The 576716-nt window shown below is 37.4% G+C and overlaps 9 protein-coding genes and 1 pseudogene across 21 annotated transcripts; 7 read left to right on the top strand and 3 right to left on the bottom strand.

Moving 5' to 3' along the window:
- Positions 1–157925: 157925 nt before the first annotated feature.
- On the top strand, positions 157926–166629 carry LOC131427018 (serine/threonine-protein kinase atg1). Of its 2 annotated transcripts, XM_058589889.1 has the most exons (5): positions 157927–158206; positions 159009–159090; positions 159572–160181; positions 165670–166076; positions 166143–166629. In XM_058589889.1, the coding sequence occupies exons 2-5, from the start codon at positions 159047–159049 to the stop codon at positions 166339–166341; spliced, it is 1260 nt and encodes a 419-aa protein (XP_058445872.1). In that variant the 5' UTR covers positions 157927–158206; positions 159009–159046; the 3' UTR covers positions 166342–166629. The 2 variants fall into 2 exon arrangements, with proteins under 2 accessions (XP_058445873.1, XP_058445872.1); XM_058589890.1 differs by lacking the exon at positions 159009–159090 and having other exon boundaries at positions 157926–158206.
- Positions 166630–169156: 2527 nt separating this feature from the next.
- Positions 169157–170154, bottom strand: LOC131431718 (large ribosomal subunit protein uL10m). Its single transcript, XM_058597580.1, has 2 exons — positions 169997–170154; positions 169157–169928 (listed from the first exon to the last, which is right to left on the bottom strand). The coding sequence occupies exons 1-2, from the start codon at positions 170016–170018 to the stop codon at positions 169198–169200; spliced, it is 753 nt and encodes a 250-aa protein (XP_058453563.1). The 5' UTR covers positions 170019–170154; the 3' UTR covers positions 169157–169197.
- A 6085-nt stretch (positions 170155–176239) lies between these two features.
- On the top strand, positions 176240–184105 carry LOC131427015 (peptidyl-prolyl cis-trans isomerase, rhodopsin-specific isozyme). The gene is made up of 4 exons (XM_058589886.1): positions 176240–176408; positions 176469–176679; positions 183527–183872; positions 183944–184105. The coding sequence occupies exons 1-4, from the start codon at positions 176364–176366 to the stop codon at positions 184044–184046; spliced, it is 705 nt and encodes a 234-aa protein (XP_058445869.1). The 5' UTR covers positions 176240–176363; the 3' UTR covers positions 184047–184105.
- A 151-nt stretch (positions 184106–184256) lies between these two features.
- On the bottom strand, positions 184257–455391 carry LOC131427014 (protein split ends). Of its 8 annotated transcripts, XM_058589879.1 has the most exons (14): positions 455091–455391; positions 454644–454777; positions 453452–453683; positions 223590–224699; positions 212025–214267; positions 201250–211536; positions 199013–201115; positions 198795–198928; positions 193245–193331; positions 193048–193127; positions 192813–192982; positions 192402–192743; positions 191962–192341; positions 184257–187288 (listed from the first exon to the last, which is right to left on the bottom strand). In XM_058589879.1, exons 3-14 carry the CDS (start codon positions 453532–453534, stop codon positions 187001–187003), a joined length of 17307 nt encoding a protein of 5768 aa, XP_058445862.1. In that variant the 5' UTR covers positions 453535–453683; positions 454644–454777; positions 455091–455391; the 3' UTR covers positions 184257–187000. The 8 variants fall into 8 exon arrangements, with proteins under 8 accessions (XP_058445862.1, XP_058445861.1, XP_058445863.1 ...); XM_058589878.1 differs by having other exon boundaries at positions 453452–454777; XM_058589880.1 differs by having other exon boundaries at positions 192813–192979; positions 453452–454777.
- A 13714-nt stretch (positions 455392–469105) lies between these two features.
- Positions 469106–471013, bottom strand: LOC131427012 (uncharacterized). The gene is made up of 2 exons (XM_058589877.1): positions 470607–471013; positions 469106–470545 (listed from the first exon to the last, which is right to left on the bottom strand). The coding sequence occupies exons 1-2, from the start codon at positions 470681–470683 to the stop codon at positions 469270–469272; spliced, it is 1353 nt and encodes a 450-aa protein (XP_058445860.1). The 5' UTR covers positions 470684–471013; the 3' UTR covers positions 469106–469269.
- Positions 471014–471367: 354 nt separating this feature from the next.
- Positions 471368–475135, top strand: LOC131427011 (serine/threonine-protein kinase RIO3). Its single transcript, XM_058589875.1, has 4 exons — positions 471368–471778; positions 473066–473381; positions 473449–474667; positions 474722–475135. Exons 2-4 carry the CDS (start codon positions 473134–473136, stop codon positions 475043–475045), a joined length of 1791 nt encoding a protein of 596 aa, XP_058445858.1. The 5' UTR covers positions 471368–471778; positions 473066–473133; the 3' UTR covers positions 475046–475135.
- A 7900-nt stretch (positions 475136–483035) lies between these two features.
- Positions 483036–484661, top strand: LOC131429090 (uncharacterized; annotated as a pseudogene).
- A 4747-nt stretch (positions 484662–489408) lies between these two features.
- LOC131427009 (ralBP1-associated Eps domain-containing protein 2) lies at positions 489409–527221 on the top strand. Its single transcript, XM_058589873.1, has 6 exons — positions 489409–490172; positions 515177–516000; positions 516060–516723; positions 516787–516955; positions 517026–517681; positions 525508–527221. Exons 1-6 carry the CDS (start codon positions 490023–490025, stop codon positions 526057–526059), a joined length of 3015 nt encoding a protein of 1004 aa, XP_058445856.1. The 5' UTR covers positions 489409–490022; the 3' UTR covers positions 526060–527221.
- Positions 527222–536385: 9164 nt separating this feature from the next.
- Positions 536386–562214, top strand: LOC131427007 (protein croquemort-like). Of its 2 annotated transcripts, none has more exons than XM_058589871.1 (6): positions 536386–536469; positions 558463–558753; positions 558810–559115; positions 559178–560019; positions 560085–560175; positions 562034–562214. In XM_058589871.1, the coding sequence occupies exons 2-6, from the start codon at positions 558622–558624 to the stop codon at positions 562145–562147; spliced, it is 1485 nt and encodes a 494-aa protein (XP_058445854.1). In that variant the 5' UTR covers positions 536386–536469; positions 558463–558621; the 3' UTR covers positions 562148–562214. The 2 variants fall into 2 exon arrangements, with proteins under 2 accessions (XP_058445854.1, XP_058445855.1); XM_058589872.1 differs by having other exon boundaries at positions 536424–536519.
- A 5361-nt stretch (positions 562215–567575) lies between these two features.
- LOC131427006 (protein croquemort-like) lies at positions 567576–576372 on the top strand. 4 transcript variants are annotated; one of them, XM_058589868.1, is made up of 6 exons: positions 567576–567705; positions 574151–574473; positions 574530–574835; positions 574891–575693; positions 575762–575852; positions 575909–576372. In XM_058589868.1, exons 2-6 carry the CDS (start codon positions 574348–574350, stop codon positions 576047–576049), a joined length of 1467 nt encoding a protein of 488 aa, XP_058445851.1. In that variant the 5' UTR covers positions 567576–567705; positions 574151–574347; the 3' UTR covers positions 576050–576372. The 4 variants fall into 4 exon arrangements, with proteins under 4 accessions (XP_058445851.1, XP_058445853.1, XP_058445850.1 ...); XM_058589870.1 differs by having other exon boundaries at positions 567586–567705; positions 574266–574473; XM_058589867.1 differs by lacking the exon at positions 567576–567705 and adding an exon at positions 567758–568258.
- The last annotated feature ends 344 nt before the right edge of the window (positions 576373–576716 follow it).

Raw genomic sequence — 576716 nt, 5'->3', positions numbered from 1 at the left:
CGGCACAAATCACCCGTCTGGGACCGAAAACGAAATTCGCCAATTTGTTTTAATATGAATTAAATTACGGGGGGGATTGGAAAAAATTAGAAAAATTTACAGTGAAATCAGAAAATTATACACCGAAGCTATTCTGAGGCTAACCGAATCGGTCTGTAAACCTTCTGTGAGCGACCGACACGACGCTGACGTTTGCAGAAAAGAAGTAAGCCTCGTTGTACGCCCCCGAGCAAACTGCGGCGTGTCTGTCAGCGAAATGTTCGGTCCACAGTGCCCAGAACAAAGGGTGCTTCTTCTTCTACACTGCCGCGGCGCTGATATACAATTAATTCTTGTCTAATCTGTTTTTGGGCACCGATTTGGTCTTCACCGCCGTCACGAGATGCGGGTGCAACGGCAAAAGTTTCCGTCGTCTGGTTCTGTTTTGATGATGAGCAGCAATAACTCCCCAACCGAAAAAAAGGGTCGTGGTGCTGTATTCAAATGTAATTATTGTTACTGCAACATCGCACTGTGGGATAAATTCGACTGCTCGATCGACGGCTTTAGTGCATTTCATTTCGGTTCACTACCAGCCAGCGATACTTAAAATGAATAATTTCGTTATGAACGCAATGTGCAGAAAGAATCAGTTCCACTTGATGTTGCTTGAATATCACAAAATCCTCCAAAAAGTCACGAGTTCCCAGAGGGCCTATCTTAGCATCACAACTGCCTGGACTGGAAAAGGTGGTTTCTCACCACCGTGTGATCCTTTGAAAAAATTTATGCTGTTGAGGCGATGCATCATCGAACGACGATAATGGTGGGCTCGCATTTTATTCGTTTTATGAGAGCACATCATCAACTGGCTGGCAAAACGAACAAAAATAAGCTTCCCAACAGTTTAGCTCGTCTGGTGAAACAAGATCCCAAATTGGCCCTTGATTGTGGGAACATTTCTTGGCGGGCAGCCAAAAGAACGAAACGACCAAGAACACCATTCTGCCCAACAGCTCCTATTTTCTATTTCTCAACCTTACGCGTGTATCGTGAGCGCTGCCGGGGGTTGTTTCCAACCGGTTCCTTCGTCGGTCGATCCGAACATCTGAATTAAAGTCTGCAGCATAGATGTTTGTACGGATGAATGCACTAATTTATCCTTCACCGGCAATCCTTCCGCGGGCTGATGTGATCGTGTTTCTGGGAGAATTTTTTAATCATCAAAACCATGGCCGAAGGCGCTACAGTTTTTGACGTACACATCATTCATCAATGCTCCAACAAATCGCAGGTGCTTTTTGGTGATATTCTAACTTCGGTCTTGGAATTTCAATTCTTGGTGGTGATTTTACTCAAAATTTAACATTGCTGAAGGAATTGAACAATTTGTAAAACTTCTGAAGCGCTCCTAAAGTGGTACATCGAAAAAGTTATGAAATATTCCAATGCGGTAGAAAGAGCCCTTGGCATCTTAGAGCTTAAGCAGTGTGCCTTAAAAAAATATATAATTGAATAAAAAAAAATGCGGTATTAAGTAATAATAAATTTTTTATCGAGAAAGGAATTTTTCAAAAAGATGCGCGATAAAATTGGAATATTCTTTTGGTTTGCGTGTCAGTGAGTAGCTTGGCAGAACAAATTTAAAAATTAGCTATGTCTATACAAGCAGTCGAATTACGGTCAAGTTCAAGAAAAAAAATTTCGACGCTTGAAAAAAAAAGAGAATAATTTTATCAAAGCCACGTAGCGGAAAATTATTGCCCTAGATTTTCTCTGCTTGAAATTAATTTTATCATTTTCTTGTCAAATGTTTGAAATTCGTTAAGAAGAAAAAACAATTTTGTAAATAGAACGGCAATTTAATATTTTGTTCTTTTCACAATTACAAATACAAAAAGAAATACAAGTAAATTGTATTCAAGAAGGTCATGGTTGTAAACAATCGGATCTATTTTGATTACGATAGTTAATTCAGAAAAAAGCAAATCAACAGAAAATATGGGTCTCAAAACAAGAACATGCGTACTACTTCTCCCAACCGATACTTGTCAGTTGCAGTAATTACTTGCCCGAATGTTACTTGATGAGAACCTGAAATAAGGTAGTGATCTAGAATAGGCTAATCTTTTTCAATTTTTTCCTAGAAAACATTGCAGTAGATTATACTAAAATATAACCCGGGCCAGGATATTTTTTTTGATTTTTATGTTGAAGAGAACAATTAAAATTCAAATATCTCAAAAAAATTATTTTTGATATTCTATTTTTTGTAATGTTGCAGCTGAGCTCCAAAGTAAAATGCTAACAAACTTCTAGAATGAAGAAATGATATTTGAAAAAGTTACATATTTTCAAAATAATGTAAATTTTTAAAAATCATGAAAAACTTTTTTTTATATTTTTCAACAAAATTTAATGAAGAACGCAGATTTTCCAATGAAAAAGACGTTATTTAAAATTTTGCTATATGCTACGGCTCTCAAGACATAGCGGTTTGAAAAAAAAAATCGGCAATTTTTTTTCTGAAAGATTTTAGATGATCTTTGCATCTTCTCGCATGTAAAAGTACCATCAGACCTGCCTAACAACCTATTCCATGTATTGTCCAAACTATGCTTCCTAACGTTTGACGATATCTGGTATAAAATGTATGTATAAAACATATGAGAAAGGAATCAAAAAATATTTTTTGCAATATACCTATTATTTTCTTAGAGTAAGCCTTTTGTTTATTTTTTTTTTTTTTTTTTTTAATTATAGAGGCTTTAACATCTTAGGTCATTCGCCTCTTCGGACCAGAAAATCTTTCTGACCCTATGTGCGGGGTTGGGAATCGAACCCAGGCGGGCTGCGTGAAAGGCATCGACTATCCCATCACGCTATACCCGTCCCCAAGCCTTTTGTTATATATTTCCTGATGTTACAAAAATGTACCTTTTGGTTGTTACAAGTACCCATGTTTGTATATAAAACAATCTGGAACTGCGAGTTTCATACGTCAATGCGAAAATTGCATAGATTGAAAAAAAGTTTATTAAAAGAAATGGATGAAAAATGTATTGATGAAATAATTTTTGATCCATGGGTTACAACTGGCAGATGCAATAAAGAAACGTTTCTAAAACAGAAAGAAGAGTTTGTTTCCTATTTTGTTCTAAAGTTAGAGAAATTGTTACCACATAGTTTAACTTTGTATGTGATTTTTCAGAAAACTAAACTTTTGTAAATTCACCATTGGAATGCGCGGCAAGCCACTATTCATCAATTTGCGATTCATTTTAAGCGTTCATTTAAGTGTTGTAGTTATTTCCGAAGATTTGCGTCACAATTCTGTATCCGTTGACTTATTTATCTTAAAAATAATTGATTTTTTATGACAAGGAAAACAGTTACATGTGAACATAATTAATTTCATGTCCGATGAATTGCATCACAATATAAAAAATAGCAAGAACTTGTCCAGTCTTTGCAAATATAAGAATGACTATGAATGGCATGGTAAGTGAAAAAAGCTTATTTTTAATAAACTCAAATAACCACCCGAAAATCGTTACAAAAATAAAAATTTCCCGATATTGAAAAACACAATCGGTTCAGTCATCTCCGAAAAAAGTTAGTGAAAAAAAACGTTACATACACACATACGCACATACACACACAGGCATTTTGCGTACTCGACGCACTGAGTCGAATGGTATATGACAATCGGCCTCGGTTCAAAAGTCGGTTTTCACAGTGATTGCATAACCTTTCTATATGAGAAAGGCAAAAAAAACTTAAATACATTTCTTGAGATATTTGAATTTTAAGAGTTCTTTTCAATACAAAAATCAAACATTTTTTTTGTTTTTAACAGTGCTAAATTATGTTACGTAGTCCGTATGATTACCTAAAACATTGCAGAAGACACCAAATCGATCGGACCCACCGTTTCTGAAACGTATATCATTGAACATTTTTAAGGGATTTTTGCCTAGTCCCTTTTCAAAAGAAAGGCTAGAGTAAAAATGGCAAACTTATGATGCAAATTGAAATCATAAAATACCAGAAAAAATCGACCTTCGATTTCGTATGGAATTGCTTCATTGGATCTCGTTGTCACCCTTTTTCTAGGAAGAGAGGAGCTTCCATTTCTATCTAGCGAGAATTGAGGGGCACTTTGTCCGTGGTTCATCCTATCATTAACTGCACAGTGGTTCGAAACGGGAAATTAGCGTGACAAAAATATTTTTACTATTAAATATTAGTTTTTTGTAGTTGGTGTTTTCACAAAAGTTGTTTGTAATCAAATGGCGCTCCTTTCGATGGAAAATATTACTAGGGTGGTCCTCATTTAGATTGAAATCTGAAATCTAACTTTCTTAATTGAACTCAAAAACGATTTTGTTGTACAATAAAGTTGCAGGAAATTTTATTTTGAGCAACTTTGCTGAAAAAAGCACATTGCTATCTTTTCATTTGATCGAGTTACATCAATTTTCCAGAAGATAGAATAACTGACACACTACATTAACTGTTATTTTATATATTGTTTTATAATATATTATATTATATAATGTTATATTATATTATTTTGTAATCTATTATATCATTTCATGTTATATTAATTTCATTACACTATGTTTCATTGTATTTATCAATATAAAACATTTTGCACGGGAGCGTGAAGGGGAGGGAGCATCAGGGCATCGGACGAATTGATGACTGGACGAGGGATTGTGGATAGCCAGCCCAAGTCACTTGAAGGAAACTTGTTTTCTTCTGAAGGTTTGAAATGAGTCTGACGCGCCCTTCTCAAACAAACCATCAGGCGGGTTCAAGCATGTATAGCGATATGCTTCATCCATGCACTGGATATTATGGTTGGAAGAGCTTCTTTTATTCCCGCGGAATACGAGTAAGTGACTCTACTTACATATCCGTCCAACGCTTTTTGTTCGCTTTTCGGTAACAGCTATAGTAAGAAGGTGAATGGAATGGATGAGTCATATCGGGACTACTGTAAGTCTACCCGCATCCACTGACAAGTCCTTGAACTGATGGTGGCTTCACTTCACATCACATCACATCACAAGTAATGGTATGTCAATACGGTCGAAAACTTTGCTAAAGTCAGTGTAAAGAGTTTCTACGTAGTTGCCAGCGTCCATTGCATTCAGAGTGAATGTCATAAACTCTAAGAGATTTGTTGTAGTTGAGCGGCCTTTAAAAAAGCCATGTTGTTTGTTTGTTATTACATTTTTAAGTTGATGAAAAAGTTTTTCGTTCACAATTTTTTCAAATAATTTTGGAATGCATGAGATAATGGTTATTCCATGGTAGTTCCGAATGTTAGATTTTGCACCAGATTTAAATATTGGTAAAAGGAAGGAAGATTTCCATGCTTTTGGAAAAGTACATTTATTAAGTGATAAGTTTAAAAGTAGTTGTAGTGTAGTGTAGTGTAAGTTCTTCAGCAAGATTTTTTAAGAATATTGGTGGTATATTGTCAGGTCCAGGCCCTTTTGAGGCGTCTAAGTTTTTCAGTGCTGTCGAAATGTCATGTTCTGATTGATAGTTTACAGAGATGGAGTTGGAAAATGCAGGTATGAAAGAGAAGTATTCACGGTCACGGTTAGTTTCTGAACAAGATGTATATACTTTTTGAAAAAAAAATGCAAATCGATTGCAGATTTCTGTACTATTTTGCCCTACATGTTCGTCGAGGTGCATTTGAGATGAAAAATTGTTGCTTTTTAGTTTAGTTTTTGTGTAGTTAAAAAAGTTCTTAGGACAAGCCTTTATTTCGTTTTCAATTTTTCGGTTATATTCTTCATGTGCTGTGTTAATGGCTATTTTGAGTTGATTGCATAGATTAAGGTAATTTTGAAGATGAGCGTCACTTTTTCTTGTTTGTAAGTTTTGTGTGCTTTTTGTATTCAAATGTTTTAGTTGTGAATTGAACCTCTTCTTTTCATGGGCAAAGTTTCGGCCAATATTTTGTTTATAATGTGATAGAATTTGTTTACTTCGACGTCGATATTTCCTTCTGTACTCAGTATGTTTCGCCAACTTATTATACTTAGTCTACACTTGACTTCTTCAAAGTCAATTTTATTGTATTCAACTACAAAGTATTGTACACAGGTGATATGATTTTTTATTACAATATAGTGTATGGTTATTTTATAATATGCTGTAGTGACAAAAAATTGCAGCTGATTAAAATAATTATAAAGAACTTCTGCTGAACCATCTGACACTAATTCACTATAGCCATTATCGTTGTAGTATAGTTTTATATGGCTTTATTTAATATTGATCCAACCACCTACTGTAATAAATAAGCGAATTCAAAAGTTCGCATCAGTCCAACTGAATAATTCTAATCCAGATTTAAAGTAGCTCTATCTTCTACGGAACATAACATTTATGTTTTTCTACCCATCATACACATTGTTAAATGTAAATATTACACTCATTGCTTCTCGTATATATTGAATTTATGTACAGCTCGGACAAATTCAGATTCTTGGATTACAGCTACACTTTCGGTTTAATATTTTAAGGATAAATTTTCACTTGTTATAAACCGGTACAATAAACTAATGAGGTTTGTAATTTCTGTAAAGTGGCACAAATGTGGAATATATTGTGAGAAAATACATTCATCGATAGAGTTGAAATCAACGGTAAATGAACGGGAGCAACGCAAAACATTTATACTGTTTTTTTGATCACTTTTGACAATATCGAAAAAATAGTCGAATGAGCACGCTCAAATAATTTTTAGCAGTATTTTGTTGCAAAACTATAACAGAACAATACTACAAATGGTAAGAGTGGTAATTGTAAATTAGAGTGTATACAAACGTGTATATATACTGTGGTATTGGAACTGAGGGGTTGTTTCACTGAGCGAGAGTAACTGCTAAAATGGATTATAAATGAATCATTTCTTTTATCGTCTTTTGATCATATGAAATAGTCAATAAAATTACCCGAAACGTTTATTTATCGTTGTCTAAACTATAAGAGAAAATGTAACGGAACAATAATATATCCTCGAAATACCATTTCTGTGAACGAAAAGATATGATTCCGATTTATTCGAGCGTCATAATGAATTAAATCATATGAATCTTTAGAAGTCGTCTGTCGCACTGCGATCCGGCAAAATTTTTGTAAGTCCGACAGCATCCGACACTACCGGGCTAGGCCGGTGCTGATGGCAACCCTAACAGTATGAAATAATTGCTGAGCAGAGATGCCGAGTCTGCAGATTTCTAAAATAATATGCAGAGATGTTATGGTTGCAGACTATTGAAAGTCAAGATTTTTGCCGACATTCGTCACAATTAACTTTACAAAATTTTCTTAAAGATATTCGAAAATTAAACCTAACATCTCTGGGGTTCAGTTATGATTGGGGATTCGAAAGGTTGTTTCACTACCGCGCAGAAAGTTATAGCTTCGTATAGTGCGTATCACATTGCTATGAAAGCATTATATATGATGAAAAATATCGCACAATAAAGCTTCCTCCAGAATCGATATTTTGATAATTACTTTATATCGATGTAGATGGATATTCTTTTGCGCTTGATTTATCCAATATTTTTTATTTTCCATCTTTATCTTCTACACGCATTGTGCTGGATTCTAACCTCCATTGGACCGTGATAATAGACATAAGGTTCAAGACAAGTACCACGAGTTTTCTGTGAAGCCATTCATATAGTGTTTCGCTGAAAACTCCTGCACGCAAAATTTCGTGAATCGGAATTTCAAATGCGTGTAAACAAACAAATAGCATTCAACAAAGTGTTTCAAATTATGCATTCCTTTCCAATTCCAGTCCTGTTTGTGTTCACAATCGACATTCGTATTGGCCGAGGCGTAAATAGTACACATCACACACAGCAGCCAAAATATGTTGATTTTGGACAGGAAGCAAACGAGAACACCCAGCAGAAAAACTCGTGTTCTTTGAACTCAAATTTTACTCCGGCTGGCTTTTGTTTTTGCTTTTCATCGTTTCCGAGTACTTTGAATGATACAGAGTAAACAAACAAATAAATTATGGAAAGAAACGCGATTCTCTACTTTCGAAACCTAAGATTTCTGGGCCATCGTCGTAAGTGTTCAGTTCGACAGTGGCTAACGCTTGAAGCGTAAAACCAGCTGAGCTGTTCTTGCGGTTTGCGGGCAGCAGTGGGCGGCAATTCGAATTCGAGTGACGGATGGCGCGTGGGTATCAATGAACAGACGCTCCCATGCAACGCGGTCAAATGAATCACCTCCTTGAAATTCAAATGAGATTGTACAAACACGAGCGAACAGCGCGAACCGACAAATGCTTATGTCGTAGTGTAATGGCGTTTTCGTTTTTAATTTGCACTACACCGGTGCAGTGCTACACTGAGGCATGCATAAACGAACAAAACTGACGAAAACATAAACAGTAACCATTGACTACAATAAACGATTCCATTGCACAGAGCTACACCAAACTTTTGATGAGTGCTACACCAGTGGTATCGGTGCAGAAAAAGTGTAGCACTGGTGTAGTGCAATTGGCAAAAACGAACGGTTTCAGTGCAGCTTTCGCTACACCGGTGTAGTGCAATTTAAAAACGAAAACGACATAATTGAAAATCCCGGGGAATTTGTTGTCGATAGGAAATCGAATAACAATACATATCTTGAAAGTTTGTTACTATGTTAAGTTCTCTTAACTTTCCTAATAATGTAATAGTACTTTCAAGTTAGTTACTAAACACTTTAAAAACCTTCATGTAAATTTAGCGTCGTAATTCACTTAGATTTACACTTCAATGCATGTAAAGATAAGTCATATCAATAACTTCACAGCTAATTTAGCTGAAGTTGACATCGAAGCAGCCGGGTAAATAATTGTTAAGACTGATGTTCACAAAACATTTACCATTTAATACAAATAACACGGGACCAAAATAAGAGAGATTTAATTATGGTAAAACAAAGTTTTACTCGTATATTTTTGTCATGACCATTTTTATAATTCAAAATTTTGTTTCTATCTTGCATTCCTTTTCCTATTTAAAAATTTGGGTTTAATCTTGCATCCCTCCACGGAATCAGACCAAAAAGCGCAACCAAAATTTCAAGGTGAGATAAAACTCGTAAGGTATTCACACTAGCCTCACCTCGCGCCATCGAAACAATACAACATTTGAAGTTCTGCAATTCGAACGCTTTTTACCCGTCTGGTGTCTGACCACTCTGATCGGAATAAGGACCGTTCCATATTTCGGTTGACCTGTCCTCATCAGACAGTTCCAAGATCTGGAGTTGTAGATATGCATTTTTCGTCGCATTCCACGATCGCGCGAAATTTTGACACCGTACTTGAAAATGCTCCGGAATTCGATCATTTTTTTGTTTCTTCAGCCAGACAGATGCGGCCACCGCCGCCGTGTCGATCGTCGTTCGTTGATAATTGGCTCAAAAGCTATGCCAAACGATGGACATCGGTTTGAATACGACAAGTTGTTCGGTGAACGCCGAAATCACGGTCCCGCGAATTGTTTTGCGATATGCAGCATTTCTGCGCTTCAGAAATCGCATCGCACGAGTTTTCAATCGCAAATAGAAACTTGATTTCACTTCAACCTTTGGCTTGAAGCTGGATTCAAACTTGATACCACTGACAGGATGTAGCCGACGATGGTCGCCTCCTGATCAATGATAATTCCAACGATGTGCCGCTATCGACCGAAGAACGTGTCACTTTTGTCACATCAGAGATTGAAAAATGGGAAAAGTATTCAGATATTTCGCCATTGCACCTCGTCATGTTCTGTTCATTTTTTTTACACTTCTGGTGGTTCGAGTTATCCTTATTCCATAACATTCTTTGTTGTTTCGTGGCTTTTGCGGCTGAACTTGTTTTGAAATTTGATAACCATCTGTCTGCAAAGTTATCACATTATTTCATTCGGTAACGAATTGTGGAAAGAATTTTTATTTTTATGGAAATCGTTCAGCGGCTCCTAAACGTCAGGTAAAAAATTGGTCCACATTTATTTATATGCAATGAAGTCTTCTACAATGCGATTTCCCGGAGGCGTGAAAAAGGAATCCTATAGCAGGAGGGATTTTTACTGTAAGAACCTATGGACGATTATGTCGCTTCTGTCAACTGATAGTTTTATACAGTCTTTAACAAAATTGTTGTATTTCCTTAGACCCATAATTTGGAGTCATTTGACATGTAATTGTCCCGGGTTGGCGGTTCAATGCATAGGACGCTCGTATGCTCGAGCCCCAACCTGGAAGGATTCTTAGTGTCAGTAAGATCCATAGTACTAGCCATGCAATGATTCTGTACGCTAATAATCGGCTGCGAAATCTGTTGAAACAGAAAGGCCAAATTCCACGGAAGGAATGTAATGCCTTTGCTTTTGACATGTAATTAGGTGGAAACTACTCCACAAAGAGCGTAATTCATTTACGAAAGATAATTTGTTTACGAAAAATAAAATGGTTAAAACACTTGGCATTTAGAATGCGGGTTTTGAGCATAACTATAAGGAATTTAAAGTTTGTGAAATCACTGTGAAACGCAGCATGGATCTGACTGCTCGTAACAAACAATCAAACCAAGATTGGTCCACAGCGGAAATCGTTTGAATAACTTTGAATGCTAGGCCTGGATAACAGCATTTGTTTCGGAAGATCCAGATAAGTTTTCGTCCTCTTTTTTCATTTATTTTTTTGTTGTTGTCCGGTTCTTGCAGAAGAGATGGTTCAAGCGATTCTTTATTGGCAAAATTCGTGTCCGATTCTGGTACTCACCCGGTTTTAGCATTCAAAAATACTGAAACGGTTTTTTTTAAACTAAGTTATACTTATTCGATTTTTTAATTTATATTCAAATGGCTCCATATTGAAATGGCTTCGTAGAAAGGTAATAGAATTGCTGGAAAACCGACCTTTGAACGGAGATCCTTAGACCAGTTGTATGATAAACCATTCGACTCAGCTCGACGATATCGTAAAATGTCTGTGATGAGTGTACATGTAGTGTACATGTATGTATGTATGTATGTATGTATGTGTGCACTTTTGAAAAAAATTACCACTTAATCTTCTCGAAAATGGCAGAACCGATCAGCTTGACATACATGAATGGAACAAATATATGCCCTGCCAACTTTTCTTGAAGATGGCTAAACCGATTTTCCCAATTTAGATTAAAATGAAAGGTCTTAACATATAGTCGGTTCCAGAGTTACAAAGTAATATGCGAAAATTAGAGAAAAAATGTGAGCTCAATTTTCTCGGAAACGACTTAACCGATTTTCACAAACTTGGATTCGAAATAAGGGTCTTATAGTTTATTAAAAATTTCTAGAAAACTTTTTGCGATATTCTCCTAACCAGAGACCATTTTTTTGTAGAAACAGACAATGAAAATTATAGAATGATAGTACTCAAGGGAGAGCAAGGATGTGAAAATATAGAACGGAAAAGTGAGACGTGACAGAGGGACATTTAAGCAAGCAGAAATCTTCTAGTAACTTAACTTTTACCTTCTACCAGAGGAGTTGGGCTTAGGCATCTGAACAATGCGAATCACCCAAGTCTCTGGTATGTCGGAAAGTAGTGATAAAGGTCTTTTACCATTTACTATCCGAACCGGCAAAAGAAAAGTTACCAGAAGTTGTCACTTTCTACTTGCGACGGCATTCTCACACACAATGAGTTCTTCACTGCATGGATGTTTTTTTTCTTTATCTCTATACGGCTAGTTGAATATCGGAATGGAAGGTTTGTGCGAACTATTGCTTATGTGGTTATGTGTAACCTTCCATTCCGATATTCAACTAGCCGTATAGAGATAAAGAAAAAACATCCATGCAGTGAAGAACTCATTGTGAGTGAGAATGCCGTCGCAGGCAGAAAGTGACAACTTCTGGTAACTTTTCTTCTGCCGGTTCGGATAGTAAATGGTAAAAGACCTTTATCACTACTTTCCGACATACCAGAGACTTGGGTGATTCGCATTGTTCAGATGCCTAAGCCCAACTCCTCTGGTAGAAGGTAAAAGTTAAGTTACTAGAAGATTTCTGCTTGCTTAAATGACCCTCTGTCACGTCTCACTTTTCCGTTCTATATTTTCACATCCTTGCTCTCCCTTGAGTACTATCATTCTATAATTTTCATTGTCTGTTTCTACAAAAAAAATGGTCTCTGGTTAGGAGAATATCGCAAAAAGAAAAAAAAAGAAATATTGACTACTAAACTTAGTCGTTAAAAAAGAAAAAGAGTTTCTAGAAAACTTCATCCAGAATCGACTTAGAAATAAAGCGTGATAAGTGTAAAATTAGCAACTTCGTGAGTATTTTTTCACTAACGATGGCCAAATGGGACCAATCCCATAAAACTGCCTAATAAATTTTTATACTTTGCAGAACTTGTTAGTATGTGGGCATATAACCTCAATCCGGCACTTTGTTCGCTTTTCGGTAACAGCTATAGTAAGAAGGTGAATGGATGAGTCATATCGGGGCTACTGTAAGTCTACCCGCATCCACTGGCAAGTCCTTGAACTGATGGTGGCTTCACTTCACATCACATCATATAACCTCAATCCGGCACTACTGGTCCCCCATTTTCCTGTTCCGAAAGTAGTGAAGAAAAACTCAAAAAGTAACTCACCTCGATTTCTCAGCGATACTTGAACCGATTTTCACAGATTTTTAAAATAAAGCTCACATTGTCTCAAAAGCCACTGTGAAAATTTATCCGGATTCGACTTCCGGTTCCGCAGTTACAGGGCGATGAGTGTCAAAGTCAAAGCGCCATATAGAACGACAATAGAACCCCAGTACGTGCAACGTGGAATGTCTGCTACTGGTATGTGATATTGGTAAAAGACAGTACTGCGGTTGATACAAATTTTAGCTATTTTATGATAAGTGCGGCCGAGAGAACAAAAGAATGTCAATGAATTGAAATCTTTAAAAAAAAAACTAATGCATCGAAATTTTAAGCTTCGCGATTTAAATACAATGTTCATCGCCGGTAGTGCTGTAATAGCGTGCCGGTGGTGTAGTGATGTCAATAATAATAATAATAATTACCCTACTACATGTTTTATGCTGCTGATTCATGCTGTTTAGCTTGACTTACATATGCAAAAGTAACAGAAACACAGGTTCGTTTCGTTTATTAAATTTCGGTTCATTGGTTTAATCGAAATAGAGCATGAGATAGTGATTATAGGTTTAACTAGGTTCAAAACTGTTCCGATTTTAAGGTCATATTTGTTGCTGGCAAACGAAGCAACTTCAGCCATTCAAAAACTGCAAAAAGGATCTCACTCGCTTTTTTCAAGATGACCAAATCGATTTTCACAAACTTATAGATTCAAAGGAAAAGTCTTACGGTTTCATACAAAATCCATGAATACGTTGAGGCAACTACTTCCGGTTCCGGAACTATATGATGTTTTGATTCAAAGACTTTGCTAGATTACGTTCGAACAAACTTTCCTGTTTCTATTCAACAAACAAATGGTTTTAGAAATCCACGGTAACACATCATTATACCACTAAGTGGATTAAAACAGGTTTTGGTATATAATTATGAATCATTTTTGGGAAGTTTTGGAAATTTTTGGATTTTTTCTGTAAATTGAATGATTAAAATAACTTGATTCCTCGTTTCATAATATTCTTATTATCTCCCCAATGAGATTCATGAAAAAATATGACATGTGAAAATAAATGTTAGTATACCAATCTGACCCATCGTAACTTCGGCAAATTATGGCAACAAATACCGAGATAAGCCCATTAGATTCGTCTTTAACACATTCAAATTACGACACCACTGTAAAAGTACACTTCGAGTTTTGTTCCTCTCAATTTTCAAAGAACGATTACCAACTTTCGTCAACTGTTCTAGCCACGTACGGCAACTTTTCTCGTCACCACCTGGGAGCTAATGCAGATTGTTGATTTCGATAATTAACCATTTTGTCCCGGTCACTGCTACCTATTTTCAAGGTAAATTTAGCGTTTTCCTTGAAAGAAACAATCAGAAACGTCGAGCAAATACATCGTCTCCCTAGTATTTAAAACTGATTATGTCATAGGTAAATTTAGCTCAGAACTATCTACTCTACACTTAATTGTAAAATCCTTAACATTAAGAGTGTATAATAGTAATTATATATTCAAAATTTTCCGAATATTTACACTGAAAACTAGGTGTGTCCATACTTTCTGGAACAGTCTTTACCAATAAACATGTCCGTATTCGATTCAAATAAAAATAATAAATATAAAAAGTCTACGAATCAAATTGAGAAAAAAAATCTCTGCTAAACACTCAAAACAATAGTATTTTAACAATAAATTTCGGTAGAACTCTGACAACGTCTCTATTACATTGGCTGAGAATCCTGGCAATCCAGAATTTAATGAATGTGAGTTGCAGCCGGAATGTTTAGCAAACGTTTCACTGTCCGTACTAAAAAAGCAACCTGTAGTATATTAAATATGGTCGAGTCATCATTACCTAAACACAACAAAGATTTCACTTTAGTACAGTGAATATCTAGTGAACAGGGAAAAGAAACATTGGAAGTTTGATGCTAATCCTTACATCTTTCATCTTTATTCAGAAACGAGCAGCGTTCTACAAGCAAAAATGCAATGGAGGAATTCAATTTTCAATTGGCAGGAATACATGAATGCGAAAAGAGACACATTTTATTAGATCATACTAAATTAACTTATACAAATAAGCAACCATCTGGTCGTTTAGCAGCGGGAATCAATGATATCTTCGAAGTTGACTTCGCGTAAAAAAACACTTCAGAATCTTCATTTCAGAACATCTTTCCATCACTTTAAGAGAATTAGCTGCACATGTGGGCACGGAATGTTTTTTTTTTTTTTTTTCGCTACCATTTAGTGGAGAGGGTCACACACCGCACTTTCAACAGTCTAAAGAGCTCGTCGTGCCACACAGTAAAACAGCAAGTCCCGAAAAACTACCAGCCACTTCCCGCTGTTCGTTGCTTTTGTCGGGACGCATACGAGGAACTGCCGAAAAGGGAGTAACTTCTCAAGTGTCGACCACACATTTGTGTCTGACACGATGACAGAGAATCGCATAATTTCATCTTGGTCCAGAAACCGTCAAGAGGCTGTGAACGATCATCTATTTCGGCAGGCAGTGCGAGCGCATTCAGGCAGTCCAGAAGTCGGTCCTCTTAACCTAGCAAAATGAGATTAACTCCAGATGAGACGACGGCCCCAGAACGCCCTCTGAGCGTAAAATTTCTCATGAATTTTGCCTCTCGGCACTTGAACCGGATGGCGAGATCGAGACCCGAAGAAGCGTCCAAGAAGTTTTCAACACTTCATTTCTAGTACCCCCTCTCCCCATGGGAAGAAAACGTGGATAAACACAAATCTCACGCGCATTTGATTCAAGATCGAGAGTCCAATTTGGATTCAAGATCATCGCCGTCGCCAGCGACTAGATGTACGTATGATTTGTAGTGGAATCTAATTCCCAGCACTTGGCGACTCGCTTTTGGGTAGCACTTTGTTTTTGGGAACTCTTCGGTTAGCCACAGTTCGAATTTTAACTTGGCCACAGCTTAAGACGACGAACGCGACGCGAGGCGGTCCACTTGGTGCTCAAGTGCTTTTACAGTTGCGCCTGTGGGACTGAAGGTCTCTATTTCTTTCGATGGAGACTCAAAGCAATAGCAGTTCGAACCGGGGGCTTAAGTATAACAATACCATCGCTTCCAAAAACACACAGCACACGAGGAAAAAACCCTACATAAACAGCTTCCCATTGTTCAGGCGAGTAAACGGGGTAAGATTTTGGTTTATGTAGCGGTTTACTGCCCTTTTTCAGAGTTCAACTGCTCATCGACCAGGAGAAATGATTTCCTCGAAGAACGTTTACATTCATTATGAATAACAAATACCCAAGCGCGCATTCGTTGACTTCGTTGTATTCTGCTTTTCTCGGAATTGATGATCCAGTTATAGGACTTTTTTTTTGCTTCCTAAAGTCTATTAAGATATGAATTGTTACCGTTTGTATTCATTTATTTATTTAACACTATTCATCATTCAAATAGGAATGCCATTCTCAATCTGAGGTTTGCTGGTCTTTATGACCCTGGTGGGTACTGGACTAAACTTTGAGAACCGCGAATCAAAGCATAATTGTATTTTTAAATATTAGACTTCTGGGCCACTGACTTTCTTTAGGTAAAAAATACAACACTTAACCGTTGTGCACTCGAAAAAAAAAACACCTTTAACCACCCGAATGGGTACCCGGGTACCCATTTTTTTAAATCGCTGTAAGTTGAGCATTTTTCAACCGATTGAAGTAATTTTAGCACTGTTGGATTCAGGAACTTAAGCTCTTTGGGATTGGTACCCATAAAGATGGACATGGTGCTCCTGGTTCCCAGGAACCCGGATATCCTAAATGAGTTCCGACATCGAGGCATTTATACACGGATTTCACGTATTTTTGTAATCTTATCTAAGAATTGCTATATGAAATCAAGTGCTATGCTGAGTTGTTATGTTTATATATTTCAGGGGGCATCCGTTATGTACGTAACATAAAATTTTGAATTTTTCTACCACTCCTTTCCCCCTTTGTCGAGCATTTCTCAATCTTTTCACCATGTATTGTCACGTATTTTTGAAACCTCTCCCCCCTAAACGCGTGACGTACTTTATGTATGTTCCCTTATATACTTCACTTTCTTATCTTCAGTTTGAAAATTATTATGTACTTCAGGCCTATTGCGAGGAGCACGCAATACAATTTTTAATTCTGGCAACAAACATTTCGAAACATCACGAAGTTACTTCCCAAACAGTTTCGTTCTCATTTATATTTCCTTTTTTTCGTTCTATGAGAGTAAGTCCAGAATAGGCCAACTACCCTTTAGATGACGTCATTTTTCTACAAAAGGTTCATTTTGGTACGGCCTTTCTCAAATAGCTGGTTTGGAAAAGTTTCAAATTAGTAAATGACATTTATGGTGGAAAACACAAGTGTCGGAACATTCTACGGAAATCCGGATTAACGGGAACCAGAAGAACCTACTACAGCAATATACACGGCCATCGAAAAGTGGATAAATTTCTGAATTTACCCATACTGAAAAAATTCAAATCGGATGGAATTTGCCTTAGTTACAAGCATTTTTATTTGTGGGTACCCGGGTACCCATTCGGGTGTTTACGTAATAAAAAAAATTTGAGCCCCCCCATTCGACCCCCCTTACTGTAAAATGAAAAGTCAAAGCATGAGAAGTTATGGTCCAACTAGTTCTTGGAATTGACCGAATTGCAGAATCTTAGTTTAAACCTAACTCAGAAATTTCTTATTTTGAAATTCGAAAAGGTACCCGGGTACCCATTCGAGTGCATAAGGGTTAAGTATGGCAGCATACCTATTTAATCGATTCTAATATATGTATTAAGCATGTAGTCAAAGTATGGTTCTCGCATGGATATGCTATAGTGATATCGTGACAGTACTGAACCCAACAACGAGACAATATGTTGTTTAGCCTTTTTTTAGCACTAGTGTTGTAGCAGTTCGAAAACAATAGTATCCTGTCCACGTTGTTTAAATGAAATGTTTCCGTTGGTGTTTCACTCGTTCATCCTCATACCTGGCGAGACAATCAGACACGGGCAAAATTCCGATTCTAGAAATGAGCAAAACGAATCATGATTTGGAGAAAATAATATATTTTCATGTTATGATAATACACCATGATTAAAATTTCTCGGATCATGATCCATTCGGACTGATTTCTATGAAATTTAAACGTAACGCACTTGAAGTTGTTAGGTATAACTTCAGGCGTTATGTGTGATTTTGGCAACGATGGTCGTTTTGCAATATAAATTCAGTGAAAAGCACGACGAACTTCTTTTAAAATGAAAATATTCTGTTTTTGAAAAACGACGACGCAAGAGATAACGTTCATTACTTCAGTTTTGTTTTTATGTTTCAGAATTTAAACACTTAAACGAACTGCATGAGAAAACACGAGTGAATTAAGCCTCTTAAAAAAAACTTTATGTCGAATTCTTGCAAAAGAATCGTCTTATTCATAATATTTAGGTGCATCAATACAGCTTGTGTTGTTATATCTATGAAATAAATTAATCAAAGCGGTTGAACAAAATATTTTTCTGATTTTCGTTAGATGGTGTTCCAAATTTACAATCGAATTAAACGCTAACCCTCGGAATATTAATCTAGCAACAACGATCACATCAAATATGTAAGAATGAAAAGTGTATAGAGCTTAAGCAGTGTGCCTTAATATTATATTATATTATTGAATAAAAAAAAATGAAAAGTGTAGCTTAGTCTCTTATGATGTCAATTTTCGGTTCATTATCTTTATTTTTATGTTATGTTGGTAAAACAAAACGATTATTGAATAACATGCTTCAGGATCAAGTAAACATTTTCAGTAGGTCTTGCTATTCAATGTCTGCTTTTTACTTTACCATTAATCTATTAATCTATCACATCACTTGAGGCAGAGGGTTCAAAGTGATATCCGGGTAGAAAATTAGAGTTACGAGCTTTGAAAGAAATGCATTCTTCAAGTAACGCATTTTCGAACCATGTTTAATTTTCGTGGGAGAAGAGTTATTGCTCATGATTTCATGATAAGTTAAAATGATAGGCTTCATGATTTTCTAATCATAACAGCAATAACGGATTTCTTTCCGTGGAGGTGATTGATAAAATTTTATGTTTGTGCACTTAGACTGTGAACCATTTCGCGAATGATTTTAACTTTTGGTTAAAATTTGACATGACTATCGAATTATTTTTATCGAGTAGTCAAGTTAAACTAAAACTACAGCCCAATTCAAAGTTTGACGGATGGAAAGTTATTTGGATTTATTTTGCACTGAAAATGGAATACCTTATGATCAAAAAAGAACCGGAATTTTATTAAAAAATGTGCTTAATCCACCTAGCAGTGGAATGATACCTTTTTTTATCAATCCGCATGTGTTTTTTACATGAACATTTTTCGGTGTTTCAGTTTTCATGACATTATTCTAATGTCCGTCGTTTTAAGTGGCAATTTGAGATTTCAATCACTCATTACTCTGTAATGTCGAAACTGCACATCGGATCGAATTTCAATCTTAACGTGTGACAATCGATTGAACATTCCATAAGATGTCGAAGTAAGTTCCACTCTAGAGTTTTTCATCATTATTAACGGTACTTCCAGAGGTGGTCGTCAAATGGTGAGATAACTAAGTCCTCACAAGTCCCTATCTCATGCCTCCCCGAGCGTCTATGATGACATTTGGTCAATAGAACGGCGTCGACTGGGTGCTATCGCCTTCTGCGTTAGTAGCAGAATGAGAGGGTGCGAAATGGCTTGTAGGTTGAAGCCCATCCTAAAGTGCAGTGTTTATCATAGTATATTACAACATATAATTCTGTTGTTTATTACATCATGTATTATTATTATTATTATTATTATTATTATTGTTATTATTATTATTATTATTATTATTATTATTATTATTATTATTGTTATTATTATTATTATTATTATTATTATTATTATTATTATTATTATTATTATTATTATTATTATTATTATTATTATTATTATTATTATTATTCATTCAGTAATAGCCGTTCAACCGAGAAGGTTGTGTATAGAAGCGTACAGTTTAATAACGCTGGTTGGTTTACACGCGTTAAATACGACAACGGTTGAACTACAGGTAGAAACCTGTTGGCAGCAGCCGTTAAAACGTATAGTCGTGCTGCATAAGAGAGCCCTAGTGCTGGGCCAAGCTGGTGAAGGAAACAACAAAGGGCGTTTCCCAAACTCTACCCAGGCCGCAATATACAGCCACAAGTGCTGAGCAGGAGAGTGCAAAGGCACATAGAAGCAGGAGAGTGCAAAGGCACACCGGTGCGAAGGCACTTCGGTGCAGAAGCATATCGGTGCGGAGCACTAGGAAGAAGGAGACAAGACAACTCGGTCTTTCCACTGCCATACAACACGCAGGTATACACCGGTGACCTGCGCTGGTTACAGCTGGCGAAGACGAAAGCAAATCGGAATTCGAGTGGTGCTGGATGTCAGGTAGCAGTAGCATCACATCATATTCTATCGCTACAGTGAGCTTCAGCATTGTATCAACGTCCAGATACATCCAACAAGAACATCTAGAGCAACGAGGATCTACACGGCAGTGCAACGGAGATAGACAACAATTTCAAGGTAGAAGTTTTTTCTTTTTCTTTTGATTGAGGACTGTGTAGTGTTGGTTTCAAATTTTATTTTAAAGTTTAGTTAAAAATTTTAATGTAATGGATGAATCCATGGACGTAAATCCTAGCATGAATCCGATACCCCCACGAACGAAAAAATATCAGGAGAGCTCTTCTGGGCCTTGGATAGTCTTTTTTAGACGTATATCAAAGCCATTAAACATTTTTCAAATTAATAAAGGTTTGACATCACGATACTCTTCAATCAAAGAGATCATAAAAGTAAATAACGATAAAATTCGTGTTGTGGTAAATAATTTGAAACACGCGAATGATATTGTCTCTTCGGAACATTTCAATAAAGAGTATAAAGTTTACATACCCTCCAAAGATGTCGAAATTGACGGTGTTGTTACCGAAGCGAGTCTTTCGGTAGATGATTTACTCAAGCATGGTGTTGGTCGTTTCAAGAACTCTATGCTTGAGGGTGTGAAAATACTGGAGTGCAAACAACTGTACTCAGTAGTTCATGAAGAGGAAAAAAAAGTTTATCGCCCATCAGACTCGTTTCGAGTGACATTTGCCGGGTCTGCGTTGCCGTCCCATGTCTATGTCGATAAAATTCGCCTCCCTGTTCGGCTTTTTGTTCCAAATGTAATGAATTGTACGAACTGCAAAAAATTCGGCCACACAGCTACTTACTGTAGTAATAAACCAAAATGTATTAAGTGTGAAGGGCCTCATAAAGATAATGATTGCAACAAGGAAATTGAAAAATGTATTTATTGTGGGAATAGTCCTCATGATGATATTTCAGTATGCACTGCATTTAAAGTGCACAAAGACAAAATTAAGCTTTCTTTAAAAGCACGGTCTAAGCGCACATATGCAGAAATGCTTAAAACGGTCATTGATGTCCCCCCTTTGGAAACCGAAAACGGGTTTTCAAATCTAGAGGAACCAGAGGACTCTGACTCTGACGAAAATAGTGAAGGTAATTCGTTTATCACTACCCAAGGGTCAGTTAAGAGAAAGAAGTCTTCCTCCAAATTACCAAAAAAGACACCTAAAATTTCATCTTCAAAAAAAGATCCCCGTGTTAAACAAAAAAAGTCAAAACCAAAGACTGTGCCTCCTGGTTTGTCAAATTCACAAACCAATCCAGGATCTAGTACAGAAAAAGATAATAATCCTGTGGGCTCTATTTCACAGCCACCAACAGGATTACTGAAGTTTTCGGAAATTGTTGAATGGATTTTCTCAGCATTCAATATATCTGAACCCTTAAAGACCCTCATAATGGCATTCCTTCCAATAGCTAGAAATTTTTTGAAGCAGTTATCAGCTCAATGGCCAATTGTCTCAGGTTTTGTATCTTTTGATGGATAATTTATCACCCGCCGCAAATGATACAATCACTGTCCTGCAGTGGAATTGTCGAAGTATCATGCCAAAACTTGATTCATTTAAAATTTTATTGCATAGCCAAAAATGTGATGTATTTGCTTTATGCGAAACATGGCTTACTTCAAACATAGCTTTAAATTTTAATGATTTTAACATTATACGTCTCGATAGAGACTCTCCGTATGGTGGAGTGCTTTTGGGAATTAAGAAATGCTATTCCTTTTATAGATTAAACATCCCTTCAACTTCTAGTATAGAAGTTGTTGCTTGCCAAATAAACATTAAAGGCAAAGATATTTGCATAGCTTCGGTTTATATTCCTCCAAAAGCACAAGTTGGACAGCAACAGCTTAATGAAATGGTTGAAGCCCTTCCTGCACCACGATTGATTCTGGGGGATTTAAATTCGCACGGTATTATGTGGGGTTCCGTTTACAATGATAGCAGATCATCTTTAATACAAAACATTTGTGACAATTTTAGCATGACGGTATTAAATATGGGTAGCATGACACGGATCCCAAGACCTCCGGCACGCCCAAGTGCATTAGATCTATCTCTTTGCTCAACATCAATTCGACTAGATTGCACCTGGAAAATACTGCCTGATTTACACGGTAGCGATCATTTACCAATCATCATCTCAATTAGCAGTAGCAATTGCATTGCTACTTCCGCTAGTATTCCATATGATTTGACAAAAAATATCGACTGGATTAAATATCAAAGTAGTATCTCTAGTATTTTGAATTCAATGGAAGAGCTCCCTCCACTTGAAGAATATGACTTCCTCATTTGTTCGATTCTGGAGGCAGCAGAACAATCCCAAACTAAACGCTTTCCTGGGCCAACGACTAACAGAAGGCCTCCCAACCCCTGGTGGGACAAAGAGTGCTCAGAGGCTAAACTCGCAAAACAAAATGCTTGCAAGACGTTTCTAAAACGGGGAGGAGGAACTCCTCAGAATTTTGAAAAACTTATGGTTTTAGAAACCAAGTACAAGAGCATACTTCGAGCCAAAAAATGTAGCTATTGGAGACATTTTGTCGAAGGTTTGTCAAGAGATACCTCAATGAGCACTCTTTGGAACACGGCCAGACGAATGAGGAATCGTAACGTGGGCAATGAGAGTGATGAATACTCGAACCGATGGATATTTGACTTTGCTAGGAAAGTTTGCCCAGATTCTGTTCCTACGCAGAGCATTATACGGGAATCTCCTCCAAATAATGGTTTTATTAATAACCCATTTTCAATGATGGAATTTTCTATAGCACTCTTGTCTTGTAACAATAACGCTCCAGGGTTGGACAGAATTAAATTCAACTTGGTGAAGAATCTGCCCAACCTCGCAAAAAGACGTTTGTTGGAATTGTTCAACAAGTTTCTTGAGCAAAATATTGTTCCACCTGACTGGAGACAAGTGAAAGTTATCGCCATTCAAAAACCGGGGAAACCAGCTTCCAATCACAACTCATATAGACCCATTGCGATGTTGTCCTGCATCAGAAAATTGTTCGAAAAAATTATTCTACGACGTCTCGACACTTGGGTCGAGACGAACGGTTTGTTGTCAGATACTCAGTTTGGCTTCCGTAGAAATAAAGGGACGAATGATTGCCTTGCATTACTTTCGTCTGACATCCAAATTGCCTTCGCTCAAAAGCAACAAATGGCATCTGTATTTTTAGACATTAAAGGAGCATTTGATTCAGTTTCCATTGATGTTCTTTCAGACAAGCTTCACCAAAATGGACTCCCAGCGGTTATAAATAATTATTTGCACAACCTTTTGTCAGAGAAACACATGCATTTTTCACATGGCGATTTGGCAACACTGCGGGTCTCCCGCAAGGCTCATGCCTCAGTCCGCTCCTCTATAATTTTTACGTAAATGACATTGACAGCTGTCTAGTAACCCCATGTACACTAAGACAATTGGCAGATGATGGCGTGGTTTCAGTTACTGGACCCAAAGCTATTGATCTGCATAAACCATTGCAAGATACCTTAGATAACTTGTCCGATTGGGCTGTTCATCTTGGTATCGAATTCTCTGCGGAGAAAACAGAGTTAGTCGTCTTTTCAAGAAAGCATGATCCCGCGCAGCTTCAGCTCCATATGATGGGAAGAATGATCCAACAGGTTTTAACTTTTAAATACCTCGGGGTGTGGTTCGATTCCAAATGCACGTGGGGAGGACACATTAGGTTTCTGATAACAAAATGCCAACAAAGAGTAAATTTTCTTCGAACAATAACAGGATCTTGGTGGGGTGCTCATCCGGAAGATCTAATAAAATTGTATCAGACAACGATACTTTCAGTGATGGAATATGGATGCGTTTGCTTTCGTTCCGCTGCAAACTCTCATATTATCAAACTGGAGCGAATTCAGTATCGTTGTTTGCGAATTGCTTTAGGGTGCATGCATTCGACACATACAATGAGTCTTGAAGTTCTGGCGGGAGTTCTTCCATTAAAAGATCGATTTTGGGAACTTTCATCACGCCTGCTAATAAGATGTGAGGTGCTGAATCCCATGGTAATTAATAATTTCGAACGACTAGTCGAGCTTCGATCTCAAACAAAATTCATGACAGTATATTTTAACCATATGTCACAGGAAATCAACCCTTCAAGATATATTCCTATCCGTGTCAGCCTCCTAAATGTCCCTGACTCAACTTTATTTTTCGATACATCCATGCAGCGCGAAGTGCGTGGAATCCCGGATCATCTACGTTCGACGGAAATCCCAAAAATATTTTCAAGTAAGTTCAGGCATATTGACTCTGAGAAAATGTTTTACACGGACGGATCGCGAATTGAAGAAGCGACAGGGTTTGGTATGTTCAACAATAATGTTTCGGCCTCATTTAGGCTTCAAGAACCTGCATCTGTTTATATAGCAGAGCTAGCAGCAGTTCATTATAGTTTGAGTGTAATCGTCACATTAATTCCAAACCATTATTTCCTCTTCACAGATAGTCTGAGTGCAATTGAAGCCATTCGCTCAAACATGACTGGCAAGACTAAACCGTTTTTCCTGGGCAAAATAAAACAGTGCCTGAACGACATATTGAACAATAATTATCTAATCACTATAGTCTGGGTCCCGGCTCATTGCTCCATTCCTGGCAATGAAAGAGCGATATTTTAGCCAAACGTGGTGCTATTGAGGGTGAAATTTATGAGAGACCAATTGCTTTCAACGAATTCTATAGCTCGTCTCGCCAAAGAACACTTGCCAGCTGGCAAGCTTCTTGGGATAAAGATGATCTGGGTCGGTGGATGCACTCAATTATTCCGAAAATATCGACAAAGGCATGGTTCAGGGGACTGGATGTGAGTAGAGATTTCATTCGTGTGATGTCCAGACTCATGTCCAATCACTACACGTTAGATGCACATCTCCTTCGAATTGGGCTCTCCGAGACTAATCATTGTGCTTGTGGCGAAGGTTATCGAGATATTGATCATGTCGTTTGGACATGCGTGGAGTATCGTGATGTCAGATCTCAACTAATAAATTCTTTGCGTACCCAAGGTAGACTACTCGATATCCCAGTTCGAGACATTCTTGCTTGTCGTGACCTTTCATACATGAAACTTATTTATCATTTCATAAAGAAAACTGGAGTTTCAATTTAATAAAGGCCCCTTTCAAGACTTAGTTCTGATCCCAGCTGCGTCCATGAGTTCAACCAATAGCTAAATTAGAATAGAAATTATGTAATGATACAAACAAACTCGAAACAGTTTATGAAATTATTAACAAAATGTCTGAAAATAACAGCTTATTTTATAATTTATAGAAGTTAATCGTTTGGTTCAAATAATATTCCCGAGTAGATTTCATAATTAATGACGAGTTACCTAAGATGATATTTAAGTAATAAGAGAATATGTTTTAATAAATGCAAAACGTTGTGACTATGTTAGAATTAAATTAGGATAAGAATATTATGTAAAAGTGATGCTACGGCGAAGAAAAACTTATGTAAACTGCCTTAAGAAATAAACGTATGTATGAAAAAAAAAATTATTATTATTATTATTATTATTATTATTATTATTATTATTATTATTATTATTATTATTATTATTATTATTATTATTATTATTATTATTATTATTATTATTATTATTATTATTATTATTATTATTATTATTATTATTATTATTATTATTATTATTATTATTATTATTATTATTATTATTATTATTATTATTATTATTATTATTAGAAGAGCATAACTTACACTGCGACATTAAAACTGTTATATTGTATCATAGCATATTATTTTACATATTATCGTCTTCCACTATTTTATATTATTATATACTATGTTGTATGCTATTATACTGCATTGCATTATATCATATTATATTGTATTATATTATATTATATTATATTTTATTATATTATATTGTATTCTATTATATTATGTTATATGTTATATATTATTTTGTATTATATTATATTATATTATATTATAGGCTTTATTATGAGTAGTACTACGTACCTCTGCGCAAAATATAAATTTGTTTTCCTTATAAGTTATCATTTTTAAAGTAAATTTTAACTATATATTAAGGTCGTCACAAGGTAAGCTTGGTCCTCACTGGTTCCTGTTTCATGCCTACACGTGTATCTGTGGTGACAATTGGTCGATGGAATGCGTTGATGGCAGAATGAGAGGATGAGAAATGACATATAAATTGAAGTAATATAATATCATAGCATATCGCAACATATCATTTCATTCATTCTATTATTTATTATATAATTCATTGTACTATATTATGTTGTTTTTTATTATTATTTTCATTATTATATTTATTGTTTTTATTATTAATTCGTCATCAATAATAATAACATATATTATTTTTATAGATGTGGATATTATTATTGTTATTCTAGAGAAATATTCTACTTCCTGCAGTATTGCGAAGATAGAAGAGCATAACTGACACTCTACATTAACTGTTATTTTATATATTGATTTATAATATAGTATATTGTATGACATTGTATTATATTATATTAAAATAAAATATATTATACTATATTATGTTATATTATATAATTTTGTAGTATTTAAGTATTATTATTATTAGTATTTCTATTGTTTCTTTTTTTTCCATAAATACGTTTATTTCTTAAGGCAGTTTACATAAGTTTTTCTTCGCCGTAGCATCACTTTTACATAATATTCTTATCCTAATTTAATTCTAACATAGTCACAACGTTTTGAATTTATTAAAACATATTCTCTTATAGCTTAAATATCATCTTAAGTAACTCGTCATTAATTATGAAATCTACTCGGAAATATTATTTGAACCAAACGATTACCTTCTATAAATTATAAAATAAGCTGATTTTTTTGACATTTTGTTGATAATTTCATAAACTGTTTCGAGTTTGTTTGTATCATTACATAATTTTTATTCTAATTTAGCTATTGGTTGAACTCATGGACGCAGCTGGGATCAGAGCTAAGTCTTAAAAGGGGCCTTTATTAAATTGAAACTCCAATTTTCTTTATGAAATGATAAATAAGTTTCATGTATGAAAGGTCACGACAAGCAAGAATGTCTCGAACTGGGATATTGGATAGTCTACCTTGGGTACGCAAAGAATTTATTAGTTGAGATCTGACATCACGATACTCCACGCATGTCCAAACGACATGATCAATATCCCGATAACCTTCTTCGCAAGCACAATAATTAGTCTCGGAGAGCCCAATTCGAAGGAGATGTGCATCTAACGTGTAGTGATTGGACATGAGTCTGGACATCACACGAATGAAATCCCTACTCACATCCAGTCCCCTGAACCATGACTTTGTCGATATATTCGGAATAATTGAGTGCATCCACCGACCCAGATCATCTCTATCCCAAGAAGCTTGCCAGCTGGCAAGTGTTCTTTGGCGAGACGAGCTATAGAATTCGTTGAAAGCAATCGGTCGCTCATAAATTTCACCCTCAATAGCACCACCTTTGGCTAAAATATCGGCTCTTTCATTGCCAGGAATGGAGCAATGAGCCGGGACCCAGACTATAGTGATTAGATAATTATTGTTCAATATGTCGTTCAGGCACTGTTTTATTTTGCCCAGGAAAAACGGTTCAGTCTTGCCAGTCATGTTTGAGCGAATGGCTTCAATTGCACTCAGACTATCTGTGAAGAGGAAATAATGGTTTGGAGATAACGTGACGATTACACTCAAACTATAATGAACTGCTGCTAGCTCTGCTATATAAACAGATGCAGGTTCTTGAAGCCTAAATGAGGCCGAAACATTATTGTTGAACATACCAAACCCTGTCGCTTCTTCAATTCGCGATCCGTCCGTGTAAAACATTTTCTCAGAGTCAATATGCCTGAACTTACTTGAAAATATTTTTGGGATTTCCGTCGAGCGTAGATGATCCGGGATTCCACGCACATCGCGCTGCATGGATGTGTCGAAAAATAAAGTTGAGTCAGGGACATTTAGGAGGCTGACATGGTTAGGAATATATCTTGAAGGGTTGATTTCCTGTGACATATGGTTAAAATATACTGTCATGAATTTTTTTTTTTTTTTTTATTCAAGAATATAATGTTTAAGGCACACTGCTTAAGCTCTAAGATGCCAAGGGCTTTTACTAATTTTAATTTACGACTAACTTAAAACTAGGGTTGTATCATTGAGTAATGTCATATTTGGGTCGCAATGGTTGACTTTGGCAGATCCAGCCTTCAGCTGGTGATCGGCAGTGGCCGGTGAATTGAATATTTCATGAGAGTCTTCCATATGGCGTTGGTGAATGTTCATGTTGGCCGCATTCTTCGGTCCGTGTGGGTCCGCGGGAAACACCCCCAGGTTACGAATACCCGGCGGGTGGCCCGCATGCTGTTGGTAAGTTTCCGTGGGCGATGATGGTGTTGTTACAGAAGAAAATGAGAAAAAAAAAATAGCGAAGTAAATATTGCGGAAAACGGAGTGAAAAGGGGATATGGGAATGAATTGACTAAAACGACAGAGATCTAATTAGTTGACATCGAGATGGTGAAGAGACGGGGAGGGGGGAAGCGAAAAGGTTAGTGACAGCACAAAGATCTTGTTAGTTCCGATGAAGATGGTGGACAGATGAGGAATCGGGATAATCGGCGGAAGTTAGTGTCGAACCTGCAGGTGAAGATTATTCTTAGCCACAGTTGAAACAACGTCGATAAATAGGAGGAACTTTCTAAGCCAGATGTAACAGATTACACTTGTATATTAATGTGTTTGAGAAACTCGTATATCAGAAGCATATATGAGCTATCCCGACTCGCCAACACATCCCGAACCGGAACTTCAGGCGGTCTACCTCGGGCCCTGAGGGATTCCAGTAGCTTCGACCTGGCGTCGCGATACTCTACGCACGACCACACGACATGCTCGATGTCCTGATAACCGTCGCCACAGGTGCAGAGCCCGTTCTCCACGATCCCGATACGCCGGAGATGTGCGTTGAATGTATAGTGATTTGACATGAGCCGTGACATAACGCGAATGAAATCACGACTCACGTTCATCCCCTTGAACCACGGTTTCGTTGATACCTTAGGAATAATGGAGTGTAGCCATCGTCCCAGTTCGTCATTCGTCCATGAAGTTTGCCAACTTTCGAGAGTTTTCTGACGAGAAATACTGAAAAATTCATTGAAGCAAATTGGTCTTTCATAAATGTCACCTTGTAATGCGCCCACCTTAGCCAATGAGTCTGCCTTTTCATTTCCCGGAATGGAACAATGCGAAGGGACCCAGACTAACGATATTAAATAAGACCGTTCAGATAAAGTTCTCAAGTGTTCCCGTATTTTCCCCAGAAAATAAGGGGGGTACTTTCCTGGCTTCATTGCCCGGAGAGCTTCTATTGAGCTTAGACTGTCCGTGACAATGAAGTAATGGTCTTTGGGCGAGGTTTCAATGATCTCGAGGGTGTACTGAATAGCAGCTAATTCTGCGACGTAAACTGAAGCCGGATCACTGAGTTTGTACGAAGCGGTGATGTTTTGATTGAAGATACCGAAGCCTGTGGACTCGTTGATGTTTGATCCGTCAGTGTAAAACACCTTTTCACAGTTGACTGTTCTAAATTTATTATAAAAAATATTTGGGGCCACTTGAGGGCGCACGTGATCCGGAATTCCACGAATCTCTTCTCTCATGGAAGTATCGAAAAACACAGTAGAATCAGAAGTATCCAAGGAATGAGCACGGTTGGAAACAAACGAAGAAGGATTAATATTCTGAGCCATGTAATCAAAATACAAGGACATAAAACGGGTTTGAGAATTGAGCTCAACTAACCTTTCGAAATTTTCAATCACCAGAGGATTCAAAATGTCGCATCGAATGAGTAAACGATATGAGAGATCCCAGAACCGGTTTTTCAATGGGAGAACGCCCGCCAGCACTTCGAGGCTCATCGTATGAGTCGATTGCATGCAACCCAAGGTAATACGCAAACAACGATACTGAATTCTTTCCAGCTTGATGAAATGAGTGTTCGCCGCGGATCGGAAGCAAAAGCATCCGTATTCCATCACGGACAATATCGTTGTTTGGTACAGCCTGATCAGGTCTCCTGGATGGGCGCCCCACCACGATCCGGTTATTGTACGAAGAAAGTTGATTCTTTGTTGGCATTTTCGTTTCATATACCTAATGTGACATCCCCATGTGCCTTTGGAGTCGAACCAGACCCCGAGATATTTAAATGTGAAGACCTGAGCTATGTTTTCACCCCCTAGTTGAAGCTGTAGTTGTGCTGGTTCTCGCTTCCTTGAAAATACAACCAGCTCAGTTTTCTCCGTAGAGAACTCGATACCCATTTGAAGAGCCCATGTGGATAAGTTGGCAAGAGTATCTTGTAACGGCCCTTGCAGATCGCCAGCTTTGGGTCCTATAATAGACACAACGCTGTCATCGGCAAGTTGTCTTAGCGTGCAAGATGTGTTGATACATTTATCGATGTCGTTTACGTAAAAATTGTATAAAAGGGGGCTTAAGCATGAGCCCTGAGGAAGACCCATGTAACTGAATCGTATTGTCGACAAATCACCATGCGCGAAATACATATGTTTCTCAGACAATAGATTATGTAAAAAGTTGTTCAAAACTGGCGAAAGACCATGCTGATGCAGCTTCTCAGATAGGATGTTTATGGAAACTGAGTCAAAAGCCCCCTTGATGTCTAGGAAAACTGACGCCATTTGTTCCTTACGAGCAAATGCCATTTGAATTTCGGTTGAGAGCAACGCCAAACAATCGTTCGTTCCTTTGCCTCTGCGGAAACCAAATTGTGTATCTGAAAGTAAGCCATTAGTTTCGACCCAATTGTCTAGACGGAAGAGAATCATTTTTTCGAACAATTTCCGGATACAGGAAAGCATAGCAATCGGCCGATACGAATTGTGATCGGTGGCTGATTTTCCTGGTTTTTGAATGGCGATCACTTTCACTTGTCTCCAGTCATGTGGAACAATGTTGCCCTCAAGGAACTTATTGAATAAACTCAACAAGCGCCTTTTGGCGGGGTCAGGCAGATTTTTCAACAAGTTGAATTTTATTCGGTCTAATCCCGGGGCTTTATTGTTACATGACAAGAGTGCAAGTGAGAGCTCTACCATCGAAAACGGTGTTTCGTTTGTGTTTGGTGTCGCGGCGCGGGTGATCTTCTGTTCCGGTACAGAGTCTGGGCATACTTTTTTAGCGAAATCGAATATCCAGCGGTTGGAATATTCCTCGCTTTCATTCGTGGTGTTATGATTGCGCATTCGTCGGGCTGTGTTCCAAAGAGTGCTCATAGATGTTTCTTTCGTTAAGCCGTCTATAAACCGACGCCAGTAACCGCGTTTCTTGGCTCTCATCAAGTTCTTAGTTTTAACGTCTAACGCCGCGTAATTCCGGTAATTATCAGGTGTTCCATTTTTTCTGAATATTTTATACGCGGAGGCTCTCTCCGCGTTTAAATTTGTGCACTCTTTGTCCCACCACGGGTTGGGAGGACGGATGTTAGTTTTCGCGCCGGGTACACGTTTCGTCTGAGCTTGAGTCGCGGTGTCGAGAATCAAGCCAGCCAAAAACGTGTACTCTTCCTCCGGAGGAAGTTGTTGAGTTCTTTCAAATTTCTCAGATATCGAGGTCGCATAGCTATTCCAATCAATATTTCGTGTGAGGTCGTACGAAACATTGATTGTCTTCGATGGTTTTGAGCCGCTGGTGATTGATATTACGATCGGTAGGTGATCGCTACCGTGGGGATCAGGAATTACCTCCCACGTGCAATCCAACCGTAGCGATGTCGAGCAAAGGGATAAATCCAGCGCACTTGGTCTTGCTGGTGGTGCAGGAATCCGTGTCATTTCTCCCGTATTCAATATTGTCATATTGAAGTTATCGCAGATATCATGGATCATAGCTGATCTGTTATCATCGTGAAGACAGCCCCATCCCGTACCGTGTGAGTTAAAGTCTCCCAAAACCAACGACGGTGCGGGAAGGAGCTCAATGATATCACTGAGTCGCCGATGCCCAACCGAGGCTCTTGGGGGAATGTAGATGGAAGCAATACAAAGGTCCTTACCTTTGATTGTAACATGACATGCGACAACTTCAATACCTGGTATCGAGGGGAGGTTAATTCGATAAAAAGAATAGCACTTTTTGATCCCTATAAGTACTCCTCCGTAGGGATCATCTCGATCCAGGCGAATAATGTTAAAATCGTGGGAGTTTAAGGGTATTTCAGAAGTTAACCAAGTTTCGCACAATGCAAATGCGTCACATTTCAGATTATTTACTAGAAATTTAAATGAATCTATTTTTGGGATAATACTTCTACAATTCCACTGTAAAACAGTGATTAGATCCGTGACCTCGGTGGATGATTTAGCCATCGAAAGATACAATCGCTGAAAGAAGGGGCCAATTTGCAGTCAACTGCTTCAAATATGTTTTTACTGTAGGCATGAAAGCAATTAAAATGCTTCTAAGAGGGTCTGAAATATTGAAAGTTGTAAAAATCCAGTCCACAACATCAGAAAACTTGATAAGTCCAGCACCTAGTTGGTTCTCTGGTGGATTTTTAGGGACGCTTGGGGATTTTGTAGTCCCTGGAAGTGGTGGGAATTCCATCTCGGAATTGAGTTTTCCGAGACCAGGAGCTTTTTGCTTCGGTGATTTTTCCCGATTCCCGTTAGCTGTAACTTTTCGAAGCCCTTCGGAAGACACCTTCGAACCCTTACTAGGTAGCTTATGAGAAGATTTATTCATTCTTTTCCTACAGCTATGAGGGACCGCTGAAGATGGACCTTCCAAAGGGTCGTCAGAATCGCTCTCGTCAGTCGACAAGCAGGCATATGGATTCGTTGTCTGTTTAGGAGGGGTGGCACTTTTAAGCATCTCTGCGAAGGAACGCTTGGAGTGCTCCTTTAGGGAACGCTTCATTCGATCACCTCGCAGTTTGTAAGCGGGACAATCAGAGAGGTCATGTGGACCCTCCTTACAGTAGAGACACTTTTCAGCATCCTTACCGCAAGAGCCGTCCGCATGAGCTTCCCCACAGTTAGCACAACGTGGCTTATTGCTGCAATGGGTAGCTGTATGCCCCAGTTGTTTGCAATTGGTACAATTCATTATCCGGGGTACAAATAAACGAACAGGCAAACGAACCCGGTCCAAGAGGATGTAGTTGGGCAAAGCAGTGCCGGCGAAGGTCACACGATAAGAGTCTGATTGGGGATAAGACTTTGTTCCATCCCCTGCGATCGATACTGAATGCAATCGCTTGCAATCCAGTATCTTGACATTCTTAAGTGAGGGGTCTTTAAAACAACCCGCCCCGTACTTAAGAATATCCTCGCAAGTCAAACTCGCATCGGTGACCACACCGTCGATTTCTACTTCGCGAGCGGGCACGTAGACGCGGTACTCCTGCGTAAAGGGATCCTTTTGAACAAGCTCATTAGCCTGTTTAGAGCTGATAAACAGGACCCTGAGCTTGTCTGGCCGTATTCTATCAATACTTTTTATAGTATTATATCGCGAAAACAGGTCTCGCGATATTTTTAAAATATTTAAATTTTTTTCTCTTGATTTGGTCCGGAAATAGACCGCGTAAGGCCCGGCCGGTAGTGCGAGCCCATCAGGATAGCTCTTTATGCGGGACATTTTACAGACAAGGGAAGTCTCCATTTGAACATCGGGAGCGGGGGGGCCAGGACTTAAATTAGACATGTCGCGGAACTACTTCCGCGCAGAAACAAGTAATTCGGGGGGAAATATAATGGTCAAAAACGAATAATCGAAGTAACGGTACTTAACTTAAGATCCAACGGGGGACACCAAGCTGGTCTTCGTCGGTCGGCGTATCGCCGCTTTGATGATGTGCAAAAAACCTCCGAGAGGAAAAAGCACACTTATTTATAATCCTCACACAATGGCCGCTTGTTTATAATCCGCACACTTGGCCTTGATCGCCGAAACAATAACCGGCTAACGGTACCGTTTCGATCCACCGCTCACAATAAGGCACTGTTCTATTATATAATGCGAAAAAAACCTCTCAGAGGAAAAAGCACTATTGTCTATCACACAATATCGTTTCGATCGTCCGACCACTTTATCACACACACACAACTGGTTTTCAATGCTTTCGCAGTAAATCCAAATCACGTCCGTTCGCTCGGAAGGTTGAAACGGCAATGTCATGAATTTTGTTTGAGATCGAAGCTCGACTAGTCGTTCGAAATTATTAATTACCATGGAATTCAGCACCTCACATCTTATTAGCAGGCGTGATGAAAGCTCCCAAAATCGATCTTTTAATGGAAGAACTCCCGCCAGAACTTCAAGACTCATTGTATGTGTTGAATGCATGCAGCCTAAGGCAATTCGCAAACAACGGTACTGAATTCGCTCAAGTTTGATAATATGAGAGTTTGCAGCGGAACGAAAACAAACGCATCCATATTCCATCACTGAAAGTATCGTTGTTTGATACAATTTTATTAGATCTTGCGGATGAGCACCCCACCAAGATCCTGTTATTGTTCGAAGAAAATTTACTCTTTGTTGGCATTTCGTTATCAGATACCTAATGTGTCCTCCCCACTTGCATTTGGAATCGAACCACACCCCGAGGTATTTAAAAGTTAAAACCTGTTGGATCATTCTTCCCATCATATGGAGCTGAAGCTGCGCGGGATCATGCTTTCTTGAAAAGACGACTAACTCTGTTTTCTCCGCAGAGAATTCGATACCAAGATGAACAGCCCAAACGGACAAGTTATCTAAGGTATCTTGCAATGGTTTATGCAGATCAATAGCTTTGGGTCCAGTAACTGAAACCACGCCATCATCTGCCAATTGTCTTAGTGTACATGGGGTTACAAGACAGCTGTCAATGTCATTCACGTAAAAATTATAAAGGAGCGGACTGAGGCATGAGCCTTGCGGTAGACCCATGTAGCTAATTCTGAATGTTGTCAAATCGCCATATGAAAAATGCATGCGTTTCTCTGACAAAAGGTTGTGCAAATAATTATTTATAACCGCTGGGAGTCCATGTTGGTGGAGCTTGTCTGAAAGAACATCAATGGAAACTGAATCAAATGCTCCTTTAATGTCTAAAAATACAGATGCCATTTGTTGCTTTTGAGCGAAGGCAATTTGGATGTCAGACGAAAGTAATGCAAGGCAATCATTCGTCCCTTTATTTCTACGGAAGCCAAACTGAGTATCTGACAACAAACCGTTCGTCTCGACCCAAGTGTCGAGACGTCGTAGAATAATTTTTTCGAACAATTTTCTGATGCAGGACAACATCGCAATGGGTCTATATGAGTTGTGATTGGAAGCTGGTTTTCCCGGCTTTTGAATGGCGATAACTTTCACTTGTCTCCAGTCAGGTGGAACAATATTTTGCTCAAGAAACTTGTTGAACAATTCCAACAAACGTCTTTTTGCGAGGTCGGGCAGATTCTTCACCAAGTTGAATTTAATTATGTCCAACCCAGGAGCGTTATTGTTACAAGACAAGAGTGCTATAGAAAATTCCATCATTGAAAATGGGTTATTAATAAACCCATTATTTGGAGGAGATTCCCTTATAATACTCTGCGTGGGAACAGAATCTGGGCAAACTTTCCTAGCAAAGTCAAATATCCATCGGTTCGAGTATTCATCACTCTCATTGCCCACGTTACGATTCCTCATTCGTCTGGCCGTGTTCCAAAAAGTGCTCATTGAGGTTTCTCTTGACAAACCTTCGACAAAATGTCTCCAATAGCTACATTTTTTGGCTCGAAGTATGCTCTTGTACTTGGTTTCTAAAGCCATAAGTTTTTCAAAATTCTGAGGAGTTCCTCCTCCCCGTTTTAGAAACGTCTTGCAAGCATTTTGTTTTGCGAGTTTAGCCTCTGAGCACTCTTTGTCCCACCAGGGGTTGGGAGGCCTTCTGTTAGTCGTTGGCCCAGGAAAGCGTTTAGTTTGGGATTGTTCTGCTGCCTCCAGAATCGAACAAATGAGGAAGTCATATTCTTCAAGTGGAGGGAGCTCTTCCATTGAATTCAAAATACTAGAGATTCTACTTTGGTATTTAATCCAGTCGATATTTTTTGTCTAATCATATGGAATACTAGCTGAATTAGCAATACATTTGTTACAGCTAATTGAGATGATGATTGGTAAATGATCGCTACCGTGTAAATCAGGCAATATTTTCCAGGTGCAATCTAGTCGAATTGATGTTGAGCAAAGAGATAGATCTAATGCACTTGGGCGTGCAGGAGGTCTTGGGATCCGTGTCATGCTACCCATATTTAATACCGTCATGCTAAAATTGTCACAAATGTTTTGTATTAAAGATGATCTGCTATCATTGTAAACGGAACCCCACATCATTCCGTGCGAATTTAAATCCCCCAGAATCAATCGTGGAGCAGGAAGGGCTTCAACCATTTCATTAAGCTGTCGCTGTCCAACTTGTGCTTTTGGAGGAATATAAACCGAAGCTATGCAAATATCTTTGCCTTTAATGTTTATTTAGCAAGCAACAACTTCTATACTAGAAGTTGAAGGGATGTTTAATCTATAAAAGGAATAGCATTTCTTAATTCCCAAAAGCACTCCACCATACGGAGAGTCTCTATCGAGACGTATAATGTTAAAATCATTAAAATTTAAAGCTATGTTTGAAGTAAGCCATGTTTCGCATAAAGCAAATACATCACATTTTTGGCTATGCAATAAAATTTTAAATGAATCAAGTTTTGGCATGATACTTCGACAATTCCACTGCAGGACAGTGATTGTATCATTTGCGGCGGGTGATAAATTATCCATCAAAAGATACAAAACCTGAGACAATTGGCCATTGAGCTGATAACTGCTTCAAAAAATTTCTAGCTATTGGAAGGAATGCCATTATGAGGGTCTTTAAGGGTTCAGATATATTGAATGCTGAGAAAATCCATTCAACAATTTCCGAAAACTTCAGTAATCCTGTTGGTGGCTGTGAAATAGAGCCCACAGGATTATTACCTTTTTCTGTGCTAGATTCTGGATTGGTTTGTGAATTTGACAAACCAGGAGGCACAGTCTTTGGTTTTGACTTTTTTTGTTTAACACGGGGATCTTTTTTTGAAGATGAAATTTTAGGTGCCTTTTTTGGTAATTTGGAAGAAGACTTCTTTCTCTTAACTGACCCTTGGGTAGTGATAAACGAATTACCTTCACTATTTTCGTCAGAGTCAGAGTCCTCTGGTTCCTCTAGATTTGAAAACCCGTTTTCGGTTTCCAAAGGGGGGACATCAATGACCGTTTTAAGCATTTCTGCATATGTGCGCTTAGACCGTGCTTTTAAAGAAAGCTTAATTTTGTCTTTGTGTACTTTAAATGCAGTGCATACTGATATATCCTCATGAGGACTTTCTCCACAATAAATACATTTTTCAATTTCCTTGTTGCAATCATTATCTTTATGAGGCCCTTCACACTTAATACATTTTGGTTTATTACTACAGTAAGTAGCTGTGTGGCCGAATTTTTTGCAGTTCGTACAATTCATTACATTTGGAACAAAAAGCCGAACAGGGAGGCGAATTTTATCGACATAGACATGGGACGGCAACGCAGACCCGGCAAATGTCACTCGAAACGAGTCTGATGGGCGATAAACTTTCTTTCTCTCTTCATGAACTACTGAGTACAGTTGTTTGCACTCCAGTATTTTCACACCCTCAAGCATAGAGTTCTTGAAACGACCAACACCATGCTTGAGTAAATCATCTACCGAAAGACTCGCTTCGGTAACAACACCGTCAATTTCGACATCTTTGGAGGGTATGTAAACTTTATACTCTTTATTGAAATGTTCCGAAGAGACAATATCATTCGCTTGTTTCAAATTATTTACTACAACACGAATTTTATCATTATTTACTTTTATGATCTCTTTGATTGAAGAGTATCGTGATCAGTGCTGTAAAATTTCATTCAATTCAATTGAAACTGAATGTGGAACACATTGACGATCTCTCTAATGCAGTAAACTTCACTCTCTGACACACACAATGTTTGCTGACAGTCCGAACGGGCAGCATTCAATTCATCACTCGTTTCTCTTCAATCGAGGCTCAGTTTAACCACCGTCAGTTGATATCTTGAAGTGACAAAATATCTCTTTCAATAGTGTGAGAGCGGCCTTCAAATGAGGTTCATGTAAACATTCGAATTGGTTCAAGATAATAGATGAAAGACAAACCAGATAGCTGAAATATCAATCACAGAATACACATAAATTCATTGTTTCCTCCTTTAGTTTTCATTTTTAATACTTTACTCCATTTATAATTCTATTCGTTCGAATTTGCTTACTACCAAGAGCGAAGGCGTTGAAGCAGGTAGACTACTTGGCACTCGAAACTGAGCAAACAAAACTTCAAATGACTAGGTACGATTAATCAACTGACGGTGAATTCCGGGAGCTTCACTTGAAAATGGCAGCAAAAGTCAAATGAATTAGTAGGGATATGCTGACGGTCAGCGGCCATAAATTTCATTTTCATCTTATATTATTCGATTGAAAATGAAATTTTACCGCACTGATCGTGATGTCAAACCTTTATTAATTTGTAAAATGTTTAATGGCTTTGATATACGTCTAAAAAAGACTATCCAAGGCCCAGAAGAGCTCTCCTGATATTTTTTCGTTCGTGGGGGTATAGGATTCATGCTAGGATTTACGTCCATGGATTCATCCATCACATTAAAATTTTTAATCAAACTTTAAAATAAGAAATGAAACCAACACTACACAGTACTCAATCAAAAGGAAAAGAAAAAACTTCTACCTTGAATTTGTTGTCTATCTCCGTTGCACTGCCGTGTAGATCCTCGTTGCTCTAGATGTTCTTGTTGGATGCTGATTGTTGGATGTGATGCTACTGCTACCTGACATCCAGCACCAGTCGATTTCCGATTTACTTTTGTCTTCGCCAGCTGCAACCAGCGCAGGTCACCGGTGTATACCTGCGTGTTGTATGGCAGTGGAAAGACCGAGTTGTCTTGTCTCCTTCTTCCTTGTGCTCCGCACCGATATGCTTCTGCACCGAAGTGCCTTCGCACCGGTGTGCCTTTGCACTCTCCTGCTTCTATGTACCTTTGCACTCTCCTTCTTCGATGTGCCTTTGAACTCTCTTGCTCAGCACTTGTGGCTGTGTATTGTGGCCTGGGTAGAGCTTGGGAAACGCCCTTTGTTGTTTCCTTCACCAGCTTGGCCCAGCACTAGGGCTCTCTTATGCAGCACGACTATACTTTTTAACGGCTGCTGCCAACAGGTCTCTACCTGTAGTTCAACCGTTGTCGTATTTAACGCGTGTAAACTAACCAGCGTTGTTAAACTGTACGCTTCTATACACAACCTTCTCGGTTGAACGGCTATTACTGAATGATCTATTGTTTCTATTAGTATTATTTTTATGATTATTATTATTATTATTACTATCGTTACCATTATTATAATCTTTATCATTATCAGCTACATTTTCATTTCCATACTACACATTTCACTTTACACATATATTATTAAATTGTATCATATTATATTACGTCATATTTTGTGGTATTATATAATATTACATTGTACTATATTATACTATATTATTGTACAATGTTTGGTATTGTTTTATATAGTATTGTAATGCATTTGTTTTTTTGATACACAGTTACATTTTTATATTTTATGCATAATAATATTTTATTATATTCAGTGTCGTATAGTGACCAAACTATATTATAATATATTATGGTATATTTTACTACATTATGTCACATAACATTATGATACTATTATATTCATCATAAAATATTATAGTAGACTATAATACACTGTACCATACGATTTTGCATCGTTTTATACTATATTATGTTTTATTGTATTATACTGCCGGAAATTATATTAAAGTGTATTATGTTACATTATATAATACTATGCTCAAGTACATTGTAAGGGAAGAGGGATGGGAGTGCATCAGGGTATCTTACAAGTGAATGACTGGATGAAGGAGTGAAATGTCAACCCGATTCACAGGGGAAAGCTGTGTGTTTTCCCCAGAAGGTCTGAAATGAGTAAGACGCACCCTTCTAACAAACAAACCATCAGGTAGGTTTAAGCTGGTACAGCGAATTCTTTTATTATATGGCCAGATGCTATTGCTGGAAGGCGCCGGGTCCTCAAAGCCCATTTTGACCTTCTTAACAGCAGTAATATGAAAGTTATCTGATAATCAAATTCGGATCCACTGTAAGTCTACCTGCATCCACTGGTAATGCTTTGAACTGATGGTGGCTTCACACATACATACATTATTCACGGTACTTCCAGAGCCGGTATTCAGGAACTAGCAAAACCCAAAATGATTCGTATGGCCATATGACGAATAAATTGCAATATTTTTGAGTCCAACTTCGGGATTGTCATCTTCTATATCGCTTTGAGTTTTAAAAATTCATCATCCTACAATTCCAGAATCGGAAGTCAGAATTGAATAAAATTGGATTTATTTTAAATTGAACTTTTGTTTCTGAAATTCGTTTCTGTTTTTTGAGAACGATTGAGCTTTGGGAAACGATTCGATACTGAAATCGGAATTCGAAATTCGGTGTAGCCGAAGTCAGACAAATTCACCTGAGTAGCTGTATAGTTTACATTTGTTTCAAAATGTTTGAAAATCAATGTAAACATCTTTGAGGAATCGTAGTGAGAATTAATTTTTTGGGTGCCTTCCGAAACGAAAACTGAATACAACCAAAAATAAAATAAGTTTATTTGGTTATCGACTATCCAAATCTGCTAACCCGATAAACCTGATTATTTTTATATGAAATGGACCTTTTTATACCAATCACTCTGTCTCTCCGAAACCGCAAGTTGGATCTGGCTGTTAAACAAGATGTTTTATAGAATCTTAAAACTTTTCATTTGAATTTTAGATGATTCTTAGATTTCATTTGAATCTTAGATCGGTTCAGCCATCTACGAGAAAAATGAGTTACACAGTTTTAATTTCGTTTCACATATCATCCTGTAGTTCCGGAATCAGAGGTCGGAACCAAACATAATTCAGGAACCTTGTTTGAGAGTATACGAATTTTCATATGAATCTGAGTTTGTAGAAAACGGTTGAGTCATCTCCGAAAAAAAATCAGTGAAATTATTTGTCACACACGCGTTTGCTGATCTCGACGAACTGATTCGAATGGTATATGGGTGTTAAGTTCTTCCAGCATTTATTGCTGTATGTAGTTTAAATCAATATAATTATGGAATTGCTTTCAACTCGAAAATTCTGCCATCATCTGGTTTACATATGACATATTCGAACGATTATGTTGCCAAAAACGAACCGTGCTAAAATCGGTCCGAGGCAAAATATCATGCTGTACACAGTCTTTTGGGTACTTAGAAACAATTGTATGTAACTGTATAAAAAATCGTGTTTTATGTTGCTCCCAAGCATTTCTTTGCCAGACAGCGCTCAAAACTTCTACTGCTGGAATAGAGGAAAAAGTCGCTTACACAAAAATGTCGATATCTCCGTTAAAAATGGACAGATTTTAACAATCTATGGCTTGTTGGATAGGTATTACCGTGCGGAATCTAAGTCTGAAAATATATTCTGTTTTCAAGGTCAAAAACATAAAACTTCGTATAACTCAAAAAGTAAACATCCGATCTCAAAACCATTCAATAGCGTTCTGGGCGACGGGAAGACCCTTCATTTGCGACTAGTTTGATCAAAATCGGTGCAGCCATCTCTGAGATCTCGACCTCTTAGTTGACAACACACATACACACACACGGACATTTGCTCAGTTCGTCGAGCTGAATCGATTGGTATATGTCATTCGGCCCTCCGGGGCTTCGGAAAATTTTTCTAAAGTTTGAGCGAATTCTATACCTATATCAAAGTACTCTCCTCTGGCGGCAACACATGCATGCCAACGCTTGATCCAATTTTCCATACAAGTTTTATAGGCCGCCAAAGGTATGGCCTTTAGTTCACGCAGTGAATTCTCTTTTATGGTCTCTATGGTCTCAAAACGCGTTCCCCGCAATGGCAATTTGAGTCTGGGGAAGAGGAAAATGTCACACGGGGCCATATCTGGAGAGTACGGTGCTTGGTTGATGATATTGGTTGAGTTTTTTGCCAAAAACTGCGACACAACCAACGCTGTGTGAGCCGGCGCATTATCGTGAAATACAGCTTTTTTGGCACCAGCCGAGAAGCGACGCGTTTCAAACCCAAAACATCAGTTAAAATGTGTTCGGCTGATCCATAAGAGATGCCCAACAACACAGCAATCTCTCTAATCGGTACAGAACGATTTTGCAACACGATTTGCTTCGCCGATTCAATGTTTTCTTCAGTAACAGATGTTGTTGGGCGGCCAGGGATCTCATCATGATCCAAGCTTGTACGACCACCTTTGAAGCGTTTATACCACTCGTATGCCTGTGTTTTTCCTAGACACGATTCACCAAAGGCCTTTTCTAACATTTTCAACGTTTCGGAACACTTAAATCCATTTGCAACACCAAATTTGATGCACGCACGTTGTTCTAAATTTTCATCCATTATAAAAATCGCTAAACGAAAATTTTTCAACTTCTTTGTATAGACGCTAAACAAAAACTAATCGTACGATATGCATCAAAATTTGACAGAATGTGTACAAAAGTGTTGCCAACGTTGAGAGAATAAAAGTTTACCGATTGGACAAGCGCGAGAATTTTAAAATGAAAATTCCGGTTCTTTTTTGATCATAAGGTAATAATAAAACATATAAATCTATTAATTGCAATACAGAGAACGTAAGAAGTTTGAGCTTGACAATGTAAGGAGTGTATTGAAAATAAGCTATCCACAAATTTTTCTTTCAAATTATGATAAAAACGATATTTTATTCAAACTAAAAATTGATCCTTTTTTGTACGAGGGTCAACTTGAGCATAATGAAAAACGGATGAAATTCAAGTTATTGCTTCACGAATTTTCGATCTTTTAATCAAACGCTCTTCATCAAGTTCCGGACAAGTGTTGCATAGCATGCTTTGGACGCTTGAGCCCAAATTTTTTTTGAACTCCTGCATGTTTCCAGCTGCCTTATCAGTCTTCTTGAAGACCCTCTTCACGGTTGCCCAGTAACGTTCGATGGGTCGAAGCTGAGAGCAATTTGGTGGATTGATATTTTTCTCAACGAAATTCATACTCTTTTCCGCAAGCCAATTGAGAGTGGTTTTGGCATAGTGAGCCGAAGCTAAATCCGTCCAAAACAGTGGAGGTATACTATGCTTCTTATACAAAGGCAGCAATCTCTTCTGGAGACACCCAGATCGATAGATTTCTGCATTTATAAAGGGTGATTTTTTAAGAGCTTGAGAACTTTTTTAAACAATAAAACGCATAAAATTTGCAAAATCTCATCGGTTCTTTATTTTAAACGTTAGATTGGTACATGACATTTACTTTTTGAAGATAATTTCATTTAAATGTTGACCGCGGGTGCGTCTTAGGTGGTCCATTCGGAAAATCCGCTTTTTTATCGACAAATTTTGTTCAGCGATGAGGCTCATTTCTGGTTGAATGGCTACGTAAATAAGCAAAATTGCCGCATTTGGAGTGAAGAGCAACCAGAAGCCGTTCAAGAACTGCCCATGCATCCCGAAAAATGCACTGTTTGGTGTGGTTTGTACGCTGGTGGAATCATTGGACCGTATTTTTTCAAAGATGCTGTTGGACGCAACGTTACAGTGAATGGCGATCGCTATCGTTCGATGCTAACAAACTTTTTGTTGCCAAAAATGGAAGAACTGAACTTGGTTGACATGTGGTTTCAACAAGATGGCGCTACATGCCACACAGCTCGCGATTCTATGGCCATTTTGAGGGAAAACTTCGGAGAACAATTCATCTCAAGAAATGGACCGGTAAGTTGGCCACCAAGATCATGCGATTTGACGCCTTTAGACTATTTTTTGTGGGGCTACGTCAAGTCTAAAGTCTACAGAAATAAGCCAGTAACTATTCCAGCTTTGGAAGACAACATTTCCGAAGAAATTCGGGCTATTCCGGCCGAAATGCTCGAAAAAGTTGCCCAAAATTGGACTTTCCGAATGGACCACCTAAGACGCAGCCGCGGTCAACATTTAAATGAAATTATCTTCAAAAAGTAAATGTCATGTACCAATCTAACGTTTAAAATAAAGAACCGATGAGATTTTGCAAATTTTATGCGTTTTATTGTTTAAAAAAGTTCTCAAGCTCTTAAAAAATCACCCTTTAGTTCTGGTAGTATAAAAAATGGTTGACTTCAAACCACAGGAACATATTGCTTGCCATACCAATACCTTTCGACCGAATTTCTCCACTTGAATCGACCTGTCCGCATCGCTCACATCCTCCCCAATGACGGCAGTAAAATATTGTGGACCTGGAAGGGTTTTTGAGTCCTCCTTTACATAAGTCTCATCGTCCATCAAAACGCATGCATCCGGACACTGCAAAAGACGCTAATACAATTTCCGGGCCCTTGTTGCTGCTCGCTTCTTCTGTTCTACACTTTGTTTCGAGATTTTCTGCTTCTTGTAGATCTTCAGATGATTTCGCCTCTTGATACGCTGGATCATTCCGACACTCTTTCCTGTTTTTTAGCCAAATCACGTATTGAAATTGATTTGTTCTTCATGATTAGAGATACCACTTTCTGGTCCAGTTTCGGGTTAGAGAAAACAAACATTTTAAACAAACGAAAGCTGACAGCCAAAGGCACAACATGCTATTCTGATCATAAAAAACCATCACTAATACATGCGTACAACACAAACGTATGTGGATAGCTTATTTTCGATACATTCCTTATTTAAACTTCTTATTGGGGTATTTTCTTTTACTGTGAGTCAGGTCCATGCGCAGGAATTATTTCAGGGGGGAGGGGGGGGGGGGGGGGCGATTCAAGGAAGGGTTCAAGGGAAAGTTCAATGGAGGGGTCAAAAGGGGGTGGAGGAATTTCAAGAGGGTTGGGGATTCAAAGGAAGGAGGGGGGTTCAAAAGGTGAGGAAGGTGAAAAGAAAGGTCAAGTTATTTGCACTTTTACATAAAAAGTACTCTATTGTTCATGGAACTTACTGTTGAAAAATCTTCCATGTTTCATGTTGAAAAATCTTCCCCCCCTGCGCACGGGCCTGCTGTGAGTATAAAAGAAGTCACCCAGAAGTGATTTTTACTGAAGATTCAAAATAATAATTATTTCGCAATTTTTTTTTCCAATATTAGAAAATAACAATCGAACTGCCTAAAAAACAATACTATCGTGCAGGGTTATTTTTGTTGATGTTTGATCCGTCAGTGTAAAACACTTTTTCACAGTTGACTGTTCCAAATTTATTATAAAAGATATTAGGGGTCACTTGAGGGCGTATGTGATCCGGAATTCCACGAATCTCTTCTCTCATGGATGTGTCAAAAAAGTACAGTAGAATCAGAAGTATCCAAGAAATGAGCACGGTTGGAAACAAACGAAGAAGGATTAATATTCTGAGCCAAGTAATCAAAATACAAGGACAATCAATGGGTCTGAGTTCTGGCTTGGTTGACTGATTTTAGTAATTTTCATTTTGAAAATAAGAAAACTATGAGACTTCGTAAATTTTGCAAAAAAAAACCCTGCATAAAAAACCCCTCTCCCTCGTAGATAAACGTAGATTTTCATTAAATCCCCCCTCCCCCAGAGAGTCTACGTGGTTTATGCATGCCTGCTACGGCTCACACTTAATATTTTTGTTTCTAAATGAACTGAAACATGAACTACTACACTTACCTCACATCAAATAATAATTGTTCATACTTACCCTAAATTGTATAATATTATTTGCTATACCTGAAATTTATACTTACCTTACACATCACATACTTACTCAGCATACTTACTTACTGTTTCACAGATAGAATTGCAATATAAAAAATCAGGCAGGATTGAAAATGTAAGTTTTGGTATAATATTAGAAGTCTTGAAGCAAGACACAACTGCTGTGCAACTTTTCATTTCCAAATTAATAACGTTTTCAAAAAAAGGAATGAATATAAAACAGACAATTTATGTATCGGACGGGGCAGCTACCCAATATAAAAATAGAAAAAAATCGTGAACCTTTGTAAATTTAAAATAAAAAACATCATTGATACGGAGTGTCATTTCTTTGCAACCTCACACGGATCATTAAAGAGAATAACAAAAAGAGCTATCTTGACAAGAGAACATGAACATCCAATAACAAATGCGAAAGCTTTATACGATTGAGCTTCTAAAAGAAATCAAGATAATTTGACAGCATTTTCGTTTTGTTATATGTAGCAAGAGGAATACAACGATGGTGCTGTTGAATGGAAAGATATTTATCAACAAACAAAAACGATTCAAGGTACACAAAAATATCATTGCTACATTCCAGTAACAGAAAATAAGATTGTTACGAAAATATATTATATATTATACAAATCTGCGAAAAAAAAACCTTCAAGGTCAGTTAAAGTTTAAAATAGACTATTTAATTACTAAGATAATCAAAACATGAAAATATATAGCTGTAATATAGTATTGGCCGATAGGAAATATTAAAGTTGATTTGCAAAACGATAATTGTCTTAATATTTTTCGCAAATATTGGACATCTTCAATATTTTACAGCCTTACTATTGATTATGGAAACCAGCGATATTTTTTTTTTATTTTGTTTTCAAAATATCTGGAAAAAAAACTTCTCCCATTGCCTTGTCACCAAAGTAGAATTTGTTCAAAATTTCATAAGAATTCCAAATTAACAATGGAGAGTCCCGCCTTATTTATAAAAAAGGGTTTTCTCATGAAATATCCATTTTTGTGATTTGGTTTCTCATATATTTCGAAAATACAACTTCTTCTTAAACACCTTTTTTTTATCCTGTAGATTTTGAGTTATAATTGTAATCTCTCAACCAGTGAAAAATACTTTATTTACTACACCAATCACAAACGAGAAGTTTCATTCTAATCGAAGGGGGTCGTGACAGAATGTTGCCATTTCTGGACGATGTTGTGTAGAATTGTTCTATAAAAGAATTAATTTTATGTATATCTTTTATTCATCCCCAAAAATGACTCTCAGGTCCCTTATCGCGATTTGTTGATTCTAAACCGAGTAATCCGCATAATTATGAGGTTCGTTGACTAATTGATGCATTAAAGTGCAGTATATTGAATGCAACTGTCATTTGAATTTTCAAATGTCCACAAAGTTATCATTTTATCGCTATTTTTCTTGATTCTATGGTTGTCACGTTGCCTAACTTCGATTAGGCACGATTTTGTTATGGCACCAGACTAGCGGTGAAGGAACGCAATAGAATTCTTCTTTTCACTTCCCTTTGAGAGCAAAGGGAAGTGAAAAGAAGAATTCTATTGCGTTTGTATATACAATGGCAACCAAGTCGCGAGGCCAGCGATTGAAAATTTTCGAAATCAATTTGAATAAGAGTAACCGATATTGTAATCACGTCAACTTAGGAACGACTTGATATTCAATAGAAGGAAGGATCAACAAAGTTTCTTACTAATACCCTCATTTAAAAAAAATTCACACAGAACTAATGAAAACTATTTTCGGAAAGAAGAAGTTTCACAGGTCAGCTAGTATTATTATAATTCTCATACTGTAGTGTTCTCTGCGCTATATAACACCATGATAATATAAAAAAATGCAAGAGATTCCATCATTTGGAAAATAATTATTTAGATTCCAAACTCCCTCATTTTCTACACAGTAAAATAATCCGACCACTCATACCAGCCACCTGAACCAAACTATGTTCTTGTTTTTTATTCTAAAAACTCCCACCATTCTGCCAATCAATCAAGTACCGTTAAAACGTGTTGCTAAAATGTGTACAAAATAACTGCTCTCCCAACGGTGAATATCCAAACATTATGTTGACCAAACCAATAGTTTAGTAATGAAAGTTCCCTCAAGGCTAAGTCCGCCAGACGCACAAAAAAAAACAATGCCCTAATTGGAAAAATCTTGGTAGTCTAATGGTTTGTGTTCGGCAAGTTTCTCATTTGGTCCCTCAGCTGAAATACTCCGAAATGTTAAAGAAAAAAAACTACCCTTCGTCGACTTAGACTGAGCACCGATCGATAAGCGATAACCATCTTAACTTCCTGAATGAGCCTGAAGACATTTTTACGACGACCGGCTGCCTTACAAAACCCGAAGACACTTGCGGCTCGAGGCATTGTTTGGCCCAAGAATGTGAACCTGCTGGAACGAAAAAGGAAAAAAAACTAATTTTTGCATAGGACTGAAGCCGGATGCGAAAAAAAGTGGTTAGTTCGTAATTTTCTAACATACCGTTTGTGAAGCTTCGCTGGGCTCCTTTTCAGTGTTTAATGTTCAAATGTGATTTTTTTCTCTCTTTCTTCTAGTTGTCTTATGCGAACCCGAAGCAGAGCAGAGAAAATCCACCTGAGCCCCCTGAAGAAAGGCAATAATTTGGCGCCGAAACAATTTAGCAACCGTCTGGCCCTGGGGAGTTTTCCGAAGGTCGCAAAGTGCACATCATGATTATGGCGTTTGCCTTTGCTTCCAATCGATGTCCTACGTTCGAAGCACCTTGATGGGTTCCTTGTTGATCCTTTGCTGGACGTCGATACCTGCTGCACATTTCGTCGTTTTTCTTTATCTAACTTTTTTTTCCATTCGCCACACAGAACAGGATGCACATTTTCTACCCTCCAACCAGGATCCTAATAAGTAGGTTAAAAAGCTGAGGGTGCTTCTTCGAAGGAATGTATTTCTTTTTTTCAGAACGGATTTTCAATAACAGTTGTTTGACTTCCTTTCAAGATCGGTGGTTTAGATAAGATAGCCAGAATTTGATCCGTTAGGTGAAAGTCCGGTTGGTCAAACGGATCGAGTCAGGTCACCTGTCTGAACTACAGACTGCTGTTGAAATTGTGACCATTCACGGTTTCGTAGGTTCTACTAACGCATTTGTTGAGAGGGTAAGATGAAAAATTCTGCATAGCACGTCACTATAACAGAAATATTGAACAGTTTTGCACTATTTTATTGTACCTTCACCGAACTAAGGCAAAGATATTGACACCGATCACGTTGCAATCCGTTGATTGCAGACTAAGTACTTTGCAAAATAATGTAGCAGTACTTCTATTCAATAGCTTTTATTGTGCGTGGATCGGCCTAGTACCCAGGATGAAGCCTTCTAACAAACGGTTAAACATAAATCGCTGAGTAGACGAAAATAAATGAGTTTTGCAAACTTTGCAAAAAGTTGTAGAAATTCTTTAAAAAGTATGTGGCTTGGAAATCTATTTGTAGTTGCGGTTTGAAAAGCAAAATTTGCATAGCTACAGGTGCGATCAATCAACAAGTTCACATGTTACTGAGTGTTTGCCGAAAAAGCAGCTTCCATTCATTCAAAAGTATGCAGATTTTGTGTTGTTTTGGCAAGATTTAGTGCCTTGCGTTGCGGAGAAGTTCCCGAAAAAAGTAAGTCGATAAATTTCCCAAGAAATACTTGGTGTGGCAGACAATATGTGGGTGCGGTGTAGTCAATTTTTTAATAAAAGAATGCCTCCCAGAGCATACAACAAAGTAACACTCTGTTTCGGTTCGATCTGGTATCGTCCCATAACGCAAAACCGGTGGTGGAGTGGTATGAAGCCAACGATGTGGTTTGCCTTTCTTATTTAGAAAGGCTATGCAATCGCTGTGAAGACAGACTTTTTAACCGATGCCCTGAGGGTGTGTGAATGTATGTGTATGTAACAAAAACATGCACTCGATTTTCTCGGAGATGGCTGGACTGATTTTCACAAACTTAGATTCAAATGAAAGGTCTCTTGGTCCCATAGGTTGCTATTGAATTTTACCAGGATCGGACTTTCGGTACGGGAGTAACAATTTCATCCGAACATAACTTTCGGTTCCGGAATTACGAGGTGTAGCGTATTAAAAAATGTATAGCGTCACTTAAAGCGGCGAAGCGCGATTCGAAACTATTCCAACCGTTAGTCATTGTTAGCAACTAATTCCGGCTGTTCTGGTCCCGATATCCGATTACGGACCCATCGAAATCGAAAAATCGAAATAGTATTTAAATACTCCAAACTCAGACTATTTTCTCAGAGATGGTTTGGCCGAGTATCATGGAATTAGGTTTGAGTATAAGGTGTTATAATCCCAAATCAAATTCCAGAATTTCATCTGGATCCTACTTCCGGTTCCTGAGTGTTAAGCGTTAAAAATTTTATACCGTTACCTAAAGCGACGAAGCAAAAGAGAGAAAATTTCTTTTCAATTAGATTCAAAACTGTTTCAATTTGTAGGTCGAATTTGTTCCAGAACTATAGGGTGTTTTGATTCATAGACTTTTGATTTGATTCATAGATAACTTTCGAACAAACTTTCCTGTTTCTATTCAATAAAAATTTGTTTTTAGAATTCCATAATAATATTTATGATGGTATGAGTAATTTTAGGAAGGCATTTTTACACTACTAAGTGGATAAAAACAGGTTTTTTTTTGCCGAAGGATGAAAAATCACCGAACTTGCTAGAACTTCGCCGAATAGAAAAATTCTAGGCTGTTATAAAGATCAAGCTTCGGAAAGCAGGAAACAGACAAGGATTTTGAAGAATAGTGAATGAAAATGTGTAAAAGAGATGGCGCAAGTGTTGCACAGGATTTGATGGATAGCATTAAGATCAATGTGCGGCCATTAAGCCAGAAAGAGGAGGTTAAATAAACTAACTTTGTCAAAACATAGCTAATATGAGTTTTTATTCCGTGAGATTTTCAAACATATTGCACCTAAAATTAATCTTAGTGAGCATTTTTGTCTGTTGCATTTTCTCGAGTACAGTCTTTGTGTTCCCAAGACAGACGATAAAACGGATAATAATCAATCTTTGCTGAGTTATATGAAGTGAGCCGCACGGATGTACAGGGTGTCCCACGAAAAATGTCGAATTTTAAAATGCAACGAAAAATTATGAATCGACCGTACAGATATTTTGCAATAATTATGATTTCGGCTTCAGCGGTCTGTTAAATAAGAACGGCTGTTATATACTGGTTTCGACCACTGGTTATGGTCTTTTTTAAGGGAAACTGTAAGTTTATTGGTTGGGAAAAATATATTTAAAAAAAATAAAACTATGTGTTATCGTTCCTCGTCTGAAAATCGTATGCCCACGAACCCACATAATAAAAAATAATCATCTCACTATTCTCGTTGAAGCTCAGTCACGCAAATAAGTTCACCAAATTCAGCACCATCTAATCATTTACCCACCATCTTTAAAAGTGACTTTAGGTAGTGCATAGTGGTAAAACAGGCTAATATTTAAAACAAACGTTATTATTGCAACGTAAGAAATCATTTAAACTAAAATATGTAAATGATTTTAAATAAACAGTTTTTAGTGATCGCACATATATTTTTTTCATAAATACGTTTATTTCTTAAGGTATTTTACATAAGTTTTTCTTCGCCGTAGTATCACTTTTACATAAAATTCTTATCCTAATATAATTCTAAAATAGTCACAACGATTTAGATTTATTAAAACATATTCCTCTTATTACTTAAATATCATCTTGGGTAATTCGCCATTAATTATGAAATCTACTCGGAAATATTATTTGAACCAAACGATTAACTTCTAAAAATTATAAAATAAGCTTTTATTTTCAGACATTTTGTTGATATTTTAATAAAGTATTTCGAGTTTGTTTGTATCATTACATAATTTCTATTCTAATTAGCTATTGGTTGAACTCATGTTCGCAGCTGGAATCAGAACTGAGTCTTAAAAGTCATTAGAAGATGTCATTGCTGCCCATATGCATCCGGCAGATGAAATACTTATCGTCGGTGATTTCAACTTTCCAAGCCTGAAATGGCTCACAGCTTCCGATGGTTTTCTGTTTGCAGATCCAATGCATTCCTCGTTTCACGCTGGTATTATCAACTTGCTTGACCGGTACAGTTTTAATTTACTGCGTCAAGTAAATCACGTTAAAAATGAGCACAATAGAATCCTCGATCTATGTTTTTCAAGCAACTCGGACTGTGCACCTAAAATCAGCGCAGCATCCTCTCCTCTGGTGAAGTCCGTTAGGCATCATCCTCCTCTGCACATTGAGCTTGAATGGAATCGATCGTTGAACAATTGCAAGATATCTCACATCGTCAGATATAATTTTAAAAGAGCTGACCACAATAGTATTATTGCATTTCTTACAAGCATTGACTGGAGTGAAATTCTTGACAATGGCGATGTTAATCTTGCAGCTCAAACATTTTCCAACGTTCTGATGTATGCTATTGACCAATATGTCCCTAAACAAATTAGTAAGCCACCCGAACAAGTACCGTGGCAAACCGTAGAACTACGACGACTGAAAAGTTTAAAAAGGACAGCACTAAAGAAATATTCCAAGAACGGAGGTTTGTTGCTCCGGCGAAACTACGTAGAAATCAACAAAGTTTACAAAAAGACAGCTGAACGTTGCTATGCCAACTATTTACGCTGTGTACAGAGGAGATTAAAGTCTAATCCAAAATCATTCTGGAAGCACGTTAACGAGCAAAGGAAGGAGTCAGATCTTCCTTCATCTATGTTTTACAATGAACAGACAAGTTCTAGCATGCAGGAAATTTGCGAAATGTTCATGAGAAAATTCTCTGAGATATTTTCTAGAGAAATCTTAGCACCTTCCCAAATCACCCAGGCGGCACTTAACGTTCCCGTTTTGGGACAGTCAATGAATTCAATGAACATAAGCGCAAGTTCCGTAAAAACAGCAATCGCAAAAATGAAGTCTTCATACTCTGCTGGACCCGACGGTATCCCGGCAGTTATTTTGAAGCGATGCTCTAGTGGTATTATAGTACCTCTATGTCTTCTGTTCCGACTGTCACTCATGACTGGAGTATTTCCTGATATCTGGAAATCTGCTTATATGTTTCCTGTGCACAAAAAAGGTGACAAGAAGAACGTCGACAATTACCGTGGTATCACCGCTCTTAGCGCCATTCCTAAATTGTTTGAGCTTATCGTTTTGGAACCTATTTTTAATCACTGCAAGCAGTACATCGTTGAAACTCAACACGGGTTCATGCCGAAACGCTCAACGGCCACTAACTTACTAACTTTCACGACGTTTATAACGGATGCTATGTCTAAAGGTCATCAAACGGACGTTGTCTACACTGATCTCTCTGCTGCTTTTGATAAAATTAATCACGCTATCACTATTGCCAAATTGGACAGACTGGGCTTCGGTTCCAACATTCTTCGGTGGATTCAATCGTATCTTTGCAATCGACGGCTGGCGGTTAAGATCAATGAAAATGTTTCCAAGGAGTTTTTTGCTTTTTCTGGTATTCCACAAGGCAGTCATCTCGGACCACTGATATTTCTACTGTATTTCAACGACGTGAACTTTTCATTGAAAGGTGCACGATTATCTTTCGCGGACGACCTAAAGTTATTCCAAATTATCAAGACTCTTGAAGATGCCTGTCTCCTTCAAAGTGAGCTTGAAATTTTCTCCGAGTGGTGTGAAATTAATAAAATGTCGCTAAATATCAGCAAATGCTCGATTATCACCTTCACACGAAAAAAAACACCAATTCGTTTCAATTATTGTCTTCGAGGATCAGTGATTGATAGAGTCAATTGTGTCAAAGATCTTGGCGTTCTTCTCGACGAACAATTGAATTACAAGCAGCATATTTCGTACATCGTGGCAAAAGCTTCTCGTTGTCTAGGATTTGTCATGAGAACCGCCAAGCAATTCACAGATATATATTGTTTGAAATCTCTCTACTGCTCGCTTGTACGGTCAACACTCGAATATTGTTCGTCAGTATGGAACCCTCACTTTCATAATGGAGCTTTAAGACTTGAATCAATACAGCGCAGATTCGTTCGTTTCGCTCTTCGTCGTTTGCCCTGGAATAACCCTCACCAGCTGCCTAGTTATGAAAGCCGTGCGATGCTCATCGGACTCGATACTCTACAAGTACGCCGAGATCTGTTCCGTGCAATGCTGATTGCCGATATTCTGACGAACAATATTGATTGCCCTGCACTACTTAGTGAAATCAACATCAACGTTCGTTCTAGAGCTCTTCGCAACAACAACCTCCTCAGAATGCCTCTACGTCGTACTAACTACGGAATCAACGGTGCCGTTATTGGATTGCAGCGAACCTTCAATGGCATATCGATGGGATTCGATTTCCATTTTCCTCGTAGCAGAATAAAAGCGAATTTTTTGAATATTCTTAGAAATAATCATTAGGACTTTAGTTTGTCTGTTGATTAAAATATATAAATAAATAAATAAATAAAAAAGGGTCCCTTATTAAATTGAAACTCCAATCTTCATTATGAAATGATAAAGAAGTTTCATGTAAGAAAGGTCACGACAAACAAGAATGTCTCGAACTGGGATATTGGATAGTCTACCTTGAATACGCAAAGAATTTATTAGTTGAGATCTGACATCACGATACTCCACGCATGTCCAAACGACATGATCAATATCGCGATAGCCTTCGCCACAAGCACAATGATTAGTTTCGGAAAGTCCAATTCGAAGGAGATGTGTTATTATTATTATTATATCGTTTATTTATCCCCGGTTTTAACATAATTCTGATCGATCACCGGGTTTAAAGAGATGTGCATCTAACGTGTAGTGATTGGACATGAGTCTGGACATCATACGAATGAAATCCCTATTCACATCCAGTCCCTTGAACCATGTTTTTGTCGATATTTTAGGAATAATTGAGTGCATCCACCGTCCCAGATCATCTCTATCCCAAGAAGCTTGCCAGCTGGCAAGTGTTCTTTGGCGAGTCGCGCTATAGAATTCGTTGAAAGCAATCGGTCGCTCATAAATTTCACCTTCAATAGCACCACGTTTGGCTAAACTATCGGCTCTTTCATTTCCTGGAATGGAGCAATGAGCCGGGACCCAAACTATTGTGATTTGATAATTATTATTCAATATGACGTTCAGACACTGTTTTATTTTACCCAATAAAACGATTCATTTTTGCCAGCAGCGTTTGAGTGAATGGCTTCAATTGCACTCAGACTACCTGTGAAGAGAAAATAATGGTTTGGAGATAATGTGACGATTACACTCAAATTATAATGAACTGCTGCTAACTCTGCTATATAAACAGATGCAGGTTCTTGAAGCTTGAATAAGGCCGAAACATTATTGTTGAATATACCAAACCCTGTCGCTTCTTCAATTTGCGATCCGTCCGTGTAAAAGATTTTCTCAGAGTCAATATGCCTGAACTTACTTGAAAATATTTTTGGGATTTCCATAGAGCGTATCCGGGATTCCACGCACTTCGCGTTGCATGGATATGTCGGAAAATAAAGTTGAGTCAGGGGCATTTAGGAGGCTGTCACGGATAGGAATATATCTTGAAGGGTCGATTACCTGTGACATATGGTTAAAATATACTGTCATGAATTTTGTTTTAAATTGAAGCTCGACTTGCCTTACGAAGTTGTTAATAACCAGGGGATTCAGTACCTCACATCTTATTAGCAGTTGTGATAAAAGCTCCCAAAAACGATCTTTCAATGGAAGAACTCCCGCCAGAACTTCAAGACTCATTGTATGTGTCGAATGCATGCACCCTAAAGCAATTCGCAAACAACGATATTGAATTCGCTCTAATTTGATAATATGAGAATTTGCAGCGGAACGGAAGCAAACGCATCCATATTTCAACACTGAAAGTATCGTTGTCTAATACAATTTTATTAGATCTTCCGGATGAGCACCCCATCAAGATCCTTTTATTGTTCGAAAAAAATTTACTCTTTGTTGGCATTTTGTTATCAGATACCTAATGTGTCCTCCCCACGTACATATGGAATCAAACCACACTCCGAGGTATTTGAAAGTCAAAACCTGTTGGATCATTCTTCCCATCATATGAAGCTGAAGCTGCGCGGGATCATGCTTTCGTGAAAAGACGACCAGCTCTGTTTTCTCCGCAGAGAGTTTGATACCCAGATGAACAGCCCAAACGGACAAGTTATCTAAGGTATCTTGCAATGGTTTTTGCAGATCAATAGCTTTGAGTCCAGTAACTGAAACCACGCCATCATCTGCCAATTGTCTTAGTGTACCGTTCGTCTCGACCCAAGTGTCGAGACGTCGTAGAATAATTTTTTCGAAAAATTTTTTAATACAGGACAACATTGCAATGGGTCTATATGAGTTGTGATTGGAAGCTGGTTTACCCGGCTTTTGAATGGCGATAACTTTCACTTGCCTCCAGTCAGGTGGAACAATATTTTGCTCAAGAAACTTGTTGAACAATTCCAACAAACGTCTTTTTGCGAGGTCGGGCAGATTCTTCACCAAGTTGAATTTAAATCTGTCCAACCCAGCAGCGTTATTGTTACAAGACAAAAGTGCTATAGAAAATTCCATCATTGAAAGAGGGCTATTAATAAAACCATTATTTGAAGGAGATTCCCGAGTAATGCTCTGCGTAGGAACAGAATCTGGGCAAACTTTCCTAGCAAAGTCAAATATCCATCGGTTCAAGTATTCATCACTCTCATTGCCCACGTTACGATTCCTCATTCGTCTGGCCGTGTTCCAAAGAGTGCTCATTGAGGTTGCTCTTGACAAACCTTCGACAAAATGTCTCCAATAGCTACATTTTTTTTGCTCGAAGTATGCTCTTGTACTTGGTTTCTAAAACCATAAATTTTTCAAAATTTTGAGGAGTTCCTCCTCCCCGTTTTAGAAACGTCTTGCACGCATTTTGTTTTGCGAGTTTAGCCTCTGAGCGCTCTTTGTCCCACCAGGGGTTGGGAGGCCTTTTGTTAGTCGTTGGACCAGGAAAACGTTTAGCTTGGGATTGTTCTGCTGCCTCCAGAATCGAAAAAATGAGGAAGTTATATTTTAGTGGGGGAGCTCTTCCATTGAATTCAAAATACTAGAGATACTACTTTGGCATTTAATCCAGTCGATATTTTTTGTCAAATCATAAGGAATACTAACTGAAGTAGCAATGCAATTGCTACTACTAATTGAGATGATGATTAGTAAATGAACGCTACCGTGTCGAATTGAAGTCGAGCAAAGAGATAAATCTAATGCACTTGGACGTGTAGGAGGTCTTGGAATCCGTGTCATGCTACCCATATTTAATACCGTTGTCACAAATGTTTTGTATTAAAGATGATCTGTTATCATTGTAAACGGAACCCCACATAATACCGTGCGAATTGAAATCCCTCAGAATCAATCGTGGAGCAGGAGATCGCACATATGTTTTTCATATATTTTAGAACAGTGACGAAAGAAGCTTTTTTATTCTGTAAACAACCGTTCGTGGGCATACGATTTTCAGACGAGGAACGATAAGATAGTGAGTTAACAAACAGTTTTAATGTTTTTGTAATATCTTTCTTAACCAATAATTTTACAGTTTCCCTTGAAAAAGACCGTAACAAGTGGTCGAAACGTCGGGCAGTGTATAACAGCCCTTCCTATTTAACAGACCGCTAAAGCCGAAACCAAAACTATTGTGAAAATGCAATAATAATAAAAACGGTTTGATATATTTCAATGATTATACATTTATTCAAAAGCTTAATTCATGATATTTTTAATGAAAAAATTTTTTGTTTAAATGACCCCCCAATGGCTTACTGGATCCACCCAATTTTTGAGTACATTTTCAATTGTTTCTTGCCTTATGTCATCAAGAGCAACTTGGATTTCGTGCTCGAGATCTTCAATTGTTTCTGGATGGTTGGCGTGACATTTACCTTTAACTGCCCTCTAAAGAAAATAATCTAACGGCGTCAAATCGCAGCTTGTCGGATTTCGATTTACATCACCATTTCTGCTGATTATTCGATTTTCAAAGATTGCTCGCAGAACATCGATTGTATCGTTGGCTGTGTGGCTTGTAGCGCCGTCCTGTTGAAACCAAACATGTTTTATAAATAAATTTTATGAATCAACCTTTCAAATAAATGTATAATCATTGAAATCTATCAAACCGATTTTTTTTATTATTGCATTTTTAATTCGAAATTTTCCGTGGGACACCCTGTAAATCCCAATAAGTGGTATTTGTTTGGATCAGATCGCTTTTATTCTGACTACGACCTGAAGTTACAGTTGGACCGCCCTACATTTGATCCAAGCTAACATTTCAGAGTAAACGCGGTTTTGTGATGCTGTCAGAGTGAATGCGGTTTGTGAGAGCTTATCAAGTAGCTTGGAGAATTCTAGACATATTCAATTCCTTCTGGAAGTTCACTCAGGCAGAATGTAACAATCAAATTGATGAAAGAATATATACAGAAAAGAATTGGAAAATCATCAAATAGTAAAACTCACAACACCGAGTACCGATTTTTATACCGCAATTTAATGTTTGGTAAAGTGAATCATCTTTCTGACTTCTACTGCGGAAAGCAATGAATAAAAAAACTAAGATACAAAAGCCGGAAATGTGATTTAATCCAGTTTTTGCAGTGTAAATTTCTACCAGTACAAAAATCATTGAACCGATCAGCTCTAATATTTCAAACTCTTTACTCAAAGCCAACAACAGAAGCGGGTAAAACTATCATCACATTTCCCATTTTATATCATCGAAATTACTAACCTGAATAACTCGGCGCATTTTTCCGGGCGCACAGATGCTTCGTAGATCCAGTCCGAAGTTCCGGTGCACATGAAACTATAACTTCCCTCCGAGCCACATTTCCCTTTCTGCTTTTCATATTTTTTCCGTAAAGAGCGGTTTGGCTCCAGTTCAGTTGGAATTCATGTGCCTCGCGCTGTCTGCCAACATTGCGAAGCGAAGCTTACGGACACAGGTGAGAATACTTTTCGAGACAAGGGACAAACTATCAACCATTTGTCTCCACGGTCCTGTTGGTGCTGCTAAATTTCAGCACCGCTAGGAACAGCAAAAATAAAACGACGACGCAAAACTTCCACCAGCAGGTTTCGACAAACTCATTCCCAGAAAGTAACATCTTGCCGACCAGAAACAGAACATTTCGGTCTGGTAACGGCATTTCCCCTCGATTAGGCCTGACAAGGACACATCCACATCGCAAACCAGCCGCATACCTAATTCCGGTGTCTGTTGCGGATCAAGATCAAGGCGCACAGGCGGAACAAAAAAAAGTAATTTCTCCCTGTGTGCTGCTTTTTATCTGTTTTTGTTTGTTCTTCTTTCCTCTTTCTCCCGAAATTAGCCACCGAAAAAAGGCCGTCTGCTTTCGTTCATGGCTCATCAACGGATGGCTGTTACGCATGTGGTACCACATGCGCCTCGGCTTCTTACCAAATTGCATTTTGATACTTATTGCACACAATTTCTGTATCATCTGGTGTACAGTTGGCGCATTAGCGCTTGTAGGCATTAAGGCATTACAACATTACAAATTGAAAACGACAAGCCTAATATAGACCGTATTGAATATTATTCAACGTCAAGCACTTGTCATCGAGGGGTAGGTGCTCAGTAATGGCTTCGGTAGGAATCACCTGCAGATGGTAGTTCCGCGAACTTTATTGTTTTGAATTTTAGCGATCTGATTAGAACTCGGATTAAAAATTCATAACATTCGATCCGCGAAGTATTTTTCATTTTTATGATAAACTTTTTGGCTTTAAAATGCCTAACTCTTCGCTATAAGAGGCTGGGTATGAATTTAAAAAATGCAAAACTAACCGCGTAACCTTTTTCTGTCATAATTTTGAACGCTTATAACTCAGTCATGCGTTGATGGATTTATATAATTTAACAACCAATCGATTCGGAAAGATTTAACTTAAACTTATGAGGTAACGTCGTTTAAGTATTTCAATTACATACTATTGAAAAATTGATTTGAATTGACCTATGTTCAGTGTTGGTGATTGCCGAAAATTTGACATATTGCTATCTACCTTATAAACAACATTTTCAATCCGGTAGAAGATGCTACAAGAACTCGAGTACTTGTAGTACTCTGAGTATTTCACGGCCTTTAAAAAAAATTACAGTCTGATAACGATCGTTGCTGTGTGGAATTTCCCAAGAGAGAATCGCAAATTGACAATTATCGCAGAAAATAGAATCGATGTTTCAACTTTTTTTTTTTATTCAATATTATAATATAATTTTAAGGCACACTGCTTAAGCTCTAAGATGCCAAGGATATTTACTAATCTTAATTACGACTATATTAAAACTAGAATAGTATCATTATGTAATGCCGGTGAATTGGATATTGCATGAGGGTCTTCCATATGGCGTTTGCAAATATCCATGTTGGCCGCATCCTTCGGTCCGTGTGGGTCCGCGGGAAACACCCCCAGGCTACGAAGGCCTGGCGGGTGGCCCGCATGCTGGTTTTCGACTGGAGCGGTCTTCCCTGGACGATGATGGTGATGTTACGGAAGAGATGAAGAAAAAAAAAGTAAATATTGTGGAAACGGGGTAAAACAGGGGATGTGGGGACAAAATGTCTGAAAACGATAGAGATCTAATTAGTTGCCATCGAGATGGTGAAGAGACAGGGAAGGGGGAACGAAAAAGTTAGTGACAAAAAAAAGATCTTGTTAGTTCCAATGAAGATGGTGGGATGTTTCAACTTGATGATTCTCATACTAGGTTGCAATATTTTAAAACACTTGTGAGGAGCATTCACAGACATTTTCATAGACACAAGTTATACTAAGGTCTAACTATGTTAGAATAAGCGGCAATAGTAAAATGATTCTATCGCAATTTTCAAATTTTCAACTGCCCATATAGAATCGGATCGCGAAACGAGAATAAGCGACCGTTCGTTGCTTCAGAGAGAATCCCCACAACAGCGTGCTAACTCGTGATGCTCAGACGAGAGAAATTCGCTCTCGCACTGGTGTCCATTCTGTATTAAATGAACCATGCCGGTTTTTGTTGCTGCGATGATATCCGTCTCTCTTTGATGGCACTGAGTTGCTAGTGAGCAATAGTTCTTTGATACGATAAAAGCCACCCTTGCCTATGTTTTCACGAGCCCGATTTGCGAAGTATGAACTATCGCACAAAAGGGAATCAATGAATTAATGCCCGAATACATTTCTGCTTTAGTTAACTCAAGTCATCTTGTTTCCACATTCAAGATCTCAAAAACTTGTTCCATCAGACAAATGCCGTATACGATTCGTTGATGAGGCTATTCAATGGTCCGACGAAGTTATCTATCTAGGACTCACCTTTGACAGACATGTAATATTCAGATCACATGTTGACAAAATTGTTCACAAATGCAGCATACTCTTTTTTTTTAAATTCAATAGTAACATATTTGAAGGCACACTGCTTAAGCTCTAAGATGCCACTTTCTAATTTTAATTAACGACTAACTTAAAACTTTGGTATTATCATTAAGGTAGTGGCGAGTTCCGGTTGCGATGGTCGATTATGGCAGATTCAGTCTGCAGCTGGCGATCGGTAATGGTCGGTGGATTAAATATGACACTAGTGTCTTCCAGATGACGATTATACGTTTCAATGGGTCCGTGGGAAACAGATCACAGAGACCCGGCGGGTGGCCCGCAATGCAGCATACTCATTAGGTCTCTGTATCCGTTGATTTGTAGAACATCTAAACTGTGCCTGAAAAATCAGATGGCTGTCTATAAACAAATCATCTACTCCGCAATTGAATACGCAGTCCCTGTTTAGCGGAACTGTGCACGAACGTACAAACTTAGGCTTCAGCGCATTCAAAGTAAATCTTCTTAAAGATGATTCAAAATCTGCTCCCTTGGACAAGGACTAGTGAAGTACATGAGATGGCCTCCCTGGATATACTAGAAAAAAATCGAACAATACTGCACGAAATTTGAAGAGAGGTGCTCATTCCCTGAAATACAAATTAGGTTAGGGATAGTTATAAGTAGGAAGATATTTTATTAATAACTAGCTGAATTACCCGGCGTTGCTCGGAAATGTTTCGTGAAGGGAAGGCCGAAAAAAATTCTCGAAGTTGTCCTGCTTAGTGAAATACTCTTGTAGTGAAACATAACTTAGACGGAAACCTGATCGAACAATACTCCGTTTATGTTCAGATTGCGAATGATCAGTGTCCCATCTCTTCCCTCTTGTGAATATGTTTGTGAACCTCGCTTAGTTGCTAGAAATATACTGTACTCGTGAAGAAGTACCAATTTGTCGTAAACCCGATCAATTTTCTCTTACACTTTCCATGTTCGAGGCACTTACTCCACTCTCTCGCCCTCAAAATCACCTCATCCTATAATCTATTTTGATTTAACTTCCTTTTTGTCAGTGAACTTATTACAGATCTCCTTCATGATTACCCTGAGTAGCGTAGAAAGTATCTGCTTTTCAAAAAATATCGATTCCCACCTTTTGTACATGTGCCAAACTTGGTGGCGATTCGTTTAGTTGTTTCGTAGTTATGCTGAGGCTTAAACACCCTCGCGTTCATAGACAGATAAAGATTATTTTCCCCTAGTTCTTTGAATTTCCCGGCAAAACGGAACCAGATCTTTTGAAATTATTTAAAGAAAAATACGACCTTGATATTCTTACCACTCTCTTGTTTAAAAAAAAGGGGAGATTGAAATTTATTTTCTAAAACCCCTCCTAGTCTAAATGTCGATTCTCTTCAAATTTCGTCATTGACCCTCTCCCCCATGTTAAGGACACTTCCTACACGCTTTCCCCCCTGAAAATATCCTAATGATCATTTCTGAAGAGCAAGAAGTATCTGTGCCAAATTTGTTAGTAATCCGTTCAGTAGTTCCTGAGTTGCGCCATTACAAACATTAAATCCCCTTTTTAGAGGGACGTACTACATCCACCCCACACGAATACCCTAAGTTGCACAAAAAGTATCTATGGTCTCCAAAAAGTATTGATTCTCATCAAATTAAATAATTTTTTTCATGACCCCTGTTGAGGATACTTGCTACACTCTCTCCCTCATACAAATACCCTTACAATTATTTCTGAAGAGCAAAAAGCAGCTATGCCAAGTGTGATAGCAATCCGTTCAGTAGTGTCAGAGTTATGCCGTTACATCCCCTTTTTTCAATGCACTTGCAACATCCACTCTCCATATATATCATATCTAAGGTATGGAAAATGTTTGCATGATCTTCAGAAATTATCGATTCTTGTCAAATTTTATAAATTTTTACATAGCCCTCCCTGTTAATGATACTTGCTACGCTTTCTCTCCTATAAAAATACCTTTATGACTATTTCTGAAGAGCAAGAAATAACTGTACCAAATTTTATAGCAATTCGGGCAATATTTCCGGAGTTATACCGTTACAAACATTACACTCCTTTTTCAGAGGCACTTACTACACCCTCTCCCCACAGAATCTCCTTATAATCATATCTAAGTTGTGCAAAAGGTGTTTTCAAAAAGTACCGATTCTCGTCAAATTAGATAATATTTTTAATGACCACCTTTGTTAAGGACACTTGCTACGTTCCCTCCCCCCATGGAAATATTCTTATAACCATCTCTGAAGAGCAAGAAGTACATGTGCCAGGTTTGATAGCAATCCGTTAAGTAGTTTCGAAGTTATGCCATTACAAATATTACACCCCCCTTTTTGAAACGCTTGCTACATCCACTCCCCATATAATCATATCTAATATATGCAAAATGTTTCTATGGTCTCAAAAAAGTATCGATACAGTCATGTCTAAGGTATGCAGAATGGTTCTACGATCTTCAAAACGTATCGATTCTTGTCAAGTTATATGAATTTTTTCATGACCCCCTCCTATTAATTACACTTGCTACGCTACCTCCCCTATAAAAATGCTCCCTAAACCATCTCTGAAATGCGAGTAGTACCTGTGCCAAGTTTGGTGGCAATCCGTTCTGTAGTTCCGAAGTTATGGCGTTACAAACATACAAACTTACATCCATTTTTATATATATAGATATATATATATATATATATATATATATATATATATATATATATATATATATATATATATATATATATATATATATATATATATATATATATATATATATATATATATATATATATATATATATATATATATATATATATATATATATATATATATATATATATATATATAGATATAATTAAACTAATGTAACGGATACCAAAAACATACTTGTTGATGATAATTTGAAGAAGAAAAACAATTTTTCTTTTGTAACATTTTGAGAAAACTTGGCAACTTTGCGAAACCAAATGAAATGAAAACAAAGCGCTATCAAGTGAACTAAGTGAAAAACTTTCATCTCATATTTTTTTTAATTCTTTCATTGCTTGTTGGGTAAATTTGAAAGCTTTTAATCGTTAATTAAACAAGTGGCAAGTGAACATTACTAATTATGAAGTAGTGTAATTGTGCGCAATAATGATCATGTTTTGAGACGAATCGATTAGTAGACATTCAGAAACATGACGAACTGTAAATCTTGAAACTAAAACGTGTCCTAAACTGAAAAGTGAGTTTGTTTTAAATGAAAAAACGATCACCGAAGAATTTAAAACCATTTCTTAAAATGGGAAAGTGTTGCAATAGTTCAAATAATCATTTCAAAAAATGTCACAGTTTGGTTCAGGTACGTTGTTAGATATTATTCATGTTCAAAGTAATGAGAAGAAAGGATGAGATGGAAATAGAAGCTTAGATGCAATAGGGAGCCGTTACTCTAGCAGGCTAATTTAGAATTATCGTCGATAGATTTTTCGGACCTAATTTGAAGCACTTGTACCTCGGTGATTTTTGTATGGAATTGCTTTATTTAATTGAATCAAATATTGAAGAATATTGTACGCTTAAACAGAGCTGTAGTGAACATTTCTGGCGCCCGAGGCGAACTCAAAAATAATCGCCCCCTCCAATTTTTTAACCAACACCATATATACGAACACACATTATTTCATTTTCCTGTCAGGTTATCTCAAGTAACATTTTCAATTTTAGTTAATAACTGTAGCTCTTTTGAGTGTTACATCAGAAATCCCGAATGGAAAGCTGAATTCTGAAAATGAATTATGAACCTGAGCCCTAATATTGAACTCTCGACTTACTCCTGCATTCTGGACTTCTGCATTAAAAGTATAAAATTTGGTTCTATATCTGAATTATAAACTTTCATGCTGGAGCTGTATTCTGGTTCTGGGAATGAATTCTGGACCTTAGATCTGAGCTTTTATTCAGGACCTGAATTCTGCATCCGATTTCTGGACTTGAATTATGGACCTGAATTGGGAGTCTGGGTTCTTGACCAGAATTCTAGGACTGTATTCTGCATCCGATTGTTGGACTTGAATTTTAGTTCTGCATTCTGGAGTAGGTAAATGAATTCTGGATCAGGGACTGAATTTTAGACCTGGATTCTGGTTCTAGCGTCTGAGAATGAATTCTGGACCTGGGTTCAGAGAACTGGATTCTGGATTAGAACTCAGGAGCTGAATTTTGGACACAAATCATAGATTCTGCACCAGTACTTAGATTCTGGAAATGTATTTTGAACATGAATTCTGTAACTGGATTTCGTACATGAATTATGAAATTGGACTCTGCACTTCGATTTTAGAAATGAATTCGGGATCTCAATTCTGAACATTAACTCTGGATCTGAATTTTGAGTCTGAATCCTACACGTACACTTTGGACCTGCTTTCAGGGCCTATATTCTTAACTAAACTTCGGAGTAGAACTCTGATCCTGGATTCTGAATCTTGATTCAGCACACCTTAATTTTATTACTGAATGCCGGCAAAAAAATGTCGAGATTTGCACAGCTGATTGCTCGGTAATCGTCTCAGTAAAATGTATAATTATTGAGAATCTAGGCAATCCCAAAAATTTATTTTAAAAAACTCGACTCTAAAACTTAGGAAAATTTTGAGGTTGAAGAAATGATTATGTCAAATGTAATAGATTCCAGTTCGGGCTTACATCTCATCCAAGTCAGTCGACAAACAAAACCGTTTACGTTGGGGACAGAAGAAACCAAGTACAGTATTGTGTAGTGAACAGTGAAGTGAATTATTGTTGACTTCAGACAGTGCAAAATTGGACCTTCGATACGAGAACTTGAAGGTTTGCTTAAGGAGCAAATGAATCTTGACATTAAACGTGTGCATTTACTCCAATGCAATAAGACCAATAATGTTGTTTATATCCAGTTCTATAAAGAGTTGGATGCAATTCAATTCGCAAAAGACAATAATAATGTGCACTATGTGGAGCATGAAAATATCAAGTACAACATTCCAGTATATATGGAAGATAGTGCTATAGAAGTGCGTGTGCAAGATCTTCCCTCAAGCGTTAACGGTTCTTATATTCGCAAAACTATGTCCCAATACGGAGAGATTCTCTCTATCGAAGATGAAAAGTGGAGGAATTTTTTCCCCGGTATTCTAAATGGCGTACGTTTGTTACGCATGCGTTTGAGGAGGCCTATACCTTCTTATGTGACATTCGGTCAGGATACAAAAATACCGTGCAAATCTCTTGTTACCTATGACAATCAGATGGCCACATGTCAATATTGCCAAAAAGCTGTTCACTACGGTAAGCCATGTGATAAACCGGACAAGGAGACAACTATACCAAAGGACTACGGTGCTTCCTTCACATCAACCCCAAGCAACCCCAGTACACCTGTGACAGTCACCAACAACAGTGAAGCATCCTCTTCAACGAAACCATCCAACGTATCCCCTATAGAACAAAGTACACCAGCTGCAGTTAACAGCTTACCATCCAACCAACCAGCAACTGCAAACAATGTACAACAAAGCGCATCTACAGCAACCAGCAACGAAATCAACAACAATACCACCGATGCGGCAATGGATGACGAGACGAACCACGAACGAAGTGCCCCTCTATCCTCGCAGGAGGAAAATGGAAGCTCCTCTCCCCCTAGAAAAAGGGTGACAACGAGATTCAATACAAAAAAAAATCTTTTATTTAAAAACTCAGCTAAATCGGCCACGTAAAGCTTGTACGCAAATAGGCCTGAATAAAATATCTTTTAAATAAAAAAAAATGTAATAGATTTGCCTGAAACGTCGAGATCTAGTGTCGTATAAAATTAAACAATTTTTAAAATCGATGCTCTAGAACTTGAGAAAATATTGAGATTTCCGAATTCGAAAATTCTATTTTTTATGCCAATGTCTTTAAAATACCTTAAACTTCGAGTTCTAATATTATCTCCAATTTCTTTTTTTGGAAAAAACCGACTCTGGAATTCCGAAATCGAAATTTTACCGAATGTCTTAGAATTGCATAAAATGTCGAGATCTGGTGTTACGGTTCAGACAATTCTAAGATATTTAGCATCAACAATAAATTGTCGATCTCGGAGATCTCAAAATACCCAGCGTTCAGCATCTCGAATGGAAAAAAAATCAGCAAAACTCCTGCAAAATTCATTTCCTCTCATGAAAGACAAAAAGCGCATTAAAACCCACAGAAACCTGATGAGCATAGAATCCTTTTTCACGGCAAAAACGAACCGCACAGAATGCAAATCGATTCAATACTAATTTCGATTGTGGATAAAGGCTCAGGTTAAATGATCGCGTCCATTCTACGCGAACTGCAAATAGACTTAATGCATACGAAATTGTCGTCTAATTAATGTCGAAAAATTATACATTGTTCATTTTTATTAAAGTTTCGACAACCAATTATCTCAAATATAAAGTTTTATCTCTTCGATTCGATGCGACCTGATCACTGTTTCGCATTCCTATATAGAATTCAAAGAGTAGTCCTACGTCAAAACGTGCGACATCAGTTCAGTGAACAGTAGTATAGATATCTACGCACTTGCACATTTGATTAATAGTCAATTTCCGGGAATGTTATGCCCTTTCAGGGAGCCTTTCAGAAAATCTAATTTTTGCTTTTTAAGGGGTTCGCATGTTTGTTCTCTGAGAATTAGATTTTTGGTAGGTCCAAGTTCACAACCACAATCAAGAAGAGAGCGTCTCTTGCTCATGAATAATAATTGTTACGGCCGTCGCTGAATGGCAGTTCTATATTCTAAATGACTGTAGAATTGCATTTTCATATTTATCAATGATAATGATTATGGTGGCTTCTCGTCGGATTTTTGTAGCAATTTAGTACTAATCTGAAACTTAATCTAGTTTAAATAGCTTTCCCGAAAAAACCCCATGAAATTAATTTTTCATAAAATAATTGTACATTTTTTTCGCAATTCCATCATGATTTAGCGCCCCCCGGCTGTTGGCGCCCGAGGTAGTCGCCTCACTCGCCTCACCCTCACTACGGTACTGCATTTAAAAATGTTTTAATTTGTCAACGGATCGTGTGCATACTAAAATCTCCATTTACATACGAACAAAACGGTGATGCGCAAATGGTTTCAGTGAAAAGTTGTGTTATGATGATAATCATAGATACTTCTTTTTTATTAAATATGGCTAAACACATTGACCTATCTCTCAGTATAAGCCCTTAGACCCTATTAAATCCAGAAGATTATCCTCGCTTTTTAACGCAAGATAAAAACGTGCTTAATACCCCTAGCTGTGAGATGACACCTTTTTTTTATCAATCCGCATGTGTTTTTTGCATGAATATTCTTCGGTGTTTAAGTTTTTATGACATTATTTTAATGACCGTTGTTTTAAGCGGCAATTTGAGATTTTAATCTCTCATTACTCTGTAATGTCGAAACTGCAAATCGGTCGAATTTGAATCTAAACGTGTGACAATCGATCGAACAATCCGTGATATGTCGAAGTAAGTTCCACTTTAGAGTTTACGGTAATTTAAGGTACTTCTAGAGCCGGTATTCAGGAACCAACATAACTCAAACCGATTCGTATGGCCATATGACGAATGAATTGCAATAGTTTTGAGTCCAACTTTGAAGCTTTTCGGGTTTGTCATCTTCTATATCGGTTTGAATTTTAAAAAATTCATAATCCTGTACTTTCAGAATCGGAAGTCAGAATAGGATAAAATTAATTAATTTTGAGTCCCATACAAAATTAATTATTGTATCCAATTCTGACTTCCGATTCTGGAATTACAGGATGGTGAATTTTTAAATATTCAAATCGATATTTAAGTTTATTTTATTTTGAATTTTTGTTTCTGAAATTCGATATGGCTTTTTTTTTTGAGAAACGATTCGATACTGGAACCGGAATTCGAAAATCGGTGTAGCCGAAGTCAAATAAATTCACCCGAGTATCTGTATAGTTTACATTTGTTTCAAAATGTTTGACAATCAGTGTAGACATCTTTGAGAAATCGTAGTGCAAATCAATCCGAATCGAAAACTGAATATTGCTAAAACTGAAATCCATACGTAATTTAGGAACCTTGTTGGGAGCATACGAGTTTTCATATGATTCTGAGTTTGTAGAAAACGGTTGAGTCATCTTCAAGAAAATTGAGTGAAATTATTTATCACATACGCATTTGCTGATCTCGACGAACTGATTCGAATGGTAGTTAGGTGTTATGTTCTTCCAGCATGTAAGTAGTTTAAATCAATATAATTATGGAATTGCTTCCAACTCGAAATTCTGCCATCATCTGGTTTACATATGTCATATTGGAACGATTATGTTGCTAAGGATGCTGTACACAATCTTTTTGGTACTTAGAAACAATTGTATGTAACAGTATAAAAAATCCTGTTTCACGTCGCTCCCAAGCATTGCTTTGTCATGCAATGCACAAAACTTCTACTGCTGGAATAGGGAGAAAAGTCGCTTACACAAAAATGTCGATATCCCCGTTAAAAATGGACGGATTTGAACAATCTATGGCTTGTTGGATAGCTATTACCGTGCGGAATCTATGTCTGGAAACATATTCTGTTTTCAAGGTCAAGTGTGACAGATACTGTCAAGAAACTGAAAATTTTGACATAAAACTTCGTATAACTCGAAAAGTGAACATCCGATCCCAAAACCATTCAATAGCGTTCTGGGTGACGGAGAGGCCTTTCATTTGCAACTAGTTTGATCAAAATCGGTCCAGTCATCTCTGAGATCTCGACCTCTTAGTTGACAACACACATACAGACACACTCGGACGTTTGCTCAGTTCGTCAAGCTGAATCGATTGGTATCTAACACTCGGACCTCCGGGCCTCGGAAAATTTTTCTGAAGCTTGATCGAATTCTATACCTATTTTTTATTTAGGGGTTAGCCAAATTTTGTGCTTGTTTACATTTATAAAAAAAAAGGTAAAAAAATACACTATTACTGAGTTTGTTGATTCACGGTTACTGATTCATCATTTTTCGATCAAAATATATAAAATCTTCTCTTGAATCGTTTATAAAACTAATCAGTCTGATCGTTCTCTTTCTTGAAAGTTATCATTATGATATGAAATCGTTTCATTTGCTCAGATTTATATCTTGAGGTTGTTCGTAGCAAAAATTGATCTTGTAAGTAATTTTGAAATCATCATAATTGATTTCCATTTAAGAGATATTTTTCAAAATCTTTGCAATGTACAAATCTGCAACATGGCATCAAAATAGAATAGAATCAATTATTCTGAAACAATCTAATGGTCAATTTTTTAATCCGCAGCAAATCTAAATCGCTTAATGTAGAATAAATTTGTTTTTTAATCACAGTTTAGTGCAGCCACCATCACCATCATATTTTTATATTTATTTTGAGAACTTTAGAATTGTTTAATTTTTAATGTAATCGTGCTCGGTCGTGTCTTGCATACGATTCTTTAATTTTTTTGGATGCTGATTAATTATTAGTCTTTACATCCTTTTGAAGGAATCCCAATGCTTTAGGAGTAGAAAGATGATTCAATGATACACAAAACTTTTCTAGCGTCCGGTCCTCATGCAGCGAAGCTTTCAACTCCTAGGGCAATGGAGATATTTTAGTCACTCTAATATATTTATTGATCCGGCATGTATATTTTTGGATGTAATCCAAATGAAGTACATTGTTTCATAGAATTTAAAAAAATATTCCATTCTGCAACATTTTAGGTTTGCATATGTGTAGTACAACCATATGTTTAGATTACAACCAAATATATGAACGCTGAGCCAAAATATATTAGAGTTGCCAAAATATCTCCGTTACTCTAATCGTCAAAATTGTTCAGTCTTCCGATGCGCTGCTTCCTGCTACTCTATCAGCCTTGATAGAAACCTCTAAACACAACGTTCAATATGCAAAGATTTAGAGCACTTTACCTATATTATTTAGTGAAAATCATTATACGCTATATATTGAATAATGCATAATATATTGAATATAACATATAGAAATAGTCTCAAAGACACATATTTGGCGACCAAAGATGAACTCTTTTTATACTTACCAATGTACTAAGAAACGAATTCAATCAAATAAATTACTTAAGTCTCAAAGTCTAAATTCATCATATTTTTCATCACACTCTACCAACAGTAACGCCATGCGCTTAGCTTCCATGTGATCATGCGTCCCGATTTCTTCTCCTTGGCATGAGGTCCATCCTTGCTGCTACACATGCCTCGAACGCCAACCGAGCCCAAGAATTACCGAGAATACAGCCAGGAAACCCTTGTTTGTCCATTACGAATATAAAGCATTTTTCAAGGATGCATAAAAGGGAACATGGCATCACAAGCAGGAATTGGTCGAAGAAAATGCCAATTTATTTCCCTTCCCAGTACCGTCCTGCAGTGCGATTCTACACAACTGTTACGGTGTACATAAGCCATGAAAGGATCAACCACTCTAACTGCACTCAACGGTATGACAACTTATCACCGAGCCCTGCAATTCAGCACATGGAGGAATACAACATTGCAGAGAAATTTGTTACTTCGTTTACGATGTCATGCCCTGCTTACTTCGGATGTTTACCACCTATCGCTGAAGGGGGTTCCCTTGTTGGTACCCGGCAAGAGACAAATGTGGCTTTCTTTCCATACTGGATTTCAGGATTCCATTGCTGCGCGCAGCTCGGAAACCCAAAAAAGAGATTCGCCCCAGACGCTTCATTTGGGTATCGAATTGACTTCGGCGCCAGTGACACTGCGGGAGTGTTTTTCTCTTCCTTCGGCGTTGTCCTTCGCCATGGGCCGAACATATGCATTGTTGCAGCGGAAATTTGGATGTCCCAATCTGAACAAGATTTTTGTACCTACCTACAATGCAATGCAAGCCGGCAAGATTTGAGGACGGAGAAAGGAATTTCTTACCCGTTTACGATGTTGTGTGCAATCTGTATTTTAGGTTTTCATCTTCGCATTTGCTTTTACACTTGCCGGGCAATATAAATCCGACGAGAGGTCATTGCTTTCGATGATATTTTTCTTCACTTGTGATTTATGTAGGAAACAGAAATACAGTTTTGCAACAATTATGCTGTGGAAGGTGTTTGGATTCTTTACGGCTTCACAAATAGACTGCCGAGTAATTCAATTCATTTCTGTTTCTGAACAATGTTGAGCCCAAGTCATTAGGTGATTTATTGCCTATATAAAATTGAAAAAAAAAACATGGCGCCCTCAAATCGCTCGAAAGCGTTGAATAACTTGATAATATACACAATTAAACAGTTTTGTGTTGATGCCTCTCAAACAGTCTATTTTGGATCGAATACAAACTGTGCACATTACAATATCAATACAAATTTCTAAATCAAGAGACGAATGACCTATTTAATTTTGCAAAACTTGTGCCAATCCCACCTTCAGTTACAAACCTGGTTCAGAGTGCACCCAACTGTTGCCACTTGAGCGCTAAATCCGAGTGAGCTCTGTGGTAGCATTCAGTGCAAGCTTGTTGCGCTGATTATCGCTTAATTTGACCTATTAAACTCAGGCATCTGTCCAAATCATTCGATGGTTGGGAATCTTAGTTTATCTTTTGTGTTGTCGATGCCGTTGATCATCGATTACGCTTTAGATTTAGGGACTTTTGGACTATTTTGTTGGTAAGTCTCGAGATATAATCATGGCAGAACCCTCTCAGATTTGAATGAAACTTTCTGGACATGTAGACTATGTCACAAAAAGCCCTTTTGTATAACCATGTCTACGTTTCGTTTTTGACTCATCAGTGCATAGCAGTTCAAATTGAACTGCTTAATGAAAAACTCGGCCATTCAATCTGAAAAAAAATCTTTTTCGCCATGAAAATGCCCATCTTGCTACATATGGAAGGTTGACTGAAAACATAATTATTAACATATTTAAATTTCACATAATCATTAACATATTAAAATTTCATTCAAATAAAGAATGGTGGTTTTTGAAATTTGACTTCGATTTTTTTCAGTGTAGGATTCGAAAAACATTTTTTTCAGTATTCAGAATCAAAAATTAGACTAATCTTGTGAACTTCACTAGGACAATTTTTTCTCGTAAGATATGTCAATGTCTATGTTTTTTTGCAAAAAATTGGTAAAAAAAAGACTAGCATTTTTCAAAAACTAGATTTATTTATTTCGAAAAAAACAGATCTAGATTTATTTCGAAAAAACAAAGTAAGCAAAACGACTTTTTGTGATAAAGTCTATATTTCGAGAAAGTTTCATTGAAATCTGAGAGAGTGTTACCGAATACGATTTGGTGCATCTATTCAAATCCTACACTGATAAAAAAAATTAAAACTCAATATTTGATTTACAAAAACGCAATATGTTGTAAGATGGCACTCTTAAAGGGAAAAAAAGATTTTCTAACAGAATCTTTTTTCTAATCCAGCACTGCCACTTTCTGTTAATATCTGGGTCTTATATTAATAACTGGGTCGAAATTCGTAAAATCGCAAATAAAAATAACAGTTTTATTTTTTTTTCCAATGTGTTGATAATTTGGTTTTATTTATTTTTTGGATCATTAAGGTGACTTTCTAAAAAAAAAATGTCCTGAAAGTTTTTTTTTCATAAATACGTTTATTTCATAGGCAATATACATAAGTTTTTCTTCGCCGTGGCATCCACAATACATAGTAGTTTAAACCTAATACATTTCGAATATCATATTAGTATGTTGGTACTCATTAGTTAATCTAAACACTGTTTTTATCAACCGAGTTGCTATTTTAAATTACATTAAATAAAATACATTTATTTTGTACATGATCTTATAACTATTTCAGGTTTGTTTGTATCAGTTCACCACTTATATTCAATATCCTATAGTTGGCTATTGGTTGAACTCATGGAAGAGAAAACAGTCTAACATAAAATAAAATTTAAATTGGAACTCCAATGGATTTAATGAAATGATAAAGAAGTTTCATGTATGGAAGGTCACGACAAGCAAGAATGTCGCGAACTGGGACATTGGATAGTCTACCTTGGGTACGCAAGGAATTTATTAGTTGAGATCTGACATCACGAAACTCCACGCATGTCCAAACAACATGGTCAATATCGCGGTAACCTTCGCCGCAAGTACAATGATTAGTCTCGGAAAGTCCAATTCGAAGGAGATGTGCATCTAACGTGTAGTGATTGGACATGAGTCTGGACATCACACGAATGAAATCTCTACTCACATCCAGTCCCTTGAACCATGCCTTTGTCGATATTTTAGGAATAATTGAGTGCATCCACCGACCCAGATCATCTTTATCCCAAGAAGCTTGCCAGCTGGCAAGTTCTTGGGATAAAGATGATCTGGGTCGCGCTATAGAATTCGTTGAAAGCAATCGGTCTCTCATAAATCTCACCCTCAATAGCACCACGTTTGGCTAAACTATCGGCTCTTTCATTGCCTGGAATGGAGCAATGAGCCGGAACCCTAACTATTGTGATTTGATAATTTGATTTATTTTGCCCAAGAAAAAAGGTTCATTTTGGCAAGCAGCGTTTGAGCGAATAGCTTCAATTGCACTCAGACTATCTGTGAAAAGAAAATAATGGTTTTGAGATAATGTGACGATTACACTCAAACTATAATGAACTGCTGCTAACTCTGCTATATAAACAGATGCAGGTTCTTGAAGCTTAAATGAGACCGAAACATTATTGTTGAATATACCAAACCCAGTAGCCTCTTCAATTCGTGATCCGTCCGTGTAAAATATTTTCTCAGAGTCAATATACCTGAACTTACTTGTAAATATTTTTGGGATTTCCATCGAGCGTAGGTGTTCCGGGATTCCACGCACTTCGCGCTGCATGGATGTGTCGAAAAATAAAGTTGAGTCAGGGACATTTAGGAGGCTGACACGGATAGGAATATATCTTGAAGGGTTGATTTCCTGTGACATATGGTTAAAATATACTGTCATGAATCTTGTTTGAGATTGAAGTTCAACTAGCCTTTCGAAGTTATTAATAACCAGGGGATTCAGTACCTCACATCTTATTAGCAGTCGCGATGAAAGCTCCCAAAAACGATCTTTCAATGGAAGAACTCCCGCCAGAACTTCAAGACTCATTGTATGTGTCGAATGCATGCAGCCTAAAGCAATTCGCAAACAACGATATTGAATTCGCTCTAATTTGATAATATGAGAGTTTGCAGCGGAACGAAAGCAAACGCATCCATATTCCATCACTGAAAGTATCGTTGTCTGATACAATTTTATTAGATCTTCCGGATGAGCACCCCACCAAGATCCTGTTATTGTTCGAAGAAAATTTACTCTTTGTTGGCATTTTGTTATCAGAAACCTAATGTGTCCTCCACACGTGCATTTGGAATCAAACCACACTCCGAGGTATTTGAAAGTCAAAACCTGTTGGATCATTCTTCCCATCATATGAAGCTGAAGCTGCGCGGGATCATGCTTTCGTGAAAAGACGACCAGCTCTGTTTTCTCCGCAGAGAATTCGATACCCAGATGAACAGCCCAAACGGACAAGTTATCTAAGGTATCTTGCAATGGTTTTTTGCAGATCAATAGCTTTGAATCCAGTAACTGAAACCACGCCATCATCTGCCAATTGTCTTAGTGTACATGGGGTTACTAGACAGCTGTCAATGTCATTCACGTAAAAATTATAAAGGAGCGGACTGCGGCATGATCCTTGCGGTAGACCCATGTAGCTAATTCTGAATGTTGCCAAATCGCCATGTGAAAAATGCATGCATTTCTCTGACAAAAGGTTGTGCAAATAATTATTTATAACCGGTGGAAGTCCATGTTGGTGGAGCTTGTCTGAAAGAACATCAATGGAAACTGAATCAAATGCTCCTTTAATGTCTAAAAATACAGATGCCATTTGTTGCTTTTGAGCGAGGGCAATTTGGATGTCAGACGAAAGTAATGCAAGGCAGTCATTCGTCCCTTTATTTCTACGGAAGCCAAACTGAGTATCAGACAACAACCCGTTCGTCTCGACCCAAGTGTCGAGACGTCGTAGAATAATTTTTTCGAACAATTTTCTGATGCAGGACAACATCGCAATGGGTCTATATGTCCTGAAAGTTATAGTAAAATGAAATTGCGACTTTACGAGTTCTGACCCTACTAACAATAGGGTATTCGGTGTAGTTTTCTTACAAATTGAGTTTCATTGGAATCTTACATGATAACAAGGCTTTCAGTTTAGTTTTGACGAAAAGACAATGGATGAAAAATCAATTTAGACAAGAAATAGTTTTTGTTACAAAAACTGTTTTTCCTGAAAAATGCTCATCTTGCAATGTATGAACGGTTGGTAGGGAACACTATCACCTATCTTTGGACAAATTTTTATCAAAATCAAATTTGGGGTTGTTTTGAAAATCGAATTGAAATTTTTAAAAGTAGTTGTTTTTATTTTGTGAAAATCATTAGTACAACACTTTTCTTTATTAAATTTCTCCATAGGAATAGGACTATAATTGAATGCTGTGATAGCCATGTAAAGCGAAGCATGCTTGGTTCTTTTAAGGGCTGAGGCAAGTGTATTTCAGGGTGATTTAGAGGGCTATTTTCACGCTTCAAATCTGATTTTCTCAGAAACGGGGACGAATATCAAAAAACCCAACTGACAATAGTTTAGATTATTCTGTGAAAATTTCAGAATGATTCATTGACTTTAGCGGTCGGGGAATGGTTTATTCTGAAGGAAGAATTGCATAGCTGGACCCGGTAAATTTCAACTTGTTCATTGAATATCTCGCCTTCGAAAGCATGGATCAAAAATCTATCCCGACAATGTCTAGATAATTTAGTTTAGATACGATTAGTGCATAAGTACATATATGTTGTCACAATAAAAATAAAGTGAATGTTATTTTTGTAAAGGTAAGTCCATTTCTATGGCGGCATCATTTTTTTCTGCTCTTGTATCCTGGTAACGTAACGAAACATGAGAGAGAAATAATATCGGCTCAGCAAGGCTGCCAAACAAGCGGTAGCTATATTGGATTTTATGTGATGTGCATGGAGAGAAATGTAATACGCACGACGAGCCACGTGGTTTAACGCGACCTACAATATCTGTCACAATCGACCTTGGTAACAGAATACGTTTTTAGACTTAGATTCCACACGGTAATAGCTATCCAACAAGCCATAGATTGTTAAAATCTGTCCATTTTCAACGGAGATATCGATATTTTTGTGTAAGCGACTTTTCCCCTTATTCCAGTAGTAGGAATTTTGAGCGCTGTATGACAAAGCAATAATTGGGAGCAACGTGAAACAAGATTTTTTGTACTGTTACATACGATTGTTTCTAAGAACCACTAAGACTGTGTAACAGATCGGCTGAAAAGTTCGTATCGTTTCTATGAGAGGGCGCCACTAGAATTAAATCCATACCATTTTCAGTTAGTACCAACCTTCAAAAGATACGTGTATCAACTTGACAGCTGTCTGATTATTAGTTTGTGAGGTATTGCATTTTGAGTGGAGCTACTTTTGTTACTGTGAAAAAAATGGAAAAAAAGGAATTTCGTGTGTTGATGAAACACTACTTTTTGATGAAAAAAGTGCCGCCGATACCAAAAATGGCTTGATGAATGTTATCCAGACTCTGAACCGGGCGAAGCAGCAATTCGTAAGTGGTTTGCAAAATTTCGTACTGGTCAGATGAGCACCGAAGACGATGAACGCAGTGGACGTCCAAAAGAGGCTGTTACCGATGAAAACGTGAAAAAAATCCACAAAATGATTTTCAATGACCGTAAAGTGAAGTTGATCGAGATAGCTGACACCCTAAAGATATCAAAGGAACGTGTTGGATATATTATTCACGAATATTTGGATATGAGAAAACTTTGTGCAAAATGGGTGCTGCGTGAGCTCACAATCGATCATAAACAACAACGAAACCGATTTTTTTCGTCGATATGACTATTATATAGCGTTATTAGAACGTTTGAAGGACGAAATTTCGAAAAACGGCCTCATTTGAAGAAGAAAAAAGTTTTGTTTCATCAAGAAAATGCACCGTGTTACAAGTCGATGAAAACCATGCTGAAATTGAACGAATTGGGCTTCGAATTGCTCCCTCATCCACCGTATTCTCCAGATTTGGCCCCCAGTGACTTTTTCCTGTTCTCAGACCTCAAGAGAATGCTCTCTAGTAAAAAATTTAGAAGCAATGAAGAGGTAATCGCTGAAACTGAGGCCTATTTTGAGGCAAAGGACAAATCGTACTACAAAAATGGTATCGAAAAGTTGGAAGATCACTGTATCGCCTCTGATGGCAATTATGTTGAATAATAAAAACGAATTTTGGCAAAAAATGTGTGTTTCTATTAAACGATACGAACTTTTCAGCCGAACTGTTACAACATCCTTTTTCATGACAGTTTGCTTCGGACCGATTTTAGCACGGTTCGTTTTTGGCAACATAATCGTTCGAATACGACATATGTAAACGTGATGATGGCCAAGATGGCAGCATTTTCGATTTAAAAACAATTTCATAATTTTATTGATTTAAACTACTGACAGTAATGAATGCTGGAAGAACATAACACCAATATACCATTCCGTCGAGATCAGCAAATGCTTGTGTGGAAAATAATTTCACTCAATTTTCTTGGAGATGACTCAACCATTTTCTACAAACTCAGATTCATACGAGAAGTGCTTCCAAACAGAGTTCCTGAATTACGTCTGGATCTGACTTCTGATTCCTGAGCTACAGGATGATATGTCAAACGAATTTAAAATAGTGTAACTTACTTTTCTCATAGATGGCTGAACTGATCTAAGATTCAAATGAAAGGTCTTAAGATTCTATAAAACATCTTGCTTTTTAGTCAGTCTGCACTGATTTTCGAACATTTTGAATCAAATGTAAACTATACAACTCCTCAGGTGAATTTAACTGACTTCGGCTATACTGATTTTGAATTCAGATTCCAGTATCCAATCGTTTTCTCAAAAAATTGAATTTCAAAAACAAAAACTCAAATTAAAGGATTTATGGTCCCATGCAAAATTAATGAATTTTATCCGATTTCTATTTCCGATTCTGTAATTACAGAGTGATGAGTTTTTAAAATTCAAGCCGATATAGAAGATGACAATTCTAAAAAGCTTCAAAGTTGGACTGCAAACTATTGCAATTTCGTCATATTTTTTTTTGCCGTTCGAATCGTTTTGGGTTATGCTGGTTCCTGAATACAGGCTCTGGAAGTACCGTAAATAACCGTAAACTCTAAACTGAAACTTTCCTCGACATCTTATGGAATGTTGAATCGATTGTCACACGTTTAGATTCAAATTCGATCCGATTCGCAGCTTCAACATTACAGGGTATTGAGTGATTAAAATCACAAATTGCCGCTTAAAACGACGAAAACTCATGCGGATTGATAAAAAAAGGTATCATCTCACTGATAGGTGGATTAAACACGTTTTTGCTTTCATGTATACAAGTAACTTTGTTGGGGTTGTGTCTTTGCTCAATTGCACGAGTGACATCTCATTGAAACGTTTCACTGTTCGCTCAGTGTGTTTGGTATTGCTCAATTGAAATGTTTCATTACTTGTTTGTGGTGCGTGTCTTTGTTGGGTGTCGTTGCTAAGCTGCCAGCACGATAAATCAAAAATGACAGATTAGTTAAAACAACAGTCGATTAGTTGTATCAAATTTTAACCAATCAAAATCAGAAAAACAACTAATATTTTAGTTGTTTTGCGATCGTTGGCTTTTCCGTGTACTGGCCTCAGCCCTTAATCAGTTGGGTTACCTCTTCATTTCATATGCATATGTGAGTGAGATCCATTTGGGAAAATGTGACTATCATATCCGGAATCGAGTGCAGGAATTTTGTATGAGATCACAAAACCTCTCATTTGGATCAATGCTTGTGAAAATCGGTCAAGCCATCTCCGAGAAAAGTGAGTGACAATATTTGTCACACACACAGACATTTGCACAGTTCGTCGAGCTGAGTCGAATGGTACATGAGTGAATGCATAAGCTTGCTATATGAGAAAGGAAAAAATGATGTTTATACATTATATGCAACAAGAGATATTCACGATCCAATATTTAACACTCTCTCAGAGGGTAAATCTTGAAAAGGCGCCGCATGGTAATTCACGACAAAATCGGTTGACCGGTCTCCGAGAAACTTATTTCATCTTTTTTCACATTTTACCCTGTTACTCCCGAGCCGAAATGTCGATCTATATAAAATTCAATAACAGGCTATGGGACTAAGAGACTTTTCAATCGAATCTAAGATTATGAAAATCAGCTTAGCCGTTTCTAAATAATGGGAGTGATTTCCGGTTTGGAGTACACGATCACTTATTTCGATACTTCCGGATTCTGGAACGAAGATCCGGTATACCCAATAATCAATGTATTTGGTCATCAACTAACCAAACCTGTTGAATTCAACAATTCTACGGCTATTTGAATTTATTTGATTGAATTTTTACCGTGTCATGTACAAAAGCATAAGATAATTAGCGGTCTCTGAAAACATTTTTCGAAGCCTGAGTAGTTTGAAGCGTAACTAAGTGCTCACAAGCTTCTATCCCATGTTTTCCCGCGATGATCAATAAAATGGCGTCACCTGGATGCTACGGCCTTCTGATTGATTTCAAATTGGTTTGCATGTTTTAGCTCATGGGTCAAACAAATTCTATTGAGCTAACACCTACCCGAGTCCTGGATTAAAGTAATTTGCAAGTGTGAACAAAACATATTTTCGATAACTATATTAACAACATTATTCTAGCAATTCTATTGATTGATATAGCTTCCAAACAAACTTAGAACGAAAAAACTAGACTAGTTAGTTCTTCGCCTTCGGCTCATCAGTGCTTGAAGTATTTCAAATTGAACTACCATCTCAAGCCTAGCAGTTCAACTTAAACCGCTAAGCAGACGCAAAGTTTGCACTATTTATGCAACCCTTAAATAATATAACACAGGTACTATATTACTTCTGACGTCAGTCACGTAGGCACGAGATGGCAGTTCAATTTGAACTGCTTTAAGCACTGATAAGCCGAAGGCGTAACGCGAAGAAATAAAAACAAAATGTGTGCTTTTCGCACACACGAACAAACCCCTAAATTTTAGACTAGTTAGGCTCATATAAACATGATCAGAAGGAATAATAGAATTATACTTTCACCTTCTGCTTGAGGGGATAGAACTTCAAACTCAAGTCCGTTGAGATCTTTGCAACCTCATACCACAAACAAATATCCACCAACTTGATATGCTTTGTAATTCGTCTGTTTGAATACATGAAAACTTATTCAACCAGATTATCACCAGAAAGTCCCCGAAATTCACCTATAGAACTATTTTGAACCTAACGATAAATCATAGCGGTGAATTTATTCTACATTTTATGTATAATTTTTCTACGAGACTTTTGGAGGAGGGGGAAAAATGACTGTTTTTATGAAGTCTACGTAGCGAGTGGAGATGCTCAAAAGTACGAAATTTCGATATTTGTGGTTTATAAATGGTCCATAAAAGGTTTTAATATATTTTGTCATCTCTCAAAAATAAACAAAAATATACAAAATAAATAAAAATTCTCAAAAATAAACAAAAACAATACACGCACACATTTGAAAAAAGCCTTATTCAATATCTTCTGCAGTTAACATTGCATCGCGATGGACTTACGAGACAAGTTAAAAAATCGTTGATAATGCAACTCTCGATGCGACTATCGATCGATTTGGTGCAGTTTTCTTACTTCTTTCCTTATTTTCCAACTTCCAGCAAAAGCAAGATGTTTTCTTCTAAGGTAAGGTGGCAGTTTTACCAGTCTTTGATGAAAAAAAAACGAGCAGCAGGAATATAAAAAAGTCGAAAGTATAAATTAATAACTTTACGGCAAATGGAAGGGAAGAAAACAGATGTCACACATGCCTGGCAACGAAATGAGCTGCACGCGTGCGACTTTGGGAATGTTCTGATGGTGTCTTCCTGCTTATTTTTTTCCTGTCGTTTTTTGGGTTCGGTTGTATCATTTCCGATGTAAACCAGCAACTGGAAGGAACTACGGGGCTACAGGAAGGAAGCGTCGATTGCAACACGAGCCGCTGCTGTTTTTTTTCGTTGTTCTGGCACTCATCAAAGAAAAGGTGTTTGGAAGTTATTTGGATAATGAAACTGAAACTTCCTTTTGTTACTTTGTGGTTGGATTTTTTTTTTATTGTACTACCATTAATCGCTGCGCTTTACATGGATGCTCATTGTTTCAAAATCCAAACGAAAAACTATAGAAGTAGGAATAATAACTATTATTAATGTTTTTATGAATACGTGTCAGAAGGAGAAGGTGGGATAAGTTTTCGGAAACACTCATCAGCGAAGAAAAAAAAACATATTTTCAACTCTTCTCGGTTAATGCCTATTCAAAATATCTTTGATCACATTAGGTCATCATAAAAACCCAAGGGTGTATGTGAAAGTATTAAATGAACAGATTTCTATTGGAAAATGTCCAATAATTTGTGTCCAATTTAACTATGGTTTAAGATCCGGCTAGAATTACGGATTATTACAGGGTGCTCCATCTTTTATGTCGGTATGTAAACATTGAACAACTTTAATAGAAACCTATTTTAATCCACCTAGTGGTGTAATGATGCCTTCCTCATATTACTCATTACATCATAAATATAATCGTGAAATTCGCGAAAAAACAACTGTTTATTGAATAGAAATAGAAAAACTTGTTCGGACCTAATCTCACAAACTCTACAAATCCTACCTGTAGTTCCGGAACCGAAAGTAGTATCCACAACAAATTAAGGAATTCCGTATGAAACTGTAAGGCCTTTCTTTTGAACCTATAAGTTTGTGAAAATCGATTTGGCCATCTCCAAGAAAAGTGAGTGAGATCCTTTTTGCAGTTTTTAATCACTATTTCCAATTCTTCCGAAACCGGATTCATATAAACGGAATAGACGAAGTTGGTTCGTTTGCTACCTACAAATATGACCTACAAATTGGAACAGTTTTGAACGTAGTTAAACCTATACTTACTATCTCATGCTCTATTTCGATCAAACCAATTAAACGAAATCTAACAAACGAAACGCACCTACGTTTCTGTTACTTCTGCATATGTAAGTCAATGCATGAATCAGCAGCATAAAACATGTGGTAGGATTATTATTATTATTATTATTATTATTATTATTATTATTATTATTATTATTATTATTATTATTATTATTATTATTATTATTATTATTATTATTATTAATATTATTTTTATTATTTTTATTATTATTATTATTATTATTTATTATTATTATTATTATTATTATTACTATTGACATCACTACACAACGTGTACGAAATAGAACAAAGCACGCCTTGTTCGTTTTGTGTTTTCTTTTTGTTTCGGTGTTGTACATATTGTCACTCTATGTGGCGATTTAAAAACTTTGACACTCATCGCCCTGTAACTGCGAAACCGGAAGTCGGATCCGGATGAAATTTAACAGTAGCTTTAAAGAACTATGAACTTTAATTCAAATCAAGATTTGTGAAAATCGGTTCAATAAGTTTTTATGCCCACAAACTAACAAGCTCTGAAACTAGAAGAATTTATCAGACAGTTTTATAGGATTTGTACCTTTTTTTAACCATCGTTCGTGGAAAAATACTAATAAAATTGGTAATTTTCCACTTATCACATTTTAGTTCCGGAACCGGAAGTTGGATCGAGATAAAATGTTCTACAATTTTTTTGGGTTATTATAAAACCTTTCATTTGAATCTTAATTAGCGAAAATCGGTTGAGTTGTTAAAAAGATAATGGAGTGTAAACTTTTAATCAAATTTTCACACATTACCATATAACTCCGAAGTAACATTCAAATGAAATTCAATAGCAAGCTATGGGACCATAATACCTTTTATTTGAATCTTAGTTTGTGAAAATCGGTTCAGCCATCTCTGAAGAAATGAGTGCATATTTTTTCATTTTTTTGGTTCATATCATCCTATATCTCCGGAACCAGAAGTCGGATCGAAATGAAATTCAATAGTAGGCTATGGGACTATAAGACCTTTCATTTGAATCTTTGTTTGTGATAATCGGTTTAGCCATATCTGAGAAAAGTGAGTGCTAAATTTTTGTTAGTCACACACACACACACACACATTTGCTCAGTTCGTCGAGCTGAGTCGAGCTGAGTCGAATGGTATATGACATTCGGCCCTGCGGTTAAAAAGTCGATTTTCACAGTGATTCCTTGCAATTTTTTGGACTAGTTTTTGAAAACAATATCAATTAAGTGGCCACCTTTATTAGCCATTACAAAATAAAATGGATTCTTTTTTCTGCGTTTGCCGAGCATCTGCGGTGTTCGAGCATCTTGGGTGTTATAGCGTCGATTTCAGCACGAATATTTACCTTCAGCTCGTCAATAGTTTGAGACTGGTTGACGTAAGCCTTTCTTTTCAGATAACCCCACAAAAAGAAGTCCGGAAGGGTTAAACTAAGTGATCTGGGTGGCCAGTCAATGTCGCCGCGATATTTTTTTCCGATAGTCACGTTGAGTTAACACAATGGAACGACTGTTTTCGATGTAAAGTGTTACTATTACAGCGCATTGTTTCGGTGTGATGCGATCCATGGCAAAAAATAGTACTAAATTGACGTTTCCAAAACATATATGATGAAATCGCTCCGTTGGTAATTTTGAAAGTTATTCAGCGTTTACATACCGACATAAAAGATGGACCACCCTGTATTTGAAAATATAAAGCAATAAGTTCATGTTTACACGTAATAAAGTAGTACTAGCCTGCGGTGGTCGGAAACCATTTGAACATTTAAATTAATGTTTATCGCCAAATGAAACGAATAAAGTAGAACGGACAATATACTTCTTTATCGAAATCATTCAAACGTTATTTTTATATTTTGTTTTGTATTTGTAATACAGCATTTCGCTATCTGTTCTCAAACATGTTGTCATGGCAAACGCAATGCGAATCAAAAAATGAAGGCTTTGAAAATATGAAAGTAAAGAAGAATGATAGTAAAAAATAGTAGCCAAGGTGATATTTTTCATAATTTATGTTTCCGCAGTCTTGTCGGGACTAAATTGTGTTGAAAAGCTAACCGTTCAGCCCTTTACTCTTTACTCTTTACTCTTTACTCTTTACTCTTTACTCTTTACTCTTTACTCTTTACTCTTTACTCTTTATTCTTTACTCTTTACTCTTTACTCTTTACTCTTTACTCTTTACTCTTTACTCTTTACTCTTTACTCTTTACTCTTTACTCTTTACTCTTTACTCTTTACTCTTTACTCTTTACTCTTTACTCTTTACTCTTTACTCTTTACTCTTTACTCTTTACTCTTTACTCTTTACTCTTTACTCTTTACTCTTTACTCTTTACTCTTTACTCTTTACTCTTTACTCTTTACTCTTTACTCTTTACTCTTTACTCTTTACTCTTTACTCTTTACTCTTTACTCTTTACTCTTTACTCTTTACTCTTTACTCTTTACTCTTTACTCTTTACTCTTTACTCTTTACTCTTTACTCTTTACTCTTTACTCTTTACTCTTTACTCTTTACTCTTTACTCTTTACTCTTTACTCTTTACTCTTTACTCTTTACTCTTTACTCTTTACTCTTTACTCTTTACTCTTTACTCTTTACTCTTTACTCTTTACTCTTTACTCTTTACTCTTTACTCTTTACTCTTTACTCTTTACTCTTTACTCTTTACTCTTTACTCTTTACTCTTTACTCTTTACTCTTTACTCTTTACTCTTTACTCTTTACTCTTTACTCTTTACTCTTTACTCTTTACTCTTTACTCTTTACTCTTTACTCTTTACTCTTTACTCTTTACTCTTTACTCTTTACTCTTTACTCTTTACTCTTTACTCTTTACTCTTTACTCTTTACTCTTTACTCTTTACTCTTTACTCTTTACTCTTTACTCTTTACTCTTTACTCTTTACTCTTTACTCTTTACTCTTTACTCTTTACTCTTTACTCTTTACTCTTTACTCTTTACTCTTTACTCTTTACTCTTTACTCTTTACTCTTTACTCTTTACTCTTTACTCTTTACTCTTTACTCTTTACTCTTTACTCTTTACTCTTTACTCTTTACTCTTTACTCTTTACTCTTTACTCTTTACTCTTTACTCTTTACTCTTTACTCTTTACTCTTTACTCTTTACTCTTTACTCTTTACTCTTTACTCTTTACTCTTTACTCTTTACTATTTTCTAATTTATCACTTCGTCCCTTTCGTCTAGTGATGTTTGTGATTAAAATAGCATCACCACATGCACCAGCTGGCTAAGGTTTGGAAACCCCATGACGAGCCGTTGCCATTTTTTTTGTTTCCTTTATTCTCCTAACGTGGAAAAGGTGCAGATCGTTAAAATGTAGGTTAACATATACTGATGATAGTTGGTTTATTTCCTTTCAGCAGCACCTGATCGCCACCTTGTTTCATTTTGATAGGAAGTAGAACCATTTGACATCTGCGGAGCCGCTGTTCATTGATCGGTGCTGGCTCTCTAATTATATGCATTCATTTATTTAGAAAATACGACCGCAGTCCGTTGTCATCTGCTCATGTTGGCAGACTTATTATTACTTCATTTTTCTCTTTTAGTTAGAATCTACCCTCTTAGTTCGTTTTTTAATTAGATGCGAAAACATTAAACTGGCAAGACGTTCGCCTGCTTAAAAAAATGGTAAACCTTTGAAATTTTTTCACCACACCTCAGTATTTGGTAATTGTACAAATTACTGTCTACTTCGTTGCATTTACTAAAATGGACGGAACGAAGGTCCGGCCTCCAAGTTGCAAACTTTATAATTGTATTAACTAAAAGGCTGACTTCAGCGTTTGTTCCTACGCGCATGTGAGCTGATACGATCAACGGGCACCTGATAAAGGAATTTGAACATTTTTTGCTAATCAACACTGGGCTGTCTGTAGCATTCAAAACTAACAGACACCACGCTGTGGAAGACCACAAATAATGACCATTAAAATGCACAAAGGTGAGTAATTCTCAACGGGCAATTGACGGATCAGCAGCCCCATCAAAGCTGGTTGGATGATCACTCGAGGATCAACCAGTAAATGAGATACACCTGTGCCAAAATTGCACCCATTCGTCCTTTGTAAGACACTCGCTAACTCTGGACACATTGAAACATCACAATCTGTCGACATGGAAGCTCATCTAACGAACGACACATCAACGATCGTCTGGTAATAAAATTTTATAACCCTCATTTCGGAACTGCGTTATGCCACCGTCGATCAATTTCTTTTCACATTTTTTGAGGGCCATCGAAAGTCCACCATACCGCGTTTTTCTTATCGATAGGGTAATATCTGAGACAGGCAGTAAATTTCGGTTTGCAAGCGAAACTCTTTAAATAATACTTCAAACTGGATGGACGAAAGACGCCATCGAGCGATGCTTTTGATGGTACGAGCTGCAAGATGCAGCTGTGAACTCATTCAGTCGGTTTTGCAATTCGCGATGTTAGAAGTACTCGGCTTAACAGTGCCAATAAAAGAATACATAAAAACGAATCATAACATAGTTATCTCCAATAAAAGATGTAATTATGGATACTACGAGTGATTTTAGACTTACTAAGCTGTGGAAAATTACACTACAACTCCGACTCCGACATATCCTTCTTAAATCATCATCTTGTTTATGCCAGAGAATTATGCGAACATACCATATTTGAGGGCCAGAAGAGCATCCAGATCGGTCCAACTTCGCACAATTAACTTGGCAATTTTCTCCATTTCTAAAAGCTATCGCTCTTAGACAAAATCAATGTGGCCCACCAAAAACTGCTAACACTGTGGAAAAGATTTCTCTGGAGGCCATTTGAATTCATCACGCGGTACAGAACAGCGAACATAATGTAATCGCAATGATATGGGGAACATGTCAAACAGCTAAAACCAGCTGGAGTAAAACACAACCTCAAGCGCGTACACAAGGGGGGGGGGGGTTTAGTGGGTTAATCCGAAATTCAAGGTTCAGCCATCTCCCAGAAAATTAAGCGGTGAGAAAAAATACGTTTTGTCGGTTAAGTCACTTATATCGTTATATCTCCGGAACCGCAAGTGAAAGCCAATTGATCTTTGAACTGTATTCACATCCCAAAAGTAGTTTTCAATCGAGTCTAAGTTAGATGAAATCGATTCAGCCATCTTCGAGAAAATTGTGCGGAGAGAAACATCTTTTAAAGGAGCACACGCACACATACTCACACATTTTCCGATCTCCGATCTTTTTGCGCTTCTATAACGTATTATGTTTTCGACAACCGGGGAACAACTTGACGCATTAGTTGAGTTTCGCCAGACCCTGTCAGCTTGGAGCGAAATTATTCTTCAGTTCAGCAACACCATCGCACGGCATCACATTCAACATATCATATCAAATGCGCTCGAATTTGACATTTCTCTTCCCTACTTCTATGTACGAGATTCGATACGGACTCGCCTGAGGGCGCAATTCTCGCAAAACAGGATGTTGCCAATGATTCGTTCGGGAAATGTGAGAGCGTGATATCTTGTTAATATGATGTCGCATAACCACTTTATTATTATCGAATTAGTAGTGTTTTCATAGACTTTGTAGATTTATTTTGTGTGAACAGTTATTTTCATTAAATTTCTTCGATATTTCGGATTCAACGTCACCATACGATTCATATTAAACCAGTACAAAAACACTTGCTACACCTGCAAGCTACGGAGGTGTTAGCAGTTACAGGTTAGAGTTATATTTTTTTTTTTAATTGGCAAGGAACAATCTGCAAAAAAATTGAACTTTGTGAAGTAATCAAACTCACGAAACTAATTTTGTTCCCAAATCAATAAATTTTGAGATGTTCTTAAAACATAGTTTTATTGTAACCATGAAAACGTCCTTTTGAAAAGTAATAAATCGTTTTAACAGAGCCAGAGAACCAAAATTTTTGTAGTGATTCAGAGATTATACTTGAATAAATGCATTGTAATGGATAGAATCAATATATTTATAAATGAATAAACATAGACAATTGCACAACATTTTATTCACAAATTTACAGCCATTATTTTACATATGTGATTTTTATTATTGAGGAAACGAGCAACTACAGAAAAGAGAACTTCATTTACATTTATGCACGGAAAGAAATCCGTTACTACTGTTATGATTAGAAAATCATGAAACCAATCATTTTAACTTATCATGAAATCATGAGCAATTACGCTTCTCCCACGAAAATTAATCATGGTTCGAAAATGCGTTACTTGAAGAAAGCATTTCTTTCAAAGCTCGTAACTCTAATTTTCTACCCGGATATCACTTTGAGCCCTCTGCCTCAAGTGATGTGTGATAGATTAATAGATTAATGGTAAAGCAAAAAGCAGACATTGAAAAGCAAGACCTACTGAAAATGTTTACTTGATCTCTAAGCATGTTATTTATTAATCGTGTTGTTTTATCAACATAACATAAAAATAAAGATAAAGAATCGAAAATTGACATCATAAGAGACTAAGCACGGCTACACTTTTCATTTGACAAACACCAATGTTACATTTTGTTTGAATGTATTCTTACATATTTGAGGTGATCGTTGTTGCTAGAATAATATTCCGAGAGCTAGCGTTTAATTTGATTGTGAATTTGGAGCACCATCTAACGAAAATCAGAAAAATTTTGTTCAACCACTTTTATTAATTTGTTTCACAGATATAACAACACAAGCTGTATTGATGCGCCTAAATATTATGAATAAGACGATTTTTTTTGCAAGAATTCGACATAGAGTTTCATTTTAAGAGGTTTGATTCACTCGTGTTTTCTCATGCAGTTCGTTTAAGTGTTTGAATTCTGAAACATAAAATCAAAACTGAAGTAATGAACGCAAGTAAACACGTTATCTCTTGCGTCGTCGTTTTTCAAAAACAGAAAACAGAATATTTCCATTTTAAAAGAAGTTCGTCGTGCTTTTCACTAAATTTATATTGCAAAAATGACCATCGTTGCAAAAATCACACATAACGCCTGAATTTATATTGCAAAAATTACCATCGTAGCAGAAACACGCCTGAAGTTATACCCAACAACTTCAAGTGCGTTACGTTTACAATTCATCGAAATCAGTCCGAATGGATCATGATCCGAGAAATTTTAATCATGGTGTATTATCATAACATGAAAAGATATTATTTTCCCCAAATCATGACTCGTTTTGCTCATTTCTAGAATCGGAATTTCGCCGTGTGGGTATCTTTATACAACGCAGGTAAATAATACTGTACATAAAAATTTTGCAGTTTAGAAATAAGAACGGACAAAAAATTCATCATCGCGACGTACTTCTACGTTCAAATTTCCTTTGGGAGAGTATAAAAATAAATCACAAATCCGCGTGTTCGAAGCGTACATCTGCAATTGTACTTGGGTGTAGTAGTGATAATTTTTACGTAGATAAATTTCATTGTCAACAATATCTAAATATTTTACCCCGAAAGATATGCGTCCTTCGTCGAAAATACACTGATCTTTACAACTAATTGGGCATTTTATTTCGAGTACTTTCTCAACTAAACCACTTTCCTTTCCGATTACAACGCCATCGAGCGAAGCACAAAGCCACGGTTCATATTCTGAAACTAGAACTCCTAGTTCGAAAATGATATAATTATTATTTTGTTTTCGATAAAGATTCAAAGCTATTTTTTTCATTTTGTGAGCCATACATTAAGTTTGGGTGATCAACTGTTTTAGAATTAATCAAATCCTTTGCAAGATTATGAGCGGGTTTTCTCGAAGTGCGAACCTTTCTTTTGTGTGCTTTCTCGCTGGCACTAATTCTTAGCTTTCGGGCAGCGAACCAAAGGCTAGTAGCATTTCCATCAGCCTGAGTTCTTGTTGAAACACACAATTCAAAAATTTGATCACTGCTTAAGATTACTGAATTCTCATAATATTGTTTTAGATCTGAAGAGAGGAAATCTATATTTAGTTTGGCGTAACTCTGTGAACATATTAATTAGTTCCCAAATACAGCATTTAACACCTTCTAAATCATCGTCAGGCCTTTCCATCCTTCTAGCACTAATACTATAACTATTAACAGATTTAGATATTTTAAAATTTTTAATAATAGTATCGCGCAACAACCCTACAAGATTTTTTATTTTCTGTTCAGTTAATGGAATTATCGGAGAATCTACAAATCCTCCCTTTTTGCGGGGAAATAACGTTGAGATTGGAATGGGTTTCGCATACATAATGTTAGGGAAGACCCCATTCCTCTTCTAAAGAAGTTTTTGTTTCGCTGCGATTCGCATTCACATAATAAATTAGCGCGTAAATGTGTTAACATTTACCCAACTTTCTGGTAACACAAGTGCAGGAAGCATTCGTTACACGGCGTTCGTTGTTAATCTGTAAAAAATACCATTTATTATTGAATTCGAAATCTAATCTAAGAGAAATTGAAACTAATTTTGAAGAGAAATCTGATGTTGATGACCTGTATCATATTGGAATACTATTAAAACGTGCTATTATATTGTTATTATAAAACATAATGTCGAATTTTATTTTATTGTTCGAATATATACTTATAGCAAGTTATTGTCACCTGTAAAATTCATCATTTTTTTCTGTGTAATACACCTTTTTCACTCGTTGACGCTTTGAAAGGAATATCATACACGCAGAGAAATGAAGCATGTTTAAACTAACAAAACTGCTAGTAGATTTTTAAATTTGATTTATGATGATTTCTAACTAAAATATGATTGTTTTGAACGGATTTTTTCCTTCAACATCAACAATATTTTCTATTTGATTTAAATCAAAATTTTTGACTAATCAAATGAAAAAAAATTGTTTTGGCTGATTCTTCTGCTGAAATAACATCGAAAATTACCTTTCAAATTAAAAGAAATCATTTCATTCTTAAAACCAAACCAAAATATGTTATTATAACAAACAAAAGTGTTAGTAGAAATAGCTAAATTTAACCTCATTTATTACAACTAAAAAGTTTGCAAATTTAAACCGCTACAAATAATTTACTTAAACTAGAGTTCGTTCACTACAAAGTAATTTTTCAAATTGAATTTACTGTGAAATTGTTTGACAAGAAATTGACAGGAACGCACAAGAAAAATATTTGTTATTTCTATCAAAGTATTGATTGAAACAAACTAATTCACTGAGGAAAATTAATCACCTTGTTTTGTAGTTTCAAGTAGCAATATTTGCAATAACAACCCAGATTTTCTTTTGTAACTATTTCAATAAAAAAATTCGTTGTATAAAACCCAAATTTAGCTATTTTTACAATATTTTTCTCTGCGTGTAACTTATTGCAGAAAATCCCGTTCTCAGCGCTACACTTAAAAATGAGTAATAAAACTATAACTTTGTTGGTTTAAAAAAAATCTCCCGACCTTTTGTTTGTTTGTAACTTTTCGGTGTAGTCGAGATGTTTCGTCTTGCCGTAAACGGTGGCGCCACTTGTCGCTCTGCACAGTCCCTAAACGGTCACGAAGTATGGTCGTTGAAGGAAACAGATGTTCGAGTACTCGGCGTCTTTGAGAGAAAAATCCTGCGCTCAATACTCTGCGGCAAAGAAGAGAATGGAGAATGGCGCAGACGCATGAACCATGAGCTGTACCAAGCGTACAAAGATGCGGGCATTAGAAGACATGTAGCAAGAATGCCGGAAAATAGAATGGCCTACGTGATGTTCAGCAGACAACCTGGGAGAGATCGTCGACTGCGGGGTAGACCTCGCACTCGCTTGCTGTGCGCAATCGAAGAGGATGAACGCGCAGCGGGAGTACAAAGCGACTGGAAAACGGCGGCTCAAGATCGAGTATCCTGGATATCTACAATTCGTTAGGTCATGCTCCGAAGACGGGATGTGCACCATTAAAGTAAAGTAAAGTAAGTAACAGCGGGAATTTGACGCAAAATATTTCGAATTTTGCAGAAATAGACATTTTTCACAGGTACAGATATTTATAACAACTTGAAGATGATCGATATTATAACCCAGTAAATTATTCCCAAACTTGACACATGTACTTTTGGCAGTTTGTAGAAAGTATCTCTAAAAAAGGGGTATTTATTGTAAGTTTCTTTCTTATTTGTCGACAAACAAGAGGGACGGCGGACAGATTTAGACTGTAAGGAAGGGGTTTTGAAAACCAATTTTTTTCTGCAATTTTCTGTAAAACATGAGAGCAACAAGAATTTCAAGGTCGTGCTAGATAGTCATGCTATTGTTAATTTGAATGCAACGCAATTTATTTTTCTGACGGCGTTCCTAAGCAATTCAAAAATGTAAAACACATTGCGGATATTTTTCATCACGAGGATGATTTTAATCGTATTGACCAGTGGAGTTTTCCCGCGACAGCTCATGGCAAAGGGCCATGCGACGGTGCTAGAGGAACTATCAAAAGAATGGAACGTCGCGCAAGATTGAATTGTACGAGTGGGCTAGGAAAGCATCTTTTCTACCCAATGACTATATGACTGAAATCATATACAAATGTTCGGAAGATTATGTAAAAGCAAATAAATTTCTTAAAAATCGTTTCGAAAAATGTAAAACTATTTCTGGAACACAATCGCTTCACTATGTTCAGCCGCACGGAGACAAGGAATTAAAAATGAAAGTTTTCTCTTCCCAGGACACGTTTGAAGTATTGAGTTTTTGTAAACCAGAAAATCATAGAAAAATTGCAACTGTGCAAAAACTTTATGTCACCATTATTTTATTACTCACGTAAATCCTTCGTCCCGATTTTACTCGCTTTCTGCCTGAAACGTTGCTAACAATAAACTGACAAAGTTAAGATCAGAGAAGCCAGATCTGCAGATATGTCTGTAAATCAGCAGATTTTGTATATAGTGCTGCAAACAGTGTTTGTTGTGCAGACTTTTGCAGACTTTTGAAATTGCTGCCAGCAAGACATACTTGCTGACTGCAGATTTTTTTTGCAGATATACAGACTTTGCAACCCTGGCTGCAGATATTTGAAATTTTCACCTGGCATCTGTGGTGCGACATGTGTCGACAATTTAAGCCCGTTTCCGAGCGAGTTGCGCTGCGGTACGTTCCGCGCGTGCAGCTGGTAATTGAAAAATTCACTTCTCCGAAAGTATTGATCTCTCCACTCTTAAACTTTGCCAAGATTGAGTTAAACCCCTTAGGCTTCTTTTTTCAACAACAAAAAAAAAGAAAAAAAATTAGGCCATAGTTTGAATTATTTTTATTTGTTTATTAATTTTTAACTTTTTTCATTACATTAACTTTAAAGGTTGTTTTATGGAATCGCATTTCAAATAACCTAAGGAAAAGACGCACATTTCATGTCTTGGACGAATTTTTGTATCTTTATTAGATTTTACAGCATAATCTGTTGAAAAAATTTGTGTGGCTGATTTTGCTTGGAATGCCCCATATAAATCCAAACAGCGGCACTTGGTAGTCGAGTGCAAATTACACTCGGAGCCTGTAAAATTCTGTAATAATGGAATAGTGCATCATCAAGTTAAGTAGTATGTTGTTGTTGTAGTTGTAGCGTTTGTAGAATTATGTCACCTGTAAAAATCATAATTTCAATTGGTTCAATTTGATTACTTGGTTTGTGAAAATAAGCGCTGGACTTATGACAAAAGATAATTAATTGTGTTTTAGTTGCGTTTCTTGACGTTATCGATTGTGTCTCGTAATCACATAAGAACATGTTGAATATTTGCTTCTTACTAAAACCACGTAAAAACCAATGTTAAATATTTGCTTCTTACTATAATACTTGATTCTTACTGTAAAACTTGATTATTATTGCACCCTTCCAAGTGGATTCAACGCGTCTCCCAATTTGGACAATAATGAAGTGTCGGAAACACGTGCTAAGCCAAGACGTTTATTTCTGATCAATACTTCCATCTGTTCAAATGCATGTGTCTGTTTTAATTACGGTTTGCTCAGCGGTATCGTTCGTCTAATAAAACGAACCGAGCCGAATCCATCTCCTGCATCTTGCGCCACATTGCATGATGTTTATTTGTTCTGTTCGGCTGGAAGCATGTGGTTTTCTCGATTGAATGGGTTGTTTGATGCACGTCTTCTGCCGTTCCAAGCAGTAGTAAGCATGATTTATGAGCGATACTTTCGGCATTACCAAGCGATATTTAAATTTCAGTTTCACTTCACATTGCCGAAAGTGGAAAATAATATGTTTCCAATATGCACATTCCAGCTTCAGTCCCCGCTCATCACCATCTCCAACTATGGTTATCGATGCACGAAGTCTTTCTAAAAATGATTACCATATGAATTCAACGTCTGAAATTAGATTTTTTTTTTCTCGCAGTCGCCTGTTTCCAAGCGAACATTTATCAAACGGCTGTACTTCAACTGAGACGGACATTCATCAACTCAATTTTGGCAGGTTTGCGCAAAAAAAACGGAATCTTTTACGTTACAGAAATGTCGCTTGAAATTATTCCCGGTTGGCCAGCTGATCTGTAACCCTTCTGCAAGCTTCTCCGTTTTTTTTTTGCTATCAGTTTCTGGGCTTGAAAGCGAAAGGTGTTTTACGCTCCGATCAAGTGCAAGCACAAAAATTATTCCGTTCCGTTTATGCATTCCTATGAGAGTAAAGGAAACACTACTGGAGCACCTTTGTTGTTTATATTTTTTAGAATTCGATACTAAATTCAGTAAATTCTAACTTGTTTGTTAGATCGTCTTACAATGTATGCGAGCATTTTTTTATTTCAGTATTATATTTTATCTCGTTATTTTATATGACCTTCAGAGAATCTGTGATGTATGTATGGTTCTCAGGGTTTTCCTTTCGTGAAAGATAGCAATCTTTATAATTTACCCAATTGAAAATCAAGCAGACTATCGAGGTGTACCGGTACAATCAACTTAGACTGCTCATGGTTCTGAGTCATTCGACCTGCCGGATCATGGGCCACGGTTCAGCTCCGGGGTAGCTCTGACAGGGACCCTACAGGCATACTATAATTGATAAATGTGCGCTTTTGCCGCGTAATTGCACAGTATTGCCGAAAGGCAGTCCGGGGATGGGTTCGGACTGGCATTTTTATTTTATCTCGTGCTTATCACTTGAATCGCCTCCATTCTTGAATGGGTAGAACACGTGATGTTCTTTCAAAAGAGTTTGATGTGCGCATGGTGATTTAGGTAAGGCAAATTTGTGGTTGATTGTTGAAATTCATATGAAAAGTCGAATGCTCCCATACAAGGTTCCTGAATTTCATTTAGATCCGACTGCTGGCTCCGGAATAACCGGATGTGTAACGAAATTAAAAAATAATGTTACTCAAATCAACTGCGTATTTAGAAAAGAATGGTAGAATACATACTACAACATTTGAAAATGTACACAAAAGTGGAAGATTATAACTACGATTACACGCAAGAAACAACTAATTAATAACTATTGCTGCATTTGCTAAAAAAAAACCTGTTTTAATTCACCTAGTGGTGTAATGATGCCTTTCTCATATTGCTCATATCATCATAAGGTGGTTTGTATGGTAAGCAACAAATACACGGAGAACCCTTCGATCATAAAATTGCGATATCGTAGTTTTTGATTTTTGCGATAGTTGATTTAACTAATTTCTTTTTTATTCAACCAATATGGTTTTTGATTTGCATATATTCAAGTAGTTGAGAAATATGTTGTTTTGAATGCTGTCAAATGCCGGAGACAGTTGAAAGCAAAACAATAATCGCAATGCAAAATCAACAACTTTTTTAGTTGAATTCCGTTCGCGTCGCTTCAAAATGTCAATGAAAACAGCTACGATGGTTAAAGCGTTTAGTGAAATTGTGTTCATTCGATTTGAGAAATTTATGATAACAAGTGTTTATTTAACAGCGGTGTTGTGATAAAGTTAACCTTGTTTAAGATGAAACAGATTTGGTGACAAATTAGTAAATGTTAATGAATGATCATCTCGTAATCTTTCAGGTATGCTCAAAAATTTTATAATTCAAATTCGATCATTGATTTACTTCCAGCAGACTGTTTTACTTCCAGCTGTTTGATGCCGTTGATGATGTTCATGCATTAGCAATAAAACGCTTTTTGACATGAATTTAATTTATAAAAGTAACAGGAGCGAAGGGTTTCAAACACACAGAGGCGCTGCGATTGAATGGCGCGTTTGAATTGCCGTCGCAAAATTCCAATTCCCAGCGGTGCACCCAAGCTCATATAAATTGACTTAAATTATCAGTGCATAACTTTAGTTCAACCGTTTGAAAGCATCATCTTTCAATACTCATTTTTTTCACTTCCAATACTCATGTCTGAAACAAATAAAACCAATATATTTTTCAACTAACAGAATTTTGTTTCAATAACAACACCAGTTCTTTCAACTAAAATATTTGTTGAAATTGAAAGGTATGTGTCCTCACTAATTGACAGCATTTTTTTTTTCAAACAGTTGAATTAGTTGTTTCAACCATCGTTTCTGCTAATCGAAAAACAAAAATGACAGTTTAGTTAAAACAACAATCGATTAGTTGTACCAAATTTTAACCAATCGAATTCAGAAAATCAACTAACATTCTGGTTGAAATGGGATCGCGGGTGGTTCCGTGTATGACCTACAAATTATTTTAAACCCAATTAATTGTTTTCCTCTTTTGCTTTGTAGCTTCAGGTGGCGGTATAAAATTTTTAACACCTAACCCAATAGTTCCGGAACCGGAAGTCGGATCCAGATGAAATTCAGGAATTTTATGTGGGACTTGAACCTAAGTTCGTGATAATCGGACAAATCAATTCTGAGAAAATAGGTTAAGTTCCATTTTGGTAAATTTGAACACTATTTTCGGTGCATCTGGAATCGGATCTCGGAAAGCAGGATAAAGCAAAGTCTTGGCATAACATTCCTTTTGTGAAATTTGGCCTTTCTGTTTCAACAGACTTCGCAGCCGATTCTTAGCGTACAGAATCATTGCATGGCTAGTACTATGGATCCTACTGACACTATGTTTATACCGTGAATAGAGATATTAGAACTGCTAAACGTTAGTTACTAAGTAGCAAACGACCATTAGATATTTTATACGGATAAAATGCTTATCTAGTCGAATCATAACCATACATCGAAATGATATTTTTAGTTTTACCTTTCTTTATATATATATATATATATATATATATATATATATATATATATATATATATATATATATATATATATATATATATATATATATATATATATATATATATATATATATATATATATATATATAAAATAGGTATAGAATTTGCTCGGAAAAGGTTTTTTCCAAGTGGGTGCCGCGATTGCTTTCTATGGAACAAAAACAGAAACGAGTCGATGATTCAGAAAGCAGTTTATCGCTATTTACTCGCAACAAAAAAGATTTCTTGCGTCGTTACGTGTGACCATGGACGAAACATGGATACATCACTACACTCCAGAGTCGAAGCGGCAGTCATCTGAGTGGCGCACAGCTGGTGAAAGCCGTCCGAAGCGTCCGAAAACGCAGCAGTCAGCTGGCAAAGTCATGGCGTCAGTTTTTTGGGATACGCATGGCGTGATTTTCATTGACTACCTCGAAAAATGTAAATTGATCAACAGTGATTATTATATTGAATTACTGGTGCATTTGAAGGAGGAAATCGCAAAAAAAACGACCGCACATGCAGAGAAAAAAATCCTTTTTCATCAAGACAATGCACCCTGCCACAAGTCGATGAAAACAATGGCGAAATTGAACGAATTGGGCTTTGATCTGCTTCCCCACACCCCATACTCGCCAGATTTAGCCCCCAGTGACTACTGGCTCTTTGCTGATCTTAAAAAAATGCTCCAGGGAAAAAGATTTGGCTCAAATGAGGAGGTCATCGCTGAAACTGAAGCTTATTTTGAAGCGAAAGATAATTTTTTTTATAAACATGGTATTGAAAAATTGGAAAAACGTTGGAACCATTGTATCACCCTAAAATTGTTGATGAATAAAAAAAAAATTTGCAAAAAAAATGTTGTTTCCATTGTTAGTCTCGGGACTTATTGATCCATGTTAAGTTAAGGCCCATCCTAAAGTGCAATATTTATCATAGTATATTGCAACATTTAATTCTGTTGTTCATTACATTACATTATATTATATATTATATATTATTATTATTATTATTATTATTATTATTATTATTATTATTATTATTATTATTAATATTATTATTATTATTATTATTATTATTATTATTATTATTATTATTATTATTATTATTATTATTATTATTATTATTATTATTATTATTATTGTTATTAAAAGATAAATATTATAAATCATGACATTAACTGTTATAAGGAGTGTATCGAAAAGTAGTGAGCACCATTGATTATTGAATAAAAAAGCCAAAAAAAAACATATTTTGACATCAGTTTTCGATATATTGTAGAAAAATTACATTTTTATGCATTTCACTGATTATATTGAAGAAAATCCCAGTTTCTGTGAAACGCTCGCACTTTGGACTTGACATTCTTCATTAAATTCTGCACAGTTACTTTTGTGACTTTCCTGGTGGCAGCTGTTCAGTTTTTTTTTGAACTCCTGCATTTTTTTGGGACACTGTACCTTCCTTCCCGCTTGACAATTGCCCAATACCTTTCAAGTGGCCGAAGATCCGGGCAGTTCGGTGGGTTGATGTCCTTTTCCACGAATTGTACATTATTTTTTGACAGCCACTGTAGAACGGAGTTGGCGTAGTGGGCTGAAGCTAAATCCGGCCAGAAGAGAGGAGAAGCCTTATGCTTTCTGTACAGTGGCAGCATTCTCTTCTTCAAACATTCTTCCTCGTACACCTTGGCGTTAATTGTTCCCTTCGTGAAGAAAATCGACGACCGCAAACCACAGGTACAAATTGCTTGCCAGAACAACACCTTCTACCCAAACTTTTCCATCGCCACCGTGGTGTCAGCGTCGTCCAGGTCCTGGTACACCGATTTCGTATAATATTGCGGTCCGGACAGCGCTCGAGAGTCTTCCTTGGCGTAGGTTTTTGTCGTCTATCAGGATGCATCCGTCTTTATTCTGTAGAATCCGGTTACATAGTTGTCGCGCTCTTGTTTTGGCCTGAACTTGCTGTACCAGGGACTTTTTCGGAACCTTCTGTTTCTTGTACGTTTTAAGGGAGTTCCGAACTTTGATCCGTTGAATCATCCCGATGCTGGTATTGAACTGCTTGGGCAAATCCCGCGTCGACGCCGATGGGTTTTTCCTGATGTACTCAACCACTTTTAAGTCCCGGCCAATTCGTAGGAGATGTGCATCTAACGTGTAGTGATTGTACATGAGTCTGGACATCACACGAATGAAGTCCCTACTCACATCAAGTCCCCTGAACCATGCCTTTGTTGATTTTTTAGGAATAATTGAGTGCATCCACCGACCCAGATCATCTCTATCCCAAGAAGCTTGCCAGCTGGCAAGTGTTCTTTGGCGAGATGAGCTATAGAATTCGTTGAAAGCAATCGGTCTCTCATAAATTTCACCCTCAATAGCACCACGTTTGGCAAAACTATAGACTCTTTCATTGCCTGGAATGGAGCAATGAGCCGGGACCCAAACTATTGTGATTTGATAATTATTATTCAATACGTCGCTCAGGCACTGTTTTATTTTGCCCAAGAAAAACGGTTCATTTTTGCCAGCAGCGTTTGAGCGAATGGCTTCAATTGCACTCAGACTATCTGTGAAGAGAAAATAATGGTTTGGAAATAATGTGACGATTACACCCAAACTATAATGAACTGCTGCTAACTCTGCTGTGTAAACAGATGCAGGTACTTGAAGCCTAAATGAATCCGAAACATTATAGTTGAATATACCAAACCCAGTAGCCTCTTCAATTCGCGATCCGCCCGTGTAAAACATTTTCTCAGAGTCAATATGCCTGAACTTGCTTGTAAATATTTTTGGGATTTCCAACGAGCGTAGGTGTTCCGGGATTCCACGCACTTCGCGTTGCATGGATGTGTCGAAAATAAAGTTGAGTCAGGGACGTTTAGAAGGCTGTAACGGATAGGAATATATCTTGAAGGGTCGATTTCCTGTGACATATGGTTAAAATATACTGTCATGAATCTTGTTTGAGATTGAAGCTCAACTAGCCTTTCGAAGTTATTAATAACCAGGGGATTCAGTGCCTCACATCTTATTAGCAGTCGCGATGAAAGCTCCCAAAATCGATCTTTCAATAGAAGAACTCCGTTATATTACATTATGTTATGTTATATTATGTTATATGGTATTTTACTTGTCTATGCATTATATCATATTATATTGTTATATTATATTACATTATGGACATGTACGCTACGAATTGACTGCGAAGTCTGTTGAAACAGAAAGGCCAAATTCCGCAAAATGAATGTAATGCCAAGACTTTGACTTTGACTTATTCGATGTCTACAAGTACGGCTACAAGTTGACGCTATATATACTGGTTTCTCCGCTGCTTTCTACAAAATAAACCATCAAATAACAGTTGCAAAACTCAATAGGCTTGGATTCGGCAGATAACTACTTAATTGGCTACAGTCTTATCTAATTGGTCGTGAAATGTCAGTAAAAATTGGAGACTGCATTACAACACCTTTCGCAGTCTGCTCTGGAGTCCTTCAAGGCAGTCACTTGGCCCCATTTTTATTCTTGCTCTACCTCAATGATCTCAATTTTATATTGAAATGCCACAAACTATCTTTCGTAGATGATTTCAAACTATATCATCCAATAAAATCACCTGACGACACCATATTTTTGCAGTCACAGCTTGATATATTCGTGAACTGGTGTATTAGCAATAGAATGGTTCTAAATGCCTCGAAATGTTCCGTTATGTCGTTTACTCGCAAACACTCGTTAATTAGGTACGACTATAACATTTCGCAGAATATACTTGAACGTGAGTCTACCGTTAAAGATCTAGGTATCATTCTTGATATCAAGCGGGATTTCAAAAGTCATATCGACTATGTGATTTCTAAGGCATCCAAGCTTTTAGGTTTCGGTATCCAATCGATATAGAGCGGATTGAAACCATTCAGCATAAATTTGTTAGATTTGCCTACCATGGAGAGATTCTGTTAATCTTCCTAGTAACATAGATCGCTGTAAGCTTGTTGACTTGGATCGGTTGTTTGTTCGTCGAAATATCTCCAAGACAACTTTCTTTGCTGATTTACTGGAATCACATATCGACTGTCCCGAGCTTTTGCAGTTGATTAATTTCGACATTCATCGACGTAATCTACGTTTCCACCCCTTTCTCAGATTACCTATTGCAAGAACAAATTATGATTATAATGAACCACTCTCCAGTATGTGCCGAACTTTCAACAACTGTTCCAATGTTTTCGACTTTCACTTATCTCGAAATATGATTAAACGATTGTTTCGTAGTCACTTGTCAGTCAGCCTTACGATCAGTATTTGGCGTGTAACCGACAATATTATTTTTTCGTTTAAATCTCACTTCGTCTCTCCACCATCTTCATTGGAAACTAACTAGATTTCAGTTTTGCAATGACTAAGCGGCAGGCCCGTACCCAGGATTTCGTTTCGGGAGGGGCCCAAAGATTAAAAATAATAGTACTGAAAATAGCTTATATAAATAATTCTCGGTGTGCCTTTTACGGGTGTTTTAAACAGACACTTTAAACTTTTCCACTGGAACTGTTATTGTATTACATTTCTTTACGTTTACTGCCTTGTTATTTCTGCAAACCATGTCTTGGACCTTCTAAATAATTATATATCTGTTTTTGATTTCGGGAGGGACCTGGGCCCCTCGATGTCCAGCCAGCGACTGGCACCATTAAAGAAGGTGACAAGCGATTATAAATACACTCTCTTACTCAATGCTTGATCGGAGAAATATGTATAAAGCGAGAAGATGTTTGGATGTAAGGTATCGGTCGGGTGACGGCCAGGATGTAGACCATGTTCGATGTACGTTCTACTGTGTCTGACTGGTGTTTTAGAGTGACTAAAACAAGATTCAGAGTGGCGAAATGGTAGCGCGTATGCACGGATTGCATAAGAACGCAGGTTCGAGTCCTGTCTCTGAGCGTATTTTTTTAAAATAAATCATCTTTTCTGTTAGTTTTTCATTCATTTGGCTTCTCCAATATATGTTTCCGCTGAACTTAGTTATGGCAGCTTTACGTCAAACCAACTAAAAATTAATAAATCGGTAACTAGATTTTCTCGCAGAAATCAACCCGGTCGTCCCTTTCTCATTTTCTCTGTCTTCCACCATGCTTTCTTCGATCACTAATTAGATCTACGCAAACCATAAAAGCTGCAACCCATCGTTTTAGGTCGTAGTTAACGTCGTTTTCACATAAACTCGTAGACGATAGCGCACCGGATCTCATCCACTTCCGCTTAGAATCTATCACCATTTGAATTACCTCTTTCTGTACTAGACACTACGTACGCTACCTTGGCCGACTTTACAGTCCAATCTCATTCACTGTTGAGTGATTTTTTGTTGTCACAATAAAAAGCAAATTTTACTTCCCTAAAACGTAGGTATGCATTTCTAACGCGTGACTTCGTTCAGCCGAATAAATGCGTGTAATCATGGGTACTCAAACTGGTGGTCTATCTGGAGGGGCTCCCGTGACGTGTCTGAGCCAATTGGTGTGGTATCACCTCCCCGCTATCCGTCTGCCTGATTGTGGTTCGTTGCGATTATCAGCCGGAACCGTCCGGCATGGATATTATTCATACAGATGCAAAACTACACGCAATCGACGCGGTTTCCTTGGTACGAATACGAAGACGCTCCTGGAAGAGAGCAATTTGTTATCGGGTAATGATTATGATTATACGTTATGCGACTTTTCCGACCGAGGCAGCTAAACATAATCTTTTACGGCACACATTGTGACAGTCTGGGGTGCAATTTACGATCTTTTTACTGCGTTTTGTTTTAGTGAGAAAATGGATAAGAGTTTTGAACACCTTAAAGTTTCAGTGCGCAGGTGAAATTGAGTAAATTGATTCTTTAGCCTGGAAAATCGATTTTATGACGTTTGAAACACTTCCATTTGATAATCATACTTATGGTTGATCGATTCGAATTGATCATCAGCATCGTATCCAGCTTTGCATATTATTGAATGCGTCTTTTCCCCATTCATTGGAATGTTTCCATCTGCTTCTTGCATCGTTCATTCAAATTTTGTGATGCGCTTGGTCTCATCTAATATAAGATACGAACAAAGCAACGAATGATTGTCATTAGCGCGGTAGTCATCTCATCAATATTGGTCAGGACCTCCGTCTGGTTATTTTTTTTTTTGTAAATGGTTGCTTGCTTTGAAGGCCGAAGTCAGAAAATATCACCTGCGGCTATGAAATTCCATCAAAATGATCCATTTTAAAAGTTGCATCTTGCATCCGCCAGGAGTATCTAGATATGCTTACACGAACTAACGTCAGCATGGTCAGAACACACAGTTCCGTGTGTGCTTTTTTGAAAATTTTTGCATAGAAATCGCATTAACCTTAATGCATTAGGCATTTCTTTAGTTTGCGTCTCATTTAGTTTGGCCTGGGAGCATGAGCGAACGTTTATTTTTTTTAATATTCCAATTCACAAGCATGCAGATGTTGCTCACGAGGGAAGTTTTTATTTGTTGAATTAGACAAAAAAAAACATATTTCCGCAAAAGAAAATTAAAAATGAATGAATTCCGGGTAACTCCAACAATTTTTTTTTGTTCATATAGTGACAATAACAATTCAAATAAAGGGATTGATTCAACCAACTTTTTTTTCTAGTTTAAAACAAGCATATTTTGTTTATCAAAGGATAAGATTTATACGTGACAAAATCTGGACACCTCTAAATACGTATATCTCTGTAAATACTTCATCATGGATTTCCTGCAAGAATTGTCCAGTACGTTCTCAAATATTTTGGAATTTGGTTTGGCAGGTAATATGCAAGGTGGTCGAGCAGGGTAGTACCTGAACGGTAAACAAGGAAATATACCGTGCATAATACCTAAAGAAGCGATTGCTACTATTCCTACGTAGTCATGACACTCAATTGCTATTCTGATTGAATTTGGCATCTTGTCACTAAGTCTAGACTGTTTCAGAAAGAAGAACTATCAATCTTTATTGCACTAAAAAAGTTTGTGCAATATGACGTATAGAAAATAGAACACATAATAAATGTGTTATGTGCAACGTCCACAAGTACATGAAATTGTTTCGTAGAATGCCATAAATAACAATTTATTTTACTATTCTGATAATTAAAGCAATTAAAGCAATGAATTAAATTACGATATCATGAACCCAAATCTTCTTTTATTTATTTCAAAGAATCATATATATCAGAAATCAAATCAAAAATATTTCCCACGAAATTATGGAAACTTATACACCATGCTATGTTTTTCTGCTGATATTCTCTTAATTTCCACCCCCAATATCTAAAATATTGTCTGGTACTGACATATTTCGTCCTGCACATCTTATGGTCGTGTAAGGGTTAAAGATATTTACTACATACTCTCCCCCCTGAAAATGTCCTTATGATCATCTCTGAGCAAGAAGTATTAATGCCAAGTTTGATAGCAATCCGTTCAATATTAGTTATGCAGTTAAAAACATTACACCCCCATTTTAGAGGCACTTTTACTACAGCCCCCACAAATACCCATAAAATCATATATGAGTTTTTCAAAAAGTATGTATGTTCATCAAAATGTATCGATTCGCTTCAAATCAGATAAATTTCGTCGTCCCCGCCCTGTTAGGGACACTTGCTACACACTTTTCCCCCTGAAAATGTCCAGCAAGAAGTATCTGTGGCAAGTTCGATAGCTATCCGTTCAGTAGTTTCGGAGTTATGCCGTTACAAATATTACACTTCCCTTTTCAATATGACACTTACTACGTTCCTTCCCCCATAAAAATACCCTTATGACCATCTCTGAAGAGCAAGAAGCATCTGTGCGAAGTTTGGTGCAATCCGGCAATTTTTCATCTAACTATTTTTTTTTTCGGTAAAGAATTCGAAAATATTCGACACGTATTTTTTATCAGGTGTACAACTTTGCTTCCGCCGTTTTCCGATAGGTGGCTTTACCGGCTGAGGCTGGTTAACATACATAGATGATAATGCCTTTAAAGTGAGTGTGTACAGTGCCTAACGAATTGTCATTGCCGTTTCAGTGACATTTGTTCTTGTTTTCGTATTATTCACGCTCGAAATTGTCTGTTTATGTGCCCAATTCTCGCCATTTGCGGGAAGTTTTACTTTTCTGTTACAATTCGAAAAAAATGCGACTGAAGCGCATCAAATGCTTTCAGAAACTTACGGTGATGGTGCTCTGAGTAAAAGAACGTGTCGGGAGTGGTTTCAACGATTTAAAAATGGTGATTTCGATGTCGAAGACAAACATGGTGGAAGAGAAAAAACCTTCAAAGATGAATCACAATTTACTACGAGCTCTTAAAACCGGGTGAAACCATCACAGGAGATCGCTAACGAACGCAACTGATGCGCCTTAGTCGCGCGCTAAGGGGCTGTCCATAAAAGACGTCACGCTTTTTTGATGATGTTTGACTCCCCATCCCCCCTTTGTCACAAATTGTCACAGATTCAAAGACCCCCCACCCTCCTATGTCACATGTCACGAATTCAAATTAAATAAAATTCATCTCAATACATTCTCAATATGTATGACAAACCATACAAATATGAGGGAAAAATCGATTTATTACATGCTGTCATTAGATTAAAAAATATCCCTAAAACTACAAAATCATCGGAATTATTTTATTATTATCAATTATATAAATTAACAAAAGTATTTGGTTGGAATTGATGAAACATTTAAATCATCTGTTTTATTCCTCCTAGGGGTACACAGATATATTATTGTTTTAGGTAAAGAATAATATTTCCTTAGTGTAGCATACAGGGCTGAGAAAATAAAGAAAATAAAGACCTCATCAAAACGAGATCACTGCCGAAGAATCTATTCATGATCAGTTGATCAGTGAATTTTAAATCACATCGATCAATATCGGTACTGATCTTCCGTCACACAATGGGTAGTGATTTCGAGCTAAAATGATTCTTGATTTATGTAAGTTCAATCATTGTATGATTCGATAAGCTTTGATGTTGGTGGAGGAAAATCACATATAATCAAAATAAGACAAGAAATGATCTACGTCTGAAATCGTTGATCTCCCGCCCTTTTTCAAATGGAGTACAATTGAATAAACGCATCAGAATCAGATAAGAGAAATTCTTATGATATACTGTTATCAATGCTAGAAAATCAAATTACTGAAAAAATTGTCAGTGCATAACTTAAGTTAAACCATTTGAAGGCATCTTTTAATTCTTCTTTTTTACTCATATTAGGCAAAATTTATTAATTTCGCTAATTTACTCGTTCCTCCGTGCACTTTTGCTGATCACAACAGAAATAATTTCCTGCATCATTCATTTCCGAATTCACAAGAAGAAGCTTTTACATCAACAAATACACATTTCCCTATAGAATGTGAACGTTTATTGTGGAGATTTTTACAGGAAATAGGGCAAAGCAGTAATATAATTAGGTATTTCAAAAATGCGCTCATTGAAAATATTGGACGTCACATTCGAAAAACCTCCCCCCTTCCCCTGCCACAAAAGGTCACGTTTTATGAAACATCACCCTCCCCCTTGCGGCGTGACGTCTTTTATGGACAGACCCTAAAAGAAAAGCGGCCACAGTATCAAGAGCGACATGGCAAAGTCATCCTCCAACACGACAATGCTCGGCCTCACGTCGCAAAAGTGGTCAAAAAGTACCTGGAAACGCTGAAATGGGAAGTCTTGCCCCACCCGCCGTATTCCCCAGATGTCGCCCCTTCTGACTTCCACCTATTCCGTTCGATGGCACACGGCCTGGCAGATCAACATTTTCAATCCTTCGAAGAGTTGGAAAAATGGATTGCTTCATGGAGAGCGTCAAAAAAGGACTCCTTTTTTCGAGCCGGGATCCGAAAATTTCCCGGAAAGAAAGTTTCCCGGAGAAAGTTGTCGCTAGCGACGGACAATACTTTGAATAATACATCTGTAAGCACTTTTTCGCAATAAAACTTTAAAATTTGGAAAAAAAACGATGGAAGCAAAGTTGTACACCTTATACTTGAACATGGTACGTGGAATTTTCGAGATATGTAAGATTTTTTGAAATTTACCGTTTACAAAAAGAGCCTTTTTTCAACAGCCTATACTGTAAAATCTAACAAAAATACAAAAATTTGCCCAAGACATGAAATGTGCGTCTTTTTCTTGGCTTTCAAATAAGCATTTGCATAAAACAACCTTTATAGTTTATTCAATGAAAAGAGATAAACATTAATGAACAAATAACAAAATTTCATACTTGGCCTTATATTTTCCTTTTTTTATTTGAAAAAAGAAGCCTTAGGGATTTAACTCAATTTTCAGAATGGAAAAATTTATACTTTCGGAGCAGTGTATTTTTTAATCACGACCCGCACGTGCGCAGCGTACCGCAACGCAACTCGCTTGGATACGGGCTTAACCCAGGTAATAGCAGGTTCACAGATTTTAAATTTTCTGCAGATTTTAAAAATGACCACGATATTCACGATGTCATCACTATTTTATTACTCACGTACAGAGATGTCCATCTTCTCTGTGTGACGAAGAGCAAGCGAAATTTCTCCTCTCGTTCTGACAACTTCAACGAAAGCTCTTCTCTTTTACATATATACACCACTGTTGTATAAAGTGTGCACGCAACATGAGTGCGCGTGTTTATTTTCTTTCACCTCTAGCACTAAATCGCACCAAAGTGCTAAATCAGAGCTCTCAAATTCTCTGAGGTGGACGCAGCTATTTTCACCGAAGTGTACATGCCGTTGAGCACTGTTTACTGTATTGTTGTATTGTTTGCGTAGAAGAAACGTGGGGCACGCAAAAACAATAAAAAACGTATTTATCGTTGAATTTTCGTTTTTCCTTGCAAGATTTCATAGCAAGGCCAGATCTTCTCTCTATTTGTTGAACTTCACAGAAGTGTTCGATCACCATCACACGCCAGTTATCACTTGGGTGTATTTAGGCGAGAGCACGTGAGAGCGATTCACGCGAAGAGAATGTAGTTCTTTCGCACCAGCTTCTTTCAACACAAACACACACTCAAAGTCTGTCTAATGGACACTGCCGACCACCCACCGGAATGCATCCGCAGTGTAGGAATGAAACTTACGCACTGTTGTATTACTCTAGTGAAATGCCATCACTGCTCACGTAAATCCTTTGTCCCAATTTTACTCGTTTCTGTCTGAAAAACATCATTTGTTTGCAAAAAATCAAATTTCTCAAGAAGGGAAGAAGAAACTCGACACTGCCAATTGTTTTCATTTTTGAGTTCACTTTTACACCGCGATCTTAATTGAAACGTTGCTAACAATAAACTGTCAAAGTTAGGATTCGATCAGTGGCGCGAAATGTGTCGACAAGTTAAGCCCGTATCCGAGCGAGTTGCGCTGCGGTACGCTTCGCGTGCGGGTCGCGATTGAAAATTCACTGCTCCTAAAGTATTAATCTTTTCACTCTAAAACTTTGACGAGATTGTGTTGAACCCCTTTGTTCAACTAAAATGAGAAAAAAAGTTAGGCCCAAGTTCGATATTTTTTTATTTGTTTATTAAATTTTAACATTTTTCATTGAATAAACTGTAAAGGTTGTTTTATGGAACTTATTCGAAAGCCAAGGAAAAGACGCACATTTCATCTCTTGGACGAATTTTTGTATCTTTATGAGATTTTATAGTATAGGCTGTTGAAAAAAGGCTCTTTTTTGTAAACGCGAAACTTTAAAAATCATATCTCTAAAATTCCACGTACCATATTGAAATAACAAAATACTTGTCGAATATTTTTGAGTGCTTTACCGAAAAAAAAATAGTGAGATGAAAAAAAAATTGTGTGGCTTATTTTGCGTGGAATGCCCCATATACATACATATAAATCCATACAGCGACGAGTATTCTTGGTAGCCGAGTGCAAATTACACTCGGAGCGTGTAAAATTATGTGCAAGTGGAATATTGTGTCATTTAAAAAATTAAGTAGTTGTGAATTGTATCGTTCGTAAAATCATGTCACCTGTAAAATTTATAATTTTTGTCTGTGTGATGAACAATGTGAGAAAAGCATCTTTACACCACTAGGTGAATTGAAACAGGTTTTTTTTAACAGCCACAGTAAAGTTTTGATATTTTCGCATTCCTTTTATATGCTGCCCCTCACCCCACTATATCCTGTATACTGTGGGAGTTGAGTTCATGGTAATGAAATTTTCTAGATGAGCTTCTACGATTTTAACGCTAGTGGTTTAGGTGATTTATTTTTCAGTATTTTGTTTGCAACTTGAAACTGTCATGACATGCAAAAAAAAATAAGACACACCTTCATTATTAATCCACTTACATTTGGTCCTATTCATCCCATCCGTTCTCGGAGAAAAGAAAAGAATAATTCGTTCCCCAGCACACATGTCCGACATTGGTTCCATAAATTATCCTGTCGTTAGCGATTAAAATTTATTAATATCGCCCAAATGAGAAAATAATATCTCGTCATGTTTACACAAAACCGTACACTTTTCCGCACTTTTCTGCGCTCTACAAAAGCAAAAAAGAAGAAAGTTGCCACCGCCGATGACACCGAGTATTTACGGGGCGAAATATGGCGAACCTAAAATTAAATTACAATATTTATTTGTCTGGCAAATATGTTTTATGGGTGTATTTTTAAAGCCGCCAGCACGCTTACGAGCAGCAGTAGACAAAATGAAACGAACACAAACGATGTGGTAAAAAGGTCACCCGGAAAATTTAAGAGCTGTAAGTAGCATCTATCGCTGTTAGCCCACTTTTCTCATGTTTTCCCAAACTATTCGAGCGTTTGAGGATGCACCCGGCCGGCCTGATTCGGCTTTCAAACTGAACGTGCTTCCGACAGAGGCCGGATCACTTGTTTGCCGCATGTCAACGGTTGTTTGCAGACAGAAGGAACTTGCACAAGTAAAAGTATGCTAAGGTAGCTGTGCCCATATTCATCTGAAATCCAAAATTCCTTCCAATATGCGTGTATGTTAACTAGAGAGCGAAATCTACCATTGCTGTTCAATTGATTGGCTCATCGGTAGAGTAAAAACAGATTTGTTGTTTTGAAGCCGAGAAAAATGCAATTTACAATTTGAGGAAAAAAGCCACTGTTGAAAAATGCGAAGAAAGTTTTCTTCACTACTGCTACATGAATTTTCCGGGAAAATTGCACTTACAGTAATATATGAATGAGCTTGAATTTCTCTTATATATTATAATTGCGCCTCAATCTATGACGTGATGCAAAGGATGAGATGAATATTTACTCAATTACTCTACATTCCACAATTGCGAAACTCACGAGCCGGTCCTCAGCCCCGCAGGAATTCTTTCTATCGCTCGTAGGCAGCGCTCAGTTCAATTGTCTCGACTGGTTGTGTTGTGTTCTATTTTCACTTTCACTCGTACCTGGCGCAAAACATCTGTGAAAAATTTTTATTTTCATTTCGACCGAAAAGTTAATTTACTGAATCATCCGCAAGCAACACAGCCAACGCGTAAAAAAACGTCAGTTGAATTGGTCTCGGGGAAATCGGTGTTTTTTGAGAGTAGAGCACTGGGGTAAAAAATATAGCTCGAGACAAAATTCATTTGCCGTTGAGTCATTTTGTTATCGAGTCACTACTCAGCTAGCCAAAATAACCAACAATGCCACAGCATTGTTGAAATCCAATCGAATTTTCCGTACAAGCGCCCTTCTGTTTCGAGTACAATACCTCAAGGAAAAATGTCATTTGATTCAGTTTGTCGAGATTGTACATACTTCCTTTACTATCATCTATATAAAATAACCCATAATTCTAAATACGGAACTAAATACCGGTTAATACATAGGAATTTGGAACAGGGTGACGGTTAAATTAACTTTTCAATTTTCATTCAGATCCGATTTCGTAGTTATGGGTTGATAAGTACTATCGACTTTAAAGTGTCTACTTAAACTATGATACCAAAAAAAATCTATTAAAATGTGGAAATACCTACCAGATATTGAAGCAAGCATGCCAGTTTTATTCGAATTCAAGTTAATCCAGTTATGTCTCTGTCGTTTGCCATCCGCATTTTTATAGAGATAGAAAGCGATCGATTCTACGGTAATTTTTACATTAGACTATATGGAAAATGCTGCTATTTCAGAAGTAAATATTATGGTTCGATTTGAGAAAAATGGTTTGAAGATGAACGTACAAATGAAAAAAAAAACACTATTTTCAACGTCTACGTAAAAAATCATCTGAGATCTAGTCCTGAATTAACGCAATCGTTGAAATCGATGAAATATACCATTGCTAATGCTCTTCTGTCGTATTTGTTAATGAAATACTTTTGTTCGGCACTTTCAGTGTTCTCAAGATGGATACTGATGTTCAACAAAATGTATGAAAAGATTAATTTTGACAATACCTCGACGAATGATTTTAAGGTTAAAACCGAGGGTGAATAAAGTAACCGGTCGTCAAATGATGAGATAACTAAGTCCTCAAGTTCCTATCTCATGCCTCCCCGTGTGTCTATGATGACATTTGGTCAATAGAACGGCGTCGATTGGGTGCTATCGCCTTCTGCGTTAGTAGCAGAATGAGAGGGTGCTAAACTGCATATAAGTTAAAGCCCATCCTAAAATGCAACATTTATCATAGTTTATAGCAATATACAATTCTGTTGTTTTTTACATTATAATTATTAAAAGAGGAATATATTTCCTGTAGTACTGCGACGAAAAAAGAGCTTAACTTACAGTGCGACATTAACTGTTATATATTGTATCATAACATATTATTTCATATATTATCGTCTTATATTATATTAAATTATATTGTATTATGCTCAATTATATCGCCAATGGGGAGGGGCAGGAAGTGCATCAGGATATCTTACAAGTGAATGACTGGATGATGGAGTGGATTGCCAACCTGAGTCACGTGGGGAAAGCTTTGTGTTACTCCCTGAAGGACTGAAATGAGTAACACGCACCAAAATTTGTATTCAAGAACATGTAAAATTGAGTGATTTGAAAATTACATGGTTTGAATCCGAATGAAAAAAAAGCAAAAGATTGATAGCAACAGCGCGACTTGAACCGAGAAACACATATCAGAAGCATATATCTGTTTAATGAATAATTGATACATATAAATCCAAACAGCGACACTCGGAGCCTGTAAAATTCTGTATGAATGGAATATTGCATCATTTGACAAATTAAGTAGTTATGATTTGTTTCGTTTGTAAAATTATGTCACTTGTAAAATTCAATTTTTTTTCTGTGCAGGATTTCATCCATATCCTTAACAGCCAATCGAGAAATATTTGTCAATTGCTGGGAGAAAACTGGAAAAGTGACTCTGGTTGCATCAAGTCTGAGGAAATGAGATAATAAAATGGCCATCCAAATTGAGGAATAGAGAAAATGAAGATATTTCAAAAGATTTAAGATAGGGTAACGGCTCAATATTTCAGCTCATTTGTAAAAACGCTACCTCAAAAACCTGATTGAGCCGCCAAAATCACTATAATTATTTCATGTTTCTGCTTAATTCGCCTTGCTCCACATTGAGAATTGATTCACATTTCACTACTCTGTTCCTAATTTAATCACAATGGATTTTTATTCATCCTATTAATTTGCAATTGCGGTAGGAATCAAAACCAAATATTGCACTGTTACACTCTCAGGTGCTTACTGAAAGTTTTACTGCAAGGTTAATCTGGATTGACCCTTTTATAAATATGAAAACATGAAGCCAATGAAACACACAGACTTAACAGCGTTATGTTGACATATATCAGTATGAAACCAGTGCTTCTAGATTCGCCATTATAATTCGTATTTAACATGCACTTTCTACTAATATTCGAAACCTAAACTGTTTTATTGAAAGATAAATAATATAATTAATGATTCCCAAAAAATACTTAAAGAAGAACAAAAATGTTTTTGCACCACATTATGAGAAAACTTGGCCGCCTTGCGATATGCAATGAGATGAAAACAAAGCACAATCAAGTAAATTAAGCTCAAATTTTCATTCCATATTTATGTAGATTTTTGTTGTTTAACGGGTAATTTTAGAAGTTTTGAATCGTTGAATAAACAAGTAAAAGTTAAACATTACTAATTATGAAGTCCTCCAACATTGAACAGTGGTCTAATTTTGTTTCATTCATGTTTTGAAACGAATCAACGAGGAAATATTCAGAAATATGACGAACTGCAAAATTTGAGACGAAAATGTTTCCGAAATCGGAAAGTGAAAATTTTTGAACGGAAGAAACTTTCACTGAAGGATTTAATACCAATTTTTAATGATGAAGTGCGACATAAACTAAAATAACAATATTAAAACATTCCACAGTTTGGTTCCGTTGAAAGATATGATTCATGTTCAAAGTTATGGGTGCTGTTACCCTAGTACGATGAAAAATCATTATTGCGACTGTTCAACTTTTCTATTTCTACAAAACAATTCCGAAATTCTTTCCGTCTAAATATTAACTACACTCTGAGTAAATTTACGTCTTCTGAATCAAAAAGATATAACATATAAGATAAGAAAAAAATATGACTTGATTTAATACATGAGTCTTGCGTACTGATATTTTTACGAGTAATCACATCTAAATTAACAATCCTGCATTAAACACTGGTAAAACGGATCATTGCCGTAAAATTTAATCATTTGACGAATTACGTCGAAAGAAATTGAGCGAAATCGAACGAAATTATTTTCCTCGTAAAACTACAAACGTTCAACTCCTGTAGAGCAACTCCAGAAATTAATAGCAGAAAAGCTGACAGTTTGAATACATCCTCAGCATGGCAAACCATACGTTTTACAATGTTGCAAAAATGAATAAATTTTGAGTAATTTAAAGATTTTTAATGTTGTTATTATAGTAACAAAACAAGTCCGTTTTGATTGCTCTATTATTTTTGAGCCAACCAAAATTTGATTGAAACAATCAAGTTCTAGTTTAAACCACTCGCATTCTGGGTTAAAGCTATGCCATCTATCGTAGGTTAGAAACACCCCAGCTGCGGTTTTGGTACTATAAGCAACTAATCGTTTTTCGAAGAATCGGGATTGTTCTGTGTGAGGATGGAGAAATCAATTCTATACATGACTAACTTTTACAAATGACGAAAATATTTTTTGCATACACTTCAAATAATTATAATCCGGAAACTATTAATTGTATAGAAATGGTGTCTGAAAAGATGTTTCAAAAAATCGGTTGGGAACTCTAAAAAATTACACAGAAAAAAGTTTGTTTCACAAGAAATTTAAAAAAATGGACATTTTTCAATAGAAACGGCTCCGTAATGTTGTAATCGGTATTTTTAGTTTTATCTTGATTCTAGCAGCAACTCTTGACGTTAATGCGATTAGCATCCTTTTTTTTTAAACGTGCCTCACTCACCTGAGATGATACCTTTTTTATCAGTCCGCATGTGGTGTTTTGGATAAATATTATTTGGTGCTTTCAGTTTTCATGAAATTATTTTATTGGTCGTCGTTATAAAAAATTTTAAATATCGTCGTTATAAAAGATCGTAAATAAATAAAAGTTTTAAATATCAATCACTTGCCTTGTAATTCCGGAACTGCAAGCCGGATCGAAAAGAAAAATCGTATGCGACCATAAAATTATTCCTTTGAATCTAAACGTGTGACAATGGATTTAGGATTCCATGAGATGTCGAAGTGAGTTCCAGTTTAGAGTTTTCGGTCATTATTTCAGGAACCAACACAACCAAAAACGGTTCGTATGGCAATAAATTATTATGACTAACAAATTGGAATAATTTTGAGCCCAATAATTTTTTGGTATCTTCATCTTTTATGACGGTTTGAGTTTTGAATCACCCTGTAATTTCATGATCGGAAGTCAGAATCGGATAAAATTCACCTAAGGGATTGTAAATCATATCATTTGATTCAAAATTTTTAAAAATCAATTTTTTAAACTTTTAAAATAAAATATTCAGATACCTTCCGAATGCGGAACTAAAATAAATTTGGCTATCAAAATCTGCAAACCTGATAAACCCGATTAATTTACGTGAAATCAACATTTTTACCCTAATCATCCTGTACCTCCTGAACCGGAAGTAGGATAAAAAAAGGGGTTTTTTATATAATCCATTTATTTGAATCTTAGATGGAGGAAATCGGTTCGTCCTTCTACAAGAAAAATGAGTGTCATTATTTTAATTTCATTACTCATATCATCCTGTAGTTCCAAAATTGGAAGTCGGATTAAAATGAAATTCAGGAACCTTGTACGGGGGCATTGGACTATTTATATTGGCCTTAGTTTGTAGAAAAAATGCCATGTTTTTAATTCATAAGCCATATTCGAACGTTCGAACGATTATGTTGCCAAAAACGAACTGTGCTAAAATCGAAATGAGGCAAAATGCCATGAAAAAGGATGCTCTACACAGTCTTTTAAGTGGTGTACGCTGTTTTTCAAGTGTGTATTATAAATCGTCTTTCACTTTGCTTCGAAACATCGCTTTAAAATGAAGCGCTTAAAACTTCTTTTAGTGGGAAAGAAAAAGTCGCTTTCACAAAAAGTTCAATATCTCCGTTTAAAAATGGATGGATTTCAACAAATCGTGTCTTGTTTGATATGTATTACAGGTATTACAAGTCCAGGCCCGTACCCAGGATTTCGTTTCGGGAGGGGCCCTAAGATAACAAAAATATGTTACTGAGGGTTGCTTATGTACATAATTTTCGGTACGCCTTTTACCGGTGTTTCCAACAGACACTTGAACTATCATTATTAAGTATTTAAATTAAATTTGTAACTGTGACCGAGAGAAGGTTTTTTTGTTACATTTCTTAACGTTTACTGTCATGCCATTTCAGTCGCACATGTCTAAGATATTCTAAATGTCCATTTCTAGGGCACAATAATCCACTAGACTTGTGAAAGGTTGCGAGAAATGGTCCGAGATAGCTCCTTTACTCCGATTCGTGGAGAACGGAAAACATGTTCGAAATTTATAGGTCATATCAGTTGATGGCCATACAAGCTTACTCTGGCTATACAGGTTTCGAAACTAACATCGATCGTTGCCCTAAATCGTTGGTTATAACCGTAGTAGCGATGCTCATGTACTTTATGGATCAGTGTCATTGCGCCGAAAGTCGTTTCGCCGAAAGTCATTTCGCCGAAAGGGTTATTTCGCCGAATGGGTCACTTCTCCGAATGCCATTTCGCCGAATGCCATTTCACCAAAAGCCATTTCGCCGAAAGGATCATTTCACCGAATCCTGAAATCGTCTTGAAATCGTAATTAGAATTGATTTAAATTAAAGACAAACGAAAGATGATAGCGTTAACGCCCGTTTTGTTAACCTACCATTGTACTTCTTGAATAATGATTGATTGTTGTACTCTTGAATAAAGATTGATTCATGAACCTCAGAAAGTAGTTCCCAAGAAAACTTGTTGACTATTAGCTAGTAAGCATCAAAGCAATTACATAGGTGTATCTACCAGGCAAATGTAGGTGGTATTTTCCGTTTCTTAACTGAAAATTAAGAAATACTAATGCGGCTACGCTACATCGTTTTAGTTCATGTGCTGTCCGACCTCGCTACCGCTCGTTCGGACCTAAAGCAAAGAAACCTAGCTTTGAGTAGACCGGGCCAACGAGGCGGTTACAGGTTTGTATGCAAGAGGCCGCCGCTTCCGACGGAGATATGACCCTTACGGCGAAATTACCCTTTCGGCAAAATGACCCTTTCGGCGAGATGATCCTTTCGGCGAAATGACCCTTTCGGCGAAATGACCTATTCGGCGAAACGACTTTCGGCGAAATGGCTTTCGGCGATATGACCCGCTCCCGTACTTTATGTAAGGCCCTTTCACAGCGATTTCGGTCTTCAAGGAGCAAGACTCTTTGCAAGCGTATGAGTAATGCCAACAATGTGTGCGTAAAAACAAATTCCGGCACTTCTTCTCTTGATTTTACTCAATAAATCTTCCATATGGTTGAAAAAATAAACCATTAGGTTCATACTGCTTAAAATTGCAATTCAAGAAAGGCGAAAATCTTAGTCTAAAACTCTTCCGTTCTCCTTAAAACTGCTCGAGAAAAATTATTTCTGTTTCAGCTTACTTCACTGACACATTTGATTAGCATCAAACACATTCCTATATGGATTTCCTCTTGCAGAAATTATTGCGATATAAAGATTCACGTACCTTCTATAAGTAAACCCGCAAAATACAAACCTTTAATTTTACACGCGAAAGGCGTGGATATGGAATGTTGTCATAAAACTATTTATTTTTCCGGAAAACTGCTTTTGTAACGGAAAATGTTTAGTTTTGTTTATTTTGTGTAGCGCAATCTAATAGAAATGCATTGAAGCAGTGTTGCTAACTTTTTATAAGGGAATTAAAATCTACATTTATAAAATGTAAGCAATTTACCATCAAACGTTGGTGAAAAATTGATCAAAATTGATATTTCATCCAAGATGTCAGGCTTAACATTCAATTGAGAATAAATTATTGTGAAAAAAGATTGTTTGAAACTAAATCGTGCAATCCATTTTGATAAACTCGGTGCACTGCATATATGAATACACTGATCTATGGCATATGTACCAAAAAAATGTACGTTATACACAAATTACCAACACAAGTTAACTTGATTTACTCTTGATCCTTAATCGCTCCATTAATGCACACTAATACTTGCATTGAGGTAGTCCTCAAAAATTATACCATGACAATCCCAGTAACTCAGCCTCTTCCATGCACTCGTGCCGCTTCGAAGCACGAATTCAGTTCTTTGTCGAGTAATCATTTTGTTCTCTAGCGTATAATAATGAATCCATCCAAACATGTACTCGAAATGCACTTGCGTTCGTCTTTTTAGTCCTAAATAAGTATATGCGGGATCCAGCGTCAGGATAACTCCCTCATCTGCAGAATCTTGCCCAACTATGGTAAGTTCACGCACTTTCTCTTTCCGGTCATCTAGTACAATTTAGTGTCAATTTTTATTTTGGACGTTTATTGTGCTCTGGATTTAACCTCCATTTCATTTAGTTTTGACACTATTCGCTTCGCATCATTCATTATTATTCATTACTATTCTGATTTCGGGAGCCCACCCTCTGGGTACGTGACTATTTACAACGAGGTATCTAAATTTTGGAATCTATTTGTTTTAGATCAATCGAGACTGATACAAAAACTGCAAATTTCGATTTGAAACTTTACATAACCCAAAACGTAATCAACGAATCATAAAACGAAAACAATAACATTCTGGCTGACGAAAATACCTTTCATTTGCAACTAGTCCGATCAAAATCGATGTTATACAGACACACACAGACATTCGCTCAGTTTATCGAATTGAATCGATTGGTATATGACACTTGGCCTTCCGCGCCAAAAAAAATATTTTCCAAAGTTCGAGTGAGTTCTATAACTATTTTTGCCTTTCTCATATACAATCACCGTGAAAACCGACATTCGAACCGAGACCCGGAGCGCCGAACGTCATATACCATTCGACTCCGCTCGACGAACTGAGCAAATGTCTGTGTGTGTGACAAATATTGTCACTCACTTTTTCGGAGATAGCTAATCCGATTTCCACAAACTTAGATTCAAATGAAAGGTCTTAACATACCATAATAATATCCCAATTTTAATTCGGTTTAAACACCTAGTTTCGGAGGTAGAGTGTTTAGTGTATAAATGTCAGTTTCAAATTTTTTTCCCATAAGCTAACTCTTTATATTGGCTAGTGAATTTCTCTAGTTTGCAGACCATGAGAGTCTGTAACCAAATAAACCATTGATAACCGACTACCGGTTCTTTTTTCCAAAACTCAAATCACCATAGAGAATCTTTAAAAAATTCGCAGGTCATATTAGTGTAAGGTTGAATGAACCGAATAAACGTCACTATCCGATATCCAGTTTTAGGTTCCGGAAGTACCGACAATAATAATCAAATGTGATAAAATGGAGCTCACTTCACTTTCTCACAAGTAATTGAATAGATTTTCACTAACCCTAATTCATATGTATCAATATCAATGCATATCAATGCAGTAGTATCATGAAACAGAATTCTTCAAAACTATTTTCTAAACCTTTTTAAAATGTAGTATATCGGGAAATTGTTGTAATATATAGACGAAAATGAAAATAAGAAAGACATCATTACACCACTAGGTGGATCAAAACAGGTTTTTAATTACAAAGGTATAATTACAAGTATAATTACAAAGATAAAAAGCGTCTAACTTTTATTTTTAGTGTAGATGATTTTAAAGCGCTCCATCGATTTCCTGAGACTTTTTCTTGGACACTAACAGATCGGCTGAAAAGTTCGTATCGTTTCTATGAGAGGGCGCCACTAGAATTAAATCCATACCATTTTCAGTTAGTACCAAAACCTGATTATTAGTTTGTGAGATATTGCATTTTGAGTGAAGCTACTTTTGTTATTGTGAAAAAAATGGAAAAAAAGGAATTTTGTGTGTTGATGAAACACTACTTTTCCAGTTATCCAGACTCTGCACCGGGCGAAGCAACAATTCGTAAGTGGTTTTCAAAATTTCGTGCTGGTCATATGAGCACCGAAGACGATGAACGCAGTGGACGTCCAAAAGAGGCTGTTACCGATGAAAACGTGAAAAATATCCACAAAATGATTTTCAATGACCGTAAAGTGAAGTTGATCGAGATAGCTGACACCCTAAAGATATCAAAGGAACGTGTTGGACATATTATTCACGAATATTTGGATATGAGAAAGCTTTGTGCAAAATGGGTGCCGCGTGAGCTCACAATCGATCAAAAACAACAACGAATTGATGATTCTGAGCAGTGTTTGGAGCTGTTATATCTAAATAAAACCGATTTTTTTCGTCGATATATAACAGTGGACGAAACATGGCTCCATCACTTCACTCCGGAGTCCAATCGACAGTCAGCTGAGTGGACTGCACGCGATGAACCGAACTCAAAGCGTGGAAAGACTCAACAATCGGCCGGTAAGGTTATGGCGTCTGTATTTTGGGATTCGCATGGTATAATTTTCATCGACTACCTTGAAAAGGGGAAAACCATCAACAGTGACTATTATATAGCGTTATTAGAGCGTTTGAAGGACGAAATTTCAAAAAACGGCCTTATTTGAAGAAGAAAAAAGTTTTGTTTCATCAAGACAATGCACCGTGTCACAAGTCGATGAAAACCATGCTGAAATTGAACGAATTGGGCTTCGAATTGCTCCCTCATCCACCGTATTCTCCAGATTGGCCCCCAGTGACTTTTTCCTGTTCTCAGACCTCAAGAGAATGCTCGCTGGTAAAAAATTTAGAAGCAATGAAGAGGTAATCGCTGAAACTGAGGCCTATTTTGAGGCAAAGGACAAATCGTACTACAAAAATGGTATCGAAAAGTTGGAAGATCGCTATAATCGCTGTATCGCCTCTGATGGCAATTATGTTGAATAATAAAAACGAATTTTGGCAAAAAAATGTGTGTTTCTATTAAACGATACGAACTTTTCAGCCGAACTGTTATTGTTGTATAAAAAATGGTTTCTGAGTGCATGAAAATGGTTTTGACTAACTGAAAACGTGTGCGAAGCTATGTCAACATCAAAGTATGCTAGGTCTCATGACTTACTATACTTTCCTAGAATTAGTCTATAAAAAAATGTTCAACGGTAATACAACCTGAAAATCACCTGGTGATGGTCGTTTTACCCTGAGCTAGATTTTAAACATCTTCGTTATTATGTGTCATTGCCATTTTGTGGAAAACAGTCGTAAAAATATGTCTCAGGCGTTTCTCTGCTATGCTAGCTCGACTGACGTGAAGTGCCTTGGCAGCTTCTTGAGCTTAAACTGTTTCCCGCTAGATGTTTTATGGACGTTAAACAAGCAGCAGTTTATAGGACAGCTCATTCGTCACTTCTCCGCTGGATGCAAATTGTTCATTTTACTGCATTAGTCAAATATTCGAATTGTCAAATTGTCACTAACTTCAACAACAGACATATTTTCGGAGCCACAATATTAAAAGTAAGGGCAATGTTAATTATTGTATGAATTACGTATTTGATGTAGACAAATTCAAACTTTGTTTGATTTTGGACATGTGAAATATAATCGTGAATTGTTTTCTTTGTCAAGATTCTTCGGACATGATGAAACTAGAAAAAAACTGCTGCATAACATTTGAGAATTTTAAGAAGGATTAAATTCAATACTACAAAATCTCCTTTATTTCAACACATCTGGTTTCCATGATTTCTCAAATCAGTCGTTGCCTCTAGTGTTAACCGGAATATGATCTAATTTTACAATGTCTTCACACATGTTTCCCCGCTTCAATCGATCAGCCCACAACCGCGGGAAAATAAATCATCGAAGCATAAGCAACTGGAAAACCGTTCTGTCTTAATCCAATTAACACCCACCTCCAGAGCGGTATGGAAACAAAGCGTAACATTACCACTTCCGATTGGAAGCTGCTAGCCAACAAATCTGGCATCTGTAAGAAAGTTCCTTTTCTGGGCTGCCGGTAATTCTGTTATTCAAGCAACGAAAGTAATCAATCCTTTTTATAATCACCATCATTTGAGGGGGAGCGCCGTCTGTTTTTTCACTCAAGGCGGAAAACCCTTTCCCCAAGTTTCTTTCCGACCACTCCAGACATGTCGACCAGAGTATGTACGCGTTCTGGGGCCAAAGACTTACAGAAAAACATCTGTTAGACATTTCACTCCCATCAGCAGCAGCACCAGAAACCGCCGTGCGTCGCCGGCCCAGACTGCACTTAGCCTATTTTTGAGACCCGGCTTAGCGCATCTTGTTTTCCTGTTTATACTCGAGGAATCTCACCATCGAAACCCTTTCGAGAACGATCATGCAGCGAAACAAGGAGCGCGGGTTCGTTAAAATCCAAGTGCCAGGAATGGCTGCCATATGTGTCATGTTATGGCACGAACTGTACGCACATACAAGAAAGACATTCATTTTTCCGGCAGCAATTTGACGAGTGCATCACGGCTTGGAAAAAAATGCAATGAGTAGCAGTCATTAGTAGGATTCGGTTCCGATTCTGATACATCCGAGAGCCGGAAAAATGAATCGTTTAATGTGTAGGTAAGCTAGTGTTGGATAATTTTGTTTATTTTATTTTAATTTGGAATATATAGATTGTCAAATTTATATTCTTGATGAATGTTTCTAGTTGCCGGTGCACATATTTAGTTGGGCACTTGGTTGTCTCAGAAATTTACAAACCGAGATTCAAATGAAAGGTCTTGTGGTTTCATAGCCTACTATCGAATTTCATCCAGAACAGACCTCCGGTTCTGCACTTTCAGAGTGATGATTTTCAAAAACTGGAAAGTACCCGAAGTAGCGAACAGAAACTTGAGAAAGGTGTTACAATTCAATAGATTTCTATGCAATTTCATCCAATTCTAGCTTCCGGTTCCGGAAGTACAGGATTATGCGTGTTTGAAATTTCAATTCAAAAATTTCACTGCATAGATAGTTCACGAATAGCATGAATAGAAGTGGCCCGAGATGAATTTCTTGCGGAACACTTGAATAACCGTGAAAGAACTCAGAGAGAACGGATCGGAGTTTAACCAACAAATCACATCCCTAACTTAGGAATTGATAGGAAAGAAAATGAATCACTTAATCGGTAATATCAGCCACGGTTGTGATGCTCTTGTATATCTTCAATCACTCATGTATAAAATGTGCATAATTCTCACTATTCGCAAATTTATCTTTTTTAAAGTATAGGGTGTCCCAGAAAGTCTAAGCAAGATTTAGATGCTCGTTTATTGTTTTCAGATGACGTTTCAACAGCTGATCATTAGTGCGTATTATTATTTACATTGCAATCTGAAAATCTGTGAGTCTCTGGTGTCGGTGCGTTTAGTTTTCTTCAAAAACCTTTCCCCGGAAAAGCACAAGAAGATCGTGCACAAATGGGTCCCTATTACCAAAGTTGCTGAAAATGGAAAATATAAACAACGGAGTAGTTCAAACAGTAGACAAGACACGAAATTGACTGAGGACAAGTTAAAACAGTAGACAAAACACTAAAGAATGGATCATAAATCCTGTCACATAAGACGTTTCATTATATGATGCTTCTGAGTGCTGGACGAAGTATTGATGATGTCGATAAATCGATTTTAACAGAAAAGTTCCATAAAAAGATAATGGTTTGGCAAGTTATTCGTGAGTGTGGAGTACTTTCGAATCCATTTGTGACAACAGATACAATGACAGTAGATGTTTACGTTCGGGGACGCTTACAGCGGCGCCAACTTCCCATGTTCTGAAAACACCATAACCCACTAAAGACTGTCCCAGGAAGTATGGACGCAACCAAAAACCGCTGCCATTTCGCAATGGTTCAGAATCTGGGAGGATGACCCGAAAACTGGTCGAAAAAAAGGTCCTGCTAACCCTCAGTTGGATAAACGTATACTGATCTTGCTTCTTGCCACTACTCGAAATCAACGGTAGAATGGTATACTACTAAACTACTAAAAATGTCACTTTCGTCCCAAAAGACATGAATCCACCAAATTGCCCACTACTACGACCAATTGAGGAATTTTGGGCATTAACGAAAGCACATCTTAGGAAACATGTCTCGGCAGCCGAAACCATTCAACAGTTCGAAAAAGATTGAAAAAAAGTGTCAAAACTTGTCACCAAGAAGTCTATACGGAATTTAATGAGGAACGTTCGCAAGAAGGTGCGCCAGCTAGTCTCCAATGGCTAAATAGCAAATGTTGAGAATAATATTCTGTTTTTGTAGTCTAATATTATCAGTATATCGAATAATATTTGAATATCTAACACTTGTGAATTATTTACAGCGAAATCAAAGTGCGTCCATACTTTCTGGGACAGTCTTTACTAGTTTGGCCAGAATTGGCATCAGCTTCAGTCGATTGCCGGTATTCATTCTTTTCTCTCTCTTGTAATAGTGGAACCAGGTTTCAACAACTGATGCCCATCGACGCCAAAAGTCCAGCCGACTCCGTATCAGCATGGCCAAACACGCTGCCGAAGTGCAATGGTGTTCATGATTTTAGTACAAAATTAGCAAGCATGGCACCTAGCGACAGGCTAGTTTTCATCATCTGCAGAATCTCACCCAAATTATAGCGTGGGCGTTCATTACTAATCTTGGTGGCATATGCTAGCACCTTGGCAGGCACCTTAACTTTCCGGTGAGTCAACACAAATAGGGGAAAGCGAGAACAGAGGCCAAGCGTGATGTTCTTAATATCTCTTCTGGTTTATGGTGCCAGCTATTGAAAAAATGTGGAATTTCGTTTTGAAACACCCTCGAACTTTACCGTGCGTTTTCGTCAATTTTTCAGTGCGTCGTTATAATCGTTAGAAATTTCCAATCTCACATGAGGTATCTCAATGTATTTTGATAAAAAATAAGCGCTTCAATGTTTTTCATTTCCGAGCATTATTGGATATGCTACAAGTCGGAAAGAAAAATATATTCTCGGGGCAAAGCGGGATATAGTAAAACGCTCAGCGATATGTAAACCTTACTTTGCCCATGTGGGTGAAAACTCTGGTGAATCATACTGATACAATTTCGATGAACAAAAGAGGATTTAATTTACTTTATATTCATTGTAATCATTCTTTTAATTATTTATTTTTCGACATAATGGTATGCAATCGGCGTTATCATGAGATTTTAAAAGGCGGAGTAAAAAAACTTTTTTTAGATCGTTCTGAATTATTACTCAACGTAACGAATATTTAAGATAAAAATAGGGTTTTGTCGGGTTATTAGTTACTAAAGACAATGCAAATTTTTATACGCAATAAATTTCTCACCACCACGAAACTCTCGAAACCTATATTTCACGATGCGATACGAAGGAACACTGGCCCCATAATGTTTCTGCAACTTTTCTCGATCATCAAACTGTAATAAGTTTATAGCAAAAAGCAGATTTCTAAAAAGTAACAAAACGAAAAATAGTTTAGAAATGAGATGTTGATCGGACTCTTTCGTCGTTCTGCCTATCAAAATATAATGTGTCTAGAAAATGTTTCATTTAATTTTGTTGACCATCCCGAATGTCCAAATCTTACTTTTCACTTCACCTACCAAATTTTGTACAAGCTTCGTTAGTTCGGTACCACTTCAACACGTTTCGTCCATAGTGACAGGATGCTAGATCAGACTAAAACAGAGTTGATCCTTTGCATTTCCTTATGAATATTAAATACCACATCCGCAAATCGCTTGCCATATCAATCGCCTTCTTTGTGAGCTAGTAAGCCCCCTTTTCTTCCAACTTCTTTGTCCATTTCGAGAATTTTTTCTTTCGAATATTCTCCGGATCATCGAACTTACATTTAGGCAGCGAAATAGACTTGCCCAGGGTATTGGCGAAGGTTCCATCACGATGTAACACGATCTGATAAGCAACGACATAATTTTCTGCAGGAAACCGAACTTGCACTTTGTAGATGACATCTCAAATGTTCATGCTCGAGCGGTTCTTAAACAGATTCTCCAATTTCTGACTGTTTTGCAAGCTATTCAGCTATCCAACGATTGAACGCCTTTGGATTTTAATTCTAAGCGCACCAAATTTCTTGTTTCGACGTCATGACTGGAACTTTTGTATGGAAAACTATGAAACTTGATAGATGTTGTACGAATAAGATTTACTCAAATGCTCGGGTTTTTTACTCATACGATTAAAAGGTTACGGTGTGCTAAATTTATCGAATAAACCCTTTAGAATACACAAATATACAAAAGAGCAACCGTTCCAAATACGTTTTTGCCTTTCTCATACAGAAAGGTTATGCAATCACTGTGAAAATCGATTTTTGAACCAAGTCTCGGAGAACCGAGTTTCATATACCATTCGACTCAGTTCGTCGAGCATGTAAAATGACTGTATGTGTGTGTTTATGTGTAAAGACTGTCCCAGAAAGTATGGACGTAACCAAAAACCGCTGCCATTTCGCAATGGTTCAGAATCTGTCAATTTTTATGGCTACGTTTTTTTGTTTACACTCTTCTCTAACTACTTGTGCAGTTGTTAATTCGTTTTCATTAGTTTGTTTCGAAATGCGTGGACTTTCAGCAGAACAACGTCGAAAAATTGTGTACAAATGGTGCACAAAACGCAGACTGTCACTGAGAAAGATAGCAAAAATGGAAGGAGTAAGTGAAAAAGGCGTGCGAAATGCAATCAGGAAGTTCGGTGAGGGTAACCTTTGAGGATAAACCGAAAACGGGTCGAAAAAAAGGTTCTGCTAACACTCAGTTGGATAAACGTATACTGAAAGCGTTCAAGCAAAAGAAGGAGGTTTCAGTTCGGGATTTGTCAAAAAAGTGGCCACTTCGAAGTCAAATGTTCTTCGTGCTAAAGAACGTTTAAATCTTCGAGCTTATAAGAAGCAGAAACAACTAAAACGTAGTCCAAATCAAGAAGCATCGATCAGGCCGAGGGTTCGAAAGTTGTACAATACGATTGCTGGAAATTTGAACTGCATAATCATGGACGACGAAACCTACGTGAAACTCGATTAAAAATCCTTGCCGAGACTACAATATTATACGGTCCGAGACATCGATTGAAGTCGAAAAATTTGGTAAGAAAGCTATGGTCTGGCAAGCAATTTGTAGCTGCGGTAAGAAACCCTTCATCACCACTGATTCAATGAACAGCGAAATATACATCAAGGAATGTTTACAAAAACGATTTCTACCCATGATTCGAAGGCACAAGGATCCTGTTGTATTCTGGCCAGATCTTGCTTCTTGCCACTACTTGAAATCAACGATAGAATGGTATACTGCCAAAAATGTCACTTTCGTTCAAATGAAAGATCTCATAGTCCCATACAAAACTCCCAAATTTCATCTGGATCCGACTTCCAGTAAATATAGGGTAAAGTGTGTTAAAAATACCTTCACTTAAAGCGGCGAAACCAAAAACGTAACCAATCGATTCCGGCTATTCTGGTTTCCGGCTATTCTGGTTTCCGGTTTTCGGTTCCGGAAGCACCAGAAATAGTGGTTATATATTCCAAAATGGATCTCACTCAATTTTGTCCTAGATGGCTTGACCGATTTTCACAAACTTAAGTTCAAATGAAAGGTCCTATATTGATTTCTTGTGTTTCATCCGGATCCAAAATCTTGGTCCGGAATCACAGGGTGAAGATTGTTAAAATATTTATGCAGTCACTAAAAGCGGCGAAATAAAAAACGTAAAATAATTTCCAAGCTTGCCTCAAAACTATTCAAATTGATAGCCATTACCAGTAGATGACCAAACAAATTAATTCCGGCTTTCCTTGTTCTCGGTTTTTGATTAACGACCGGAGATTGTAGTCATGTACTTCAAAATAGATTTCACTTACTTTTCTCGAACCGACTTCGATTATACCGGCTCTCGGATTCCGGTTTCGAATGTACCTGAAATAGTCTGCTCAGTCCCTTCGTTTTCTCAAAGATGGCCTAAACGATCTAAGTACTGTTTTATTGTGTAGACTATACTACACAGAAAAAAATATGAATTTTATAGGTGACAGAATTCTACAAACGATACAATTCACAACTACTTATGTCGTTTTCGCTTGATGCCAAACATAACCCAGTTTCCACTCTAACTGCTGTCAAACCATTTGTTTGAAGCCAGTTTCGAACCTAGTTTCAACGTTGTTAAACTGAAAATCGAATCAGTTTTCAATCTGGTTTTTATATCAGGTTTTCTCATACCCTCGTTGCTAAGTGCGAAATCAACACAGTTTCGTGAAAAATGTTTGTTTGATGAAACTACCCTGGGTCAGTTTCAGTTTTTTCAAGCGAAAACGACATTATTTATTTCAAATGACGCAATATTCCACTCGCACAGAATTTTACACGCTGCGCGTGAAATTTGTACTCGGCTACCAAATGCCACTGTATGGATTTATATGCATCAATTATTCAATGAACATATATGAACTCTGTGGTTCAGTCGAGTAATCGATGTGCTTTTGTGATATAATGTTCCTCGGTTCAAGTCGCGCTGCTGCTAACGATCTTTTGTTTTTCATTTCGTTCGAATTCAAGACATGTAACTTTCAAATCACATAATTTTACATGTTCTTGAATAAAAATTTGTGTGAAATACGACGCTCCATTTATGTGCATCTTATAAGATGTGAAATTACAAGATTTTTTCTAACTGTGTAGTTAAATCGTTTTTATTCGTTTCAAGATTGTCGACAATGATTGAAATCGGTTTACAAAAAGCGTCAGCTTCTAAATATAAATACAAATGCAGTGCTGAACAACAGTAATAATAATTTATCATGCTTGTAAATCCATAATCAAAATTTCGGCCGAAAAACAAACGGTTCTTATTTCCCATTTTTTTGTTTTGAGCAATAATAAATATATTGATGATGTAATTGTTCCTCAAGAAAGCGGCTTATTTCCTTAGCAGTAGTTGTAAACCATTGAGAATCGAGAAATTGAATCTTAAATAACAGTACAATGGAATGTTTCCTTTTGAAACGACTACGTTGTCATATATTCAGACTGAATATATGACAACATAGTCGTTCTAAGCAAACATTAAACAACGAATAAAACAAAACCAATGACTTGTTTCGGACATTACGTGTTCGTAAAGTTGTAATTCTATCTCACTTGGCTAGATTTTACTAACAATACGCCATACGTAACCAATTCAATTTAACAACGTGCATTTGAACAGTAGCTATAACACCTTTCCTATGTATATATTTAGAAAACAGTCTATAAATAAGCTTTGCTACCCTTTCTACTTGTACATATCTTCGAATGTAACGGCAGAGGTAGAGGATGTAATACCAGATATCCGGTCGTTACGATTATTACACAATCTATTACCAATGTCTCACTTGCCATCCGAAACGAAATGAATCGGAAAATGGGAATCCAGCAGCGTGTTGCATCACGTGTTTCAGCAGTCAAAACTACAAACGGAAACGGGAACATCCATCACGAACGACTCGCGAGCGGTGTTTTGTACAATGTCTTCCTGGTCTATCGAAGTACATACCGAAATAATGTTCAAACAAGACATTTATAGCTTTTCTGTTTGTGATGTTTGGTTCGGCCCTTTTCTCCGGTACCCGTGCCATGACACGTGCCATCCCAGGGTCCGCACAGTTGGACTAGAGCTGTTTTTGGAAATATCAATCATCAAGGTGCTGTATTCTCTTCTCGTTTAACTGGAAACATCAACACACTGGATGGTTAGTAGTTTCCCGAAAAACAGTCGCCACTAGGCGGTTCAACCGTTTGAAGACCGGAAAACCATGACGGCATCTCTGTTCGACATCCTTTTCACAGATGCATTCGAAATGGGTTATATGGGACTAGTGAGAATGGAATGCAGCACGTCTCAAACGAACATCAATTGGTGATGACATTTTTGACATCTGATGAGCTTCTCCAAATGGTCAGAACAATGTCAAACGGAAAGTTGTGACCTAGTTGATGATGCTACATTTCGAACAGAAAATATTTGTGTGAAAACCAATCGTCCTAATCGAACAAAAAGATTCCAAATATTCTGGTTTAAGATCTCATTATCAATTAAAAATTAAAAATGTTAAACAACTTGACGCCCTCAACCTTCTACGATTTTTTTTAAGACTGGGCCAATATTTCAATTCGAACGTCATTTCTTTGTGTTTTTTGTTTGTTTTTTTTAACAAGTCGCAGATGTCTGTGCAACTGCAAAAACCCAAACGAGCAGCAATTAAACCGAAAGAAGCTAAATATTCCGCTGTTTTCTTATTCTTACAATAATTTACTTCCCTGCAAATGCTGTCGGAACGGACTTGACTTGACCAAGATTCTTACTTGAATGAATTACTGACGCATCTTGTTCTCAGATTTACGACCCTCGTCTTAAATTTTCCGTCCCGATGCTCGAACAGACGATACAAGCAAAAAACGCGCCAACAGAAAGAAGCCAAATATGCAAAAACACTAATTTTAACTTATTTTTAATGCGGCAATTTCTCTGGTTTTATTACTTTATGCAAATTAAACAGATGTGCACTTCATCAAGCTCGCTTCTCGGCTTGCGAAGGGATTCCATCCATCCCCAATTGGTCTCGGTTGAGTATGGTTGCAGCATGCGGCTGTGTTTTGTGCCGATCAGACGATCCGTGGCAATTTGAGAAATATGCATCCCATCAGGACGGGATGAACAGGAACGTCAAACGGGCAAGTGGTATCGATGAACCCGTTGCATTGTTGTGAGCTAGCGGAAAATTTAAAATAAACATCTGTGGTTTTAAACTGTGTGTCAACTTAAAGTTTCCACTAAATAAATGATATTTCAATGATATCAATTCAAACTTTATAATTACATTATACTTTTCCATTTTAATCGTAAACATTAGGCCGTAGAACTAACATCTCGGTTCTGCAGAGAAAAAACCCTGTATCAGCGACTACCGATTATCATCATTCGAAGCAAATCTCTTTCCAGCAATAGTTTCAATTAATTAAATGTACATGTTTTACATACACATTACAAATTCTGAAAAACATGACAGATACTAAGTACACTGATCTGCTACTACCCATACTACTCATTAGATTTATCATGCACTAAATTCACGTTCTCGAAAAAAATGTGTCTATTGGATTATTCTTTTTCAACCTTTTATAGGAATATGAAGTAAACGACTAAACACAGGCGAGTCCTTGGAATAAATGTAGTTGAAATAGAAGAAACATACTATTGTCATATCATAAGTTATATACGCATATCGAAGACTTCGATGTAACCGATAAGAAAGAAATTACAAAGTGTTATACAATCAACAGCACTGCAGTCTGAAACAAGAATTACATGTCAGTTCGCTTTCACATCTCATCTAAGTCAGTCGATTAAACACAAAACCGCTTACACTCGGGACGGAAGAATCCAAGTACAGTATTGTGTAGTGAACAATGATCGATCTCAAAATGAGTGAACAAAACGAACAAAAGCTACCGCCGACACGAAAGAATACAATTGTTGTTGACTTCAGGCAGTGCAAAATTCGACCTTCGATACGAGAACTTGAAGGTTTGCTTAAGGAGCAAATGAATCTTGACATCAAACGTGTGCATTTACTTCAATGCAATAAGACGAACAATGTTTTGTTCCAGTTTTACAAAGAGTTGGATGCAATTCAATTCGCAAAAGACAATAACAATGTGCACTATGTGGAGCACGATAACATTAAGTACAACATTCCAGTATATATGGAAGATAGTGCTATAGAAGTGCGTGTGCATCATCTTCCCTCAAGCAAATCACTTATTACCTATGACAATCAGATGGCCACATGTCAATATTGCCAAAAAGCTGTTCACTACGGTAAGCCATGTGATAAACTGGACAAGGAGACAACTACACCAAAGGTGGTGCTTCCTTCACACCAACCCCAAGCAACCCCAGTACATCTGTGATAGCCACCAACAACAATGAAGCATCCCCTTCAACGAAACCATCAGTATCCCTTATATGTTAGAACAAAGTACACCAGCTGCAGTTAACAACTTACCCTCCAACCAACCAGCAACTGCAACCAATGTACAACAAGGCGTATCTACAGCAACTCTCAACGAGCCCAAGACTACGATCAACAAGGACAACGAAAAGAAAACGGAAATCACACACAACACCGACGATGAAGCAATGGATGATGATATAAGCCGCGAAGCAAGTGACCCCCGATCCTCGTTGGATGGAAATGGAAACTCATCTCCCCCTAGAAAAAGGGTGATAACGAGATCCAAGAGCAAAAAAAAAATTTAAGTAACAAAAATGTAAGCCAATCGGCCACGTAAAGCTTTCACGCGAAAAGGCCAGAATAAAAATTTTATTACAAAAAAAAATTACATGTATCATGCATAAAAACTACAAGGTGAGATGAAAAAACTGCAACAAAGTAAAACGCCATAATTTTTTCATTTTTTTTTAAATTTTATTGAATGAAAGCAAAAAATGTCGGAAATAACATCAAATTTGAGAATCGGTTTAGATTTGTTCGAATTGGCCACCTTTGGCACGAACTATGGCCTTCAAACGGCCAATGAAACCATCACACGCTGCCCGAAAGTGGCTCTGCGGTATTTTGTCCCATTCTCGGCGAAGCGCTTGCTTGAGATGATCGACACTTTGGTATTTTTTAGTGCCAACCTTGCTTTCCAAAATACCCCAGGCACAATAGTCCAACGGATTGGCATCCGGAGATTTTGGTGGCCATTGTGCGGTGGAAATGAAGCGAGGAACCTCATTTCTTAACCATTCTTGGGTGGCGCGTGCTGAGTGCGATGGTGCTGAGTCCTGTTGGAATGTCCAAGGTCTGCGGCCGAAATGTTTGCGTGCCCAGGGCTTCAGAACTCCCTCCAAAATATTTTCGCGATAGATTTGCGCATTTATTTTGACCCCACGGTCGATGAATACGAGCGGCGAGCGACCATCGGCTGTTATGGCGGCCCACACCATCACCATGGCCGGCTTTTGAGTTCTGGTGGCCAACCGAAGTTGCAAATTTTCAGCTGACCTCTCTGGCAAGTAAACACGATCATTTTGTTTGTTTACAAACTGCTGGATAACGAATGGTTTCTCATCGGAGAAAACCAAATTCGGCAGTTCACCACTTTCGGCCAAGCGAAGCAACTCTTTAGCTTTTTCGAGTCTAACTTTTTTTTGCGCATCAGTAAGATCTTGCACTTTTTGGAACTTCAATGGCTTTAGTCCAAGCTCATTTTTCAATATTTGCCGAATGGCATATTGCGATATGTTCAGCTCACGAGCCATTTTTCGGCCACTGCGACGCGGATTTCGTTCAATTCGCTTCTTCACTTTTCGAACCATTTCTGCCGATGTTGCTGTTTTTTTTCGTCCACTTCCTTGACGTCGGGCTACGCTACCAGTATCACGGTAACGAGCGATGGTACGAGACACAAAAGATTTATTCACTTTTAAATGCTGGAGGGCTCTAACGATAGCCACTTGTGGTTTTCCAGCCAAATGCAAAGCAATCACACTATCACACTTGAATTCCATCACAAATAACTTTTTTTCTGAAAAATTCCCACCAAAATGCTTTTGTGCGCTTGTAAATAATATAATGAGCTGTCACTAGAATAAATCTGACAGCTGTGGGACGAGCGGTTTAGAAATGACAGCAGTCTGAAGTTGGTTGCAGTTTTTTCATCTCACCTTGTATTAGGTGTCATTGGATGATGTAATCTACGTGCACGGTAACTCTTCACTGAAACGGATCGGAGAAGTTCGAATATGCATATGATATTCACCATTCTTTCTGATAGTTAAAAGTCTTCTTGTTGAACGAAATTCACCAGTTCAGGACGAATTAAATATGTTAAGATTCATTCCAACCATATTAAATTGGTAATCAATTTCAGGCTTAAGTTAATTAGCTTAATGACCAATTGTCTATTTCAAGCTCTCCCAGTCAAAGTCAATCCACGATCGGTCCAAAGAGCATTAAAATTTCCCGTCATAAATACACAATCAATCTCGTATTGTTATACTGAAACCGACTTCTTTAATTTTTGTTTTTTTTTAAGAAGTGTACGTGATACAGATGCAAGCGTTCATTTCTGCTGCGAGACGGATTTGTTTTGTGCACCGTTCGCAGTATGAGTTTCGTTTCAAACAAGAGCAATTACATCAGCATTCAGCTGCTCGTCCTTTACATTGGAGCAAAATACACCGACAAGTAAAAAACAACCGTGAAAATTCTACAAATCAGCCCATTTAAAAGCTATGAATGTTTGCAAAAGAAATACGCAAATTCCATTCGACGTAGTTCGTCGAGAACGTAAAATGGCTGTGTGTGCGTATTTGGTATGTGTGTAGGTAACGTCTTACCTTTTTCATAAATATAAAAATAGATATAGAATTCGCTCAAACTTTAGAAAAATATTCCGAGGCCCGAAGGGCCGAGTGTCACATATCAATCGATTCAGCTCGACGAGCAGAGCAAATGTGTGTGTGTGTGTGTGTGTGTGTGTGTGTGTGTGTGTGTATGAGTGTATGAGTGTGTCTGCATGTGTGTTGTCAACAAAGAGATCGAGATTTCAGGGATGACTGGACCGATTTTTATCAAACTAGATCAAACAAAAAGTGTTCTGTAAATAGCAGAAACTTTACGTCTGCTTAGCGGTTCAAGTTGAACTGCCGAGTTTAGCACTAGGCAGTTCAATTTGAACTGCTCTGCACTGAAGAGTCAAAGACGAAACGTAAAAATAATAAAAACGGTTAAGTGCCCTAGCACAAAATTTGGGTAACCCCTAAATGGCTATTCAATGGTTTTGAGATCGGATGTTTACTTTTTGAGTTATACAAAGCTATATGTCAAAATTTTTTAAATTCAGATAAGATTGTTAAAATCCGTATTATTTCAGCGGAAATATCGATATTTTTGTGTAAGCGATTTTCACCTTATTCCAGTAGTAGGAGTTTTGAGCGATGTATGACAAAACAAACTTAGAAATCGTATGCTCCCAAACAACACAGAAAGAAAAGATGAAACTTAAACGACATGTAAACCGATAATACTATGAAAGAGACACGAGTTGAAACAAAAATCTGATTTAAAACCATGATTGATGTAAAATCACATTAAAATTCATTTAGTTTTTCTTTAAACTAGACTGTATTTGTCAAACCGCTTAGTTTTGTAATGTAACTTTCCATTCAATTGCCTGCTCCAAATATGAGCATGAAATTAAATGTAAATTCACAAAATATTTTAATCTGTAAAGGTTCCTGCATTACGTTCCTTAATCCGATTTCTGGTTCCGGAATTAAAATAGTGCAACTCATTTTTCTCTTAGATGGCTGAACCGATGTAAGATTCAAATGAAAAGTCTCAAGATATTATTAAACATCTTGCTTTTTAGTCAGATCCAACTTCTGGTTTAGGAGAGAGAGTGGGCATCACTGGGAGTGCGATGTGGTGTTCTGTGACGGATACTGTGAATTTGTCGCCCCAAAATTCAACGATGTTAACCTGTTAACCGATCGAAGTGCCGTCTGCATGTCATTGTCGGTGTTGTCGGATTTCTATGGAATGTGTGAAAGTTTACAAGTCGATCGTGTCATTCAGACTGAAGGTCTAGGGTTGGTCTGCAGCGGACCCATTCGCGAGTGTTTTTATTTTATACTTTCAGTGGTCGTGTTTCATCTCGCGTTGCTGACAGCAGACCAGCAGCCTGAGTATCGAATATCAGGTTTTGTTGACATCATATTGTTTACCAAAACATAACCGGATCTCTTTCCCTCCCTACTAACAAATCTCCTATCCCGTGATGCTCGTGGAGATACAGTGGTACCCGCGGTCTTTAGAAACAACGAGTATCGGACTAACATTCCTTTCCCTCAGTAGCACAGCCTTTGGTCGTAGCCAGCGTCGTTATTGATCATTTAATAAAAAGTTAGGAGTGAGTGGGTATGTACAGTGAAAATGATTTGCTTCTCCCAAGCTTCATTTTCATTGTTCATTGTACATTTCCACTCATTCGGTCAATCACGAAGTGCAACTACGGTCGATCTACTTCAGCTCAGCTCAGATCCAACTTCTGGTTTAGGGGATACAGGGTGATTAGTATAAAAATGTCCATTCCGCCTAAATTAATCAGGTTTATCGGGTTTGGAGATTTTGATAGTCGATAACCAAATAAACTTATTTTAGTTTTAGCGGTATTCAGTTTTCGATTCGAAAGGTATCCAAAAATGTGATACGCACTACGATTTCTACGATGGCTGATTTTCCTAATTTTCAATCAAGAATCCGAACTAATTGGCTCAAGTGTCACGTTTCCATTGTTATTTGGAGATTTGTGCCTCATTCGTTATCTCAAAAAAGGCCAAATCGAATTTCAAAACAAAAATTTAAATTAAAGGATTTATGGTCCCATACAAAATTAATGAATTTTATCTGATTCTGACTTCCGATTCTGGACCCGAGTAGCAAATGTAACTTATTGAAATTTCAAGAGGTTCTACAATTATTCTACAATGTTTTGTCGTGAATACGACTTACTTTACTATGGGGCGCCTTTTCAAAATTAGCCATATGGAAGAATGGGCAGAACTTACTCGCGAATATCTCGACTTGTATTAATGGTAGCAACATAATTCTTTCACCATTTCATCAAAAATATGATCAGGAATTCAGGATAATATTTTGAACAGTGTGCGATAACCACAAACAACTCAAAAATTAAGTTTTCTTAAAATTTGAAAACAACGCGGAAAACTTTTTACTTTCGCTTGGGTTTTTCGCGCAAGGACGACGATTTTGAGATAGTCAGGCACATATCTTCAACTGAATGCGTATAAAAGGGGAACCGTGGTCGAAAATCGATCATTTCTTCTTGTGCGTTCGATGGAAGCAGACGTCGTGGGAGTGGAATCATCAACCAGCAGCGAGAGAGAATGCACCTTCTGCGTGGTTAATAAAAACCTCAAACGCTCAGGTCGCATCTCTCATTCGCTTGCTGGCCATCGAGGCGCGAGGACCAGCCAGCAGCAGCAGCGGGAGTTAAACTTTCCACCAGCAGCGAGAGAGAATGCACCTTCTGCGTGGTTAATAAAAACCTCAAACGCTCAGGTCGCATCTCTCATTCGCTTGCTGGCCATCGAGGCGCGAGGACCAGCCAGCAGCAGCAGCGGGAGTTAAACTTTCCACCAGCAGCGAAAGAGAATGCACCTTCTGCGTGGTTAATAAAAACCTCAAACGCTCAGGTCGCATCTCTCATTCGCTTGCTGGCCATCGAGGCGCGAGGACCAGCCAGCAGCAGCAGCGAGAGTTAACCAGCAGCGACGGAGAATGCACCTTCTGCGTGGTTTAAATCCTCAAACGCTCAGGTCGCATCTCTCATTCGCTTGCTGGCCACCAAGGCGAGAACCAGCAGCGACTGAAACTGGATTCTGAGTGTTATTGGATCTAAATTTAGGTCTTGAACTCAGGGTCCAGTTCTCTATTCCAGACTTCTATTCGGTTGTTCTTAAAACCATAATAATACTCCTAAAGAATTATGCGGAATTTACTTTACTGTACCTCTATACAACCCATTTTTGTCGTGAATACGACTTACTTTACTATGGGGTGCCTTTTCAAAATTTACCCTCTGAGAGAGTGATAAGAATCAGAACGCGTTCTAAGGAAGAGAACAAAATATCTGCTGCTGTACAACAAATCGTCCGGGAAAAATGTTCCGAAAAGTGGTGAATATCGCAGTGAGTTCCTCAATTTGGTCCTTGTGAATGCTAGAAACGAGTCCCTTCAGCATATTGATAGTTTCTTTCAATAAAATATGCAAATCCGAAATGAAATAATCGACATTAAAATTCTGTATGCGGCTATTTTTATAGCCGTTAGGACCGCCCATTAGTGAAAAAGCTACAAACGAAATCAGGTAGAAACAAGCCTCTCAACAAAACTTGAATCAGTTTGGATTGTATCGCCACTGCGAGCAGATGTGTTTTGTGTCGTCTGCACGCTTTCGACAAGAGCGATTACGTCACAGCTGCCAGTCATTAGCATTGGGAAAAAAACAACGATGGAGAGCATTGCACAATATCAGCCGTTCTAATGGCTCTAAAAGTTTTCTAAAGAACTATTACGATTTGTTGTTCGCAAATCGTAGGGAAATATCCTCAGTTTAGTGCAAATCAAGAACAGTTTGCTTAGATTTGTGCACTTTTCGCTGTGTGAAATTCACAGTAATCGAGATCAAGTGAAGCTTTCTTTGTTTTTGCGAAAAATGTGAAAAAGGGGAATGCGTGCATAATTCATACAATTGATATTCGGAAGTGTTAAGGAACATGTCAGTTGTTTTCGTATTCACGACATCCAGTTATGTCTCTGACATTACCCACCCGCCTTTTTTTTATGTTAGATAAGTTCAGAAAGATTTTCAAATATATTAGAATCGGTTGTGCAACTTTACACTGTTAGGTTTTACAATACTACCCAAAAAAATCACTATAGAACAATTTAAGGTACATCTGAAACAATTGTGCAGCAAATCACTAACTTGCCCACATTGCACTAGCAGTTATAGAAGCTCAGCAAAAATTTTCACATCGTCATGTAAAAACGAAGTAACTAAAACAATTGTTCAACTTATCAAAAATTTTCCAAATGACTGTCATAATTGTATCCGACTCAATATATGCCGAAATGGTTGTTTATCTCTTGTGAAAAGAAAAATAGTGAAATTATGCTCTCCGCAAGGCAAAAAATGGTAAGCCGAATTGAAAACCTCGCAGTAAAAACAATTTTGCAACCGAGTCCGCATAGTCTTGGTTGCCTTATGAAATATTAAGTCAGTGTGTGCAGATTTCTTCATTTTTAGAAACACAATTCGAAACTTGCAAATAAGTTGTACCAGATTTATCTGCTTGAAATGAACGCAAAACTTGCCGACATGAGAATATTATCATTAAAGTTCCAGAACTACAGCATTACATATGCAATGAAAACAAAAAACAATGAAATAATTTGTATCCGGTTTTTGTCTCGCGAAAAAAATGAACAGACCTGACATCACTTTTTAAAGATATTGAAAGGAAAGCTAAGTTCATCATAGTTACTCTCCTATTTATATATTACCGCTTGAGAAACTTGTTTTTGCAACTAAAACACACCAACAGTGCGTATCACAAAAGTCGGGTTCACTAAGATGAATGACTAAACTGTATTGTTGTTTAAGTCAACTAGTGACTAGTGATTTTTTTTTTTATTTTGATAAAAATAAAAACAAAAATTTTTCTTTTCAATATTTACATGTTTATATTTTCTTTTATTTAGGTGAGATAAATCATTACGTTGGTGTGGAGTGTATACATGACTTGATAATATTAGCATCTTTCCCCTCGCACTATTTGCTGTCAATAATTTGAACGCACTGTACTGACGAAGTGATTTCCCTCCTTTTCAATGATGCGTCAGCTGGTGGCTGAACGACGGAGCGGTAACTCGGTGTGTCAAATGATTATTTGCATACCTAACGCAAAATGGCAGCCGAACTTCATTCTCGTGGAATATGGGCTTTTCCACAGTTGGGTGAACCATTTTCTTTTCAACACACGTTACCCTCGATGCCATATTGGAAAATATTGAAGAAAAATTCATTTCAAGATTTTTCAGATTATTTGAAACATCTTATACATATTTTGAACACTATTCCGATCATATTTATTGAAAAGAATAGATTGTTATTTTCATAGAAACTGATCATCAAAACACGTACATTCAAAGGCGCTTGAAAATTTCAGGCATGCGAAGACATGTTTCACCATAAAAATGCAGTTCGTTGTCGATTTTCTATTTACTTAAAAATAAAAGATCAATCCTACAGTATTTAGTATTACCATTTATTTATGTGCATAATATTTTTAAAGTTCCATGTTTGTGTTACGAGCAGTTGTTTTGAAAATCAAATGTGAAAGTTATTCATTAGAGATCAAAGACTGTCCCCGAAAGTATGGACGCACTTTGATTTCGCTGTGAATAATTCACAAGTGTTAGATATTCCAATTTTATTCGATATACTGATAATATTAGACTACAACAACAGAATATTATTCTCAACATTTGCTACTTAGCCATTGTAGACTAGCTGGCGCACCTTCTTGCGAACGTTCCTCATTAAATTTCGAACAGACTTCTTGGCGACAAGTTTTGACACTTTTTTCCAATCTTTTTCGAACTGTTGAATGATTTCGGCTGCGAGACATGTTTCCTAAGATGTGCCTTCGTTAATGCCCAAAATTCCTCAATTGGTCGAAGTTGTGGGCAATTTGGTGGATTCATGTCTTTTGGGACGAAAGTGACATTTTTAGTAGTTTAGTAGTATACCATTCTACCGTCGATTTCGAGAAGACAACAGGATCCTTGTGGCTTCGAATCATGGGTAGAAGTCGTTTTTGTAAACATTCCTTGATGTATATTTCGCTGTTCATTGAAGCAGTGGTGATGAAGGGTTTCGAAATTTTACCGCAGCTACAAATTGCTTGCCAGACCATAGCTTTCTTACCAAATTTTTCGACTTCAATCGATGTCCATGATTATGCAGTTCAAATTTCCAGCAAGAATCGTATTGTACAGCTTTCGAACCCTCGCCCTGATCGATGCTTCTTGTTTCTGACTATGTTTTGGTTGTTTCTGCTTCTTATAGGTTCGAAGATTCAAACGTTCTTTAGCACGAAGAACATTTGATTTCGAAGTGCCCACTTTTTTGGACACATCCCCAACTGAAACCTCCTTTTTTTGAAATTCGTTACTGCGGTCATGATTAGAAAAACATGAAACCAATCATTTTAACTTCTCATGAAACCATGAGCAAAAAACTTCTCCCAAGAAAATTAATCATGGTCCGAAAATGCGTTACTTGAGGAATGTATTTCTTTTAAAGCTCGTAACTCCAATTTTCTATCCGGATATCACTTTGAACCCTCTGCCTCAAGTGATGTGATGTTTAATAGATTAATGGTAAAACAAAAAGCAGACATTGAAAATCATGAACTACTGAAAATTTTTACTTGATGCTGAGGCATATTCTTTTATAATTGTGTTGGTTTACCCACCGACTGACAGAGAATTGACAACATAAAGATAATGAACCGAAAATTGACATTATAAGTTCTACATTTTGTATGAATATATCTGAATGTATTCTTACATATTCGATGTGACTGTTGTTAAAATATTATTCCGAGAGATAACGTAAACTGAAAAATAATTTCGACTATAAATTAGGAGCACCATCTACCGAAAATTAGATTTTTTTTTTGTTCAACCTGTTTGATTAATTTGTTTCATAGATATAAAAACAAAAGCTGTATTGATTCACCTAAATATTTCAAATAAGACGATATGCAATCGATGTTTTGAAAACAAAAAAGGAAAAATCGACCCGCGGTATTTGCAAGAATTCAACATAGAGTATCTTTTTAAGAGGTTTGATTCACACGTGTATTTTCATGCAGTTCGTTTATGTTTTCCAAATTCTGAAACAAAAAATCAAATCTGGAGCAATGAACGCAAATAAACACTTTATTTTAGGTGTCGTGGTTGTTCAAAAACATATTTAAATTGTTGATGCTTCAGATTAAAAGAAATTCGTTGTGCTTTTCACTGTTTTGCTATTCAAATATACATTATTTGAGACATTAGTTGAAATCGTATAAACAATATGCCACACACTTTCACACCATTCCATTTAATTCATATTCAAAATCTTCATATTTTAAAACATAACGCCTGAATTTATGTTGCAAAGATTACCATCGTAGCAGAAATACGCCTGAAGTTATACCCAACACCGTCAAATGCGTTACGCTAAATTTCAATGAAATCAGTCCAAACGGATCATGATCCGAGAACTTTTAATCATGGTGTGTTATCATAACATGAAAATATACTATTTTCCTTAAATCATGACTCGTTTTGTTCGTTTCTTGAATCGGAATTTTGCCCGTGTACTTGGGGAATTACAGGGTGATGAGTATTTAAAATTCAAACCGATTTAGAAGATGACAATCCAAAAAACCTTCAAAGTTGGACTCATAGCTATTGCAATTCATTCGTCATATTAATTTATGACCATACAAATCGTTTTGGGTTATGCCGGTTCCTGAATACCGGCTCTGGAGGTACCGTAAATGTTGACGAAAAACTCTAAAGTGGAACTTACTTCGACATATCATGGAATGTTCAATCGATTGTCACACGTTTAGATTCCAATTCGATCTGATTTGCAGTTTCGACATTACAGGGTAATGAGTGATTAAAATCTCAAATTGTCATTAAAATAGTGTCATGATAACTAAAACACCGAAAAGTATTCATGCAATAAACGCATGCGGATTGATGAAAAAAGGTATCATCTCACTGCTAGGTGGGTTGAGAACATTTTTTTTTTTTGCACTAGCTTTTCTCGGTAATGGCTGGACCGATTTTCACAAACTTTGATTCAAACGAAAGGTCTTACGGCCCTATAAAAAAAATCCTGAGTTTCATCTTGATCCGATTCCGGAATTACAGGGTGATTAGTGTAAAAATTCCAATTTCAAATTACTTACTCACTTTTCTTAGAGATGGCGTTACCGATTTTTACAAACTTAGATTTAAATTAATACTCTTATGGCCCTTTTGAATTTAATCTGGATCCGACTTCCAGTTCACGAATAACAGCATAAGTAATGTTGTATATTTCAAGCAGTTATACAGAGCTGTAATGCAAAACACAGATATATTGAGGTGTTGGGGACTCAAATCAGTTCCAATCGAAAGGCCTCGTCAGATGACCGCCAAACGTATCAATTCTGGCTTTACCAATCCCCGGGTTCCAGTTCAGAAAACACGAAAAATAGTGGTCACAATCGCTGAAATGGAACGAACTCACTTTTTTAGCGATGGCTTGGCTAATTTTAACGAACTTAGCATCGAATGGAAGGTTGTATCATTCCATACATAACTCCTGAATTTCACTCGGATCTGACTTCCGGTTCCGAAATTACAAGGTGATGAGCATCCAAAATTCCACACCGTTTTATGAAGCGCACCGATACGTATATGCACTGGTAAGGAAGGAGAAAATACAACACCGTCTCTACGAACGAAGCTCACTATGTATGGTGGACGATTTCGTGCACGCGATAAATAAAACGAAAACCAACTCCAAATCCCGATTATGAAAACACAAGCGAGTCCATCGGCACCGAGCACATATGAGCCCGAGTTTTCAACCGATTTGAAGAAAACATAATCACGTCACAGGCACGAATGTCTGTTATCGGTGTGTGATTTTTGTTGAATACGTGGCTGATGTCGAGACAAATCATAGCTACCTTACGGAATGTGCGTCCGAAAGAATTTCAATGGAGTTTATTTTAAAAGAGATATGCATCGGAATTGCATGCTTCGCGATGTATATGAAATTTTTACAGCCGGTAGTGCAGTAATATTGTACTGATGGTGTAGTGATGTTAATGAAAACTGTAAATAATATGTACATACAGGGTGTGGCCAAAATTGATAAAAAAAAATCCGATCACAAAGTAGGTTTTATGCAACTGATTAAAAACTAATACCCTGTTTAGCTTGGATGTGATATAGAAAAGTAACATACCTTATGATCAAAAAAGAACAAGAATTTTATTAAAAAACGCAAAATTTCAATTTTTATTAAATTTCTTTATTATCGCCTTCTCTATGGTCTCAAAACGCGTTCCCCGCAATGGCAATTTGAGTCTGGGGAAGAGGAAAAAGTCGCACGGGGCCATATCTGGAGAGTACGGTGCTTGGTTGATGATATTGGTTGAGTTTTTGGTCAAAAACTGCGACACGCTGTGTGAGCCGGCGCATTATCGTGAAAATCAGCTTTTCTGGCATCAGCCGAGAAGCGACGCGTTTCAAACCCAAAACATCAGTTGAAATGTGTTCGGCTGATCCATAAAAGATGCCCAACAACACAGCAATCTCTTTAATCGGTACAGAACGATTTTGCAACACGATTTTCTACGCCGGTTCAATGTTTTCTTCAGTAACAGATGTTGTTGGGCGGCCAGGAATCTCATCATGATCCAAGCTTGTACGACCACCTTTGAAGCGTTTATACCACTCGTATGCCTGTGTTTTTCCTAGACACGATTCACCAAAGGCCTTTTCTAACATTTTCAACGTTTCGGAACACTTAAATCCATTTGCAACACATAAGTTGATGCACGCACGTTGTTCTAAATTTTCATCCATTATAAAAATCGCCACACGAAAATTTTTCAACTTCTTTGTATAGACGCCAAACAAAAACTAATCGTACGATATGCGTCAAAATTTGACAGAATGTGTATGAAAGTGTTGCCAACGTTGAGAGAATAAAAGTTTACCGATTGGACAAGCGTGGGAATTTTAAAATGAAAATTACGGTTCTTTTTTTATCATAAGGTAAGTACAGAGTTTCGTTTGGTTTGTTTGTTTTGGAATAATTGATTCAATTGAAATAGAACATGAGACGGAATCCAAACAACTGAAATTAAAACAAAGACTTTGAATCTTTATTTAATATTCAGAATGAAATAATCTTTTCATGTAATTTCAATGTAACAAATTTCTTCATACTAGCTTATAACTTATAACCAAACAAACTAACCGTGACCGAGCCGGTCAAACTTTAATTCAAAAAAATTATCCTATTGAATGTGTTTGAATTTCATCCGGATCCGACTTTCAGGATAGTGAAAGATAAAAATGTCTACCCTTCATACAACAGTTATCCAAAATGTCCAATATGAAACTTGAATTGATTTCTCGTGAAATGCTAATGAGAAAGGCACCATTCCACCTCTAGGCGGATATAAACAGGTTTTTACCTCTACTTTTAAGATAAAAAGTTTTAGATAAATCAGAAAATTGAATTAACCTCTCAAGCTGTTGATAGTTTGATTTAAAACTAAAATTGTTACTAAAATAATTACGACCGCTAAACACTAAAAATCAAAATAACCAAAATTTTGAGGTGAACTTATCCTCCGCCTTCTTCCGAGCCTGACAAGAATCTTTGAATTACGGACTTTAGCTGAAAAACTATCCTACATTTTTAAATAGACTTTTTGTTTTAGATGATAGCTTGACAAAACAGTTTATAAATTCGAGCTCTTAAACACAATATTTGAAACTTTTCTATAAACCCCAAATCCTCGTACGTTGAGTTATAGTCATCCTTTAATCAGCAAACGTTCGTTTTATTTACGAAATATCGGTTTTTGGACGCCTCTCAACTCAATAATATACAACGGATTGAACCGATCTAACGACGGCCTTAAAGTGGAATGGAAAAGCTGAGATGACTATCGTTCCAATGACGCACTGTTTTACAACACCTAAACCAATAATCACTTCAAATGAAACACGTGGTTCTCTGATGCGGAACGCCGAAACTCTCTTCTGCTTACGTTTTCATTCATAACAAAGCTATCGTAAATGAAAGAGCCAACCATATTAACAAACGATGTTCTTTTCTCGGCTGCACCGCACCACATAGCGCGCACACACACGCACACACAGCTAAACCGATTTCCCCTCCGTTATGCTACGTCATGCGTAGTACGAGAGCAGCCGCAACCGAACGCCAATCGACGCTTTACCTTCGGTCGGTGCGAACCGCATCTGAGCGCCGGCTTCTTCACCATATGCAACACACAGTCAAAGCCGATAGCAGGCAAAAGTTGACGCGCTGAGGTGTACCACCTACTGGAACCCATGCGATCCTGTGAAATGACGCGCGCCACGTTTGTAAAATCCTTTGTATTACGACACTGCAACCAAGAAATGGCACATGGTCCGTTCCGACAAATGAAACACGGCATTCAATCGGCCATGTGACCGAGAAAAGCGCGCGCGACGACACACTAAAATACCGACATTTAAGCCCCTTTACATATGGCGCCACCTATTAGGATTATTTTCGATCGAGACTGGGTCTTTTTTTATTTTCTTCATTCATCTCAACGCAATCCTACGTTATCCTACAATACTGATAAAACTTTCTCCCGTTACTTTCACTTTCACGCTTCATTTTTCGCGATCACAAGTTGCACCCGGGACCGACCCGCAAAATGCATCAGATACGAGATACGCGCATCTCTTCGAAAGTGAGTGACATCTTTTCGAGCGGAACATCTTTTCCTCTGCTTCAGCAACCCGTCATACAATCAAATGAGTATATGAATAAGTTGTGGCTGCTACTCGCTGAGCACAAACAAATCGATTCGCATTCTGCCGTCTACCGTCGAGGATGCACCCCTGGTTCAAATATCGGTAATATGATGCAGAAAACTAAATTCACTTCATCGAAATGGGAACGATGTCCTAATTTTAGGTCGACCGAACTTCTCCACCGACATGCGCTCCTAGTAAAACAGGCAGATATTTGTTTCACTTTTATTCCGATTCATCATGGCAGAAACAGTCCTTCCGTTATCGTTTTCACTCTACTGAACCTACCGAGAGCAAAGTGGCGGAAAATGATGATGTTATATGGAACACGTACTAGTCGCAAAACAACCACCTAAACAGACAGTTTACTCTGAGTTCTTCTGTCCTGTTACAATTCGTCCCATTGTCCCGATTTTGACGTCATTTTGAAGCAACGCTGTCGATAATGTGGAGTGCCCATGCATTTCGACGTTCGCTCCGGATATTTTCCAAGGTAAATCGTTCAATTTTCGGATAATCGTTCCACCGAACGGACACCGTAAAAATTAGGTTAACATTTCCTTTTGGCCGCCCTACAGTGCTGTTACCCTAGTACAGTATTAAATTTATTTTCCGTCTACGAGCTGTAAAAGTAGAGCACAACCCCATTTAAGTGGATTCTCAAAAGTCGCGCACCGCGCTCAGTTTGGATTCGGAGAAGCTTGTGAACACAACCCGACGAAGTTGATCTTCCTGTCCGGCTTGTGCGCCGGATCAAAATGCAAAAAACTGTTGCCATTCTGGCACTAGAGAGCACCGTCGGAAACAAAACGATATAAAATAATAATGACAGTCACAGCTCAGGAAGCAGCGCGTTAAACAGGCGGCAAAAAATGTGAAAGCTGAGCTCACTCACGAGCGTCAAATGCGGAGCAACCGACAGCATCACCTCCTGACCAGTCTGAGTGCTTGACTGCTAATGTAAAATTTTGTGGGTAGGCTAGAGTTGCACCCGCACTGTATGTGTGATGTGTGTTTTTGCTTTTGGCTCTTTCCAAGCAAAACTACTACGGTACGATGATCAATTGTGGACGTATCTGGATGGAATATCGAATTTCGCCAATCGAAAGACAATTAGATTTTTCATCGTGACGTCACAAATGAACAAAAATTCATCCTGGACAAACAAGCTTAAACAAAATCGAGGAACATATCTCAAACAATCATCTTTACACTTCACAACTAGCCACTTTTATTTAATAAATCTTTGAATCGAACCGTATCGAATTATTAGCAAATGTTTTGAAACTCTATTTAGTCTGTTTACGAACAGTACCGCTGAACTGTCAAAATGTGTTCATCCGATTGAGGTTAGCAAGGACAGTAAAAAACCTAATAAATTTTTAAAGACAAACGAAGCTGTCTTAATGTTGATCGAAATTTCCGAGAACATCAACAATATCCATCATAGGTAGCTTACCATCCCTTAACTCGCTTAACAAAGCGAGTATAATACCAGCAGTCAATCATGTAGTTCTATTAGTGATAAAAAGAAACTGATCACAAACGGCACAAACTGTTTCCGAACTCCGCTTAGCGAGTAACGAAAAACTATTCTTGTCGATGCTGCACGCCTAATGATAAAGGAAAAGTTTTGAAAGTAATCTAGTACTCTCTGAACTCGGACCACAAAGTCTCCACATTCGTCGTACCGCAAGGTGAAAGAATTCCGGTGGCATCTCGTTGGGTATGCGTTCCTGTTAGAGCGCAAAATTGAAATTGATCACACTAGAATTTGCCCGCGAAGCTGCCGAGACGAAGCTATTTTCCGGCTGCTAGCTCCACGAACACATGTCACCCTGCTACTAAAAGGAACCTAGAACGACCAATCTCGGCGTTCGGAAATCGATGATGCGCCCGTTTCTGGGAACGAGTCTTTCAAATCGCCCAGCACTACTGTCACTGCCCGGCAGCAACCAACCAGTGACAGGAAACATTCATAGGAGCGAGCGGGCCCCAGTAGCCCAGCTTATATTTACAATCCAACTTCCTATCGAACAGCTCTCACTAGTTTTGCTCGCCTGATGCTTTTCGTTACAAATCCTTCCTTAGCGAAGCCAAAAATTTTCAGCAAGTGTGAACCCGATTTCAAAACGCTCTGAGCTCTTCGGTGCGCGGTGATGATGAGTGAACGAAAATGATGGCAACATGACACGAACTAGCTCCTAGTCTGTCCTGCACTCCTAGTCGTATGTTCACTTGCTCGTCGTCAACTGGCGAACTCAACTCATTTTTCTCCTCAGTGATTGGTGAAAACTTCACCCAGCAGAGGGGAGCGTGCTCGAATCAACTCTCGAACTCGCCACCGGAGCAACCGATTGGCTGTGACTGTGCCTCGCGAAGCCAGAGCACCGACACAATTCATCATCACAACGGGTTTTTATTTTTCTTTTCCATCTTTTCGGATTCGTTGGCGAGGAATAAAAAAGCATCTTTTTTTTTCACTCTACTAACTGGTGGCGCGCAAACAAAAACATACAACGGGGCTAAACTACACCCCCTTTAGGTGCTGCACTCCTGTTATTCTGTGACTTGTTGTTGATGGCGTAATCTTCTCCGCTTTTCTTTGCGGTTTCGTTTCACGGCTGCTACATGTCCATATCTATGCTGCTACACAAGGTCTTGTAGTCCGACGGCTACCCTGCACCATCTGGCATCATTAAAATGCACAAAAATAATAAACCCTCAGACTCACCAAAAACCACGGACTATCTCCGCGTAGAACACTACACTAGAAGAGTTCGTGACGTGACGGTGGCGAACACTCCCGAAAACGAATCTCTGTAGCATGCCTTCTTCCGTGGTTCGTGCCTTCCCAGTTGCCCATTCACCCATGCTTTCAAACTCTCATCTTCTTCGACAAGCACTCAAGAAAGTAAAAGAATCGCTTCCATCCATTCATCTGTCACACATTTGCCAACACAGAAATCCGGAATCCGTTAGTCGACACTCCCGTAACGTGAAAGCACCTACGCTGGTACAGCTTATTATCCAATTCCCAACTATGACCTCCCAACCCAACCTCCAGCTGTGTTTCTTTCACATAACTTCCAACTACAGTACTCACAAACACGATCAAATCCGATTACAGTGACAACTAAGTTGTTGTTCATAATCACAAATCCTTGGAACCAACTGATGCCGAAACCGCGTGTCACGTTAATCTGATAGACAAGAACTTGCAGCATTTATTCCCGCTGTGTATGTCTTCAAACGCCTTTAGAAAGAAACCTAGACTTGACACGTGGATTTCGTTAAGCATTTTGACAATAAGCAATGAGCGAGAGTTTCATTTTCTCGCTCCTACTGTAGCTCCCGCAGCATAAGGAAGTCCTTTTTTGTCATGTTTCCAGTACATTTGGTTGGTTGCGAGTACACCAATGTGCAACGAATCATGACCAGCACCATTAAGGGGGAACGAGAGATTACCCTCGAATCATTGGATGTCGCATAACGGAGCATGGGCATCGTTTGATGCTGCGTGTGTAAAGCCGAAACATACGCAATCGGCCAAACGATTGCTGAACCATTGGCATTAATTTGTTCGGAATGATTACTTATATCAACTATCACAGAGAACTGGTATCCAAGCCAGAAGCCAGAGTAATCAGATGAGGATAGTATGAGTATTTGTCGTGCGTTTTTGGCCTCTGATTTCTATTAAAATGAAATACGACAATGATTCTATGAATTCAGTTCTAGTTGTTCACTAATAAATGGTGTACGGACTCAAATTGCTTCCCCAGAAAATGCTCGACAAAATTCACTCATTGAATCGATCTTCTCCAAACCTTCAGGGAATCAAATCAGACATATTATTTAACTTTCTCCATGTTCGCTTTATTCAAATTCAATACCATATTCGAATGTACGAACCTTCCTTGTAACACTACTCATAAGGTCTTGTACAACGTTTTGATAAAAAATAATTTCTTTTTTTGCATTTTGATTTTCCGTCCTTAAGATGTTTCCGAAGCACCTGCTTCATGGCAGTCAAGTACTTTTAAATTGACAGCAGTTCCAGTGTGTTCGGGGGATTGGAGTCATTCGGCTCGAAGTTATCCTTATTAGCCTTGTACCACTCCAAAACACCTGTCGAGTAATGGCACGAGACCAAATCCGGCCAGAAAAGCGTAGGACCATTGTGTGATCATAGTAGTAGAAGTGTAGATGATTTTGGAGCCATTTCTTTATGTTTTGGTTTTGGAGGGCGGGTGTTAATCGTTCCGGTTATCACAAATGCACTGCTTCGCTTTCGATGCAAGCAAATTAATTGCCAAATCAATTTGCTTGCATTTTTTTTTTTGCAAACTTTGACATCTTTTGCTTCCTAACGTTCTCTGGGACAACAACCTCATTATGGGCAGTGAAACACCGGAGTCCTGATAGCTATCGGAAGTTTGGTTTCGTGCACGTGATTTTCACACCGTATTCTGCCGTTCATTGCGTTTCTATGCCCTTCGAGCTTTACACGTGTTCAACCTGTAAAATTCAATTTTTTCACCAAATCTTTTACACAACTGTTTGGTTTCCTCTTCACAGCTTGAACTACCCGTTTGTGATCTTTTTTACTATACGGAAAACCATTTTACCCCAGTTTTTTCCTTCCCTTCAACAGTTAAACGTTTATTGTACCGATTTAAAGCACAACATCAGTGCAGTAAAACTTCATTTTCAATCGAATATTATTAGATGAAAATGACATTTATGGTCATTCACTGTCAGTATATCTCTTCCCAATCATTTGTTGCCTAGTGTTACCATACTCAAATGAAGCTCCGAGCATTCATCGTCAATTGAATAATCGTACCAAGTCATTTGATGTTTTGCTTGCTCGGTTTCAAGTGTCTTCGCTGTTGGTAGTGAGCAAGTTCGAATGAAAAGGCATGAACATCAACTCGATAACCAAAATTCTCTCCGTCTAGAGTTATAAATAGAGGGTAACGGTTCTCATTTGAGTTTTCGATTATTACCTGCAGGTTTAAATCGATCACTTTCGACTGTTTGAAATGCATGGAGATGCGTTCCAAAGTATTCAAAATGAAAACTGAAAGAGGAAACAATTATTTTTTGTTTAATCTGTAACTTTTTACTTTTTTATTTATGACTTCTGGTCAGTCAGTAATTTTTACTTTTTCGGTTGGAATGTAGAATGTAATACCAAGGATTTGCGTTAGAGTTTGTAAGAGGAGAAATAATGTGAAATTATAGAGCCATAGTACTCAAGGAAGAGCAAAGATTTGAAGATAAGTGCGGAAAATATTTATATACGAGAAGCTTACTTAAATGACCCTTGTCACGTCTCACTTTTCCGCACTTTATCTTCACATCTTGCGCTTGGTTCTCTAACCTCATTTTCTTTCTCCTCTTACAATCTCTAGTTAGCTTGATATCGTTAAAAACCGGAAAAGTTAATCTGTAACTGATATTTCAGCTGTATAACTGGTTTACCTTCTGGTTTTCTTCTATTATCTTGAACCAATTCGAATGTTTACATGAGCCTCATATTTTGTAGTACACTCTTCCATTCAATTGAAAGAGATATTTTGTAATTTCAAAAGATCAACTGGCGTCTTGACGTTTCGCATGACCGTTTGCTCTCTGACAGCAACCTTAGGGTGAAGCCAGAGAGAAAGCGACAAGCGACGCGAAGTGGAGCGATGCGAAACTTCACAGATCGCACGGCAGAGCTCCGTCCACACAAGTTCAGCAGAAAAATGAAAAAGTGTGTCAGAGTAAACTCGATTCGTTGCGAAACGACAACTGACCGATCGCATCGCATCGTACTCTGACGTACTTTTAATTTTTCTGCTGAACTTGGGTGTGAAGGAGCTCTGCCGCGCGACTCCATGCGTTCTGTCAAAAACCCTGTTTTTATCTAAGAGACATTTTGAAAATCCGCCAATTCGATGAAATATTCATAAAAATCACCAGAAAACTGTGGATTTTGATAATATCTGTATTGCACAAAATGTCAAAAAACAAGCTACAAGTCGCTCAAAATAGTTTTTGTCGTGAATACGACTTACTTTACTATGGGGTGCCTTTTACCCTCTGAGAGAGTGATAAGTTTTTGATCGTGAATATCTCTTGTTGTATCTAACGAATCAACATAATTTTTGCCTCATGCCATCGGAAATATGATCACAATTTTATGATAAAATTTTCAGTTGTGTGACATAATCTCAAATAATTCTAAATTAAACTTTTTTGAAATGTTTGGTATAAACGAGTATCAAAGAGGATAATTCATAAGGCGCGTTTGCCTTTCTCGTATTTTTAAAGCTCATAGCTCAGTGATCTGTGAAAAGATATATATATATATATATATATATATATATATATATATATATATATATATATATATATATATATATATATATATATATATATATATATATATATATATATATATATATATATATATATATATATATATAATTCAAGTACCAATAGAATCAAATTTGTTTTAACTTAAGCGTGTATAACAAAAGCATTGAAGTATTTCAATAGTACACTATTGAAAAACCTGTCTCATTTGACCCATGTCAACACCAGCCAATCAGAACGCGTTCTGAAGAAGAGAACAAAATATCTGCTGATGTACAACAAATCGTTCGAGAAAAATGTTCCGAAAAGTGGTGAATATCGTAGTGAGTTCCTCAATTTGGTCCTTCTGAATGCTAGAAACGAATCCCTACAGCATATTGATAGTTTCTTTCAATAAATTATGCAAATCCAAAATGAAATAATGAAAATTCTGTATGCGGCTATTTTTATAGCCGTTAGGACTGCCCATTAGTGAAAAAGCTACAAACGAAATCACGTAAAAAGAAACCTCTCAACAAAAATTGGATCAGTTTGGATTCTGTCGCCATTGCGAACAGATGTATTTTGTGTCGTTTGCAAAGCTGGTTTCGCTTTCGGCAAGAGCGATTACGTCACAGCTGCCAGTCATTTGCATTGATGAAAAAACAACGGTGGAGAGCATTACACAAAATCAGCCGTTCTAATGGCTCTAAAAGTTTTCTAAAGAACTATTAGGATTTGTTGTTCGCAAATCGAAGGGAAATATCCTCAGTTTAGTGCAAATCTAGAACAGTTTGGTTAGATTTGTGCACTTTTCGCTATGTAAAATTCACAGTAATCGAGATCAAGTGATGCTTTCTTTGTTTTTGCGAAAAATGTGGAAAAGGGGAATGCTTGCATAATTCATGCAATTGATCAACAAATTGATATTCGGAAGTGTTAAGGAACATGTCAGTTGTTTTCGTATACACGACATCCAGTTATGTCTCTGACATTACCCACCCGCCTTTTTTTAAATGATTCTGAAACTACCTCCATGGACTAGAACCTCTGATGTACATACAATTGCTAACAAGAAACAATCAAGCAGAAATTTGAAAAAACGCACTATAAATTCAAAACCAAATGTTCAAACCATTATTGGAGCACTTTACAGCTAGAGTTAGAATAGGTTAGGTTTGATTAAGTAGATAAAAATATACAATTTCAAGGATGCAAATCCAAAATGAAATAATAATCAACTCATTCAAATTTGGAGAGGTTAAGGCGAACATTTCCGGTTCGAGAGATGTACTGTCATAAGTGACGTAACCAACAAATCCCAGTGTTGTTCAATGAAACAAAACTTCTCGAAGATGAAAGAATCGATTTCGAAAAACTTAGACTCGTTTGAAAGCTACTATTAGGTTATTTGATAAGCTCAAAATAATAATTGGCTTGAAAAGAATCTTATAAAAATTTAAATGAGACTATTTAAATGGCAAGAGAGAGGCATTATCACACCACTAGGTGGATTAGGGAGGGTTTTTTAATACTTATGTTTTACAGCAGAACCACTATTTTCAGAGATACACGAATTCTGCTGTTTCGATATACGCTGCTAAGCGACCGTAAAAACCACTATAAAACGCTCCGAATGGTCTAGAATCGTAAAGCAAGGCTTTTTCTAACATGATTTAACATAGGAAATAGAGTGAGTTCCACTTTTGAAGGTACTTCCGGAACCGGTGTAAGCGCAATCGGTTCGAGAAGAGTGACTGGGATCAATTTTGGGGTCAATGGCTACAATCACCGGTCGTTAATCGAAAACCAGGAACCAGGAAAGCCGAACTACCGACTGGAATAGTTTTGAGACAAATTTATAAAATATTTTACATTAAACTAAAATAAAAATCAATAATTATTTTACGTTTTTTACTTCGTCGCTTTTAATGACGGTATGAATATTTGAACAATCTTCACCCTGTAATTCCGGAACCGTATGACGGATCCGGATGAAATTCGGGAATACTGTAATTCCGGATCAAATAAAACTCAGGAACTTTGTATAAGACAACTGTACCTTTCAATTGAATCCAAGCTTGTGAGAATCGGTTCAGCCGTCTCTGAGGAAAGCTAGCGCACTTATTTTCATTTTCTTACACATATCACCCTGTAATTCCGGAACCGAAAGTCGAATCCAAATAAAATTCAAAAACTTTATATGGGATTACGAGACCTTTCATTTGAATCTAAGCTCATGAAAATTGGTTGCCATCTCGAAAATCGGTTGGTGCCATCTCGAAAATCGGTTTTCACAGTGATTGCATAAACTTATGTTGATGTTTATTATATTTTAAAGAGACGTGAACATTACTATGGCGGTTTAGGACCACCCTCCCCCAGAAACCGTCATGGTGTGGTATTTTAGGAACGGTTTTGATTAGTAGATGTAAAAAAGTGATGATTGAAGTAATTTGAACCGGAAGTCATTCTCTTGAATTTTGAAACGACTTTTCAACCACAGTTTTCCGACATTTACTCATCGAACCCGTCTCGAAATATCCATATTGTGATGTATTGTAACGAATATCGATAAACTGGAGTTTGCCATCACGACATAGAACATCCTTTTCCGGGATATACTAATAATGTTCGTTCCAAAAATATCCATTACATTAGATACAAACGATATAAATAAGGAAAAAAATTACGTTCTGTATTCCAAATAACGTAAACTTTTTTACCTAATGAATTCCAAATAACGAAAACTTTTTTACGTCATGATTTGATTTACGAAGCCTCTATTATTACATAAACGATGCCACCATTCCTATAAATACTACCATGATACAGGTGCGTGGAAAAAGTTGCCATGCATACAATCAAAAATTTTACTGCTAATTGCATGAGAACATGTAGAAAAAATTTGTATAAATACCCTAATAAAACCAACTTATATTCCACAAGCAATAATTTTTAAACGGGAGTCTCGAACTGAAAAGATATTATGTTACATCAATTTTACTAAGCCCCCTGGTGGACGACCTTGAAAGTTACAGCCGAGGTTATATAGAAACAATGCTCAATTCACACGTACTAAAAGCATACAAATTGAAAACGGATAACCTCATCTGTTCATGCAAGAGCATACTAGTGGGCCATTTGACTAGGTTTCACTATTTCTAGTGCACGAAAATAAATATCTAAGTTGACCAGTGAAACGATAAATAGTCGTCAAAATCATGATAATGATAGTCATCAAGACTATGTCAAAAAAACAACGGTTCGCGATTGACTTGTTTTCCACTGAGAGAAAAACAAATATGAGAGAAAATAATGTCTCAGAAGAATTGACTCAAATGACCAAAAATCCCATCCATCCCCTCTCTTGCGGTAGGTGGAAACCGGCCTCTGGCAGTACTGAAAAACACTATCATTTTCCTATAAAACCATTTTCTCTCCGAGGTTTGGTGTTGATGTTGTTGTCGCTCTTGGCTCCCACTGAGAACACAGCTGATCGATGTGATTAAACAGATCTGCACTGACACGGACGGTCATGAGAACAACATGCTAGTCAGTGGCCAAAAACACACCCATACACTCGAACCCAGATGATCCTCGCCCGTCATTGGAAATGATCGCGCGGATGAAGGAAATTGATTTTTCTTTACCAACCAGAGAAGAATCCTCCCAAGAGTTGATCATTCGTGCTTTCAATGCGCTGTCGGATAGCAGGGAAAATTTTTCAACTCATCAAGAGTGTAGTTATGAAATAAAAATTGAGAAACATAGTGAAGTTTGAAAGTTCCCTATATGGTGTTAAACAATTTGAAGTGAAAAGAAAGACGGTGATATAACGTTGTGTCCAGAAAAATAATCCTCAACTGAATAACAGGTGCGCTAACATGAAGAAATGGTTTGTTTGATTCTTTAAAAATATGTTCTATCCATAAGAACAAAAAACTACAATTCACCTATGTGCCATTTGTCTTGGCGAAAACAGAAGAAAACTGTTAAATAATAGATCGTTAACATGGCCATGTTTTCTTCCACTGCATACATGATTGCATAAACATAACGAGGATCGTTTGCAATTGAAAACAGACATATTTCGATCTCGCTTTCCCAGTTGGTGACTGAGAATTGTTATTCTGAAAACAGCAAGAAAAACTAATTTACAAATTTGTTATCTAAGTGACCGATGAAATTTTTCACCATTCAAAGATGGCGGCCATCTGAACAAGACGACAAAACTGGTGCTGATGACGGCGGCAATGAATCTATCTATAACCACCACACCGCTTACAAGGAGGAAAAACGATGTTTCGTGTTTTCTTTGAACCTTCGCTCGTTCCTTAGATATACTGTTTTCTCATTTTCAAATTTGACCATTCCCCTTCGGCTAGTCATTTTTTTTTGGGTTTCTTCAAACAACGCTGTCGAGTTGTGCAAGAAGGAAGCCTGTCGGTTAAACTGCACATATTTTCTCATTCCCTGACATTCACTGCTCAGAAATGAGAGCTTAACTTTTTTCGTCACCATTAGCATCAACAACAATACTCACCATACGAACTTGAAATATCTAAAAATATGCCGTCCACAGTCTGCATGGAGGACTGTGGTCGCGCAATAACTCATAGCGGAAAAAAATTGAATGAATACTGAATTTAATAGTTTTTCACCGTTTCCCTCAAAAGCAACCCAAAGCAACAACTCCAGAAGAGTCTAAGTCACCATGGAAAAATCGAGTCGACCGGTTAGAAACCGCAAACGCAGTAGGTTAGTCGAGAATACTAACGTAGCAGCTGTTGCTAGAAAGTATAGTCTTTGGAAACGTGGACTTTGTTGTCACATACGCTAAAACAATAATGCTTCATCTATTCGGAATGTTTTAAATTTAGCCTTGCATCAATCAAGACCAACATATTCCATGTAATTTTGCATGTTTTTCTATCGTTTTTGTTGCGACACGCTTACTTGTATTGATCTGACGGCAAACGGTAAACGTAGAAGTGATTCTACTTTTCGTGGTTTATAAATACGCGTGCGTGAACTTCACAATCACACTAATGATACTCACCAACCGCGCACGATTTACATGCCATCAAGCAACCACCAGCCAGAACAGGTCACTCTCCCATCGAATGTTTGTTTTTGTTTTACGGTTGAGTTTGTTGACATGTAATCAACCCATACTACCGCGAAACAACTGTTTCTAGCAACGATCACTAATATTAGTATATCTATCATTTCGATTTAGAAAAGCGTGGCCACCGGGAGACACTCATCGACCGATCAAACGTCTTTTTACGCCGGAAATCAAACGGATGCTGAAGGATTGGCTCGTGCGGCGTCGTGAGAATCCCTATCCGAACCGGGAGGAAAAAAAGCTTCTGGCCTGTGAAACGGGTCTAACCTACACACAAATCTGCAACTGGTTTGCCAACTGGCGTCGAAAACTGAAGAACTCAGGCAACGATCCGATCAAGAAGACGTGGGGAAATTTGATCAAGAATTACAACACCAGTGCCAAGGGTAATGTGGAACAATTCAGCATCTGCTCAAACGACAGCATTTGGGGTGAAAATGGTGACGACTCGCAAGGATCAAGATCACCACAACAGTGCTTTCCCAAACGACAGTATGTGGGCTACACCAACAACATGACATCCAATGGCAACAACAACAACAACAACAATAACTGTAACGGGTTCACAAATTACATGAAATTTGTGGAACGAAGAGGTAGTGATACCTCCGATGACGAGAATGGTCCGCACCGATCGAGAGATATGTACTACGATCACTGTTACACGCCTAAAAGTTACAATGCAGTTTTTGGGCTACCCACTCAGACCCGTTGCGACCAGGTAAGCTGTAGAATCCTATTATTGTCACTGTAGAGTTACAGAAGTAGAAATGAATCATCAGCGAATTGCTTTTACGCTCAAAAGTGCCAAACTCAGTCTCAGTCCGTCGAGATCGGAAAATCATTAAATTTTCATCCGAGACCAACCTCCGAAATTACAAACAAAAATCTGCAAAAATGAAAAATCTTTCGACCTCAAAGAAACTTTCATAATTTCATCTGGTTCTGACTTCCGCTAGCATTAGAGCGCCGCTCTAACATTTCAATACCACTTTTGTAGAACGATTTAGCTTTTACCTCAAAATAAGCCTTAGTTTTAGCGAAATTTCTGACCGGCGAGCATTTGCTTCAGATCTATAAACAGCCAGTAGTCGCTGGGAGCCAAATCTGACAAATACGGTGGATGCCCAAGTAGCACGTTAAGTTGCTGTCCTGTATTTTTCTACAGATTGTGCAATTTATCAAATTAGTTCATATTACTATTGTAGTAACTGTTATGTTATGGAAAAAAGCGCAATTTGTGTTGTGCAACATATCTTTAAGTTCTTCCGTTGTCACGAACATTTATTCACAATTATTGTGCAACTAATACAAAAACTCATGCATCGACCCCATTGCAAATGCAGCAATTAAATCAGCGAAAAAACAATTGTGAATCTACTACGTAATGTAAACAAGAATTGAATTGATGTTTACAAAAACATAGCAAACATAATTTCTAATGAATAAGTTTCACATTTGATTTTCAATGCAACTGCTCGTAACTCAAACATGGAACTTTGAAAATTTCTGCACATAAATAAATGGTAATACTACATATTGTAGAATTGATCTTTTATGTTTTAGTAAACAGAAAATCGACAACGAACTGCATTTTTATGGTGAAACATGTCTTCGTACGCCTAAAATTTTCAAGCCTCTTTAAATGTACGTGTTTTAATGATTTCTCACCTATTTCTATGCAAATAACAATTTATTCTTTTCAATGAATATGGTCGGGAAAGTGTTTAAAATGTGTATAAGATAGTTATCAAACATTCATACACCTTTTCAGACGATTTTAATCATATTGATGTTTCAATTAATCTGAAAAATCTTGAAATAAATTTTTCTTCAATATTTTCCAATATGGCATCGAGAGTTACAGTGTGCTGAAAAGAAAATGGTTCACCTAACGTAATGATTTATTTTAACTAAATGAAAGGAAATATAAACATGTAAATACTGAAAAGAGAAATTTTTGTTTTTATTTTAATCAAAATAGTTGACTTAAACAACAGTACAGTTTAGTCATTCATCTTAGTCAACCCGACATTTGTGATACGCACTGTAGGTATTATTTTGGTGAGCCCATGTGCTTTAGTTGCAAAAACAAGTTGCTCAAGTGGTAATATATAACTATGAGAGTAACTATGATGAACTTAACTTTTCGATCAATATCTTTGAAAAGTGATGTCAGGTATACACCGAATACAAATTATCTGATTTGATTTTTGTTTTAATTGCGTATGTAATGATGTATTTCTGAAACTTTTATGATAATATTCTCATGTCGGCAAGTTTTACGTTCATTTCAAGCAGATAAACCTGGTACAACTTATTTGCAAGTTTCGAATTGAGTTTCTAAAAATGAAGAAATCTGCACACATTGACCTAATATTTCATGAGGCAACCAAGACTATGCAGACTCGGCAGCAAAATAGTTTTTACTGCTAGGTTTTCGATTCTGATTACCATTTTTTGCCTTGCGGAGAGTATAATTTCACTATTTTTTCTTCACAAGAGATAAACAACCATTTCGGCATACATTGAGTCGGATACAATTATGAAAGTCATTTGGAAAATGTTTGATAAGTTGAACAATTTTTTTAGTTACTTCGTTTTTACATGACGATGTGAAAATTTTGGCAGAGCTTCTATAACTACTAGTGCAACGTGGGCAAGTTGGTGATTTGCTGCACAATTGTTTTAGATATACTTAAAATTATTCTATAGTGATTTTTTGGTATTATCGTGAAACTTAACAGATATAAGTTGCAAAACCGATTTTAATATATTTAAAAATCTTTTTGAACATATCTAACATAAAAAACAATTCTAAAACAATTTCAGCCTCTTGAAATTTCAATAAGTTACATTTGCTATTAGGTGTACAACTTTGCTTCCGCCGTTTTTTTCCTAAATTTAAAGCTTTATTGCGAAAAAGTGCTTATTATGTATTATTCAAAGTATTGCCCGTCGCTAGCGACAACTTTCTCCCATCTTCCCGAAAATTTTCGGATCCCGGCTCGAAAAAAGGAGTCCTTTTATGACGCTATCCATGAAGCAATCCATTTTACCAACTCTTCGAAGGATTGAAAATGTTGATCTGCCAGGCCGTGTGCCATCGAACGGAATAGGTGGAAGTCAGAAGGGGCGACATCTGGGGAATATGGCGGGTGGAGCAAGACTTCCCATTTCAGCGTTTCCAGGTACTTTTTGACCACTTTTGCGACTGAGGCCGAGCATTGTTGTGTTGGAGGATGACTTTGCCATGTCGCTCTTCATACTGTGGCCGCTTTTCTTTTAGCGCGCGACTAAGGCGCATCAGTTGCGTTCGGTAGCGATCTCCGGTGATGGCTTTACCCGGTTTTAAGAGCTCGTAGTAAATTGTTATTCATATTTGAAGGTTTTTTCTCTTCCACCATCATGTTTGTCTTCGACATCGAAATCACCATCTTTAAAAGGTTGAAACCACTCCCGACACGTTCTTTAACTCAGAGCAGCATCACCGTTTCATCAAGTTTCTTAAAGCATTCGATGCGCTTCAGTTGCATTTTTTTCGAATTGTAACAGAAAAGTAAAACTTCCCGCAAATGGCGAGAATTGGGCACATAAACAGACATTTTCGAGCGGGAATAATACGAAAACAAGAACAACTGTCACTGAACCGGCGATGACAATTCGTTAGGCACTGTACACACTCACTTTAAAGGCATTATCATCTATGTGTTTTGACCAGCCTCAGCCGGTACAGCCACCTATCGGAAAACGGCGGAAGCAAAGTTGTCCACCTGATAGATAAATATTACACCACGCACATCCCAAAATACCGAGGTCATAGCCTTTCTAGCCGATTGTTGTGCTTTCAGGCGCTTCGTTTTGATTCCGGAGTGAAGTGATGAATCCATGTTTTATCCACTGTCACATATCGACGCAAAAATTCCGGTTTGTTACGTTTAACAAACACTGCTCAGAATCATCAACACGTTCTCGTTGTTGGTCAACAGTTAGCAAACGTGGCACCCACTTTGAACAGAGCTGTCTCATAGTCAAATGCTCATGCAATATAAAACCAACGCCTTCTTATGATATCTCTACGATGTCAGCTTACTCACGCAACTGCACTTTTCGATCATTCAAAACGATTTTGTGAATTTTTTTATGGTTTCTGGTGTTACCGCCTCATTTAGACGTCCACTGCGTTCGGCATCATCGGTGTCTCTACGACCACGTTTGAAGTCAGCAAACCAACGTTTTTTTTTGTAATTTCTAATGGAGCGGATTCTTCATAATACTTTTCAAGCCATTGCTTTGCTTGAACGGTATTTTTTCCCATCAAGAAGCAGTGAAAATTAAGATACGAAATTGTTTTTGATCCATTGTTCTGAAAATAAGAAAAGTAGCGTCACCCGTAGCACAATAACTCACAAACTAATGAATAGAAAATCATGAAATTTTAACAGCTGTCATTTAAAAGTTAGTATTAACTAGAAAAAGGTGACTGCAATAAAATGGGCCGTATGAATAAAACGTAGCATGCTTGAATTTCGGTAGTAAATGTTACATGTGGATCACGTTCTTGTCAAAATCAGAGACTTTACTACACAACAACATTCGAACATGTAGTATTTACTACAATTTTTCGGTAGGCAGCTCCAGAGGTTGCTATTCGTGTGTTTACTGATATAATGAAGTAGAAAAATTAAACAAAGTGACATTTTTGCAGCAGTAACTACGTTTCTTGCTTTGTGCATACTTATGCAGGTTTTCCGGCTCAGTGGCTATACGGCATGCAGTAAATGCTCAAATTCGAAAGCAGCATAACTACATGTTCTAACTTGTTTTTTTTTATTCATACCAAACCGCGTTACACTCTGTGGATTTTGTTCTTGAGAAGATACTACAAACAACAGACTTTACTACATTTTATTCATACGGCCCATTATTTCGTATTCCGGAAGCAGGTTGGTTGCCTTCTTCATATTTGGAGATCTGTATTTCCATGTTTAAATTAAATGACTAACGCGTTAACGGTTAATTGTTTTGCAATGATTTTTAATCAAGAAACCGCTAAAATTTATTTTTGGACAAACATAATGTTTTGGAGTTGTTCAGCCAAAACTCAAAAATGTTCAAGATTTCGTTGAAAAAAAGTGACTCAGTTAATAGATAAATTGAGGAAAAACGGTAAAATATGATTCGGACGATCATTAAAACTATTTGTAACCTTTTTTTTTCGAGTTCTTTACGTAATATCAATCAATTCAATTTGAAGAACTTGTAACTTTTGGTGGGTTGGCGGTTCAATGCATAGGGCGCTGGTCTTACAAGCCAGTGGTCGTATGTTCGAGTCCTGACCTGGAAGGATTCATAGTGTCAGTAGGATCGTAGTACTAGCCATTCAATGATCCTGTACGCTATAAATCGACTGCGAAGTCTGTTGGAACAGAAAGACCAAATTCCACTAAAGGGATGTAATACCAAGACTTTGACTTTGTAAATTGATGGCCAAACAAGCCGACTTTGGCAATACCGATCTCCGGTATCGGAAGAATATCCGGTACTAATAAATATTAATTGTTTTATCCGACACTATATATGTTGCCGGATTTGGTGAGATTTTGCATTCGCAGTGTAATGGTTTTCATGGTAGATAGTAGGTAGCTAAATTTCTAATTTGCTATACATTGGAAACACTACTGCCACCTACTCGACTGTTCGCCGCGATCTTTAAAAACGTTCCACTACATTCCGGAACGATAACAAAATCCTCCTGCCTGTTATAGAAATATTCCAACTACAACAATTTTAACATTTATCACACGATTTCCCTAAGTGTTAAAGACAACTTTATTTCCATGTTACATAAATCACACGAGAATTCGATCGGGATAAAACAAAAATAAACTCATTTTAACCATCAGCAAAACAAAAATATATTGGAGTGAATGTTGCACCCAAAATTGTGGCTCAGTGACAGCAGCACCCAAATCGTGGTGGCACCTCGTGTCGATCGTGGTGACATCTGCAAGTGTTCGCAACGCTGATTGAACAAATTTTACACACATTTCATATGTGAGCCTGTATATCTGTTATCTGTGGTGTGGGTGCTCAGTGCCGATTGAAAATTGATTTTGCAGAAAATGTGCAATCAAACAATCTTACTGCAAACACTGCAATTGTTTTATTTAACCACAAATAGTAATAAAACATAAACTTCTTCACAGATGAATTCCTCCGCCGTCGGGTTCACACCTGATTTCAACACCAACACTACCTCCATCCTAACGGCTAGCTTCCCCCATGCATACCGAGCTGATAATGGAACTTACTACCTAACACCCAGCACAACCGTATCTCCGGCCCACAACATGAAAAGTACAAATAAATACAAAAACTGTATCATGGAAAAGTACCTCCGCGACCTGAACGAAATAGAACCTGATGACATACCTAGTGTCGGTGGGCAACCGGATTCCTCGAATCCGTTCCAGCAACTGGCTGGACAATCTCAACCGACTTCCCAGCCAGCGAACGGTGAAGTCCGAGGGCCACCTTCACTCTCAAAATGGCTCGAAAGTACGGCTAAGTTTACTCCTTCCAAAAATAACTACATCGATTGGAACCAGCCTGGGTATGAGTTCACCCGATTGAGGTTATATTGTGCATTCATTAATCTGTCGATATCTAATCATTACAGAAAATCATCCACGTCGAAGAAGCGTTGCGATTTCAGTTACTTCAATCAACCGGCGCCGGCATCGCTACAGCAAAACCCGTCTGTGTCCCAACTACCGTCTGATATGATAGGGCAGGATATACACCAGAGAGATGAAATCGATGCCGCCGAAGCGTTGACACGGCTAGCAAACAATTTTCGATTGAAGTTTTATACCTGATGCGATACAAGATTTTGACAGCTTGTATATTCTAAGCAATAGCATTCCGAAGTGTACGCCAATCAATAGATTATGGTTTATTTACTGAGTCTTAAATGTTTGTTTAGTGAACTTTAGAATTAAATAATGAATTGTGTGACTGATGCCATAGAAACTCAACTAGATTTGTTTACCGTAGGCTTAATTGTTTGGAACTGATAGGATTTAGTTCGATGTTATGTTTTACTGTTTGTTATTGGAAGCTGAATCGTTTGAAAAGACTTCAATAAAATGCTAGTTTGAAACAAGAAGTGTTAATCCTTCGTGTCTACCCTGTTCTTATGCTGTGACAATTCCCAATTTTTTTCAAAATTATTTTAGTCAAAAACCAAAACAGCCATGTTTTTGTCTAAAATTTGGGACCCCTGTTTGGGAATGCTGTCCTCAATCCAGATCATTTTTATCACTTAAGGTTTTCCAACTGAGATTTCTTTGACGAGAACCGCCAAAGCCAAAGATTTGTGACGAATTTCTTGATGAAGTACACAAAATTCATCTCCACTTTTTCGTCGCCTAGAGTTGGATAATGAACTTTCTGATATATCACCGTGACTCAGTGGGCATTTTTAAGTTGACCTTACTTATCAATTAGTAAACCAGACCAACAAATTGGAATTACATTGATACTAATCTTGATGATATCGTCTCTGCTTTTGAGTCATGAACCATAAAAAGGGTAGACATTTTTGACATTCATCATCCTGTAATTCCGGAATTCAACAGTATCCAATTGAGCTGTAAGACCTTCCATTTGGATCTGAGTGAAATTGGTAATACTAAGACCTCTACCTCCGGCACTTTTAGAACGGAAAATTGGGAACATACATGAAACGAGTTCATATGGCCACCAACTTACAAGACCTGATTTTCGAAAGAGTTTTATGATCCGATTTGAAAATTTCGTTACTTTTCAAGTCATCACTTATTAGACTGTTTGAAAATTTTTAACTCTGATCACCTTGTGATTCCGAGCCCGGAAGTTGGATCCGGTTGAAATTCTGGAACTCTGTATGGGACAACAATGCCTTTCATTTGGACGTAAAATCAGTTCAGAGTTCGGAGTAGAAGAAAATCGATTTCAAAGTGATTACTACTACTTGTTCTAGTTTGAACTACGATTAAACATGAAAAATCTTCAAAAAATGTGTAAAATTGGGTAAGGTTAGGTTTTCTCGTACAAACATTTTTTAAACAGTATAATGCTGATTTCTCGAGTGCCATTTATTTTGGATACTTTATTTGTTATTTCCGGGCAGGCCCGTACCCAGGATTTCGTTTCGGGAGGGGCCCAAAGATAAAAAATAATGTTACTGAAGATTGCTTATGTACATAATTCTCGGTGAGCCTTTTACGGGTGCTTTTAACAGACACTTTAAACTATTCCACTGGAACTGTTATTGTATTATATTTCTTTACGTTTACTGTCTTGTTATTTCTGCAACACATGTCTTAGACCTTCTAAATAATTATATATCTGTTTTTGATTTCCTAGAGGGAGATATAATGGAATAAGTAACGTAAACGACAAAACTCATTACCGCACAATTTTCGCGGATATGGAAAAAAATAATATTTCAATTTCAATAATTTCAGGCTCGTTCGAGACTAACATTGGGTTGTGGATCAAGTTCAACGATCTTATGGCGGACACTTCAAGATTCATTTTTTCTAACAAATGAACTATCGCTGATACATTCGGTTTGAGAAATGCTACCGAATTTGTGTCGTAAGCGCTAACATGTTTTTGTGAACTACCCGAATCCATCTGAATGAATTTGTATCAAAATTGTAATCAGGATGAGCCCAATTTTCATCGAGAGGTAAACAATAAAACATAAAACGATAAATTTTCAAATTCAGTCTCGGTAGCCGGCTACCCATAGCAATAAACATATAATTAGGTTTTGCACGATGACGACACAAATGAACTGCCGATGAATCGAGTTCATCTTTGGCAGTTGCCGTGTACTTGTTTTGTTTTGCGACTGCAAGTTAAAAATGGAAAAAATGACGAAAAAGTGCCTGTTAAAAACGTATTCCAAAGTGAAAATAACAAAAAAGATTGCCCTGTATGTGTTTCCAGCATCAAGGAGCGATATATGTATGAATCTGTTGAGTGTGAGGCGACTTGCAATTTTTACATTCGAACGATGAACTTTTAAACTGTAATACATGTGGAGCTGCAGCGGATTTCTCGGTTTCTAGTAGCAACATGCATCGAACTAAAATTTCTTGCCTTCGTCAGTAAATCTGCATCCGGACCTGACCGGCATCGGTATTGATCAGCTCCTGATCAATTACGAAATAGCATTATTGGTATTTCAAGATTGTAAAGTACATTGTAGTCTAATAGCAGTGTCACCAACCATCTAAAATAAGGTGACCAAACCCTCATAAAATTCATATCTGCTGAACATGCTCTATGCCAGAAGCGTCTTAAAATCCTTGGAATTTTAACGTACAATCCTCTCTACCAGTTGAAAACTTCTCTGAATATGCAAAAATATAGTTAGTCTGAACAGAATTTGATGAGGTGTAATAATTTTCAAATTATCCACGGTTCTAAACGGATGATTTAAGTTTTCAAAATGAACCCAATTTATAAAACATAGTTTTGAAACTGTACCCAATGTAGAGATGTACCCACAAATCAAATTCGAGAAACAACATTCCTGTCAAATTCGTATGCGAAGAGGAAACTGGTGAATCAATTAGAACTCACAAATATCCATGAATGAAGAAAATTCTTCCAAAAATCATCATACTACTACTGAAATTATTTAAACTAATCTATATATTTCTTTTTGCAAAATTAAATTATATTTCACTATCTTTTATTTCTGGTCCTTCCGGTTCTACGCTTTCCCGTCGAACATGAGACTCGAGAATGTTAACCAGATGGTTTTGGTGACACTCCAAATCACTTACGACTCTAGCTCCAGCACTATCCAGAACAGCAGCCAGCTGAGCCTGCATAGTGGTTAAATCCGGCAACGATGCATACTCTACAAATTCAGTTTTACTCATGAATTTTCCCTTTACGATACCAGCCAAAAGAATTAACTGAGGCGTTTTCTTAAGAACATTCAACAGCAGCCGGACTTTCGTGTCTTCTGGACAAAAAATCAATGCGGTTTTTGTTTCGAACAGAGGCTGGATAGCTTCATACTTGGTTCCGTCAATCGCTTTCCTTATGATAGATTTGCCGTAAGTTTTGAAAGTCATCTGGAAACGATGTAATGCTACTTGGATTTTGAATAATTCCTCCTGCTTGATTGAGTTCATATGCACGAACGCAACCATTTTGCTATGGTCTAACCAGTTGCGAACATCGCGTGCAATTATTTTCTCGTAGGGATTTTCCACCGTTCGGCTGCTTTTCAAATTTTCATCTGTACATGGTGCATTTAATACGGGTTTCTTATAAATGGGTTTCACTAATTCCAACACACGAGCTCGTTCATAATGCGGAGGACGAGGACGTTGGATATTGATCTTCCCTCTAAATCGTTTAAAGCTCACTAGAGGCAAACGAGACTGTAAGATGGCTGCAAGCATCAAATAAAACGTTAGTTATAAAAAGTTCTTCAAGATAAATTCTTCAAATAAAACTTACTTTTTTGGAAAATACTAGTCATTTTCGATTAATGTCGGTATCAATCTCAAGGCGGTATGCAATGAATGAACGTATCAAAACAAATCACGAATAAAACGTGATGGAATGGTATAGAAATGTCAAAATCGTAGTGTTGCTGTTCACCGCTAGATAGCAATGCGGTAAAATCCAGCGGCTATTAGAGTAATTCTGTATAAAATGTTCATTACGACGTAAGTAACAAAAGTAAACAAACCGAGATTTTTATTGCATTCTGTTAGGAATGTTCTAATACACGCACTATTCGAACACCGTTTCTCAATTCACTATAGATTCACTAAAAAATCTGTCAACACATTTGACGTATGTCGAAATCAATGAAAAATAATCATTAATGCTACTTTCGTTAAATGGCAATATTTTGACCAATGTACCAAAGCATAAACAAAAGTGTATGTGCGGATTTACGACAAATAGTTTTAACGAAAAAGCAGATCTAGTGTGATATTATGAAAGTGAGACTTGCTGTAGAGTTGGATATATTTAATGGGATCGAGTTGCTATTAAGCTTGTTGAAAAATATGCTGATTAATTTGGAAAGAAACTGTTTTGTTTCCAATCGTAGAAACCGTTATGAATCCTTCGTCAAACAAAAGCGAAAGTTATCAAAACACACTAAAAACGAGTCGACTGTCATTTTTTGCTACTTGACATGCGAAACTAGCTCTTACTAATGTTTTCGAGCAAAACTAGCTTTCACACAAGTGCGAGTAACAAAACGACGAATGAACACTTTGACTTTCGCCAAACGACGTAACTAACAGAAGCAAAACGACTTATGTGTCAAGTCATTCAGGAAAAAACGACTTATCTTACGGTCTAATGTACATGATCAAATTACAAAACGACGTAAGTGGCGTTTCTGCCTAAAAGTTATCTTTGTAGTTGAAAATTGTGAATTAGTCACTATGAAACGTTGCACGCATACAAATTGGACGATTTAGTGAAGAGATGAACATTTAGGGGTTATCCTATGTTTGTGCTTTGGGCACATAACCGTTTTTATTTTTCTTTACGTTTCGTCTTAACCCCTAAATGACCATACCTGAATCGGCCAGTATTAGTCGAAAAAGACGTTTTCGTTCGGCACGTCAGAAAAGACATGGCACTTTGGTGCCAATTGAAAAAGTGTTTTGCAAGTAGCATTAACTTACTCTGTTTAGCGGTTCAAATTGAACTGTTTAAGTTTGCACTAAGCAGTTCAATTTGAACTGCTCTGCACTGACGAGTCTAAGACGAAACGCAAAGAAAAGTAAAAAAGAAGAGATGAAGTTGTTTCAATTACTCATTTTTAGATAGGATTCAAAATCACCCCTTCTTTTTCTTCTTCTTTTCGGGTTGGCGTTACCTCACTAGAGATGACGTCGAATTGATGGCACAGCAACTAAGGCTATATTGCCAGTTAATTTTCGTTTATAGTCCAATGGACTTTATTTTCACTTGACTACAAGCGAAAATCTCGCTGTGTGGCTGCGTCGAATCGTCAAAGTACGGCTGAAAATCCTTTCTTTCTTGCGAAATACTCGAATTTTCTCCGGACTAACACGATGCAACGTGCTCACCCGTTGAGAGTTTCACCGGAAGTGTAAAATCACCCCGATGCTATGGAAGCTGGTTCCTGAAACCAACGCATTTTGTTTTGGTGGTGTTGTTGTCAACAATATGTTAAGCTACGTGCATACCATACAATCAAACCACACTGGTGTCAAAAGTTAATCAAACCCCATATAAATAAAGTTATTCAAACCCCATATAAATATAACTCTAGTCTAGTATTCTCTATAAAACAAGTAATATGAATAAGAAAAAGAAATTGTGGTTTATTATAGTTTGATTATATTCCATCGAAATCGTTTTCTTATGTTGGAGCACCCGCATTAATGTGAACGTGTGAACACTGCCTAAACACAGCATTTGACAGCGAACTAGAACCAAAGAACCAAAATTTTCGGCTTCAACCCAATTGTATGCAGATGACAATCGTACCATCGGGGTGTTTAAAATAGTGCGAGTATTTTTCAACATCGCTTTTCTCGGTTCAGCTGAAATGTTACATTCGTCGTTTTGAAAATTTTATGCAGAATTGATAAATCCGAACAAGCTGTTGAACTCGAGATGGCGTAAATATGGTGATTAAATGCTTTATAAAATTTGAAAATTTTCATATATTTAGAGCAAATTCAGCAGCTGCAAGATTCATATGGGTGGTCTATAATGTTAATAAAACTAAAACAAACGTATCCCCAGCAATCCGTTTTAGTTTTATTTATTCGACCAGTTCTACTGTCAAATTTAAAACTAGTATACACTGCCGTTCTATTTTTTCTATATTTAAAACATGTTCAAAATCCTGTGTAAATTTCAAATTTGTTAGGGCATATTCAGGAGTGTTCTAGTTCTAGATGCATAATTTATGTCAGTTTTAAAATTTAAATCTAGAAATTATAACAAAATAAACTGGCAGCCCCAGCAGCGTTTCATTTGTGTTTCAAATATAGAAAAAATAGAACGGCAATGTATACCAGTTTTAAATTTGACAGTAGAACTGGTCGAATAAATAAAACTAAAACGGATTGCTGGGGATACGTTTGTTTCAGTTTCATTTACATTATAGACCACCCATATGAATCTTGCAGCTGCTGAATTTGCTCTTATACGTTGGAAACACTACTGCCACCTATGCGACTAATCTTTCAAAACGATCTTTCAAAACGTGGAAATAAATTTGTCTTAGGGGAAATTGTATGATAAGTCTTAAAATTGTTCTAGTTGGAATATTTATATAACAAGCAGGAGGATTTTGTTATCGTTCCGGAACGTACTGTTTCGATTTGTTGACTTCTGATTAGTCTGCGCTGAGATACAGTGGAATCTTGATTTTTAAGAAGCGTTCTCAAAAATACCGGGTTGGCGGTTTAATGCATAGGGCACTGGTCTTACAAACCAGTTGTCGTATGTTCGAGCCCCGACCTGGAAGGATTCGTAGTGTCAGTAGAATTGTAGCACCAGCTATGCAATGATTCTCTGAACAAAATAGGATAATCCCTAAATGACCATCACCTGAATCGGCCAGTTTAAGTCGAAACTCGTTTATGTTCGGCACGACAGTAAAGACGTTGCACTTCGGTGCAAATAAAAAAATGTTCTGTAAGTAGCAGAACCTTTATATCTGTCTAGCGGTTTATGTTGAGCTGCTAGGTTACATAACAGTTCAACATAAACTGTTAAGTACTGACGAGTCGAAGATGAAACATAAAGTTTAAAATGTTGCTCTGTTAAGTGATAAACCACATTATTAAATTCATCATCATATACCATCTACCGAACAATTGACATAATTCCTACCCATGCCGGGTCCCGGGTTGGCGGTTCAGTCCATAGGACGCTGGTCTTACAAGCCAGTTGTCGTATGTTCGAGCCCTGGAAGGGTTCTTAGTGTCAGTAGGATCCATAGTACTAGCCATGCAATGATTCTGTACCCTAAGAATCGGCTGCGAAGTCTGTTGAAACAGAAAGGCCAAATTTCACAAAATGAATGTAATGCCAATACTTTGCTTTGCCATCAATAGCCAATCAAACAGTGACAACACAAATCCGTGACAGCACAAATATCTCGAGTTGTGAGTTCATATAAAGGGTGATTTTTTAAGAGCTTGAGAACTTTTTTAAACAATAAAACGCATAAAATTTGCAAAATCTCATCGGTTCTTTATTTTAAACGTTAGATTGGTACATGACATTTACTTTTTGAAGATAATTTCATTTAAATGTTGACCGCGGCTGCGTCTTTGGTGGTCCATTCGGAAAGTCCAATTTTGGGCAACTTTTTCGAGCATTTCGGCCGGAATAGCCCGAATTTCTTCGGAAATGTTGTCTTCCAAAGCTGGAATAGTTACTGGCTTATTTCTGTAGACTTTAGACTTGAGGTAGCCCCACAAAAAATAGTCTAAAGGCGTCAAATCGCATGATCTTGGTGGCCAACTTACCGGTCCATTTCTTGAGATGAATTGTTCTCCGAAGTTTTCCCTCAAAATGGCCATAGAATCGCGAGCTGTGTGGCATGTAGCGCCATCTTGTTGAAACCACATGTCAACCAAGTTCAGTTCTTCCATTTTTGGCAACAAAAAGTTTGTTAGCATCGAACGATAGCGATCGCCATTCACTGTAACGTTGCGTCCAACAGCATCTTTGAAAAAATACGGTCCAATGATTCCACCAGCGTACAAACCACACCAAACAGTGCATTTTTCGGGATGCATGGGCAGTTCTTGAACGGCTTCTGGTTGCTCTTCACTCCAAATGCGGCAATTTTGCTTATTTACGTAGCCATTCAACCAGAAATGAGCCTCATCGCTGAACAAAATTTGTCGATAAAAAAGCGGATTTTCCGAATGGACCACCTAAGACGCAGCCGCGGTCAACATTTAAATGAAATTATCTTCAAAAAGTAAATGTCATGTACCAATCTAACGTTTAAAATAAAGAACCGATGAGATTTTGCAAATTTTATGCGTTTTATTGTTTAAAAAAGTTCTCAAGCTCTTAAAAAATCACCCTTATAAGAGAATCATCGATAGTACTGCATGCTTGAGACATTTCACGAGAATTAGTCACACCATTCTTGTTTAGAACAAGGGAAACTGGGCTTAATCACTTTCCAAAGTAGAAGCTTTTTTGGGTATATTGTTCTTGAACCACAACTATAGAAGCTTTACCATCTTTCAGAAGTCTGGATAGATTTAAAGTTGCTCTATATTTATGTTGAAGATTGATTTACGCTATTCTAACCATTATCGTTCAGAGTAATGTACAATCCATTCCAGTAATACACTATTCCACCGCAAGGTGGATCAATAAAGTGGAACGAACGAACAGCCTTATGCTTGATACAGCAAAGAACACCCCAGGACTATAGCTGCTATATAAGTTGAGGTAGACCCTGTCAGCTTGGAGCGGAATCAATCTTCAGTTCAGCAACGCCATCACGTGGCATCACATTCAACATATCACGCGTTTTTTTTTTATAACGGCCAATAAGCCATCTATCAACATTCACTTTGAAGAGCAATTTCGAATAACTCGGCATCACCCCGGTGGCACGATTGTCATCTGCATACAATTGGCTTGAAGCCGAAAATTGGGGTTTTTTGGTTCTAGTTCGCTGTCAAATGCTGTGTTTAAGCAGTGTTCACACGTTTACATTTTTCTTCATGCGGTTGCACGAACATAAGGAAACGATTTCGATGGAATATTCCACCGCAAGGTAATAAAACAAAATTTCTTTTTCATATTCAAAAAGAGGTCAAATTACTTGTGATATCATGTCAGTTGTATGGGTGCGCAGTGCTGCTATTTCAGCGCGCACGAATTTGACATTTCTCTCAACTACTTGTACGTACAAGATTCGATGCGGACTAAGAGTTTCGAATAGTCGAATTGGGAACCAATACCGGCACTACACATCTCTTAAGGCTACACGGAAAGGGAAAATGACATTGAAGGTCAATTTCTATAGAGGGGCCAAGTAACCAGACCATCTTATTATATTTTGATTATAATTCTGGCTGTTCATAGGTTAAAAGATATTTTAAGGAGAGGATTTCAAGGGGCAACTAAGATATGATCGTAAGGATATTTATACTCCTGAAAAGATAGCAAGTGTCTAATAAAGAAGCTCTCAGTCCAATTGTTTGTATATCGGTTTAATTCCATAACAATTATAGTAAAATATCATTAAATTTGGCGCAGGTATTTCTTGCAATTCAGAGGTTGTCTTAAGGATAAGAAGTTCATATAAAAAATCCGATAGAAAAGACATTAATAATTAGCTCTCATGATTTAGAAAGCCTGCAATCGTTGAATATTGCATAAAATGGAATACAAAAAACTTGAGTGTTTAAGTTCTCTTATTTTGTAATCTTATAAAAGTAACAATAAGATTAAAACTTTGAAGAGTGCAATTTTAAACCTAAAGCATTTTGTGGGACTGCTTGGGACAGAGCAAAAAGAATTCACGAATCACAACACGAAAAAATAACAGTTAGACATGATGCAATATTCACATATACTGCGTAGATGAAAGAAAGCGACGAAGCACATGTGCAACTAAAACAGTTGGTGTAGAGGCGTGCGTTCTGTAGAAAATCAATATTCTATCCCGAAGTTCTAAGGTTTCCTCCATCAGGTAAAGCATGTGTGTATGACGAAAACCCAGTTAGTCCATTTCAGACGACCAATGCTCGATGAGCGATTCTCTTCTGAGCAATCCCAATTCAACCAATAGTTGAAAGTTTTAACCGAATTTTGACGATTTATTAATTAGGCAAACATGTTTTTATCTTGGTATTGTATGGTGCTAATGCTCATCACAAACGTAAGTAGAAAGATCGCAGTTTACTTAAAACAGTTTTAAAGTTTTTTTTGTGATTGACAGGCCCACGCAGCATTGTTTAAAGTAACCTCGCAGGTATACATGGAAATTTCAATCGACGGAAAGGAACGTAGCCGCATGACCATTGGATTGTTCGGTGAAGAAGCTCCCAAAACGGTGGAGAATTTCAGACAAATTTGCATCAACGGTATCGATGGAATCTCGTATAAAGGAAGCCGAATTCATCGAGTTATTCCAAAATTCATAGTTCAAGGTAAGGTGTCTATATCGTGAAGTTGTTTAATGTTTAGTTACACTATAGGAAACGCTTCAATCTCCGCATCTCCATGTTTTTGCAGCCCATTATCATATACCGGTGAATTCAAGTTTTCGTTGAAAGTACAACGAACATAATTCACCAGAATGAGTAATTACAGAAATGGGTTCAAAATTCGAGTACATCTTCAACGTGGAAACTAATTATGTTGCACGTATGGAACCAGTCGAATGCTAATGCTGGCATCCTAATGACCTTTGCCCGTTGTTCCGTTACTTGCCATGTTAACAATTAATTAGTCAACACTTGACCCAGCCTCTACACTGACGCAGAGAGTTCTTCGGCTATGAAAGTTGTTCGGCCATGATTTCGCCTTCCCCTTCGCAATGACCGGTAGTTCTAATCTAGTATAGTCTACTGTAGTCTAGTGCTTTTCGCTCGCCAATGGCACAGTTGGAATGAGTAGATCAATCCACCTACTATTATCCATTCTAGCTAATCTAATCTCAACAACTTTCTCGTGTTTCTATGTTTATCAATAGCATAAAACTCAATTTATTTCATATCTGGTTGTAAGAAACCCGGGAAGGATTCCTGTCCGCACCAGCCATGCAATGATTCTGTACGCTCTGAATCGGCTGTGAAGTCTGTTGAAACAGAAGGTCAAGTTCCACAAAAGGATTGTAATACGAAGGCTATGCTTTGATTGTAAGGAATATATTCTGTCTAGGCATTAGTTTTACGTAAAAAAAATATTCGGAGAGGCAAAATAAATATTAAATATATTAACAGTTTTATTCCGGTTTCGATTCAATAAACTTTCTTTCGAGTACCTCTTTGGACAGTCTGTTCGTCATGCTTTAGTCGTTGTCACTAGAGATGGTCGGGTCTCGGGTATTTTACCCGAAACCCGACCCGTACCCGTATCCGACGGGTTTTTGGTCGGGTACGGGTAAAAATTTTTATTTTCGATCGGGAACGGGTCGGGTACGGGTAAAAAAATTTACTGCTCACTCGGGTAAGGGTCGGGTACGGATAAATTTTTTTCTGATCGATTACCCGACCATTTGTTCTTCACATAAATATGTTTACACGTTGACGAGAATTTTTTATTGCAAAACAGTTCTTCCGAAAAATAAACAATTTGATTCAAGGGGTTTTGACATTTGCGCCTAGGACCAGACCTGACAACTGGCATCTTTTTCCAGAAAAACCGATCAATCATAGTTACGTGAAAAGTTATGTGAATATTTTCCACCCTACTATTTTATAACATTTTTAATAAGACACACTGCATTAGCTCTAAGATGTTTTGGTCAAACCCTACTTTTCAGGTCCTACGTCACTTGAAATGACACCGATTGATGGCACAGCAAGTTGGGCTATATTGCCAGTTAATTTTCCTTTCTTTTCACTGGACTACAAGTGAAAATCTCGATGCGTGACAACGTGGAGTCGCAAAAGTACGGGTGAAAATCTTTTCTCGTGAAATACTGAAGATTTCACCGTGGTCACTCGTTGGGGGTTCCACCGGAGGTGGCACAGAAGTTCAATGGCTGTAAAAACCACCAGCTACCGTTAACATCGTGGATGTGGGTTTGTGAGGCTTACAAAACGAGCATATTTGACAGATCAATTTAAATCAAAATCATAATTTATTTTGCTTTGTAGTAAAAAATTGTAACCAAAAAAAAATTCTCACGAATGTTCAAACTACTTACATTTGAAGGACTCACTGTTCACCATTTTCAAAATTGAATTTTTCACACCGGAAATACACGTACATTATTTGCTGTTGGTCAATTCACGTAAACGAACTGATGATACTCTATTAATTTCAAGGGATGTTCGAATAACATTCATTTTCGTCACGTATAATATTAAATTTGACATTTGGAACCATTTTACGGGATTTTTCAAGTGATTCGAATGTGAATTTTTATTTGTGTGTCAAGATAATGAGCACGCCTACTTGTGGTTCTAAAGAATAGAATCAAAAGTATCGTAAAACCATACCTACCCAAAATTGAATACAACGGGTATTATGACATTTTGGGTAAATATGCTTCGCGATAAATTTGAATAAATATTACTCCCTTTTGTTGACATTTGTAAATGAGTATAAAGTACAAAAGACATTGGAAATCTATTCCTGGTTCACAGTGTATTTATATGTTTAAATGTAAACAAGCATTTTAATGTATTTTACTTACCAACTAGAGCCTGATACGGCTCGCTATCTAAAACACTTTATGTTTTCCATCCTGAATTTTGGTAAAATTTTTACTACTCATTCGGGTCGGGTACGGGTACAGGTAATTTTTAATCGGGTACGGGTCGGGTACGGGCAAAATTTTTTATTTTTTATCGGGTACGGGTAATTTTTTTTATTATTGATCGGGTACGGGTAATTTTTTAAATTTTTAATCGCGTACGGGTCGGGTACGGGTAAATTTTTTTGCTGATCACTCGGGTACGGGTCGGGTTCGGGTATAAGAATTTCTATACCCGACCATCTCTAGTTGTCACGTTCACCATCATCGGTGTCTGTATGATAACGTTCAAATCCAGCAAATCAATAACAAATGGTTCTATTCGAAAGAGCATCCGAATAACACCTGTGAAGCCATTACTAAGTTAGTACATCATTAGCGTATCTAGGGCAGAGGGCAGCCGCCCCGGGCGCAATGGTTTTTGAGGGCGACAAACAAATCCTTGGAACTTTTTTTTGTTCGGCAAATCGATCCCTCCAGAGATGGATTTGGGCCTTTTTTCTCTCACTAAATCTTCAAGGTGCGTGTGCAAAATTATTTTTACGCCGCTTCCTTTCTTCCGACTCCACCTTTGCAACGATTGCAAAACTACAATGTAAACATCACACATTGAACAAGTTTCGCCAAAAATTCTTGTTGATTAGTGTCCGTACACCATTTATCGGTAATTGTTGGTTACCGATTAACATTTCTGGAAATTGATGACATGTAGGTGAGTTGAAATATTTTTTTTAGAAGTAGGTAGCACTAACCAAATCTTGTCAATTTTTTACCGGGCCTCTGTGTGCAAATTCAAAGGACGCCTCTGACCTTGTGCCTCTCACGATCGGTTTAGTTTCGCTTAGTTATCCGTTTTTTCACAGGTGTAGTCAACATAGTTAGAAACAAGTTGGAGGTAGCATTCATCATCACCACTAGCTTTTTATAAGGCGCTTCGATGTTTTACTAATATGAACAATATTTGGAGAGTCACCTTGCGATTGCTGACTATCATTTTCTTCATTTTACGATAGCCCAATTGTTAGTTTAATTCCTGAAGGGTTTCTTTAAACGTGTACGATCACAAATTGGTCAAACAGGAATGTGTGGAAATTAGTCAAAATATTCACTCGAGCTTCCTTCTTAGCGAATGCGAATTGCCGAGCCTTTCTTTTCTCTTTTTTCGCCGTAGAACGCCAGTTCACCTTGCCCGCCGACAATTGTGTTCCGCGTCTTCTTGAGGTACCCATTTGACAATTACCGAGTATTCTACTATTGAACGAAGCTCTGATGAATTTAGAGGACTGGCGGCATACTACTCAGAGGCCTTTTTCTAGTGATGGCATAATGCCGAATCCGACCAAAACAAAACGGAATCACTATGTTACTTGAAAAAAAGCAACAAACGGGGTTTCCAGTTATTCCTGGTTGATGATCTGATCACGATGTAAATTAGGCTATTCACGCCACAGAAACAGATGGCCTGCCACACGAGCTATTTGCTTGGCGAACTTCGACAGCTTGATGAGTTTGAATATCTCTGTTACCTTTCCCGTTGTCGCTTCCAGTTGCCGTAATGATCAACGGAACCAAGCTTACCCAGCTTCTTCATGTGTTGCTTTCGCAATCGCAACCTGGCCGACTTGTTTTGCTTACCGTTAAGATTTGAATTCATCATCTTGTTGTAACAAAAACAAAATAACTGAGAGGAAGATGCTCTAGAGAAGAAACACTACGCCTCCCACCACGAATATTGATAGACGGTGACGATATCGAGGTGGTTGACGAGTTCGTGTATTTGGGCTCACTGGTGACCGCCGATAATGACACCAGCAGAGAAATTCAGAGACGTATTTTGGCAGGGAATCGTGCGTACTTTGGACTCAGAAAAACCCTTCGATCGAGAAAAGTACGCCAACGCACGAAAATGACCCTCTACAAAACGCTTATATGTTGGCAGAGGACCAACGCGCTCTCAGTGTTTTCGAAAGAAAGGTACTAAGGACAATCTATGGCGGAGTGCAGATGGAAGACGGAACGTGGCGAAGGCGTATGAATCTATCGTAACGGACAGCTACAATCGGACGTCTACGATGGGCTGGGCATGTCATAAGGATGTCGGACGACAGCCCAGTGAAAATAGTTCTTGAATCTAATCCGACTGGTACATGAAAAAGAGGAGTGCAGCGAGCAAGGTGGATCGATCAAGTGGAGGGTGATCTCAGAAGCATCCGTGCCTTGAGTGGCTGGCGACGAGCAGCCATGGACCGAGTTATGTGGAGACGTATACTTGATACAGCAAAGGACACCCCAGGCCAATAGCTGTTAGGTAAGGTAGGGTCAGCCCAGGCTCGTGCACGGTTGTAGACGGCATTCCCAACTTGCTTGCGTCATCTCTGACGGGTTCTTCTTGTAACAACTAGCTGCTTTTATCTTTTTATAACGTTTATTTAACCACTCATTTCGAGGTTACATACCATTCGACTCATTTCATCAAGTACGCAATGTGTCTGTTTGTATTGTAAATCCGGGTGAGATATGGCACCTTATTAAAAATGGATATTTCTTCAAACTATTGACCGAATCAGAACTTAATTTTTAGGGGAAGATGTTCGGTTGCCGGCACCCCACTGTAACTTTCGACAGAAAGCAGATAGCGTCATTCCGACAAATGTAATGTGTGTGTAATAACAGCACGTTATTTAATTCCGAAAACCTTTTTTGCTGCGCTCAAACCAAATTTTAATTGCGTGAAAATCAACACAAGTTTTGTATGACTTTTTTATAGTTCCAAAAATTGAAAAATATCAATCGAAAAGGTGGGTGGATTGAATATTTATGAGGAGAAATCGATCTATTTCGTGATTTAATACCAGATGCTATCAAAATTTTCGCAACCAAAGTTTTTTTTAGTCATTTTCAAAATGTCTACCGATTTCGGTTACCGGCACCCCATTTTTTCGACAAATCGCGAAAAATTGTCAGTGATATGCAGAGATGCCAAGTCTGCAAATTTTTCTGTAAATTATCAAATTTCTTGGTTAACAAGTAAACTTTTTTCATCTAAAGACTTTTACAGACTTTTGAAACTTCGATTGTTTGCAGACATTCGTCAGAATTTGAAGACCTTTGAAGATTGGCGCGATCTTTTATTCTTGCTAGCTAAACTTATTATATTACCTGGCATCTCTGGTGATATGCAACACGTGGATAACTTGACGGCTTCAATACATCCGTCATATAAGTAAAAAAACTTGCTTCTCTGGTTCTGTTAGCCATGGCGACTTCAAACAAATCGTACAAGTCAAGGAAAATTAACTTTAATGCACTGTTTAATGCCATTAAACGTTGCTTAGTGGATGAGAAGCCAATAAATTCGACTGCAGCAACGCGAAGCCGATGGAAGACCGGCCTAATCAACAACAAAGGCGCTACCATCCAAATGGTTGGCCAAGAGAGCCAATGCGATGTTATCAGCCGACAATTAAGACTTTGGTCCAAAACACCTCCGAAAAGAATAAATTCCATTATTTCTTTGAATAATTGCAGTCTTTACTTATATTTTTCCATTTTTAGAGAAATTTCTTGGGGTGCCGGTAACCGAGCACCTTTTTTGAAATGGCCAAAACTTATCACTTTACTTAATTCATAATAAATTTTATTCAATCAATTGAATCAACATAGTTACTTATTCATTTGTTAGCTAGGGACTTTAGCTTTCCATTGTTGTATATATGTCCGCATAATGTGCACTTAGTCAGAAGTTATAAGCTTAAAAGAAAAGGGTGCCGGTAACCGAACACTATCCCTTAGTTATTAAAAGTGGCAACATCTAGCTACAAATTGAAAAGTTGTTTTGCGATAAATAATAAAACTCGTTTATGATATTTATACTTGAATAAAAATGCCATCTCCAGCACTACATTCCTTTTGTGGAATTAGACCATTCTGTTTCAACAGACTTTGCAGTCGATTCTTAGTGTACAACGATCCTACTGACACTAAGAACCCTTCCAGGTTGGGGCTCGAACATACGTCAACTGGCTTGTAAGACCAGCACCCTATGAAGCAAACAAAAGATAAATTTCCATGTACATGATGGAAGAGATTGTTTATGAATTATGGCTTGTTCGCGACATTGAGCTTAAGCGATCTTCCCTGGGTCTGGGTTGCTACTCCATTACTCATCCGTTACTTGATTAAACCTGGGACTGGCAAATCATCCTTCAATGTATGATATCTGTTCCGTGAGATCACACTTCCAAAGAGTTCCTAGCATCATCCGGAATACCACAGAGAAGTTAATATTTTTACTGTACTACAATTATGTTAATTTTACTCTGTGAGTTTGTCGCTTATCGTTTGCTGATGATATCAAGATTTACCACATCATCCATAATGGTCCCATATTCCATGTATATGGAACAGTTAGACTAGAAACGGCAGCATGACAGTCGAAAATTCTGAAATGACACTTGCATCAATTGCTCATATTACCCGTAGTGAGAAAAGCATCATTATACCACTAGGTGGATTTCAACAGATTTTCTTATGCTGACAATGGCACTGAATTCATCTGATTCCACTTCTAGGTGGCGACATCGTCTCCGGTGACGGCCACGGTTCTATCAGCATCTACGGCAAGTACTTCGACGACGAGAATCTCAACATCAACCATACCACTTCGGGATTCGTGGCGATGGCAAACCGGGGTCCGAACACCAACGGGTGCCAATTCTACATCACAACCCTCCCGGCACCGTGGCTGAACGGGAAACACACCATCTTCGGTAAGGTGCTGGACGGTCAGGGAATCGTGCACAAAGTCGAACAGCAGAAAACGGACACCGATGACTACCCGGTGCCGACAATTCTCATCGACGATTGTGGCGACGAACCGATGGGGGAACCGTTCGTCATTTCCGACGATCCTTACGAGTAGGTGTTGAACAAAACAGAGGATAATTGATTAAATGTTGAACATCAATTTGATATTTGTTTCGTTACAGTCTTTGGGCATGGATCAAGGCAGGATATTTCCCCCTAGGAATGAGCTTTTCGATTCTGGCATTTTTCCAGTACATCATCCGGAAATTGGATGCCTATTCTTAGGTCACATTTCTTCGAACGCATTTGTAACAAAATACAAAACAAATAAAAAATGAAACGTATTCTTTCGTCTATTTCTGTACTACAACACGGAACTAATTTTTTAAATATTTTATTTCTTGCAATTTTAATCATTAATTATAATCAATATGTACAAAATATACAGAAAAAGGTACATTATATTCATTCATGATGATCACAATCAGTTAATAATATTACGCTGTTTCAACTTTTTCATGTTTTTCTGTTTTTCTTCTTAAATAATCGTATTGTGTGTATGTTCATTTTTTTGTTTTGCAGCAATTTTTTTTTCTTCCGTTTTATTAATTATTCATTGCTCCGGAGCGGCGTTTCGTTCCAAAAACATGTTTCCATTTGTGTCTGTCCCCAAGTTTGCAACAATTTCTGTTATGCTACTCCCCGCAGTGAGTCAATGTATTTATGTATGATCGGTGAATTTCGTGAATCCGAACCGTTGAGTCCTATATTTTACAACTATTCTTGCCTGCCTCGATGGTTTTTGTCAAAGCAAAAATTTTGCCCGTTATACTGAATAGTCATTTTGTCTATTGTTCAAGTGTCTATTCAAGTGTTCTGTTACTAGAATAAGCAAAGTGTGGTAAACGAGTTGCTTGCCACACTATCCGGTTTTCAGTTTTCCATAGTAAAAGCACCACCTAGATGTGGTTGTTTTAGTAAATGTAAAAGACTTTCCAGTTTGCAGGGGGTGAAAGAGCTTGTCCAGGAGAGGTCACAGAAAAAAACTGTCTTCATCTCTTGGGTTCGATGTGTGTGAGTAAGTGTCCGGGTGGTTTTTCGAATTGATTAGATTTCTCCTTTCCTATGATTTATACTGTTGTATCGAGTTTTACATACAATACATGTATAATTTTGCTATCTAAATAGTTGTTCAATTCAATCCCAACTCTTTCTATTTCTGTGCATTTTTTCCTATTTCCTATCATTTTTTTTTTTGCTTTATTTCTCAAGAAAAAACTCAGTTTTCTCCCATGCCAAATCTACTGAGCAATGTATTCTGATTAGTTCTTCTACACTACATCTTAAAAAAATTTCCCACGGATAGAAAGAATGTTTTCCAAAAAGAGTTTCAAATATGAACCAAAAATAGAAATTACGCTGTCCCATTTATATTATTTTTCGTATCTGCTTATGCGAAAAATGGATTGTATAGGTTCTGACAACAGAAAAAAAAGTTTTGGTCAACACAATTCAGTTAACGATTAGCAGTCGACCAGAAAATATCGTCCAAAAAGTTAGGAATACCTATCCCAAAAACATCGACGAAAAAATAACAAACATTTGCCCACGATCACTGCCGTTTACTGCACTGCACTTTCGAACATTCTTGATTGTTATGTGTTTAGTATTTTTCAACAGTTTTTCGTCATAGCATATTTACAGTTGTATGTTATGGTTCACTTTAGCGTACGTAAGTGTATTTAAGTTTATGCTCTTACACTGTAGCTCTCTAAAACAGCTTAGGTCTTTAATGTGTTCCGATGCTAGCGTTATTAAGATTATATGTACATGAGAGTGAAATAAATGTATTACTAATCTTATCGTTACACTTTCTTTAAAATAAAACAATTTTAATCGTAGGAAACTTATCTGTTTAGCATGAATCTTCCCACTTGCTTAGGGTTCTAAACTGACAGAACCGTTCACTTTTACTTAGAAACAGCTATAGTTTGTGTTCACTACCTTGAGTTTTATCAATAACTTATACCTTAACGTTAAATTTATACAAGTATATTCCTCATTACTTCTTCTTTCTTCTTATCATCATCATCATCGCGGTTGTGTTTGTAAATTTAGCTCCTTAACTTCAACAATTACATTCGTTCTTTATACAAATAATATAAATATTAGATGACATCTACATTTTCCGATAAATTATCGTGTATTGTTCGAAAAAGAGGGAAAAACCTACAAAAGCTATATTACACATCCGTCAACAAAAAAACAAAAGTAATAAATTAATGATAAAGGTGTTTATGGTGGGAGAAGTGTGAGCTTTCCCCTAGTGCCAGCGTTCACTTTTAAATCTCTGTTCGAAAGTAAGTCGTAACTCACTCCCCTACGAACGAACTCGCTGACAGCACAAAAAAAAACAGCCGGAAAGCAATTACAATTACTCAACATGTCGCTTAGCGTGTTTCCACTTCCATTCCGTTTTCACTTCTTCTTCTTCTTCTACTTTTTCTTTTTTTTTTTGTATGCTTGCAATATAAAGAGTTCATAATACTTAAAAATTATGATCAAAATCACAGTTTTCATGTAGACTTTTTCATATCCTCCCACTTTTTGCTTGCTGTGGACAGTTATTGAAAAATCAGTTACAGAACTAACCACTGAAAAATTGTGAAATATTAGTAGAAACAGCATTTTGGTGGCTCTATCTGCGTCTTCCATTACCAAAAGCGTGTTTTAATTTCCGTTGTTTAAAGATTATTTAACCATTTATTTATAGTTTCTTATTAATTACCACTTTTATTACTTTTTCTGTCTCTCTTACTTATCATATTATTCAACAACTTATTTTCAACACTAGCTTCTTTCGTCTGTCCTTTCTTATCATCTCTCTTTTCCTTCATCTATCTCTCCCTCTCTTTCTCTATCATGTCGCGTTGTCTTTCTGTCATTAAAAAACCTAAATTATCACTGCTTGTATGAACGGTTAAGGGTACAACATCCTCAGTTATTTTGCTTCTGCTTCTCTTTCTCTTTCTCTCTCTCACTAACATCTTCCGCTCGCTAGTAGTACTAGTAGAATAGTAATTTAATGAGATCAATTTGCAATCTTTCCTCTTTACGTTACTCTTATATATTTTCTTTTTGCGTCGCAATAGGTTCTAGTTTTGTTTAAATATGTTGTTTTCGGTAGTAGTTGTTCGGGCCGGTGTTGCTAAATCTACTCACGATTGTAGGGACTCCGCTTACACCGTGGCGATGACGATCAGCAGGTACTGAATGTTCGCCACCCGGTGCATCAGATCCGGTGCGATGCGAGCCAGATTCTCATTAGCGAACTCGCACGACGGAAAGATGTGCACTACGTACGCGGCCTGCGAGCTACCCGGTGCGGCAATGTTTACGATACCGGCCGCTTGCTTCTGCTGCAGGTACGTAATGAATCCGGTCTGCAGGTTGTTCTGCTGCTGCAGCACGTCCATCCTGTCACGGCCGCACGGCAGTGCTAGTAGCATACAGTGTTCTTGGTCCATCTGTAAAAAAAAACATATGATTGTGAGTGGTTTGTTTGAGCACATCATGCTTGCAGATAATTAATCCAGTCGTCAAGAATAAGAGCACTCAAAAGCGGTGGTATCAGTTCTTCTTTCACATCACATCCGAGACAATCGATAAAACGAAACCGGTTTCCTTCGGGACAATAGGACGACTTCGAAATGAGCAAACCAAATGAACAGAAGCTTCCGGATTCATCACGAAAAAATAGAATTGTTGGTGCATTTGTTCCAATTAAACAAGACAAATAATGTCGTATACATTCAGTTCTATAAAGAGTTGAAAATGATTCCATTCGCTATAGACAATAACAATGTGCACTATTGGAAGGATGAAAATATCAAGTACCAGTTTCTATGGAAAATAATGCTATAGCAGAGCATTCCTTCTGCAACTAATGATCAATTTATTCAAAAAACTATGTCCCAATAGGAAGAGCTTCCTTCCTATCGAAAATCAAATTTGGAAGCCCTTTTTTGCCGATATTCTGAATGATATACGTTTGTTAGGCATGCGTTTAGAAAAAAGCTATACCTTCTAATGTGCTTTTGGTCAGAACACAAGATGCGTGTAAATCGCTTGTCACCTACGATAATCGGATGACAGCAAGTCAATAATGTCAAAACGCTCTTCACTACGGTAATTCAGCGTTAAAGTTAACAACAAAACATCTACATCCAAGGGTAAAGGTACTTTTTCTACACCGGTCCCGAGTAGCTCCAATACTTCTGAGAGAGATAAACTAAGAACGATAAAACATTAGTCTCATCGAAACTATCGCCGTTGTTTAGACAAAAAATGCTGGAAATCTGTTATTAAACCGTCCCAAGTGTACTGCAAAGTCCAAGGACTGATCGATTTCGAATAACTAGTGCAGAGCCGAAAAAAAAAAACCAGAAGCAGCATGTAGGATGAAACCCGAAATGCCATCCTACGACATGTAATGTTGCGAAATAGGTTGAAGTTTTGCAAAGTTAGGTTAATACACGAGATGTAACTTGTTTAACCATCATGAAAAGCCCGTTAAAAACTCATAGTAGGAAGATGTACACAAAGATTCTGAACAGATAAAGTTGCTGTGTTATAAACGACGAAACACACCTCAAAGCTGACCTCCAACAAATACCAAGAAAGGAGTTTTACAAAGAAAAGATAGAACAGAAAGAAATGTTCGAATTCGCATCAAATTCCTTCTTTGGTACGCTATTTGCACCTGTGGAAAGCGAGGAAGAATTTTCGTCACACCATCATTGGGGAATGTGTCTCCAAAAACGTCCTGTCGTTTCTGGTGCAGCACAACGAAAACCCATTATGTCGATCGAGTTTTGTGCCATTATTTAAACAGCGTGCTGGAATTCTATGAGGTTAATACGGTGCATATTGTAGGACATAAATCCACCTAACTGACCTGTGTTGCGTCCCTCTAGGTTAGAGGGTTTTACGATCAAAAATCCCCGACTACGACGAAACCTTTCGTCACAATTCACTGCGGTATCTGTTTGCACTTACAGCCAAGTACAATCTTCAAATAGACCGGCGTTTTTACAAGGAGACTTGGAAGAAGAAAACTACTTGGAGCAGCCCCGCCAGATTTGCTGCTTAAACAAGACGATCACGTGGGACTGGGACCTTCAACTCGATCTGCCAAACCGTCTGTTGCCTTTCTCCAAACAACACAGTGGCTCTGTTTTTTTTTGTGGGATTTAGCATCATGCCATTTCACTCAAAAATACTGTGGAAGCGAAACCTCAAGAAGACGCAAAAGACAATCGTCAGCGAGATGCAATGCAAAGAAAAACTGGCACTCTGCGGCGAGCGAACAGATCCAGGAGGTTGTGCAAAACTGATAAAAGAACTCAAAAGGAATTACGCGTTTGCTAAACAGGAATCTTGAGTGAATAGTTTTTATCGTTTTTCGTATGAATTCAGTTTGAAAAAGGAACACGAATTGGGTTTTAATGAAAAGTTTTATCGACTCCCAGACACCAACCGAACTCCAGAACCATTTCGAGCGGAGAAATTTTACCTACAGTTTCTACTTCACGTTAAAAGAACGAGTGTTACTTAAATTTGGTTCAACAATTTGAGATATACCAGGATATTAGCACCCTTTTCACCCAAAAGGGTTTTAATTTTGATTTAAGTGGATATGCCATGTTTGAGTTGAAGTCCACCGATATTCTTTTCAAATTTTCTGATGAGGGGGTCAAAGTTGTGAGTGATAGTTTTTTCAAAGATCTCACTTTTTTATCAAGGATTGTTTGAATTGAGCGCTCCGCATATCCATTGAGCTTTCCAATTTCGAAAATAAAATTTTACTCTTTTATTATCGCTTATCTAAGAAGTAAGGTCAACATTCTATGAAACATATGATGGAATGCTGCCGTTTTGTGTTGGTGAGAATGATTGGAAGTGTTTGGTATGACACGGTCCGTGTTGATTGGCTTCCTATATATTTCAAAAGTTAAAGATTCTGCCTTCCTGACAATGAGAATATCTGAGAAAGGTAAGCTGTTGTCTTCTTCTTCCTCATGGGTGAATTTAATATTTTTATGTAAATTATTAATTATTTCTAAGAAATTTGATAAATCATTTCGTTTGATGATGCAGAATATATCATCAACGTATCTCCACCAGCGATTAGGTAATAATCCCTGTTTATTTAAAAGTTCTTCAAGGTTTGCCATAAATAATTCGCATGAAAACTGGGAGAGCGGATTACCCATCGGGGTCCCTTGTAATAGTTTATAAAATTCACCTCTAAATGTGAAATAATTTACATCCATGCAAAGTCAAGTTGGGTTAAGATAAGACCTTACTTTGCATTTCCATAAACTACTACTCTTTTGTTTAACTAACCAATCTTCCAACAGATTGATTGAGTCACTTCACCGGGACACTTGGGAATATGGCGGTTACATCGAAAGATACCATTATTTCGTCATCTTCGATTTCACCTGAGTTCAGAAGTTGAGTAACGAGCTCTTGTGTATTGGGAATAGACCTACTAAAAACTTTGTCGGCATATTTTTGAATTCTTCCACTAGCCATTTGGAGATTTTTTGGGTAGGGGCTCCAACTGAAGAAATGATTTCCCTTATTTCATTCCCAGGTTTATGGACTTTAGGTAATCCTTTGATTTTTGTTAATGAAGGGTTAGGTACTTCGAGGCGGCTGAGGTTGATATCGAAGTTAGGATTACATTCAAGAAGAGTTTTATCTACTCTTTTAATAATTTCTGGAAGGGGGTCGGATCGCTGTTTCCTATAAGGCCCGTCATTAATTTTTTGGGTTAATAGATTGTCATACTCATCTTTTTCTATAATAACGACTTTGTTTCCCTTGTCAGCCTTTTCATAAAAAAACTGGCTTTTCCTGCAATTGTTTAACTAGCTCTCTTTCAGTTTTAGTTTGTTGATATCTTAATGGAGTATTTTTTATGACTTCAGCTATAATAGTTCTGGCGTCATTTATTTTTGAAAAAGAAAAGTTATTTAGACCAGCTTCAACGTCTATAATAACTTCTTCGAGATTAACTTTGGAACTTTGAACGATTGACTAGGAAGTTCTCTGAAAACTGTATCGAAAGTTCTGGGGGTTGGGCTGTACCGTTTTGGGCAAGCAAATTTTCGAATTTCTTATGAAGAATTCGTTTTCGTTCAGATTCACAATGCTCAGCGATTTTTACTTTGGTTAAAAAACTTTCAAAACTTTGGGGGTATCAATAGTTGCAGTTGAGTTGAAGTCCACCGATATCCTTTCAAATTTTCTGATGAGGGGGTCAAAGTTGTGAGTGATAGTTTTTTCAAAGATCTCACTTTTTTTTATCAAGGATTGTTTGGATTGAGCGCTCCGGATATCCATTGAGCTTTCCAATTTCGAAAATAAAATTTTACTCTTTTATTATCGCATTTTCTCTGAGTAGCAAGGTCAACATTCTATGAAACATATGATGGAATGCTGCCATTTTGTGTTGGTGAGAGTGATTGGAAGTTTGTATGACACGGTCCGTGTTGGTTGGTTTTTTATATATTTCAAAAGGAACAACATTGCAGCATTTCTTTCAATTTACTTAGAAACCTGATACACTGATGATGAATACAAGTTGTATTCGAAATACGTATCTGTGATGTGACGTTTATTATACATGTTTTAAAAGTGTTGTAAGATACATACTGAATGTGTATAGTGACGTTATATACCTATAGTAGAATTCAATGGCGAAAAAATTTTTTATTTGATTAAAAAAACAGGTTTTCGTGACAGACAAGAATATGGATTATCGAATGTACAAGCAGCAATGCCTAAAACAGCGTATTATTGTGTACATTATTGCTTACTATGGACCTGTAGAGCGGAGGAGTGCCAAAGCGGTATCAAGACAACGGGAAGGATTTCTTGAAAGAAGAGTGGGAAAGATACTGGTTAAATGAAGATATAGAGGGCGAAGAAAAAGAGAGTTGACGCGCGAGATCTGCTACAATGAAACATCAACACTAGGCCGATGCGGTAACCGTGAGCCCAAATCAAGAAAATATTCAAGCCAGAGGATAAAAATTTCACAATTACTGAGCCCATCAGTGAACTCAAATCTGTGATAAAACAGTTCAGTATTTAGTAATTTAGTTTAGAACATATAAATGTAGCTTACCTGCATCTTCCGTGCAACGCCATCGATCTGGGCCGGTTCAAGTCGCATCCTCTGAGCAATCCGCAACGGTGGTGTCGTTCCGTCACTGTTGCTCGGCAGAGAACTGCCAGCAACGCCCGGATTTCCATGTACGAAGTGCATCTGAACTGCAGCTTGGTCGTTCTTGAGAGCCAACAAGCCTTGCCACATAACTGGATAGCGTTGAAGAAGCGCCTCCAACGAGTCGCTCTGCGTCGGTGCTGTACTCTGAGCACCAATAGGAGGTGTAGCAATTTGATTACCCCTGCCGGTGACTTGTGGTTGCTGAGACAGTACCGCCGGTATGCCACCAGCGTGTGCAGGCAGGGGTCCGGCGGAAATGGGAGTAGTTTGTGTATGACCTAAAAAAGGAACATAGCAGATACTAGCTGTAGTCGACAACGGAAAAATAACACTCTTACCTTGCACTGTAACACGATCACGCTGTTGCTGCAAATCACGCTGTTGCAGCTGTTGTTGTTGTTGTTGTTGAGACTGTTGCTGGATTTGTGACAAGTTGGCTGGTGATGGTGGAGGTGGCGTTTGACTAGGAGTTCCAGGATAGGATCCCGGTGGAAAACCTCCACCAGCGGTCGTTAGATTGTGTGGTCGGTGCGCTGGTGGTGGTTCCGCGCTCAATGCCCGAGGTGGAGCATTTGGACCTCCTACTGCTGCCGGATCGTAGAATCGAGTATTCAAAGAGTCCGAATAGGTGTGCGGAATTCTTGCACTACCGATGTATACTTGTGCTACTTGCGGTGAATCTTTGGACACGAAGACAAATATTTGATGAATGGTTTCAAATTTGATAATAAAAATGACTGAGAAAATACCTGTAGATCGATCTCCAGGACTTTGCAAACTGTGCGGCACAGCAGTTGTTATTGGCCGCGGTCCACTGGAAGGACGTCTCAGCTCCAATGGCGGACTAGCCGCGGCAGATTCTTCCATTTCGGGTAGCTCGCGTTGCTCGACTGAGCCAGGAAGCATCGGTGATCTACTGCTGATGGTAATAAATAAAACGGTTTTATAAAGATCACGCAATTGAATAGTGACGAGTGTACAAACCTTGGAATATGAATATTACTTCTGTTGTACATGTACTTGACATAGTCCCGAGGCATTCCTCCGCGGAAAGTTGCATCGTTCTGTAAAAAGGGGAACGCATCGTTAAAATACTAAACCAAACTTGATGAACTTAAGAGACAACAGAATCGGATGAACAAAAAACTTGTAACAATTTGTATTATGTGTTCGATGCGTACATGTACCGGTGTAATAGGTGACGTTTGCTGCTGGTGTGCTGGCGGAGGACTTTGTCCGCGAGCGATGAATCCAGCCAAATCTCCATGCTGCGCGTGAAGCAGCGATGAAATGCAAAAATATCCGATCGTAGGCATTTGAAGGAAAATTAAATTGAATTCGAATACGTTAGATGGGCAATTCAACTAGTAATAATTGACAGCATCTTTTTCTTGAACATAAAGGGAAACACAAGATATTGATGATACAAACGAAAAGTAAGTGTTCATTTTAATATTTTAAATGACAAACTGGCGTCAAATCGTATCCGGAGTTGGCAGCACCCTTTCAGATTTTAATGAAGCCTTCTGGACATGTAGAATTTTTCATAAATAGCCACTTTGCATACTTTGATTTTCCCAAATTGATCCAGACTGTTCTTTCGAAAGGGCAAAACTTTTTTTTAACAATTTTTTTCAATTCACTTTAGTCGAAAAATGACAAATTCTAAAAAAAAAGTACTTGTTATGGTCACAAAATTATCAACTTATCGAGTAAAAATGTTGAAGAAACAAGGGGAGACCGAGGTTAAACCGAACAGCTTAAGTATGTTGTGAACCACCAATCATTTCGATCCACGGTTTTTGTGAAAGTACTTTCATGTTACAAGCAACCGTCAATTAGCTGAATGACGCTGAGTCAATTCATATTAGAGCACTTTACTGCGATTCTACTGCATTTTTTTAAATTACCGATTTTTGGGTATATTGATTTCGGTGCAACGACGGTCTGGTTAGAGCTCTGAAAAATTCATATCGTACTGAATTCAGTGATTATTGAGTGTTTTTGTTAACGCAGGAAAAAATGAATTGTCTGTGCGGGACAAAGCCGGACAAAAAAGTGGGCTGAATCGGACACATATTTTCCGATTTGACATTGTGAACGGATTCATGAAACATACCTAAATATTTCCATATTCTTTGGGATTTCCTATACATATGGGACAATTATGTGTAGAACAGCAGTGTATTTCTGTCATATTTCTTATCATTTATTAAAACTAGATTTACTATAAATTCAAGCAAAACGTTAATTATACACAGAGGACTTGTTTTACGCGTATTTCCGAAGTTGCTCGGCTTTTTAAAGCGGATTTCTGAAGCTCCGCGGTTTTTTTTTTCACGCGAATCTCCGAAGCTACGCGATTTTTTACGCCAATTTTCAAACTTATCCGCTTTTCTTGTTTTATCTTAGAAATGCATGAAACGTCTAGATCTGGTCCCAACTCCCAAGTCAACTGCTTGACACTTTTTTATATTACACCAGATCTAGAGGTTTCATGCATTTATAAAACATTTAGCATAAAAAAATTGTTCTTCGATCTGGTTTTTCTGTTTTTTTTTCTCCGCGGATTTCCGAAACTACGCGGTCTCAAATTCTCTAAGTTCCAAAGTCGATTTTTTGCAACAAAACTATTTTTTAGATTGCACCAGATTTGGACGCTCCATGCATTTCTAAGATATTTGTCATCGAAAAAGTTTTGCAGTTTTTTACGCGGATTTCCAAAGTTACGCGTTTTACCTTTTTTTATATATATAAAAAATAGTTATAGAATTCGCTCAAACTTTCGAAAAATTTTCCGAGGCCCGGATGGCCGAATGTCATATACCAATCGATTCAGCTCGACGAACTGAGCAAATGTCTGTGTGTGTGTGTGTGTGTGTGTGTGTGTGTGTGTGTGTGTGTGTGTGTGTGTGTGTGTGTGTGTGTGTGTGTGTGTGTGTGTGTGTGTGTTGTCAACTAAGAGGTCGAGATCTCAGAGATGGCTGGACCGATTTTGATCAAACTAGTCGCAAATGAAAGGTCTCCCCGTCACCCAGAACGCTATTGAATGGTTTTGAGATCGGATGTTTACTTTTTGAGTTATACGAAGTTTTATGTCAAAATTTTCAGTTTTTTGACAGTATCTGTCACATTTGACCTTGAAAACAGAATATGTTTCCAGACTTTCGCTCGGTAATACCTATCCAACAAGCCATAGATTGTTAAAATCCGTCCATTTTTAACGGAGATATCGATATTTTTGTGGAAGCCTTATTCCAGTAGAAGGAATTTTGAGCGCTGTATGAAAAAGCAATGCTTGGGAGCAACATGAAACACGATTTTTCATACTGTTACATATAATTATTTCTAAGTACCAAAAAGACTGTGTACAGCATCCAATTTGCCTCGGACCAATTTTAGCACGGTTCATTTTTGGCAACATAATCTTTCGAATCTGGCATATGTAAACCAGATGATACCAGCATTATCGAGTTGGAAGTAATTCCATAATTATATTGATTTAAACTATTTACAGCAATAAATGCTGGAAGAACATGACTTCCATATACCATACGACTCAGTTCGTCGAGATCAGCAAATGCGTGTGTGACAAATAATTTCACTCAATTTTCTCGGAGATGGTTAAACCGTTTTCTACAAACTCAGATTCATATGAAAAGTCGTATACTCCCAAACAAGGTTCCTGAATTACGTTTGGATCCGACTTCTGATTGCGGAACCACAGGATGATATGTGAAACGAAATTAAAATGATGCAATTAATTTTTCTCGTAGATGGCTGAACCGAAGATTCAAATGAAATCTAAGAATCATCTATGATTCAAATGAGAGGTCTTAAAATCCTATAAAACCTCTTACTTTTTAGTCAGATCCGACTTCTGGTTTAGAAAATGCAGGGTGATTAGTATAAAAATGTCCATTTCACGTAAATTAATCAGGTTTATCGGGTTTGCAAATTTGGATAGTCGATTACCAAATAAATTTATTTCAGTTTGAGCGGTATTCGTTTTTGGATTCGGAATGTACCCCAAAATTTTAATTCGCACTACAATTTCTCAAATGTCTACACACTGCTCAGGTGAATTTAACTGATTTCGGCTACACCGATTTTAGAATTCCGGTTCCAGTATCGAATCGATTCTCAAAGCTCAATCATTTTCTCAAAAAAGACCAAATCGAACTTCAAAAACAAATATTACAGGACTTAAGGTCCCATACAAAATTGGTGAATTTTATCCGATTCTGGAATTACAGATGATGAGTTTATAAATTTCATGTAAATTGTTTGGCGTAATAATTTATGGCCATTCGAATCATTTTGGGCTATGCTAATTCCTGAATACCGGCTCTGGAAGTACCATAAATAATGACGAAAAACTCTAAAGTGGAACTTACTTCGACATCTCATGGAATGTTCAATCGATTGTCGCACGCTAAGATTGAAATTCGATATGTTTTGCAGTTTCGGCATTACAGGGTAATGAGTGATTAAAATCTCCATTTGCCGTTTAAAACGACGATAATTAAAATAATGTCATGAGAACTAAAACACCTAAGAATATCCATGCAAAAACACATGCGTATTGTTAAAAAAACGGTATCATCTCACTGCTAGGTGGATTAATCACGTTTTTTACGCAGATTTCAGAAGTTACGCGGATTTCCGAAGTTACGCAGTTTTTTTACGCGGTACGTATCTCCGCGTAAAAAGAAAGTGTAGGGTAACAGAGGTATTTTGGCCCACTTTAGGATTGATTTTATTTTGGCCCACTTTGAATAAATATCCACCAAATGTTGTAATATCTTTGAAAAACCCTTCCGCAATAGGTGATTTAATGTGTTTACCTTCAAATTTATGTAACATGAGTTACTTCACATCAATTAAATCCGATAAAGTTTGTTAGGTGGGCCAAAATGCAGTGGCCAAAATACCTCTGTTACCCTAAGTGTAAGTAGCGAAACAATCAAATAGTCTTCAATAAACTTCAACTCTGGTGCTAGAGGTTAAGGTTACACAACGGTATACATAACTTGGGTTAAAACCTAGTTGTGAAGATTTTTTTTAATTTCCAAAAAATGTCCGGTTTAGCCGCGGTCTCCCCTATAGTTCAAATCCTACACTGAGAAAAATCAATTTTAAAAATTTAATAGATTTACACAAAAAACACAATTTTTTAATTGAATGAAAATCCTACTTTTATAAAGAACGCTATTGAATCGATTCGACATCCGGAAATACCCTAGTGTAAAAAACTTGGCTGAATGGCTTAACGTACCCATAGAATGCTATTGAATTTAGGCATGAAACGACTTCCTGTTCTGGAATTACATGGTATTAAGTAGAAAAAATTATACGTGTTTCTATACATGGCGATGTCGAATCTAATAAAATCCTTTGAACTAGTCTTTCAATTATTATTTTGAATATGTCTTGTTAGTTGATGGAAAAAATTGATTCCATAAGTACCGGAAATAGTGGTGAAAACCTCCATCATTCAGAGTATCGTAGCAAAATAGGGAAAAATCCTGCTAAATTTGGCTCAAACCAGTTCAAATTTGTAGGTTTTGATAGTTGCATGCCGAACTAACTGACCTAGGTCCTGGTCTGTAAAAAGCGGTTCTCGGTTCAGGAAGTACTGAAAACAGTGAACAAAAACTCTTGAACGAAACTCGCTTCATTTTCTCAAAGATGGCAATACCGATTTTCACAAACACAAATTCAGTCAATGTTTGGGGTTTGAGCGGTTAGTGGAATGAAACTAAACCGTTTTTGAATAGAAAAAAAGACTTATGGTCTCATAGCCTGCGCAAAACCAGGGAGAAGTGTGTTTAAAATTCCAAAACTGTTTCAATTTATAGGTTATACTAGTTACTCGTTACTTTCTATTTTTCATTCCAGATTCATTAAAAAGTATTTTGAAAAATATCGCGGTAAAATTAGAAATTAGTATCACATCTGCTGACTTGTTAAATAAATAAATATTTATGACAGTATGAGTAGCATGAGATAGGCACTACTAGGAGAATTAGAACTGTTTTTTCCTTAAAAGCGCATATGTTGCCATGTATGGCCGTTTTTTTTTTTTATTTAACGATATATTCAATAAAGCACACTGCCTTAGCTCTAAACTGTCGAGGTAGGGATAATCCATGTTGGGTAAAAATTTCACCAAAATAAAAAATGGTTTTTGTTAATCGATTTTTTTCAGTGTAGGGTACAATTAGGAGTTTTTTTAACATTGTTATTCGAAAATTGAACGGAAAACACGAGTACATTTTCTATTCGTAGAATTTGTTATTTTTCGACTGTGACCATTTGAAACAAAAATGGTAAACCAAATTTGACCCTTCTCAAAAGACAGTCTAGATCTGTTTTATAAAAACAAAGTATGCAAAGTAGATTTTGGTGACAAAGTCTACATTTCCTTAAAATCTAACAGATAGCTGTCAAAATGTGTTTGGCGCGAAATTCGTCAAAAGAGTGAACTATCTTATCCAAATCCGATGCCATCAGAAAACAAAACCAAACTTAAATATCAAAATGGTTTCGCAAAAACGAAATAATGTCATTTTGCGCAGTTAGCAACCAACGTCCCTGGGGTGAAACAATCACCAAAAAACGACGATTATAAAACACGAAAAAATAACAAACTGAAGCAGTCATACATCATAGATGGTATATCATATATGGTATTATAATAGTTACTAAAAACAACAGGTGCGACTTACCGGATTCGTCTCATACGCCACCTGTGAAGGCGCATTCATTCCCGGCTGTTGGACATGTCGCAGATGCGGTGTGGTCGATGGTTGCTGACCCTGCGGACTGACCGGTGGCATTGCGACGCGTGTACTGCTGGCTCCTACGTGATGAAGTAGGCGAAAGAAAATAGATTTCAGTTATTGTCATACACAAACACCTCCAAACTTCTAAACAAACAACTAACCTGTCACAATCGGCTGCTGGCTTTGCATGTGTGGTTGCTTCAAGGGAGGACTTGCGACAGCACCAGTCAGAATCTGTGGCGCCTGATGCAAATGGGAAGACGGAACACTTTTACCCTGCTGAATCGTTAACAACTGCGATGGTTGCGGGGGTTGCTGACAGCCGCTGGACGTTGGTGGTACGGATACAACGTGATTGACTTTACCCAATCCAACAGATTGATTCGGACCAAGTTGTTGTTGATGTATCAGCTGCTGTGGTGGCAGTTTACCGCCTACAGCAGAAGTAACAACCTGTTGCACGATCTGCTTTCCACCGATTTGAGTTCCTGGTTGCAAATGAGATAGAGTGTCCGGTCCAACTTTGTGCTGCTGCTGGATTTTGATCTGTTGTCCCCCGTGTACCGTTGTGATTGTCTTGTGTACGATTGTTGGTTGCGGCCCTCCCGATTGAGACTGGTAGTGGATAGGAATACCACCACCTGGACCTCCGGTACCAGAGATTTGTATAGTTTGCGTTGTATGCTTCCCAGGTACGCCGATAGTTTGTTGTTGTTGCTGCTGCAATGTTCCTTGGCCAAGTTGTTGCTGCTGAGTGGCCATTTGAATCGGACCTTGGTGTATGATCTTTCCCCCACTTTGCAACACCGTGGTATAACCGGACGGAATCTGTTGCTGACCTGGTGGAATCTTGCCACTATGAATGATAATTTGCTGCGGAGCCGGTTGATTCTGATGTTGAGTCTGCTGTGGTTGACCCGGAACCTGCTTGTGTATGATCTGTGGTGAATGCTGTGTTTGACCTTGGATAGGTTGCCCGGGATGAGGCTTGGTATTTGATATCACGACTTGGTGATGCTGTGGCATTCTTGGAGACATTGGCACATTTCCCAGTTGATGCATGTTTTGTGGTATGTTAATCAGAAGATTACCGCTGCCTGGTGGATGATGGATTGCTGACTGGTGAGATTGTTGCTGCTGTTGAGGTTGTTTGTTGATAATTGTTTGTTTATTAATCGTCATCGGCTGCTGTGATATTGGGTTTTGTATGATGATTTGTTGTTGTTGTTGTTGTGGTGTCGATTGAGCGTGTATTCCTTGTGGAATTGTCTGGGAAGACATTTTTATGTTCGTGCCTGGATGAATTTGCTTGCCGGTAGTTGTGTGTATGGCTCCCAATTGCTGCTGTGGGATGACAGATTTGTATACAATTTGAGTCTGCGTTGAGGGTGCTGCTTGTTGGAACGTTTTTCCAGGGTGTGATTGCTGTTGCGACTGTTGTTGTTGTTGTATGATCTGTTGGGAATTTAGCACATGAGCCTTCAAGGTATGCGGCTTTTGAATGCTATGCTGTTGTGCACTTTGAGGATGCTGAATCACTACTGTTCCGCCAGTACTGTGAGGTGATGGAATGACCACAGTAGTGGCAGGAATTGTAGGACTCTGCGATGTCAAAGGCAATGGACTACTCTGCTTAGCCATTACAGAAGATAATTTTTGCGCTTCCAATTGTTGGGTCGGATGATGAGCCACAGTAGTATTGGGTGTTGGTACACGTGTCAATCCCGGAGAAGGTGCTAAACCAGGTGTCGGGGTACGATTTGGAATAGGAGATGCTGACGCCGACAATGGAGGAGTTGGCGAAGAGGTAGTTGTTTTCAACTGTTCTGCCGCATTCTGTGCGTTAGCCGCAGCTGCAATAACTTTCTTCAAGGGTTGCGGAGCGTTTGGCATGGCTACATATTGACCTTCTTTGCCCGTTCGCATCACCGTTAGCTCACCGGTTACGGGATCTATCAACGTTAACGAATTCGCCTGCGGAGTACCCAGTTCTGTTTTGACTTCATCGGCCGATTTAGGTTTATCCTTTGCCTTATCCGCCACAGACGCAGTTTCATTTGGTCGTGAGACCGAAACACTTGGAGTAATCGGTGTAGTCGCGGAAAGTGTTCCTGCCATTGATTTTCCATCAATCTTTGCATCCATTTGCGTAAGCTTCACTGGAGCCATCGATTTCTCGTCATTACTATCTGCAGATGTTTCCGATATTTTCCTATCCTTGCCTTTCCGTCCGGCGCGGGGAGATTTGCGAGCATCAGCTGCTGCTGTAGAATGAAAGATAAAATTCTTGTTAAAATGTCGGCTGTTGAGAATTATTCTGAAGCAAACTATGATCTGATAATGATAATTAAAACAAAAGTAGGTTTGCTTCCAAATTTACTTCAATCGTATTACTTACCGTTGGCAGCTGTTGCGTTGTTGCGAGTATTCCGTCTACCCGGTTGTGAGGGTAGCTCCCCGGTGACCGTCTGAGGTGGTTGTTGTGATTGTCCCATCGTTCCTAGAGAACCAACGGATGGCGCATGTACCGGTTGCTGTGGTAGGAACGGTGATTGAGCAAGTACTACTGCTGGCTGGGACTGCTGTTGCTGCTGCTGCTGCGGTCTTGCTGGTGGAGGTGTGACTCTTGGCGAAGGTCCATTCCGGATCACATCATCGATGATGTCGTCTACCGTAGTGCGTCCATCTTTTTCGAGCAAACGACGAGATTTGCGTGTGTTGGCAGATGGGTGCACAAACTCTTCTCTAGATGTCTCCGAAGCCGGTGATGGAATGCTTTGAGTTTCCACCGGCGGTTGTGGTGCTGGACAAGAAGTGGTGGGTTGCATTTGCACGGTACTGATGGTGCTTGCAGTAACATTAGTCACAGACGAAGCAACGGTGGTTGATGTTGTCACTGGAGCTGGAGCAGCACCAACTGTCGAAGTAGCTACTGTGCTGGGAGTTTGATTCTTAATGGTCAGAATCAGTCTCGGACGTGTTCCATCGGTTTGCTGATTGTCACCGGCGACAACTTCTTCACCTGAATCATCATGGAACTCATAGACATCAGAACCAGAGTTCGAAGACTTGCCTTTACCGTCAGATGGCATGGCTGGATGTACATTAGTGGTAACACCTCTTGAACTGCCACCTCTTGCGCCACCACGTCCTCTTTTGATACCAGCCTTTGCACCTCTCCTAGATACAGTAGTAACTTCTGGTTCTGGAGCTTTATCTGGTACTGTTGTTTGTTTTATAGTCGAAGGCATACTTTCCGAAGTTTTCCTTCCACCACGGCGACCTCCTCGTTTGCCTCCACGGGTAGAAGCTTCTGGAATTACGCTTTCACTAGAGCCTTCATCCACATCGTTTTCCTCCTTCGTTGAAGGATTTACATTCACTTCTGTCGGGTTCAAATTTCTCTGCACCACCGATGGTGCTTGTTGAACGTCCGTCGATGATGGTGCTGTTGTCGATAATTTAGTTACTGGTTCAGGACTCTTCTTATCCGCTTTAGACAGTTCCCCAACTTGAGTTTTAGATACACTTGCATCATTTCCTTCCGACTTATCCTCCCGGTTGCTCAAATCATCTTTGTTCTGTTCGGAGGTAGCCTCTAGAACATCATCCTCGGAACAAAGCGTCTTGATAACCGAATCGATAAACGTATCTTTTGAAGACCAGTAGTCACTGTCTTCTTTCGAATCGCCCTCTTGGTCTTCTTGGTCGATACCAAGAACATTACCAGCACTGGAATTGTCAGGAATTTTGGCTACATTTTCCTCTGTCAACATGGATTCCGGTAAAGGCTTTGTTTTTGTCTCAACCATGGCGTTATCTGTTTTAGAAGCTGTCTTATCGTCCAACGGTGCTTGTGTTTTATCTGCAGCCACACTGGATGTCTTCTGTAGGTCAATGCCCGGTTTGCTTTCTTTGCTGGTTTCCGTTGCATTATCCGTAGTACTAGCAACAGAAGCAACTGTCGATTGAGATAGCAGATTCGGATTCGAAGTGATGGTAGGTGTGGTATTTGAAAGCTTACTATCTTCCTTTGATTTCTGACTCAGAGACGAGACGATAATATTACTCGAAGGTGTTGCTACAGGCGACGACAGTCGAGGCGATTGAGGAACCGAGCTCAGATTCGTCTGAATAATCGGTTGTTGCTGTGGAACGAACTGCTTGACTGGATGCTGAATATAAACCGGCTGTTGGTGAATGATAGTTTTCGTTGGAGTACCAGGCAACGATGGTTTCTGACCGGACTCCATGGATTTCGTATTGTGAATGACGTATGTAGTCACAGGAATTGCAGTTGAGGTTACAACCATCTTGGAACCAGAGCCAGTGTTTGATGTAATCTCGTTTCCTAGCACCGGCATTGATGCTGTGCTCGACATAGAGGTTACGATGCGAGTACCTGGGGCCATTCCAAGATTAGCGAACGTGTTAATGGGCTGCTTGGATGGAGCAGGTTCGTTAACTTTTGGTGGCGACGGAACAACTTTCGATTGTGTAACAACGGGGAAGCGTGGTCCAACATGCATTGCTTGATTCATTTGACTTGTCTTCGGAGCAAACTGACTGTTGGAGGTTGCTGATGAAACAAGGATGTGACCGCTTGGCTGATGAATTAGCATGGGATGTGAACCCATAACTGGACTGTGTTGCGGAGACTGGCGGTTAGGTATAATTTGTGGTCGTATTAGATTAGGACTTGTTGCCGTCGGAGAAGATGTTCTCATGAATGGTGATTGAGGCTGAAGTTGAAGCTTCGGCGATTGCAGTCTCGGATCATTTGCAATCGGACCACGCGGAGACATGACCGCAGTATCAAGTGGTTGATATGCAATGTGTTGCTCAGGGATGCTGATCGTGGGTGGTGCTTGCATGATGTACTGTTGCCGAATTTGTGGTGGTTGAACACCAACCATTGTCGCCTTCTGTGTAACGGACAAAACGGGCTTCACCTGAGTTGCCTGGGAAGACGACGAAAACACTACAATTGGTTGAGACGATGACGACGCTATGGTGGAAATTACTTTGTTCGGTGCATCTTTGATAGTTCCCACGGTAGTTGCTGTACTTGTTTTCTGACACTGCATTATAATTGGGGCTTGAATTGGCACCGCCGGCTTCGAAATTGGAACTGGATGCTTGGACGCTACAGTTGAACCAACTTGAGGAGCGTCTGCTACAGTAGGTGATGTCTTAGTAATCACAGTGGATACTGGCGTTGCCTCTGCTGCAACTTTAGCAGACGTACTACTTGTAATCTGAACATTTTTACCTGGCGTGTCAGGCATTTCCAGTTTGTCGTATTTCTTTGCTGAATCAGGACCAGGAATTGTGCTAGCCTCCGACAACGGTTTACCTATCTGACTAAGATCTACATCGGGCGTCTTGGGAGGATTATCAAACCGCAGTAAACTGGCAGGATGGTCATCGTCAGCTACATCCTCGGTATCAGTATCAATTTGTAAATCGTGCTCTGACTGCGGTGTATCAGGTTTCATATCGAGCTTTATGTGTTCTTCTGTGTTCAAGCTCAAAATTGCCTTTTTCATCTCCTCATCATCTTCTTCGGGGATCTGTGGCGGATCATTGTTCAACTGCGAAGAAGATTCCTCAACTGGATCGATGGAGTAATCAATAGAGAAATCAGGAGTATTTGATGTTCCAAAGCTTTCTCCCAGCAATGCCGCTACGGCATCTTCCGTTTCCTCCTGTGAAATTACCGCCCTAGATTTCTCCTCGATCTTCGATTCGTCTGACTTGTCTTTAGTTTCGTGGACAACGTCCATAATTTTTTGATCTTCCTTGGTACTCTTCTCAGTAATGAATTCTCCCGAAATAGACAACACCGCTTTTTCGTGAAGTTGTTGATCGATCTCTCCGAAAGCCGGAATTGTCTTTTCCAATTTTCGTTTCGATGGGGCTGAATTGAGCGCATCGTTATCGTCTGGATTGATCGACGACTTTTCTGTCTCCAGTTCCTTGGTTGGAGTTGAACATGCTAGCTCTCGGCCTGTTGGAGTTGATGGGGACATTTGTCCAGCTGGAATCGACACTGATGTTGGCAGCGCCGATTGTCGATTCGAACATGGGGGACTATCTTCCATCAAACACGGTAAACTAGGCGATTGTTTGCTCATGTTGTGTTTAGAATCTTCCTGTTGAGCCGAGATGATATCCAAAGAAAGTTTGTTGGCCGTAGGCGTAAATGGAGTTGTAATCGGGGGATTCGTGTGATTTGCACTGCTGCTACTGCTGCTGTGATGGTGCTTATGTTTCTCATCTTTACCGCGTTTCTTCTTTTTCTTTTTCTCTTTGCGACTATGATCCGATTCCTTCTTTTCACTGAACGATGTCTCCATACTGTCGTCACCATCGGTAAATCGGAACACATCCATCACATCTGCCGTAGATTGTTTACCACTTGTAGCAACCGTCGAAGTGGGTGATGCATCGTCAGCCTTTTGATCGGAATCACTCATTAGTTGGGCCTCCAATGCACGGCCTGCCTCGTCCAAATCTACACTGTTCTCTTCTTCCTTCATAGTCATCGCAGCTCTCAACTTTTCGCGCTCACGTCGCTTTCGTTCCTTCCTGCGTCTGGATTCTTCCTTCATTTTCTCTTTCTCCGTCATTTCTCCATCGTTTGGTTGGTTTTCCAGGGATTTCGTAGTTTCCTCAGACTTCACTTCCAGCTGCTGTCCAGTCGGTTCTTGCTTGACAGAGACTTCTGTTTCTACGGAAGAATGCTGTGATTCTTCGTCTGAGATGGGTCCAAAAATGTCTTCCATTTTCTCCTCCCGTTTCGTATTAGATGTTACAATGTCTGGCAGTTTAATACCATCTTTATGTTTATTTTTCGATTTCTTGGATTTGCCAGATCTTTCGTATTCCTCCTTCGAGCGATCACGCCGTTTGTCTTTCTTGCCACTGTGCTTTTTCTTCGAACTAGCATACATTTGATCATCTGTAGTTTTCTTCAGTTCATCGAACACCGAACCACTCTCATCACGAGGGGAATGTTCCTTCTCACTCTTAACTTCGGTCTCCGAGCCTTCAAGTGTCTTGTGTCGTTTTTGTTTCTTCTTGTGTTTCTTCTTCGACTCCGAATGACCATAAATCATTTGATCGACAGCCGAGTTAACTGTGTTCTCGATCTCTGCACTAACTGCCGTGGTTACATTCGGTTCTCCTTCCGAAGAAACCGGATCACACAGTTGACCCAGACGCTCTTTGGCAAAAGTCAACCGGTCAGCCATCAGTTCCTTCTTGATCATGGTACTAGGAATGATTTCAGATTTTACGATACTTTTGACTACATCATCGTCCGAAACGTCACTAGTAATGAGTGCCGATGGGGGCTGAACTTTTGCCTCTGCCTTGATTTCTACCTTGCTTTCAACTGGTTCCTGAGTGTTGTCTTCCTCACTCTTAATCTCCTGTTTGATAGCCATAACGCTTAACTTACTTCCGAACGAATGTGACTGATTGTTATCCCTTGTGACATTCAAACTCTCGAACTCGCAAACACGTTTATGTCGAGTAACCGAACCGTTATCTTCCGAATCGGAGTCCGACTGGATTCTCGTTGATCTATAATTCTTTCGAGAGCTCTTCTCACCCGATCTACGCCGAGGCGTATGAGGGGCATGTCTTCTTGGGTGATCGAGGTCGGAACTTTCATCGTCACACAAATTATTCAGGCGATCACGATTACTACGGATACGACGACTGTGTTCCTCCTCTTCCGAATCGGATGCCAAAGGTTCTTTCGGCTGACGTCTGATTCGTGGTGTTGTAGGTAGATGATCGTCGTCATCGGAGGTCGTAATCATGCCACTCTTATTGTGTCGATCCTTGTGATTATACTTGCTATTTATTGTGGTATCGGAGTTCATACCGTCAGTGTCGGAATCCTCATCCCAGCTCTTGGAACGATTCTTTCCTTCACGTTTAGCACGACTTCGCTTCAATTTGGAGAACTTTTCTTTAATTTTCTTTTCCTCTTCCTGTTTTTGCATGTTTTTACAGGAACGTGCTTTCACTTTATCGTACATAGAGATATTCGGTCCTTCATCGGGGATGTCGAAAATCGAATGCTTCTTAGGCTCATCCGAGTCATCCGTATCCGAACTGTTAACTGATTTCACTCGGCTGTTGTTGGTACGATTTTTCTTTTTCTTGCCATCTTCATCTGGGGATGATTCTGCTAGACTAAATTTGCGATCATACTTCTTGTAGTCAACTCCGCTTTCACTGTGATATCGTTTGCCATAGTCCTTGGAACTATTGTGCTCTTTCTTGTGATGTAAGCGACTCAGCTCTTCTTCATCACTGGTGGATCGATGATCGGCAAAGTTTTCAACCGAAAAATTCTCACTCTGTGTGTTCTCCTTGTCTCCGAATGATTCTCGTTCTTTTTTAGATTTATGCTTCTCGTGATAGCGATCCTTCTTCTTGTGATGATGCGTGTTATGTATATGCTCTTCAACCGGGAATGTGATTTCTTTCCGCCGTTCTTCCAACATAAACTGCTGCTTATCATCAAGACTCTCGTGTCTTCCACCACCACTGCCAAGAACATTCGGTTGAGACACTGATTTTTCCGACGAACTAGACGACACCGAAGATGACTTGGACGCTTTATCGGTTCGATTATGACTCTTATGGTGCTTTTCCTTTCTGCCATCTCTGCTGGAATCTCGTCGATCGGAAATCCGATTATTGTCCTGATTCTCCTGTTTATGTTTCTTCAGGGCATTAGCATCCTCCATTGGAGAGTCATTGCTATCCGGTGAGCTAAGACGCCGTTTCGATGAATTTCGGACAGGTGAATTACTTCCCCCAGAACTACCAGTATCACGACGACCTTTGTGATGTTTCGATAGTTCTTCGCAGGCAGTTTTCGTTGAAACGAATCCTCCATCGTCCGATGAGTGTTTCATTTGCTCGTTTACCAGATTATCGCCATCTTTATCCCGTTTGTTTCTTTCAACCCTCTCACTTTCCTCTCGTTCTTTCGGTGATTTCCGCTCTAGCTCTTTTTCTCGCTCCGATTGTTTAGCTCGTTCCTCTTGCAGTCCTCGTTCATCTTCCTCTTTCTCCTTTCTCCTCGGTTCTTCTAATTCTTTTGTCTTCTGTTCCTGATTTCGTTTCGATTCTTCTTTCTCACGTTGCAACCGTTCCTCTCCAGGTTTACGTTCTTTCTCCTTCTCCTTTTCATCGCGCTCTTGTACGTCTTTCTCTTTCCGACTGTGACTTCCGCTTCGGGGATTCACGTTGTTCAGCGGGACATCTAACTTCAAACGATCGAACTCATTTGCATCATCTGATACGTCTTTTTGTGGACCAACCCTAGAGACAGCGACTATCGTCGAGCTACCTGTACTGCTAGTACTGTCACTGGAATGTCGGTGACTGTGTCCATGGCTATGGTTGTGCCCATGGTGATGATTTGATTTGTTCTGTTTGTTGCTGCTGTGTTTCCCACTAGAACCGCCACTAGCCGGATGCTGCTGATGAGCATGGTGATCGTCATCGGTAGGTGAAGCTTCGTCTGCCTTCAAATCCGGCAATGAAGGATGATTAGAGGAGGTAGTTGGCGTCAACGATGGTGTAGTGGAACCAGTTGAGCTTGTCGAGCACGAAGAAGCCGTCGACAGTTTCCGTCGATCTTTATGATGTTTGCTTCCAGAACCAACACTACTTTGTTTGTCCTCTTTCTCACTACTGTTACTACTACTGTTACCGACGCCTTGATTAGTATTAGAACTATTGGAATGCTGGTGTAACCCATCTATGGAAGTACTCGATGATACAGGCGGTATACTGCTGGGCCTAATGGTACCGCAATTTGTACTACCAGGTGGAGCTGTCGTAACTGTAGAGCTTCTATGACTGCTAGAAGATACCGGTATTCTCGCCGGGATAGTGGCGGGGTTACTAGTAGTGATGTTACTGGATGAGGCGGATGGAACTGTTCCGAACATTGTCGATGTGGCGGTGTTGTTGGCCACAGTCGTCTCAACTGCGGCTGACGAAAACGACGATGATGATGATGACGACGAAGAAGAAGAAATCATTGAGGATACTTTCACTGTTGCTATGCTCGTTGTCGTTGCAATAGTTGTCATAGTTGTTACCATTGCAGATGATTCATTTAAGCTAGTGCTACACCTACTGCTAGTACTCGTTAGATTATTACTATTACACGTTAAATTATTATTGTTGTTACTACTAATATTTGTACTTGCTTTTTCCGTTAAACTAATACTTTTGTTTAAAACATTGGTCTTTGGTTTATTTGCTAGGGTAGCCGAAGTGCTCCTGCACAATGTTGTTGTTGTTGTTGCTGTTGTTGCTGCTGCTGCTGAGGCTCCGGTTGCTGTGGTGGTACCAGAGAAAGTAATGGGAGTTATTGCATAACTACTCGGAGCAACGCTCGCTAGTGTACTTGTACTGGTGAAAGTGAGTGACGAGGGAAAGGAAGAAGAAATGGAAAACGTACTGCTTGCGTCGGATGTGGAGGAAGTGTTCGTGGTTCCACTGTTGGTACTAGAAACGACCGAATTGGCTGAGCCTGCTGCCGCAGAAGACGTCACAGACGCTGCACAGGCGGTGCTAGTAGGAACAGATGTTGTAACAGCTACCGATGGCATTGTTGGTGGATGACTCGGGAACGGATACTGAAGCCCAGATTTCACCGACGGATTTGGACTGTTGTATGGCTGGGGACTGTTCATGGGTGATCCCGAGGTGCTACTGCTACCAAGCCGTTGTAAACTAGTTGCCGGTGGTGTTTGCGCTTTTAGCGCGTGCAGAGGAGACTGCGATGCTAGGATCGTGTGAACCGGTGAAACGGTTGCCGAGTTCGCTATGCCGGTGGTGTTGAAATTCACAGTGCTCTTGGCGTAACTGGTGAAGACACCGGGCTCGTATTTATCGCTGATGTTTTCCAATCGTTTGAGATCCTCGTCAAAGATTGATTTTCGCGATAAAAGAGACTTGACTATATCGGATGGAGGGACTTCGTGCACGTCAAGTTCGAGCAGTTTATGTCGGAACGATGACGTAGAAGACGACGACACATTCGATACGGGTGATTGATTCAAACTACCCGCAGTCACCGCAGAACTGATGTGGTTGTGGTGGTACATGTTATGACTGTGGTGTCGATCATTGAAATGATGATCAGTGGAGGTGTTATTCGGCCGAGTTTGACTGTTGCCGGACCATTTTTCGTACATTTCATCAAGCCTGTTGATTCGTTCTTCCAGAGAAGGTGAAATAGATGGACCATCATCGGAGTCACTCGAATTAGAACTGACCGACGGAGCTCGCAGTGGACTTGCGGGAGCTTGGATTCCATGCTCCAAACTATTTACGGTACTGGAACAGCCGGAAGCCGATGCGGGAGTCGTGCTGCTGCTTCCAGAGTTCGGGTTCTGTGGTATGACCAGTGACAGTTTGGTTGCGTGCGTGGGCGGTGGACTTGATAGTGTGTTATTTAGTAGACTAGAATTAGATGAAAGCGAAGATAAACCACTCATAGCAGCACCGGACGATGTGGTATGCAAAGAACTCAGAGCACTTTGGGCCGATGAACCGGACACGCTAGAAAACTGTGCTGTTGTTGTTGTTGACGTTGACGTTTGCTGAAGCGATGCACTGGACAAGACACTTGTCGACGAATGCGAAGAAACAGGAACAACCAGGGATGGCTGGAGCTGCTGCTGTTGATTCTGCAACCGATACTGCTGTAGGAACTGTATCGCAAATCGTGGCAACGGTAGACTCATAGGTTCTTGATTGTAGGAGCGACTCGTTGGTATCCGTCGTGGTTCGCTGGGTGGTAGATTCTCCGGTCGTTCATCACAGAGAGGTGTTCCGGGTCGTGAACCATCTGCGCTCTCACCACCGCTCGCCTCGTGAGAGTGTATCGAGTGTAGCTGGTGGCCCCGACCTCGTGACGAATGGTGATGCTCATTCGACGACAACGCCGAGATCCCGGAACTCGCAATGACGGTCATACTGTTGTCACTGTTCAGAATCGTTTTTCGTCGTTTGCTCGAATGCGTATAGGGATGTCCACTATCTAGGTGTGATTGTTGTAAACTGGAAGAACTATTACTACTACTGCTACCATGTCTTTGTTGCAACGGTGTGCTGTCAGTGGACGGTCTTCTGCTATTATTGTTACTATGCATAGATGAAGGCGTTGATTGGCTTGATAATGATTTTGATTGCTGCAGGTTGCAGTCTGAGAGCCGCCGCACCTCGACGCACTTTCTGTGATGCGAGACCGCGGATGAGGAGGAGAAACCAGACTGCACACTATTCTCACTACTGTTATGATGGTGGTGGTGATGATGGCTATTGTAATGGTTGCTACTGTTACTACTGTTGTAGTGGTGATGTCCGCTCGTTCCACCAACGTTCCCGCTGCCAGACGATGCCGCCGTTGGATCACACGTTCCACTAGCCGTATCGTTGGCTATGTTGGATGGAATAACAACAGCAGAAGAAGAATAATGGGGATGATGATGATCAGATGGGTCACTGCCGTGGTGAGCATCTGAATTGTATTTGATACGTTTCTTTGGACTCACTAACTCATCACCACTGGACGGGCATTCTTCTAATTGTTCTAAAATATGCACTCTTTCTTTCTGTAAATATCGTATATCACCTGGAAATTTCGGATCAGAGAATGAAAAAGAAAAATGGAAAAAAAGGAAATCGAAAGATCCATCAGTATGCTTTCCGTTGAGTTTTTAACGTGCTCATTGAATGAGGAGTTGGATGGCACATGCATTGACTCGTTTAAGTTGATGTAACTTATTTGTCGGACTCAATTCATCGCTACACTAAATCCTCGTTTTAAGTGATTAATTCGTTCAGGAATACTGTTTATCTTTATTTTTCATATGGAAATATTACATCTTTAAGTAGACCGAATCATTCCAGAATTCATTAATTTCCAGAATACTTAAAGTCGATTATGACAGTGTTCAGATGTTGACAATCAAAAAAGATAATCGAGTATTTGAAAGAAAATCACCTGAATTGGTCATTAGAACGAGAATTTAGTGCATGCATATAAAAAAAAACCCTTTGAAGTAGATATTGAACGAATCCTCATCACACATGTGGCAAATGAAGGTACAAAACACTTACCTGGACTTTTCTCACTTCGCTTTCGACCCAAACCGGCGGGTAGTTCAACATCCCCCAAGCGGGACTGTATAGACGAAGATAACCCACTCGATGTCACAACCGGTGGGGGTGAATCCGAGGTCGTCGGCGGTTGCAACCGATCATGGGCACTGCTTCTCGTGTGACTGCTGCTGTAACCGTCGTGCTCGTACGCATCTTCGTGCGAACTAGCTGCCGACCCTTGACTGTACTCGTCGTAGCTACGAAACTTCCGCTCGTTGCAACCGCCACTGTGAGTGCTGTTTGCATTGTCCAGATAATAATCGTCGTTCGAATATCGAACGATTCGAGATCGTGTACTGGGATTGTTACCGGTGGCATTCCCTCGACTTGACGATACGGGTGACGGATCCAGTCTCGGCGAGACGGCTCCACCGAGACTCAAAGGATTACTGGGTCGACTGAAAGAGGCAGCCCTACTTCGGCTTGATCCTTCCACGTAACGACTGTTTCCATAACGACTGCTGGAGCTGGTTTCGAAACGGGGTGAACCGAACGACGCGTTAGATTGTTTGTCGAGTTTATCAAAAAATGCATCTTGACACTCGCGCGAGGCAAAATCCACTTGCAATTTTCGTCCGCGTAAAGTCGCACCACGCATCTCCTTCACAGCTACCTGGGCGCACTGAACCTGCTCAAAAAACACTAGCGCCAACTTTCGATCACGGTCAATAGTCACTTGAGAGACGGCACCGAAATGATCGAACTGGGACTTCAAATAGCCCTCCCCCACACTATCCGCGATTCCGTCGATCCATACACAATTGGTGGGCATCGATTTACCAAACCCCAGCTTGATTCGATTACTGCCCAAATGTTCACCGTCCATTTTACGCATGGCTTTCACTACACTAACAATGTCCGAATATTGACAAAAGGCGTACGCACTAACACCCTGCTTCTTGATGTCGATTTCGATGATTTCGCCGAAACAATCGAAGTGCTTGCGCAACTCACTCGCCGTGATGTCCTTCTCGAGGTTTCCGATGAACAGAGTTCGGGTGGACTTAGGGTGGTACTCGTCCAACTCCGCCTCGTACGGCCGAAACTCGTTATCGTCAACGTCGTAGCCCTGATACGGTGCTACTTCAATCTTGCAACCGAAAAACAGCTTGTCGTGGGACACCTCCAGTGCTTTCTCAACATCCTCCGGCTTCTTGAAGCACACCAACGCGTAACGGTCGGTACTCTGACCAACAACCTTCACCCATGTTACTTTGCCGTGTTTCTTGTACTCGTGAAATAATCCATCCTTCAACGAAGTGTCCGACGATCGTGCTGGTAGATTTCGTACGCAAATTGCTAGCGGTCGATTATCCTCCGAGTGACAATTTAGATTGCCGCCACCTGAACCGCTGCTACTACTCGCACCGGAGCTACTGCCACCATTATTATTGCTGTTATTACTGACGGTTACCGCAGACTGAAGATTTCCCCGGTTGCAGATTTGCTCACGGTCTAATCGATCCGAACGACCTTCTCGACCACTACCGAATGGAGCACTGCTGTTGCCTAGTACAAGAGTGGCAGGACTTCTTGTAGTCGACGAAGTCTCGTTCGATTGGCTGGTGGTAGTACTGTTGGTGGACGAACAGGAACTACTCGGTGATCGTGACCGGGATCTCGAGTTTGATCGATCACTTCGGCTGTTGTGCGTGAGTTGCGAGGAATGACCACTAACACCAGTAGCACCGATGTGATTGTGATGATGTCCACCCGTATGATGATGATGATAATAATGCGGTAGGTGAGATGACGAGATCGGAGACGTTTGCCGCGAATGGTGTGAAGAATGATGGTGCGGCTGCGACAGCGACTGGTGATGATGTCCGCCGTCACTGGGCGATTCCGAGTCGGACGAGCGTGATTTTAGCTTTTTCTTGGAACCCAACTTATCATAGCTGTTGTTGTTAATGCGCTCGTTGGTTGCAGCAGCACTGCTGTTGACCAATAACCCGGCCGCTGCGGGATTCGATGGTTGCAATGCCGACGGCGACGGGGACAGCGAGGACGCCGACACCGGATTAGAATGATCCGGCAGGACAACCGCACTGTAGATATTGCGGGTGGGTGTCACTGGGCCACCGGAGGACTGATGCTGTGAGATCGTTAGGTTATTGGCGCTGTCGTTGGCGGTGTTGGTGCTAGTATTGCCGTACCAACTACTGCTGGACGATAACCGATGATGATTGATTGGGGTCGATCTGTACGAGCGGATTGACAAACAGAAGATGGCCCGTGGTTTCGGATGAAGACCGTTGTCATAGTGATCGCAGTGTTTCGATTGGTGTTGTTGTTTGGAGGTTGATTGTTTGTATGATCAGAGTAGAATGGGAAGAGAAAGAATAAAAAAAAGTTGTAATTAGTGAATATTATTCGCCATGGTTGTGGAACGTATTGATGATTTGATGTAGTAAGAAATGAATAAATGAATGAATGAGTTCATCGAATGGCTGAGGTGATACTAATGGTTTGAGGTGCGTTCAAAAATTCGAAACAAACCGAAAACGCGACGCGACGATCAATTTTACACGAACTAAATGATTGACAGAAAATAAACAGAGATAAACAAATATCACTGTGTAAGTGTGATTGCTCTCGCGAGTCAGACGAGTGCAAATCTTTGAATGGAAGACCAGTTCTTTCTAATCAGCTTGTGTCGGCGACAGAATCGCCCCCCTTGGGGTACAGAGTTACTTAGATTAACAGAATACAACAGTACAAAACAAAAACACGTGCAGACGAGCTGGAATAGAAGTGTTATCTGGTGAAACAAAAAAAAACAAACAGAACAAAACAACGCAGCACAATATCTAGTTACCCAATCAGAAAGAAACAGAACAAAATAATAACAGCTATCCTGTTATTTTGATTTAATTACCTCTTTTTATAATATTTCATAATTTAAGTAACAAATTTTAACAACATCCTTTCGACATATGTCAAAAAATCGTATTATTTTAAAACTATTTAGTGGTAAAACATTGTTAGAGTTTTGTTATGTCTTTCGTAATGGGAAAGTGTAGTACTACATTGTTATTCGCGAAAAATTTCGATTATACATGCAGGGTTTGTTGATTTTTTTTTCTACTTTTAGTAATATTTCTATCGAAACAAGCACAGATATGCAGAAAAGCAAATGCAAATAATTAAGAGTAGTATTGCTAAGACTCACGACTGAAATTTTTACTTAAAACTGAATAAATAAATTGTAAATTGAGACTTAATTCTCCATTGACAGTTTCACAAAAACAAAAACACCACAGCAAATCATGTAAATTTACGCCTCGATAGATTAAAAACGATATAAAATTACAAACCAAAATATGTAACATTTTTACCTGTCAGTTATTTCACAGCTAATTTGACGAAATGTGAACTCGAAGCAGACAGAAAATGGTTATGAGTGTGATATCAAGTCAACACTCCCAAAAATATGGCATGCTTCGATTGAAGTCAAATGTAATTTTCAAATTTTCCAAGAATCGAAGCCATCAAAGCTGATCTCAATGCGCGATTGCTGAAGTATGAAGATTTAGTAAACATATTGGATCAAACTTTTTTAATTTTTATACATTAACTACACTGCCCATACTTGCATATCAGTCCCATATGGAAAATCGGCATGTCGAGAAAAAGACGATCAAAAATTTATTTCCAATTTTTTTGATTTATTGTGCTACCTTATGCTAAATCATGGTATTATTACATGGAATATCGGTAATACACCTTTGCTATTCCAATATTGCAACAAATGAAATTATTGAAATTTGCACTGAATGGGACTGACATGCGGGTACTTTGCATATGGGACAGACATGAGTTGATATTTTTTTCACATTTTATTGAACAAACCCAAAACTTTTATTGCAATTTCTTAGAGTATGTATATTGAGTTCATTCCTCAAGCTAACTCAAAATTGGCGAAAATCGATATGGGACTGATATGCGAGTATGGGCAGTACATCCCTCATCTAACAAGCTAAAACTAAGTTTATAACTGAAAGATTTGAAAACAGTAATGCGCACTAGAGATAAGCAATCCGGTTGAAAAGAACTAGTTCTTCTGGAAGCATGTAAGGACAAAACGATAGTTCACTTGCCTTTTCTAAGTAAATATAAGTATTGATAACTGTGTAACGGCCATCGTTCTTAAGAATGCAGTAGAAATTGTATGTATTAACGACCTCTGAGAAAGTGTACAAAAGTGAAGGATTACTACTTTAAATACATGCAGTAGAGTTACTGCACTTACTACTAAACATTTTGTTTCTAACGAAATATAATTATTTGCTTTCGTATTGTTTTCTCTGATACATACGAAATTTCTAAAGAACGAATGAACTGTTCAGGAGAACTAGTTCTCTCGGTAGAATTATCGAATGCTGAACTGCTCTTCTAAAGAAACTGTTTCGCCCATCTCGCATGTGCATTTAGCAAAAACCGGCGCCCATGAGGTATCAAAACCAGAATGACTGAAGTTTATGACGTTCAACAGAAAACGCAGAAATCAACTCTACAGTTGATACCCTTTTGCACAGAAGTATTTCAAAAACAATACTAACTACGCCCACTAATAATAAGCTTCCCACTTCGTCAATTCGTCAAATACCTGCATTTTACAAGAATGACCTAAATATGTGGCATTTTCACAGGAGACACGTAAAATTACATGTTTTAACTCTAAAAAAATATCAAAATGAATGATATTTAAAATGTGGAATAAATGTTGAACCCTGGTTTACGGTTCAATGCTAGGGCGTTGGTCTTACAAGTCAGTTGTCGTATGTTCAAGCCCTGACCCGGAAGGATCCCTAGTATCTGTAGAATTTGCAATGGTTTTGTACGCTATGAGTCGACTGCGAAGTCCGTTGAAACAGAATGTAAAACAAGGTTTTGTTCCGAATAAATGTTAAAATTTTTAATGTTTCATTTTTGACGCTCAAATATTGCTGTCCCAGGGGACCTAAATTTACACGATTTTTTCTTAGAGAGTACGCAGACTATTCTGGATTTTCGAAAAAACTTTTTTTGCGCTTCAAAAGTTCAGTTTAAAACAGTGTTGATTCTGGATGGTTACTTTTTTTTTCATGCTGACATCGATGATCGCAGAGAAAAATTGGCTAAGAACGTTTATTGCCCATATTCTGATATGCATGTCCCATATGCAAAAACGGCAAGTTGAGAAAAAAAGGGATCAATTTTATTGTTCGATTTTTTTATGTTCTGTGATACAAAACACTAAATTTTGGTACTATTGGACCAAATATTGGTAATATGGAACTGATATGCAAGTACTTTGCATATTGGACAAACAAGAGTTGATATTTTGATCCCATGTAACTGATTAAACCCATAATAGAAAATTCTATTGTTCAAATTTTACTTGTACAAACTACATAGCTGTGAACGACACAATGCAATAAAAATGTAAGTATGAAGTTTCAATTTTATTTACTCTAACAACCCTTCAAACTAGAACTCAAACATACCACTCAAATTAAGGCACAAATTCACAATCACACGCTTGTGTATTTGTATTCTAAATGCACATCTATAGCTATAGCTATATCTGATCTAGACCTTCTGTTTTAGTTTTTGCAACGACTGAGTGGAAACATATATTGGAGAAACCAACTGATTGATAAACTTAACAGAAAAGATGATTTTCTGGAAAAAGACATGCTCAGAGACAGGACTCGAACCTGCGTTATTATGCATTCCGTGCATACGCGCTACCATTTCGTCACCTTGAACCTTGTGATAGACACAGCTCTATAACACGGTTAGGCATGGTAGAACATCCTGTTCAGCTCCGACCTGTACCATAAATACAGGTTTTGTTTGTATTTTTGGCGTCCAGAGCAACTGCATGACAATACAACAATCGGCATCATGCAACCTACCTGGACTCGATTCCCAACTCCGAACATAGAATCAAAAAGTTTTTCTGCCCGAAGAAGCGAATGATCTGAAGGTTAAAACCTCTATAATCGAAACAGAAAAAAAAACAATTGACATTAAAGATCTTCTCAGGGGAAATCAGGCCAGCATCTTGAACATGCATCCTAACAATGTCTCTGATCTTAAGAATATTATACATTACATATTTAGGTTTTTAGGTAAAATTACGGCTTTGATTTAAATATCAACCCGACAAAAAATCATTTTATATTGGTTTTGGTACGAAAAAGTACTTTGAAGAAAACAATTTTAAACAAGCATCAAATAGCGATATAGTTTAAATGGAATTCTTTTGTAATTATGAAAAATGAAACTGTAGATAGATAATATGGCAACTTTTGCAATGTAAATGACTCAGTCACTTCTCTAATTATTTGAACATTTTTGCGCTAATCTCTTATAAATTGAATTGCGTTTTGATTTCAAATGATTGATTTAATAACTAGTTTGATGAGCAAACATTTGAAAACAGATCAATCGAGAGTATTGCTCAAGATTACCAAGGTAACGCCTTGATGGATTATTCAGAGCAAAAGTAAAAGTGGAAAATCAATTCTATTTTTCTGTGTTGTTTGTGAAACCAATATTCATTGGTAAGATCCGAAAACGAATACAAGAATTACAGGTTCATCAGTAACACTATAAATGTTGATTATTGAACAGAGGGATTTATTTCTGTATCATCATTATATCGAATACTTCTCCATTCGAAGCTTTAATATAAGCATCGATAATGAGTGGTAATAATTAGAAAATTCTCATTCTAAATTGAGTAAATGCTGTAGTCTCACTTCATCAATTGAAACCATTTTTCAGAATTCTTCCTTGTTTTTTTTTTAATTCTGATAACTAATGTTATTCTCGTATTGTAGGCAATGCTCAAAATTTTCAGGTACCCTTCATCCAGTATTATAATTCTAATTCAGTTTACCAGATTGAGTTGAAAATTAAGCCCTCGAAAATCTTTTTATTTTATTTCTTCAATGAATGTTTTAAGCCCCTGGTCTTTAGCCTCTCGGGCCTGATTATATGTGCGAGGGTTGGGAATAATACCTAGGTATACTACGTGAAAGGTGATAGTCGTACTCATCATGCTATTTCCGTGCCCCAATGTATACAAATCTTTTAGATTTCGGTAATATCCTGTTATGGGCAAGCTTATATTCTAAATTCCATCCCAGATGGTAGAGTACTCGACGTACAAGTCAGTTGTCGTATGTTCGAGCCCGTCCTGAAAGGATTCTTAGTGCGAATATTATCTGTTTTTTGAACCCTTACCTTAAGGTCATTCGTCTCTTCGGGACAGAAAAACTGTCTTGACCCTATGTGCGGGGTTAGAAATCGAACCCGCGATGAGGGCTGCGTGATAAACATCGACTTACCCATCAATCGAAGATTCTTAGAGTCAAAAGGATCTTAACACTAGCCAGGCAATGATACGCAATGAATCGACAGCAAGATCTGTTTTGAAACAGAGTGTCGAATTCCGCAAAGAATGTTATACAAAAGTTTTTTCCGCATTTTAAATTTTCTTTCCACTTTTCCTTTTTTCCGCATTTTAATTTTGATAACATTGCCACATATCGCTGTCAAATTTACATTAAAAAATTTAATCTTGCTCTCGAACAGACCTTAATACTAATTTTTCTAATTGATTTCAATAAAATCGCAGCTATAACTATGTTACTGTACTGTTCATTATTATTTGAATACTAAGTCTGTCTGAGCAGTTCTGCATCGGAATGTTTTGTAAATATTTTGATGTAGGTTCCCTTCCAAGTTTACCGAAATTGAATTTTGATTCCGGAATATATAAGTAACATAGGTAAAGACAACGTTACACATGAAAAAAACCTTGGTATTATATTCCTGTAGTGGAATTTGACCTTCTGTTTTAACAGATTTCGCAGCCGATTCAGAGTGTACAGAACCATTGCATGGCTGGTGCTACGATCCTACTGACACTACGAATCCTTCCAGGTCGGGGCTCGAACATACGACAACTGGTTTGTAAGACCAGTGCCCTATGCATTCAACCTCCATTCCGGGACGTTACGCATGAAGACGAAGTAAATCGACGCCTTTCAAGCAGCCTACCTGGGTTCGATTCCCAATCCAGCACACATATTGCTAGAGAGGTGAAGGACCTTAATCGTAGCAAAAAAAAACGTTAAGTAAATAACTGATCATCTCAAAGGTCAAGATATAATTAATCTTAAATTTCAACTATGAAGAACATTATTCAATCGCTTAGAGTAGATTCTTCATAAGATTTTTTTTTTCTTGAGTGAGTAATGGTTTTCAATAAAACTCACCCGTAACCACCAGCTCTTGTGGTTTTTTATTCATCCCATAGATTAAGTCGTTTAACAGAATATCTGCTGTCTTTCTCTATAAAACATTGGATTTTACGTAGGTCATGAGATTAGCGAATGAAGAATTTGGAATACAATTGGGTCAATTTAACAATTTGTAGAAATCGCTTTTAAAGAAATTTAGTTTAATTTGGTGGTTTAATTTAGTCGTTTTAACGAGAATTTACCATTACTCATTTAAGTTGTTTGCAATGACAAAGACAAATATATCAAAAATTCACAGAAGGTTTTGGGATAAAATCATTCCCGTCAACATAGTTCCAGTTCTCACAGTATATTACCAATTTGGTGTTGTTCGGGAACTGCATTCACCAAGACCAGGGAAGGTAAAAATAGAAAACGCGTGTACACGGAAGATTCATCAACACAGAATTCTTGTATGTGAGCGATTTTTTCCAGAACCTTCTCTTCTGCGAATATTTATTTATTTATCTTTTCAGCCAGTTTTTTATCTTAGGCATAACGAGCAGTTTTTATAACCATGGGCTCCGTAGTTTTCTAAAAGCCTTCAAGATATTACATACTTTTTTTGATTGAGCGTCGCAAGTAGAATGTTTTACTACATGGAATGAGAAGTACCGGGCCTAACATAGAAAAAGTCGAGTTTTTTTACCGTGAAAACTTTTCAATTCTTCAGTACAATTTCCATCTAGAGCCATCGGTCCTCCAACATTTTGATGTCCTTTGAAAAAAAAAATTGTCAGGGCCTTCAAAATAGGCTTCCATTTCTGCAATGACCTCAGCATTCGACGAAAATTTCTTTTCCCTGGAGAAACCTTTTCAGATTTGGAAATAGATAATAGTTGCTGAGGGCTAGGTCTGGAGAATACGGTGAACCAATCCGTACCGCAAATAATTCAATTTGATCGTTGGTTCTATGCATAAATGCACCAGTGCGACTTTTTCCATAACTTGATGAAAACTACATAGAACTCGTCTGGAACAAACAGCTGTTGCACTATTTATGTACCATTTAATTCCACTATTTCACTGTCACGTTATTACACTTTCACAAAGTCACTATACTTTAATGAAGCATAACAAACGTTACAATACAGATACGCACAAACAAACAAACTTATAAAACCGATACACTGAAGAAGGATGTAAATAACATTCCGAAACTATTGCATGTATTCCGCTAACAGCTCCAGGTAAAAATAGTGACTAGTGGATAGATTGTTATGAAATTTGGTATTGAACCATCTTGAGACTTGTTCTCAACAAAAATATACACGGTTCGAAACTATTCACGTATTTTCTGTGAGAGGCTGTGGACTTTTCATTCCATGTAGTATATAACAAATATCTATTATTTTTCCGAAAATTCTAGTGAAATACGTATTTCGCTCATCACTGGGAGGCATCTTCAGTGTCTACTGGTTTTAAATCTTAGACTCACGCACAATTGAGTCCAAAAACAGCAAAAGCGTTTTCAAAAATTATACTAACTTTACAAGTTATTTTACGCCTATTCTTAATTTAATTTGGTGATTTCGATTTAAAAAAAATGAGTTTTTTCAAGGATATTATATTGATATCAAATATTCAAACATAGGTTGTTGATGGTTTTACTTCTCACGTCTAAATAAAAACCATTGCCATCCTGCGGCAATCCCGAATAACGTAAGTCTGATGAAATAGAAATTCGATTACCAAAAACAAAAAGGGTTCTCGCGTGTATTCTGCAAACAACTAAAAATACTACCATGCAAAAAAACACACTGCTGCCTACTACTGTTAAATCACGAATAGCATCAATACACGAAAACAAATACTTCTACCGACCAGGGAGGAAGGAGGGTGGTTGTTCCAGGCGGTTATCACCAGAAACAGTGCATTTTGTTCGTCCGCAAAACCCCCGAATGCACCCGCAGCAATGGCGGTGATCTGCATTCCGAGTGCATCGGTGCAGGCATGCAGAAGCAACAACGAATTCAACTGAACTGAAGGAAGGCAACACAAAAAAAAACGCTTATCTATTTGCAGCAATCTTATTTTTTGCCAGTTTGAGTGGATGCACATTGCACATGCATACATGAATTACACAACGGGAACAAGTCGAAGCGTAGGAATCGTCCGGGTTAGAATAACTCAAAGGATTATGCATCAGATTGTAAGGCGAAAAAAGGGGGATGTGAGTCTAGCGATAGGAACCGAGCTCAGTCAGTTAGAGTCTCGAATCGTATGAAGGTACAATTTCCTTCTTTTTCTAGTTTCACTTTTTTTTCTCTCTCTCTCAAAACCTTTTCAGTTCAAATCCGGACATAGGCAGCTCGTTCTAAATCTTCCTGAATAAGTGATGTGCCTTTTCTTTCCCGCGAAGCATGTTCCCGAGCATTTAAATTGCAATTTATGTGGGTCAATGCAAAGCTTACGAACGAATCGAGCCGCGTCCGCATGTGTACGGGTGTATTGCGGAGCAAGATAAGGATGATTGAAGTCTACTGCAGTGGAAAATGCAGCACGTTTCAATTGCATGTTTGCTGAGCGTGGGATGCAGGATCATTCTTCGCTTCGGTTGTGAAGTGCTTTACGACTACTCCCGTTCAAAATAAATCCTCGTTGATTTTTCTATCGAACGTTTAACTGCAAATGATTCTAGAGCTGAAAATAATACAAAATTGATTAAACTTAACAACTAAAGAAAAATACCATTGCTACTTTACAGACTTATATGTGTAAACTAAGGCGCATAAACTAAGATTTTCTTTCATAACAGGAAAAGCATTTCGATACGACTACGGTAAAGCTTAAATATTACTGCTCATGGTCATAATAGTTAGGATACGGCATTCTAGGGAAGGGGTTGGGTTCACTAGGAACTACTACATCTAATGAAATCTAGTACGGCCAACTATGGCGTGAGTTCAAGCACAGCAGATACGTTCGAAGGGTTTCTAACAACGACTGAAAGAAAACAAACAAATAAAAAAGAAAAATTATCCAAATTCTAGCGCAAGTTACTTCATTCAAAATACTACCAACAAAATAATGTCTTCAAAGTCAGATAGAACTTCCATTCCTAGATTTTATTTTTTTATTATTTTTGCTCTCATTGTTACTCATTAGCATCGGAACTAAAAGAGGGACGGCATCTTCTGAAAACGAACAAAAGTACAGGAGGTATCACGGGGCCAACAAAATAGTGATCGTTAAGATTAGAGATGGTACACAACACACTCACCTTTCCGGAAGTGGTGCTGCGTACGGTCCGTTCCGGTAATGCTGCCGATCTCGGGGTCTGCCCCGATTACCACCCCCGTTCTGACTGTCCATAAGCAACTCCCGCGCGTAACCGACGGACACTGACATTCGTCGGCCGTTACTTCCGCTGGCCCCAATGGAGGAGGAGGAGGAACTGCAGTGTTCTCCATCTCCACTGGCGCCACCTAGTAAACGGTTGAAACTGCCCGTTCTGCTACTGCCGTTGCTATTGCTAAACTCGTAAAACGAACCTTGTTCCTCGGGATGACCGAGCAGTTTACTACCGGAGGAAGCCTCGGACTTGCTTATACTACCGTTGGTACAGTTATTGCTATTAGTAGCTGCAGCCGTCGTCGAGACTGTTCCAGAATTCGACGACGGCAGGAAGGCAGTAGCAGAGGCTGTAGAATACTGAATACTGTTTCCTGAATTATTTATGCTATTGCTACTATTGTTGTTGTTGTTGTTGCTGTTTCCGATAGTGTGTTTGTGCATTGTGGTGCTAGAAGTACTAATACTGTTATCACCGGGTGTCGTTGTACTACAATTGGAGCTGCCGGTGGTGACTGCCGATGGTGCTACTGTCGGGGGCATCGTTAGTAGCGAAGGTTCATAGTACTCCGTGGTCAATATGCGATCGTCAAACTTGTGTTCGGCGGTGTGTGCTTTTGCTGCCGACTTAATGTCCATGAAGGCAATCGTCGCGCAAACACTGATGACCAGGCCATTGCTGCTTGGTACGCTAGGTTTCTGACTACCGGTACTATGACTACAAAAACTACTACTACTACTGCTAGTGCTAATATCGCTCGAATGGACTGCTGATCCAGCAGCAGATACCGACGATGACCCAATGGGCCCAGCGGATGGCGTCGGGTTCGCCACTGAAGTACTATCGCCGAAATCACCCGCGGCGGGTGCCAGCAACGAGCTGCAATTACCCCCGTGGGTCTCACCGTCCGGGCCATGCAACTGCTGATGTTCCTTAAACACCGGATCAACGCCACTGACACCATCGGTAGCGGAGGTGGAGAGGGTTGGGTTATACGCTGAAGAGGTGATAATTCTAACACTTTGAACTCTGCCATATCTGTCGGTGGAAAAAAAGGGAGAGATATAGAAATTTACTATTAGGATGGATTCGCCATTCATTAGTGGTAAAAAAGGTAAAAAGTAAAACAAATTGAGAAAAAAAAAACAAATAGATATAGAAAATGAGGAGCAGAATTGGAATTGGTTAGAGAAGATGAAAATATGCTCAGGATACTTCGTAGAGGTTTGGCTGTATGGTTAGTAGTAGCAAAGGATGTTGTTTGTTGCGTTCCCATGGCGTTAATGGTTTGAAGCGCTGCTTATGTGCTAAGGATAGTATGATTTATTTTGGATTAGAACAAAAATAGTTATATGTATAACAATCTCCAAACCTTTTTTATTAGAAAACATGCAATTATATTTACAACCACATTCGTATTCGTATTCAATATACAGCTTCTCTCCGTCAAATATGTTCAACTATGGTTAGAAAATTTCACATTATATACAACATAATCTTACATTTAGTACATCAATTTTATTTACATACAATTCCACTCCACTACAATACTGAATCCCCACAGAAGTACGGTATGACAATATTTCATAATTTAGTCTTTTATCCAGCAATCGGCGAGAAAAAAGGTCAATAATGTTTGGTAGTCTTTTTTGATTGCGAGTATGATTAAAAACATTGGCCATGTAATTCGAACATTTGTTCGAGAACTGAATAAACCAATCGCTGTGCTACTGAAAAATGTGAAACTTCACTTTACTCTTCTAGTCCCGAGTTGGCGATTCAAGGCATAGGACACTGCTTTTATAAGCCAGTTATCGTATGTTCGAATCCTGATCTGGAAAGATTCTCGGTGTTAGTAGGATCGTAACACTACACTCCAAAAAAAATTGAATTTTACAGGTGACTTAATCTGTCATACGATGTAATTCATAAAAACCTAATTTGTCAAATGACGGAAAATTTTATTTGTGATGACTTAATGTTAGAATGTCACCTGAGTTTTATCGAAAAGTATTAAAAGAATTTTTTTTTTTGAATTTTTGTTGTAAGTGACCTTCAACCAAATTTGTGATTATTTCAAAGAAGCAATAAAAATAACCTTATTTTTGCGACGCCAATGTATATTTTTGGTTTTAAGATCTTTTAGCATCAGATTGACAGAAAGTAAGATTTTTTTCTCTAGTTTGACAATGAAAATGAGTATCAGAGAAGATGACTTTAAATATCTCATTCGAATGTTGCAAAAAATGGCTCATGGGAACAGATCTTGGAATGCACAATCGGACGCCTTGGACCACATCAGCGCAGCACTTGCGCGGTCACTGCTTATGAACAGAGAGAATAAAAAAGAAGGAATCAGCAGCGTCCATAGAATTGTGCCGTTTTAGACGAAAATCGTAAGAAGTCCTCAACATCTAGAAAATCAGTAAAATTAAGCGCATGGGTAATGTATTGCACTACGTGTAGAAACCAATTTCGCTTCAAATATATTTCTTTTTTATTTTTTTCATAAATAATGATAATACATTATAAAACCAATTATGATATTTGATAACAGTTGTGACCCAAGACAATCAACAAATTTTCTTGTTCAACTTTTATGTATAAATTAGAAAATAATCTGTTTGCAAAAATTTCAAAATGAACTTCAAAACAGCCGACTCTCCCCTACTGAATTCGCTAAACGCTGGTGCAGAATGGTTATTCTTAGGTTTGATTAAATAATAAGGCCTTCTTCGGAGCTTGAATGCAAGGCTTATCGAAGTGAGCAGGTTGTTCACAGAACTGACAAGTAATCAGTTGATTTTCGTAGGTTACCAATGATTTACGAGGACGCTTCGTACTATGAGCAAAAATCACATAAGTAGGAATAGGCTCACGTAATCGCATACTTATTACACGCACGCCATTCGCCAGATTCCAAGGAAGAAATTATGCTACACTTTCCTTTCCTCGGAAGGAATCTTTCCGTGCTTTTTCGAATGTAATGCTTAGTAACCTAAGGAGGAAGGTCATGCCCACGCACTTTCACGGCACCGTTTGTCTTTTACGTATAGAGGCATTTTGTATTTAACTCTTATCATATTCGACATTGTGCACTTCATTGTTAACCGAAGCGAACGTTGGTGCATAACTTTCACGTTCAAACTGATTATACACTGATTATACACGCAACACGTTTTGTTGAATTGCATCTCTAATAAATCCTCTACGATGAGGTTCATTTTTTTCTTTACCAAGATTAAATTACTGTAAGTCTTATTTTAAAGAACTTTAAACAATTGCAGACATCGAAAACAAGAATTCCGGCTTAGGCAGCGCCCTTTAGTTCGCTAAACTGTAGTGTTTTCGTTTCAGTAGTCTCGATAAAAAGCGACTATCGACCGCGTCGGTACATCGTAAGGTTCTGAGGCAGGAGATTTTCTTTCAAAATCATGCATTTTTATTGTTTATTGATGTTCTGTTTTATTTATATCTTCGTTTTCATCAGAAACTACTTATTTTCCCGGCTAGAAACATAGTAACATAAACAGTTTGAGCATAAATTTCATTGATCTGCACAAGAAGTCATTCATTCTCTGAAAATTTTTGTTCAACAACTTTATTCCAGGAAACAATAGGCTCAAAAAGCAATTCGAATCGCCTATTTGAAAACTTTTGGTATGCTTTGTTTTCCTTTCTTGATGGAGAAACGAAAAGTAGTATGGACTGAACTTGTGTACTATTGAACTGTTTGTCTCTTCTCTGTACAATGTTTCCAAATAAATAATAAGATCGTCTAAATGACTTCCAACGAAATGACGCATTAAATGAAACAATTTACAATGAAATGTATCATTCTGTGAAATGGTTCTCGGAATAATAACTTTCGATCTCGTTTATGTTATTTTTATAAGGTTTAGAGATAAGTCATTTACTTTGTAAGATGTTCAGGAAATACAAAAGCACATTATTTTCATTTTGGAACAAAATAAAGCTTCGAAAAAAATATTAAGCTCGATATAATTGAGTATATTTAGAACATGACTCAAATCATATTCAACTGTTCGCAAGAGGTTTGTGAAAATTGGAAATAATTTCGACAACACTTGGAATACATCGAGGCAGTCACTTGGGACCATTTATATTTTGAAGTTACCTCAACGATTACAAATGTTCACTAAAACTGTCGCTTGCTGACGGTTCCGAGATTTATTATTTGATAAAAACTTAATACTCAAATTGACATTTATTCGGCAATTCAGTTCGTGCTTACGGTCGAGAAGACAGAAATAAAGACAATACAGTGTAGTAAACAATAGAGTATACGAAATGGACATATACGATTTACAAAAACCTGAGACTTGGCCTACAACACCAAATTCAATTTGTATTGATTTCAAACGTTAAACCACCTGCAAACGAAATTGAAATCTTACTTGAAGAACGAATGTATCTAAGCGTTAATGATTGATTCAATTTAACAAGGTGGTTAACTCTGTTTTTATTATTTTTCAACGTGAAAGAGATGAAATTGCATTCGCTTCGGTTAACAATGAGGTGCACAGTGTCGAGTATGACAAAGTTAAATACAAAATCCTTGTGTACGTGGTGGACGATGCCATAGAAGTACGTGTACATGACCTTCCTCCACAGGCTAGTGATAATTTCGTTCGAGAAAATATGTCACAGTACGAAGAAATTCTTCCCATCGCAAGGGAAGTATAACGAATTTTTTCCCCGGTATCCGGAATGGCGTGCGAGTAATACGTATGCGACTGCATAAGGCAATTCCATCTTATGTAATTTATGGTCAGGGCCAAAGGCATCCTTGTAAATCGCTGGTTACCTATGAGAATCAATTGATTACATGTCTGTTTTGTGAACAACCTGCTCACGACTGTCAACCCTGCACTGAAACTGCGAGAAAGACATTTTCAACCAAAGACAAGGACAACCGTTCAGCAACGGTAGCTAGTGAACCCAGTACGTCTTCTTCAAAAACGCTTTCAGCATCAAACCGGCAAGTAACTGCAATCAATATACAGCAAGATGCATCTACAACAATTAGCAACGAGTCAAAGACTGAATAACAAGGTAAACGAAAAAACGGACACCACTCACAACACCGACGATGCGACAATGCAGGATAAGATGAACCACGTACAAAGTGCCCTTCAATCCTCGCCAGATGGAAATGGAAGTTCCTCTGCCCCAAGGAAAAGACTGACAACGAGATCCAATAGTAAAAATTTATTTGCATCTAACAAAAGTATGGCTTAATCAGCCATGTTAAGCTTGTACGAGAGTAGGCCTGAATGAAAATTTTACTAAAAAAAAATTATTCGTTAATTGGTTTCAAGTCAACCGGATGAAATAAAATGTATCAAAGTATTATGTTGTAGTATTGAGGGGCTCGTTGAGGGGCAAAAACGAAGATATTCTATTCGATTTTATCACAATTCATTGATTGAAAGTCAAGTAATCGTTAAAATAACATGGTGACTTTACTAATGAGATAACTATTAGTACAATAGGCCTACAAACAGCAAGAAAACACTTTGTTTTTCTTACATATATGTTTATATGTAGCTAAATACTTGAGACAAATCTCCTGATCAATTTGATACGTCTCGATGTCGGGAGATGCTCAATCTATTCGCCATGTTGAATAGTTTTAACAAATAAAAATTGTTTTTCTCATTCTCAAACGTACATCTACAGATGTTCAAAAACGAATTTGTCTGTCTTTCTTTTGTGAATGTGAATCTTTCATGGAGGACTACGGCATTATTCTGGCTAACAAGCTGAATTTCGAAAACGATTATATGATTTCCAAGGCCTCCGAACTTTTACGAGTAATTTTCCGCGTGACCAAACACTTCGTTATTGCACAGTGCCGCCTTAAGGCATTTTCAGTTGATCATTATTATTCGGTCAGCTCAAAATCAAATCGACCGTATCGCGGTGAGTGCAGTGAAAAATTATTTCTATTCAGCTTTGCTCAATCTACCATGGAGGAACCCTACGAATCTGACTACATTTCCCGACGAAAGATCGCGATTGAATTAACCTATAACTTTAACTAACTCTACCTAGTTACGAAGATTGCCGAAACCGGTTTTCATAACGAGTTTGTTACAATCACGTATCGATTGCCCTGCACATCTACATTTGATTGATGGTCGTCATCGTAATGTGAGGTGATTGTAACGTCTGGAAAATTATTTTTAATAATTATTCACGGTTTACTCAGTCACTTTTCAATTGACCGACGTTTCGACTCTTTTTGGATGGTCTTTTTCAACGTCTTCAACAAAAACGACAAGACTAAATTTCCCTTGAAAAAGACCATCAAAAACGACCGAAACGTCGATTAATTTTAGAAATAAATCGTTCGCCATTGTCTTCTGCTAAATTGAATTGTGGTTTGCTAATATGAATAGCAAACAACTAATTAGTTTGTTGTATTTGATACGTGCAAATAATTTGCAGGTACAAAATTAAATACGACACAATTCCGAAATTAATGAATTTAACAAACGATCGAAATATTTAGATTTTATTTAATTTCATACGTATGCGGTAGATGAATCCTATTCAGATCAAGAAAATACTCGATGACATTAGCATTATTTCAATGAAAATTTATTACGTAGTACTTTTTTTCAAATAAGGTGCTTTTGACAATCCAACGAAACTCGTTTATTTAATGTTTCCATGAAGAAGGTTTCCTTTACTCCAACATTCAGCGCAAAACAATTCACCCGAATCCTCCCGCTACACACACACAATCGTTTATACCAACACAGGTCCCAATTGAGGACAACCGAGCACTCATAATCTGACAATCTGTTCAATTTGAAAAATGCGTTTAAAATTGAATATTAAATTAAAGGTTTTCCAACCAAGTGCGGTTGATCAGATAAGGCTCGCGTGCATACCTCAAAGTGCACATGCACAAGTCGGGGCGCGCCGACCGCTGCGAGTTACTGATGAAGCCCCAATAGAGTTCATCGTGCTCGAAAGTTGTCAAGGCTTGCAAGCAGTGTAACGCCACCGAAGCACTGCCACTACGGCTGCTGCTGGTGCTGACGCTGAGTCTAGGCTGGAGGGTGCACTTCGACGGCTGCCAACCGAAATCGAGCGATTCCAATACCGATATTTCAACGGTCGGTTAAATGCAACTACACACCGGTTGGGTTACCGGTGCACACGTGATTTCCGATCCGTGCGATGCAACAAAGCTAATAAAATGACAGAGAACACACAGAATTTTCCGCCATATGGCATTCGTTCGTTCGATGACAGCGAGAGTTAGTAGGTTCACAGATATTTTGCTTGTGTGCCAAGTGAAACGTAAATTTTCACATGTCGTGAAACTTGTTGTCAACCTCAACCTTACCCCCTTCGATTCGCGATTAGTGAGCAGCTTCGTTAGTATGCGCTTAGATCTAGGCCCCCACCAAAGAAAACGTGCCGCATCCAATCAGTACAAGGCATGACCTGACCATATATGCTCGGCGTGCATCGCCTCATCAGTCGGATTTCAAAGATCTGTCGTGCCGTGCCGTGCGTACCGTGCCATGCCATGCCGGTTTGCTAGACGTTTATGTACTTGGCCAGTCAGAATTAAACGTCAGTGTTGAGTTGACGGTTGGGCTACCCTCTAGCTTGCATAGAACATGAACTCTAACCAAGCCGAGGACGAATGTAAAAATACCTTAACGATGTACAGTTGCTCATTTGCTGTTTTACGTTACTACACGGGGCTGAGGTGCATTCGACATAGCCTGGCATTTTGTTGTTCTTCTTGTTGTTGCTTGCATGTGAATTGTTCATTAGTGCTGCTGCACTTGCCAGTAGCTTTGATTGGTGATCGATTGGAAAAGGCTCTCAACGTCACATGCTATGGGAACCGTTTCTATTACCAATAGGAGGACAAGAAAAGAAAATTAGTACATTCCAATTAGATAAATATTTTATGATGTGGTTACAGTACAGCAAACGCTGCTCGAGTGGACTCGGAACATTATTTTTTTTAAGACACCACCGCAACTTTGTACCGATATATGACACATTTCAGTATCTCGTACAAGCAAGTGTCGTAACAATCGATCAACTCCAGTGCGTTAGACATTTCACAGAAACCTCCCTCTGTATTCACCTGCCGACAGTAGTGCAAATTTTGATTAATAATTATTCAACTGGTTGACTGACCTGCCACTCGATTGGCACAATAAATCTTAGGAGCCGAATGACTTGCCAAAAGTTATACTCCAAAACATGAACAAGTGCGAAGGCCACCGGTGGCCAAGCAGGTTCATATTTACTACTAGTATCTAACGAAGCCTTTGATGAACGTTGGACCCAGACGACGACGACGACGCCAGCCGGTGACGCAAGTTTCGATTTTTTGGCCGGATGGCACGTTTTGCGATTTCCAAGCGTGAAAATTGGAAAGCGAATTCAAACTGCAGCCGAACCGAAGGTACGCACGAACCGGCGAGTCTCGGTCGGAAGGGGTTTGGGGCACACTATAGTAGCGCGTACCAACCTCACGTACCCTCCCCCTTCCTCCCCCTGCACACGATTCTACCCCACACACAGTCGAACTACTGCATTTCAAAGCACTACTCTACTGAAGAATAGAGGGAGAAATCATCGAAAAAGGTGAACGCGCGCGCGTTCAAAACAGCAAACGTGATTACCTTCAACGGGTTTGTTTACCTATGATCTAGAAACTGCACAACTACAAACTACAAATATCATGTGTGGATGTCAGTTGGCGCTGCAGCAGTAGCAGTCCGATGTCTGACTCAAAGATATTATTGTGTGCCACTAGCAGCGCATTATTGTAGGTCTGTCTGATGTTTTTAAAGTGGTTCCGCGGAGAGGTAAGGGGAGGTCTACAGGGTGAGGGTGAAACGGGTGCGACAAAGGGCCTAAAGCAGCTCTAGAGATCGTTATCTCGGTGATGTTGGACAAGTGTCTTGTTTTTTTTCCGTGGAAATAATCAAGATCAGTTGGAATTGTCTGCTGATGGCAAACATCGGCTCACAGGTTTGATCTATCAGATTTGACCCAGTTCACTGATCGGTTGGCTGGCTCCGAGAGAAGTCTATTCGCTAACTGGATGGCGGAGGAAACAACACACGATTTTACGATACGAAAAATATCGTGTTACAGTATTCAGATCATTGCATTCGTCGACGGCACTTGAGCGAGGGAGCTGCCTTTCTACAGATGCTCATCTAGCGAAGGTAGATTTCAAAGACGATTATACGTACGGAACAGATCAGTTCCTACTTATCACAAAAAATGATTGTGATCAAGAAATATTTCGAATATTTGTAATTTTCTCACGATCACGATAATAAATGTTTAAAAGGTCAATTACATACAGAACGGTATAGCAATGTTAAATTTCAAGTTGATATAACATAAATAGATGTTTCTTTAAAACGCTCTTTATTCGTCAAGAATATATAATTCAAATTGATTTTTTAAAGAAATTCGCCATTTTTCTATTTGAAGCCATGAAAGCCCTCACAAATTTTCTTTCTCTCGACACTTCAGCAAAGACATGACGCTTCGGTGCAAAAAAGGTTATATGCAAATAGCATTAATTACGTCTGTTTAGCAGTTCACGTTGAACCGTTGCACAATGATGCATAAAACATAAAATCATTAAATTGAGTCGAAAAACTTATAAAAAGCAAAATGCAGAACATTTTCAAAAAATCAATATTTTAGTGAAAAACAAAAAAAAACACTTCTTCGTTTGTTACTCTCCCATCTTGACTCATAGTGCTATAAATTTCATCACTTGCAAGTTACAACATATTAGAAAATAAAAATATTAAGATAAACCCTTTTCGAGAAAATTGATGTTTTCAAGATATAAGAAAAAAGTTTTTTTTTTCAGTGTATACATTTTCCACACAGGCTTAATCATTATCTGAAACATTAGTGAAAGCTCTAAATCAATCACGAAATAAAAAAAATACACAAGTGAATTTATTTAAAAAGTCATTTTTCGGTCCGCAGTGAACGGTGCATCATGCCACTTTTAGGTGGATCGAATTCAGAGAATTTAAATTATTAATAAAAAATTATCCAGCTGACGTTTATCGACGTTTTTATGATTTATGATTTTTGCCAACTTTTGTATGGAGAGGCATCACTGTGCGTTGGGTGGCGTATGCAATTCGTCGTAAACTGATAACGCTTTGATGAGGCGAAGACAAAACGGATCAAATAGAAAATCGTCATGTGCATTGCAGTACTAAAACCCCTAAATGACATGATATTATGTTGAAGCCAAAAAATCTAAATGATGTTGAAATCAAACGTTAAAATATGCGTTCTTGAAATCATTTCGTTTCATATTAGAAATTATTTATTTTAAAACATAACGCCTGAATGTATACTGCATTAATATAAATTACTTCTAAAGTTAACATAATATGAAGTTAAATTGAATGAAAATAATCAAGCAAACGGGACCAAAATAGATGCAAATATTTATTGATCAGAGGACTTTTAATCGTAGTATACTGTCATTACAAGAAAACACACTTTTTTCCTGAAATCTTAAATCATTTTACTCATTCAAAGATTCGGAAGTATTTTCGTCTGGAAATGAAACCACACCAATAGTTTAATCATGTTCAAAAGTTTTTCTTACTCTTGTTGCTCTCTGAACTATGTTTCAGTACATCCATAGTTGTTCAATTGACAGAAAGATTTCACCGAATTGAAGAATGTTGCGGGCTCGAATTTTGTCTTTGAGGAATTTTTTTTCGCAATTTTGCTCTTTTGCGTCTTCATCCATTATTCTTTTACTAGTCAACTTTTTGTTTGTGATATAAATTACAACAGTAAGTTGAGCTACCCGATCAACATATCACATCTAAGCTATTTCTCTTTTAGCTACTTGTTATGAAATTTTGTTATTATATCTATTAACGAGAGACCAGACTTATATCAGCACTTGTTCTGATAACTGCTTTCAGTTGTAAATTTGTTACTACTTGATGATCGGGTATTGTAGGCTTTTACGAGTGAAATTGAATAATAACACATCATCACACTTCAGCAGTTCCACCAGGCGGTAATTTGGGACCCTTGCTTTTCACACCGTATTTTAGCGATGTTTCATTGGCATTGAAAGGCGTTTTCACAATGATTTAGAGCAAAGTTGCGATTCACATTCAGAATTGTTTAAATGGCAAATCGATTTCTCCGGATAGGAAAAGTTGCAGACTCAAGTCTGACCTCTGTGATATATTTTTACAAACGTTCGAATTTGATATTCGACTAATCGGTCTTTTTTCAGTCTGTTCTATCTATCTCTACTAGAAATAAACATTTATTTTTTCATTAAGGCGTAAGCCGAATTTTGTACTAGGGCACATAACCGTTTTCAAATATGTTTACGTTTCGTCTTTGACTCATCAGTAATTAGCAGTTCAAATTGAACTTGAATTGAAAATTTGACTAATCCCTGAATGATTAAACCTGCATCGGCCAGAAAAGTCGAAAACGCATTTTCGTTCGGAACGTCAGTGAAGACTTTGAGGCAAATCAAAAGTGTTCTGTTAATAGCAGAAATTTTACGTCGTTCAAATTGAACTGCCGAGTTTTGCATTAAGCAGCCCAATTTGAACTGCTATGCACTGTGATTCAAAGACGAAACGTAAACATTATTTTTTGTCGGCCCCTCTTTTCAGTTTTGTAAGAAATTCAAGAACTCCTTTTATTTTCTCTTCTTCCGACATTTCGGTCCCTATTGAAACTTTTTCAAGGAAACGAGAACCATGGTATTTTTTATTAAACTTATATTGAAATACCGTTTTATCACACTACTAACGTTTGTTTTAAACGGACACTATCGGTGTCACTGCGCACTGTGTTGATTCATTTAATATCTAGGCACACTGTTCATTTTACTGGTTGAACCGATCGAGAGCAGCGCAACGTGAGTGGCTATCGATCGGAAGGACCACAGCAAGCATCGTAGAACAAGAATCTGCATTTAAAGGTGTTAAGAACGATTAGGGCAATCGGATTTCATCTCCAAGAAATTCAAAGCCAACCAAAGCGCCTTCAGAAAAATTCATCTGCGAGAAGGATTTCGCTTTTTTTGGGACCAGTAAGCAACGGCACAGAACACTCTAGCTGAATCTAATGACCAAAAGACATACTAGCAAGTTGTAAAATGAGGTTCTTACGAAATACGAAGTATGCGTCTTCATGGACGACGGAACGTACGTGAAAATGGACTTTGGGTCGAGGTGATGGCCCCAGCACATTCGTTCGAAAAATTCACCAGAAAGCTTATGATCTGGCAAGGTATTTGTAACTAGTACCTGAAAAGCGAATTCCTCCGGACATTAAAGCTCACAATCAATGGACCTGTGAAGGTTTGAGTTGATTTGGCTGTCACCGCAGTGGAGAAGAAGTTCAATGTGGTGAATTTTTCTCAATCCACCCAACTGTCCTAAATTCTACCCGATAGATAAAGAAGAAAAGTGAAATAGCGATTCTGAATGAGACAGAAATGAAGAGATAGTGGAAAAAATGTTCGCTTAGATTAGCTAACAGAGTGGTATTCGAAGAAAAATTCGATATTTCATGAAATGACAATCGGAACATTTTTTTCGTTCTTTTTCGAAATGGCCGAATTCGCAGATCACTATATAGACCCTCAAAAAATGTCATGGATAGGAAACCCTTTGGACGAACAAAGCGAAGGGCCTTTGTTATGGATCTATAGACCTTATTCTTTATTAAATGACTCCGAATTATTCTCTATTCTAAATGGATAAATATCCATTTAGAATAGAGAAGAATTATTCAAGAACTAATTAAGGTGAAATACAGAAACGAGATTTGGCAAAAAAAAAATTACCGCAGAGACGGGATTCGATGTTCGAAAAACTTTTTTGCTGTAGATTAAAATATTAGTTGTTCGAATTCCTCGGATAATAATTTTCTAAAGCAAAGAAAAAAAACATGAAGCCTTGGAATAACCTGCTGGGTAAACACTGTTGAGTAGATTCGTTCTTAGAAAGAAATGAGCTGGTTCTGCTTTGGAAGGCATGAAGTTTTACTGTCTTAAAAATACAAAATTACCACAAGAAAGTATTACTATCGAATAAAAAAAAGTTTATTCCCATTTTTTACGAACTACCCTAATATTTCGATGGAGTGGTAGATTAGTTCGTGGGATATCATATTCGGTCATCGAAAAATAATTCCAAAGAACTACTAGAGAACATAAAAATCCAATTAGGACTTACCAATTGGGTTGGATTTCAGTTTGTGTTTTTGCAATTCTCTGATCGGTTCTTTTTTTTTTGAGCAATGTGATGAACGAATTCGATTAAGCCCTGAGGTGGCATTATTTAACAAAGTCGAATCGACTGTTCCGTTCCAGTGCATCCCTTGAATTTGCATTATCGATTCAATATCTATCTATCGGTATGCATTAAACAAAAACACTTTAAAGACAATATTAATTATTGCCTATATACGATTTGATGAAGGCACAAAAAGTCAATGAAAATTATTGAGAAATGGAACTCTCGAATGTACAGAAATGTACTCAGAAATTAGATATTTCCGATTCACAGTTTTGTGTAAATTCATGGAAGTAATCAATACTTCCAAAAGGCTCATTCGAGTTCGTTACTAAAATGCTCTTTACACTTAAAATAATACATATCATTACCCCTAGAATCAAATGAGATCAGACAACACTCTTGCCGTGAACTGTATTGGTTGCAACATTGCAGTTTATCGTCATTACTGTGTAATGCTACTGCGAAATTGTTCTTGTTGTTTTTGCCAGTTAGTGTCATGCTGCCACACAGAGATAATGGAAAATCATGCAAACTCGGATAGTACTAATACTATCCCGTCAGTGAAGGGATGCTGGGCCCTTGGTTGAGTACACCACCAATACCAACGAGAAAGATTCCTGTGCAACGATGGTGAAAAAACAGGTCGCAAACCGTCCAACACATGCTCACCACATGCCAATCCGGGAGAATCGGGACAGGCGCTTTCGGAGCAGAACAGTTTTATTCATGTCCCGGGGAATGTCCCATTCTACATTCGGTGGAGACATTCCCAATCCTCGTGGTGAGTGTTACGGGACAGGGGGAACGAATTGTACTGCGCTCCGGCCATTCCACCCATTTCCTTCCATTCAGGGACCCGTAAATGCACAAGGGAGCGGATTCGTGCTCTTTATTCGGACAGAAATCAACATCCTAGTGCTTTCACTGTAATGCTTCTTTTTTGCGTCGTTAGTTTGCTCTTACATTAAATTCCAGTGTCCTGCTGTTGTGGCCGTAATGGCGTGGTATGTAACAGTCTGCGGGGTAAGTTATTCCGCTTGACGGTTTTACGGCCTCCCAACTATGAGAGCATAGAAAACGCAATGCAACATTGTAAGAACATTATTCATGCGATTTCAATGGAAAATAAACAACAGTGGTGGCCCGACCTAAATTACCTCCGAGATCGGAAGGCTTCGCATGGATCGAGAATGCCGTCTGGTAGCGCGCATGTTGAAAAATGATTACTTATTTATATAAAAAATTCATAGATGATTCCATTTCTTTAGACTCGCGGAAAATTTGAACTTTAGAGTAATTCCAGAAATGGTCCTATCGCCAGATTTTACATACTCCGATTTGGATAAACTTTGCACATGTTTTCAAAGCATTTATTTTGCCTGGCTGAAGAGACCGATTCTACTCGACTGATGTTTAAAATGGGCGTATGTATTTTGGAATACATTTTCTTCAAATCGTTGAAACTCGGAAACTATTATTTGTAAAAAAAATTTTCAAGAAGAGGTTGTCGCAAAATGGTGGTAAATGGTAGCAAATTGATGAACAGCTTTAAAATAGTTAAACAATGAAAAGAATTAAATGCCTTTCAAAAAATCGAAAACAAGAAAATTATTCGAAAAATATATTTGTTTAAAAAAACCGTGCTTCTAATTTCTTTTACAATATTTTTAGTTTGAAGTTGATATTTGAACCAGTAATTAACGGTGATTTAATAAGTGACTTCTCAAAATTGAAGAATTTACAACTGTAACATACAAAACACATACAAAAACAATTATGCTAAAAAAAATACATTTCCCAATAACTTGTAAAAGTTTAACAATTCAACAAAGATCTGAGTATTTCCTAGAAGAAAGTTTATCGTGAGCAAATCTTTTACCCTTGAGCTATAGGTAAGTATTTTATTGCTCGAATAAAAATTTAAATTCAAGAATTTAAATATTTTTAAACCCTATACGGGGGACGGGTATAGGATGCAGCTAAAACAATTTTAAAGCTGTTATTCTGATCGTAGAGGTTTTAACCTTGGGGTCATTCACCTCTTCCGGCCAGAAAGAACTTTCCGATTCTATGTGCGGGGTTGGGAATCGAACCCAGGTGGGCTGCGTAAAAAGCACCGACTTACCCATTACTCTACACCCGTCCCCTTCCTTCAAAAATGGATTCATGCGAAAAGTCACGCCTTTCAACATCCACTTTTGAAAGAAATTGCAGGCAAGCTATGAAAAATAGAGTAATAATTTTATCACTAGATGATAGAGAAAACTTGTTCTTTACTATTATCACTCTCAGCGAGTACCGAGTCTTTCGGAATTCCTCTTCAAAGTGAATGTCGATACGTATTGACCACTATAACAACAAAAAAACGTGAGAAATATTCTAATTATCAGATCCAAATTATTTAATGTTCAAACAAATTCATATCGGCAAAATCGGTACCCATTTTCCCGTTTCCCGACAGTACCTGAAATAGTCATTAAAAGTTCCAAAAGACTTCAATTTTTCAATGACAGTTCGACCGATGTTCACAAACTTAGATTAAAACAAAAGATCCATATGAGTTCGTGTTCGCATCTCATCCGACACAGTCGACAATTGCTTACGGTCGAGACGATAGAAACAAAGACAATACAGTGTACGAAATGGGCAAATACGATTAAACAAAGCCTGAAACTTGGCCTACAAGGCCAAATTCAATTTGTATTGATTTCAAGCGCTGCAAACTTAGACCAGCAGCAACCGAAATTGAAATTTTGCTTGAGGAACGAATGCATCTAAACGTTAATGATGTAAGTGAGATTCAATTCAACAAGGCGTCTAGCTGTGTGTACGTGGCGTCTCGTGGCAAAATTTACGGGTTGTGCACTGATTATATCACATGTAACAGTTCGTTGTAAGTGAAAACTAAATATTGAGAAGTTGATACTAGCTTGTGTTTGGAATGAAATATCGATACACTTCTGGATGGGATTTTTTTATTAAACATATATAGTATCATCGGTACAGTAAAAGAAGTCCACGCACTGCACTTCGAGCAAATCGGTCAATAATGTCATCAGTAAAATCGCTTCGACGTTGCAACTGAGACAGCCAAGGATGCTGGATAATTTTTTTTAAATCTGTGTCAAAAATTCAGTCTGAGCAAAAAAAAGGTCCCGCCACTTTGAAACGCTCTGTAGGACACTGTTTTTCTAGCAATTCGAAGACTTTTTGGAGCTTATTGTAAATCTTTGATTGATTCAAGAAATCTGTGATTAATTCAAGATATCTGTGAAAATCTGTGTCATTTTTAAAATCTGTACAGCATATTCAGAATCTGTGAAACTCAGATTAATCGGTGAACCTGGCTGCTCTGGAAACAGCAATTTGTTTTCAACTACCATAAGCATTAGCCACTGAAGCTGAAGATATGCATACAAGTTTTCACAGAGCCAAACGTGACAGTAAGAACAACAAATTTCAACAATTCTTTCAATTAGACCGGACGAGGTGCACATAAGCACGAAACGCCACTGGTGTACATTATGTTCAAACGTGAAAGAGATGCAATTGCATTTGCTTCGGTTAATAACGGGGTGCACAGTGTTGATCATGATAATGTTAAATAAAAAATCCCTGTGTACTTGATGGACAATGCCATAGAAGTACGCGTGCATGACCCTCCCTCGCAGACCAGCGATCAGTTTGTTCGGGAAAGTATGTTGCAGTACGGTGAAGTTCTTTCCATCGAAAGTGAAGTATGGCGGATTTTTTCCCGGGTATCCGGAATGGCGTGCGAGTGGTACGTATGCAACTACGTAATGCAATTCCATCTTACATCATTTGTTATCAAGACGGGATACATCCGTGTAAAACGCTGATTACGTATGAAAATCAACTGGTTACATGTCAGTTTTGTGAACAACCTGCACACTACGGCAAACCTTGCACTGAAACTGGAAAAAGGACATCTTCAAACAAAAACAAGGACAACCGCTCAACAACGGAAACTAGTGTGCGCAGTACTCCTATTGTACCATCAAACCAACCAGCAACTGCAATTAATGCACAACAAGGCACGTTTACAGCAACTAACGAATGCGAATTACAAGGAAAACGAAGAAAAAACGGAAACCAACAACGATACCACCGATGCGGCAATGGAGGACGAGATGAGCCACGGACAAAGTGCCCCTCAGTCATCGCAAGATACAAATGGAAGTTCCTCTCCGCCTAGAAAAAGGGTGACAACGAGATCCAACGGTAAAAGAATTATTTTATTTAATAAAAACATGGCTCATTCGGCCACGTAAAGCTTGTACGCAAATTGGCCTGAATAATTTTTTTTTATAAAAACAGAGATCCATATGATCCCATAGATTGCCAAGAAAGACTAGTGTTTGTTGTTGAGAAGATGTTTGGATATATGATACCGGTCGTGAGGCGGTTAGGATTTAAACCAAGTTCGATGTACGCTTACCAAATCCAGTCTTATGGTAGAACCGTTTCTATCACAGTTCAGGGTGGCGGAAATGCTAACGCATTTGCACGGATTGCATAAGAACGCAGGTTCGAGTTCTGTCTCTGAGCGTGTCTTTCTCCAGAAAATCATCTTTTCTGTGAGTTTCTCATGCATTTGGCTTCTGCAATGTATATTTCCATTTAGTCATTGCAAAAACTAATGTAGGTCTTGTTACCTGTTGGCCAAACAAACTGATTTTGGCCACACCCCTCTTTCCGGTTCTCAATATAACGGAAAAAAGTGGTCAAATACTACAGAATGGAACTTTTACATTCGGAATTCCAAATGAAAGCATTTACTACCGACTTCTGATTCCGGAGTAACAGGTTAAATTGTATTAATAATTAATTTTTGATTACTTTCCAAAATAGACATTCGGACCCGGAAGACAATAGTTGAAAGGTCCTTAACAAACTTAATAAAAAATATAGACATTCATGTTTTTTTTCAACAATCAATGAAAAGTATTTCAAAACATTCCACAGTCATATTTATGAGAATATGAATCATATGAGAAAGGCATCATTACACCATCAGTAGGTGGATAAAACAGTGTTTTAGGTGTAAAATGTTCCTAGAAACTTTTTCATCGACACCATTATTGAACAATTAACAACTTTCAAGTTAAAACGATATCAAGGAAAACGGTTCAATTTTTCAAAACTCTGAGTTCTTCAAATTATATTTCCAAGTGTAGAATTCAAGAACGATTTTTTTTACTTTTAATCTGTAAAATCACATTCTAGTGTTAAAATTACGATTTTACCATTAGAAACTTGAAGTTTTGCAAATATCACTAAATTGTTTTAACTACGATAGCTCGTATAGCTTCTGCAGCAATTTTAAAATCACACATTGTTTAAATTTATTTCTTCTTAATATTTTGTTAACGTTTCGTTTTAGACTCGTCAGTGCAGAGCAGTTCAAATTAAACTGCTCAATACGAAACTCAAACCAAATTTTAACCGCTGAACAGACGTAAAGTTAACGCTATTTGCGAAACACTTTTATATTGCATTGAAGTGCAATGTCTAATCTGTCGGCTTGACGGAAAACGCACATGCGACTTGACTGGCCAACCACAGATTCTTGTAATATAGGAACTTGCAATTATGGCGAGTCTAAGACGAAACATAAAGAAATATTAAAATCGGTAATGTGTACTGCACAAAAATGGCTTTTATTATTATAGGAAAGAATAACCAACTTTTTTCTCGGTGTATATTTATTTCGGAGTGGTCGTTCGATTTTCTTCATTTTTAAAAAGACACAAATGCAGTTAACATCAAGTGTTTGTTAAAAATATAACAAGAAAAAAAATAGAGGTGCGTTTCTTTAAATTTTCTCTTGCCGGTTATTTATCAATTTTTTTATTGTTTGAGGTTTGTTTACATTTTTTTATATCATTTTGTGTACAAATATCGGTTTCCGAGATGCAACGCTTCTAAGAAAGTGCACGCAAAAAATGCATTCGCCCTTTTCAAAAATCAGCCGCCCCCTTTTTCCCTGCAAAATAAACCGTTTGCCATACTGGTGGTATGTACAAAGTTTCATCAAAATCGGAGCAAACCATACCAGATTTTGACACCTTTTTTGCTGTTTATTATTCGAACTGTTATTCAGTAAATTGAAATCTTTTGGGTTTTTATAATTAAAACATTATGAAGCTGGGAATTGGTTTTATCAAATAATTGGTGATCCATCAAGTGAAAGTCTCGGATATTCAGAAATTTTTTTCCGAAAGTCCCATCTACTCAAACATAAATCATGTCTTTGAAAATCTGTATTCTTATATAAGTGCTTCTATCCATTCTTCAACTTAGTGGCAATTTTAGTGTAAATGTTTTTACACTGAAAAAATCTACTTAATTAAGTTTGTAAATCATTAGGAACTCGTTAGGGACACAAAACGGCAATCATTCGGTTCGGGACACACACGCACACTACTAAACAAATTAAAGTAACTCCCAGCGGTTATAAATCTTCCATTCGATTCCCATCAACTCCAATCTCGTAAGCCTGCGATCAGAATCTCATGAAATGGGATGGAAAAAGTAGCAAATGACGTTCTTATTCCTCTTTTTACTATCTCGATTTTTTTTGTGTGTGGGGCAATACGAACTTTTGCCAGGATTAACATTTACATCGAACAACTCCGGTTCCTGCTCATCCGCTCTTCACTCCAAACCGAAACCGAACGAACAAAACAGGTTCCAGTAGTCGGTATTCTGCCGGGCTTTTCCAAGTAACTGTAACGAGCAAAGTACGTAATTGTGTTGTAACCCAGCCCGGATGACCCACCCAGGCAGACACAACTACAGTCAAGGATTTTTTTCGTTCAGTATATCGACGAAGTGTCACCCGAGCCAACTCCCGCAGTAAAGTAGGTGGACCGGGAGCTCTCGAGCTGATACATTAGTTTACTGGAGACATCGAAAAAAAAATCTCTGGGTTCAAAATACCGATATGCTTTTTTACGATTACCATTTAGTCAGTTAGCTTTTCTACCATTAAAGTGAGTGGGCGGCTTTCGAGCCTTCAGAAAGTTTAAAAGCACAAGTGATGATCATCTCGACGAACGTGACTCATCGTTTCTAGGGTTCGCTTCGGGCCGGAAATTACAATCAATCGAAATTGAGCAGGCGGAAGAATCAACATGACCCGTGACTCCGCATCATTATGACCAATGCAATGATGAGCCCGGGAGATGAGCAGAATGGCCCCAAACCAGAGTTGGGATGATTGACTCCCATTCTAACATTGTTACAAACAAACGTTGATCTGCGATGTTACGAAATAGTACATTAACATGTTGATGCTGGTGGTGTCGTCTGTTCCAGGAAGATTCCAAAATTCCGATGTGCGCAAGTCCTGCGTTTTTTTTTGGGGGCTCCCACTGAATCGACTGGGAGAGGAGCACAAATTACATCTGTCTGGGTTTTCGTGTGCGCACACTCGCACGGAGGAGGATACTTTTGTGTTTGTAGTACAACGGAACCATCCGCATTTGGACTGAAAAAGGGTTCATATTGGGTGCAATGAATTCCATGCTGGAACGCTCGACCACCAACACCACCACGAAGGAGCAACTTTGTTATTATTGTAGCCCTTTTCGACCCTACCCGCCACTCGCGCAACAGACCGCAACTCTCTCTCCCGGACTTCTGAGTCGGTGTAGGTGCACCGTACCCTCCTTTCCGTCACCAAGCCACAGATTAACGGATGGTGTTGTTCCGCCGGAAGAACGGCAAAGACGGAAGTGCCTGCCAGGATCGAGCCAGAGCCCATCATTTTCGTTTGCATAGTTTCAGTGTTTCCATGTTTTTTTTTGCGCACTGGGATTCAATTACACTGGCTGTGTTTTTGGCGCACGTGCAGCCCAGAGTATGTTTGGATCGTTGAGGGAAGGAAACTTTTGCCTTTTCCGTTTCGTGACGCATGCAGGCTAGCTACCCGAAGGAAATCGACAGGGACAGGGGGTGTGAACTGACGAGAGGTCAGTAGCTCCGGTGTAGAGTTTAAACTTTGCTTCAACCGAGGGTGTGGACGACTGTTGAACTCTGGCAAACCGATGAATGCATTGTATTGTCAGGTTGTCGGTTTTTTTGTCGGTGAGTTTTCGTTTTTTTAATCTTTGTTCGTTTAGCAGTTGCTGATTTCTTTCTAGGACCAAATCCAGTAAGGCTAGATTTATAGGTTTTTCTTACGACTAGCAAATTATATTATTCATTGCTACTCGTTGAAACTTAATCCAAGAGTAAAAACTTAGCTTTTTAACGACATATTTAATAAAACACACTGCCTTAGCTCTAAGATGCCGAGGGTAAAAAAAATTAGCTTGAAACGTTCAGAACATGAGCAATTCAAATATGAAGCAATATGAAACAGTTTCCACAAATATTGCTTTATTCCGTTAATTAACATTAACATGAAGGTCGAGTGCTTTGATCAGTAACGCTGGAACGCGTGACTAAAGAACGAACCCATAAAACTTACTTTAGGGAGTGACTACACAAAAACTGCGCCCAACACCCACACCCAGTTAGACGGTCATAGGATAGCGTCACCACAATCCAATGTTGATCGTAGTTTTGACAAAGATTCGCCAAGCCCTCGCAATCGCGATTAATTTAATTTTGAACAACATTGCCTCAATGTTCAATGAATTTACGACCGACAAAGATCATTCCCGTTCGCTTCAGTCCGTTAGAAATTCCCAGACACCGCCGTTCCACTTTTTCTTTCACTAACCTAGCCCAACATCTATTAATAATAATGACTAAGCGGCCGTGTGGCATCGTGAATAAATATATCGCGCTAAACGAGTGGTGACTGAGTGACTGACTGGCTGACAACAGAAAATGATTACCAAGTGCCATTAGTGGATATTACTGTAGAATTAGAAACAAACATCGTTCAACGATGTTAAAACATACTCAACAATGCGAGCGAGAAGCTTTGGTTCCTACCAGCAACGTCCGGTTACTAAGTTACCAAGTAGGAATGTCACAATTACTACTTGCAGCTCGAAGCTACATCAATATATCAAGGCCGAGCGAATTTTACATACATGCGCTCTCTCGTGCTGTAGTCAGGGGGGACCAGCTTCGATTCGAAGGGATGAAATCTGGGCCGGTTTTTTTGCGAATAAAACTTCTTAATTGACAATGAATTACTTAACAAGATATGGATCAACCACCATCCATTTTGAGTAGTTTTTTTTAAGATAATCCAGAATAGTTCGGTTTAAAGAATTATTATTCTTCTGTAATTCTTTTCATGAAATCCTTCAACATAAAGGTCTCATAAATTCGCTAGCATATATTCAAGCTTCAAGTAAAAAAGATTCTTAGTTTCATTAGGATTGTAGCGCTAACACAAATTGATTAACGTAGACTGATATCACTAAATGCAGGGTTATTACAAAAAATTTCAAATCAAAACGCGCGAAATCAGCGCGAAATCGAATACTTAAACGCGCGAAATCCGCGCTAAGTTGAAAGCTAAAACGCGCGATATTCGAGCGATGCATTACACCACTATTTTTAATGCAGATGATCCATTTTGCAGAACTTGAAAATTCACTTAAATATAATTTAAAAATCTGCATAAGTTTGTCATATAGACACGTCACCCCATAAAAATGATTTCATTTTTATCCTCCATCTTTTTTGATGTCCTTAGTTAATTTACACTTTCAGATGTACGCAAATAGTTACAGTAAAAATAAAATTGCTTTCAATTGTAATTTTGAAAGAAGTTCATTACTTTCACGACAGTATTTATAGGTTCAATGATAACTACACCAGTAATTACAAACATACACTTAAGATTCTGCAGTGGAATGTGAGGGGTATTAACAATCTTTCTAAATTTGACGAAATCCTAATGGATTTTGAAAATTTTAAAACTTCCATAGATATCATAGTAATCGAAGAAACCTGGCTGAAGAATGATAATTGTTCCCTCTACGAAATACCGCATTATAAATCATTCTTTTCTTGTAGAGATAATTCCAGTGGAGGCTTAGCAATATATGTCAAACAAAATATCAAGCATAGACTAATAAAAAATTATACATTCGATGGATTTCATCATCTAAATATCGAATTATGTTTTAACGGACATTATTATGACATTCATGGTGCGTATCGTCCCCCTAACTTTGACTTCAATGAATTTTCCGTCTATTTAGAAAGCTTGATGTGTTCAGTCTAACCGAAGCATACGTGTTTTATTGTAGGTGATATAAATGTCCCAATAAATCTCATCAATAACAACATTTGGACGAGATATATGGCTTTGATAGAATCCTATGACTTTTCGTGTACAAATTGTTTTACAACCAGACCAATTTGCGACAATATAACAGATCGGCTGAAAAGTTCGTATCGTTTCTATGAGAGGGCGCCACTAGAATTAAATCCATACCATTTTCAGTTAGTACCAACCTTCAAAAGATACGTGTATAAATTTGACAGCTGTCTGATTATTAGTTTGTGAGATATTGCATTTTGAGTGAAGCTACTTTTGTTATTGTGAAAAAATGGAAAAAAAGGAAATTCGTGTGTTGATGAAACACTACTTTTTGATGAAAAAAAGTTCCGCCGATACCAAAAAATGGCTTGATGAGTGTTATCCAGACTCTGCACCGGGCGAAGCAACAATTCGTAAGTGGTTTGCAAAATTTTTTTCGAATTGCTCCCTCATCCACCGTATTCTCCAGATTTGGCCCCAGTGACTTTTTCCTGTTCTCAGACCTCAAGAGAATGCTCGCTGGTAAAAAATTTAGAAGCAATGAAGAGGTAATCGCTGAAACTGAGGCCTATTTTGAGGCAAAGGACAAATCGTACTACAAAAATGGTATCGAAAAGTTGGAAGATCGCTATAATCGCTGTATCGCCTCTGATGGCAATTATGTTGAATAATAAGAACGAATTTTGGCAAAAAAATGTGTGTTTCTATTAAACGATACGAACTTTTCAGCCGAACTGTTACTGGATCATATTCTATGCAAACTTGATGACACTAACAGGATTCGTAACGACACAATATATGATAAGTTAAGTGACCACTCTCTAATCCTAACGACCTTCAAATTATTTGTTGAAAGGGAACCAATGACCCCTACGAAAAAAATTGTTAACAATCGTCAATTGAATCAATAGTTCTTCAAATTCATTAATAGTATTGATGTCATAAACGACGTTGAAAATGTTCTACAAAATATAGTGCATGTGTATAACTTCCTACTGGAAAAACATACGAGAATAAATTCAAAAACAGTTAAAATGAAAGGCTCTCATTGTCCATGGATGAATTTGGGTCTATGGACATTTGGGTCTTACAAACACACCTCATTCAAAATACTGGAGAAATCTTAAAAATACATTCGGAATAACAAAAAAAAAGTGACAAGAAAAATTTGATCCAAAATGGTAACAAAATTAATGTAAACTCTGAAGTTTGTGAGGTATTCAACAAATTTTTCTCTAATGTCGGCCAAGAATTAGCTGATAATATTCGTATAAACCTAACTGTTTGTCCCACTGATAATGTTCGTCGTGTTAGTGACTCTATATTCCTACGTCCGTCATCTTCTAGCGAAGTCATTCTACTGATACAAAATTTGGACAATAGAAACAGCAGTGGCCCCGACAACATCTCTGCAAGTGTGCTAAAAAGTAACCCTGTTATATTTTCTAGAATTCTCTCTCAATGGTTCAATGTAATTGTTCAGACTGGCTATTACCTTGACTACCTCAAAGTGGCTAAAGTTATCCCTGTTTACAAGTCTGGTGATCGTTATTTTTTTTTTTTTTCATAAATACGTTTATTTCATAGGCAATATACATAAGTTTTTCTTCGCCGTGGCATCTACAATACATAGTACTTTAAACCTAATACATTTCGAATATCCTATTAGTATGTTGGTATTCATTAGTTAATCTAAACACTGTTTTTATCAAGCGAGTTGCAATTATAAATTACATTAAATGAAATACATTTATTTTGTACATGATCTTATAACTATTTCAGGTTTGTTTGTATCAGTTCATCACTTTTATTTAATATAAGATAGCTGGCTATTGGTTGAGCTCATGGAAGAGAAAACAATCTAACATAAAATAAAATTTAAATTGGAACTCCAATGGACTTAATGAAATAATAAAGAAGTTTCATGTAAGGAACGTCACGACAAGCAAGAATGTCGCGAACTGGGACATTGGATAGTCTACCTTGGGTACGCAAGGAATTTATTAGTTGAGATCTGACATCACGATACTCCACGCATGTCCAAACAACATGGTCAATATCGCGGTAACCTTCGCCACAAGCACAATGATTAGTCTCGGAAAGTCCAATTCGAAGGAGATGTGCATCTAACGTGTAGTGATTGGACATGAGTCTGGACATCACACGAATGAAATCTCTACTCACATCCAGTCCCCTGAACCATGCCTTTGTCGATATTTTAGGAATAATTGAGTGCATCCACCGACCCAGATCATCTTTATCCCAAGAAGCTTGCCAGCTGGCAAGTGTTCTTTGGCGAGACGCGCTATAGAATTCATTGAAAGCAATTGGTCTCTCATAAATTTCACCCTCAATAGCACCACGTTTGGCTAAAATATCGGCTCTTTCATTGCCTGGAATGGAGCAATGAGCCGGAACCCAAACTATTGTGATTTGATAATTATTATTCAATATGACGTTCAGGCACTGTTTTATTTTGCCCAAGAAAAAAGGTTCATTTTTGCCAGCAGCCTTTGAGCGAATGGCTTCAATTGCACTCAGACTATCTGTGAAAAGAAAATAATGGTTTGGAGATAATGTGACGATTATACTCAAACTATAATGAACTGCTGCTAACTCTGCTATATAAACAGATGCAGGTTCTTGAAGCCTAAAGGAGACCGAAACATTATTGTTGAACATACCAAACCCTGTCGCTTCTTCAATTCGCGATCCGTCCGTGTAAAACATTTTCTCAGAGTCGATATGCCTGAACTTACTTGTAAATATTTTTGGGATTTCCAACGAGCGTAGGTGTTCCGGAATTCCACGCACTTCGCGCTGCATGGATGTGTCGAAAAATAAAGTTGAGTCAGGGACATTTAGGAGGCTGACACGGATAGGAATATATCTTGAAGGGTTGATTTCCTGTGACATATGGTTAAAATATACAGTCATGAATCTTGTTTGAGATTGAAGCTCAACTAGCCTTTCGAAGTTATTAATAACTAGGGGATTCAGTACCTCGCATCTTATTAGCAGTCGCGACGAAAGCTCCCAAAAACGATCCTTCAATGGAAGAACTCCCGCCAGAACTTCAAGACTCATTGTATGTGTCGAATGCATGCAGCCTAAAGCAATTCGCAAACAACGATATTGAATTCGCTCTAATTTGATAATATGAGAGTTTGCAGCGGAACGAAAGCAAACGCATCCATATTCCATCACTGAAAGTATCGTTGTCTGATACAATTTTATTAGATCTTCCGGATGAGCACCCCACCAAGATCCGGTTATTGTTCGAAGAAAATTTACTCTTTGTTGGCATTTTGTTATCAGAAACCTAATGTGTCCTCCCCACGTGCATTTGGAATCAAACCACACCCCGAGGTATTTGAAAGTCAAAACCTGTTGGATCATTCTTCCCATCATATGGAGCTGAAGCTGCGCGGGATCATGCTTTCTTGAAAAGACGACTAACTCTGTTTTCTCCGCAGAGAATTCGATACCAAGATGAACAGCCCAATCGGACAAGTTATCTAAGGTATCTTGCAATGGTTTATGCAGATCAATAGCTTTGGGTCCAGTAACTGAAACTACGCCATCATCTGCCAATTGTCTTAGTGTACATGGGGATACTAGACAGCTGTCAATGTCATTTACGTAAAAATTATAGAGGAGCGGACTGAGGCAAGAGCCTTGCGGTAGACCCATGTAGCTAATTCTGAATGTTACCAAATCGCCATGTGAAAAATGCATGCGTTTCTCTGACAAAAGGTTGTGCAAATAATTATTTATAACCGCTGGGAGTCCATGTTGGTGAAGCTTGTCTGAAAGAACATCAATGGAAACTGAATCAAATGCTCCTTTAATGTCTAAAAATACAGATGCCATTTGTTGCTTTTGAGCGAAGGCAATTTGGATGTCAGACGAAAGTAATGCAAGGCAATCATTCGTCCCTTTATTTCTACGGAAGCCAAACTGAGTATCTGACAACAAACCGTTCGTCTCGACCCAAGTGTCGAGACGTCGTAGAATAATTTTTTCGAACAATTTTCTGATGCAGGACAACATCGCGATGGGTCTATATGAGCTGTGATTGGAAGCTGGTTTCCCCGGCTTTTGAATGGCGATAACTTTCACTTGCCTCCAGTCAGGTGGAACAATATTTTGCTCAAGAAGCTTGTTGAACAATTCCAACAAACGTCTTTTTGCGAGGTCGGGCAGATTCTTCACCAAGTTGAATTTAATTCTGTCCAACCCAGGAGCGTTATTGTTACAAGACATGAGTGCTATGGAAAATTCCGTCATAGAAAAGGGGCTATCAATGGAACCATTATTTGAAAAAGATTCCCTAATAATGCTATGCGTAGGAACAGAATCTGGACAAACTTTCCTCGCAAAATCAAATATCCATCGGTTCGAGTATTCCTCACTCTCATTTCCTACGTTACGATTCCTCATTCGTCTGGCCGTATTCCAAAGAGTGCTCATTGAGGTTTCTCTTGACAAACCTTCGACAAAATGTCTCCAATAGCTACATTTCTTGGCCCGAAGTATGCTCTTGTACTTGGTTTCTAAAGTCAAGAATTTTTCAAAATTCTGAGGAGTTCCTCCTCCTCGTTTTAAAAACATCTTGAAGGCATTTTGTTTCGCGTGCTTAGCATCTGAGCACTCTTTGTCCCACCAAGGGTTTGGAGGCCTTCTGTTAGACGATGGACCAAGAAATCGTTTGGTTTGGGCTTGTTCTGCGGCCTCCAGAATCGAACAAACGAGGAAGTCATATTCTTCAAGTGGGGGGAGCTCTTCCATTGAAGTTAAGGCACTTGAAATATTACTTTGGTATTTAATCCAGTCAATATTTTTTGTCAAATCATATGGAATATTAACTGAATTAGCAATGCCTTTGTTACTGCTAATTGAGATGATGATTGGTAAATGATCGCTACCGTGTAAATCAGGAAATACTTTCCAGGTGCAATCTAGTCGAATTGAAGTCGAGCAAAGAGATAAATCTAATGCACTTGGACGTGCAGGAGGTCTTGGGATCCGTGTCATGCTACCCATATTTAGTACCGTCATGCTAAAATTGTCGCAAATATTATATATTAAGGATGATCTGCTATCATTGTAAACGGAACCCCACATCATTCCGTGCGAATTGAAATCTCCTAAAATCAAACGTGGAGCAGGAAGGGCTTCGACAATTTCATTAAGCTGTCGTTGTCCAACTTGAGCTCTTGGAGGAATATATACTGAAGCAATGCAAATGTCCTTTCCTTTAATGTTTATTTGACAAGCAACAACTTCTATACTAGAAGTCGAAGGAATATTTAATCTATAAAAGGAATAACATTTCTTAATTCCTAAAAGCACTCCACCATACGGAGAGTCTCTATCGAGACGTATAATGTTAAAGTCATTAAAACTTAAGGCTATGTTTGATGTAAGCCATGTTTCGCACAAAGTAAATACATCACATTTTTGACTATGCAACAAAACTTTAAATGAATCAAGTTTTGGCATGATGCTTCGACAATTCCACTGCAGGACAGTGATTGAATCATTTGCGGCGGATGATAAATTATCCATCAAATGATACAAAACCTGAAAGAACTGGCCATTGAGCTGATAACTGTTTCAAAAAAGTTCTAGCTATTGGAAGGAATGCCGTTATGATAGTCTTTAGAGGTTCAGAAATATTGAATGCTGCGAAAATCCATTCTACAATTTCCGAAAACTTAAGTAATCCTGTTGGTGAATGTGAAACGGAGCCCACTGGATTATTGTCTTTCCTTGAGCTAGTTTCTGGATTGGTTTGTGAATTTGACAAACCAGGAGGCACAGTTTTTGGTTTTAAATTTGGCTTTTTAGCTTTAACACGGGGATCTTTTTTTGAAGATGTAATTTTAGGTGTCTTTTTAGGTATTTTGTGGTTTGTTAATCTCCTCTTAACAGACCCTTGAGGAGTGACAAACGAGGTATCTTCACTATTTCCGTCGGAGTCAGATTCCTCTGGCTCCATAAGATTTGAAAAACCGTTTTCGGTTTCCAAGGGGGAGACATGTATGACCGTTTTAAGCATTTCTGCATATGTGCGCTTAGACCGTGCTTTTAAAGAAAGCTTCATTTTGTCTTTACGCAACTTAAATGCAGCGCATACTGAAAGATCATCATGAGGTCTCTCCCCACAATAAACACATTTTTCAACATTTTTATCGCAAAGATTATCCTTATGAGGCCCTTGACATTTGATACATTTGGACTTATTACTACAGTAAGTAGCTGTATGCCCGAATTTTTTACAGTTCGTGCAATTCATAACATGCGGTACGAAAAGCCGAACAGGAAGACGAATTTTATCGATATAGACATGGCTAGGCAACGCAGATCCGGCAAATGTTACACGAAACGAATCTGAGGGACGATACGACTTTTTTCCATCGACAATAGATGCTGAGTACAATTGCTTGCACTCGAGTATCTTAACTCCCTCAAGCATGGAGTTTTTAAAACGACCAACTCCATTTTTAAGTAAATCATCGGCCGTCAGACTTGCTTCAGTCACGACACCGTCAATTTCCACCTCCTTCGATGGAATGTAAACTCGATATTCAACAGAAAATAATTTACAGGTTACAATTTCGTTCGCCTGTTTCAAGTCATTGACAACAACTCGAATTTTATCTCTATTAACTTTACATATTTCTTTAACTTCAGAGAAATGTGATGTCAAATCCTTGGTAATTTGCATCAAATTTAAAATCTTTTCTTTTTTTCGAAGATAGACTATCCATGGCCCAGTGGTACCCTGTGGATAATGTTTAGCCCTCGGAGTATTTAAACTCTTACTAGTATCCGGAATCGGATTCGGATGATCTTCCATAAGATCATCCATTACATTAAATTTTTTTGTAAATTAATAATACCAAAATAAAAACTTATGTTTAGTAAAATTTCAGATATAAGAAATAAAAAATAAATTAAATTAAATCTACCTTGTAGCTGATGTCTCTGTTCCTTTATCGTGAAGAACGACGTGAAGCTCTTCCAACGATTTCCAATTGGCAGTCTTCTGCTGTTTCCAATTGGCAGTCTTCTGTCGTTTACTGCTATCTCAGTTGCTCTGCCGTCGTTGTGAACACCACTGCACTTGCTGTGCTGCCTGTACCTGACCCCAGGTACAGTGCTTTTGCTCTTGGTGGCGATCAAATGCGATGCTTGCAGTGTAGCACCTCGCGATATATGCCGTCTCTTTTGATCCTACGCAGCGTACAAATTCTGGTACCTGGTAGATCAGCACTGGGTTGCTTTAGCACCTTTGTGCCTTTGCACCCCTTCGTCTTCGCACCTTTATGCGATGGCACCTCTGTGACTCGTCACTTCTATGCTCTCGCACCTCTGTGTTTCTACACCTCTGTGCGTATGAACGGGATGGCCTTCGTTGCTAGCTTTCCAGTCGGGAAACGCCCCGAATATTACGTTTGCTATGGGCAGTTTAACTACCTGAAGCTTAGAATTGTCTCGGTATCAGCCGTTAACTCACGAGCCAGTACAATCGAAACACAACCTCTTCGCTTGAATGGTTTTTACTGAAAATGGTGGTGATCGTTATGATTGTAATAATTATCGTTCTATATCGACTGTCTCTCTTCAACAAAATCTTTGAAAAAATATTGGTTAATAGACTCCTCGAATTTTTAAACAAACATAGTGTCCTTTATAAATTTCAGTATGGATTTAGACAAGGTTCTAGCACACATACCGCTATCATAGAATTAGTAGACAATATAATGAGCGAGATTGACCAAAAAAACATGATTGGTGCCTTATTGTTAGATCTCAAAAAAGCCTTTTTTTATCACAGTATTCTCTTGGACAAACTTCAGTGCTACGGCATCAGGGGCATGGCGAACTCTATTATCAGTAGCTACTTGACAAACAGAAAACAATTCGTGTCCATCGAGGGCGACTGTAGCAATCTTGCTGCCATAAACATTGGAGTGCCACAGGGTAGCAATATAGGACCACTATTATTTCTTTTGTATATTAATGATATAGGTAACCTGCAACTCACAGGGACTCCGCGGTTATTTGCCGACGACACAGCTCTATTTTATCCTAACAGTGACATCAATGCTATTATAAACTCAATGGAGAGCGATTTAAGTATTTTAGATCAATATTTTAGTGCAAATTTATTATCCTTAAATCTTATAAATCTAAATATATGATTTTCCGGTCCATAAGGAAAATAATACCAATCCATCGTCATCCTAAATTGGGACATTATATTATTGAAAAAGTGGACTGTTTCAAATATTTGGGTGTATATTTTGACCCCACGTTAACCTGGATTCACCATATTAAATCTATTGAATGGCATCCTACTGCGGTATTTTGTGGAGGGTCAAGTCATATGTTCCTAAGCGTGCACTTCTAAACTTTTATTTTGCTTACATCCATTCACAGCTCATTTATTTGGTATCGGTGTGGGGTCGCGCCGCTAGCTCTCATCTAAAAAAAATTTAAAATCTACAAAACAGGTGTTTAAAAATCATCTTCAATAAACCCCTACTGTTTTCAAGCTTATTGTTATACTCCGATAATACCCATAACATCTTACCTCTAGCATACTTATGTGATGTTCAAACATTACTGTTCGTTCATGATATCATACACAACACCTCAACTCACCATAATTTACAGTTTCCAACTTTAACTCACTCTCGAACTACACGTCGTAGTAACAACCTGCTTCGCGTTCGAGCAGTCACAAACATTGGTCAAAGAAGGATTTTTTTGTTGGTCCAATAAAATATAACGCACTTCTACTTGACATTCAAAGAACATCCAGCCGTGCCTTATTCGGGGTTAGACTGAAGTATCATTTTAAGCATAGACTGAACGAGATATTTAATTAGTGTAGTTCCTTAATTTATTCCTTGCTTTACAAACTGTCAACAGTAATTCATTCTTGTATAAATTTTTAATTTTTTTTAGTTAGTCTGTATCATTGTGGATCCCTTAAAAGGAAATCAATTCCACTGGGATTCCGCAATATTTATTGATAAAGTTTAATTGCACATCATGAAAATACAAACATCTCAGCGTATTGTAACGTAAGACTTTCTTTTAGTAGTATTTTGCCAGATTATTATTTTTTTCGAGCTGAGATTAGTTTGCGTCCACTACCAGGGTGCTTCACAAATTGAAGCTCTTTGGTGTGGGGAAGTGTGGTGGTCATACTTAAAAAAACAGATTTCAGCGAAGATTATTTTTTTGCTTCAAAATCTTCTTGCTCGGCAAATATTTTTTTCTTCTCGGTAAGAAGAATTTTAAAGTAGACCACATCAGGAAGATCTGATTTACTCTTTTTAATTTCAGTTTCAATTATTTATCGTGATACATTTCCTTAAATCTTGTGCTTCTATAGTAACTAAATCTAATGAGATAATAACATGAGGAACGATTTTGAGTCGCTTCAATGCGTTGGATATCCTTTTAGTAATAAGGTGACCAGATAACAGCAGCATATTTAAGAGTGAAATACGGAGCTTTCAAGCAATTTACATAAACAAATTTTAGTAACGCGGAAAATAAATCCGAATAGCTTAGAGGCTTTGGTGATAGTAAACTTTATGCGCTCCTTAAAATTTAACTTGGAATCCAGAAGAACACCCAGGTCCTTAACAGACGATGTGCGTTTGAGAAATATTATAGTTGAACTTGAATACAGACTTTTTGCGACTAAAAGAGATGAGGGAGCCATTAGTGGCATTTAGAACCATTTTGTTGATGTTACACCAATTAGTTAAATAATTCAACTGTTCTTGTAGGAACTCTGAGTCAGCTGCAGATGTGATTATATGAAATTATTAAAAGTCGAGAACGAACGATAGTTTCATACACTTGATCGAAAAATTTCGATCGTTGATATACAATAATATTATAAACGTTCCAAGGTGACTTCCTTGAGGAACTCCAGAGGTAACAGCAAATGATTAGGTTGTACAGTCTTATATTTTCACTATCATTCCATGACTGGTTAGATGTGATCGAAGCCAATTCAACAATGATCCGATAAAACCCAGTCTACTTAACTTGGAGATCGTTATGTGATGGATGATTTTGTCGAAGGCAGCAGCGAAATCGGGGTATATGAAATCTACTTATAGTCGTACTTGTAAAGAAGGTATGATGAAAAAAGTGTGGGTTACTTAATTTGTGGAAGTTAAACGCTTAGGCTTGAATTCATGCTGAGTCTCAGACATGTAGTCAGAGCAACTATGTGTTATAAAATCCAGAACTATAATTTCAAAATTTTATCCTCTGAAGAAAACATTTTCTAGAACCGCCTTTTCGTAAATTTTGATTTTATCAAGGTGAAAATTCAACAATTCGGCCAGCTCGACCAATTGTTGAAACGTTCGCTCATCTTTTTTTTTGGGTTTCTTAAAACTCACAAGCTTCAAAAATTTATAAACTTTTTTTTCGAATAAATGATTCACAAATGTGAAATGTTGTTTCTTGAAATTCGCTCCATCGCATCAAAATCTGAACAGAAACCGCGCCAAATCCGCGAGACCGTAACCATCTGTAAATTCTCTAGAAAAAAATTAAGGAAGGAATAGAAAAGTCTAAACATTACAGTATGAGTGAAAAAGTGATTTGTCGGCCAATAAGTTCTCGGTATGACAGACAAATGGGAGCAATTTATAAACCAAGTAGACTCTCTGGGAGGAGGATGGGGGGTTCAAAACAGTCTATAAATATCTATGAGGGGGTATGGAGGAGTTTTTGTTAAAAGTCTACGTAGTTTCATATATTTTATCGTGAATACGACTTACTTTACTATGGGGCGCCTTTTTTAAATTTACCCTGTTTATATCTTAATGTACTTAATCCAACAACATAATTTCTTCTCCAACCTATAGGAAATATGATCAGGAATGTGCGATTAAATTTTCAACAGCGTGAGATTACCATATCTAACTAAAAAACAAAGTTTTCTAAAACTTTTGGAAATAATGAGGGAAACTCAGCACGCTTGCTTGCCTTTTTCGCACCCGGACGACACTTTTGAGGTAGTTAGGCACATATCAGTTCCGATCATCTACTGGACGAGTATAAAATGTTAACATTGAAAATCGTTCATCTAGTGCTTCAAACAGAACTGAATGTCGAGATGAGGTTCTCCCACCAACATCACTAAGAACAAACCAGGTATATAGCGCGAAACGTTCAGGCCGTGCTCTCATTTGGACTTCGGTCGTCAGAAGTAGCAGTCGTCGGTAATGAAAGTAGATTTTTTGCGTTGTATAAAACCTCAAACGCTTAGGTCGCGCTTTCTACTTAATGAACTGCTTAATTCAGTTGCGGAATTTGAATTCAAGATTCAGTTCTAGAATAAAATTGAGTTTTGTTTAGTTCTTGAACTGAGATCCCGTTTCTGAATTCTATAAATCGGTTATTTATGAAACTATTCATATATTCCCAAATAACTATAAGAAGAATTCTTACTATGTAAATTTATCATTCCGGTTGGTTCAGGTCCAGAGCTCAGTTCCAGTACCAAAAATTTAGTTCAGTATTGAATCAATTGCGGGACGTTCGCAGAGCCAGGTTCAAAGAAGATCGATTGCGTCATCCTGCTGCTGGTCGTTTGCATTGAAGCAAAATACAACGAAAAGTTGATCACAATGAGGAACATTATGCAAAATCAACCCCTCTAATGGCATCAAATGTTATCTAAAGAACTATAACGATGGCTTCTTTGCAAATCGGGGATTAAAACCATCAGTGTAGTGCAAATCTAGGATAATTTGATTAGCTTTGTGCAATTTTTGCAGATCAAAATTCGCAACAGTGTTTAATATCGATTTTTCAGAACACTGTTTAATATCGTAGAGGGTTACACAATTTGGCTCTTCGGAATACCAAAAAATTAATCCCGTACAGCATTTTTTTTACCCTCAATTGTTCCGCGTAAATTAATTGTGTTTTGTCGTCCTCCAGTTATGTCTGTGACATTACTCACTCGCCTTTTTTATTAGGAAAAAGTCAAAAATTTTCGAAAGCAAATATCTAGCATTGCGAAAGTACAAATTTGAGAAAAATTGTTCATTTGAAGCACTTTTCGAAGCAAACTAATTTTCTTTCCCATCGTTGATCTGGTAAAGACATTTGAGAATCATTGTATCTCATTGCCACTTTTGTATCTGTAATCAAGGATGGCTTTTATTATATCAAAGAACGTTCTTTAGCAACTCTTCACACCAGTGCGAGAGCGAATTTCTCTCGATGACCTGTCTGAGAATCAAAGGTTAGCACGCTGCTGTGGGGATTCGCTCTGAATCAACAAACGGTCGCTTATTCTTATTTCGCGATCCAATTCTATACGGGCAGTTGGTAATTGCGAATCATTTTACTATTGCCGCTCATTGTAACTATGTGAATATAACCTTTTTGTATGAGTTGTGTCTATGAAAATGTCTGTGAATGCTCCACACAATAGTTTTGAAATATTGCAACCTAATATGAGAATCACCAACTCAAATCATCGATTTGATTTTCTGCGATAATTGTCAACTTGCGATTCTCTCTTGGTAAATTTCCTCACAGCACCGATCATTATCAGACTGTAAATTTTTTTAAGGGCCGTGAAATACTTAGAGTATGAAGTGGAGCGAAGATATGTAGAAACATTCTCTCACGGTTCATGCATTGAGAGAAACGAGTTCCTGTAGCATCTTCGACCGGATTGAAAAAGTTGTATACAATATAGATAAATATCGAACAGCTTCTGTCAAATTATCGGCAATCACCAACACTGTCTATAATGACTACACATTCATGGCACTACCCAGTGAACGACTTTCAAAGATAGGAACAGTGCAAAAAAAACAATTCTTGATCTCTTTTTAAGTCAAGTTTAAGTAACAGTAAGTAAACCAACTTCCAATTCTAGCACTCAAAACCAACCAAAACATGTCATTTGAACAACGTGGACAGGATACTGGCTATTGTTTTCGATCTACTATTGCCTAAGACTAAAAACAGACTAAACCACATGTTGTCTTATAGTTGGACTCAGTACTGTCACGATATTTTCGACGATTTTCACGAAGGGTTAACATAAATGATGTTTTTCAGTTCGCTTTCACATCTCATCCAAGTCAGTCGATAAAACAAAACCGCTTACGTTGGGGACAGAAGAAACCAAGTACAGTATTGTGTAGTGAACAATAGACCTCGAAAATGAGTGAACCAAACGAACAAAAGCTACCACCGGTACGAAAGAATACAATTATTGTTGATTTCAAACAGTGCAAAATTCGACCTTCGATACGAGAACTTGAAGGTTTGCTTAAGGAGCAAATGCATCTTGACATTAAACGTGTGCATTTACTTCAATGCAATAAGACAAATAATGTTGTTTACATCCAGTTTTATAAAGAGTTGGATGCAATTCAATTCGCAAAAGACAATAACAATGTGCACTATGTGGAGCACGAAAACATTAAGTACAATATTCCAGTATATAAATGGAAGATAGTGCTATAGAAGTGCGTGTGCATGATCTTCTCTCAAGCGTCACCGATTCATATATTCGCAAAACTATGTCCCAATACGGAGAGATTATCTCTATCGAAAAAGAAAAGTGGAAGAATTTTTTCCCCGGTATTCTAAATGGCGTACGTTTGTTACGCATGCATTTGAAGAGGCATATACCTTCTTATGTTACTTTCAGTCAAGATACCAGAATTTCGGGCAAATCACTTGTTACCTATGACAATCAGATGGCCACATGTCACTATTGTCAAAAAGCTGTTCACTACGGTGAACAACTGGACAAGGAGACAACTACACCAAAGGACAACGGTGCTTCCTTCACACCAACCCCAAGCAACCCCAGTACACCTGTGACAGCCACCAACAACAATGAAGCATCCAATTCAACGAATCCATCATCATCCCCTACAGAACAAAGTACACCAGCTGCAGTTAACAAATTACCCTCCAACCAACCAGCAACTGCAACCAATATACAACAAGGTGCATCTACAGCAACTAGCAACGAAAAGAAGACGTAAATCGACAACAATACCATCGATGCGGCAATGGATGACGAGACGAATAAAAATATCTTTTAAATAAAAAATAAATAAATAAATGATGTTTATTAGTAGCGCTATTCCGAAGGCATTGTACAACCTAATTAACAAATTTTTCGCGGAAAAGAATCCTATAATAGGTTGTTAGGATTTTTACATCAAGCATACAGTGCTTATTTGATTGCATCTCCGCTCTGGCGACATCTCTGGTTTTCAATTTTTTTAACGAAACGGCAGCCATTGTGCAACTGCAACTGTGTTAAAAGTCCATACTGTATTGCAAGAAATAAATAAAACGGAAAGTGCTAATTTCAGTGACTGTGTCTAACCCGTTTATTTTTTTCTTCAACCCTACCGGTATAATTGGAATTATGCAATACCTCAATCAATTTATGACTGTGATGGCACGCTAAATGACAGTACTTCAATCACGTTTTGACCATGTTGAGCACAATAGCGGCTGGTCCACGGCTAAGTTCCACCGATTGAACCGAGACGCGGTTCCAAATACAGTGGGGCAAATAGTAAAAAAAATACAAGAGCCGGCTACCTTAGAACATGCAACGGCATCACATCACATAAGCTGTGGCCAAATAGTAATAGTAATAGCAATTACTCTGGGCACAAAAGTCGTGAGCAGTGCAAACGTTTAATTAGACTTCGAAAAGAAAATCTGTTTCTTCAGATGCTCTAGTCTAGTCAACAGATCTATACGAAACGAGGTAATAGATGACTGCATCCTTAAGGCTGCCAGAGGAGTGCCCATCGATTTTCACGTATCCATACTTTATTCCTACATACTAATGTAAACTGCATACCGTAGCATATCTAACGAAATAAATTGAATTGCAGTAATGATAGTTGAGGCATGTTATGTTGCATTGCTAAATGTCAAAAGTTCCTAACGGTAGATAGGTCAAACCCCTCTGGGAGCAGGCCTTCATGTGATCTGCGGGGAAACTGCATTGGATTGGATTCCGCCGGTGGCATGTAAGTGCAAACCAGCATCATTACCGAAGTAAGTGCCATTATCGTTATCGTTATCATCATCATCATCTTCATCATCATCATTATTCCAGCGAGCAGTTCGATCCAACTGAGGCGGTTTAGTTGCAGCCATTGCGAAGCTACGACGTTAGACCGCCGCTAGTTCGCATTCGGTTTCGCGTTGCTCCCGGAGTACCGCAGGGTGAGAATTAATTCAGTGCGAGTGCAGGTACGAAAGGCCCTCGGGAGGTAAACCGAAAGGAAGTAATTGAGTAGGCAAATTGTATAATTGTACCGCGGGCTTATTACATTAGACTTTCTGTTGCTGGTGACAACGAACGGAAGTGATCGATTAGCGCACTGTGCTTTTTGCAGTCGAACCCGTAACCCTACTGATGGTGGAACATTTTGTGCTGTATGACTGATTGATCGAACCAGTAGTTTAGTAGTTCTTTTTATCGACATGTACTGTTTAAGGGAACTATACCAGTCTGCATGGATTTCGTGTTTTTTTTGAGTCCTCTAGCCTATCTCCTATATTTTTACAATCCAGTGGGCATATGTTCAAAACCCGACTGGAAGGATTATAAGTGTCAATAGAATCACAGTGTTCCCATTTATTTTTCTTCGTGGTATATCATCTTGGAAAAACGGAAGTGACTAAAAGCAAACACAACAAAGTGATGTTTAAGAATAACCCCAACGTTCAAGCTAAGATTGAAATTACCGGAAAGTAAATTCAAGTCAGTTTACAAGAAGCCAAGCAGTCACATCGCTCCACAAGCTCGAACCGTCTGCTTAGTGAAACTTTCATCTGAGCTGGGTAGAGAAGCACAAGAATCGCGACTGGTTGAAAACAACTCCCTCGATTTAATTTCCTTTTTTGGAATTAGTTCGAATGAAGCGTGCCTGATTGAGAAACAGTACCGACTTCGTTAAGTATGTTGTCAAAGCATCCGACAAAAGAGATAAGCGAGAAGTAGTATTGCTCACATAATTTGAATGCAGCGTAAATGCTCGAAATTTACAAACGAAGTCGACCAAGAAGGTTTTTAGACCTGATAACTGAAACTGAATTCTTCGAAAAGTAAACTGATCCGAAACATGGAAGCCGCCGGTGTTTAGCGTGACTGGATGGATGAAAATGGCGTTCTGATCATCAAGCTCTAACAAGTTTACAAGAAAAAGTAATTTTTCCTTTCAAATTATGATGGAAAGCTGGTCTCGTTAGTTGTTAAAATATCAAAAATTTATGTTTATATGAATTTATATAAAATTTATAAAAATCAACAGGTTAAAATAGAACCTAGATCATAAACGCGATCATCATCTTTACATATCAATATCAACATCGTTCGTGTCATAGTTAACACGTCGGTCAAAAAGTTCTGATCTAAAAAAGAAAACAACACATTTTAAAATTTCGACTCTATTTATCAATGAATATCCACGAATGAATATCCATACATTAATTCCAACGGCGTTTCAACATTTTTCAATCACTTTTGTACAGCGATTTCTGCTTAGCCTAGAAAAACGCATCAGTCTCTGCGATGTTCTCATTATTCGATGCAAAGCTCTTTCCAGCAAGCTTTCTGTAATATGAGAACAGGAAATAGTCGCTGAGGGCTGAATCTGGCAAATATGGTGGATACGGCAGAAATTCTATTTTCAACTCACGGATTTTTTCCATTATAACAATAAGTTGTTTTCGATCAGCTGTGATAAAACACGGCACCGACAATTCTTTTATTTGATATTTTTACGATGTCAAATATCGCCTGCTTCTTCACGATAGAATGAACTTTTGAAAATTTCACAAAAGCAGCGTCACTGAAAGTTCAGTAACTAACACACTAATGAGCTGAATGTCATGAAATTTTGACAGATGGTACCTAAAAAAATGCACGGAAAGACCGAAATCAGCGTTTCGGCGAAAAAATTAGTTGAATTTCTGATTTTAGTTAGTTATTTTTTGAGACAACTAAAAAGATCTTACTTTTGCTAGTTTAGATTTTTTAATTCCCATTCCCTTAATAATAATAAAATATTTGTTGAAATGGCTATTTTTTAGGTTAATTCACCAATTAACCTTTATTTGTCATTTCTTAGCTAAGACACACTTCATATCCATTCAATTAATTTTTTAGTTGAATTAGAGAAATAAAACGTTGTTTTCAACCAGCATAAACGGTTGAATTGGTTTCTGCAATTTGCAGCTATATGGCGCTCAGTCACCGGAAAAACGTTAACACCGTAATGACTACTAGCCATTAGATAGCACACTACCACCGAAAAAAAATTTAGTCACGGTTGTCTTTTCTATATTGGCAGGTATAAATACGATGTTGTATTCAGAGAAAAAGACATAAACGAAACATAAACTTCTTTTCAAAAATTTATCTTCTAAATCTCCTCATTCAACTTCGCGAACTTTGAGCACTCGGAAAACAAAAACCGAATACAAGTAGTACACCGGAGGGCGTCGCCCGAAAGGTATGAAGATACAAAAAACATCATTTGACATATACAATTAGAGTGCAACATTCGAAACTCTCTTCACTGTTCCGCGTAAAAACATTATTACGCACAAATTCTGAATAAATACACTTTCCACTAAGAGTTTACGTCATTTTTACATATCGGTTTAGAAATTTATATATGGATATATCGTAACACATGCGAAAAACATCTAAACAATTTGCAAGCAGTTTCAATAAGCTTTTTAATGGATTGTTTTGCTTTGGCACTTCTCATGAGAAAATAGAAACAAATTTTCTGATTTTATTAACAAAATTAACCCCTCTAGGAGCAGGCACTTCATGTGATCTGCGGGGAAACTGCATTGGATTGGATTCCGCCGGTGGCATGTAAGTGCAAACCAGCATCATTACCGAAGTAAGTGCCATTATCGTTGTAGTATTGTCAATGAGAATTTCGTGTTGGATTGAAATATTGCTGGTTTGTGTCCAGGATATTCGCCAACTAAACACATTCTCTAAAAATAAGAGCTTTTTTCAGCAAAGTAAATTCTCCTTTTTAACAAATTAACTATGTTATTTTGGAAATTTTGTTGTTAAAATTAACGAATTCAGAAACAGTAATACGAATTAGGCGCAGAGCTAATTTCTACAGTTTTACAATTAGATGAATATATACGCCAACTATCTGTCAAACCGGGTACTTGTTGACCAACGTGTTAGTTCGTTATATAGGAAGTCGAAGAAAGGCATACTCATACCAGGAACCACATAATAATGAAACTCAGGTGATCCTAAATAAGCTTTTCGCCAAGTTTTAGTTTATGATCTACACACCTAGAAATAATCGTGTAAATTTACATCTTCTGAGACCGACATATATGTGCGTCAAAAATAACCCGATTTTACAGTCAATATAACTTATATTTGATTTATTCTGACATACTTTTAAGTGCTAAAACATGTTTGTTTGAAATACGGTGTCATATGTAGATTTGCGTCACCTGTAAATTTCATAATTTTTTGCTGTGTAGGCTTTCACAAAAACATAACCTCAAAATATTCTATCGGTGAAAAATTAAATAAATCATTTCTCAAAATTTTGCTTTAAATAGGAAAAAATCGTATAGTTTTTGTTGTTGATATTTACAGAGTACGAATTTTATTATACGAATTTCCAATGACACCAGGTCTTCATCAAAGGACTTCCTCAGGGCCCTAGGTAGGATGACCACCTGATGTGCCGGTTCGAGATGTGTTGGCAAATCGAGATATTTCCTACATGATGCTCATATACAAGTACCTCAAACACATTAATATAGAAGTGTAGTCCATTGTATCTTTTTCTGAAAGTTATCCCTATTCGTCGATTGATGCTAAAAAAACTTCACCTACAGGTTTGATACCAACATCCGCCCAATTCTCCCCATCCCTCGTCTGTCCATCATCTCCATTGGAAATAACAAGATCTTTATGCTGTTACTTTTTTTTTGCTCACCCATCCCCCGTTTCTTCACCATCTCGATGTCAACTAATAAGATCTTTTTGTCTACCTAAGCCATTTCGCTTCCTTACCCTTTTTTCAATCCCTTTCGATACAACATTTATTTCTCTCTCTTTTCTTCCTTTTCTTCCGTAAAATTCATAGCTCAAGGAGAACCGCTCTAGTTGATGATCAACATGCGGGCCACTCGCCGGGCCTTAGTGACCCGGTGGTGTTTCCCGAGGGCCCATATCAAAAGGAGCATGCGGCCACCATCACAACGTACTAACACCACCTGGACAATTCCTCATGATCCCATCTATCAGTCACGGCCGGACACCAGTTCTCCCAGAGTTGCTGTGAAACACTGTAAAAAAAGCAAAGCTTTGGTATTACATTCCTGTAGCGGAATTTGACCTTCTGTTTTAACAGACTTCGCAGCCGATTCAAAGTGTACAGAACAATTGCATCGTTAGTGCTACGATTCTACTGACACTACGAATCCTTTCAGGTCGGGGCTCGAACATACGACAACTGGTTTGTAAGACCAGCGCCCTATGTATTGAACCGCCAACCCGTGAAACACTGTAACAAATTGCTAAATTATCCCAGTTTCAACTGGAGAAAAATTGCGTTAATATCGTTGAAGCACAGTAACAAATGAAAGGCCCGAAATGACTTCTCTGCGGAATCCGTATGATGCGAGAGACACTTCGAAAGCGTGATCGCTAATTTCAATTGCTAAACAACGATTTCTGAGGTATGACTGCAGGTTACGAAAAATGTTTCTCGATCTACCAAGAACAACTTCTGGAACTATCTACCGAAAAACTGTTGTCAACAGTAGTAAAAACAATAATTATTGATACCAGTTCCAGGGCTTGTAGTATGTTGAAGCATATAAAGTTTCCACTTTTGGCAGAAACAGGAGCTCACACATAAACACTATTTCCAAAATTTTAGTAAACTAAACCTTACTACAGTATGTTATTACAACTCTACGAGGGGTTCAACAAAACATTGAGATCTCACAACGAATTTAAATGTGTCTAACAAATTTGAACGAAATATCGGTTATTTTGTACATCTACGTATTATTTGAGAGCCACGATTAGTGAACCGCTTTTTTGCCTTTCTCATGTGTTTGTTCAATAAGAACATCACCGCTTCGCTATTCAGTACACCCTTGAGAACATCGAAACCTTGCCCAAAGACCATTACTTCTTTGTCACGGACAGTCCAAGTTCAACAGAGTTCCGGGTGATGAATTCTCTAAGGAAAATACTAGGTCTTTATCTAGTTAAAAGATTTTCAAATGTCCCTTAGTTCACCGTTTCAGATTACTGCGATCATTAGTTAGGTTAATTTTGAAACAACTGATAAAATTATTGCGAGAAAGATAGTACAAAGAAGCAGATATGATTTTAGATTAGTGCGCTACTGTCAAACCGTATTTTCCTTCGTACATGAATATATCCAGTTACAGAAGTATGATACAACTCGTTAATGTATGTACGTTTTTATATTATATGTGACTTTTCGTACCCTTCTTCTAAGGATAGAAACAATAGATTATCACTATGACAGGAAAAAGAGAGAAATTTGCCGTGAGGGAAATATGCATATAGTTTGCCCTTACCACCATTCGTAGACGGAGACTAGCATGTGTGGAAAGTGCAACAAAGATTGAAAGCGTTGAAATGAAGGTAAAACAAAAAAAAGATATGAAAGTATAAAGGATTACCAGGTGAGATATTGCACAAGCGGTCCCACTTCATCATGCGTTATTCCTTGATCCTGTAAGTTACAAACTTTCTCTCTGGTTGTCTGTACACAAACACACGCACACAAGCACCTCACTTAGTTTTGATTCCGTGTTTCTCACCGTAACAGCTTTGTACAAAAGTGTGTGGAATTTCCGTGAAATTGGTTTTATACGAAACGAAAAAACGAAGAAAAATTCTCAACCAAAGTACGATTATCCAAACGTTATTAATCAGGAAAACCAGTAGTAAAATGATGGAAATGATAATGATGATTATAGGTGCAAATGTTCAGTGATTCGTCCTTAAAATATGAACAAAGAAAGGACTCGCGAACCCGTTTCCCGGTAACTGGGCTCCCATTCGAACAGCATGCAGCGTTCCCTGGCCATTGAGTTCCGACGTGTGTTTCGAGACAGTCGGAAAGTTGTGCTTGCCTGCGGGACGGGATATGTACCGCCGTGAAAAACATTGTAGTGTTAGGAAAACACTATCCGCTGGAACCATGAAACAACGTCCTGAACGTCAGAGGCAAGTATTCGATCGCTAGATGCTAGTTCGAATATCGGGAAATATAACCTGGATTCCAGTTTAGTTTAGTGAACAGATTTTCACCAGCACTGAGGGGAAAATGCACACTCGGTAGGAGTGAAGATGATAAAACGTTGTTTACTTACGGCATTCGGAGGCGGGAAAATTACCTGCAAAATAGAAAAGAAAGAAAAAATCAGTTAGTAACTGGTATTAAATAAACAGTATTTGAAGATCGATTGTAGAAAAGCAATTCCATAGTACATAAGAAAACTACACAATAAAGTGGAAAGCACCAACAAACATAGACACATGTGATACTGACCAAGAAACTGTCTTGCCTATACAGTGTTTAATTTGGTGTACGTGAAATTAATCATTTGCCTATTTTGAGCACAAAATTGAAATTTTAGAGTTCTGTGAGATTTTGTTTTAATAAACGATGCCAAAAAAGTTCGCAGTGAATGACACTACCCAGGTTTCAATGTTAAAACTACGGAACATTATTTCAATTTTGAAAACACGCAAGCATCAGTTCCGCGGAAGAATACAATCGGTGTTGACTTCAAAAAGTTTTAAAACTCGACCGACGATACAAGAACTTGAAACTTTGCCTAAGGAGCAAAAGCATCTCGATTTAAAGCTTGTGCATTCGCTCCAACTAAACAAAACTAATACTGTCATGTACATGCAATTCTATAAGGCTCTAATTTCACGTACTACATACACATAGGTATATTAGTATTATAGTCATTTTTCATCAATGTATTCGTGTGGTATATGTCGTATATTCGAGAGATTCTTAGCATCCGTAGGATTGTAGCACAGGTCACGCAATAGGTCTTGTATTTTTAAGAATCGACAATTTTGGAACAGAAGATCAAGTTCCGCATCGAAATGTACTACCCCGACTTTTATTTTGTTTTTTATCCGTGTATCAAACTGATACACTGATAAAGACAGCAAAAAGTAGATTGAAGAGAAGGGTATTTTTTTTTAGACTGCCACAACTTATATGTTATTTTATTTTACGTTATATGTTATTTTTTCACCAATTTCGAATTATTTCATGACTATTAGTTTTGGCACGGTAACGTTGGCTTCCTCCTCATTTTTCAAGAAATAAGGACCGAGGCTTCCACCAGTGTGAATTCCACATTAAACAGTACAATTTTCTGAGTGGAATGGTGTCTCGAGCAATGTTGCACATATTCATCGTGTTACTAATTCATTAATCCATCTTCAGGGCGACCTTCCTTGAATTACTCACATCCGTCTCGAATAACGTTGAACTACTCACCGCACAAAAGAGAGAAGGGTGAAAATGAATAAGCAATAATTTTGGAGAGCCCGAATCTACTAATACGTTTTTCGTTGCTGGTATACATTATGCATGTTCGTTTTATACATTCGTTCATTTACTTTACGCCTCGAATTGGTTCGAATAGCGTCACTGTGATGATTGTTAGGTTCCATTCGTCGCGAAGCGTTATTCATCTAATAAATTTATCATATCTCGTTGGGTAGCAGCAATGGAATAGTACTGGGATATGGTTCATCATACACACATAAGACTATGGTACTAATACAAATGAAAACGTCTTAATTTGCTTGTTTCAATAACAGCACGAACGATCATCGCGAATTAGGTTTTGACGATGATCGCTGCATGAATATTCGTTCCTCATTCATCTTCAATGATGAATTGTCAAAGATTACTGAACAACACCAGAAGTGACTTTGACAGTTGGTTGACCAGAATGACAGTTATCCGGAAGATGTGACACACAAAAAAAACACTAATATCTGTGGATGCTACTATTCGTGATTCAATTATTTTTGCCTTTCTCTTCAGAGAGGTAATAGAATTGTTGGAGATACTTATCTATAGACAGATAATACAATTGCTTGTGCTATATATCATTCGAATCAGCTCGACTAGTTCGGAAAATGTCTGTACGTGTATATATACGTGTGTGGACCTTTTTAAAGATTTTTCTCCTCGCACAATTGTTCTTGAAGATGGCGCAACCGATTCTAACAAGCTTAGTCTCGTTTGAAAGATACTATTTGATTGCAAATCAAACTCGAAGACCAATTGGCGGTCACCTCCGGTGCTAGAAATACAAGGCATTTTTTTCTTTCCGCTAAATTTTCTCGGAAATAATTGACTCGATTTCTACAAGCGTAATCTCGTTTGAAAGGTACTATTGAATTGTGAATTGGCTGTCACTTTCGGTTCAAGAGATAAAATGGAGATTCCGGAGATATAATTGAAATATAATCTGAATGAATTTGTGTTTAAAATCACCTGAAATTCATGTCAGAAATTATTCTAACAAAAAAAGAAACGTTGTATGGAGACTGTTTGAATGACATTAGAAAGGTGATTTTCGGTGAAGTGACTTGGCGTTGGTTCCCATGTAAATCACTGGTTACCTACGTCAATCAGCTTACTAAATGGACTACATGTAAATATTAGCTTGAAGCTGTTCACCCTGGTAGACCCTGCGAAAAAAACAAGCATACATTCTCAACAACACGGAGCGCATCTATGATCACTCAGGGGCAAGAAAACATCTACACAAATAAGTCCAGTACTTCTGAGATAGAACTAAACAACAATCGAACACCTGGACACAAACATCAATTGAACCGAAAACTCCAACTTTCTGTACTTCCACAAGGGCATGAATATCGAGCCACCCCCCTTTTTCCCTTCCACTAATTCACTGGACAGTTATGAGAACGCTTATCGAAGAATTGAAGACGAGATGTAAAAATTATGGAAAAAGTGCACAAACCAGAGAAAGTGCACAAACCCTTGGAGAACCAAACCCGCAATTGGCAACAATCTGATGTCGGCTAGAAAATCGTCACTTGTTTTTCGTTCGGTATGTCATTAAAGACTCATCAAGTCATCATTATGACCAGTTTGTTGCATTTTGCGTTAGAGAAATTCTTAACTTAGCTAACACTGACGAATGAAGATATTTTTCACTGCAGTGTGAGATACAAGTATTTGAAACAATTTTATCTTCATCTCTGCTTAGCGGTTTAAGTTGAACCACGAAGTCGTATTAGAAGTTCAACACAAGCTGTGCATGCACTGATGAGTTGAAGACGATTAGTACGTTTTTGATTAAATGAAAAATCGATCACAATATACCGCAACAAATATTATAATGATAAAAAAACTGATCACATGCAAATACTGCCAAAAACCTATTTAGTTAGATATGTCTCGTAGGAATTCGGTGGTGCAACAACAAATTTTTCTGGAGACATTTTTTTGAGACAGAATTTAAAAGCAGGTAAAGAAATACAATAAGGTCTATTACAGCTTGCTTCAGATAGAATTGGAACAAAGAAAATTGCCTGTATTTTAGTTATTTATTATTGAATTCAAGATCTTTTTTTATACAAATGTAGCGTTTTCTTCATACTTTTAAGAAAAAATACGGATAAAACTATTCGTCACGGTTTCGAAGGAATTCTCGAATTTTTCCTGTAACACGGCTCATTAGGCGGCGCATATCTTCTTCGTCCATCGTCTTAGCTATCTTATTCCACCAGATCGTCATCTGATTGATGTCTTTGACAACCTTTCCCTTTGCCTTAAGTCTCCTCTTCATGATTGCCCAGTATATCTCAATAGGAGGGAACTTGGAGCAGTTGGGTGGGTTAAGGTTTTTCGGAACAAACTGGACACCATTCTCTGCATACCATTCTTGAACGACTTTGCTGTGATGACAGCTTGCCAAATCTGGTTAAAACATTACGAAATGGTCGTGGGATCGAATGAACGGCAGAATTCGTTTTTGGAGACACTCCTTTTGGTATAGTTCCGATGTCATTGTCTTATTTGTAACGAAAACTTTCGTTTTTTTTTGCCACAGTTGCAAATGTCCTGCCAAATCATAAATTTTCTTGCAAATTTGCCGGCAAAAACAAATTTGAATTTGGCTGGGATGTTCCCTCCGAGTCGTTGCCAAGTAAAATTTTTGGATTTGCCCGCAGTCAGCCTTGACATAGGTTTCATCGTCCACCAGAAGACACCCGTCGAACTTGGTCAGCACCTGGTCATATAGTTCCTGAGCACGAATTTTGACCACACTATTCTGTTTTATGGACCGATTTGGCTATTTGCTAGCTCGATACGACTTGATTCCTTCCCGGAGTCGAGTTCTCCTCCTACTATTTGGCAGCACCGAATTTTCTGGCCAAATCACGGTCCGACAGATTAGGATTCTTCTTAATCGTCTTCAAAATCTTACCACGCAGTTTCCGGTCGACAGTTCCACTCCGACGATTGGCTTGAGGCTTCCGAATCGTCGTCAATGTTTCCTTAAACCGTTTGATAACGCGCCATGGTATTTTTGGGCAATTTCAGCTGTTTAGCTAGCTTAGATGCAGACCACAATGGATTTTCCAAATAACTGGGCACAATTTTTTCCCTTCTTTCGGCTTCCACGTTGATTGTTTACAAAGTACAGTCGATTTGCGGAATGTAAAAAATCATACGTGAAGCTGACAAAATTCCCGACACGTGGGCGCCAAGAACTTCCAAATCCGTCCACCAGGAGCGCCACAATATGAGCAAAAGTTTGTTCCAATTCGAAATGAAGCAAGCTTTAGATCTAACGACGACATCGGCTACAATAACAACAAAAGAATAAACAGAAAAAAACACATCGGTGCTTGCAATAACAACATCAGAGACACCGAATCAATGGATGAAGACGCGATCAGTGAACCAATAGCCTTTGAAATCACGCTGAATTTAAATGCGTAATTCCAAAAATTGACCCTTAAATGCATGATTTTTTTATTTTCCTAACAAAAATCAGTTCTGAAGTAAATCGAGAAGAAACGATGATTAAAAACTATAATTTTATTATTTCCTTCATATTCCAATAAAAACGATTTCTTACGAGTTGGCAGCATTCAGCGTTCACGTAAAAAGTGAAATCAATTATGATATATTGCATGCTGTAAAATAACATAATTTGGTTGTAAGCATAACATTTTCTGTTTCTGTTTATAACGATTATTTGACTCAAAATTCTGATTTCATGATACGATAAAAAAAATTAAAGGCTCAGTCTCCAATATGCATAAATTACCAGTACCAAGAAATATAATATTGTTACAATATTTCATTGGTAAGATTGCCCAATAGGACAGATTACAGAATCAGGATCGACTTTTTGCGTTTTGGATGAAACTTTAAATACGTCTTGGAGTAAATAAAATACTTTTTTTCTGCGCGAATGAAGAGCCAGCCCTATTCTCAGGAATGATTCGTTTGATATTTTTGCATGCACTTTCTTCAAGTTGTTGTCAAATGAGAACCGTCAATTGTACCAAAATGGTGTCCAAAACATGTTGTAAGAAATCAAATGGGCACTCTTTTGAAGAGATCAATGCATTTTGCTCAATTGCAAACTTATAACAAAAATAGAATTAGTGTCGCCCAGTTCTACTTCGTTTCACTATGAATTTTCGTTTTATCCATTTTCTATGAATGAGTGTAGTTTTGAAAGAATAATGTACTGTAGTTTCGAAAGAATAATGTACTCTACTTAAAATAATTCATTACTGTCAAGTTGCAGAACCTGATTCGATGCTTCAACCGTGATATGCCCTGCAAAAAAACAGCTCTTCTCTTAATTGAGTTAACCAGAAACAATACAAACATTCGGTATAATATGGTACACCCATAATAAAAGCCACACAAAGAAAACGCCATCGTCTATCAACCTGTTATCACAAATTGAATTACTTTAACCGCCAGTCATATATCACTGGACAAAGGCAGCTGCTGCTGGTGGTGGTGGTGGTGGTGGTGGTGTGTGTTGTGAAAAAGCAACGGTACGATTACCATCGGTAAACTCAAACAGCCGCACTAGTACCGCTACAATGGAAGAAAAACCGTACTCCCCACCACCGTTGCCGCCGTTGGTCGACACCGGCACCAGATTTCGGAGAATTTGAATTACACATTTACCTAACTCAATTAGTTTAATACAATCTAGCAAGCAGTGAGAGCATTGTTTCTCGTTGATTCCGGGGCACACGGTGGTGGAAGGTGTTATTGTTTCCCTCCTCCAACACACGCTGCACACCATACTCTAAATCAACATTTTTAGTAACTGACTCTAAATGAAATCGCAGCTGGTATTATGAGCCTACTTCAACCAATTGTGCTACAAGCATCGCACCGAGGAAAAGCCCGGATTCCGTTACCTCATTGGGCGCGCTTTATGCTCCGCGTGAAATCTTCATTCATCGACGCGTTGTTTTACAGCGTTCAGACCTACAACGAGTTTGAAACAAAAACGGCGGCGGCGGCAGCGGCGGTGTTCTCCGGGAGGTGCCACACACCAGCACAAAAGTAGGTAGCGTGTAACTGTCTCTATTAATAGGGTAATAATGTGCCGCTTTGCCATCCATCGGTTGTGCTGCAGCAGCCAACAATTACTTCAATTCAAGCCTGAGCTGCTAGGTAGCGAGAGTAGGACGAGGCATTCCAGCACCGAAGCTCCGTTCGTTGACGGTTCCGGAGCAATTATGTCTGTTTCATTCTTTCCTACTTTCAGCTACCACAGCCGTCAGCTGTTCAATTACTTTAGTACTGTGACGGGGCGCTTTCCGATTCCTCTGCGGGAGGAGGATGGAATGATCCGACCCGGTAAATGACGTTGCGATTTGCTGAAACTGAATTACAACACTCGGAGAGTTGATTGACCTCACGTTACGATCTGACCCAAATCTGCTGTAGTACAAAGGTGGGAACTAAATGTGTCGGCTCTGGAGACCTTTTAAAGATACGATTTTTTCAATAATCTAAGTAACGGTCGTCATATTCTATATGATCTGTTTCCTTATCATGATTCGAACAAAACATATATTATCTATTCTTTTTACACGAGTACGTCTAGCGGTCTTTGGGTCACTCCTTTACCAGCATATGTGATTAATAATTCATTCAATTTAGTTCAATCACGTGGCCTGTTTAAAAATTGTCCAGACTAACTTTGATAGTAAACAGAACAATTCGAAAACAATCTTTTTCGCTCTTATCGCATATACATTTCAAACAGCATTAGAGTAATAGTGCTCTTTTGTATCTCGAACTATATTTTAACTCTGAATAATTACACTTAAAAGTTAGAAAAACATTTTTTTTCTGATATCAAAGCATTAGCTCGATTGGTAAATCGAATTAAGTTTGAATCAACATTTTTATATGAAAATGTTACTTCTGAATTGAGCCAAAAATAAAAACATGTTCGATCACCCTAGACACAACAGTTGATGCGCAATATTTTGTGCGCGTTTGTGTGTGCATCTGACAGTGCACTTTCATAGTTTATAATCAGTAAAAGACAGTTAAAATTACACTAACTCGTCATATAGCGTGTCCTGATACTTGCGATGGCGTGTTTTTTTTCCCTAGCAGTGAGTAGTGCTGAGTTTTATATTTCCTATGCTTTGTCCATCAAACGACAATCGTTCGGAAACAAGATCCTGAAAGCGGGTTGAACCCTTTCTCTGAACTACCACCACACTTCTAGAAAAAATGAGAGATAAGAGTGTGTTTTTCGCAAATTTGGCTGACTAATGCAAGCTATCGGATACGTTTATTTGTTTGTTTCTGTGCCTTCCATCGAATGTTCGTGATGACAGGAGTCACAAGAATAACGCTGGAATGGTTTTTTTTTTGTTGTTATTGAGTTCAATCAGCATTTTTGGAATTCAAAACAATATCACGTCATATGAGAAAGTGGGGTAACTGAAGAGAATTTTGTACTCAAAACGGTACTAAAATATTAATACGAAAAAATACAAATACCATTTACGTTACGTCTGCTGAGCAGTTTATGTTGAACTGCGAAGTGGTATCAGTAGTACAACATAAACTGCTAATGCACTGATGAGTCGAAGACGAAACATAAAACACATAAAGTAAAATAGTCATGTATACCCAGCACAAACCAGTTTTTTAGAGGTACTAAAACCATTGAATGATTACCTAAGCATGTTCCAGTCTGTTAGGTAAAAACGTGCTTAATCCACCTAGCAGTGAGATGATACCCTTTTTTAACATCCGAAGGTTTTTTTTGCATGAATATTCTTCGGTGTTTCAGTTCTCATGACATTATATTAATGACCGTCGTTTCAAGCGGCAATTTAAAGTTCTATTCACTCATTACCCTGTAATGTCGAAACTGCAAATCGGATCGAATTTGAATCTAAACGTGTGACAATCGATTGAACATTCTATGAGATGTCGAAGTAGGTTCCACTTTAGAGTTTTTCGTCGTTATTTGCGGTACTTCTAGTGCCGATATTCAGGAACCAGCATAACCTAAAATTAAATAGGATGACCATAAATTAATATGACGAATAAATTGCAATAGTTTCGAGTCCAACTTTGAAGCTTTTTTGGATTGTCATTTTCTATACCCATATGAATTTTAAAAACTTATCACCCTGTATTTCCAGAATCGGATAAAATTCATTAATTTTGTATGCGACCATAAATCCTTTAACTTGAATTTTTGTTTTTGAAATTCGGTTTGGCCTTTTTTGAGAAAACGAGCTTTGAGAAACGATTCGATACTGGAACCGGAATCCTAAAATCAGTGTAGCCGAAGTCAGTTAAATCCACCTGGAGCTGCATACTTTACATTCGATTCAAATTGTTTGAAAATCAGTGTAGACATCTTTGAGAAATCGTAGTTCGAATTGAATTTTTGGGTACCTTCCGAATCGAAAACTGAATACCGCTAAAACTGAAATAAGTTTATTTGGTTATCGACTCCAAATCTACAAACCCGATAAACCTGATAAATTTATGTGGAACGAAAATTTTTATATTAATCACCCTGTACCCCCTAAACCGGGAGTTGGATCTGACTAAAAAGCGAGATGTTTCATAGGATCTTAAGACCTTTCATTTTAATCTTTTTGAATCTTAGGTCAGTTTATCCATCTACGAGCAAAATGAATAACACTATTTTAATTTCGTTTCACATATAATCCGGAACCAAAAGTCGGATCCAAACGTAATTCAGGAACTTTGTTTGGGAGCATACGACTTTTCATCTGAGTTTGTAGAAAACAGTTAAGTCATCTCCGAAAAAAATTGAGTGAAATTATTTGTCACACACGCATTTGCTGGTCTCGACGCACTGATTCGAATTGTATATGGGTGTAATGTGCTTCCAGCATTTATTGCTGTAAGTAGTTGAAATCAATATTATTGTGGAATTGCTTTCAACTCGAAAATGCTGCCATTATCATCTGGTTTACATGTGTCATATTCGAACAATTATGTTGCCAAAAACGAACCGTTATAAAATCGGTCCGAGTCAAAATTTCAGGAAAAAGGATGCTGTACAAAGTCTTTTTGGTACTAAGAAATACTACATTACTTTGTCATTCAACGCTCAAAACTCTTACTACTGGAATAAGGCGAAAAGTCGTTTACACAATAATATCGATATCTCCGTTAAAATTGGACGGCCAATCAAGTTTCCGTTAAGTACAGATCCGGCTCCGATGTTCGAAATCATTATCTTCTTGCAAGATCCAGGAATCGTTTTTCACATTGTTAGCGCACATATGTTGCCAAATAATGATGTGTGATAATTCGTGACGTTTTTGCTAATCCTTGACATACGGATAAACCAGGATTACGCGATAACAAAACCACCATTCGTTGTTCGTTTTTTTTTGTCTCTTTTCCTACCCAACTACGATTTGAAAGGTCATCGGCGGTTTAAGACTCTTTGAATCGTTGAACCCAATTCTTGACAAACGATACCAACTTTTTCTAATATGTTTATTTGTTTGTTCATTTGTTTATTTGGAGCAGAGAAAAGCCTGGTGGAGTTAGTTTCTGTTGTCTGTGCACTCCAACAGGCATAAAACCTCCTCATCTTTTGCATCAACAGATTGCAATCATCCAAATGATACATTTCACTTAAACATAGTATTTCTAAACTAACTAAAACTAATTAGATAGAAACCCTAGGAACAATTTCTTGACAACGTTTCGTGATACATTAAAGTCGAATGAATTGGAACAGTGGTGGAATGTTCGGCACATGCTGGCAAAAGGCTCGTTATACCCATAATTAGTTCTAGCATAGGGGATCCTAAGAAAATAATGGTTTCTAAGATTACGTCGATGGATATCAATTTGTAAATGCTGTAAGAGCTCGGAGCAGTCTATTCTGGATTGGAGGAGATCAGTCACAAAAGTAGCCTTGCTGACATCGCGACGGACAGATAACAAATCGAGATCAATCAGCTTGCATCTGGCATGGTAACTTGGAAGGTTCCAAGGGTTTTTCCAAGAAAGCCGACGCAGAGCAAATCGGACAAATTTTCGTTGAATTGCTTCAATGCGTTGGATATCGTTTTGGTAGTATGGTGACCAGACAACCGAGGCGTATTCGAGCGTAGGGCGAACAAAGGCCCAATATAATGCTTTCAAGCAATGTACATCATCGAATTCTTTAGTAACGCGGAAAATGAATCTTTGCGGCTTTGGAGATAATAAACTCAATGTGCTCCTTGAAATTTAACTTAGAGTCCAGTAGGACACAAAGGTCCTTCACAGACAATGTACGTTCCAGAACAATTTGTGAAATATTTTAGTCGAAACTGACTACAGACTGTTTGCGACTAAAAGAGATGACGGAGCATTTGGAGGCGTTCAAACCCATTCTGTTGATATTACACCAATTAGTCAAATTATTCAACTGCTCTTGTAGGAACTCTGCGTCAGCTGTGGATTTGATGACATGAAATAATTTGAAGTCATCGGCGAACGATAGTTTCAAGCACTTGATCGAACAATTTAGATCGTTGAAATAAAGTGAAAATATATACGGTCCAAGGGGGGACTTCCTTGGGGAACTCCAGAGGTAACAGCGAATGGTAAAGTTGTACAGTCTCCTATTTTCACTATCCTTTCGCAACCAGTAAGATATGAGTGAAACCAATTCAGAAATGGCCGTTAAGGTCTGAGGACAGAGGGTCGCGTGTTGAGTTTCAAATCGACCACGTGGCTCGCTCAATTCCCTTTGCGCATCGTATTTCTCTTGTACTCTCTCGTTTATGAGCAAGCTGTACCGGGTTGCCAGTATACATTTTATTATTTTGATGAGAAGTTTAATCACATTAATCTATCGTATGGGTTGGACATTACATGGATTCCAATGAACAATGAAAAAATATTCAACTTTCACAAAGATTGAATGTCTGTGTGTTTGGCAGCCTTGTCGAGCAAATTTTTTTTCTCTCTCCCTTTTCAGAATGCTATCAGGAAACTGAAGCGAAAAAAATGGCGGATGCATTGAAACTGACTTTGTTTCACAGAAAAATACAAGACTTTATTTTTATGGTGATAACATATATGTTTTTATGTACTAATCGCATCTAAACTAAATTGTCTAGACTTTGTCACGGTAGATTTATGATACAATCTTTCAAAGCCGAGATATTCGATGAACAAGTAGAGGTATGCATTTCCGAGCGTTCCAATTTTCAACAGTTCTTCAGTCAGAAAAAAATACAACACGACCGCTAAACTCAATGAATGATTCTGAAAATTTCACAAAATATTCTCAACTAAATTTCGAAGACATTGTCTGGTGGGTTTTTCTATATTCTGCTCCGTTCCCAAGAAAATTTAATTTGAAACGGGAAAATAACAAAAAACCTACCACTTTACGGTACTGTCCTCAGCCCTTAAATCCTAGTCTCTTTAGCTTTGAGATTGTTATGTGATGATTAATCTTGTCAAACGCAGAGAAGAAATTGGTGTAGATAGAATATACTATATTTAGCCGTCACTGTATCGTTCATTTTTGGTCCTTTAGAGTGTGTGCAAAGAAAAAGGGATTCGAATCGCTTTGCCTTAATGACACTCATCGTAATTTTAGTGCTTTTCCGACGGAAGATTTTCCCTCTACCGATAAAAAAATTAAATCGATATCACTTACGGATCGCAAGCTAGGATATACTCTCTCTTTACAGATTGGAAATAGCTGAATTCTTTAAAAAAAATCTATTTTTAGTAAAATACGAAAATCCAGAATTTTATGAATAATCTTTTGATATAATCGGAGAAAGAGTATTGTTTTACAAGAGGAAGTTGCCAGTCGTTAAATCGAAACAATTTTATGACTTATTTCCTTCCGTCCATTTTGATGTGAAGTCATCAATATGGCAGTTCATTTTTTTATGAAAAAAGGAAAAAAAATATCTGCGGTAGGACTCAAATCCTCAATATTACTGTGTAACTGCTCTGCCTATGACGCGATAGGGAAACCAGCCAATTCAATTTCTAATCTTACCTTCAGTGTGACCTCATATCGCAGGTAGCAATCATACTCATTAGCCTATTTTTTCTTTCTATCGTACACATACTGGAGACAGCTGAGATTTTTATGTTTTCCCCTTTTGTCGTGTGGAACGACAGCTGCCTCATCAAACCTTTAGATGAATGTGAGTAGAGTCTAGGCACTACATTCAGCATACTGTGGAATGTGTCTCAGAATTAATGCAGTGCAACCAACCGACCGACACTAAGGATTTCTCTAAATCAGCGCTCGAACATTGACAGTTGTCATAGCAAGAGACCAACGCCTTGAGAAAAGTAACAATTATTATTCAACCGCGCTGCTTACTTTTTTGTAAATTCTTGTTGTAACAGTTTTGTCACCCATTATAAGGAATTTAAAAAGTTGACAAATGGAATCCGAGTGAAGGGAACAATTTTGAACACCAACGTTGAAAATTCAAAGCTTAGTTCAAAAATAGTGAAATCTTATACACTCAAAACGTACTTAATCCACCTAGCAGTGAGACTTTTCGCCTTTCTTATATAGAAAGGTCATGCAATCACTGTAAGAACCGAGTATCATATACCATTTGACTCAGTTAGTCGAGTACGCAAAATGTCTGTGTGTGTATGTATGTGTGTGTATGTGCGTATGTGTGTATGAAGGGTTTTTTTGCACTAACTTTTCTCGGAGATGGCTGAACCGATTTTCACAAATTTAAATTCAAATGAAAGGTCTAGTAGTTCCATACAAATTCTTGAATATTATTTGGATCCGACTTCCGGTTCCGGAGTTATGGGGTAAAATGTGCAAAAACATGAAAATATGTGTTCTAACTTTTCTCATTGATGTCGCGACCGATTTTCACAAACTTAAATTCAAATGAAAAGTCCTGTGGTCTCATACGTAATTCCTGAATTTCATCCCGATCCGACTACCGGATCCGGAAATTACGGTAAAGTGTGTTAAAAAATTTATACTACCACTGAAAAGGCGAAAAACCGTAAAAAGTTTTTTTTTAATCGACGTGAAATCTTCTCCAATTGATAGTTTTTATCAGTAGACGGTCAAACAAACCGATTGCGGTCATTCTTTTAATCATCGAAGAAAATTATTTTGAAGAATGCTACAGTATTCTATATGATAGTATGATTGATATGAGAAAGACATCATCAAACTAGGTTTTTTTTATCTATCCACATCAATATTCGTATGTCTCTCAAAATTTGTAACTAGAAAGACTGATCATAGATTGCTTTATTAAAATAAGTATCATACAATGTATTTAGTTACGAAAAGGTATGGGTTATCACTTTGAATTCGAAGATAATACCGAATTTTCAATGCAAGGATCAACACGTCACAGTCAAGCAATTATGTTGCCAAAAAGTATCCGTGCTAAAAACAAATGCGATTAAGTGAATGTATTTCTATTGAATAACACGGATAGTGTTTTATAAATTCATTACTTAAAGGAAAGTTATTGAATTCGCCAACAACTACAATATATACTATGTAAAGCATGGTACCATCAAATATAACATACCATAGTGTGAAGTGTGTATGATCACCCCTTAACTGCTACTTATGCTCCTAAATGGCGTACGTTCGTTACGCATAACCTTAAAGAAGGGTGTTCCTTCTTATGTTATTCAGAACTCAGGACTCAAGTATTCCATATAAATCTCTTGTCACCTGTGACTACGTTAAGCCTTGCGAGAAAGTATTTCATTGTGGAATACTTCGGATCCATCTGCTATGACCGATCGCACATCTACAATATTTTCTTTCTTCAGGAGAAAAGCGTTCACAGAAACCTAGTTCCGACCACCTGACGGCACACTCAACCACAAAGTGCAGCAGAAACTGGATAGGATGACTAAACTGGGAGCCTAGATAAACCGTCAAATACCGAAGAATAACCTGGTCAAAATGTAAATTGTTATGCTAACTGCAGCAAGGTAGTCTAGCGCCAAAAAATTTTTAAGGTGAAATAAACGTAGGATTTAAGGAAAAGTATAATGTTAATTTTTAAATACCGTATAGTTTTTTACCATTGCACCTCTGGACAGCCGGCTACCAATAGAGAAATGTATGATTATTTTGAACGAAAGATGAAATGGATATTTTTTCCAGAATAGACGACGTTAGTTTTGTGGACAGTTTCGAGAAAACTTTCAAAAATTTGTCCTATTAGCAAATTAGGTCAGTTACATTGAATTAACAATACACTTAAAATAGTGGAGGCCGAGGCGACAAAGGGCAAAACGCTTTTTGTTTGAGGTAAATATCCCCACTAATATGAGCGTAATCTGGCTCGGAGTGCCACATCACATTTTGGCGCAGGGAACAATCAGGGATGCCCAAATATTGTGTATAAAAAAAATGATTTTTTTAGACCTATTGATATCTCACAACTGTTTCGTAATAAAACGATATCATTACATTTCAAAATTACTGATTTTGTTGAAGAATTATGAAAAATGATAAAAAAAGTGGTTTCACATGGTAGTGTACTTGGCAAAACAATTTCCCCGGATAGGAGCTAGCTACGGGTTCGAGTCCCGCCTCTGCGGTAGTATTTTCGCGGTTTTCCTTTTATTTTGGACGAAAAAATCGAAACTTCTGTACTCACCAACTACTGAGGCTCAAATGAGTGGACGACATGTCAAATAAACATAAGCCAATTCTAGCTAATGCTCGGGCTGAAAACAAATGGTAGTCGGAAGGGGCCAAGTCTGGTTAATACGGCGCGTGTGGAGTAACAACTCCCTTTTGATTGTCTTACTTTTTTGTGCAGATGTATTGTCGTGTAAAAAAATACTTTGGTTCAAATTGATGATTTGTTTTCTGTAGCGATTAGTATTAATAGTTTAACTAGGTTTTAGAAGCTCAGAATATACGACGGCTTTCTGATCCCACCAAACACAGGTTCTTGCAGAATTGATCTGATTTTGCACAGTCGTTGTTGATGGTTGTTCCGGATTAACTCATGATTTGTTCCTGTTTATAATTCTTAAAATGAATCTATTTTTCATCGCCAGTAACAATTCGATGCAAAACTACGCCAGTGATAGTTCGATGCCAGTAACAATTCGAAGCTAAATTTCACAAGTGTTTTTTTCGTTTTCCGTCTATCTTCCATTCAATTTATGTGGTATCCCTTATCCACACTTTTTTATTTTCTCCGAAATTGTTTCAACATTGTATGATCTTTATCAAACTATTACTTGCATTTCGGTGTTTTCATATTTTTTTATGGTCTTCCAAGTTCTTCATTTCTCACATCAAAATATGATATGATCTTTGACCGTTTAAACCATCTTTTGCATATTGCTTCTAATAGATCACGATCACCATATGCCTCAACAAGCGTTCGATGCGACTCTGCAGAACTAAATTAAAACAAAAACCTAATGCTTTCCGCAAATCATCACTTTCTGGTACAAAATTCGAAATTTTTGATAACTTGATGTACATTAAACATGTTTGGTAGATGTTATTCCAACCAAACAGAAAAAAATGACACCAAATGTTCCTTATCGATTCATTTGTACGCTCACGTCATTCCGGTATACCAAGTAAAACTTGTTGTTCGAACTTACTAAGAACAAATCCTCATCTGTTTGTTCAGATGTCAAAAAAAGGAAGGAGATTTTAAGATTTTGAACAGCAGCACCGTAAATTGGTTCCGAACACGTTCGTCAGCTCCAACAGTTCGTTCGTATTTCCCCCCTATTTGCTAATTACCCAATCTTCATAGCTTTACCCTCGGAGTTCCATTTATGGTTAATCTCCTAGCGACCGGATTCCCTTGCACTAACCTCGCAGGTAGGGTGTAACCTCGGTGAAAACACCTGATCCGAAGCATGCTTGCCTCGTGCTGTGTTCGTTTTTGCTTCCCTGCACACATAAATTAAGTTCACAGCGGGCGACACACATGCGACCCGGTGTCTAATATGGTGCTACTGCTTTGTGCCCTGTATGGCGAGGCCTGTGTTGTGTTCCCTTAACGACAACGAGTACGCACACCGACAGACAGACCACCGCATCGTGAGTGGTGCGAGCGGGTCCACCTTAATTTGTTTAGCAAGCAGTGTGACAGCGAACACTGAAACCTACTAAATAAAAAAAAAACAGATCTCTGTATGCATCGAATAGAGGAAAAACCAGCTCTATCTCGACAGGTGAATCTTTAAAGCAAATATAAACGTGAAAAGTTGTTTGCACAAATCTCGTCTCACTCGAGGGTTTACTTTTACAGCTCCCACATGATGACGAACCAACCTGATCATGATGCGCAGATGATAATGACGACGACGACGACGACGATGAAGGCGATGATGATGGACATGGAGCAAACACAAACGCAAAGTCCACAACACAGGCACTTACGAAAGGTGTTTACTGTACTTCGGGCTGGGCCAACGCTGATGCCGGCTAGCTTATAGCTTAGCCTACAAACCGGACCCGACAAAACGACGTTCGAAGGGAAGTGCCTCTGCATCATTCAATACTAGGTCGCCCGCCCATCACACCAACAGCACAGCACGCACGCACACATCCCACCACTAATAGTGGGGATCCCATAAATTTGTTGACTTCGTTTCACCTCTCCAGATTCGCCCATTTTTAACATTATACATCAGAGAACGGCGATTGTTTGCACTTTGCTGAACGGGACATTGTTATGTCAATAGCAGAGGTAACACCGTAAAAGGGATGAAAAGAGAAAACGTCAAATAAAATAAAGTGCAAATATACACTCGAAAAAAAAAACGATTGACCAGCAAAAGTTCAGTGAACTCTTCAACGTTCGGTGGTAAAATGACTAAACAAGTGCCAATAATAAGACCAAACGATTCATTGTTGAAGTTCTTTTTTTTCGTTACCCAACCAATGCTCCACATCGTCATCCGTGAGTCAGATCACGTGCAACCCGAATAGAAAACGAATTACGACAACCTTTTGTCGTTTGTCATAAGTACTTAGAAAGGTTTCTTGAGTCGGAGTCAACAATGAGCATAGCCTTTTACATAACTTTTGAAGAACAAATACTCAACCAAGAACAATTACGTGGTTGGTTGAAGTTGAGAAGAATATCTCTAGCCAATGGTTTCGTGAATGAGCGACAGATGAAAGTCGGCACAGAACTAAAAATTCGACTTAATTACCTGACTTATGTCGTAGCCATTTGAAGTTCAATCATAATGAAGCAGATTATCATATTGAATTGGATTTTCTAATGTTCCTACAGAAATTTCCTAGATAGTGCGGAAAAAAGTCGTGCGTTGCTTCTAGAATCTGCGTTAAAAATCGCGTAATAAACGCCACCTTCCTGTGCAGTTACTGTAAAGCTTCATAACGATAGAAGTTAGCCTTAAAAATATGTTACGGGAAAAGTTGGCCTTTTTATAGGTTACCCATCCGAACGGAGTTAGTTTCGGTACGAGAAGAAACATCAACAGTAACAATCGCTCCCATCTCGTTCAGTTTCGCGATCGTTTCTTCAACTGTCGTACTCGATGACGGGTGCACAATGTGCAGGATAATCAGATAAGTAGACACTGCTCACACTGACTAACTGGTTGCTATCGCATGATTGCGAGGCTTTATTTCTAACAATAAACGTGTTTAAACCTAGTTATCTTACAGTTGTTTCCTATTTTTGTCAAACTATTGGACCATTGTACATTAATTGATAAGTTGTCATGATAGTGCTGGAAAGGTTCTACCTTTAGGAAGGAGCTATTATATCAGTGGAGTACACGCAGTTACCATCCTTATCAACTTCCAATTTTACCTCAAGTTAGGAATATTGTCTAAAACATAAAGCAAAACTAGATACCCCTATCCGTAAAAAATAGAACATCCCGGCTATCGCTCCAGAATTCCATCGAAACTGAGAGTTTGATAAAATTCGTCAATCTGGGAAAAACATATAATCCATAGACACCACAATCGCCGCTAGAGCCGTTCATCAATCTGTAGAGCTGCTCAACAAATTAGCTTTGCTGAGATGTCGAAGATCACATTCAAGAATGCAATACGGTGCACCGTCTATGTGCACTGTGTACTTAGGATTAAGTTAAACTTGTATTCTGTTTACTGTGAGGAGTGTATCGAAAATAAGCTATCCACATACATTTGTGTTGTACGCATGTATTTGTGATGGTTTTTAATGCTCAGATCACAGCATGCTAGAAGTTTGGCTGTCAGCTTTCGTTTGTTTATTTGTTTGTGCGGTTAAAATTATGCGTTTTCAAAATGTCGCGTATTGAAAAGGAAGTGAAAATTAAGGTTCTGGGCACATGGCTAAGTGGGAAGGGTATTACTATGCTAAAATTGGCGAAGCGGTTTGGAATTCATCATGCCAGTGTTAAAATCATCATTAATAAGTTTGGGGAACACTATTCTTTGGATGAGCTACCAGGAAGAGGCTGAAAATCCGGGTTTTCCAATCCAAAACTGGACCAGAAAGTGGTATCTCTAATCATAAAGAAAAAATCAATGTCAATACGTGGTTTGGCCAAAAAAGCAGGAACGAGTGTCGGAATGATCCAGCGTATCAAGAGGCGAAATCGCCTGAAGACCTACAAGAAGCAGAAAATATCGAAACAAAGTGTAGAACAGAAGAAGCGAACATCAACAAGGGCCCGGAAATTGTATTCGCGTCTTTTGCAGTGTCCGGATGCATGCGTTTTGATGAACGATGAGACTTATGTAAAAGAGGAGTCAAAAACCCTTCCAGGTCCATAATAGTACTTTATTGTCGTCGTTGGGGAGGATGTGAACGATGCGTACAGGTCGATGAGAAACGTGGTCACGTGGAGAAATTCGGTCGAAAGGTGCTGGTATGGCAAGCAATATGTTCCTGTGGTTTGAAGTCAACCATTTTTCACACTACCGGAACTATAAATGCAGAAATCTATCGATCTAAGTGTCTCCAGAAGATATTGCTGCCTTTATATAAGAAGCATAGTACACCTTCACTGTTTTGGCCGGATTTAGCGTCGGCTCACTATGCCAAAACCACTCTCAATTGGCTTGCAGAAAAGAGTATAAATTTCGTTGAGAAAAATATCAATCCACCAGATTGCCCTCAGCTTCGACCCATCGAACGTTACTGGGCAACCGTGAAGAGGGTCTGTTAAGGCAGCTGGAAACATGCAGGAGTTCAAAAAAATGTGGGCTCAAGCGTCTAAAAAATTTGATGCAACACTTGTTCGGAACTTAATGAAGAGCGTTTGATCAAAAGTTCGAAAATTCGTGAAGGAATAACTTAAATTTCATCCGGTTTTCATTATGCTCAAGTTTAACCTCGTACAATAAGAGATTTATTTTTAGTTTGAATAAAATATTGTTTTTTTATCATAATTTGAAAGAAAAATTTGTGGATAGCTTATTTTCGATACACTCCTTATAGCATCACTTCGCAAGCGGTACTTCAAGTACTCGCATTCATCTATCCATTTAATGCGTCATGGAAGTGATAACGATTTAAGAGAACAATTCTATGTCTTGGTAGCAACGAACCAGTAACATCAACTAGAAAACCCTGTTTTAATCCACCTAGCGGTGTGATGATGCCTTTCTCACATTACTCATAACATGATAAATATTACTGTGGAGCTCGCAAAAACAACTGTTCATTAAATAGAAATAGGAAAGTTTGTTCGGACCTAATCTTACAAAATCTGCCGATCCTGTTTACCCTGTATCTCCGGAACCGGATGTAAGATCCACAAAAAATTTATAAATTCTGTATGGAATTGTAAGACTTTTTCTTTGAACCCATAAGTTCGTGAAAATCGATTTGGCCATCTTGAAGAAAGGTGAGTGAGAACCTTTCTGCAGTTTTTGATCACTATTTTCTATATTTCTCAAAACCGGATTCAGATGACCGGAATAGCCGAGGTTGGTTCGTTTGCCAGCAACAAATATGACCTACAAATTGGAACAGTTTTGAACCTAGTTAAACCTAGATATACTATCTCATACCCTATTTCGATTAAATTAATTAAACAATATCTAACAAACGAAACGAACTTGCGTTTCTGTTAATTTTGCATATGTGAGTCAAGTTAAACAGCATGAATCAGCAGCGTAAAACATGTAGTAGGATTATTATCATATTTGTTATAATTGACATCACTAGAACACCGGCACTGTATTACAGCACCGTTTTTTACCAATATCACACACCAGTAGCAGAATTCCGCAACCGTTTCGTTTTCTATATAGTGTTTACGAAATAGAACAAAGCACGCATCGTTCGTGTTGTTTTCTTTTTTTACGTTGCACGTACCGGTGTTGTATTGTCATTTTACATGGCAGTTTGAAAGCTATGACACTCATCACCCTGTAACTGCGGAACCGGAAGTCGGATCCGGATGAAATTTCACAGTAGCTTTTGAGACAATGTTAGCTTCAATCTGATTTCGTGAAAATCGTTTCAAGCATCGCTAAGAAATCGAAGTGAGTTCTATTTTTGGAGTTTTTCTTCACTATCTTCGGTGCTTCCGGACCAGTAGTGCCGAATTAAGTTTATATACCCACAAACTAACAAACTATACCCACAAACTGCAAACTAGACAAATTTATCAGTCATTTTTATGGGATTTGTACCTGTTTTGGATCATCGTTCGTGAAAAAATACTCATAAAATTGGTAATTTTCCACTTATCACGCTTTAGTTCCGCAAACCAAAGTCGGATCCGGTTAAAATGTTCTAGAATTTTTCAAGAAATTTTAAGGCCTTTCATTTGAATAGTAGTTTGTAAAAATCGATTAAGCCGTTTCCGAGAAAACTGAGTGCACATTTTTTCTCTAATTCTCACATATTACCATGTAACTCCGGAACTGGAAGTCGGATTCAAGATGAAATTCAATAGCTGGGTTATGGGACCATGAGACCTTTTATTTGAATCTAAGTTTGTGGAAATCGGCTCAACCATCTCTGAAAAAAGTGAGTGTATATTTTTTCCATTTTTAGGTGCCTATCACCAAACCATGGTGGTATCTCCGGAACCGGAAGTAGGATCGGGATGAAATTCAATAGCAGACTATGGGACTGGACACACACATAAAGACATTTGCTCAGTTTGTCGAGCTGAGTCGAATGGTAAATGACACTCGGCCCTCCGGGCCTCGGTTTTCACAGTTGCGAGTTGTCTCAGTACGAGACAGGTATTAACAAGGGATTCTGCTGATGAATTCACTAAATAAATCTGATATGGCAAGCGATTTGCCACTACGGACAAATACAGCGCTTTTGTTACCTATAAGTCTATGACCTCGAAACCTTCCGAAGAAGACTATCTGAAAAATGCTCTACCATTCACCAAAGCACATAATGGCCTAGTTTTGTTTAATAAGAAACAGAATGATTAATCTAAAAGGATCTCAAATATTGAGAATTGTTCAACAGAAGCTGAAGACCGGATAAATGACCAACGGTACTTTAGTGATGAAAAGTTGTGAACAAAATTACTGCTGAAGCTGACAAACAGAATGTCTAATTTGAAATGATTTAAATTAAAAAAATAGTCAATTTTTCAAAACCAAAACGGAATTTCACAGTCTACAATTACTTGTTCATCTTTTGGTAGACTATAGAGTTAGGATTTTCAAGGCACTAGATATTTTTCGGAGCAAAAGAAATTTGGCTCAATTCCGACGATTCATCATACAACAACGTTAATGGTCGGAAAGAAAAGCGTTATTTTATCACAACAACGTAATAATGAATAAGCTAATGCTTTTGAAGAATTTGGGTAGGATGCATGGACGTTGTACCAATATTTAAATCTGGTGCAAAATCTAACATTCGGAACTACCGTGGAATAGCAATTATCTCATGCATTCCAAAATTATTTGAAAAAATTGTAAACGAAAAACTTTTTCATCAACTTAAAAATGTAATAACAAACAAACAACATGGCTTTTTTAAAGGCCGCTCAACTACAACAAATCTCTTAGAATTTATGACATTCACACTGAATGCAATGGACGCTGGCAACTACGTAGAAACTCTTTACACTGACTTTAGCAAAGCCTTCGACCGTATTGACATACCTTTACTTCTACACAAACTACAAAAATATGGCATAAAACATACTCTTCTTGAATGGCTCAAATCATACTTAACGAATCGTGTACAGGTAGTCCGCTTCCAAAGCATACTGTCTGAACCAATTAATGTAACTTCTGGCGTACCTCAGGGTTCTCACTTAGGGCCTCTCCTTTTCATTTTACATATAAACGACATTTCCTTCATACTAAAAAATCTGAAAGTGCTTATATATGCAGACGACATGAAACTCTTCATGGAAATTATAAATATCAACGACGCTGTAATATTCCAGAACGAAATCAATCTATTCCACATTTGGTGCTGCAAAAGTCTACTCCAACTCAATGTAAAAAAATGTAACTCAATAACTTTCAGTAGGAAAAATGAAACTATACCTATAAACATACATCTAGGAAATCAACTTGTAGAAAAATGTAAAATTGTAAGAGATTTAGGCGTAATCTTAGACTCCAAGCTCACTTTTGTGGAACACTACAATACCATAATCAATAAAGCTAATAGCATGCTGGGCTTTATTAAACGCTTCAGTCATAACTTTCAGGATCCATACACAATTAAATTATTATACACTACATATGTCAGACCTATTTTGGAATATTGCAGCCTAGTATGGAATCCATACAATATTATTCACGAAGAACGCATCGAATCTATTCAAAAACAATTTCTTTTATATGCACTTCGTAAATTAAACTGGACAGCATTTCCTCTACCATCATATGAAGCACGCTGCATGCTTATCAATATACAAACACTTAAAGAACGCCGCGACTTTGCAATGCTTTATTTTATCAGCGACATTATTTCTCAACGCATTCAATCAGCTCCATTATTATCGCAATTAAATTTTTATATACCTAGCCGCCAACTACGTTCCAGGAAATTATTTTTAGAAAAACAAGCTAGAACAAATTATGCAAAATACAGTCCAGTCAATCGAATAATGCGCCATTACAATCAATACTGCGAACATCTTGACCTTACTATGTCAAAAAATCAAATCAAATCTAAGCTTTGTCGTAGAAATAATGTGTAGTATGTAAGTGAACATTGTAAACAATTTATATGTAGTCTACATTTGCTTGACGAAATAAAATAAACAAGATAGATTAACGATTTCGAATCAAAAACAGCGTTGAACGAGTTAAACTATCAAGTTCCATTCAACCGTAGAATAAAACTTTCATTCCTGGAAGTATATATTTTCCTGATCATTCTAGATATTTTCTCAGTAGAAAAATACATACAAACCTGTTTTAATCCATCTAGTGGTGTAATGATGCCTTTCTCATATCAATCATACTATCATATATAATACTGTGGTATTCTTCAAAATAATTCTCTGCGATTCTTGAAAGAATAACCGAAATTGGTTTGTTTGACCGTCTACTGATAAAAGCTTTCAATTGGAAAAGATTTGAGGTCGATTTAGATTTTTTTTAAGGTTTTTCCCCATTTTCAGTGATGGTATACAATTTTTAACACACTTTATCCTATATTTCCGGATCCGGAAGTCGGATCCGCATGAAATTCTGGAATCACGCATGGGACCACAGGACCTTTCATTTGAACCTAAGTTTGTGAAAATCGGTCGCGCCATCTATGAGAAAAAATAGAACACATATTTTCTTTTTTTTGCACATTTTACCCCATAACTCCCGAACCAGAAGTCAGATCCAAATAATATTCAGGAATTTCGTATGGAACCTCAACACATTTCATTTGAACCTAAGTTTGTGAAAATCGGTCGCGCCATCTATGAGAAAAGTTAGCACTTATTTTCACAATTTTTTGCACATTTTACTCCATAATTCCGGAACCGGAAGTCGGATCCAAATAATATTCAGGAATTTTGTATGGGACCACAAGACCTTTCATTTGAATCTCAGTTTGTGAAAATCGGTTCATCCATCTTCGAGAAAAGTTAGTGCAAAAAAACGTTACATACACACATACGCACATACACACACACACAGACATTTTGCGTACTCGACGAACTGAGTTGAATGGTATATGACACTCGGCCCTCCGGGCCTCGGTTCAAAAGTCGGTTTTCACAGTGATTGCATAACCTTTCTATATGAGAAAGGCAAAAAATCAAGCGCTTTAGTTAGTCAAACGATCTTTTCATGCCGCATTACCGTAGCCAGTATGTGGCGCTCTGAACTAGAGCTCTTTCCCTTGCGCACCGAAATTGCAAAAAAAATCAAGTATTTCTTGTCGCTGTCGGGAAAGACACTAATCCCGTGCACATGAGTTACTGCAGAGATTCAAAAAGAGAAGGAATTATTCAGTTCAGCTGTTATCTCTGTTACGCTTGGCTTCGTGAGAACTTGTACATACACAGTGGCTTATGCTTATGCTTATGGCAGTTGAAAACAAGTTGCTGTCTCAGTTGCAATGTCGAAGCGGTTTTATTGATGAAGTTGTTGGCAGATTCGTGCAGAGCGCCGAATTCTTCTATTGTAGCGAATATTTATTCATATTATTATATTATTGAAACAAATGAGTTTAATAAAAAATCCTTCCAAAATTAGATCGTTATTCCATTGTATTGAAAAACACAAGCGGATATCCGTTCCTCAATCTTTAGTGTTCATTTACAACGAATTGTTACTTCTGATATCATACCCCATAATTAGTGCACAACCCGAAAATTTAATCACGCGACGCCACTGAGAAATATTATAGTTTCAAAATAATTACCATAGGGAATATAAATGCGGTGAATTTTTAATTGGCAAGTCTTTTGAACAGCAAAACAGTTTAAGTAAAATGTATCTTTTTGAACAACTTTTAAACTAGGAACCTTGTCTTTTTAAATATATTATACAAAATAAAACTTTAATGTTTTTTGAAAAATCACAAGGAATATCCTCACTTTTTAGTTCTAAAAATATGAACATTATTGAAGTGTAAATATTTGCAGGGCTATAAAAGCCTAGCCGAAACATTCCCATGTAGCTATTGACCTTTGATTTCAATTATGCACTACAGGAAAGCTGTAGGGAAATCAAAAACCTATTTTTCCGACGTTCCCTTTCGTCGGTGATCGTTTTTCGAACCGTTGTGCTCGTTGTAATCGCACTTTGCCGACTGCATGAGTCATGGATGAATACTCTCTCTTCCTTTGGTTCTTCGGACAAAGTAATGCAGACGTTGGAAGGAAGGTTGAATCGCACTGTTGTCTTCTTTCTCTTTATAAGCTTTATGCCGCGCAATTCGCACTCACAACGTTTATAGTAAGAGTGTTGCCGTACTTTAGGCCCCGGACCGGACCGGTCTTTTCCGCGCGCAAATCATGCAGCAAACGACGACTACATATGGACAAAACGTAGGTATGTGGATTGTGAAGACCCACAAACGGTTAGCAACCGACTTGCCGGGAGTGCTTCTGTGCTTCAAGTTGTCCCACGCAATCCTGGAGCCAAGTGCTGCTACTGCTGCTGCTGCTGTTGCTGCGGTTTGTTGTAGTAGGTGGCGTACTTTTGCTGAGTGACGATAATAATACCACACGACAATCGACGATGAATCAAGACAGGAGGGGAAATTGGCTCAGAAAGAATGGATTTTGAACAAAAAATTCATGTTACGTGAAACGTATGTTTTTCTAGTGATTCGAATCCTTGCTAAAAAGTCAGCGTGGGAGCACTAATAGGAATGTTTGTGGTGTGAAATGTGCATAGAGTGCTAGCAACTAGAAATTCATACCGTTTATAACTGGTACGGTTTAATCAGTTTTCATGCAATGGCTGAAGTAAACCGTTTCTCAATGTGAAGTGTTGAAGATAAAACAATGCCAACGTTCTTACTATGAGAGCTACTGAAGTTATTTATAATGATAATGCTAAAGATAAAGTGAACTTACTAGAAAAGAACCGTGACGTGAGCATCGGTTGGTAGCAGTCAGTTTCAACAACCATAATTACTAACAGAAGACTGTAAAAACATGTACAACTTCTACAACTGACTATGAAAAAAAAGCGAAAAACAGTGGAAAATAATCAACATATCACTATCCCACGTTGGAAATAACGGTTAGATAACCTCAAACGGTCAGTAAAACAAAGGAAACCTTTGAGATTCGTTAGAAGGATCAAATGATAGTAAATATGGAAGTTAGTTTTAGTAGTCGTCGAAATGATTTCCGGCAAAATGGCCTTCACTGTAAAGAACCTGAACCTTCCTTCGTATTATTTTCTTCGTTTGTCCAAGGATGGCTTTTATCATATCAAAGAACGCTCACTAGCAACTCTTCACACGATTCAATCAGTGCCATCAAAGAGAGACGGATATCATCGCAGCAAACAAAAAACCGGCATGGTTCATTTAACGAAGAATGGACACCAGTGCGAGAGCGAATTTCTTTCGATGACCTGTCTGAGAATCAACGGTTAGCACGCTGCTGTGGGAATTCGCTCTGAAACAACAAACGGTCGCTTATTCTCGTTTCGCTCTCCGATTGTACATAGGCAGTTGATAATTCCGATAGAATCATTTTACTATTGCCGCTTATTCTAACTATGTGCATATAACCTTTGTATAAGTTATGCCTATGAAAATATCTGTGAATGCTCTACACCAGGGTTTTGGAATATTGTAACCTTGTATGAGAGTCATCAAGTCGAATCATCGATTCGATTTTCTGCGATAATTGTCAATTTGCGATTCTCTCTTGGTGAATTCCACCCAGCACCAGTATCAGTATCAGTATCAGACTGTACATTTTTTTAGGGCCGTGAAATACTCAGAGTTTGAAGTGGTGCGAAGAAATGTAGAAAAATTCCTTGTAGCATCTTCTACCGGATTGAAAATGTTGTATACAATATAGAGAAATATCGAGCAGCTTCTGTCAAATTATCGGCAATCACCAACTCTGCTCGTGTCACAGTTTCTTGTTTTTGATTGATCCAAACTGGTGAGCAGAAATAATTTGGTTTTGAAAAAAATCGAATAAATACATTAGATCACTCAGGGACATTTCGATTCAAAATATGAATATTAATGTGATTTTTTTCGAGATTTCTAATAAGTGCTCGAAAGTCATCTGTTAAAGTTGACATCGATGAGTTGCGGGCAATCTCCTACACATCAATTGTTGTTTACTATTCAACAATTCGAAATCGGTCTGTTCGGTTTCATTAATGTTCTATGAATTGCAAAGTGTGTGTACAAAAGAATAATCTTCGTTAAAAAATTTGCCGATGCAAATATTGCCTTAATTCGAGTGAAAATCTTCCGAAATTTCCTAGTTTTCCAAAAAAATTTCCAGGATTCAAATATCAGAAGATTGGTAATTCTTTTATATATTCATAGGTTTTTGATTCAGATTTGAAATTTTAAATTTTTATTTACAAATTAGAAATTAATTCTACCAGGAAAATAAATCAGTAAATTTTATTCTAAAATACTTGTATTTCTGGAACGGTTACAGTTTTAAGCAATATTTTGTCTTATTAAAAAACTGGGCCGAAAAACTTTAGAAAAAGGTTTCAACAATTTTCAAAAATCACTCTTTTGAAATATTATAGCTGTTTTGACCATTATTTCTCCTTTATCTACAGTGCAAAAAAAACTTCAATCCATTATCAGTTACAGCATGTCAAAAAATTAAAGCAAATCAAGAGTACCTTTTTTGGAAAACAAAAATGATATTTATATATTTTTTCATCAAATTTGTTTAACAAAATTTCCCGGTGTGAAATTGTTCCACATAGCATTAATATTTACCAAAAAAATTGCCTAAATAGTCAAATCCGTTTGACCAACCCGTTTTTCGAGATAAACGTTTTTGAAAATTTTGCGTTAGTTTTGCTCAGTTCCTTTTCAAAAGTAAGACTCTAGTCAAAATAATGCACTGATGATACAAATTGTCCTTTGTGGTCGAATAATTAAAAATAAGCACGAAAAATTAGCTTTCGAATTTTTCAATTTATTGCTTTATTTTCGCAAAAGGAACAATGAGAATAATATATCTCCATTACCAAATTAAGTATTACAACGAAATGTTATTATTATTGAGCTAATTAATCGTAAAACTGAGGTTTATTCTATTTCTTTCGTTATGACAAGAAGTAATCATCAACTTAGAACTTATCAACTGATAAACAGTACCCAAAAAAAAAACACCTTAAGGACTCGAAACCCTTCTTAAATTCATAGAACTGCTCTACTAATGAGATACCATAGAGGTACGGGAGAAGCAAATCTCAGAATCAATTCTATGATCGCTAAGATTCGAGCTAGCTGTGCACTATTCTTGATTATATTTAATATCAATCTTGCCTGTAACGTGGATCCATATCACCAACAACCATAACAATTATACACAGTCATCGACATCTTTTTCTCTATTATAATACTGGAGGAGATATTTGATATTTATTTTATCCTCTGAACTACCATTCCCCGTATAATGGGCAACCCCAAGAATAATAGATTCACTCACACCAGAACCGTTTTCATGCAAGGTTTATGTCTTTTTATTTTATTTCATGCGGAGTTACTGTTTTTGTCTTTCTCATATAGAAACCTCATGCAAAACCGATTTCTGAAACGAGGCCCGGAGAACAGATTGTCATATACCATTCGAATCAGTTCGTCGGGATCAGCAAATGTCTGCATATGCGTATGTGTGTTTGTAACATTTTTGTGCATTCAATTTTCTCAGAGATGGCTAAACCGATTTGGTGGTGTTTTTTTTATAATGTAGAGAGCTGAAATTTTCTTGAAAATTTCTCCAGTTTGTAGATCTTTTTGGAAAATATCCAAATAATCTCACTTCAGTTATCTTGGTCCCCAGTTTCCGGAAATGTGGCCCAATATTCTAAAACAGAGATCAATTCGATTTCTCAGAAATGGCTGAACGGATTTTCATTAATCCAGATTCGAAGGAAATATAGTCGTATACAAAGCGCTAGAATTTTATTCGAATATGACTTCCGGTTCCGGAATTACGAGGTAATGATGTCATAAATTTTCAAACCTCTGAGGTCTCTTTTTACAATTTTGATTCCAAATATCTTAGAAATGCATGAAACGTCTAGATCTGGTGTAATCCCAAAAAAAATATTTTGTGAAGATCGACTTCGGGACATACAAAAATGTTGAAACTTCGAAAATCGACTTTTTTATGCCAAAAAAAAACGCGTAGCTTTGGAAATCCGCGTAAAAAAAGTGTAATTTCGGAAATCCGCGTGCAAAGAAACCCCAATGTATAATAGCAACGATGCGAAAAACGGATAAAATCTTCTGAATTTGGCTCAACACTGTTTACAAATGGAAAAGGTTATGCTATTTTAAGGCCAAATGAATATTGTTGTTTTTATTCAATAATCTTTTTTTGAAAATCCTTTTAGTAACATTTATGAGAATACGAGAACTATGAAAAAGACACCATCACACCAGTAAGAATAAAAAAGGTTTTCCGTATGGATTTGCAAATTTGTATGTATCGCTATTAGTCGTAAACGATTTTCTCGGAAGAAACAACTATTCAAGCGTGCGCTCGTGTGAAGCGGGCCTGGTTAAGGAATAGTATCCGTTTCGTTCTGCGCGCAATCCTGCCAAAATTCTGTAATTTTACAAATCCTACCGAGAAAGTGTTTGGTAGTTTGGTTCTTCCCAGTTTGAAGTCGTATTACGGGAAATTCGGAATATTTATCCATGCTTCGTGAAAACCTTGTTGACAACAAAGCAAACAATAATCTGAAATCGAGTTTTATCCAATGTTGGCAGAAAAAAGTAAGGCAGTTTTGCTCATTGGAACATTCTAAGTACTAGGTCAACCGAAGAAACAATTATTAATTTGGTGATTATTTATATGTCAAGTTCCTATTTTCGATATTTTTGTAGCAGTTTTCCCGAAGATTCAATTCCATAATTCAATCATTTGAAATGAATATCGTAACTTACTATTTATAGTCCATTATGATATAATCTTTGACTCAGAAAAGATGTTTGCTTTACCTGGAATGAAAATAAAAGAAAAATATTATTTATTTATTTTCAAACGAAAAAACTACATTCAAAATTTGCAACGAATTAAGGGTACATAAAAATCTCAAAACAATAACAATAACAGCTTCCAATTTCAAAACAGTAAAAAGATACAAGCATAGAGCAGTGAAAAATAATACGACTTCGAGATGAACCAGACTAATATAACAAAATGCACCGAGACTGCCGATTCCACGAACATTGAACGAACATCAATATTGACTTCAAGCAGTGTCGTTTCCGATCTTTGGTACAGGTCAAAGAAGGACAAGTACGACGGTCCCCGTTTTTTTGCACTGGCCCCAAATCACTCCAACACTTTCAAAATACTGAAAAACGGTGAAACTCTCCAGTAAACTAGAAATAATGACAAACAAAAAGCTTGATGAGCAGATACTTTAAAAAATCGTGTAAACTTACGTTTTAATTGATGTACATGAAAGGAGCGTCGTAATCCACTTAAATTTACAATTCAAAGCATGTAAAGATAAGTCATATCTTTAACTTCACAGTTTATTTAGCTGAGATTTACATCGATACAGACACAAACATTTCTTTTACATGTTAATAGATGTAATATTGTGTAATAACCGAAGAAATTACGGTTCAACCTTACTTCAAACAAATTTACCATCATAGTCTGGTATGCAGACTTCAATCATGGTCGTGCAAACACCGATGATGAACCACTCTCTGGGCGTCCAAATGAGGCTTTTGCTACGAAAATCGTATGAAAAGTGCATTCCATCGCAATGAAAAATCAAAAAGTGAAGTTGCAGGAGATAACTGACATCGTAAAAATGTCAAAAGTTTCATAAGCACTTGAATATGTAATAATGTTGACGACTTAATTCCATGAAATGAAATAAGAATTTCTACCGTTTTACCATACTCGCAAGATTTAATTCTCAACGACTATTTTCTGTTCTCATATTAGAAAAAAAAAACCTGACTTGAAAGAGATTTGAATCAAATGATGAAGAAATCACTAAGACTGAAGCGATTTTAAGGCTAAGCAGAAATCGTTGCATAAAAGTAGTGTAGAAATGTTGGAACGCCGTTGGAACAATTATACTGTTCTTCAAGGATAATACATTTATGATTAAAATCGACATTTGGAGAAAAAAAGGTGTTGTTTTCATTGTCAGAGCAGAGACTTTTCTACCGATCGTATTATTCTCAGAAAGGGCATTCATTGTCAAAAGCATTTGTTTGTCGCTCAAAAATACCTGTTCTTATCATCCGTTCTACGAACAAAATCCCCCTTTTGAGATTCCCTAAACTAAATTCGCTATTCCAGTCCTATCCCTCTGGGACTGATAGATTAACATTATCTAGTATTAGCAAATTAAACCAGACACCATCATCCTAATGTATGAAGTTAAACTCTACTCCGCCTTTCCTGTCAGAAGCATCGTTTGTAACAAACGCAACCGGAGCTGGACGGATCCGGACGGGAACTGGATGTTGCAATGATTTATGCGTTCTAGAATAGCCTTCAAGACATTAAATAACAGACAGGATGGTGTCTATTTTCGCTGATACAGAAAGCATTCTACCGTCGCATCGGGAGGAAAGTGCTCGATGTGCGTCATAAAAACATCGAGTAAAGTTTATGGTTTGATGTGTTCTCGGACAGCTCGAAAATGTCTTAATTGTTTTTCTACTCCCTCGTGTTGAATTTTATTGCATAGTAGTAACAAAAATGCGGATAAAGTTTACCGATCCCGCCCTGCATACGACAAGGAATCATGATTTTCATCCATCTTCGTTTTAGAATTTTCACGATAAACTGGTAACACACCTTTCCGATGGGAATACTGAAAATGCACACTTTTCATGGAAGTGCTTCACTTTTACAAGTAAGTGGGATATAAGAGACTGGGTTGACCATTTGTCTTGGAAGCAATAAGATTCGGCTTTATTACCATTTTTATCGTCCCCGTGATGGCAGCCAAATGGGTCTGGATGAAAGAATCAACTAATAAATAAACCGAGACGCAGTAATGCCGCTGGAAGGTGAGAAAAAATGAATACAAAAATAGTACATTTTTTCTCCAATGTGTCGTGAACGCATTACGCGCATGATGAAGGTCCCATTTGTTGATTAGGATGGTTAATGCGTTCATGTTTCGGTGCTGATGCTGTTTCCTTCCATATTTTTTTTTTAATATAATGCGGGACAAACGAAACAGTTGACAGACTTTGCACCATTTCAAAACGATTGTAGATTAGAAATGAATTGTGGAATGGAACAGTGAATGATCAACGAATGAGCACCGTGTAATTTCGTGAAGAAAACGAAGAGATATTGTAGCTTACGTCAATAAACTTCTGTTCCAATAGCAAAAGTTTTCAAATCATTTGCAAGACATAGAATTTTGATTACACCTTGAGACAACATGATCATCATTCAAGAAGAACGAATAAAGCAAAGGGCATAGGGAACTTCCTTGAGTAGCTGCTTTACAGATAAAAAAAAATCTGGTTACAAACTGCCCTCCGCCGAGTAGAGCTTAGGAAGTGTGCATTTTTAAATATATTGATAAATTAAAAAAAAGTACAATGAATAAAATTTGTTCAATTACAAGCTACAAGACAGGATAAAAACCGATGACAAAATTTACCCGGTTATACTAGTTTTATATAGTTTTGCCTTTCTCATATAGAAAGGTTATGCAATCACTGTGAAAACCGACTATTGAACCGAGGCCCATAGGGCCGAGTGTCATATACCATTCGACTCAGTTCGTCGAGTACGCAAAATGTCTGTGTGTATGTAACGTTTTTTTGCACTAACTTTTCTCGGAGATGGCCTAAACGATTTTCACAAACTTAGGTTCAAATGAAAGGTCTTGTGTTCCCATACAAAATATTATCTGGATCCGCCTTCCGGTTCCGGAGTTATGGGGTAAAATATGTGTTCTAACTTTTCTCATAGATGGTGCGACCGATTTTCACAAACTTAGGTTCAAATGAAAGGTCCTGTTGTCCCATGCGTAATTCCTGAGTTTCATCCGGATCCAGAAATATAGGGTAAAGTGTGTTAAAAATATTATACCATCACTGAAAAGGGCGTTAAAGCGTAATACATTTTTGTTTAAATCGACCTCAAATCTTCTCCAATTGATAGTTTTTATCAGTAGACCATCAAACAAACCGATTTCGGTTATTCTTTTAAAAATCGAGGAAAAATATTTTGAAGAATGCCACAGTATTATATATGATAGTATGATTGATATGAGAAAGGCATTACTAGGTGGATTAAAACAGATTTTTAACAATATTTTTTCTTTGTTAACAATCATTATTTTTACGTTTCGTCTTTGACTCATCAGTGCAGAGCAGTTAAAATTGAACTGCTTTGTGCTAAACTCGGCAGTTCAATTTGAACCGCTAAGCAGACGTAAAGTTTCTGCTACTTACAGAACACGTTTTCGTTCGGCACGTCAGAAAAGACATTGCACTTCGTTGCAAAACAAAGAAGTTCAATTCGAACTGCTCTGCACTGATGAGTCAAAGACGAAACGTAAAAAAAAATAATGAAAACGGTTATGTGCCCTAGCACAAAATTTGGCTAACCCCTCAATGATTTGTTAACAATGTTTTTATATTACTAACTAGGGACTGATTTTTGAAACATCGATTTTTGCTGAATGAGACCGTTTAGGAGTCGGTATGGTTTAACGGATGAAAAAATTTGATATTTGTCCGCCATTCTTGAAATGTGTAACAATCAGTAAATAAAAAGACAAAAATCTGCTTCAATCCACCTAATGGCGCATCAGGAGACTGTCGAAATTGCAGTAAGTTTTAAGGGCCATTAAATAATCAGGCCTGCTAGTTCGAATAGTTTTACAATCTGTTTCGAAAATTTCGGACATTTTTGTGCCGTCAACTATACGAAGGTTATATATTTTTATCTGTTACTATCCTGTCATTACCTCAGCACTGTATTCAACAAAAATTACCACTCCGACAAAAGACATTCGCGTCTATATCGAAATTCTATTTTCTTCAAAACGGTTGAAAACTCGTACTCATGCGTGCTCAGTGCCGATGGTCTCACTTGTGTTTTCAAAATTGAGCTTCGGTGTTGGTTTTTGTTTTCTTAATCGTGTGTACGAAATCAAACACCACACACGGCGTGCTTCGTTCCTAGAGGCGGTGTTGTGTTTTCTTCTTCCGTAGCACCGTATGTACGTACCGGTGCGGACTTCGTTCACTTTTAGAGTTTTCCACCACTATCTCCGGTACTTCCGAAACCAAATTAAAAGGCCGATCGATTGAAACTGATTTGAGTCCCCAAGAACCCCATTTTCCGTGTTTTTCATCACTGCTCCGTATAACTGCTTGAAATGTTCAACACTCTTTATACTGTAATTTCGGAACGGGTAAAAATCGGTCACGCCATCTCTGAGAAAAAAGTATTTGGAACAGATTTTTTACACTAATTACCCTGTAATTCCGAAATCGGAGGTCGCATCTAGATGAAATTCAAGAAAATTTCTATGGGATCGTAAGACCTTTCATATGAATCTAATTTTGTAAAAATAGGTTTAGCCATCTCCGAGAAAAGTAGGTACGCATATTTTCATTTTTTGCACATTCTATCACATAATTCCAATCTAATATTATTCAGGAATTTTGTATGTGACCACGAGACCTTTCATTAGAATCTAAGTATGTGAAAATTGGTTCAGCCATCTCCTAGAAATGTTAGTGCAAAAAAACTTACACACATGAACATACAGACATTTTGCGTACTCGACGAACTGAGATGAATGGTATATGATACTCGGCCCTCCAGATTTCGGTTCAAAAGTAGCTTTTCACAATGATTGCATAACCTTTCTATATGAAAAACGGCTAAAAACGATTTTTCAAAAAGTGGTGGTTATAAAAACATATTTTCTTTTTTTTAATTAATTTTTTTAGTAAATATTCTAATTCTTGCTAAAGCATTCAATTTTTTTTTTCGAGTGAATTTTTTCATGTGGTCTAGATTTCCTCTTCTTGTAAATTGTTTTTGTTTAACAATGAGGGTTAATCGACAGTTTTTAGGATATAGTTATACTTATTCCAATACTGCAGATCTCATAACAGCATCGTATAGTAAAGTGTTAAAAAGAATATGTGAGCTCAGAGCATCATTTTTCATTAAAACCACGTGAGATCTCAAACTTTGCTTCAAATGAATTATATTTTGAATGCTCTTCAATTGAGGCATGGTTTCGCATATGGCGTGTATGGCATGTGGTACCGTCCTGTTGCAATCACATGGCGATCGACAATGTAGGGTGGCAAAGTGGATTGCCGATCTCAATTTCCCGGTTTTCCCGGTCCGAAAAGCTCAAACTAAATTTAATTCTCCTATCATCGACAATCTTCAACTGAGTGAAAGTCAAACCATATTCTGAATCTATCTAAGGTTCTTTACTAGTCCCCATTCAGCTCTCAAAGAAAGAAATCAAATACTCCCTGCAAATGATGGATAATGTCAAAGTGGACAACTTTCTCATTTTGAGAGTTCTATTCAAATCAATATCTCACACAGATATGAAAATGACACAAGTATTGTCTCAAGAAAATGAAACAAGTCACTACTAGGAAACCCAAAAACAATTTTTTAATATTATAAAAAAAAATCAATGAGATTGCTCACATATTTAGCAAGTGTTTCGTATATTTATTCTCACACTTAATGAAAAGCCCACAATATGTGTTCATACTATCCTCATTTTTCATTATGAGCTTTCACTGTGTTGTTCTTGATAACAACTAAGAAAGCTTTGATGTGTTCTGTTGAATTGAAAAACGCTGTTAAACCCTTAACAATTCGTTGGACAAGACATGGAGAGTCGGCCCACTAAAGGTCTCCATATAACGCAAAATTGGGTATTGCCTCCTACTTTTTACTTGTTGAATAAAATAAATTATAATGCTGAAAATTGTTACGTACATTTGGGGCTAGTAATATTTCACCCGATTTTGCATTAAAATTCCCGAATTTTCCCGGTTTTTCCCAGTGAAATCAAATTCCCGACTTTTTCCGGATTTCTCGATTTTCTCAGATAGTTGCCACCATGTGAAATGGTTTGCGGCGAAATAACTTTCGGTAATTAGAACCGGAGTTAAATAAACGTACTTAAGACTTTCGGCGAAACGGTTTTCGGCGAAATGACCCGCCTCAATTAAAAAAAACGTTTGCCATCAAACGACACCCTATCTAACTGACCATAAAATTGTGACTTTGAAAATGTAAGACCCAAAGGAAGCCACCGTTCCATAAATTGGACCCTGCTTTTTGGGATGCATCCATAAGCTTCGCAATTTTCTCTGGTCTCTTGATTTGATTGCAATTCTGTTTATCGACGTATCATTTTCGATAAAGTCAACGGATCCTCATGAGGTCATCCGATTTCTGTTCTTGTTTCAAATCATCGATGTCCATTAACGTTGGTGAATACAGGAGAAATATTCTCTTTGATATCCACCATGCGGTTACGATTCAACGCATTGACGCCCAAAATGTTCAAAAAGCTGAATAATCTGCTCGTTGCTTCAATAATCGAAAGCTTGTTATGGACGTAATTTTTCGCAAAGCATAATTTTGATAGCTTCAATAATTTTCTAATGTTGCACTATTCGATTGGATAAGACAAACTAAAGTAAACTAAGAAAAGCAGGCATTCGATACGACCCGTAAATTTTAACAATAGTAGCTTTGCAACTGGACTATGCCCTCGTCATTAAAAAAAACAGTAAAAACAACTATTGGGATATAAATTGTCGATGATTTATGACTGATCTGTAATCTCACAAAACCCCCTTTGTCATCCATCATCCCAAACGGAATCTGCAAACTCCAGCAAATGTTATATCCATAATCGATTTCAGCGCAGTATATAGCAGAGTCTAGAGAAAATTACGAATGGTTACATCAAAAAGGTCGATCTCAGACAATGGATAGTATCACGCGCGTCCCACCAGACAACGATCTCGTGGCGATGGAGTTAGCTATTATGAAAGCACACGTCAATTTTGACACCACACCTTCGCACGCACGTTTACAAATAAAAAATATAGGTGGACGTGCGTTTTGGTTCGATTTCAGAAAACAAACGACGTGTTGAGCATACGTGCGCGAAGCGAAGGGTCATCGAACTTGATGCTGAATGCTGCTGGTATTAGGCGAAGAGTTTTTTTTCCAATTTTGTTTTTTGAATGTGTGTGAATGTTGTTGTTTTGCTTTCGTTCATGTGTGAAGTTATTTTTGCTAGATGCTGACAATATCGCATGGTATTTCACTATAGAAACCGTGAGCGAAATTTATGAATCCCGAAAACACTGCTACAATTTGAAAGCAGTGTGTGCTACTTATATTCTACTGTACGAATGGCATAAAAATACGAATGACATTTGTGGATCACGTGAGCTAAAACGTCGGCAAAAACACAAAACTATCTGTCGTTTCTTCAGGTAGCTTTCCATCAACGTGAAAGGTCGCACGAGAACAGAAACGATTCCCATGGAGCGGGAGAAAAAAATCCGGTTCTGGGGTAGATCCCTCATATGTATGGTAGCATCTGACAGTTTTTTGTTCCATTTGAAAATTTTCCAACAGAAAAGGTTCAGATTTCCACGTACATAAAGGGCCAACTCACAAAAGGATGTGACACATGGTTATGCTCGGGGATGTCGAACCTGCAGAGACCACATTGTTCCCGTTTGTATTCGCTTAACATCCGCCAACCCATTTTCATCGACCACGTCAGTGACTTACTAACTATCGCGAATCGCTGGCATGGTTTCTGCAAACGGTACGATATAAGCAGTAGCAGCAGCAGCAGCCACATCGCGAAATAAAAGAGTACTTCGCTGCATGACACTGCACTTGTGTGTGCATAGCGAAAACTTCAACTGCCTGTAATTTTACCGTTGACTGCGCGTCAAGTCAGCAGTTTGAAGCTTTTGGGTAAATATGCAAATCGCTGCACATGCCTTTTTTTTACTGCACAATGCGCGTTCGTTCAACGAGCTGAACATTCCAACCGGCATGACACCTCCCCCACAACAATGAACACCTACTGCGATATTCAGTTCTGTCGTGGTTTTATTGTGTTTACTAATCGATTTCTCTTGCTTTAATATAAGTGGCTGACAACTATGAAAAAATTGAAATTGTTGCGGCAACACTTAAGAGACACAAACGATAATTTTTTTGGTTAGAAATATCATTATTTTATGGTATTACTAAAATAATTCGATCGTGAAAAAAGATTCTGTTTTTGTAGAATCGAGACGTGACTAACTTTTACAATATGAATAAATTATCAAGATTTTTGAGCATTACTCCATCCTAATAATTGTAATAAATTGATTTTTAACGAGTTGAAAGCAGTGTTTCAATCTGGTAGATGATGCTACAAGAACTCGTTGAGTATTTCACTCTTACCAAACCGCATAACTCTGAAAATTCGCATAAAAAGTCGCATAAAAAAAGACCGCATAAAAAAAGACATTACGATCTTAGAATTTGATTCACAACCCAAGAGTAGCTCTCAAACGAAATCGGTTAAGCCATCTTGAAGAAAGTTGAGCGAAGAAAATAAAGGATTTATAACCCAATAATTGTTTTCAAACGAGCCTAAGCTAGTACAAATCCGAGAAAATTGAACGGAGCAAAAAATCTTAAAAAAAGTGCACCCACACAGGCATTTTCCGATCTCGTTAAGCTGGTCGAATGGTATATAACACTAGGGATCTCCGGAGCTCCGATCGATTTTCTCAGTAATTCTATAGAGAAAGGTAAAAACGAGTGTGAAATCCAACCAAATCCGTTTTATTTTCTAATATGAAATTAATTTCAATAAGATTTGAAGACAATTTTATGATTCGACGAAATGACCCGTTCGGCGATATGGCAGATCAGAAATAATTTTTAGTATCTGTAGGTTCTTGGCACTAACTATGCAATTGTTCCATGCACTTACGAATCGGCTTCGAAGGATGTTAATACAGAAACTCAAGTTCCCCAGCGCTATGAAGTGCTCTGCTTTGCTGTCAACTATATCTATATTTTTAACGAATCAAAGAGAATCAGATTTCAAAGTATATATGAATGAAATAATGAAAAATAATATCCCATTCTTGCTGAACTCTAAACCTAAAACCGAGAACCCAAAATTGTTCATGTATTCGCAGGCTATTGTATCATTAGTAGAGTCAACGAATTGTGATAAAATCGAAAACAATATGTTTACTGTGGTCTGCTGTGAAGCGCTAGTTGAACTGACTTTACCGTAGAGTTACTTCACGAACTATGCTATTCAGAAACATGTGTAGTAAACGCTCCAGAAAACAAGAGATAAAATAGCGCTGCATTTGTGCGTGATACTACACACAAGCCGAGTGAGATTCAACTACTGCCCTAGCTGTTGAATGACCTTATTTAGAAACCTAACACTCGGACAACCACCCTGTCCAAATCCGGGTAATAGATTGGAATCACCATTTTTGACAGAAAATCATCACGCCTAAACAAAAGGATGCGTATATTCCCCGTACAATCGTTTTGTCGATACAGTCCCGTTTGACATTAGTTACTATAGTATGAAGTGGTTATGAAAATAAATCGATAAGCCTTTGTAAATTGAATAACTAAATCGTGAAGCGACGGCAACTTGAAAAAATCACAGTTCGATTTCACTTCTCATCCAAGTCAGTCGATAAAACAAAACCGCTTACGTTTGGGACAGAAGAAACCAAGTACAGTATTGTGTAGTGAACAATAGAACGACCTCGAAATGAGTGAACAAAAGCTACCGCCGACACGACAGAATACAATTGTTGTTGACTTTAGGCAGTGCAAAATTCGACCTTCGATACGAGAGGCCTATACATTCTTATGTTACTTTCGGTCAAGATACAAGAATTCCGTGTAAATCACTTGTTACCTATGACAATCAGATGGCCACATGTTAATATTGCCAAAATGCTGTTCACTACGGTAAGCCATGTGGAAAACTGGACAAGGAAACAACTATACCAAAGGACAACGGTGCTTCCTTCACACCAACCTCAAGCAACCTCAGTACACCTGTGACAGCCACCAACAACAATGAAGCATCCCCTTCAACGAATCCATCAACATCCCCTATAGAACAAAGTACAGCAGCTACAGTTAACAACTTACCCTCCAACCAACCAGCAACTGCAATCAATGTACAACAAGGTGCATCTACAGCAATTAGCAACGAAAAGAAGACGGAAATCGACAACAATACCATCGATGCGGCAATGGATGAGGAGATGAACCACGAACGAAGTGCCCCTCAATCCTCGCAGGAGGGAAATGGAAGCTCCTCTCCCCCTAGAAAAAGGGTGACAACGAGATCCAACTCAAAAAAAAATTATTTAAAAAATCGGCTCAATCGGCCACGTAAAGCTTGTACGCAAATAGGCCTGAATAAAAATATCTTTTTAATAAAAAAAAACTTGAAAAGAAAAGTATCGTAACGCATTGAATATAATTCAAAGATTTGTCATAGAATCGGTATAACACGTATAGTGACGTGTTGAAAAAATGTCATTTCCAATTTTATAAAGAGGTAGTACACAAATGATTTTGAAACGAAAAGAGACGGTCACGATCCGGCGATGCTCACACAAGTCAAGCTGCAATATCGTGCTACAAAATCGAAGCCTCTGCATAGCGAAGCCCATATATCGACGTAAACATTTCAAAAGGGACTAAAAGCAATTGCCAGATTCTCTTTGTTTACTTTCTCTTTCGACTATATCTGCGTTATTATACAAATATTAGTTACATATCTGGTACCGCTAGAAAAAAGATATTTCCATGTCTTTCATTCTACAAGAATATTTTAGAAGCAAACGTGAAATTTAAGAAGTTATTTACAGAAGCAAAATTAAACAAAGAGTAATTCTAATTAGTTGACCTTATGAGATGTTCACGTCGATGTAGGAATGCCGGAACTAAGAGAGAGAAGCAAAAGGTCCGAGATTGGTCGAAAATGATTCTCTTGAACGAAGTCACTGTTTGGGCGTGGGTTCAAGTGAAGCGTGCCTGCTTGAGAAACAGTACCGGTTTCGTATAGCGGTCAAACATTCAGTAAAATTCTGGGGGTGTCAGACTAAATTTGAACACAACGAAAATATTACAAATTGACAAACGAAGCCGAGAAGAAATTTGGACTTGATTATAGAAATTGGGTCTCGAGTCTTCTTAAGGAAAATTACGCAAAGCAAGAAGCTTTCTCTTTCGTATTTGCAAGAAGAAAATGACATCGCATTCTTGGACTGGCTCTAGAATTCTCTCGACACGAAACTTATCGAAAATGTATGAAGAACAAAGTACCAGGAAAACTTGTTCACAATTTGAAGCAACTATCTCGAGAATTTCGGAACATTTTCAATTCTATTTCTTTCAAAAGGCTGAAAACCTCGTCGAAAACTTGCCTCGAAGATGGCTTAACACTCTCAATTTCAACCATTCAACTGAAAAATATGCAATCAAATAATCATAATAAATTGATTTACTACTATTTCAATTGAAAACTCGAACAAGATTCGCCTGCCATTTTGTATCATTTCTGCCGACATTTATCATTCCGGAATGATCTGCTGTCTTCGACTTCGAATAAACATAAACGCATTCGAGATGATGAAGCTAGTAGATTCGCTACTATTTGAAACTAGGCAAACAAAGTCTCAAACTAACAAGCGTGGTTATTTGAATGACTAGCAATTCAACAAGTCTCGAATGAATATAGCCCCAAATTTGGTAATAAGTAAAAATATGTTGACAGTAGACATTATGCACATTATTATTATCAACTGTGAATTCGTCACTATCTTGCTCAATAATAAAGTAATTATGTGATACTACTGTTTTTATTTTATTTTAATGTCAATAAATATAGTTATTTTACTTTCATTTTTGCACAAATGTACGGTTTTAAATAGATATCGTTGTGTAGTGTTTTCAACAGATGTACAAAAGTAGTGCAGTGTTTTCAACAGTAGTGTACAAAAAATATCATGGATATCACTTAGAACATACGAAAACCTGATTTATGGCTCTTTTAATTAGATAATTATTTGGAGCCGTTCACGAAAATACTCCTTGTAGGTCTAAAATTATACTGTTAACAGAATTTATACTAAGAATATTTAGTAGTCAGAAGTTGAGAATACCATTGAGTAGGAACTCATTGGAAACAAAATGAAGTATAGATACCATCCAAAAATGAATACAATGGGTATGCAAAAAAATAATAAAATGCCATGATACTACACTCCGAAACGAAACTGGGCCTTCTGTTTTAACAGTCTTCGCAGCCGACTCATAGGTGTACAGGACTGTTGCATGGCCAATAGTACGACCCTACGGACACTAAGAATCCTTCCAGGTCAAGACTCGAACCTACGACATCTGGCTAGTTTGACCAGCGCCCTCTACTCTGAACCGCCGACCCGGATTAAATGAAAATAAAACAATAATTCCATCTAAAAAACCTACAAGTAATATTAGAATCCATTCAATGCAAACATTGTACTAAAGCGGACGATAAAATTAAACAGTTGAAGAGATTATAATCCAAGAAAAGTTTACAGCTTTCCGATGGTTTCCAAGTTCTCGTGATATTGTTGATAAAGGACCTAAATTCTTCTTCCCCAGGAATTTACAGAACTACCCAAGTAGCAGCGATATACGAACACAAAAAAAATCGTACTATTGAGAAAGAAATTGTCCCTAGATATCCTAAATATCATGAATATTTGGTGTTATCCCAGTTTTTTTTTAATAACGAAACTAACATTTCCGGAATCGAAATTCTTGTTTTGATTCAAAATGTTTTAGAAATGCATGATACGTCGAGATCTCGAGTTATCTCAAAAAAAAATTTCCTAATAGAAAAGTCCCAGAGTCGACTTGAAAATTGTTTCTTGACGTTTTGTGAATTACCAACACAAATCGCATAAGAAATCGCATTACTTGACTTGAGTGTAGCATAGACTAGTAGTAAGCTAAAAAATATAGTTATTTTGTGTACGATTATGTTCTGGGCAGCCGGCTGTCTAGAATGAAGACATGGTTTTCACACTAGCATCATACTTCCAAAAAAAATTTTGTCCCAGATTGGTCAACGATTTGCAATCTAATAAAAAGCAGGGATGATACGATAGTGACTTGGTTAATAAAACATTGTTATGCTAGGAAACATTCTGGATCCTGTAAGCACAACATGCGAACTCAGCATACGCTATTATTCAAGGTAATGTTAAATTGAGTGGAACGAAACAAACTGTGACATATATTGAGTCTAAGATATGTGATAGTTCTACCAAATTTGCCAGGTTACACTTCAGATACATATTTCGACCACTGCTTGCAGATATTGTTTCAATATTTGAATTGTAACATTTGTACAGTGTGGATTATTTATTATTTTAGATTTAACAGAGAAGTCGAACGTGCGACATGTTACGATTAGAGGAGCAAATGAGAGGAACCATCATCGGTAACACGCTCATTTTCTTTGATCTTGCATTTTTAATTTAGCTCAGGAGGTTTAGTCCAATCCTTTTCATAGTACAATACGAGAATTACGCCTGATGTACCAAGACAATGATGAAATTTAAGTATTCAGGGCTCTAAACAGTCGGCTACCGAGACTATGTTGAAGATATTGTTTTGTATAATTTCGTAGTCTGAGACGTAATCAAAGAAAATCAACAGTCAAAAAGGGAGTGCTGTGAACAAAAATATATTCATTCTAAGGATTTATTTGTGATGTACTACGTTAAATAGCATCCCTAATTTGCCTAAACAGTACCATTTTCTGTAAACAGCCAAAAGGTTCTAATCACACAAGAAGACGGTTTTCAACTGTTTTAGAGATTATGGGTCCAGAACCGCAAATCGCCAGAACCGCCAACTCAGCGAAACCAGAGCAGTTTACAGCATGACAATTTAGAAAAACAACAACAACAAAAAATAACGAATCAAACAAGCCCATCGTTGGCAATTTATGAGCATTTCCAAACGGAACGATGTAATCTATTACCGGAAATTACTTTCAGCCAAAACAAAGGAAACACGAAACCGACGACCTCATTTGATTTCACTTCTCCACTTTGGACATCATTCCCAATTTTGATTGGTATTCCGAAATGAACCAGCGGGGCTCAGTTCACGTTACGAAGTGTGCTAAATTTGTTTATGGACTTTTAGCATGCACCTTTCGGCAATGCTTGAAAAATGACTACGGGATTGATGCAGATGTACTTTTTTGTCGTGAGCTGTGTCACTGTTTTTTTCCCAATTTCATTATGTCATGTCGCGAATCCTACTTTCTTCGTGCTGAATTGCCTAATGTAATGGGGAAAATTCGTCACACCAAGTAACATCTTTGACTTGCATGGAATCCATTTAGGGAAATAAAAAAAAACATCACCTTTACGTGCAAAAATCAGCGTGACAAAAATATGTGGTTATGTTCGGACCAGGAATGATTGATAATTTGTATCTTTCGGACTGGTATGGACCAACAGAAAGTTGCAAACGGATGAAAAAAGTTAGCGGAAATTATCCATCGCACCTGTCTTGGCGGTTTTCGCACAGTTGTGTCACTTCGACCCCGATATATGCCGAATATAGCACATGATAATAGACCTACTAAAAGCATAGTAACTTACCAATTTGAGACTAACTTGTTGATATAATGGGGGATTGGGAAATCGTTATAAAATCATCTGAACTTGGCATACCTGGAAAAGAGAAAAAACGTTGTTCGTTAGTTTTGTATGATCTTAAACTTCAGCGCATATTTTGAGTATGATAACATTTTCGGTGGACTTCATCTTCAATCATAATGCGAAAAGATTACAGTGATAAAAAGTTGATTAATCTAAAGGATTCAACCGATCATCTCCAGGGAATCAAATCAAAGATATTATTAAACTTTTTCCATATTCGTTTTGATCAATTTCAGAACTACACTGAGGTCTTTTTTTATGCGGTCTTTTTTTATGCGGTTTTTTTTACGCGACTTTTTTTATGCGAATTTTCAGAGTTATGCGGTTTTTTTTATGCGAAGTTTCAGAGTTACGCGGTTTTTTTTATGCGAATTTTCAGAGTTATGCGGTTTGCCCTTCTGCGGTCTTTTTTTATGCGAAGTTTCAGAGTTATGCGGTTTTTTTTATGCGAATTTTCAGAGTTATGCGGTTTTTTTTATGCGAATTTTCAGAGTTATGCGGTTTTTTTTTATGCGGCTTTTTTTTTTGCGGTACGTAAATTCGCATAAAAAAAGACTTCAGTGTATATCTAAATCCACGAACCTTCTTCTTAACACTACTGATGAGGTCTCATACAACGTTTTCACCCACATTTTTTTGAGTGGAAATATATTTTTTCTTCATATTTTCCTACCATTTTACTTCTTTAGGATATTCCCGAAACGCCTGCGTCATAATGACCTAGCACTTGTCAATTGGTTGTAGCTCCGGTGCGTTCGATAGATTAAAGTCTTTCGGCACAAAGTTGAGCTCATCATCCTTGCACAACTCCAAAAGATCTTCTAAATAATAGTACAAGGCTAAATCCAACCAGGAAAAACGTTGGACCATTGTGTGACCTTAAAAGCGGAAGGAGACGCTTTTGGAGGCATTCCTATATGTATACGTATCTACTAATCGTACCGGTTGTCACAAAAGAAGAGTTTTAGCTTTCCACATGAGCAAATTGCTTGCCAAATCATATATTTTTTTAGCAAACTTCTTCTGCTTTCGTCTTCTGAGACATCAAACTTATGATGAGCAGTGAAAAACAGAAGAAACTGCCGGAAGTTTGCCCTCACGGCATAATGAGACAATGCGGTTTTGTCAACATCTTAACGAGGAACACGAGATTACGGTATTCTACCGTTCATTTGGAGCTTTGTAATCCATGCACGAATGTTTTACTAAATTGCAATTCATACAGTAAACTTGAACGAAACGGTTCGTAAAAATCGGAAAATGTGCATGACTGATGACAAAACTTTCTTTCTTGTTAGTTCGACCATAAAACTAAATTGTGAGTGCTAGCCAAAGAACCTTTTTTTATCCACCTAGTAGTGTAAAGATTCCTTTCACATAATCTCTGATATGATAATTAGATGTTCATTTTCAGAGAACTATTAGGAGTAAAAATGTTCAACACTATTCACCCTACAATCTCGTTACCGAAAGTCGAATCCGTTTCAAATTTCATAACAAACGGAAGTCGAATCCGGATAAAATTCTACAGCAGCCTATGTGACCATAAGACCTTACATTTTAATCAAATTTTGCAAGAATTGGTTCAGCGGCAAACGAGTGCTCTTTACCATTGTACCTCGTGAATTCGAAATTGAAAGTCGAAACTGGATAAAATTCTTTTGAATCTTTATAGGCGAAAATTGTTCTAACAATTTCCCAGAAAATTTAGTGTATTTTTTTCCTTTTTTTACACTTTTTACCTAATTACTCCAGAACCGGAAATCGATAATATTTCATAACAAGCTTTGTGGTCATAAGACCTTCAATTTTAGTCAAAGTTAGCAAGTATTGATTTAGTGGTGTCTGAGAAAATGAAGTTCTTCTTTTTTCAATTTTTTATTGTCCACTCAATCTGGAACCGGTAGTCGGGTTTGAATGAAATTCAATACCAGCCTACGACTTTTCATTTGAAGCGAAAAAAAAGAGAAAACTGCACTTTTTTCCAAGTTTCACTTTGTTACTCAAGAATCAAAAGTCAAATGCGTATAAAACTTCAATTGAAAGCTATGTCCTTACATTTTAATCGAAGTTTTCAAAAATCGGATCAAAAGTGTCCATGAAAATTAAGTGCATTATTTTCCTTTGTTTATTTGATTTTGTTAATCCGGAATCGGAAGTCGAATTTGAATTCGATAGCAGGCTATGAGGGGAGCGGGTCATTTCGCTGAAAGGGTTGTCTCCTGTATGTTATGTCTCCTGTATAACTGATGTGTCGCAACCACATAACCGAAGTCAAGCACAAAGCCGTTGAGCCGACGCCAGCTGAGTCTTGCATACAATCCTGTAACCGCCTCGTTTGCCCGGCCTACTAAGAGCTAGTTTTCTTTGTTTTAGTTAGGTCCGAATGAGCGGTGGCGAGGTCGGACAGCACATGAACCAAAACGATGTGGTGTAGCCGCATTAGATATTTTTTCATTTTCACCTAATAAACGGAAAGTACCACATACATTTGCCTGGTAGATACACTTATGCAATTGCTTTAATGCTCAGTAGCTAATAGTCAACAAGTTTTCTTGGGAACTCCGTTCTGAGGTTCATGAATCAATCTTTATTCAAGAGTACAATAATCAATCTTTATTCAAGAAGTACAATAGTAGGTCAACAAAACGTGAGTTAACGCTACTCTTCCATTTGTCTTTATTTTAAATCAATTCTAATTACGATTTTAAGACGATTTCAGAATTCGGCGAAATGGCATTCGGCGAAATGACCCTTTCGGCGAAATGTCATTCGGTAAAATAACCCTTTCTGCGAAATGGTTTTCGGCGAAACGGCTTTCGGCAAAATGGCTTTCGTTGAAATGACCCTGATCCGGCTGTGGGATCATAAGACTTACAATTTGAATTTTTATTTGCGAAAAGTGTTCCAGTATGTTTCACTTTTTGTTTCGTTTTCTTTACACATTTTACCTCGTTACTCCGGAACCAGAAGCCAAATCCGGACTTGATTCAATAGCAGGATATGGAACTATGAGACCTTTTATATAAATCCAAGCTTGCAATAATCGTTACAGCGGTTGGAGAAAATCAAAAGCATTGTTTAAGCATACTTTACCCGGTATTGCCGGAACCGGGAGTCGAGTCCAGATCAAATTTTACTAAGAGACCTTTCATTTGAATTTAAAAATAAGAAAATTGGTTCAGCAGTTTCTAAGAATGAGAAATTCGCATGAGACTATAATAACTTTCATTTATAACTACTTTTATTGAAATCCATTGATCGGTCTTCGAGTAAATAGAGTGCACTAACTCTGATATTTTGCTACAAAAAGGCTTTGTAATAAAAGCCTTTGTTTTTTACTTTGATGCAAAAAGCCAATTTGCATCATTTGTTTTTCCAAAACTGGTTTAGATTATCTTTTGAAAAGATCCAAGATTTCAGTATTTTGCAAAGCGCTAGGAATTTTTCCAAAATCAGTCAAATTTTCAATCAACAATACTAAACAAATTCCATATTGAGTCCTTCACTGAAAAACAAATGATTATAGAAATTGAAATTGGTTTACATAAAAAACTATTTTTGATTTTAATGAAATTTGTCCCAATATTGTTTTCCTACCAAACGTCAAATGGCAACTTTCCAACTTTTGCGTTTCCTACCAAACGTCAAATGGCAACTTTCCAGGAAAAAAATCTTACTAAACTTACTATATTCTGGTTCAGTACTGATACTTTTTGCTGATATCGGAAAACCTGCTATAGAGTATTTTATGAAATCTCATCACAAATTGATATTATCTAGATTCTTGGATTACTTTCAGTTTAGTTTAGTTTTCGATAAAAAGACACTAGAAACAATCAGTTTGGACAAGAAAAAGTTTTTGCCATTTAGCCATGAGGCAACATAAATACCTATCTTGAAACAAACTTACATCAATATCAAAAATTGTGTTTCTGTGTAAATCGACATTAAAAATTCTTAAGTCGATTTTTTCTAGTGTAAGATTCGATTAGGATTTTTTTCAATAATTTGACCGATTTTGAGAAAATCACTCGTAAAATACATTTTTATAACATCTAGAATTTCTCGACTACAACTATTTGAAAACAGTTGGTAAAACAAAGTTTGATCCTTTTCCAAAGGATGTCTAGATCAATTTTGGAAAAACGAAGTAAGCAAAGTGTATTTTCGTCACAAAGTCTGCATGTCCATAAAGTTCCATTAAAATCTGAGAGGCTGCTGCCAACTCCGAATACGAATGGGAGCAAAATTCATCACTTAAATACATTTTTTTCTCGATTTATTCACTTTAGTTGGTTTAACGTAAAGTCGCCATAACTAAGTTCAGTTTTAGCAATGACTGAGTAGAAAACTATATTGGAGAAGCCAAATGAATGAGAAACTCACAGAAAAGTTGATTTTTTGGAAAAAGATACGCTCAGAGACAGGACTCGAGTCTGCGTTCTTATGCAATTCGTGCATACGCGTTACCATTTCCGCCACCCTGAGCTGTGGTAGACACGGTTCTACCACAAGACTGGGTTTGGTGAGCGTACATCGATCATGGTCTAAATCCTAACCGCCTCACGACCGGTATCATATATCCAAACATCTTCTCTGTTCATCAGACAACAATCACTAGTCTTTTCGTTCTATACCTATTCTTCTGTTCAAGCACTGGGTAGGAGTGTATATTTATAATCACTAGCTGCCTTCTCTATTCTGCCTATATTTTTATGTTTAGCACATTTTGCCCCGTTACTCTGGAACCGGAAGTCGAATCCGATTAAAACTACGAGCCCTTTCATTTGAATCTAAGTCTAACGAAATCCTTCCAGCCGTTCCATTTGCTGATCTCGACGAACTGAATTGAATGATATATGACACTATTGGAAAGTCGATTTTTCAAGCTGATTGCATAACCTTTATTTGTCAGAAAGACAGAACCCGCCTAAAGCAACTGTTATTCGAAAAGTTACCACTATTATTATTAGACAAAAAACAGATATTCCACACTGACTTCTACAGAAAAAAAACCCTTTCTATTTAAAAAAAAACGCAGTTCGAAAGAAATATGTTTCACCTTTTTGCCGAACTAGAACCAAAAACTCGCTGCCAAGAATGCAACGCAATCAACTTCTGAGAAGTCCGGAATTGATGGCGATATGCGTCACTGATTCGATGATATTATTATGCTCCTTCGAGGTCATCCATCAAAGAAGAATGCACCGTTTACGAGAAAACTTCCGAACTGGAATCCCAAATGGTTCAGTTTTTGTTATGTCCCACTCGAACCGAAACCTGATTCCTCCCGGTTGATGTTGTTATTCTTGTTGATTGTATTCTTTCGATGAACATCGTCTGCCCTGATCGCCAATTCCGTTCGTCTCTAGTTGCTGATTTGTGCTAGCCGTCTTGTGTCAAATTCGGTCCGCCTTGGTCAGAAAATCACTGGTGTCTTTTGTTCGCAACCCACCCGGAGACCTTTTTCACTTCCTATCGAATATGGCGAAGTGCAGAAGTGTCTCCGACGGATCTAGTTACGAAATCCAGGCGATCAAGTTTATGTCTTTATGGGATCGGGTTTCATGCTTTTCATCATCAAAAATACATCGCATTTTCCTTTTGCTAAAATTACTGCCCGATCAAACATACAGAAACCCAAAATCGGACAAGATTGTTGTCGTGGCCTTACCACGATTCGCCTTAAATTGGGTGTTGTTTATATGTTCACATGCGAACCGCAAGCATGTTTACCCTCTCATTCGCGCCAATGGACCTTTTCGGCGAGTGTTCGCAACACATGAGTAAAATGCCAGGATAAAAACACCTTCAAATTGTGCCGTTCGTTTTTTTACCACAGAGTCATCTTTTCCGAGCCTTACAGAAGTGGCACAGCGGAAGAATGTTGAAAACAAAAACCGGTTTTAAATTTTATGATATTCGTATGGATATTCTTGCTTAGCTAGTTTTTGTACCTTCGTCAATCGAAGTTCTTCCTTCGAGTTATACTCAATTTCTGGAATCGAGTGTTTTTTTTTTCGAATGATCCGGTTCCCGCTGGTTAGAATGTCTATGGAAAACCTCTCGAGCAAAGATCACCAGTCTCATGTATTAAATGCAGCGCGTGACTTGCAACAATAGACCTTCATAACTGAATAAACGTCAAAAATTACTACGCCAAGTTTGGTCGTGATATATCACCGTCTCTGACCAGCGCACGGGGTTTCCACAGGCAAAGAAGATTACAGGGCACCGCCTCTGTGATGGCCCTGTGATCGGAGAGTCGTGCAAAGAATATGGTAATTGTGCACAACTGCAGCCCTGCAGAAACGGTGAACTATTACCAACGAGACTTCGCGCCAATTCCACCAATCGTGTATCTAGATTCCTCGAATGTCTTGAAATGGGTGCTTGAGGGTTTCACAGAAAGCGATTCCTCGGTTAAAGAAGTGATATAAAGCAAACCTTATCCCGGGTTCATATACTAGGGGGCCAGCTATAATTAGTTGGTATACTGCATTAACATTCCCAGAAAATATGCACTTCCCAGAGCGTTATACAGCTAGGCTTTCGAATATGCACAAGTGGTATGGTTACTAGTTACATCTAGAAATAGAACAATATTTTGGCTGATATCGGAAACAGGTCTTTATTACAACATAATTCTATCAATCAAAGGTGAATCAAGTTTGGCACTAAATATTCTTGGTTTACTAGAAAACTATCCCCGCACCAATAAATAGGTGTTAAAATATCGGTCAGAGTTATTTCATCGAGAGGATAATTTCGTCGAATAGTACAATTGCCTTAATATCAAATTAGAATGGATTCAAAATAAAAATAAAATAAAATGATACTGTTCTCGTATCAGAAATATTTCAAATCTCCAAATATCTAGGGGAACGTGCCATTTGAGCCAATTTGTTCTGATTCCTGATGCCAGGAGCATTTCTTTGTAACTATTTAAAACTACGATAATTTTGTTAAATGGTACCCTGGGTCGCAGTGGGGGGGGGGGGGGTATTTTGGGTAATCCAGTGTCCAGCTGGTGAACGGAAAATCTTAGATGAGGGGTATCCTTGTTACGTTGGTATGTGCCGATTGTGTCCGCAAGAAACACCACTTTTGGTGAAATGATCCGCTCCCGTAAAAATATGCAAATAAATTTCCGATTGAACATTGAAGAATAAAAATAATCAAACATTATATTTAACCGTTCTCTAAATTAAAAAGAGCATTAACGATTAGATTTCATCGACTAGGGCACAATCATTTCATGGTTAATATTTCATCTTCTGCTTCGAAAGATTTACAGGTCGAACTTAGAAAACTGGGTTGGGTTAGTATGTGAAATAATGTTCACTCTTATGTTGGAAGTCCGGATAATTGATTGATTGTCCCGAGTTTCTTAATCCAACTTAATCGTGGAACATTTTAAAAATGATTTGTATATAATACAAACTTTTCTGCTGGTTCGAATTCATAATTAGATCCCGAAGGAATTACTTAAAATATGTTAATTTTTTTCGTGAGACTCATACATCCTAGTAGGCGACATGAAAAATGGATCCCAAATATACGTGCACAGGTCTCTAAGGTTTTCCTCATTACGCTAATAGGAATTTTAAACCTGTAGTTGTCCGTTTTTCGAAGACGAAGGAATATGTCAAGAGTAATCACGCCTATAATCTCAATGTTTCAGAACGTGATGTTGTAAAAAATAACAGCTTACAGAAGGTCAAAGAGAGAGCAGGATTACGTTCATACAAGTTTCACAATATCCCAAACCGAAATTGGCATCGAAATACCTTATTTGGAAATAGATTTTCACTTGTGGACAGCGTATCACAGCAGGCACCAACCTAAACGTGCTATACGAATTTTGCCATTTTTCGTACAACCATATGGAAAACCTGTTTTGGTATGAATTAGTTTCAAGCCAGTATTCTAATCGCAAATTACAGTAGTCTAATTAGGAAAATTTAATGCATTTTTGCCTTTCTCATATACAAAGGATATGCAATTACTGTGAAAACTGACTTTTTGACCGAGGACCGGAAGGCCCAGAGGGCCGAGTATCATATACCATTCGACTCAGCTCAACGAACTCAGCAAATGCTCTCTCTCTCTCCGTGTATGTGTGTATGTATATAACAAAAATATACACTCACTTTTCTCGGAGATGGCTGAACCGATTTTCACAAACTAAGATTCAAATGCAAGGTCTCATGGTCCCATAGCCTGCTGTTGAATTTAATCCCGATCCGACATCCAGTTCCGGAGATATAGGATGATATTCACCACAAAAATGGAAAAAAAATATGCACTCACTTTTCTCAGAAATGGCTGAACCGATTTTCACAAACTAAGATTTAAAAAAAGGTCGTGTAGTTTTTTAACAATTGTATCCAGATCCGACTTCCGGTTACGGAACTAAAGCGTGATAAGTGTAAAATTACCATTGTTAGTATTTTTTCTCAAACGATGGTCAAAAAACAGGTACAAATCCCATAAAACTGTCTGATAAATTCTTCTAGTTTACAGAGCTTGTTAGTTTGTGGGCATAAAAGCTTAAATCGGCACTACTGGTCCCCGCTTTTCCTGTTTCGGATGCACAGAAAATGGTGCTGAAAAATATAAAATATTTAACTCACTTCGATTTTTCTGAGATTCTTGAACCGATTTTAATATATCTTGATTTGAATTAAAGCTCATATTATCTTTAAAGCTACTGTGAAATTTCATCCGGATCCGACTTCCGGTTACGAAGTTACAGGGCGATGAGTGTCAAAGTTCTCAGATCTTCATATAGAATGACAATATGTACCACACCGAAAGAAGAAGAAAACACAAAACAAACGATGCGTGCTTTGTTTTATTTCGTACACGTTATGAAGAAATCGAAACGGTTACGGATGTCTGCTACTAGTGTGTAAGGTTGGTGCGGTTGATAAAAATTATAGCTATTTTATGATCAGTATAACCGAAAGAATAGACGAATCTCAATAAATTTATTTGAAAAAATATGAAATTTTTACAGCCGGTAGTGCAGTAATACCGTACCGGTGGTGTGATGATGTCAATAAAAATAGTAAAAGTAATAATCCTACTACATGTTTTATCCCCCTCGGCCAGAGTAGCCTATAAAGGGAAAATAATAATAATAATAACTACATGTTTTATGCTGCTGATGCATGCTGTTTAGCTTGACTTACATATGCAGACGCAACAGAAACGCTTGTTTGTTTCGTTTGTTAAATTGATTCGTTTGATGGCCAAATCGATTTTCACAAACTTATAGATTCAAAGGAAAAGTCTTACAGTTTCATACGGAATTCCTGAATTTGTTGTGGATACTACTTCCGGTTCCGGAACTACAGAGTAAATAGGATTTGTAGAGTTTATTAGATTAAATACGAACAAACTTTCCTATTTCTATTCAATGAACAGTTGTTTTCGCGAATTCCACAGTTATATTTTTGATGTTATGAGTAATATGAGAAAGGCATCGTTACACCACTAGGTGGATTAAAACAGGGTTTTCCTTAAATAAATGAATCCTGCGAACTGCGATACATTACGTTTTATTGAAAACTTTTTCACGATGATGAAGCGGGAACTTAGACAGACCAAGGACAAAGTAAAGAATGCAAATGATATGCTTCGGAAGTGGATTAGAATGACAAAAAGGTAGCGGATATGAGCTATTTATTAAGTTACACTGAAAATAGTGCAGTATTTTCGTTTCAGAATTAACCCACTACGGCAAAGAAAATCTAATGTATATTCCATTATGTATTTATGAAGAAAAATTAACTAAACCCCCAAACAACGGATGAATAACAGCTTAAAATCTTCTTCCGTACGTTGCACAGTGGTTCGAATCAATAAAAACGTGGACATAAATCAGTAGCTGCCAAACCGTTCTTTTAATGCATATAGTCGCTTTTAAGAAATTATTTACAAATATATAGCGCGTAATTTGATTCTATCCCTAATTGTTCATGGCCTACTTTGAAAAAAAAAATATAACCATAACTTTTTTTTTCTGGAGATATTTTTTTCTTCTACAAAGTTTTAGAACTATTGAAAATAATTTACTTTGTCAAATATATCAAAAGTCTAGGTCGCACCGTTTCGGATATACAAAGCGTTTTTATGGCAACCCCCTTAAAATCAGTTTTTTATTCATAACTTGTTTCGAGTTATTTTTTTATGCATACTTTCTTTGGAATAATTGAAGAAAATAAAAAATCCCATATTTTTGTTGAAGGTAGTGCATTGGTTTGATGTTTCCTGGCAAAGTTATACATTTTACCTTTTTTTACCTATGATAAAACCTTACACCAAAGCGAAATATGCAACTTTATGCAGCTGATTTATAGGAAAAGGTATGCCCAATACTATAAAAAAATCTAATTGGAACTTTTTTTAGGCCTTTTCAAAGTTAGTTTTATTTATTGAATTATGACAACCCCCTTAAAACTAGTTTCCTGGCAAAGTTATACATTTTACCTTTTTTTACCTATGATAAAACCTTACACCAAAGCGAAATATGCAACTTTATGCAGCTGATTTTTATAAAATTTATAGGAAAAGGTATGCCCAATACTATAAAAAAATCTAATTTTAACTTTTTTAGGCCTTTTCAAAGTTAGTTTTAGTTATTGAATTATGACAACCCCCTTAAAACTAGTTTTCTAATCATAACTTGTTTCAAGTTATTTTTTAATCCTTACTTTGTTTCGAATAGTTGTAGAAAATATAAAATCCCATAATTTTGTAGAAGGTAATTAGGTTTATTCTTTTCTGGAAAAGTGATACACCATTTTACCTATTTTTACCTAGGAAATCTTGTATCAAAGTGAAATATGCAACTTATATGCAACATATTTCAAGTGAGCTGATAGCTCACAGCTATTTTTAAAAGCACCGCAGCTCATCAGTTCACCGCACTGGTAAGCAGGGATGCCAGGCTCACAGATTAATTTGTGTTTCACAGATTTTCAACCTTTTGCAGATTTAAAAAATGGCACAGATTTTGAAATCGATCACAGATTTTTGAAATTGATCTCAGTTTAGCACCAAAAATTACAGAGTGGTAGGAAATAGTGAGACCTTTTTTTTTGCTTACCAAAATGATTCGGATCAGGTATTATGGAAACGGGGAAACGTGCACAGATTCTGCACAGACAGGTTTTTGGATTGATCACAGATTTTTGAATAAATGACCTGGCATCCCTGCTGGTGAGGTGGAAACAAGCTACGAGCTGAACGGATCTTCGGCTCTTGAAGAGAGTTATAAATGAGAAGAAATGTGTGCATGAGCTCTTGTCAGTTCTTCAAAATGTGCATCTATCCTTCTTTGACAGATTGAATGAGCCATTGTCAATAAGAAATCTTACCTCTCACTCAGTAGGCTAAGGTATATTCAGGGATGCCACTTCTGCAGATATTCTCAAATATGACATAATAATAATTCGCTGACAAGTTAGTTCGTATAGCATTGTTCTTTGTGCATCAATGATTTCGATCAGGCATATGAAAGAAAAACGGAATAAGAAAAAAGGGGCAAAAAACGGCGCTCAAAACAAACCTTCAGTTCAATCTAAATGAGCTGATGAGCTGATACATTGAATCGATTTCCTTTAGTGAGCTGATCGGTTCGGATCACAAGAATTTGCTTAAGTTGCGCGTGCAAGCATGAGCTTGCTTGTTTATGCCTGTTTACGCGCACTTTTTAGTAGATACTTAGGTAATAGAGGTAGATTCTACGTAGATAAATCCAAAAAAACTGTTTTTAAAATTAAGTGAATATATCTCAAAAAATATTTTTTTTACCTTATTTATATCTTCAGCAAAAATATTTCAACGGTTTTTTTTTTCTTAAAAATGAGATAGAATTAAATTTTTTTTTGTGAAAATAAAATTATTTTTATTCGAAAATGGTACTACCCCCTTAACAAAAATTAAGGTGCCACTTCTAAAAGAAGCGTAATACAATTTTGTGAAACTTCTTCGAAGACACGTTAGTTCTGAAAAATCAGGGAAAGTCAGAACAGACTTTTGACCATCTTTTTCCAGTTTTGGACCACTGTGCGTTGCACAAGAAAGGCAGCGAGAATTTTGTTAGTAGAATCAAAACATTTCAAATTACTTCCCTTCACGGAATCGTATAATACAGCACCGATTTTAGAACTCTGTCAAACACTCGGTAAGTTTACGACAGAAAAGCTATGAATTTTAAATGACTTTAAATTGGGAGCTAATCTCTAGGGTAGCTCAACAGCATATCCATACAATCGGGATCGACGAATATTTACTATTTCGTATCCAGTCTCAGGGAGATAACGCTTTTTGTTGAGTATTACGATTGATCCTTTCTGAATGAATTGAAATTTCTGATTGAGACTCAGTCATTTCTAGTGGAACTAAATGAGTTGCCAATTTTTTTGATTTTCATAACATATTTCCCTCCTACATCTTTTATTATTACTCAAGTTGAACACATGAATGAAAGCTTCACCCGTTGCTCAATAATAGCTACGTCAGGAGGGATTCTACCATATTCATGATTATTTCCATCAGCACTATGACTGAATGACATTTTCATCACTTTATTCGAATAGTGGATATTGAAATTTCAAAAGAGTCACTATTTATCTCAAGAAAAACAAATCGGTACACATAATTGAGTATTTTTTAAACTATTCCCGACAATGTGAACTACATGAAAGTTCAAATACATGCCATTCAGTTCAATACTACCCACAAAATCAATTACTACAGAAGAATTATGTAAGGTGGACAAAACCGATGTCGGACCGCTCAATTTCAATCTGTTCATGAAGTAAGTATGTGTGTGCGGTTATAGCTGTTTGTCCTCTCATAGCACATTTGGGTGCAACTAGGATCGTGAGATAGGCGACAACCTGTCCGTGAGGGGGTGTTGTTGGTCGTACGTGTGTTGTTTGTCAAACTAGCTGAACCTGAAAAGTTGCGGGCTTGTGTGACTCGTTCGTTTTCGTACCCCCTGAGCGATAGAGGGTGGGTGGGTGGTTGGTTGGTTGGTTGGGTGGTGTGTACCTAGAGCATGGCAAAACACTAATGGAAAAAACCACGAAACCGCACTCTTCGCGCTGAGGTTTGCTACATTTTGTGCAGAGCAGCACTAACATACCGAGACCGACTGAAAGAGGCTCATTGCGAAGGAGAGAGAGAGAGAGAGAGAGATAGAAAGAGAAAGAGAAAGAGTTGTTTTGTTCAAACAATTAGCGGCCACCGCCATCGCAAAACAGTTAGCGCACCCGAGGTGAGTCAGGTATGGTGAAATCCGCGTATTTATTTTCTGAGCAAACTAAATTTTCGAACGTTTCGTAATTTTGGTCTGTTGATGTTTTCGAGTTCTGTTTGTTGGTAGGCGCTGTTTTTATTTTACTCGTTGATGGTGTTGGTCTTCCCGTCGTGGTACACAACTGGCGAAGTCTCTCGTCAGTTCGACGTCGACACGATTCACCAGACCGATATCGGTGTCGGCCGTGTAGTTATTGTTGTTGATGCTGTGTTTGCATCTTTCATTGGCAAGATCGTCGATGATCGGTGTGTTGGTGGTACACGAGTGAACGATAGACAGAAACGAAAAAAAGAAAGAAAGAAAGAAAGAAAGGAGCACGAAGCGAAACTGGAGTAGGAGATCGCTCGAGTTCAACGACCGCTCCGCTTATGATGAAAAGTTTAATTATGCTAATGGAAGAGAGAAGGGTGAGTGCAGAGTGAGAAGAAAAAGTTTACGACTGCCAAAAAATGATACGACGAGCCGAAATCAGAAAGAAAGAAAGAAAGACAGAAAGAAAAAGAAACGTAGGAAGAAAACTGTTGAAATCATTTCACCCTGAGGGGATCGAGGGGCACCAGCTTAGCGATACAGGCCACTGAACTGGTTAATCTGCGCAGCTCCTCATCCCACCCTACGCCACCAGTGGGGGGAAGCACTATCTGCTGGTTCGGTTCGGTTCGGTTCGGTTTGATGAGTACCTCCCGACCGGCAGCTCCACAAGTCGGTCACTACACGCAGCAAACTTGGCAGAGATTACAAAGAAACGAAGACATTAAAATTCGCGAAATGACCAGTCATTTCTTAAAAGTGGTCTTTTAATAATCCTGTTATGAAAAAAATAGCACGATGATCACACGCCGGCTGAGGATCATTTGCGATATGGCATCAACAGGAAACAAATTAAATTCATTGCCCAAACATTCGTTGGCAAGTGCAAATTATAATCTAAATTACATTTGCTGGCCTGCGGTGTAGCTCCGGCATCAACCAGTTTGATCGGCTTAGCTGCCTAGAATGAATTATTTTGATAGGCGATAAAAAATTTGGCAAATAAAATATCTCCCGGTACGATTGAACCGAACAAAGCTTAGGTTTTTTTTTTGTTCAACGACAAAGATCACATTCAGTCAAAAATTGGTTACAATGTTATCCTGTCTGAATAATACTGATACTAGAAAGTGCTATAATTCCAGGAGACTTGCCATTTGTTCAAATAATATTATCATAAAAATACTAACAATTTTAGAAAAAAACAGATTTCAAAATTTCATCAAATTAAATCTGTAAAAAGGTTCATTAAGTTCAGAGCAATACATTTAAAATACAGAAAATAAACATACGTCAAGTTCGACGAGTCGACCAAATCGAAACCAAAACTTTGCCTATGTGAGAATCTTAAGAGTTTCGTAGACTGCGTGCTGCTTCCTAGTGGTGAAACTTTCAACGGGCTTTTGTACTATTTCGTTTGCCACTATTATTTGAAAATGATACGGCCAAAATATGAGATCAGGTATGATCAGACGTGACTTTTCATCATGACAACGCTCGGTCACAAGTTGCACCTCCGATATTAAGGGATTTAAATCATATAATACTTAGCTGGTATTATACGACTAAAGCCTGTCCACGTTAAAGCCTGTCCACTTTTCCTTCAGCGTTTGTTTTGAATTATTTCGCAGATCGCTGAAACGTCTTGTTGGAGTTTCAGCTAAGACTCGACACTTTGTTTTGGTGGTACATGTACTTGTTACATTCAGTACAATGACGTCGAATCAAGTGGAAGTGCTCAAACGCATATTGTACGAACGGTAGCAAAATCGGAATCTATCGGCACGCGATTTAGCCAAGCAACTAAAACTACCGGAAAATACCGTGTTTTTGTGTTTGCAAATCCATTGACCAGCGCTTAACTGTGGAAGATCGCAAGATCAGAAGTGGAAAAAAGCGAAAAATATGCTCCCCACAAACGAACAAAAAGGTGTTAACAAGAACAATCTCAATCTTTCTATGCAAAATGTAACACACAAAGCTGGGAAGTCAAATTTATACGTACAAAAAGTAAAGCAGAGGCAAAGACTGAAACCGTACAAAGTGAAAACGTCACTGCAAAAGATGTGACCAAAGAAGGTGTCCGAATTCCCGAAGAAGTAGTTGATTTGGCAGGCCATATGTAGTTGGTATCGAAAATCTAAAAGTTTCGTTTCTACCGGTACTATCAATAAGGATGTGTACAAGAAAGAATGTTTGAGAAAGCGGTTGCTACCGTTCACCAGCAGTCACGATTCTAGCACTATTTTGGTATGATTTGGCCTCTTGTCACTAGACGAAATCCGTCATGGAATGGAATAAGGTTCAAGAGGTCAAAATAGCTAATCCACTAATATGTGCCGAACTTCTGCCAATAAGAAATGGTGGGTTCTAGTTAAGCGGAAACTCCAGAACTTTGAACTATGAAGATAACAAATGGTACCGATACCCGATCAGATGGTAATAACAGAATTATAACAACTGAAGTAATTTATTTCAGAAATATTTTGTAACAAATTTTGAAATACTGTTGGCTGATAAGCTGTTAAAATAACAAAAATCACATCAAAAACGTCTCTAACGGGAACAAAATCGTAACAGATTTTGAAACGTTTGTATCACAATCATTATTGAATTTGATATAACTACATGGGTCCGAAAGTAGAAATCTATAACAATTGTTGTAATAAATTAGATAGCAATCACAGCTAACTTTTAGCATCGTTTCAATTCAAAATTGTTGAATAATTTTTTTTATTAAATGAATAATTTATTCAGTGATCTGAGTTTTTCTTTTAGTTTTTTGAAATTCTGATCATTATAGTTCGATATAAAGCAACGGAAAAACTCATATTTTCAATTAATGAACATTATCATGAGTCTTGCAAATGAAAATAAAACATCAGGAATGATTTTGTTATTATATTGTTATCATAAGTTTTAACTTTCAACTGTTTGCATTTGATAAATATCTCAAAATAACACAAATTGTTATACATATCAACTGTTGATATACTTGTGTTATGATTTTGTTATGTGCATCTTATCGGGTAATCTCAGATTGAGATACGACACCGCGAGCGTACCTGAGAAAACCGTACGGAACCTTATGGTTGATATACCAAAGAAATTTCAAGTAAAAGGTGATTTTTTTGAGGTTAGGATTTTCATGCATTAGTATTTGCTCAGATTTTTTGAGGTTATGATTTTCATGCATTATTATTTGCTCAGTATGCTCTGACATTTCATCATGAATAGACTTACTAACGAGCAACGCTTGCAAATCATTGAATTTTATTACCAAAATCAGTGTTCGGTTCGAAATGTGTTTCGCGCTTTACGCCCGATTTATGGTCTACATAATTCTGGTTGAATGGCTACGTAAATAAGCAAAATTGCCGCATTTGGAGTGAAGAGCAACCAGAAGCCGTTCAAGAACTGCCCATGCATCCCGAAAAATGCACTGTTTGGTGTGGTTTGTACGCTGGTGGAATCGTTGGACCGTATTTTTTCAAAGATGCTGTTGGACGCAACGTTACAGTGAATGGCGATCGCTATCGTTCGATGCTAACAAACTTTTTGTTGCCAAAAATGGAAGAACTGAACTTGGTTGACATGTGGTTTCAACAAGATGGCGCTACATGCCACACAGCTCGCGATTCTATGGCCATTTTGAGGGAAAACTTCGGAGAACAATTCATCTCAAGAAATGGACCGGTAAGTTGGCCACCAAGATCATGCGATTTGACGTCTTTAGACTATTTTTTGTGGGGCTACGTCAAGTCTAAAGTCTACAGAAATAAGCCAGTAACTATTCCAGCTTTGGAAGACAACATTTCCGAAGAAATTCGGGCTATTCCGGCCGAAATGCTCGAAAAAGTTGCCCAAAATTGGACATTCCGAATGGACCACCTAAGACGCAGCCGCGGTCAACATTTAAATGAAATTATCTTCAAAAAGTAAATGTCATGTACCAATCTAACGTTTAAAATAAAGAACCGATGAGATTTTGCAAATTTTATGCGTTTTATTGTTTAAAAAAGTTCTCAAGCTCTTAAAAAATCACCCTGTATTTAACAGAGAGAAGGTCTAACATCTCAATCAACTCTTTCTAATGTACATATAACAGCATTACTCTGAAATAAAGAATCGTATTTGTTAATTTATTCTTACTATTATTATTATTGTGTCCAAAATAAAATGTGGACAGCCTTTGACATTTGTTTTGATCGATGCTCAATACGGTATTTACTTAAACGAGATTTTCCTTTATGTAGAATTCTTGAATTTTCAAAGGAATAGGAAATAGTTTTGTTCTCCGGCGGACAATTTCCGGAACAAAAGCAAAGCCCTGCCATTACATCCTTTTTGTGGAATTTGGCCTTTCTGTTTCAACAGACTTCGCAGCCGATTCTTAACGTACGGAATCATTGCATGGTTAGTACTACGATCCTATTGACACTAGAAATACTTCCAGGTCGGGGCTCGAACATACGACTACTAGCTTCCCGTAAAAAAATAAACCATTGATTTTACAGTATAAACAATTGATTCACAATTAGACGTATGGGTTACAATACATTTTATTGTATCTTGACAAGATTTTTTTTCCAACCATTTAACATATTGTTTATACGATTCTACAATTGAATTCATTGTACACGTGGTGTTTCAAAAAATATGCAAACTGTACATTTGATTGTTTTCCAAGAAAACATGTATGAGAAAACTTTATGATTTGAATTGTTACGATACTTAACAACCTATACATTCTAATGTAAAAAGCATGCTCCCAATTAATTGAATAGTGTATAACAATACATTAAAATATTTTTCAATGATCAAAGTTAATTTATGGCAGGTTTTGTAACAGCAAATCGTATTGTTTTTTCTACAATATTTTTCATTCGGGTTGCTATACCGGCACCCTATGCAACCCAGCCCGGGCCATTTTCGGAATGAACCGTTGGAAAATTAAATGAAATTGAAAAACCAAGTATCATATTAGAATTTATGCTACAAAAATAACTAAAGCTATATCATTTATGAAAATGTATAAAGATTAAACATTATAGAGTTTGTTCTTAATAGTTTCTTCGTGTCATATATTTTATTTTTGATGGATATATTGCCAGTCCGTCTCGGGTTCGCGGTTCAATACGTAACGTGCTACCCGTAAAAAAATAAACCATTGATTTTACTGCATAAACAATTGATTCACAATTAGATCTATGGGTTACAGTACATTTTATTGTATCTTGACAAGATTTTTTTTCATTTCAAATGATTCACTATATTGTTTCTTCGAGTCTACAATAGAATTTTTTGCACACATGGTGTTTCAAACAATATGCAAACTTTACATTTGATTGTTTTCCAAGAAAACATGTATGAGAAAATTTTAAGATTTGAATAGTTACGATACTTAACAACCTATACATTCTATTGTAAAAACCATGTTCACATGATTGTGAACATGTGTATAACAATATATTAAAATATTTTTCAATGGTCAAAGCAAAATTGTGAAAGGTTTTGTAACAGCAAATCGTATTGTTTTTCTAAAATATTTTTTATTCGGGTTGTCTTACAAACCACTTGTCGTAACATGTTCGTACCCCGATCTTGAAGAATATGAATGGCAGCTTTTCACTTCACTAGCCTTCAAATTCTATTGGAACAGAATAGTTCAAATTCTATATGCCTACCTACAAAAATAATATAGAATTTCTGGAATAATCGACATTTGATCGTAGTCCCGAAAACCCCAAATATCGATTCAGCTCGACGAAGCCGAAAAATGTAATGTGGGTGAGTGAAACTTTTCTCGAAGATATCTGATCCGATATTAACAATCTTAGACTCGTTTTTCAGCTACTGTTTAGCAATTGATCAAGTTCGAAGATCAAATGGCTGACACTTTTGGTAACGGAATTTTAATGACCAGTTTCTGTAACCGACTGTAACAAAAAAGTGACGTAACCGACAAATCTCACTTTTTTTTAATCCGCTCAATTCTCTTGGAGATGGCTAAACGGATTTGAACAATCTAAAACTCGCTTGAAAGCTACTTTTGGGTCATTCAACAAGCTTGAAGAGCAAATAACGGACACTTCCGGTTTCAGAGATATAATGGTATAAATGACCGACAAAATTCTCAGAGATTACGCACGATCAACAATGTTGGATTCGTTTGATAGCTTATAGCGATAGAATTATTGATCTAGTTAGAAGATCAAATGGCGGACAGTTTCGCTTACGAAGATAAAATGGTATCTTTGACGTAACCGACAATCGTATATTTTCTATCCACTGAAAAAGTCCTCAGCGACTACTGAACTGATTAGGACTTTAGTCTTAAATTCGTTTGAAAACTACTACAGGATGGCACTTTCGGTTTCGGAGATATAATGGTATAAATGACGTATCCGACAATCGAAGTTTTTTTTTCTATCCACTCAATTTTATCTCAATATTATTGGTCTTTCTAAATTTGTGTCTAAAATTTGCTCTATGAAGGAAATATTATCATGGGACTATTTAAATGACAAAAGAAAGAAGCTATCTTATCACTAAGGAGTGTATCGATAAGTAGTTAGCAACATTCAAACAATTATTACTCTGAAATGGCTTGTTTTTTGCAGCGTGTTTTGCGGTGACATGTTTGTTTACATGTTAATAACAGCTGCGCAATCGATTGGTTTCGGTACGGTTTATCGTTTCAATGATGAGTCGAATTTATCCAGAAACGGGAAAGAAAATTCTGCACACTTGGTGCTCAGAAAGTGGTGTCACGTACAACGAAATTGCATACCGGTTGAAAGTGCACCACACCAGTGTCAAAAATATTATCGAGAAGTTCGGTAAGACCCTTTCCATGAAGGATTTGCCCCGATCCGGGTCCCAGCCAGCCCGGCCGGGACTTAAAAGTGGTTGAGTACATCAGGAAAAACCCATCAGCGTCGACGCGGGATTTGGCCAAGCAGTTCAACACCAGCATCGGGATGATTCAAAGGATCAAAGTTCGGAACTCCCTGAAAACGTACAAGAAGCAGAAGGTGCCGAAAAAGTCCCTGGTACAGCAAGTTCAGGCCAAAACAAGAGCGCGAAAACTGTATAACCTGATTCTACAGAATAAAGACGGATGCATCCTGATCGACGACGAAACCTACGCCAAGGAAGACTCTCGAGCGCTACCCGGACCGCAATATTACACGAAATCGGTGTACCAGGACCTGGACGACGCTGACACCACGGTGGCGATGGAAAAGTTTGGGCAGAAAGTGTTGGTCTGGCAAGCATTTTGTACCTGTGGTTTGCGGTCGTCGATTTTCTTCACGAAGGGCACAATTAACGCCAAGGTGTACGAGGAAGAATGTTTGAAGAAGAAAATGCTGCCACTGTACAGAAAGCATAAGGCTCCTCCTCTCTTCTGGCTGGATTTGGCTTCAGCCCACTACGCCAACTCCGTTTTTCAGTGGTTGTCAAAAAATAATGTACAATTCGTGGAAAAGGACATCAACCCACCGAACTGCCCGGATCTTCGGCCAATTGAAAGGTATTGGGCAATTGTCAAGCGGCACTTTCGGAAGGAAGGTACAGTGTCCCAAAACATGCAGGAGTTAAAAAAAACTGGACAGCTGCCACCAGGAAAGTCACAAAAATAACTGTGCAGAATTTAATGAAGAATGTCAAGTCCAAAGTGCGAGCGTTTCACAGAAACTAGGATTTTCTTCAATATGCAATATGTGAAATGCATAAAAATGTAATTTTTCTACAATATATCGAAAACTGATGTCAAAATATGTTTTTTTTTCGCTTTTTTATTCAATAATCAATGTTGCTAAATACTTTTCGATACACTCCTTAGGAGGATTAGTTTCTGCTCTCAGTCCGATGTATATTTCCATCACCATCTCAAATCCCAAATTCAGTCTTAAAAGCGATTGAAATGTCAGTTAGCGACTATTTGCTGTCATAATGCGGCATAATTATATGCCTATTGGTTACCAGAGATCATACCACGATATTCTAACTACTGTATTTAACAGTAAACAAGAGAGAAAATACCAGGTGTAGCGGTGTGAATCGAGCATTAAGACACAATTGTGTCGATAACGAACATTTGGTGTGAGCGAGCCTTAATGTTTTCTTTGCTTGGTTGATCATCTGCCAAATATATTTAATATACATCAAATCATTGAACAAACACCATCATATTGTTTCATAGTCGAATAAGTGTAAGATGTCGAATTTTGTACCAGAAATTGCTGCAGAATCGCATCGAATGCTTGTTGAGGTTCATGGTGGTCAAGATTTATCCGATGCAGCACGCAAAAGAAGGTTCAAACGATTCAGAGAGGATTTCGATGTGAGAAATGTAGGAGGTGGAAGGCCATAAAAAAGTTTGTAGACGTCGAATTCCAATGAATATTGAATGACGATCATACATCTAGTCAACTGCGATTGGCAGCAATGTTGAATATTGCACAACAAACAATTTCTGACCGTTTAAAGGCTGCGGGAAAAGCTAAAAAATGTGAAAAATGGGTGCCACATGAATTGAATGAAAAACAGATAGAAAGCCGAAAAAACACTTGTAAAATTTTGTTTCTAAAATAAACGAAAGAAAATTAGTTTTGCAACGAATTGTTACTGACATTTTTGAGTATCCCAAACGGAAAAAACATGGATTAATACGAGGCGACCATCAACATCGTCTGCAAAACCTGATCGATTCGGCGAGAAAGCGGGGGTCAGAAAAGTGTAGTGTATCATGCGGTTCTAAAACCTAAAAAAGCAATGTCTTGGCATTGCATTTCTTTTGTGGAATTCGGCCTTACTGTTACAACAGACTTCGCAGTCGATTCATAGTGTACAGAACCATATCATGGCTGGTATTACGATGCTAGGTTTAGAACCTAATGGTAAACACGGTAAAACAATTAATACTAACCGCTACTATGAACTATGAATTGATCGAAAAACGATCAGAATGAGCCAGGAAACACGACAAAGTACAAAGTAAAATCTGTACAGGATACAATCAAAGAACTTGACTGTTACCTGCTACCGTATCCGCCGTATTCACCAGATTTGGCCCCTAGCAATTACCATTTGTTTTCATCGATGGACCATACGAGGGCTGACTAGTATTTAGATTCCTAAGAAGGAGTCGAAAATTTGGTGTTTAATCGATTTGCATCAAAGGACGAACATTTCTATTGACGTGGTATCCATAAATTGCCAGAAAGGTGGTCAAGATGTATAGAAAGCAATGGTCTAATTTTTTCTTTTCACATTCATATATGTGGTAGAAATGTTGGAATGCCATTGGAAAAATTGTATTGTTCTTAAAAGAGAATACATTGATGAATATAATAAGTGTTGTTTTCTTTTCCAGATCGGGGACTTTGATACAGACGTGTTATAGCGGATATAGGATCGTCTCGGGAGACTAATTTAACCAAATTTGGACAAATTGTCTTACGTTATTTAGACGAACATGTATCCATTGAAAAAGGGTGATTTTTTCGCATGTTTGTTACAGTCAATCGAATCGAATTTGATACCATACCATATCAATACTTAAATATTCCCAAAGCCCAGCCCTACCCTCCAGTCCACTGCTCTCAGTCTCTCAACCATTATGCCTTCCCATCCAACCAACCACCAAATCAATGTTCGCTCAATCAATTTCGGATAAAGCACTCATTCGATCTTGAATTCGATAGGCACATTTGGCACACCTCGAATTTAACTCGAACCGGCTCGCGTTCCCCACTGCCGCCGTGGGCATAATTGACCATGGAATTTTGAGAGCCAGTTTTGACCGCACGTACACATAATTGCCTAATTCCTTCCTAGTAGTGAAAAAGGTCGTTCACACCAGCTCACAGTAGTGTAGCATCGGAGTGATTTTCTCAACCGTCGGATGGTTCCAGCTGAAGAGTCCGCCGTCCCGATCGGCGAAAACGCGATGATGATTATAAACATGACATGCCGTAGAATCGATTTGAAAATGAAACATAGACCACGAGCAACTCAGAGAAAAAAGTGATCTATTTAGGAAATGGGGATCGTGGAATCGCGAGGAAAATCATATCACCATTTTGAAACATAAGCCGTACTCAAACGAACGCTGCTATTTCTTTGATGTCTCTGTTTATCATAATATATGGACTTTATTATAAAGCTCGTTTGGATTCGGTCGCCGTCATCGGACCGAATCGTTATTTTTTAACATATATTAATATTTATGCACAATATCGGCACACTACTTTCCAGATGTCATAAATCGACAGTTATATCATTCCCACCGAGATAAAAGTTGCGGTGAAAAAAAAAACTACCAATAACAGCAAGAAGACCCCCGTACAGTTTAGTTTGTAGGCCATCGCTGTTTCAGCCAATTGAGTGACAGCTGCAAAAGTTGATGGTTGTGATGTTGTGCTGTGACCGACCAAAATCAAAGCTTCATCACTCACTGGATTGCAATAAATGTTTCGTAAAGATGTGACACGATACGATGGATTTTGTATGTCCCAGATAGTTTATGATTGATTTGCATATTCGAAAATTGAGAAATATTCGATAATTAGCAACTTCCATCGGTGGTTTACATTTCCTTTTTTTTATGGAAATAGAAAAATCATTGATGATCTTTTACATTACGAAAAATATTCGCCAAAAAATTGCAAATCCACCCATTTTCCGAAGCGAACAAAATTATGAATATCAGCAATAATGAAATTCGCCAACATGGTAATAATTTCAGTTAGCACGATGTAGGATCCATTTAAGCATGCAAAACTGTGAATAAAGTATGGTGATGAGGCGAAGACGAAACGTGAATGTTACTAAACCAAACGCCTGAACGACTGCAACTGTACAATCAGTAAGCCGAAATTTGTTTTCGTTGGAGATATCAGTCTAACCATAGTACTTCGGTACAATTCGAAAAATGTGTCGCTCCAGTAAAACCGAACTTTACGTCTGCTTAACGGTTTATGCTGTGCTACTAAGTCACTCGAGCAGCTAAATATGAACTGCTAATGCACTGATGAATCGAAGACGAAACGTAAATTACAGGGAAAATAGTTATGTGCATTTATTATGCAATATTGATAAGCAATTTGTAAGTGCATTTAGCGGAAATCGGTTTTATTAAGGGGCGGGTAGGGTCTGTCACTTTTGGAAAATCTATTTTTATCGTCTTTGTATTTTCTTATAGTGAAACATTTTAAGGTTTTGTCAAATTTTCAAGTCAATCGATTCAAAACTCTGACAGTTATGGCCTTTCATCTGCGAAGAGGCTAGAGCTCGGTGACAAGTTCTGGAGCATGATAGCGAGAGACAAAAAGAGAAAAAGAATAACGGACTCTTGAAAAAAAGAAGCTGAAGACAACGAAGCTGTCCCTCAGAATGTACTTTATGGAACTAGAATCGATGATTCAGTTTGAGTTCAAGTGTTTCCTTCGAGTTTATAGATATTAAACTTCATACGCGTTTTTCTCAAAAGCACATTTTTATAGTCCGTGTCCATCGTCATTTAAAAACTACTTTATAAATTTTATTCAAATTTGGTATATATTTTCTACTTATAAAATATCAAACCTGAACGTTTTCTTCAAATTTTTGCTTTGGAAAGGATTTACAGCTACAAAATGGCGGAGTTTTTCGTGAACAATCGCACCACCAAAACTGTTAACCATTAAAAAAAATCAAATCAAAACGTAGAAAAACATCTACTATAACTATGTTGCTTTGATTTTATGATTTCAGATAAATTTCACCGGCTTACTTCTCAATATTTTTCTACGAAAATAATACATAATTTTGTTCAAAAAAGGTTCTGTATCAAGCAAAGCATTTTAATACATTTTTTGAATGATAGCTCCAAAAAAACTCACAATAATAGTGTTTTGCCATTCTCATATAGAAAGGCTAAACACCTACTTCACAACCGAGGCACGGAGGGCCGAGTGTCATACCATTCGACTCAGTTCGTCGAGATCACAGAACGTCTGTGTGTGTCTGTATTTATGCGTGTATGTGACAAATAATGTCACTCAATTTTCTCCGAGATGGCTGAATCGATTTTCACAAACTCAGATTCAAATGGAGGTCTTATGGTCCCATGGACAGCTACTAAATATTAGCCCGATCCGACTTCCGGTTCCGGAATTACAGGGTGAAGTGCACCAAAAAAAAGGCGAAAATATAGTCACACACGTTTTTCAGAGATGGCTGAACCGCTTTTCACAAACTTAGATTCAAATGAAAGGTCTTATAGCCTCATACAATTTTCCTGAATTTCATTTGGTTCCGATTTCCGGTTCCGGAATTACAAAGGAATATGCGCAAATTTATGAAAAAATGCGCACTCAATTTTCTCGGAAATTTCTTAACCGATTTTCACAAACGAAAAAACAAATAAAAGTTCTTGAAATTCTGAAATTTTTAATTTCATGAGTATTTTTTCACAAGCGATGGCGATACGAGGTGCACAATTTTATGAAACTTACTGCTAAATTCATCTAGTTGGCAGATTTTGTTAGTTAGTGAATATATAAAACTACTTTGGGACCACTAGTCCCAAGTTTCCGCTTTCGAAAGCACCGAACATAGTAAAAACGTTCCAAAAACGGAACACACTTCGATTTCTCAGCAACGGTTAAACCGATTTTCACGAATCATGATTCCAATTGAAGCTCTCATTGTCTTGAAATGTACTGTGCAATTTCATCTAGATCCGACATCCGGTTCGGAAATTATAGGGCGATGAGTGTCAAAACAGTCGAATCATCATTTTAAATGACGATGCAAAACTGGTACGCTTCGTTAGGTGCGGTACGGAAGAAGAAAACACTAGCGACTTTGATCCGTTCGCAGCGTGCTTCGTTCAATTTCGTATAGCGTCCAGGATTGCCACATTTAAATCTATATTTTTCAGGTAAATTTGAAAATCTTTTATTCAATTTGTATTATCACAAAATCATGATAACGATGTTTTTCTATAAAAGTACACTTATTGTCTTTCTCATGTAAAAATTGACTAGTGAAAATTGGCCCGGATGGCTAAGTGCTCTTTATCTTCGACACAGTTCATCGAGCTGAGCAATGTCTGTGTGTATGTATGTGTGTGATTATGTGTCAAATAATGTCACTTATAAATAGAAAAATCATTGATGATCTTTTACATTACGAAAAATATTCGCCAAAAAATTGCAAATCCACCCATTTTCCGAAGCGAACAAAATTATGAATATCAGCAATAATGAAATTCGCCAACATGGTAATAATTTCAGTTAGCACGATGTAGGATCCATTTAAGCATGCAAAACTGTGAATAAAGTATGGTGATGAGGCGAAGACGAAACGTGAATGTTACTAAACCAAACGCCTGAACGACTGCAACTGTACAATCAGTAAGCCGAAATTTGTTTTCGTTGGAGATATCAGTCTAACCATAGTACTTCGGTACAATTCGAAAAATGTGTCGCTCCAGTAAAACCGAACTTTACGTCTGCTTAACGGTTTATGCTGTGCTACTAAGTCACTCGAGCAGCTAAATATGAACTGCTAATGCACTGATGAATCGAAGACGAAACGTAAATTACAGGGAAAATAGTTATGTGCATTTATTATGCAATATTGATAAGCAATTTGTAAGTGCATTTAGCGGAAATCGGTTTTATTAAGGGGCGGGTAGGGTCTGTCACTTTTGGAAAATCTATTTTTATCGTCTTTGTATTTTCTTATAGTGAAACATTTTAAGGTTTTGTCAAATTTTCAAGTCAATCGATTCAAAACTCTGACAGTTATGGCCTTTCATCTGCGAAGAGGCTAGAGCTCGGTGACAAGTTCTGGAGCATGATAGCGAGAGACAAAAAGAGAAAAAGAATAACGGACTCTTGAAAAAAAGAAGCTGAAGACAACGAAGCTGTCCCTCAGAATGTACTTTATGGAACTAGAATCGATGATTCAGTTTGAGTTCAAGTGTTTCCTTCGAGTTTATAGATATTAAACTTCATACGCGTTTTTCTCAAAAGCACATTTTTATAGTCCGTGTCCATCGTCATTTAAAAACTACTTTATAAATTTTATTCAAATTTGGTATATATTTTCTACTTATAAAATATCAAACCTGAACGTTTTCTTCAAATTTTTGCTTTGGAAAGGATTTACAGCTACAAAATGGCGGAGTTTTTCGTGAACAATCGCACCACCAAAACTGTTAACCATTAAAAAAAATCAAATCAAAACGTAGAAAAACATCTACTATAACTATGTTGCTTTGATTTTATGATTTCAGATAAATTTCACCGGCTTACTTCTCAATATTTTTCTACGAAAATAATACATAATTTTGTTCAAAAAAGGTTCTGTATCAAGCAAAGCATTTTAATACATTTTTTGAATGATAGCTCCAAAAAAACTCACAATAATAGTGTTTTGCCATTCTCATATAGAAAGGCTAAACACCTACTTCACAACCGAGGCACGGAGGGCCGAGTGTCATACCATTCGACTCAGTTCGTCGAGATCACAGAACGTCTGTGTGTGTCTGTATTTATGCGTGTATGTGACAAATAATGTCACTCAATTTTCTCCGAGATGGCTGAATCGATTTTCACAAACTCAGATTCAAATGGAGGTCTTATGGTCCCATGGACAGCTACTAAATATTAGCCCGATCCGACTTCCGGTTCCGGAATTACAGGGTGAAGTGCACCAAAAAAAAGGCGAAAATATAGTCACACACGTTTTTCAGAGATGGCTGAACCGCTTTTCACAAACTTAGATTCAAATGAAAGGTCTTATAGCCTCATACAATTTTCCTGAATTTCATTTGGTTCCGATTTCCGGTTCCGGAATTACAAAGGAATATGCGCAAATTTATGAAAAAATGCGCACTCAATTTTCTCGGAAATTTCTTAACCGATTTTCACAAACGAAAAAACAAATAAAAGTTCTTGAAATTCTGAAATTTTTAATTTCATGAGTATTTTTTCACAAGCGATGGCGATACGAGGTGCACAATTTTATGAAACTTACTGCTAAATTCATCTAGTTGGCAGATTTTGTTAGTTAGTGAATATATAAAACTACTTTGGGACCACTAGTCCCAAGTTTCCGCTTTCGAAAGCACCGAACATAGTAAAAACGTTCCAAAAACGGAACACACTTCGATTTCTCAGCAACGGTTAAACCGATTTTCACGAATCATGATTCCAATTGAAGCTCTCATTGTCTTGAAATGTACTGTGCAATTTCATCTAGATCCGACATCCGGTTCGGAAATTATAGGGCGATGAGTGTCAAAACAGTCGAATCATCATTTTAAATGACGATGCAAAACTGGTACGCTTCGTTAGGTGCGGTACGGAAGAAGAAAACACTAGCGACTTTGATCCGTTCGCAGCGTGCTTCGTTCAATTTCGTATAGCGTCCAGGATTGCCACATTTAAATCTATATTTTTCAGGTAAATTTGAAAATCTTTTATTCAATTTGTATTATCACAAAATCATGATAACGATGTTTTTCTATAAAAGTACACTTATTGTCTTTCTCATGTAAAAATTGACTAGTGAAAATTGGCCCGGATGGCTAAGTGCTCTTTATCTTCGACACAGTTCATCGAGCTGAGCAATGTCTGTGTGTATGTATGTGTGTGATTATGTGTCAAATAATGTCACTTATAAAATAAACAATCTCATAGTCCCACCGGTTGCTATTGAATTTCATCATGCTTTCAGAGGGTAAAGTGAGTTTAAAATTGTAAATTGAAAAGGTTATGTTGGTTCATATCCAAAGAAAGTTTCTTATTTTATTCAAGATTGAAAAAAAATTCTTGACAGAATCTTCTAGTGACATTTTTGGAAATATAAGTGACATGAGAAAGGTATCATTGCACCACTAGGTGGTTTACAAAAGGTTTTTCTCATCGATTAGACCCTACCCTTAAACACTTAAATTAAACGAAACAGTAACACATCGTTTAAATAGTCATCGGTCTAACAAAGGAAACAAACATTTTTTTCTTTGAAGAGCAACATTATTATTCGAACGACATTCCAACACTTTTATATCACGATGTCTCCTAACCTTAACCTAAAAAACACGCTTCAGTTTCAGCGATGACTTCATCATTCGATAGTCATATTATCCCAGTAAGTTTATTTTTAAATCTGGAAACAGATTATAGTCGCTGATGCATAATTGTGGGGAAGATAGTGGATGCGATAACGATTCGAATTTTAATTCATGAAATTTAGTAATCGTGAGAAAAACGGGCAACCCACTTTGCAAACATTTTTTGCATATTCAAGTACCCGTGAAAAATAGTGAGTACGTTTTGTTCTGATATCGTTGCAGTGTCAGCTATCTTCTGTATCTTCATTTTTCGATTTTCCATAACGAACTTTTGGAACGATTCCAGGAACAACAGCCTCATTTTGACGATCAGAGCTCATTTAAATGGCTGATTTGCTTAGAGTATAACCCAAATAATGCATATCAAGCCGTTTTATTGCTTGCACAGGAATTTTTTTTTCTTAAAAACTGTTTTATTATCACACGTAGTTCTTTTTTTTCATTATATCAAATTTTCTAACAGTAGCGTTACTGAAAGCATAATAAATGACACTCTAATGAAACGAATACCACGATATTTTTTTCAGATGACATCTAAAAGATGCCTCCATTAGGAGGGATTTTTAATTAGTGACGCCATCTGTCTGTCAGACCATAAATCCTCGGTCTGACGTGTTAATTTCTTTAATGTCGACTCAAACTATAGTTTCTATTAACCAGCGATCATTTCAAATTTCCCATATTAGATATCTGATCAATGTGCTTCTCAGAAACAAATCATTGCTTTTTTTTTAATTTTAGACCAACTAATCAACAAAATCCAGTGCGGTACCCAACATAATAGGATTAAACAAGCTCAGTCGCCCATCGCACTTACTGTCCGGAGTAGTGTGTCAATCAGAAATAATTCGACTTTGTCGGTTTTGTCAATGGCTTGGTTGTGTGCGAAAGTTCCCCGGCAGTCAGTTCAATCTTCTTGCGGATTTCAGTGTATGTGAATATGTACTTAATAAAAATCTGCAATGAACAAAAAAAAACAACAAGCACTGTTGCCACATGCGTCACACACAATCATCATTCGCCATCTCGCTCCCTACAGCGCTGCTGGTGCGAACGAGATGGACTACTTTCAATCAAAGCAACGTGTTCGCTATATCTACACTGCAAGCAAGATCGGGGATATCATTAGTGGGGCCAATTTATTCGCGGAAAAATTGCGAACAAGAAAGAAACTGACGGAGAAGATGCGAGTGGCTTCTGTGACCAGGGAAACTAACACAAGCATGCTTTTTTTTCCTGTGAAGATATTTCTCTGTGTATTGGTATGTTATCATTTGCCTGTTTGTATTACAGATAGAATTGTCTGGAATGGAGAGCAATTCTTTTATTATAAAATACCGGACGTGGGCATATTCTTTCGGGAAAGAAACGAAAGTTACACTCAATAAAACAACTCGAAATTATAATGAATCAGCTCAAATAAGCCGATTTTTCGCTGATTTCGATGCCCCGTTAGACGAAGTGAGAGGCTAATACCGCTTAAATAGCTCAACGATCTCTTTCCCACCTTCGGAATTCCACTCAACCATTCACGCGATTATGGATACCTCTTTGCACATACCCTATCCGTTTCTCTACAAATTGCCGATTGTTGGCTATTTTTATTATTGTTGCTATTGCTTGGTGTTTTCATTTGAAGAAGCACTATATAAATAATGCAACGCCATTGCCGTTGTTTTTGGGCCGTGAGTGTGAAAGAGAACCATTGCGGCAGTATCTGTCCAAATAAAAAAAAAAGTATACAGCCAATAAAGTTTCGCTCTCGCTTTGACTCAAGCGAAATTCGTCGTACTGTGCTGGGCGCAAATGTGACAACACTGCACCCCAAACACCAGCAGGCAACAGAAACAACAACAACAACAACAACAACAAGAACAACGTAGCAAAGCACCACCAGCAGTTCACGAACATTGCGGGCTGGCTGGCTGTCAACCGATAGTGACAAAACAGCTTCTCAACGGTAGATAGAGTGTTGCTCTAAAGTGTAGGTAAGTACAAAAAATAGCAAGAAGATACCGAGGAGAATAAAATAGGATCAAGTAAATTCGGAGTAGCAGCAGCAGAACTCACAGACACAGCGACAGCACATTTTGTGGCAGCGCACGGACCAAGAGCAGAGGGCAAACGTTTGGAGACAGTTGCCAGCTAATTTAGAACTTTTATAGATGCCGCCTAGCTGTGTTTGTGTTGTTACGTGAACGTGACACGACTGACAGGGCAGGACGATGCAGGTTTTGACGCTTGATCCGGATGTCGCTGATGATGGGTATATGTTCAATTTTCATCTTCTTACAGTAAAACCATCCAATTAGTTTGTGGTGCAATTCATTGCATAATGGTTGCATGCATGTGAACATAATGCTTCGGAATAGATTATGGTATATTATTAATAATGTTTTATCTCTTCCCATTTGAGAAAAAAAAAACCTTTTCCAGGAATTGGAATCAAATTTAGATTATCTTTTCTAGTGTGACGAAAAAGTTGTTGGTTTGAGCCCTTCCTCTAGGTGATACTTTTTCGCAAATCTTATTATTTTACGATGCTACATCCATCTATCATTTTCTCAGTCTATTTTTCGTTGGTAGTTATGGAAAGTAGAAAATAATAGCTTCAAAACGAGTCCTAGATTGTCGAATTGATAGATCGATTTAATCATCTAAGGACAAATTTAGCGAAACGAAAGTTTTGATTAGTCGGTTGCGTCTTTTATGCCATTTTATCTCCGAAGCTGGAAGTGCCAGTCATTTGATCTTTGAACTTATTTCACAGTTCAATAGTAGCTTAAAGTTAAACGAGTCTAAGATTGTTGAAATCGTGCAGATTATCTCCGAGAAAATTGAGCGATTGTAAAAAAGTACGATTTGTCAGTTGTGTCACTTTTACTGTTTTATCTCCAAAACCCGGAAGCGTTTGCCGTTTGATCTCGGAACTAAATAAATGAATCTATAGTACCTTTCAAATAAGCCTAAGTTTGTTGAAGTTGGTTCAATCAGAAAAAGAGCGAGGAATTTGAGCGTATAGAAAAATGTGCATTTTGTCGGTTATGTCAGTTATGCCGTTACATCTCTATCTATTTGATCTCCGAACTTGATTAATGACCCAATACTGGCTTTCAAATAAGTCTCAGAATGTTGAATTTTATTTTGCCATTTCCGAAAAAATTGAGCCGATGAAAAAACATCTTTCGATCATTTTTCGATCACGTCTAGCTGAGTCGAATGCAATATAACACTAGGGGTGTCCGAGACTTCTATTAGAATACCAGCAGTTATACATCATTTTTATAAAGAAAGAAAAAACTCGACGAATGTTTTGAGTTTTGTTTCAATTTATAATTTTTCTACGTAAAATTCGTTGTCGGAAAATAGAAGTTTGATCCTTTTTTCGATTTGTTCGTTTCTAAGCACCACTTATGTATCGTGACTAGATTTTCTACTAAATTACACGAAACCTGTCCTTATGACGACGAAAAAAAATGATGGGAGAACGAAGTGGGTCAGAGTACAAGACGTTGTCATATGTTCAAGTTTTGGCCTGAAATGATTTTTAGTGTCAAAAGGATCATAGCATAAGTCGATCGTCAAAAGGTGAGATAACTATATGCTCACGCGTTTCTATCTCGTGTCTCTCCGTGGGTCTATAATGACATTTTACCAATAGAACAGCGTCGACTGGGTGCTATCGCATTCTGCGTTAGTAGCAGAATGAGAGGATGCGAATTGTTTTGTATGTAATAATTCATTTGAAACACGAAAATTATTGAAAATTTCTTCAAATCGGTCAAGTATTTCGCCTTGACGTCCCATAACTGAAGTGTATTTAAACCAGAGATGGCATTTCACTAAAGTGATACACCAGGGCGTAGGTTTCAATTATACACTGCGGATACATTTGCTGCGCTCCACACAAAGAGGAAAGCGCACTTCTTCTCAGCGTCCAGACAGACAGACTTTGAGTGCGTGCTTGTGTTGAAAGAAGCTGGTGCGAGAGAATAACACTCTTTTCGCACGAATCGCTCTCACGTGCTCTCGCCTAAATACACCCAAGTGATCACTGGCGCGTGATGGTGAGCGAACACTTCTGTGAACTTCAATTAATAGAGAGTAGACCTTGGCCTTGCTATGAAAAATTTGCAATGAAAACCGAAAATTTAACGATAAATTATTTTATTTTGCTGATTTTGCGTGCCCCGCGCTTCTTCTATGCAAACCATACACGAGAGTGCTCACCGGCGTGTACACCTCTGTGAAAGTATCTGCATCCACCTCAGAGAATTTATTAGCTAATGCTCTAGCACTTTGGGAAGAGCTCTCGTTGAAGTTGTCAGTAGGAGGGGAGAAATTTTGCTCGCTCTTCGTCACACAGAGGATATGGACATCTCTGATTTAAACTCTTAAGAAGCAAGACACCTTGCAAGCGTATGAGTAATATCTACAATGTGTGTGTAAAAACAAATTTCTGCGCTTCTTTTCCTGATTTTAATCAATAAAACTTCCATATAGTTGAAATATAAACAAATCAGTTCATTCTGCTTAGAATCTCAATTCAAGAAAAGCGAAAAACTTAGTCTAAAACTTTTCCGTTTTTCTGAGAATTGCTAGAGAAAAATTATTTCAGTTTCAGCTTTGACCACTCACACATTTGATTAGCAACGAACACATTCCTATATGGATTTTCTCTTGCATCTGCGAAATAAAGATTTACGTACCTTCTATAAGTAATCCCGCAAAATGCGAACCTTAAATTTAGCACGCGAAAGGTAACGGATATGGCAGGTTTTCGTAAAACTATTTACTTCTTTAACAGAAAAAATTTAGTTTTTTTATTTTGTGTAGCGCTATCTAATGCAAATGCAATGAAACAGTGTAACCAACTTTTTTATTAGAGAATTCAAAACTACATTCATGAAATGTAAACAATTTTCCATCAAACATTGGTGAAAAATTGATCAAAACTGATATTTCAACCAAAAAGTCAGGTTTTCTACTTGTTTCTAGAAAACAAAGCATTTAATCGATATTTATATTCATAGAGGAATTATTAATTAATTTCATGGTTTTTTAAGAGAAGTTTTAAACATTTTTGTCATTCGACTCAGGGTTTTTCTAGAGAGCGAACACGAAATATTTGCAAAACAGTTATTTTGCTACTAAATTTAATTACTATTTGATTACTGTCCAGTTCGATCATTGCTGCGCTAGTATTCAAATGTTCATTACCTATCTGGTACCGAGTAGTAGTAAATGTGAGCAGTAAGCAGCAAGCAAAGAGGACTTCTCATTGACTTGCATTTTGGTCTTTCTAAGTTTTTGCGTCACCGTCATCCAGCAAGTTAGGATTGGATTTTCATTTATAATAGTGGTATAAAGCTAAATTCTACCAAAAGAGTAGTTTTGTCTCACTGTGAAACCGACTTTGGAACCAAGGCCGAAAAAACCGAATATCATCTACCGTTCGAATCAGTTCGATGAGACAGTAAAATTTCCGTATGTGACAAATAATGTCAATAAATTACTCGCAGATCACAGGACCGATTTTCACAAAGTTCACCTCAAATGAAAGGTGTCATACGTCGCTGTTTCATTTTATTCGATACCACAATTATAAAGTAAAATGTGTAATACAGTTACTCAGTTTTCTCGATACTTTATCTAGATTCGAATTCCGATTCCGAAGTTACATGGTCATTAGTGCTATATAGTAGAATTGACGGAAAGATATCTTCTAAGCCGACGTAATAAATTTCCTAATTTGTAGATCTCTTTAGTGGATGGCCAAACAAACTCACTTTGGCTATACCTTCCTCCGATTTTCAGTTCTGGAAACATCGAAAGTAGGGTAACAGAGGTGTTTTGGCCCACTTTAGGATTTATTTTATTTAGGCCCACTTTGTAAAAATATCCACCAAATGTAATATCTTTGGAAAACTTTTCCGCAATCGGTAATTTTAAGTGATTAGTTTCAAATTGATGCAACATGGGTTACTTAACATCGATTAAATACACAAATTTTGTTAGGTGGGCCAAAATATATGAAGTGGCCAAAATACCTCTGTTACCCTACTGGTCAAAAACTTCAGGAGAAAGCTCACAATGGCTGTACTGATTTGCGCAAAATCCGATTCAAATAAAAGGATCCGACATCCGGTTACGGAATTGTGAGCGTTAAAAATTGCAAACTTTCATATAAATATTAGATGTACAACTTTGCTTCCGCCGTTTTTTTTCCAAAATTTAAAGCTTTATTGCGAAAAAGTGCTTACAAATGTATTATTCAAAGTATTGTCCGTCGCTAGCGACAACTTTCTCCCTTCTTTCCGGAAATTTTCGGATCCCGGCTCGAAAAAAGGAGTCCTTTTTTGACGCTATCCATGAAGCAATCCATTTTTCCAACTCTTCGAAGGATTGAAAATGTTGATCTGCCAGGCCGTGTGCCATCGAACGGAATTGGTGGAAGTCAGAAGGGGCGACATCTGGGGAATACGGCGGGTGGGGCAAAACTTCCCATTTCAGCGTTTCCAGGTACTTTTGACCACTTTTGCGACGTGAGGCCGAGCATTGTTGTGTTGGAGGATGACTTTGCCATGTCGCTCTTGATACTGTGGCCGCTTTTCTTTTAGCGCGCGACTAAGGCGCATCAGTTGCGTTCGGTAGCGATCTCCTGTGATGGTTTCACCCGGTTTTAAGAGCTCGTAGTAAATTGTTATTCATCTTTGAAGGTTTTTTCTCTTCCACCATCATGTTTGTCTTCGACATCGAAATCACCATTTTTAAAACATTGAAACCATTCTTTTACTCAGAGCAGCATCACCGTAAGTTTCTGAAAGCATTCGATGCGCTTCAGTTGCATTTTTTTCGAATTGTAACAGAAAAGTAAAACTTCCCGCAAATGGCGAGAATTGGGCACATAAACAGACATTTTCGAGCGTGAATAATACGAACACAAGAACAACTGTAACTGAAACGGCGATGACAGTTCGTTAGGCACTGTACACACTCACTTTAAAGGCATTATCATCTATGTATTTTAACCAACCTCAGCCGGTACAGCCACCTATCGGAAAACGGCGGAAGCAAAGTTGTACACCTGATAATGTCTCAATAAAGGATCAAATTTTCAAAAAACTATTCTAATAAATAATCAAATTCGCGGATCTTATTTTGTTTGACGACAAATTAAAATCATTTCTATTATATTGTTTTTGCGATTTCGGAAGCATTAGAAGCAGTGATCAGAGAACTCCGAAATATATCGATATCCCATATAAACGTTGACGAGAAAGGCAAAATCTTGCTGAAGAACTTACACTACCACTACAACTAATTTTTAACTTATCACTTAATAAATGTACTTTTCCTAAAGCATGGCAATCTTCCTTTCTTGTACCAATATTTAAATCTGGTGCAAAATCTAACATTCGGAACTACCGTGGAATAGCCATTATCTCATGCATTCCAAAATTATTTGAAAAAATTGTAAACGAAAAACTTTTTCATCAACTTAAAAATGTAATAACAAACAAACAACATGGCTTTTTTAAAGGCCGCTCAACTACAACAAATCTTTTAGAATTTATGACATTCACTCTGAATGCAATGGACGCCGGCAACTACGTAGAAACTCTTTACACTGACTTTAGCAAAGCCTTCGACCGTATTGACATACCTTTACTTCTACACAAACTACAAAAATATGGCATAAAACATACTCTTCTGGAATGGCTCAAATCATACTTAACGAATCGTGTACAGGTAGTCCGCTTCCAAAACATTCTGTCTGAACCAATTAATGTAACATCTGGCGTACCTTAGGGTTCTCACTTAGGGCCTCTCCTTTTCATTTTACATATAAACGACATTTCCTTCATACTCAAAAATCTGAAAGTGCTTATATATGCAGACGACATGAAACTCTTCATGGAAATTAAAAATATCAACGACGCTGTAATATTCCAGAACGAAATCAATCTATTCCACATTTGGTGCTGCAAAAGTCTACTCCAACTCAATGTAAAAAAATGTAACTCAATAACTTTCAGTAGGAAAAATGAAACTATACCCACAAACATACATCTAGGAAATCAGCTTGTAGAAAAATGTAAAATTGTAAGAGATTTAGGCGTAATCTTAGATTCCAAGCTCACTTTTGTGGAACACTACAATACCATAATCAATAAAGCAAATAGCATGCTGGGCTTTATTAAACGCTTCAGTCATAACTTTCAGGACCCATACACAATAAAATTATTATACACTACATATGTCAGACCTATTTTGGAATATTGCAGCCTAGTATGGAATCCATATAATATTATTCACGAAGAACGCATCGAATCTATTCAAAAACAATTTCTTTTATATGCACTTCGTAAATTAAACTGGACAGCATTTCCTCTACCATCATATGAAGCACGCTGCATGCTCATCAATATACAAACACTTAAAGAACGCCGCGACCTTGCAATGCTTTATTTTATCAGCGACATTATTTCTCAACGCATTCAATCACCTTCTTTATTATCGCAACTAAATTTTTATACACCTAGCCGTCAATTACGAACCAGGAAATTATTTTTAGAAAGAAACACTAGAACAAATTATGCAAAATACAGTCCAGTCAATCGAATAATGCGCCATTACAATCAATACTGCGAACATCTTGACCTTACTATGTCAAAAAATCAAATCAAATCTCAGCTTTGTCGTAGAAATAATGCGTAGTATGTAAGTGAACATTGTAAACAATTTATATGTAGTCTACATTTGCTTGACGAAATAAATAAATAAAATAAATATGACGAATTTGCAAGATTTTCGTCTTTTTGAAACTAACAACCTCTCAGATTTTTTATATTTCGAAGTAAAACTCCTGTCCTAATATTTGTTGGAACTTCGTTCGAACGTATGCTTCGTTATTCGTCACACAATCAACATTTCTATATAACAAGCATTGTTAATACGGTTCGTGGCAACAGTTTGCTTCCGTTCATCGCAATTCGAGAAGTTTGAAACCTGTATGCATGTAATCCAACCCTTGACTTGACCATCTGGACGTAAATTTACGAAACGCCAAACTTATCGGCATTATCACGGGTTGGAATGTTGAGATTTCGGGCGAAATTACCCTTCTTGTTTGCTTCCACTTTTCAACATGTTGTTTCCAGAATTCTTCCGGTTTCGCGCTTAAGATCCAAAATCATTCGATCAATAACAAAAAAAACGATAACCAATCATATAAGCTCTGCTTTCAGTTACCACAATTTGAGAGGATACAGGTGAATTTATTTTGAAAAATTCTACTGATACCAGAAAACATTCTACTGATACCAGAACATTCAATACTTGAGCAATTCCATAATTGAAGCTGAAATTCTATCAATCCAAAATATCAAATTTCTATACGATGCTACTAGCCTTGAAGGCTGCTGCTATCGGTGCGGCGTATATTTTTCCATTTATTTCGTATCTATGTATGCTAATCTCTAGACGGTGAATTTTCATTTTAAATGGAAATTTAGCTTTATTTATTCTGATCCACACCCCAGGCTCGGCCACTGATTTCTCCTCACGGATTCTACGATTGTATCAAATCATTATTCGTAGAAGATTTTTTGTGTAACCTCCTGCGATCGAAAAACACTTGTGCGTTGTTTGCGCAAGAAAGAAGAACGCACACAACAGCCTCGAGCACATCCACGTACCGAACAGAGTTATTCTGATTCCAAGGTTCTCTCGGTCCGTCTTGGCGAATGGTCGGTCGTTCGGTTGGTCTCATGAACCGTGTGTTCCGCGGGAAAAATAAAGATGCTCTCCAGAGGCCAAAGTCAAAGTGTTTTACCGAGGGTTGGCTGACTGCCCGTGAACAGACGCAGATCGTTCTGACCAGATAGGAAATAGCCGACCATTCGCAACAGCGAGTCTACGCCACAGACGAAACTCGACGAGTGTCGGACGCTAGGTTCGTTGCGGGAGCGGAAGGGAGACAGTTCGTTGCTTATTCTATTTGCCACGGAGAAGTGAAGAAGTGTTTCTGGTTTTTCCAGTTTTTTTTTCTGTTGTTGCTCTCTCTTCCCAACTCTAGCCATTTGATATCATCTTCTATTATGGCCTGCGTGTCGATCATGATCTTGACTTGTTTGGCTTTCCGATGGAGCTATCCCCTTTCCCCTTTCCCGAGCGGCTTGTTTTCTACGGTAATCGAATTTAACTGGTTGTGTCGGTTCTCGGGCAGAATCTCGCCCGAAGCTTAGTAAAGAATAACTAGGCACATACAAAGCATTTCTCGTGGAACAGGTTTTAAAGTGGTCACACCCTTTGCTGCTTTCCGCTGTCCGATCTTGATCATCATAGCTCGTTTATCGTACCTTCTTCGGGATGGAGAGAAAAGGAGCCTCGGTTAACCACTTCAGCACCCAGAAGCTACTTGAGTCTGTCTCGAAGGCGCAGAAGCTCTATGAAATCTGATCTGTAATTAGAAAGGAATAATAACTCGGGTGTTCCTCTTTCTGGTGCAACCACCAACGGATCTTCCTGTATTTGCCGCAAGCACCGGCTACGATTTGGACGATGCAAAGGGAAAAGGCTCTTTGTTTTACATTGTTGACTGGCGAACCTGTTCTGACAAGCGAATCGAAACAGGCCTGACCTTCCACTGGAGCTAATAATTTCGCACAACCTGAACGAAAATTACACGTTATTCGATGCGTATGTGTTCTTTTTTTTATTATTAATCAGACTCAATAGTTTTTCCCATTCCCGTGGCAATAAATCTCCAAGGCTCTCAATCACCAACTGGACCCTGGCAGCCGTGGTGATGAGTGCGTGTATGGATTTATCTCGCCAGCAGCATCTTACAGCTGGAGTTTTCTTCCGAGACGTAATTACAGCTCACTTATCTACGGGAAGAACGGGCGGCGGGCGGCAACGAACGATGAGGATATTTGCAGTCTGCATTCAAGTGGTCGTCCTCGGTCGTGTCGGTCAATTGTTCCACCACATGGTGGGAAAGGAATCCAATGCCCTTCATCAGATTTGCGTCATATTCGTTCGTTGAAATGATGACTGCTCACTAAGTCGATTGGAATGAAAGTGGTGGCACGCCCGGTTTAATTTTAGGTGCGTTTGAATGAAGGCAAATTCACTTTATTGTAGCGAAAAATATTGAAATGGTTAAATGAATTGTTTTAGATTTGAAGGAGCAGAGCAAAGAGGGAGAGAGAGAGAGAGAGAAACTGCATTAGGGAATGAGATACCAAAAGCATCTCTTTGTGTAAAGCTCCATTTTTCAAATCAACGATGACAACGTAGAAACTGATTTCTTATGATGACCAAATTTTCTTACATTTTCCATGGTGAACAAGATGAATGAAGCATCGAGTTTGCTTCCTTGAGGGGTTCAAAGATTTTTAAGAGATTTTAAATTAGTTTTCAATTACTACGACGATTTATTGGATCGTATAGTCAGTATTTATTCAGTAAAAGTAAAAAAAAACGAAATTTAGCATATAAGAAAATATTGATTGTTTTCTTGCCATTCATGAATCACAAAAGGAGGCAAACGACACGGTGCACAGTGGTTCGAAACAAAAAAAAAACGTGGACAAAAATCAATAGCTACAAACCGTTTTTTAAATTCATATAGTTGCTTTTAAGAAATTATTTACAAATATATACCGCGTAATTTGATTCTATCCTTAATTGTTCATGGCCTACTTTGACAAAAAATATAACCATAACTTTTTTTTCTGAAAAGATAGAAAATTTTTTTCTTCGACAAACTTGTAGAACTATTGAAAATAATTTACTTTGTCAAATATAACAAAAGTGTAGGTCGCACCGTTTCGGATATACAAAGCGTTTTTGTGGCAACACCCTTAAAATCAATTTTTTATTCATAACTTTTTCAAGTTATTTTTTTATGCATACTTTGTTTGGAATAATTGAAGAAAATAAAAAAAATGCCATATTTTTGTTGAAGGTAGTGCATAGGTTTGTTGTTTCCTGGCAAAGTTATACAACATTTTACCTATGATAAAACCTTACACCGAAGCGAAATATGCAACTTAAACTAGTTTTCTAATCATAACTTGTTTCAAGTTTTTTTTTTTACATATTTTGTTTGGAATAATTGTAGAAAATATAAAATCCCATAATTTTGTAGAAGGTAATGCATAGGTTATACATCATTTTACCTATTTTTACCTAGGAAACCTTGTACCGAAGCGAAATATGCAACTTGATGCAGCAAACTTTTACAATACTTTTAGGAAATTATATTCCTAATCCAATTTATTTTATAATAAGAATATCCTGAGTACTATTCGTGTGACTCATTTTCACTATGGCCGTGCTGAAACCATGCATGCTTAATAAACAGAGGGTGTCACGCGTCTGCTATTTCTGTAACTCACTTTTGCAGTGAGCGTAGAGATGGGCAATTCGTTCCTGAGCTATTTCAGTGAATCGAATCTTTAAAAAGAGCATATAGCTCACTAGAGGCGTGCAAAACAGCTCATTTTGGTGAACAGCTCCGAACCGATCAGCTCACCAAAGTGAATCGGTTCGATGTATCAGCTCATCAGCTCTTTTAGTTTGAACTTAAGGTTAATTTTGTGCGCCGTTTTTCTTATGCACCGGTTTTCTTTCATATGCATGATCGAAATTAAATCATTGATTTGCAATGATGCAATGAATGCAATGCGAATTGATTTATCTTTAATTGATGTCGACTAAATTGAATCTCTTAAAGAGCCGAAGATCCGATCAGCTCGTTGCGTGTTCCCTTCGTCATAATGCAGTGAACTCGGTAGCAAATGAGTGAGCTGGTGAGCTGCGGTTCTTTTGAAAAGAGCTGCGGTGGTTTGTGGTTCCAAACTATTCTCGAAACCATGTTTTGTTAATTGTTGTGAGCAGGTTTGAAAACAATCTACTTAACAGATTGACTTGAAGTTTTTACTGACTCGCGTATAGAGATAATTGAAGTAGTGTAATGGTTTATTTTATTTTACTGCACATATTATATCGAAAATAAAATGCAAATAATTATTTTTATGAAAAATACAACCATTTCAAAATTTCGTCGGAATGCTAATGTCAGTACCTCGACAAAAGAAACTGAAATAGTAGTAAAGTTTACGTTTCGTCTTTAAATCATCAGTGCGAAGCAGTTTATGTTGAACTGCTAGCGTCAAAACTAACGTCTCGGACGAAACTAGTTTCAGCTTGCTTGTTTGGCAGCCTTTTTGAGTCGATTTTATTTCTCTCTCATGTTTCCTTACGTTACCAGGGAACTAAAATGGCGCCGCCATAGAAATTGACTTGCCTTCACAAAAATAACATTCACTTCATTTTTATCGCGGCAACATATGTTTTTATGCACTAATCTCATCTAAATTAAATTATCTACACATTGTCGGGAAAGATTTTTGATCCATGATTTTGAAGGCGAGATATTCAATGAACAACGGCGTTTTCAGCTATGCAACTCTTCCGGCAGAAAAAAGACTTTTCCGAACGCTAAAGTCAATGAGTCATTCTGAAATTTTCACAGAATAACCTAAACTAATTTTCTAAGAGATTGTCAGTTGGGTTTTTTGATATTCGTCACCGTTTCTGAGAAAATCAGATATGAAACGTGCAAACAGCCCTCTAATACACCCAAAAAAACACACTGGCCTCAGCCCTTAATGAATGCGAGCCTTCGGGTTACACTATTGGGAAAGTTTACTATTATAATAGAGGCACCAACCTGTAGAATAACATTTAATTTATTCTTATTTTCGAGCTTGTTTTCCTAACCAAAATTTCCGAAAAAGCGTAAATTCGTTTGGATATTAAAACAGAAACTCACAATTCGATGTTGGTAGTTTCTTCCAGGTCAGAGCGTTTCACGTACCATTCGACTCAGTTCGTCAGATGTTTACATACACTCAAATCTCTTTTATGAGGTTTTTATACTGTTTTTTCCTGTGAATTATGCGATTTTTATGTGAGATTATGCGATTTTTTATGCAAATTTTTAGAGTTATTCGATTTTTTATTAAGAATTTCAAGAGTTATGCAGATTTTTTTTCATGTAAAATTTCAAAGTTATGCAGATTTTTTTTATGTGAAATACTGCAGGTTTTCTTTTTTCGTTTTAGAAATGCACGAAACGTCGAGATCGAGTGATTTTGACGTTTCTTATGCATTTCCAAAACATTTTACATAAAAAACATCGATTCTGAAAGACTCAAAGTCGATACTTTTCAACAAAAAAATTGCCAACACAAACACTAAATTTAGATGTTGCATGAATTTTCAAGACAACAAAAACAAAAATGTTCCTAAGGATGAAAGTTATGCGGTTTTATGTGGGCGGAACGAGTATAGCGTTATGGCTAAGATGCATTTCACGCAATCTGTCGAGGTTCGATTACAAGCCTCGCATATAGATTCAGAAAGTTTGTCTGCTTCGAAAAGGCTACGGTTAAGACCTCTATAATCGAAACTAAAAACAATAAATGTAAGGTATATTGTTTCATCGGGTTACTTTTTAGAAATAGTTTTCCCACATCTACTTGGTTGCACATTGACAAAGTAGTTCCTCGGTTAGTATATGCCTGTCGTTTAGACTTTTGATTCAGGAATAATTTTCATCGAAATCGTTCTTGCTGTTTCATTAATTTATACTGTTCAATATATTTTATATTGGGTTATTACAGTATTTATAAATTAAAATTTTTATATAATCAAGTAGTAAACTATGTAGTCACCACCAACTCTGAGAATAGTCTGACAACTTCGAGGTATGTATGATATCTGCTTCAATTTTGAACAGACTTCCTTGCCAGTACCCTTTTCATGATGAACCAAATATTTTCGATATGGTTCACGTCGGGAGATTGAAAGAGCCAGTCAAAGTTCTGCAATTTTTCACTTTCCAGATGCGAAAGAGGCAGTTTCGAAGCATGGCCAATTTGTAGTATTTAGACTATCAGATTTTAACATCTCCTCGTTTGACTTCATGAAACATAACTCGTAAGTTTTGAACATTTTTATTGCATTAAAGTTTTGCGTGACATGCGCTAAACAAGCTAACTTTTTAAACTTTGTGTAAATCGATGTCTTCCACTCAGCCTACCTGAGTTCGATTCCGAACATAGGGTTTGGAAGTTTTTCTGACCCGAGAAGCGAATGATCACAAGGTTAAAACTTCTATGAAAATATCCCTACTCTGAGAAACACCATGAAACAATAAATATTAACTTTTACTGAGAATCGGTATTGTTTCCGAACCAGGCACGCCTCACTGGAACCCACACCGAAAAAATTTTTCGATTCGTGATCTTTATGCTTCTTTACCCAGCGGTTTTTTTTTCATGCGGATTGGTTTCGTCGAGCATGTGGAGCGACATTGCAGCTTGACTTTTTGTAAACTCCACCTACACTTATCGAGCAAAGCAAAGTCATGGCATTTCATTCCTTTCGTGGAATTTGACCATTCTGTTTCAACAGACTTTGCAGCCGATTCTAAGCGTATAGAGTCATTGCTAGTACTACGACACTAAGAATCCTTCCAGGTCGAGGCTCGAACATACGAAAACTGGCTTAAAAAACCAGCGCCCTATGCAACCCTACGCTAACCCGGGACGATGCTCGTGTTGAGGATGGCCAACAATGTGTGCGTAAAAACAAAGTCGTGCACTTTTTTCCCTGATTTTAGTGAAATGATCTTCTATATGGTTGAATAATAAACAAATCAGTTCATTCTGCTTACAATTGTAATTCAAGAAAAGCGAAAATCTTAGTCAAAAACTCTTCCATTTTGCTGAAAACTGCTAGAGAAAAATTATTTCAGTTTCAGCTTACTGCCACTTATACATTTGTTTGGAAACGAACATATTCCTATATGGATTTTCTATTGCATCTGCGAAATAAAGATTTACGTCTTTTCTATAAGTAATCCCGCAAAATGGGAACCTTAAATTTAACACGCGAAAGGCAACGGATATGGAAGGCTGTCGTAATACTATTTATTTTTCTGCTTTTTAATATAAAATATTTACTTTTGTTTATTTTGTGTAACGCTATCTAGTACAAATGCATTGAAGCAATGTAGCTAACTTTTTTATTATGGAATTAAAATTTACTTTCATAAAATGTAAGCAATTTGCCATCAAACGTTGATGAAAATTTGATCAAAACTGATATTTAATCTAAAAAGTCAGTTTAAACATTCGTTTGTGAATAAATTATTGCTAAAAAAGATTGTATTAAACTCAATCGTTCAAGCCACTTTGATAAACTGGTTGCACTGCATATATAAATACATAGATCTATGACATACGTTCCAAATAAAGTGTACGTAATACAAAAATTACCAACACAAGTAAACTTAGTTTACATTTGATCCTTAAGCGTACGAAGAACTCATTTCCATAAACAATTACCCTCTTCAGAGTTTCGATCTCGCAAAGAATACCAAATTGGGACATTTTTAATACTAACTTCGAAAAACATGCCACCTTGCTAAGAATGTTTTTCCACAGAATCTAACTACCACTCGTTCGATTGAAGTAAAACCTTTACCACTCAATGAACCTCATCTAACGAAGAAGTTGAAGCGGATGGGCAGCGAGTGGATTGGAGAGTGGATTTGTCAATCGCGGTCCTGTGATGAAATATTTATACCATAAGTGAACACTACTTCGCTAAAAATGTTTAATGTCTAATGTTTAATGTTTGTGTCGGATGTCACCAAGTCGGGACAATGCAGCTAGTGGATTAGATTTTCTTATTTATTAATATCCAAACATTTAAACTGCAGTTTTTCATTCATGGCACGATTCCTTGATAGTTGGACCTCTCAAAGGCAGTTCATAGTATACGACACCCTTGTAATCTCATCGAATATAGAACATGAGCTACGTTTCTACGTGAAGAATACATCGCTTGTCAGACTGAAAATCTTGTCTTTTTGCATTCAAGGATACCATCTTCATACAATTCAGATAAAAACAATTGAAAATCCCTTGATTTTCAACATTTTAAATTAACTCTAATATTTTTAGGCACATGAAAATGACTTCTTGTGTCTTGTATCCGAAAATGCAGTTGACGGTTGCGGCTCGAACGATCCAACGATTCCCACCTCAACCAATTCCTGAAGCAAACCGATCAGCTTGAAACAACCTAATGACTAACTATCTATTTCAAATGCCTCCAGGCAAATGTAACCCCGCGATTGGTTCGGATTGCAGCCCGATTTCCGACTGAACATCGAGGCAAATGGCAATCGATTTGTAGTCGATGGTTGCATTCTAGTCGGAATTCAATCAGAAACCACAAAGTATCACTATCGATCGAACTCGGTATGGTCTGATTGGGATCAATTTCTTTCTTTACATTGTTGTGAAGTGTTGATTGACTCCCGCTTCCATCGACCAACCGGGGGTACGATGCGTTTGGAGTGATCATACTTGATCATTCTTATCGAAACTACTGAATAATACAGAAGTATGATAAAAATGAAATTTGGTATGGTTTTAAGATATTTTTAAAATGTCATTTCATTCTAAAGAATTATATAAACAACTTGTTTACTGACCTTGTACTTTGTTCCTCTAACAAAGGCATAATCCATCCTGTGTTAGGTAACTTTGATGCAATCTATCCCACTTTAAATCATTTACTTCACGATTAAAAAAACGCCCAGACAAATGTATCAAATATCACCTTTGTTCGAGGTAAACGAGCCCGTGAAAAATATCTGCATAGTTCAGATAATTTGTTTTTCAGACTCCACAATAAATTTCAACCTAAACAAAGTTGCGTTAGTTTGGCATTAAACTGTCATCTCGTTTCCCAAACTTCAAATTCATCATCTGGCTGGGCCAATCAGCCGTCTTTTCTGTGTCTGTTGGCGTGAGAGGAACTTTTGCCGAGCAAACGAACCAAACAACGGTGAGGCGGACGTACGGACGGACGGATAGCAGAGGCAAACAAACAAAACGGCAGTTTCTTCTTCGATGGAGTTGTACAGCGCAACGTTGCCACGTTTTCTGCCATCAACAACCCTCTCGCCGAACAAACCTCCTCGACCGAACGGCTGTGCTGGCTGGTAGAAGAAACCTTTGTACGAACGTACAAATATTTCAGTCTCGGCTGTTTAGGGCATCTCGCTCGCACCAGTGCACAAAGCGTCTCGTCACGCTCTAGCCAACTCAGACGTTCAAAAGTGCTGTTTTTTTTTGCCTTCCGCCGCGCAGAGCACCGCCAGGCCAGGTCCAGTCAACAACATCCAACTCATAGCTGATCGTATATCGAGGAGAATACTTTTTTCTGTTGTTGTTGTTGTTAGTTGTTGCTGCTGCCTCTGTCTAGCATTGCTACAGCTACAACCGTAGATTGACACAGCGCACTTCAGCGTAGAAATCAACCGGCCAACGCTGTCAACGTGACCTTCCCGGTGTCTCAAAACCGAAGCCTTATCGATGCCTGACGACGGTGATATGGCCACCCAAGTGTGCTTTCCGTTTCGGTTTGAAGAGGGGACGACGACGACTAAGGTTTGCTGATAACAACCATTAAAAGACCTGATTAGTCAGAAGTACCACATGGCCTCCTAGACGCAAATGTGGCGCGAAATAGAAAATTTCACTCATTCAAGCTGCTATCAGTAACACGAGGAACATCGCGTAATCATCCTTATTTTTACAGCCGGGACACGGTACGTAAAATTGTCGTCCCAGAGAAACTAACTAAGCACCGCGCATTCGGTTTTAGGTATCCAAAATGCACGCAGAACCGACCCGGACTCTCCCCATTCAACAACGCGGGAGACAGCGGGCGCCTTTCGTCATGCTGAAACAAATTTGTTCGTGGAATGCCGAAAATAGAACTATTCCGTCTTACTAGTCAAAGAATTGTGTCGTTGTGTGCGTGTGTGTGTGTGTGTGTACCCGCGCTTTTCTAACTTGGCACCATCACGGTTTCTTAGGTGGACGATTACGAAACAACGTTGTCACTCGGGACACTATGCTCGATTTTGAAGGCTGATGATGGCCAAACATGACGATGACGCCAAGCGTCCAAGGAGCGTCGAAGGTGAACCGACGAAATCATTAATCTGTTATGTAGCGCGCGGGAATGAGTAGCGAGATGATGAGCTCAATGAGTAAACATTTCAGTTGTTGTTCAAACAAACACATCCTTCCCATCCGGTAGAAGTTGACTGCGGTCGGTCCCCGAGAGTCTCGCGGCGGCGGTTATCGCATTCGACAGACGCATGCAGAGGTTTTATATTGTTTTAGAAAACTTCCGATGTTTTTTGTACGATAAATTCCAAAATTTAATAAATTTGGAGGTTTCAAAAGTTTATTGAATATTTTGATAGAGAATTATATCAGCACACGAAATTCTTTTTTTTTCCACTGTTTCTAATTTTCCAAAAGTAGTGTGTCTGAAAGTACAATAACTAACACCATAATAAACCGAAAGTCATGAAACTTTGACAGATCAGCTGTTTTTCAAAGAAGGGCAAATCTAAACTGAAGGGCAAATGTAAACAAATCGAGTTTCTCTCTCCTACCAAATAAACGCTTCAACATCCTACAATTTTGCCTGAAAATTCAGATTGTACCAAAATCTCAATCTTAGTAATACAAAGCTGATATGACATCTGAAGATTTTTAATTAGACAGGGGACTTATTAGCTAATTCCCAAGCCATACTGGAGTGTTGATACTTTTTGGTGGTCACATTTCTTCGCCAAATTTTCGTCTTGTGAAATTTGAAATACAACTATCCTGTTAATCAATTTGTGCTATTTTTACAATAGACGAATTTCGCGCTAAATCGTATTCCGAGTTGGTAGTACCGTAACAGCCTTTAATTAAACTTTTTAGACATATAGATTTTGTACAACAAAAACTTCTTTGCATCATTCGTTTTTTTCCAAAATTAACCTAGACTGTCTTTTGAAAAAGGTAAAATTTTTTTTAAATACCAAATCCTATAAATAAAGGGTGATTTTTTTGCTGGTATCTTCTTGGCAACACTGTTTTTGGCAGATCACACGTTAATCGTGTCTTGTGTCATTGTCAAATTTGTTCAGTTTGATCCAATATTTACTGATGAATCAACTTACGAACGATCAACGCTTGCAAATGATTGAACATTACTAACAAAATTTATCCTCGGTTAAGAGACTCCATTTTTGCCTTTCTCATATAGAAAGGTTATGCAATCACTGTGAAAACCGACTTTTAAAACGAGGCCCGGAGGGCCGAGTGTCATATACCATTCGACTCAGTTCGTCGAGTAAAAAATTCCTGAATATTATTTGGATCCGACTTCCGGTTCGGGAGTTATAGGGTAAAATGTGCAAAAAAAAGAAAATATGTGTTCTAACTTTTCTCATAGATTCGCGACTGATTTTCACAAACTTAAGTTCAAATGAAAGGTCCTGTGGTCCCATGCCTAATTCCTGAATTTCATGCGGATCCGACTTCCGGATCCGGAAATATAGGGTAAAGTGTGTTACAAATTGTATACCATCACTTAAATGGGGGAAAAACCTTATATCGACCTCAAATCTTTTCCAATTGATAGTTTTTATCAGTAGACGGTCAAACAAGCCGATTTCGGTTATTCTTTTAAGAATCGAAGAAAACTATTTTGAAGAATACCACAGTATTATATATGATAGTATGATTGATATGAGAAAGGCATCATTACACCACTAGGTGGATTAAAACAGGTTTTTTATTGAGAAACTGTGTTCAACGACGAAGCTCACTTCTGGTCGAATGGATACGTCAACAAGCAAAATTTCCGCATCTGGAGTAAAGACCAGTCAGAAGCATTACAAGAGCTACCAATGTATCCCGAAAAAGTAACTGTTTGGTGTGGATTATGGACCGGTGGCACAACCGGGCCGTACTTCTTCAAATATGACGATGGGCGGAGCGTTATTGTGAATGGTGAGCGTTACCAATGATCGACGTTTTTTTGCACAAATTAAAAAAATTTGACATGCTTGACATGTGGTTTCAACAAGACCGCATCCCACACGGAACGATGACCAATTTGAGAACCGCCTTCGATGAACAGTTTATCTCACGTTTTGCGCCCGTCAATTTTAGAAAATCAAATCCTATACCTGTTAAAAAATCACCCTTTACTAGTGCTTTTCTATAGTATTTTCGAATAAAAACACTGAACAAATGTCAAATGGAGTCCTATACTGACACAAATCTATTTTCAAAATTTAATGTCGATTTACAAAAAAAACAGTATTTTTTTATTTATATGAAATTTTGCCTCAAGGTTGGTTACTATGTTCTCTACCAACTCTTAGGTGTACAACTTTGCTTCCGCCGTTTTCCGATAGGTGGCTGTACCGGCTGCGGCTGGTCAAAATACATAGATGATAATGCCTTTAAAGTGAGTGTGTACAGTGCCTAACGAATTGTCATCGCCGTTTCAGTGACAGTTGTTCTTGTTTTCGTATTATTCACGCTCGAAAATGTCTGTCTATGTGCCCAATTCTCGCCATTTGCGGGAAGTTTCACTATTCTGTTACAATTCGAAAAAAAAAGCAGCTGAAACGCATCGATTGCTCTCAGAAACTTACGGTGATGCTGCTCTGAGTAAAAGAATGTGTCGGGAGTGGTTTCAATGTTTTAAAAATGGTGATTTCGATGTCGAAGACAAACATGGTGGTGAAAGAAAAAAAAATTTCAAACATGAACAACTAGAAGCATTGCTTGATGAAGATTACATTGCGTACAAAACCCAAGAAGAGCTTTTCGAATCGTTGGAAGTGAGTCAGCAAGCCATTTCAAAACGTCTCGAGACCGTGGGCATGATTCAGACAGAAGGAAACTGGGTGCCGTACGAGTTGAAACCGAGGAACATCGAGCGCCGTTTATTTGAATGTGAGCAACTCCTTCAAAGACAAAATCGTAAGGGGTTTTTACATCTAATCGTAACCGGTGATGAAAAGTGGGTTCGATACGATAATTCTAAACGCAGAAAATCATGGGGAAAGCCCGGGTATGCTACTTCGTCGAAGACAAAACCGAATATTCACGGCGCCAAAGTGGTGGGATCAGCTCGGTGTGATTTACTACGAGCTCTTAAAACCGGGTGAAACCATCACAGGAGATCGCTACCGAACGCAACTGATGTGCCTTAGTCGCGCGCTAAAAGAAAAACGGCCACAATATCAAGAGCGACATGACAAAGTCATCCTGCAACACGAAAATGCTCGGCCTCAAGTCGCAAAAGTGATCAAAAAGTACCTGGAAACGCTGAAATGGGAAGTCTTGCCCGACCCGCCGTATTCCCCAGATGTCGCCCCTTCTGACTTCCACCTATTCCGTTCGATGGCACACGGCCTGGCAGATCAACATTTTCAATCCTTCGAAGAGTTGGAAAAATGGATTGCTTCATGGATAGCTTCTAAAGAGGACTCCTTTTTTCGAGCCGGGGATGAGATGGGAGAAAGTTGTCGCTAGCCACAGACAATACTTTGAATAATACATCTGTAAGCACTTTTTCACTTTTTTTCAAACAGCCAAAACAATAATCTGGATATCACCCTATAGACTCTAAAAATCAGCGCATGTGTTAGGAAGAAAACTTTTGAAGGCTGCAAAACGGTCTGACGTTTGTGGAAAAAGTTAATAAAGAAAAACCGACACAAGCTTGTGCTGTAACGATTAATCTAAGTTGTTTGATGTATTCACGACAGTTACTCAGCATAATTTGAAGTTTTTTTAAGTGACATATTATGTTCCAAAACTTACTGTAAAACACAAAAAAGTCTAACTTTTTAATTGAAAACCCTTTTTTAATCCTCCTAGTGGTGTAATATGATGCCTTTCTCATATCATTTATAGTTCCAAAAATATCACTAGAAGATTGTCAAGAAATTTTTGGTTTTTTTCAATATTGAATAAAATAAGAAACTTTCTTTGGGTATGAACTAACCTAAGTTTTTCAATTTGTAAACAGTTATGTCAAGTTAATAAGAATTTTTCTTTATTTTGCATCGTCGCACTAAACACATTTTACCACATAATTTTGGAACCGGAAGTCGGACCCGGATGAAGTTAAACAGGAGCCTATGAGAGACAATAGAAACTTTTATTTGAGCCTTTGAGTTTGTGGACATCGAACCAGTATAGCTGGAGTCGGTTCGTTTAGTAAGTAACTAAGTAATAATAGCCTACAAATTGATTCAGTTTTGAGCAAAATCAAGAAGAATTTTACCCTTTTTGCATCGTCGCTATAAATGACTGTGCAATTTTAAACACTCTTCACTCTATGAAAGTATGATGAAACTCCGTACGACGCGTACTAGTTTTGCAACGTCATTTTAAATGACGATTCGAATGTTTTGATACTCATCGCCCTTTAGTTTCGGAACCGAAAGTCGGATCTGGATGAAATTGCACAATATCTTTTCAGACAATGAGAGCTTTAATTTGAATAATGATTCGTGAAAATCGGTTTAACCAATGCTGAGAAATCGAAGTGAGTTCTGTTTTCGGAGCTTTTCTTCACTGTTATCAGTGCTTTTGAAAGCAGAAACCGGGAACTAATAGTCCCAAAGTAGTTTTATATATTCACTAACTAACAAGATTTGCCAACTAGATGAATTTAGCAGTAAGTTTAATTAAAAATGTGCTCCTCGTTTCGCTATCGCTTGTGAAAAAATACTCATGAAATTGAAAATTTTCACTAATCGCACTGTAATACCGGAACCGGAAGTCGGATCTAGATCAACTTTTCGGGGACTTTTTAAAGAATTTTAAGACTTTTTTTTGCTTCTTAGATTGTGAAAATCAATTAAAAAATTTCCTAGAAAATTAAGTGACATTATGTCACATACACACATAAATACACACACTGTCATTTTATGATCTCGACGAACTGAGTCGAAGGGTATGGTGCTTACAAAAACCTTCTCTTGCCCAAACAAATTTCGTTAGTGTATTTTTATCGAAAACTGTACTAAACCGAAAGTCACAATCATTAAAAAATCCAATGAAACTCAATTTGGGAGGAGATTTTGCAGAATAGCTAATTGTCCGATATTTGCCAATAACTGAACCAGAAAAGTTTTAGTTAGAAAACCTGTTTGTCCTGTGACGTTCTCATCTTGCACTGTATGGAAGATAGACGGAAAAAATAGTTATCTATCTTGGGACAAATTCAATTAAAATAAAAAATGGCGTTTTTTGCAGATTTTTTTCCTAGAGTCGGATGCGATTAGTATTTTTTTCAATATTTTCTTCGAAATTGACTAATTTTGAGAACATAACTAGTACAACTCAGGTTTCAAAGATTTGTCATTTTTTCATATGACTATAATTTTTAAAATTTAAAACCGATTCACAAAAAAACACATTTTTTTATTTTGATTAATTTTGTTCCAAGATTTGTAACTATGTTCCCTACCAAACGTCTATTTTTTGCAAGATGGGTACTTTCAAGATAAAAAAAACTTACTAAATGAACATATTTATTGCCAAATACCGATACTTTTTTCGCAAATATCGAGCATCTAGCTTTAGAGTAGCCTATGAAATGTGCCAACAAATTGAGTTTGGTTTAGTTTTCCAAAAGAATAGTCTGGGAAAACCTGCTTTAGTGCACCTAGTGGTGTTATGGTGTCTTTCTCATATAACTCATGTTTTCATTAATATTACTATCCCTTGAATCTTGAATAAGAACAAAACAGTTTGTTTGGGCATCACTAGCACAACCATTTCGATTTTTGAACAGCATTCACCCAAGCTTATAGAAATTCCTCGTTTTTTACATTTTCGCTCTAAATGATGGTTTAACATTTTAAACACACTTCACCATGTTGTTATTTCGAAATCGGAAGTCAGATCCGAACAAAAGTCAAAAGCAGCTCATTTTGGTAGACGTAGACCTTTTTATTTGAGTCTAAGTTCGTGAAAATCGACTAAGCTGTCTCTACGAAAATGAAGAGAGTTTCGTTTTTGAGTGTTTGACCACTGTTTCCGCGAGCGTTTAAAGCGTTTATTTTGAAAAACTAGTCAATTTGCGACCGACTTCGACTAATAGACTATGTACCATAGAAACATATTGTTAAGAAATGTTCACTAAAACGAACCGATCGTGACTGGTAAGGAGCAGTTTATAAATTTTCCAAAAATACTAGAATGAACATAACGACTTCAAATATAGTTGAGTCTATTAACTCTACTGCCCAACTCAAGAATCTCTGATACCATCAGACGTCCGAAGCGCATATTTCTTTCTTTTAGAGCCTATTTATTTACATCAAAATTACATTCACGTGCCCGATTATGGCTATGATTTTCGTTCTTGATGAGTTCATTGGAATCTTTTTATTTTATGAAATCATTTCTCCCGTACGCTTCGAGTTCTGCGTCTTGCTTCGTTTGTCACGGAGAACTTTTCCAGTTGAAATAACCACAACGACGATAAGTATTTTCGGGCATTCTTTCAGAACTCAGAACAACAAGCGAGAGATCATTCCAGAAATCGGATCGCCAAACAACGCTTTTGCTGCTGCTGCCTCTGCTGATGCCCTGTACTAAATAGAGGTACAGCGAAAACCAAGGAAAAGCGATACCGTGTCTGCATGAAAGATTGGAATTCCGCCCACTCTTTTTATATCAGTCGGTGTCGAGTTCAACGAGTATTCTGTGTACGATGATATACGTAATGGGTTTCGGTGTGCGCGAGATTGGGCAGAGTAGCGGACCGAACACGTTTTCATTCGCACTTCACCCGATATGGTTTTATTCGCTGAACGCTGAACAATCCCAGCCAGTACGAGTGAGGCTTTTGCGTCGCAAAACCGGGGGGTGTGCGATTCACAAATTGTGTAACACAACACACTACACGGGAAGGCACTCGAGGAATGTAATTTGAGCAGGTGTGGCCTCGAAGCCCTCGAAACGAAGCTCGGAAGGGGCACGGTTCCGGTTCTGAAGTCAAAACAGTTCAGGCAAAAGATGTATGCATTCTACGTTTCTTGGAACGCAACGCGGTGCCATTCTCCGGTGTCGTGTTGCTTTCGCCAAACAATTGCCCGAGTCTGTTGGCTTCGTGTGCTAGTATAATGAAGAACTCGGGTGAAGCCACGTTAACTCTTTACAATCGAAGACACCGGGTACGAAATTCGGTTTCATTCCATTGAATAAGTTTTCTGGTAGTTGAATGAATTCCACGAAAACTATTTGCAATTTTTTTTTAACTAAGACACAATCTAAATTGTATTGCAGGTGCTGTGAGCTAATGTTTGAAAATTCTGTAAAATCTACCATCTAAAAAAGTTTAATATTTTTCATATCTCAAGAACAAATCTTTAATACTCGTCTAAGATTTTTCAGTGCACTAGCAGTTTAAGTTTCACTGCTAACGCCACCTAACGATTCACTATAAACCACTAAGCAGACGTGATGGTAATGCTACTTGCAAAACACTTAGCATACTTCCAAATACCGGCAAAGTATGGTGTCGTTCAGGGTGAAAACTGTACCAAACCGTAATGATAAACCGAATGTGACGGCTAAAGCCCGAGCTCACAGGTTGTATCGCGAATATTTTCTGCATGATAATGGACGATGAAACTTATGTGCTGAATTTTACTATAAAAAATTTTAAGCAGTTTACCGAAAAGTCTTTTCATAGTGTAATGCAACGAGGATTATTTCATTGCTGAGGATTATTTCAGGACGAAGATAAAGGCCAAGTTTCCCAAAAAAAATTGTTTGGCAGGCAACATGCAGCTGTGGTCGAGCAAACCAAAGCAGCATCACTACCGGAACGGTAAACAGGGAAATATACCGTGGAGAATGTCTAAAGATTGTTCCCATTCCTGCGCAGCCATGACGCTCTCTCGCTGTTCTGGCCTGCTTTGGCTTTTTGTCACTACGTCAAAAATGCTCTGGATAATAATATAAAGTGAATGGTGTCTATGTTGTACCGAAAGAGGCGAATCTATCTAACTCTTCAGACAGACCTATCGAGCGGTATTGGGCGCTCGTAACGAGAGAACTCTCTCAATATAAACAACAAAGAACAACTATATAAAAATTTCGAAAATCTTGGACAAAAGCTGCTAAATCGGGTACAGAGAAGTCACTCCAGACCCTAATGTGTGGAGTAAAACCCCTTTTGGAACCATATTAGTTCTTCGTGGTTTAAAATAATTTTGTTTAGTGTAGGAAATATATTTTTACTCTTTTTCAAAAATTAGATAATATCAATGGAAAATGACACACAGGTTCAAGAAATCGACAACCTGGCAAAAGCCACTATTTTATTGAATTTGTGGCAATTCGTACTGCTAGAAGCAATTACTGACAGAAAAAAGATTTCCATGAAAATGATTCATGGCCGCCAAAACAATAGTTTATTCGCGAACCACAGGTTAGGAATAGCTGCCTTATACCATTCGCCTCAGTTCGTCGAGTTGAGTAATGTCTATGTGTGTGTGTGTGTGTGTGTGTGTGTGTGTGTGTGTGTGTGTGTGTGTGTGTGTGTGTGTGTGTGTGTGTGTGTGTGTGTGTGTGTGTGTGTGTGTGTGTGTGTGTGTGTGTGTGTGTGTGTGTGTGTGTGTGTGTGTGTGTGTGTGTGTGTGTGTGTGTGTGTGTGTGTGTGTGTGTGTGTGTGTGTGTGTGTGTGTGTGTGTGTGTGTGTGTGTGTGTGTGTGTGTGTGTGTGTGTGTGTGTGTGTGTGTGTGTGTGTGTATTCATGTGACAATATTTAAGGGCCATCTCTAATTTCGTTAAGCGGTAGTGCTAAAAAGTTTAAACATCTAAAAAAAGTCCCTATGCAAAATTCTCGTCATCTCGATTTTATTTTTAATCGACTTTTTGGAAAGTTTTGAGAAATCGAAATTTTTTCAAGGTCAAAGATCTTACAATTGCACGAAACGTGGAAATCTGGTGTTTTCACGAAACATTTTAAGACATTCGATAACAAAAAAAACTCGACTTCGAAAATTCAAAACTTTTCCCAGTCACGATTTGAAAAAAATATTCGGATTCGACTTCCGACTTATGGAACTAGGAAGCGAGCGTGTTTAAAATTTCAACCCGTTATTTAGAGCGAAGAGGTAAAACTCGTTTTTTTTTATTTGACCCATAACTGTTCACAAATTGAAAAGGTTGTGTTCGTTAATTACCAAAAAACTTTCTTTTGTTCTGATGAGTAATATCAGGAAGACATCGTTACACCACTAGGTGGATCAGAACTAATTTTTCATTTCACTTTAGCTCTGAAATTGTAGTTCAACGAATTCGATTGAGAAATCTAAGAATATATGCACTGAAGAAAAAAGTCGAATGCTTTTTTAGTAATTAAACAAGTAACCGAAAAAGTAAATTAAAAAGGGGGACGGTTATAGCGTAACTTACCCAATGCTTTGCACGAAGCCCACCTGAGTTCGATTCCCAACCACCGTTCATTTGGAACCAGAACTAATTGGCTCAAATGGCACGTTCCCCTAGCTATTTGAAGATTTGTGCCTCAATTGTTTCATGTTAATTTATTAGTGTCTGTTAGAAAATGAAGAAGTTACAGCTGACATAATCTTTCCAGTTTTGAGATCCTGACAAAAAATAGTAATTTAAATAATAAAATAATAAATGTAGTGTCCTTTCTCCTAGATCGCAAAGAATTCAGGTTTTTAATGAACAACGCCGTTCCAACATGTTTACACTTAAGAGAACAGTATTTCTAAATGCAACATACAACTACTTGCAATTTGTGTTTTGCATTTCATGTCTAAATATCTCAAAAATTGCTCACTATGAGTAAATTTATTACTTTTTTTATTTTAGAGGTGTAGAATCTACTGTTCAAATTACTATTATAAGAAAGTTAAAGTTGGAAAAATGTCTAAAAATGACTCCAGCTGCAACTTTATTTCCTTTTCAGTGGACACTAATCAAATTAACAACAAATGTGGATTATAAGTTAAAGTTTGGAAAGATTTTTTTTAATTGCAGAAACTTGTTTTTAATTTTATCGGTATTTTTATTCATCACGAAAAATTTTTCGACTTTTTTTTTCAGTGGATACTTTTTTAAAGAGTTCCTCCGAAGCTTCTTTCTACAACTTCTTGAACACGATGATTGTATGAGTAACAGTTTTCGACGTACAAAGATTAGAAAGTAAGGGCGCAACTCAACAAGAATTTGAGTTTCAATTTCATACCTAATTATTAGGAGAAAGGTTCCTATGAGTAGATGAATTACTTTTGACCTGTAAAATCATTTTCTAGTGTTTAGTTGGCTATGTTTAATTAAGAACTTGAGTTTTTGAAAATAATTAAGCATTGTTTCAGCTGTACATACTTTTTAAGACGAAAATTGCATTAACAACAATGTTTTACGATATATTAGTTTTAGTTGGTTCGACGTAAAGCCGCAATAACTAAGTTTAATGTTTGTAATGACTGAGCGGAAACATATATTGGGGAAGCCAAATGAATGAAAAACTAACAGGAAAAATGATTACTGGAAAAAGGTACGCTCAGAGACAGGACTCGAAGCTGCGTTCTTATGCATTCCGTGCATACGCGCTACCATTTCGCCATTCTGAACCTTGTTATAGACACTCTAAAACGCAGTCAGACATGGTAGAACGTACATCGAACATGGTCTACATCCTGGCTGTCACTCGACCGATACCATACATCCAAGGTGACAAGCGATTATAAATACACTCTTCTACTCAGGGCTTGAGCGAAAAATTGATATAAAGCGAGAAGACTAGTGTTTGATGGACAGAGAAGATATTTGGATGTATGGTATCGGTCGGGTGACGTCCAGGATGTAAACCATGTCTGACTGCGTTTTAGAGTGTCTAAAACAAGGTTCAGAGTGGCGAAATAGCAGTGCGTATGCACGGAATGTATAAGAACGCAGGTTCGAGTCCTGTCTCTGAGCGTATCTTTTTCCAATAAATCATCTTTTCTGTTAGTTTTTCATTCATTCCCAATATATGTTTCCGTTCAGTCATTGCAAAAACTGAACAAAGTTTTAGATTTTTATATTTTTTGTCGATTTTTGAAGTTTTACTTTACTATGGGTCATATTTTCAAAATTTTTAGTTTTTGATCGTGACTATCTCTTGCTGTATCTAACGTATCAACATAATTTTTTCTACATACCATCGATAATATGAACCGTAATTTATGATAAAATTTTCAATTGTATGCCATAACCACAACTAATTCAAAATTAAAGTTCTCCTGATTCGGTTCTTTCTAGAGTCTGCGCCACAGTGCTCGCTCTGGAATGGGAAAAAATTACGGTGGGATTTATTTTGTGCGCCGTTCGCAGTGTGAGTTTCGCTCCAAATGAGGACAATTACAACAGCATTCAGCTACTGATCATTTGCATAGAAGCAAAGTACACCGAAAAGTGAACAACGTCGGAAATAAATACTGAAAATCAGACCTTCTAATATTTACAAAAGAGAGCTGTAAGAATTATTCAACTGTTGAAATATCCAAATTGATAGTGGAAATATTCAGTTTAGTGAACCGATCGCAATGCAAAGTTCGCACCAAACGAGTGCAAACAAAAAATGGCTTGAATGCGATTCGGTAACTTCAGAATATGCAAGTGATGTCATTTCCTCATTTTAAAAGTCTTGAATTTATCTCTGTCTCTCCATCCGTGCAAAACAAATGGTTTGTCATACTAAAGATGTGTACCAAGTTACATCCTAATCGGTACAATTCGATCCTGGGTTATTAGATAACCCAATTGTTAAACCTTCATCGCTATGATTTATGTGTAATTTTCTTGTATCATTTCATTTATTTTCATCATAAATCACTCACTTTTTGAGAACCACCGTCGTTCTTTGAAACGATGCAGATAAAGTGTTCTGTGGATGTTTGCTCATTCGAAGTATTCAGGAGCTAGGGAATAAAAAAATCCCAGTCAGCGTAGATTGAAGACTATCCTTCAAACTATATTTCTTCTTCTTTTCAACACAATCGCTGGCACAATGCCCGGAATGGTCACCAGCAACCAAAACAACCGTTAATTATGCACCGTCTGCCCATGTGCCACGCTTTGCATAATTGCCGATAACTCAACACCGGTGACCTAAATCAACATTCGATTGTCGCTACAACAATCGCAGGCCCGGGCGGATAAACAAACATCCATCCACGGTTCACAAACACACGCGGTCACCGGCACCAGTATTTTGACAGTGTACTCGGTTCGGCAGTAATTTGCAGATAGTAAACAAACTCGATTGGTGATGCAACGATGCCATGTTTGCCAAGCCTGCATCGAATCGACGGTTTTTCCGAGGAGCCAAGGGAAACCGAACTGTGTACTGTGGAAGGAAGCGTAGCGTAATTACAATATTTATAATTAAAAACAAACAACTTCTGATGATTTCCTTTCAAATAAAAATACACTGGTTTCATTTTAAATGCGGACGGTTTCGTACCGAGTTTCAAACTAAGATAAATGTTCAATAAATCATAATTATGAGTAACGATTCACAAAAACAACGCAGGAAAAGATATGAATGTAAAATATCAACATACAGTTCTGATTCGTGATTGTGAGTGCGTGGGTGTCATTCGATGCCATTCTATAGCTGTTATTGCTTACTAATCATGGTCTCGGTTGCCTCTGTTGAAGCAGTAATGAAATATTTACATGTTACATATCGATCCATCGTCGCTATGTACTGTAGTAACCCGTTCGATTTCGTTCGAATTAAGTTGGTTACGTAATCCGAAGGAACTGCGATGATTTCAAATGATTTCCAAATTTCGTGTTTTGCTTACCTGGAAGAAAAAATGAAAAAAAGATTAGTTACATGTAAAAGAAATATAATGGAAGAAAGATATTAAATCGTGAGGAATCATTAACTAAGCTACGAATTTTCGAATCGATTACAGTAACATAATAACTTTAACCAAATACATTCTCAATCAACCTCCATCAATCACATCTTAGCTCAAGCGAATTTGTATATGCAAATGTAGTCTCTTATGCAATCACGACTACAATATCATTAGTTGATATTTATTGGAAACTATCTCTAATTTATGTAGATGAGAGAGCCAAGAGGTACCGTCAGAACACCCAATAGAAACGTTTTGGATAGGAGGAGTGGAAATGCCAACTTCCTATTATTAACAATACGCGGACTTTTCTCCTTAACTCCGTTACGAAGGATTCCATATAGTTCTAGTCAAGGATGGCTTTTATCGTATCAAAGAACGTTCGCTGGCAACTCTTCAACGATTGAATCAGTGCCTTCAAAGAGAGTTGGAAATTGGGGGGGGGGTTATAGGGTCTTAACGATGAAAAAAATCATCATTTTTGCGAATTTTTTCCAGAAATATCGTTCAATAAAATAAATTCAAATGTTTTGCATGATAAAAAGCATCATTCGAACAACGTTTTGTATTTTTTTCATGGAAAAATATTGAGAAATATCAGGAATCAGAACAAATTGGCTCAAATGGCAAGTTCCCCTTGAAAAAAACCGCCATTTTGTAGCGGTTAAACCTCTCCAAAGTAACAAACAACGAAAAGGAAAACGTTGGGGTCTGGTTTTTTTATACCATGTAGAAAGCGTGTGCAAAATTTGAAAAAAATTGGTGCAGTAGTTTTTGAATGACGATGGACACGGACTTTCAAAACCTGCTTTAGAGAAAAACGCGTTTAAAGGGTTTTGTCTATAAAATCGAAGGAAAATATTAGTTACTCCATGAAGCCCGTAGGGTTTAACATTTTCAAAAAATCATATTTTTTCTTTTATAGTTTATTATAACGAAACATTTCGAAAATGTTTTGTCAAGTTTTAAAGTCAATCGAAGTAGAAATCTTGGGCCTGTGCGCCGAGCTCTTGCTTCTACGTAGAATGAGATAGCCATAGATAAACTTCCAGAGTTTCGTTCCAATAGGCTTGAGAATTTCACAGAAAATTCTTCGAATGTTTTACTATAAGAAAATATAAAGAAAATAATAAAGGATTTTTCAAAAGTGTCAGACCCTACCCCCCCTTAACGCAATTTTCTATCATCTTCTTATGATTATCAATCTATGAAATGCGCGTTATTTACAATAATCTGCTTATAACCGTTCAAAACAATGAAAAAGTTAAACTCTTCTTATATATTGTCTGCCTGGCAATTCAATCAGCATTGTTTTTTGCTGTTATTATTATTATTAGTATAGCAAAATTATCGAATATTTCATCATGTTTAATCTATTCCACAAAAAAGAAAACTGGTACTTTGAAGCAGAATTTTTAGGTCTGGGTTCGAAAGAAGCGTGTCTGGTTGGGAAACAATACCGACATCGATCCGCGCACTATCAAACATCCAGTAAAAGCGAAAGACCTGATAACAGAAATTGGATCCTTCAAGAGAACAGTGATCCGAAGCATCGAAGTCACTTCTGTAGCCACCTTAAACAGGATGACCATCATATTGTATGCCCCTCGCTTCGAGAGTCAATCTTTTCCATAAGAATTCTGTTGATTCTTCGCAGTCGGGGAAAACACTGGACTACCTTGATCAATGATTCCATCGATCCTGAATTTTATTTAGATCCGACTTTCGATTCCGGAGTTACAGAGTGATACGTGAAAAAATTCCCTTCTCAAGGATGTTCTTTTAAAAACGACCTTGCAAACAGAAGCCAATTCTTGAAAATTTGTCTAACAAAATCTTCTAATTTAACGATCAATCAAACAAATTTTTGTCACTTTTTTCTAATTATTAGATATTTTTATTCAGGTCTATATGCGTACTAGCTTTACGTGGCCGATTGAACCGATTTTTTATTAACTTTTTTATATTGGATCTCAGTGTCAGCCTTTTTCTAAGAGAAAAAGAGCTTCTATTTCTATTTCGGTCATATCAATTCCCAGTTTCCGGTTCCAAAATGGAGCATACTTCGATTTTTCACAGACGGATAGATTGCTGTGAAATTTAATCTACCTTCCTGGTTCGAAATTATAGGTGAAATATATTAAAATGTTCATCATTTCAGTGACTATGTAAAGATCATAAAACTTCCGGGAAACTTTTGATAGTCAAACGAAATGGGTTTGGTTGTACCAGCTTCCTGCTTCCGATTCCATAAGTACCGAGAGTAGTGAACAAAACCTCCAAAACAAACGGAACTCATCTTTGATTTCTCAGGGAGAGTTAAATCGATTTTCACATGCTTAGACTCAAATGAACGGCCATACAGTCTCATAGGTTATTACGACATTGTATTCGGATCCGACTTCCTGCTCCAAAATTTCACGGTGATGTGTTTTTGATATTTCATTTTTTGACTTTCTCTAAAACTGTGAAAGCCACCTTTTCAACCGAAGCCCGGACCATTCGATTCAGGTTGACGAACTGAGCATATGTCGGTGTTTTTTTGTTGATTTGGATGAAATTTGGTTACTAGATAGGTGATTATGTTCGCTACCTACAGTCAAAAATTTAAGTTGGGCACTTTTAGGAAAAAAAGATATTTGAAAAAAATTTGTTCTTCACAATTATCGAAAACTATACCAACGAACGTCATAATTATCACTTTTTAAATTTTTAAAATCGAATTTTTTCAGTGAAGGAGTCGGTTAGGATTTTTTTCATGTTATTACACAACACTTCTTTGAGGGATTTGTCAGTTTTCGACTACAGCCATCAGAAAAAATATTGTTTGACCCTCTTTAAAGACAGTTATTTTTGAAAAAAAAACTACAAGAATCAGCTCCATGGGGTTGTTCACAGCCATTCATATGGACAAGGCAACAAAAATTTCTAATGATCTACAATCAAACTGTTCAATCAATCGTCACACTTTTGAATCCGCAATTGCACGAGCACACCGAACATTGTTTGTCTTGATTTGTATTTGTTTTATAGCCGAAGAAATTACACCAATATCTCAAATGTATGCAGTTATATCTTTGTACATACTTGCGATACGGATTTCGATATTTAAGCTTCTCTTCGCAAAACCTGTGTTCAAGTGTTGTATACAAGCAGTTATTTTTATAGCGTTACGTTTTTCTACCATTCTGTGATTTCGGTTGAAGCGATAAACTTTTTCTCATTATGATTCGAGTTCATATTATATAAATTAGAAATTAATCTTAAGCACTTAAAATTTACCCTGGGGTAGCTGAAAATTTCTCAGGCGAAAACGACATAACATGGGATTTCATCCGAACTCGCCTGACACAAGATCAGAGCATACAAATGAAAGCTTCAAATCGTTTTATGGCACTTTTTATCTTGCTGTTTTGCAACAACCTACCTCTAGCATGCTACACGTAGGACTGAAACGTTAGCTATAATTTCACTTATATTTATAGATTCGTGTGCTTCCAACAGATTCGTCTTTGTATCGATTGACTAATCAGAGCTATGCTTTCCCTTTGATATATCGCTAACTCCTTCAAAACAGTCGTATATGACAAGGAAATTCGGTATGCCGGAGATTTTTAGCAGACAAAAAAGGACACTACTCGTTACTAATAAAAATTTCAATCATATATAATTGAAAATAAGTGGCTTGATACATTCAAATCGAAACTTAGAAATATTTCCAATCAAATGATGAAATAATATTAATAATTGATACAAATAGACTGACCTGTAAGTGTTTAAAACCTGATTTTTCTGATTGGCCTCCCTATATAGAAAATAAAGATGTGTTCCACATCAAAAGAAAGTATGCAAAGTCGTTTTTTGTAACTACCTCATGTACTGTAGGTTTCATAAAATTTTTTTTGCAACTACCTCATGTACTGTAGGTTTCATTAAATCATGAGCATTTTGTTGCAGTTTTTGTATAAATCAATAAAAAAAAGCAACTACGGCGTTCCATGATGAACTGAAAAACAAACAAAGAGCATACAGTATTTTTTCAGAATCAATTTCTGATGCTCTACAATGCACACCGTTTACTTGTCCCTTTTTCAACAACCATATCTCAGAAAGAACTCGATATTTTTACATTAAATTTACACCGTAGCAGTGTCCAATAAAGAATAATAACCACATAATAATTGAGGATTACAATAACTACATAAAATTACAGGTGGAGCCACCGTTAACCCGTAACTCCGGAGCAGGGTCTTTAATTTGAGGTAAAATATGACTCCAGGTAATTGGAAATAATATAATAATAATAATTTTATATTATGCATGGAAATTTATCTTATTTTCTTACATCTTCCACTAATCCTATACAAAGAATTTCATAGAACTAGTTTAGAAAAAGGATAACCAGTTTCCTTCCAATGGAACGGATCGATGTTCCCGTTTCTGTTGACTCTGTGCTGCGCAAATACACAAACACGAGGAAGGGGATCTTTCAAGTGTTTCGATTCTCCAATCCCGCCCTCCATCTAAGGAATTTAGTGACCTAAAAGCAAACAATGGTTTTAATTTTCTCAGTCAACCCGCACCTTCCCGTTCCTTTCGTGTTCCGCACTCGTGGTGCACTTCCATGCAATCGCCGCTGTTTTTATATCATATTGTTAAATGTAGCACCACTCCACCAACGATTGGAGAGCGCGTTGCGTTAATAACTATAATTTACGTGCCGTTCCAGACTGAGTGGGAATACGACTGAGTTACCAAACAAAGGCAGTGGTTGCACGACACGGCAGAATGAGGGGGAACTAGAACGGCCCATGTCGGGGCGTAAAAAGGTGCGTACCCAGCTCTCTCCATAGTCTATAGTCTATGCCAACGCCACACACACACACACTCGAGAGGTGTGTGTTTTCTCTAATTGGCTTTGGTTAAATACGTCGTGAAAGGCTTTTCTAGAGGAACCTGAACCGGGACACTTGGAGCCGGGTTTCGTCTATCGCGCTCTGCTTTCGGACTGCAGCAGCATTAGTTGGCCGTTGATGGGCTCAATTGGATAATAAAACAGGGCCAAAAATAGCAGTCTGATGACAAAGTTCATGCAGTACGAGTGCAAAATTATTATCGCTTGAGATATGCGGTCGATTTGAATTACTGACGTTCGAGGAAGTATTCAAAATTTGATTCATTCACCTCTAACTCTTCCAAGTACAAACAAAAAACATCAAATTATTGCCTTCGTCAGATTTCAGTGTTAGGTGATATTTTTTATGTGACAAACAGTCATTTAATTCTAACAACCCCCGTCGACTATAAAATCACGTATCCCATTACTAGTCGGAACACTAGCCGTCTCCACAGAACCCGGACGCAATTTCCGTGTATTCACGGAGACACTCTCGCCCGGGGATCAGGGAATGATAACTTCACTAATCAATTCGCTCAATCCGACCGGAATGCACGTGCACTGGGAATTGTGATTACGACGATGCGGTCTCGGGTACGATATTGTGAAATGGCGAATTCATGTTTGCAATTTACACTTCAACGTAAAATCTCCGCAGACTCGGTAACGTTCATTAGATCGCCCAAACTAGATAGGTAATGACTGTTGTTGTCGTGTTCCGTTCGACCCACAGTGCAACACTATTCGCTTCCAGGAGGAATGTATTTGCATAATGCATACTACACCCTCACATACTGCTGGATGGAGAAGTTTATCAGTGTGTTCAAGGGAGGAAATCAGTAGCAGCTACCTAGGTGCTGTAAGCGAGCGGACGACAAATTGACTGATTACGCCAGGCCTTGTCAACAAACAACGCACAGTTTACGACCCATACAACATTTTCAGGGAATTTTGTACCGCAATCGCCCTCTACACAGTGAGTTCCATTCCAGCTTAATCAGTCAGATGACGAGCTTATGTCAAACACAGCACTCAACTTGAGTTTTAGACAGTTTTCTCCCACCGTACGGAAGCGACTTTGACAGACAGTTGCACGTGTGCTGCTACACGTATTCTGTCACTAATATGCTTCCGATGTGTGCTCGGAACCTGTGCCACGACACAGCAATCTTGGCGCAGTTGGATCGATAAGAGCATGTACTTATGCCTATATTGTCTGGTCCACCAACCCGCGGAACTGTGAGTTGTGTTGTTTTTTTTTATTGTTTTTGCTATCAGTATTTATTAACTCGGCACGTATTTATCAGATGGATTACATAATACGATGATTGTTGAGAAGTGGAGTTGTAATACTATTTTCCGACATAGAGAAAGAGAAATTGCTTCTTGTATGAAATTCTTCGATATAAGATAAACCATAAGAACGTTCTCTGAAGAAAATGAGAAAATGTTTGAAATGGTCTCTTTATGATTGTGATTGACTCGAAGGAAAAATTAAGAAAACTACGTTGGATTCATATAGAGGGACTCATGTTTCTTCCTTATAATATGGAACTAGTGATCACGGATATTGGGTTCCCAACTGTACAGGAATGATGTGTTCGGTGAAATTGTTCTAATTTTCAATTAATTATGTTGCACTTCATAATAAAAGCTTACTTATTAATTCCATTTTTTACCATGGTTGTATCGCTACTTTAAAGCAAATCCCAGATCTCAGAACTAGCCAAATATCCAACTTCACCCGACACCTATTGAGGAGCATGATGAGTCGTCGTCCTTCCGGAAAGTAAGTAAAGCATAAACATTTCCTCTCCTCCATATCCTTCATTCTTCCCTGTGTTTGCTATTGAGATGTTCAGTTTCAATTGGAATGGTAATAATTATACTATTTCTTAAGAAGCTCTCACTTGTCAATCAGCTGATATTTGTATATTTCTTTGCTTTTTTCATCTGACAATAAAAGTCTTGAAGAGTATAAAGTCAGGTTATGAAATCGAGGATTGCGACACTTTCTGAACAAACTTATATGATGATTCACCAAAATCGAATAAATTTTCTATTAGAGAGAAAGTTCGAACACACGCTGCAATAGGTTCGTTGGCTCCAAACGATGTCCGATGGAATCTTCGTCGAAGCAAGCCTGTTGATCGTAGAGTTCGTTATGAAACCCAGAAGTCGATGAGAGACAGGATCATTGACAGGATCATCATTCAAAACTTGACAAAACATTCTTGAAATGTTTCGTTATAATAAATTATAAAAGAAAAAATATGATTTTTTGAAAGTGTTAGGTCCTAATGGGCTCCCTGGAGTAATAAATTCTTTCCATTGATTTTATAGACGAAAAACTCTGAACGCTTTTTTCTCGAAAACAGGTTTTGAAAGTCCGTGTCCATCGTCATTCAAAAACTACTGCACCAATTTCATTCAAATTTTACACACGCTTTCTACGTGGTAATGCAACCAGACCCCAAAGTTTTTCTTTTCGTTGTTTGTTATTTTGGGAAGGTAGCTGTACTACAAAATGGCGGATTTTTTTGTGAAAAATCGTAGTTTTTACTTTCAACAACCATAAAAAATTTAAAAAATTTAAAAAAAATCAAACAGAAACGTTGGGGTCTAGAAAAACTTCTACTTTAACTATGCTGCGTTCATTTGTTCACTTCTGAGTTACAGTGGACACCGCAAATCATGATTTTTAAGGAGCGTCTTCAAAAATACCTCTTCACCGACTTATTTCTCAATATTTTTCCACGAAAAAATTACAAAATGTTGTTCGAATGATGCTTTTCATCATGCAAAAAATTTGAATTCTGGAAAAAAATCGCAAAAATGATGATTTTTTTCATCGTTCTGACCCTACCATACCAAATTCATCTAGCAGTTCTTGAAGATGGACGTAGTCCTCATAATTACGAATTACTAAGTACAGTTTCAAATCATCGGCGTAGATAAGCTTGCATCCATAACCAAGCAGCAAAGCGGAATCGATGCGAAAAACAGTGCGAACGGAAGGGGACCCATATTACTGCCTTGTAGAACACCTAATTTATTCGTAAACGGAGATGAAACTGCGGTTCTCAACTGTACACGTAGAACTCTACCACACAACTAGGGACTCAACCATTCAACGAACTTGTGTGAAGCACCAAGTCGCATCAGTTTACGTAATAGAATTCGGTGGTCTATACGATCAAATGCCGCTTTTAGATCGTCACAATGCAACGCAGAACACTCGTTTGTTTCTCTCAAGTAACACGACGCCCAACATAATATTGTGTAGTCTTCTCAAATTGAAATATCTCAATTATTACGAGTTGATTTGAATAGTTTCCTCGGTTGGCGTCTCAGTACACGCTTAATTTGAATTAAAAATCACGTGAAGTCCAGTGTCACAGCTTCACTGAGCTTCCCATTTTTCATTTGTTAGGATTCTCATGTCAATGACTTTACAGGCTTCGACTGTAATTTGCACTCGGCTTGTGGGTCACAACCGATTTTTTGTTTTTAATTTCATATTATTTCAATTTTAATTATTTAGGGGTTTTGGTACCGCAAGGGTACCGGTTTTGTGCTAAGTGCCCATAACTAATATCTATTTTACATTTAGATTTCAGCTCAGTAATTGTAATTGTTGTAATAACAAATTGTAAGAAGTATCTTTTTGTGTGTCTTCAAGCTATAGGATTTCTACTGGCTACGGAGTCCATAAAAAAACCTTATTATTGTGTGTACAAATTAGTTCGGTTAGTTTTCAAAAGATGGCTCTGGCGATTATGAATATTAAACAGTAACAGCTGATGTCGATAGTTTGAAGAGGTTATACATGACGAATTTCGCGCTACATCGAACAAATATTGGCAGTACCCTATCAGATTTAAATGAAACTTGCTGTGTATGAAGACTTTTATACAAAAAAACCACTTTGCATAATTTGTTTTTTCAAATATGATCTAAACAGTCTTTTGACAAGGGCCAAAATTTTTTTTACAAGAACGGCCGGAATACAAGCAAAAACATGATAAAGTTATTCTCTTGCAAGACAACGCAAAAGTCGTGAAAAAATATTCAGAAATGCTCAAGTGGGACATTTGGCCGCACCCGCTGTTTTTCCTGACATTGCTCCTTCTGATTACTGGTTGTTCCGACGGATGCAGCACGATCTGGCAGGTCATCGGTTTACTTCTTTTCCAGAACTCGTAAATTGGCTTCAAACTTCGATCACATCCATAGACGACACACTTTTTCGAGATGGAATTTGAAAATTGCCTGAGAGGTGGGGAAAAGTAGTAACTAGCGATGGACGATTTGATTATTATTTGATTTTTTTAAATAAGTTTATTCGACCGGTTGTGCAGTGCACGAGGTGCACATGAGGACGAGACGCCACTGGGCATGACTCTCGATGAGTTTCAGTAGACTACGATTCTTTTGTACACAAAAATCCTATTATAGCCCGAACTTAACAGCTGCCAGGAGCATCGATTATCTCGGACATCGCTTACTGTACACACAGATAGGCAAATGACTGCTGGATCAAAATAACATCTAAAATGGTTGTCTAACGAATTGTACACGTACGTAATCTTATCGGTTGGTATTGAATTTTATCCGAATCCAATTTCCGGTTCCGAAACTACAACGTAGTGAATATGTAAAAAATCAAACGGTCTTACCATTTAAATGATTATCCAAAAACTAGAATGAAATCAGGTTTTAAAACTTGTACAATATTTAAATTTTATTAGGTTAATTAGTTGATCCCGGAAATACCGAATCGGTGGCTCAAAAGAAAACGAAACTCAGTCTAATTTCTCAGAGATGATTGGATTGATTCACACAATCTGTATTCAAATTGAACGTTTTATGATCCTATCACTTACTGTAGAAATTTATCTGACTTTGGGTTTCAGAATTACAAGGTAACAAATGTTAAAAATTTCTAACCAAAATGTGGAAGGAGATCCTCAAAATTATTCAAAATCGTATTCAATCAAGGCGGTTTGTACCGCCTAAAAAATAATTACTCAAAATTCTGCATTGAAAAATGCATAGCTTTTAAAATTTGCATTAAAAAAACATCGACTTTAGGACTAGAAAAAATTTGAGATTTCCAAAACCAACGAAATATGTTTCAGAAATGCATAAAACGTCAGAGTCTAGTGTTATCTAGAAACAAAATTTGGTTCAAAAACGAAAATCCAAGTTTCACAGAGTCGACTTTAATTTTTTTTCGAGATTATAGTAGATCACGACGTTGCGTGCATTTTTAAGACGAAACCAAAACAAAACGGAATTGCTTTGAAAATTGGCATCAAAAACTCCGAAAATTCGCATAAAAAATTCGCATGCAAAACCATATGAAAATGGCGTAAAGAGAGACTTAAGCCTATAGGTTTGTGGTTCCTAGAAGCATTTGAATGTTTCATTCAGAGGTTTTGGTACCGCATGGGTACCAGTTAGAGCTGAGTGCACATGACTGTTTTCTTATTTTTACGTTTCGTCTTTGTCTCATCAATGCGTTAGCTAACGCCACCTTAGCGGTTCAACATAAACTTCTAAGCAGACATAGAGTAAAGTTAAAGCCTGAAACTAGAACCAATGTGATATCAAAACCCTTAAATGACTACTATCTTAGTGAGGGCCAGATTACCTTTTTTTGGCTCTTCAACAAAGACTATACAAAAAGTGTATATTTAAATAGCATTGAATCCACTTCACGTCTGCTAAGCGTTTTATGGTGAACCAATAAGTGGCGTTAGTAGTTCAACATAAACTACTAACGCATTGATGAGTTGAAGGCGAAATGTGAAAATGTAAGAATATTTTTGTTAAAATAATCCGAAATAGAAAGTACGAAAATTTGTCATTTAGAATTTAATGAGAAAGGCTCATTGCACAACTAGGTGTATTAAAACAAGTGTTTAAGAATAAAATAGATTATTTTTGTATATTTTATAGCATTTATGAAACATTTATTGATAATAAAGTAATAAATAAACATTAAGGGTTTTGGTTACAAGGTAACCGGTTTGTGCAAAAAGAACATATTCCTCTTCATTTTCTTCACTACTCGCCTTCGGGTCGTCAGTGTTTACATTACACCTTGAAGCAATATCCTTTGACGTGTGTACGTGTCTACTATGTGGTTTAAATTGAACTGCTTGGTGGCAATGGTAGTTCAATTTGAATTGCTTATAGTACTGATGAGCCGAAGACGAAACGTGAGAAAAATCAAGTGAGCAGTAAGACGGCATGCCAAATTCGTATGCTCATTCTGAATATTACTTTATGTGTTGAAAAAATGAATTTTTATGTAATAACAGTTTAATATAAAAACATCTTAGGTTTAGCATATTGATTAAACTGCTTAAAATGCCACTTGTGAGTTTTCGTAAATATGAAGATCTTTGGGTAGCCAATAATTTCTAATTTGTGTCACAGGAAAATTTGTGAATGTAAAAAGAAACTTCAGGCTGATTTGGCATGCGATATGTAGCTGAGATCATGAAATTTTTCTTTACAAATGGTCGGTCGATTTGGAAAAAACCAATAAAACTATTCGTGATGTTTTTGAGATGAATTTTCCAAAGATGATTCTAGATATTTTGGAAAAATAATTTCAGTCATTTTATAAACTAATACAGAATGAAAATGTTGATATTTTTATCTGGAAGTAAAAAAAAAAACATCTGTTTGAAAACTCAATCATTTTTTCATATTTTTGAGAGCAATTCCGAGGTACACCGATGTAAGGTTTAGGCTATTGGCTCAGTCGAACTTTGAAAAATTAACCTGTTTCTCGTTGAATGCTACCAAGTATCGCCAAAAATTACAAGTAAAACTTTTTAATGCATGAATTCATCTGAGATTCGCAACGAAAGATTTCTTTTTATTTCAGTAAACTATCGCTTAGGTCCTGTGAATCATATTGCATTCTGTACTGATCACAAACTGTGATGATTTGATTCTGAAATCCAAAATTGATGATGCGTATCATTAGCACATCCCGACCGCATCGAAACTAGCAAAGCGTCACGCGTCAATGCCCAACACAGTTACCGAGTCCAAATCCTTTTCAGGGCCTTGCTTAAAAATCAATAAATCGGAACTTTTTCTGCAGCAATACAACGGTGGCAAAAATACGTTTAATAGAAACAAACTCACACAGGCGAAACGAAAAATCTCAACCGAAACATATCGGAAATTCAGAAAATTAACGCCCAAAAGTAATTGTAGCATGTCGAACAGTCGAGTTAGCCAAAAGAAGAATGTTGTAAAGCTACGTGGCTTCTGCAAAGTACGACACAGCGATGCGAGAACATGGCTGTCGAACTACCGAAAAGCAGCCAGCGTCGCTATCGATGCGTAAAATTCAAAACTTTTTGTTCCTTCTGAGCAAGCAACCTCTTCAATGCCGAGCAAATTTTGTTTTTCTACGTTTGGTGGTTTGGTTTGCCTCCTGGATGTGGCTCTCGCACCAGTCAAATGCCAATAAACTGCACTGCACCGTTGTTCGGATGGTGGAAAGAGGGGAAAACCAAGCTGGCGATAAAATGTGTGCACAACATCACGGAACCCTGAACCCGGCATTGCCCCGTTGGAACGTTGTCTCAGCCAGAGTGAAAAATTACAGCATTTTACAGCACTCTTTTCGGCTACTTCACGATGCGGTCGGCATGCACCAGACAACAAAAAAAAAGCACAAAAACACAATCAGAAAGTGTAAGATGATTGCGGGTTCCTTGATCAAAACCGGGTAGGTGCAGGACTCCGAGGCAAACGAGGAAAGTGCCATTTTGCACACCCGCCAATCAGAGAAAAACCGTTCGGTTCTGGCTCCCGGAGATATTGTTGCGGTTATGGAACTGCCAAGATTTCCTGTTTGTTTGTTTTTGCCAACAGCAGCAGCAGAACAGTCACCAACCGCAATTGACGTCAAATTCACTGTCGTCGATGAGGTGAGGTGTTTACGTGTGAGAAAGGCATTGTGTTTTTGTACTATCGAGAGTTAATTGAAAGTTTTACGATGAGGTGTATGTATGTCGTTTGTTTGGCCTGTCAGCTTGGTGAGAATATAGTTCACTTTACTTGGATACTGAACAAAGCTGAACGGTTTCCAGGTGATGCTTATTATGTAGTTGTTACAGAATCGCCGTAGAAATCATAATTGTTGCAATGAATTTCAATTGTCGCATTTAGAATTGTCCAAAACTAGTCTTGGTTGAGACGGTTAAGAGATAAAGCGTTTATGTTACAAGCCACTTGTCGTATGTTTAAACCAGGGGTGGAAATAAGCAAATTTTTTGATTCACAGTAAATAAAAATAGTCAGCATTATTTTTTCATATCACATAATTATTGTAGATATTATAATGAATTTTGAAACGAATGATTGTTGATAAGATAAATTTTGGTTTTACTTGGAATTCAAAAATGTTTTCATCGTTTACAGTATCACTGTCTGATTCGGAAATAACATTCCAACCGAGTTAGGCTCGTTTAAATATGCTGCTCTGTGTTCACTAAACAGGTTTGAAGTTCCAGTGATATACTGGTATAAGTGACGTAAATGTCAAAACTGAAATTTCACGGATATGGATTTCAAACTCAATTTTCACGGATATGGATTATCCGATTACAATAATTGTAGGCTCGTTAGGTGAATTTATTTCGTCGGTCGCATCGGAATTCCATGCTTCGTGATTTGAAATTTATTCAGCAATACCGTCGTGGTGGAGTAATGTCATCAATAAAAACAGCTAATAATATTACCATATATGTTGTGATGAATAATAATTATTATGATAAAAAAAAACATGTCCAATCACTGAATGCAACTGAATAATATTACCCTATTAAACTTGAATATCATACACAGAAGTAACAGGAGTGCAGGATTTTTCTACGCCAGTTGGTATGCACCATTCGAATGCTGCATCAAATGCTGCGCTCCTGTCACTTCTATAAATCAAACTCATGTAAAAATGGGGTTTTATTGGGTTTAATTATCATCAGCATCATTAAGCTGAGAATAAAACAGAGCCTTTTGTCGTATATTGTTTACTAATGTTGCATTGTGTATTGCTATTTCGCAGTGAAAACTGTTAATTTAACGTGAAAGTGATAACGATCCAAACTGATTATTTCCAGCATTCATCGTCTAGCATTCATTTCCCTTCATTAAGTGTTCATTTTATAGCGAACTCAACAACAGGTTGCGAAATCGAACACGGTTTGGAACTAACGAAAACATCCGTTGTGAAAAGGACTGTTAAAGGAGCATTCCTGAAATTTACAATTTTCTCCAATTTGAGCAGCTTCATGCATATACATTGACAAAAATCATTGATGTACATGCTCCTTTAAAATTCCTTATCACCCATCACTAAACTTCCCAAAGATACAAAATGGGCAATTTTCCACGCTTATAAAAGTCTCATTGACAAGCGCTATCCTTAGTTAAAAATTCCTGTAGGATTACTGTTGTCACTAGTTTTCACACCCCTCATCGGGATCAACGATTTTAGACGTAACTCAATCGGCACTCATGTCTGATCTTGCTCATATTTTTTCCACAAATACTCGAAGCTGATCGAATCGTAATCGTAATCGTAATCACTGATAATAGTAGCTCAAAATCACTACCGAATTTGTGTGAAGGAAGATCAGTATTGATTTTGATCAATGTGATTCAAAGATCACTTATCAACTGATCTTAAAAAGATTAGATCAGGAGTGATCTTTATTGGCGATCATCTTCGCTAGTAATTACGATTTGATAATTATTTTATTTGGATTTTTCCAGCCCTGATTGAAGAGTATCTTCGAAGTGAACAGTTTCACGGCCTGTAAAGTTCAAGAATTCTACTACAGGATCTTCTACGTATGGGTTTTTGAATTAGAAGCAAAAATTAAAAAAAAACTAATACCTAAACTATTCGTAAATCCATCAAATGAGCAGAAATATCAAGCTTGACATATTTTTTGAATATATTCGTGATCCTGTTTATATATACGGCATAAAAAGGTAATTTGAAATGTATATGTGAGACCAGTTTTGAAGATTTATAACCTCTTTGTGTTCATTTATATGCCAGTTTTAAATTTATTTGGTGAAGTTTTTCTGATCAAACGGTTTGACAGCAATTAGGGTGGAAACTAGGTTAGGTTTGACATCCAGCAAAAACGATACAAGAAAGAGAACAAATTTGTCTAAGCGCAATAAAAAAAAGAGCGCGGTATGTATAAGGTCTGCTGCTACTCTGTGTAATATACAGTATGGTAGGAATCGAAAACGGAGTCTGTTTCAACAAAAAAAAATCGAAAAAATGAAATTTACTAATGTTAATGGAAGAAAATATCAAAAAGTACGTTGAGATCGATTCAATGTTTGGTCCTTAGAAGAACCGAATTGTTCAATTTCTTCCAAGTCGAGTTGCTAAGTTTGTACTGTTGGATATTGTTAAGAACTTCTCTAAAGATTGATTTCTCTGAAAATTCGCCAGGTCCGCTGAAAATCGATGGAATTAATTGCAACTAGTTTGCCCAACATTCCGTATGGAAAGTCGAAGACAAAGTTGATCAAGCCAATATTGGAAGGCGTACCGAAAACCAATATTTTTGAAGTTATTTGTATCACATAGAAATTTTTATAATCAAAGTGAAAATGACGAGAATATTTCAGCTTTAAAATTCCATCTAAAATTATAATTGTAAACATTAAAACCGTCGTCCGAGTGCGAGAATAGGAAGCAAGTGTGATGATTTTTTCTTTTTAATTTTTTGTTGATTCCATAAGTATGAGAAAAATCAATTTTAAGTTTTGATTTGTCGATTTTCCATATTGCCTAAAATTTATTTATAAATTGCTGATAATGTTTCTGATGGTGACTATGCAACAAACTAAAAACGATGGCATAAAGCAAGAACTTACTTGCGTTTAGTACAACTCGAGTTGATGATATGGCAAAGCAACTGCAGTTACGGGGAAAAATAATTTCACTGAGCTAGTGCTGACAACACTGTTCGAAAATGTGTTTCTAGAGGAGAATTTCATCAGTAAATTAATCTAACCAAGGTACATTCTGAGTACATGACGAAAAAGTTTGGCCTTTTTATTTTCTTTTTATTTATTTTCCTGTTGATTATCAAGAAGCAAGGGAAAATCCCATTAGAGTAGAGATTATTTCATTCTCCTTCTCCAGCAGACATAAAACCCCTTTCATCTTTTGTACCAGCAGATTTCGTTTATCCAAATGATACAAAGACATATATTTAGTTATTTGAATATTACCCACGATGCCCCTCTATTCACTTTAAGGTTCTATTTACAATCTTAGGAAAACAGCCATTGTTGAAATACGCAAAAGCAACTCTAGTGCTTGATGAATCTGCTAGAAAAAAAATATCAGTTTATTTAGAAAAACTATCCGTACTATCGGATTGATAACATTGTACCAATATGACGACAAGAGTTGAGCTATATAGCAATTTCAAGCAATGAATACTATTCAAGTGTTTTGAAATGCAAAAGACGAACTTTAGTCTCATAGAAGGTTCGAAGAGAGTATATTAAATATGGTGTTTCCGGTGAACGACTGTAATTAGGTTAAAGCCGGGTATAAATAAACGATATAAATTAAATTAAATATGATCTTTATGATCGAGTTTATTCATAAACACTTCTGCTACCTTAATTAAAGATTACTGTTTAATTTAAGGATTGCTTGTGAAATAATTAGAAAGAGTTGAAACAGTTTGAATACGTCGACGAATGATAACCTCTTGCATAGCAACGGTAAATTTAAATCATTGAGGTATAACAAAAATACCTACGACTCTAGATGGCTTCCTTGAGGAAAATCATCATATTTCGTGGGGAAAAATCATCATCTATTATCTAAATTAGAAAATACTTCTAATGTTATACACTTGATCATTGAAGGTTTGTTAATAAATTTTGGGTTCTTAAAATCAGAATGCTTGGTCTATTTATTTTTTTTTTTAACTATTTATTGGAATATGAGTTAAAATTAAATTATTAACATTTAAATTGGGTGTTCAGCCACAAGTGGTGACTTTTCAGCCCTATTATATACATGAATTGGTTATTACCATGAGGACATCATTTGCTTCCGAAATTCTGAGATTTTTGTGAAGGGATAATTCTAAACCTACTTGTATTGTGTAATGGGGAAAAGGAACTTATATACTAACTTACTAACTAATACAGAGAGCGAATCGATTCAATTGCAGATTGCATCGATTTTTGTCGGAAGGTCTATTTTTTCTTAAATAAGACTGTTGCACCAATAATCATAGCCGAGCTACCATCTTGTTTTTCTGCTTACTAGAATTATAATCAATAAATTGCGATGAATTCAGAGCCATAATCTACACTTCGGCGCCAGTAAGAAAAACCACACAAAATAATATTAAAATTGCACAATAATTCTGTTCTAGCGTCGTGAAATATTGAGATAAATTCTCAACTTTTTAGCTTACTATTTGATCTCATGCATATGCAGTAGGAAGAAGGAATGAACTGCGTCCCCAACCCCAACCAAATTCAATTATTCTTTTGCAATCTTTATTTATTTGATGAAAGCAGATTGGATCGCACCGAAATTGTGTGTATTTACACGCATTTCATATACATCAGACATAAAATTTCAAGTATCTGTTGTCGCTGTGTTAGTGTCTTTTCCGTGCACATGAGTTACTGCACGGATTCAAGAAGAGAAAGAATTACTCAGCTCAGCTACAAAATTTGTTTGTTTAATAAAAAAATCCCATCCGAAAGTATATTGTTATCTCATTGTATTGAAAAACACAAGCGAATCTTCATTCCTCAATCTTTGGTTTTCACTTACAACGAACTGTTACATCTTCTATCATACCACACAAACAGTGTACAACTAGTCAATTTTGTCACGAGACGCCACTGGGTTTTAATATAACTTAAAATTAAATAAATTAATCAAATAAAATTGAAAAAAGGACTGATCAATTGAATAGCAGAAATAAAAAATTGGTGAAAAAGTTAACGCAGAGCTAGGACTCGAACCAGTAACTTTCGCTTCCTGGGGAAATAATGCAAGTAAAGTCTTGGTATAACATTCCTTTTGTAGAATTTTACATTCTGATTCAACAGACTTTGCAACCGATTCATAGCGTACAGAACCATTGCAAGGCTGGTGCTGGTGATCCTACTGACACTAAGAATCCTACCAGTTCAGGGCTCGAACATACGACAAGACCAGCGCCGTATGCATTGAACCGCCAACTCGGGTATCCAGGGAATTCGTTTTGTCAAGTGTGAAATGTCAGAAATCAACCTAATTTTAAATATTTCTAGAAACATCAGTGCCGAGGTGGTATGGTAATAAGTTCGGTTATCCTATCTGTTCTTAGTAAATATGGAGGATGTGTGAAGGTTGATACCAATAACTGTAGTAAGTTGGACTAGTAGTTTATAACGAAAAATTTTCAGTATGAATACCACTAGGTCAAATCAAAGATTGTGTAACATCAATACTCGATTTACTTATTTATTGAAAGCTGAAATTTTCTAATATCGTTCTCCAGCAGGCATGAAACCTCATCAACTTTTATACCAATAGATTAAAAATATTCAAACGGTACATCAAAGGCTTATTAAATAACTAAAATCTACACTCAAAATGATACTTTCTGTTTAAAAATTAACATTGTTGACTAGGTAAGGGAATCGGGGAATAAGAAATAAATTAAAATCGAAATCTTCAGAGCAACTTACCATACCTTACCTAATAGCTATAGACCTGGGGTATCAAGCATACGTCTCCACATAACTCGGTCCAAGGCTGCTCGTCGTCAGTCACTCAAGGCACGGATGCTTCTTAGATCACCCTCCACTTGATCGATCCACCTTGTTCGCTGCGCTACTCTTCTTCTTGTACCAGTCGAATTAGATTCAAGAACCATTTTCACTGGGCTGTCGTCCGACATCCTTATGACATGCCCAGCCCATCGTAGACGTCCGATTGTAGCTGTCCGTTACGATGGATTCATAGGCCGTCTCCACGTTCCGTCTTCCATCTGCACTCCGCCATAGATTGTCCTTAGTACCTTTCTTTCGAAAACACTGAGGGCGCGTTGGTCCTCTGCCAACATAGTCCAGGTCTTGTGGCCCTAGAGAACAACCGGTCTAATGAGCGTTTTGTAAATGGTCAATTTTGTGCGGTGGCGTACTTTTCTCGATCGAAGGGTTTTTTCTGAGACCCTGCCAAAATACGTCCCTGAATTTCTCTGCTGGTGTCATTGTCGGCGGTCACCAGTGAGCCCAAATACACGAACTCGTCAACCACCTCGATATCGTCACCGTCGATCAATAGTCGTGGTGGGAGGCGCAGTGTTTCTTCTCTAGAGCCTCTTCCTCTCATGTATTTTGTTTTTGACGCATTTATGGCCAGTCCGATACGCCTAGCTTCAGCTTTCAGTCCGATGTAGGTTTCCGTCATCTTCTCAAGGTTACGTGTCACAGTATCAATATCGTCAGCGAAGCCAAAAAGTTGTACGGACTTTCGGAAGATCATGCCAGTTGTGTCGATCCTCGCTCTTCGAATCACACCTTCCAGGGCAATATTGAACAAGATACAAGAGAGTGTATCACCTTGCCGTAGTCCTCTTCGAGATTCGAAGGGACTCAGATACCCTTAGAGCAACTATTGAACTATAAACGACACTTAATGGAAAAAGATTCATTATACTCGTAGTTGTTTCTAGTATGATGAAATGATAGAAACGATGATTTCGACAATAAATGTCAAAATTGACCAATCGTAGGAAACCAGAGCAGTTTAATAAGTGTTTGTATCAAATCAACGATGAAAACAGCCTTGTGAAAGTTACTACAAACAGAAAGCCTATCCAGTTCAATAAACCGGTAGCGATTTTTTGTAAGGAAAGGATTTGTAATCGGAATTCACGTAAGGTTTCGTCGTCCATGATTATACAGTTCGAATTCTTGGGAAGCATCTAAACGTACAACTCTGGGTTTGATCGATGCTTCTTGTTTCGGACTGCCTTTTGGTTGCACCTGCTTCTTATAAATTCGAAGCTTTCATCGTTATTTAGTACAAAGAACGTTTGACTTCGAAGTGTCAACATTTTAGCCACATTCTTCACTCCACTGTATTTTTGTCGACCCGTTTTAGGTCTATCCTCCAGAAAGTTATCTTTACAGAACTTCTTGATCACTATTCGCTTGGTTATCCCACTTACTCCTTCCATTTTTGCGATCTTTTTCAGTGACAGTCTGTGCACAAAATCCCGACGTTGTTCTGTTCGATTTTCATGCATTTCGAAACAAAATCATGGAAAGATATAAACAGATCCTCAATTGTTGCGAAATGACATTGGTTTTCGGCCTTCATACGTTGTGGGACAGTCTTTACTGTATAGTAAAGAGCCTATAAGCAGTGCATGTTAACTAAATTCTTAGTGATCCGAAGAGTTACAAATGGCTTCGAAGTTACGTAGTAGATGTGATTTTTGAAGTAAAAAAAAACTCCTAAGTGCTTTACAAATGATTCACGTTTAAGAAGAATATTTTGCGACGTATTTCTTTATGAGCATTTCATTATTGAGCATCCGCAGACATATCATGTACCGGAACATTCAAAGGCGTTCAGTACCATCCTACTGGTGGAACACAATTTCGCGAATGTATCCCACTGAGTTTGTAAAAGGTCGTTATCTCGTTCGACTTTTAAACGACATAGTTTGAAGTCATCAGCAAATGATAGTTTGAAATATTTTGCTAAGAAATTTGGATCATTGAGGTAGAGTCAAAATGTAAACAATCTCAAATGACTTCCTTGAGGTACTCTAGAGCTAAATGCAAATGGAGCTGTTGTGCAGTTTCCGATATCTCCTGATCAAGAAGATATATCTACAATCCAGTATAAAATACTTCCATAGAGGTGTACAGTTGTTAAAATGAAATGAGCGTGATAATCAGCTATCAATATTATTGAGGTTATATTTACAGCAAATAACCAAAACTAATGAATAAAAGTTGTTTATATGATGAACTAATTCAATGATTGATATTTTCTTGCACTCAATTATTTGTTCTGTTACGACCGAAAACGACAGTAGCCCGTAGATCTTCAGAAAAAGATATCATAATACCATATTATCGCGCCATTAGATGAGCAACTGGTAGAAAAATTTTAAATTTATTTCTTTTAATTAGCAGTTTGTGGAAAATAAAATGAATTATTTAAGATAAGTAAGCTGAAGCTCGTTCATCATCCAGCAACCCGTTCGCATCACGTTCGCAAATGCATTTCTTAATTGTGCTGATCCAGAAACACCACCCAACTGTCCAACTGCGGCAGTCGGTAAACTCACCTCATCCTGAGCTCGAGGCTCTGCTCGAGTGCCATCGTTCTAATTGAGAGGATTACTTGCTGTGCTGCTGTGGTCCCAGATGGACTAACTTATCCACGTGCGCCCGGCCACAGCAGGCTTCCTCTGCACGTAGTTACACTCTGCACTTGTTATTAAACTCCACACACTATATCTACGAGTGCATTGGTAATTAACGTAATGAGTGTAATTTTGTTGCTCGGTTTACTGTTGATTTGATACTGTTCCCACAACATGGTAACCTGGGCCTGGGGTCCAGGCGACGAGAGTGCTTGATAGTGCGATGTGTACGCTCTTCATCGATAGGTCAGCATCGTATATTGCGATTACATAAGTTATTGACACAAATGATGAACAAGTTACGGAAGAGCTCTACTTTTCGAAAACTTTTCTAGTTATTAATTCAACAAGTTTGACGAACATGGCAAAATATTTTTTTTTCATTCGGTGCTGATTATAGCGTAATCGGTACATTGTAAAGACCTTCCAACGTAGGTTATGGTTCACGACGAGTATTCATGATAAATATTAAAATGTTGGTGAAATGACGACTTTCTTGTTATGGGATAAGGCCATAATATGTTTGGTTTTACCTTTTCCTCCGAACGATTCCAAACGATCTACAAACTCAGTCATTTGTAGATGGATTTATATTTATTTATATAACTTAAACATATGAGGCAACGTCGGTTAAGTATTTCAATACTCAACATCATTGAAAAATCGGTTTTAATTTTCACGAGCCAATCACAGCTTGCCCTAATTATGTCATCCTTGACCGTTCTAGACAGAACGAACTATGACACAAAACGGAATCTATAATAGTTTATATATTCCATATAAACTTGAAAACAAATATAAACCCAGTCGATAGGTTTTTGCTAATTAATTACGGTAATTTTGAATTTAATGCTCAATTTTTTGAGTACTCCGCTAAGTAAGTATACTAGTAAAAAAAACTTTCTATCGGATATTGGATGGAACAAATTTGGTACTGTTTCCTAACCAGGCACGATTCACTGGCATCAAAACCTTTTAAAGTTGCATTATCATAGAAAAACGTTTTCTATCAATTGTGATCCTTATGCTGCTTCGCTCTGTCCATACATTTTTCCATGTGAGTTTAATCGACCAGTCATCATTCGATAACTATTGGATTTTTTGTATAATTCAATTAGTTTAATTATCGAATATTAGTTCTAAACTAATGGATTAATTATCAGTCGCTTATCCGGGTTTTTGATCGATTAATCGATAGACGTTCCGACAACGAACCCTAGTTGCAACTCCAACGTCTGTGAGTGATCTTCTCGTATACCGTGATATTATAATCCTAAGCATTTTAAAATATATCAACTTCTAATGAATCTTACAGTAGTAAAATTATTTTGGAATGTTTTGTTCTTTGCCATGCATCATGTGTTTGTCCTGAAATAGATTTTAGTAAATTATATTCCTACAGCTCCTCTATTCTATGAAAGAACAACCTCTTCCACGACTCGGTGATCAACGCTAATATAATCGATGTCGTTTAATGAACCAAGAAACACGTGTGATCATTAATGATTTCGATTATTGAATTGGAAATGAACACCTTCTCGTACTTAAATCTTTATAAAAAAAAAAAAAAATTAAAAAAAAAAAATGGGTGCTAGGTAAATACTACAAATCATACACCGAGAAGACTAAAATATCCGTTACAACAAATCCGACACACACAAGCTTTGTTATTATAAATCAAGCAATAGTTTCGGACAAATCTTCCATTCCGGTGTTATAACTAGCTATATAGAGATGAGAGAATATCAACACAATGAAACACATTGTGTGAGAAACCGTCGTGGGCAGAATGTGACAGCTTCTCGTAACTTTACTTTTGTCGGTTCGGATAGTAAATGGCAAACGACCTTTGTCTGTACTTTCTGACATATCAGAGACTCGGATGATTCGTATCGCTAAGATGCGCTCTATAATTGTTTTATATTCTTTCTCCTCTTATAATCTCTAGTTAGTTTGATATCGTTAAAAACCGAAAAAAATTATAAATTAAATATACAGCTACCTATAACTTGTTGAGACTACTCCAACAAACATCAGAGTTCTTTGAATTCATTGTCTAAATTATCTAGAATTATTTTTAAGTGCTCAGTCACTTTTTCATAAATAGCTGTTTAGTAGTTAAATGTTCACAAGTTGAAAAGCAAAAGTAATTCGGTTTATTTTATTTAAAATTCTTTTGATTGTTTTGTTTTTGAAAAAAGTATTAAACTATTTTTATTTATGTATTTGCCAAACTTCTGTTTGTATACTGTTCTACAACTAAAACAGTTTTCGAGTTACAGCGTCGTGAAGAAAGTGTGGAAATAGATTCCGAATAATGTATTCATTGTAATGAAACTCTATAAAGACAACAATCTGAAGTGTTCTTGTTAACTGTTCACCCAAAATTCAGTTAAGGTTGTTAAGTGTTCGCTCAAAGTTCCTTGATTATGCACCCTAATAACAAGTTAAGCAAAAATTTCTTTTTTAGTGAGTTTTTGTAATTTTCAACCGAGCAAAACATTAGCAAAAGCGGCGGTTATAAATTTGATGAATTTCCCATTCCATCAAGTTATTCCCTCAGAAACTCGCCGCAGTGAGGCAATCGCGCCATAAAGTACTTATTAACCCTTCGTTGTTAATTTTAGATGGAATCCTTTCTGTGAAACAATTACACTTGCACAATTATGGTTCTGAGTAATTTACCCTAGCATCAAAACTGCTATCACTCTGAAAGCTTCTGCAATACATTAGAATCAGATGGTTCGCCCACCATCGCCTTCTTCCACTCCTACCCTGGTGGTTTGATTCCAGTCTACAAGTCTTATCAGACTCTCGATTCTGAAGGTACTTCAACAACACCACCACGACCGAAAAAGAAAAGGCACACTCATTTTATGGCCCTTCGCAGCCAAAGCAGTCGTAAAAAATCAGTCCCTGAATGTTGATAAACGTTCAACCTCGATAGCTCCTTTTGTACTGTACGAAGGTGCTTTTCGATTAGAACGAAGATCTTGTGCGCAAAGTGAACATAAAGGATGGTCATAAAATGCAGACCAAAAATGATTTTATTGCTCACTGGTGGTGCGCCTAAAGCAAAAGGAATACGAACCGCAGACCGAGTTAAGACCACTTGCAGGACCTTAGATGACTCGGCGGATAATTTGTTCATATTCGTTATACGCAATGTGCTCTAAGTTGAAGATCCCCGTTGAGCTGCGAAGCAAGACAAACTGGAAAAGTACAAAAGATTCAAAGCTTCCATTGTTCTGGAAAATTGATTATACATTGACTTCTATAATATGTAGACCTAATTGACCAATGTTGTAATTCGTTTAGTTTGAAGCTCATTCAAAACGAATTTACAGAAAGTTTGGAAATTCCCAGTGAGTTGATCTATTCGCATTCGTTCACACCTATCCCAAGCCCCACTGTCCGGCAGCGGTTTACAAAAAAAAACTTTTCGTGTACGGAGCTAATCGTATTCTGAAGTCACTATCATTCCATCGATCATCCCCGCCTCAATGCAATGTTTGCATCAAATGGATTCCAAAATTACGGAAAGATCTTTTTCAAGTGTAAAGCAATCGGCGCGTATTTAGTTTATGTTCATTAGTTTTGCATTTCTCATGTAGAAAGGTTATGCAATCACTGTGAAAATCGATTTTTGAACAGATTCCCGGAGGGCCGAATATCATGTACCATTCGACTCAGTTCGTCGAGTACGCAATTTTATGTCTGCGTGTGTATGTAACGTTTCTCGGAGATGGCTTAACCGATTTTCACAAACTTAGACTCAAATTTAAGGTCTTGTGATTCTAAAGATAATTCCTGAATTTCTTCTTGATTCGACTTCCGGTTCCGGAATTACACGGCGATTAGTGTAAAAATTCCAATTTCAGTTTAATTACTCACTATTCTCAGAGATGGCATGACCAATTTTCACAAACTTAGATTCAAATGATAGATTATAGTCCTATAAAAAACTTCTGAATTTCATATGGATCCGACGGTTTAGAAATTACAGGTTAATAGTGCTGAACATTTCAAAAGTAGTGAAGCAAAATCCGGAAAATGGGGTTGCTGGGAGCTCAAACCAGTCCCAAACGACCGGTCTTGTCATCTAACGGCCGAACATATGCATTCCGGCTATACCTTTAATTTCCGGAAGCACCGGAAATAGTGGTCACAAACTCTAAAATGGAACGAACTCACTTTTCTCTGCGGTGGTTTATGGTAACTCCTGAATTTCATCAGGTCCAAAGTGTCCAAAATTACAAACCACCATATAAACCGCTCCAGTACGTACATGCGATGGTACGGAAGAAGAAAACACAACTCCACCTCTATGAACGAAGCACGTTGTGTGTGGTGTTCGATTTTGTACAAGTGATAAAGAAAACGAAAAGCAAAACAAGAGACTCGATTTTGAAAACGCAAGCGAGTCCATCGGCACCGTGCACACATAGGTCCGAGTTTTGAACTGTTTTTAAGAAAACAGAACTCACGAATGCCTGTTACCGCAAAACAGAACAGGTACGAATATCTGTTACCGCTGTGTGATTTTTGTTGAATAAGGTGCTACTCAGTAAGTAACCTATTAGGACAGCTAAACAGAATCTAGTGACGAATCACGAGTTGTCAAAATGGAATATGGGAACCTTGGCAGAGGAAAGTTTTATAAAGCCGTTGGATTGATCGAGGTGGTGTTCCTAGCAAGTTCAAATTCATTTGCGACGATAAATTCATAAGAAAGCTTCTTACCCAGCAAAAAACCCAAGTTTTCGTGACAAACCCTAGTTTTCGTGACAAACAAAATTATGGGTTCCTAAATGTACAAGCCAACGTGCCTGAAAAACCTGTCTTAATCCACCTAGTGGTATAGTAATAGCTTTCTCATATAACTTTTCATGAACATTACTTCGGGATTCTTCAACTGTTCTTTTAATCTTGAATGAGATCAAGGATGTTCATTTGGGCATTAACAGGCATAACTTTTTAGATTTGTCAACAGTTTTTAATCAATTTTGGCTGAATTTCGGTTTTTTGCATTTTAGCTCTTAACGTCGCGACGGTTTGAAATTTTAAATACGCTTCACTCTATTGTTCCGGAACCGGATGTCGGCTCTGAACAAAAGTCAATGGCAGTATACAAGATCGTGAAACCTTGAATTTGGGTCTAAGTTTGTGGAAATCGGCTATACCGTGTCTGAAGAAATGAATTTCTGAGAAATTGGAGTGATTTTCGGTTTGGAGTACATGTATTTGGTCATCAACTAACCAGATTTGCCCGATTGAAGAATTATAAATCTAGTTAAAATTATTTTGTTTGATTTTTCAGTGGGATGTATCGAAACGCGTATCTGAAAATAGAATTTTTATATTTATTAGTCTGTAATTTCGGAACCGGAAGTCGGTTCCGGTTAAGATTTGATAGGCCTCTGCGGGATTGTAAAATCTTTCATTTGACTTATGCTTGTAAAAATTGATCGAGCGGTCTCTGAGAAAATCGATTTTTTTTTGCACATTTTACTCCATTATTCCGAAACAGGAGGTCGGATCCGGATGAAATTTAATAGCAGACTCTGGGACTGATGGGCCTTCCATTTAAATCTAAATTTTAAAAAAACGGTTAGGCTTAGTTTTTCGAACGAACAACTTTTGAAAAAATTCCACTTATAGTTCAAACAATATTTCAAAATTTTTCATATTAAGGTTTCCCTTTTATTACACATATTTTGTCTTTCATAAAAAAAATGTTTTCTTTTTGTTTTTTTCAAGATGGCGTCTCAGAAAACAGTTTTGAGTAGCTCGTTCGATTTGTTGGTGGGTGTCATCATTTCTTGGTAATAAATTATCGAAAAGCAAAAAGCAAAACAGTTTCATATTCTGTATCGAGTTGGCTATGAGCAAAACTAGAATAAAATAAATCCACCGAGGAAAAAAAATGGTGTCAATTTTTCGATTTTCGGCCTTTTTTTGCACTTTTAATTGTTAATAACTTTTGTTAATAACGATGAATTATTTTAATTGGTTTGTTTCCGATCATAGACTAACGAGTAAAATGCGGCTTGGTTCATGTTGATACGTGCAATAGTTTTGTCATACGAGTGATATCCAGTTGAAAAAACGGATTTTTGCTCTCCTTCTCCAGTAGGCATAAAACCTTCTCATTTTTTGTATCAACAGATAACATTTGTCCAGATGATACATAACGAAATCTTAAATTACCCTTATTTAAACCACTTACTACTCTTTGTTAGGCCCGGGACTTCTCATTCCACAGAAGCTGCCCCAGTCATACGTCAAAATGGAGTAAAGGCAGCTTCCCTGAAAAAATGTTCTATAAAGCCATTAATCAAGGTGATATCCGTAACTAGTTCAAATTCGTTATTGTCGATAGTTTAGCATGAAAGTTTCTTGTATATCAAAGTATTTGCAGTTGCGGAAATCAAAGCTCTGGTATTCTTGACAAACAAGACTATGGATTTTCAAATGTATACGCCTGAAAAAGTGTATTATTCCGTACATTGAAGCTCACAATGGATAGATTTCTTCTAAATCCCTCCAACTGCCTTCAATTCCACCCAATTAAGAAATATCAGCCAATTTACTAACATAAGCTGAAGAAAAGTGGGAAGGTGACTCAGGATGCAAGAGAGAAGTGGAACAAAATGGTCACTCAGTTTAACTAACAGAAAACCGGTTCGGATAGTAAATGGTAAAAGACCTTTATCACTGCTTTCCGACATACCAGAGACTTGGGTGATTCGCATTGTTCAGATGCCTAAACCCAACTCCTCCGGTAGAAGGTAAAAGTTAAGTTACTAAAAGATTTCTGCTTGCTTAATGTCCCTCTGTCACGTCTCACCTTTCCGTTCTATATATTCACATCCTTGCTCTACCTTGAGTACTATCATTCTATAATTTTCATTGTCTGTTTCTACAAAAAAATGGTCTCTGGTTAGGAGAATATCGCAAAAAGATAACAGAAAAGGAAAAGTGAAAAAATGGCCTTCTTTTTGAGCACTCAATATTGATTTTCTTTACGTTTCGTCTTCGACTCGTGAGTGCATAACAGTTTATGTTGAACTGTTATGCCACCTAGTAGTTCAACATAAACCGCCAAGTAGACGTAGTGTTTGCTATTTGTAGAACACTTTTTAGATTTGTACCAGAATGCAATGTCTATCTTTTCGACCTGTACGGGCCGATTCAGGTTGCGTCTAGATATTAAATGACTCAACATTTAGCCTTGAAAAATGTTATGAACGATGAGATAAAACATTAAAGAAAGATTTCCTTATTCGAATTAGGGAATTTTTTTTCATGACGAAAGTGAGTTGAAGGTTTCCAAGTGCAGCTATTTTTCTCAAAAGACTCACGGGAGAACATCGTCAGAACTGTCCGACTAGTTAATGTACTTCATCATGGGCTTTTAAAAGATACAACTACAAATGCATATCTTGGAGTAGTTCGGTGAAAAATGGTTTCATTTTACGGTTTTATAACCATCATACAACAAGCGGTTTGTTTGACGACGAGATAACTACGTGAATATCTTTGAGTCAGTTGGTCTAATTAACCATCGTCGGTATGTTATCAAGAGCTACAATCTCATTAACAGTGTCCAAGCAGTCTTGAAACAAAGGCCTCCAAGATGCGCAAGCCTATTCTTCGCCAACACAAAAGCTAAAACAAAAAAAATAAAAACAAAGTCACAGCGGGTGTAAGAAGAGCCCCACCAAAACTCCCATAGATAGTTGGACTGCAAGCAGGCGCTCTCCTCTCTTCACCGTTTGTGGTTTCATCCTTTAGCGTTAGGTTACACGAAAAGAAAGCAGTCACGATTCGCTAATACCCAAAACACAAAATCTGCTTTTGGACCTCTTAGCAAAGCGTCTTCTGTATATCACCGTACAGTTGAACTAATCGTGTACAGCACTAAAATTAGCCGCCAGTCGTGATTTGCACCATACTGTTCTATCTAATGTTATACCAACAAACCAAAACAAAAAAAAAAATGGTATTAGATTGGTCTAAATGTTTCAACCGACGCTTCGAGGGCAAACCTGCTGCGAGACCTATGCTGTATGGAAAAGCTACTATTACGAATATAGCACGGTTGATCTCACGATTGTTCATAGCCTCTGCTAACAAACAAACTGTCTTTTGTCCTCGTACAAGAGGAAAAACTCACCGAAATGGATGTGAAGTGGAAGAGAGCGTCTTTCTTATAGCAATAATGGCGCACATCTTGGCTCTCCGAACATACATTATTGAACTTTGTCTTATCGTTTGGAACAAACGGTTTCGCTGCTGCAGTCCGGGAGGACCAGGGAGTAGCATCGTGATGAACGTAGAAAAAGAGTACAGCACTCCGTGGCTCCCCCGGTGCCGTCGCCCTGCGGGAGGTCGTGGCCCAATATCTTCTACCCGGCCACTCGATGGTTGAACCATTCGCCGTAAAAGTCGTAGTATTTGGTAGTGGCGCTCTGCTGCTACCGTCTGCGTGTGAGTAAGTAAAATATCACACCGTTAGGAAAGGGAACATATATAAATTTTATTGAATCTATCCGAAGAGATCGTTACGCTCGTCCCTGTTATTGCAAGAAGTAAAATCCGAAAAGGTTACCCGGGAAAAGCTTATTTTCGCCTAACCGGTCCCTTCTGGATACGACCGTGGAGCGAGCCTTTGTGAACGGGGTTTTCGCTTATCAACAATTACCAGCATGCAGCCTGCCTGCCGTTCGAAGTCTCAGTCCCAGTCAATCCGATGATGAATATCGGAACGGATTGCCATCACTGTGTGATGACTGCATATGCTACGAAGTGGTCTAGTAGTAGCAGGGACAATAAAACCAATGAACTGATATGAAATATCTTTCTGAGGGGTTCGCAATTTTAATTTACATCAATACATTTATGAAAAAAAAGAATGTAATACTTCTGCTCTTAGAAAATGCTTTGTTTTGACCACATTTCATCGACGAGATATTTGGAGGAGTTTAGTACCCTTTTCAGGTCTCTTAAATTTATGCGCTGGGTCATGGATGTCCTTGGATGAGGACAAAATTACTGTAGATGATCGTTTCACACAGAAGAAGTTGTCTAAATTTGTTACGAAACTTCTGATTGGGCAAGCCATGTGCACTTGTGGTGAACGGAGTGTATTTTTATGACCAAAGGCTCCATATGCGATGCGATTTATCAAATTGAGTGCCTCTAGAAATGGTATTGGCTACTTTTGAAGCATCACTGCCGGAAGACAACAGACAAAGTACGGAAAGGAAATATTGAGTAAATAAAAAACCCGTACTGGAAATGATTGAATCTGAAAATCTTCGAACTTCGACCGCGATATGGCAGTATTTACCCATATCCGATTAAGTTCAAATTTTGCGTAGAGATTTTTTAGAGGTGCTAAATGCTTAAATCGCTATGGAATTTGATAACACAACGCCGGACATGGTATAGTATAGTATAATATCGAATTATGATTGATAAAACCCAGTTCAAGCCAGTGGCGTCTCGTCCTCATGTGCACCTCGTGAACTGCACAACCGGTCGAATTGAAGGAAGGAACTGCGTCCCCAACCCCATCCAAATTCAAATATTTTTTTTGGAATCTTTATTCAATAAAAGCAGTTTGGATCGCACCGAAACTCATATACATCAGACATAAAATTTCTAGTATCTGTTGTTGCTGTTCTAGTATCTTTTCTGTGCACATGAGTTATTGCACAGATTCAAGAAGAGAAAGAATTACTTAGCTCAGCTCTGAGATTTGTTTGTTTAATAGAAAAACCTATCTGAAAGTATATCGTTATCTCTTTGTACTGAAAAACCCAAACGAATCTCCATTCCTCAATCTTTAGATTTCACTTACAACGAACTGTTACATCTGCTATTATACCCCATAAACAGTGCACAACTAGTCAATTTTGTCACGGGACGCCACTGTCATGCCTAGTTTAGGGAACATACAGTAATGAGTGAAAAAAAAGGTTAGTGTCGTGATTTCATACCGAAGAAGCAGTACGAAAAATGCTTAAAGTTTTATGTGATTGTGTAGAAAAGTAGAGTAGATTTGTAGGAAACTAAATGTGCTAAACAAATCTATTTCATATGTTTAAAAGGTTCGCTAAAGTTAAATTGACACTAGAGTAGAAAATCGAAAATCTTTGACAGTTTGTTCAAATTAGTTGGAACTCAAAAGACGCTAGTGAAGAAGGCCATGATTTGGCAAGCGATTTGCAGTTGTGTTCTGAGAACGGAACCATTCATTACATGCATGAAGATGACATCCCAAGTTTACATCAAAGAATACCTGAAAAGCGTACATCTTCCTGTAAGCATACGAGCGAAGACATCCTTTGGTTGATTTGGCCGGATGCCACTAATCCAAGGTGATTCTGGAGTAGTATACTGCCAATAAGATCTATTTCAAGTCAAGTCAAGAACAGCAAATGTGGACAAAATGAAATAAGAATTCATGAATGATTCCGACTTCATTTTCACTGTGCGGGCCCTGATGGGCTCCATCAAGAGGAGGGTTCGTGATTTTCGTTCCTTAACTTTGATTGCACTTTGCACTTTAATTTACTAATAAGTTTATGAGCATGAAAATAGCGAGGCACCTTTCGCCGATGATAACGCAAATAGGTGAATAATTTGTTGCTAATTAGTTACGGTAATTTTAAATTTATTGCTCAACTTTTTTAAATTTTTTTGAGTACTTCGCTAAGTTCATATGAAGTTAGCGAAGCCCCTCTCCAAAATATGCTTCAAAACAAATCGCAGCTCAGTGAATAATTTGTTGCCAATTAGTTACGGTAATTTTGAATTTGTCACTTAATTTATTTTTATTTTTTGAGTACTTTACTAAGTTCATATGAAGTTACTGTGAAGTGCTCAAAAAATTAACAAAGAAATTTAAAGTTACCGTAAACTAATTAGCAACAGCAATTTGAAGCAAATTTGGAAGGGGGGCTTCGCTGTCTTCATATCGACTTAGCGAAGTACTCAGCAAAATAAATAAAAGATTGAGTAACAAATTCGCAATTACCGTAACTAATTAGCAACAAATTATTCACTAGGCTTCGATTTGTTTTGAACCATATTTGGAAGAGGGACTTCGCTAACTTTGTATCGACTTAGCGAAGTACTCAAAAAAATAAATAAAAGATTGAGCAATAAATTCAAAATTACCGAAACTAATGAGCAACGCATTAGCAACAAATTATTTACTAGGCTTCGATTTGTTTTGAAGCATGTTTGGAAGGGGGCTTCACTAACTTCATATAAATTTAGCAAAGTACTCAAAAAAATTAAAAAAAAAAATTGAGCAACAAATTCAAAGTTACCGTAACTAATTAATATCAAATTAGCAACAAATTATTTACCTCTTTGCTTTATCATCGGCGCGAGAGGTGCCTCGCTAAGTTCATGCTCATAATAAGTTAACAAGAACTGGTTTCTGTTTACATCGTTAGTTACGAATATATACATTTCAGAACTGGAAGTCGGATCTACATACAATTCAGATTCCCTTTCATTTGAATCTAAGTTTTTGTGAAAATCGGACCTTCTCCCATGAAAAAAGAAAGCACTTTTCGTGACATACACTGACGGACATTTTGCAATCGCGACGAACTGATTCGAATGGTATATGAATAAATTTTGGTTCGTTTAAAATCTATCGTTGAAGACAAATAATTTTGTCGTTAGGTTGTCATTAGACTCAAATAATGTTATTCTGAATATAAAATGTAGAATGAGCATCACGATACCCATAAAATGCTTTTTATCAAGTTTTGATTTTATGATCGAAAATACAAAACTACACACCAAAAAAATTTGAATAATACAGGTGACTTAATTCCTCATACGATGTAATTCATAAAGACCTAATCTGTCAAACGACGGAAAATTTCATTTGTAATGACTTAATGTTAGATTACTTTGAATTTTACTGGTTTCGACTGTAACTTGCATTCTGCTAGCAGGTGTGACTGTATGCATTTAAATGCTCCTTTTACCAGCCATGCAGATGTGTGCTTTTGTGGCTCAGTCGATTAACAGACGTACTTGCGATCCAATGATTCTCGGTTCAAGTCGCGGCGGTTGCTATCAGTGTTTTTGTTTAATTCAACGAATTTCATGTCATGGAGTTTTAGACACTTACATTCACGTTCTTCCACGTGAATTTGCGTGAACTGCGACGCTCCATTTATATGCATCTAATAAGATGTAAAATCACAGGGATTTTTTTAAGTGTGTATATTTTTGATGTCTTACAAATGAAAACCAGACCGAACTTCAAATATAAGATAGTAGTATAATACGTCAATCGTCTTATATTCACCCGAGCAAAAAAAAAGGTCGGTGTTTCCCCGTTGTAAAATATAACACACAGTTAGACAAAACGTGAAACTAAATACTGCACAGGCATATCAAAACAAACAGTAAGGAGTATGCAATTATCAGGTAATCGAATTTATATTTAGCTAAGACTGTAGCTTTATTTGTCGATAAAATAGTTCTAACATTAAGAAAACAATATCAATTGAAATCTAACGAATTGGTTCAGGATTTCAGTGCCAGTACGTCTGATTGGGAAACATTTCGGCTGCTGAATACTGCACCAATAGGTTTTAGTACCCGATGAGTCGGTACTGGAGCCTGCCAAGTCTTGCTTTCAACCCTGCTGCTAGCTAGGCACTTGACGAAGTTTATTTACGATCGTTTTTGGGTCAAGTCGGCCAGAAATCCCACGCGTTCTTGGCACACGAAGAAGTTTGTCATTGCGACGTCGTCGTCGTCGTCGTCATCGTCTAGGAAATTGAAAAAATAATCCTCCGCCGACGGACATTTCAAGTTCTACCAGTTCTGTGAGTGTATGTTGATGGTTGATGGCGAACCGGATTTGGCACGTTGTCGCCTCCACCAGTACGGGGCTTAGTAGTTTCGCATTAAACAAACTGCATGCGTCTAACATGTTCCGAACCGGCAAAAAAAACCCTAAAGCTTTAGTAGGCTGAAACTTGTTTTTTTGTCTCCTACAAATAAGCTGCTACAGAAATATGACTGCATTACATTTACTCCAACTTCTGGTTGGGTTGGGTTCAACTCTCGAGGTGCGATATTTATTATGCGACGATCGGTGCCGCGCGTTGGTGGAGTTCTGAATAGTTAACTATGAATTACTCACTGTTTTGTAGTCGAATCAGGTTTACTCTGTATTGAAGGAAACACAACGAATAACTCTTTATACTTGAAAAAGAAGTATACATTTGGTTTTTAGGTAGGTTTGGCTCTCGTGCCGAACCAAATGAAACAAGAATCTAAAAATAATAATTGCATAACGAAACACACGACACCATTGGTTGTTTCCAAATAAAAAAGGTTCCTTTTCCACCTGTTTTTCAAAAGGTTTCTTCAAACCGTAGTCACATGATTACGTGAGTCCCCGCCAGGAAGCTCGGGCGAAAGTAGCAAATACGAAAAGGACACGCCTTGCTGGCTGCCGGTCAAGATTATCTCCCAAGCGAGGGTACGGCAAACATACGAACTGGTCGTCCGTCCGTCGTTGATGGGTCTTTGCCTTCCGTGAATAAATAAAATTATAGATATAAATCGATATTTGCGGCAGTTGTTACTTTCAGCTTGCTGCAGGCAAGGGAGGACAGAAATTGTTTACTACTCACATTCACAGCACAACAGGATATGCGCAGTGTAGAAGCACACACGTAAAGGCGCATACATCGACGTCGTCGTCGTCGTCATCGTCGTGTTTGCTATCGATGAAAGAACAGAATGTATGTGCAATTGGCACTTGCTACGCCGGAAGTAGTTGCGAAATGTTGTATAGTTTTGTTTTTGCAGTTAATTTCGGTTCGTTTTGCATCAAAGTAGCTCTTTTTCGAAAGTTTCCAAAACTTTATAAACTATCTAACCGAGTCTTCATAATTAAAATTATTCTGCAACATTACAAATGTTTCTCCAAGTACCTACAATATTATCTGTCAAAGATTGACTACAGAGAACCCAAAAATAATCGCTTGGAGCAAATTTCAACTAACACTCAGCAAACAGTTTCAACGATTTTGAAGCACCCAATCACGGTTACGATAACCTTGAAACAGTTGAAATATTCGCCTTGGACATCATAAGCTTCCAGTAACTAACAGTCGCGTGATCGGCAGAATTGTACCGAAGAAAAACACGCACTTTCTTTTGCGAACTTGAGCTACCTTCGAGTGAGTTTCGTTGGAAAAAATAATGTTCGCTCTTCGGCGATAGCTAATAAATAATTTATTGTTGTATAGTGATTTGCAGGGTTGTTACGAAAAATTTCAAAATCAAAACGCGCGAAATCCGCGCGAAGTCAAAAACTAAAACGTGCTAAATCCGCGCGAAATGTAAAACTGAAACGCGCGATGTTTGAGTGAATCGTAAGACAACCATCTTTATGCAGGTTATAATTTCCGCAGAACTTGAAAATTCACTTAAATATAATTTAAAAATCTGCATAAGTTTGTCATATGAACGCAATAAATAAGTCCGCATACAACACGTCACTTCGAGAAATCCCATGGAAATGATTGCATTTTTATTCTACAGCTTTTTCGATGCTAAATTAATGCTTAATTAATAATTAAAAATAAAAAAATGCTTACAATTGTGATATTGACAGAAGTTAAACAGATTTCAGCAAAGATATTTTTTTTGCTTCAACATCTTGCTCGGCTAGCATTTCCTTCTTGGTAAGAAGAATTTTAAGATAGACCACATCAAGATGATCTGATTTTCTCTTTTTACTGTTGTCAGATTTTACTCTGTATCTGTCAAACTTGTTCTCCAGCAGGCATAAACCCTTCTCATCTTTTGCATTAATAGATTAAAATCACCCAAATGATACATCTAGTGCTTCTATAGTAACTAAATGTAAAGAAACAGTAACATAAGAAACGATTTCTTGATAACATTACGTGATAAATGAAAGTCGAAAGAATTTAAACATCAGTTAATTAGTTCCAACATAGGGAATCCGAAGAAAAAAATAGGATCGAAGATTACGACATCGAATGACAAATTGTAACAATTGCAATTACTCGGAGCAATCGATCTGCGACTGAAGTAGGTCTGCCACAAAACTAGCCTTACAAACATCTCGATGGACAAATAATAAATCGAGACCAATCAGTTTGCAGCGGTCATGGTAACGCGGTAAGTTTAAAGGATATCTCCATGGAAGACGTCGGAAAGCTAATCGGACAAATTTGCGTTGAATCGCTTCAATGCGTTGGATATCGTTTGGGTAATAAGGTGACCAGATAACCGCAGCATATTCCAGTTGAGTGAAGTGAAGCGCAATACGGAGCTTACAAGCAATGTACATCAGAGATTTTTTTAGTAACGCGAATAATGAATCCTAATAGCTTAGAGGTTTAGAACATAATAAGCTCTATGTGCTCTTTAAAATTTAACTTTGATTCCAGAAGAACACCCAGGTCCTTAACAAACGATGCGCGTTCGAGAACAGTTTGTGAAATATTATAGTCGAACTTGAATACAGACTTTTTGTTACTAAAAGAAATAACGGAGCATTTAGTAGCATTTAAAACCATTTTGAAATATGAAATATGAAAGTCATCGGTAAACGATAGTTTTATACACTTGATCGAAAAATTTAGATCGTTGAGATACAATAAAATTATGAACGGTCCAAGGTGACTTCCTTGAGGAGCTGCAGAGGTAACAGCAAATGGTGAGGTTGTACAGGCTCCTATTTTCAATATCATTCCATGACCAGTTAGATCTGATCGAAGCCAATTAAAAAATAATCCGTTTAATCCCAGTCCACTTAACTTGAAGATCGTTTGTGATGATTGATCCTGTCGAACGAAACAGCGAAATCGGTGTATATAGAATATACTTGTAGTCGTGCTTGTAAAGATCGTATGATGAAGGAAGTGTAGGTTACTAAATTTGGGGAAGTTGAAGGCTTTGGCATGGATCCATGCTGAGTCTCAGATATGTAGTCAGAGCAACTATGTATTATAAAATACAGAACTATAATTTCAAACAGCTTCGATACAGCACACATTGTTGTCATTGTTCACATAGAATTTCTTCCATACTTCAAGAAATATTCCAGAACGCAAAGAACAATTGAAAATGTTGGATAGTGGCACCAACAAACTGTTAGAACAATTTCTTATCACCACGAACGGAATCCCAGAACTTCTTCGTTTCTTTTCTTGTCTAACTTCGCTAAGTCTGTCGTGCAAATTTTGCTTCAAAAATGCGATTTTTATCGCACTCAAAATTTGTGACCATATTATTGAAGAAATGTTTTCACTGAAACGATATCTTCCATCAGACATCAATATCCTTGAGTGCGAAAATCTTTCGATTTCTGCATTGAAATGGGAAAACGCAATCACATATATCGAAAAGTTTTTGTAATTCCTGATAACAGCTCTGTTAAAATAGCAATTTGTCTCACTCGAGATCGAAGAGCAAAAAATCTAAATTTTGTCCACTGAACATTTTCTAGAACCGCCTTCTAGTAAATTTTGGTTTTATCAAGGTGAAAATTCACCAATTCGGCCAGCTCGACCAATTACTGAAACGTTCGCCTATCTTTAATTTTTAGGGTTTCATAAAACTCACAAGCTTCAAAAATTTGCAAAGAACTTTTTTTTTTCGAACAAATGATTCACAAATGTGGAATGATGTTTTTTGAAATTCGCGCGAAATCCGCGCCATAGCATCAAAATCTTAGCAGAAACCGCGCTAAATCCGCGAAAATCGCGAAATTCGCGAAAACCGCGAAATTCGCGCGACCGTAACAACCCTGGATTTGGTTATCGAGATTGATGTTATTAGTCACAGTGAGCCTAAAGAGCGTGGATAGACACGCACAAAAAACCATCATAATATGAATTAGGCGATATCGTGACCGTGTTTCATTCAATTTGAAATCTGAAATGTATTATACACTGGAAGAAATCCGTTACGGTAGTCATGATTGAAAAAAAACCATGAAATCATGACTGTTATTCATGATTTCATGATCAAACTGACTAACTCTTTTCCCATGAAAATCAATTATTGTCGAAATATGCGTTACTTGCGGAGTGAATTTCATTCGATACTCGTAACTTCAACTTTCTTGCCAGATACGCAGTTCTTTTTTATGCGGATTCGAAGTTACGCGGATTTCCGAAGTTAGACGTTTTTTTACACGTTTTTTCGAAGTTTTGTCTTAGAAATTCACGAAACACTGGATTTTTTGTATTACACCAGATCTCAACATTTCATTCATTTCTAATACATTTTGCGTTAAAAAACATGTTTCTTTAGATTAGCGGTTTTTTCTACACGAATTTCACAGTCCCAGTCCCAAAATCAATCACAAAAAAAAACTTTCTTAATCCACCTAGTGGTGTGATAATGCCTTTCTCTTCTTTCATAACAGTTTCATGAAAATATATTTCATACTTTTATTATATAATTTCAGATACTAATTTTGACACCGATTGATTCAGATTGATTCACAAAAGCATGCTTCAGTGTTTATGTCACACAGTCAGCATCATTTTTCCAAACTAGTGCTTAACATTAGCGTTGCCTATTTGTATGAGAAGAGTGATGCTAATCTAAAAATACACACAGACATTTTCCGATCTCGTCGAACTGAGTCGAATGGTATATAACACTATGGGTCTCCGAGGCTCCTTTCAAAAGTCAGTTTTTCCAGCAATTCTAATACCTTTCTATAGAGAAAGGCAAAAAACCCTTCTCAGTCCACTTAGTGGAATATTCATATATCTTGAAGAATCACATGAAATTTTCGAAATCGAACAAAATTTTTGATGCCAAAAGTCTTAGAATTGCATGAAACGTCGAGATTTATTGTCATTTCGAAATTCGAAATTTTTTGAAAATATCGACTTTCTGGGACTTTGTAAAAATATCAAAATTTTTTCAAAAGTCCCAGAAAGTCGATTTTTTCTAAAAAAAATTTTTTTGAGGTACCACTAAATCTCGACGTTTATGCAATTTTAAGATTTTTGGCTTCAAAAAAAAATTTCAAATCTTTTTGGCATAAAAAAGCCAAATTTTCAAACCTTAACCGCCGGGCAGCACCCCTTACGCATGTCCGATTTAGCTCAAATTTTGCATGAGGACATTTTTCGATGTGTTTAAACTTTTGAGCACTAGCGCTTTACGAAATTAGAGGTGATCCCAAAATATTGGCACCCTTATATATATATATATATATATATATATATATATATATATATATATATATATATATATATATATATATATATATATATATATATATATATATATATATATATATATATATATATATATATATATATATATATATATAAGAGCGGTAGAAATCAACGTGTTTTGTCGGTTACGTCACTTATACCATCATATCTCTAGAACCAACAGTCACAGCCGTTTGATCTTTGAACTTGATCAATGGCCCAACAGTAGCTTTCACGAGGCCAAGTTTGTTAAAATCGGTGCAGCCATCTCTGAGAAAAGTGCACACACACACACACACACACACACACACACACACACACTCTCACACACACACACACACACACACACACACACACACACACACACACACACACACACACACACACACACACACACACACACACACACACACACACACACACAGAGAGAGAGAGAGAGAGAGAGAGAGAGAGAGAGAGAGAGATTTTCCGATCCCGTCGAACAGAGTCGAATGGTATATAACACTATGGGTCTCCGATACTCCGTTCGAAAGTCGGTTTTTCCAGCAATTCTAATACCTTTCTATAGAGAAACGCAAAAATGTTTTTGAGATTACGCCAGATGTTTCGTACATTTCTGAGACATTTGGCATAAAAAAAATTCGTTCCGAAAATCTCTAAATTCCAATGTCTCAAACCCGATTTTTTTTAAACAAATTTTTGAGATTATACCAGATCTGGACTAAGACATTGAGCATTAAAAATGCCTAGCGTTTTTCACGCGGATTTCCGAGACAACGCGGATTTCCGAAGTTACGCGGTGTTTAAAAAAGACCTCAGTACAATTTAATGACATTCATACAAATATCTATATTAACCACTTTGTTTAATTGCTTTCACATATATAACAATTTACATTATAAATTGATTGAACTAAATATTTTTCTTTCTACATATTCCACATTCCTGTGGGCATTGAATTTTTCTGAACATGTAGATTTTGTCAGATTTTGCATACTTTGTTTTACCAAAATGTATCTAGACTGTCTTTTGAAAAAGGCCAAACTTTTTTCAAGATTTTTTCAAATCGCATTTATCGAAAAATAATATGTCAATTTGCCAAAAAAAACACACTTTTTGATTTGGACAAAATTTTGCCTCAAGATAGATAAACCGTCACTACATTGCAAAATGAACACATTTAAGGAATAAAAAATTATCTAACTCAAACTTATCTTGTCCAGTACTAATACCATTTGCAAATATCAGGCGATCAGCGGTAAAATTTTCACATAGAAAGTCCAAAATTTGTCATTAAAATCTTTGAAAGTTCTGCTATCTCCGAATACTTTTTGGCGTGAAATTTTCAATTTCGCTTATTTGTTTCAAATGTATGATTGGTTGAAATGAGTAAATTTTTTTTAAAACATAAAATACATAAATTTAATCTTCTTTCGGCACTTCAGCAAGGATATGGCACTTTGGTAAGAAAAGTGTGAATATACATAGCATTAGCTTTACGTTAGCTTAGCGGTTTATATTGAACCGTTCGGAGGCGTTAGTAGTTCGACATAAACTGCTAATGCACCGATGAGTCGAAGACGAAACGTAAAAGTAAAAAAATAATCACGCAACACAAACCGGTACCAAAGCCACCGAATGACTGTATAAAAATTAATTACAAGAAAATAAATTTCCAAGGAAAACATAATAATGAACAATGAAAATTGAAAGAATCATACAAATTGAAAGATTGTAGAATGAAATAATTGTTCATGAAGCTCGTTTTACCCGGACGTTTCACGCAAGTTGAAATTGCATTTATGATAGATTATAGAATATTTGTGAAAAAATAGTACGCAGACATATCGAGTGCAATAAACGAAACAAAAACTAATCGGAAAACATCATAGTTTTTTTTCGAAACCGCAATATTTTAATGCTTGAAGATGCATTGGATTCAAATTGGTTCTTAGAAGAAATGTATTCAAAAACAATAATTAATGTTGAAAATGTAGAAATCATAAAAAACTTACTAAGTTACGTTCGAAACTTTATCACACACAGAATTTCGGTACAAGTTCAATGTCTCTCTAGTAGAGTACACTTTATGTCTACATAGCGATTTATGTTGAACTGCTGAGTGGCGTGGCTATTAAAAATGAGCTGCTATGCACTGATGAGTCGAAGACGAAACGCAAAAAAAAAACATCATCTAAACGTACGGTTTCATATATCAATTTCGATGGAATACAATGCGAAGTTTAAAAGCGGTTTCGCCAGACAAAAGCTATTGATTGATTACATTAGGTTTTTGTTGAATATTGAATGATGAATTAGCACCAAGAATAATCAATTCTTACTCGTTCGTTTGAGGTTCGTTTTCCTGAGATAAAGCTGCATTTTGATCGTGTGTTCGAGTTAAACGTGTCTGGTTTAGAAACAGTACTAATTTCGTTAGGCGCACAGTTAAACATCTGGTATAAGTGAATGTTTAGGTGTGCTTCTCAAAACAAAATTCGAGGAATATTTGGTGTTCTCTTGATACAAGTTACCCGGTTATTAATTAATTATTATTAATTCGAGATTAAATATTATACAATATAGATAAAAATAATACGAGAACATTTATATCTAATGGTTAAATTCAGTTTCTCGGATCAGTACACTTTTTTCGATCGATTTTGTGCCAAATTAGGAACTATACTTAAGAAGGCTGCGTAGAAGACAAACATCTTGCCAGGGTCGAGTTATTTTCGGTTATTTTGTAGAATGTCATTTCGCCGAATTATACAGTTTTCATAAAATCGTGTTTGTGCGGATATGGGGATTGGTCCCAATATTTTCCAAGACGATGATGGAGCATCGAAAACTGTTAATCGTAATCGAGCCATGGTTAATGATTTTTTGATACCCATTATTCGTGAAAACAGTTTGAATGACTACAATGGAATGGTTTCAACAGGACGGTACAACATGCCATACAGCTTGGCTAACAATCGATTTGTTACAACCATTGTTCCTCGGACGAGTCATATCGACGTGAAATCGCCGCCATATCGACCGATACATTGGCCAAAACGATTGAAAATGTCAAAAAAGGGAACTCAATATAATATTCAAAAACTTGCTGTAACATATCTCCTCGAACCAAAATAAATTAAATCGAAATGAAAATAAACAAAAATGTTTTTTTCTCATATATTTTGTTCAGAAACAAATACTTCCACTTTAAATGACCCACCCTGTAGAAGGTAGTTTGATTTTTCCCGTCTATGTTTCACAACAGCAGTTTAAACAACACAATAAGATCCTATGTAGGTTTTTAATAGTTTCAAACACCAGTGGTTCAAAACAAATTTGAACCAATAAATACTTACTAAAATATTATTGCATAAACCTTTCGCTCACCTGGAAGAGAAATCAAAGAAAAAAAGTGGAATTAGTTAAATTTTAGAAGTTAGTTTGATTTGCAATTATCAAAATATATAGTTATCCTGTGCTTGGTTAACATACTTTTTGTTTTCTTATTCAATACATCTTTCTCATATCACTTAGACCCCCTTCCAAATATGCTCCAAAACAAATCGTAGCCCAGTGAATAATTTATTGCTCATTAGTTACGATAATTTCAAATTTGTTGCTCAATTTAGTTTTTATTTGTTTGAGAATTTCGCTAAGTTCATATGAAGTTAGCGAAACTCTAAAAAAAAAAAATAATTGAGCAACGAATTCAGAATTATCGTAACTAATTAGTAACAAATTATTCGCTGGGCTTCGATCTGTTTTGAAGCATATTTGAAAGGGGGCTTCGCTAACTTCATATGAACTTAGCGAAGTACTTAAAAAACTAAAAAAATAATTGAGCAACAAATTTAAGATTGCTGTAACTAATTAGCAACAAATTATTTACCTATTTGCGTTATCATCGGTGAGAGGTGCCTCGCTAAGTTCATATTCATGATTAGTCAACTAACAACACCTACGAATTGGAATAGTTTTTAGCCCAGTTCAGGAAAGATTTTGCGTTCTTTGCATCGTCTCTTTAAATTACGGTTTGAATTGTAAAAATTCAATACTTGATTAATCCGGAAGTTGGATTCAGACAAAATTTAGAGCATACCTGAGACCTTTAATTTCAATCAAAATTCGTCAGAACCAGCCTAACCATCTCTGACAAATTTAAATGAGTTTAATTTTAGAAATTTTGATCACTATTTCCGGTACTTTCGAAACCGGAAGTTTGGGACCGATATTACTGAAGTGAGATTATTGGTCATTCGTGATAAAAACACCCTAGAAATAGTTTTTTTTTCATTCTGTTCACCTTGTAATTCTAGAATCGTAAGTCGGATCGAAATAAAAATCAGGCCATTCATTTGAATCCAAGTTTGTGAAAATCATTTACACTAAGGTCTCTTTTTACACGGTATTTTTTCGCACGGTTTTTTTATACACGGCTTTTTTTACACGGATTTCGGAATTAACACGGTTTCTGACGAGAGTTTAAAAATCACTGTCATTTGTTTTTTGAGAAAAATTTTTAAAAGGGAACAGGTTGTCTGTAAGAAAACGATTATCAGAGCTAATTTAAAGTTTAAAAGTTAACTGAAATCATTCACTCAATAGTTCACGAGATCATTGACTGTCGTTCCATAAAATGATTAATCAGTCTTCAGATCTTCAGTCCCTGTTGTAAATTACACGACAACGTCTCTTCCGCTCAGTTGTGCTGTATGATGTCAGCATCGTCATTGATATGATCGAGAATTTCGTAGCGTTGAAGAAATAATCGGATTTACTAATCTCTTCAACTCGTCATCATATCGAGCACTACAGTATTTTATACCCATTTGAAAAATATAACTCTAGTAGTATTATGATTTACGCCAATGAAATGAGTTGCTTCAGCATGACACATAGTAATACCTTTTCTAATTTGATTCATATTCATCTCTATGAATTCTTCCCCTTTAATTCTGTCGCTGCGTGCATAGATCTTCATCCAATACCCATGTCTTCCCACTCAGTTTAATTAAAAAAATTACTATTAAGATCTTTAGTGTTTACTACACATCGCAACTTCGGAATTGAAAAGAACTTATTCTCAAGCTTTATTTGCAGTCAAAGTGTTTATGGGTGGTATTATTAGTACATCTTTAGTCGAACGTTCTAAATTGTACGTATTATCGTTCTTTTGAAAACCGAATTCATTAAACATAAGGCATGAGCCATTTAGATTATTTTGATTAACGTACAACGTGTTTCCTGAGTGTTTCTAATTTTAATTTGTCATCCAATGTGTCTATATCAAGGGGAACGTGCCATTTGAGCCAATTTGTTCTGAACCTCAGGATGGTTTTTAGATTTCCGTTTTTATTGTGAAAAAACATTTTATCAAAAACAAAAAAAAAACAAATACTCAAATCTACGGTTTTTGGAATTATTACGTCAAATTTTCCACGCGTTTTTTTGCACGGTTTCCGCAATTAACACGATTTTATTTTACACGGATTTTTTTAACGCGGTACGTAACCCCCGTGTAAAAAGAGACCTTAGTGTACTTTAAATGTAAAATTTTATTTTATTCTCAGTTGTCGGGCACAAAATGTTACACAGACATTTTGTGTTCTCGACTAACCGATTCGAGCCGAAAGCCCATTTTCACAATGATTACACATTCTTGCCATATGAAATAAACAAATAGATAACATTAAGGGTTACATCACTGTAGATAAAAAAGAGGACTTTTTTGGAAAATTATTTTGGAATCCAATAAATCGGAGTAATCCGAATTTTGTATAAAGCACTTTTGAATATGTATATTTAAGTACACAAAAATGATCAGTTTTAAAAATTGAAAAACAAAATGGTGGCTTGGCGGCATTTCCGCGAAAGTGCTGCATTTTGACGGCCGGAAATTCAGTTCCCGCAATTTCCGATCTAGAACAAAAAACAAAATATTTTCTAATTTCATATTACAGTGTGCATAGAGGTACGTAGGGTTTTTTTTAATTAATTCATTTTCTGTAAAATGACAGCCCTTTGAAAATAAAACCGCATTTTTTCATCACAAAATTGGTCATAAAAAATATACACAATTTTCAAAAACCCCTGCGTACCTCTGTGGAGATAGCTATCAAGAATATTCTGTAAAATTTTTGAACCGCTTGGTGGTTCTGAGATAAACGCGTTTAAAGTTTTCAGTGCTGTAAGATCGTATCTCATACTCGAAATTAAGACGTCTGGATTTTTTTCCCGCTTTTCATCTTTTAGAATATTATTTTTAAGATCATACATGGCCTTTTGCAACGAAAAAAAACCTCTTAACACTTTTTTTAAAATATTTTTTTACATAAGTGCTTAATTCTGTGTAAAATGTTTTTGAGAATAAGTAAAGATTCGTGTCGATTGGTTCAGTAGTTTTTCTATCGTGTTCAGGAATTTAGAAATCGATTGTGAAACTTTGCAATTATGTTCTCAGATAATATAATTATCTATCGATTAAAATAATACCACAAAACTCAGACGATTTGTCAAAAACCATCCCAACAGTATTCCATTAGCAGCCTTCAGGCCGAGAAGCGATATTCCATTAGTAGAAAGAGTACTTTATCGAATAAAGCCGCAAGAGTGATCTTTTGTACTCAGCATTATAGTATCAAAGCAATAAAGTGTTGAGACTGCGTTAGAAATAAAGCATGTAAGCCTTCGGAATCGTAACACAAAACTCCTGTTTATAACCCAGACAAAAGTGTACTGCTTGTTCGAATTTAACGCAAAAAAGTACGGGTGTGTAATGTCAGAGACATAACTGGATGTCGTGAATACGAATAAAACTGACACGATTTCTTTATACTTTCGAATTCGAATTGATAGTTGATCGATTGTGTGAATTGTGAAACTTTTCCCCTTTTCACTACTAGAATTTTGAACGATTTTTGAAGTTCGATTATCTCATTGCGGATTTGCATATTTCAGTGAAAGAAACTATCAAGATGCTGCACAGGACTCATTTCTGCCTTTTAGAAGGATCAAATTGTGGAATTCTCTACGATATTTAGCACAGTTCGGAACATTCTCCTCGAACGATTTTCGCACAGCGAAAAGTGCACGAAGCAAATCAAATTATTTTGGATTTTCACTAAACTGATGATTTTTACCTTCGATTTGCAAAGAAGTAATCTTAATAGTTCTTTAGATAACATTTGGAGCCATTAGAACGGCTGATTTTATATAATGTTGTCCACTTTCCGTTTTTCGTTTTCTTTCTCTCCAATGCAAACGACCAGCTACTCTGTTGTATGATGCAATCGTTCTTGCTTGAATTGAAACTAGCTTTGCGAACAAAACGACACATCCACTCGCAGTGCCAAATGATGCGAAACTGGTTTAATGCGTCTTCTCGCCTTGACGACCAGAAGGCAAATAAGAACTACGACCTGAGCGTTTGAGGTTTCCAACCACGCAGAAGGTGCGCTCTCCGATGCCGTTGTTTGAATGCGTCTTCTCGCCCCGACGCCTACTTCCATCCAACGCACAAGAAGAATTGATCGATTTTCGACCACGGTTCCTCTTTTATAACGTTCAGTTGAAGATAGGTGCCTGACTACCTCAAAATCGTCGTCCTTGCGCGAAAAACCCAAGCGAAAGTAAAGAGTTTTCCGCGTTGTTTTCAAATTTTGAGGAAACTTAATTTTTGAATTGTTTGTGGTTATCTCACACTGTTCAAAATATTATCCTAAACTCCTGATCATATTTTTGATGAAATAATGAATTCCTTCATGTTGCTGCCATTAATACAAGTCGAGATATTCACGATAAAGTTCTGCCCATTCTTCCATATGGCTTATTTTGAAAAGGCGCCCCATAGTGAAGTAAGTCGTATCCACGACAAAAAATTCGAATTTTGCCTTCACTTCTAGCTTAGGGGTAAAGAACACAAAACCCGTAAATCTAGAAGTGCTTCTTCATTTTTACTTTAGACGTCGCCTTTGACATCGAACTGCAGGTGACTCGAACGGAATTCAACTGTCACACCCAGAATAGCCATCGCTACTGAATTTATCCCAATCCGACTTCCGGAATTACAGGGTGATTATGCACTAAAAAAATGAAAAAAAATTGTCACTAACTTTTCTCAGAGATGGTGTGACAAATTTTCACAAACTTAGATTGAAACGAAACGTCTTATGATCCCATAGTGGCTATTAAATTTTACCTTAATTTATCTATCTTAAATTTCTTAACCAATTTTTACAAATTAAAGGTCTTGATTCTTTACAAAGTCCACGAAAAGTTTATTCAAAAGTGATGGCGAAACGAGGTGTACATTTTTATAAAATTTACTTTTAAATTCGTCTAGTTGGCAGACCTTGTTGGTTGTTGGATAAATATGAATCTACTTTAGGACTACTAGTCTCCGGTTTCCGCTTCTGAACGCACCGCTAAAAAGCTAAAAAAACGGAACTCACTTCGATTCCTCAGCAACGGGTGAACCGATTTCCACAAATCATGATTCAAATTAAAACTCTCAGTATTCTAAAAGATACTGTGCAATTTCATCCAGATTCGACTTCCGGTTCCGAAATAATTGGGCAATGAGTATCAAAACTTTCAAACTGTTATACAAAATAATGCTAAATCGGTACGCACCGGTACGTGCTGGTACGGAAGAAGAAAACGCCACCGCCTAGCGCACACCGTGCTTTGTTACCACATTTGAATCTATATTAACTTGACATAACTGTTTGTCCCGGGTTGGCGGTTCAATGCATAGGACGCTGGCTGGAGTTGTCGTATGTTCGAGCCCCGACCTGGAAGGATCCTAAGTGTCAGTAAGATCCATAGTACTAGCCATGCAATGATTCTGTACCCTGAGAATCGTCTGCGAAGTCTTTTGAAACAGAAAGGCCAAATTCCACAAAAGGAATGCAATGCCAAGACTTTGCTTTTTAACTGTTTACAAATTGAAAAGGTGATGGTAGTTTATACCAAAGAATTTTTTTGATTTTATTCATGTTTGAAAAAATAATCTTGACAGAATCTTCTAGTAGTGTTTTTAAAAATTTAAGTAATATCCAGTTTTTGAAAATAAGTAATATCCACCACTAGGTGGATTAGGGAAGGTTTTTTTTCCTTACATTCACGAATAAAAAAAAATATTTCCACTGTTTTTGAATATGCTCAAAATTTATCGAACGGAGTATTCTTTCCGCTTCTCCCAATTTAATAAATGCAGATTACAGATTAATAGCAAACAGCTGCGGAATGTTCGAATACGTTGAGGCAAATGTATCACTTGAAGAAATTGTTAGAGGGAAATAATAAAAATAATAATAATAATAATAACAACAACCGAGGACGATGACATCACCAAGACGATTTTAAAATGAATTCCACTGTATGTTTTCGGCTGGCTTTCCGCGGTTATACGCTGCCTAAGGAAGGATGAGAAAAGATCCCTGGAGAAACTTTTGTGGTAAGGGGAAATCTTTGTTTTTTTTTTTGGTGACGGATGGTGGCCGGCTCCAAAATGCCAGATGAACGGAAGATGTGTATCAAGCTGCTTCTGAATTAATAAAACCGATGTGGTTGTTGTCATACTTCGGTCACATTAAGCATGATCCTGCGGAGAACAACGTTCGTTTGTTTTCAAGTAGTACTCTTTACGAGGCTTTGTACAGCGTTCAGAATTAACATTTATAATATTTTTTCTCTGTTACTTGACGAAGACCGCTTTCAAAAATTGTTCTAAAATTTTCCTTTTAAATTGATTCATTCATACGTGTTGTCGTCATTGATGCAAACGGAATGTTTGCTTGTTACATTGAATGACTTCTCCTGATTTCGATAGGATACAAACAAACTGATATTTGTTTTACCAAACTAACTCGTTTTTGCAGGCTATCGCGATGGAGCGTGACGAATTTTCGACCAGTGTGTGTCATTGTGAAACCGTCGCTTTGGGCCAGCTGTGCGCCGTGATTCGTGAAATTTATGGGTGCAAAGTGATTCTGGTTTGTGTGTAACCTTGAAGCGATGACTTCAGCGATATATTAAAGTGTTTGATATTGAGGACTTCTAGCACTTCCGACCCCTCCTAAAGCCTACCCCCCCCCCCCCCCCCCCCTCCATCCCATAGGCCATTCTTCAAACAGCTGCGGTTGTCTCTGCCGTCAAAACATTCATCATCAGTAATGAGGAACTCTCACACACGAGATCGGCCATGGTTTGCTGGTTCTCGTGTTAGAACTGCTGAGGTGTTATAGCTGCTTATAGTTACCAGTGCTCAAATAGTAGTGCAGAATCACAGTGATAAGCAAATTATCTGATTTAAATTGGGTATGGTCCGACATTCGTGTATTTATAGATATTTTTTTATATGAACTGGATAAATTGTATGATAAATAAAATATCAAACTGAAAATATGGAAACTTATTCTAATGAACTTCATAATTTGAAAATAATACTGAAGTTTTTGAAGCAAATCTACTTTTTTATCGACTTGGACAGCAGGTCTATAGTAACTGTATAAACAATTCGGAAAATTTGACTGTCTTGCCTTGAAATCTTCAAAACTAAAGAAATTGTAGATCAGAAAAGTGCAATAAAATCGAAAGTTACATATTCGACGGTTCATTTTTGTGTTTAAACTGTAATTGACTTCAAGTTTATGATCAAGGGGCCTCGAAAGTTCCTAATTTCAATGTACTTGTTTGTTCAAAAGGCCCTTCGTAGTGTGGTAAATGTGAAATTATAAACTTCTTACATCTGAAGAGTGGTTCAATTACTAGAGCAGTTCTATGCAGATTTGCAGGTTCGAAGATCTCGGAGGGCTTCTCTAATACTGTCTGAGCTGTACTCAATAGAGTGCGTCCTTTGATAGAATCCTATACGTATGCAATCGAGAAGGACGTACGTGCGGGATTACAGAAGTATTTGAGAACGGCAGCCAAATATTTCGAGTATTCTGGAAATCTACAATTTGTTCAATTGTGTTCCAGAGGCGAAAAATGCAACATTAAAGCGAACTTATTAGAGGCATCCAGGAACTCTTTATCAATGTTTGAAGCTGTTTCTCGTTAGATATTAAATTTTAGCAAAATGAGAATAGCATCCCGGATATTCCGTTTGACAGATCTTGGACAATTTATGTTATTATCCCAACAACTCCATTCCATACGAAACCAAGTTACAATTTAAAGACTCCCAACAGGTGGTATTCTGGATCGGGAACAAAACCCCAACTTTTGATAAACGATAAAAATCTGTCCACAGATATTTCCATTACTAAATCCACGATAGTATTATTTTGTTAATTGTATTCTTCGAAATCATGTCGTCGTATCCAGATAAAATTCAAAGGCTTTGTAAATTGCAACTTTTGAATTTTATTAAATCTTATTATCGATTCAGTCCAGTATATCTGAGAAAATGGCGAGTGGGTAATGTCAGCTACATACCGGTGTGGTGTGACGTAAATATGTATAAAATTGATATTTCAGTTTCTTTAATGTTGAATCCGAATACTAGAACTGAATTCTGAAACTCAATTTTGATGCTATTCTGAACCTGAACTCGGGAACTGAATTCTGATACTGAGTTCTACAACTGAACTCCGAATCTGGACTGTTGAGCTGATCACAGAATCTGTAACCTGTAATCTGAGATTGAATTTTGGAACTGATCCCGGACCCAGAATTCTGGTTCGGAACTGAGTTCTGAATTTTAGTAACGGAATTAATGTCCAGGATTCAGTTTTCAAAATACGGATCTAGAATTTAGTTTAAAACTGAGTTCTATAATCTCGAACCGGAATTTACTTCAAAAATCTTCAGATCTATGTAGATCCTAAATTCAGTTAAACTTCTAGAATTGTGAAAGTGCATTTTGGAACCTAATTCTGGACCTGCATTCTGGAGTTGAATTCCGAAACTAGTTACTGGAATGCATTTTAGAACTGAACTCAGGAAATAGAATTGAGTTTTGGATTTCAATTCTGGTCCTGGATTTCGATCTCGGTCGGTGAAGTTCAATAATTTCAGGTTCAGTGCTCACGTTTCCGATTTCTGAAGTTGGATTTCGAGTTCTGAGTAATTTCCGGATAAGAATTTTGGAAATCTCTGAATTCTAAATCTAAATCTAAGGATTAATTTCCGAAATTTAATTCTCAGAGTCCAAGTGTAGAATCAATATCTTGATTTCATTTCTAGATTTCGGTTCCAAGATCCATGTTTGGAATTAAGTTCTCAAATTTGGTGTAAGTTCCAGAATTCTGGAACACGACTCTGGCACTGGAATTCTGGACGATTCTGATTCAAAATTTCATAAGTGAACTCAAGAATTGGATTCTGGACCTGGACTCTGGTCTGAACTAAACGAGGCAGCTGTGTAGGCTAGAATGACTGAACCCGATTGAAATATCCCGTTTAGATAGGTCTAAGATAGGTAAAAATAAGTTCAGAGATTGCTGATTTTCAAGTAATATTGGTTGGAAGTATTCTACATCGAATCACCTGGATAGTGGAACAGTCAATTGAGTACTTTAGAGGATAAACTCATGTTTTCTGATATTTAAAATTGTGTTTCGGAGACTGGGAAAGGCCATCAATTTAAATGATTAAAGAAGCGATCAGTTTTAGATAGAATTCTTCACATCGATTCAATCCCCAATAATTCAACATCTATGAAATTCGCAAGATAGATGTTAACAAAATAATTAAGTGTGTAAAATGCAGTAGTAAAAAAGCTACGTTTGTTATAGAAGTCCTGGAAGAAGTGTGTTTCAAGTGATGCTAAAAATTTAGACTTCAGATCCCTTGTCAGTTGATTAGCCGTTATAAAGTGGGATAACTACGTTCTTATGTTGTTGTTTTGCATTGGTTAGAATAATAGCAAAATGAGCGTTTGTTTTCTACCATTCATCTTTATACCCTAGAACGCTCTTTGAGGTACTACAGTGAAATGTAGATAAAAAGGGAATTTAGACATAATTCAGACTTGTTTTACCAAAAAAAAAATGAGTATTTCATAATGAGGTTAGTAGTAAAAATTCAAATAATAGGCTAATCAATTTCAATTCGGAGGTAAAAATGTATCTCGAAGAAAATGTTTACGTATATAGAAATCTACGAAGGCATTCTAGAGTTAATTGGGAAATCGATAGAGAAGATTACGCTGTATGATTTACCGTTTCAGTGCTTCCACATATTTATTACGGTTTTGATTTAATAAAATCAAATTTCATATTATAGTTACGAAAGTTTGAGTGAACGGTTTGATGTATTGAACCCGGTGAACGACCGTAACTAGGTTAAAACCGGGTATAAATAAACGATATAATAATAATGATGTATTGAGAAATGCAGTGGTATTTGATCGACAATTTCTCAGCTACATCATTTCTGATTCACTTACCATACAAACACCATGGGATAACAATACCTACATAACACACTAATAATACTATAAAAATTCTTTCCATTATCTTTGGTTTCCCAAAACCTCCAGCTTGAGGTCCGATTTCGGGATCTGTTAAATCCGTACTTTCTAAAACCTCAAAACAAAAAAAGATCCACTTCATACAAATTCTATTTTCTGTTCCACTTGAAGTATACGAACAGCTTTTTCCGGTTCGAATCAACCGTCCCAGAGCTAGAGACACTTGTCATGGAATCCCGGCCGATCATTCCGGAAGTTTCCTGTAACAAACAGCCAGCATTGCATTTTGTTATTCCCTTAGAATCAAAAACAGCTACTTATTTCCTCGAGCTGAGTTTGTTAGCCCGTATCTACCTCGTGCACCCTGGTTCCCCTTTCCCTTGTCCCTCGCCCATGAGCTGTAAGCATGTCGCTAGAAGAAAATCCCACAAGGAAGGAAACCCCCGTTTCTGGCCTATGTCTTATCGGAAAACTATTTCCCCCACATCCATCATGTTTAATTATTACTCTTTTACTTCTGTCTAAAATGGCTAGTGGGAATATTGAAATTATACAATTTTACTAATTTTGGAGTTGAAAATCGATAAATAATTGAATAAAAAAAACGTAATAATGTGGACCGACGTTTCCCGTAAGGTTCGAGCCGTGTTGGACTTTATTTGTATCAGCATCATCATTCTTTTCTCCTTTTCTGGCCCATTCGAAACGGCCCAAGTGTACTGTTAGTCGGAACGAGAAGGCATTGGTAGAAGCAAAACACAACCAACACTAATGCAACCCGACAGGCATGAGCTTACTACACCACCACAAACGCAGCCTCAGCAGAAAACCCCGTTTTACTACCTACCCAGCAGTAAAAAAGTATAGCAAGCGAGATTCAAGTAACCAGTAACAACATCAGCAGTACAAATACGGCGGGTATTATTTATATTTCCGTCGCGTTTACTCTGCTGGTGAAAATTTTTCTCTCTCTGTCACACCGCAGTCGGTTCGATGAGTTGGCGCGTTGCTTCATAGTGTTGTTGTTGGGTGTCTTGCAGGTTTGTGAGCACAGCAGCTCTTTCTTGCCTGCCTCCACGTTCGAGAAGGCATGACGTCGTCTATCGTGCGATTCTTTGCTTCACACAACACACCACTGCACGGACCACATCATGGCCTTTTCGGGTACACGCAAAGGTATAGTAGCAGCGATAAGGAAGTGATGCCATTTTTTTAAAGTGGTGATTGTACTTCCGTAAAAAAAATCTTCCTGGGAAACATTTACGAGATTTACTAGTACAATGCAGTAGTCATAGTAGAATAGAACAGCAATTGTTGAAGCTCAAAATGTGGCCCTTTTTGTACAGAAGAATTTATATTTCTATACTTGGGAAAATCATTTATAGTTTCAGAATTAAAAAAAAACGAAATAGATAAAACTTTCAAAAATTTCATGAGGTCGATAGTTAAATGTTCTTTTATTAGATTTTTATTGTTTACATCAAAAGCAAAAACATGTTTTTAGAAAACAAATGACTCAGAGACCGGCAACAATGCTGAACTAAATCGAGTACGAGTTCACCTTTTTAGTCATACCAGAACGCATTCAACACGAGAGTGAAGAGCGTAGAGTAAAATTAGCTAGCGGTGTGAGCGCGACAGCGTGTTTTCATGTGTGTTGGTAAAACTTTTCTGGTCGCTGGTCTCAGCTTTCGACTTTACTATACAACATGGAGTTAAGAGCAACAGCAGCAGTAGCAGTTGTTGTTGCTGTTGGAGAGCACTGAACGAACTAAAGAGTGTGCAGTAGGAAAAGGTAAAAAATACATATATAACAGAGCCGAATGGACCGATGTTTCCCGTAAGGACGGTCTATTGATTTTAATTGAAGCTGGTTTCAGCTATGGCTGGCTGACTGACTGGCAGAGAGCCTATGAATGTGTATGAGAGGGTCTTGCATATACAACACATTACTGGGGTGTTTGTGCTCGCGCGACCATTATGATATAAACATTTCTCTACTGCTGATGATGCGAGAGTTCGCCACGGCTTTTGCTTACTTTTCCGTTTTGCCACCGCGGCTCTCTGTTCCCTCATTTTCCCGGTACTCCTCTTCCTGTTACTAGCCAGGCAGTGAGGCCCTTCAGCCGTGTAGAGTTCGATGAATGTTATTTTGTCTTTTTTGCCAGCTTGTTTTTAAGCCTAAAATGCTCCTAGCGTTTTGCTAGGTTTCCTCATAATAAATTCAATAGTCTTCTAGCTCTTGAAAGAGTAGAGTATCTGCTCTGTTGGTATGCATTTTCGGGCTGGGATATCGTGTTCTGTTTACTTTCGACGGAGAAAAATCATTCTGCGGGTATCTATACGGAATTGGCTTTAGATAAATCAGAAATTTTACGGACATTTTTAAGAATAAACGAAATATGATAGCGAGCATTGAAAAATTGGCAGTTTTGGAGTGCATTAGCAGATAATTTTATCGTGAATAGTAGAATAAAGATTCAGGTTATTTGATTATTTTATATTTAACAGTACTTAAAATATTCCTTTAGTACAATTCATTGTAAAGTTTAATAGAATCAGAATTTCTATAGATAAAACATAGATTCCAATCGAATTGGGCGAACGAAAAATAAGCTGGGCAACATTAATTGAGATTCCATATGGACTTTTACCAGCTGGACAGACTCAACCACTCCTAACTCCGGAGCCGGTAGTAGGATTTCGATAAAAGTGTATAACTGTTAGGCAGGTCGAACAGACGAGTTGAATCTACGTTTGTGAAACGCCGTTCAGCATTTTCCTAAGAAAAAAAAGTCACTTTTTCGTCATACGAACACAGTGATTTTTTTTTGTATTAAATTGATACAAATTTAACTAAATGGGAAAATCGCTCTAACAGTTGGAACTATGATTTAATATATGTCAACTTCGCAGAAATCGCATTTTTTTGAATCTACACCACAATGTGCCTTAAAAAACTTTAAAAAAAAACATCTTGAAAATTCATCTCTTCGATTAGTAATTCAGTTCTCGATTCAAAATATTTCTGAGAATTTTAATTCAATAAGTAACAAAAATAGGTTAAATATGTAGGGCATATTATTTTTTGTGAATATTACAGCTAATAATTTGAAGACTATGTCATTTAATTGCTTAAGAACTAGTTTCCAGAATATTCTACAACATATCAATCGAGTGAAACTTGAACAATTACGATGGAAAATAGTAGAAGGACCATAGAGGATGTATTAATAGGTATCATCTTTTTGTCAATACCCATCGCGAAACAATTTAAATAAAAGATGAAAATTTTGGAAAAGTTTTCCAGGAGTACGACTCAAGCCGGAAAACATTTCTCAGTGGAAGTTTATGCGACCAACTAAAAAATAAGTAAATCTTATCGTTATCCATAATCAGTTTTTTGAAAGACCCGGATTGCAACAAGCTTATAGCCAACGGAAATGTTAAATTTTTCAACAAGTCATGAAATTTCACCATGAAAGCCATCAGAATTTTTTCGTCACAATTTGAGTTTTGGTTCCAAAGGTGCTGGTTGGTAAGTACGATCACATTTCGATTCCAAAGATTCTAAAATCTATTAACACAAGATAAAAATTTCAAAGTCTACTTAAGGGGCGGGTAGAGTCCACTTGAAAAATCATTTATTATTTTCTTTATATTTGTTTATAATAAAACATTTGAAGAATTTTCTGTGAAATTTTCAAGCCTATTGGAACGAAACTCTGGAAGTTATGAACCTTTTTTCTATGACTATCTAATTCTACGAAGAAGTAAGAGCTCGGCACGCAGGCCCAAGATTTCTACTTCATTTGACTTCAAAGCTTGACAAAACATTCTTGAAATGTTTTGTTATAATAAATTATAAAAGAAAAAATGTGATTTTTTGAAATTTATAGAAGGGAAAAATAGTTTTCCCATGAGCGTTTATCTTTAAGAAAGGTTATACAATCACTGAAAGGTTATACAATCACGCACTCGATTTCTCTGGGATGGTTGAACCTCAATTTTTATAAACTCGGATTCAAATGAAAAGTCATATGGTTTCATAGCCAGATATGGAATTTTATCCCGATCCGATTTCCGATTCTTGGGTAAAAGAGTAAAATGTGCATAGAGATTTAAAACAAAACTTGAAATTTGAATTTTATCCAGATCCAACTTCCGATACCGGAGTAATAGGAAAAAATGTGCGCAATAATAGAAAACACAGTTCACTCGATTTTTTTGGAGACCGTTGAATCTATTTTCACAAGCTTAGATTCAAATGAAACGTTTTATAGTCCCAGTCTGCCATAAGATTTAAACAAGTAAAATTTGCATTAAAAAATTACATTGTGCATTCGTCGAACTGATTTAAAACACGTTAACTAAATTGAAAGGTCTTAGTTTCAAAGCTCTAGTGTTTTATCAGGATCCGACATTTCAAAAGAATTGTAATCAATTTTCTGACTCTCGAAGACCACAGGACCGATTTTCAGAAAGTTAGGAATTTAATTTCTTTCAAATACGGCTTCTGGTTCCGGAATTACAGTGTGATGAGTGCATGATTCAGAATTAGGTTTTTAGATGGCAATGTAGTACTGAAGTCAATTTCTTTAAAACGAAACAGTAATTCTGTCTGATTTACTGATCAACAAAATACGATTTTGGAAGTATTTTGAGACATTGTAATATATCTCTCATCGATTTCTCAGAAATAACTCAAACTCAGATTTAAATTAAGAGAAAAAGGTCTCATAAATTTCGGAATTGATATTAATAATTATATTATTTAACAAATAAACTTCAAAAATAAGAAGCAAAATCAGGGTACTACATTCCGATGCGGAACATGACCGTCTGTTTAGACAGACTTCGCAACCGACTACGGACACTAACAATCCTACCAAGTAAAGACTCGAACATTCGACATCTGGCTTGTTAGGTCTGCGCCTTATGCTCTAAACCGCCGACCCGGTCATCAAAAACAGTATAAAATCTAATTTGATTGGTAGATCTTGTTAATTGATGGTCAACAAATTCACTCCCGTTTGTTCGGTCCCGATAACATCGATTTCTCCGAAATTACGAAACCGACTTTTACCAGCTAGATCCGAATCAATTCCATCAACTGCTGTTGAATTTTATCCTGATTCGACATGCGATTCTGAGAATCACTGCGTTATTCGTGTCAAAAGTTGTATATCACGTATGACGCAAAAAAGGCGCGAAATCTTCTAAACTGGCCTCAGAATTACCCCAATTTGTTGGTTAGTTGATGATCACTTCTCTTTCTAGAATCAAGGATCAATTTATAAGGAATCTTAGAAGAGAAATATACGCTTTTTAATAAAGCATCATTCGGTGGAATAAAAGAAGCTATATTTTTTTTATATTATAGTAAGAAACTTGTTTAGCAACCTATGTTTTTGTAGAATGCCTCTCTTAATGCTACTATTTAAACCTCTTTGTTGGACAGATCCGTTTTTTGTCATTACTTGTATGTTTCTTCAGTTCCAGAATCTGAATGTTTTCAGACTCTGAAGAAAAATAAATTGTTATTGTGAACTATCAATTAGCGAATATAGCTGAAATTATAATTTCAAATTTCAAAGAATTTGTTTTCATTACGATACATGATTTTCCTTAATTAATAAATCTTCTTCTGAATCTTGAAATATGTTTTCCTTGTTTTAAAACTTCATAAAAATTCAACAATAGAAATCAGTAAAACAATGATAGTAAACTCATGAATAACACCTGACAAAATACAATTCAATTTTTGTTTTCTGATATTCTACACGCTAGTTCATCAAGGCGTATTAATTCAGGAAAAAAATGAAATCATTTCCATCACACTGATCTTATATTTTCATGATTTTCGAAGAAGTTCAAATGACCGCGGAACTAAAACAGATTCCATAGTCGACTCGTAAAAGTACAGGATGACAACTGCATGGTTAGTGCTAACGATTCTAACTCTAACTAGCCGAACCGGAACAATTTCTCAATTGCATATTTTATATTGTTCACTGAGAAACCTTACACTGCAACGTACGCATTTTTCTTTCTGTTTCTTTCTGAATACAGAAAATTCTAAGATACAAAAAAGTAGAACTATTTGTTACTTATAATACAAATTACTACTTTATTCATTCATAAGGATCTTGTTTGTCCGGTAAACAATTGTTTAGGTAGAGTACCTCACGTACCTAAAATGTGTATAGTAACCATGCTTATAAAATTTTACAGAAAATAGCTACGGATTGCAAAGCAGGTACTTCATTTAAACTGGGGTTTGAACAAAAATTAAAGCTCAAATATAATATGAAATAAATTTTGCTATTCCATTTAAACCGAGGGATCTCTTTGTTACACCAAGAAACCAATGGCAACTATCTATTTCTCTTCTACTTCAGACGTAAATTTTATCCAACAAAACAGATACCAAACTTCGAGCTGAAATTTTAAAGAGATTAGAAAAGTTTCTTAAAATGATGCTCTTTATTGGATAGGAATTCCAAAAAATAATTTCTAAATTAGGAGCTGACATTTATCGGTAATTGTACTGACACTAGTTCTTCATCGAAATTACGGTAAAGTATACCCACTTAGCAAGCAATTTTTATGTTAGGAGAGAAAGACAGACTGAGGATGAAAATTCAATCATAAATTTACTTTTCTTTACGTTTCGTCTTAGACTCGTCAGTGCAGAGCAGTTCAAATTGAACTGCTTATTGCAAACTTAAACAGTTCAACTTGAACCGCTAAGCAGACGTAAAGTTAATGCTATTTGCAAAACACTTATATATTTGGTACCGAAGTACCACGTCTTTCCCGACGTGCCGAACGAAAATCATAAATTGCTGATCATATTTCCGATAGCATGGAGAAAAACATACCTTATTGGGCTAAACACAACAAGAGATATTCACGATAAAGTTCTATCCATTCTTATGCAGGGTAAATTTTGAAAAGGCTTGTTGTATTCACGACCAAAATAGACTAAAGATATAGTGTAAACAAAAACTAAACTCGAATTGTCTTTCTTCTCCAAATCGGGAAACTGGAGATGATGCTTGATACTAGGGTAACTAGCGATAGTGTGTTCAGTAAAATCTCTTCACAACTTGAGCTTCATTGGCTTTTTGAATGATTATGACTTTCAATTTAGTTTTGTTTTAGATAAAAAAAAAATTGGACTGATTTTGTGAATATCACTATTTCACTTTTTGGGATTAGTTATTTTCCAAATAAAACCAAAATTGACCCTTTTAAAAAGACAATCTAGATCAATTTTGTAAAAAAACAAGGTACGCAAAATGGCATTTTATAACAAAGTCTGAACAGAAAGAAATTAAAAAATCTACACACTCTCATTTCAAATATGTTTATTTGAAATATGATGTTCCCTATTTGATTTTGAGATTCGTTATGAAATATTGCTTCGGAGCAAGAGGAGTAACGGGTTAAAATTTTGCTCGCGCATCGCGAAAATCCGAGCTCCTCGCACACCAAATTAACGAAATTGTTCAATGTGGCAAGATCAACTCTCACCGACGAGATCAAAGTGTTCGCGGAACGTTTGTCGATAACCAGGAACACTGAAATGAGGGGAAATCGAAAGTCCAGCACCATCTCAAACTCTTCGTCCGAGATATGGCAAGCAAGCGGGGAGTGTCGTCTACAATCGTGAAAAACAATAATTATAAGGCAATTGGGAAAGGAAAGGTGGCAAAGATTTTCAAACAAATTGAGCTTTCACAGTTCGCAAAGAAATATCTCGTGTGGTAACATAGAAACCCCTACAGCAGCATACACGAAAGATCCCCCATAAAATCCTACAACTTTCAATTACATCATAATGTTTGTGAATAATAGCAAACCAAAAAACCTGAAAAAATAATCCCTTGTCGTAGGCCTTGTTTCTGTAACTTGAAGAACGACATCGCTACATCGCGACCGGGATCGTCGACAAGGAAATTTCTGTGTAGGAATGCCTGTAGAAACGTCGATTACCTTTCCTTAAGCAACACAATTGTTTCGTTTCGTTTTGGCAGGATTTAGTATGTTGCCATTACAGGAAAAAAAAACATGGAATGGTTAACCGAGAACAGTGTACAGAGCCAAAGAGCATAAGCCCTGCCAACACGCCCAAAGTTTTCACAAAAATATTGGACCATCGTCAAGCGATACCTCAAAAAGATGGTAAAGACAGATTTCAGCGACACGCAGTTCAATGCAAACTGGCGTTCTGTGGTGAGGAAGAAGACAAAGGAGACTGTGCAAAATCGGAATTCAAGCGAAAAGTATGGCATTCAATTGATGTTTTTATAAAGTTTAACCGATTTACACACATTCTTATGTGAGAAATTTTCGAATGAATCGTGTTCAAAAATTTTACGAGTATTTCAATGTTCAATCAATGAAATGTACGAGGTACTTTTCATGTAGCCATGATAACTATAAATGTTGTATGTTAAGTAAGGATAAATTTCATTCATCAGGACATCAAATTATGAGATAACTAAGTGCTCATGCATGGTTCCTATATCATGCCATCCCGTGGGTCTATAATGAACTTTTGTCAATAGAAAATGGCACCGACTGGGTGCTTTTGGAAACAAGGAGGAAAACTTATCTAACTTATTAGTCTTTTTCGCACTCAGACGACGGTTTTGAGATAGTCAGGCATTTCTTTTTGTGCATTAGACGGAACTGGACGTCGTGGTGAGAATCTTCCACCAATAGTAATAACAACAGACCTTGATGTCAGGCCTCCTTTTGATTGGATTTAGGAACTGAAATTTAAACTTGAGTTCAAAACCTAGATTCTGGTTCACATGAATTATGAACATAATTTCAGATTTAGAGCTTTGGTTCAGCTTCAGAAATCATTCTCAGAATCTAGAACCAGGAATTAAATTCGAATTTTAGATTTCGAAACTAGACTTAGGAACTGAATTCAGTTCCTTAATTCACATTCGGAATTCAAGTTTAAAATTCAGAACATAATGCGGAACATGGATTCCGAAATGAGTTCAGTTCCAGAATTCTAAAACAAAATTCTTCAACGGAATTCATTATCTGGATTCCGAACCTAAGTTTTAAAACTGAATTCTGTATTCTGATCTAAAATATAAAACCAAGATTTTGTAACTGCATCATAATTCTGGAACTAGATTTTCATTTAATTAAGGAGTTTGAATGCAGAGTTCTCATTCAGGATTTCAAATTCCCTAATTTATGGAATAAAATTTAATGAATTTTAAATTAGAATCTTAATTCTGGAACATATATTTCTGACTTCCAGAATTTAATTGCTTAATTCAGTTTTGAAATTCATTTCTAGAATTCAGAACCAGGAATTAAATTCGGATGCTGGATTCAAGAACTGAATTTACTTAATTCAGATTCGAATTTCAAGTTCAGAATGTAGTACGCAACATGGACTCCGAGAATGAGTTCAATTCCAGAATTCTAAAACAAAATTCATTAACAGAACTCGTGATCTGGATTTCGAACCTAACATTTAAAACTGAATTCTGAGCCAGTCCCAGGTTCCGAATTAAGTTCTTGAATTCAGTTCTTTTTCCTGATTACTGGTTCAGAACCTAGGTTCACGGGTAGATAAAGAAATGATGGCATGATTCTCTTTTTTCAGCGTTATTTGTTTGGTAGAATTTGCTTGTCGTCAATAAGCCTTTTTTTTAGTATGGACGCACCGTCACAATTTTGGATGCGAAGCCGCAAAAGATACAAAATTTACACCATCAATCAACTAATACAAACGATTATCGATATTCGGAAGCGTGAACGATGCATTTCAGGGTTATTCGTATTCACGTCCTTCAGTTAGGTCCGTGACATTAACCACCCCATTCGCCACATTTGTTATCAGTTATCAGTTATCGACTACAATCAATATTTTAAAACCGTCAGCCTACAGACCCTACTCGAAAAGATCGGTGTGATATCATTGAAGAATGAAGAGAAAAAAATGGACCTTAGATTACTACCTTGAGAGGATCACCAGAGCCAGAGCTGAACTCATCTGAAAGAGAATCGATGATTTACATTGGATCTTTAAAACATTATACCAGGCAATTGTGTGGGAAGATTGTATGAATATGAAATCCGCTAGCGATGTTGTCGATGCAGAACGTCACAAACCCTCTGAGGTTGGAGTTCACCAATCTTCCAGAGATGAAACCATGCTGATCAGGCGGTTGAACAAAAACGATTCAATTTTGAACCAAAGCTGAGTGATTTGGTAATTCTACGTTCATATTTTTACCATTCGTCTTCGACTCATCAGTACGTTAGCGGAACGTATCATGCGAAACTGCTAATGTCACCTCACGGTTTCACATAAACAACTAAGCAGAAAAAGTTAAAGTTGATAATATTCCTAAATGACTACTATCTGATGAGGGCCAGAAAGTCGCCACATGTTTCCGTTCAGCTCGTCACAGAAGACGAGAGTAAGTATTCTGCAAGTAGTAATAACTTTACGTCTGCTCAGCGGTTGATGTTGAAACGCGAGGTGGCTTTAGCAGTTCATGCACTGATGAGTCGATGACGAAACGTAAACATATGAACATAGGTCCTGTGCACTTCGCACAAACTGACTGTGTCTATTTGGATTAAACCATTGAACAAATTTCACGTTTCTGTACATAATTTTTGTTTTCGTTCGTAGGCAAACTTTGATTGTACAAGCAACAGATTGAATATTTTCAATACAAAAGAGCAGTGAGTTCAGTCATGTTACGTTTCAACTTGGCTGAAGATATGCCATCTGGGACATGGAATAATGAGGATTTTATTCGAATTGTTGCAATTTTCTTCCAAGATGTCGGAAGGTCGGTATTTAAAAGAAAAAAAATCTGTTATTTCGTAATAACAGACATTTTTACCAAAAACATAACAATTCCTTAGCATGAATAAATTTACCTAACTAAATTAAGCTGCGTCTTACTACCGAAAAAAAGCATTTTTTTTTTTCATTTGTTTTCGCACATATTCGAAAAGAAAAACGATGGAAATGTGGAACATTCGGAGAAATATAAGTGTTTAATGTATGACACGAAAATCCTTTCTAAAAAGCAATTCATTTAATTCTTTTAGACGTTCCGTCGAAAAGAATATGATTCTACTGAAAAAAAAATGTCGCAAGAGAATTTGAACTATCAAATTGATTTGGTAATAGAAGCTCAAACTGCAAAAAAAACCGCCCATCTCCCCAATGGTTAGCGGCATCCCACAGTTCCATATGTTCGAGTGAACTCCTATTCCTAGTCAACATCAAGGGGCACACGGGGCCCGATGATGAATGTTTCACGAGCACCGTCAGTCTGCGACTAGATCTGGCAACTCTGCACCTGTGCCGATGTGCGCTGCTTCCCGGACGATAATTTTCAAGACGGCTATAACCTCTCTCTACAACAGCCGGGCAGGCAAACAGGCAAGCAGGCAGGCAGGCAGTCAGATTGTGTGCATGTGTGACATACCACACTACTACTACCACCAGCGCGCGTTCGAAGCTGCTGCGATTTTGTCGTGCGTCTCGTTCACTCGTTCGCCGCGAGCCTCGGCCGCAATGGAAAAGTTTTCGACGATTCGCAGCCGCCAAAGGAGTGCAGATTGAACGCGGGGCAGCCGTTTGGTTTTGGTTGTGTTGGCGGGATGTGTGCGGGAGAGATAAAGTTGAATGAAACAAAAAAGTTTCGAGAGGTCACTTGGACGGTTGGGGATTGTGGAAAGCCAGCACCGGAGCGAGGAAAGGGAGCACTTTTTGTTGTACACACTTTTCACGGAGGTATGGATGGACTCACGATAGCTGCAGCGCAGCAGAAGGCTAGCAGATGAGGTGAGGTTGTTCTTTTTACTTGTACGGTTGTTTTGTTTTTTTTTTCTTTAATTTTTATCTATACTGTTTGTTCTCTTTCGCTCTTTTTGCCTCATCATTTTCTTACCACACAAAATTGTACGTGGTTATATACTACTACTGTGTTCTTATTATTCCGATTCGCTGTGTTTGGTTTTCCTGCCGCCTTCGCCGTTCGCTTGCTTCACTTCTCTGATCGTCTTCTTTCTTCCTTTCTGACGTTGTACATCAACTTGATTCTGCTGCTTTCCTTGTGCATCTTCTTGTTCATGTGTTTCCTTCTTGCTTGGAATCCCAATGTGGAGTGCGCGATATTATTATTATTGTTATTATTATTACTACTATTGTTGTTGTTGTTGTAGCCGCTATTATTGGATTTTATTGTGCGATTCGGAGCGAGGAGAACAGTACGTTCGGGCTTCTTTTCCGGGTTTCGTTTCCATTCCAGACCGCGACCACGATACCGTCCGTCAACCAACGAACCAACCAGCCAACCATCCAGCCAGCCAGTAAGCAGCCAGTCACCCCAGGGGAACGATAATGGCCTCACGAACACAAGACGGGTTTTCTGTTGGTGGTAATGAAAGCAACCTGGAGCAACGAGACCAATGTGGATGATGACAGCGAGCTAGAACGTGGCTTGTCTCATCCACAGCCTGTACCAGAGCACTACTTGCTTCGAAAAAAAATGATAAATTCATTTTCATATAACACCACATTCCATAGACGACGGCATTATGGCAGCAGATGATGAATGTTCACTTATTTTGTCGAAAATTAATTTATTAACAGCAACAGAACTAAACAAATATTTGTCACAAACTTTCTCATTTTCGCAGTCATAACACAAACGGAACTTCTCAACGTTTTTTTCGGCTCCTGAAAAACTAATAAGGAATGTTTAAATTTTCACGTCAGCAGAAACCTCCAGCCTTAGGTCTACGAAAAGAATACATTTTTTTCTAGTAAATTATCCAATGAACGCATCACGGCACTGTGGTTTGAATCGACAAAAACGTGAACTTTATTCTCTAGCTGCTAAACGGTTGATCCGATATACATAGTTCTTTTGTAGAACTTCCTATTAGTAGTTAAAGTTAGTGTACATAAAAGTTTAAATGTAAAATGACTTTTTAGGGAAAAGGCCAAACCGTGCACAGTATTCAACAAAAATGTGTAATTTTACGTTTTTAGTCAATGTCTCGGAAATAGTAGACACTGAAAATAATTGCGAAAAAAGTTATCTACAAAAAGTTGATTTTAAGTGGTTTCAAACGAAAATGCTTCATATATCTGAAACTTTTTTGCGTTAGGCCTATAGCTTCTTCGGCAAAGTTTTTTCTCGTTAGAAGTTCTAAAATTTTGTAGAGAACAAAATCTCTTTAGGGGAAAAAGTTGTTGAAATGAACTATGTATATCGGATCAACGGTTTAGCAGCTAGAGAATTAAGTTCACGTTTTAGTCGATTCAAACCACTGTGCACGGCTTTTGAGCTGAGGTTGTGCTGAGGAACCAACAAACTGATGCACTAAGTGACTCTTGAAATTATCAATATTAGCAAGTCAAATTTGATTCCACCCATCCAAGAACGATTGTTCTAAATAAAATACACAATTATCAAAACAGCACGTTTCAATAAATACCGAACTATCTCGAGAATGTCTACTTTTGCATGAAGAAAGATAACACTCGGATTCAACTCATACGGCACCCAATTGTCTACCTTACGGATCATTCCATTCCCATCACTTGTAAACGTTGGTCAATCGCTGGTTGAGTAACTTCGAATTATTTGCAAGTTACGTTTGCGACGGGTTTTCATCGGAAAAATTGCTCCAATTCTTCATCTTTCATCAAACATTGAAGACACTCCAGTTCGTTTTTAGTCTTCCAAATCAAAATTGCCACTTTTAAACCATGCTACCCGCTTCTGATATGTTCGCTCAGCTAGAGCATGCTCACCATACACTTCCACCAACATAAGATGACTTTCGGCAGCTGTTTTCTTCGTAATGAAATAATGAAGAAAAGCTCTGCGCAAAAATACATTATTCGTTGCTCAAACTTCAGCTAAATGACACATACTGATTCTGAAACTGTATGGCAGTAGATTTCCAACTCAATTTGGAAAGGTTTCCAACATCAATTTGGAAAGGTAATCCACGGGCAATCCAATATTAGAAAACGGCACGAACTTATTTATAAACCTATTACGTTTCGTCTTCATCTCATCAATGCATTAGCAGTTTGTGTTGAACTTGCCAATAGCACCTCGCGGTTGAACATAAACCTCTAAGCAGAGGAAAAATAAATTACGTAAATGATTTTTGCAAACCACTTGTTTTACACCTAAGTGAAATAGTCTATACTGTCATTTGACACTTGCTTTTGATCTGTTCTGTTCTGAATCTTATTCTATTTTTTATGTTTTTGCAAATGCTTGTATACTGTTTTAACTGTTACTTTTTTATTAAAAAAAACCTTTTTTAATCCACCTAGTGGTGTAATGATGTCTTTCTCATATTACTTATGTTTTCAAAAACATCGCCAGAAGATTCTCCCCCTCGACCAGAGTAGCCCATAAAGGGGAAAAAAAACATCGCCAGAAGATTCTGTCAAATTTTTTTTTAGCTTGAATAAAATCAAAAACTTTCTTTGGTATAAACTACCATCACCTTTTCAATTTGTAAACGCTTATGTCAAGTTAATATAGATTCAATTGTGACAACCCTGCATGCTATACCAAATTGAACTAAGCACGCTGTGTGCTAGGCGGTGGCGTTTTTATTTCTTCCGTACCAGCACGTACCGATGCGTACCTGCGATATTTTATCATTTCGTATGACAGTTTAAGGGGTTACACCACTGTAGAAAAAAAGAGAAGGACTTTTTTGGGGAATTATATTGGGATCCAAAAAATAGAGTAATCCGAATTTTGTATAAAGCGCTTATCAATGTGTATATTTAAGTACAAAAAAAAAATGATCAGTGTTAAAAATTTAAAAACAAAATGGCGATTTGGCGGCATTTCCGCGAAAGTGCTGCATTTTGACGGCCGGAAACATACGTCAAGTACATCTCGATTCAAAAATTTTACAGAATATTCTCGATAGTTATCTCCACGTAGGGGTTTTTCAATTAATTGATTTTCTGTAAAATGGCAGCCCTTTGAAAATAAAACCGCATTTTTTCATTACAAAATTGTTCATAAAAAAATTCATAATTTTCAAAAACCCCTACGTACCTCTGTGAAGATAACTATCGAGAATATTCTGTAAAATTTTTGAATCGATTGGTCAAGATTTACTTGACTTATGTTTCCGGCCAGCTCAAAATGCAGCTCAAACTTTCGCGGAAACGCCGCCAAGAAATTATTGTACCGGAAGTCGGATCTGAATGAAATTGCACAGCATCTTTTAAGATACTGAGAGCTTCAATATGAATCATGATTTGTGAAAATTGGTTTAACCATTGTTGAAACATCAAAATGAGCTCCGTTGTTGGAGCTTTTCTTCACTACTACCGGTGCGTTCGGTAGCGGAAACCGGGCACTAGTAGTCTTAAAGTAGATTTATATATACACACGGAACCCCTCGCGATTGTGAAACAACCAAAATATTGGTTGTTTTACTGAATTTGATTGGTTAAAATTTGGTACAACTAATCGATTGTTGTTTTTTCTAAACTGTCATTTTTGTTTTCAATCAACAGAAACGATGGTTGAAATAACAAAATTTTTGGTTGAAAAAAAGATGCTGTCTATGTTAGCTAAGACACACACCTTTCAATTTCAATAAAGATTTTAGTTACAACAACCGACCTTGTTTTTGATTTAACAGTTATGTGAGTTGAAAAACTAATCGGTTTTAGTTGTTTTAGATATTACGATTAGTTATTTTAGCTTAAGCAAAAGTATTGATTTTGGATGACAATAAAATATTCCTTATTGATATACGTTCTGATTTTTAAATGAAAATTCGGTATGTTAAGATATATAAAAATATGTAATATTTATTATAAATAATATATTATATTATGACGGTATAAATAAAAGTTAATGTTGTTGTTGCTTTATATTAAATGAATTTTTCATTGAAACCATTTTTATTTTTGTTTTTAATATACTGTCCTTTAGTAGTGCTGGTGTCAACGAAACTTTCTAATTGTGACCACTATATTACTTACGAACAAAAAGTCGAACCGAATGCACTGATTTTCATTTTTTGAGCCATAGCAACCTACAGTTTCAACAGATTATATGAATGAATTTTAAACATTTTCAATTTAATCACTTTGTTCATACAATTTTTGTACATGACTTGAAGATAACATGATGCTCATTCATTAACATGCATTTCACGATGGAGATTCAAGTTGATTTTAAAACCAAAATTCAAACGCATACAATTCACTGGTTTCTAATTTTGGTTAAACACGTTTTGTTAATTGCAATATCTCTAACGGCTATCAGTTCTATGCATAGCACTACTTTATATCAATCGTTCCTTCTTGTAACAAGAGCAGTAAAGATGTAGATAATTTATCATCATTAATATTAACATTATTCTGACAACTAGTGTTATGATAAACATTAATTTACTATCATTCAAAAGTTACTCTTCACGAGTTCTACAAACGTATAATAAGCGAATTTCGCGTTTGCATGAAAATGTTCAAGAAACGCGTTTGAATTTCAACTAAAGTAATGGTTGATTTTCCATTGAGATTTTTGTTTTGCTTTGGGCTGTTTTTGACATTAGACAGCATTAAAAACAACATATTTTTCAACTACTTCAGTATGTGCAAATCAAATAGCAAATTGGTTGAATCAACTAATTATTAGTTAAAACAACAACTGCAAAAATAAAAAATTGCGAGATCGTAATTTTTTGATTGGATGGTTTTCCGTGCACCAACTAACAAGGTCTGCCAACTAGATGAATTTACCAGTAAATTTTATAAAACAGTGCATCTCGTTTCGCCATCGCTTGTAAACAAAATCTCATGAAATTGAAAATTTTTACTAATCGCACTGTAATACCGGAACCGGAAGTCGGATCTGGATCAACTTTTCGAGGACTTTTTTTTTAATTTCAAGCCGTTTCATTTGCATCTTAGTTTGTAAGCATCGATAGACAAATTTCCTAGAAAATTGAACACGCCTTTTTTCATAGATTGCCCACATTGCCTTGTAATTCCGGAACCGGAAATCGGATGGAGATAAAATTTAATGGCGATCTATGGGACCATAAGACCTTTCATTTGAATTTGAGTTTGTGAAAATCGATCACATCTCTGAGAAAAGTGAGTGACATTTTTTTCATTTTATTAGTGCATATCACTGTAAGTCGGATCGGGATGAAATTCAATAGTGATCTATGGGTCCACAAGACCTTCCATTTGAATCTAAGTTTGTTAAAATCTGTTCAGCCACCTCTGAGAAAATCAAGTGACATTATTTGTCACATACACACATACATACATACATTTGCTCAGTTCGTCGAGCTGAGTCGAGGTATATTCAGAGTACCAGATCGATTTCACACAAAGTCTTTTTGGATTCCCAATTAACAACATTTTTTAAAAAAGCCAAACTAAATAAATGCCACGCAGAAGACGTGTGCCAAGTTTCATCCAAATCGGAGCATTTAGATTTGGGTTCTAACACCTTTTCTGTAGTTAATTTAGGTTTGTTTTTAGACATTGATTTAAATAAAATCTTGATTCCGATATTTCAAGGTTGCTGTTAAAAAAATAACACCTAAACCAGAACTCCGATGTTCTATGTAATGAGTATTTTTTTATCAAAGCTAGATCTAAAAATCAAGTCATATCGTCGGTATCTTAGAGCTAAGGCAGTGTGCCTTTTTAAATATGTTGTTGAATAAAAAAATCAAATCGAAGAGCACAATTCCAGAAATGGTAGCAAAATAAGGATCGACTTTCACGTAAGCCAAACCATTATTGTTTTATGGATAGGTAGACTTGGTGAGATTAGTTTTTAAAAGAAGCTAATTTATTTTGTAGTGCCATTTCTCCTAATCGTCGTAACTCATAAACTGTGTTACTGATACAAAAACAATTTAAAAAGTTTTTAGAAATCAATTGGACACTCCAAAAAAAATTACACACTGCTAAAAATTGAGTGGTTTTTTAATAATTATAATATTAACCGAAAAATTTTCAAACAAAATTGATATCTTTGTTTTTTTTGCGAAATATTTTTATGAAATGTGAATTATGAAAATCCACATTTGACGTGAATTCGATAAGCGTCTTTTTTGAAACGGAAAAATAACAGCTAAACAAAATTTACTATGATTTTCCAAACCTCATTTAGTAGTTTCCAAACGAGTCTAACTTTGTTGAATCCGGTAAAAAAAAGGAGTTTTGTCGGGTACGTCACTTATACCATTACATATCCGGTTTCAGACGTGCCACAGCCATTTGATCTTCGAACTGAATCAATAACCCAATAGTAGCTTTCAAACGAGCCTAAGTTTGTTAAAACCAGATCAGACATCTCAGACAAAAAATTGGACGGTCAATCTCGTCGAACTGAGTCCGAGGTATCCGAGGCTCCGTTTAAAAGTCGGATTTTCAAGCAAAGGCAAAAAGGAATCAGAATATGGTTTCACAGCTTAGGGGCAATAAGTTTGCACTTCTAGCGTTCTTCTAAAATTAATCATTCTCGAAATAGTTCGACATGAAATTCGAGGAATAAGGGTTTTTCGTAAAACTGTGTCATTTTAACAAATTGTGTTGGGTAGAAGACGACACGGAATTGCTACGACAACTTTTAGAGGCACTGGGAGTTCAACTCCAAGCAATTTTCAAATATCTACGCATCATGGGAAAGTTTCAGACAGAAAAAGGTGATTTTGCTTCACGACATTAACCATCAGTGCTTGACCATGCGGTTTACTCATCATACCCGGCCCCATCTGACTATCACATCTTTTTGCCATCGCTTCGATTCTTACAAAAAATTTGCGAAAATCTTTCACCCAGTGGTCCAACACTAAAGACAGTCAATACTGCTGGTAAGGTATCAGTAAAACACTAGACAAAAATGTGTATAAAATGAAGGAAAGCATTTCGAATAAAATATATATAATGGATCCCTTGCAATAAATGTATTTTATTTGCAAAAATAAACAAAACCTGATATTGCAGCAATACAAGCTGCAAGTTCATTTGTGTGAAGATTTTTCGTAGCACTGACTTCCTGGAGAACATCAAAGAACAACAAGGTCAAAACCGGGGATAAACAAACGAATGTAATCTTAGTATGAAGATATACAGGTAATGTCAAAATATGGGAAGCAATTCACCAGACTTAACACACTTCGATCTTGATGAAACTTTGCAACCGTGTTCAGTATGACAAACTATTTAGTTTGTAGGACAAATTCGATTCAAGACTGACTTTTTTAAAGAGCAGATGTACTCTTGCATCCACTTTCTTCGAATCGTCGTTACGCAAAAACTGTAAATCGAACAAAAAAGGTGTAGAAAATTATTGGACATTTCTGTATAAAATGTTCAAAACGACGTATGTAACAATGAGAGATTCTCTTTGTTTACTTTCTCTTTCGATTATTGCAAAAGATTCCTGCTTTTTTCGGTAATTTCTCCAGAGCAGATTAAAAGATGATAGCTTTAGTTATTATTATCGGTAAATTATTGGAGAGAAGGATTGCTAAGAGTGCCGTAATAATCAAAAGAGAAAGTAAACAAAGAGAATCTCTCATTGTTACATACGTCGTTTTGAACATTTTATACAGATTTAAAATAAAATATATAGATATACTGAAAAAAGTTTTAATGCTTTTTCAAGAAAAATAAAATTAATCAAAAACAAGAAACATAAAAATAAACGCAGTTTCAATTTTTCGGGCATATTTTTGTATTTTCAATACCACATGATTTTATAGCTTAACAGCAGTATATTTACTCAGAATGACTTTTCTTATAGAAGTTACCCATCTCGAGATATTTGGAAATTCGAAGAACTAAGGTTTTCTTGCGAGGTACGAAAAGTGTATCCATAACATTGGGTAGCTACAGATGGGATAAAGTCGTTTTTGCGAACAAGTTCGTTAAAAAATTTCTGATTTGGCAAGCAATTTTCAATTACGGACAAAAATTTTTATTTCCGTTTCCAATGAGTCTATGAATTCCTTTTGTGGAATTTGACTTTCTGTTTCAACATACTTCGCAGCCGATTTCTACCGTACAGAACAATTTCATGGTTGGTGCTACGATCCTACTGACACTAAACTATCCTTCCAGATTGGGACTCGCACATACGACGACAACTAGCTTGTGAGAGACTCAGCTCCCAGGGCATTGTTGAACCGCAACCCCAGGACGAAAGAGTGCCTAAAATACGCATTCCATCATTCGCCAAAGGACACAAAGCTCCATAAAAAAAAATTGTCCGGATTTGGTTAGCTACCACTACAGTGATACCGCGACAACTAGATGAATTTCATCGAATAGATTCTTAACTCTCAATTACCTTTTCTAGGTTCATGTACACCTTTTACAACAGGAAAATAGATTCGTATCGATTTGTTCAATAGTTTATTGTTCATCGTGCGAACGGGCTATAAAAACAAGGTTTCTAGAAAAAAATTGGTTCAAAGTTCAGATGCTTCAAACGCATGACAGAGCGCGAGTAAATTCAACTCCGGAAGGATTTGAAATCCGACTTTGCGATAAGTAATTATATGAGTTTTAATACCGTTTCACAGGATGAATCAGACTATTCACTATTGAAGATTTCATCTAATCATCCAATAGTAATTAATCATAAGTTTAGACGGATATTGTAATCACAATAATCGACCTATGACTACTCAATAATTGAGCTTCATAGCTTCAAGTTGACATATTTTCAAGTACCAATTTGGAAGCATTCTTAGTCCCAATGGAATCATAAGTGGTGATAATAATTGCCCTAATTTCATCATAGCTCGTCTCAGTAATGTCATTATGGCTCATATTTCGGTGAGACATCGTTTTCAATATGATTCGAAACTTTCCATTCTAGACACTTGCTATTTTTTGAGTGATTTGTGGTTTGTATTTGACTTACTTCCTGGAATTGGTTTCTAAGGTTTCTTAAGGCCATCATCCAAGTACCATGCGCGCGGGTGATTTTAGGAAATTTTCGATGGAAATTTTGAAAAATTTGCCAGAACCAAAACAATACAGACCTTTGAAATACTTTTATCTATCTACAGGGTAAAAATGGGAAAATTCGGAGGATTTCCTGAGTCTTATCCAAAATAGTTCTGAAAAATGAGTGTTTTTGTGATCTTTCACAATTATTTGGAAAAATAATGCGATGACATAAATTTTTCTTTTTAAATAATCTTTATGGTGACTACAAAGATTAAATTCGGACACATTTTTGGAAAACCTTTTCACGTTTTTCATAGAAAATCCACGAATTTCAAAAATTTCAACGAAATCGGTTATATGAAATTCGTTGATTTTCCATGAAAAGCGTGAAAAGGTTTTCCAAAAATGTGTCCGAATGTGATCCTTGTTGCCAGCATAAGGTTTTTTAAAAAAAAAAAATTTCGTGCCATCGAATTATTTTTTCAAATAATTGTGAAAGATCACAAAAAAGGTCATTTTTTCAGTGCTATTTTTGATAAGACTCGGAAAATAATCCGAATTTTTCAGCCATTTTTGCCGTGCAGAAGGATAAAAGCTGTATGTTTTTGGTTTTGGCAAATTTTTCAAAATTTCCATCGAAAGTTTACTAAAACCACCCGCGCGCATGGTACTTGGACGATGGCCTTAAGAGAGTTTCCACGAAGTTGTAGGATATGGTTCAACCATATTCTTGCTCAACTTATTTAACGTAATCCAAATTTCGCGAATCTATATTCAGTTTTTTTTGGGTAGATAGATTGATATCTTGTTAGTGTTTGTAAATCACATTTGAAGAAATTTTATCTGCTCACCAGTGCATTGAAATAATGAATACAATACAGTGGAAAAAAAACTATGCCATGAATGGATTCTGAAACGAATATTTTGATTCCCAAACTTTCGATGAGTATTGAAGAAATAAGATAATATTCGATGATTGACGCAAATTGCAGTATTTCTGTCAAATCGATGAACCACTCAAGTTTGGTTGCTTTTCAAAATGACATTTGGTTTTAGAGATGTTTCAGTCATAGTCACATACATTTGGTGAACCTTTGAAAAAGTAGAGAAAGTCATCTTCCTTCGATTGCAACGAACGCGCATTTCAATTTAAATCATTCAAGTAATTACTTTAATGCTAAATTAGAAATTCATTATATTATTGTTGGTAAATTGTCACTTGACAAGAAATGCTTAACAGAGGAACAAAATCGAATTCATTTGAAATTGTTTATCCTATAAGAAAGTCCTACTGCTGGTGTGGCGAAAGCATTTTTTGTAAATTTTTTTGAACCGGATCCCATGATTTTGATATTTATTTATCTGGTATTTAGATTCATGATATCCATTAGAATTAGAGCAAGGAAATGTACTTATAAACTCATTTATTGGAACAATACATATCACCAAAATTCAAGCAGCGAATATTCATATGACAATTTTTTGTTCATTGCTCGAAGCCCTGACCATGAGGAAATTGTGTTAGGTTCGTAATACCACTATGCTGTTAATATTTTTTCCACCGAACTTGTACGTGAAACAATTTATTTACTTCACTTGAATTGAATTGATTCTGTGTGATTACAGAGTGTAGTTTATTTGATGCCACTTTTTTTAAGTATTGCTAGATAAAGGGAAAAATCAAGTAATTCATTTAACTCTTTGCTCATTCATTTGTTTTATGTTTATTGAATAAACCTTTCATACTAACTTTGAAAGCTCTGGTAGATTTTATGTCATATGAACAAACGATTTATAACTTGTCGGATAAAATCTCAAGAGAGCCAATCCATCCACCAAAACTAGACATTCTGTTTTTTTTTCTGTCAATTTATTATGCGACATTCTCTTCTGGAAGAAACGAAGAAAGCTCAGTACGGAATATTTACAAAATCGGAGATCTTCACAGTCACTGGAGACCTAGACTGTTGTTTTTTTCTCAGAACAAGTGTCAATTTTAGAAAAAAAAATTGTTCTATGTTGCTACAATAAGATTCCGAAAGGATATAGTATGTGTTGTTAGAAGAGTTAGTTGGTGAAGAGGTATAACGAGACAAAAACTCTTGATGCCTTTCCTGAAAACGAGATAGACGTCCAGATAATACAAGAAAGGATAGCGCATATACTTAGAAATAATCCAACCCGACGAAATTGCCAGAAAAAAAGCTCCTGTCAGATTGAACACGATCAGTTGACAATTACAAGAAGCTATGCTGCAAAACCATTCTACCACTTCGAATCCTTTTTAGCGCAGATTTAAAAAATAGTGTAGAGTTTGACTGAACTGCATTACTTTCTAAAACGATTCACTACGTTACAAAATCCAAAACAGATCTCAGAATTAATTTTGCGAGTGAAACCTCTACTATTTTCTAAAATGTTTTGAGAATAGTATATTTTCCAATCTTGTCGGAAATGTATCAAACTATGGTTAAGGACGCCGTAGAGGGAAACAGTTCTTGTTGTTTTGATAGTCCAGACCACATTCCAGTACAAAGAGAAGACTACAGATAAGTACAAGAAGAAGGTCACAGGTCCATCGGAGGAGCTGTAACAAGTCAATTAGAAAACATGTTTGACATCATTCCGAGAACAAAAGTCTTTGATTGGCAATCTTTTCAAATCATCATTGAAAAAACACAATTACAACACTTTGAAGCAAATATATCTTATTTTACTGGGATAATGGTTTAATGTATACTTTGATAAAATTTCTATTAACTCAATTATTTCACATTTTATTCTTATTTTAGTGGCTCTTAACAATGATTCTAATTTCAGTGATAATTATATGGTTCACGTAAGAATTAATATATGAAGCTGGATTCCATTAAAAAGTAATTTATGCGTTTATCAACCAGTTTTTTTTAGAACAACGCATTTTGGAATATCAAAGCGTTACTTTTCGCTATAGAAGCCTTACAGAAACATGATCATCTCTTTTCTTGTGGTTTTCTAATACATTGTTTGCAGAAGAAAACACCACATTAACTGAAATATTGAAGTTCCTCAGATCGCTTATACTACATGTTATATTTCAGCTGTTTTTCAAAGAACGGCGAATCTAACATTGACAGCAAATCGTTTTTAGAAATTATCGTATATTCTTAGATCAATAAATTAATATTCTATGAATTGTTAGTTTATCTTCAAAAGGGATGCAAATTTTACCACTTTCTATCTATATCCATCTATAAATCAACATAAAAAAGTTTCGCCCTTGTTCGATTTGTTTACTTTGATGCTTCTTATGTGAATTATAAAGATACGCCCTTGCGCATTTTTCATGAAATTGGCTGGTTTTCGCGACTAAGACAAATCTGCGAGTAATTTTATCGTCTCATTGACTATTTCCACTGGTAAAAGACTCGGAAACCATCTGAAATAAAGAAAAAAAAGTTTCGCCCTTCCTTACTAGCAATTGAAGTATCGCCCCGTTTGTTGTCATGGAACACGGAGGGCGAAACTTACGTAAACAAATGGAATGACAGTTTCGCCCTTTATAGTTCTTTGTGTTACAAAGATTGAGATTTTTTGTAGAATCCGAATTTTTAGGTAAAATTGTAGGATTTTGAAGCTTTTATTGGTAGGTGAGAGAAACTCGATTTGTTCACTTTTGTAACATTCGCCCATCTTTGAAAAACAGCTGATTTGTTCTTATTTTTGAACAGACATTCCGTACCTTTGGTTGACTGATTGTCCGTACGTTTGGTTAAGTTGATGATACTGACGTAAATAGATTAGATTTGAAAATAGAATATCAAGGCAGTCTCCAGCTGAAATAACGATTGTTTCAAATTAACTAACAATGGCTCCGAAAGAAAAGCATTCTTGCTTCTTCTTCGATGAGAAGAATATTTTCTTCCAAGATCCTTAATATCAATAAAATCAGTTGCAAAGTTCCCAGCTTAACCACAAATTTACAATTTTGCCATATGAGGTAAATTTTTCTCTATACAAATCACAAACCTAGTAATAAAATTCACGATATTACATATAATCCAGTAATTTCTAGATCTTGTTTATAAAATCGTACAATGAAGAAGATAATTCAATTTAGGGTACAGTTTGCAAAATCACACCTACCTTTTAAAGTGCTCGCGTATTCTGTCCTCTCGTACCGTTTCGGGCAAGTTTCCAACCCAAAGATGTCGAGTCTCGCGTACCATTGTGCCTCAGGTGCTTCATGGAGGCGACTTTTCCGTTCGGGGGCCTTCAGCCCGCACTGAAGCAAATTTGCAATTTTTCTCGAGAAAAAAACCAAAAAATCACTACTTACTGCACTTACCGGTCACACAGAAATCGAAAGACTCTAGATCTATGGGATAGGTAAAATCGATGATACGGGGAGGGTGAGAACTAAATTAGCACATAACACGAATTTTTCGCGCAATTCGACCACGTACGCGACGTCGGCTTTTGAGACCGGACAGACGATCGATCGACCGATCGGGGTTCTGGACGACAACGGACGAAGAAAGCTGCGGCCACTCACGGCGATCAGCCAGACTGTTGTTACATCATCCCCCGGACGATGACCACTCGTAATGGAGGACGCCACAGAACTCCCGGAATTTTTTGCAAAGTTGGAAAACGCACGGCAGCAACTTTGCAGATATTTGGAACACAATTCGATGAGCTCCTCTGGCAGGGCGCTGGAACACGCTTCGATGATTACCAAATTGCTTCAGCACGAAATCACTTATTCACTTCCCTAACTAAACCGGGATAAACGCTCAGAAAGAGATGTTCCTGGAACATTCTTTCTTACCTATCCTCGACTATTCACGAACCCGGACACGCAATCCGGATAAGAACATAGATGTTTGCACTGCTGCTTCTTTTTGAATTTATTCACACAACTAGTGAAAATTTAAGAAGATTCTATTTCCTTCTCGATTGAGAAGAAAAACACTTGTTCACCAGGAAAGAAAACCTCACTTTCTTTGATCTCGGGACTCACAGTGGCTATCGGAACAGCGCCTTGTCCCCTCCCGCGGCGTGGGGAGTTTTGGGGTTGTACCCACCTTTGCCAAAAGCTTGGCTCTTGCGACAAGTGAAATTCTGGATCCGTTCAAAGAAAATGATTCCAACAACGCTACTCCGGCAGAAGCAGAACAGTTTTTTCCTGGTCGGCGATGAAAAACTTCCTGAACTCGAGGGAAACTATTTACAAAAACTTTTTTTTTTTAGAAATACGCTAATCGCGAAGGGGAAATTTCGATTTTTGAACTAAATGAAGATGAAATTTTCACTGACATTTCGATGCTGGATTTACCTTTTCTGCCTTCGAATTCACACACTTTAGCATACGCTTATTGAATCGTAAATTACAATTTTCTTCGTAGAACTGCCTTCAATCGTAGATTGGAAACACTCAACAATTCTGTTGTATAACAATTTTTAACAATCCTGTAACAAACAAAATATTACTTAGCACATTCGGAATCACTCGGCAAAATCTGTCCTCCTGCCTGATCGGTTTTTTTCTCATTCATAATGATCAAACAGAAAAACAATATTTTCACGAAACTTTGCAGTATATTTGTAACTGTCAATTGTTTTTTTTTACTGTGTACATTGAGGTAAATTTTCCTCTGAAAACTAACGGACGTTACAATCGCGTACCGAAAGCATATTACAATTTTTTTTTGTTTTAATCACGAACGCCAAATTTCGTTTCGTAAATACACATTGGAAAGACAATAAATTTTCTGATAATTACACTTTTCTTCAAGCTTGGCTGGTACTTTTACAAAATTTCCACACTATTTCGAAAGAGACACACGTTTCTTCTTATTCCACTTTTCGGTGTACTTTTTTTTCTTCTCCAATAGTATGCCTCTTCCTTTTGCTCCTTCTTTCAGTTACTATACTGCTCAAGAGCATTCGCGGCTATGCCTCGCACTATCTCTCTCGCTTTTTCACTTCTGCTTAATTGAATGCTCTTATTTTTCTCCTTTCTGGTTGGTGATGATGGAAACAACGACGACAACGCGTTACATCGATGCCTACTCATCGCGTTCCTGAAGCTGACTGAGCGGCGGGCGCGCGCACACACCAAACGGCTCGGGTCAGCCAACGTTGAACAGTATACATACAACGAAAGAACTGTAAATTCTGGACCAACCATTAGTGCGAGCGAGAGAGGACTACATACGTGCCCGGTATGCTTCTCACGAACACCATCAGCTGCACGGGAACACTAGTCAAAACAACGGTACTGCAAGTTGGTTTGTATGCGTGAGAGCTTGAATCGTGCACATTTCGGACACGAACGAAAAAGAGGCAAATGAAACGGAAGTTGCTTCGGTTTGCAAAAGGCAAACGGTGATGCCAGATTTCTTTGCACGTCGAGGATATTTCGTCGTTAGAGTACTATGTCAACTACTTTTAAAAACCGAAATACACATTATAAATACCGCAAACAAAAACGCATTGTGGCAGCTTAAGAACTCACTCAGTTTTTCTAGGGAGAATTTTAGCATGTTTTAGAAGATTGCTTGTGAATTCTTATACGTATCGATTCTACTAAAAAACAAAGAGAATTTCAGTAAAATTGTAATGACTGTTGAAAAATATTTTCCGATTACTTATCCACAAAAAAATATCTTCTCATTCAGTCTTGGAATATATGTATCACTAAAAAAAACCTATTTATATTTGTTTGTGATTAGGACTTTTGAAGTAACCAGCTTGAACAAACAACACAAACTAACTGTAGTAGATATCGTCAAACGTTCATGAATATGATTTGGATTATACATGAAATAACTTATTACGCTGACCAAATAGTACTTTCTCAAGCGGTATGTCATGAACAATTCAATTAAGTAATGATGCTGTTTATAAACAGTTTTAGGTCAGGGGCGGTGGGAAAAATTTTCCAGATTTGGAACTCCACACCCAGACATTTTCCACGTGTGGAATTCAGTATACTGCCCATACTCGCATATCAGTCCCATATCGATTTTCGCCAATATTGAGTTAGCTTAAGAAATGAAATCTATCCTCAATATACTTTCAGAAATTGCAATAAAAGTTGAGGGTTTGTTCAGTAAAATGTGAAAAAAAAATCAACTCATGTCAGTCCCACACTCAAGCAAATTGAGTAGTGAAAATCATAAGGCAAATCTTATGATGCATCAAAAATCACCAAAATCATAATTTCATAAGATAAATATGAAAAATATACCTCTGCAATATACATCTTATCTTTCACTATTGTAGTTTTCATACGACCAACTCATAAACTTCACAATATATGAGAGAAGTTATGTTTATCATAGAAATTTCGCACAATGTTCCTAAAATTTTCGTATGATTTTCATAAGGCGTTTTATTGGAATTCCTATTTTCGAGATTTCCTAAGGCGGTCTTGAAATTCGCTTACGATATTATTGTGGCTAAAAATCATACGAAATCATTATGAAATTCCGTTTATTTTTTGCCTGAGTGCATATGCAAAGTACCCGCATGTCCGTCCCATTCAGTGCAAATTTCAATAATTTTATTTGCTGCAATATTGGAATAGCAAAGATGTATTACCGATATTTCATGTAATAATACCATGATTTAGCGTTAGGTAACACAATAGATAAAAAAAATTCGGAAATAAAATTTTAATCGTCTTTTTCTCGACTTGCCGATTTTCCATATGGGACTGATATGCAGGTATGGGCAGTATACTCCTTATTGAAGAATCTAATCAGAGTGAGCACCACAAGATAGTGTTATTGTGATTGTTTTGACATATCCCATGTATTTAGAAAAAAAACGTGATTAATCCACCTAGCAGTGAGATGATACCTTTTTTTATCAATCCGCATGTGTTTTTTGCATGAATATTCTTCGGTGTTTCGGTTTTCATGACATTATTTCAAAGACCGTCGTTTTCAGCAGCAATTTGAGATTTTAATCACTCATTACTCTAAAATGTCGAAACTGCAAACCGAATCGAATTTGAATATAAAAGTGTGACAATCGATTGAACATTCCATGATATGTCGAAGTAAGTTCCGTTTTAGAGTTTACGGTTATTTAAGGTATTTCCAGAGCCGGTATTAAGGAACCAGCATAACCCAAACCGATTGGTATGGCCATATGACGAAGAAATTGCTATAGTTTTGAGGCCAAATTTAAAGCTTTTCGGGATTGTCATCTTCTATATCGGTTTGAATTTTAAAAATTCATCATCCTGTAATTCGAGAATCGGAAGTCAGAATTGAATAAAATAACTAATTTTCTCTTTGTCGATTTGGCTTTTTTGAGAAAACGTTTGAGCTTTGAGAAACGAACGTAGCGGTATAGTTTACATTTGTTTCAAAATGTTTGAAAATCAGTGTAGACATCTTTGAGAATCGTAGTGCGAATTAAATCCGCATCGAAAACTGAATACCACTAAAACTGAAATAAGTTTATTTGGTTATCGACTGTCCAAATCTGTAAACCCGATAAACCTAATTAATTTATGTGAAATAGACATTTTTATACTAAACACCATGTATCCACTAAACGGGAAGTTGGATTTGACTAAAAAGCAAAATGTTTTATAGGATCTTAAAACTTTTCATTTGAATCTTAGATGATTCCTAAATTTCATTTGAATCTTAGATCGGTTCAGCCATCTACGACAAAAATGAGTTTAATTTTAATTTCGTTTCACATATCATCCTGTAGCTCCGGAACCAGAAGTCGGATCTAAACATAATTCAGGAACTTTGTTTAGGAACATGCGACATTTCATATGAATCTGAGTTTGTAGAAGACGGTTGAGACATCTCCGAAAAACCTTAAAGTAACAAGTGAAATTATTGGTCTCACACGCATTTGCTGATCTCGACGAGCTGATTCGAATGGTATATGGGTGTTATTTTCTTCCAGCATCAACTCGAAAGTGCTGCCATCATCTGTTTTATATATGTTATATTCGAACGATTATGTTGCCAAAAACGAGCCGTACTAAAATCGGTCCTATGTAAAATGTCATGAAAAAGAATGCTGTACACAGTCTTTCTGGTACTTAGAAACAATTGTGTGTAACAGTATAAAAATCGTGTTTTACGTTGCTCCCAAGCATTTATTTGCCATACAGCGCTCAAAACTTCTACTGCTGGAATAGGGCAAAGACATCATATTAACAAGATATCCAGCTCTTACATTTCCCGAACAAATCATTGGTAACATACTTTTCAGCGAGCATGTTGCCCTCAGGCGAGTCCGTATCGAATCTCGTACATAGAAGTAAGGGAGAGAAATGTCAAATTCGTGCGCGCCAAAATAGCAGCACTGCGCATCCATACAATTGACATGATAGGTTGAATGTGATGCCGCGCGATGGCGTTGCTGAACTGAAGATTGATTTCGCTCCAAGCTGACAGGGTCTGAATAGGGGGAAAAGTCGCTTACACAAAAATTGCGATATCTCCGTTAAAAATGGACGGATTTTAACAATCTATGGCTTGTTGGATACCGTGTGGCATCTAAGTCTGAAAACATATTCTGTTTTCAAGGTCAAATGTGCCAGATACTGTCAAAAAACTGAAAATTTTGACATAAAACTTTGTATAACTCAAAAAGTAAACATCCGATCTCAAAACCATTTTATAGCGTTCTGGGTGACGGGAAAACCTTTCATTTGCGACTAGTTTGATCAAAATCGGTCCAGCAATCTCTGAGATCTCGACCTCTTAGTTGACAACACACATACACACACGGACATTTGCTCAGTACGTCGAGCTGAATCGATTGGTATATGACATTTGGCCGTCCGGGTCTCGGAAAATTTTTCGAAAGTTTGAGCGAATTCTATACCTATTTTTCATATATATATATAAAAAAGGTAAAAATTGGACGATTTTTTCAATTTACTTGAGTTTGAACGAATGCAGATGGCAAAACCTTACAAATATGAGAAAAAAATGATTTTTCACGTGTTGTCATCAATCGTGAAAACAAAGAATTTTCCGGATATGAAAACAGTACTCAACCTCACTTCTTCGAATTTGATATATCATCTCACGATTTCTCCATAAATATCAATTCAGAATCATTAATGATCGATTTTTTTACCAAATTTTCAGACTTGTATGTTAGTATTCGATTCATAAGAAAAAAAATAAGAACCCGAAAATTATCACCATCGTTTAGTTCAAACACAGACTAACAGACAAGACACTCAAACTAGATTCTTCAATCATTTCAACGGTCATTTCGAATATTCCTTTATTTGGGACAGTATTCACATGTGTCATGATGGCGCCACGTTACCCTATCAAAAACATCCTGTCTGTCATCTAGACTGTGTTTATTTTTTTCATTTACCAACAGAGTTGCCATTCATACGGAATTACCTGTAATGTATTGATTTGTATACGTCCATGCGAATTTCATGCAGGATACAGATTTAATACATAATTGTGCTACTTCTCATCCTCCAACGCAATACAAAATCGAACCCGTTTTGTTACAATATTTACTTGCTTCTGGTCTGCCGCCACTTAATTTCGGGTGAAAACTACCAACACAATAAAAAATAGTCTAGATGAACAACGTTGAGTCAAATAAATGGTTACCTTCCAACATCGCGAAAAAGTTAAACATATTATCAACGTAATCCAATAATTTATTGTGAATATTCATTTTCAAATACTTTGATGAAATCAGGCATCCCTGCAAGCAGCTGATCGGTGTTGACAAACGAGGAGAAACCAACTAGTAAACAAACTTTTACATAACACAAGGGGTGTACAGATAGTAAATAGTTCGCGCAGTACAATATAGGTGGAACTAGTGCAACACGAACAATTATTTTTATAAGAATTTACTCTTACTGTCATGTCTGTTAGTCTGTTAGTTAGTCAAAGCTCACTCGAGCAGCGCAGCGATTGCAAAAGAGTTGGTTAGATTCTTCAATAAGGCTTCCACCGCTCCTGATCTACGCACTGCATTTTTCAACCTAATGTCACCTCTTCAATAGTAAGAGACATGAAAATGGTATGATTTTATCTGTTACTTTAAAGTAATCGATGTCAATAATTAAATAAAAAAAAATTAAATAAAATTAAATTTCGGTTCCATCTGTTAAATTTTATTTTGAAGAGGATTTGTTAGAAAACCGTGATTCATCAAGCAAAGATCACAACGAGAAGGAAACCTTTTTTCTTTTGAATAAATCCATAGTCCATGTCAGCTTAGAAATAAATTCTGTATAAAATGTTCAAAACGACGAATGTAACAATGAGGGATTCTATTTGTTTACTTTCTCTTTCGATTATTGCGAAATATTCCTGTTTTTTTCGGAAATTTCTTTAGTGCAAATTGAAAGATAATAGCTTTAGTTATTATTATCGTTAAATAGTTGGAGAGAAGGATTGCTAAGAGTACCGTAATATTTGAGAGAGAAAGTAAACAAAGAGAATCTCTCATTGTTACATTCGTCGTTTTGAACATTTTATACATAATTAGTCTTCAGTTCACCCTCTCTGCAAGCGGTTGTTGGTCGTTGAGCGCTCGTTGAACGACATACTGCACGAAATATTCGTTAGGTTTGCTGGGTCGGTTTGTTGTTTTTTCTTTTGCAAAATAGTGTCAAAATTAGGTGTTACCTTCATCTAGAAAGAAAATTTGTTGTTATTCTACGTGAAGTAGAAGAATTGTACAGGTATCACAGACTAACAGACATGACAGTATGAGTAAATGATTATAAAAATAATTTTTCGTGATGCACTAGTTCCACCTATATTGCACTGCGCGAACTATTTACTATCTGTACACCCCTTGTGTTATGTACAAGTTTTTTTACTAGTTGGTTTCCCCTCGTTTGTCAACACCGATCAGCTGCTTGCAGGGATGCCTGATTTCATCCAAATATTTGAAAATGAATAGTCGCAATAAATTATTGGATTACGTTGATAATATATTCAACTTTTTCGCGATGTTGGAAGGTAACCATTTATTTGACTCAGCGTTGTTCATCTAGACTATTTTTTATTGTGTTGGTAGTTTTCACCCGAATTTAAGTGGCGGCAGACCAGAAGCAAGTAAATGTTGTAACACAGGTTCGATTTTGTATTGCGTTGGAGGATGAGAAATAGGCACAATTATGTATATAGCTTTGGCAATATGTATTCAATCTGTATCCTGTATGAAATTCGCATGGACGTATACAAAACAATACATTACAGGTAATTCTGTATAATTGGCAACTCTGTTCGTAAATGAAAAAAATAAACACAGTCTAGATGACAGACAGGATGTTTTTGATAGGGTAACGTGGCGCCATCATGACACATGTGAGCACTGTCCCAAATAAAGGAATATTCGAAATGACCGTTAAAATGATTGAAGAATCTAATTTGAGTGTCCTGTCTGTTAGTCTGTGCAGGTATGTAGTGTTAGTTAAAAAAATAAGAGGAAAAAACTCCAGAAATTCTCCAGTGAAACTAGTCCAACGGGGCTCCAACATTAAAGAAGGCTCAACAATGGATCTCTGTCTACCAGGTTTGTTGAACGAAAATAATAGCATTCGGTTCAACGGTCTGTTTCAAAATCGGCAAACGAAGGTCCCGTGTTGGCCTCCCGTTGAACGATTGATTGAACGTTCATTGCACCAATAATCCAAAGTATTGGACCAACGAAGGAACACCGTTGAACGTTTTTTTCTAAGAGGGCAGCTACGCCATAACACTATAACGCACACGATTAGAAAAAGTTACTCAAAGTTTGAGTACTAGTTACTCATTTTCAAATGATACATGGAAACGTCAAAAATTGAGTAGTTATCATCAATGATATTGAGTAACTCCTACTCTAAATTTGAGTTTAACGCAATAGCTCGTTTTTTTTGTTACTATTCGCAAGATCAGTCTAAAGGTTGTAATAACCATTTGTAGCAACAGGTTGTATATTTTGTTAGTGAGATCGCGTATTTCGATGGTGAGTCGCTCAACACAAACGGTGTTGTGTCTGCAAAAACCGGAATGATAAACTCCGTGTTGTGCTTTAGAATGAAACCGAATATGCTCAAATGTCATTTATGAGGAATAAGTGTATGATTGGTGCCTGAGCATAACTGACATGTATGTTAATTTGCGATTAACACACTACTCCAAGCAACCACCACTTGATATAGTATTGAGTTCAATTACTTAATATTTTAATACAATACACTCAGAAAAGGAGAAATTTTTTTGCAAATTTGGTATATGTGCAATAAAATTTCACTCAAAATTTGAGTGATGTTTACTCTATTTTTGGTACATGTACAAATAAAGTATTACTCAGTAAATGAATAGATTTTACCCAAATATCGTTTCCAGTGGAAGAACTCAAATTTGAGTAACTTCGGAGTTACTCTAAATTAGAGTTGTTCCACTTTTTCTGTAGATGAGTGAGATCTTACTCATTTTTGAGTAACTATTTTTAAACGTGCACGGCTTCACATGTCAATTGTGTGCAGAGATGCCATTTATACAGATTTATCTGTATTATACAGATTTTTACATGCGCATACAGATTTCATACAGAATACAGATTTTGTACAGATTTCCTTAACTCAATACAGATTTATACAGATTTCACAAAAAAATTGTAAAGAACAAATTAATATTTTTCGACTGAGCTCTTTTCGGCCCTTATACGTGACAATATTATTGTCAATACCGTCAATCCAACTGGATTGGTAATTTGTGTTCGCATTTTTCGGAAAACTCTAGAGTTGGGAGTTTTAAATATTGTACTGAATATTAAAATCTTGAGAAAAGAGTTCATTGCACACATTAAACAGTTTCCACTCAGGAGAGAAAATATTGTTGGAGTGATGAGCTTTGAGTTTTGATTTTTTGACAATATTTTCAACAATCCGATTAAGTTTCCACTACACGGTCAATAGTATTGTCAATAGTCCTTGTATTGACAATAGTGTTGCCTCGTGTGAAGGCCGTATTTGGTAGTAGTGACGAGATAAATGATTCGTAATTGGTATTGAATATATCTTAAAATGATGTTAGTATTTGAAGTTGAGCACTGAGATCCCACATCAACTAACCAAGTCAACATTTTGAATGTATTTGAAAATGAAACTATGTTTTATTGATTCTGATTGTTGAAAATTTGAAAACATTTCATTTCGTCGTTGTAGAGTGAGATATAAATATTGAACGCTCCTTCAATTTCTCATTATAAAACCATAAAATGTTCGAAAAACATTACCTCAACACATTTTCATTTGAAAATATCGGTTTTATAGTAAATACAGATAAATACAGATTTTTCAATTAGAGTAATACAGATTTTATATGAAAATATCTGGCATCTCTGATTGTGTGAGTGCTGCAGTGCAGTGCTGCTATTTTGACGCGCACGAATTTGACATTTCTCTCACCTACTTGTATGTACGATATTCGATGCGGACTCACCTGAGAGCGCCATGCTCGCGAAAAAGTATGTCGCTTGCAATTTGATCGTAAAATGTGAGAGCCTAATATCTTAATAATACGATGTCTTTGCTTATATCCAAGACATCATATTAACAAGATATTCAGCTCTAACATTTCCCGAACAAATCATTGACAACATCTTTTTTTTTTGCGAGCATGGCACCGACGACACGACCAGACACTCCGAAGAAAAATCGGAATAAAAAGTGTTCGTGAGCGATTTACCACCAGTTACCATAAATATAGCGACCCCTTGGAAATGACAAAAACTAACTATTCGAGCAACACTGTTTAAGTTGCTATGAACTAGTAACCAAGGAGCACCAGCATAAATAAACAAACAGTTTGAAACAGTTGTGGAATAATTCCACATTTCATGGTTATTAAAAATCTTTTACAAAAAACTGCAAAAAATAACAATAATTCATTCGAGGGCTGAATTGTATATACAGTCTGTCAAACGCCGATGCTTGGTGAGTGTAAATGATATTCTAATTCGTATAAATGAATCTCTAATCGCTTTGTGTTTTTAGTTCGATCTCGAAAAAAGTTCTCTGGAACCAAATACTTAGGAAGCGAAGCTAAAAACTTTAAATGAGTTGATTGAAAAGTCCCGATTAAGTACGCAAATGCAGGAAATTCTTGGGACATATTTACTTTTAGAGCGTTATTTCATGGAATGCTCCAGCATGTTGGATGATGTATTTTTCATTATTCGGAAGTGCATTCGATGTTCAAATGGAACGCAATCGCTAGACGGAGTGTGTGCTGTTGTTAATAACGCTGCTAGTTGCTTGGAACAAGACTTCATAAATGCTTTGAAATCACCTCTGAAATCTGGTTACCCTACCGGTTACATAGATCTAGCCCAATCGGCACTTCAAAGTTCAATCCAGCAAGGGCGATTACAAACGAGTGACGTTGAACAGGCACGTGCAAAATTTTTTTAAACCTCGTTTGCATCCGTGGGTTGACCAATTTATCAATCATAATCACAACCTCGCTGAGAAAGAGTTGGCATCGTATGAAGCTGGGGAAACATTTATACAATTCCTGATAGTACAAGTCGACGCCTTATTAATCACAGACTAACAGACAGGACACTCAAATTAGATTCTTCAATCATTTTAACGGTCATTTCGAATATTCCTTTATTTGGGACAGTGCTCACATGTGTCATGATGGCGCCACGTTACCCTATCAAAAACATCCTGTCTGTCATCTAGACTGTGTTTATTTTTTTCATTTACCAACAGAGTTGCCAATTATACAAAATTACCTGTAATGTATTGTTTTGTATACGTCCATGCGAATTTCATGCAGGATACAGATTTAATACATATTGCCAAAACTATATACATAATTGTGCCTACTTCTCATCCTCCAACGCAATACAAAATCGAACCCGTTTTGTTACAATATTTACTTACTTCTCGTCTGCCGCCACTTAATTTCGGGTGAAAACTACCAACACAATAAAAAATAGTCTAGATGAACAACGTTGAGTCAAATAAATGGTTACCTTCCAACATCGCGAAAAAGTTCAATAAATTATCAACGTAATCCAATAATTTATTGCGACGAATAATTTTCAAATATTTTGATGAAAGCAGGCATCCCTGCAAGCAGCTGATCGGTGTTGACAAACGAGGGGAAACCAACTAGTAAAAAAAAACTTTTACATAACACAAGGGGTGTACAGATAGTAAATAGTTCGCGCAGTACAATATAGGTGGAACTAGTGCATCACGAAAAATTATTTTTATAAGAATTTACTCATACTGTCATGTCTGTTAGTCTGTGGCCTTATTAATGGCGTTCAAAACTGCCCTCACACCAAGAAATCATGATGGATTATGATTATTCGGTTAGTATCATTACTAGTGAAGTTACAAGTCGCCTAAAGCGAGTTGTTAAAAAATCTACATTCAATCGGCTTGGTGGATTAGTTTTAGTTTTTTTGCTTAGTTTTTGAATATATTCCTCCTGAAGATAACACACGAGAAGTTTTTTATTGCCTTAAACAACCGAAATCAAATTTTTGGTAGTGAATAATTTGCGTTGCCGGTACGGTACGTCACTACGAATTGCATATTTGTTATGAGACAAGTATTCCAAAAGTGTCGAGAATACAACACGTTATTGACTTCAAAGCGGCATACGATACAATCGCTATGGCAGATTATGCAGCTATGGCAGATCTCTGAAAGAATAAATTTAATACCTGCCAGCGGGCCACTTAACTCAGTGGTTTCGTTTTGAGTGAGAATCTCTTGTTTTTGTTTACATTCCTTTTGTGGTTACCAAGGCTACTGGTAACTGTTTTTCAAAATCAATAATTCACCAACTTGTGTTGCCAGTTCCAACATTTTTTCAAGCGATTCCATTTTGACATTACCAGTTACTGAGGGGTAGTTAAATTTGCGATACAGTTTTGATCGGCCTCCTGTCACGACGCCATCTTGATGGGATCAAAATCGGAACTTCAAAATCAGCTGATTGCAACGTAAACAAATAAACATTAATACATTTGTTTTACGCGTTTGCCTTGTTTAGTGCACGAAAATTAGTGAATTTTTGGTCGACTCTCTCACAATAACTTGTCGGTTTACCTAAAATACAGCAGACAGTGTTTTGGGACATCAAGTGGAGATAATTTTCACAATTTGAGAGTCGCGATGAGTATCAAAACATCGCAGTGTTTGGGGCTCGAAACGCGAGGGGCTCAACGTAATCGGTATACTTTCAAATGGCTGGTGCTCACATACCGGTGTCAGATGGGTGGTTTTGATAGTCGAGTGGCAGGTCGTGTCGTCGATGGCACCCTCAAGCGAGTCTGCTTCGAATCTCGTACATAGAAGTAGGGGAGAGAAATGTCAAATTCGTGCGCGCCAAAATAGCAGCACTGCGCACCCATACAATTGACATGATGAAGATTGATTTCGCTCCAAGCTGACAGGGTGCTTATATGCAACAATCTACGAATCGTCAAAATCATAATGGATGGGTTTATACTGAACATGTTTTTTAACAGTTTCGTTAATCTCAGACATATTGAATATCGAACCTCGTTAATATCAGACAGATTATATAAGACAACTAAATTTAAGGTTCTACATTAGGTATTACATAAAGATTATCATGAAAAAAAAACTTCCTGTAATACTTTTTCTAATATGACGTTTACTTTGAGAAGCAGTAAAAGCATATTTAGTTTAAATGTTATTAAGGGGTTAACCTAAGTTTGTGCTTAGGGCACATAACCATTTTTACTTTTCTTTACGTTTCGTCTTAGACTCATCAATGCAGAGCAGTTCAAATTGAACTGGTTATTGCAAACTTAAACAGTTCAACTTGAACCGCTAAGCAGACGTAAAGCTAAGCAGAAAGAAATGTAATGTTTTGGCATTGCAGATATATTTTCTCATATGACGCATTTTTAAATTTATTCAATATTCAATTTATTGGAAAAGAGAACGCTTTTTAGAAATTTTTAATACTAGAGTACATTTATTTTATTTGAAATGTTGGCCATTTCGTAAGCTTTGTATTGTTTTTGACAGTTCGTTTGCTCGTTTGGAATTATACTAACAAATATTGTTTCTTCCAAGCTCGAATAAAATGAAATGATTTCGCTTAAGCATCTTACAAAGTTCATGAATTTTAACTAATTATCCTTGCTTTTTTTGTTTTGATTATAGAGGATTCAACCATAATGTCATTCGCCTCTTCGAGTCAGAAAAACTTTCTGACCTTAAGTACGGGGTTGTGAATCGAACCCAGGTGGGCTGCGTGAAAGGCATCGACTAATCCATCACGCTATTAGGTTTTGCACGATGACGACACAAATGACCTGCCGATGAATCAAGTTCATCTTTGACAGTTGCCGTGTACTTGTTTTGTTTTGCGACTGCAAGTTTAAAATTGCAAAAATGACGAAAAAGTGTCTGTTAAAAACGTATTCCACAGTGAAAATAACTAAAATGATTGCCCTGTATATGTTTCCAGCATCAAGGAGCGATTTATGTATGAATCTGTTGAGCGTGAGGCGACTTGCAATTTTTACATTCGAACGATGAACTTCTGATGAACTTTTAAACTGTAAACAAGTACACGTCGACTGTCAAAAAAAGTTCATTCTGTTCATTTTTGTGAGGTTATGTCATGTTCGTGCAAAACCTAATTAGATTTTTTATCGTGACGTCACAAATGAACAAGAATTCATCTTTGACAGTTCAGCGGTACTGTTTACAAACAAATTTAAACAAAATCGAGGAACACATCTCAAACAATCATCTTTACACTTCACAACTAGCTAGTTTTATTTAATAAATCTCTGAAACGAATCGTTAACAATGTTTTGGAACTATATTTAGGCGATATGGACCGTGAATGTTCTCATCCGTTTGTCAACAGACAAACAAACAAAAAAGTCTGTTTACAAACAGTACCGCTGAATTGTCAAAATGTGTTCATCCGATTGAGGTTAGCAGTGACGGTAAAAAACCTAATACCCGTCCCCTATCCTCACTTGAAAGTTCACACGATGCAACTGAACGAACTTCTGAACAGCTAAACAACAGGAATATGTTGTTTACTTTTTAAGTAGCGAGAAAATTTACGCGGAACTTATTCTGCACCTTCAAGTTGTCTAAAGTTTATCGTGTACTTTTAATCAAAAAGAAACTGTGGAAATTTTACTTGTTTGCGAACTGAATCCATTATATTCGCCGTAGTGACCAAAATCAAAACGAAATTAACTCCGCACTACGACGAACTTCTTAAACTACGTATTCGAAGTATATTTCAGCGATTACGCAATGAGAACAAACACAGAACCAAAGACTTCAATTGTATGTTCTGGCCGTCGTCTGATTTGAACCATTTTGGGGTAGAAATGAGAGGAACCAACTAGAAACAGCCACTTGTGGTTGTTCGAACTGATGAGGTAGAACAAGTCAACGAAAATTTCAAATAGTTTATAATCGATTATCTTAAATAAATGCTAAGTCATGAAAATATCACTAAAATTCCCTCGATTAACTATATGCTAAATGCTAGAATGTATGCCAGTTTAGAATATCACTAAAATTCCCTCGATTAACTATATGCGAAATGCTAGAATGTATGCCAAGGTTAAAACGGTGCGGCACCGCAAGGCTATCAGTTTTTTATCTAATGAAAGTAAAGTCCATGAGACTATTAACGAAAACAAACTGGGAATATAGCCTAGCAGTTGTCCCATTAAACATCATCGGTGTTTCAATAAAAAAAATCCGATATTGTTCCTCAGTACAAAGGATTTCGATTTCCAAGGTTTACAATAACATGCACAATTGCTTTTATTTAGTCATTTTTATGTCTATCAGTTCAGTAGCATTAATCAAACAAACTAAAAGTAGCATTAATCAAATAAAAACAAACACACTTCCGTTTAAACTGACTCAATTCCTTAACAATACCTTATTAGCCACAAAGTTCTCGCGGAGGTGGTACGGTAGGAATTTTACCTAGCTCGAATCGATCAGCATTAAATGCTTCCAGCTGTTCTTTGGATAGATCTTCTAATCGACTGTACAAGTTGGCCGACTGTTGGCTAGCCACTATCGGGGGAATCGCCTGTTGAGAATTTCCTCCAAAGGCTGATTGCGCCGTAGCTCCGAATTGTGCTGCCGGCTGGTTTGTCATCGGTGAAATTGTCTGCGTCACCTGTGGAGCTGGCAAGAAGAGGCTCTGAGAAACCTGTTGCTGTTGAACAGACTGCGCGAATGGGTTCGTAGACTGTTGAAGGGGCGAACTAAACGTCGAGGAAAACACATTCTGCTGCATTGAACCGGTTGGTTGTACCGTCGTTCCGAAAGAGGAATTGGCAAAAGGATTTCCAGTTGCTGCTACCGGGGCGGCAATGAAAGGAGTGCCAGACGCTGGCTGAGATTGGGATGGGTTTGCAAACGGATTCTGCACTGGTACTGATTGTCCGAATGTCGATTGCGGTTGTTGAGCGAAAAGATTTCCAGAAGACTGTGCAACCACGCTACTTCCAAATAAGGAGCCTCCTGATGGAGTTTGCGATGGATTTGCCGGGGCGAACAAAGACGGGTTTGTTCCTCCGAACACAGGTGGAGCACCAAATACATTATTTGATTGCTGTTGTTGCCCTAAAGCTGTGATGCCAAACACATTGGAAGTCGGTGCTGGAGATTGAGCTGGTTTAGCAAATAGATTGCCTCCGCTTGCATTAGCATTGGTTGCTGCACCGAAAATATTAGTTGTCGTTTGACTTGGGCCAGTACCGAAAATATTTCCAGCAGTATTTGTGGAAACACCGAATGCAGAGCTAGCAGTTCCAAATCCTCCGGAATTTGCTCCACCGAAAATATTCACAGAGCTACTTCCAATTTGTGTTCCAAATGGATTTCCTGCAGGTTGATTGGGATTTAGCGGCTTAGATGAATCCTCTTGTTCATTGTAAATCTCGATCAAAATATTCATGATATCCCGATTGGTTGTTGACAGCCATTGCATTTTTTGCTTTGCTTCATTTATCATTTGACTTAATTGCACCTGGTGGCTGGCAATGTTGTTTTGCATTTTTGCCTCTAAAAACATCATCCGAATCTCCTCGAAACAATAGTCTTCAATAAAATTTGGCACGCAGTTACGACCCTTAAAAGGACCAAAGCAAGACAATGGCCATTGATTGCCCCTTATTGTTACATCCACTTCGGTTTTTATAACAGATCTGCAACAGGTGATGAGAATGTTTTGAAATAATTGAATGCTTAGTCGGTGTTTTAACTTACGATAGATCAATATGGTCATTGTTGCATTTGGAGCCAAATCGGCAATTGTTGTTCAAAAAGAACGTGCAAATTACCATTCTGTTCAAAACGGAGATATATCACAAAAATAAATTTTAAATTTCAAAACATCAACCTTTTTTTTTTTTTTTTTATTTGCTGTGTCACTAACGTGACAGGCTAAGGCCAGTGATGGCCCATCTTGCCTTTGTATTGTTAGATTATAATTTAATTTTGTGTTTTAATTCGATTGTGTTTTTTGCACATGTATTGTTCATTTATTTTCTTGTAGGTTATGTTTGGTTGTATTATTATTTTCGAGTATTTTATATTTTTCGATTGTAAATTCTTTTACATTGACTCCCGATGATGTTTCGCGGCGTCGCCACCAGAGATGCCAGGTAAAAATTTCAAATATCTGCAGACAGGGTTTCAAAAGTCTGTAAATGTGAAAAAAAAAATCTGCAGTCAGCAAGCATGCCTTGCTGGCAGCAATTTCTCTATTAAGTATGACACGCTGAACTGACTTTGGCGAGCAAAAAAAATATCGCGATAATTTCAAAAGTCTGTAAATTTGGACGAAAGTCTGCGAAAAACTCGATTTTCAAAAGTCTGCAGCACTATACCCGAAATCTGCAGATTTACAGACAAATCTGCAGATCTGGCATCTCTGCTGGTTATTGAGCAATTTGACGTCTCAGTTACTCACACCGATGCAAAGTGCGCAGATCTATTCATATACGAAATTAGAATGAAGACTTCCGGTGAAGCTCTCAAAGTGTTAGCATATCGTTTCGCACTAGTGCGATAAAATTTTGTGTATTTCTGTTCGCGGAAGAAAAATTTTTTCTCGTCCTAGAGTGGATCCGTGTGGCGACGCCGCGAAACATCATCGGGAGCCAATGTAAAAGAATTTACAATCGAAAAATATAAAATAATCGAAAATAATAATACAACCAAACATAACCTACAAGAAAATAAATGAACAACACGTGCAAAAAACACAATCGAATTAAAACACAAAACTAAATTATAAACAAACAATACAAAGGCAAGATGGGCCATTACTGGCCTTAGCCTGTCACGTTAGTGACACAGCAAATAAAAAAAAAAAAAAAATTAGAATGTGTGCGAGCCGAAGTCAAAGTTTGTTGTGGGTTCAATTTTACACTGAGGTAAAACATTTTTGACTCATAATCATACACTGCGAAAAATGCATATAGAATTTCGTAAGCTATGAACTAATGAACCAAGTAGAAGACAGTTCCATTACGTGATATTGAGCAATTTGACGTCTCTGTTACTCACACCGATGCAGAGTGCGCAGATCTATTCATATACGAAATTAGAATGTGTGCGAGCCGAAGTCAAAGTTTGTTGTGGGTTCAATTTTACACTGAGGTAAAACATTTTTGACTCATAATCATACACTGCGAAAAATGCATATAGAATTTCGTAAGCTATGAACTAATGAACCAAGTAGAAGACAGTTCCATTACGTGATATAGAGTTTCATGAACGATTTTATGTCTTTCTCAACTGTTCTCTTGGCATTGCAGTGTTTTTTATTGCATATATGTCTTCAATAATTGGCACGATGCGGTTCGACAAAATTCACTGGGTTATTTCGACATACACTAGCATTAACCTTTCAACTGCTGAGAATAGCCACACCAACACATTCGCACGTGGATTGGACTATGACGTCATGAAACTGTGGCCAGCATCATTCTGCAAAAACCAAAACAATGAAGAAGAATGGCTAACAAAAAATTGGATATTACAAACTACTTGTTTGTTCAGTACCCTTTACCGCACTTCCATGCAAATTATCGATCAGAATATCATCACTACGATAAGGAAATTAAGATTTTACTCGATTTGAAATGCTCGAATGTTTGTTTACCATACTCTGTACGCTCTGATTGCCCACCAAATGCCCCAGATGTTGGCTACGATAGCACTTGCTGCAGCACCCTATCTTTGTCACCGCGCTGGTTTCAACTATTATTATCGTTATATTTCAGGGCTGATAATCAAATACCAACTTAATTTTAATATTTTCTAATCAATTTATGATTCGCATATTGATTATGGCACTTCTATCTCGCCACTGCTACCAAAGAGAACTCAGTCAAAAAAGTTGAATTTATTTTTTCCAATTTTTTTAGTGAAATCTGTATAAATCTGTATTGAATTTGAAAAATTTGTATTCTGTATGAAATCTGTGTGCGCATGTAAAAATCTGTATAAATGGCATCTCTGGTACGAACAATGATTTATGAATAACCTGGCATCCTTGCTCTGGCTGAATCGAAACGTCAAGATTCGATAATAAAATTGCATAAATTTTTTACTTTTTGTGAAATCATTCGTCGTAATACATTCAACACGTTTAGGCTTTAGAGAATTTCACAACATTTTGTTTATAAGAATTAATATTTTCCTCTGCTCTTAATCAGTAGGTAGTTAACTTTATTTGCAATAGTCAATAATAAAGCGGATAACTAGATTTGATAATAATAAAAACATGACGTCGCCTTGGGGAGCCACGAAGGCCATAGAGCCAATCAATCTACAAGAGATTATGTCCGAGGAATTCGCCCGGGGGCTTCAACAGCAGGAAGATTTAAAAAACTCTTTGTCTCCAAATCGAAAGATTGCGACAACAACAACGAAGATAATAGCAGAGCATCTGGACGAAGAGCCTGTAGCTGGAGGTTCGAAGCCAATCGATCCTGGGTTGTTAATAGATGAATGGGATCTGCTGAATGATAGGCACGTTAAACGTTTTGTTTGTGTATGTAGTATAAAATTATATTTTTGGTTTATTTTCATTGAACAGCGTATCTTCAAGTGGTAGTTCAGAACCAGTTATACCAGAAGACGTGCTGCGTGCAATTGAAGATGCAGATCAGAAACAAATTGATTCTGATGCTACAATTGCTAAATTACTTCAAGCCCAGTTTGATTCCGAATATGATGAGCAGCTCAAGCGAGAAGAAAATCACATGAATAAAAACTCCCGGGTAAAGATTTCACTGAAAAACTATCGCATGGTGCCGGAAGAATTGTTGTATGATGAAGAGGGTCACGATGTGCCAATCAATCCTAAGGCTGACTGGGATCGTTTCGAAACAAACGAGAAAGAGCAGAAATCAATTCCCCGCGTTGGATACAAAATTGACGATGATGGAGTAATGGTAACAAAACATAATCAGGATATAAGTGGCAGAAGAAATGCATGTAAAGTGATGTCATTTCCACCGGAGTTTTCAACCGGTGATGGTGCAGGGTTTGATATGAAACTATCTAATACTGTGTTCAATCAATTGAAATCACACTCGAAGAAAGCAACAAAGAAACAGCCTAAAGCACAAGATCGGAAGGAGAATGTTGCTACAGCTGAAATGGGAGTGGATGAACCTACTAGAATAATTTTGTACAAGTGGATTAACAATCAACTATTGGCTTCTGTCGATGGTATCATTTCGACAGGTAAAGAAGCGGTCATTTTACACGGAGAAACAGATCCATCGAATCCTAATTTGAAAACAGATGAAAGTCAACCAAAAGAAGTAGCTATTAAAATTTTCAGTACCACTCTGAACGAATTCAAACAGAGAGATCGATATATTAAGGACGACTTCCGTTTTGTCGGCAAGTGTTCGAAACAGAACGCTCGAATAGTCATTGATATGTGGGCAGAGAAAGAATTGCATAATTTGAATAGAATGAAAAAATTTGGTATTCGGTGTCCGGAAGTTGTGGCATTGAAAAAGAACATTTTGGTTATGTCGTTTATCGGACAGGATTTGATACCAGCACCGAAATTGAAAGAGGCTGTGTTAAATGAAGCACAAATGATTTGTGCTTATGAAGAAATGGTTGACATCATGTACAAGCTGTACAATGATGCTAGGCTCGTACACGCAGATTTATCCGAATACAACATTCTGTGGTACAACGAGCAATGTTGGATTATAGATGTTGCTCAGTCTGTCGAGCCTGGACATCCCGGAGCTTTGGAGTTCCTGATGAGAGATTGCAATAACATTAGCACTGTAATTGCATTATGAAAATTAACTATGATTTCACTTACATTTTTTTTCTTCCAGTTCTTCAGTAAGCGAAATATCAGTGGAGTGAAGACCAAGGAAGAATTATTTTTCCACATCACCGGATTGGATCCGTTGACCCACAATGCGGCCATCCTCGAGCGAATTCATATGAAGGGTCAACCGGCGCACGTTTTGACCGTCGTTGATGATGACACACCGGAGCATTTTAAACCGATTGAGTATCCATTTGACTATGCATGGAAAAAAGTAGAGAAGTTTAAAAACAACAAAAAGAAATACAACGCTCACTGCATGCCAAATGAAAGCGGTGTTAAAAATAATATCGAAACGTCATCGAAAGAGGAAACGGTATCAGCTTGAAGTGAACTGATCACCAGTAAAAATCATATAATTTCTGTTTTATAGTGCTAAACTCTCGCTTTCGTTTGAATACATTAATTTATAAATGGCCGTTTTGATTCATTTGATCGTTTGCCTCCTAATTACACGTATTTTTCATCCCGCGTCTGTATTTCCGTTAGCTGAGCGAAATCGAAGAATTGACTAATGAGACTTCACCGCTTTTTTCCATGAGTTGTCCGACTTAACTAAGGCACACTAATACCTAGCTGTGGGTAGACTGGTCAAATGAGACGGTTTGAGTATGTCACGCTGTGATACATTCTGCTTCTATAACATCTCGGTAAAGATTGTTTTTAACGTCTCGTGCTACATATATATAGAAACTTTGTGAAATTTTCAATTTGAACGACAAATTGATCGCTAGTGCGAATATCAGATACTTAATTTTAAGGTCAGATAAAAGTCAGGCGATTAATGCCATTTTATTATACTCCTGAATAAGGAATGACAAATGCCAACCAAGATAAGCGTTTTTGTTGATTTTTAGCGAATTTCTGTTTATGCTGGAATTCTAGGAAAAAATGATCAATTATCAGTTCTACATATTCGAAAAACTTGAAGATTTAACGATTATCTTCAGTTAGGTTTAACTAAAAATCAGGACGAAAACGCGCAAAATTGGAGAAAAAAAACATCTTCAATTCACTCAATTCAGACAAATTCCCGAACCAATCGGTTGAAGGCGAAATTCGTTCAGAATCGATTGTTGGGTTTTTCACCGTTATTAGGTTTTGCACGATGACGACACAAATGAACTGCCGATGAATCAAGTTCATCTTTGCCAGGTGCCGTGAACTTGTTTTGTTTTGCGACTGCAAGTTAAAAATTGAAAAATGACGAAAAAGTGACTGTTAAAAACGTATTCCACAGTGAAAATAACTAAAAAGAGTGCCCTGTATGTGTTTCCAGCATCAAGGAGCGATATATGTATGAAACTGTTGAGTGTGAGGCGACTTGCAATTTTTACTTTCGAACGATGAACTTTTAAACTGTAAACAAGTACACGTCGACTGTCAAAAAAGTTTATTCTGTTCATTTTTGTGAGGTTATGTCATTTTCGTGCAAAACCTAATTAGGTTTTGCACGATGACCACTCGAATGAACTGCCGATGAATCAAGTTCACCTTTTGACAGCTATCAGTGGTTTGTTTTGTAGCAGTTAGAAATATTCTTTAAGGGATCTACCGTCTACCTAACACCGACAAACTCTTTTATTTTGTTAAGTTATATTTTGCGTGTACGAGCGACACATCCGGTCATCACTTACTAGTCACAAGACACAGAGACAACACGTAATAAACATTGTTATTCATTAAACACGCTTTTTCCTATCGAACGACTGCGTAATTCAGTCTAAACCACCAGCTAGCCTACAGATCAGAAGTGGGATTATCCCGAGCGTGAAATTGTGGACCGAAACATTAGTTTTCGCTGAAATTTTGTGATTTTCCTCAGCGTGCTAAACAGCCATCTTGGGACTACGCCACCATGTCATCATCGGACGAAACTGATCTCGTCTCACATTGTCTGGTATCGCTGCAACGAATTACGTACCACGGTTAATGAAAGTGAAAAACGAGAAAATCACCGACAGTGAATGCCCACAGAAATCATCCTACGTGAATTTGGTGGAAACGGATTCTGATAATGGTGACGCGATTTCTAGCATTTCTTCCCGTGTAACCACCGCCTCGGTTACAAGCGAGAATTATAGAGCCCGTGTACGTCACCCGATTCGAGAAACTTTCCTCTATCCGCTGGAAGTCGAGCGATTAATTCCGCCATACAATGGCAAGGAAGGGAGCAGCACCGGTTGGATAAAAAAAAATTGAAGGTTACGCTATAGTGTACGGATGGTCAGCCCGATCTTGTTTACATTACGCACATTCAAGACTGACCGGAACAGCGAGAAAGTGGTTTGATGCACAGGAGGAAGCTACGCTTACGTGGAAAAGCTTCAAAACATCCATTTGCCAAGCATTTCCAAGCCGTTTGGATGAAGCTGATGTACATTTCCAAATGGCAAAACGAATACGCGCGAAAGGAGAAGACGAAGAAAGTTACGTTTACGATATGCAACATATTGAGAAAGAAGGTCGCCTATCGGAAGAAGCTAACATTTCCTATGTTATTCGAAACATCAATGATGAAAAACTTTAAGAACATCTGATTTCGAAAGAATTATCAAAGGTTGATGATCTCATTGCTTGCTTACAACGTTATTTGCGCTTGAGAGCTGTTGTCAGTTCCTGATACAACGTTCAACGAAAAGATGCTGTCAAGACACTATCAGCGATAAACAACGAGCAACAAGATAACACGGAGGAACAAAATAACCAGCTACCGCCAGCTCGACGATGTTTCAACTGTAACGAGAAAGGACATCTCTCCGCTAAGTGTCCACTGCCTCAAAAAAACCTCGTTGCACCAAATGTGGTAAAGTAGGTCATCTCGAAGTCAATTGTATCACAACAGTCTCACCAACAACGGAAAAATCAACGGCTGAACCGGCTCAAGTTCGGTTTATGCAAGAAAACAACCAATTGACGAATTCTAACGTCATCGCCGAGCCTTATTTTCTACACGTAAACGAAGGAAGTCGAAGAGCGGAAACTGTTATCTTCGGTGGACGGTGTAGTACGGTTGAGATTCTTTTAGTCCTAGGATCTCCGGTAAGTTTGATCAAAAGTTCAATGTTGCCATCTGATTTTGACTATTCTTCTAAAGTACCCTTGGGAGAGATTAGTGGTATTAATGGCACGCGCTTAAGAATGCACGGATCATTTAAAAGTTCAATCATTGTAGGGAGCCGCGATTTTTATACGTGTCTTATTGATGTACCAAACGACACTATTTCGGAAGAAGTTAATGTCCTCTTGACTTCATCAATGACAATGGCGTTGCCGGAGTTGTTATCGACCGGAAACCTTCGGTTTCACAGTACGATTCTCAGCTCATGAATGATGCTTATGGTAATAACGATGACTACCTTTGCGCAATAGTTGATGATAAGATGACTGAATTGAACGTAGGTGACATTGACGAGACTAAGCGTTTAACGTCCGCTGTTGAACAAATATTTCAAGATTGTTTCGTAGATCGACCGAAACCTGAAGAACCTCTAATCAAAATGGAAGTAGAAATCAAGCTAAAGGAGTATAAACCGTTTACGGTATCACCCGCGAGATTAAGTGTTTTTGAGAAACAGGCATTGAATAAAATTATATACGAGATGATGCAAAAGGGTATTAAGGACTATTCACACATATCCGGTCCGGTTCAGTGCCGGCGCGACACCGTGCACGGATACTGATATTATTTCATTCGTTTTCTATGCGCGCATTTACACCTATCCGGCACCGTGCCGTTTCAGTGCAGCTCGCCGTCAGTGTAGCGTCCGTCCGGCCAACTCAAATTCGTCGTCACCGATATTTTTTATTTTCACTGAAGTCGGTATGTAATTCCATTGGCTGTGCCGGAACGGAAACAGCACGGAAACGGAACGGAAGGGTTCCGATAAAAAAAAAGAACACTGACGGCGCACTGAAGGCACTTTCACTGAACCGTCACGGAACTGAAAGTGTGAATAGTCCTTTATCAGGAAAAGTCAAGCGAACGACTATTGCCGTGTTGTATTAGTGCGAAAGAAAAACAATACGTATCGTATGTGTGTAAATTATAAACCTTTGAACAAACTAGTAGAGCGTGATAATTTCCCAATGCCGGTTATCGAGGACCTTGTTCTCAAGCTTCGCGATAAACGTTATTTCACTAGTCTGGATTTGAGAAATGGATTTTTTCATGTAGATATTGCTGAAAACTCAAAAAGGTTCATGTGCATTTTATAACTATTAATCGGAAACGGAATCACCCAGAGCGGTACACTTCTTACCTGTAAGGTTGTTCGTGGTGAAATGTGCAAAGCAATTCTGTTACAGCTCGCTTGACCTGGTGCAATGATGTCTACCGTAATTTGTCATGGCATACTATACATTAGTTATTATAAACTCGTTTGCACCCACACATCCACCCTCTTCTCAAAAAAAAAAAATGAAATACTAGTTCTCTTAGCTTTACTTCTAATAAATCAAAATAAAAACAAATAAATAAATCTTATAGGTCGATATACGAGAACTTATGTCAGAGAAGGAATAACGTTTCAGTGTAATCATACAGTTTCACTCAAGTTTTCAGATTTTTCGCAATGCACAGATTTTTTTTTTAACCTTTGGCATCCCTGGGTGTATCGAGTGGTATATCGCTCGGATCCACGATGTAGAATTAACACTGCACAATTCGAAAAAATCCTGTGATTTTATATTTTATCAAATGCACATAAATGGAGCAATTTTACGTGCAAGAACATTCAATATTATACCTAAAATTCCATGACATGAAATTCATTGAAATAAAAAGAAGGTTATGATTGCGACCGCTGTGACTTGAACTGAGAATAATCGGATTACAAAGTACGTCCATTGATCGACTGAGCAACAGAAGAACACATCTGTATTCATACAGTCTAACCCGCTAGCCGAATGCACACTACAATCAAACTAGTAAAATATTAAGCCATTATTTGGAGGCCGCAGAACAAGCCCAAGCTGGTCGTATTTTCAAGACAGCATGATCCCGCGCAGCTTCAGCTTCATATGATGGGAAGAATTATCCAACAGGTTTTGACTTTCAAATACCTCGGAGTGTGGTTTGATTCCAAATGCACGTGGGGAGGACACATTAGGTATCTGATAACAAAATGCCAACAAAAAGTATATTTTCTTCGAAAAAAAACAGGATTTTGGTGGGGTGCTCATCCGCAAGATCTAATAAAATTGTATCAAACAACGATACTTTCAGTGATGGAATATGGATGCGTTTGTTTTCGTTCCCCTGCAAACTCTCTTATTATCAAACTTGAGCGAATTCAGTACCGTTGTTTGCGAATTGCCTTAGGCTGGATGCATTCGACACATACAATGAGTCTTGAAGTTCTGGCGGGAGTTCTTCCATTGAAAGATCGTTTTTAGGAGCTTTCATCGCGACTGTTAATAGCATGTGAGGTACTGAATCCCTTAGTTATTAATAACTTCGAAAGGCTAGTTGAGTTTCAATCTAAAACAAAATTCATGACAGTATATTTTATCCATATGTTACAGGAAATCGACTCTTCAAGATATATTCCTATCCGTCACAGCCTCCTAAATGTCCCTGACTCAACTTAATTTTTCGACACATCCATGCAGCGTGGAATTCCGGAACACCTACGCTCGATGGAAATCCCAAAAATATTTTCAAGTAAGTTCAGTCCTATTGACTCTGAGAAAATGTTTTACACGGACGGATCGCGAATTGAAAAAGCAACAGGGTTTGGTATGTTCAACAATAATGTTTCGGCCTCATTTAGGCTTCAAGAACCTGCATCTGTTTATACAGCAGAGTTAGCAGCAGTTCATTATAGTTTGAGTGTAATCGTCACATTATCTCCAAACCATTATTTTCTTTTCACAGATAGTCTGAGTGCAATTGAAGCCATTCGCTCAAACGCTGCTGGCAAAAATGAATCATTTTTCTTGGGCAAAATAAAACAGTGTCTGAACGACATATTGAATAATAATTATCAAATCACTTTAGTTTTGGCTCCCGGTTCATTGTTCCATTCTAGGCAATGAAAGAGTTTGTCCAAACGTGGTGCTTTTGAGGGTGAAACTCATGAGAGACCAATTGCTTTCAACGAATTATATAGCGCGTCCCGCCAAAGAACACTTGCCAGCAAGCTTCTTGGGATATAGATTATCTGGGTCGGTGGATGCACTCAATTATTCCTAAAATATCGACAAAGGCATGGTTCAGGGGACTGAATGTGAGTAGAGACTTCATTCGTGTGATATCCAGACTCATGTCCAATCACTACACATCTCCTTCGAATTGGACTTTCCTAGACTAATCATTGTGCTTATGGCGAAGGTTATCGCGATATTGATCATGTCGTTTGGACATGCGTGGAGTATCGTGATGTCAGATCTCAACTAATAAATTTCTTGCGTACCCAAGGTAGACTATCCAATGTCCCAGTAATAGTAAATCGCTTGATAAAAACATACTAATATGATATTCGAAATGTATTACGTTTAAAGTACTATGTATTGTGGATGCCACGGCGAAGAAAAACTTAAGCATATTGCCTATTAAATAAACGTACTTATGGAAAAAAAATTAAGCCATTACAAATGAAATTTCCCAGGTCTTTATGAGTACACCTGTAAAATACATTTTTTTTTGTGTGTGGTGTATCATGATGGCGAAGCGAAACTCCTACATTATTTGTTTGTACATTTTCTAAATCATTGTCAACATGTTTCCGAGTTCGATTTCACTACCTGAAGCATAACATGCTCAAATTGCACGGCGTTACTGAAATCGTTGACTCCTCGTCAGTCTGATCAACAGATGCGTCAAATGTCGTCTGATTCTCTGCATTGCTCGTACCGCTGACCCATCGGACATATTTTCCGTTATTCTCCATATATCTTGCTTTTAACACTTTTTTTTTGTGGTCTGGAATTGCACGCAAAAATATGCGCGTAAGATTACTTACGAAGCAAATGTGCGCGATCTCAAAATCCGCTTTGCAATGCACGATTATTCAAAATCCGCTCATTAATTTTCTTTTTTTTTTCATTTGCACGGCCACGTAGCCTGCTTCCTTTATGCGCGACGTTTTCGGTTCGCTCGTTTATATTTAAATATTTGCGCGACCTTCCAGATCCGCTATGTGATGCGCGATTTTATGAATCCGCCTTTTTCAATTAAAAAAATCGTCAACATTTTTTGAAATGTATTTTAATGCGCGACCTTCTTGGTCCGCTTTGATGCGCGACCTTCCTGGTCCGCTTTGATGCGCGACCTTCCTGGTCCGCTTATGATGCGCGACCATAATGATCCGCTTGTTCCAGTTATTTTCAACGTTACGTAATCTCCACCGACGCTTCTTTTTTTTTTCATTTGAAAATGAAAATCTTTGTGCCAAATATTTGAATAATTTTCTGTTGCTTTAGGTGATTCCGTTTCCGTTTTGAATAACTATGCTATTTGAATTGCAACTCCTGGCAGGATCGCCATTGTGCATTTTATAACTATTAATCGGAAACGGAATCACCCAGAGCGGTACACTTCTTACCTGCAAGGTTGTTCGTGGTGAAATGTGCAAAGCAATTCTGTTACAGCTCGCTTGACCTGGTGCAATGATGTCTACCGTAATTTGTCATGGCATACTATACATTAGTTATTATAAACTCGTTTGCACCCACACAGTTCACTTCATTTGTTGTCGATGGCGGGCAATATGAATTCAATAAACTTCCGTTCGGATTTGCTAATTCGCCAGCCGCGTTTGTACGTTATATAAACAAGGTTTTAGAAGAATTTATTAAAACAGAGAAAATTACCGTATTCATTGATGATATACTGATTAGCAGTGATACTATTGAAGATCATCTAGATGTATTGTCCTCACTTCTCAAAACGTTGAGCGACAACCATGTTAAGTTACAATTAGACAAATGCTCTTTTCTAAAAACTTCGCTTGATTATCTTGGTTATAACATAGCACACAACTCGATCAGTCCAAGCGACCGTCACGTAGAAACTGTACAATCTATTCCAATTCCCGTTAATGTACACGCGCTTCATCGCTTTGTAGGACTCATTAGTTACTTTCGGAAATTTATACTAAATTTTAATATAATAATTAATAGCACAACCGTTATACGAATTATTGAAAAAGGATAATCAATTTAAGTTTGAAGAGAGACATTTAGTTGCCTTTGAAGAATTAAAAGCTTGTTTAATTAGAAAACCTGTACTTGCAATCTATTCACCGTCGCTTGAAACGGAAGTTCATACCGATGCTTCTAACGCTGGATTTGGTGGGATGTTATTACAACGTCAACGAACAGATAATAAATTCCATCCCGTTTTGTTTTATAGTCGAAAGACTACCTCCGCGGAATCCAAGCTTCATAGTTTTGAATTGGAGACACTTGCCGTTGTGTACACCTTACAGCGATTTCGAATGTATCTGTTTGGTTTAAAATTTAAAATAGTCACCGATTGTGAAGCAATGAAGAAGACTTTGGAAAGAAAGGATGTTAACGCAAAAATATCTCGATGGAGCCTTTATTTGAAACAATTCGAATACACCATTGAACATCGTTCCGGGGATCGCATGAAACATGTAGACGCCCTGAGCCGTATAAACATTTTGCTAATCGAGAAAACTGAGAACTCTGTTAGTGATTTATTTTCTAATTCAATTTACGTTGCTCAACTTGAAGAGAATCCAGAACATTAAAAATGCCGTTCTAAAGGGAGAGCTGAAAGATTACGAGGTCAGAGAAAATATTGTTTATAGAAAGGAAAAGGAAAATAGGTTATTGCTTTACGTGCCAGAAACCATGGAATCGTCTGTAATTTATCGTTATCATGATGGTATGGGACATTTTGGCGCCGATAAGGTTTGTTACGAAATTAAACGTTTATTTTGGTTTTCTAGAATGAAAAAAAAAAGGTTCTACAGCATGCAGAGAGATGTATTATTTGTGTAACTTTTAACCCTCGAGACAAAAAGTATGACGGATTTCTTAACAATATAGAAAAAGGTAATATACCGTTTGATACCGTTCACGTAGATCACCTAGGCCCGCTTGAAGCTACTAGGCGTAAAAATATTCACATTCTCGCGGTTATAGATAGATTTAGTAAGTTTATTAGACTCTTTGCTACACGTACCACTAAAACTTGTGAGGTTATCAAAGCACTTCGATCGTATTTTGTTAACTATTCAAAACCTAGAAGAATTATATCAGATCGTGAAACCGCTTTCACTTCAAGGGAGTTCAATACGTTTTGCTCAGTTCAAGGTATAGTACATGTATTAATAGCTACTGGTTGTCCTAAAGCAAATGGACAGATCGAACGATATAATAGAGTACTCATTCCATTGTTGGCAAAACTGGTTGAAGAAAGAAAGATGTGTTGGGATAATGTGTTGTTTGAAGCAGAGTATCTTTTGAATAATTCCTTCAATAGATCGATTGGTAATAGCCCCGCAATCTTGTTATTTGGTATTCAACAAAGATCAAAACCAGAGTAAGATATAGAACGCTTTCTGGAAGGTATCAACTCAGAAGTCGACCGTGATTTAGAGAAAATTAGGCATGAAGCGGAAAAAAGAATTAAACAGTTACAAGAGTATAATAAACTGAAGCACGACGAAAAATGTAGACGCAATACTACGTACCAGGAAGGTGATTTAATAGTTATTCGAACCGTAAAAGTGCCAAGAGAAAACAGTAAATTACAACCGAAGTATAAGGGACCATATCAGATTCGAAAGGTTCTTGACAACAATCGATACATCGTATCAGATTTGGACGGATATCAGGTGACAAGTACGCATTTCGACGGTACTTTCGACCCTCTTAATCTAAGACTGTATCGCAAAAGTAGTGATCTTCAGTTCGCGTCAAGTTGTTCGTCGGATGAGTCAGATTTTAATGGGTTTCCAGAAGAATGACAGTGAGGCTAAGCTATTGTCTTTACGCGTTATTGAATTAATTTACGTAAAATGTAAGATTGAATTCCTCCAATGAATGAGTTTTGATGATTTGTGCATATTGTCGTTAGTTTATATTTCGTCATTGGATGGCAACATAAGCTTTTGGTGGGACTATCGGGGGGCGATAGTAGCAGAATGGCCGAACTGTAGCAGTTAGAAATATTCTTTAAGGGATCTACCGTCTACCTAACACCGACAAACTCTTTTATTTTGTTAAGTTATATTTTGCGTGTACGAGCGACACATCCGGTCATCACTTACTAGTCACAAGACACAGAGACAACACGTAATAAACATTGTTATTCATTAAACACGCTTTTTTCCTATCGAACGACTGCGTAATTCAGTCTAAACCACCAGCTAGCCTACAGTTTTGATTTTCAGATGAAGATTCAAAGTTCGGAAATGACCAAAAAGTGTTTGTTGAAATCGTGTTCCTCGGTAAAAGGAACTAAAAAAATTGCTCTGTTTGCGTTTCCACTACCAAGCAGAAATTTCTTTATGAATAGGTTAAATGAAAAAAGGAGAGAGAAGTGGATTGAAGCCCTCAGACTGAGTGCAGGTTTCCGTTCGCTCTGTCAGCGGGGGACAATCCGTGTGCGTATGCGGATAGTTTGTGATTTTGTTTACTTTCAACTGTATCCATATCGCTAAATTTGATGATCATTCGTTTTATGTAAGGCAGCGTGCAAAATTCGAAATCAAACGATGAACTTATCCACTGTAAACAAACCACTGATAGCTGTCAAAATTAATTCATTTTGTTAATTTTTGTGAGGTTATGTCATGTTCGTGCAAAACCTAATTAGGTTTTTTATCGTGACGACACAAATGAACAAGTATTCATCCTTGACAGTTCAGCGGTACTGTTTACAAACAAGCTTAAACAAAAATCGAAGAGCACATCATCTTTACACTTTGCAACTAGTCACTTTTATTTAATAAATATCAAAAACGAACCGTATTCAATCGTGAACAAATGTTTTAAAACTTTATTTAGGCGATACGGACCGTAAATAGTCTGATCCAATTTGTCAATAAACAAACAAAAGAAATTTCTGTTTACAAACAGTACTGCTGGACTGTCAAAAAGTGTTCATCCGATTGAGGTTAGCAGTGACGGTAAAAAACCTAATTAGGTTTTGCACGAACATGACGACACAAATGAACTGCCGATGAATCAAGTTCATCTTTGACTGTTGCGTGTACTTGTTTTGTTTTGCGACTGCAAGTTAAAAATTGAAAAATGATGAAAAAGTGACTGTTAAAAACGTATTCCACAGTGAAAATAACTAAAAAGATTGCCCTGTATGTGTTTCCAGCATCAAGGAGCGATATATGTATTAAACTGTTGAGTGTGAGGCGACTTACAATTTTTACATTCGAACGATGAACTTCTGATGAACTTTTAAACTGTAAACAAGTACACGTCGACTGTCAAAAAAAGTTCATTCTGTTCATTTTTGTGAGGTTATGTCATGTTCGTGCAAAATCTAATTGAATTTTTTATCGTGACGTCACGAATGAACAAAAATTCATCCTTGACAGTTCAGCGGTACTGTTTACAAACAAGCTTAAACAAAAATCGAAGAACACATTTCAAACAATCATCTTTACACTTTGCAACTAGTCACTTTTATTTAATAAATCTCAAAAACAAACCGTATCAAATCGGGAGCAAATTTTTTAATACTTTATTTAGGCGATATGGACCGTGAATGCTCTCATCCAATTTGTCAACAGACAAACAAAAAAATCTGTTTACAAACAGTACTGCTGAACTGTCAAAATGTGTTCATCCGATTGAGGTTAGCAGTGACGGTAAAAAACCTAATGGGGTGACTACAATCATGTGACAGTGAGGTGAGATTTGTCGAGTCACCTCACTCGACTCGCAGAATAAGGGCCACTGAATCACTTCAGTATTTTCGATGCATGGCAACGTATTGAAAAGTACATTTGTGGATTTCCGTGTATTGGGACGTAATTTGTGAACATTTGCATTTTTTCTTAGTTTCTTTGAATTATCTGCAGTTTGTCAACAAAGCGTACCAATAATCTATATAAAAAAACGTATTATCAGCAAATGGATATGGCAATATTGCATCGTTCACAAAAATTCAAAACGATTGTTTCGAAGAAATCGAAAATACGGTTCGAACATTTTTTCAGGATGGTTCTGAAGGGACAACAAAATCTCCGTATTTGTATCGTGATTCGCTAGAACAATTTCGGATTGTTCCCGGACATCGCAAGTTAATCCTTGATCTATCGACAAAAGTGAATACATATAAAAATGAATATTTTTTTTTCAAAAACCATCCAGTAATCATACCTCTTATTATTATTGAACAATTTTAGCTTACATCTCTAAATGCTTCATCGCAGGATCCGTCATTATTGATACAGAAACAAAATCACGTCAGAATACTTAATCAATTGATTAGAACGTTAATTGATGTTCCCGAAACAGTTAATGTGAATATCAATGTCATTTCAAACAATACTGTCATAGTTATATATGCAGCCAAGAAATTGAGATAAAAACTAGGATGTTATCTTTAACAAGCCAGCATTGGATGGTAGGGAAATATGTCAGTCATATTGAACTACATTCACTATGTACAAATACGTGCACCTTCAATTTCTTGTCACTCTTGATAGTTCTTGATCTTTCTTACATTTATACTACAAAATCGTACCTAGTGACTGTATATAATCATATATAACTGTTTAATACCAATGAGTAACAAAAACATTATTATTATTATTATGTTGCTTTATTTACCCTCGGTTTTAACCTTTTTGTTTATCAGCAGTCGTATGCACAGTTGACGAAAATGAGGATGTTATTTCGGATGAACTAGATCGTCACGTGCTTAAACTTGCTCAAAAACCGAATATCATTCACTCATCGTCAAAGTGTAAATTAAGTAGATCATTCGATTGTAACGATCGTCACAAGGCATAATAAATGTTGTTTTAGACTTATTGAATGAAATGCACAAAATACACATTATATTGAACTTTTTTTTGGAGAAGAGGGAAGATGTGGAATGGAGATACGACAACACTCTGAAAGGTTTTATACTTGACAGCTACGTCAGCGTAAGCATGTGCATCCACCAATATTTGACGCAGCAAGCCTTAAAAACGAAAGAGAGCAATCAGCGACTGACATCGTCCTCTTTCGATTACAAGCCGCTGAGAAGGTAAGACGTGGTTTCGGTGAACCTGATGTGCGGAGTGATTTCCTACGTTTCATCGGCAGAAACCACATACACCACTCAGTTGAACTAATGTTACACCTTCGCAGGATTTTTATGGCTCGTCATTTATCGAAATAAACAGTTATAAAACCAGAACATTATTCTCCCGAGCGATCAATCCGCCACAACTGCCCTTAAACGTTCATTAAAACGACATTACCTTTTAGTGATGACACTTTTAATGATCGTGTAAGGGCCGCTATTCATCTGGTCTCGAAATTCGTAGGGACCGTTCATAAACTACGTAGACAAACGCTTAATACTTTTGAACATTGTTTGAGATGTGCTCCTTAATTTTTTTTAAAGCTTGTTGGTAAACAGTATCGCTGAACTGTGAAGGATTAATGCTTCTTCATCACTTCCGGTGAAATCCTCAACGAGTGAACACGTTGTATCGTGTTAGTGGGGTGAAAATTCGAGTATTTCACGAGAAAGGATTTTCATCCGTACTTTGACGACTCCACGCTGTCACATAGGGTTTCACTTGTAGTCCAGTGAAAAGAAAGTCCATTGGACTATAAACGTTAATTAACTGGCAATATAGCTAAGTCGCTGTGCCATCAATCGGTGTCATCTCAAGTGAGGTGACGCCACCAGAAGTGAAGAAGAAGAATAATGTCATGATAACAAATTTAATACAAGTGAGACAATATCGTAAGAATCTGTTGCAATGTGCTGCTATACAAACACATCAAATCACAGCTCACAAATCGTCTTTCAGTGGGTTCTACTATTTGATGTGCTCTCAGCGCTTATCTGCTGAACGATGTCGGGGCGTTACCCAGTTACTCGACTCGCTCAGTAATGCTACTAAACTTGATAGTAGGTGAGCTGAACTCACTGATGATGAAGTACAAAAATTATGATTGCCAGCCTTGCGTATTACATAACATGATCATCATAATAACGATAAAAAAATTCAACATCCTCTCATCGCGAACGATGACCAATAGAGTATTAATTTTTATACCAGAGTAAAGAGAACACATATCTTTTTCGCATACTGTTATGACCAACTCGAGTATCGAATCATCCCACATTGTCTCAAAGACGGACTTAGTAATGAATTCTTTCTCTTTCCTGAGTGCTCGATCAACCCGGTTGATTGTATTTTGCTTACTTTATTAATGTGTTAATGGAAAAGTCAGGCAACTTGCTCCATTTCATTACTCTCCAGTCCAGGCAACTCGTGTGCAATTTGATACGGAATTCTGTATGATTTCCAAATGGATTGCGCATCAGATGCAACAACCGATTCAAACCGACCCGAGTCGGAATCGGTTGTTGCATCTGATTCGAGACGACTTGACTGGGAAGAAGCATTTCAGTCAAACTCTTTATTTCAATTTGTAGAGTTTCTTATCCCCCTGATAACAAAATAGTGAATGTTAGGCGCACTGGATGCAAGTGCTGTCAAATCAATTTGTCAAGCTTCACATCATCAGCAGCAGATTATCAGTCGAGAGTTTTTCGTGTTAGTTCAGTCGGACTTTCGAAAATAAAATGCAGTTTTCTTAGTGTTTGGTAGCTACTTTTTTCATGTACTAATTGTTCTTCTTCGGCAGACTTATCTTACTGAAACTAGTTAAATGCACGGCAATCTAATGTAGTGTGAATCTTGTTTATAACAAAAAATGGTGAAAATTTAGGGTGTGCTTATGAGGGACAAGTTAAATTCCCATATCCATTTGGTGCCATCGGACTCCTGATGTTCTGACAAAATTTGGCTGAACTATTCTTGTAATAACAGGCAAGCGAATTATTGTGCTAAAAATAGTGAAAACAGATTCAATATGCACGGTTCAAAAAAATCCATTTAGAGTGATCCTATGTCGTGATTTTATTGTAGCCCAAAACAGCTGAGAAAAGCAGCAGAATCAAAAGGCAGTTCAATTTGTTGTGTTATACGCACTGCGAAAGCAGTAGAAAGTCTAATAGAATATAAAACCTCCGAAAGTTCTGAATTTGTGCTTCAGAAGTTTACAGTGCAACTACTGCTAGAGAGTGTTCGTATATTTTGAATTTCGTGTTAGGCAATTTGAGTAAAAAGATGGATGAGCTATCAGAAGCGGAGTTGCGATACTACAATGACCTGTTCAAGATTTGCAGCGAATCAACGGATAGTAGTGGGAAGATTCCAGCGTTAAAGGCCACCTCACTTTTCCGTTCCGCTAATCTTTCCAACGAAATTATCAACAAGGTAAATGTAACACAGTTTGCGATTTTTATTAATGTAATTTCTCATTTCAATACATTGTATTACATTAAAAATTATTGAATTGTACAAAACAGTGTTGCCATAAACGCAGGTTGAACATTCAATCTAGCATAACTTACGAACAGGGCTAAAAAGCCAAGGGGTTGAATTACTTTTATGATAATGGCAAATGAACTATCCATGCCTTCAACTCGAACGAAAACAATAAGTAAAACTACTAGGAATTTACAGACCTTTTGGGTAGTTTGAGTTCGTAACAATGAAACCAAAATTTTAAATTATGCAAACGCTAAATTTGATCAGTAATGTCGGGGCGATCGATTTTCTCTCCCGTGGTTGATGGGCTTAACGGTATTGCAAACATCATCAGATACAATCAATTTGCGTTACAATTTGATAAATATATGTGTTACAGTTTTTAGCATCGTTATTGAATTAAATGAATAAGATATGGGACGACTTGAATAAGATGTTGATTGCATTACGCGGTTGGAGAGGCCGGTAGGGCTTAACGGAGCTCTGTTTTATGTTTCATTTTCATATTGCTGGTCCTTATTACCAGTGTGAAGTGGAAATTAAATGGAATGAACATATTCCAATTGGATTTCACACGATGGCAGCAGATGAACTGTAAATCAAGTTCATCTTTGACGTTTATTGGTGGTTTATGTACCATAGAATATAGTGGAATGAGATGTAATATTGTGAAATAGAATAAAATAATATAGGCTGAACATGTGAGCGAACCAACTAATAGCTGTCAAACGATGTTCATCCAGTTTTTTTTGTAAGGATGTCTAATGGGTGAGTTGATGTGTGAGTGAAATGTAAGAGGAAGTGTATGTAAGAACGGTAATAAAGGCCACCGTTTCAGCTCAGGGCTGACGATCGACCAATAGTAGAGATAAAAGTAGGGTAACGGTATCCTCTTTATCTCACCTCCATTAGTCATCTCATATACAAAAACCATTAGTTAGAGTGAGATCTGTTGTTTCTGTTTGATAGATTGACTTCTAGAGTGAGATAAAATTAGAAGCATTCGCTTCGAGTTTTTGCGTCGCTATAATATCAGTATTGAAAAATTTTCGAACTACTTTTTTGCGGTATAACTTCACAAAACCGAAGCAAAGATATTGTATTAGATTTTATCATAATTCATGAATTGAAAGTCGAGTAATCGGTATAATACCATGGTGACTCTACTAATGAGATGGCTATTGGTACATTACCCCTAGTTAAAATATATTAGAATAGAAATAATAACTCAATGTTATGATGTTGGTCTGGCTAGTTGATGATCAAAGTCATTTACGAATTGATAAGTATGATAAGCTTAAAATGTCCAGATGAGTCTGCGTGTCCTCGCGTGCTTCCACAAGAAGCCCTGTATGTATGTTTGGATATATCTATATATCTATGTATAAGTGTATGTATGTATGTGTGAATGTATATATGTAGGTATGTACAATATACATATTAAAAAATAAAACAAAACTGAAAACAGCTGCTCAAACTCGTCCGATTTGTTGGTGGGTGTCATCATTTCTTGGCAATGAATCATCTGAAAGCTAAAAGCAAATCTTTTTCAAATTCTGTGTCGAATTGGCTCCGGTCGGTACCACAATGAAACATTACCACCGAGAAAAAAAACAAATGGCGTACTTTTTTCAATTTGTAACCATTTTTTTGCACTTTTAATTGTTTATAACTTTCTGTTTAATAACCACGAATATATTTGATAGTAGTAGACACATCTAAAGAGTACAATTCTGTATGCTTCATGTTGATTAGTGTAATAGTTCTGGAATACATATGATACCCAGTTGAAAAATGTGGTTTGGAGAAAAATCCAATAAAAAATTGTGCCTGCGCCCGCATCACCGTTCCTTTTCTCTACAAACTTTTTGATCTTATGGGCTAATTCTTTATCATTTCTAAGAGTATGTTACAACAATTTAGAGGGTTTTTTTTCGATTTTTTTAAAATTGTTGGTCGTACGTGCACCTGTTTTAATCGATCCTTATTCACAACACAAAGTATTCAGTTTTCCTGTGAAAATTCTGCTACTGCTAATGAAATTAGAGATGTAAGCAACAATCGAAACAATCGACCGTGCGAGAGAAATCAAACGAATGACATCATGAAGGTATGCTGTGATTGGTTCATGAAAACCTTGGTCGATTCAAACCAATATTTCAATAGTATGCTATTAAAATACTGAAACGACGTTGCCATACATGTTTAAGTTGAATGTTTCCGAATCGATCGGTTGTTGTTTTGAAATTTCTAGTTGACACCCGTCCCCGTATAGTGAAGAGTAGGACATTTTTAATGTTAAAAGTCGACTACAATAGTATCATTGTTTTTCTTTCTAACTTGACCTGGAGTGAAATTCTTGACAACGACGGTATTAATGTTGCGACTAAAACCTTTTCTAACTACGACGTATGCAATCGATCAATACGTTCCTAAGCGAACTGACCAGCCCTTCAAACTCCACAAAGCTAATACGATTGAAAAGCTTGAAGAGGACTGCATTGAAGAAATATTCTGAGAATGGCGGTTTAGTGCTTCGATAATTACATACAAATAAACAAAGTAAATGAAAAAAAGGTCAAGCATTGTTACTCGGACTTTTTACTCAATATGCAGAGGAGACTAAAATCGGATCCAAAATCATGTTGGCCCTCGTCTATGTTTTCCGAACAACAAACTAGTTCCTGCACGCAAGAGATAAGTGAAATGTTTATGGGAAAATTTTCTAGCGTTTTTTTTCTAGAGACCTTAAGTTCGTACCAAATCTCTCAGACGGCCCATAATGTTTCTATATCGAGCCACTCTTCGAATTTAATCAATATCGACGCTTACGCTATATTAATGGCAATCGTAAAAATTAAACCTTCACAGTTTGCTGGAACCGACGGTATACCGACAGTTGTCTTGAACAGCTGTTCAATATTTCTATATGTTTCCAGTTCACAAAAAATGAAGACAAAGACAATTATCGTGGAATTACTTTCTTTAGCGCCTTCACCGAATTATTTGAATTATCAGGTGTACAACTTTGCTTTCGCCGTTTTTTCAAAATTAAAAGCTTTATTGCGAAAAAGTGCTTACAGATGTATTATTAAGTATTGTCCGTCGCTAGTGACAACTTTCTCCCATCTTTCCGGCAATTTTCGGATCCCAGCTTGAAAAAAGGAGTCCTCTTTTGACGCTATCCATGAAGCAATCAATTTTTGCAATTCTTCGAAGGATTGAAAATGTTGATCTGCCAGGCCGTGTGTCATCGAACGGAATAGGTGGAAGTCAGAAGGGGCGACATCTGGGGAATACGGCGCGTGGGGCAAGACTTTCCATTCCAGCGTTTCCAGGTACTTTTTGATCACTTTTGCGACGTGAGGCCGAGGATTGTCGTGTTGGAGGATGAATGTGTCATGTCTCTCTTGATATTGTGGCCGCTTTTCTTTCAGCGAGACGTTTTGAAATGGCATGCTGACTCACTCCCAACGATTCGGCAAGCTCTTCTTGGGTTTGGCACGAATCTTCATCAAGCAATACTTCTAGTTGTTCATCTTTGAAGGTTTTTTCTCTTCCACCACCATGTTTGTCTTCGACATCGAAATCACCAACGTTGAAACCACTCCCGACACGTTCTTTTACTCAGAGCAGCATCACCGAAAGTTTCTGAGAGCATTCGATGCGCTTCAGCTGCATTTTTTTCGAATTGTAACAGAAAAGTAAAACTTCCCGCAAATGGCGAGAATTGGGCACATAAACAGACATTTTCGAGCGTGAACAACTGTCACTGAAACGACGATGACAATTCGTTAGGCACTGTACACACTCACTTTAAATGCATTATCATCTATGTATTTTGACCAGCCTCAGCCGGTACAGCACCCTATCGGAAAACGGCGGAAGCAAAGTTGTACACCTGATAGTAGTTCACAAGCCAATTTTCAATCACTGTGAACAAAACATCGTGGAAACTAAACACGGAATAATACCTTTATCTTTTACGACGTACACAATGGATGCTATATCTAACGGTTTTCAAACGGATGCAATTTACACGGATATCTCCGCAGCTTTCGATAAAATCAATCACGATATAACGATCGCCTAACTGGATAGGCTGAGTTTCAGTTCCTGTATTATTCGATGTATGCAATCCTATCTCTACAATCGACTGGCTGTTAAAATCAATGACAGTCTTTCACAGGAGTTTTTTACTTTTCTGGAATACCTCAAGGTAACCATCTCGACCCGCTGATGTTTCTTCTGTATTTTAACGGAATTTCATCCCCATCGGGCTTTTCCCTGCTCCCAAAAATAAAAAAAAAAAAAATAAAATAAAAAGTAAACGATGTGAATTACTCACTGCAACAACCTCCTCAGATTGCCTTTACGTCGTACTAACTACGAAATCATCGGTGCCGTTATTGGATTGCAAAGAACCTTCAATGGTGTATCTATGCAATTCGATTTACATTTTGCCCGTAGCCAAAAAAAATATTTTATGAATATTCTTATTTTAGGACTTAGGTTTGTCTGTTAATTGAATGTTAATGTAAATTTATCGACTTGCTATTTTGTTGATAGCTTTAACCCTACCTATATTTCCCACACCAAAATGCGACTCTCGCATGAATTGCACCTTAACACTCCTAATACCAAGCCTCAAAAAGTTACGCGAAGCACCAAGCCTAAAAAAAGTTGGAACGGTAACTTTGAGCTGTCATAGCTCAGCTGTTTTTCAACGGATCTCAATAAATTTTACACCCTCGAATTTTGTACAGTTCGCAGATTATTTTAAGTATATCATTATTGACAATCGGTTAGGAAAAATCAATGAAAATGTGATTTTTCCCGTTCCAAGTTTTTTTTTCACGCACAAAATATGCCCTATCTGCATTTATGCGGCACCAGCATTGTAAATAGAATTTTGAGAACTTCAACTTTCTCGCTTTATAACTTTGTTGTTAGTCAACCGATCTTCGAAATTTGTTCACCATTGGAATGGTACTAGTTTCAGGAATAAAATGCACTAAAACATACGTAAAATAGAGTTGTCTGCCTAAAGTTATAGAGAAAACTGTAAACAGAAGACCACAAAAGAGATGGGATTTTTCACAATAGTCGTAAATATCTCTGAATTCAAAGCGATGACCTATATGTTTTTATACATTATTCGATTGCTAGTCAACCCAGCTACAATTTATGCTAAGCTGACGTTTTTGCATCATCAAAAACAACCTGAAAATATACAGTGTAAATGTCAATTTGACATTGACAAATATTACAAAAAAAATATTTTTAACATATAAATCAAAAATGAAAGCGATGAGTTGTACATTTTTTGCTCTAAATTGTTAGAATCATTATCATAAAGATTGTTTTGATGAATAAAATTATATATTCTCTCAAAACAACTATAAAAATTGGAAGAAATACATTCAATTTCTATCAGCGGAAATATATTGCCTAACAATTTCAAGCCAGAACAGTTACGTTATTGACTAATATAATTTATATTTTTTTATATTTTGAAATCAATTTATTTACAATTTACTTAAAAATGGAGGCTTCGATTTTTTTTCGATTTTTGTGCTATACTAAAGAATGAACACATAGATCCAAATAATTTTCATGTACCTATAAAACAAACTAAATTGATATTTACTACAATTTTGCACTTGTCCAACATTTCCGTAGAATCTAAAAAAACGGTGCAGGATCGGAAATTTTGAAATTTCTGTTATGCCTTCAACGTTTCAGTATACACTCTAACCTCAATTTACGCGCAAAGTCGTGGGTGCGTAAATTAAATTTCGCGTAAATTGAGATTTTATTGTATCAAAATATGTTTTCATACTTCTATCGTTTGCAATCAATAGAAACTATAATTCTTAGAGACTCATAATTTGAATTTCACCAATAGATTTTTAGTTTTTAGATAAAACGGAAATTCTTAATTTTTGCGATGGCTTTGTACAATAAGAAAGTAGAACTTGAACTCGTGGTGTAATGATGCTTTTCTCATTATTAACTAGTATAACCTACAGAGTAAAGCAGTTCTCATATCGATAAGACCATTTCTGAGTTCCACTATTGCAGGAGTCCGAAACAGGAGTCCGGGAACTGGTACAATCGAAGTCGGTTCGAGAAAAGTGACTGGGATCCATTTCCGAGTCTATAGTCACGATATCCGGTCGTTAATCGAAAACCGGGAATCAGAAAAGCCGACATCAATTTGTTTGGCCGTCTACTGACAATGACTATCGATTGGACGATTTTTTTGCGCCTGAAAAAAAACCTGGAACGGGAAAAATCACATTTTCATTGATTTTTCCTAACCGACTGTCAATAATGATATACTTAAAATAATCTACAAACTGTACAAAATTCGAGGGTGTAAAATTTATTGAGATCCGTTGAAAAACAGCTGAGCTATGACAGCTCAAAGTTACCGTTCCAACTTTTTTTCGGGCTTGGTATTTGGAGTGTTAAGGCATATCCGCACTCTGCCGGTGAGGCCCGCAATGCTACTTTTCTATATAATATGTTCCAGAAGGCTGGTTCTGATAATGGTTTTCTTTTAAGTTCTTAAAACACGTCTAACACAGTAGAGAGCCTCTAGCTCATTTATTAAGTTTGCTCATAATGACAGCAGTGTTGCGCGCTGCGCCGAAGTGTTGCTGAATACACTCTAAAGTGTAAGTAATAAGAATTCAATATACAATAGCTCTTCCTCCTTTAAAAAGAATGAACAATAATTTAAGTAACAACAAAACTCAAAAATATTCGAATTCATTTTCGAGTCTAGGTTTTCTAGCTATTTTCGAACACCTAGGTAGGCCAGTTAGCGCTACCGGATCTGGTGGAAATTTTCGTTTCCTACTTAATCTAAAAATTTGTGTATCAGGATCATTCGACGGTTGGATAGCATTTCGATCTGGTATTTGCCGGACATCGCTTCCATCTTGTGTTGCCACTACAGGTTCCTCGACAGTCAGGATTGGCCGACCAGTCTTGACCACTCGCATCGATGGTCTTGGCTGATATGGTGAACCTTGTTTATTCGTAACGATTCTTATTTGGCTTCGATGAACCGTAGTAGTCGCATCGTTTCCAACCATGATCTGCAATAAATTTTTAGAGAATCGTTTTAAAACTGATGCCTTAATCCATTTTCCACGTATATGAGACATATTGTGTTTATACCACACACTATCTCCTGGTGTCAGAGTATCTAGTAGATCGGGCAGATCCGCCTTATTGTCATGATCAGATTTTGTATCATCATCATTTAGAGTATAAGTCGCTAACTTTTTTTTATAGTGTTTCTTAGGGTTAACCAAATCGATTAACATTTTCGGAGTATAACAAAAAACTTTTTCAGAAGGAAAACTGCCCTCCATCGTCATATTATGGTTTCTATAATTTATTAGGAATAGATCTATCTGATCTTCCAAATTCAATTCTAGCATTCCCGGTTCCAATAAGAACTTTTTAAGAACATATTTTACCGTTCTTATCAGTCTCTCTGTCTGACTATTACTAGCAGGATTATATGAAGGACTGTTTAATACTTTTATACCCTGAAAATGGAAATTATAAATCAGTAATCAATGTTTCATTGTATATCTTTGTAATATTGTTCCCTGGCATCCAATCGTCCAGGAAATAATTTCTCCAGTTGGGAAAGAAATCATTTAACCATGGTCGGCCCAATAATGGAATAAACTGATAACTACAATCAAGGACCAATAATCGCAATTTAGTTTTTCTTCCTTTATATTCAACCTTAACCTTAACTTCCCCAGATATCTTCAACCTGGAACCATTTATCACTATCAGTTGTTTAGAGCATTCAAATAAAGGAAGGCTGAATTTAGAAACAAACAATTCTTTTCCAATTACTGAAACAGAAGAACCACTGTCAACTTCCATCTGTACAGGAATATTTTCAATATTAACATCCAATAAACATGGATTGCTTATCTTCCCGCATACGCAGGGCTGCCAGATGGCTGACTAAACGCTGCCAACTGGAAAACTGGCTGGCAGACATTCTGGTGACCGACTGCCTCACCGCTGCCAGATATACAACTCAAACGATACAACCGTATCCACCAGGATTTTTCCACATTGAAATCTTTGACATTTTCAGCGAAAGTGAGAAGATGAAAACGCTCGGCTAACTTAGATACAGGCGACTTTGTTTTGTCAAATTGGATTTGACAACCGTCACTGAATCAATTTTGGTAGCCGTCTGGTGACCATGGCTGCCCAGGTAGCCAAAACGCTATGCGGGTTGTTTATGTATGAAACGTTCATACACTGTAAATCACCTGAGATATTACCATCTGAGTCCGAATCTTGGATCCTCAAGCTATCTAATGGTTCTGCTAAATGGTTTGCACTGGTAATAGCTTCCTGTGTGTCAACACGATTAACCGTCTTGCCGCACTCGTTTTTCCACTTGTAGCATTTCCTTCGCACATGTCCTCTACGTCCGCAATGATAGCAGATACGCTGATCAATCGGCTATTGTTGGTCGTCCATTTTGTATTGACCACGAGCTGAACTAGCCGACGAATTACGATGTTCAAAACGCTGTGATTGAAACTGTACTCTCTGACTATCTTCCGCCGGTCGTATTTCAGGTCGAACACCAAGCCGATTTTTTACCGAACCTAGTACCTAGTGTCCAGTGAAGCAACCAAATCGAGATCGCTGTTCGTTAAAGCTTTTGAATGAGTAGCCGCCATTTCCCAGGTAGCGATAATTTTTTCCGCCTGTTTCAGCGTTATCTTAGAGCTATCCTCAGTAAAGAGACGATGTTTAAGCGAGCCATCCGACAACCCAACCAAAATACGGTCAAGAATGAGACGATTCTTTTGCTCCCCAAATTCACAATGCTCCGCTTGGAGTTTTAACGAAAAAATAAAATCGCTAGCTGATTCGCCAGGTTGTTGTACCTTCGTACCAAAACTGTATCTTTGGAGTAAGACTGAATCAGTTTTGTCAAGTCTCTCCTTAAGCTTTTGCACTAAAATTTCATACGACACTTCTTCCATCAGTGTTTCTGTAGGGTAAAGTTTCTCCGCCATACCAAACAAGAAATCTCCTCCCAGAATGAACATCTGATCCTTCCTTTCATTATCTTTAACCTTATTCACCCGGAAATGAACCGCCAAACGCTTTATCCAAGTGGCAAAAGATTGGCCCTTGCGGTATGGTTCAATATTAGGGGCCACCATGTAGGACATTTTTGTCAAAATTCTGATCAAAATCAAATATAAGGCAAAAATCTATCAATTTCAAATCACCACAAATTACAAGTTATATAAAGTCAAAATTTTAAAACAATAAACTATAAATATTTCTGTTACTCACCGAAATAAACCGTCACTCACACAAACGCAATGCCAAAGTCACGAAATTTTTCCGAAGAACCGAAGCAGCAATTAAATTGTTTCCGCAGCCAGATTTCTCCTGCTGTGCTAAATTGTACCTAACTCTCAAAAAAACACTTAGTATAGTACAAAAACTTTTCTTTCCACCAAAAACTTTACAGGAAAAAATTTTAATTGTCCACAAAACTGACGCCGCGAGAAAAAAAATTCAAAATGGCGTATCACAATTAACAAAAGCGCTTATAATTTGCGAACAAAACGGATTCGCGAACCAGAAACCACTTAACAATAGTTTCTTTTGTTTTAATGAAAAAGTCACGCTTACCTCAAGCGTCGACACCGAATTTATCCACAGCTTCTGAAAATTGTCCAGAAATCAATTCCGCCGTTCCGCTGCTATTCCGAAAATTATCCGCCGCCTGGAATTACTCCAACAGCTTCCTCACGCCGAAATTTTCCTTGCGCCTTAGAAATGTGTCCGACATCAGCTTCCTTTTCCTCGTCGCCACTAATATGTTCCAGAAGGCTGGTTCTGATAATGGTTTTCTTTTAAGTTCTTAAAACACGTCTAACACAGTTGGTTGCAAATAACTGAAGAGAGCCTCTAGCTCATTTATTAAGTTTGCTCATAATGACAGCAGTGTTGCGCGCTGCGCCGAAGTGTTGCTGAAAACTTTCTAAAGTGTAAGTAATAAGAATTCAATATACAATACTATAGAGAAAGGCAAAAACAAAGATGTGTTCAATAACAAAAATTTTGCAGCCAAATGAATAAATATTTTTAGTTCATTGATGCAAATGAGATCGGAAGTAATGGGCCAACATTACTACCGATTCTGAGTGATTCTGCGCATAAGTTGCATACAATGTCGATACTAACGAATTGCTTCCTATCAGTAAAATCAGATAAAAATAATTGCATTGATCCTGTGTGCAACAGAAGGGTTACCTTAGAAAAACACATTGATAGTCTGGGTCGGTGGTTCAAACCATAAAGCTCTGATTTTATCGGCCAATTGTCATAATGTTCGAGCCTCAATGTGCACAGTAAGTATGATGAGAAATCTGTTTCAATGCGTAAAAGAAGGTTCCATCAAGTCTCAGCTAGCACATTGATTTTAAGCTTTTGCATGAACAACGAAAAGTCTTCCAAGTAAAATAAAATTTGATTTTGATAGTGGGTCAAGGATCAAGTTTTGATGGAAATTGAAATGCCAACAAACGAAATAAACAAACACCACCAAGAAACAAATAATGTATTCTAATTAATTTAACGTTTCGCATTGCTATAGAAACTGATAGCACGTGTCAGACATCTCCTACTACTAACTTAACACGAGTATGACGGACAATTACATGGTTTGTTCTACAATCACTATTAGCCATACTATCATTTATCTTAAATGATCCGGAATAATACATAGTCAAATTATGCCGCAGCATGTTGACGGGAAAAGTCACAGCTTCAGCGGAAGTGACTAGACGGGATATGGCAATTATAGATCACTACACAGACACCGGGAAGAAGGAACCCGGATACGAGAAGCGGGGCGGGGGTCAATGCTGCAAGCTTTGGTGTGTGCAATTTTTTGTTGTTGTTGCTTTTGTTGTTTTCCGTGAAGTGAGCTGTGATGCGCGACTGATGGGGCCATTTTTTTCCTATCTCGCTGTTGATATTGTGAACAGCTAGGTATACGTATAGTTGTACCAAAACGGCTGCTTCCCTCGACTGACTACATAGATTTGATGTTATTTTTGCTGTGCGAATCTTCCCGGTGGTTTTCGCTTTCTACATCGTTGCAATGTAACAGCGCGCCAATGTATATGACTACTTGGCTATACGAATGGCACATAACGGTAGTCGTGTTAGAGATAGGGTTATTTGATTACATTGCGCAAGATACGAAAAAAAACAGCCAAATATCTTTCCTACGGTTTGTATCTAAAGCTATCACAGAATAGCATCTATGGGGTGATTTGATTTTCTCTGTGTGATAGCTTCAATTTCCCGTCCCGACGGAAGTAGCCTTTTAAGTGGACAATTATACTGACTTCACCGATGTCTTCGTGTTGTTTGCACAATGGTGTATTCTCGGAGTAGGATCGATATGGTTTTTTTTTTCATAAGCAAGCGTAACAGTGTTGGTTTTTATTCGTATTTATGAAAACTATAAAACCAACCTTTATAAGGGATGTGATAAGGCAAGATGGGTTTGAGATTTGACAAAATGCTGACGAAATTGAGTATCTTGAAAATCGAGCTATTAGTTCTTCAACGAAGTTGAGTAACATATTCGAAAGATTTTTCGTAAGCATATTTTTCAGACGATTTGACACATTTTTTTTAATTTTCCGACTAGTGAACCTATTTAGTAGTACCGCTTGGACCGAATTGTACAAATTAGATCTGTTTACCTCGTCGACTCAGTCGCATCAGTCATTACTAACTTACCTCGACTCGACGGTGACGAAATCGAGTTGGTCGACGAATTCGTGTAATTGGGCTCTCTCGTAACCGCCAATAATGATACCAACAGAGAAATTCGGACGGATCTTGGTGAGAAATCGTTCCTACTTGAGACTCCAGAGGACGTTTCGGTCGAATAAAAGTCGCGCTCGAAATTAACTATCTACGAGACGCTGATTAGACCGGTGGTCCTCTACGACCACGAGATCTGGACTAAGCCCGACGAGGACCAACGCGTCCTTGGTGTTTATGAACGGAAGCTGATTGCGTACCATCAACAGATGTGTATTGCAGATGTGCAGAGTGCGAAGAAGCAAGAGCTCGGCGTACAGGTCCAAGAGTTCTGATTTACTTGAAAATTTGACAAAACATTCTTAAAATGTTTTATTATCTCAAAATACAAGGAAAAAATATGATTTTTTGAGAGTGTTAGACTCTACTCGCTCCACAAAAAATAAATGGTTTCGTTCGATCTTATAGACAATAAACTTTAAACGCGTTTTTCTCGAAAAAAGGATTTGAAAGTCCGTGTCCATCGTCATTCGAAAACTACTTCATCATTTGCACACACTTTTTTTTCCATAAATACCTTTATTTCTTAAGGCAATTTACATAAGTTCTTCTTCGCCGTACAACGATTCGAGTTTAATAAAACATATTCTTCTTATTTTTTAAATATCATATTAGGTATTTCGTTATTTATTATTAAATCTACTTAAGAACATTATTTGAACCAACTGATTAACTGCTATAAATTATAAAATAAGCTGAACTTTTTATACATTTTGTTGTTATTTTCGTAACCTATTCTGAGTTTGTTTTTATCAGCACATCATTTTTAATAAAATTTTGCTATTGGATGAACTAATGGACGCAGTAGGAGTCAGAACTAACCCTCAAAAGGGTCAATTATTAAATTGAAACTTCAATTGTCTTTATGAAATGATAAAGAAGTTTCATGCAAGAAAGGTCACGACAAGCAAGAATGACTCGAACTGGGACATTGGATAGTCTACCTTGGGTACGCAAGGAATTTAATAGTTGAGAGCTAACATCACGATACTCCACGCATGTCCAAACGACATGATCAATATCGCGATAGCCTTCGCCACAAGCAAAATGATTAGTTTCGGAAAGTCCAATTCGAAGAAGGTGTGCATCTAACGTGTAGTGATTGGACATGAGTCTGGACATCACACGAATGAAATCCCTACCCACATCCAGTCCCCTAAACCATGCCTTTGTCGATATTTTAGGAATAATTGAGTGCATCCACCGTCCCAGATCATCTCTATCCCAAGAAGCTTGCCAGTTGGCAAGTGTTCTTTGGCGAATCGCGCTATAGAATTCGTTCAAAGCAATCGGTCGCTCATAAATTTCACCTTCAATAGCACCACGTTTGGCAAAACTATCGGCTCTTTCATTGCCTGGAATGGAGCAATGAGCAGGGACCCAAACTATTGTGATTTGATAATTATTGTTCAATATGTCGTTCAGGCACTGTTTTATTTTGCCCAAGAAAAACGGTTCATTTTTGCCAGTAGCGTTTGAACGAATGGCTTCAATTGCACTCAGGCTATCTGTGAAAAGAAAATAATGGTTTGGAGATAATGTGACGATTACACTCAAACTATAATGAACTGCTGCTAACTCTGCTATATAAACAGATGCAGGTTCTTGAAGTCTAAATGAGACCGAAACATTATTGTTGAATATACCAAACCCAGTAGCCTCTTCAATTCGTGATCCGTCCGTGTAAAATATTTTCTCAGAGTCAATTTGCCTGAACTTCCTTGTAAATATTTTTGGGATTTCCAACAAGCGTAGGTGTTCCGGGATTCCACGCACTTCGCGCTGCATGGATGTGTCGAAAAATAGAGTTGAATCAGGAACATTTAGGAGGGTGTCACGGACAGGAATATATCTTGAAGGGTTGATTTCCTGTGACATATGGTTAAAATATACTGTTATGAATCTTGTTTAAGATTGAAGCTCAACCAGCCTTTCGAAGTTATTAATAACTAGGGGATTCAGTACCTCACATCTTATTAGCAGTCGCGACGAAAGCTTCCAAAAACGATCCTTTAAGGTGAAATGTAGCGGAATGCGAAAATCGCGTTTTGATCAATTATTCAAAAACTAGACCGATTTTCGAAAAACCAAAAACACTTAAGTTTTCGAAATCAAATTTATCATAACTAAGTATTCTTAGAATTTTGAAATTTTGCTTTGCCGAGCCGTAATTGGTTTTTGAAATGTATAAACGGTCACTGTTCCGTCCCACGGGGATGATTTTAGAACTGAAAAGTAGTATTTGTAGCAGAATTTCACAAAGAATCTGAAAATGCAACTCAAATTTATAAAATTTTAGCGAAAACAACCGAAAATTGAAAAAGTTTTCATAAACTTTTCTGCATTTTTTTTATTGTTTGCGCGCTGCTGTTTCGTATTGAGGTGGTGTGAGAAATGCACGGTGGGCACGGTGGCATTATATCGTGAGCAAAAAATAGATATAAAATAATGACGCGAATTTATGCAGCATTGGGTTTTGTGTTGAAATAAAGCTTCGAGCCAGTCAGCATGGAAAACTTATTGGAATTCATTGCTTTTCAATTATTATGAATACATCGAATCAACGCTTGATTTTGCTTTCAAAATCGATTGAATAATAAGGAACTACGAAATAACTTTATATTCAATTTCGTGCCCCAAATATGTGCTTGAGAAAAGATTCACTAAATAATTTTAACTGCATGGTATGATGAACTATTAGTTGTAATTGGAATGTATTCCAATAATGTATTCTAAGAAATTATTAAACTATTGATGATTTCTGGCACCGGAGGCCAGAGGCTGTTTAGTCTTCGGTTCGTTATCGTTGAAACATACATTTCTAGACTCATTATGCTATACAATTCCGAAAGTCGCTTCCGAAAAAAAGTTAATGGTGAATACTTTTACGTAAATTCTATCTCATCGGCGGGAAGGGTCTGGTGAACGACTGGCAAAGATATCGAAAATACTTGAATGTTCTCTTGTCTTCAACCGTTCTTTTGAAGGAGAATCGATGCTTGCTACTAAAATCAGGCATATACATGGTTAGCAAGTTAGTCAATACATATACATATAACCTCATGTTAATCATTCATAATTACTCATGATTCATAGCTCTAGTGTAAGAGTAATCACTAACAATGATGATTGAATCAGCATATATTCAAAGTGTGAAGAATTCTAAAATCCATTACGTCCCGTCTTTTTTACAAGCCAATATAACGAGAGGTAAACCCACTGCGCTCAATCTTTGAAAAAAGTTCTTGTTTCTATGTGTCCGTTTTTCTTGGTACGCTTTGTGCGACGGTTCGTTCAACTGAAGCGGATAAAATTTTGCGCGCATTTTATGACGCTACATTTCACCTTAATGGAAGAACTCCCGCCAGAACTTCAAGACTCATTGTATGTGTCGAGTGCATGCAGCTCCAGTTTGATAATATGAGAGTTTGCAGCGGAACGAAAGCAAACGCATCCATATTCCATCACTGAAAGTATCGTTGTCTGATACAATTTCGTTAGATCTTCCGGATGAGCCCCACCAAGATCCTGTTATTGTTCGAAGAAAATTTACTCTTTGTTGGCATTTTGTTATCAGATACCTAATGTGTCCTCCTCACGTGCATTTGGAATCAAACCACACCCCGAGGTATTTGAAAGTCAAAACCTGTTGGATCATTCTTTCCATCATATAAAGCTGAAGTTGCGAGGGATCATGCTTTCTTGAAAAGACGACCAGCTCTGTTTTCTCCGCAGAGAATTCGATACCCAGATGAACAGCCCAAACGGACAATTTATCTAAGGTATCTTGCAATGGTTTTTGCAGATCAATAGCTTTGGGTCCAGTAACTGAAACCACGCCATCATCTGCCAATTGTCTTAGTGTACATGGGTTTACAAGACAGCTGTCAATGTCGTTTACATAGAAATTATACAGGAGCGGACTGAGGCATGATCCTTGCGGGAGACCCATGTAGCTAATTCTGATTGTTGCCAAATCGTCATGTGAAAAATACATGCACTTCTCTGACAATTTGCACACACTTCCTACATGTAAAATACCAGACCCCAACGTTTTCTTTTCCGTTTTTGTTTCGTTACTCTGGGGAGGTTTTACATCTATAAAATGTCGGAATTTTCCATGAAAAATCGTGGTTTTGACTTTAAACAACCACTAAAAATTAAAAAAAAAAAACAAACGTTGGGATTTAGAAAAACATCTGCTATAACTATGCTACTTTGATTTCTTGACTTCTGATTAGTCTGCGCTGAGATACAGTGGACACTGGAAATCATGATTTCTAAGAAGCTTCCTCTAAAATACTACCTTCCAAACTTACGAAAAGTTACATCCAATAAGAGATTCTAAACAATTAGAAATGATAGAATATCTGTAGCACCCATACACAGACTCAACTATTTATGGAGAAATAAAAAATCCAGATACGTAACTGCGTCAATGCGGCACAGTTATATAGATGCTATGAAGTACCGCAATCACACTTATTCAAATGACAGAAATAATACTCTACACGCTGAATAGTGGCCATGTGGAAGTTGAGTTTGCAATGTCCAGTCAGAGATCTGATCAAAACACTGAATTGATACTTGGTAAAATGCAGTAGACATTTTTAAATTTTCAGACTGGTAAATCTGGTAAAATCTGATTAAAATGCTTCTGCCAGTAGCTGGCATGTTTGGATGCAGTCCAAGAACGAATCCCAGGGTAGCAAGAGACCGGGAAAATCGGGAAAAAGTCGGGAATTTGATTTCACCGGGAAAAACCGGGCAAAAGTCGGGAATTTTAGTGAAAACCCGGGAAAAATGTTACTAGCTCACCTATGAGTAACAGTTGTTAGCATAATGATTTCTTTTCAACAATTGAACAGTAGGAGACAATACTCAAGTTTGCGTTTGAGCGAAATGTTTAGTACAAGTGTTGAAATAACTTATTGTCCATTGGAAATTGGGCCAACACCCCATGTCTCGTCCAACAATTTTTAGAAGCTTGAAAGCAGTTTTAAATCAAACATAGTTTTTTTTTAGTTATCAATAACAGCATAATGAAAGCTCATTTTGAAAAATAAGGATAGTTTGGATGCTTCTGTCAGATTTTTATTAAATTTTTGAATAAGTATTCAACACACCTGCAAAATGTGTGGCAAAATCTCAAGATAACATAGGGAAAATTTTTAATAAAATTATTGAACATTTTTAGGAGCCTTCACGTTTTTTAGTTTGCTAATGATTGCCCTTGTTTCATCATAATTTGTCTCAGTAATGTCATCTTGAGACAATACTTTTGTTAAGCTTATATTTCTGTGAGTTGTCAAAGGGACGCGCAAGATCGGAAGAGTTGTCGACTTTGATCTTATTCACCGATTACAGGAAGTATTTGAGTTCTTTTTTTTGAGAGTTGAAACTGGTTTCTGAGGACTAGTATAGAATCTTAGAAAGATTTAGAAAATGGATTGATTTGTTCAGTGAATATATGATTAATTTTCTTTAAAAGGTCCTCAACTATTCCATAGTAGAATCACTAGAACGTTGATATTAATGTAGATAAAGGTGAATTGAATTTAGTTTGAACTTTTGGAACTTCAATAAGGTAATGATTTAAATTATATACGGCCGTATCTATTTTTCCCAAAACAATTTCAGGGCTTACATTCGATAGTATTCTAGTCGATTAGTTCTAAGCTGGTAGAATATATAACTAATTGAACTAATCATTGCTTAATTTGAAACCCTGAATGTTGTTGATTGATCTGCTAGAATCAGATCAATTGTAGAAGGATTTATCATATAAATAAATTAGTTAAGCTATTGGAAATAAAACTGGTTTAAAGCCAGCGGAGAGTTCATCATGAAGAACTCGTACTTTCTGACTTTTTTTCTGATTACTCTACGAGCATTTAGAATCCTATTAGGAAAAAAACAGATCGATATATTGTGCATTTGAACTGCTATAATTTGATTTACTTACCCATCAACGCATTGAAATCGTAAACATTGTTTATAAACTAACAGATACATTAGAAAAAGATGGTGTTTTAAAAGAGCAAGTCGTGGCAGCCGAAAGGTTTTGCGAAATCTTCTAATACGCACATCTTATACATCTAATGATTTTAAATTCAATTTTATTACATGAAAATTTCAAATTTTGGTCTGACAGGACTTTGTTAATAATTGGTTTTATGGTTTCCATCACAATCACAGCATGATAATTCATCTGAGGGTATCGTTCATTCAACAGATGTGCTTGCAAGCGACATAATTTAAACAGTATATGTCAATATAATAATTTATTGTACCATGGCCGAAGCCCTGGCAATGAAGATATTGTGTTAGATTCGCTGTGTTTGTGATTGCCGATAATTTGACAGAAAGTGGCTCGATATTTCTCTACATTGTATACAACATTTTCAATCTGGTAGAAGATGCTACAAGAACTCACTGTCTCTCAATGCATGAACCGTGAGAGAATTTTTCTACATTTCTTCGCTCCACTTCATACTCTGAGTATTTCACAGCCCTTAACAAAATATATACAGTCCGGCAATGATCGGTGAGGAATTTACCAAGAGAGAATCGCAAGTTGATAATTATCGCAGATAATTCGACTTGATGATTCTCATACTAGGTCACAATATACAATATTTTAAAACCCTATTCACAGTTATTCTCATAGAAACAACTTATACAAAGGTTATCCCTAGGCTTTGGATGATGAGCTACAGGGCGCGTACCCCCCATTGGCGGATGGGGGTGGGAGTCAATTTATACTTCGTATTGACAAAGTCAGATCATACCGAGATCGATCGATCGATCGTTCACTTATAAAAGTAAAAAGATGAAAATTATTATGTTATCTGGATCGATCTCGGAGTGGACAGGACTAATAATGCTTGAAATTGACAATAGGTCATTAGGTGGTTTCGGGCATTCTTATGCCTGGAATTGGTCACCAATTTGAATTATCTTGATCCAGTTGGGATGTATATTAATATATCATATTAGTCCTGAACTTGGTGAATTTTATTCAAAAAGCAGGACTATTGTTATCAGGAATAGGAGTAAATTGATATCTTATGAACCGTTTAGGAACTTTCAAACCTTTCCTTTCCGATCGGGAAAGGTTTGAATGTACTTAGATTTCTCCAACTTGGACACAGATGTCACCTTCTAACTAAGAGTGTGAGATGTGTGTTTCTGGAAAAGAACGGTTCACGTGGACCATTTCATACAACAACACCTAGTATTTCTTCACGAAATACATGTAGTTCTTCTTTCCTGGATGCGTGCTCAACACTAGAAGGCCCAAAACTTAGTATAGACCTGAATTGTTCACAAGCAGTCAAAATGATTGGAAGAAAAAAAATTGTGACAAACAACTAAAAGCTAGTGCAGTGTGCCTTAGTGCATATACCGTTAAATAAAGAATAAAATAAGAGCACAACTAAGCAATCCTTCCTTTGATGGGCAATCTAGTGTTAAATGCGCATCCTTACATTATATAACTTAACGAACTTACTAACACATGACTTTATTTTATTTTCATCACGAGAAACTATCGAAATAAAAGTATAGACAAAGCGGAAAATCCTAGGGTGCCACAGGAATACCAAAATGAAATTGAAATAAAAACCAGAGCCCCAGTAAAACGACGAAAAATAGGTATTTTCATGTAATAACTCATTTGATGACATTAACTTTTGGTAAGTCACAATATTTCTATTTTTATTATTACTTTTATTATTATCATTATTATTGTTGTTGTTGTATTATTATGAGTATTATTGTTATTATTATTGTTGTAATTTTCACTATTATTATTTTTATTGATATTATTATTGTTATTGTAATTATTATTATTTCTTTATTCTTGATAAATTATCAGCTTGAGATATTAACAGGTTTCTCCGGCATAGTAAAAAAAACGATGCAATGGGGAAAAGGAAATGTAACGTAACTTCGACAAAGATAGAAACAATCAGAACAGATAAGAAGGGATAGTGTTAGTAGACCAAACATATCTACATTGATTTAGGAACTTTAAAATAATAATCGTAAGTACCGCTTCAGACATAAAAGACTATATAGGAAAGCAGGGCCAAGACCGAAGCGGATACAATGCGAAATTTTCCAAAGTTTAATCGACGAGGACATTTAAGACACAGAAGCAGCTGGTAGGATGACAAAATACCAATACGATACAGACGCACGACTCAATGATTGACTGGTTACAGGGTGAAGCACACACTTCCTGCCCAAGTGACAAACTCTCTGGTGAGCTTGCAATAGAAGATATTCGTATCTTTCGTTGCAAATTGATAACCGTAAAGGAATATGTCGCTTGGGTTACATGTTGGAGGGTTTCCTATTTCGTTACTAGTGTTCATTTGGGCACCATAGCCAAGTTCGTCCGGTATGGAAAGTGCGGATCGTTGTAACCACCCCCCTCGGCCAGAGTAGCCCATAAAGGGAAAAAAACTTATACAAAGGTTATATGAACATAGTTAGAATGCTTAGTAAAATGATTCTATCGCAATTATCCACTGCCCGTATAGAATCGGATCGCAAAACGAGAATAAACGACCGTTTGTTGCTTCCTAGAGAATCCCCACAGAATCATGACGGTGTTTTGTTGCTGAGATGATATCCGTCTCTCTTTGATGGCACTGATTGAATCGTGTGAAGAGTTGGTAGAGAGCGTTCTTTGATACGATAAAAGCCATCCTTGGCCATCATGCCGTTTATAATTTTCCCACTGAACTGAGATTTCCACTTTCACTTCCGCAAGTAGCGAAGAAGCTCTGTACAAAATGAATTGAAGTTGAAAGCATAGATTGTTGTTCGTTTTTGGGATTGTTATTCCTTATTGATTTATTTTCAATCATATGTATACCAAAAAAAAATAAAAACAGTCATGTGCACTCGGAAGAAATCGGTAACTAAAACCCCTGAATGGCTTGAAAAAGACTTTTTGCTTTTCTTATATGCACATGTTATAATGAATATTTTCTATTTATACATCGAAATGCCTGGAAAGTATTTGAATCCTCAATTAGCGGGCCTATTACAATGATCCTTTTTGGACATGGGATATCTGTTTAAAGTTTAAATTAAAAAATATTGAAAAAAACTAAACAGGGACGATTTTTGCCTATTCCAAAAACCGGGATTTTTTATCTAAAAAAACCGGGAAAACCGGGAAATTGAAATCGGCAATTCACTTGCCACCCTGCGAATCCTGTGCTTCATCCATTCATTCCATCATTCAAATCGAATGTGAAACACACTGATGATGACTCATTTAATTCTACATTCGTTTCACTGCCATTCGAAACTCAGTTTAACCACCGTCAGTTGATCTCTTGAAGTAACAAAATATCTCTTTCAATAGTTAAAGAACGGTCTAGAAGTGAGGTTCGATTTGGTTTAAGATAATATATGACAAGGCAAACCAGTCATGATAGCTGATTAATTGCAGAATATACATAAATTAATTGCTTCTTCTTTCAGTTTTCATTTTTAATGATTTTGATTTCTGGTATTATTCGATTGAAAATGAAATTTCATCGCACTGGTTGTCGGTGATAAAGTTGGATCATTAAAAACCGATGAGGTGTAGCCGCATTAGCCCTTCCAAAATTGCAGTAAATTAGAACAATTTATATTAGGCAGCATCTTCATATGTTATGCCAAATAACTGTTATGCCAAATGACCATTTTGCCAAATAACCATTATGCCAAATGTCGTTATGCCAAACGGTGTTATGCCAAACGGCTTTATGCCAAACGTGGTAGCCCCCTCCAGCCAACTCATTAACCCATTCATTTCCAGTAATACAAGAATGACCGGGTAATTTTTACATTTCGGCGTATCACGCTTTACAGCAGTGCCGTCCGAGATAGTTGATGACTGAAATTTTCCAGCATCCGAATTTTTAACGGCGGGTGAAATCCTTACTGCATCATCCATCCTGTCTCGTAGCATGAAGATGCAATAGTTACTCAGATACTTGAGTGAATTACGTAGCCATCTCAACATGTCTAGTCTGTCAACTTAGTGGTGGGAGGCGCAGCGTTTCTTCGTTAGAGCCTTTTCCAGTGATGCATTAACGACGCATTTAAAGCCAGTCCAATCCAACTAACTTAGGCTTTCAGTGTCACAATATCAACGTTGTCAGCGAAACCAAAAAAAAACAGCGACAGACTATCGAAAGATCATTTCACTCAGCCTTAGTGATCTTGTTACCGATATTCACTGGGGCGGCTGTCATCGGTCTTCTCTAACTGTGTATAGAATGCTTCCTTCTCCTAACCATAGAGACCAATCGATCGCGTTTCGTTACGCGAGAGCAGTGTACGTTGATGATACTGCGATTGAAGGAATGGCCTTTGCTTTTCAATATGCACATCCTGTCACTGATGGGTTGGCACTCAATCACGCACTGCACCAGGACTATACATCCCGTTCCTATAACGCTTGATGTCTCGCCACAGGTATTCAATTTTGTCTACGGTAGGGCTATTGCACGCACCTTCTTTTATTCTACTACTACTGCGAAAGGCTGTAGTACCCAGTCGCGCCGATCATCGAATGACACACGTGGAGGTATGAGATAGAAACTTATGAAAGGCGACTCCCTATTGGACCACCATGCTAATGTTAATAGTCGGAGCAAATAATCAGTCAATTAAGGGATTATACAACTTCCGGAGAAAGCAAGCCCATACATTTTGTTTAATCTCAGAGATGCAAAACTATTTTGTTTCAATAAATCAAAAAGCATCGAATAGTACACCCTTATGTTTGTGGATAAAAAATAAAATTTATTTACGGTGATATCGTCATCACAAAAACCAATGAATAGATTAATCGAATAATTTAAAGTGAAGTTCCCAGCTAGTCTGTGAACGAAGAGTTTTACAAAAAAAATCTGGTGTATTTTCTCAAAAAAAAATATATTCAAACATCGGCTAAAGTAGAGTTTTCCTACTCTGTTCAATTTGAAATCGCAGTAGTCGTTTGGAAGAAATGCTTCCTGTGGTATTTTCACACGCATTTTTCATGCGCGCCTTTTTTGTACAGTTTTTCAAGATAACTCACTAAGCTATAAATAAAATACATAATTGTTAAATCCCATCCGTGTTATTCCAAGAAAATAGTTTTATACGCCAGTTTTTGCACGGTCTGTCGAAAAAAATTCTACCACGTTTTGATTACGCAAGGTACGTATATTCCGTGTTAAATAGAATTGGTATAAGACAGTTTCATCCGTATCTAAGTTTGTGAAAATCGGTTCAGCAGTCTCTGAGAAAAGTTAGTGTAGTTATTTTCATTTTTTTTTGTACATATCATCCTGTAATTCCGGAACCGGAAGTCGGATTCGAATAAAATTCAGCAACTTTGTATGGAGCTACAAGACTTTTCATGTAAATCTAAGTTTGTGAAAATCGGTTCAGCTATTTTCGAGGAAAGTTAGTGCAAAAAATTTTCACATATATACATACATACATACATCCACACACATACAGACATTTTGCGTACTCGACGAACTGAGTCGAATGGTATATAAAACTCGGCCCTCCGGGCCTCGGTTTAAGAGTCGGTTTTCACAGTGATTGCATCACCTTTCTATATGAGAAAGGCGAAAACGATTTGATAGATTTCAATGATTATACATTTATTTGAAAGGTTGACTCATGTCGGTGTCGAAGGGGGCACTCGCCTCGGATGCAACGTTTTTAGGGGGCGGCAAACCAATCCTAGGAACCTTTTTTGCTCGTCCAAGTCATCTTGCCAACGATGGAGTTAAGCTTGTTTTTTGCTCACTAAACCAACAATGGGGGTGCTAAATTTTCTCGGTACGCCACTGACTGTGGAACTGAGTGAAAGTAACGAATGTCAGAGAACGTACTAAGCATTCTACAACGCAATCTAAGAGAGAGCTACATTAAACATGCAATCAAACTACTAGGTGTGCAGACTTTGGACGATGTTGTCCACGCTGTCTGCAACTCCCAGAGGTGACAAAGAGGATTGCAATCTATGCACACATATATACCATACATAAATCATGGTAGATTTGAGTAGTATGTTTCATTTCTTCCACAGATCAGTGGGCAGTATCCGTGCTTTCATAATTATTGCAATGTGCGGAGGAATATAAGCTATTTTTTGATCCATTGAGAAATATATTGAGTATTTATTGATCGTAGTTCCGTGATGAGAGTGATGGAGTTAGAGTAAGAAAGGAAGGGAAGCTACAAAGTATTCTACAATCGACAACATCATCTGTCTGTAACAAGCATAACTTGTAATTCGCATAGAAATACTAGGTGTTATTGGATGAAATGATTCACATCAACCGTATTATTCCAGAAACACACTTCTCACACTTTCAATTAGAAGTTGACATATGTTTCAATATTACCTTGCTAATAGACAAAACAATTTTTACCTTGATGTAAATATCGAATATATTTCAATCGAAGGAAAATTAAAATAGGCTGGTTCATCAAAAAATATCTATTTTCATCAATATTCAGCAGCAGTTTAAAATGAAAAAAATATCAATGATTTAGTCCGTTTTAAGGATTTAAAATCGACCCCAAAAACTACTTATATGCTATTGACCTAAACAAATCTAGAATAGAATAATCAATAAAGATATTCCGTCACAAGAGTGTGGGTGTTATTCGTATACACGTTGTCCAGTTATGTCTCTGATATTGTCTACCCGCTTTTATTACATTGCGATAATTTTCTCCTGTTATAGGGATAAGGTGAAAAAAATTCTTACAAGAGAAATTGCAGTAATGGCTCCGTAATAATCAAAAGAGAAAGTAAACAAAGGGAGGCTCTCATTTGCAGTTAGGCTCTTTTTAAAGTCAAACAATTTATAGCACCCACTTGTGTTTCTACATAACATTGTGAGACAAAAATATTAAGACAGAACTCAATATAAATAATTTAAACAAGTCATTACAAATTTATACTGAATTATTATTTCCCTATTCTCGCTCATTATTAGATAACGTCGCTAGTCGGTATTCCACAAACCGCTCTGCATCTTTCTCGACAACAATTCTACGGCTGTCTGAAGCTAATTGCAGCCTATCAAGCATCGGTTCCACTGCGTGAAGAAATTCTCACAACTACACTAACGCTTCCCCTGCCGCAGTTTAGCTGGATTGAATCCCCGACGGCATTGCCGCCATCGTCAGGGGCTTTGTCAGGAGGTGCCGGCATGACCAGCTCAAACAGTGCCATATCGGAACGAAACGGTTACGGAGGTCGATCAGTAGATTACAAGGAAATGAAGCTTGGCAGAGACCTCATCGAACTAACTACTACTAGCAGTAGTAGTAGTCGCGAAAGGGTCGACAACGTGTCAAACAGTGGCGATATGACCAACTCCGATCAACCGAGTACAGACTCGGAGGTAGACCACAATGATGATTCGATGTTGCGGTCTGCTGAACGTCACCATGTGATAAAAGTGAAAGGACATGGCGCTGGTCGGCTTGTTGGTGGTGGAACTGGTGGAAACAGTAGCGGTGTTGGCGGATCACCCGAAGCGTGGAGCACCGCTAGTGATAGCCCTACACCAACAAATAGTGTTGCGGAGCGTCCCTGGGCAAACCAAGCACTTTGGCAAGGATTGGTGTGCGAGGAACAAAGGCAGCTTCTCGGTACGGAGGAAGAATCTTCCGACAAACATAGCAGCGACGATGATCAGGAAACTGATTTGGAGTACTTTTATCAGATTTCTCAAACGCAAAAAGAGTATTATTTGAAACAGTTTCGATCCATACAACCCGATGTACATGGTTTGGTTAGCGGACAAGTAGCGAGGTAAGTGAAGTGCGATGAGCCAGCATTGAGATTAACCGCTAACGTAATTGAAATTTTAGGGTATTTTTCGAAAAATCTCGTATTCCAATTGAGGAGCTTCGCCATATTTGGCAAATGTGTGATGTCACTCGTGATGGGGCCCTGAATTTGGCCGAGTTCACGGCAGCTATGCATCTGGTAGTTTTGCGCCGAAACAACATTCCTGTTCCTGCTGCACTTCCTGCTTGTTTAATGCCAAATTTACTGCAAAGCTCACTGTTATCCGGTACAAGCAACGTTCTGCAAAATCAACATAGCGGTGGGTCTGCGGGAGGAGTTAGTACGGGCAGCACAGGGGCTGGTACGGAATCGACAAGCAGCATCCGTGAGCGTGTCGGGCCTGAGGAAGCGGATTTGCTCCATCTAGAAAGTGATGATAATACTGATAATGGTATGCAAGTGAACATCGACAAAAAAGAGTATCAGCGAATTTTGTCTCACCCGGAACCACTCAAACTAAATCATCAATTATCAGCGGTCGGTAGCTCGGCTACGACAACTTTGGTATCGGTTAATAGTTCCGATAGTCCTCCAACCGTTTTATCCACGGCAAATAGTTCGAAATTAATAAACACAGTTAGCGGTAGAAAGACCCCAACCAATCTTGCATCTTCCCCTCATCATCCACAGAAAGTAAAACATTCGAACGAACAGTCGGTGACGCCGCCGAATAATTTGAACAAAGTAAATTACTGTACAAATAAACGTACAACGATGAATTTCATCGATTTTTTTTCTTTCGCATAGGAATGGAATGCTTCCAGTAAAGAATGGACCAAGTTTACAGAATCTCCAACATCTAATGTCTCTAGTCCCGGACCGAAACCGGTCAACTTTGATATGCAGCGTACGACGCAAGCAATAGTTTCTGATCCTCAAATTTTACATCCAGTGCCACTACGAGTTACACCTGTCGGTACGATACACTGGCCACACTTCTCAAAACACATATTTCCTATATGTAGTGAACTTTCCTTATGTTGCAGGTGCAGAAGCGGCTGACAATAGTAATCTAGTCTACAGTGACGTGACTGTTGGAACCGGTGGTATCCTAATCGTACAACGAGACGATTCCAGTCCGAAGCAGCTAGCGCAACAGTTACAACAATCAGTTCCCAATCAACGGGATTCGTTGACTAGTGGAGATCTTCGTGCTATACAGCGACCACAACCGAAAAAGCCTCCATCGAAAGGAGTCGGTGCTATCCCACCACCTCCACAACGGGAACCAAGCATAACATCTTCCAGTGGATCGGCCGGAACAGCGGAGTCAATGGCAACGTCACTCGATACGGCCACCTTCAACAATGTCATCAACACGGCCGTTGTCCAGCCACCTTCGAGTATCATTACGAGCAGTGCTAGTAAGAAGGATCAACCACCACCACCACTGCCACCTCCTCGGCCAGTTCAACATCGTCACACTCGAAGCAGCAGCTTGGATTTGAACAAGCTAAAACTCAATACAGTAAATGTAGCCAGTGCTGGAATATCAAAGCAGTTAGAAGACCAATTACGAATGCCACCTCCACCGGAGGTTCCACCACGCATCACACCAACATCCGAACAACCATCAGCAGCGTCTGGGTTTGCAGATTTCACGAATTTTTCCATTACGCCTATTTCGGCTGGAAATCATATGGTAAGTTGTTACGATGTCATTGAACTGCTATAACAATTACAATTGTTAAAATTTGGAGAATATTGAATTATTTTGCTTGTTCAATTTCAAAGACTATTAGTGAAATGTACCCAAAATTTTCTTGCATAATAGCTTTATCTTTTTTTCAAGAGTTTTACGTTTAACAAAATAATGAACATTTGAATTTCATTTATTTTCATAGCATTCATATTAGCCAAGACAAATTCCGTTTCGAGTCAATGCCAGACCTAAATTAAAGACAGGCCCAAAGTAAATTGGTACGTCCCTCGCGTGTCACTAGTACCCGCATACGCATGGCTGCCAGACGGCTGACTAAACGCTGCCAGCGGGCAAGATATTGCTGGCAGCCATTCTGGTGACCGACTGACTCACCGCTGCCAGACATACACCTCAAACGATACAACCGTGTCCACTAGAATTTTTCCACATCGAAATCTTTGACATTTTCAGCGAAGGCTAACTAAGATACAGGCGACTATTTTTTGCCAAATTGGATTTAACAGCCGTCATTGAATCAATTTTCGTAGCCGTCTGGTGGCCATGGCTGCCCAGGTAGCCAAAAGGCCGTACGGGTAGTGTTGGAAATCGAATATTTTTGACAGTGGTTTGTTTATACTTGTACTAGCGGACCCCTGCACACTTCGTAGCGCAATAATATAAGATCGGATTTAAATAAATCAAAACTACTTTCAATCTATTTTAATGGTCCTGTGTGCGGAAACGAAAAGGGGGTCTACCAAACCACCACAAATGGCAAGTACTCATCTGCATTGAACGGTTCTAGCACTGATCCGATCCCAGTTTCCAGCCTTCCATCGCAAGTCCGATCAAGTAACTCCAATCTGCAGATTTACTACCAAAACGTCGGTGGTATGAACTCATGTGTCGACGAGTATTTGTTAGCAAGTTCAGACGATTGTTTTGACATTATCGCTCTTACCGAAACTTGGCTCCGAGAAAACACGCTGTCTGTCCAGGGGTTTGGTGCCAGTTACGAAGTTTTTCGAACCGATCGCAGTACTCTTAACAGTCCCAAATCTATCGGAGGCGGAGTGCTCGTTGCGGTACATAGACGTTTCGAAGCGCAGTTGATCGAATCTACGCCTGGTAGTCGTGTCGAGCAATTGTGGATCAGTGTCAAGCTCGCCGAGTTCACACTCTTCCTCTGCGTAGTGTATCTTCCACCTGATCGATGTCGCGATCTTGCTCTAATCAATGCTCACTTAGAGTCCCTTCATGAAATTTTTTCAACTCACGCGCGTCCAATCGACGAAATTTTAATCGTTGGAGACTTCAATTTTCCCGGAATCAAATGGCAAGAAACTTCCAGTGGATTCTTTTTCGCTGATCCGACGCTTTCAACATTCCATGTTGGCATTACGACCTTGCTCGACGGTTATAGTGTGAACTTACTTCGCCAATCGAATCCTGTTACCAACGAAAACGACCGAATGCTGGATCTATGCTTCTCGAGCAGAGCAGATGTTGCACCTATAATTAGTGCCTCACCGTTTCCTTTGGTCAAATCTGTTCGACATCACCCGCCACTTCATATTGTGCTCAACTCTAATCTTCCACCAGATGGCTACAACACGACCGACATCATCAGCTATAATTTTAATAAAGCTGACTACACTAAAATGACCGACTTTCTAATACATATTGACTGGGAGGAAATTCTCGACAATGATGATGTCAACGCTGCTGTACAAACGTTCTCTAACGTCATGAGCTACGCGATTGACTTCTTTGTACCAAAACGATCCAAACGGCTTTCCCTGCATCCACCATGGCAGACCACCGTAGTGAGACAACTGAAAACGACTAAAAGAGCCGCCCTAAAACGGTATTCAAAACATGGAGGATACACACTGCGTAATCAATATGTCCAGATCAATCAATTATATAAGAAAACTGTCAAGCGTTGTCATGTCAACTACTTGAAAAATGTACAACGGAAATTGAAATCCAATCCGAAGTCTTTTTGGAAACACGTGAACGAGCAAAGGAAGGAGTCTGAGTTACCTTCTATAATGAAGTTTGGAGAGTTTACTGGTTCGTGTAAGCGGGAAATCTGCCAGCTTTTTTCGGAAAAATTTTCTCGTGCCTTTACAAACGAAACCTTAAACCCGCAACAAATTACACTCGCCGCGCTCAACGTTCCAGAATCTAATAATTCTTTGAATCTCATTCATATTGACGAGGATTCGATTCGGACGGCAATCGCTTGCATGAAGTCGTCTACCTCCTCTGGCCCTGACGGCTTACCGGCAGTTATATTGAAAAATTGCTCGACTGGTGTAATTGCTCCCCTTTGTCGACTATTTCGGATGTCACTCTCTAAAGAAGTTTTTCCCAAATTATGGAAATCTTCTTTTATGTTCCCAGTGTATAAGAAAGGTGACAAAAACGACGTGAACAATTACCGTGGCATCACATCGCTTAGTGCAGTTCCTAAACTGTTTGAAAAGGTTATTCTGGCACCGATTTTCAACCACTGCAAGCAATATATTGTTGACACTCAACATGGTTTTATGCCCAAGCGCTCCACAACCACGAACCTATTGTCATTCATGTGCTACGTGACTGATGGTATGTCAAAAGGCTTACAAACAGACGCTATTTACACCGATCTCTCTGCTGCCTTTGATATAATAAATCACAATATAACAATTGCTAAATTGGAAAGACTTGGATTCGGCTCTAACATCCTTCGGTGGCTGCAGTCATATCTTGTAGATCGTCGTTTAGCAGTGAAAATCGACGATCACGTTTCCAATGAGTTTATCGCTTCGTCCGGAATTCCGCAGGGTAGTCATCTCGGGCCTTTAATATTTTTACTGTCCTTCAACGACGTCAACTTTACTCTAGAGGGCCCTCGTCTATCGTTTGCCGATGACGTTAAGATCTACTATTACATTCGAAGCCCAGAAGATGCAGGTTTTCTTCAACGACAGTTGTTGAGCTTCGCCGAGTGGTGTAAAGTAAACCGTATGAAATTGAATCCTGACAAATGCTCGACCATTACGTTCTCGAAGAAGAAAGAGCCATTTCATTTTGATTACTTTCTGGAAGGATCGCCGATAGTCAGAACGACGTGTGTTAAAGACCTTGGTGTTCTCGATGAGCAACTGACATTCAAGCAACACATCAGCTATATCGTTTCTAAAGCTTCTCGCAACCTAGGATTTGTAATGAGGATGGCTAGACATTTTACAGACGTGCACTGTTTAAAATCTCTGTCTTGCTCGCTTGTTCGTTCATCCTTGGAGTACTGTTCTGTCGTTTGGAACCCTCACTACATAAACGGAGCTCATAGAATCGAATCGATACAACGCAGATTCATTCGCTTCGCCCTACGGTGCTTACCGTGGAACAATCCTCACCAACTACCAAGCTACGAAAGTCGCAGGTTATTAATCGGTCTCGATACACTACAAGTTCGTCGAGATGTTGCACTTGCTTTATTGATAGCAGATGTTCTGACCGATAGGATTGACTGCCCTGCTTTGCTCCGCGAAATTAATATCAACGTCCGACCCCGGGCTTTTCGCAACAGTGCATTTCTTCGACTTCCTTTACGACGAACTAACTACGGTGCTAACAATGCTATTATTGACTTGCAGAGATCATTCAACCGCGTTTCATCAGGATTTGACTTCAATCTATCACGCAGTAGGATACTTGGAAATTTTTTATATATTACTAGAAATTATCATTAGGACCATATTGTGTCTGTTGATTCTACCTAAATAAATAAATAAATAAATAAATGGTTATTGTCAAAAAGACGAAGCCACAGGTTGAGAATAACTGTTCTGCGATAAAAAACATTTTTGCTTTCTCCATTTTTGGTAAACAACAATTTTCCATGTAAAAACTCAAACTTCATGACACAAACTCCTTACGATTACCCTTGTGCTTTATTGGCGGTAACATAAAAGCTAAACGAATAGGAAAATAAATTTAAATGACATATCAGTGGGAGTCATTGGAATTGGTCCCTCGATAACATTTGCCATTAACCTTTTAACTTTGAACTTTTTTTCTGCATCTGCTTCTGTACTTTCTGTATTTATTGTTACACCTTCTGAACCTGTTCCTGTACTTCCTGCTCTTGATTCTGAATTGTATGTATCAGTTTCTACACCTGTTTCAGCACTCTCTGTTTGTGCCAGTGTTTTCTCTACAACATGTTCCTGTCCTCTCTGCACTTGTTCTAGTATTTTCAATATTTGTTTCTTTCATGTCTGTACGCGTTCCTGTACTTTCTGCACCTGTTCCTGTACCTTACACATTTGTTTTTTTTTTGCGTTTGGCACTTGTTCCCCTTATTTCTGCATCTACAGCTGTTTAGGAGCACTCACTAAACTCACAAAATCAAAATAATCAAACGACCTATGTGAAAGATGGTTTCAGAAGAATGTGGCCATGATTGTTCGTGATCAATGAAGTTGAATGATAAAATGAACCAACAATTATTTTCAATTCGATCGCAGAAACCTTTCAGTTTGTGAGAAAGTTGATGAATCGTTTCATAGAGGAAAAAAATGTCAACTTGATGATTCTCAAATACCGTTCGATGATGTCCGTAAAAGCGACAGAAGTGTTGGTTAGAGTATGCTGTACGGAGCTGTTTATAGCCACATAATAAATTGAAATTTCGAACTCTGCAAAAACCGATGTTTAGAGAAAATAGGCCCAAAGACGTCTCGAACGGGTTGATATAATTTGGATTGTATCTGGGTCAAATGACGTTTGGGCTCAAATGAATATCCGTACTTGAAATTTGAAACAATCTCTAAAATTTGGTGGTCATTTTGGGAAAAATACGCACAAAATCTCCAAAGGTATCAAGTATCTATTATTGATGCTGAAGGTGAATGGATTTGCAATAAATGTATTTGCCTGAAAGTACTCGATCCAATTAAGCGATATTTGAAATGAGTTTCGCACACTTGTAACTGCGATTATGATCTTAAACCTTTTGTACAAATAGTCATCTCAATAGTAGAGTCGCCATATTATTTTACCGATTGCTCGACTTTCATTGAATCAATGAATTGTGATAAAATCGGATACAACATCTTTGTTTCGATTCTAAGAAGCAATACCACAGACAGAATAGTTCGAAAATTGTTCAACACTACTATTATAGCGACGTGAAAACTCGAAACGAATGCATATATTTTCAATTTACCCTTAAAGTCCATCTATCGAACAGAGATATCGGATCTCACTTTGACAATTAGTTTTTGCATATTGAGATGAACAAAGTTGCCGTTACTCTACCAAATTATATTCGCATTTTACTCCAAATTTATTTCATTTATCAATCGAATGTACTTTTTGTAACAGTTGTGTTTGGGTTCATCAAATGAAATTCAAGAAGTATGACTATAACTGACCCCAACTTGTGATGCAAAATTTTACTTTTCGAGCAGTGGTAATGCTTATGTAAAACTTAGGCCAAAAACAAACCAAAAAAAACATCCTTCGAATTTAAACGGAATTACTCCATTGAACACTTCAATCTTGTTGTCTCTGGATGAAAGTTCAGCGCATTGTGGTAGCAATAATTACATCCATCGTAAAGGTAGAGATTCACATTTTAAATTTAAAGAAAACAACGAATCATAAAATAACGTGCTCTCGTCAATGACTTTATTTTCTTACAGTCGGTCTATAATTTCAATTGACGGCATTGTACACAAATTATACATATTGAAAAATGGAAACCTGTATGCTGTGCATTTCGTGCCCATACTTAATTGAACATGTGGGTCGAAATAAAGAAACACGTGAATCAAGTAGGCTCAGTAAAATTTGTATATAAATCAGCTAGTTTGGCGCCAAACGATTTTATCAATAATCTAGTATTCATATTTTGCTCTCCAGCGGGCAGCAACATTGCATAACTCGATACGCGCCGAACAATCATCGGAGATCTAGCATGCATTGAGTGGAAAACTTCCATTTCTAAACGAACCAATTTTCTAGTTTTTCTCTACTTTCCCGAAGGATTTTCCTTATGTACTATAGCCTAAAACCTCCGCATAAACGTCACCTTTCGAACAAAAAAAATCATTTGAAGATCGACCCACGCATACCAGAGAACATTAGCAACGCACACTTTTTTCGCTATTATTTTATATATAGAAAAGATAGATAGATATAGATATAGATAGATAGAGAACAGCTGATGAAAAGTTAATCAAAGTAGTCGACTGCGTTCTGAAATAACGCCAAATGGAACTCGAAGGAAGAAAAAATATTGTGCACAAACTAAAGGGCACAATATTGTGCACAAGCTAAAGGGCTGTACATACTGAAAACAATAGTTTCACGAGTGCTAAAAAAAACTCTGAGTGTGGAAAGGAATCAGGGGACCTATGGAAAACTGGAACCAGGAATCGTCAGCTACGGAGCGTAACGTTGAAGAGCGTTAGGCTGGCACAAATCTCCAAATATTTAGGGGAACGTGCCACTTGAACCAATTAGTGCTGATTCCTAATAGCGTTGAAAAGCGTTAGGCTGCATACAGACCAAAAGCGGGAATGATACTAGCAGCAAATCAAAGGGACACTGTCAGAGTACAAGCTTTCACTCTGACAGGGACCCTTTGCTGTAAGAACATTTCCCGCGTTGGTCAGCGCCAAGCTCGGCTTCCACTCTGTCTGCAGCTTCAAAACCGGGGCGAAATAACAAATTGTACTAGGCAGCATGATGATCTGAAGTATATGTGTTACTCGTTCATTAAATTTGACAAACAAGTGTGGCTTCACCTATGTTTAAATTACGTTTAAATACACAACATTACGTTTTTCAATGCCTAAACATTGGAAGCATCAATGGCAAATATAAAATAGTTAGCAAAAACTTTCTCATCTGGGGAATGGGTATTTCGTGATGGGTCAAGTCGATACCTTTCATGCAGGACTAGGCTCATTGGGGAAATCTTTCTGGCGACCCAAATTCGATACTTTCAAGCATTCAATACATGCTGACAAGTTTCGACTTGAATTGAGTATCCATTATGAAATTTTAGTTTGATCAAAAACATATCTCAATAATATGGCAAGGCTGCATTTGGATAAATTTCCGGACGCCAGATAGCCATTATGCTAAATGGCACTATGCCAAACGGGGTAGCCCTGTTAAAGCCAATCTTGGTCTTTTGATGCCAGATATGCCCAAAAGCTACAACACCAACGGAATATCCATGTAGGCCATGATTTGGCAAGCGATTCGCAGTTGTGGCCTGAAAATGGAACCATTTGTCAGATCCTCGACATTCTTTCATTGAAAAACTCTTGAAAATGCGAACATTGCCGTTTATTCGCATGTATAGGAGCAAAGTCATCTTTTGGTGCGATCTGGGCAATTTCAAAGCAGAGACTTCGACGAAGCGGCGAGCAATTCAAGAACATCAAGCAATTGCGAGCAAAATGGAACAAATGCGTGGATTCCGTGCCCGTGTACGGTCGCTGATGGATTCTATCAAAAGAAAGATTCGAGATTTCGTTCGAACTGGAAAAATTGTAACCATCTAATTCTGTAATTTTGAAGATTGAATAGAAGTGCTGCTAAGCAATTATCAACGGAAATTTTTGGGTATTTTTGTGCGTTCCACTTTACTTTTAGTCGGCCTTTAGACTTTTAATTTAAAAAAAACGTTATTTTTAAATCATATTAACACATTTACAAACGATTTAGTTTCCGGTAGTATAGGTATAAAATACATTCACTGACAAAATTATACAAAACTTATGATTGTACTGAATACTAATTCGATTATCTGTCAGGTAACTGCCGAAAACAATGTTACCACGATACTTCTGGACGCCAGTGGAAACATGACTACTGCCAGTCATCACGCAGCGGCTGCCCGGGGAAACGTTACGAATTCACTGATCACCGGTCCACCCTCACTCCAGACAACATCTCGCAATAGCGCCTTTGAGGTGTACCGCAAACCACAGCAGCAGCATTCTCGAGGATCCCAGTCACCTCCACATCCACCGCCACCACTGGTGTCCTCGCGAAGCGTTGAATCCTCTTCACAGGAGAACGAGAAACGTATTTCGACATTAAGTGACAATCTGCGCCAAGTGCGCTTCAAAAGTAACGAATCTTCTAACGGTACTGATGTACTGCGGCATCTAAAGGAACAGAATGTGCTTCTGCTTCGGATATGTGGCGATTTAAGCGAGGAATTGCTGCAAATTCAACAGAAACGAGAAGATATTAAGATTAAAATTGATCTGCAGGAACAACATTTAGGCGCGAGTGCAATGATTGTCGCTAATGACGGGCAAACTGGAACAGTCATTGGACTTCGCAATCACATTGCATGAGATTATCACGTATAATTGTTGACTTTTAAATATAAGCCGAATGTGAATGATTCATGTACTACCACAATGGGGATTTTGAATTTGTCTTTGATTCAAATACGCTGCTGCAAATAAAGCCTTTCCTTATTAAAGAACACCCCCGCTTAGTAGAGAACCAATCAAACAAAATAAACATTTTAAGCGTTGTTAACGAACTTTGTAGGTACTTCCCGCAGAATTTTAAGAATTAATCAACGCAAAGAATTCAACGTAATATTTCAAACATCTATCGAAGGAGCACTGATTCATTGCATTGAAAACAAAAACAGAATAGGACTCGTTGAAAACTTGTTTTTTTCTTTGTGAAAGTAGTTGTTTTCTATCCGATTATTTTAAGAAAATGTATATTAAAAATTATGATTCTATATTTTATACAGGTACTAAACCAACTGAAGAGAACAATTACTAAGTGTGCTCGAAAATCTAATTTTTTAATCTGATACGAAATAATTGATTGACCTAGTTGTACAACACGAAATATATACACTCACAGTAGCAGCTGAAAGTTTAAACTACGTTGATTGCAAGGAATCGAAAGCGATTCGACAAACGGAAATATTTCAAAAGTGTTGATAGAGAGGTTGTTTAATGAGCATAACAAATAAAACAGAGATACTTATTTTTATAAAGATGTATAAACTATTTAAACCTATTTTTAAATAAAAAACTACACTCAAACTTTTGAGTAATTGTGAACAAAGTATTATGTTTAGGAACGAATGAACGAGAAATATTCTAGTTCTAAAACGAGCAACAACGTATGATACGTACAAACAACCGAAGGCAAATCATTTCTTTGTCACACTGATGAAATGTTTGAAGAGAAAGCTATCCACTGAGTGAGCAGCCAAGTATCAATTCGAAGATGAAGTAGTCAAACGAAGGAAAATGTGTACTAATTAGCGGTTATCATCCTACAGTTTTGTCTTCTGTGAAAATCTATTGAAAAAAGACTATAAAAGATTTGATATAATAAATCCTGGAACGTAGTGCAGTCGGTAGTTTAAGTATTATGAAGAATCTTTTGCAACTGGATTGCCTATCACCGTAAGCTGGAATGATGAATGTAAAATAATCTGTTTACAAACGTTGTCAGAAAATATATGGTAAGCAAATTTGTGGAGGATCAAGTTTAGTTAATCGTACATTCCGAGAAAGCCTTTTCTTTAGGTTTCTGTATGTAAATGCTTCAACATTATTGTCCGATGAAAACGAGGTTAGATTTGCTTGATCACCCAAACAATTTTTACTTAAATTCCCTTTTTGATATTGATGATGAGCCTTAGGACGCGTACCCCCGATTGGCCGATGGGAGTGACAGTCAATTTACTCTTCGTACATTGTAAAGAATTGAACCCAGAGATTGATCGTATGAGATTTCTAATTGAGCTGTACTGCGCACACTTGCACATATGCAGACCCTGCCAACTTGAAGCGAAATCAATCTTCAGTTCAGCAACGCCATCACATGACATCACATTGAACATATCAGGTCAATTGTATGGGTGCGCCGTGCTACTACTTTCGTGCGCACGAATTTGACATTTGTCTCACCTACTACCTCGCAAAAATGGATGTTGCCAATGATTTGTTCGTGAAATGTGAGAGATGGATATCTTGTTAATGGCCCTTATTACCGTTCTCACTTCCACTTTCGCATTCACTTCACTTACATGTCACTTCACTTGATTTAACCTATTACCAGTATCACGCATAGTGAAGTGATCACTGTAGAGGAAAAAACTTATTTTTTCAACAAAATGTTGGTGATGTGATGTTCATAATGACATCTAGTGCATCCAAGTAATTACTTTTGTCTCTGAAGCGACTTCCGTAATAAAGATTTACATTCACTTCACTCGATTTTCACCGTGAAGTGATACTGATAATAAGGGTCACAATCACTTCACTTGGTTTTCACCGTGTAGTGATACCGGTAATAAGGGCCAATATGATGCCTTTTATATATATTTCGTAATCGAGACGATCCAAACTTTAGGTTTATTTACGTTTCGTTTTAGGTTAGTCAGTGCATAACAGTAAAATTAGCTGCCTTATGCCAGGAATTGGTTACTAATTCGAACAGATTTGATACGGTTGGGAGAGGTTAATGGTTGATTTCGTTCGAAAAGAAATCATATAGGCCCTTATTACGAGTATCACTACACGGTGAAAACCAAGTGAAATGATTTTTGGTACGGAGTCAACATGAGCGGCAGGATAATTTTTTGCATCTGCTGAATCTCGTCCAATTAAGGAATCAGTACTAATTCTTGTGGTATTTGATAGCTCGTGCACTTTCTCTATCCTGTCGGACGCATTTTATGTATTTTATTTATTATGGTTTTGGGTAACCTTATCGAACTTCATTGGCAGGGGAGTTTCGGCCATGACATGCATATGCGTACGAATTTTGAGCCGGACTCGACTATGATTTGATCGTAAAATGTGAGAAGTGAATAACTTGGTAATCACCTCTATTCTGTATTTCGATCGAATCGGATTACTTCGATTGAATGTGAAAACTTGCATTCTGTAATTCGATCGAGTGATGCTTTTGTATGGAGAACTCCAACTCGATCGAGATACAGAATGCAAAATCCGAATAATCCGATACGAACGGAATTCAAAATCGGGGTGAATATGATGTCTTCGATAATATTCAATCAGCTTTTCTTTAGCTTCCTTCGTTTTGTATTTCAAAAAATAATGTTTTATGAGAAAACAAAATCGTTAATTTTTTCATACGTGTTAGATATCATATACGAACACAAATATTCCGACTGTCAAACAAAACAAATGGTAGTATCCCGCTGAAGTTTGATGACATTTGGAGGCACCGCATCAAATACAAGCTTTAGACAGTGATTTTTATGGCTGAACTGAACACATTTAGTGTTTTCGGAGCATCTGTAGGCAAATTGGTTCCGCTATTTCCCAAAAACACGAGAGAAGTGTTCGGCGATAGAGACCACTCGCATGCAGCTTGAGCACTACTTGTTATATGATGTCAATATTTCCAGTGTAAATTTTCAATTCCTATCCTCCAGGGTAGCAACCTGCGGCTCGCGAACCTCCTGTGGCTCTCTGGTTTGAAGCTGTGGATCTTTATTTCGAACATCAAATTTGCATCGAATGAGGACTTTAAGTTAAGGTTTGAAATAAGGTTATTTTAAATTTCGGTGTAAATTAGAAATGTATTCATGTATGCATTATTAATATTCATTTATTTATGTATTATAAATATGTAAAATTGATGGTAAACAACGAAAAAGGTCTGGCTGGACCCATCAGTCAGACGGAGAGTTAAAACTAATAAAGAGACGTTTTTTTTTATTTTAGTTTTGCACTTGTATTTCTAATTCTTTATAAAGTATTTAACTTTTTTCTGTGAATATTTTTCTGGAATGCCCAATCGATACCAAACTTTTTCCTGACCACCATTAGTGTAAAATTAACAGTTTCCGAATTACCATAACTTTAAGAAAACGCAAGCAAAAAAAACATTTTTAAAAATCAATCTTGAGTCGAACTGGTCTCTCTATCCATGCAAAACAAATTGTTTATCATTCTGAAAACGTGTGCCAATTTCTGGAAGCTAGAAAAATAATCAAAATATATCACTTATCCGTAATGTGCCCCTGGTTACCTAATATCTTAATGAAAAGTCTATCTTCCTCCAGAAATTACAAAATCGTTTGTTTTATTAATAAGAGAACTAACTACCCTAAACTAATTCGCACAAAATTTACATTTTTCAAATTTCCGTAGTTTATTGCCTTTGATTTCTAAAACTTTCTGATAAGTAGGGGTATGGAAGCGAACCCAAGCGGGTAGCATGTAATGCATCGACTTACCCATTACGTTATACCGGCCTTAGTATATAATTTATTTCTTATGTTTACCAAAAGATTTCTTCAAAAGAAAACTACACCAACAAGGAAATCAATGCTAAGTGTTGTATTCGTACTAAATCATCTCAACGCAAAGTAATAATCCACATCCAAAATACTAAGAAAACCACATCCGAAAATCTCTATTTATGCAAGTACTACAATGACTGAGTGGAAACATATGTTGAAGAAGCCAAATGAATGAGGAACTGACAGAAAAGATGATTTTTTGAAAAAAGATACGCTCAGAGGGAGGACTCGAACCTGCGTTCTTATACCAACATTGCATACGCGTGTTACCATTCCCGCCACCCTGAGCTGTGGTAGACACAATTCTACAACAGCACCGTGTCGGTAAGCATACATCGAGCAATGATCTAAATCCTAGCCGCCTCACGACCTGTACCTCATATCCAAACATCTTCTCTGTTCATCAGACAACAAACACTAGTTTTCTCGCTCTACACCTGGGTAGCAGAGTATATTTATAATCGATTGTTGCCTTCTCTTAGTAATGGCGACTTTACGTCAAATCAAGAATCAGAACAAATTGGCTAAAATGGCACGTTCCCCTTGATATTTGGAGATTTGTGCCTTGCCATCAATTTGTTTTTAACATCATATTCCCGAGGGAAGGATTGAAGGGAAATGGTAAGGTTTGGACTAGGAGGATGGGGAAAAATGACGACACAAAAACACAAAAAAGCAGAAGAAAATTCTGCACCCCTAAGGGATGCTGAACAATCTGCTGGGGATCACATTTAGTGGAAACAGAAGTAAATTCTGAACCTCTACGAGGTAAACAGCATTTGAGATGCTAAGGTCTTCAATTTGAGTTCGACATGCGATCACTAGATTCGACCGTGAATCATTCGAACTGAGTGCTTTTAAGGCTGCCTGACTGTCGGAACAAAAAAAAAATTCGTTCACCACAGATCCACCGCTGAAGTGCCGATTGTATTCCACACAGAATCGCGTAGATTTCTGCTTGGAACACAGTACAGTATCTACCAAGTGAATGAGACTGCTCTAGCCTCATTTCACGACAGTCGACACCAGCACGAGCATTCAACAGAGAACCGTCCGTATAAGAAACTATGTGTTCATCAAGTTGTCGTTCCAAATAACCAGTCAACCATTCCTCACGAAGAGGATAGCTCACATTGAATGTTTTGAAAGGAAAACTGCATGTCAGAGTTAGGTCACTAGGAGCTAGTAAATACTCATCTCAGGTAACCATTTGAGACCACAAGCGAGTGTGGATAGTAGCTCAATCTATAGGGTTACTGTTCCAAAGCCCTGTAACCTTAAGACGGTATGCACTAGATAAAGCTTCTTGTTTTAGGAACACATGTAGTGGTTTAATTGACAATAGCGCCTCTAGAGCAGCAATAGGAGTTGTCGTGAATGCTCCCGCCATCGTTATTGGGACAATCCTATGGAGATGACTCAGCTTTGACTGAACTGCCGCAACTTCTCCTTTCTGCCACCATACAAGACATCTGTATGCTAAAACGATAGTTGTGTAGATCCAATGAATGTAAAACCCCGACGTATTTAACTTGATCAACCACAGCGACCTCCGAACCGAAGAACTGTAACGGACTAGCTCCTGTGATTATCCCACGATGAGTGAAAAGCACCATTGATGTTTGCCCGGATTTACAGATAATCCAACCTGACAACACCATAGTTGAACAGATCGCAGGGCTTGCTGCATTAAATCAAAGAGAATGGTAATGCTTATACCGGTCATCAATATATGATAATCGTCGGTAATACCATAAGTCGGAAATCCAACGTTATTAAGTTTCCTTACCAAACCATCAGCGACTAGGTTCCATAAAAGTGGGGATCAGGAATCAGGAATCAGAACAAATTGGCTCAAATGGCACGTTCCCCTTGATATTTGGAGATTTGTGCCTTGCCATCAATTTGTTTTTAGCATCATTTTCCCGATATATAAGAGGGAAGGATTGAAAGGAAATGGTAAGGGTTGGACTAGGAGGATGGGAAAAATTGACGACACAAAAACACATAAAAGCAGAAGTAAATTCTGCACCCCTAATGGATGCCGAACAATCTGCTGAGGATCACATTTAGTGGAAGCAGAAGTAAATTCTGAACCTCTACGAGGTCCCGAACAGTCTGCTGTTAATAAAACCTCCAACCCTCGAGAGGATTTAGAGATCTTACAAAAGCGACACCATTCTGCACTCCCGGAAGAATGCAGAACGATTCGCAGTATGTACGAGCAGAAGTAAATTCGGCACCCCCTAAAGGATGCCAAACAATCTGCTAAACCCTATTTAAGGTGAATACAGAAGGAATTCATTCACTCCAGGAAGAACGATGAACCCTTCTGACTATAGCTCCTTACCACATTGGGTGAGAAACGAGAGAATATCCTTCAATTTTAGCTCCGCATACACAGACTCAACCATGTATGGAGAACCAAAAACCCGGATACGTAGCTGCGTCAATGCGGGACAGTTACATATCAAATGATATGAAGTACCATAATCGCATTCACACAAATCACACGAATAATACTCAGCACGTTGAATAGTAGCCATGTGATAATTGAGTTTGCAATGTCCAGTCAGAGCTCTGACCAGAATACTGCAATGTTGCTTGGAGAAATGCAGTAGACACTTTGACATTTTCAGATTTAAATCTGGTAGAAATGCTTTTGTCTGAGCGCAAGTTTGCAAGCTGCGCCAGTAGCTGGCATGTTTGGATGCAGCCCAAGAACGAATCTTGTGCTTTATCCAACTAGTTGAAAGTGGTAAAGCTGGTTCAGGACCAACGAAATCATTCGTTGCACCAGCTCTAGCCAACTCATCAGCCCATTCATTTCCAGTAATACTAGAATGGCCGGGTACCCATAAGAAGTAAACAGCATTTGAAATGCTGAGGTCTTCAATTTGAGTTCGACATGCGATCACTAGATTCGACCGTGAGTCATTCGAACTGAGTGCTTTTAAGGCTGCCTGACTGTCGGAACAAAAATAAATTCGTTTACCACAGATCCTCTGCTGAAGTGCCGATTGTACTCCACACAGAATCGCGTAGATTTCTGCTTGGAACACATTACAGTATCTACCAAGTGAATGAGACTGCTCCAGCCTCATTTCACGACAGTAGACACCAGCACCTGCACGACCATTCAACAGAGAACCGTCCGTATAACAAACTATGTGTTCATCAAGTTGTCGTTCCAGACAACCAGACAACCATTCCTCACGAAGAGGATAGCTCACATGGAATGTTTTGAAAGGAAAACTGCATGTGAGAGTTAGGTCACTAGGAGCGAGTAAATACTCATCCCATGTAACCATTTGAGACCACAAGCGAGTGTGGCTGGTAGCATAATCTAATGGGTTACTGTTCCAAAGCCCTGTAACCTTAAGACGGTATGCACAAGATAATGCTTCTTGTTTTAGGAACACATGTAGTGGTTTAATGCACAGTAGCGCCTCTAGAGCAGCAGTAGGAGTTGTCGTGAATGCTCCTGTCATCGCCATTAGGACCATCCTTTGGAGATGATTTAGCTTTGACTGAACTGTCGCGACTTCTCCTTTCTGCCACCATACAAGACAACCATATGCTAAAATTGGTCTAACAATAGTTGTGTAGATCCAATGAATATATCTGGGTTTGAGTCCCCATGATTTTCCAAAAGCTCGTCTGCATTGGCCGAAAGCCATACAAGCTCTCTTAATCCTGAAGTCAATGTGAGCAGACCAATTCAGTTTTGAGTCAAGAATAACCCCGACGTATTTAACTTGATCGACCACAGTGACCTCTGAACCGAAGAACTGTAACGGACGAGCTCCTGTGATTATTCTACGATGAGTGAAAAGAACCATTGATGTTTTGCCCGGATTTACAGACAATCCAACCTGATAACACCATTGTTCAACAGATCGCAGGGCTTGCTGCATTAAATCAAAGAGAGTGTTAATGCTTATACCGGTCATCAATATATGATAATCGTCGGCAAAACCATAAGTCGGAAATCCAAGGTTATTAAGTTTCCTTAACAAACCATCAGCGACTAGGTTCCATAAAAGTGGGGATAGTACACCACCTTGAGGACATCCACAGACACTCAGCTTTCTAATCTCTGCTTGCCGAAGCGATGAACAAAGAAGTCGATTGCTAAGCATTGCGTGTATCCAATTTGTGATACTTGAAGGTATGCCATGACCACGGGCTGCTTCCAGAATTGAATTGAAAGACACGTTATCAAAGGCACCTTCAATATCTAGGAAAACTCCCAAGCAAGATTGCTTTTGTGAGAAAGCTTTTTCAATGTTGTACACAACATCATGTAACAGGGTTGTAGTGGACTTTCCACGCTGGTAAGCATTTTGCATTCCATGTAGCGGTTGCACGCCCAGACTAACATTCCTGATATAGTGATCGACTATGCGTTTCACTGTTTTAAGAAGAAATGAGCTAAGACTGATAGGCCTGAAACTCTTCGCTTCCTCATAAGTGTCGCGACCGCCTTTGGGAATAAATTTGACAATTATTTCCTGCCAGGCTCTTGGAATATATCCTGTCGCAAGACTAAAAGTAAGTATTTTCTTCAAAACATGTTTGAAATGTTCATACCCTTTCTGCAGTAACACTGGGAAAACTCCATCCTTTCCAGGAGATTTGTACGGAGCAAAACTCTCAACTGCCCATTTGACCGATTCAATCGTCACAACGCTTCGAGCAAGGGCCCAAGAATCGTAACTACCTGAAAAAGTCTCGGGAAGAGCTGTCGGTGATGGATCCATACATCCTGGAAAGTGAGTGTTAAAGAGGCAGTGAAGTACATCACTTTCATCAGACAAGTGTTCACCATCTGAAGTTCTTAAGAAACTGACATTAAAGTCCTTAGACTTCGAAAGTAACTTATTTAATCTGCTAGCCTCGTTGAGACTAGAGACATTTGTGCAGAGGCTTTTCCAACCACTTCGCTCAGACGATCGAAGAGCATTTTTGTAAGCCCTTCGAGCCAACACGAATGCCTCCGACCCATCTCTGCGTCGGTGGTTCCAAGCTCTTCTGCATAGTTTCCTTAGTCTAGCAAGTTCAGCATTCCACCAAGGAGTTAAAGTTTCCTTACCAAACCATCAGCGACTAGGTTCCATAAAAGTGGGGATAGTACACCACCTTGAGGACACACACAGACACTTAGCTTCGTAATCTCTGCTTGCCGAAGCGATGAACGAAGAAGTCGATTGCTAAGCATTGCGTGTATCCAGTAAGGGAAAAACCCAAGATATTCCGTTCACGACTGCATTGTTTAACCTCCTGCAGCCATCCAGTCCTCGGCACGGAAATACACCTTAACTTAGGAGTTCCTATTTTTGTGGCCTTTTACGACATGGAACAGAGAACCAGTGGATCAATTCTTGGTAGAAAATAATTCCGCCGGATGCCACACAGCTTACCTGTTTGGTGGACTTATACCACCGGTACAGGTGGACCGTAGCATTATTCTTAGCCAGTTGGGAAACCGCAACCGATACCACACGGCTATCTAGGATGCTCAGAAAGGGAAGTTGACATTGATAGACAACTTCCATGGATGGCCGAGCAGCCGAGCTGCGGTAGACACAGTTCTACAACAGCACCGTGTCGGTAAGCGTACATCGAGCAATGATCTAAATCCTAGCCGCCTCACGACCTGTACCTCATATCCAAACATCTTCTCTGTTCATCGGACAACAAACACTAGTCTTGTCGCTCTATACCTGGGTAGCAGAGTATATTTATAATCGCTTGTTGCCTTCTCTTACTAATGGCGACTTTACGTCAAATCAACTAATAAATCGTTGTAAATTTTGTAAATTGTTTTGTATATTTAAAGCAATCTTATTTCAATAACATATTGTACAACTATTATTATGCCCGAGTGATAATAGTGGAAAATATGAACAACCAACCAACAAAATTTATAACCAATTCCGTTGCAATATTATTGTGATATATGATATAATAGCGTCTCAGAGATAACAAAATAACAGGATAATTGGGGTGATAGAGATACTGTTACCTTATCTGTTGCTACAAAATACGAGGAGGGCTAATCTCCACTTGAGTAGAACACAATCACAAGTGGACCTCCGTTGCAATAAATAAATAAACAAATGAATGCCGACCTTCGATCGAACTCTTTATAAACGCAAAAATAGTAAGCTCAATTATTTAATCGTAAAAACAAACACGAACGTCAGCGTCCATCTGAGATAAGCTATCACATAATGATTTATCGGAGATATTAGGTTCACTGATTTCGGGCGATAACATTAGGAGAAGTTTATTGTTCCTTTTGACCACCGACGGCCTGCTTCGTCATGACTTTTTTGTACAGGCGACCATTAGTGGGCAGCCTGAACTTTACTTATATCAGTGCGTAAAAGCCATTCACTCTGGAAATCAGCTTTTTTGCAGTAAACAGTGAAAGTGACACTAGGTATTTTCGCTTCAACTAAAATCGACGTTATTCGGGGAGTTCAAATTTATGTAACTAATTAAACATGTTTGTGATACTACATATCATACTGGTATTTAGGATGAAACTTACTTATAGATATTTGTCCATGTGCTTAATTTTAATTCGACATCATAAGTCTTTTGCATGAGAGGATTGCGTTTCGCGTAGAATCTGAACTAACGTTCATAATTGTTTAAAAACCGTATAAGACAAAACTCAAAGCTCCACAAATCCACATAAAAACACAACTTTGCATAACCGCATAAAAATGGCATACAAAACGCATAAAAATAACTTTTGTATTACACCTTATTTTTTGCAGGGGATTCGAAGCGCAAAATGATAACTTTACGTCTGCCTAGCGGTATAGCTTGAACTGCTGACTGGCGTGGCAGTTCAACATGATCTGCAACACGAAAAATAAAAAATAAATACATTACTTCTATTCACTTCTTAATCAGAAAAAAATCATAGTAACAAACGGGTTATTGGTAACTCATTTTTAACAAAATATTATTGTTCGGACACTAAGTTCTGAATACTGTCCTTAGTCAGCTGTCTGGAAGCCTTTTTTCACTTTTTTTGTAGAATCTTTCACATTATTTGCTTGTCCTTCGAATTTCTCTAAGAATATTTTGCTATGAGAGTAAATTTTGGGGTGTTCGAAAATGATCCTCGATCGTGGCATTTCATCATTCATAATAACGCTGTTCAAATTACAAGCTTTTATTTTCGAATTGGTTTCCTGTTTCTCGTTCCTTTTAGGGGTTTTTATTTTCTTGAATGACTTATATCCTGCCGCTTGGCTCACTTTTTGAACGACAAAATACGACGATTTTACTTTTTTAGGGACGGCTAATATGATTTGTTTTTATTCAGTTCTCGATCATGAGTCAACTGAGCCCGGAAGCGGAAAACGGATTTTCTACACTTTCGACATCATTTTCAAAACAACACATTTGTGGCAAAACCATATGTCGAAACGTGCACACACTATTGAATTACATTACTGAACCTTATACATTTTTAATCGAGGGTGATGAATGAAAAAGCTAATGAAATTTTTGAACAAATTTATTGAAATTTCCATTTTGAAGTTATTATCTATGATATCAACAATCCCAAAATAATTCTAATTCAGTCACTTTTTAAGAACTCGGTGATCTGAGAGAATTGTTTGTTTATTTTTTTTTATTTGATTTATTAGCGACTTTAACCGATGAAATTGTTCAATTTTACCATGAAATAAAACAATTAAAAATTTTAACAAAACATCTCGACTAACACTTTCATCTGCACAATTTTCGTATACTCAGTAACAATAATAAATTTTTCGTTTTTATAAGTATTCAATTTCAAACAGAATTTAAGAGTATACCCTTTTACTGCACCAAAGAAAAGATCTTATTATATCATAAGCACATTCAGAGTGAAGGGGGTTGAGAGTTTATAATGTAGTGAGATCATACATAACTCATAGCCCAAAGAATTTTCGAGTTGTTGCAACACTCAGTTCAAATGTTTATAATTTTAAAGATAAATCATCACAACTCTCTGTCTCCCATAACTTTGGAGCAGATTTTTTAACTTTGCTGGAAAAATGGTAAATATTTAGCGATATGTTGTTAATACAAAGCGTTCAATAGAACTGATTGTTATTTATCATTACTCTACAAGTTTTAGTTCGTGCTCGCATCTCAGCCAACACAGTCGAAAATCGTTTGCGGTCGAAGCAAAAGAAACAAAGACAATACAGTGCAGTGAACAATAGAGTGTACGGAATGGTCAAATACGATTTAACAAAGCCTGAAACTTGGCCTGCAAGACCGAATTCAATTTGTATAGACTTCAAGCGTTGCGAAGTTAGACCAGCAGCAAATGAAATTGAAATCTTACTTAAAGAACGAATGCATCTAGACGCTAATAATGTAAGTGAGTTTCAATTCAACAAGGCGTCTAACTGTGTGTACATTATGTTCAAACGTGAAAGAGATGCAATTGCATTCGCTTCGGTTAACAACGAGGTGCACAGCGTTTAGTGTGACAACATTAAATACAAAATTCCTGTGCACATGGTGGACAATGCCATACAAGTACGCGTGCATGACCTTCCCCCGCAGACTAGCGATAAGTGCGTTCGGGAAATCATGTCGCAGTACGGTGAAGTTCTTTCCATCGAAAGAGAAGTATGGCGGATTTTTTTCCCCGGCATCCGGAATGACGTGCGAGTGGTACGTATGCAACTACGTAAGGCAATTCCATCATACATCATTTGTGGTCAAGGTGGGACACATCCGTGTAAAACGCTGATTACCTATGAAAATCAGCTGGTTACATGTCAGTTTTGTGAACAACCTGTACACTACGGTAATCCTTGCACTGAAACTGCGAAAAGAACATCTTCAACCAAAGACAAGGTAAACCGTTCAACAACGAAAACTAGTGAGCGTAGTACTCCTGTTTCACCATCAAACCAACCAACAACTGCAACCAATGTACAAGGCGCTCCTACAGCAACTAGCAACGAGCTCAAGACTGCTAACAACAAGGAAAACGAAAAGAAGACGGAAATCAACAACAAAACCACCGATGCGGCAATGGAGGACGAGACGAGCCACGAACAAAAAGCCCCTCAACCCTCGCAGGAGGGAAATGGAAGCTCTTCTCCTCCTAGAAAAAGAGTGACAACAATATCCACTTCAAAAATTGTTTATTTAAAAAATCGGCTAATTCGGCCACGTAAAGCTTGTACGCAAATAGGCCTGAATAAAAATATCTTTTAAATAAAAAAAAATTACTCTACAAGTATAAGACTCAGAACTCAAATCAGGTTGCGTGTAAGGCGATTGTTTTACCAATCACCTTATACTGTCCCAAGTAAAGTGATAGACACCATGGTATGCAAAATTACACGCAGAAACATCTCGTTTCGTTTCAAATCAAGATACACTGGGGTCTTTTTTACGCGGTTTTTATTTCCGAAATTACGCGGATTTCCGAAGTTACGCTAATTTTTTCTTACGCGGATTTTCCAAGTTACGTGGTTTTGTTGTTTTGTCTTAGAAATGCATGAAACTTCGAGATCTGGTGTAAAAAAATAAACTGAAGTATTATCCTAGAACAATCATTCCACATAGTTGAGAAAGTATTCATATACTATTCTTTTACCACAAGAGTTGTTTCGAAACACATAGCTTCATTTCCTTCGCAATTGTATGACAGAAATGAAAATTCGCGGCGAAAAAATACCGCAGAGATAGTACTCGAACCTATAAGTTTTCTAGCGCCAACTTGACTGTTCGCCACAATTGAAAAAAATACGTTCAATTTCGTTCCGGAACGATGACAATTTATTATAAATCAATCCAAATTCTTATCCTAAATTTTGTATATTTGCAGATTATGTTTGTAAAGTGTTCACCATGATCTAATTACACTTGATCCGCTGTCACTGTGTAGCTTCCAAACGACTTGGCTTTCGTGAATCATTTGAAAGTAAAGCTCGTAACTACGAAAAAAACGTGCTTAATCCACCTAGCAGTGAGATGATACCTTTTTTTTATCAAACCGCATGTGTTTTTGCATGAAACTTCTTCGGTGTTTTAGTTTTCATTTCATTATTTTAATGACCGTCGTTCTAAGCGGCAATTTGAGATTTTAATCACTCATTGCTCTGTAATGGCGAAACTGCAAATCGGATCGAATTTGAATCTAAAAGTGTGACAATCGGTGTTTTGGTAAGAAAATTAGATTTTCTTGGTTTACAACCAGCTCCTGGTGGAACTACCAAATCTCCCTCGAAGGGGGTTCTCTTAAGGAGGCTGGCAACTTTGTGTATCGTGTGATCTAGGCGACACCTCCTATAGTGGGGGATACGCGTTAGTTCTACACAGATGGCACAATAGTGCACTGCTCGTTCGGATATGAAATTTCGGAAAGTTTCTGAAAATATACTTCTCTAGTGGTTTTTTCACAGGACTTGATATTTTGAGGAACAAACTACTGCAGGACGTGATACCCTTGGTAAATATACTTCTCTAGCCACTTTTCACAGGACTTGATATTTTTGAGGAACAAACTACTGCAGGACGTGATACTCTTGAGCGACAACAAACTACCCTTTTGGGTTCTGATCTAAGACTGATTTATTTACAGAAAATCTAACCTATTTTCTGGTTTTCTTTTAACCTGCCCTATCTCGTACAGTCATGTTGTACGATCGTTCTCGAGGTTTGAATTTGATGCTAAGTGAAGTTGAATGTGCCTGATGTTTTAATTTGAAATCGATAAAGTTTCGATACTCGTCGTAACATCCCGGCCCTCGTAAATCAACTAGATTTACCTAACTTGCGTTCGATTTTTATTCAATATGCTGCTAATTTTATTTATTGTTTGTATATTTCTGCAAAACATATGTTCTCGTTATCCTTAACTACTTGACAATGTATTCTTGGTTTAATTCTAACACTTTACATGTTTTTGACAACGTATTCATTTCACTTAATTCTAACACTTTTACATTTTTAATTGTAATACATTTGTAAATTTTCGCTTATTCTTCTAAACTCGTTCTTCTGCAACCTCGTCGTCGTCGGTTCTGGTGAACATTATTCGCCGGGTTGGTCGCTGATTGAAGCTAGATGGTATGCGAATAGTGTTAGCTGGTACTTCGATGTCCTCTGGATTGTTTTGTTGTCTGATAAAACATCGCCAAACTCGTAGATATCCATATCGGTATGATAATATGCCTAGTATAACCGATGTGATAACTATCAATGTTACGATCGTCGAGTGTTTGTGTACTGGTTCCGATCCATAATTAAAGTGGTCCACAAAATAATGCTCTGGTATGTCCGGAAGCTTAACTTCTGTTACATTGCTTCCTGGTTCCGTCCGATTGTGCATTGTAAAATTCAAAATCCAATTCATCCCTGTACGTGGTTTGAAGTACGTTCGAATATTCTTATTTTCTCCGGCTATCTTTGGATAAAATGTCTTATTCCTTGTCTGTATGGTACAGTCATCTTGCATCGTTACGATAGCTGCGTCGTAGGGTGGTGGAAATATTGACTTTTCGCAATGTATCAATAATGCCTTCGAATCGTCAGTGTAATACAGAACTTTATTTGGTTCAGATAACTGGATGACGCTTAAATAAGGTGTAGGTATCTCTTTCAGTACGCACGTTTCACCGCTATGTTTGTGCAGAAGCGCTGCCACAACACAATCTGGAGCCCTTCTTATCTCTGTTTGCATCATGATGAAGTGAGTAGTATTAAGTCTAACAAAGGCAGTTTCTGGGTAAAGGTAATTCCCCTTTGCGTCCACTACTACGTACGTTGCGTTCACACTGATTATTGTATGATCCTTTACATGCGGTACTGGGATAATCCTAAATATTTCAAATGGATCCTTATTTATTATTGTAGTACTCATCCTTACTACCACTGACCCATTGACCATGTAGTTTTCGTAGCTTATTGCGTCCGGGTAATCTAGAACCGTATATCCCTTCGGTAGTTTATCTATGATCTTCGATTTTATTTTCGAAAGTTCGTAAGTGGTTACTGGATGCGAACGAATCTTTCGATATTTCATGATAATATCATCGATGTTTTGCCTAGCCATTACGGTTGCTTCTAAGATTTTTTGGTGAAGAAGATTATGTTCTTCGTCCTCGACGACGTTACGTAAATTTGCTAATTCCGTTTCTAATCTGAATATGTGACCGTTGAATTGCAGTGCAGCGTTTTTCGCTCTGTCGTTCATTTCGTCGAGCTCCCTTGAAACGTGATGAATATTTTCGTCTTCATGTATTCTCATAGCCCGTATTTCTTCTTCAACGTCGTCTTCACCAAATATGATATTCGAAATAAATCCTAGTACTCCTTTGCTACGTTTTACTCTCGTTGTCATTTCAATTTCCTGTATTGCATCCTGGCTATAATGTTCCATTGTGTCTTTCAGTTGCATGTATTTCTCTAGACCTAGGTATAGCTGTGTAGGTCCTACTGCGCTCCTCACCATCATGAAGATTCGATCTATTTCCTCAATATCCTTTTCGGGCGACACATTTGTCTCTATATTTGTTCGCCATGTTCCTCTTTTTAAAACACATGTTCCAAAGTGATCGAATATTATACCGTCTTCATCTATAGGTTTCATTACTAGGGCGTTGGTTAATGACAAAATAACAGAGACTATAGCAATAACTCCTGCGATAATATTCAGATTTTTCCATGGGATAGTTCGTCTCTTCTTTCTCACCGGAGATTTCGTATTGCAATATACATCCTCTCTAATGTTCATAGTATTCATGCTCGTGTTGACCGTGTCGTTACAATCTGTACCGAAATTATTTCCTACTGATAATTCGAGTGTAGAACATATTGATGTTGTTGGTCCAGATTTGACGTTTCCAGACTTGAATTTTTCAACACTTGATTTCGACGTCGGGATGGCGTTGTCTTCCTGCTTGCTTTGATCAGATGATACAGGATCACTGTTTTCTTGAGATTTATTATCGTTATCTCGTGGTTCCATTTTCACCTCCGTTTCCTTTTCAAATGATGTTGGAATTAGAATTTTTGTTTCAACTTTAAAACAATCGGATGATTGGGAAAATGTTTCCAGATTGAATGTCTGTTTCATCAGTTTCTTGTTTTTTATCAATAACTTATCTCGCTCGCAAACCACTGTTTCGTAGCAGTTATATTCTGGTAGTTGCTTAGCTGTGTTCGTTGTTTCATTTGACAATTGTTTATTCACGAATTCAATGTTCTTCATATTTCTTCGTTTGTTATGATATACTTTTGCTCCCTCTGATCCATCTTTGTTCGGGGATGCATTTATCTTGCCTATGAATCGAAAGGGTATATCCATTACATTCTTATTTTCACGATTCTCATTCGTGCTTGATCGATTCCGTACTACGTTGTTGGTGGGTTTTACAGGTATGCTTCTCTTGTTCCTCGTTGGAACAACTTCTCGTACACCCAATGTCGCAGGAGAATCGACATCTAATCTATTCATTACGTGTTTTCTGTTAAGTTTAGTAGCAACGATAAAACTCTTATGCAGTGGTGGTTCCTCGTTGTGTACCAGTAGGTGCTGTTCTTCCGTTTTACGTTTCAAAGGTGGTTCAACTATTTTAACACCAAAATCTTCCGTTGAGTAATGCTTGTCTATCAATTCGTTTAGCTTCTGTTCCCCATCGTGTATCATCGTTATTCCATTTTCCACGGTATTGGATATATTGCCAAATATCAACCATCCCAGTTTGGTCCTCAACGCCGTTGGTTCTCCTATATCACCAAGGCGTCTCTCAGTCGGTGTTGAACAGTCGTTCGCACCGCACGCGTATAGCTCTTGGCTCCTGGAATTTTTTTCTGGCTACCTAGAGTTTCATTGATTCAAGGATTCAGTCTTTTTCAAGGCTACCTGAATCACTAACTAAGTGACTAAGTGATACAAAGAGTGATATTAGAGTGACTAAGTGATACAAAGAGTGATATTAGAGTGACTAAGAAATTAATCAGCCTTTTTTAAGGCTAGCTAGGAGTCTAATCGAAGACTAATTTAGCCTAGTTAATTTAATTTAAAATTTCATTAATTTCAAAAATGCCTGCGTCCAACCGGAAAGGCAACAAGCCTAAGGCTAAAAATAATTCAATACGGAATAAATCACAATCCGTTATTCAACATTTTTCTAATAACATTCACGATCTTATAGAATCTGAATGTAAAAATAAAAGACAACGGACGGATTTCCCTTCCGTTGATTCTATGCCGTCTAACAATATTTACGAGATTCTTCCTGAATCCGATTGTAGCGACATAGAAGAAAATTCTTCAAAAATTCCCAAAATGGACGCTTGTCGTTCTGGGAAGAAACATCAATCTATGCCACCAGTGACGGTGATGATTTCCGACTTCAAAGCATTCAGTACTGAGCTTTCTACTTTTCTCCCGGAAGTAAAAGTCTCATTTCAAATCGGACGAAGAGGAGAATGTCGAGTCTTGGTGGATGGATTGGAAGATTACGAACGTCTTATTCGATATTTGTCCGAAAAACTTCATAAATTTTATTCATATGATATAAAATCAGACAGACCCTTCAAGGCTGTCTTGAAAGGATTATCAAATGATCAAAGTATTGATGAAATTAAAAATGAACTAAAAGAATTGCTTGGTTTTGCCCCTTCCCAAGTAATACTTATGAAAAAAAGAGCGAATGGTACTTCTAAACCACGCTCTGGAATTTCCCATGAACTTTACCTAATACACTTCAATCGAAGTGATGTAAACAATTTGAAAACTTTAGAAAAAGTACGTTTCATTTCTCACATTAAAATTCATTGGGAACATTATAAACGGCATAATCGTATTGCTAACTTAACGCAATGTCGTCGTTGCCAAGGCTTCGGTCATGGAACCAAAAATTGTCATATGGATATACGGTGTTTGAATTGTGGTAAATCGCATTCGAAAGACGTTTGTCCAATGAATGAAACCACTGAGAAATTTTCATGTTCAAATTGCAATGGAAATCATAAATCCAATTATTTGAAATGTCCTGTCAGGGAAAAAATTTTAAACGCTCGTTCGCTTAGACAACAAGTCAAATCAACGACCTTAAATTTACAGAATATACCTGAAAATTCTTCTAAGGCACCTGCCAATTCGTCTTCTAACGAAAACAATTTATTGACAGGTAGATCGACCTCGTCATCATCTTCTTCTAATGTCAGTTATGCTGGTATATTAGGTAGAAATCTATCACCTATTTCTTCTAATGTAAATAATCAAAACACAGGACCGCCTTGCAGTTCTTCTTCTAACGAAAACAATTTATTAATAGGTAGACCGGCCAAATCATCTTCTTCTAATGGCAGTCTACCTACAAATATTTCTTCAATGCCATTCGCTTCTTTAAATGAAGTCGATTTAGGCGATATAACTGAAAATAAAATGATCTACCTACAAGATCAACTTTTTCAAATGATCATCCAAATGAATTCGACTTCATCACTTTTTGAAGCATTTCAAATCGGATGGAAATTTGCAAATAATATTATAATGAATTTAAAATTTAACAGTGATGTTAAATAATTATTTGAATATTTTAAATTGGAATGCTCGATCTTTGAAATCGAGTGAAGATGAATTTTATAATTTTCTCAAAGCTCACAAAATTCATATTGCCATTGTGACAGAAACTTTTCTTAAACCAAATGTAAAATTGAAAAGTAATCCACATTATGTGGTTCATCGATTTGACAGGTTTACTGGAATTGGTGGTGGAGTTGCCATTTTTGTCCAACGGCAAATTAAACATCGAATTTTACCTTCTTTCAATACTAAAGTTATTGAAAGCTTGGGAATCGAAGTTGAAACCATTCATGGAATTTATTTCATCGCTGGAGCATATTTGCCATTCCAATGCACCGGCGAACAATTAAATTTCTTTAAAGGCGATTTGCAAAAACTTACAAGATATCGATCGAAATTTTTCGTAATAGGGGACTTAAATGCTAAGCATGTCCAGTGGAATTGTAGGCAAAATAACAGTAATGGTAAAATACTTCATAATCAACTCTCAGCTGGTTACTTTACAGTTCTTCATCCCAGTAATCCTACTTGTTTCTCTTCCGTGAAAAACCCGTCTACAATTGATCTGGTTCTAACAGATCAAAGTCACATTTGTAGTGAACCGATTACTCATGCTGATTTTGACTCAGATCATCTTCCTGTAACATTCAGACTTTCCAACGAAGCTATAATTAATCCAATTAGCTCTATTTTCAACTATCATAGAGCTAATTGGTTGGATTACAGATCTCACATTGAAAATCATGTGGATCATGAAACTATTTTAGAAAATTCTGCGGACATCGACACAGCAATTGATAATTTGAATCATTATATTATCGAAGCTAGAAATCTTTCAGTTCCCAAAGCTCAAACTAAATTAAATTCTCCTATCATCGATGACAATCTTCAACTGCTCATTCGGTTGAAGAATGTTCGTCGACGACAATATCAACGTTCTCGTGATCCTGCTATGAAAAACATAGTTAAGGATTTACAAAAAGAAATTAAACATAGATTTACTCTTTTGCGAAATGAAAATTTCGCTAAAGAAGTTGAACAAATTAAACCATATTCTAAACCTTTCTGGAAACTTTCTAAGGTTCTTAAGAAACCTCAGAAACCAATTCCTGCTCTCAAGGAAGGAAATCAAATACTTCTTACAAATGGTGAAAAAGCTCAAAAACTTGCTCAGCAGTTCGAGAGTGTCCACAATTTTAATTTAAACGTTGTGAGTCCTATTGAAAATGAAGTCTCACTGAAGTATGATCATATTTCAACCCAAGTGTTATCACACGATGACATTATTGAGACGAATTTTGATGAAATTAAATCAATTATTAGGAAACTCAAAAACATGAAGGCTCCTGGTAATGATGGAATTTTTAATATTCTTATTAAAAATCTTCCCGATGTTGCCTTGAGACTCCTGGTTAAAATTTTCAACAAGTGTTTTTCATTAGCTTACTTCCCAAAAAGATGGAAAAACGCTAAAGTAATTCCTATCCTAAAACCTGATAAAAACCCAGCAGAAACATCAAGTTATCGCCCAATTAGCTTACTTTCTTCTATCAGTAAACTTTTTGAAAAAATTATCTTGTTAAGAATGATGACTCATATAAATGAGAATTCAATTTTTTTACCAGAGCAGTTTGGATTTCGTCATGAACATTCAACTACTCATCAACTTGTCAGAGTAACGAACATGATAAAATCAAATAAATCTTCTGGGTTATCCACTGGAGTTGCTTTTCTAGACATAGAAAAAGCATTCGACAGTGTTTGGCACAAAGGTTTAATAGCAAAAATGTCTGATTTCCAGTTTCCTATTTATTTAATCAAAATGATTCAAAATTATTTAACTGATCGTACTCTTCAGGTTAGCTATCAGAATTGTAAATCTGAATTGCTACCCGTACGAGCCGGTGTTCCGCAGGGTTCGAGTGTAGCTCCAATCTTGTATAATATTTTCACTTCTGATCTTCCAAATCTACCCGTTGGTTGTCAGAAATCGCTATTCTGTGACGACACAAGTCTGTTAGCCACAGGTAGAAATCTAAGAGTGATCTGCAGTCGCCTACAAAGAAGTTTAAATATTTTCAGTGATTATCTGTCAAAATGGAAAATTAAACCAAATGCAGCAAAAACGCAATTAATTATCTTTCCTCATAAGCCAAGAGCTTCTTTTCTTAAACCAACCAATAATCACATTCTCAAATTGAATGGCTTGGAATTGACATGGTCTGATCAAGCTAAATACTTAGGTTTAACGTATGACAAAAAACTCACTTTCAAGGATCACATTGAAGGAATCCAGGCAAAGTGTAATAAATATATTAAATGTTTATATCCTCTTATAAACAGAAATTCTAAGCTCTGTCTAAAAAACAAATTGTTAATTTATAAACAAATTTTCAGACCAGCCATGCTTTATGCGGTACCAATTTGGTCAAGCTGTTGTTCCACCAGGAAGAAAACGCTTCAAAGGATTCAGAATAAAATTCTGAAAATGATTCTGAAGCGTCCTCCCTGGTTTAGTACAAATGAGTTACACAGACTCACAAATATAGAACCATTAGATGTAATGTCACATAATATTATAAGTAAATTCCGACAAAAATCGATACAATCTTCAATTGAATCGATTCGCTCTCTGTATTAGTTAGTAAGTTAGTATATAAGTTCCTTTTCCCCATTACACAATACAAGTAGGTTTAGAATTTTCCCTACACAAAAATCTCAGAATTGCGGAAGCAAATGATGTCTTCATGGTAATAACCAAATCATATATATATATATATAACAGGGCTGAAAAGTCACCACTTGTGGCTGAACACCCAATTTAAATCTTAATAATTTAATTTTAACTCATATTCCAATAAATAGTTATTAAAAAAAAAAAAAACCAAGGCGTCTCTCTACTGGTGCTAGTAGATGGCTATGATTCAATCCGATCAGTAGTTTTGGTTGTGCGTTTACGTATGAATCGATTGGTAAATTTTTTAAATGCTTAAATTGCAGTTTTAATTTATCAGCATTTACTGTTTGTTTTGGCAGTTGCAGATCCTTTACGGTTCGCACACCTTTCAATGCGTAAGCTCTTTGAGATGCACCGCTTACCCACAGGCGAACCCGTCTGCTTTCATTTTCATTCCTTGTTATGTTTTGAGTCCACTTTAACGTTAGTGGCTCGACGTTGCCCTTGAGTTCAAGCTTATTGGCCAATGATTCATCTAATAACGTGAGAGATGATCCTGCGTCAAGAAACGCGTAGGTATCAACTCGATTTGTCCCGTTCTTTAATGTAACGGGTACCACCTGGTACAGAATCTCCGATGTTTTCCCATCGTGATGATTAACTTGATCTTCTTTTTCTACCGGTGTTTTGTGGAGAATCGGGCTGTGCATCGCTTTGCACCCATTAATGCCACACGGCCGCTTCGTCGGGCATTTCCATGCGGTATGATTTTTGTTCAAACAACCAAAACACAGACGGTTTTCCTTTGTGAAATGGTGTTTTTCTTCCATGGAAGCTTTTTTAAATTTTTCGCAGCTTCTTACGTGGTGATTTCTATTGCAATATACGCATTCCTTGCTGTATTCTCTTTTCGTTGGGCTTCTTTGTTTTGTTGCCGCTGCATCTTGCTGTTTTTCCTCCGCAGCGTGTGTGTTAATCCTGTGCCTTTTTACTTCTGGTGTTGATTCGTTCATTAGTCGATTAACCCTTCCATGTGGCTCAAGCCACCGATTGAAATCCTCCAGAGTTGGCGAGCCTATGTTTGTTTGGCATGTCTCTGCCCATTTGACCTGGATCGCATATGGCAATTTTTGCACCATTTCCTTTATCAATCTGTGGTCGTGCAGGTATTCTCTTCTACCCATTTGGTTTATGTTGCACACCAGATTGTCGAGTGCATTTGCCATTTCACAGGTCACGGATCTACTCTCTTTCCGTATCCGTGTTATTGCTTGTAGAAGCTCGTTATAAATTAATTCGGGTCTTCCGAATACTTCTTCTAGTCTCGCGATTATTCGCGGTACATTAGCAGCATTCATCATAAGCTGCTGTACTTGCTTGTAAGCCTGACCTTCCAGGACTTGTTCTAATCTATTCAGATTCTCTAAATTGGAGAATCGACCTTCCTCCGTTGTGACTTCGAATACGTGCTTAAACTTTGGCCACGTATTCGCGGATCCGTTGAAACGAGGCAATTGCATAAGTGCCTGCCGTTTCAGATAAATAACCCAATCTTGGTTATTATCATTTATTGCTCCTGAAGTGGAGGGTTTCGGTTCCTTGGTTTCAGCACTTTTTACGCTTACTTCCAGATTGAACATCTTCTTTTCGATGCTCATACATTTTACACATAACCACCTTTCCTCTTGTAGTGGTATGTCTCTCAGTTTGGCACAACTTAGGTGGAACCAGCGATCGCATTCATCGCATTCCACCATGTTGTCCTTGCCATCTTGTGCCGTGCACAGTCGGCATGCTCCATTCGGATTTTCAATAAAACCGAATTTGGACATCTTGTTGTACTTTTTTCTTTTAAGTATTCAACAGACGGTTCGCGATTTCCTTTTATCGCTTTGCTTCTTTGAGTCTTAGCTTTCCGTGAATCCTTATCTCACGGAAATTCTCTACGTTTGGTCGTGAGTTCTTTGTTGAACGTGAGTTTTAATTTCCGTGAATCCTTGTCTCGCGGAAATTCTCTACGCTTGGTCGTGAGTTCTTTGCTTGGTCGTGAGTTTCAACTCCTCTCTGGAGTGACACCAAAATGTTTTGGTACCCTAGACCACCAGCACAACCAAGTGCGCTGGATTTATCCCTTTGCTCGACTTCGCTACAGTTAGATTGCAAGTGGAAGGTAATCTGTGATCCTCACGGTAGCGATCACTTGCCGATCATAGTTTCTATCACCAACCGTGGAAGACCATCGGAAACAATCAATGTTTCGTACGATTTCACACGAAACATTGATTGGAAACGTTACGCGAGCTCGATGTCTGAGAAACTAGAAACATCACAGGAGCTTCCTCCGGAGGAAGAGTATACATTTTTGGCTGGCTTGATTCTTGACACCGCAATTCAAGCTCAGACGAAACGAGTACCTAGCGCGCAAACTAGTATGCGTTCTCCCAACCCATGGTGGGACAAAGAGTGCTCAGAGCTGAAAACGAAAAAAGCTTCAGCCTTCATCTCGTTTAGAAGGAACGGAACTCCAGATAATTATCGGAAATACGCGGCGTTAGAATTTCAAATGAAAAGTCTGATTAAAGCTAAGAAACGCGGTTACTGGCGAAGGTTTGTTGACGGATTAACGAGAGAAACAGCAATGAGCACTCTTTGGAATACAGCCCGTCGCATGCGCAATCGAAATCACGCGAACGAAAGCGAGGAATATTCTAACCGCTGGATATTTGATTTCGCTAAGAAAGTATGTCCTGATTCTGTTCCGGAACAGAAGATATCCCGCGTCGCGACATTGAATACAAACGAAAAACCGTTTTCGATTGTAGAGTTCTCACTTGCGCTCTTGTCGTGTAACAATAGAGCCCCGGGGTTAGACAGAATTAAATTCAACTTGTTGAAAAATCTGCCCGACTCTGCCAAAAGGCGCTTGTTGAATTTATTCAACAAGTTCCTCGAGGGTAATATTGTCCCACACGAATGGAGAGAAGTGAGTGTTATTACTATTCAAAAACCTGGAAAACCAGCCTCCGATCACAATTCGTATCGGCCGATTGCTATGCTTTCCTGTATTCGGAAATTGTTGGAGAAAATGATTCTCTTCCGTCTAGACAATTGGGTCGAAACAAATGGATTGCTTTCAGGTACACAATTTGGGTTCCGCAGGGGCAAAGGAACGAACGATTGTCTAGCGTTGCTCTCAACAGAAATTCAAATGGCATTTGCTCGTAAAGAACAAATGGCATCAGTTTTCCTCGACATCAAGGGGGCATTCGATTCAGTTTCCATTAACGTTCTATCTGAGAAGTTGCATCAGCATGGTCTTTCACCAGTTTTGAACAACTTTTTATATAATCTATTGTCCGAGAAACACATGCATTTTGAGCATGGTGATTTGACGACAAAGCGATTCAGTTACATGGGTCTTCCTCAGGGCTCATGCTTAAGCCCCCTTTTATACAACTTTTACGTAAATAACATTGATGAATGTATCAACACATCTTGCACGCTAAGACAACTTGCCGACGACAGTGTTGTGTCTATTATAGGACCCAAAGCTGCCGATCTCCAAGGACCATTGCAAGATACCCTCGACAACTTGTCGACATGGGCTCTTCAAATGGGTATCGAGTTCTCTACGGAGAAAACTGAGCTGGTTGTATTTTCGAGGAAGCGAGAACCAGCACAATTACAGCTTCAACTAGGGGGTGAAAACATAGCTCAGGTCTTCACATTTAAATATCTCGAGGTCTGGTTCGATTCCAAAGTTACCTGGGGATGTCACATTAGGTATTTGAAACGAAAATGCCTACAGAGAATCAATTTCCTTCGTACAATAACCGGAACTTGGTGGGGCTCTCACCCAGGAGACCTGATCAGGTTGTACAAAACGACGATATTGTCAGTAATGGAATATGGATGTTTCTGTTTCCGCTCCGCTACGAATATTCATTTCATTAAACTGGAAAGAATTCAGTATCGTTGTTTACGTATTGCCTTGGGTTGCATGCAATCAACCCATACGATGAGTCTTGAAGTGCTGGCGGGCGTCTTACCGTTGAAAAACAGGTTCTGGGATCTCTCATATCGACTGCTAATCCGATGCGACATTTTGAATCCGATGGTGATAGAAAACTTTGAAAAGCTCGTCGAGCTTAATTCACAAACCCGTTTTATGTCCTTGTATTTTGACTACATGGCTCAGAATATAAATCCTTCTTCGTTTGTTCCCAATCGTGTTCATTTTGTGGATACTTCTAATTCTACTGTGTTTTTCGACACATCCATGAAAGAAGAAATTCGTGGAATCCCGGATCCTGTACGCCCTCAAGAGATCCCAAAAATTTTTAATAATAAATTTAAAGAAGTCGACTGTAATAAAATGTTTTACACTGACGGATCATATCTAGACGGGTCCACTGGCTTCGGTATATTCAATGTAAATTTCACCGCTTCCTATAAACTCAGTGATCCAGCTTCAGTTTACGTCGCAGAACTAGCTGCAATTCAGTATACCCTTGAGATCATTGACACTCTGCCCACAGATCACTACTTCATTGTATCGGACAGTCTCAGTTCCATTGAGGCTCTCCGTTCAGTGAAGCCTGGAAAGCACTCACCGTATTTCCTGGGGAAAATACGGGAACAATTGAGTGCTTTATCTGCAAAATCATACCAGATTACCTTGGTTTGGGTCCCCTCACATTGTTCCATACGGGGCAATGAGAGGGCGGACTCGTTAGCCAAGGTGGGCGCACTAGAAGGTGATATCTATGAAAGACCAATCTGCTTCAATGAATTTTTCAGTTGCTGTCGTCAGAAAACTCTAGCTAGCTGGCAGAATACATGGAATAGTGGAACTCTGGGACGATGGTTACACTCAATAATCCCACAGGTATCGACGAAAGCTTGGTTCCGGGGGTTAGACGTGAGCCGAGACTTTATTCGTGTAATGTCAAGGCTCATGTCTAATCATTATATGTTCAGTGCGCATCTCCGTCGTGTGGGGCTCGCTGAGAGTGGTGTCTGCGTTTGCGGTGAGGGTTATCATGACATCGAACATGTTGTTTGGACATGTGTCGAGTATTGTGATGCCAGGTCCCAACTCATAGGTTCCCTTCGGGCTCGAGGTATACCACCCTTCGTACCAGTCCGCGACGTCTTGGCAACTCGAAATCTTCCTTATATGACTCTCATCTATAACTTCTTGAAAACTATCAATGCTCAAATTTAGTGCTCTTCCTATCTCTTTCTCGTCTACAGCTCTACCGCACTCTTCTTTACGTTGCTGGAAGTATGGCCTGTGTAAACGATGCTTCGGAGCATGCACCTGCCTTGAACTGACTGAGTTGCTGGAAGCTACCCAAAAACGTCACATCAACGTCAGAACACACCAACGAAGCATCCCAATCCAGAATAATCTCTTCATTGCTACAAGCTGAAAAACATGAAGATTCATCGAACGAAAAATGTGTCTAAAAGATGTATGCCACAAACCAATGATGTATTCAAATTTCAATTCAATACTGTGTAGGTCCCACCCTCCCTATGTCCCCTTACTAACTGGGGAGTATGCCGCCCCGTAATACGGCATCCCTTTCTCTCTCCCTAACAACAAGACAATCGGCCACGTTAAGCTAAAGCAAATGAGCCTAATAAAAATTTTATTTGAAAAAAAAAAAAAATGTTTTGGTAAGAAAATTAGATTTTCTTGGTTTACAACCAGCTCCTGGTGGAGCTACCAAATCTCCCTCGAAGGAGGCTGGCAACTTTGTGTATCGTGTGATCTAGGCGACACCTCCTATAGTGGGGGATACGCGTTAGTTCTACACAGATGGCACAATAGTGCACTGCTCGTTCGGATATGAAATTTCGGAAAGTTTCTGAAAATATACTTCTCTAGTGGTTTTTCACAGGACTTGATATTTTGAGGAACAAACTACTGCAGGACGTGATACCCTTGGTAAATATACTTCTCTAGCCACTTTTCACAGGACTTGATATTTTTGAGGAACAAACTACTGCAGGACGTGATACTCTTGAGCGACAACAAACTACCCTTTTGGGTTCTGATCTAAGACTGATTTATTTACAGAAAATCTAACCTATTTTCTGGTTTTCTTTTAACCTGCCCTATCTCGTACAGTCATGTTGTACGATCGTTCTCGAGGTTTGAATTTGATGCTAAGTGAAGTTGAATGTGCCTGATGTTTTAATTTGAAATCGATAAAGTTTCGATACTCATCGTAACAATCGGTTTACGGTACAATGAGTTTACGATTACTTAAGGTACTTCCAGAGCCGGTATTCAGGAACCAGTATAACCCAAACCGATTCGTATGGCCATATGACGAATAAATTGCAATAGTTAGTTCAAGATGAGAGTATTCTAAGAAATGGTTGGAAACGAAGAGTACGTCGATGACTAGCTAAGTGTAACAATTGTAGAAGATCTGAACAGTCTATACGATATCAGTGACAAAAATGACCTTCAGACGTCACGTCGAACAGAGAGCAAATCTAGGTCAATCAGCTTGCAACGATCTTCGTAGCTCGGAAGGTCCACGAAAGACGACGAAGTTCAAAACGGACGAATTTGCGTTGAATTGATTCAAGGCGTTGAATGTCTCGAAGGTAAAAATGATGCATACTCTAGAGTTGAGCGTATCAAGCTACAGTTAATAATTTTGTCTTTGTCGATTTGGCTTTTTGGAGAAAACGATTGAGCTTTGAGAAACGATTCGATACTGGAACCAGAATTCGAAAATCGGTGTAGTCGAAGTCAGATAAATTCTCCTGAGGAGCTGTATAGTATACATTTGTTTCAGAATGTTTGAAAATCAGTGTAGACATCTTTGAAAAATCGTAGTGCGAATTAAATCCGAATCGAAAACTAAATACCACTAAAACTGAACTATCCAAATCTGCAAACCCGATAAACCTGATTAATTTATGTGAAAAATCATTTTTATATTAATCACCTCGAGTACCCTGACGGAAAATCTGACTGAAAAGCAAAATGTGTGATAGGATCATAAAACTGTACTGTAGTTCCGGAACCAGAAGTCGGATCGAAACATAATTCAGGAACCCCGTTTAGAAGCATACGACTTTTCATATGAATCTGAGTTTGTAGAAAACAGTTGAGTCATCTCCGAGAAAATAGAGTGAAATTATTTGTCACACATGCATTTGCTGATCTCGACGAACTGATTCGAATGGTATATGGGTGTTATGTTCTTCCAGCATTCATTACTGTCAGTAGTTTAAATCAAAATAATTATACAATTGTTTTTAACTCGAAAATGCTGCCATCTTGGCCATCATCTGATTTACATATGTCATATTCGAACGATTATGTTGCCAAAAACGAACCGTGCTAAAATCGGTTCGAGACAAAATGTCATGAAAAAGGATGCTAAACACAGTCTTTTTGGTACAATTGGATGTAACAGTATAAAAAATCATGTTTCACGTAGCTCCCAAGCATTGCTTTGTCATACAGCGCTCAAAACTCCTACTGCTGGAATAGGGGGAAAAGTCGCTTACACAAAAATGTCGATATCTCCGTTAAAACTGGACCGATTTTAACAATCTATGACTTGTTGGATAGCTATTTTTGAGCGAAATTTAAGTCTAAAAAAAAGGTCATTTGTTACAGTCATTGTCAAAAAACTGAAAATTTTGACATAAAATTTCGTATAACTCAAAAAGTAAGCATCCGATTTGAAAACCATTCAATAGCGTTCTGGGTGACGGGGAGACCTTTCATTTGCGACCAGAGCTGCTAAATGTCACTATCAACGAGCAACTTTGCACTACGAAGATTGTAAAGTTTATGTCACTGGACTGCTGCCAACCAGGCTATACCAATCATCATATATTGAGTGTCTGAGAGCCGATCTGTCATAACTTAAATTCTTATGATATTGCACTCACCAGGACGCTCATTGATTGCCGATGCGATTGATATTATCTTCATTTCTCCTGTCACTGTTTGATTACGATGTGACTAAATATTAATCAAGCAGCATAAACATTGAATTAAATTCATGTACACCAATAAATTCCGAAATCCAATGACTTTTTACAAAGAACAATGAACTTTATCAATTTATGTTTATGTTAGTACTCTCACGGAATTTTTTCACTTCAACAGGGAATAGGAGAATGAGAGAGAGAACAAAATGCGTCACCTGTCTTTAACTGAGTATACTTCTACTTGGTCATTGAACTATCGAGTATCTCATTTGACAGACACTTTGATCGTACCGATTACAGTTGACGATGATTTTAGTCAGTCTGTCAAGGTCATTTGACATGACTGACAATTTGCAGCTCTGTTTGCGACTAGTTTGATCAAAATCGGTTCAGTCATCTCTGAAATCTCGACCTCTTTGTTGACAACGCACATACAGACACACACACACACACGGACATTTGCTCAGTTCGTCGAGCTGAATCGATTGGTATAAGACATTCGGCCCTCCGGGCCTCGGAATTTTTTTCTAAAGTTTGAGCGAATTCTATACCTATATTTTATATATATAAGAAAAAGTAAAACATTGAATTAGATTTGATATCAAACCTATCAAAAGAACCCAAGCTCGTCGGAATCGGTTGAGTTATCTCTGAGTAAAATTGAATAAATAGATAAATGTTTGGTATGTCGTCTACGTCACTTATACGATTATATCTCCGGAACAGGAAGTGTCTGCCGTTTGCTCTTCGAATTTATTTCATGGCCCAATAGTAACTCCGCACTAGTGATGGGCAGAACCGTTCATTTAAAAAAAACCGTTCAGCCACTGTAGCACTTCTCCAATGTAGTAACAGCTTGCCAAACAGGCCAAAACTTGACAGAACCATTGTCAGGATTAATGTAGTGATGGGCAAAACCGTCCATTTTGAAAGAATCGTTCAGAACTATAAAGTTCAATCAAGAGAACTAATTCTTTCGTTCTATAGTTCGTTCTTTGTATGTTTCTGCGCAGACTCCACGAGAGCTTAGGTCTAGCGAGCAAAAAAAAAAACAAAGAAAAAGGTACCTCGAACAAGGTTTCGTAATGTCGCACCTTTATTAGGGAAATACCGTTCTTCAACAAAGAACTATTGATCACTCATTCGAACCGTTCGCGAACGGGTTACCCATCTCTACTCCGAACTAGGTCGACTCGACCGATCCGAGCTCTCCGGCATCGACTTTTTTCTGCTTCGGCTATGGCTGCTGAACATGCAGCTCAGCCATAGCCGAAGCAAAAAAAAAGTCGGTGCCGGAAAGATTGGGTCGGTCGGATCGGCCTAATGCGAAGCACCTTTAAAGCGAGTCTAAGTTTAAAGAGATCTGTTGTTACTTCCGAGATAATTGAACAGCTAGAAAAAGTGTAGAAGCACTCACACGCATACATAGTTAAGTAGACCTAATGCCAATACTACGATGTTACGTATTATCTTGCACCGAATGTCTATCCTAATGTCTCAGATGAAAACTAACTACGACTTTATTGCCATATAAACATGGTATCATTAAGGGGTTTGGTTGAAAAATCTGTTTTTGTATATAAGGCATTGATATAACAAGTTGGATATCGTGTGTTCGAATCACTACTTAATGGAAATCTTGGTATCCGTAGGATCGTAGCACTGTAATAGTTCTGTCCCCGACCAACACACCGTATTTAAATTATATCTCTTCTTGATACTTGTTAAAAAATGTTGATAACTAACGAGACCAGACTTATATCAGCACTTGCTACGAAAAATACTTTTTGTTATGAACTTGTTACGGCTTGATGATCGGGTACACTTACGAGTCGGCTACGAAGTCTATGGAGACAGAAGATCAATTTCCACATCGGAATGTAGCACTCTTTCTTCACCTCACACAGGACTCATTGTATTTTGCTTGAAGTTTTGTCTTCTATTCGTCAGTGTATAATATTTCATATGTTCACTGGATTTATTACAATATCGAAACTAGTTACACTAAACATTTCACCGTAATTCTTTGGCCTAATCAAGTAGAGATTACCGATTAATTTATCATCTCAGAGTTTCTATAAACAGAAATCATTTCACTCACTTTTGACATATCGAAAATATTTTATTGGCCCAGGGGAGGCGATCAGTCCACCCACAGATAAGCGGCCACCGACTTACCAATCACATTTTTTATCACGACATTTTTACAGCAATCAGCTTACGGGAGGTTTCAAAAATCAGTCCAGTAGATGGAACTCAAAGTGCAGATTAGGCGAGGGATTAGCAACGAAATTAGTTCTCAATAGTCTATCGTAAGGCATAGACGCATATACTGTGATACGCAAGAATTGTATAGAATACTTACAACTATGTGCTGCTGCTGTAACTGCTCTAACCGTGCAAAGAAAGTATGGGCCTTTTTAGGAGTGGTATTTATTTTTGGTTTGGCAGCATTTTTCGGATTCGGTCTACCCGCTATAGTGGATTCCGTAGCACGGGGCGTACGTACTTACATGAAGAGTAAACTTTCAAAATACACTCATGCATTATTTTGTAGGAATTCATAATGAAGCCCGGTACAGAAGTGTACGATAATTGGTTGGATTCCCAAGTGCCCATGTATTTCGACATTTATTTTTGGGATTGGACAAATCCGGAGGACATTAGAAATCCAAACGTAAAACCGAATTTCGTCCAACGAGGACCATATGTCTTCCTTGAGGTTCATCAAAGACATAATATCACATTCAACTCGGATCACACGATCACTTTTAAGCAAAAACGAACATGGACTTATATTCCAGAGCAATCCAATGGAGACTTTTATACTGATACAGTAACGACACCACACACTATTTTAATGGTAATTTATAACTTGTGATATATAGATAACAAGGCTAAACTAACTAACTAACTAACTTTCAGTCCACTGGTGAAACCGTCAAAGACGATCCATTTCTAGCATCCATCATAGATGGATTGATTAGAGCGAACAATTTACTGGATGGTATCACATACCAGGATGTTCTAGTACAAGATATTCTATTCAATGGAGCTGAAGATAAACTACTAGCCGCATTGCAAGTACTGGTGGAAGCATTTCCAGAAATAGTGGAGGGCATAGAGGTACCTGATTGGGAAGGTTTTGCATATTTTGCTGAGCGCAACAACAGTATTGAATATGATGGTGAATTCCGTATGGGAACCGGCACTGATATGTGGCCAAGAACTGGCCTTATGACTGCCTGGAATGGAGAGCCAACGGTCCCGTACTATCGCGGAGAATGTGGACGTGTTCACGGCTCAACAGGTCAAGTTAATCCTCCAATGACAAGAGAGCAAATTGACAGTCAAGAAAACTTCATATTATTCGTTACGGATCTATGCAGTGCGATAAGCTTAAAGTACGATGGTGAATTTGAACTTAGTGGAGTGCGAGGTGGTGTGTGGATTGGGGATAGTCGTGTCTTCGACGGTGGTCACAATTATCCGGAAACAGAATGCCAATGTACGGCACCTGTAGAAGAGTGTCCGGTTCTTAGACGAGGAATGTTTGATGTATCCGGATGCAATTTCGGTGCACCGCTGCGTGTGAGCTTCCCGCACTTCTACATGGCTGATCCGTACTATTTGAATGCCGTCACTGGCCTAAGTCCATTGCGTCAAGCGCACGAATTTCGATACGCATTGCATCAATTCTCGGGAATTCCGTTGCAGGTTAATGGTAGAGTGCAGTACAATGTTCATGTGAAGGATTATGGATTAGAGTAAGTGTTGATGGACACATTTTTACACAATGTTGAGTGTAATCATGAAAATGATTCATTTACAGACTTACCAATGGTTTACCTGATATTATTCTGCCTGCATTTTGGGCAGAACAACGCGTCGTACTGACACAGGAAAAAATTGACGAAATTAAGGTAATTATACACGCAAAAAATATTCATAATTTAATTTTATAATTGAAATTCACAAAAACAAAACGGTTTTTTTATTATATGCAAACTTCTGACGGAGCTTTCTTCTTCTTAAAGGGTAGAAACTGCAACAGATTTATCTTTAATAGAAAATGAAGCATTATCTCGCGAGTCACTTGTGTTGTTTCTCTCATTTTTCTTGTATGAATCGTACTATTGTCGTTGTTTGTTTTTCTGGTGACATCTTGCCAGTTATGGTTGTCAAAAATACAGAACCTGAAAGATTAAATGTATGAAAGGATGACGGCAGTCGGCTCTGCCCAGAATTTTTTCGGAAAATACTCGTTTCATATATCGTATCTTAGCAGGATGTAGAGTTGTACATATTTACCAAAATTACAATAAAATTCCAACGCATTCTCGGTAGCCGGTTAAAAAACAGATTAAAATTTTATTTAAATATGTACTAACATACTATCCGCTTTTGTGATGTATGTGGAAATACAGAGCATTTCTCGGATTTTTAGTAGCAACATACATCGAACTAACAATCCTTCTTTTCTCCAAGTATATATCCTTCGGACGTGACCGACGTCGGTGTTGATAAGCACATAAATGGAGCGTTGCATTTCACGTGAATTTACGTTCAAGAACATGTAAAATTGAGAGATTTTAAAATCATAAATTGAAATTCAACGAAACAAAAACCATGAAATCGAGAAGCGACAGCGTGACTTGAAACCGAGAAACATTAGATCACAAATCACGATCGTAAATCGAATGCGCCACATAAGCACATAGCTGCTTGACAGATGGTTGGTACGTGTAAATTTATACAGTTGACCTTGCGAATTCCAATCGGAGTCTGTAAAATTCACTCACTTTTCTCCGAGATAGCTCCGAACTGGGTTTCATAGTACTTATGACCCAAATGGAAGGCACTATTGCCCCATAGATTTTTTTTAATTTAATATAGATCCGACTTCCGGTTCCGGAATAATGTGCGGAAAATCACACAAAATATGCACTCACATTTCTCTAATGGCGTTTTTCATTGAGAAACACTGGTGGCGTGGATTGCTCTGGTTTTGCACTTTCGAGTAGAAATGGCAATGAAACACCGTCAAAATATTGCATTTCTGCTCGAAAGTGCAAAATCAGAGCAATCCACGCCATCAGTGTTTTTCAATGAAAAACGCCATAAGATGGCTAATCCGATTTCATTGCAATCATTTCACAAAAAATACCGGTAACAATAATCAAAATCAGCACACCGATTTTCACAAATTTGGATTCTAATGAAAGGTCTTATGATCGTATGCAAACTTACTTAATTTGATTCGGATCCGACTTCCGGTTCCGAAATTGCCGGGTATGCAACAATGCAAAAGCGTGAAACAATCTAAATTGGGCTCGTAACTGCTCCACTGCTGAAAGTTTTTTGGTCAACACTTAGAAAATTGTCGATTTTTTTTCAGAAAAAAATATTTTTGGAGGTTACACCAGATTTCGACAATTCATGCCTTTCTAAGACATTCGGCATCAAACAATTTTTTTTCGATTTCGGGAATCTCAAAATTTTTCTAAACTAAAAATTTCAAACAAATTTTTGTTGAGAAAACACCAAATCTCAATGTTTCATGAATTTTTGAAGACATTTGGCATCAAAAATTTGTTTTCTATGGTTTTGCGGCTTTTTGCGGATTTGGCGATTTTTTTGTCGGGTACGTATCATCTACGTAAAAAAGACCTCAGTGTAATAGGTGAATTAAAACCGATTTAACAGAAAGTAACAATGGTAAAATAAGTAAATTGTGATTATGAACATATAAAACTAATTCCATATTCATTTTCTTTACAGCTTATTTACACTTTGCGTGATGTCGGATATTATACGGGATGGGCACTTTTCGGTTTGGGCCTGTTGGCATTCGGAGTGGCACTGTATTTTGCTATCTTCGTATGGAAAGACTGATTTTGTTTATAACGACGGCAAAAAAATGATGAAATTAATAAACTTTGCATTATTATTTTTGTAGAAATCCGCTGTTTCATTTTACAGTGTAGGTAGCAGAAACTTAAGACCGGAAATAATGACTATCGTCTTCAATAATACGTTAAAATTTTTATAAAAACGATCAAACACAATAATTACAAAAAATCACCGAAAATTTGACTAGTCTGAAAAGATTTTTAAACAACAAATAATTTTCACATAAGTATCCGAACACTTTTTGAGAGCTGTTAACACGAAATGGAATAAAATTAGTATTGCACTTACTCATAGACAAAAATGATGCCCACTTTCATGTTTTTAAACAAGGTGTCATCCCAGTCAGCGTGCAGGAAATCCGTTTGGCACAGATACATTGGAAATGACCACTATACGATTGGAATAACCACCTTCCTAAAAATTTAACACATATGGCGCTGATCTTACAAGCAAGTTGTTGTGTATTAATATAGAAGTTGACCTGTATTGTGCATTGGGCACATTACCGTTTACTGTTATGTCACCCAGCGGTTGAACCGTTGAGGTTGCATTGATGAGCCGAATTGGTTAACCCCTGAATCATAACAAAGCATTTTTTTCTGATTCATTGGAACACCTGGCATCTGGTTGGTAAACGACTGAGCAATACGTAATATAGGCCCCAAAGTTATCCTTAGCCTCTTGTCTTGTAATTGCTATCCCTACCTCCTTGCGGTTCCGGTTGGGGTACGAATAACCATAGGAAAGATCGGATAACCAACCCCGATCTAAACAGGGCTGACACGGTGGCCCTCCGGTGAGACAGGAGGTTTATGCAGGTCTAACAAGCCGCCCGTAAAACAGCAGTTACGAACAATCAAGGTGAAAATACGATTCGGAATAATCGGCAACGACCTAGGCGATGAACTCGACTGGAAGCTTAGCACATGGGACTGAAAATCGCTTGGATACGACCGAATGCTGGAATTTCGCGGCTTCGATGTCGTAGCACTGCAGGAACTTTGTTGGACAAAACAGGAAGTGTGAAAAAGCGGGTATCGAGCGGCTACCTTCTGTCAGAGCTGTGGCACAACCAGCGTGTTAGGAACGGAATTTATAGTGATGGGCAAGATAAGCCAGCGCGTGATAAGGTGGCAGCCAATCAGTGACAGGATGTGCGTATTGAAGATCAGAGGCCGCCTCTTCAATTACATCATTATCAACGTACACTACCCACATGAAACGAGACCCGGTGAAGCATTCTATGCGCAACTGGAGCGAACCTACGACAGCTGCCCACGGCGGAATGTAAAACCTACTACGCCACTCTCTGTTCTACAGAGAACGAATTTTTACATAGAAAAAAATTAAGATTTTAATAGGTGACCTATTAACGCCACAAACGATACTATTTTTTAAAACCTAACTAGTCAAATGTAGAAAATTCCATAAATCACCTTTGAAAGATTTTTTTAGGATCCCACAGTAATTTGCACTTTGCTAGTAAGTGCAACTGTATGAATTTATATGTACTTTTTAATTACCTGTCTGCTGGCGCTTTTATGGATTAACGGGCGTGTTTTGTGGTCTAATGATTCTCAGTTCAAGTCGCGGTCGTTATCAATTTTTTGGTTTTTATTTTACTGAAGTCACATAATTTTCAAATCCGATAAATTAACATGATGTTGCATATAAACTTGCGTGAACCGTGACGGTCCATTGATGTGCATCTCATCAGCTGTGAAATCACAAGATTCTTTCTGAACTGAGTTTGGAGAAAGTTCCACCGTAAGAAATTTTGTACACTCAAATATTAACAAATTCTATATAGCTTAACACATATTTCAAGGACTTTGTTGTAAAAAAAAAACAATTTCTAAACCACTTGAATTGCAGGGCTCCTTTTATGTGCACCGACGCAGTTTACTAAAATTCTCAACACAAGATCCAATTTTATATGAATTGATAACCTGTCATTGCACTAGAATATTTATATTTATATTTATCAATTATTCAAAGAACAGATATGAGCTCTGCGGTTCAGTCAATTAACCGATGTGCTTGTGATCTAATGTTTCTCGGTTCAAGTCGCGCTGCTACTATCGATCTTTTGTTTTTTATTTCATTCGATTTCAAGACATGTAATTTTCAAACCACATAATTTTAAATGTTCTTGAATATAAATTTGTATGAAATACGATGCTTCATTTATGTGCATTTTATAAGATGTAAAATCACAACGTTTTTTCGAACTGTGACACTATCTTTCAAAATGCTTTATTTTATACTAGGTGCATACGTTTACCAATATAACGTTAATTAAAATTATAGACTATTACCAACAATTGTAATTATCATATATCATAGTCATATGGTCTGCGTAATGTTTATTTTTAATATAAACATACAAATTAGCTTATGGAATCAGTCAATTATCCCTGGGCAGTAAAGGCATATTTTTCGCATATGCAACTGACCGGGTTTCAATCTTCAATACTATAAAAAAAACTCTTTCACTTTGCAACCTTGTTACAACAATTTACCAATATTTTCGAACGTATCGTATACCGTAAATAGAAAAAATACGATGATTACAAATGACTGCACAGACTCGCTTTTTGTATGAGTTAGTGAGCTAGTTTATGAGTTCCTTATCTCCATCCCGCATTACAAGTATGTTTACATTTTTCCTTTAAAAAAATCACAGAATTGCGCAAATTACGTCTGAATAGTAATAACCCAATCATGCGGACAGTGGTGATTGCCGATAATTTGACGAAAGCTGCTCTATATTTTTCTATATTTCTATCCGGTAGAAAATGCTACATTTTCAATCCAGTAGAAGATACTACAAGAACTCGTGGCTCTCAATGCATGAACCGTGAGAGAATTTTTATTCGTTTTTCTCGCTCTTACAGTCTGATAATGATCGGTGCTGTGTGGAATTTGCCAAGAGAGAATCGCAAGTTGACAATTATCGCAGAAAATCGAATCGATGATTCGACTTGATGATTCTCATACTAGGTTGCAATATTTCAAAACCCTTGTGTGGAGCACTCAAATACATTTTCATAGACACAACTTATACAGATGTTATATGCACATAGTTAGAATAAGCGACAATAGTAAAATAATTTTATCGCAATTATCAACTGCCCGTAAGAATCGGATAGCGAAACAAGAATAAGCGACCGTTTGTTGCTTCAGAGAGAATCCCCACAGCAGCGTGCTAACTCGTGATGCTCAGACGGGTCATCGAGAGAAATTCGCTCTCGCACTCCATTCTATGTTAAATGAGCCATGCTGTTATTTTTTTGTTGCTGCGATGATATCCATCTCTCTTTGATGGCACTGATTGAATCGTGTGAAAAGTTACTAGAGAGCGTTCTTTGATACGATAAAAGCCATCCTTGCATGTGAATGTAATTTTATTTCTAAAATGAATGATGTTCAAACATCGTGTCTCACAATTTTAAACATTATTTCATTCTTTAACATATTAGGTATGAATATGTTCTTTATTTTGATTACAACGAAACGCACCGGGCAAAAATATATTATAGAAGGCGAAATACCTGCGTAACCCTATAAAAACAATTTTAAATTATATCAAAATTTTGAGCTGAGTGTACACTTCTCATACCAAAGATCAAGGCTGCATTGCCAATTTGAACACAGGAGCCAAACCCAAATATTTGTCGGTCAGTGTCATTCGTTGAGTTATAAAATAAATTTTCGGTTTTTTTTTCGCTTGCATTCATTCGCTTAACAATTACCTTTTATGTTTCATCGAGAAACTCGTTTGGAGGATATTCGAACTAGTGCCGTGTACTGTTTTGTCTAACAGCTGTTCGCATGATTAACGGTGTATTTTAGTGTCATTTGGTAGAAAAGTATGAAGAGCGGAGATTTTTAAAGCAGCAAATGTTTTTAATATTTAGATCATATCAATTCACCGCACAAAAAAAAAAACACTTACGATATTTGACATCATTTGTGATAAAAAATTTAACAATTTCAGATATTAAAGCGATTTTAAGCGATATTAGTCTTTGTATTACATTCCTTCTATAGACTCTGGCCTTCTGTTTCAACATACTTCGCAACCGATTCACAGCGTACAGAATCATTGCATGATTAGTACTACGATCCTACTGACACTAAATATCCTGCCAGGTCGGGGCTCGAACATATGACAACTGACTTGTAAGACCAGCGCCCTATGCATTGAACCACCAACCGGGCAGATTTCTGAAATCTGCTTGCATGTTATTTTATAAGACATTAACATTAAGAATGTATTAGGAAATCCGAGAGAAACAAAAGCATTAAATGTCGATTGCTGTCAAATCTGCAATAAATTACAGAAGACTTCAAGGAATTTTTGTTTTTTTTTTTTTACGAAAGATTACCGAAGCATAAAATTAAACGATTGATAATGATGTCAATTCGAACTTGAAAATTGTGTCATTTTGAAGTTTCATGTTTGTTTGTATGGTGCCTAAAAGTGTCACGGTAATTTTAATCTACCTTGCATGAAACATTAATTAACAAAATTTTACAATATCGTGTAGTTTAAGTATTTTATAATCAATTTTAACATCAATAAGGATCCAACGGCTGAATAATGTTCCGTGATACTTAAGTGAAATTGTTTGATAAACTACAAAATTGAGCCAAAGAATTTCTAGTTATGAGTCGAATAAGAGTATAAAAATTTCTCTCGAGTTGTAGTTGAATCCGTAGATTACCGTAAAAAATATCGAATTTCCATAGATTTCATTTACGGATCCATAGATCCGAAGATAGCGTGCAGAGATATTCGTAGCATTGACTCGTTAGTTCTACCACACAAAAATTGGAAGTGTGATATTTCAGTTGTAACTCTGGTGCAGATATTTAAATTATACAGTAAGCATGTATTAAAAGATAAGCATTTTTATGTGTCAAATTTCATATGCTAGAAGTAAATGGGCTAAGACGTAACTCAATAAGTTATCTATACTTAGCATACATTTTAATCTCACAATGGTCGATGTCTCATATGTTTGGGTTCAGGCGGCCCCAACTCAATTCAGTTCGTCAAATCTGGTTTCAAACAAACGAATTTAAAACAGTTATATTGGAAATAGGTTTCGGTTATGTGTCAAATGGAAGTAACCTAAATAATCGGACGACGAGCAAGCATCCGATGAGGGTATCGTAACAAACTTTCATATGATGTGCCAGTTGAGGTAAATTATTAAAGCTTTAAAGTTGGATAAAGGACGAAAAAGCTTTCTAGAGAATAACGTATTCTCTCGTTCTTCCCTTTTACGTCTCATGACATCTGACAATGAACGTGGATAATAGAAGACGTACTAGAATATGACGATAATAGCGACAGCATTCATTCATCGCTGTTGTTCACTGTGGGTACGCAAACGTCCGCATAGTGTGAAGTTTACTGTCAGTAAGCAGTAGTTAGTTTAGTGCAACACATCAACCTGTATTGAGCTGGGCTAGCGTATTTACGTATGATTATTGAAGTTGAAGATTCTTCGAATAGGAGAAGTAAATAGGTAAATATCGAGTTTCCAACTGAATCGATAGGTATTCAGAATTAATTTCAATTAATGTCATACAAAGCTTGTGCTTTAAGTTACATCCCAAGAAATTGACAATGTTTTTGCAATTCAGCAACAATCGCAAGTTGAAAAAAGTTTACAGTCAGGAAGAATCGTTTCTGTTTAAATCAGCAAAATCAGTTAGAACGACGGAATGATTAATGAATACAAGAAGAAGTTTACATCGAAAGTACCCTTAAGTAGAGCTAAAGGCCAACACAAAATGTATTATTATAAACAGTGATGAACCTTGACCACGCAATATTGAACTTGATTAGCTTCGCTTTCGAATTGCATGAATATCTCAAGTGCACATCGACTTCTAATGAGAACAAATCGTCTATTAGAGTGCAGACATGATAGTCTTGCAATCAGTAAAATTGAAAAACCAGCAAGTGATACGGTACCATTACAATGGAATTGAGCTCACTGTGTTTATGTGAAGTAGAACCGTAAGTGAATGGTCTTTAGCCATTGTTACGAAGATGTGTGCCGTGTGTAACAAAATGTGAGTTTCCTTTATGAACGGATTGTTTTCTGCGAAAAACAGGCTGAAAAGTCCATTAAAATAAATTGAATTTTTCGCAATGCCAGTGAAATAACGCAAATTGCAAAAAAAAAAAAAACAATTCATCATTGCGGTTGGAAACAAATAATATTTCCTGACGAAAGATAATTTCGATGACCAGCTGTAAATCACCTCATTTCATCAGTGCTAATAAACGAGTCATATCATCTTTGAGGTGCTTCAATGCTTTCGTGACGTAAAATCGTACAAATCGCACCGGTAACGCAAACAATCCGAGTTCACACCTTAACACCGAGTGATGTTCAGCCTGTTGCAATGCATTTTCAACTTAAAATTGGTCACTATCTTGTCCCAAAGCTGTGGAAGTAAATTACTGCGATGTAGAAGCAGGTAGTCGTCAGGTGCTCGGCCTTTAAGATGGGTGAAACATCGAAACATGAATCGAACAGTTCTGCCCGTATGCGACTCAACTCGCAAGGTCGACAAGTACTGAAATCGGAAAGGTACGATCTTATGAAATATATGGACTGTGGTTAGCGAACAATCGTTAATTTAATTTCTATATAGCAATTTTCTCAAGAACGAGGCCGTTTCTAGTGAAAGGTTTCTTAAACTTAAAAATATGACGATTAATGTTACTTTTTCAAAAGTACTGCGAGCATTTCTGTAACGTGTACTTATCATCATGTAGGCAGCCTTTTTTTACCAATTATCAGTTATCAGTTTCAATAAACACAACTCATATGCTTTTCATATACACATGAGTAACGTGGTATGAAAGTGTTAGTTCGCAATAAACAGGATTTCTTTTGCTCGAGCAATACTATCCATACTCGCATATCAGTCCCATATGTGAAATCGGCATTTTGATCAATAGACAATTCAAATTTAATTTTAGAAATTTTTGATATTTTGTGCTACGAAACACCGAAATTTTTGTATTGCACTATGAATGTTTCAATGTTACCTCAATACATTTTGCACTGTATGAGATTGCCATAAGGAACACACAAGAATTGGCAAAAATCCATATGGGACATACATGCTAGTTTCGGCAGTATAAACCCGGGTAAGTTTTGCGGATGCATTGAAAACTTATAGTTTTTGTTTTCTATTGTACTCGGTGCTAACAATGGGAATATTTTGCAATTACTCCGGATTTCTGCATGACGATTATCTAAATTGAATATCAAATGAACATATTAATTTAATACACACATCGAAACATCAATACAGTTTTTGATATTGTTAACGTTCAATTGAACATGTAATTTTCTAATTCATCTTTAGAACGCTAGCTCGCGTGTTAGCACTACTCAATTGTAGGAGATAGTGCAACACGGATCCCCCTTCTGATAACATTATGAGGTTGTGTGACGAATTAGAAAAATATTTTATGGTAACAGAACCGATGGAATTTTTTTTATATGAGTTTGAAAATAACTTGGTTTTTGTTGGTTGTGCTTTATTTGGATATATATTCAGAAAGCGATTAGTTATCTGTCGAAATTATTTTAATCGTGAATTGATCCACTGGATTACCATTCCATGGCATGGAAGGCGGCGTTCGTAGAGTTAAAAAATAAACATTTTGATGTCTGAATGACAACAGGAGCGTAAATACGATGGTCCTGAACACAATAGCTTGGACTTTACTCTTACAGTACTGAACAAATATCTGACACAGTGAACGTTTTGTTCGGAGGATGACTTCTCATATAGAAAGGTTACGCATTCACTTGAAAAACCGCCTAGTAAGAATTGTCCCGGAGAGCCAAGTGTCATATACCATTCGACTCAGTTCGTCGAGCTGAGCAATGTCTGTGTGTATGTACTAGGTTACTAGGTACTCACTAGGTTTTCGCGAAGATGACTGAACCGATTATGACTTAGATTCAAATGAAAGGTCTCGTAGTCCCATATGGAATTCTTGAATTTTATCCGGATCCGACTTCCGGTTTCGGAATTATAAGGCGAAGTGTGTTTGACTGATTTCCACAAACTTAGGTTCAAATGAAAGGTCTCGTGGTTACATACGGGTTCCTGAATTTAATCCGGATTCGACTTACGGTTCCGCAATTATAGGGTAAAGCGTGTGGAAGATTTTGACCCTCACTTGAAGCGGCGAAACAAAAACCGAAAAAAAATTAAACTGATCTTAAAACTACCAATCGGTAGTCACTACCAAAAGGTTGCCAAGCAAAACGTTTCCGGGTATCCTGGCTCCCAGTTTTCGCCCAGTATGAAGCCACCATCAGTTCAAGGCATTACCAGTGTATGCGGGTAGACTTATAGTAGATCCGAATTTGAATATCAGATAGCATTCATATAACTGCTGTTAAGAAGGGCAAAATGGGTTTTAAGGAGTCGGCGCCTTCCAGCAAGAACATCCGGCAATAAAATAAAAAATTTCGTTGTACCAGCTTAAACCCGCCTGATGGTTTGTTTGTTAGAAGGGTGCGTCTTACTCATTTCAGACCTTCAGTGAGAAACACAAAGCTTCCCCCACGTGACTCAGGTTGGCAATCCAGTCCATCATCCAGTCATTCACTTGTAAGATACCCTGCCCTTCCCCGTTGTCGATATAATTAAGCATAATACAATATAATATAATATAATATAAATTAATTTAAAAAAATAAAACATCATACAATACAATGTAACATAATTTAATATAATACAATATAATATAATAAAATATAACATAATATAACTCAATAAAACATGATATAATATAATATAAATACAGAGAACAGACATCCAAGTAAGTATAACCTTTTTAAAAAGCTGTGCTGTGTCCGTTAAAAATCACCGTTGCACACGACTTTGCATGCATGAATGTCTGTTGGATATCTGTTCTCTGTGATATAACATAATGTAATATAATACAACATATTCTAACAATATACTATAATATAATACAATATAATATGACATAATGCAATGCAGTATAATACCATACAACATAATATAACATAACAAAATATAATATATGAAGTAATACGCTATGATACAATATATAACAGTTGATGTGTCGCAGTGTAAGTTATGCTCTTCTTTCGTCGCAGTACTGCAGAAAATTTAATATTTCTTTTTTAATTATAATAATAATAATAATAATAATAATAATAATAATAACTATACTATGATAAATATTGTACTTCAGGATGATAAATATTGTACTTCAGGATGGGCTTCAACCAACAAGCTATTTCACACCCTCTCATTCTGCTACTAACGCAGAAGGCGATAGCACCCAGTCGACGCCGTTCTATTGACCAAATGTGCCATTTGAGCCAATTTGTTCTGATTCCTGATAGTTATCTCACCATTTGAAGACCAATGAACTTCACTCCTTTTTCTCAGAGATGGCAGATTAAACTCGCCTGATGGATTCCCAATCTTATGTTCAAATGAAAGATCTTATGCTCCTACTAAAAATTAAGCATATTTTTCGGATTCACCAGAAATTAACACTGTCGTTTAAAGCACGATGTAAAAATCGTATACAATCTTCAAAATTTTAATAAAAACTAGTAGACTTTGTACGTCATGTTAGTTGATGGCCATACAAACCGACTTCGATTGTACCGGTTCTCGGATTGCTCAAACAATCTCTTTGGTTCTTTTCAAGAATTGAAGAGAAACATTTTGAATAGAATAACACAATATTATATACGAGAATATCATTGATATGATATGATAAGATATCATTACACCAGAATTAAAACAGGTTTTTTTTATTATGCATTGAGCGGCTCAAGATCATCAGCTAAACGGAGCCGGTGGATTTATTTACAATTTAAGTAAAATTAATATTATATTAGGTTCAAGAAATGCGGAAAATCTCATACCCAGTAACCCATAATTGTTATGAATCTTGTCAGTATAAAACTAGTCATTATTTATTGCTAGCAGAATTACTGAAAAAACGACGATTGACCCTTTGTGTATGTATGTGCAACTTTCTACGATTAACCTATCCTTTCAATTTCCTCAAAGATATCTGAAACGAGTTCAACAGTCTTCGGCTCGTTTGAAAGCTACTATTAAGACACTGATCTAGTTCGAAGTCCCGAAGATATAATGGTATAATAAATGACGTAAGCGACAAACTGCACTTTGCTTTCCCCCCATATAACCGATTTAGACACCCGCTCGTTTGAGATCAGTTATTAGATCGGTGACCGAGTTCGAAGGTCAAATGACTGACACTTCAGATTCCAGAGGTATGTTAATATAAGTGACGTTACCGACATATTTTATCAGAGATGAAAAAAAAACCTGTAGCCCTTATTACCTGAGGCTGTAGAGTGGGCACAGAATATAGGGCGCTGGTCTAACAAGCCAGATTTCGTACATTCGATTCCCGGATTGAGAAGATTCTTAGTCTTCGTAGTATCGTAGCACTGCCCATGCAATAGTTTTGTACACTTTCGAGTCGGTTGCGAAATCGTATTTTGTGTTCAAAATCTAATTTACGAAAATTCAGTAATCGAAAATTGATTAGTTTAAATCATACGTATTATGAAATACATAGTCGGGCAACTAAACAGGACTGATGATCTCGGTAACCGCGAGAATGGCGCATAAATCACCATGTTTAATACTGCATTTTGTCGTGTACGCGAACGGCTACACTTTGCTTTGCTTTGTGGTCACAGATCACAGATCGCTCTGATTGGTCAATCGATGCAAAAGCGAAGCTGTTGGAAGCACGCGAATCTATAAATAGAAGCAAAATTATAGCTAACGTTTCAGTCCTACGCGTAGCATGCTACAGGTACGTTGTTGCTAGACAGCAAGACAGAAAGTGCCATAAAACGATTTGAAGCTTTAATTGGTATGCTCTGATCTTGTGTCATGCAAGCTCGGATGAAATTCCATGTTATGTCGTTTCGCCTGAGAAATTGACAACTACCCCAAGGTAAATTTTCAGTGCTTAAGATTAATTTCTAATTTATATAAGATGAACTCGATTGATAATAAGAAAAAGTTTATCGCTTTAACCGAAATCGTAGAATGGTAGAGAAACTTAACACTATAAAAATAACTGCTTGCATACAACACTTGAACACAAGTTTGGCGAAGAGGAGCTTTAATATCAAAATCCGTATCGCAAGTATGTACAAAGATATAATTGCATACATTTGGGATATTGGTGTAATTTCGTCCTCTAAAAAACACTATCAATGTTCGGAGTTGGTTCCTAATCAAGGCAGTTGGTTGGTTCCCAATCTAGGCAGAGTGTCGTACAATTGCGGTTTCAAAAGTGTACGATTGATTGAACTGTTTGATTGTAGATCATTAGAAAGTTTGGTTGCCTCAATGGCTCGAACAACCCCATGATCCTTGTAGTTTTTTATTATGATTTCGGGTAACAAGGTTTAGTATACCACTCAGAATACTAGTTACAAGTTTACAAGTAAATATAACAATTAAATATGATTTTACTTGAAATCCTTATCAAACTAAATAATTTTGAATTATGCGATAGGGTTGTGAATATGTATGTGAGCACTACTAACTGGACCAAACGAAAAAATTGAACATATTACTATTTTGTCATAGTTCCGATTTTTTTTGTTTCGACTATAGATATATTGATATTGATTCTATAACTGAATTTGATTGCGATGGCTTGAACATAAATCCAGTTGCATTGCGTGGAGAGAATTGTCTTATCAATCACACTAAGTCCGCCTTTTCAACAAAGCTCTTTCTGTTCTCACGATAAGTTCATTCATACGGATGCGAAAGCACTTTGTATTTAACTACTGATTGGAATCCATTGCGCAACAGTACGCTATCATGCTATGTGAGGCAGTGAATAAAAATACGTTTTTTTTTTGCATTTTCTGTTGACTGCAGATTTTTACGCCGTAGGATGCTGTAGTTCTGTGCTTTGACAATCAGAAATTCTGTGATATCGCTTGACCCGTTTTCACACATTGATGTTGTCGTTGATGTATGGTTCATGTATTAGGATTTCAATACGAGCGCGACAATAGCAAGACAACAGCAGAGCGGAACTCGTCACCTGAACAAATACCAAGAAAACATCCAAGATGTGTTCATCATGCTCAGACTTCCAAAAGAAAATGGTGTCCTTTGGCTGTTCGGTCCTTCTGATACTAATAGCCATCATACTCGGCACGCTATGGCCAACGATGTCTTCCCAAATGTTGCATGAGGTAAGTTCAACCTGTTTATAAACTGTTGCGATTTCATATAAATAACATCATTGCAGAAATTAGTTCTCAAAAATGGCTCAGTTAACTACCAAAATTGGATCAAAACACCCATTCCTATGTTCTTGGAAATCTACATGTTCAACTGGACAAACCCCAATGAGCTGCACCGTTACCCAGAGGTAAAACCTCACTTTGAGGAAATGGGACCGTATGTGTTCCAGGAGGTTCACGAGCGCGTGGGTTTGGTGTGGAACAACAACGACACCATTACATTCAATCAACGACGTACATGGCGCTTTGATCGGGATCTTTCCAAGGGTTCACTCAATGATACGGTGACCAATCTGAATGTTATTTCACTAGTAAGCCGATTTCTATTTGTACCAAAAGTGAAAAATGTACAATATTTGTTTTCAGAATGTTGCCTATTTTGAGCGAAACGCAACAACTTTAGAGAAAATGGTTATCAACAAGGTATTGGATTGGGATGGTTCGGTATTTTGGTACAACAAAACCATTCGGGAAATTTTGTTTGAAGGTTTTGACGACACCTTGCTGGATCTGTTGAAAACACTTAACAACACGGTAAAGGTACCATTTGATAAATTTGGTTGGTTCGTAAATAGAAATTTGAGCGATACATACGACGGAACCTTCACAATACAAACCGGTGCCGATTCTTTGGAGAATGTAGGCGTTCTCACGCAATGGAACGGTGCAAATCACACAGGAATGTACAGGGGAAAATGCGGCGAAGTTCGAGGAACCACTGGAGAGCTCTGGCCAGTCATGCACAGTAACAAAACAAACGTAACCATATTCGCCTCTGATGTGTGTCGTTCTTTGACACTCCAATACATAGATGAAGTAACAATACACAATGTTGAAGGAGCCAAATACGTTGGGGATGATCAAATTTTTGACAATGGTGTTAAATATCCAGAAACGGCCTGCTGGTGTAACTCTCCTCCAGCTAAATGTCCAGATGTCAAGCCGGGTGTATTTAATGCTTCTGCGTGTAAATACGGTTCGCCCACTTTTGTATCCTATCCACATTTTTATCTTGCTGATCAAAGCTATCGAGACGCTATCGATGGTATGACACCGAACAAAACCAAACATGAATTCTACATTGCCATCGAACCACACACCGGAATTCCACTGGACGTGCGTGCTCAGTTACAAATCAACATGCATCTACAGCCTATAAAAGGAATTAAGTATGATATTCTATCGGATTTTTTCAATTTCACCATTATTCATGGTAATATGTTTATTTCTAACACAGGATGTACGAAAATATGCCCGACATAATCGTACCTATGTTATGGTTCACACAAAGGGCAACTTTAACAGAAGATTTGGCCAACCAAGCGAAGGTAATTGTTCGAAATAATAAACTGATACAGCTATGTAAACACTACAATTATTTCAGATGGCTCTCGTATTGCCTAAATTGGGTATCTATATTTCCATTTTCCTTGGCACTGTGGGAATTTTAATGACCGGTATCTTCGCGTTCTTAACTATTAGGAAATGGAGCGAACAGGTACCATACGAAGAGCTGTTGCGGTGAGATTTAGTTGACAGTGCAATCGAACCAGAAATTGTTTGATCTCGAATGTGTACCATCGTATGAAGTGCCTTCAATGTGCGATAATCGTCTATTAAATTCAAGTGTAAACCAAAGTTAGTGTCGTGGACACAGAAAGACAACAGATCTTTAAATCTTGCCTGGAAGGTATAAGTTTTCGTTCTACTTCATTTTAATCTGATTAAATACAAACTGATAAAGGATCATGCATCGAACATATCTTGGACTGTACAATCGTAATTTAATTTTTTTTCTATCCTGATTTTAAAAAGTGCCAAATAAATAGAAGATTATAAAGAATAAAACAAAAATGTAATTCAATATATGATGAAAAGTCCTATATAATAGGTAAACTTGGAAAATAAATATCCTTTTAAACCTTTAAGGTGAAATGCAGCGGGATGCGAAAATCGCGTTTTTGATCAATTATTCAAAAACTAGACCGATTTTCGAAAAACCAAAAACCAAAAACCAAATTTATCATAACTAAGTATTCTTAGAATTTTGAAATTTTGCTTTGCCGAGCCGTAATTGGTTTTTGAAATGTATAAACGGTCACTGTTCCGTCCCACGGGGATGATTTTAGAACTGAAAAGTTTGTAGCAGAATTTCACAAAGAATCTGAAAATGCAACTCAAAATTATAAAAT

This window comes from Malaya genurostris, chromosome 2, assembly GCF_030247185.1.
Source record: "Malaya genurostris strain Urasoe2022 chromosome 2, Malgen_1.1, whole genome shotgun sequence".
Taxonomy (NCBI): Eukaryota; Metazoa; Arthropoda; class Insecta; order Diptera; family Culicidae; genus Malaya; species Malaya genurostris.
The sequence above is the reverse complement of the archived record's forward strand: the minus strand, read 5'-3'. Positions and strand labels throughout refer to the sequence as shown.

Excerpts from the sequence above, each read along its gene's own strand:
- LOC131431718 (XM_058597580.1), bottom strand. The coding sequence starts at position 170,018 with ATGACTAGTATTTTCCAAAAAA. Across the intron at positions 169,929-169,996 it reads GACTAGTATTTTCCAAAAAA|CCATCTTACAGTCTCGTTTG; the intron begins GTAAGTTTTATT and ends TGATGCTTGCAG.
- LOC131427015 (XM_058589886.1), top strand. The coding sequence starts at position 176,364 with ATGTTTTTATCTTGGTATTGTATGGTGCTAATGCTCATCACAAAC. Across the intron at positions 176,680-183,526 it reads TCCAAAATTCATAGTTCAAG|GTGGCGACATCGTCTCCGGT; the intron begins GTAAGGTGTCTA and ends TTCCACTTCTAG. Across the intron at positions 183,873-183,943 it reads ATTTCCGACGATCCTTACGA|TCTTTGGGCATGGATCAAGG; the intron begins GTAGGTGTTGAA and ends GTTTCGTTACAG.
- LOC131427011 (XM_058589875.1), top strand. The coding sequence starts at position 473,134 with ATGACGTCGCCTTGGGGAGCCACGAAGGCCATAGAGCCAATCAATCTA. Across the intron at positions 473,382-473,448 it reads TGGGATCTGCTGAATGATAG|CGTATCTTCAAGTGGTAGTT; the intron begins GCACGTTAAACG and ends TTCATTGAACAG. Across the intron at positions 474,668-474,721 it reads ATTGCAATAACATTAGCACT|TTCTTCAGTAAGCGAAATAT; the intron begins GTAATTGCATTA and ends TTTTTCTTCCAG.
- LOC131427007 (XM_058589871.1), top strand. The coding sequence starts at position 558,622 with ATGTGCTGCTGCTGTAACTGCTCTAACCGTGCAAAGAAAGTATGGGCC. Across the intron at positions 560,020-560,084 it reads GTGAAGGATTATGGATTAGA|ACTTACCAATGGTTTACCTG; the intron begins GTAAGTGTTGAT and ends ATTCATTTACAG. Across the intron at positions 560,176-562,033 it reads AAAAAATTGACGAAATTAAG|CTTATTTACACTTTGCGTGA; the intron begins GTAATTATACAC and ends TTTTCTTTACAG.
- LOC131427018 (XM_058589889.1), top strand. The coding sequence starts at position 159,047 with ATGGAAAAATCGAGTCGACCGGTTAGAAACCGCAAACGCAGTAG. Across the intron at positions 159,091-159,571 it reads AGAAACCGCAAACGCAGTAG|AAAAGCGTGGCCACCGGGAG; the intron begins GTTAGTCGAGAA and ends ATTTCGATTTAG. Across the intron at positions 166,077-166,142 it reads ATCGATTGGAACCAGCCTGG|AAAATCATCCACGTCGAAGA; the intron begins GTATGAGTTCAC and ends TAATCATTACAG.
- LOC131427006 (XM_058589868.1), top strand. The coding sequence starts at position 574,348 with ATGTGTTCATCATGCTCAGACTTCCAAAAGAAAATGGTGTCCTTTGGC. Across the intron at positions 574,474-574,529 it reads CTTCCCAAATGTTGCATGAG|AAATTAGTTCTCAAAAATGG; the intron begins GTAAGTTCAACC and ends ACATCATTGCAG. Across the intron at positions 575,694-575,761 it reads CAGCCTATAAAAGGAATTAA|GATGTACGAAAATATGCCCG; the intron begins GTATGATATTCT and ends TTTCTAACACAG.
- LOC131427014 (XM_058589878.1), bottom strand. The coding sequence starts at position 453,534 with ATGGTACGCGAGACTCGACATCTTTGGGTTGGAAACTTGCCCGAAACG. Across the intron at positions 214,268-223,589 it reads GCAGCACCACTTCCGGAAAG|ATCGACCCCAATCAATCATC; the intron begins GTGAGTGTGTTG and ends CCGCTCGTACAG. Across the intron at positions 198,929-199,012 it reads CCAGCAGCCGATTGTGACAG|GAGCCAGCAGTACACGCGTC; the intron begins GTTAGTTGTTTG and ends TTCATCACGTAG.
- LOC131427009 (XM_058589873.1), top strand. The coding sequence starts at position 490,023 with ATGGATGAGCTATCAGAAGCGGAGTTGCGATACTACAATGACCTGTTC. Across the intron at positions 516,724-516,786 it reads CGCCGAATAATTTGAACAAA|GAATGGAATGCTTCCAGTAA; the intron begins GTAAATTACTGT and ends TCTTTCGCATAG. Across the intron at positions 516,956-517,025 it reads ACTACGAGTTACACCTGTCG|GTGCAGAAGCGGCTGACAAT; the intron begins GTACGATACACT and ends CTTATGTTGCAG.
- LOC131427012 (XM_058589877.1), bottom strand. The coding sequence starts at position 470,683 with ATGGTAATTTGCACGTTCTTTTTGAACAACAATTGCCGATTTGGCTCC. Across the intron at positions 470,546-470,606 it reads AATGACCATATTGATCTATC|ATCTGTTATAAAAACCGAAG; the intron begins GTAAGTTAAAAC and ends CACCTGTTGCAG.